The sequence below is a fragment of the Kogia breviceps genome, chromosome 6 (genome assembly GCF_026419965.1).
Source record: "Kogia breviceps isolate mKogBre1 chromosome 6, mKogBre1 haplotype 1, whole genome shotgun sequence".
Taxonomy (NCBI): Eukaryota; Metazoa; Chordata; class Mammalia; order Artiodactyla; family Physeteridae; genus Kogia; species Kogia breviceps.
The window spans coordinates 118,104,227-118,680,942 of NC_081315.1; the positions used below are offsets into that span (position 1 = coordinate 118,104,227).

The window sequence follows — 576,716 nt, forward strand, 5'->3', positions numbered from 1 at the left end:
ATTTTTTAAAAGGCTGGGATATTAGGTGGTAATAAGAAATTATTACTAATTTTACTGAGTATCACAATATCAATGCTGTGGTTATGTAAGAGTAATGCCTTTTTAAAAAAAGCAATGCTTCTTGAAATATTTAAGAATGAAATGTCATAACACCCAGGATTTGCTTTAAAACAAATATGGTAGATATGGAAGAAGTTAATAAATGTTAAAAATCTAGGTGCTGAGAATATGGGAGGTCATTATATTATTCTCTCTGTTTTATATATGTTTAAACGTTCTCATAATAAAAAGTTTAATGGGTGGTTAGGCTCAATAAAATTCCAATGAATTAAGTTCTAAGGAGCAGTTCAAAATACAGAAAAAAACTGAAAATTCTTTTAAAAAATACACATATATATGTAAATGTGGGACATTTTGATAAGAACTAAAATAGCTTTTCAGATGTAATCAGGATTTTTCTTGATAAACAATTTTTATGTAACAAAAAGAAAAATGAAGATGTAAACAGGCTCTAACATCACATTTTTTTCATCCTTTCAACAAACATTTAGCCCTCTCCCAGGCCGTGGAGTTGCCAGGGAGAACCGGAGAACTTGATTCTTTGTCCTATAAAGCTTGTAATCTGTTGAAGACAGATTTTTCAACAGTCCACAAATAACTAATTATTTATTTATTGTGGTGATAAGCCACACGAGGTAGAAAAGCACAGGGCTATGAGAACTCAACATGAGAGTCCTAACCTCTACTTTCCAGGCAGACGAAATGGGCACATGGGAAGGCCACAAGTCAGGCATAAACAGAGCAAACCTAAGAAATTATTGTGACTTTCTGCAGTTTGCCTGTTTAGTTCAAAAGCTGATTTTCACTAGAAAAGAAAGCACTTGTTTTTAAGTATGTTTGCATTTCATTATTTATTTATGTGTGTGGCAGGCTGCCTGGGCTGAATTTAAGTGTGTCTCAGAAATGTCTGGACTTGTGGTGGGGACAGATAATAGGGCTTCACAAGGAGACCTGGGGCACTTCTAGAAAAGCAACTCCACCTGTGTCCTCTGCTAAGCTCAGATATATCAGGGCAAGTGTGGGGAGCAGATGTGGTGGTCACAGGAGTCCCTTTATAGTGGGGCTGAGGACCTTCCAGGGGCAATACTTACCCAAGTAAAAGGAGAAACGAGGGCCAATGAGCTCAACCTGGGGGCAAGCTTTGCCCCATGCAGGAGAGGAAATGGACATTCTAATGCAGTGTGATGGCCATTTCTCCAATCCATCCCTTGGTTCCTGGATGCATGTCTGGCTCCTGAGTAGAGAAGGGGGCCGATTTCCTCACACAGCACGTCTAACCAAGGGAAAGAGGCATTCTTGCCCCACTGCAAAGCAGAGGGCACCCTACCTCTCTGAGGGGTGGTGGATGCCTGCTGAGAACTGCTAAACCTGGCCAGGCCTAGAGATTTCAAAGCCCAGTGGAGAGATGAAATAGCAGCTGGGCCAGGTACTGATGGCAGGGAGGTGGGGTGGGAGTGACCACATAACAGAAATGCCCGATAGAGGCTGTGAGACACCCCTTGGCAATTTCCAGAATTAGATGCAAGGGACTTGGCAGGAAGTCAGAGGTCCTGCATCAGTGGGAACTACAAACCAGCAAACAATTTGCCTCTACAGGCTGGTGCGTCCGGGGGAAATTCGGGTTACGTGGAAATGAACAAATGAGTTGGCATGGCCGCCTACGTCAATTTGGAAGCTCAGTACGTTTATTTATGTTGTATTGATTTGATTATTCTAAAACGAAGTTAAAATCAGAACTGCTTCTAATTAGGAGACAAAGTGCTCGTTTTGCAAAAATGATCTGGTATTTTATAGTAACTCACATAGAGCTGTGAGCCGGGTGGGATGCAGGAATAGCTAACACTGTTTGCCTTCTCTTTGTAGAGAGATATTGGCTGCCTTAAGAAACGCCCACTGGAGTTTTCATAAATAAAGCATGGCAGAGAAACACCCAGGGGGGCAGTTTTTCCCTCTAGTATGAAAGGAATTAGTGTAGTCGATAGAAAAGGAAGCTGTGTATGAAACCCCAGACTGTAACACAGGATTTTCGCCCTGGGGGGCTGAAAATACCAAAGTCTGCAGAATCCTGTGAGATCTCAGGTGAGATCGCAGCCGGTGTGTCAGGCGGGGGCTGCCCACATGTTTAACCCTTAGGCTGCAAAGTTGTTTTCCGAGAGCATATGTATGTTATCTTTTCTGTATAAATATGTATTCTATAACGCATATATAAATAAGGTTGACTACCAATGGTTACATCTCTCAACTAGTCTATAGATGAAAAGGAATGAAAAGCAGAAGAAAATGTAAAAGGTTACAGGGTAAAATGGGACAGTGAATTTGATCGGATCTGATCCAGAGCTTGTCTTGCCTAGAGTCCTTTATGGTGACGCGAGTTTGCAGGCATCACGGGCTGAGGCAGAGAGCAGGTGCGAAATTCTGTACATGTGTGAGCGTCCGGTTTTGGGGGGAGGGGGTTGGGTCCCTCTGTGCAGCCCACCCCTCCCCCAACAATGGAAGTCCCTATGTTACCACCGCTTCTCAGCAGGGCCTCCCCATTTAGTCTCAGGACAGGTGTTTGGCAATAACTGAGACCTTGCCCCAGACCTACTGGTGCTGGAGATTCATCAGCTACAGACCAACCAGTGGGGAGCCCTTTTAGTTATTTTAACTGTGCTGACCATTGATTTAGGACACTCACTATGGCTCCAGTTAACTTCATTCATTTTGAAACAACAGCCACGAGTGGGCATGTTGCTGAGATATTGTATTCTGATCCCATTCTTATTTTTTCATTCCTAGGAAGCCTGCTATAACCTGTTTTGTGGTCTTTTTTTTTTTTTTTTTTTTTTTTTTTTGTGGTACGCAGGCCTCTCACCGTTGTGGCCTCTCCCATTGCGGAGCACAGGCTCCGGACGCGCAGGCTCAGCGGCCATGGCTCACGGGCCCAGCCGCTCCGCGGCATGTGGGATCTTCCCGGACCGGGGCACGAACCCGTGTCCCCTGCATCGGCAGGCGGATTCTCAACCACTGCACCACCAGGGAAGCCCTATTTTGTGGTCTTGAAGTGACATACGTACAGCATTTTTGCTGGCTAGACAGTGATATAAAATGCTTGTATGTTTTAATGCATGCTGTATTCATTTCTGAAGCTTGCATTATATGAGACTGTGTTCCTATCAGAAGCTACCTGATGGTGCAGTTGTTTGTATTTGTATGGGTTCTGAGACTCCTGTCAAAAAGAGAAGCACCCCTAAGGTTTGCTTCTGCTTTTCCTTTTTTTTTTGGTGAAGTTAATAAAAATAACTTTCTGTGCAGTATGGGTCTCCCTCTCCCCACCCACCCATTTTGTCCTGAGTTAAGAACATACATTAAATGGTTTACAAATAAAGTAGAAAGTTCTGTCTTAATTTATTCCGAGATGATGTGAAAAGAGAGAGGCGTGTTCATAGTAATTTAGCTGTGGAGAACCTTCACAAATAACAGGTTCTTAGTTTTAAATATAAATGCTGTCGGGACATTGCTGTTGTGCACACTGTAGAGAAAACCATAAAGAATGCCATGAGCCATTTAACCTAAAACATATACAATAGAACGTACAAAAACACTAGAAGAAGGCCAAATTGTAGCAGCAGGGAGTAGATGGCTGCATTCCCCTTGCTAGTAGCCAGCAGGTATGTGACGTACTGGGCCCTCCTAGGAGGGAGGTGCTGTGCTTCCTATTTTCCCCATCACACATTTTGCCCTGAAACACTTTGTCCAGTGACATGGCAAAATGCTTCCTAGTTCAGTGCTGAGCATCAGAATTTCATTCATTTATACTCTTAATTCTTTTCAAAAAATTTGAATGGCTACAGTGAAATTGGATTTAAGGAGATTATGTTCACATCTCGTTCCTTCTACTTCTGTGACATTTGATCTAATGAACAAATTTTCCTCAGCTGTAAAATGGGGATCCAACTTAGACCATCTGCCCCATGAGGACGGCTCTGATGCGCCCTCAGGTCTGGAGAACGTGTGAAGTGTTACGCCCATGAAACGCCGTGGGCGCACGAGACACCTGTGGGGTTTTGATCAGTAGTATCCGGGGACCACATCATTGCCGGGCTATGCGTGAGAACTCAGGAGTTTTAGGGACTCACCTGTGTTTCGTGAACACATTGGAGTCAAGTGTGGGATGGCTTTTGTGAGATTTTTGAGTAGCCCTTAGTGTCCTGGATGCCCCCTTTGAATTGCCCAGAACAAGAGAGAAAAGAAGCCAGAAACATAGCTTAGTTTTAATCAAAAGTTATGATTTTATTTTTAATATACCAGAAAAAAAATATCTTTTAATGTCGTGAAATAAGCACTTGAAAATAACAATTCCAGCATTGCTGTGATTTGCTCTGTGAGGCTTATATGGGCGGGCTTTTATCTGAACAGAGGTGCTGGGGCCTCCAAGAGGCTGAATCTTCCAGTGGTTTTCAAGGTTGCAGCAAGCAACCTCCTGCCTGAACACACCAAGAGAGCAGACCTGTCTGAATCGGACAGGCTTGGGCAGCAATATGGGGCTACTTCTGGAGAATTCTAGATTCTGCCCACTGGGGAAAAAAGTCCCCAGTGCTGCAAAGCATTGGGAAAATAACAGCGTTTCAATACCAACATGAGTCAGGACCTTGCAATCCTGGCTTAAATGTGTTGCAAATATGGCTTGACCCTGATTTATGGGACCAGTTTCTTTAATTTAACCAGTTGCTTTAGGAGATGTTTACTACAATGTAGTTTTGGGTTTGGATTTCTGGTGAAGTGTGTCTGATGTCAAGACTTTTGCCTGCTCAACATAAAATCAAAATGCCATTCTTAAGATCTCCCTAATCCCCCTCAACCCTGCCGTGGGTGTGTTCCCACTGTCTATCTCTTTAGTGCTAGAACAACTTCTGTTTCACTTTTTATTTATTTATTTTTGGCTGCATTGGGTCTTCGTTGCTGCGCGCGGGCTTTCTCTAGTTGCGGTGAGCGGGGGCTACTCTTCGTTGTGGTGCGCGGGCTTCTCATTGCAGTGGCTTCCCTTGTCGTGGAGCACGGGTTCTAGGCGCGCAGGCTCAGTAGTTGTGGCGCACGGGCTTAGCTGCTCCGTGGCATGTGGGATCTTCCCGGACCAGGGCTCGAACCCGTGTCCCCTGCGTTGGCAGGTGGAGTCTTAACCACTGCGCCACCAGGGAAGCCCCCACTTTTTTTAAAATGTAGTTCAGGAGGAAGGGAAATCTGGCGCTTATTTTTCCCCCTTCTGCTAGCCCTGAATTTTCAGTGTCTGAGGATGAAGCAGGTAACTTGGTGATTCAACGGGTTTGTGAATATTCTCTGATGCTCTGCACAGGTGTACCTAACTGGTCTCTTTAGCTATGGGTTCTGCCATATGACTCAAGGATGTTTATAACTGGCGTGTTACAACTGGCATTCAAGAAAATACTATAACCGCACTGATGCTTGTTTTGCTTAAACATTGCATACCAGCGTACAGAGGCCTTTGGTTCATTGGAAGAGTGGGACCTACCACTTCACACTGATTGTCAGCACAAAATAGAGTATCATTGCTTTATCAGCTCTCACTTTAATGAGTACGCACCACAGGCCAAACCCTGTGGTGCATTCTTAGCAAAACCTCTTTTGGATGGTGATGGGTCTGAGACACAAAGAATAGGCTCTTGTATACAAATAGAAAAGGGACAGCAGAACAAGTTAAGCTACAGGAGACAATGACTCACAGCACGAAAATAGGCTCTACTACCATCCCAAATCGATAGCAAAATATTTATTATCGAAAACAAAAAGATTGGACCACTAGACTTTCATCATAAAACTCTCACACAATTGTACTTTTCAGGATGGAAACATTTTGGGGGAAATAAGTGTCTATGAGACAGACATGGACCATGCACACACAACTCAAAGCACTCCTGAACTCTGGGAGGTGGTCTACTTGACCTTCTCCACTCTCCTAATAGCCCTCTCGAGTCAACACATGGCCAATCCAACAACTGTGTTAAAGATTCATTCATTAACCAAACTGGAAATAAAAAACGACCCTCAGAATGTTCTGGAGCTGACTTAGTTATGTCTGAGGAGAGGCTGTTCTCTCATGATAAAGAGAGCAACCTGAGCTTGTCTCTCCCAGGTAACCCAGCAGTCTGGGAACCAGGCCAGACTTCTGGAACTTTCTACTCCAGTGTAGTTGACTCCAGGCGCTTTGTTATTCTTATGTGACAGGTTTTATCTTATGATAAAGATACCACGTCTGATTAAAAAAAAAATTCTGTGGGTCTCCTAGAAGTGTACTTGCATTCAGTTCTGCAGAAACCCCACTCAGTAAAGTTTTAGACTCAGAGCTACATTAGTAGAGAGAAGTGAGAGGGATGTATTCAGTTTTTTCTTTCCCCTTCAGCAACATATATAGCTGTATTGTCCCTGGCCCCTCATTTTCATGGTGGAGTATGGTTAGAAGGATGGGAGTAAATTACCTGGAATAATCACCTCAGTACATGGTTTTAACTTGGTACGTTGGCCTGATATTGATTATGAATAATCGTAGTGGCTCTTTTTTCATGAGAAAAACTAGAAGGTGCAGATAAAACCTCTTGCTCTATGAATAGAGCATTTCTCACTAGAAGGTTTTTCACTGCAAACTCATAGACTTGGGTTGATGCTCAGACTTTGTGTATCAAATTGCATGTATTTATGTATGAAGATTTGGTTTAAAAAAATTTTTTTTTGCAAAATCCAGGAATGTTTTCACCAAACTGCAATTGGAATGCAGTGGAAAATCTTCAATAGAAAGATAATCTATTGCAGCATAGTGGGGCAGCTATAAAAACTTGCCTGCCCAAGTTTTTCTGGAATGTTAACTGACAGCAGGATTATCTATGTGGCAGTCAGTTCTCTGATAGGCTTCAGATTTGCCATGGGCTAGTGGTCCAGCCTCATATCTTGATATAATTAAGCAGTTAAGCTGAGATGTTAAAAACATTATATTGAACCTGTAATACCAGAATTTAGATTTTTTTTTTTTACAGGTGTGTTTTCTTTTTCTCTCCCATGATAATCATCGGAAATGCCTTTAGATATATTTACCTAATTTTAAAACTATTTATTAGACATTCAGTCTGTAAACACAAATTCTAAATTATCTCTCAGGTGGACACAAGTATGAACCTGTATCAAGATGAAAGTGCTTTGGAAGCATCATTTAGGGTCTATTTAAGGTCTATGCTCATTTCCTTATTCTAACCTGCATTAAAGGATCACTGATAAATCAATGGATTAAATAATTAAATTAAATCAACCAGAGTTGAGTTTAACTGAAGGGCCAGTTAGAGCTTAAGTCAACTGTTGTTTGGCTTTTCCTCATTTTAATTATTCTGCTTTTTTTCTAAGAAAAAAAGCTTATTGCACAGTATCATGTATTTTCAAAGCTCAAAATAACATTATTTGCCTCTTAGGTCCTGCTATAACTAACAGATCCTTATCTTTTCAGCTCATGTCAGTTTTTGCCCTAAAAATAATACATTCCCCCATCAATTCATCTATGAACCAACGTCAAGACATCATAGACTGTTCACAATCATTTAACACAGGTGTAACAGCTTCCCTCCCCCGCATACCCCCCCCCCCCCGCCCTCCACCCCATCAGTCATGACTTGGTTTGCACGGATTCTTTGTTCATGGTTCAGACCATTCACACAGAATGGAATAAAACTTTATTCTTTTCAATTCCACACATAAACGAGATGCTGAGAAAGCCCTTGTCATCTCTGACAGAGAAGCAGAGCGGCTCTGTTTCATGAATGACAGTGCAGTTAAAGCTAAAATAATATAAAAATAATTTGAAAAATCCCTTTTCTGTACACTCTCAAATAAAGCAAGAAAGATAAACAACAGCTTCTTTTTCTGCTAGCCAGAAAATGTGTTTCTAGTCATTTGGGCTTTGAAGTTTGGTGGACCCCTCATCTGTGTGCCTATACGTGTGGTTATGCGTGTCTAATCTATGCAGTGTAGTGGCCCCTAATTTTTTCATCTAGTTTGTCTAATCATTAAACTACTTAACCAATGAGAATACTATTATATCACACTGAACAACTTGACATAATTGCTTCTTTGAAATACTAGGAATGTTTACACATTTGGCTTGAAAAGGACTGAAATATTACAGATATTATATTATCTAGCTTTTTTTTTTTTAAGAATATGGCTCTTAATAAATCGATTTTCTGAGTTCCAGAGCAAAAGTCCCTTTTAAAAAAATTTCTGAAGCTGACTTGAAGCAGGAAGAATGTCTTCTGATTTGGCCAAAAATATGGTGAGTATTTTATATCATTTAAAATTTGAAGAATAAGTCTATAAGGGGCCCTTCGTTGTCAACTGTTCCAGCCAAACTTGCCATGAAGTGTGTTTGTCAAAGTATCTCCACTCGACCAGCAGAGGGCACTTTAAACACCTCTGCATTGCCTTAGGGAGCAAATGCAGATGATGCAGAAACACAGTGTTTACCCAAGATCAAGAAGAGCCCTGCAGGTTGTTTGAAATTCACAAAAATATAGAAAATATGGACTGTACCACAGGGTTTCATTTGAAAGTTATGAATATGTGTGAAGTCACCGAGGGAGGGGTATACTTATTGTCTACTACATTGATCTTCGGCTCACTCCTTGAACACTGTCTCTTTCTCTTTCCCAGCTCAAGAACGGTACAGCGCTGCACCTTTTTACAGGTAGTAGAGAGTCGATTTTTCAAATCATCTGAGTTGTATCTTTTTTATTCTGTATTTACTCCTCTGTTTGAAAGCCTGAGGCAACAGAGCAAAGGATAATGCTTCCTACCTCATTTAGGGGTAGAAATTAAACTATCAGAAAGGCTCTGAGATGGGGCTGCCCTTTTAGGAACTGGGCTGCATTATTTCCTTCCTCCCAGGAAGAACCCTGGAAAAAGATTTGTGCCCTGTTTGGTTTTGGCAAACTCACTAGACTGAGGCTGTGCGATGAAGGGAAACGAGCCTTTCTCTTAGTTGAAATATAGTTGTTTATATCCATTTTCTCAGGAGGCGATTAAGACATCTTTTCTCATGGGGGCTACAACTGCCAACCTTTCTTAAAAAGGCTTTCATGTTTGCAAAAGCATTATTGTTCTAGATATACACCCTGTGTCTCTTCCATTTTTATCTTTTCTGTTGGCTCCAGTTTAGAGTCAAAAAAGATTAGAAAGGATTGTGTGTATGGGTTCGCACAGTTTTTTAAGTAAACTTCTTTGATCCTTAGAGAAATATAACACTTAGTAAATACATTTTTTTTTCATATACTGTTAATAGCTTTTGTTTGCCTTCTCTCTCTGCCTCTGGCCCACTGTTGTTCTCATTTGTCCTAGAGTTGACAGATAAAGAGGGAATGGGGTCTTCCAGCAGCAGTCCTTTGAGATGGAGGTGTACTCAGTGAGTCCTCACCCAAAAAGGATCATAAACTTACTGGGTTAACTCAACCTAATTATCCCTAAGCTGCTTTGGGTTGTGTGTTTTCTCATGTCTTGTTTTGTTTTAGCTGCACCATATGTGATTCCTTGTGCCATTTTCTTTTGTCTATTATTTTTCTTGATGACCCTGAGCTATGGCTTCCTCCTCAGTTCCGACACTAGTCAGCCTTCGTTGTTTTCCTCATCTTGCCAATGTAGGCCTCAAAGAAGAAGTGGCAGAAGAGCACAAGATAGCTGAGGTACATGAGTGAGGACCAGAAGATGTTCTGAAAGTGAGAGTGACACTGGTCATGCTGCATCCAGTGGAAGACCAGGTAGTTAACGACACAGCCCATCAGCATCTGAGTGATCTGGGACAAGGTGATGAACATGGCAAACTTCCGGGAGACTCGGAAACCCGCTGCTCGCAAGGCATAGTAAGAGTACATCACGGAGTGCACGCCATAGTTCATAGTCATGAACCAACCACCCCCGGCAACCATGTCCTTGTAGGAGTACCAGGAGTACAGGAGCACAGTGATGTGGTGGTACCAGTGCAGGAAGATCAGCTTCTGCTTCCTCAGAATGATGAATATTGTATCTCCTGAAAGACAAAGAAAAAAAAGGACATGAGCCCCTTGACCATAACATAATCAAAATCTATATCTCTGCAAAAGGTAGATGTCTTGCACTGGTACTTGAGAATGAGATGGACTGGGTTAGAATCCTGGACTGATATTTACTAGCTCAGTGACCCTGGGCAAGTAATTTATTCTATTTTCCCATTTCATCATCTGTAAAATGGAGATAATAATAGCTTGAAATTATCTGAGCATTAAATAGGATACTCAACATGCCCTCTTAGCATGTGGTAAGCACTCAAATGTTACTTTCAGAAAGGTTTTTGCACAAAATCATATTAATTTTTAATTTGGAAGGGACACTAGTAACCGTGTTGTCCATTTCCAATTCAGCCAGGCATTTTTAGGAAATATCACCTGGAAGAGTCAAATGATATTAATCAAGAGAAACAAATTAGAATTCAAGTGTCCAGCAAAATGTTCTTAGGCCTCTCTGGAGTAGTAAAAAGACACTTTTCACTTGTCTCTCCCAATAAAATGTGAAGCCTTGACATATGGAAGTTAGGAAAGTAAAATTTAAACAAAAGGCTATTTGGGGATGAGAGACAAGATGGCAGAGAGGAAGGACTTGAGCTCACCTCCTCTCACAAAAACACCAAAATCACAACTAACTGCTGAACAACCATCGACAAAAAAGACTTGAACCTACCAAAAAAGATATCCTTCACCCAAAGAAGAAGCCACAATGAGACGGTAGGAGGTGTGCTTTTGCGATATAATTTAATCCCACACCCGCTGGGTGGGTGACCCACAGACTGCAAAATTATATTGCAGAGGTTCTCCCACAGGAGTGAGAGTTCTGAGCCCCACATCACGCTCCCCAGCCTGGGGCTCTGGCATCAGGAGAATGAGCCACCAGAGCATTTGGCTTTGAAGGCCAGCAGGGCTTGAGTGCAGGAGCTCCACAGGACTGGGGGAAACAGAGACTCCATTCTTGGAGGGTGCACACAAGTTTTCATCTGCACTGGGACCCAGGGCAATGCACTGATTTCATATGAGCCTGAGCCAGACCTACCTGCTGGTCTTGGAGAGTCTCCTGCAGGGGCAAGGCTATGGTCACTATGGGGGCAAGGACACTGATGGCAGACACCCCAGAGAACACTCATTAGCATGAGCTCTCCCAGAGGTCACCATTTTGGCACCAAGACCTGGCCCCACCCATCAGCAGACAGGGTACCTAAAGTTGTACTGAGCTCACAGCCACCTCTAAACACACACCTTGACATGGCCCTGCCCACAACAGGGACAAGACCCAGCTCTACCCACCAGTGGGCATGCACCAGTCCCTCCCACCAGGAAGCCTACACAAGTCCCTGGACCAACCTCACCCACCAGGGAGCAGACACTAGAACCAAGAATTACAGTCTTGTAGCCTGAGGAACGGAGACCACAAACACAAAATATTAGACAAAATGAGATGGCAGAGAAATACATTCCAGATGAAGGAACAAGATAAAACCCAGAAGAACTAAGTGAAATGGAGATAGACAATCTACCCAAAAGAGAATTCAGAGTAATGATAGTAAAGATGATACAAGCTCTTGGAAAAACAATGGAGGCATAGACTGAGAGGATACAAAAAATGTTTAATAAAGAGCTGGAAGCTTTAAAGAAAAACAAACATGAACAGAACAATAACTGAAAGGAAAAATACACTAGAAGGAATCACTAGCAGAATAAATGAAGCAGAAGAATAAATAAGTGAGGTGGAAGACAGATTGGTGGAAATCACTGCTGTGGAACAGAATAAAGAAAGAAGAATGAAAAGAAATGAGGACAGTCTACGAGACCTCTGGGACGACATTAAATGCACCAACATTCGCATTATAGGGGTCCCAGAAGGAGGAGAGAGAGAGAAAGGACACAAGGAAATATTTGAAGAGATTATAGCCTAAAACTTCCCTAACGTAGGAAAGGAAACACTCAAGTTCAGGAAGTTCAGAGAGTCCCATACAGGATAATCCCAAGGAGGAACACGCTGAGACACATACTAATCAAACTGACAAAAATTAATGACAAAGAAAAAATATTAAAAGCAACAAGGGAAAAGCAACAAATAACATGTAAGGGAATCCCCACAAGGTTATCGGCTGATCTTTCAACAGAAACTCTGCAGGCCAGAAGGGAGTGGCATGATATATTTAGTGATGAAAGGGGAAAAAAAAACTACAACCAAGAATACTACTCCAGCAAGGCTCTCATTCAGATTTGACAGAAAAATCAAAAGCTTTACAGACAAGCAAAAGCTAACAGAATTCTGCACTACCAAACCAGCTTTAAAACAAATGCTAAATGAACTTCTCTAGGCAGAAAAGAAAAGGCAACAACTAGAAACAGGAAAATTATGAATGGGAAAGCTTGCTGGTAAAGGCAAAAACACAGTAAAGGTAGGAAATCATCCACACACAAATAAGATGTCAAAATGAGTAATCATGAGAAGAGGAGAGGAGAGTACAAATGCAGGATATTGGAAATGCATCTGTTTTAAGTTGCTGGTCTCTTAATTTCAATCTTGTCTATATATAGACAGCTATATCAAAACCTCATAGTAACTGCAAACCAAAAATCTGCAATAGATAAACACACACTAAAGAAAAAGCAATCCAAATACAACTCTAAAGACAGTCATCAAATCACAAGAGAAGGGAACAAAAAAATGAAGGGAAGAATAAAGACCTACAAAAACAAATCCAAAACAATGACAAGATGGCCATAAGAACATAATATTGATAACTACCTTAAAATGTAAATGGATTAAATGCTCCAACCAAAAGACATAGACTGGCTGAATGGATATAAAAATAAGACCTGTATATATGCTGTCTATAAGAGACCCACTTCAGATTTAGGGACACATACAGACTGAAAGAGGATGGAAAAAGGTATTCCATGCAAATGGAAATCAAAAGAAAGTTGGAGTAGCAATACTCATATCAGGCAAAATAGACTTTAAAACAAAGACTGTTACAAGAGGCAAAGAAGGACACTACATAATGATCAAGGGATCAATCCAAGAAGAAGATATAACAATTGTAAATATATATTCACCCAATATAGGAGCACCTCAATATATAAGGCAAATGTTAACAGCCATAAAAGGAGAAATTGACAGTAACACAGTAATAGTGGGGGACTTTAACACCCCGCTTACATCAATGGACAGATCATCCAGAGAAAAATCAATAAGGAAACACAGGCCTTAAATAACACATTAGACCAGATGGACTTAATTGATATTTATAGAGCATTCCATCCAAAAGCAGCAGACTACACATTCTTCTCAAGTGCACATGGAACATTCTTGAGGACATATCACATGCTGGGCCACAAAGCAAGCCTCAGTAAATTTAAGAAAATTGAAATCATATCAAGCATCTTTTCTGACCACAATGCTATGAGATTAGAAATCAATTACAAGAAAAAAAAACAACTGTAAGAAACACAAAAATGTGGAGGTTAAACAATATGATACTAAACAACCAAGGGATCGCTGAAGAAATCAAAGAGGAAATTTTAAAAATTCCTAGAGACAAATGAAAGCAAAAACTCGATGATCCAAAACCTGTGGGATGCAGCAAAAGCAGTACTAAGAGGGAAGTTTATAGTGATACAATCTTACCTGAGGAAACAAGAAAAAGCTCAAATAAACAACCTAACCCTACACCTATAGCAATTAGAGAAGGAAGAACAAACAAAACCCAAAGTTAGTAGAAGGAAAGAAATAATAAAGATCAGAGCAGAAATAAATGAAATAGAGATGCAGAAAACAATAGAAAAGATCGATGGAACCAGAAGCTGACTCTTTGAAAAGATAAACAAAATTGATAAACCTTTTGCCAAACTCATCAAGGAAAGAAAAAGGGAGAGGGCTCAAATCAATAAAATTAGAAATGAAAAAGAAGTTACAATTGACAACACAGAAATACATAGGATCATAAGAGGCTATTACAAGCAACTATATGCCAATAAAATGGACAACCTAGAAGAAATGGACAAATTCTTAGGTACAAACTTCCAAGACTGAGCCAGGAGGAAATAGAAAATGTGAACAGACCAATCACAAGTAATGAAATTGAAACTGTGATTAAAATCTTCCAGCAAACAAAAGTTCAGGCCCAGATGGTTTTACAGGTGACTTCTATCAAACATTTAGAGAAGAGTTAGGGCTTCCCTGGTGGCGCAGTGGTTGAGAATCCGCCTGCTGATGCAGGGGACATGGGTTCGTGCCCCAGTCTGGGAAGATCCCACATGCCGCGGAGAGGCTGGGCCCGTGAGCCATGGCCTCTGAGCCTGCGCACCCGGAGCCTGTGCTCCGCAATGGGAGAGGCCACACAGTGAGAGGCCCGCGTACCGCAAAAAAAAAAAAAAAAAAAAAAAAAGAGTTAACACCTATTCTTCTGAAACTATTCCAGAAAAATTGCAGAGGAAGGAACACTCCCAAACTCATTCTATGAGGCCACCATCACCCTGATACCAAAAACCAGACAAAGATACCACACACACACACACACACACACACACACACAAATTACAGGTCAATATCGATGAACATAGACAGAAAAATCCTCAACAAAATATTAGCAAACCAAATCCAACGATACATTTAAAAGGATCATACACACCATGATCAAGTGGGATTTATCCCAGGGATACAAGGAATTTTCAGTATTTGCAAATCTATCATTGTGATATACCAAATTAATAAATTGAAGAATAAAAACCAGATGATCATCTCAATAGAAAAAGCTTTTGACAAAGTTCAACACCCATTTATGATAAACTCTCCAGAATGTGGGCATAGAGGGAATACACCTCAATATACAAAGGTCATATATGACAAACCCACAACTAATATCATACTCAATGGTGAAAAGCTGAAATCATTTCCTCTAAGGGCAGGAACAAGACAAGAATGTTCATTCTCACCACTTTTATTCAACATAGTTTTGGAAGTCCTAGTCATGGCAACCAGAGGAAAAAAAAATAAAAGGAATACAAATTGGAAAAGAAGTAAAACTGTCACTGTTTGCAGATGACAGGATACTATACATAGACAATCCTAAAGATGCTACCAGAAAACTAGAGCTAATCAATAAATTTGGTAAATTTGCAGGTTACAAAATTAATACACAGAAATTTGTTGCATTTGTATACACTAACAACAAAAGATCAGAAAGAATAATATAGGAAACAATCCCATTTACCATAGCATCAAAAAGAATAAAATACCTAGGAATAAACTTACCTAAGAAGGCAAAAGACCTGTACTCCAAAAACTATAAGATGCTGATGAAAGAAATTGAAGATGACACAAACAGATGGAAAGATATACCATGTTCTTGGGTTGGAAGAATGAATATTGTTAAAATGACTATACTATTGAAAGCAATCTACGGATTGAATGCAATTCCTATTAAATTACTAATGGCATTTTTCATAGACCTAGAACAAAAAATCTTAAAATTTATATGGAGACACAGAAGACCCCAAATAGCCAAAGCAATCCTGAGAAAGAAAAACGAAGCTGGAGGAATCAGGCTCCCTGACTTCAGACTATACTACAAGGCTACAGTCATCAAAATAGTATGGTACTGGCACCCAAAAAATCAATGGAACAGGATAGAAAGCCCAGAAATAAACCTATGCACCTATGGTCAATTAATCTATGACAAACGATTCAAGAATATACAATGGGGAAGAGACAGTCTCTTCAGTAAGTGGTGCTGGGAAAACTGGACAGCTACATGTAAAAGAATGACACTAGAACATTCTTTAACACCATACACAAAAATAAACTCAAAATGGATTAAAGACCTAAATATAAGACTGGATACTATAAAACTCTTAGAGGAAAACATAGAACACTCTTTGACATAAATCACAGCAAAATCTTTTTTTTGATCCAGCTCCTAGAGTAATGGAAATAAAAATAAACAAATAGGACCTAATTAAACTTAAAAGCTTTTGCACAGCAAAGGAAACCGCAAATAAAACGAAAAGACAACCCACAGAATGGGAGGAAATATTTGCAAATGAAGTGATCAACAGGGATTAATCTCCAAAACAGACAAACAGCTCATGCAGCTCAATACCAAAATAACAACCCAGTCAAAAAATGGGCAGTAGGTCTAAATAGACATTTCTCCAAAGAAGACATACAGATGGCCAAAAAGCACATGAAAATATGCTCAACAGCACTATAAGTATTTGAGAAATGTAAGTCAAAACTACAATGAGGTATGATCTCACACTGATCAGAATTGCCATCATCAAAAAGTCTACAAACAATATTTTTCTTTTAGATTCTACATGTAAGCTATATCATATGATATTTGTCTTTCTGTGTCTGACTTACTTCACTCCGTATGACAATCTCTAGGTCCATCCATGTTGCTGCAAGTGGCATTATTTTGTACTTTTTTATGGCTGAGTAATCTTCCATTGTATATATGGAACTTATTTACAAAACAGAAGTACATTCTCAGGTGTAGAAAACAAACTTATGGTTACCAGGGGATAAGAGGGTGGAGGGATAAATTGGGAGACTGGGATTGACATATACATACTACTATATATAAAATAAATAACTAATAAGGACCTGCTGTATAGCACAGGGAACTCTACTCAATACTCTGTAATGGCCTATATGGGAAAAGAGTCTTTAAAAACAAAAAGTGGAATATGTATATGTATAACTGATTCACTTTGCTGTACACCTGAAACTAACACTACATTGTAAATCAACTATACTCCAATAAAAATTTTTTAAAAGTCTACAAACAATAAATGCTGGAGAGGGTATGGAGAAAAGGGAACTCTCCTGCACTGTTGGTGGGAATGTAAATTGGTAGAACCACCATGGATAACAGTATGGACGTTCCTTAAAAAATGAAAAATAGAACTACCATATGATCCAGCAATCCCACTCCTGGGCATATATCCAGAAAAAAATGTAATTTGAAAATATACATGCACCCCAATGTTTATTGCAGCACTATTACTATTATAGCCAAGACATGGAAGCAACGTAAATGTCCATTGACAGAGGAATGGATAAAGATGTGGTATATATATATACAATGTGTATATACAATGGAATATTAGTCATAAAAATGAATGAAATAATGCCATTTGCAGCAACATGGATGGACCTAGAGATTATCATATTAAGTGAAGTAAGTCAGACAGAGAAAGACAAATATATGGTATCACTTATATGTGGAATCTTAAAAATGATACAAATGAACTTATTTACAAAACAGAAACAGACTTTGAAAACAAACGTATGGTTACCAAAGGGAAAAGGCAGGGGGAGGGATAAATTAGGAGTTTAGGATTAACAGATACACACTACTATATGTAAAATAAATAACCAACAAGAAGCTACTGTATAGCACAGAGAACTCTACTCAATACTCTATAATAACTTATTTGGGAAAAGAACTTGAGAAAGAATGGATATATGTATATAAGTGAATCACTTTGCTGTACACTTGAAACTAACCCAACATTGTAAATCAACTATACACTAATATAAAATAAAAATTAAATTAAAAAAATTAAATAAACAAAAGGCAAAAATAGGAAAAGAGAAAAAAATTATCTTCTACTGTATTTACTGAAGAGGATAATAGGAATATTTTGGTACCAATGAATCAAGTGATAAAAAACAGAATGACACACATTTTTATGAAATTAACTTTGAAAAAGCTTTCCAGGATCTATCAAAATTTTACTAATATTATCCCCCTTGAAGAAAAAGGCCACTGTTTTTTCAGTCTAATGCTCTCCCATCTGAGCTATTTTGACTATCCAAAAGATCACTGTTTCTAAGGTAGAGAATTCATATTATAGAAGCAAGAATGGTGCTCAGGCAGGTAGATGCTATTAATCAGCAGTGATTCTCTTAAAAGTCTAGGGGTTCTGAAAAATATACTTTAGAACACTTACATAAAAATGGATGAAGAGCAAGCACAGTAACAAATACAACCGATTCCATTAATGAGTCCAAAAAAAAAAAAAGCATCTGCCTGCATAAATCCTGTTTCTGTCCCATGTGAGACAGAAACAGGATTTATGCAGGGAGACGCTTCATTCTCTTTCCTATCTCTGTGGTTTTCAGATATGGGAAAAACCAATATCCTTCATGACCTTTGGTGAACTCGAACTTGACTTCTTTTTGTATAACAAGGAGATCTAGGTGGTCCCTATTCTTATTCTGAAATTTAATTAAGCACAAGGGAACTTAGTGCTTACCCTTGTCTTATCCCTCATACTTCAAGGATGCCCTAAAACATCTCATACGAAGGAAGGTCAGATAATGCTGGATCTTGGAAAGACCTTTAAGGTTCTGATGGCTGTGGTTAGAATAATACAGGTGGTGCCCCATTCCATTCAGCAGGAGCTATTAGTTTATTTCCCTACTGAACTGTTAAACATTATTACTTCGTATAGTGCAAAACAAAACTACAATGACGTATCACTTCACAGCAATCAGAATGACTATCATCAGGGAACCATCCTACACTGTTGCTGCAAATGTAAATTGGTATAGCCATTATGCAGAACAATACTGGAGGTTCCTCAAAAAAGTAAAAATAGGGACTTCCCTTGTGGCGCAGTGGATAAGACCCCACGCTCCCAGTACAGGGGGCCCGGGTTTGATCCCTGGTCAGGGAACTAGATCACACATGCGTGCCCCAACTAAGAGTTTGCATGCAACTAAGAAGCCTGCCTGCCTGCCACAACTAAGACCCGGCGCAACCGAATAAATAAATATTTAAAAAAAAAAAAAAAAAAAAAAAGTAAAAATAAAGCTACCATATGACCCAGGAATTTCGCTCCTGGGCATACATCCTGAAAAGACAAAATCTCTAATTTGAAAAGATACATGCACCACAGTGTCGATAGCCACACTATAAGCAACCCAGTGTCCATCAACAGATGAAATGGATAAAGAAGATGTGGTGTATATATGCAGTGGAATATTACTCAGCCATAAAAAAGAATGAAATATCGCCATTTGCAACAACATGGATGGACCTAGAGAATACCACACTAAGTGAAGTCAGACAAAGACAAATATCATATGCTATCACTTACATGTGGAATCTAAAATATATACAAATGAATTCATTTATAAAACAAAAACAAGACTCACAGACATGCAAAACAAACTTATGGTTACCAAAGGAGAAAGTGGGGGCAGGGCGAGGGATAAGTTAGGTAAACAATAAAGATTTATTGTATAGCACAGGGAACTATATTCAATATCTTGTAATAACCTATAATGGAAAAAAATCTGAAAAAAAAATAACTGAATCGCTTTGCTGTGTACCTGAAACTAACACAAGATTGTAAATCAGCTCTTCTTCAATAAAAAAGTCAGCTGCTACCTAGGGAATATGAAAAAACAACAGAAGACAAACAAAATACCCCAACATTATTATTTCTTATTTGTTTAGAACAGGAAAGGAAAATTTTCAGCTGCTGCATTTCTGAACCTCTTATAAAATTTTCTTTGAAGTTCTCGTCTCTATTATGAGATGCCTAACATATTAGCCTGTAAATGTCAGACAGACTAATAACAATCTATGGTGATAGTAACTCTCACTTGTATGTTTAAGGGACACAACTAGTGTTAGGAGACCTGGGGTCTACTTACTTATGTTAAACTGTGCTATTTTTGTGTGCTTGTCAAAGATCCACTATTTCTGTGTAATTACTACTCTGCGCCTCCCTTCCTTCTATGGACTATAACGTAGACACAGTAATTCCAGGCTACCTTTGTTCCCATACAATATTCAAACATATTGTAATAAAAGTTATTTGCCTTAAAGTAATGAGCATTTTATCCTTTTAAATTCTTTAGATTTAATTTTAACTCTATCTCCACTTTTATGTTAAAACTTTATTGGCTAAAGAACGATTTTAGTGTGGGAAGAGTGGTAGGGGACAAAACACAGACCATATTAGAATGGGCTAACATAGAAGCTACAAATCTGGAATTGAACATAGCTTTGTGTTTTTCCTGTCTGAGTCGGGGTGGTGGTCTCAGGCTTGATCTGAGACACACTAGGTGTTTCCATTTAATATGGGGAGGTGGGGGCAAAGGACATGTCATGAGATCTTCAAAATGAAATTAATTTAGATACACATAAGAATTTTTTCTCAGAACAGCTATGCAGGATGATAGATGGAGTAAAGAAGATGAGGATCTTCCAGTATTGGTCTGGAGCCTCTCAGGAGTAGCATTCCAACGCCATATCAAGATTACTGTCCCCAAGCAGGCCACCAACCCAGAGAAGGGTAGTTTGCCTTGGGTGAGAGGAAGTTGGTGGGGTTCCAGAAAGAGCTCCCCAAGACCTCTCACGGTTCTTTTGATATCACAGCTGAGATGCAACAGTCACGTAACTCTGAGAGTTATGAATTATTTTTCCTCTGGGGAAAACCACTTAATAACCCAGTTAATTTGTCATGAGCCAGTTACACCAAGCGGATGGCACTTCCAGGCCTGTCAAAAGCTACAGAGTGACCTAGAAATACAAACAAAAGATAGGGACTGTGGATGCAATATTGGCCAACCAATCTTTCTTGGCCAAAGGTCCTGTTAGCATTATGGAAAGAATTTTGGCCAAGTGTAAGCAGTGGGGCTTCTGACTCATGAACGTTTCGGCCATGTTAACATATCTTAGCTTCCTCTGGCTCATGTTCTTTACCAGTCTCTGTAACCTTTGGTTCAGCTATTTTCCATCAAGAGCCAGCCTCCAGGCAGGACCTGGCGATCACATACCTAAGTGTTCCTCCTGAACTATGCCTTCTGCCCACGTGCTATTAAGTGTAGCTCTGTGTGCAGCTCTGGAGAAGTTCATGAGCATTTAGCAGCCCCAGGGCATGCACGGCCACCAAGAGATGGAGAGCCCACTGTGTGTGTGGTTTGTTACAGACGGCTGTGCCCCTCTCTTCCGAGAGTTAGCTGGAGCTCTGCTGAGTCAGAGTTTCAAAAACAATGACAAGCTCAACTGAGCAAGGACCTAGACTCAGAGCAGATGTTTCCAAGTTCTAACAAAACAAAATCTCAGCAGGTTTTAATATAATTCAAACAGCAGTCACTCAAAGATTTTGGCACACAAAGCAGGTTGGTGGCTCTCTTCCCCTTACTTATTCTAGTAGATTGTAGCCCTGGAATTCACTGAAATGAGCTCATTGTTCTCTGCTGAAACAGAAAGCCCTTCTTGCTATTAAGAGTCTAGTGAAGGGGGAATGTTAGTGTTTAACGGGCCCAGAGTTTTCCGCTGGGGAAGACAGAAGTGCTGGAGATGGATGGTGGTGGTGGTTGCACAACATTGCAAACGTCCTTAATGCTGCAGCCTTGTACACTTAGAAATGGCAAAGTTTATGTATGTTTTGCCGCCATAAAAACCTACTTCAGTGAAAACTGCAGGCATGCAGGTTTTGGGGGGAAATAGAGTTTCGGTATTGAACACTGAAGAACTGTTCTTTTTTTCTCACAAGACCTTTTCTTTCTGGTACACATAGGGAATCCAGAATCTTAGAGAATTGAAAAGAAGAATTGGGGACCTAAAAATAAGAAAAATTCTGAGTAATCCAAATGCATAGAGCTTTCTTGATTAAATAGTAGCGACAAGGTTTTCTAAGAGTGAAAAACAGGGAAGGAATTTAACTTCTCAAATGAACAAAAAAACCATCCAAGCACACATGTTCACTAAATTAGGTGAACTGATTTTGGGATCTGTTCTGATTCAGCAGTTTACCTTGGGAAGACTGCTATCAAGTAAGCCCCAGGATATTTGAAAGAGAATAGTCATATTTTAAGAAATGAAAAAGGGTACTCAGACCATGAAAATATCGGATCTGAAATTACATGAAGAATTGGTGTCACACACTAGCCTCATTATTTTTGATCTGTGTCAAGTTGGGGATTTAATTTTTTTCAGCTCTTCAGCCCATTGTCAACACTTCAATCCCACGTTTGAAGTGTGAAGGAATGGATTGTTTGATATCCAACCCATCAACTATTGTGGTGAATGAGGCCTCTCCAGGGAAAGCAATGATCAAGCCAGTGGCACAGGGGACTAGAGTACAGCTCCTTCGGGCTCAAGAGGGAACAGAATTGTGTCCAATTACAAGGTCTACAGGGGGCAGGAGGGAGTGGCATGTTCGGGCCTAGATTAGTTAAGACAGTAATTGACCAACATGCTCAGGACCAACAAAACTCCAAAAAGACAGAGGATTATAGCACAAGTACCTCTGAGTGATGCACTAACAGTTCTCATCCACGAATCCTAACTTGTCCACCACCTTAAGACGTTGGTGTCCATCTGGCGTGGAAGCTGGGAGGACAGACAGCACAGGGCTACTTACGTCTCTGAAGGAAAACGACCACTATGAATGGGTTGGGTGGCTCTTCAATCTATTATTCCTTCAAAAGGTAGAAGGGACTATTTTATTCTCAAGTCCCTCAAACACAACTGGGTAAAACTCAGAACACAGACAAGCAGTCCTGGCAGGGAAAGGCACTTCTAGAAGCAAAGACTGAAGTAGCTCCTTTGCAATTTGAGGCTTAAAGGCCAGAAGCATAGAGGCACCTTTTCTGATTTAAAAAAAAAAGTACTTGTTGAGGGTAGGCAGGTGGAAATTGTAAAGGTGTTCAGGGGTGGTATGTAAGGGGAGTCAAGTTTCATGCATTTACTGTATTCATGTATCTGTAGTAAATTCTTCATCAAAAACACAGGGGGGATTCATAAGGATACTTATTATACAGAATAAAGTATAGGGGGTCAAGGGGATATGATATCTCTCAGTTTGAATAATTCTCTAACTTTAATAATGTATGAATTTATTTTAAAGGAAACGTCACAAAAACCCAAGAGAAAAAATACATGCTCACATTCTCAGACCCACACCAGTTTCAGGAAAAGTGATCTGACTCAGAGACTCTATGACTCTAAACGAAGAAAGAATCACTATGAGAAATATAGCTGGCAAGACAATCTTTTCTTTTATTCCTACATGAAGACACAAAATTAAAATATCCTCATAGAATTTTGAAATTCCTAAAAAACACATCTGTAGACTTTTAGGCATTGTCTGTAGCTCCAAGTCTGAAAAACACTTCTCTGGCCTAAGACGTTGCAGCTAGTGGTCCTAATTCAAATACTAAAAATAGTTGCGTGGGGGCCTGGTACATTAAATTCATATAATACATTTCTTTTTTTGATAAAGTAGCAATTCCATTTCAATGTTTTAAATGCCTGGCCCATGGTAGGTGCTTAATATAAATTTATTAAAGGACCCACACACCTATGGTCAATTAATCTTTGACAAAGGAGGCAAGAATATACAATGGGAAGGGGTGTGGGGAAGTTGGCCAGCCACATGTAAATCAATGAAGTTAGAACACACCTTCTCACCATACACAAAAATAAACTCAAAATGGCTTAAAGACGTAAATATAAGACATGACACCATAAAACTTAGGCAAAACATTCTCTGACATAAATCTTACCAATGTTTTCTTAGGTCAGTCTCCCAAGGCAATAGAAATAAAAACAAAAATAAACAAATGGGACCTAATCAAACTTACAAGCTTTTGCACAGCAAAGGAAACCATAAACAGAATGAAAAGACAACCTACAGACTGGGAGAAAATACTGGCAAACGATGTGACCAACAAGGGCTTAATCTCCAAAATATACAAACAGCTCATACAACTCAACAACAAAAAAACAACCCAATTGAAAAATGGGCAGAAGATGTAAATAGACATTTCTCCAGAGAAGACATACAGATGACCAACAGGCACATGAAAAGTTGCTCAACATCGCTAATTATTAGAGAAATGCAAATCGAAATTGCAGTGAGGTACCACCTCACACCAGTCAGAATGGCCATAATTTAAAAGTCTATAAATAACAAATGCTGGAGAGTATGTGGACAAAAGGGAACCCTCCTACACTGTTGGTGGGAATGTAAATTGGTACAGCCATTATGGAGAACAGTATGGAAGTTCCTTAAAAAACTAAAAATAGAGCTACCATATGATCCAGCAATCCCACTCTTGGGCATATATTCAGACAAAACTATAATTCAAAAAGATACATGCATGCCTATGTTCATAGCAGCACTATTCACAATAGCCAAGACATGGAAAGAACCTAAATGTCCATCAACAGATGAACAGATAAAGAAGATGTGGTACATATATACAATGGAATACTACTCAGCCATAAAAAAGAACAAAATATTGCCATTTCCAGCAACATGGATGGGACTAGAGATTATCATACTAAGTGAAGAAAGTCAGAAAGAGAAAGACAAATACCATATGATATCACTTATATGTAGAATCTAAAATATAACACAAATGAACTTATCTACAAAACAGAAACAGACTCACAGACGTAGAGAACAGACTTGTGGTTGCCAAGGGGAAGGGGTGGGTGGGGGAAGGATGGAGTGCGAGTTTGGGGTTAGCAGATGCAAACTATTATATATAGAATGGATAAAAAACGTGGTCCTATTGTATAGCACAGGGAACTATATTCAAAATCCTGTGATAAACCATAATGGAAAAGGATATATTAAAAAAGAATGTTTAGGTATGTATAACTAAATCACTTTGCTGTATAGCAGAAATTAACACATTTTAAATCAACTATACTTCAATAAAAAATAAATTTAAAAAATTTATTAAAGGAATAAATGAATGAATCCATACTAATGCATTTCACTCTCAGACTGTTTTCATACGCTGTGTGTGTGAGCGCTGAAGTTTTTTCCCCCCCGCTGCTCTTCCTTTGTCTTTGACCTGGGAAGACAGTGGTCGAACCAACAGTTCAAACCAATTGTCAGCACTCTGTAGGCATCAGGTTACAGCCTGAGGTGGAGAGCGGCTATAGGTGGCGGATGCACACATGGGAGACACGTGGTATCCATTGTGAACAGACACAGGGGCACCTTTCAGAAAGACTTGATAGCTAATACTGCAGGTGACTTACAGTGAAATTACGACCTCTAATCCCCTTTTTAGGAGAAACAGGAGACGGAACACAATCTATAAATAAAACTTTTGAATGAAATAAGCCAATTCTTAATTCCAGATAAAAACATTAAGAACCCCAGAGGATGGACAGGCGTCCCCTAGGGATATGTACCAGCTTATGAGATGCTGGCCAGCGCTGCTCATGGATGAACTCAGAGCTTATTATCACTGGTGGATCCCTTTCTCTGGCAATAGAGATATTTTCCTGGGGAACCGTGTCTGTGTCAAACACTTGCTACTTAATTTTTCACTGTTTCTGCTAACTTGTGCCACACTTATATTAAGACTATTAAAGAGTTAAAGGAAAAACCTTAGGAATCTACATATATAGATATTGGATTAATTTCTAAGCCCCAGTATTTTGGATTAATTTCTAGAAGATGAACTACATTTCCCTAAGGCCTATTTCTTTGATGATTAAAATTAAACAACACCAGAAACTAACCCTTAATATTTCGTTAATGAGAACATGAGGATACCCAAACAAAAAGCTGAATTTCCTAGTCTGTGTCCAAACTCCAGAGCTGAAATTACACTTCGATGTGGGACTGGGAAATAACTGTGTGGCTAACTTTTCCCAATATTCTAATATTAGCTCAGCTGTTAATGGCCTCAGAGAAGGGGCTGGGTAGATGTTATAAGCCTCTGGAAGTGTGTGTTCAGTAAGGCTTGGATACGTGCATGTTCTATGTAAACTGTTCTGCTCTTCATATTCAATGTACAATTATTTAAAAGAAGGGAAGGAGGGGAGAGAAAAAAAACAGTGGAAGTTAGTCAAGAACGCAAATTCATTCATTGTAACTTTCCTGCAACCAGTAAAACAGGACCTTCAAATTATTTCTTTGTTCGTTTTTCCATAAATACTGTGGGCGTGTAGCTACAAAGGGGTGGGGGTTTAGGGGAGGAAATGTAAGGAGAGAAGACACTCACCTAGTTCGGGTGCTTTGCTTAGCACAAATGCATAAGCCCAGAATTTGCTGACAGGTCCATTGTAAAAACCCTGGTCACAAACTGAATGCTTCAGGCCTTTGGTCATCAAAATGTACACCATATAAGCACCAGTTCGAAGAGCACCGAATATACTTCATAATGAAAAGAGAAAAGAAACAACATTCAGGAAAATAATTTCACATCTGACATTAACCATTCTTAGAAGACTGCCATTGGCAGGAAATAGGTAGAGAGGCATCACAGTCATTTGCATTTACCCAGAAGCATTTAAAAATGTTTTGTAAACAAGAGTAGGAAAACTCCTCAGTGCTTTCTTCTGAAGGCCATGCCACTTATCCTGAACCAGTGTTCCAAAAAGAGGTCATGGAAAAGGGGAATGGATCCAGGGCAGGATCTCAAGAACTCTGATAACCTTTGTGTTTCAGCTTGAGAACTATCCCGTGGGATGAGATGGGGTTGGCTGAAAACGCCTGGAATTATCTCACTTCTGTCCTCTGTCCAATCAGGCTCCAAATCGCCTGGCTCTGTTCCCTGAATCTCTCTCCCTCTAATCCGTCTTTCTCACAGAAGCCAGAGGAAGAAGGCTTAGCTCTGCTCTCAGACCCCCGCCTCCACCCGCCAAAGTCCATCCAGGTTCACTCCCCTGAGCCCCCATAACCATTCACTGGCACCACTCCGACACTGTCCTTCAGTGCCCTGTACTGTATTTGCCTCTACATAGGCACAGGTGCTCAAAGATTGTTGAAAAAGTGAGATTGTTGAAAAGAAAACTGACATATGGACTTGTTATCAAGGAACTGCTGAGGAAGCAGGAGAGCTCTGGAGTGTGTTGAGCTCAATGATGTAACACGAAGTATGAAAGGACTTGGCAACCGGAACAGGCAACCTCCATCACGTAGTGAAGCCCGTACACGTGTGTTCCAGAGTTCACAAGCCGCCCGCATGACTGAAAGGAAAGCTGGCTGACCATGGGGCGAGATGTGTTTACCCACCCTGTTTCTGGCAGCATTCCCTTTTTAGGTTCTAAAAGTCAGTTAGCATAGAAAACAAATTTATGGTTACCAAAGGGGAAAAGGGGGTGGGGGAGGGATAAATTAGGAGTTTGGGATTAGCAGGTAGATACACACTACTGTATGTAAAATAAACACCAAGCTCCTACTGTCTAGCACAGGGAACTATATTCAGTATCTTATAATAAACCATATTGGAAAAGACTATGAGAAAGAATAATATATGTGTGTGTATAACTGAATCACTTTGCTGTACCCCAGGAACTAATAACATTGTAACTCAGTTATGCTCCAATTAAAAAAGGAAAATTACATTAAAAACAACCAGGGGATAAACTAGTGAACAACTACTGAAATGAACAGCAGCCTCACCCAATAGGGAAATAGGAGTTTTCTTTCTTTTCAGAGGCATTACCATTTATTTAAAATGTCTTAAGTGCTGCTCCCGACTAAGTCATTCCACTAGGCTACCCCGTCCGCAAACATGCATCCACCGGCGAGAACTAAAGGTCAACTCTGCACAGAACCAAGGTAATGAAGTTGAATTCCTGGCAACTGCCTATTAGGTGGGGATTTTGTGAGTAGCTTCTCTAATGACATACGGCCTACATTAAACAGAGTTACTCTTTCCAACATATAAAACAATCCTGCATAGGATTATTGGTACGATTTTACATTTGTAGATCCTGTTTAATCCTTCAGCGTCTCCCCACTGCACTTAGAAGGTAACCCCCAGCTCCTCAGTGGGACCTGCAAGGCTCTGAATGACCTCTCCTTCCCCCCCTTTCACCTTCCTGCCTGCTGTTCTCTTCCCATTCACCGTGAGCCAGTCATTGCAGCACTTTCTGATCCTTTCAGTTTTCTGCCTTTTCCTCTTCTTAGGGAGCTTTTTTCCCCATGTTCACTTGACGGCTGCTCCTTCCCACTTTCTTATCTCAAAGAAATGTCCCCTCCTGCTGGAATGACCTAAGCCTTTACAGTCAACAAGCCGTCCCGATTTGGGAATGGAGAGTTGGACTGCATTGGTAACGTCAGGTAATGGAGATTTTGCCGTCTTACCTGAATTGATTTTTCGTGGTTTGTCCTTACCTCACCAGATGATGGCTAAATTTTCATATGAAAAGTTGCCACCGTCACCAAATTATTAGCAAACTGGGGACTGACTTGCTGCTATGGAAGGTATTATGGAAATATGGATATGGCATGTCCATTGAGCATATAGAGCAGACACTGTTGGCTGCCTGTTCAAGGGCCAAGTCCCTTTCTCCTTCTCCGTGTTAAAAGAACCCTGATTTTGTCCAGGTTCTCCCAACTCATGAGTCCCCTAAGGAAGGTGACCTTATCTTCAATTTAGGAGTAAAATCCTAATTACCTAAGCAAGTTTTCGTAATCACACTCCCCTTACCAGTGATTTGTTAAGATGGGCACTGACCCAATTCTAGCCAATGTGATGTGAGGAGAGGGCTGCTGCGGGCCTTTTAGGGAAAGGTTTCCTTACTCACTACCACGTATTGCTTGGAAGTGCAGCAGCCATCTTGCAACCAGGAGGGAGCTGCCTTGAGGCCAAAGCTAAGTCAGAGAGGATGGCAAAGTATCCCTTCAAGATGTGACTGAGTTGCTGAGTTAACCAATCTTTCAGTGACCCCATCACAAGAGTTCTTGTTTTGGGGATAAAACTTTCTTACTGTATAAGCTATTTGGAGTTTTGCTTTTTATTATTTACACCCCAAAGCATCCCAGCAGACACAACACACCAGAGACTTCAGGAGACTTCTGAACACTAGTTAACATTTGGTAGCTGTCAAATCTTGGCCAACCCAATACATCTAGTCATAGACACTGCTGGTGAACTACTTACTCTATCAGTTATCTGCCTTTCACAGACCAGTGGGAGATATGTCAGTGACTTTTGTACAAGCCAAAAGCAAAGAAACACACAAATGACACACTTTCGATATATATCGGTCTCTGCTCCTTAGCCCCAGACCTATGACTTTTCTGAACCATCAGTACATTATAGGGATCATGTCTCTCCCCACTGAGTCAAGTCCTCAGGAAGCTGAGCCCATCCTCTACTATATTTTGCTGCTAGACTGTGTGCTTCACACATGATCAGAGTAGATCCAAGGAAAGTAACTTTGGAATAATTACTACCTTTTTATCTTCCTGAGTCTCAAAACTCATTGTAGTTTAACTATACCTAATTTCTTAAGTATCGGCACAGCTATCAATCCTTTCATTTGTTAAATATTTATTGGCCATGTTCTAGATGCTGGGGTGACAAGAATCGATACACTGACTCTGGCTGCTGCTGTTGCCGCTGCAAGACTTCCGAGGAGGTGGTATTAGAATAAGGCATAAATACGTATCCAAACTTTGAGGGTTAGGGCACGAGGAGGTCATTTCAGAGCACTGCAGAGTTGAAAGTTTAGGTATCATGGTGACCCACAACATTGCTGGCAACAAGAGCATAGCACATATTATTGTCCCATATCTGGACATAAGCCTCACTCCCTAAGCTCTGAACAATAAGGCTGACTCAAAACAGAGGACAGTGCATTTTTCAGGGAAACCCTCAGTGCCAGCCATTGGGCCTATGTGTCTGAGGGCAGAGGCGCTTTGTTGTGATGTGACAATGGTACTGCAGGGGAGCCGTCGGGGAGCTGCTTGGCCAGTGGGATGATTGTTATTTGTGGGAAGCCAGTAGCTCTGCCTCTGGCACATCTCAGCCACTGTACGCTTTGGAACCATACAGCTTTTTGTTATAACTGGGCACAGGGCACAGGGTCCTTAGACTGTGATACTTAAAGGGAACAAACATTTTTTCCCCCCTAAGTTACATCATCTTGATGTGATGCAAGAGACAAATATGCAGCTTATGTTCTGCTCTGCCCAGTCCTTACTCATACTTCTGGCGGATATTACTAATCAATCTTGACAGACTCTCTGGCTATGCCTGGACATTGCATCAACATTCCCAACCACTATAAGCCAATACCAATAGATTAGAGCTACAAATGTCAATCGCAGTGCTCTCATTTGCTGGTTTAATGACTGGAAAAATTACTTAAGCTCTCTAAGTCTTTGTTCATCTGAAATAATAATCATACCTAACTTGTAAATTAGTTCTATGAATTTTGTAGAACCATATAAGTAAGGTATTTAGTTAGCACAGAGCCTCTAATATATAGGTGCTGAATAAAACAGTTTTTATTGTACTATTATGATTTTATTACTATTTATTGTTGTTATTATTGCTGCTTTACTTGGTTTGTCCTTCAATGTTGAAAATCACTTTTAACTCTCATCTCACTTTATCAGGTAAGAGCAGTTAAGTCTCATTATCCCTAACTGAAAGTCAAGGAAACTGATATACTGAGAATTTGATTTGTCCTAATGATTATTCCTGTTATTAAGTGTTTTATTGTTAAGTGTTTATTAAGTGTTTTATTTCATGAGCCAACTTTTCACAAAATAAGTGATAGCAAGTTTGCAGTAGAATGTGAAATGAGCATTTCCTATAGAACATGTTGAGGGAGAGATTGTTGATATAGAAAAGCATCTGGTTCATATGAAATTTATCTTTCAATCTGATGATAAAGGTTATTCTAAATCTAGGGCCTCAAAGAGGCCGAGAGTCTGGGCCATTGTGTTTAATGAGGGCAGATGACTACTTACAGCTGTTAAGGTCACAAGAGCATCTTTTTTTTTTTTTTTTTTTTAAAGAAATACATACTTTTTCCTACCAAAATCTAGTTTTGATTATAACAGTTAATGGAAGAGCTCAGTGGACGGTGCAGCGGATGTTTCTGCCCCCTTCAGCTACGTTAGGCACAATGCAGCAAGGAGCTCTGGAGGAGATCACAGCCTGATTAACTGAGGCGCTTCTTCTCTATCAGATGTTCTGGATTTCTGGTCCAGAAGAAGCCTGTTTCGTCATCATTAATCATTTGCCACAGATGTACTCAAGGAAGTGCCAAGAATGCCCATCGGACTGTTACTGTGATACTCTGGGGGTGGGGATGGGAACGTTCTCTTCTGTACCATATGCATTTCTGCATTGTTTGACTATTTTAAAGCAAGCAGATATTAGACTGACAACTTAAAAAATCTATTTTTTAAATAGGTGCCTAGTTACAATTTATACATCGAATAAATAATCACAATGGTACTAGCTTGCAACTTTTTAGTATGAGGTTGAGATACAACACTAATCCCTGATCAACCCATGGGTGACACACTGGAACTGGGACTGGTGAAGAAAGACTGACTTATTTATTGGATCAACACCTATGTCATCAACATCCGCCAAGTGTCAGATATTATAGTACTCACTGGGTCAGCGAGAGTCTCTACAGCTCATTGTAGGAGACAATAAACATGTAAATAAACACATTTCAAATTCTGACAGAACAATTCATGGTGTAAGTACTGGGGTCCTTTCTAAAAAGGCTTGAGAGATATGGCTAATCTTCTTTCAAACCCACACTCTGACCACGAGGTCTGACTATGTATTTCCTTGAGAAAAAGTTGAATAACTCTGTATTCTAGCCTTCCAATTTTAATGCCAACTGGAAGTCAAAGTGGAATACCTCAGTAATGACTATAAGAATTCCAGAATTCTGCCCTGTGAAGAAAAAGCCTTGGGTATAAATCATCAATAATACTTTCAATTATTTCTGCATGAACACTAATAGCTGATAAAAACCACTTTAGCATTGCTCCCTTCTTGGCCCTCAACTTAGATGTAAGGTATTTTGGACTCAAAACAAGGTTTCTCAAGGACTTTTTATTATGAACCGCCAACCACACTGACCCCCTTCCCCCTCCCCCCTCCCTGCTAACTCAATAACCAAAGGTGCATTTACTTCCAGGATTGAGCAACAAAAACGTTTCATTACACTTGTATCCTATAATCAGAAAAAGAAAAAAGAAAAAACTTGTGAAATTTTGTCAGTTGTCAAAACATGGGAATGGCTGATCTAACAGTAGCAACTCTTTATAAACATGGGAGAGGCCACTGATTTTCCTGATAACAAACTTTAACTGCCATTAGACTCTTTTAGACTCTGACAACTGTCCTAGTCTCTGAGAGTTTCCAGAATAGGAAGAATACTCAATGATCCCAGAATAGGTTAAAGCAACTTAACAACAACCAAAAACTTACCACGCTTGTGACAGGGAATGATGGCATCTCCATATCAGTATCATGTCTCTAACGACAACCCACCTTTCCACACTTGATGACAGGTATCCTTAATAGAGAATGTCTATTTTAGTTTGGTCTAGTCTGGTCTTTGCTAAAAACACAGTATCATGTCTCTATTGACAACCCACCTTTTCACATTTGATGACAGGTATCCCTAATAGAGAATGTCTATTTTAGTTTGGTCTAGTCTGGTCTTTGCTAAAAACATATTTTTCAATAATAATATAACAAGCCATCAAAGTGTGAAGTTTTTTTTTGTCCAATAAATCAGCAGTTAAATGGGGATATACATCGTAGTTTTTAAAAATTTATTTTCTCTACTCTTTCTCCAGTAACAATTCAGAGTGTACATTTTCACTTTTTACAGAGTGATCATTTCTAGGTGTGACTCATCTATCTTGATTGGCATATTTAATTGCATATCTCCATTAGAAAGTTTGAAGTTCCTTGTGGATCAAGAAACATGAGGTTAAAATTGCATTTTATACATACACACACACACACACACACACACCAAAATTAAAAATACACACATCTTTTGAAATCTTGCCATTTGGGACAACGTGGATGGACCTTGAGGGTATTAAGTTAAGTGAAATAAGCCAGACTGAGAAAGACAAATACCATATGGTTTCACTCATATGTAGAATATAGAAAACTAATAAACTAATAACAAAGATAAATGAATAAACCAAACCAAACAAAAATATGTAGATGTAGAAGAAAGAGTGGTGGTTACCAGAGGTGGAGGGTGAATTGGGTAAAGGGCATCAACTCTAGGGTGATACTAAAATTTTGGTGGTGAGCACACTGTAGGGTACATGGAAATAAAAATATAATATTGTACACGTGAAACGTATAGTGTATGAACCAATGTTACCTCAATTTTAAAAAATTAATAAAAAAAGCAAAAAGATGGTTAGGACATAATGTAAATGTCCTAATATAATTGACATGAGAATTATTAAATAAATTACAATGAACACAATACAGCAATAAAATATACTAGGTACAGTTGCCTTAGGTGCTGACATAGAGGAGCTCCAGGGTAAATGATGATTAAGTGAAAAATATAAGGAGAACTTTCTATAGTATGATCCAATTTGTGTACATTTTAAAAAGATTATGCATACATAAACTGTTAGTTATAAAAATATTTATGAAGGAAAACCATTCAAGCTGTTAACAATCATTCCTATTAGAATTTGCTTATCTCTGTATCACTGCTGTCCTAGATGAGAACCCTCCTCTCTGAATTCAACCACTGATGGAATGCCATCTAATTCATTCCTGGGAAAGAGGAGAGTTGCCCGTGACTAAGGCTTACTGGCTTTCACCTGCATACGGAAAGAACAGTGTGCTGGTTTCTGGACTTTTACAAATGGGAACAAAGAGATAAAGTCTTACCATTAGTGACCCCTATTAAGTATGGCAGAAAATTAAAGTAAGAGACTTGCATGAACTGAAAAGAACCTGAAAATAAATGTGGGCATAATAGAGATTAATGTTGAAGCCAAAAACTCACCAGAACCACAAAAGTGGTTAAACGTCTTGTTTCTATAGAAAACTTTGTTCCTTTGAGAAAAACTCTTAATCTCTTTTGGAATATTCCCAAATTACTAGGACAGCGATAACTCCAGTGCCAAGACTAACAGCATTGACCCATTAACTCCATTGCACGGTCTCAACTAGGTTTCACAACTGCAAGAGGAAACCAAACTTTTTTCTTTTTCTGAGGGATTGATTAATGAAAATTTCATTGGGAGAATACTTGAGTTGATGATATATAACATTATCTGTATAAACAGTCTCTTCCCCAACCCAACCCAATGCAAAAACTGTAACAAAAAAGAAGGAAAGAAGGGAGGGAAGGAGGAGAAAAAGTCACCATGACCCTCAGTTTTCCACATCCTTAAAACTGGGGACTAGGAATGTCCTTTAGGATTTGAGCCCTAAACTTCTGTCAGATCATATTATAACTATAAAAGAAAGGGAGGAAACATAAGTCATAAGTTTCTCACTCTTTATGTGCCCAATTCCTTTCTTTGGGCTGTTAATCTAAAAATCCATTAGATGAATTTTTAATCTTTTAAAGCAGCTCATTGACTTATTTTTTTCTGAAAGTTTCATCATCGTTCACCATAGTTGAATGAGTATAATCACAAGACATACCAAAGAAAGTAAATTTAAACAATATTCATCTCATAAATATTTATTAAGTATAAATGCCTACCAGGTGATAGGCCCTGTGCCATACCTTACTCCTATTGAAAAGAGTTTAAGAGATCACTCAAACACCACCACTGAAAAGAGATAGTAGGAAAGGAAAAGATATTCCTTTCTAAAACATGTCTTGTGTTAATATATTTTTTTAAGACAGGGATATACAGATCTCCAGGGAAATTTCTGGGAGATTTGCCAAAGGATCACATGGCCTGAAACGTATGGTGAACTCTTTGGCAACTTTATAATGTGATAACAGGAGACCCAGCCTCCCCATCTTTGGGTCTTTTGCATCAGAAATACAGTAGTTCTCACACCCATCAACTCACCACCACCGTCATGAAACTAGAGGGATGGACAGATAGGCAGATAGATATCGATTGGAGCCCTTCGATGAGAGCTACCAACTTACTAGAGAGAGCCCAAGTCTTAGCAGCTAACTGGTGATCTCAGAACATTGAGCCTGCAGGTTAAAAAGTGGCAGTTGTGAAAATTCATTGTAGTGCTATTCCTAGGAATCGCTGGGAATTTATCTTCCAGGTGAAACTCAACCTCTTCAACTGTAAGGTGTTTATAGATGGTGACCAGATGGGTCACTCTTCAAAAGTGACACACCGGCAGTGGTTGGCAGTGACTAATACTGCAGAGCTCACCGACTCCTCCGAAAGAGACCCCAGCCACAAACCCTAAACAGCACTTACTTACAATCTCTGAACTCGTGGCCAATTCTGAATCCCTTTCTTAAAAATGTCAACATGCTAGCATGGCTACTCTGACCTTTGTGAATAGCCAAATAGTCTGCTGTGGGATCCTCTCACTTCCGTTTCACGAACATCCCATGGCTCCATGGAAGTCCGAGAGTTTTCCCTCCCCTGCACCTCAAAGCCCAAAGTATAGCCTCCCACAGCCCTGTACAATGAGGCCACAGGAACTCGTGGTCCTAATTTCATCACAAAATAATTTTGAAAACAGAAATCGTAGCATAGACAAGCACATTGTGATACAGTTGGATATACCAGATCTAATGGAAGAAGAAACATCCACTCTGTTCCTTAACTCTTCTATAGACCCTTGGCTTGCTTACTGTCTGTTTCCATTTTTCCTATTAATCCAGATTTTTGAGTAGAGACAAGTCTGTTATCTACTAGCAGCAAAAAGTGGAGATGAACAAAATGACTATGTTAAATTATTATGCCTATGAAAAGCTTTATATGAAAAATTTCATTTGTCTTCACCCAATTAAACAAGACATGCACATCCCTAAATAAGAGTATTCATGTAGGAAGGTAATGCTAATCACCAGTAAAATATAATATCCATTGAGATAATTGATATGAAAATATTTCTAATGACTAAGGTATCCTCTAGAAGTTTAAGGTGTTATCAGAGAGGCACCCCGGTGTTAGGCAAAGAAAATCTGGCAACCAGATTCCTCCAAGTACTGAGTGCTTTGGGGCACGTCCCATAAATCTTCTCACTTCCTTTGTAAAATGAAAATGGCATTGTCTAATATTCTGCCTATGTCACAAGGTGTCATGAGGCTCACATAAGCTGATGGATGTTGAAATTATTCACTAGCCAAGAGTAAAACATTATCGTTGATGAACACCACAGTCTTTCATCAACAAATCTTTTCCTGACTACATCATTTTTTTCTTCGAATTTTATTGAGATATAATTGGCCTACAGCACTGCATATGTTTAAAGGGTACAACATAATGGTTTGACGTATCTACATCATGAGATGATGACCGCAATCAAGTTTAGTGAACAGCCATCATCTCACATAGACACAAGATTAAAGAAATACAAAAACCCTTTTTGCCCTTGTGATGAGGACTAAGGGTCTCCTCTCTTAATCACTTTCATATATAACATGCAGCAACGGTCATTGCATTGATCACATGGTACATTGCATCCCTAGCACTTATTTATCTTATAACTGGAATTTTGTACATTTTGACCACCTTCATCTAACTTCCCCTCCCACGCCCCCCCTCTGGTGACCAAAAATCTAATCACTTTTTCTATGAGTTTGTTTGTTTTTTAAGTATAATTGACCCACAGCGTTGTGTTAGTTCCTGATACACGACATAGTGATCCAATATTTCTGTACATTTCCAAATGATCAACCCAACAAGTCTAGTTACCCTCTGTCACCATACAAAGATACTACATAATTATTGCCCGTATTCCCCTACACTCATGTTTCATCCCTGTGACTCATTTATTTTGCACCTTGTAAGTCTGTACCTCTTAATCTCCCTCAGCTACTTCTCTTCTCCCGTCATACATTATTTTCATCTATAATCTCTCTAATTTCTGTTGAAGCAAACACACACAGTAACTGTGTTCTGTGAATCTGTAAGAGCTAGGAACATGCTTACACTCTCCTACTGCTCTGTTTATTTTGGTGCATTTCTTTCTTCCTCAAACACAAAAAATTTTACGGTCAATCTGTTAGAGCTAAATGACAATATTCTGGTTAACTTTTTTAAGAAAAGACATCTATGTATATATTTGTCTCTTAGTTAAGAAATCATACCTGACTACTAACAGATTAACAATTGAAAACAACAACAATGTTAACCACAAAAATAGAGAGCATTAAAGCTTTGATCCCTTGTGTTAATACTGGAAAAAAATCTCAAGCCCATTCAAGCACTTGGTTGGGACCGCAAGTGCACGGAGATATCTCCAGCTCGTATGTTTCATACCACATGGAAGCACACTTTGCACCTGGACTGGTTTGGCATTCCATCAGTCCTATTCCTCTTTCTTCCCACAGAGGAATTTTTTTTTTTTCAACCCTCAAGGCAGGAAAAGTTTTAACAACCATTAAGTGTGCTTTCACAAATTATCTTAAAAGTGGTTGGTACCTAAGGCTGGAAGTGGTTTGGGCCTGTGAGTTACCCTGGCCCTATGAATAATAGGAACTCAATGGGTATTTGTGTGCTATGGTAGTTATGATTATGAGTAGGATTGGGTAATAAAAACAAAGGTTTCCAGGGACTTCCCTGGTGGTCCAGTGGTAAAGAATCCGCCTTCCAATGCAGGGGACGTGGGTTTGATCCCTGGTCAGGGAACTAAGATCCCACATGCTGAGGGGCAACTCAGCCCACGCCTGCCACAACTACTGAGCCTGTGCGTCTCAACTAGAGAGCCCATGCGCTGCCAACTACAGAGCGCCCATGCGCCCTGGAGCCCATGCGCCACAACTAGAGAGAAACCCACGCGCCCCAACAAGATCCCGCATGCCGCGACGAAGATCCCACATGCCACAGCTAAGACCCGATGTAGCCAAGAATAAAATAAATAAATAAATTTAAAAACAAAACAAAAGCAAAAACAAAAAAACCCAAAGGTTTCCAAAAGTCAGGGACTTTGCTTTCTCTTGTCTCACAGATCACTGCGCTATGGAACTTTCCGAATGGTCTCCTCATGCGCAGTTGAACTCTCCAGACCTCTGTAAATTTTCTCAGGGGAGAAGGTCTTCTCACTTCCTTATCAAACGTGAGCCTGAGGAACAAGGGGAATTCCCTCCACCTCTGCCCCTGACTTGCCAGCCATCCCAGCAAAGAAGATGGGACCCTGAGGTTTTAGGGTTTTTCTCTCCTCTGGAGGAGAAGCCAGTTTCCATCTGATGTCTGAGAAGGGAAAAGAAAAAATATAGCCTAGAACACAAATGGGAGGCATTTGGTTTGTGTGTGGCATCTCCGACCTCCCTTTCCGGCCTTCTCCCTTGTCCTGACTCCTTTCCTTTCTCATAACCCACAGCCCATCAAAACTTCGAGTTTCAAAGTACAGATTCTTCTGCTCCTCCACCTCTACCGGCAACTCCCATAATTTCTCAATTAGATGTTAGAGACAAATGAGATTGGAGGAGCGAATGACTGACACTCCCTTACTCTTCCTGGGGTGTTAGGTGACTTTTCAACGAATACAAGTGCAGATAGAGTCCAGGTCCCTAAAGAATTCCAGACAGGGAAGGGATAGGAGTTTTTAATCATTCATGCATTCAAACAATTATTTCTTGAGTGTTTTATATGTTTCAGGCACTATTTTTTTTTTTTTTTTAGTACGCGGGCCTCTCACTGTTGTGTTGTGGCCTCTCCCGTTGCGGAGCACAGGCTCCGGACGCGCAGGCTCAGCGGCCATGGCTCACGGGCCCAGCCGCTCCGCGGCATGTGGGATCTTCCCGGACCAGGGCACGAACCCGCGTCCCCTGCATCGGCAGGCAGACTCTCAACCACTGCGCCACCAGGGAAGTCCTCAGGCACTATTTTGAGTGAAGGAGAGTCCTGAAATTTTAGGGCCTGGAGAAGTTTGGAAAGGTTTAGGAAGTTTAGAAAGACATTAGGTACCGGGCATACAACAGTAAACTCAACAGATAGGTCCCGAATTTCTTGGAGCTTACATTTTAAAGTGGGGAGAAAGATAGTATATCAGGAAAATTTGTTATTCTGGGAGAAATGCCCCCTAAAATGTTACCTAACCAAAATGTTACCTAACTCAAAAGAGTGCCAAATCCACCTCCCAGTCCAAACTCTTGTACCTTGGTTAATCACTTCAAGAACACAAATTAGATGGATTTTCCAGTTAACGATTTAAAATATTGGAACCAAAGACAAATCAAAAAGTCCAAACGTAGGTGACATATGCGTCTTTGATAAAAATACTAAAATGGGGCTTCCCTGGTGGCGCAGTGGTTGAGAATCCGCCTGCCGATGCAGGGGACGCGGGTTCGTGCCCCGGTCTGGGAAGATCCCACATGCCGCGGAGCGGCTGGGCCCGTGAGCCATGGCCGCTGAGCCTGCGCGTCCGGAGCCTGCACTCCACAACCGGAGAGGCCACAACAGTGAGAGGCCCGCGTACCGCCAAAAAAAAAAAAATCTAAAATGGCTTCCAGAAACAAATCAAAGTTTCCAACAATGAAGAGATGATAGAATGAAACCCAACTTGATCAAAATTATTACAGGCATAGAGGTGTTGCACGGAAGTATTACAGTACAGAAACAGTAATCTCTAACAAGCAGAGTATAAAACTGAGCTCCAGTATCACATGGTCACAGGCAGTATCAACACCAAACCAATATCAGGCAAGTTGAAGAAATTGCCTGATAATGACTCAGCACTTGAAGCTATGAATTGAATCCCTTTATCAGTAGAGATGAAGAATTAGTGATGAGTGGCTGAAGGAAAGAGAGGTAAACATTAATACCAATGTCTTGGGACAAGAATGCTACAAAGCCTGAGAGGATGAGGGTGAAATCAGACCTATTCTCTAAAATGTACTGTATATAACTATATATGATAGGCTGTATCAAGTTTTCATTATAGAATCGTAATGAACTTGACCGTTATCCACAAACCCCTTAGCAACTCCATAGACATTTCAAATTAAGGAACCCCTTGGTATTGTTACATGTAAATATCATAACTTGTATACCTTACTTGAATACTGAGACAAGGATCTGGCACCCAATGTGAGCAAAATCAGAGCACAGATATCCCTTTAGAAAATTTTAATTTTATCCGATTGTTTCTAATCGGAGGTTATTCATTTTAAAAAATTCTTTTATTCTAGCTACAGCTACCTTTTTATTCCTCACAGTGTGAATGTTCCTATGATCTGTTGACAAACATACAACAGCAGTAGGAAAAAAAAAAAAAAGATGTTCTCGGAGATTTAATCCACCCAGGCAGCTGATTTATTTCAAAAGAAGAAACGACGAAGTTACCCATCAGAATTGCTAAAGCTAAGAGAAATGGACAATATCAATGGTTGGTGAGTGGGAAGCAACTGGAATTTTCACATGCTGTTGGTGAGAACTTAAATTGGTACAAACTCTTTGGAAAACTGTCTGGCAGAATTTCCTAAAGCCAAACCCTCTGACTGAGCAATTCCTCTTTTAGGTAAAAACCCAACAGAAATGCCAACATAGTGTACACTAAAGGACAGGTACACAAATGTTCACAGCAGCATTATTCATAATATCTCCATGGTAAAACAACCCAAATGTCTACCTATGATAGAGTAAAATAAAATGAATAAATGAAGTACTATACAGTACTGCTACATGTAAAACAGGTATGCTTCTTACAAGTATAATGAAAAGAAAGATTCCAGATACACAAGGGTGTATATATTGTGTGATTCTGTTCATATGAAGTTCAAATAGAGTCAAATTAATCTGATGATAGAAGTCAGAGTAGTAGTTACTTCTGGGGAGATAATACTTGGGAAGGGGAACAGAGAGATGCTTCCAAGGTGCTGGTAATGTTTTATGTCTTGATCTGGATGGGTTTTACACAAGTGAGTACACTTTGTTAGAAATAAATCATTGAGTTCTACATTTACTATGTGTGCATTTTTCTGTATATATGACATACCAAAAATAGAAAGGCTTACAAAACAAAAAAATCCAAAAACCTTATTCTATGCCTACTACATACTAAATTCTTTTTAGGTACAAGTTCTTTTTAGGTTCAAGGGATTAAAAAAAGAGAAAAAGACAAGGAACCTAGTGTCAGAGCTTATATTCTAGTGTCTGTGTGGGGCAGGTAACAATACATAAAAAATTGCTTATAGATTTCAGGTAGTGGCAAGTGCCATAATGGTAATAAAATTGGGTGAGGTGATAATGATTAAGGATGGAGGACAGCAAGATCATCTGCTGAGGTTAGAGGAGGCCTCTCCGAGGAGGTGACATGAGAGCTAATGAAAAGGAGCCAGTCTGGCCAAGACCTGGAGAACACGGCAGGGAGAGGGATGGACAATGGCAAAGCAGGAGCGAGCTGCACGTGCTCGTGCGGCGAGGCTGGCGAGGCTGGCAGCGATAGGGGTTACAGGGAAACGTGGTTCAACGGGTGGGCAGGGACTAGCACTTGTATGGCCTCTGAGGATTTTTATGTGATTACAGTGATAGTAATATTAAGAATTAATCATCAAAACCATAAGATTTATTTTATTCTAACTGCATTGCTCAGGCATTGGTGGATTTTAAGCAGGTGAGTGACATGATGTGCTTTAGGTTTTTTTTTTTTTTTTTGCGGTACGCAGGCCTCTCGCTGTTGTGGCCTCTCCCGTTGCGGAGCACAGGCTCCGGACGCGCAGGCGCAGCGGCCACGGCTCACGGGCCCAGCCGCTCCGCGGCATGTGGGATCTTCCCGGACCGGGGCACGAACCCGTGTCCCCTGCATCGGCAGGCGGACTCTCAACCACTGCGCCACCAGGGAAGCCCAGTGCTTTAGGTTTTTAATGATACCTCAGACTGCTGTGTGAAGAATGGACTACAATACAATCAGAAATGCTACAATAATCAATATAACATTAATAGTTAATATAAGACTAATGTATAATTATTAACAATATTAAAAGATAATGACTTATCGCTATATAAGAAATCCACCAAGGAGAACATTTAAACGGGTATTATATCCCCCATTTCCAAATGAAAGATGGTGCTGGCTGGTATGTGGTCACAGCAGACATGAACAGAAAGAAGTAGACAAATCTGTATACCTGACAGGACATCCTGAAACACCATGCGTGGTGCCAGATACCAAGGAAGAAGACTAAGATTTTTGGCCCGATGAACAAGGGTGGATAATGATGCCAGGTACTGAGATAGAGAGGAATCGGCTTACTGATTAATTTATTTGCATGCTAATTAATTAATGAAGTCGTATTAGGGAGTGGGTAGAGAGGAAATCCAGAGCTCTGTTTAGATATATTAGATATGAGAGGCGTATCATATGCACATCCAAGTGAAGATGGAATAGCTTTCAGATGAAGGAAAGTTTGTAGTTTAGGGAAGAGATCAGGGCTGGACACTTCATTGGAGAGTCATCTGATATTTAAACATGTGCTGAATGAGATGAGATCACTTAGGGAGAGAACCGAAATAGAGGAGAAAAGGGGGCACCTAACTGAGCCCTAGGACGCTTCAACTTTCGGAGGTCAGAGCAGAGGTGTGCAACTGAGCGCCGTGGCAGAGGTAGTGTGAGGAGACTGGTCTGAGGTGTGTTAGAGATGCCACCTGAGCAGAGAGCTGCCCTGAGCAGATGAGGGTGAGGGCAAAGGTTACTCTCTATATTGAGCTTCGTGAATAGGAGGTAATCAGGCCATCTTGATTGCAGAGTTTGATGAGCTTTATTAAAAAAAAAAAAATCAAAAAAACCCCATAGTTTAATTACAGCATATATACCTTAGGAAATAGAGGGGAAAAGACTAGTCACGACACTGTCAGCATAACACAATGATCATAATTTTTATTACCTTCCATTCTTGCTCATTTTCCATTCCTGGTTGAGCTTAGAGTACCTAAGTAGAGCAGCCTACCTAGGTACATTTCTTACTTACCATCAGCCATTTTCTCAGGTTGCTACCTAGTCTTCCTGAACCCCCTAGTTAAGATCTGCATCACTATTCCACCAGATGCTTGCACTCCCTTCTTTTCACATTTCTCTCTAGATTGCTTCTAATTACCTTTAAGTGTCAATAATGCTACCCTAAACATCATTACACATGAAGCCCCTCCTTGCTTTGTGTTATTTCCTTAGGATAAATTCCTAGTGGTGGAATTATTGAGTTAAAGGACCAGCTATGGACATTTTCCATAAAACTGGTTCAGACAGTGTTGATTCTGAGGGAGGATGGGACACTCAAGAGAGAAAAAGCAAACCGAGAATGGAACAGGAACTCGAGATTTGGCAAATCATACGTGCGTGTTGAGCGGAGGGATGTGGGGTGGAGAAGGCAGAATCACGGAGACATTTCCCCCGTAGGAAGTCACAGCAGAGGTCTGAGACACGGCTGTGGGGCTGGCTTTGCCTCCCCGGCTCTGCCAAGATGGCTTTAGGTCCACCAGAGAGCCAATTCACCAGGAAGCTGATTGAGATATAACGCCCTGAGTGAAAGGTTACCAGAGCACTGCTGTTAGCTCAGGTGCAAGCACCCAGAGACTGGTCCATGGTGCTGGAGGAAAGGTCCGTAAAAAGGTCAGAGGCACAATAAGAAATGCACGAGTAAGGGTCAAGTATGCCGTGGTTGGCAAGTCACAGACTGATACCTCTGCAAAGCAGCTCACCACGCATTGGACTTCTCAGCACTAAACATCTCTTGAAAGTCTTTAGCTGTTCTATTGCCAGTGTGTGTGTGCGTGTGTGTGGCTAGGGATGTCCCTGGACCCGGGCAGCGGGGGGAAGGGTAATGTGTCAGGGGCACGTAAGAGCCCTGCAATTACACAGAAATTTTAACGACAGTAAACCATGGAGGTTGATAAAAATGCAGATTTCTAAGCTCCACCACTAGGGGCTCCAATTTAATAGCTTTGGGGGAAGATCCAGAAAGGGGAATTTTTAATAGACATTCCAGATGTTTTGATGCATGTGGTTACAGTTTGAGAAACTCAGTAGTTTCTCCTCCTTCCCTGGCTTATATAATCATATTCCCCTCTTATGTAAACCACTCATAAAGTCTTTCTGGAATTAGGACCTCTATGTCTGATTTTTCCAGTTATGTGAGCAGCATGGCATTGAGCAAAGAGCATGGGCTTTTGAGTCAGACCAACTAAAAGTGATTCTATAAGTGAATCTATAACGTGATTCACCTATAAGCTGTAGGCCCATGGGTAAATTTCTTCATCACTCTAAGCATCGGCTCCTTCTTTTGCAAAATAGGGACACAGTTGTATTTTATATGGATTTGGATCATGACACTGTGAAATATCGATGTATAGACAATATTAATCAAGATGTATGTAAAATCTGAAGGAATATGAATTCCCTACATCTAAAATATACTCAAGAATCACACAATTTCGGGACTTCCCTGGTGATGCGGTGATTAAGAATCCGCCTGCCAATGCAGGGGACACGGGTTCAATCCCTGGTCCGGGAATATCCCACATGCCGCAGAGCAGCTAAGCCCGCGAGCCACAACTAGTGAAGCCCACGCTCCCTAGAGCCCGCGTGCTTCGACTACTGAGCCCATGAGCTCTAGGGCCCATGGGCTGCAACTACTGAAGCCCGCGCACCTAGATAGAACCCATGCTCCGCAACAAGAGAAGCCACCACAATGAGAAGCCCGTGCACCACAACTAAGAGGAGCCCCTTCTCCCGGCAATCAGAAAGCCTGCACGCGGTAACAAAGACCCAATGCAGCCAAAAAGAAAAGAAAAGAACCACACGATTTCAAAGCTGGTGGCGCGACCGATTTAAACAACCTTTACAATGCTGCCCATGGAAGCACCACATTAGTGGGGAAGAGAAACACCTACAGCTTTGGTCATTATCTTCTGAACCACTTTGTTGTTTAGGTGCCTCGCCTACTTCATCTTAAGAAGACTTAAGGGTGATTTTGGTGACTACCAGGCTGTTACTTTAACAATCATTGCTGATAAATTATAACAATGCTATCCAAGTATTCATTAAGGGGGTGGGGCTAGTGATAGAACAGAGAAACGTGTCAGAAACCAAGAACATTCAAATGAAGGAATAAAAGTTAGATATGAAGAAAAGGTACTTTTTGGTATGTATTTATTTGCTGTGTTTAAAATTATTCCTATGGGAAAATGCTTTTGAATTATGAAAGTTCTGAAATATTTGAGCGTACTGAAGAACTCATCCCTTCTGAAAAAATGTGACCTCACTAGGATAGTATTTTCTGTTGTGAGCATAAGATAATGTAGATAAAGCACCCAGCATATATCATCTGATCTGGTCGTTAGGTTTGGAAATTTAGAGCAAAACCTATCATTTCTTCTCTATTCTAAACAGAGGGGACCTGTTCACTTTAAATCAGGGTAATCTTAAAAATTTTTGGAAAATAAAAGAGTTTTCAGAACCATAAACATTTCCCATTCAAACTTCCTGTTCCCCTCCCCAGCAAAGGCTTTCATGAATTACCTAAATAAAAGTCCCAAGGAAGCCTGGTTGAAATCCTCAACCAGCTCTTGGATTACTAAGGCAGCCTAGGAGTGGGTAATGAGTCTGATTTCCTCTCTTCTTTACTGTCTTTGGTTTTGACCGGATGGTTCTCTACTTTGCATTCTATTAGTCAAAGCAAAAGGACCACTTCTGAGAAAACTGCTCCCTTAGAAATATTTTTTTCATAAAATTCAGTCACTATTCTTGTACCTTGGCTCACATTTATTTCCTACTACAAGACCAGGGTTATCTGAACAGCCTGAAGACTTGGCAGATCTAGAGGGTAATTATTCTTTTGGACTTTTGGACTTGATCCAATACAGGAAACAATAAAAGACTTCCGGAAGGTTTGCAAGCCCAGCTGTCTCTGACACTCCTCCTCCTTCTGCAAAAATACTTGAATGAATTTCTTAGTGCACCTGTCATTAACGTCACAGCAGAGACTTGCCCTCACCTTGTTTGTGTAGTTACGTAAACTGCATTAAGAAACAATAATTTAGGGCTTCCCTGGTGGCGCAGCGGTTGGGGGTCTGCCTGCCGATGCAGGGGGCGCGAGTTCGCGCCCCGGTCCGGGAGGATCCCACGTGCCGCGGAGCGGCTGGGCCCGTGAGCCATGGCCGCTGAGCCTGCGCGTCCGGAGCCTGCGCCCCGCAACGGGAGAGGCCACAGCAGTGAGAGAGGCCCGCGTACCGAAAAAAAAAAAAAAAAAAAAAAAGAAACAATAATTTAAAACTTACTGTGGGATAAAGGAGGAGTTAATTTTCTAAAGCAGCTTCTATTTTCTGGTTGGTTTTTGGTACAAAATACTTCTAATCGAAGTGATTTCCACCAGCTTCATTTTGTCAAAAGATTGCTCATTCTGTCCTTAAAAAGTAGTCACTTTGGTTCTGTCTTTCCTTTTTGAATAAAGATTAAACATACATGGTTTTATTTATTTTTGAAGTGTTCTAAATTATAAGTCTATTTAGGATTTATAGAATGTCACACAGGGTTTTGCCTAGAAGTTTCAAGAAAACAAGAGGCAGTGCTACAGAAGCTTCCAAACCCTCGAGTGATTCCTAGTCAAAGTGTTCATTGGAACTAAGTTCAGAGTATGTTTTCACCAAAGCCAACATCAGGGTGCTATGGCTTGTATATTTTATGGGAGGCAAAATGAGAACAAATATTACTTTCTATCCAAATGCTGGGTGCAGCAAGAGCAAGTGAAAGCATGAGGACTTACTTGGGTATACCGGTGTTTTAATGTAGAGACTCTACAATTTAGCTTAGCCAGAACGTTCACAACAGATTTCTTTTTCCTCTAATATATTAAGGTCTTTTTTATTTGGATTATTCAATTTTTTTCCCTTTCTAGCAGATGTTACTTTGATATATTTATACCAAATATATCTAAACATATATATATTTATTATATATAAATCATATATTTTAGTTTGTTTATATTAATATTTTATTAATATTAATATTTCATATATTTGATATAAATATATCAAAGTACATCTGCTAGAAAGGGAAAAAATTGAATAACCCAAGTGATAATCATCTATTTCATTAGGATAAAATGTTTAAAAAAGACAAAATTAATAGTGCAGTCTTCTCATGAAGAAATATGGACACAGTGGAGTATGAAAACATGCATTTGGCTGAATATAACTATACAAGGCTGCCTATACACCTGGTATCCATTTCCACTGGCAGTCTCACACATGGATCATCATTGCCTTTCTGCATTTCTCAATAATGGAAATTCACTCCTAATAGATCTCATGCCTTTTTCTGAGATGCAGGCAGAAGGTCAGGACGTTAGCTGCTAACATTGTGGATTATGAGATTCTTGCCCAAAGAGAACTTTTCAATAGCTGGGCCAACTGTTCTTCTTGTCAAAGCTGTTCATCGTTCTGATACGCTATCATTGCATCAAGACAGCAAGTCATAAGTGTTACAAATGCAGTGTTTCTACCTGAAGGGCCTTGGGCTGCATGATGAGCACAGCCATGATGATGAACATGAAGATGAGGAGGAAGAGAGCAGTAACTTAGGTACCCAGAGGGCAATAGGTTCCTATGTGGCAGTGATTTTCTTTGTAAAATACAACAGGCTTTAGGTTTATTGCCTAGAGTTAAATGTGGGCAAATTACTTAAATCTTTCAGAATCTTGGTTTCCTCATTTGTAAAACGAGAAAGCATATACCTCAAGGCAGCTGTGAAAGTTAGGTAAGACAATATATGAGTTTAGCACAGTGCCAGGTACCTAATGAACACCCAGTGAACAATATCTATCATTGGTGTTAGCATTATAAGAGCAAAGACCAAAATTCGCTTAAAGCTTTTTCCCTTAATTCCCCATAACATTGCTGAATCTTGTGTTTTGGGGTGGGGATGGGTTAGACTGTGTTTGGAGCAGGGTGACGTTTTCGCTGTGGGTTCTTTTTGAGCAGCAAGATTTATCATCGGTCATTTATCTATGTTGGAACGTTTGTACAGTAGGAACAGAAGTAGAAGCGAAGTGCCCTCCATTGATATTTCTGTCTACCAGAACTCTGAAAAAAATGCAACTTGTGCCCATCACCAGTAGCATTCTGCACATAAGGGTACCACACATTGCTTGTAGCATGTATTATCCTTCCAGTCACCATCCATATCCACAGGTATACTTGAGACATAATTGTGAATCATTTTGGGCTGGAGCTGGAGAGGCAGAAGAGGAGGCCTCTCCCGCACGGGGCCACAGGAGGCAGCCCTTTGGAAATGCCAAAGAAAATCTGACTTTCCTTCTTTTGTTTTTGGCCATGCCGTGTGGCTTGTGGGATCTTAGTCCCCCAACCAGGGATTGAACCCAGGCCCCCTGCAGTGGAAGCACAGAGTCCTAACCATTGGACTGCCAGGGAATTCCCTGACTTACCTTCTTTACAACTAACTTCTGATCCAATTCCATTTGTAGTCTTAGCTTGTGTGTATAAATGTGAAGGAAGAATTATAGAATGTATTCTAAAGGGATGGCAGAAAAAAGGTTAATAAAATATTTCCAGGTCAGGCAAAGATGGAAGATAACAGATATTATCAACTTAAGAAATACGCAAGGCAGGAAAATGTGCCTTTGCCTTTACTTTTAATGACTTCGAACTTTAACCTAGTTTTCCACTATGTATTTAGGGGTAAGTTCTTAAAGAGTGCAGGAAATTTCATATATTTAGATCTCAGAGGCGTCAATCAGCAGATTAGAGAACGCTCAAGTGTGATTCCCTCACTGTTAGGTGTGACAAAAGATGTGTTTGGTCTCAGCAAAAATGTAAGAGATGGCAAGAACGTCTTGAGAAGTTAAGATGTAACCTCCTGGGCCAGGCTGTCTGTTCAAAATTGGAAAAATTCTAGAGTTTTAATCATGTTCTTTTTAAAGGCAGAAATTCATTTGTTCTTCCTCAGCTCTTCTTTCTTGATCTCTGTGGCCTTGTCCTGGACCCTTTTGATTTTTTTTTTTTTTGCACCAAGCTAGTATAAACTCCAGCTTAAAGCTAACCCTTTCAGAGAACCCAAATCCTTGCCTCCTGCATAAAAGAACTCTGAATAGCTAATGATTCATAATTTCTTCAAATGATAGGCAATTCTATAAGCTGTACTGGAGATTTCTGCTCCAGCTTGGGTTAACACAAATACCTAGAATCAGTGACAATCTCTCCCAGCTACTTTAATCACCCTGCTCATCTGCTTCTCAGAACAAAAATATATATATAAAGAGCAAACAGAATCCAACAGCACATTAAAAGGATCATACACCATGATCAAGTGGGGTTTATTCCAGGAATGCAAGGATTCTTCAGTATACACCAATCAATCAACGTGATACACCATATCAACAAACTGAAGGAGAAAAACCATATGATCGTCTCAATAGATGCAGAGAAAGCTTTTGACAAAATTCATCACCCATTTATGATAAAAACCCTGCAGAAAGTAGGCATAGAGGGATCTTTCTTCAACATAATAAAGGCCATATATGACAAACCCACAGCCAACATCATCCTCAATGGTGAAAAACTGAAACCATTTCCACTAAGATCAGGAACAAGACAAGGTTGCCCACTCTCACCACTCTTATTCAACATAGTTTTGGAAGTTCTAGCCACAGCAATCAGAGAAGAAAAAGAAGTAAAAGGAATACAAATCAGAAAAGAAGAAGTAAAGCTGTCACTGTTTGCAGATGACATGATACTATACATAGAGAATCCTAAAGATGCTACCAGAAAACTACTAGAGCTAATCAATGAATTTGGTAAAGTAGCAGGATACAAAATTAATGCACAGAAATCTCTGGCATTCTTATACAATAATAATGAAATATCTGAGAGTGAAATTAAGAAAACACTCCCATTTACCACTGCAATAAAAAGAATAAAATATCTAGGAATAAACCTACCTAAGGAGACAAAAGACCTGTATGCAGAAAATTATAAGACACTGACTAAAGAAATTAAAGATGATACAAATAGATGGAGAGATATACCATGTTCTTGGATTGGAAGAATCAACATTGTGAAAATGACTCTACTACCCAAAGCAATCTACAGATTCAATGCAATCCCTATCAAACTACCACTGGCATTTTTTACAGAACTAGGACAAAAAATTTCACAATTTGTATGGAAACACAAAAGACCCCGAATAGCCAAAGCAATCTTGAGAATGAAAAATGGAGCTGGAGGAATCAGGCTCCCTGACTATACTACAAAGCTACAGTAATCAAGACAGTATGGTACTGGCACAAAAACAGAAATATAGATCAATGGAACAGGATAGAAAGCCCAGAGATAAACCCACACACATATGGTCACCTTAGCTTTGAAAAAGGATGCAAGAATATACAGTGGAGAAAAGACAGCCTCTTCAATAAGTGGTGTTGGGAAAACTGGACAGGTACATGTAAAAGTATGAAATTAGAACACTCCCTAACACCATACACAAAAATAAACTCAAAATGGGTTAAAGACCTACATGTAAGGTGAGACACTATCAAACTCTTAGAGGGAAACATAGGCAGAACACTCTATGACATAAATCACAGCAAGATCTTTTTTGACCCACCTCCTAGGGAAATGGAAATAAAAACAAAAATAAACAAATGGGACCTAATGAAAGTTAAGCTTTTGCACAGCAAAGGATACCATAAACAAGACCAAAAGACAACCCTCAGAATGGGAGAAAATAGTTGCAAATGAAGCAACTGACAAAGGATTAATCTCCAAAATTTATAAGCAACTCATGCAGCTCAATATCAAAAAAACAAACAACCCAATCCAAAAATGGGCAGAAGAACTAAATAGACATTTCTCCAAAGAAGATATACAGATTGCCAACAAACACATGAAAGAATGCTCAACATCATTAATCATTAGAGAAATGCAAATCAAAACTACAATGAGATATCATCTCACACCGGTCAGAATGGCCATCATCAAAAAATCTAGAAACAATAAATGCTGGAGAAGTTGTGGAGAAAAGGGAACACTCTTGCACTGTTGGTGGGAATGTAAATTGATACAGCCACTATGGAGAACAGTATGGAGATTCCTTAAAAAACTACAAATAGAACTACCATACGACCCAGCAATCCCACTACTGGGCATATACCCTGAGAAAACCATAATTCAAAAAGAGTCATATACCAAAATGTTCATTGCAGCTCTATTTACTATAGCCAGGACATGGAAGCAACCTCAGTGTCCATCAACAGATGAATGGATAAAGAAGATGTGGCACATATATACAATGGAATATTACTCAGCCATAAAAAGAAACGAAACTGAGTTATTTGTAGTGAGGTGGATGGACCTGGAGTCTGTCATACAGAGTGAAGTAAGTCAAAAGGAGAAAACCAGGGCTTCCCTGGTGGCGCAGTGGTTGGGAGTCTGCCTGCCGATGCAGGGGACACGGGTTCGTGCCCCGGTCCGGGAGGATCCCACGTGCCGTGGAGCGGCTGGGCCCGTGAGCGGCTGAGCCTGTGCGTCCGGAGCCTGTGCTCCGCGACGGGAGAGGCCGCAACAGTGAGAGGCCCGCGTACCGCAAAAAAAAAAAAAAAAAAAAAAAAAAAAAAAAAAAAAAAAGGAGAAAACCAAATACCATATGCTAACACATATATATGGACTCTAAGAAAAAAAAAAATGTCATGAAGAGATTAGTGGTAGGACGGGAATAAAACACAGATTTACTAGAGCATGGCCTTGAGGATATGGGGAGGGGGAAGGGTAAGCTGTGACGAAGTGAGAGTAGCATCAACATATATACACTACCAAATGTAAAATAGTTAGCTAGTGGGAAGCAGCCGCATAGCACAGGGAGATCAGCTTGGTGCTTTGTGACCACCTAGAGGGGTGGGATAGGGAGGGTGGGAGAGAGGGAGATGCAAGAGGGAAGAGATATGGGAACATATGTATATGTATAACTGATTCACTTTGTTATAAAGCAGAAACTAACACACCATTGTAAAGCAATTATACTCCAATAAAGATGTTAAAAAAAAAAGCCACCTTTCTGTCCACCATGTTACCATCAGTAATGAAATGAAAAGAATAAAAGAAAACCATCACTATATTATGCTGTTAGGAAAATACAGTGTGAGAACGATGAAGTATTATGCCCCAGATCAATCATTTGAATCATACAGATTTGTTTCTAAACCCCAGGCTTCTGAAAACTGTAAATAAAATAGTGGATAGCAATGAATACAGTAAGGGTTGCTTGGTACCGCAGCCTCTATCATACGTGACAATTCAGTCTTAAGTGATGAGAAGCGATCCAACAGTCCCCACCAATTTGCACTCACAGAGTTTTAGAAACAAATGGTAGGGAACAAGTTCCAAGAAGAACCAGTGATGGATTAAAGTAATCCATCTATTGGCGGCATGGGCTAAAAGAATTGCTGGTTACCAGGGAGAAAACTGGGCCCCCTCTTTCACATACAAAATCAAGTAGGATGGGGGCAGCCTGTCAGTTTCACAGCATCATCAAAAATAGACGAGCAGTTACTATTTGGAGTTATTGGTTGAAATACAGAGAATAAAAATTGACAGCTCTCATGAAAGGACTGCCGATACTTTTAAGACTGAGGTCAGAAGGGGCCTGCAATAGCTGTTTCATATCTCCACTGATCTAACAGCTGTGGTTAAACCCTAGGGTGAGTTACCAATGTTTCTTTACTGAATCCTAATCTCATGTCTTTCCTATAGTCCTTAACTCACTCCCATGCCTTGAGGACATGTGGACCACGAGAGGAAGGAAGTTTTCTCTCTCCATATTTCAGTTAATTCTGTGCTTGCAAACAGGCCTCTCCAGAATAAACTTCTAGTACTTTTCCATGTTATTCATTTCGTTTTTTTTCAGCCAATCTACACTTGTGGTTACTGTGGTAACTTCATCTTAATAATGGATGGGATGTCACATCATCTGATGCATTCCAGATTATGCAATTAGGCCATTTTATTAAAAGTTAGGTCTAAAGATTCTTTTAGGGATTCAATTTTTTGTTCAAAATCTTATATATTTTTTTAAACCCTGCTAAACAAGAAGGATCCTTTAAGGATTTGTGAGGTAATACCAAAAGTTTATAAGCAAAGTGATCCTTAACTCAGCCTTAACTCAAAATAATCCTTAACAAATGCTTCAGAAGTTATTATACTTACATCCTAAATTACTGTGAAATCTCTTCGAGAATGCTCATGTTATTTCTCACACAAGTTTCAGAAAAGCTATGTTATTCCAGCTATTTAAATACTAATTCCTTTTGGTAAAATGATTTAAAATGCCTTATGTGTCACTGTTTTAAGTTGTTATAGCACCTGAACTACAAACATATTACTGAAGTCCTATTTTTGTCCAAACTCAAATATATTAATTGGATTACAGAGAATTAAAATTATGATTAAGGAACCTCAAGCTTAACATTAAATTATTGAAAGGGCATGCACCAAAATATTAATAGCAAATATCTGTGGGTAGTGAGATGAAAGGTTTTGCATTTGTGCTTTTCCGTGGTTTTCAGTTTTATGAACAGAGAATTCTCACTCTTATAAGTAGAAAAAATTATTTACTAAAACTATGACTACTGGATAGCATTTCCAACTGTAAAGAATCAAAGATTGTCAAGTGGAAGGTAGTTCTGGGAATAGGAGAGGCCACTGCGGCCTGGACTTATATTAACATGCAGCTCCCTTCAGATATCACACTGGGGATAATCTGGGTCCTCTAAAAACTTACATTAACAACAAACTGTACACTTTTCTCCTATTTGGACTAGATCATTATACTAGGAGTGGATTTTTTTTCTTAATTTGGAAGGCAAATCTGGAACAGTAGAGGGACCTGCAGGTCTGTGCCATCCCCAGGTAACGAAGGAGGGGTCAGCCTGCTAGAGGGCCAAGTGCCACCTGCAAAGCAGGGCAATGCTTGCTCTCCTGGCTTTCCTTGCTAAACTCCTCTGCCAGTGGCTCCGAATTCTCCCTCATAATGGACATTAAAAAATATATTTTTTTAACAAGCAAAATATCATGAATTTAGTTAATCTAATTATTATCTTCCTGGAAATACTTGAAAATCCACATTGTTCCTGGATTCAAGGGAAAGGCAGAAAAAATATCATATTTCCCCCTTTCCAAAAAAGGCAAGGAAACTTACTGACGATTGTTTACAAACCTCTTCTCTTCATTTCCCTTTTTCATTTTGAAAAGCTAACGATCTATTCAACACCTACTTGGACACCAGAGACACAGCAAAAAAATCAGACAAAAATCCCTGCCCTCATGCAACTCAAAGTTGAGTAGGAGGGGAGAGAGAATGAATAAGATGAGCGATATATATAGTGGGCTGGAAGGTGATACGTGTCGAGAAAACTAAATCAGGCAAGGACAAGGAGGAGTGAGGATGGGGGGGTACTGTGATTTTAGACAGGGAGGGGAAGGTGAAATTTGAGCAAAGGTCTGAAGGAGGCGATGGACAAGGCATTAGAATATTGGGCAAGGAATGTTCTGGGCAGATGGGGCGGCAAGTGGGAGAGCCTGAGGCAGCAGCTTTGCTAGCATGTTTGAGGAACAGCACAGCTGCCACTCTGGCCTGAGAGAGGAGAGAGGGGAGAGGAGGAGAGGTCAGAGAGTAACAAAGGCCCCACTGTGTAGTGCTCTGCAGGCCTCTGGAAGGCTCCTCCAACTGTAATGACATCAATCCCAGATTTCTTGAAGCACATTTCTACTTCTACAGGTGAAGCCTGCCGATACTAAAGGAGGACTGGACTGGGGCACGTCTGCGGCAACTGATACAAGAAATATAAAGGGCGAACAAGTGGAATGAATAAAAAATGTCGATTACACGTCACTGGAGAAGTGGCCAAGTGTGAGATTTTTTTATTCATTAATTCAGAAACTCTGTGTGTGCCAAGGTGTTCCAGGAACAGCCAGACACAATTCTGGCTCCAAGGAACTCACATGGCCTCCCAGGGGGTACATGGCTAAGGAAGGCAGCATACAGCCTGGTTAAATGATGATAAAACAAGGTCGGTAGAAGCTGAGATATGGGCTGAAATGATCAGAGAAGCCTTTATAGAGAAGACATCCTAAATTAAGATGAATAAGACTTAAAGAAAAAAAATGGAGGAAGAATGGAGAAAGAGGAGGGATAATAGGTTCAAAGACAAGAAACGAGCATGGGCAAAGTATGTTTGTTTGGGGGGCAATAATCAGAGACATATGTCGGCTTGAACGGAACGTTTGCATGGGGCAATGGTGAAAGGTCCGTCAAGGAAAGACTGTAATTTTTTATGGGCAGGTTGAAGTTTCAACCTAAAGAAAAGGGCATTTCAATTAAGGTTTAAACACAGGAATGATATGGTATGTGAGTAGCTTGGATGGAGAAAACATTTGGGAAATAGGAATTGGTGGTTTGTAATACTTAAGATGTCAAGTGATGGAGGCCACGACTGGAGTGTCTGGTGTGGAAATGGAGATGAGACAGCTACTCGAGATATTTAAGAAGAATTTTACAACTTGGTGACTAGTTGAAAGAGTTATTTTTATAGTATTTTGAATGACCTTTTTAAAGATGTTCACTAGGAAAATAGTGATACATTTTGAGAAATTTTAGAGGGTTATCAAAAAGGCATCTGGTTTCAATATTTTAAATTCGACTGATGATATGTCACATGTTTGGAAATATTATAGACAGAAGAGCAAGTTTTAGAGAAGCGGTCAATACTAAAAATAAAGATTTGTTAGAGGTAATTGGGCAAATGATGGTTGGAATTTTCCCTTTTTCTGTTTTATGAAGCCAACACAATTCTTCAGTGGGTTATAAACAGATTAACCATATCATTTACCACTCAAAGTGGGCCATTTTCTAGAATGAAAGGGGAGCTGTTAATAATTACCAAGATACTAGGCATAAAACTAAGGTTACCCAGAGCACACCAGGAAGTACGGATTCTAGTTTATAGGTTCTATTTCACTTTAAAGGATGGAGAGTTGCCATTTCTTTATATAATTGCTCTTGGTTTTTCAAAATGAGTCAAGTGATTCAACAAGTGTCACAATAAATGGCCAAAAGAAAGGTTCCCAAATTATCCTTCTAGCTACACATAAAAAAATGAACTCAGGGTCACTGTCAGAAAACAGAAAACAAAAAACATTCTTAATTCCAACTATAAATCTGCCATTATTGGGGTGTGTGTTTGGATCAATAGGGTACAAAGTTTGTGTGTTGATATAAACTTACTTTGTTTAACATACACCTGCATTTTGCCAGAATCTTATAAAATGACTACAATTGCTAGCTTTCTTTCAGTTGCTATCCACACTTGAATCAAACACAGTTATCTTTTTCTTATTTAACTCTTTTGTAATGACAAAGTCATACAAAATTAGTGGAAGCCTCCTTTGGACCCTCTTTGGTCCCATTACTCTTCCTGCCTCCCCAGAAAGATATAATCACTAGCCTGAACTTTTTAAACATTGTTTTTTTTTTTTTTTTTTTTTTGTCGGTACCCGGGCCTCTCACTGTTGTGGCCTCTCCCGTTGCGGAGCACAGGCTCCGGACGCACAGGCTCAGCGGCCATGGCTCACGGGCTTAGTTGCTCCGCGGCACGTGGGATCTTCCCGGACCGGGGCACGAACCCGTGTCTCCTGCATCGGCAGGCGGATTCTTAACCACTGCGCCACCAGGGAAGCCCTAAACATTGTTTTTATGCTATGGGTTATTAAACTTTTCATACGTGGTATCACATTCCCATGATTATCCATCAGCTTGCTTTTTTACTTCTCAGCATATGCTTTCTAGAAGTATCTTTTGCTTTGTTACTTTTGCCCTTCTGATGCTACATCTTAAAATGTGAAATTTATAATCTGTTATTGATAAAATAGCAGCTTTTCTCCTATGACATTTATAATTTATGCATCCATTTCCTTTATATCATGAATATCACTGTAATCATTATCTGTAATGTTGTTCTCGGTGGATTAAGGACCACTTCTGGCAACCATATAGCAAAATACTAGATACAAGGTGCTCGAGTATAAAGTTCTGAAATTTGTCATTTTCAAAGTTTCATCACTTTACAGGTCAATGATGTACTTAACTCCTTCAGTATGGGTTTTTAAAGTGTCATATTTTTCTCATCTGAACAGTTTCAGTTGGTTTTATTATATATCTGTTTCTCTAAAAGATAAGGCACTTGCCAATAATTCTTCTAATATTAAATATTGATGGGTGTGTGTATAAAACCACGAATAGATTTGATTAAATGCCATTCATCTGCTGCTCTGCCCTGTCAAACATACTTTTCTGAAATGTGTCCTATGCTATATATGAGCTCTTTGTTCATGAAAATATTACTAAATAAAGAAAAAGAGTAATTTTCTATTCATCTCGAATATATTTTATACTTAAGCCAAAGATGAAATTCAATGACAAAATAAAAATATGGCCAGGAAATAAAAAGGAGTTTCAACGGGGAAAATTGCTGGTTAAGAACAAGGCAAAAAGTCAAACTGTAAAGGGAGGCTATCTGGCTTTGAGCAAATAAAGCATAAAACAACTGAGGCCAGAGTGAATCACCAGGAAACAGGAATAAACATATTTGAAGCAGGTGTGACATTGGCCTCTATAAATAAGCAGCACAAAGTAATTAACACTAATGTGCACTGACTAGACAACCTGCTTAGACCTGCTCTGGGTCAGAGACCTAGAAGAAGGCTCCTCATGCTGCCAATGAGAGGAAAACACTGCCAGACAGATACCCGGTCAAGGCTGCTTGAATCAGAAGCACGCACATCTGCCCCCAACCTAGAAGGGTTTGAAGTTATTAAATCAATACATAGAAAGCCCTTTACAAATCAACTGAAGTAACCCATGTGAGTTGTCACAGCAACATGATTTAAAGTTTCGGCAGTGTCTGGGAAGAATGGACGCTTGGCACCTGGAAGGGTTTGATGCTGTTTGCCATAAGCAACAGTCCCATCTAAAGGACTTACTAATTCAAGTTACCAGAAATTTTCTCAGAATTTACTCTAAGGAAATATTCAAACATGTAGGGCCAAACGCCACCTGGAATTATTTCATCAAATAAGAAAATGCTTATCCTTGGGTTGGGTGGAAGTAGGCTGCTGTGCCCCACCCAGTCATATCCATAAAGACTAATTGAAACCAGAAGCTGATGGCTTAGATCTAAAAGGGGAAGCAGGGTTTGCAGGTAATGGGAAGAAATTGTCAAGAAAACCCCAGAGAAATCATTCTCCAATGAAATAAACCCATGGCAGGCCTAGGGAAAACCTCACTTGATCATATTCTATCTACTCCTTCAAAACTTATGACAGCTTTCAAAAAATTATATTGTATTCAGCCTGTACGAAGTCTGCTATCACATTCAGTCAACACCCAAAGGTAAAGAGAAAGAAAGAAAACATTACACAGGTAATGCTCACCAAATTATACAAAACCCCCCACTTCTTTCTGAAGCAGAGCAGTAAGAAGAGAGGGTTTTTCTTTTTGCTTAGGGAGCCTACATATCTGATTTAATTTCCACCCAGTTGTCTCAGTTCATGAGTAAACACAGTTTGGAGTATCCGGAAATAAGTCACAGTTGGGTCTCTAGTTGCTATAAAGAGCTAATAGGCAAGCTTGAAAAGCTGGGGAAGAGACATTAGTTCTAAGCAGTAAAATATACAAAAAAATCTTTTCAGAAAAATCTTACTGTTCTTTGCCCTCCACCCCCTCATTTCTAATTCCTCTAACAGAAAAGTTTGGTTCTCTTTCTCTTTCCTTCTTTTTCCAAATCCATGATATCACATCCTATTAGTAGTAAGGAGTGGGGAGTGGAGTAGATGTTTGGTCCTTAGCGTCCTACTGAATTGCATACCATCTGATGCAGGACTGTCTCTTGTGTAAGGACTTTGTGTACTTCTATATTAGACACCGTTTACAGGTGGATTTAAAAATTTGTGAATTATAGTAAGAGCCATTCAAAATTTTCTACAAAAACATATTCTTGTAATAATGAGGTTATCTTATATGACCAAGATAGGAGAATTTTTATTAATACCCATCAAAACATCTGTTTGTGAGAAGAGCTTATTTGTGATGCTTTATGTCAATTTCATTCAAAAGCTATTTGGATTGTAAGATAAAGAGCAAATATCACTTGAGATTCTCTAGGCTATGTATGAGATTGTATATGCATGTGTGTATATTTTAGAAAATGTTTTGAATGCAGAAAAGCACAAAGAATAATCAACAGCCAATATCCAGAGTCGGGTTGTCAACATTATGTTTGCTTCATTTGTTTTGAAAAGGAAGATAACGCATAGCAAAAAAAAATTTAAATCCTCTTTGCTTCCAAACTACCAGTCCACTACGACCAAGCTCTACAAGCACTGAAATGTTTTCTGCTTTATTTTCCAGTAAATAGTAGGCATTCAATAAAAGCCTGTCTCCTCTGCCTTTCCATAGATGTAAGAATTGAGTATATTTTCTTCCAGTATCTTTTTAGATACTTTACAAATACTTAAATGTATTAATGAACAGCATGTTTCATGTCTAGGAGTAAAGTTTACATAAACATTACATAAAAAACCATTCTGTATGTAGCCATTCAATACACTTCATCCAATACACTGTTGACCAGAATTCTTTAAGCACAGAGAAACCTCAATAACTCTTCCTAACGTGGAACCGTGTTCAACTGATACAACCATAGAATTCCATAATAATGTTTTCCAAATAACTGATTAGAATATTATGATCAATTTTTACAAGACCCTAGACAGTCCATGCTTGGACGCCTCTGTGTAGTTCCCGCTTTTAAAATTTTATACAAAATGTGGCTCTGAAGAAAGTAAAGTAACAAATAGAATTAAGGAAATGGAAGATGCAACAAGAACCTGTCAATCTAAAAAAGACATGGTAGTGTTAACAACTGTTGCGTATGCATTGTGGGGTAAGTAAATGAGTAATTACTGGCTGACATTGGGAACTTGGATTTTGGCATAGGAGGAAGGAGAAATGAGGTAATTAAGTAAAAACTCTCTAGGCGTAAATATGAATTGGAAGTATCAGTACTAACTCTGGATAAGTTTCTTTCAAAAAATAAATAATTTTCTATTTCTGCCCTCTGAAAGGCCTAGAAATAAGAACTACCTTAGGGACAACCACCTCCCCTAGTACTTAGAGAGTCATTTCTAAATACTATCGCCCTTTCCCAAGGGAACTTGGGATGAACTTGGGATCCTTTGAGAAATGACTGGTTCCAGTTCTGGACAAGGAATAGGCAACACGCTTGGCCTGCAACAGCTTGTCATCCCTGCCCCCCGCCCCCATACACACACAAACACGCACACACATACACAAAATCAAGCTATGAGCACTGCTCAGGTACATGGACAAGGATTCAGGAGCCAATCTGAAGAAACGCCCACTGGCCAAACGTGGGATAACTTAGCATCTAAAAGAATAATAGCAATGGACTACAATACATCAAATCCAAATCCGTCTCAAAATCACTCACATGTAAAAAAGTATGAATCTAGAGTTCTTAACGATACTTTAAAAAACCCATTATTCACATGCTAAGTATCCAATTTTTTTCTGAGACTGCTAAGTGTGACCAAAGAATCAAGCATTTATCCTGCCTTTGCTACACTAACTTCTTGTAAAAAGTTCTGTCAGACATTAAACCTAAATAGAATAACATTTCTAGATCTAACTAACAACTAATAAAGAATACAGGGGACAGAAGAATATGATCAGTAACATCCAGTCTGGGGGAAACTCTAAAAGGCAAGTGATTTGGATTCTCCAAAGGATGGATTGTGAGTGGGAGGGGGGACTTGGAGAGGAAGGAAGAAACCTCTTAGTTTAAAGAAATCAACCAATGGAAATGTGTGAACCTATCTAGATCAGGATTGTTTATTTTTTTTAGGTCCTTATTAGTTATCTATTTTATATATAGTAGTGTGTATGTCAGTTAGGTCAGGATTCTTAAAAATAAATTATAATAAAAAAGAACCATTTATGAGACAACTGGAGAAACTGGAACACTCAATAATAAAGAATTATTACTAATTTAGATGAGATAATGATACTGTGATCGATTTTTTAATAAGACTACTTTTAGAAATGGTATCATTTCATTCAGAAATATTTGAGTCTGTATTACTTCCAAATAATTTGGGGACAAGGGAGAGGTTGGTAGGGATATAGATGAAATAAGATTAACACTGTTGATAACCGTTTAAGCAGGGTAACAGGTGCATGGGGGTCCTTGAACTCTCTTCTCTACTTATATGTGTTAAGGTTAAAAAAACCAAAACCAAAAGATAAAGACTCAAGGGATGTTGAAAGATCTGTAAAATGCTGAAAGGCATCATTAGCATAATTTTTTCCTCAAATATCAAAATACTTTAGGTGAGGCATACTCTGTGAACCTTCAATGTAAATAAAAATGAAAAGGCTGCTTTGTATTAGAGAATTCCAACCTGATACATGTTGAAATGGAAGGAGTCTTTAGTGACAGAGTCAAATCACAAGTACCTCAAATGTTGCACCCTACAAAATGCACTGAAATAAAGAGTGCATGCGGTAGTAGCAAGCAAAGGAGTGTTTTAGTTGCAGGGAGCCAACCTAATGGAGATGTACAGATCATCACTTTGCAAAAATCCTCCTCCTGTCTGATCATCTTTAATAAGCCTTAAGTGACTAACGAGAGGCTTTTAATGATACCATCTATTTCTCCTTAGTGGTAGAACAGTTAATATGTAATATGAAAAAAGTAGAAATGCTCCTAAATATTAAAATGAATAGGTTTTTATTCTGTAGCATATCTTTCTATACCTGCTCCCCTATACCCCAAGCCTAGTTATCAATTTGCTGGTTTTGACAAGCAAAACACAAATAGAACAGGTGCCTTTGTTAGCACTGAAGGTAAATTCTGGCACCTGTTTGGACACCAGCTGTGGGCTAATTCATCTTATGATCGCCAAATCACCAAATATTACAAAACTAGGAATGTTCCTTCAGTCTTCCAGGTGTGGGTCTGGATGTTGGCTGCCAGATGTCCCTGGAGAGACCAGGCCTGGTCCTGACAGCCTCTATGATGAGTTTTATCCAGTGCAAAGTAAGACTTGGCTACATAATAAGCATATGCCTGCGAGTCAGTTCAGGCAGTGAGGGTGGAGGATGCTTTGGGGGATGCGGAACAAAAACATTCTCTGGTCTAGTGATACTAACACAGACAGGCGTCCAGTGTCTGGTCACATGCGTGAAAGCCATTTTTGATTAAGTACTAGTCAGTAACAGCATGCCCACCACATTGGAACCCTACTCTACCATACACTTCCACAGTTTACTGCTGTGGCTTTCCATTTAGCCCTTCATCTGTACTTATATGACAAAAATAATGGAGTTGATGCTCTGCTTCTAGTCCTAAGACATAAACTGATTACTGCATGAACCGTTTGGACAAGAAAGGAGATGGCCTGAGAGCTCTCAAAATTAGAGCCTGAGTACAGTGTGGTAAGTTTGGTTTCAATGAAGCCTTTCCCTCTGGACATGGTTTTGTTTTACACCCTTAATAGTCAAAATATGAGATGTATGATAAAATGTTTGATGGTTGCTTCTTTCAGTGGAGTCTGATGAAATGGATGGATTTTATTTGGAAAATGAAAAAAAACAACAAACAAAACAACCTACCTGAAGACTGCAAGGGTCAGAGACCAGAGCACTAATGGCTTCCTCAGTTCAAACTTCGCCCGTTTGTTCATTAGGTGCCGACCACCGAAGATAAAGGCAGCATACAGAGCAGAAAACAGGAAAGATTTCTTCCTATGAACAAACAGAAAACCAAAATCTTATGAAATAAAGATCTTTAAGCAATTATTTTTATTCATTAGAATTTTATATTTATTCATTGTTCATCAACTTTTATACCACTCTCCTCTTGGTAAGCACCAAAAACATATTCTTGGGAATGTGCCCCCTTCACTGAAGAGAGAATGTTTATCCATTTGGCAACATGGCGGCCGTTGAATCCTCTCCTGACAAATTAGGTCATCTGGATTAACCAACCCATATAAGGATAGACAGATTTTCTTTTTGGGCTCTATAACCATAAACATTTCAACAACATAGCACTGAGGTAAAAAAGAAACCTTTTCACTGAAAGAATTATTTTTCAGAGTTTGTTGGACCATTTAGATAGATGAATTTTTAAAAAGGAATTATTTTTATTGGAAATAAAATATTAGGTGACAGAGTTGTGTCCTAGGACAAGAAGGTCTTTTAAAATAGCATCTTCCTAATAGGCTAGTGATACTAAAAAATGATTTTGGAGAAACACTTGATAATTTACAACACTAAAATTAAGCTACATGACTTAAAGCGCCCCCCGCCAGGATGGATTCCTGACATCTTCTCCACCAAGGGAGGCAGGCATTAAAGTTTAGTATTATCATCAATAATAGGCCTGTCAGACATCATACAATGCAATAGGAAGAACACAGAACCACCTACAGTACAGTGGCCTAAAACCTTGAGCTTGAATCTCATCAAACATCTGATTTTACTACCTGCTTATAGGAAAGATAGGGGATAAAGCCAAACTTTGGACATTCTGTAGGACAGCTGAATTTATTTCTTCAAAATGTCAGTGGTAAGAAATCAAAATCTGGGACTGTTCTAGATTAAAAGTGACTTGAGAGACATAACAATCAAAGGTAACATGCAGAACATTTTTGGATCCACATTTGAACAAACCAATTGTTTAAAAAAAATCTTTAATAAAATCAGAAAGTTACCAGTCATAATCTTAAAAGCTCTTATCAGAAAATATTTATGGGTGAAATTATATGTCTTGGATTTGCTTTAAAATACTCCGGGAAACAAACAGAACTCAAGCAATATGAAGCATGGAGAGACAACACAAGATTAACAAAAAAGATAATGGAACACAGGAGCCCATTCGTCCTTTTCTCTTTTTGTTAGTCAGATTTAGGTGGGACTTTCAGTCAGGAAGGTCTAACTAAATAAAATCTGCATGTCCTGCTGATTTATTATTGTACCAAGGAGAAGTGAACAATAGTATTGATAATGCCATAAAGAACAAAAAACACAAAGCTTTTGTAGACTTTGATTCAACAGAAAGTAACAGAGGCTGTGTAAATAACTGAAACATCTGAGTATACCTTCTGATATGATAAAGCAATGTTTCTTTTAAAATGGGTATTCCTCACTCAGATTAAAATGGAAAGGGCTGAAAAATAGGTTACAAGATATAACACAAAAAGCAAAATGCATTAACCTGAAGAGCATTACTTGTAAAAGGCTTCATATTTTTTCCCCAAAGCACTACCATGTATTGCTGACTCATGAGGGATCTTATTATTTACAGAAGCATCACTCCTCCTCCAGTGAGTGCAAGTGACCTACCTGGTGAACCCCACCAAATAAAGCAGTGATTCCCGAAATCAACTGGTAAATAGTGTCAAATAAATCACTTCCCCTGAGTGTCGCAAACTCTTGGAAACACAAGACCTGGCACACAGTAAGTGCTTAATAAATACCTGTTGAATGATCATGATCTTGTCATATCAAATTTTCTAATAGAGGAAAATATTTATGCACCTGGGCACAAGGGGTCTCAGTGAATACTAACTGAGTAAATGAACAGTTGTGCTTTCCCAGTAATGTCTTAATAACTAAAGAATAAAATAGTCAGAAAAAAAATACCATCCATTTTCTTCCTCCAGAAAGAAAGAGACTATTTCTATATTTCAAAGAGAAGTGGAAATGAGACGATTTTATGGAAACTGTAACTATTGAACATTTCAAAAAGAGAGTATTTTTGGCCATAACTAGATTTATTGCTTTACTTCTTTGAAGTTTGCAAGTGTATAGCATTACTTTAAATGTCAGAATCACTGCATTTACATGCATATAAGCAAGGACTCACTCAAGAAAAACAAAATTTATGAAGTTAATGTAGATAATAGTAATATGAAAAAGTATATATTCTTTTCTAAATTAGAAAGGTAAATGATAAGTGACAATAATCATGGTATTATGATTTAGGGAGTGATTCCTGTGGGTAGAGATAGTGCTAAAAACCTTTGTTATTTAATCCTCCTAATCCTTCTTATGTGTTATGGCTTAGGACCGTGGCTTAGAGGTTAAGCAGCCTCAGATCTCCCTGCTCATCTGTGGTATACTTTTGGAGGAAAGAAGGGTGTGTCTGCTAAGTTATAAGAATTCCTTAAACCCTCCTTCTGACTTGCAAGGCTATTGTGCAACTTTGCAGCACAATGTTTAACTGTGAAAAGATGAAGAGAAATCTCTACAGGTTTGTTTCAACTGTCATATTTTCTGGGCTTGGGACACTTTGATCACAATCCTCTTCACCTGCTGGATAACAAATTCACTATATATACCACTGAAAACTCTTCCTTACAATTATTTATCATTCTTTCTCTTGCTCAGTCAATCTAATTCCAAGTTTGGTTATAGTTCGATTAATTACATTTAAAATAATGTGCCTTGAAGAACCAACAAAAGAATAAAAATCTTCTCTCTGTATTTCTTCCTCAAATTTCTTCAGTTCTAGAATGAGAATTAGCCCTAATGGATTACTAGCTTCCTGGCAACGACCATTCTTTTTTGCATGCTTTCTAAAGATCTCTTTAAGAATCTTCAATTCCACACAGCTAGGGCAAACAAGTCAATCAACATAAACATGCAGAATTTGAGAATTTCGAGGGACAAATTTCCTTGTTCTACAGAAGAGGAAATAGGGGGCGGGTGCTGATGACATTGGTTGCTCAGGGTCACATGGCCACATACTGCATATTGGTCAAAACTACCAAAAATTGTAATGGCCGTGATCAAGCAGGTAGGTAAACATAAATCAATTGTCTAGGCTACATCTGGGTCACAGGCAGTCAATAATAGGAACTGATAGTTGTTTAATTATAAATGCTATAATAAAAATAAGTTACTTATGGTATCTTATATAAATCTTCCACTATGGTGGAATTTAAATAATGCTTTGGCAACAGTGGATGGACTTGGAAGGCAGTATGCTAAGTGAAAGAAGTCAGATAAGAAAGACTAATACTGTATGATATCACTTATATATGGAATCTAAAAAATACAACAAAGTAATGAATATAACAGAAAAGAAGCAGAATCAGATATAGAGAACAAACTAGTGGTTACCAGTGGGGAGAGAAGGGGAGGGGCAATAAAGATGTGAGAGAGCAGGAGGAAGAAACTATTGGGTATAAGATAGGCTACAAGGTTGTTTTTGGTTTTGTTTTTTGCAGTACGTGGGCCTCTCACTGTCGTGGCCTCTCCCGTTGTGGGGCACAGGCTCCGGTCGCACAGGCTCAGCAGCCATGGCTCACGGGCCCAGCCGCTTCGCGGCATGTGGGATCTTCCCGGACCGGGGCATGAACCCGTGTCCCCTGCATCAGCAGGCGGACTCCCAACCACTGCGCCACCAGCGAAGCCCCAAGGTTGTATTTTACAACACGGGGAATATAGCCAATGTTTTGTAATAACTGTAAATGGAGTATAACCTTTAAAAATTATTATTTAAAAATATTTTAATTTTTTTAAATTTATTTTTATTATTTAAAAATAAGTAAATGCACAAAAAATAAAAAAGGTAAATAACGCTTTGGGTTAATTTAGAACAAAGCTTAGGCTTCTTCTAAAAGAGGGAGTCATCTAAGGAAGCATTAATTCTTACCTCTTCAACTGAGTAACCAAAATTTATCATTTATAGTTGAATGTTATGCTTTTTCCATTTTACTTAGAAGAAAAATTTTCTTTAGCCAGATGGACGATTTAAACTATCTTTCCATTCTGGTATCTCTTTAGCAAAGGTTCAGTTATAGTCAAGATGAATAATGACTTGTCACTGGCCCACTTACTATTTAATGTGGATAGATGACGTCCCTAAAGCTTCAACAGTAACCCAATAATACTTCATATTGTGACAGGCCTCCATAGCTGGGTATAATGGTAACACTACATTGTTTTATTACCAGATAACTAGCAATTTCTAGATGGTATGGACTCTTTGTTTAGTAAGTCTTAAATGCACAATCATATAGCACAACGTTTAACTTAATAAATACTTTTCATGAGGTGATTCTGTAGCTATAATTATGAAGTAACCAACCAAATAAGGATCACCCACATGAAATACTGATATGCTTTGAGCTTGTCATGCTTGTATTTACCCTTTTTTCCCCTTTTACTTCTGTCATCAATGTGAATAATGAAATAATTAGTGAATGTGAATAATAATTAGTCCATAATTAATCAAAACAATGGTTTATCCTTTATCCTTAAAGAGCTGGATTTCTTTATCATGGTACTTTGTTCCAAAACATTCCTAGATGCTTTTTCTATTCTGACCTATTCTGAGTAGCTGCTTATGATTTGTATTTATTGTTCTAACAACACTTCTTAAAGGGTACGTATCTATTCAAATGCTTTTTTTGGTTTTTTCAACTCCTGGGATTCCACTGAAACCAGTACCTTGTAACTAGAGTCCCTTAATGCTCACGTCAAGATCTCTGCCAGGTGACCTGCACTCCTTTGGAAGTCAGACAAGTTTATCTGAGAATGGCAAAACTTTCATGTGGGTAGCATTTCACATAGGATAATTGCTAATGAGGACCTTGGAGAGATGACCTGAGCTCCTTTATGTCAGTGACCTTGTTTTTACGGCTACTGTGTATGTGTGAGACACAAGGCGTTGTGAAAGGGAAAATTAAGCTGTGAGGGGAAAAAAGGAAAGAAAAGAAAAGGAGACCTAAAAGCATCTCCTACTTTGGCTGATCTACCTGGTACATAGAAAGTTTCCACCTTTCTACGTGTGAAGTGTGTGAAGCTGAGAAAGTATGTTACTCAGTAGGGCCACATCTCTTTTCAGGTTTCTCCTTTAGTTCCGTTGCTGATTCAAGTCAGAAAATAATTCAAGGTTCTGAAAGTAGTTATAGGACACATATGAATTGCAGACCCTAAAAAACCAATGAACAGAAACCTCAATTAAATAGCGTCAGGAGACCAGAAGGGGGAGCTCTCCTGCCCCGGGACCACAGCGGAGCCCAACAGGAAGAAGAAAGACTCCTCTTCTTTCGTGGCAACAGCTCAGCCAATGAAAAGCCATGGACTCTGTTTACTACTGCCCTCCCCACTTCCCTTTCCCCTCTATCAGAGCCGTTTTTCCTTTCCTTCCTCTGTGGTGGCTTGCACGTGGCTTGCCATGGTTGTAGACTCCAAAGAGCAATTCTCTGCTGATCCCCAATAAATCCATCTTTGCTGGAGAAATATCTGGTCATCTAGTTGTTCGAGGTCAACCAGACCCAGAGACTGAAGGAAATACACTGCTTTTTGCCAACAAGGTACTCAGCGGATGTGTATGGTGGTTAAAATTTGATGAGGGTATAAAGGAAGGTTTTCTGCTGAGGGATCCTGAAGTTGTGCTCCTGGAGCTCTAGCCAGGGCTGGACTGTGTCACTTTCTTGAGAATTCCAGATGGGACCTTCATTAAATTTTTATTTAAGAATGAATATTCTCCTGTTCCGGGAAAAGTTTAGAAAATGGCTAGGCTAATCATGGCATTATTGTCAGTCAAGCTGTGTCCTGAATTGTCACACAGAGTAAAGGTCAGCTTTAACCCTGAAGTATTGCATCCTAGAGAGGTTCAAGATTATTTTTGTTTTGGAAGACATGGTTTAACCTAACGGATCAGGAAGAATCAATGCCAAAGTTAGAATCAAAGATTTCTGAGGATAGTAAATCAAAGAAAGAAAGAATTCTTTGACAGAGGTTTCTAATCTCCTTAAAGAGAGTAAAGCTTGCCACAATCTCTGAATAAAAATTTAGCCAAAAATGTATCAGTGGTCTTAATTAGACAAATCTCCTCCCACCACAAAGCAAACTTATAATGAGCCCTGCATTGACAAAATAATTTCTAGCTTCTGTTTTGTTTGACAGTATTGCTCTCAATATTCTCCTCCTGATTCTTTGGGAATGATTGTCACTTCAAGCTACAATTTTCACGTAACTGTCTTATATAATACATCAGCTATTGATACTAGTCATGGTAAAACACTAACTCTAGTGGCCATAAAAAAGACAAACAAACCAGTATGTTCTGAACAGTAGAGGCAACATGCAGAAAGAATCCAGAAAGTAGTTTCATCAGCAATTCAGTTTCATTGTGCTAATGCCCTTAAAGAAACGCCCTTTGTTCTAAGAAACAGAAAGCTTTCATCTGAATTTCCAATGAAGAAATGATCATTTGTTGATTATTTTTAAATATAATAATAAAGATAATACAGAAAGCATACTAAAATTCTGAAATGGCTCCTATTAAATAAGAGCAGTTGAGTGACACCTTATTAAAGGTGTCACCAGATTAAATTTTATCTCTTACAGCCTTAAAATCTACTATGTAATATAAATGAGGTATTAGTGATTTTTTTTCCCTGAATATGAAATTTTCTTGGGCCGGAAGTTGTACAACCTATAATTATGGGCTTGTGTCAAGGCTGCAAGCTTAAAAAAAAAAAAAATCTTGTCATCCACTCGAATGGCCTGCTGACCACAGAAATATAAAATTAATATAAAATGTTAAAAATATAAAAATAAAACCGAGTCAAATATAAACATCTGTCTTCTGTTTGTCTTTATCCTGCAGAAGCCCGAATGTTCTGTAGATAATAGATTTATCTGAGAGCTGGAGACTAAAACCAGAAGTGAAAAAACACTATAAAAAGCATATGATTATTCACAATGGAATGGAAACAGGATTTCAGGTTTACAAGATTAAATCCAATTCAGACATAAAATGTTCCCAGATTTAAATCAAAATGACAGCTGCACAGATAACTATATAAATAAGCATAAACATACCCAAATCTGAGAGCACTTTCTCTATACTCAAGGGCAAACTGTTTGAACTGAAAGATGACCCATTTCGGTTTTGTTAACTACCTCCTTCTATTTATAGAGTTTTAGTTGACATTCATTGCTTCAGACAACTTTAAAGAAGCCGGAAAATACTATCAAGGAAAAAATTACATGTTTTCATGTTAACTACTGGGTGATTAAATATACCATTGCACTACCTTTCTCCTGGATATAAAGTTTGAAAGGGTATTGGGGAAGCAATGAGAAAATATGTCCCAAACACTATTTCTGGATTAGTGAGAAAACAGCTCAGCAATGATGAAGATTATTTCATGGTATAACTCATGGACACTTTTCTGTCCCCAAATCAAATTTACATAACAAATGAAACCTGAGTAAAAACTAGCAATGACATATTAGCAAGGTAGTAAAAATGGCAGACATTTTTTCACCCATGAGATATCACCTAATTATCCAAGCAAAGACTATCAATTTCATTTTGCTCTTGAAAATAATAATACGGCAAGATTTTGATTAGGGTATTCACACTGTTACTTCAAAATCTGAACTCTCATTCAGTGACATAAATAAGGCCTATAGGCACTAGCTTTGGGAAGGTTGGTAATGAGGAAAACCTGCCTTACGAATTGGATTGTATTACTTTTCCACTGTTGCAGAAACAAATTCCCACAAATTTCGTGGCTTAAAACCACGTGAATGTATTATCGTATAGTTCTGAAGGTCAGTAGTCTGAAATGAGTCTTGTGGGCTTAAAATCAAGGTGTTCCCAGGGCTGCATTCCTTCTGGAGCTTCTGGGGGAAGTCTGTTTCCTTGCCTTTTGGGGCCTGTCCAGATATTCCAGAATAATCTCCTCATCTCAAAGTCCCTACCCTACTCATACCTGCAAAATCTCTTTTGCTCTGTAAGGTAAAATACAAATTCCAAAGATTAAGACATGGACATCTTAGAGAGACTATTATTCAACCCACCACATGGATTACCCTGAATAACAGGAAGGTCTAAAGGCCTTTTTCTATTGTGACATAGGAATCCCCTACAGATAGCGAACCTTCATCCTTTAATTTTGGTTTGCTAGATCCAAAAGCAGTCTCTTCTCTCCAACTCAAGAAAGCATTTTAGAATTCAAGGGGCTGAGAGTCACACTGTTATGGATTGTGCGGAAGCCACTCATAAATATATAAACTCACAAATATCAGTACTTGAACTCGTATTAGTAACATATGACTTATCATATACTACCTTACAATGGACTAGGCACCAAAGCTTAGGATTTCCACTGAAATATATGATATGTTAGAAATTATTAGCATGTGTTCAATTTATCCCGACTGTCACAGGTTCTAAAGTGCCATTTTATACTATTTTCAACAACAAAGATTTGGCTTGTGACCGTCCTCTGTATTTCAATCTTAAAATATACGCTACAGGCTCCATCAAGTACATTTTCCTATTTGCAGCAATCCATTTGTTCTGTACTTTATCACTCTTATGTTAAATCCCTAAAGAAGGAGGCTTCATCTCAAGTGGTCTAATGAACAGCAGCATTTGACACAGACGGTAACCCCCTCTTTTCTGTGACAGTTTCTTCACTTGGTTTCTGGGACACTGTGTTCTCTTATTTCTTCTCCAACTCCACCATCTGCTCTTTTTTCATTCTCCTTTGCTGGCTACCTCTTCATCCGCCCAGTCTTTAAAGATTGCAGAGCTCTCAGGGCTCAATCTGCGGACCTCTTTTCTTTTCATTTACCCCAGTGGTTCTCAGAGGGGGTGATGATTTTGCCCCTCAGAGGATATATGGCAATGTCTGGAGACATTTGCACAACTGGAGGAGGACTGGCTACTGGCATCAAGTATGTAGAGGGCCTGGATGTTGCACAGGACAGCCCTTCACAGCCAAGAATTATCCACCCCAAATGTCAACAGTGCCAAGGTTGAGATACCCTGGACAAGAGAAATATAGAGAAAGAGATGAAGAAAAAAGAGAAATCGGAAAACCAAGAGTGTGTGTTGAAATGTGATACAGCTTCGAAAAACATGTTCATTGCTTAGAATGACATCACTTTTGTTTCACATACGCTCAGGCTGAATTGCTTCAAACCAATTCCAAGCATAGAGTAAATAAACACCCGGTTTCAAATCAGCAGTGCTATTTAAAATTGAAAATAAGACAAAACGACCAATTTCGAGCAATATTTCCCTTCATTATTCTAGGATTAGGTTCATTTCTGTCTACAATGGAATCATGGTCCAGCTGCCCTGTGAAGCCTGGAGTGATCAACTCTTACAAACTGTATACCTGTTGCGATGCTACCCTTGCCAAGAAGATCATCCAGAATTGCATTTTATAATATCTCTCCAGAAATGAATAACGTGGAATGAAGAATCGTCACTGCCAAAACAACCCCCTTTTGAAGTAGAATTCCAGTTATTTCCATTCACCCCTTGACTATAAGAATTCCATGGTTGCCAACCCTTTCCTAGCCCTGGATGGGGAAACGTAAAAACACATTAGACTATCAGGACTTACACCTCTAATACTGATCTTACATGTTCTTAGCCAGTCTCTTCTAAATCATCAAAGTATGACAATTTGATAACAATAAAGGTTTCTGTGACACAAACTTTTTAAAATTAAGAACAACTCTACTTTGTAAATCTCAGAACTATACAAGTAGGTGCTACCATATGTTAAAGAATGCCAATTGTAATGAACAAAATCAGTTGCACTGTTTTCTAAATCTTAGAACAAATTATTTGATTATTTTTATTAGTCACCCTCAGGCCTTTGGTATCCTGCATTTCTGCCATGTTGGGAGACACTGACCCTCTGATGATTGTGTACCAAGTTGAATGAGTTGAACAGGAAGCTGCTCTCTACTATGTGTGTGTCATCAGTTTCTACATGGGGAACCAGAATAAAACCTGCCAGGGTGGCCAACACTGGTTTAGGAGCTTTTTATCTTTATATCTGTGTTCATCATTTCCCACAGAGACTTGCACTTTGCTTTTTTTTTTTTTCTTTTCCCCCCTTCAATTACAGGATCGAAGCTAGAAACAGTGATAAAAATTCCTCTTGGGGAAAATGTTTAATAGAAAAATCTCAAGGTCTATCAAACAAACAGAAATGAAGAGCACAACTCCCATCTCTCCAGAAAGTGAGTGAAAGGGGAATTTGTTTCATTTCTAAAGTTTCTCTTTACTACTAGGTTGTGAGACAAGAATAATTTCTTCTTCACTTGCATGGCAGGTGAATCCTGAGACATGTCTAAGGTACCGCTGGGATTTATCAAGCATGGGTTCTGAGAAAAGAGATTCTTCAAATAGCAATGCCCAGAACATCCTTTTCTTCAATCAGACAGTTTCAGAAGGAAGTACAAATGCTTAAGGAGAAGGGTGTGTATCTGACTCATGGTTTCTTTGCGAGCCGGAAGGTTAATGTGTCTTCCCATATTCCCAAGGGCATTCCCTTTGGCATTAAGGGGGACTGTGTCCTTGAGATTATTCACGGTGGCATGCACACACTGTGTTAATAGATAGCCATCACTCTGTAAACCTCAGCCTTTGCTTTCACTATTCTCTTTTCTTATTTGTCACGACCAACTTACTAAGCAACAAGATTTGGGAGAAAGAATATACTTAGCTATGTTTACACATAAAGGTCCCGCGTGCCCCACTCCCCATAAAAAAAGTAAAAAAAAAAAAAAAAAGATTTGACAAGTGTTTATTCAAGATGTATCCTTCAGTCTAAAGTATTTTTGAGCCAACCTGAGAAATTCTAGATGCCTACATGCCTACATGCTACAACAACATTTAAAAGTTTTACTGAGCATCCACAGCAGATCTCCAGTACATGAATTTGCTGCTCCACAACAGACACAAAGTTAACACTGGCTTGAGGGCACATTTGTGCACTGCTCCAGAACACTAAAACAGAATGCTTTTCAATTTGGTCAAAGTAATAATAACTTGTTTAACTGAGAACTTATTACATTCCAGGCACTGTTCTTAGTGTTTCAAGGACTTGTTACATACAATGTCTCATTTACATTTCAGAGAACCCGTGATCATGCCCATTTTGCAGACCCAGAAACTAAAGAACAAGGTTAAATAACTGTACAGAACCCAGAGATTTACAGTGACAGCGCTGGGATTTAAACCCAGGCAGCCAAGTGTCAGCCCTGTGCCCTTAATCGCTACAATGGGTTCTTACCCAGAATGCTATATACCTTCCCAGTTGGTTCTTTCAGCAATAGTGTATCATCACCTTTTCCAGCTCCCCATCATTCCTTCTGACATTCACAAACATAAATAATCACTTACTGCTGAAATCTACTGATTCTTCAAGAAAGTATTCCTTTAAGTTACATTCATAAGGCTATTGATTTTAACAGAGAGAAATAAATTGAAGAAGATAAACTAAAAAAACAGTGCCCTTGCTTAAGTGGTCAAAGTCTCCAGAGAATACATCTCAAAAAGCCACTGCATGCTAGAAGCTGACTCCTTTTCCAATCTGATATTTGCCTACTTTTTTTGTATACTGACAGGCACATTCCCTGGGTCACTTAATGGCTGGACATACTTTGGCATATTACACAATTTTCAATGTGATTTCTTTGCAATCTTTGACACAGTACACAATTTTCTGCCTTTTTACCTTCCTACTTAAGACTGATTTACTGTGTCCTTCTAGCTGTACAAAAGGACTTGCCATATTCCTGTGCTTTCAGATCATAGAATCTAGTATTGAAAAATTATTGAGGACACGTGTACAAGACTATATCTAAGAAAATGTAGACAATTAAATCATACAAAGGCAAGTACTTTATATTTTCCAACTACCTTGTTTATTTTAACAGGAATGTCATTAATGTAGGTTATAGGCTCTAGAGAGTTTTAACAGATTTGACCATTGTCTCCCAAACTATGTCTAAATGTTTTCACATGATTCCAATGATCTTACCTCTGACTACTCTGAAATCATGTCTTATAACTTCTCCTGGAACATCCTATGCTACAGCCATACTGTGATTTTCAAGAGATACCACACCCCCTGCCACACCTTGTCTTTCTTTACACACACTATTCTCACCACTTTGAATGCCCTTCCAACCCATCCTTGTCATTTTGTTGATCTTTGTGAAGATATTCCCTGACTGCTTCTAGGTCAACTGGATTAAACCTTTCCTTCATCACCTCTGTGCTTTCTATACACCTTTTGCCTACGTATTATACCACTTAACTCTTTATATTTCACACATAAATTTACAGGTCTGTAATCCTGAAAGCTAGGAACTGTGTCTTACTCAGTTTTGTACACCCAAGGCCTTATACTACAATGCTGGCCTAAAGTGGGCTCCTGACATATGAATGGATGAATAATATATTGGCTATTTTAAAGATGTTGCATTTTGGAAATACTTCAAGGAAAAAAAATGTATATATATATATATATATATAACTGGGAGACTAAAGAAGATAACCAATGCTGAAGTCATCTATGAATCTACGCTTCAAACTCACTTGATTCTAAATCTAAATGGTAAAAATTATATTTTATTATAGTTTTGTTTACCTCAAGAGCTGAAAGAATCCTACAAGTTAGTTTCAATTCTATTGTCTTTTTTTCAACCTCTCTTCGGAAATATGGTTCTGTTTTTACTGAGGCAGGCTGCTCCACGAGTAGTATATTGTAACAAGTACCTGCTCAGAAATACTGGGGAAGCATCATCGAATTTCTTTAGTTCTTGGTGCCCAGAGACCCACATATTGCTTTCTCTATGTAATCGTCTGCATAAAATAAGCAAAGACAGAACAGAGAGATACAAAGTGAGACTGGCACTGTGATAGCATCACTTTCCACCTGATGACTGTACCCTCATCTGCAATCAATAGAAACTTGTTATTCACCGATACATTTCCAGACCGACTCTGAAGGGCCAGGCTTAATCTGAAAGCAAAACGATGCCAACAACAGCATCATACTCTTTTGATGATAAAGAAATCATATTAATTTTGATCAGGATTATTACATAAACCAGGAAAGCTCTAAGATACTATTTAATGCTATCAGTTGGCAATGAGGGAAGTGATAATGCCTGATTCAGGTGAGGATGCAGTAACTCATCTGTTTTGCTGGCCAGAAGGTAAAGGAATATAGCTCTTGAAAAAAACAATTTATCACGAATTCTAAAAGATCCATAGATTTTAATCCTGCAATTCTACTTCAAGGAGTCTGTGTGAGGCAAACAATCTTTAATATGGTAAAGGAAAGATAATCTCTACAGTGCAACAGTGAAAAAGTAACTAGATCTCTAAGAGTCAGGGATATGCTATGGTATGTCCACTCAAAATACTATTACACATAAAGAGTTACATAAATTTAGAGTTACATAAAGTGTATATGATTTTAATAACTATGGAAGATAAAAGCAGAATGTGGTATAATTACATCTTGGAAGAAGAAATACCCCTCACTCCAATCTTACAGTGGTTATTATTGGGTGGCAGGATTCTGCATGCTTTTTCTCCAATTTACTTTTATGTACTGAATACCTTTTTCTACTAGTTTCATAATGAAAGATGAAAATTTTATATAATAAAATTAAATGTTTAAAAATGTTTTCAATTTTAAAAGTACAAAATGCTAACCAACACACCAAGTATTTTGGTGGTGGTTGCATGAATATTATATAAAATTACACACGTTTTATTCCATATACTTCTGCACATGTCTTATTGGAAGATACCAGAGTAGTCACCACCATGTCTACTGGAGTCACAAAGACCTGGGTTTCAATCCTGCCCGTAAATCATCATATTGGCTCTGTGATCTTGAGGAAAATACTGAACATCTTATCTGCCTCAGTGTCCTCATCAAAAACAAAGCTGGGAAAGTAACACTGCCTTCTCAGGCTTGTTGTAAATCATCAAAATACTGTACCTGGCAGCATCTGACACACTGTAAAGTCCTCAATACATGGTACCTAATGCAATTGCTTATTATCAGGGGGGAAAAAATAGATGTTACAAGAGACTCAAACGCCAAAAATCAGACTCGTTGAGTCTCTATGGCCAAAAGCATTTCAAGTCCTGTTTAGTCATTTTAAAGGTATACATGATACCAGAACATCTGTGAATTTGGTATTAGCCTTTTGTGAGTACTTTGAAAATAATAAATAAGCAAAATTGCACTATCCAAGTTTGTAATATACAAGAGCTTTTATGAAAACACATCATTTAGATACCTCAGCTTGAGTATGAAGAGCGGTAACATTGTGAAACAATGATCCGAACACTTTATTCTTATTAAAAGTCCTAGACGGGACACAGGACACAAGTTTCTTAGATGGCACACACAGGTCACTCTTGAACTGAGCTGAAAAGTACTGGTCCACCTAAAAGTATGTTTAGAAATAATAACAACTAAAAATGGCTATAAATAATCCTTCTAAATTAGGTGGGTTTTTTGTTTGTTTGGTTGGTTTTTTTTAGGTGTAAAGGAAAGTTTGCTTTATTTCAGATGCCGGCAACTGGGGGTAGTGGTGTGGTAAATTAGGCATTTCTGAAAGAAAGAGTTTTAAATGTTATGGAAGATATGCTTTTTTTCTGACCTATTTATAGTAGGAGGAAAAAGTAGATCCTTTTATAGTCATTTAATTACTTGGCTACCAGTAAAGAAAAGAGTTGAATTTGACCATTTGGCTAAGTTACCCTGCAGTTAAAAGGCCCATGGAATGTTAGGATAGTAATATTGTACAATGCTCATTCTTTGCACAACTTACAGTATTTTCACAATAAAAAATGTTGATTGCAGCAAGTCTGAGCTGAGATCAGTTGGCCATGCAGCCTCACGGGTGGATATAACAATGCTGTATTGTGAGGTTGTTTCTGCCTTGGTGGTGAGAGGTGAAACCAAACCTGGCCATAAGGTAAACTTCTGATCTAACCCAGATTTGTAAAACCGGCATCATTTCTTGGATGTCAGCAGACGTTCAAAGGATAACTGCAGGATACAGGTATGGTACAACCTGATTATTCCAAACCAGTTACTGGCCAAGAATCTTCCCTCAATTCTACACACCTGGCATTGGGGGAACCTGACTGACCATGAACAAATATCTATCAGCTATTTGACCTTTGGTGCATCTTCTGCTTTTGGTCAGCAACAGCTGATGATCCTAGGGAATTGGTTTTCAACTTCTAGTCCTGCCTTTCACCTGTAACATTCCTTAGAGCTTTATACAAAAAGGGAGCACCCAAGGGAGTCTACCCATAAGTCAAAAAGGACTGAAATTATGAAAGGGCTTTGAGAGGCTCCTTTTCTCATCAGTATCCTCCTCATTTGGCTCCTACTGGCTGCTTGGGGCAGGGAAGTGAGCAGTTGGGCTAGAACCCCACTCATCAGAACAGTCAAGGGGCAGAGACTGGACCAGCAGTTCTCAGTACAAAGGAGCTCCAATAAGAAGATTTTTCATCTCAAGAGCAGCATATGATGCCAAAATCTGATCTCTATTTTTAGAGTTAAATCTTTCTCCCACCTACAAACTCTTTGAATAGGTCCATTGTGAGGTCTATTAGTCTATAATATTCATCATTAAAGATGCAGCAATGCATATGACCATGGGCAAAACAGCCTTGCCTGCCTGTACACGGTGGGCACTGAGATCAAGAATTCTTACCCGTAACTGCATATGATAAAGCAAAAAAGCAGAGGCTTTACCTAAATGACACCAAGATGATGACTCCTTTTTTTTTCTCATTAATTTGATGAATTTTAGGGGGGTAAATTGACCGAATCCAACAATTTATGGCATATATTCACTGACATTTATATGGCATATGTTCACTGAAAACGTATCTTATGTCTGGTCTTAATAGCTTCTCCAAGGAAGAAAAGTTGTACAGTTTGACAGCACAAATAACCCCACAGAAAAAGAAATTTTCCATATTCTTTTCCAACTCCAGTTGGAACTCCTGATTATTCATTCAAGAAGTACTAATCAAGCACCTACCGTGTGCCAAGCACAGTTCTAGGCTCTGGGAATACATCCATGAACAAAACAGACAAAAAAGCCTGCACTCATGGAGGTTACACGTCTGTAGACAGACAACAAATAAGAAAATAAATAATAAGATATGTTACAAGATTATACATACGATGGAAAGAAGAGAAAGTGAAGCAGTGTGAGGGGAAAATAAGGTGAGAAGTGAGGGACAGACCACAGTTTAAATAAGGTGGCCAGGGCAGACACACTGACAAGGTGAATTTGAGCAAAAGACTTATAGTAAGAGGGTGAACCCCTTTGGGAAAAGCTAGGCAGAGAAAAGGCAGAGAAAAATAACACGGGCAAGAACTGTCTTCTGTGTTTACAATTACCAGGTTCTGCTAATTTTGCCTTTGGAAATTTCAGTATACTGAGATATCCTTTGAGCATGTATCTCTAAGTGTATATCTGAACAATAATTCTGCTTCTTTCAGTAACTTTTCATCTATTGATAAATACAGCTATGTTTGCATAGTCGTAAATATCATTCAGGAAGAATGAGCATAAAAGTATCTAGACTATGGTGAAGAAAGTTTATTAATCTGTATAAGCAAACAACATTTTATTTAGGGGGTAATTATAATTGTAAATCTGAGTTCCTAAGATATCCCCAAACTTCTCAGTTTCTGATCTTTTGTGAATTTAGTCTGTAGACAAAGATTATGAGGTACCACGGTAGAATCTTAACTTAAGACAGATCTAAAGTAGCTTGACACTAGAGATGAATTTATTTAATCTTTCTCATAAAGAAGATGTGTAGTGTTCTTTGGGGATTTCCGCCTGCAAACCCAAACCTGAATATACAAAATCAAAGGCTGGTTTTTCAAAAAATTGACAGGATTAGGGCTTCCCTGGTGGTGCAAGTGGTTGAGAGTCCGCCTGCCGATGCAGGGCACACGGGTTCGTGACCCGGTCCGGGAGGATCCCACATGCCGCGGAGCGGCTGGGCCCGTGAGCCATGGCCACTGAGCCTGCGCGTCCGGGGCCTGCGCTCCGCAACGGGAGAGGCCACAACAGTGAGAGGCCCGCGTACCGCAAAAAAAAAAAAAAAAAAAAAAAAAAAAAATTGACAGGATTATTCCCAACTAGAGACAGAATTTGATTTTATACAAGCACATTAATTCTGCTTCACTGGCAAACTGGTTTTAGGTCCAAGTGGCAAAAAAAAGGAATAATAATTCGTGACAAGGACAAGGAAATAAGTTTTCAGTTTTGTTCCTGAGTCAGCAGGGGGATGTAGGACACAAGTGAGTTTTTAATGTGTATTTCTCTAAATATACATATAAGAAGCAAAGCCCAATGGTACTGTGGAAATCAAAACTTTAGAAAAAGAGGCAAATAAAATGAATAAAATATGACTTTAAAACTAAAAAAAGGAACTAAATGAATTTCTTTTAAAATACACTGTAGCAACTATCTATTTCCATTAAAAAAAAAAAAATTAGGCCTTTTATTCCAGAGCTTAAGTGAGTTGCAGTTAGGTTTTAAATTTTCGACCAATAACGCTAGATACACTATAACCTAATCCCAATTTTAGGAAGTTATCATAACACTCCAAATATAAGGTATAGCCGTTTCTTTAAAGGCCAAAAACTTACAACTTACTTTTTAAAACACTCTGTATTTCCCTAGTTCATCCTTTCTAATGTCGCAAAAGATATCTTCACATCCTTATAGAACTCAGATCTCTCTCCCTGTGAAATGAAAGGCCAAAACTATATCAATATATATAAAGAAAGGGGTGGATAAAAGTTAATTTTTTAATTTACTCTTTATTAAAAAGTTACATTGAGATGGTTGATTTACGGGTAAATTTTATTTTCCACTTGTGTCTATGCAACACACATTTTAGAACAGGATATATTTATGATTTTTTAAATTAAAAAATAAAAACAATATGTTTTAATTTGAGTGAGAAAAGAGAACTAGAGATTGGGAGTGAGAATTAGAGATTGAGAAAAACCTGCTAAAGTGAAAGTCATAAACAAAAAAATGTCAGACCCTAAAAAAAAAAAAAAAAAAAAAAGTCAGATCCTAGTCTGAGTTGGGAGGGAGGAGGGCAGACTCAAAAAAGAGAGGGAGGCTTGGAATTTCCAGTAACTGCAAACCAGTAACTCAGTGTTGCCCCTTTGGTGGCTTGGGAAGCCTCTGGAAGAAGTGTTTCTATGGAAGGTGGTGGGTGATTAGATGCCAATTTTCTCCCACCTTCTAACTTGACCCCTGATAATCTGGAAAGAGTTTAAGTGGACTTGGAGGTGTTAGTCTTCTAACATCTATATGCAAGTGTACATTTTCTGACTAAGCGCTTTCACCTAGCAAATTTTCAGTGTTTCTCAATATGGTCCAATGACTACGTGCATCAGAATTGCTTGGGGTGCTTCTTATGGCTGCAGATTCCCGCCTCCCTAATCTTCTGAATCTAGAATAGTCCTGTGGTCTGAATGTCTGTGTTCCCTTTACAATTCATGTTGAAATCCTAACCTCCATTGTGGTATGATAGGAGGTGGGGTCTGCGGGAGGTGATTAGGTCATGAGGGCAGAGATCTCCTGAACGGAATTAGTGCCCTTATAAAAGAAAGCTCCGTGCGAGGTTAAAGGGAGAACAGGACCGTCTAGGGAGCAGGCCCTTTCCCGACACTGAATCTGCCGGTGTCTTGATCTTGGACTTTCCAGACTCCAGAATTGTGAGCAAACGTTGTTACTTAAGCGACTCAGTCTGTGGTGTTTTGTTATAGCAGCCTGAACAGACTAAGAATAAAAAGTAACCCTAAAAGTCTGCACTTCAGTACGACTCTTACAGGACTTTTAGACTTGAGCTTGATCTACGTCAAGATCATCATGAATATTGAGCTCCCTGTCTTCAGCTACCACCATCCCTCTGGGTTCTTTGATTTCCTACCTCAAAGATAACATAACTTTAAGGCACATCAAAATCAATTATATCCTACAATCAAATAAAAAACTTCTGGCTAATATCATATTTACCAAAAACAATATCAGTGCATTACAACTAGCAAAGACTTTGACAAGAGAGGAAAACTGAAAGGAAGGAAGAGTGGCAGGCGATCTCTTGTACTCTGCGTTAAGAACAGAGACAGGACATCGCACTGTAGCTGCTCTAGGACTCAGAGGATGAGAGAAGGTAAGCCTACATCTCACTAAGCTTCTCAAGATTCTCATTTATATGAGCATTTAACGAACACATTAATCTAAAATTCTTTGCCCTTTAACCAGAACACTGAAACCTAGGAACTTTTTTTTCATAAGTTATAAATAAGGTACTTCAGTTGAAAGATACACTTTTTCAGGAATTGCTTGGAGGATGATAGTTTAGTCTAATAACAGAGATCAAAGATATTTATTTACCTCCTAATTAATAAAAATTTACAAAGCCTTTTGGCTTAAGGTGCCAAATGTTGCTGAATTTGTACTGCTAAGAGTTTATCTGGGCTAAGAGTAAGGAGAGTTCAGATTCATTCTTTCATATTGCAACTCAACAAATGTTTATTGCACTGACTATGCGCAAGGCATTGAGGAGAGTTAACAAAATAGACACACTCCCTGGTTCCTTGGAGACTTTAAAGTCTTTGGGGGGTAACAGACAAGTGTGTGGGAAAGTGGAGGAATAAGATAATAAGGAAACACTCCGATAATAGTACGGATGCACCCTCACCCAGATTTAGACAAGATGAGTGGGCAGAGACGAAGCAAGAGAGAGAGCACACATTCAAATAACTATAAGGAATTTAGTGTGCTTGACCTTCAGATCCCAAGAGTAGCTTTTGAGAGTTTTGAGCTGATGGTCCAAGATAGGTGGAAGCAAGATTGTGAGGGCTCTTCTAGACTATGTTCAGACATTTCTTTTTAATCCTAAGAGCAGAAGGAAGCCACTGAAGCATTTAAATGAATGAAGTCAACATGCTTTTGCTTGTGATATATAGAGGTTGCTCACTGATAAGATCAAAGCAAGAGCTTGAGTGAGTAGCACAGGTTTTAGATAAGGGCAGGGCCTGGAGCTGAAGATAAGGCAGGCGTGTGCAATGTGGATACAGGAAGTCCCCAGTCCGAACATTCTTAGTTGGGGAGTTATTTTATAGGAACGGATCACATGGTCTAATGTTCAATGTATGGGTGTATGAGGTTAGTCGGGTGATTGCTGCAAATTACTTTCACTCTACCCATCTGTGAGTATAGGGAATGCAGCAAAGTGTAATGTTTCCTCATGGTTTTGGTGCTTATCGTGATCTTCGCTATAAAATTATGCTCCCTCCTGTGTCAACCGGGGGCGTGCAATAATGTCAGTTTCAGACTAAGAAAACATTCACCCATTTTCCCAACCAACAGGGCAGAACTTGTAAAGTTCTAAGTTCCCGTGGAACACACTTATGAAGATCCAATAAGTATGTGAGTGATTACCAAGATTTTACGTTATGAATTGTATATTCATGCCTCAACGGTAAAATAAACCTTTTTAAAGTACAGGTTCATCTTGCTCTATACAACAGATTTACTCCCAGAAAATTGTGTATAAATTGTTTTAAACTAAAGTGTATTTTGAGAAAGTCTGGGGAGCATCCCTACTGAAGAGAAATTTAATGATTACTTGTAAAGATCGAATCTTGTTATTGTATTGTATATATCTTCTCAGGTGAGGCACATCTAGACTGGATTGCTTTCACTTCTCACCACATGAGAGGAATGTCCCCAGAGTCATCACCTGGAAAGTCCCTGAGTCTCTCAAGAGATGGCAGAGCACCATGTCAGGGCAAACATTATAGTAAGCAATGTGCTCCATAGATGTCCTTCGGTCGGAACCCTAGTTTCAATGGACTGGATCCTTAGGGAAGCTGTCGGAGGGTGGTGGTATGACTGAACTGCCAATCACAATGCCCTTCTCCCTGGCTCCCTTCCAGCGATTGGTCTAGGGGTAGTCATGTGATAGAGTTCTGGCAATGATGCATAAGCAGAAGTGGCCAGATGGGACTTCTGGGGAACCTTGCTTGATTTAGCTGACACACCCTTTGGAGTTTTGCTCCTTTGCACTTCTCTTTCCTGCCTTGTCACAGACTGGATGCCTGGTGGCAGCCATCTTATAGCCATGAGAGAGAAAGCCAGAGGCACAGAAAGATGAAATGAGCTTGGTTTCCAGATGGCATCACTGGGCTGCTTCATCAACTCTAGATTGCATGCTCCGTACTTTTGCTGAATGAAACAAGGAAATCTCCATACTTAACTAAGGCTCTATTTGTTAATTTTTCTGTTAGTTTGCAACATACTCTTAATGGATATTCTGAATTTCTATTCAAACTTCTCTGAATACAACGTACCAAGTTCTTTGCTACTGAAATATATGGCATGCTGCAGCGATTTAATAATATGGGTGGGAACAAGCAAGCCATTACCTCTAAAATGTAAATGTTTATATAGTGACATTTGTAGAGGTTCCTTCTATAAAAGATGCTAGGCTACCTAATCTATTGTGTTGTTACCAAAAAACAGCAGGAAAACAAATCCCCAAAACTCTCTACATCTTGCCTAGGCATTTTGGCCACAATTACTCTCACTTAGTTGAGCTTGATTGGTCAAGTATTAAAAATGACTGAGCCCTGAACGCTAAAGCAGGAGCAACACACTGGCCCAAGGGAATAACTGTCCAGAAAAACAAAAGGACAAAATGCTTTGTGGACAATTTTGGGCAAATTAAAGTTACACAATAATAAGCACTGCACAAATCGGACAAAAGCATCAGCCACCAGGGACTGGATAGTTCTCTTTAAGCAAACGTGGGCTAAAGTTCACAACAGCTATACTTATTCAGAGGTGCAACCTGTCTGGCAGGCTCCAGGATTTTCAGGCTAGTTTATATGCACACGAATATAAATCCTTGCAGAATATCAAAGAGAGCAAAGTTACATTTGTGCACGAGTGTGTATTTATATTGGCACTTAAATGCATATAAACATCGGTAAGTACATATTTCTATTCAAGGGGATAGTTGGTGAGTTTAAAGATCACTAGAGACTTCTCACTCCCACTCGTGTATAGAAGTTCCAATTGCACCGTTTTTTACTTTCTTCTTATATAAATAATCTTCTATACTTGAGGAAGTCTCCTGAGCAATAATTTTATATTATATGTAGGGGCTACACCTTGGACATTGAACTGAAAATGATGAAACACATAAAATATCTGCCACAATGATTTTCAAATTCCTGTAAGCCATCTGGAGCTATGCCCAGTGATTTGAATTTGCACAGAGAAAAACTGAGTTCCAGAGAGGTGAGGTCAAGTGCTCACCAAAAGAACAAGAAGAGTCATCAGGGCTGCTTAAATCTGGTTGTGTGGATTATTTAATTTGAACTGTTCACATTGTTTATTAAAGTGTTTAGAATTGGCCACAGGACTTCCAAATCCCCAGTTCCTTTTATGACACAGAGTCAAACTTTTCTCTAGGAAATTAAATGGTCTTCTATACACAGGAGGAGTATTGATAGAAGTATCAGCAACAAATCCAAGTTACTGCAGTGTATGTGAATTAAAAAATAAGCTCAAAGGCTCCAGCTGATTTGTTTACTTAAATATATTGGTTGAATACGTATACTCATAAAAATTACCTGGGGAGTCTGCTTAAAAACACCCAGAAATTCTGATTTTCTAGGTCCTATGGGGGAGGGGAGGGCCTAAGAACATGAGTGTTGACAATGGTTAAATGATTCTGACACAGGAAGGCCTGCAGGTCCCACTTTGAAAAACACTGGTCTATGCTGTTCTAGATGCCAGAGACACACATCTCAGACCGCTCAGTCTAGTGAGAGAGACAAGGAAACAATTTTACAAGGCCTTCCAAACATTCAGAGGGATGTGAAGAGGACAGAAGAAGGCATAAAAAAGGAGGGCAGAAGTGAAACTAAACTCTCTTGCAGAACGAACCAGTTTTCAAAGAGTAGAACAGCTAAAGAACAGGAGAAAAAGTGCTCAGGCAGGAAGCACGGCGGGCACAAGCATTCAGTGGGGTATGTCGGAAACTGAACAAGGAGTTTGGACTGACCAGGGCACCAGAGGAGTAAGGAATGGGGTTGGAGGGTTAGGAGGTAGTATCCTGAATGACTTTTCTACCTACACGGGATGAGTTTGAACTTTTGATCCTGAAGGCACAGGGGGCCACTGAGGGTTGAAGCAGAAGGGGCAGAGTTAGATAAAATTTTTAGAAAGCCCGCCCAGCCATGGTCACATGGAGGACACCTGGGGGAATGTAAGCTGATGGGCAGAGATGCCAGGTAACTGCAATTCTTGTCATGAGAAGAAGCCAGGACTGGTGAAGATGGATAGGCGAGTGCCATTTGGAAGATGGTAACCCATCAGAGTAATCATTCCGTACGTGAACTGAAATGAATTCAGCAGAGAAGGTAGAACAGACAGGTCTTAGCAACTAATTTAATGTGGGGAGAAAGGCAAAAGGGAGAGTAGGTGGTGGTTCTCAGGTTTCTGTTTTGTCTGACCCGGTAGCTGGTGTTAGCTTTGTGGGTGGGGAGTAAAGAAGTGGTGTTCTAGGATTTACTAATAGTTAATAAGAATGTATGACTTACTGGTAGAGATCGAAAGAGACACATAGGGGCTTCCCTGGTGGTGCAGTGGTTGAGAATCCACCTGTCAGTGCAGGGGACACATGTTTGAGCCCTGGTCCGGGAAGATCCCACATGCCGCGGAGCAACTGAGCCTGTGCGCCACAACTACTAAGCCTGAGCTCTGGAGGCCGCAAGCCACAACTACTGAGCCCATGTGCCACAACTACTGAGCCTGAGCTCTGGAGCCCATGAACCACAACTACTGAAGCCTGTGTGCCTAGAGCCCGTGCTCTGCAACAAGAGAAGCCACTGCAATGAGAGGCCCACTCCCGCAACTAGAGAAAGCCCGCACGCAGCAACAAAGACCCAACACAGCCAACAATAAATATATAAATAAATTTTTTTAAAAAAAGAAAGAAAGAGACACATAGGGTGTGGGACTTAGAAATGTTGGGCTGGGCTGGTATCCAAAGATATCTATTTGGAAGTCATCCACATCTGCGATGGTGATGGCTGAAGTCAGGAACCTGGATGAGGTGATCCAGGGGGGAATATTCTGAGGATCAGGGTAGAACCTAACTGAGGGAGGTATCACCATATAAGGGGGAGGTGAAAAACAAGCAGGAAAGAATAAGAAGAGACAACCAAAAGGTAAGAGGAAATCCAAGGAGTGTCATGGAAAAAAGGTCAAAGCAAAGAGTGGGTCGAGTGTCACCAAGCAATCAAGTCAGAAAAGTGCTGATAAAGAGTGTTCCATTGTGACCTGAAGTGGCCTTCGGGCTGCCTCCTCTGTACATAGTTCATTCATTTCTTCAAATATTTACTGAGGTCCCCTGGGTGCCAGGTGCTGTACAGATAAACCTCAAACCTCAAGGACAGCCTCATCCGACTTTGAGAGCATAGCAAAAGCATTACCATTTCCTTACAAATGTTACACTCTTTTAGATATGAACAGGAATTGAATTTGTATGCAAAGCACTGGGTGATATCGCACTAGGGCAAATGGTGAAAGGAGGTGGGGTGAGATGCTTTAGGAAGATAGGGCTTAGAGGATCACAGGAGTCTGAGATGAAAGTGGGGGTGGGAAGAAAAGGTGTGGCAGCATCACCTCCTCATCCTCTGACCTTTTATTTTGTTTAACCCTTGACTTAACTCCAACGTCTGCCTGGGGAGCAAAGTCCTATGCTGAAGAGAAGCAGTTATTTCCCAATATACTCTTTTGGTATTGAAAGAAGAAAATTAAGATAAGTGGGGCTTCCCTGGTGGCGCAGTGGTTGAGAGTCTGCCTGCCGATGCGGGGGACACGGGTTCGTGTCCCGGTCTGGGAGGATCCCACGTGCCGCGGAGCGGCTGGGCCCGTGAACCATGGCCGCTGAGCCTGCGCGTCCGGAGCCTGTGCTCCGCAACGGGAGAGGCCACAACAGTGAGAGGCCCGCGTACCGCAAAAAAAAAAAAAAAAAGAAAATTAAGATAAGAAAGAGTTAAACTCACCAAATTAAACTAAAATGTTTCTGGGCTCTGACTACACTTTTGAAACCTCCTCTTATAGTTATTTAGCATAGTTATTTTCTTTTTTTTTTTTAATAGAACAAGTCTTTGAGGGTTTTTTTTTTAATTACTCAAAAAAGCTTTATTTTTTTTAAGCTTTCTGACTCTGTGCTTGTACCTTTCACACTTTGACCAGGATTTTCTACTCCTCATTAAGGAAAGTGAGCTGGATCCTGTCACAGACCCATTTAGCACACGTGGACCCGCCACAGGCCCTGCTGACATGTTTTTTCACTTTAGGTAACCTCCTAAGAACTTTAGGTCTCATGGCATGAACTTCTCAGCACACATCACATACAGATTTTGGTGCTTTTCCCAACCTTCTTGGTATAAAAGCGAGTAGTTCTACTACCAGGGGTTCAAGAGAGGCTATTTTTGTTAGAGGCTGTATTGCATGATAGCCTACAATGGTGTGTCAAACTCAGGACCATGTTGAACGCCTCTAAACAGCATTCCTGGAAGGGCTTCCATTTCTTAGAATTACTCTGAAAACTTAACGTCTAAACCTCCAAAACAAGTTATTAGGAAGCCTGTTTTTATACTTTTAGAAACTTAGAACTGATACTATCCATACTTGAGCAGAGTAAAGCCTATGATTATTTCAGTTATCCATTCACTTGTTCAAGAAATACTGACTGAGTTCTTGCTAAAGATTCTAAGTGTCAAAAAAGATGAAGCCTACATTCCAGAGGCAGACAGAAACTAACTGGAGGCTCTATAGCGTATCTACAGGGATAGTGATATGTTTTCAGGTGCAAAATTAAAGCACAGCAAGTGGGCCAGGAGTGACAGGACTCTATCAGCTATGGTGGGCAGGGAAGGTCTCTTATATATTGAATAGAAATATATGAAAATAAAATAAATATTTGAAACAATTAGAATATATTTGACGGCACAACTGATATCTGGTTCCGACCCCCACAATATATTCCTTCCTTCAGGACTCCATCGCTGAGACCTACCAATTGTGAAACCCCATTTTAAGCACAGTGGAGAATAGGAGCATTACACCCCCTTCCTGCCCTCGGAGTCTACTAACTAGTAGTGACTATCACACATGAAAGAACACGGTCAGTCATAATAAAGTCATAAAAAGAATTGTGCTAAGAATTGTGCAGATGGAGGGATTACAAGGCTGTAAGAGATCATGACTTCTGGTAGGACTTCACACCACGGCAGGATAGGGAACAGGGGAGACTAGGAATGTGACATTCCAGAATGAAGGAACAGTGTGAAACATGGGCTAGACAGTGTTTATCCAGAGAGTGAGAATTATTCCAGTTTGGTAAATGTATTGGACATTTGAAAGTGAGGATGAAACCAAGCAGGACCCCATGGGGCCCTCCTGGGCACAAAAGCCTTACCGGGTCCCCTATTTCTTATTTGCAGGATAAAGGCTTCAGCCTCCTAGACCTTCCCTAAATTCCAAAGGGCAGAGCAAATGGCTACCAGTCAGGGAAATACGGAATGCAGAAACAAAGGAGGAACAATCAAGAAACTACAGTGCAACAATTAAAGCAGGATACTGATTCTATCTCAAGAGATATACATAACAATATCTTTGAGTTCTTCTGCAGGAACTAAGGCCTCGCCTCAGGTGGAAGACAGACAGTGACTTCAGGGCGAGCATAAGATTCCTAGACCACCCCCGTTACTTCGCCATCAGCCAATTATTAGAAAGTCACATACCCTGCATCCCTCCCCTCAAATTTTGCCTATAAAAACTCTTCTCCCCAAAACGTCAGGGAATTCAGATTTTTTTTGAGCACAAGCCACCTGTTCTCCTTGCTTAGCCCTGCAATAAACCTTCCTCTTTTCCAAACTGCAATGTTTGGGTTCGTTTCGCCTTACCGTGCATCGGGCACACAAACCTGCATTCAGTAACAGTGATGTGAGAAATAAGGCAGAAGAGGAAGTTTGGGGACAGAACTGAGCAGGGCCTTGAATTCCAGGCTAAACATATAAGGTCTTCCCTTTTTTTTTTTTTTTTTGTATTCATGAATAGACCAGGAAAATAGAACCCAGGACACTCCTTTATTATGTGGATATACAATTGGGTGAAAATGAGATAATCACCTTAAGGCTATCAAGGAAGTTACTGAAAAATAACCTGAGGATGCCAAACGAATGAGATGTTTGAACTTGACCAGAGTCCAGGTTACTTAGGACTCTTCAGCCACTGTGCTAAAAACTTGATGCAGATCTCTCCTTCAACAGTCACACCAGATACAGTAGGTGTGTGTACCACCCCTACCCGACAGGTGAGGAAGCTCAGCAAGGTGAAATAACTAACATGCCCAAGGCTGCATGACTAGTAAGCAGTGGTGTTCTGGGATCAAATTGGCCTCACTCCAAAGCCAAGGTCAACATCATGGAGGCCAAAAATTGTAACCGAATTAGCAAATCTGAGGAGTCAGAAACACATGTAATGAAGCTCAATATAAGCACAGTTTAGGGTAGCAGGGCAGTAGCCCAGGGAATAAGGGAAGGCACTGAAAATTAAAAATTTTAAAATGGATAAACTCAGCAGCAGATAAAGGCTTTATTGGAAAAGAAGCCAACCAGTGAAGGGACCACAGTAGAGCACTCTCTTCTCTTCCTGCCCCTTCCCCTCCTCTCCCTCCTCTTCTTGTAATCCACCTCAGTCAAGTTCACCTGGAAGAACCATAAAGTAATCCTCCTATCCTCAGCACAGGTCTGATCCCCACCAGGCACCAGAGACAATTTAATGTTTCGAGAAGATCCTCAAAGATGAGCAAAAGGTCAACATATTAGATCTGTTTAGAATTATCAAAGGAACCAGGAAGAGAGAAAGCGGACCATAATTTGGAATGAGGTTTTCAAAGAATTAACCTCTACCTTCATTAAACCACAAGAAGAACTTCAATTAGATGTAACTCAGTAAGCCTAGCTGAAAAATGAATTTTTCTTCTAAACTTGGATATGGGGCTAGGATATTAATCAATATATATTGATTAATGATAATATGTATGATTCAATCTGGGTTCATATGAAAGATAGTTATAGTGGGTTTCTTTTTTTTAAGTATAATTTCCACTTTATTGTCTTTCCAGGGAACAGTATTTCTTTAGTCTTTAAGGACTTAGCTCCTTACATGGGCTTTGGTGGAGGTCGTGGGGCAGCAACAGCAGGTCTAAATGGGGGTGGAGGTGTTTGGTCCTTCGGGGCTTCCCGAGAACGATTCCTGGCTACCTTGCTGTGAATTGCACAACTGATGCGGTAATGCAGTTTCACATACAGCTTGGAAAGCACATAGGAGTCGAAAACACTCACTTAGGAAATGTCCCTGAGGTCTGCGGCCTCTACGATGTTACGAATGATGAACGTCTTATCTTAATGGTCTTATGCTTGGGCATCAGGCACAGCTGGTACAGCGAATAGGCTGCATGTGACCGTGGCCCTTTTTGGCACGACCGTTATTCCTTCTTTTCTTGGTCATCTTGGAAGCGGAGGCGAAAGAGGCTATAGTGGGTTTCTTAAAGCAGTGATCACAGAGACTGCACATTCACAGACTGAGATGTACCCAATTCAGAAAATTTAGCTCCACATATTGTCTCATAGGACTCTAGATATTTGAAATTCTAAGTGTTATTTTGGTCTCAATTTTCTATATAAGTATCTCAAAATCCCATTTCACTTTTTGACAGGTCATGAATGCCCTCAGATGTTTCCTCTGGAGCTAGGAATCCTGCATTAGGAATAGACACATAACTATAATGCCTTGAGTTTCATATTTAAGTTCAATCGATTGTAAAGTCAAAGGCTGTGCTGATAGTTCTGGGTAGACTTCCCACAACAATATGTTTGTCTTTAACAAAATGTTTGCTTTATACTGAATGCCTTATTGAAGACATTAGGAATGTGCAAGTGAAATAGGAGGAAGGAAGCCAGGCACAACATTTAAAAGAATGACACAGCCACTGAGGATACGACATAAACTGGTTAGAACCGATTATGTCCAAGATTCAACTTCCAGTAGACCTTGAGCCTCACTATACACTCATAATACATTAGCATGCCAAATGACACACCCACAGGCACCATGACAGCTCCACCTTTGACCACAAAAGGTCAAAATGTGGGCAGTGGCCCAGTTCCTGGAAATCTCCACCTCTTCCCTAAAATTGTTGGAATAACCCTCCCACTCATTAGCCTATCAAATTACCCAGCCCATATTTCAAGGCCTCTCACCTTCTGAGATGGTCCACACTCTGTCTATGGAATGTGTTTCTCCCAGGGCCATTCTGGAACGTGTATCTCTCTAAATAAACACTTCTTACCTATCACTTTGTCTCTCACTGAGTTGTTTCCACGAGGAGACATAAAGAACCTAAGCTTCATTAAGTCTTGAGATCAGGTGTGTGATCTCAATGAAAAGACGGTGGGTTCAAGTCCCAGTCTGAGTTTTGGCTTGGTTCAAGTCCCAACCTGAGTTATGTGGTTTCATAAGTAGTAATAAGGAAAGTTTGTCCTGCCATAAACAAAGCTAGGACTGATTATACATGCCATTGACCGACAGATACACACACTCACCTAAATTAAGAGCAATCAGCACTTCCTCAAACTGAATGAAAGACTGGAGATGCAGTCTTACCCATCAGTTTGCAGCTTGGCACGCGGGATCTTAGTTCCCTGACCTTGGACACCAGGGAGACCAGGGATCAAACCTGTGACCCTTGCAGTGGAAGCACAGAGTATTAAACACTGGACCACCAGGGAGGTCCTGTGAATACTTTCTTATTTGCCCAGAGTAACTAATTCTGCAGGATCTGCCAGCTACCTCTAATTACACCAGTTTCACCCAATAACCACACCGAACTCTACTCTCTAAATAGTATTCTTTTATCCTCTGACTAGCTGACTAAAGGTCAACTGTACTTTTCTGAGTTTCGTATCACCTTTGGGTTTCAGTTTCTCAAATGTTAGTTCATTTGTAAAACTGCCGTTTGAGGCTAAATTAACAAAATTAGCAGCTAAATAACAACCACACCCTGTCTACCTATACCCTAATAGAGAGCACAGAGATAAAGCTGGGAGGGGATGGTAAAGAAAAGTTGGGAAGGGAGAAGAAACAGAGGTCTGAAAAGAACACCTTAGCAGAGAAACATCCGGTCTTTTGGGATTGTCATTTAAAGAGCTGTAGAACTCACATAAACGCAGAATTACACCCTTTCTTCCTTCTTGGCTGGAAGGCCAAGGGCTCCACGGTAATAAGTACACAGGTCAAAGTTAGGCAGGGAAAATAGTACCTTTGGAAATTTTATGGTCTGGCATTATATATAGGTCAAGAAAGATAATAAAAACTAATTTCTTTTTTTTCTTAGGAGACTGGAAATCAAGAGAACTTTGGGGTTAATATAAGTAAATTTTAGTTCCTTCCAGCACTCGAATTCAGTGATTCCTTGACTCTGAGTGTGGATTAAATCTACCTTGGTTGAGTATAAACCTGGGTTACTGGCTGGTTGCTTTTAGTGATTTTGCACTTTATGGCCACTTCCTCTTAAGAAGTTCACCATTGTGACTAATTTCTTTGGGGGGGAACTGGAAAGCAGAGGGCCAAGTCAATCCGAAATGGAGCAAACAAACTCACCTTCTGCTACCTGGTGAGGAGGACATCTTCACTATTGTTACTGAACCAAACTCGGGTCCACTTGCTTGTGTGCAGTAAAAACAATGTACTGGCACCTGGTTGTCGTGAAGGAAAGTGCAGCGTTTACTGTAAGCTGCCAGACGAGGAGCGCAGGGCAGCCAGCGCTCAAAAAGCCCGAGCTCCCCTTAGCTTTCAGCAAAGCACTTTTAAAGGCAAGGTGTGGGAGGAGCGTCCCAGGGTAAGCGATCAGCTGATCAGCACAGTTCTCTGATTGGTTGATGGTGAGGTAACAGGGCGGTGTCACAAGGGTTAATAACATCAATCCTTAGGCGCCAGTTGATTTGGGGGCTGCGTGCTCACGGTCATCAAGTAGTTAATTCCTTTCACTTGGTGGTGGTTTTAGCATCTGTAAAACAACTCAGGAAATGTGCCTCAGATACTATTTATCTAGGTACTTCAGAGCAGATCCGAAGCAGAGGGTATGGGGACGGGATCTGTCCCAGGAAGGCCCCATAGGGTTCTGCTCGGTTACACTATGAAGCATTAGCATCTTCCAAGGTTTTAGAAGATATTTTGACGTTACTGGAGATCTTCTTATATCCATGTCAGTTAAGCGTATGCTTCTAGTAAGTCTATCTAAATTTAAAAGGCAAAAGCTGATAGTCACTATTAATAGATCTCTTGTTTATTAATAGGATCTATTTTTAACCATATAATAATAATAGTAATGACACCATAAATTTATTTGGCACTTTGCAATTCACAAAACACTTTTACTAACATTACATAGATTCCTGCGGCAACCCACTCTGAGACAATAACAAAATTGTGGAAACAGCTGTTGGCAATGGGCTCACAGATGCCTGGAATTCCCAGGCAGCCAGCTGCATGTGTCCCCCATTTCATTAATTTCAAAATAACAAGACCATGCAGATTCATTTATATATTATGGCAGGTTTTAACTGTATGTCATGTATCATCTACCTTGTTCCTATGAGACAAAACGATTGCCTTTTACAGGTAAGAAAATGGAGGCTCTTCAAGGCTCTTAAGAAAAGAAGTTACTAATAAATGACTGAAAAATAGCAGACCTATGATTAGAGTGAGTCCCATTCTTTCCTCCATCCCACAGCTTCTGCCAAGTCATTATAGAAATGCACGGAGAGATTCTTATCCCTTGTTGCTTGGGTTTCTCAAGAGTGGTAACCCATTTTAGTAACACAGCATGCTCTGTAATTTACTTCTGACAAAGCTACTACTAGAAATTTGCTAGTAACTTACAATTTGGTAAAACATGACTAATAAAAAGCAATCAAAGAACAGCCTTCTCTTTCTTTACAGGCACATGGTTGCAAAGCAAGCTAGTTATATGTTTGTGGATTTGTGTCAATGATATATACAGCTCATTAATTCCACAAATACTTATTGGACACCTATTATCTGCCAGCCCCTATGTGAAGCGCTCGCTGTGTGCACAGTACTGAAAAAGATGGTCACCACCACGAGCCTCACAGAGCTTATTCTGTTGAATTGGGGAGAGACAGATGCGAATCCACAGATAAACAAAAATAACCCACTATGGTGTGAATTGAAAGAAAACAAAAGAATACCGGGAGAGACAAGGTTTGGAGGTGGGAAGCTCTTCTAGATGGAGAATGAGAGTATCTCAGTAGAGCTGGCACATCAACTGGGATCACAAAAATGAGAAAGAGCTGGCCTTTGAGAGAATGGAAGGACGTTCCAGGGAGAAGGAAATGCATACTGGAAAGTCTAAAAACTGGAGTTTAGTTCGTGTAAGCGGCTGAGAAACGGTCATTGCGTGGGTAGGACCAGGCAGGGTGGGGGACGGTTTGAGATAAGGATGAAGTCCTACAGCGTTCTTCAGTCCTTTACACTGCCTCGAGGCACCTGATCCCACAACCATCCGCCTTCAATCAACTACACTTAAACAACTGCCTTGTAATCCAGAAACTATCACAGATTAAGCAGATAAAACTAAAAATAGTATCAATAGATTCCCTAAACCAGGGATGCAAGTTTCCATCTTTTTAATGAAGGTTTGCAACAAGTTAAATCATTAATTATAGATACTGATATAGATACGTGGATGGATAGGTACAGATACATATCTCTAGTATTCTAGAAAAAAGCATTATCTCTCAAGGTGAGAGGGCAGGGAAACCTTAACTTGTAAATTTTAAGGAAAAAAGTGAGATTATGGGACTTCTTTTTGTGTGTATTTTTTAAATTAAGAAAATAAACAACAAAATGAAAAAAACCTTTTTGTCTTTATGAAAGCCTAGTTTTAAGAATTTCAGCTTGTTAAATTTAGGGAGCTTAAAAAAAGAAATCAAACTCAAGACTGTTCTCTGGACCTGAGCCTAATGCATTTTCATTTGAATGAGAACTGAATATACATTTTTATCCCCTTGGGGCTCTGGGCTGTCAATATTTTACTTTTCAGAGATGGGCAGACACCTATAGATAATCATGGTGACCTTGGGTAACATTTTCCCTTATTTAAATCTGTCTTCTTTCCAAAGTATTTTTTGCCTGTTAAACATGATTCCTTTTGGGGGGGGGGGAGGGCGGGACGGTGCGGCTTACAGATACGTTTTTAGAAAACAACGAGGCACATAAAATTTTTCCTTTTGCACTGATGCATCTGGACCTTTTCTCTTATATGTCTACTCTTTTGTCTCTTTTTGGAAGTGATTTGGAAGCAAAGAAGAGAATGGCTGTATAGTTGACCCAACTCTTTCTATTAACGGAGTGTTTTAACTTAGGATATTTAAGTGGAAGTGAACTTTGTTTGTCTAAGATTTTTTTCAGCTTCTTTAACTCTGGCCCCCTTCCCTAGTCACCTTCGGCTAAACCTGTCATTCGGCAGGTAGCAATCTCTAACATAACTGCAACAATCTCTAGTGTGGCTGAATTTTCATAGCAAAGAATCTCAGAATTTATCAATTGGTTACAAACTGTTTTGTCATACCTAAGTGTTCGATAGGGCTCTGTCCTGTCCCTTCCCTTCTGTGACAGAATACCTTACATAACCTGCCCTGTCATGTTAAGCACCCTTGGGGTTTGGTTCAGGTTGGTTCCATCCCTATACTCCTAGCATGTGGTAATTAGCTGTGACTCCCCTAATCCCTGGCTGCCGTAGATGGGGCTGAGTCACTAGCTCTTTCACTCAGTGAGTGCTTTCCCCACGTCCTTAATTCCCCACGCCATTCTGGAGACAGGGCTAGCATGTTTCTATAAGCCCCAAACTTGATTTTGCCTTTCACAGAAAGGTGGAGAAGTTGGGTGTTCCCCGCCCCGCCCTTTTCCTTTCCACAGGAAGATAAAGCCAGAGGAAGCCTGTATTGTCTTTATTTCTGCAATTACAAAGATCAGCTGCTTCTCGCCCCTCGTTTCTAAGTTTTTGTGGGCTCAAGTATCAAATCCCAACCAATCTCTACCACTTACTCTGCTAAAGGGCACAAACGTTGACTTTGAGGGTCTAGTTCTTTTTAATTTGGGGGGGGGGAATCATCTTTTGCCTTCAATTCTCAGCACTTTTTACTTGCAACAAAGAGACAATATTTTTGTGTTTGTGAATTCTTAAGGTTATCAACAGATATCCAAAGTCTTAGCAATATCTGAATGATACCGAGCAAATTCGTATTGCCCAAGTGCCTTCAGTGACTACTTGTTAACTGCAACCAAGGGTAATATTTTTTTAATGAATATCTTGAAGTCTTCAAGAAGTACCTAAGGTTTCAACAACCACGAATAATACTGTGCATAAAGATCACCTCTTGGACAACGAAAAAAATACTACAGTAAGCTCTTCCAGAATGACTTGTTTTTCTAATGTTTCTTAGTAACCTCTTTTATTATGATCTTAACAACTAGCAGGTAAAGGGACATTTAACAAAAACTTATCGAGAGTGTATAACAGCAATATCCTGCTCTTGGCCCGAAGAAGGCAAAGCCTTAGGCTCTTTATCTGCAAATGGTTTTCAACCAGTTGAAGAGCTTACAATTTAGACTGAACAAAATATTGACTTAAATAAGTTCGGTTATCCCAAAATTTACAGACTGTTAAAATGTTTGCTTTTTTTACAGCTCACCACCGCTATTCAAATTTCTCATTCACTCATGCTCATACCTCTTGGTTCTGGAAAAACTCAGTCCATGGTAACTGATTCACCCTGAGGCATGAATGAATGACTGACAGTTCTCATTTTTACTTCTTATTTTAAAAATTTTTTTTAAATAATTTTCTTTTATTTGGCTGCACTGCGGGGCATGCGGGATATTTTAGTTCCCTGACCAGGGACTGAACCTGTGTACCTTGCATTGGGAGTGTGGAGTCTTAACCACTGAACAGCCAGGGAAGTCCCTCATTTTTAATTCTTGAAAGCTGCATGGTTCTAAGCCCTGGGGGCATATTAGAATCAACTAGAGAGCTTTAAAAAAACACAGTATTTGAGAACTGCCTCCTAGAGAATCTGATTTGTCTGGAGTAAGGGACATTGGTATTTTGAAAAAGTTGCCCAGGTAACTCTAATATTCAGCCCCAGCACATATGAAGGATACTCACAATGCACCTGAAGAATACAACAGAAACAGCGTTTCCCTGGGACCACCTACTCCGAAAAGTGTCTATCAGATAATCAGAAGGAGGGCGGTGGAGGGAGTGGAAGATCTGAAGAAGCACTACTGATAATTTCCCAGGTGGAGGGCATTGGTCCTTATCTGGAGAGCCACTCTGATCCTTGTGGAAGTATTTGAATTCTACTAGTATAGTATTAAGTCATGTTTTATTAGTCTAAAAGAACCTTGTGATGCTTTGGAATTTCAGGCAAAATTCTTTACAAATATGAGAAATTCGGCTGGTGTGGGAGACTATACACTGAAACAGGAATGACTAGCGTACATTTAGATAGCATAGTCCTGCTGTAGTAGCTACACTTCCCAGCATTCCCATAAGCTGGCCCTGCACTGTCTGATCGTCTTCCTTTTGTCCACTTCTGAACTAGCAACATGCCCCCAAATGGCCCACATTTTTTTTACAGTGGTTCAACTACCAGCAACAGCAGCAGTGGCAAGAGGGCTGGGAAAGTGCCCTGTAAGCCACGATTGTCACCTGCCCGTGTCTGTCCCCTTATTACTGGTGGTACTATGGTCTCTTTCCAGCTTTTGTCAAATGCCAATGCCCTTTGTGTTCAATAGTCCAGTGGAGTTGGCAGACAACCAAAATGGAAACTTGATAAGATTAGAGAAGCACTTTCCTCTTTCCTCATTGGTGGGATGCCTCTTTTGTCATACAGATATCACAAAATGACTGATTCTGGAATGAGATCTCTTCTCTCTAATCGAAATAGAAATAGAAATAATTTCTCATGTTCAAAAGGATACTTCCTGCTTGAATTCTATAAAGAGGTATTATTGTTCCCATACTGACAGCTTTATTTAAAAAAACTTTTAAATCACAAAATAAGTTATCATATCCCCAGAATTACTATTTCTGCTATGGTAAGTGGGGAATGCACTTCTCAGTGGGTTGTGACATAGTAGTACAGAGTTGGCTACACTCACTTACCTGGGAAGTATTTCATCCCCTGAGAAAGAGTAAGTTGTTGTATGCAAATAGTTTAGACTGTTAGTTTAACTACTTTCTGCAAATTTCTTGCATGCGTGTTATATTTTTTTAAAAACATCACTGAGTGAAATGTGCTCCCACTTTATCATACTGATGTTATCATATCAGTTTACAGATGAGGAAATGGGCTTGGAGCTCAGAAGACCCAAGTAAATTGTAGCGGATGGTGCTGGAACTTGTCACGTGCTTCACTGTTGAGTTACCCTCTTCTTACTATTTCCCAGGCCTGTGTTTAACAGCATTGGAACTAGACTTCAAAAATCAAAATGCTTCTGATGCCCTTGTGTATGTGTTAAGAGTATTAACGGCATTCCTTATTTTATACTCCCGGTAAAATTGTCTGTATTTTTTTGTTTTTTCTTTTTAACAAAGTCCTCTGTCATGCACACAGTGAGAATACAGTAGTCTCCCCTTATCTGTGGTTTCACTTTCCACAGTTTCAGTTAACTGTGGTCAAAATATGTTTTTTCACCAAAATATTAAGTAGAAAATTCCAGAAATAGACAATTCAGAAGTTTTAAGTTGTGTGCACCATTCTGCTTAGTGTGATGGCGTTTCAGCGCCATCCTGGTCCACCTTGCACTGAATCCCCACCATCCACTTGGTCCACTCCTGACAGCCAACATCATGGTCATGGCTCCAGGGTCCAGGATCACCTGAAGCAGATACTCCTCCTTCTGACCTACTGTCAGAAGGTCAATACGGTAGTAGCCCAGGGCTACCTCACAATGCCTATATCATTCACTTCACTTCATCTCATCAAGTAGGCATTTTATCGTCTCACATCACCACAAGGGTGAGCACAGTACATTAAGATATTTGTGAGAGAGAGACCACATTCACATAACTTCTGTTACAGTATATTGTTATAACTGTTCTATTTTATTATTAGTCATTCTGGTAAATCTCTTAGTGTGCCTAATTTAGAAATTAAACTCTATCATAGGTATGTGTGTATAAGAAAAAACATAGTATATAGAGAGTTTGGTACTTTCTGCATTTTCAGGCATCTACTTGGAGCTTGGAACCTATCCCCTGCAGATGAGGTGGGACCACTGTAATTTTCCCACAAATGTGGCAGCACGTGATTGGCATTCCATTTCCCTCGAGAACTGGAACTTGAAAATGCATAAGACACATGGGTGGGTGGTCTGATGTCTGACTGCTGGCCCGTCTTCCAGCTGCAGAAATGTCATTGGTTTCTGGGATCTTTGCAGTCCAAGAACTTCATCTTGGACATCCTGCCCTTCATTAACTGTCAGTAATGTCTTGGGTTATAGGAATTTGCCTGACCTGTTAAACAGGATTTAACAGGGTTAATCTTGCTCCCATTCTAACTAGAATTTATGAACATTGCTTACATTCCCATCTATGCCTGTCTAAACTGTGGAATTACTGTCATTCGATGTAATCAGTCTACTCATCTGGTCTGCCTAAGAAATTTTTGGACACATAGTGAAATGAGTTAATAACCAGGGAGTTCAAATCTCCAACCGTAAGAATGAACCCTTGTTCTCTTTATAATCAAACTGGTCCTTCCTCCTTCACGTAGATCATGGCATTTTTCTCACTCATACTGAACAGGTAAAAGACATAATTACTGACTTCTAGTTAATTCTTTTGCTTTTTTTTTTTTTGAAGTTTTTTTTTTTTTTATGTGGACCATTTTTAAAGTCTTTATTGAATTTATTACAATGTTGCTTCTGTTTTATGTTTGATTTTTTGGCCGCAAGTCATGTGGGATCTTACCTCCCCAAGTAGGGATCGAACCCGCACCCGCTACACTGGAAGGCAAAGTCTTAACACCCGGACCGCCAGGGAAGTCCCTAATTCCTTCTCATATCACTTGACTGGGAGCTTTTTGGTTGTGTAGCCATTTTTTCCAGTTATCACCAACACTACAGCATACGAATTCTTCAATATAACTATTGTGGTTTTACCTTTTGAAAAGTTTATTAATTATACCAATGCTAAATCTTCTAAAAAATATTATCAATATTATGACTTGCTGATTCTCCTTCATACACATTCCCCTCCTCCTACACACAATGGCTTATCCCTTTGTCAAGTTCCTAGACCCTTAAATCTACCAGTTAAAAGCTAATTAATAACCTATCTCTGTACTATGTACCTAGCAAGTCAATAGTTATTGTAGGCTGGACCACAGTATTGTGTGAGGAATATCAAACTCCTAATCCCAGGATCTGATGAGGATACATCATTAAAAAACAAAACTAACAACCTCATTTGACATTGCTAGACATGGCATATCTCATCAATGTCAGCTCAAAAAATAGAAGTGAGATTTTCATGCAAACTAGACTCCAGTGCTGTTTTTCATTTATCTTTACAATAAATTTTTTTCTATAAATATAATACATTATGCAGTATAATATATTATGCAGTATAATATATATAATATATATTACATTATGCAGTATATAATATAATACATTATGCAGTATAATATATTGTATTATATAATACAAGTTTTCCAATTACTTCATTAGTTCCATTATTCCTTAATGGCAGTCCTGAAATCTGTGGATAAGGTCAAAAAATTTCATGCTCTGATTTCATATTTTGCATTTATAGAGTAAATTCAAACCAAGTTCAGAAGAAAGGGGCTGGGTTGTATAGAAATAACCCATCCCAAGAAATCTCAGCCATTTCGTAGGATGACTAAGAGATTTGCTACTCAAACGGTAGTGACAACCAGCATCCACAGAGCCATCTAAGATTAAGAATCAATATTTCTACAGGGCTTCCCTGGTGGCGCAGTGGTTGAGAGTCCGCGCCCCGGTCCGGGAAGATCCCACATGCCGTGGAGCGTCTGGGCCCGTGAGCCATGGCCGCTGAGCCTGCGCGTCCGGAGCCTGTGCTCCGTAACGGCAGAGGCCACAACAGTAAGAGGCCCGTGTACCGCAAAAAAAAAAAAAAAAATAATAATAATAATAATAATAAAAATATTTCTACAGACTGACTTCCTGAAAAAGGGTTCACTTTGATCAGGATTCCTTAGGCGATTTGGATGCACATTAAAGTTTGAACAACACTGTATTCGAAAATTTAGTTTTCCATCAAGAAAACAACAATAACAACAGGAACATAAGGTAAATGACTTTCATAGCACAGGAAGAGTGGTCTTGAAATAAATTTGGCAAGAGACTGACATAGCAACTTCAAAGGAAAAAAATACTTACTCTGTCATATAGGGGCATTCTCCGTGATCTGCTGGATACTAATAGTAATACACAGGATGCCAGTTTCTGTTACAGGTGAAATAACCCACAGAACGAGGTAGTTCCCTGCATTTTGATTCCAGCCCAATCCATAATCCCTATGGATTATTTACAAGAAATGGAGAGCCACAGGAAGTAGTTATGGATATTTCAGATACTGGAAAGGCAATCTTCCACTGTAAATTAATAAACTTGGCACGATGCTTACAGCATATACCTACAATATTTTACTGGCTTTAAAATCATACGTACTTAGTCCATTTCCAATTTTTTTTTGTGTGGTACTTGGGCCTCTCGCTGTTGTGGCCTCTCCCGTTGCGGAGCACAGGCTCCGGACGCGCAGGCTCAGCGGCCATGGCTCACGGGCCCAGCCGCTTGGCGGCATGTGGGATCTTCCCGGACCGGGGGCACGAACCCACGTCCCCTGCATCGGCAGGCGGACTCTCAACCACTGCGCCACGAGGGAAGCCCCATTTCCAATTTTTTGATGACGAACATGAACATTTTATATTAAAACCCTTTTTTCCCCAAGAGAACCGTATTACCCATCAGTGGGGTGATGGGCCCCTGAGAGTACAGATGACTTAAGAGGTCCTTCCTCAGGAGTAGGTGAGGCACTGGTCCCTCCAACCTTCCACCGTTCCTGATCTGCAGAAAGGATCTTAATGGCATATAATGAGCCAGGATGGATGCAGTTAGTGTCACCCCACTAGGTTGTTGCCCAGGAGTGACCATCGCCGACAAAAACACAATTTGCAGCTAAGTCTTTAAACAGATTCTCCTTGCTTTGAAGGACTGAACTAATTCCAAATGGAACAACTGCAATCACTACAAAGAGGATGTCTGCCAAGAAATACATCGGTAAAGATGGAAATTCCAGCACTTCAAAAGAGCTAATTTTAGAAGCCAGAACCCATCAATTGTTGAAACCTTTCTTATCTTGTCATCAGGCAGTTGCCTCTCTCCTTTTGGTCTGACTTGCTCTGTCACTTTCAACACAAGCTCCCAGGAGTGTGTTAAAATCCTCATCCTAGAAGGCTGGGGTTCATGCCAGCTGCAGGAGGAATTTGGTTGCGTTGCGGGGTGGGGGGGGGGGAGGGTGTCAAGGTGGAGGGGAAAGAGGTGATTGGGCAACAGACCAGGCAGACAGAAGAACAGGGAAGACACAGAAGAAAGCTGTGCAGGGTGGTTCCAACTAGACTCCAGTGCTGTTTTCCATTTATCTTTACATTGTTTCTATAAATATATATTACATTATCCTATTCTATATTATATTATTTACACACAAGATATAATACAAGTCTCCCAACTACTTCATTAGTTCAATTATTCGTTAATGGTACTCCTGAATCTGTGGATAAGGTAAAAAAATGTCACAGTCTGATTTCATGTTTTGTACTTATGGAGTAAATGCAAACCAGGTTCAGAAGGAAAGAGTTCTGTTTAGACCTAGGTAGAGAAATAATCCATCCCCCCCACATAAAGAGGGAACAAAGAGGGAAAACAAAACTGATCAAGAAAGGATCGTTTCCCAGCTACTCATTACCTACGCCCACCCCGCAAGGTGAGAAACTCAAATATACAGGATATCCAGGTAGAGGGAATCCCGGCCGGCAGCCACCTACTCAGACACTGATGAGAAAAATGTCACCAAGGCCATTCCCAAGCTGAGCAGTTTACCATAGTAAAGGCTTCTGATTTGGTTCTAGAAAAGAGGTGAATCAGTTTATCCACGTCTGTGATCACAAATCAAGACAAAGATGAGACAGAAAAAGACAATTACTAGAAACAGAAAAAGATTTTGGAATAAAACAGATATGGGTTTGAATTCTATCTGGACCACCTTCTGCTATTTCCCTGTTAAAGTATCTTCCTAAGACTAGACGTTTACCTGCCTGCATAGAAAAATTTCCACTTAGAAAAGACCTGTTATAAGCAGAAAAAACATGTTATAAGCACCCCCAAATTGATAAATGAATGTGTTCCCTATAGATTTTAGAGAGTTTAATACCTTCCTAATCATATTCTTAGTTGAATTCTTACTTTTTTCTTTAAACCAAGCACATAATGAAGCCAGTGAGCAACTGTGTTGTTAAAAAGTAAAAATCTGAGTGGAAACTGTTTCTTCTTTTCTGCGTTATATTCCACACCCTTCCAAAATAACCCTGAATATACATGCATTCAAGTTCATACAACATTCTCATTGCCTGAATTGCCAAACTTAGACATACAGGCAGCAAAAATTAAACTCATAAATTTTGTGTTCTTTGCTTATATAGATTGATCTAGATTTGTTTTTGATGATTCTCCATAAATATCCAAACATCCTGGCAATTTCCATATTAATGTATGTCACTATATTGTCTGGCAAAAGGAAATCTCTTACTCATCACCCGTCAATAGCCAATTTCTAAAACTGATGATTTCTCAACAATAAGGAAAGTTAAGCAAATATTTTCAAAATTCCTCCAATTTGTATTTTAAAAAGCTAAAAATGTTTAAAAATTTTAAAAAGCAGAATGCTTGAAACATTCTTGACATGATTTAAATGACTTTAGATACTAATTCACTGTATGATCCTTCCATTTTTATACTTTAATCTTATTATTTGGTAATAATATATTTTAAAAATAAAAATATATCTTTAAAATGAAACTAAAATTCTTAGCTGAATTTCTATACCTCTTATTTGCATAAGTTCCACATGAAAAGCGATTTTGAGGCCTTCTAATACTATTATTATAGTAATGAGTCACCAATGAGACCAGTATTTGGGTGTGAATGATAAGACAGGTGCTTGGGTTTGTCAGAAGATTTATATGTAAATATTTACCAAAAGGTTTTACTAATTAGAGCAATAATGAGATTTGAAATGCTTTCCCATCCCTAAGAGCCAGTGCTCTTGGGTCATAAAGAAGTCAAGAAGGCAACCTAGTGTCATAATTAAGAGGAGAGACTTTGGAATGAGAGATCCTGGACTTAATACTTGCTTCTGCCACTTAGTAGCTGTACAGTTTTTGGCAAATTACTTAATTTCTTCGTTTCTCAGTTTCCTCATCAGTAAAAAGGAAATAATGAGCGCTTAGCTGCCTAGGAGTATTGTGAAGATTAACTTAATGGCTTGTGCTGGCTGCATTTAGTAATCAGCGAATGAATATTAATCTTATTAGAGAAGTTGTAGCAGTCAGCAATAAGAAGTCATTACCTGAAAATATGAACATCTCTAAATTCTAAACTGTATAGAAATCCTAGGGGTAAAAGGGAGGTTCATCTAATAACTGATTACAGTAAAATGAATATTCATATGAGAAGTATTCGATTCTAAATAGTGTACTCTTATTGATTTGGCTCTTGGCACTCCAACACCCCCCCAAAAAATATCTTTACAGCTTCATACTCTTCGGATTGCTATAATTAGAAACAGTTGTCCTTAGAGACTACCGAAAGGTCACATCTTACATCATCGCAATCCTGGTATGGACCTTTCTCTTTGCAGATCTTTAACTGAAGATACCATCAAAGAGGAAACTGCTGAGAAAAAAACTCATCTGTCCCAACGGAATCTCATCAGTTATTTCCCTGGCATTATTTTACAGGTGCTATTGTCTCATTATTATGGTTATAAAACCTTTACCTGCCTAAACCTTTCCTCTCTACCACCTGGTTCAGGATCTACCTTATCTAGAAAACAGCAGGATTCTCTCCAGCACAGAAAAAAAATTTATTCAGTGAAAATACAGATAGTGCCACGTTTGGCCTTTCTTCCAGGCAGTGATTCCTGACACCAGCTTCTCAAATTTTGAATATGTTTGAACCTATGAAACATCTGGAGATCTTATTAAAATGCAGGTTTTGATTCAGTGGGTCTGGGGTGGGGCCTGAGATGCTGCATTTCTAGCAAACTCCCCAGGGATGCAGCTGGTCCACACACAGAGCAAACTTAGAATTAGTGATGATTATGACAACTAGGTCACTATACTCTGTGTGTGTGTGTGTGTGTGTGTGTGTGTGTGTGTTAGATGGCTAAAAATATTTCAGAAATTTTTAGATGAAGGAGGGGGAAGCACTCACTGCACTGTCCTAGAAACCTTATTTCAAAATGAACACTTGGTTCTTCCAAAATTTGCTTTTTCAAATTGGCAAAGAGAGATTTTTATCTTTTAAAACAAGCTCTCAAACCTATGTGACCCCTCCATAAATAAAGACACTGGCCTGTGAGAGAGCAGGGAGGACACAGTAGTTGATGAATAACTTCTCTGATATACCCTTGGTCACTTTTTTATGTCATGATCAGCCTGTGTCTTTTAGGTGGCCAGGGCACACTGACAGATACAAAGAAAATTACAAACGGAAACTATGTTAGGAAAATTTCCTGGTGTCATGCATAAGACTTTTCATATTTAATAATAATAATAGTAAACTATAATTATGGTAAATTTGTGGAAGCGATACCATTCTGTAAAAAGTAGATGGCTAGTGTCACTTCTGAGATGTTATTTAAGACTTAATCTCTTACACAAAATATTTACCTTTGAAACAGAATGACAGCATTTACCACCTACCTATCTCTCTTGAATGCTTTAAACCTTAAGAGAGAGTGGGATAATTTAATAGATAGTTATTAGAAAGTGGGATGAAGTTTAATTGATGATGGAACAAGATGAGAAATATCCTCCGTAAGTGTGGCAATTCTTAAGAAACTCATTTGTTGATGTAAAATCCAGAAGAATGGTTGGGTGAATGGTGCCATATAAAGGAAATAAAATGTAATTCATGCTTCTTTAGGATTTATAAGCTGTTGACACATTTTATCCTCCACGTAAATCTCTTTCTTAAAAGAAGACAGTTTTCTTTTTGATGTTTCGGAAATTAAACTTTTAAATCTTATGCTTTCATGTAAAAAAGGAAGTGAAAAGTATTATAATCTTGAAAAATTTAAGGATGATTTTACATTAAACAAAACTAACAGATCTTTGTTTAAAATGGGATCCACCGAACTTTCCAGTGCCATTCCTGAAATAACTCTAGAGATGGAATAATGGGCTGGTTCGTACTTTGCAGTTTCTTGATGCAAAGTAAGCAGCTTTACAGGGCTTAGCTGTCTCCACTGACCTAACAGCATTCTTTACCTCATTTGCAATGAAACAGAAATAGTTTTTTCTCCAGCCACGATTTTATACCAAGGCACAGACTTTGTCTATTAAAAATACCAATTCCTCTTTTATTTAGAAAAGTTAAGAATTGTAAAAAGTCCCAGGCGTTGTGTCATCAATATTGATTTCTTAATGTCAAGTTTAACATTTGATTTGCCTCTCTCCAGTTATTTTTTTAGGCTATCTCTGTCATCAGACCCAAACTCTGGCTGAATTTCTTATCAGCTGCCAACTTCTGTCTTGTACTGTCACCACTGGGTGGAGTAGAGCGCCTGGTCCTCCATGGAAATAAAAAGGAAGCAGCAATGTAACGACCAAGACAGAGACTCCCATGCTATGCTGTTCTCCAACTATGAAACTCCGTCTCTTATTTGTCATTACCTTGGAGGAGAAACGCGATTCTGGCTGCTGTAAGGCCAAAAATGTGGTAGAAGTAGCAACGACCAACGCCTTCCAGAAAGAGAGGGCTGAGTCAAAATCCTACCCTTTTGACAGTTACTAATTCTGTGCCTGAGCCTCAGCTTCCCTATCTGTAAAATGGAGAATATCTTCCTTGTAGCATTATTTTGAGAATTAAATGAGTAATACATTTTAAGCACATGATAGGCACTTAATTTATAAAACCCAATAAATTTTAGCAAATTTGGGGCCCCACTGCTAACATATTTCAAGAATTCCTTGAAAAGATAATTTTAAAGTATATATTGACCATGTTTACCTAGACAAAAACTTTTACTTCTTAGAGTTTTCAGATGTTAAATTATTATAATTGCTTGTTTAGAACTAAAGCATAATCCTAATTATTAATGACTTTGTGGTTTTAGAAATCCTCTTACATTTAGTTACACATATTTATTAGTGTGTTAATAGTAATGACATATCAGTTAAAAAGTTACTTAAAAATACAAGCACCAGAAATGATTAGCTCTGGGACCTGAGAATATAGGAAATTTCCTATCTGTAACAAAAAATATTTGTTTATAATAGAGAGGAAAATAAAATGAGAAAAATGATAACTCTAAAATCTACTGAAATTATTTAAATGCATTTTATTACAAATTGGATATTTTATGAAATCAAAATTTAAAAACTCATACAAGTATCAGGATTTAACTATGCTATAGACATTTGTTGGAATATTTAACTTGACTCTAACACAATTTCATTCTTTTCAGACAGTAAGAGAGACCCATGCTGTCCTGGCTCATATACTCATATCTACACCCAGAGATTGCTCAATATACCATGGTAGAATGGCTACATTTTCCAGGTGGATTTTTTTTTTTTTTTTTTTTTTTTTTTTTTTTTAATTTTTGTGGTACGTGGGCCTCTCACTGTTGTGGCCTCTCCCGTTGCAGAGCACAGGCTCCGGACGCGCAGGCTCAGCGGCCATGGCTCACGGGCCCAGCCGCTCCACGGCACGTGGGATCTTCCCGGACCGGGGCACGAACCCGTGTCTCCTGCATCAGCAGGCGGACTCTCAACCACTGCGCCACCAGGGAAGCCCGGAGCCCTTCCAGGTGGATTTTAAAGAATCAGAATCATTTGGGCAGTGAAACAGACCCAATGTCTCTAATATCTTCCTAAATCACAGGTTCTCATTACCTCATCTCCAGGGTAAGATTTTAAAACTCCTAAGCTCCACATCCAGAGATGCTAAGGTGATTTTGCGTGGGTGACAGTAAAAGCCTCACAGGTGAAGACAACGTGGGAAGTGCAAGTCATGTTAAGAACCAACTATGCTAAATAATGAGAATGGCTACAAAGCAGTGCAGGAATAGTAAAGCACACAAGCATTAAAAAAGACATTGAACAAATGTTCTCTTAAGAATAGTGCCTTAGTGGGCATACTTCCAAATATGCCTGCTGTCTTCTCTTTAAATATCTACTGAATAAGGCTCAAAAAAAGCATAGAACAAGAGGTAGACAAAAAAAACCCGGAACCTACTGGAAAAGGAAGATTCCATCTGAGACACCTCGAAAATGCAAGAGATGGGTAGTTGTTACTGAACCTGCCACAGTTGGTAAAATCTAAGTATTGGGAAAGTTAAAATGTTTTCTAGAGTGGGAGCTATGTCAGGAAAGAGGATTAGGTAACAAGTGACCTGGAATGAGGATATGATTCTCCCTGAAGGAGAGAACTATGCAGAGGGCATAATGAAAGTAAGGGCTTTTCTAAGACACTTCCATGCCTGACTGTGCTCTGTCTAAAATCTTACTAATGTTCATGAACAGAAATAAAAGGCTCCATGCATGATGAATTACATACTTCGTTTTCAACAAAGGACAGGAGAATTGAATTCGTTTCTCTAAGCAGTTAGTTTTGTACTTCCTTGGTTAATTAAATAAATTTTACTAATAAATGTCTGCCTTGGAACAAAATGTATCATGAAACAGCATACACACCAAAAGCACAAAATTATTCCTCAAAAAAAATCTTTCATATGGTAGCCCATGGCTGGATATTTGTGGCTATAGGAAGCCACGGCCAAACTGGTAGAAGGTACCCTTTCCTCACTCACTTAGCTGATTTAACAACCTATGCAAACTGGCTAGTCATCATGTGGACCCATTTTTGGAAGATTTGGAGAGGGGGGTGGTCCAAGAGTTAAAAGCCAGGGCCTGCTTGGTTTCCTTGCAGCAAGGCCAAAGCCCCAGAGAAGTTAGAGGTTCATGAGAGAAAGGCCCAAGCATTTCACTTACCTCGACACCAACCTCACTTGTTCCCTCCATAAGTTACTGGTAACTGAAGCATAATAGGAAAATCATTTGGAATAGGCAATGTGACGCAAAAAGAGCCATATGCCAAATAACATTACACAGTTTTGGTGGGGCTGAGCGAATAATCTGTAATATATTTCTTAAAGACGTTTTGTCTTTCTTTAGAAAGAAAACCAACGGCAATTCACTAAACATTTACTGAGTGCCCACTACCTCAAGGAATTATGTAACTGCTCTGGAAGATATAACAACACCCTCATGGGGTTACACATGTTGAATTAGCCTAACCGACACTTTGTTTCATTATATTAAGTAAATTTTTTAAAAGAAAGGAAGTGGGAAATATATGTTCATGAAGTTAAGACATGAACCAGAGATCAGTGCTTAATATTTTGACATCTAATTGCAAATTCTTTTCTAGGAAAAGGAAGAATTAAACAAACACATATAAACAGTAATTAAATACTCAGTTACTGGGCCCGTGAGCCATGGCCGCTGAGCCTGCGCGTCCGGAGCCTGTGCTCCGCAACGGGAGAGGCCACAACAGTGAGAGGCCCGCGTACCGCAAAAACAAAAAACCAAAACCAAAACAAAACAAAACAAAACAAAAAATACTCAGTTACTTTATTTATAAATACAAAGGTAATCCAAAGTTCATGGATGTAGTACCCTGAAAACTAAGTTTGCCAAGTCAGTTAATTATGCTTTAATACACAGCTTAAGAAACTCATTACATTATTTTCTTGTGCTTATTTACAATTTAGTGCATTTATTAACATATATATTACTTATGAAAATCCAAACATAGTATACATTCCTATTTTACTTTATATTATATAAGGGCACATCTTTCCGTGTCAGAACATATTCATCCATCTCCAGAGAAATAGTTGTCAGACTACATAGTGACCGTTGTATAGATGGTCCATAATTTAAGTAACCCAATTTGAATACCACAAAAATTTTAAACCAAACATGATGTAATTGATTTTGTGCCACCTGTGGGATCAACCTACACATTTTCTCCAATTGTGATCTGTTTACTGAGATAGAAACACATCTCTGATGAAGAAAAACTCCCCACCTATTACATCTTTCTGGATCCCTGGAGCACCATTCATCAAGAACCAGGACAAAAAAGTTTAGCAACCGTTCTCCAGTGAGTGATCAAGAAGTTGGATAATGCACTAAGTTAAACAACCAGCCATGACTCACAAAGTCTTAGCCTCAGCTCTAATGCTTAACTTACTTTGCAGTTACTTTATTTTATCTATTCTATTCACTTCCATACTTACTTTGTTATTTGAACAGTTTTTTCTCTCCTTTGTCTGTAAAATGGAGGCAATAATATACCTGCCAGAATGACAGTAGCATTGGAATATTGAACGCTTTAAATTATTTTCCTTTATTCATTTAGTCAGCAAACTTTCATGGAGTGCCTACCACGTGCCAAGGTACCAGAGCATACCCAGGGGAACAAGACAGACAAATCTTCTATTGTCATGGGATTTATAATACACGGGAACTGCCAGTCAATAATATATATGAAGGCGATTTTTAAAACTGATGATTAAATTATTGTGCTTAATCATATGAAAAAAGATAAATGTTTTTCAATTTAAATTTTTACTCCAAAAATAAGAAATAGGGCTTCCCTGGTGGCGCAGTGGTTGAGAGTCCGCCTGCCGATGCAGGGGACACGGGTTCATGCCCGTCCGGGAAGATCCCACATGCCGCGGAGCGGCTGGGCCCGTGAGCCATGGCCGCTGAGCCTGCGTGTCCGGAGCCTGTGCTCCGCAACGGGAGAGGCCACAACAGTAAGAGGCCCACGTATCGCAAAAAAAAAAAAGAAAGAAAGAAATACCCAGGGTTAAAAAAAAAGAGAAAGTAGTACAGAAAGGGTGCAAAATGAAAGCCAAGTCTCCGTCCCTTTCCCAATGACTGATTCCCAATTCCATTCCTCAGATTTTTATGCATATTTGTATATATCAATATATGCATATGTACTTTTTAAAAAAATCATATTTTTAATATTATTGTGCATCTTGATGTTTTTCACTCACAGCAATGTATCTCTGAGATCTTTTCACATCATCAGGAGTCTCTATCTCAGTTTTTTTAACAGTTCATACAGAATGCAAAATTACCCTCAAAAATGGCTCCAAAGAGTACAGGAATTTCTATCCTTCTACCAACATATTTCCCCACACTCTCTAGCATTTAAAGGGTGCAAAAACTTTAATCTCTTATCATCTAAAAGATCAAACTGGTATCTCATTGCTGTTTTCTACTTTCTTCAGTTATGAGTTCATTTAAGCCCTTTTTCATGTCTCCTGAAAGAAATGGTTAAGACACATTTCCTTTGCTGTGAACTTTCTATTTATGGTCTTTATCCACCTTATTACTGAGTTATTTATCTTTCTTATTGATTTGTAAGACCTCTTTTACAATGAGAGAAATTAGTACCTAAATCAAACACTGAAATAAAATTTAAATCCTTTTTTTAAACAATACAGTGAGGGTTGGTTTACCACTTTGTTCCACTTATTAAATACAAACACACACACACACACAGACATGAACTATTAAATACGATGATTTTTACCACTTTAACAGTGTGTCTGGTGGACCTTCCCATCATAGCACTTGGAGCTTGACCTCATTCTTTCTGCAGTTCTGTAATATTCCATGGCTTCAATGTGCCATACTTCATTATACCAGTTCTCTATTGGAAGACATTTAGATTGCCTGCAATTATTTGCTATTGAAAACAATGCTGCAAACAACATTCTTGCACCTGCATCTTTTTTTTTTTTTTTTTTTTTTTTGTGATATGCGGGCCTCTCACTGTTGTGGCCTCTCCCGTTGCAGAGCACAGGCTCCGGATGCGCAGGCTCAGCGGCCATGGCTCACGGGCCCAGCCGCTCCGCGGCATGTGGGATCCTCCCGGACCGGGGCACGAACCCGCGTCCCCTGCATCGGCAGGCAGATTCTCAACCACTGCGCCACCAGGGAAGCCCGCACCTGCATCTTTTTGTACACATATGTAAGGGGGGAAATCCCAGTCACAGGCAAAATGTATGTACGTTGAAAAGTCTTGACGGCTATTGGCTAAAGTTCTCCAAGATTGTAGCCATTGATTGTCCCACCAATAGTACATCTGACTGTCTATTTTCCCATACCCTCCACACACTGATAGTGATCACATTTTAAAATCTAGCTCCTTCTCGACTCTCTGCCTGGAGTCTTCTCCTTTTACTCATCCTCTCACTCATCCACTCCTGCCACCCTGGCCCCTTAACAGATATGCTACTTTCCGGCCAGATAGAGCCTCTTCTTGGGCCCTTTCCTCATCCCAGCATTTCAGAACCTGCATAGCTCACCCTCATTATCTTAGAGTCTTTACTCAAATGTTATCTTGCCTAACATCCCTGCCAAACCAGACCTTCCAGCTGTCCCCAATTCTGTCCTGGCCTTCCTGCTTTGCTTTTCTCCATAGCACGTAGCACCATCAGGTGCACTAGATAAACCAGAAATATACATGGTTAACTTATTTACTATCTATCTCTTACTACTGAAATATAAACTTCATGAAGGCAAGGATTAAAAATGTTATCTTATTAAAGAATTTGCATAGCTATGCTATTTTACTAGCTTTAATGCACATCAAACTTCACGGTAGTGAAGCTTCAGATAGTTTAAATTTATTCAAATTATCCACTCTAGGCTGTTGTAACAATAAAATACTAAAAGCATGCATGTTGCCCATGTTGCTACAATGTGTGCTGATTTTTGGAAACATGTCATTTTTTTGTAGAAAGTGTAACCAGAATGGGGAAAAACAAATGGCTTGATGTGAAATACATAGTACAGTCATGTACCAAATTAAGAGGTTAGGAAATAGGTGCACAGCAAGGGAAGGAATGTGAATATCTCACACACTGACCCCTTTGAGGTTTTAACTTGCTTTTCTGTTCAGTAGGTTCTCATGGCTTATTGGAAAACTTAGTAAGATGGTTCCCCTGACATAGGAGATTGGTATTAAAATATAATTCAAGTCATTACAACCAACAAAGAATGCTGCTATGTGAAAGAATGCCATCCCCTCTTACAACAGTGGTAGCAGCGTATAATGTACACCACCATGGAGGGCAATTTGACAATATCTATCAGCATTTCCATTGCAGTTTGATCCATGTATATCCTACAGATATACAGTATCTCTAATAATAAAGGAGTGGAAACAACACAAATGCCCATGTAATGAAATGATATGCAGTTTCAACAGTAACAAAACAGAAGCTCCTTTTCCACTGAAATAAAAACAATATATGTATGTGTGTATCAAATGTTTAAACTGTAGTGTTAAGTGAAGAAATTAAGATACAGAACATTATGTATTAGATACATTTGTGTATCTAAAATTAGAAAATAGAATAATTTTGCAGATTCTGCATTTGCAAATTCTTCTACTCACTGAAATTTATTGCTACCCCCCAAATCAACACTTGCAGCACTTTCAGGATGAATTGTGGACAATGACTCAAATTTTTTGTGTATTGTAGCAGGCTTGATTGAAAGGCAAATCTTATCAATTAGTATAAAATGCTATAAAGATGATAATACAAGTCACAACTAACTTTATTATGAGAAAATCTGCCAGAGCTAAATAGGAGTTTAGGGGTTTTAAATGCAAATATCAAATGGAAGAGTTAGGGGGTTTAAAGGCGAAGATCAAAACCATTTCAAAAAACTGTAAAGTATTTATGAAGGTGGTAGTATCAAGTGGGGCTTTCTGAGTAAGTTTCAAAGCAGGGAAAGGGGATAGATATTCCAGATGACAAAAATAAAAGGAAAAGGATGGTATGGAGATGCATGGGAAATAAGAAATTCTTCAGTTTGCCATGCTCATAAGCTATCCATAGAAAAAAAAGGGAGAACTAACTATAAGACAGGAATGGTGAGTTGAGGTCATACTGCAAAGAATCTTGCATATCAGGTTGGGAAATTTGAGTCAATGGATAGGCAACTTGGGAGCAATGGAAAGGTTTTATGCAGAGTTGCAGAACAATGTTTCTGAATGCTTCCCGACAAGTTAAAAAGAATTGTTGGATTAGGAACCCTTGTTTGGTGGAGAGCCAGGCAAAAATAAAATGTTGGCTCACAGACAAGCCAGTAAAAGCTACCTTTTACGGAGGGCTTATAAAATGCTAGACGTTTGTAAGCAATTTACACATCTTATCTTGTTTAATTCTGGCAAGAACCCAATTTGATTATCCCAATTTCACACTGAGAAATGAAGGCCCAGGGAGGTTAATGAATGTACCCAAGTTCAGCAAACCATGAAGTGTCAAAGGTGGATCTGGAACTCTGTGTGCCTGCATCCACAGGATAGACTATATGCTAGGCCATGAAACAACCTTCAAAATATTTTAAACGATTGAAACCATACAAGGTGTATTCTCTAACACAAAGGAATGAAATTAGAATGAAATAACAAAGAGAGGTCCCAGGCTTTCATACGCTGCTTCTTTAATGACACATTCAGGGAAAGGAAAGTTGAGGCCATGGTTTTAAAAAGAGAAAAGGAAAATTGTACTTATATCATGGGTATTATGACCCAGGCACTAGGTAAACACTTTTAGATAATTCCACTATCACAAGTCTGCCATCGAGATGCCATGAAGATTTGTTGAAAGACAGAAAACAGGATGGAAGGTAGGCAGGTAGGCTGCTCATTTCTGATGAAAGGAAGGATTTCCAAAAATTAATGCAGCGTGTGGCCTTTCTGTGCATTTAATTTTTACAATGTTTATCCTAATCATGGCAAATATATAAACTTGTGCAGCAGGTTTGACCTTTATTCTGCAAAAAGAGAACTGGCTTCTAACTAGTTGAACAAGCAATTCCAATTGTTTGCTTGGTGTCTGCAAACAACAAGCAATTCAAAATGGCAGCCCTCTCCAACATCCTCTCAGGTGAAAGTGGATGTGATATAAGAGTGTGATGAAAACACCAGGGAACCTGTTTTAGCTGAACCATATGATACTGTCATTTCACAGGTCAAAATACTTAAGGATTGGCAATTGCATATAGCTCATCCTAAATATTACTTGGGTTTGTGAAAGAAGAGGGCACTTCCACCATTATGTTCTTATCTGATTTGCATGGGTTTTTTCCTGCCTACTGGAGCTACTTCAATTTCTGAGGCTGGCTTCCAAGTTGCCAACCTACCCGCATGTATCCAACCTCATTCCCCACAACCTGAAGTCAACCTCAGTCAGGCAGGGCTGCATCTCCTCTCGGCTACAGATGCTTATCAAATCCCACATTTTAACATCACTGCAAGAAACAGGGTTGGTAGGAATGAGCTCGGCTTGCCCAGCGCACAGAGTCATGGAAGGGCCACGCTTTAGCTGTTCTCCTTCACATGTAGGGCTGTGGTGGGTCAGGAGGAGCATGGGTTCCGGTCTCGGGAGCCGGGCACGCTCAGTTCTAATCCCAAGTCAGTCAATCACTCGCTGTGGGCCAGAGGTGAGCTAATCACCTCTTTGCGACTCAGTTTCCTCAACTATAAAATAACAATGCATTCCTGTCAGGATTATCAGGGGGATTTATGAAATAAGTTATGTGGAGGTTGCCAGGTAACACCTGCTTCAAAAAAACACAAACATTTACTCACACATTGGAGAGAAGCCAGGATGAATTTCTGAGGACAGTCAATCCTACATTGTCCACCTGCACCCTTTAGCGCACCAGGGCAGGTGGAAAGGAGGGGTGGTCTTCTCTAAGCAAGATGACGGATTAGGCTTCTCTCCCTTCCGAACAAAGTATCAACCAGTGATCCGCCTTTCAATACCTCTGGCCACCTCCCCTGTCAGTGATACAGAGCCCCAGCACTCCTGGGATAGCTTATCAACAAAGCCTGGCTCAGAGCCCATCTTTAGGGAAGATACGGTCATGTCAGCATTATCCATTTCCCCGGGGACTGAATTCTAGCCTGCTATCTGGTGAGATTAGGAAGTGGCTTGGGCCACATGAATCTGGCCCGTGGGCTGGATTGTTCTTTGACATTACATCACTGACTTGTCTTCCAAAGATTGCTCTAGGTCTTTGGTCTAGGACCTTGGTCTGTCCTTACCTTACTGCCACAGAAAAATCATCTAACTCTCTTGAGCGATAATTAGACGGCCAGATGCCCGCCTTTCTTTTCAGATAACAAAAGCTCTCTTAAATTCTTGTGTTTCTACTTTTGTCCTGGCTAACGCAGAGCAGCTGAACACTGCCTCTTAATCTCAGCCCTCTGTACAGTCATGGCTTGCATATCGGAGAACATGCAGTTTTCTCGTTACCACCTTAAAAGTAAACTCCCAGTTCTCCTTTTTGTCAATCCAACTGTAATAAAAGCTCTCAAGGCCCCTGCCTCTTAATGGAGTCTTTCTAAACATCCCACTATAGTTATTTTCTTTTCTCGTTTGCTGTAATTCCTATATTCCAGCACTTGAATATTTGCTCTGCTGTATGGCACCTACCTGTATTTTGCATGGACATTTGCCTTCCTGAATGGATTGTAATTCAAATAGATTGAGATATTTACAGAGGGTCTGTCTAACACTCATAGGACATTGCCTTCTTCTCTGTCTTCTCGCCTCTCTCCTGCATGTCATACATACTCTGATCTTCTAGTAATTACCAGCTGGTTTGACCAAAGAACACACTGATCAGCCTGGATGTGCACAGCTGAAGACCAAGGCATCTGGAAGTCTCTCCACTAGCAGAGTATTAGGTACACTGAGACACTCTTTTGTTTCCTGAAGTAAAAACTCAATCCCCTCTTCAAAACACAACCATGATTAGAATTTTGGTACACGCACAGTTAAAACTGTACTAACTGTATATATGTGTGTATACAATGTGTATGTTTTACAAACTGGCCAGACTGTTTTGTAGGCAGGTATTTTTTCCCTGCAGCAATATATCATGTACATTTTCTGTCAAGATATATTCCTCAGTAATGTAATTTTAATGGGTATATAAGTGTCTACTAAAGGTTTTTCTGGTTTTTTTGGGGGGAAGGGGGCAGGTAGAGGACCTTTCCATCAGACTATTCTTGACAACAAGTGATCTCTGTCAAGCACATACAAGTAGCTCACTGACATCATTTTCTTTCTTAATATATACATAGAGTTCTTATTTTCTTAGCGGCAGAAGAACAGAATGCCTACTTCAATGTTTAAGGTTGTTTTAATGGTTTGTATAAAACTTATTGAGGCCTTTAGGTGCTGACAAATATCAGGCCAATTAAGGAAGTTCTTTCTTGTATTTTTGGTACAAAATTCTAAATTTAGTGCTTGATTCCAATTGGAAAGTCCAGTTGGGGAGTGTTTATTAGTTAAGATTAATGTTTTAGTAGAAATTATGCCTTTGTATCACTACATGACTAGAGCCCAGAATATAAGTGAACATAGAAGAGATTACTAAAAAAAAAAAAAAAAAAAAAAAATTAAAACTTTTCAAAAGTGAATCAGCACTTTATATCTGTATTTTTAGCTTGTTAGGTGAGCATTATATTGCTGTAAATTATTGGAATAAGAGTCCAATCCAGGGCTTCCCTGGTGGCGCAGTGGTTGAGAATCCGCCTGCCGATGCAGGGGACACGGGTTCGTGCCCCGATCCGGGAAGATCCCACATGCCGCGGAGCGGCTGGGCCCATGAGCCACGGCCGCTGGGCCTGCGCATCTGGAGCCTGTGCTCTGCAACGGGAGAGGCCACAACAGTGAGAGGCCCGCGTACCGCAAAAAAAAAAAAAAAAAAAAAAAAAAAAAAAGAGTCCAATCCAAAAGATACAATCACAATTGTTTCAAAAACTGCTATTTCATACAGTATATTCCCATTGATCTGGGCCTTCCTTAACAAAATGAAGCCCACCCTGCCACCCACCCCTACCCTTTTAAAATATTTTCTTTGGAAATGGTTTCTGTGATTTTCCCAATAAGTGCGGAGGTTGCAGGCCAAAGTGGGAGACGGAGTACAGCCTAGTGGGTGGAGCCAGACTGCCCGGCTGTGAACACGTCTCTAACGATGACCAGCTCGCTGTAGGACTGTTTGCGAGTTACTCACCCTCTCTGTGCCTGAGGTTCCTCAGCTGCAAAACAGGCCCTGTTACAAACTGTATTTTGTAAAATGGAGGGTTAAGTGAGTCAATGTTCATAAAGTCCATCTTAGGCCCAGGATAGGCTCTCAATAACTGTTAGCTAGTTCTCTCTGGATTCTCCCTTAGAAAACCACAACAGTTTTGGGGTTTTTTTTTTCCTTTAATTATCTCCTTTAATAAAATTTTAAATCTCCAGCTTTAAAGGCATGCTTTGTGATGTAAATCTGAAAAGACAAGTTCTCTGTTATGTATGAAGAGACTTGCCTTCTCAGCATTCTGTGAAAAAGTATTTTCACTGTTAAGGATAGGTGAGTGCTGCCATTATAAATTAGGGTTATCCAGGACAGTGTGAACACTTGAACTTTGGATGTTACTTCCTACAGCGGAATACAGTTGATCCTCATTGTTGCAAATTCACCTACTCATTAAAATTTATTTCTCACCCCCAAATCTAAACACACAGTGCTTCCATGGTCATTCGCAGTCATTCCCAGAGTGGTGTTTAATTTGAGTTGCCCGATGCTTGCATTCCAGGCTGAGGTCAAACAAGGCAACGCTCTGCCTTGTTATTTCAACTCTCATACTGTAAAAAAGTGTCCTTTTTTCAGTCTACTTAGTGTCACATTTTCTGCATTTTTGTGTTTTTTGTTGGCGATTTCACTGTTTAAAATGGCCCCCAGTGCTGAAAGGCTGTCTAGCGTTCCTAAGTACAAGGCTGTGCTGTGTCTTACCGAGCAAGCCATGCGTCAGATAAGCTTCATTCAGGCCTGAGTTATGGTGCTGTTGGCTGAGAGTTTAATGTTAATGAATCAACGATACATTAAATAAGGTGTCTTTAAACAGAAACACATAAAACAAGCATTGCTTGGTTGACAAAAATATGACCAGGGGCTTGCAGGAACCTAACCCTGTATTTCCTCTAGGAGCAATGGTTCAGAATTTGCTAGTTTAGTGTTTCCAGCAACTTTATAGAACATAACTAGTCAAGTAATGAGAATCAACTGTACCTCCTACAAAGAATGTGGATCAGAGGTAGACAGTACTAATCCATCCCTGCAAAGAAAGAGCCTTCTGGAGTATAATCCATACTTCATACCAGTTGCTTAGGTGAGTGATTACCTTTCTTCTTGAGAAATGTGATCTGACTTTGCTTAGTTTAAAATAAATTCCTGCAAAAATAAATACTTGCATTATCCCAAAGTACTTAAAATTATTGCTGATTTTTTTTTTAACTGTGGACTCTGCAAAGGGCTTTTTTTAAGACTTATTACAGTGAGACAATGGACCTATGTCCCCTGGAATATGGGGACTTTTCATCTGAACCTGATGCTATACAGTGCAGGAGAAACACATGAAAACCAACACTCCCAGATCTCCCAAACCTGCTTTTCTTCAGGCCCTAAGTACAAGAGGAAAAACAGAATTTGGAGCTACACTGACTTTTCTTATGTTCAGGTGATACCTTCCAGCAGCCCTGTGCTGAGTCAACCTACAGGTCTGTGTAAGAAAGTACAAAAAGCACAGCCTGCATCACCACAGCAGTATGCTATTTCATCCATTGACTTCATCTGCTTGTCTATACATTCAAATGGCACCTCTGACCTGCTTCTCCGCCTTGACAAGACAAACTGCTGGGTGTGACTCAGTCAAGCCTGAGAATGAACACAAACAGGGAAACGTGAACTCAGGCTGTCAAGGCTCAGGAGCAGGCTGTCATGGAAGCAGGCAAAATGTGAACCCAGCAGACCAATTTGTTCTCTGAGTACTAGTCCCAGGATGGCAATAATTACTCCAGATTCCATTAATGCCCCTAATGATACCCTCAACCAGTCATTTTCTCATCCTACAGCATCCACATCTGAAACATTTCAAAAGACTCCTGACCATCATCTAGACCTTTATAAGACGTAGGCATCTTGGCTGATGGAGTAAACTGCCTTTAGAAAAATGGGATTTACAAAAATATTTTCAGTAAAAAGGGACAATGGCTCATACCATAATTCCATTTCGTTCTGAAATGGATGTATCTTTTGATTATAGAAAATGTTTCCCTTTAAAAAAGAAAAAAAGAAAAAAAAAACTCTTTTAGACTTGATGAGAATGGATTCATCACCTGATTTCTAGATCTGCAGGAGGCCATCAGTAATTTAATTTACCCTGTTATTAAATAGTCCATGGCTGCAGTCTGCCAAAAGAACTTGCTGAACTGTAAAAAAATGTCTTGGTTAACTAGTTGGTCCTTCTGCAAGATGCTTTGGAGAAAAAAATAGGGTGAAATGACATTACTTTCAATGCAAACTAAAAATAAAAACCATCTCAAATATCGGGATATAAAGCCATTCAACCATTTTAAGTACATATCTTAATGACGAACGCTGTTACTTCTGAACATGAATTTTAAAAAAATACCAGACGGTATCTTTTTGCCTGTGGCCCCAGTGAATCAGATTGGACTCACTGAAAATTTTCTATTGACCTTAGGTTCTCTCTTGCACTGAGCTGGATATTACTAGTGTCAACACATATTCACCAGACTGGATCTGCTTTCCCTGTTAGACCTGTTAGTCGTGGATGCAAAATCCACAGGTATAGAATATATTTAAAGCACAGGAAACTGTCACGTAATATACCATGATCTTTACCTGTATTTTTACTCTCACCCTAGAGTTGCTACATCTAAGCATCTAAATCAATCCCAAGAAATTAATGCAGTGAATGAACATAATTATTTCTACAGAGTGCAATTAACTCCTAGGATACTTGTTGTCTATTAACCAAACATTCCTATCTCTTCTTCATACTTTCTAATGTGATCTTATGGACTGTATAATCTAGGAATGTGTAAATTCAACATATTTTATAATTTCCGCTCACACTATAAGTAAAATTTATAATTAAGAAACTAAAAAGACAAACAGAATCATTGTTGGGCTCACAACATGATTTGGGATGTAAAAGTATATAATGTTCTTGTCCATAAAATGGGGATGAAAATTCCTAGCTCACAGTGTTGCAGTGAGGGGACCATGAGACAATGTGAATGTACTGGGTAAAATGTTCAATACTGACACATTAACATCAATGATAATAACATTCCTAAAACTTATACAGCACATAGCATTAGTGAATACTTCACACACATTAATTCATTTAATCAAGGCAACAGCTCTATCAGGTCAGTATTATTTTCCACATTTTACAGATAAGGAAACTAAGGTTTAAAAAAAGATATGTAACCTCCCCATGGTTACAGACCTAGTAAGTGACTGAACGAGGATTCAAATCTAGGCAGAATGTGGCCCTAGTGTCACTATATCATCCCTCGGTATGATATTACTAGCACGTGTTATACGACCCAACAGAGACAATAATGGGTACTTATACCAAAGTAGTGCCATGCTTTGGAAGGTTAGGTAAGATCTGCATTGAGTTTATGTACCGAGTTACTGAAGATGAATGATACATTCTGCTATCAGTGATCCCAGCACTTTGTCAATGTTGGGTCAAGTTTTAGTACTCTCACATCATGCAATGTGTAGAACAGTTCTTTCTTAATCATTTCTTGGGACTTTGTTTAGGAATTATTCCTCCACTGCCATTAGAAGGTTAGTCTTTCCAGCTCTATCATCCTTAGAGACTAAGGAGTAATTCACACAATAATTTGTGTTTAACATCAGCATGAATAAGTCAATGTTTCCACTTTTTAATAAGACCATTCTGTCTGTGAGGAGTCCTGTAAAAAGTACCAAAATGAATTTTATTTCAGACATAAATCTTTTCTGTCTTCTTAGAGTGTATGTTCTTGTACTGCTAGCACAGTGGAGGGTAAGCTAGCCAACCCAATTCTTTCCCTTGCTAACAGGAAACAGATTAATCTGATATCATTTGGAGGGCAATGCACACAGCCCTGAAAGACAGGGTATAAGCGTCTCAAGGCAGTCTCTTTGTCAGCAGTCTAAGGGTTAGAAAAGCAATTCCACTTCTCTTTGTCAGTGAATGGTCCAAAAGTGAGGCATGTGACCCAGGCCTGACCGATGAGATGAACTTACAGCAATAATAGAAGTAAATCCTTTAATAAACTTATTAAGAACAAGTTGGCTTGGAGGTATCTTCTTGACAAAGAAGAGAACTAAAAGGAGGCTTCTTTGCTGCTGTCCCATCCCTTCTGCCTGGGAAGTTGCAGTGAGTATAGATGTTTGGTGAAATGGCAGCCATCTTGGAACCACCAAGAAAATACTGCGGATACATTAAGGATGGCAAGACAAAAACTCAGATAGAACTTGGAACATTGATGACATTATTAAACCACTGAATGACTACAGAGGCTTCCAATCAGATTTATTCTTATATGAAATAGTTAAATGTTTTATGTTTTAAGCCACAGTTAATTATAATGTTACTTGCAGTTAAAAGCATCTTAACATAGTTCCTTGATTGGCGGGTTTGTTCTGCACAGCAAACTGATGAGTTATTACCAAAAGAAGACATAATCCATGAAGAAAATAATCTGAAATTTACTGCACTTTTATTCTACTGGTCAAACCTAAAACCATTTTCATGCTGTTATTCAGTGTATTCTTTTGCTCTTTTAAAGCTCCTGGGCTTCCCTGGTGGCGCAGTGGTTGAGAGTCCGCCTGCCGATGCAGGGAACACGGGTTCGTGCCCCAGTCTGGGAGGATCCCACATGCCGCGGAGCGGCTGGACCCGTGAGCCATGGCCGCTGAGCCTGCGCGTCCAGAGCCTGCGCTCCACGACGGGAGAGGCCCCAACAGTGTGAGGCCCACGTACCGCCAAAAAAAAAAAAAAAAAAAAAAAAAGCTCCTAGTTTTCTTTTTCCTTCTAAGAATGATAGACAATATGTTGATTGAAAAGAATGACATGTATCTCCTCAAGTTTTCCAATGTCAGCTAGAACATTACATTAAAGAAACATAGTTCTGCTTACAAGTTGGTGAAGGAAGTATTTAAGAACAGGGAAAAATGTTCTATTCCATATTAAGAAAAAAATTCAGGTTACAGAAAAATATGGTATGAACTCTATGAAAATATTTTTGTTAAAAACATAGAGATGGAGAGATGGAAAGAAAGATGTTTAAAAAGATTTACAGGGGCTTCCCTGGTGGCGCAGTGGTTGAGAATCCGCTTGCCGATGCAGGGGACACGGGTTCGTGCCCCGGTTCGGGAAGATCCCACATGCCGCGGAGCGGCTGGGCCCGTGAGCCATGGCCGCTGCGCCTGCGCGTCCGAAGCCTGTGCTCTGCAACCGGAGAGGCCACCACAGTGAGAGGCCCGCGTACCGCAAAAAAAAGTTTCTGTGACAGTACACATCTTTGCTTTATCACGATGAATCCTAATACTTCTCTACATAAGAAAAGTCTTAAGAAAAAAGTAAAGATTTTATGTATATCTCCTAATTCTAGGCCTCCAGGTGCATACAATTTGATGAAAAACAATACATACGTAAATTTCAGAAACTAGGGTGGAAATATTAAATATTTAAACTCAGCTGAACTCATGAGAAAACAAGAGTATTGCTTTTCATTTTCACATGAAAAAAACAATTTAAGCCAACTACTGAAGACAACTGGCAAGCTATTGATGGTCTGGCCCAAGATCAATGAAAACACAATTTATAGCAATACTTCGGAAAACTACTACATTCCAAACGTCCTAGACTTTGCATATAAACAAGACATTTGGAGCTGTTATACTGTAACTACCTTAGGAAAACAGTTTAAATCTATTAGCGCATATCCAGATAGGACAGACTATAAACATAAAAGAGACTACGTATTCTTCCCACTAAGTAAAATTTAATCCTGAAACGGGTATCCAATTGCACCAATTTTTGTTAGAATCTGTATTCCACTGTGAGAAAGTAGGACAAGCATAATTCACCAGCTTGAGTCCCTATACCCTGGTCCCTTCAGCGGTGCTGGGACAAAAAGAGCCTCTGGACACCAAATACTTTTGGGGGAAGAAACAATCTCCACACAAAGTTTAGTCTGATGATGCAATAGATCTCTGAGGCCGAACTTTTTGTTCCTTAGCCACGATTAATTCTCTTATAATGGTAGAGTCTTTTAATTTTTTTTAGTTTATTCTATGTAGTTTTCCATTGTGAGTGTGTTATTCACGCTATATAATAATGCAAGTTCAAAAAACCAGCTGTTTTGCCTTAATTATCCACATAAAATACCCCCAATCCAAGCCTACACAGCAGTTACAGGATGTTGACTACTTCTTGCTTGTCTCAACAGAACTAAAGGAGGGACTGGTGTCAACATTTGCCCCATTTAAAGAAAAGCCCAATCATTAATACATATTTTTAAAATTATTATAATATTCATATTATATGGCATTGAAATGGAAGCCTATTTTCAAAAAAAGTGTAAATACATATCAAGCATTTAAAGTATGTGAAAATTTGCTTGAATGTTTAAAAATTTATCCAAAGTTTATAATGTGAAAATTCCTGTTTTAATGTTTTAAAATGTCAGATATAATCACAGAGCCCTCACTCTCTACCAGTCAGAAATGTATATATATATATTTAGAGATTGTGCTAGTCAAAATGTTTCATACTTGGTGAATTGTAATTTTGGTATTAGGCTCATAAATGTGTTGTTCTAGAACATGAAACAATGTATAATTTCTTATGCTTTATTTTTAGGGTAGTTTTCAAATTAAAATAAAATAAATTTCTGTAATAGGAAAAAAACTTCCCTTAAAAAAGTTACCTGAAAAGAGATAAATGTACCTTTTTTCTGATGTTACAGAAGAAAGTCATAAATATTTAGCAGATTAAATTTTTAAATTTACTTCAAGAAATATTATTTTTGAGGAAATAATATTTTTAACACTCTTTTAGAAACATTGAGTCTAATATACCTAATATTTTCCTTATATTTACTATTTTCTTTTTTGCTCCTTTAGGATATTTCTAACCTACTGCTTATTTTCTTGCATCCAGAAAGAATAGTTATTTAAGTTGTCCAGAGCATAAGGTCAGAACTTTTTCTAAATTTATAGGAAGGTTTAAACCAAAAGATCATCATTAAATCAATTACAGAGATTTTTTAAAACTATATCCCATATGATTTGCACCCATTCTCCTCCACCCTCCCTTTCCCGGCTCCTGTGCCCTTTTGTTTGCTGGCTGAGACAATGCTTCCTAGACACAGCTAACTGTAAAAACAAAATACTACTTCTCATGTTCTCACACTGCAATCAATCCCTTGTCTCTCTCTTCTCTCTGAGAGTAAGTCCAGAAGAAGCAAGAGTTCAAAGCAATGCCCAGAACTGATAATATCTCTGCAAAGCAGTCCTGTGGAAAAGCTCTGTCACTGGGGTCCCAACAAGATCCCTGGGACTTCCCACTAGACTAGACACACCAGGTTCTCTGGCTCCACAAGGCCTGGCTTCTGGACTAGACTGGCCCTTTATTGCAGAGAGTAACAAATTCCTTCCAGCTCCTCTAAATCAGGCATTCGATGCCTCAATCTCCCAGGCATTCAGCAGTGCTGGAGTATTTGTTAATGATGTATCCCAGGTACGTGTGCAGCATCTGTTTCCAGGTGCCACGAGGTCCCTGAGCCAATTATCTGATTCATTTTTTGCTCTCTAGAGACAGGTTTATGTTTAATCTTTTATTGCTATTAGATTAGATGACTATTGTCCCTGGGGAACCTTCGCCCTATTAGATACATTCCTGAAACCCAGACATAAAAGTTGTCATGTTCAAGTGAAATGAATGTCTGTTATCACCCTTCCTTAAAAAAGCAGGAACCTTTCCTACTAAAAAAAAATAATCAAGCTGTATAATTTAGAAATGAAGAAAGAGGGGAAGTTTTTGTGACATCAACAGTATGACTAATCTCTACCTTAATCTGAGAAAGTGTATTCATTTGAAATAAGAATGTGCAGCTCCCTGTTCTCACAAAATGCCTTTGTGCTTAACTATGTTGCTTAATGTTTATTAAAATGTGCATTGGTGTTTTACAAAAATGCTTATTACCTTATATCAGATAATACACCATTATAAAATGAAGCTGATCTTTTACTATGAGGATAGTAAGTACACTATAGTTAATGCAAAAAATGAAAACATATGACCATATGCAAAATCCCACCACCTATACATACCCAGAATGTAATACAAAAAAGATTACGGAAAACTGGAGGAGCAATAAGAGAAATAACAACCATCATTTTATACAACTACTTTTTACCATTTTGGTACCAATATTATTTTCTTCCTTTTTTTTCCCTCATGCATACAATCCCACCTTCCCCCCAACTTTAGGCAAGCTTCTGACTTCTTTCTGATTGGAGTGGTTGGTTTGGCTGCCTAGAAAAGGACTAATAATCCTCAACAATTAAAACGGATTCACTAAAAATTAGTCATGCTAAATGAATATCTTTCCTCTTAAAAAGAAAATTAGATGAAAAAAAAGAAGTCTTTGTATTATTGTTTCAAGAAGGCACTAGACAGTCTCCCATAATTCACTTAAGGACCACATAAAGAGGTACTGGATAATAAAGCAGATACACATCCAAGAGTAAATAAATAAATAGCCTTGTATATTCACTCATATCTGCATTCATCTAGTCGACACCCAGTGAGGGCAACTATAGACAAATTCTGTGATAGGCACTGATTTCAAAGATAGAAGCGAGAATACTAATCTATTTATGAGCCAAGTGCCAGCAAACCACAGAGAAAGGACAACCGATTTTGGTGGGCGGGGAAGAGAAAGGTTTTGTATTTGAATAGGCCCGGGAGGAGGGCTATTTCAATAGGTAACACTAGGAAGATAATCTGGAGCTGGGATTTTGAATGGCTTTTCAAGTCAGTCCAAAGAATTCCGATTTGTCCTATAGACAAGGGGAAACCACTGAAGGTTTTTTACCACGGGAGGGACACACGAAGGGATCTGTGACTTAGAGAATGCTGAACGCAGGGCAGGAGTTGGAGGTTGGAAAGTGAGCGAGGAGACAAAAAGTAGTACTGGGGGCCTGAAGGAGGCCAGTGGCCATGGAAATGAACCGAGAGAAAGGAAACTGAGGGCCAGATCACAAAGGACTTAGAGGTAAGGAGGGAGAGAAGGAGGGAGAGAAGGCTGCTGGACAGAGTGACGGCCTGGTCCCATGTAGCTAGCTGATAAAGGAGGTGGAACAGGCTAGAAGAGGGAGAGGTGTCCAGTTTGTGAAATCAATGATCTGAGAAGACAGACGCAAAGAATGTGAGATGGATCAGCACCACCACAGCGGCGCTCCTCGTTAAGGCAAGACTCAGCTGGGAAGATCTTTTCCAGTACCTGGACCCCTCCACGGACCTGTTAATTCTGAATCTCTGAGATGAAGCCTGTACACGTGTATTCTGAGGAAAAACAAACTCTCCACGCGAGTCTGGCCCAAATACCTGGTTAAGGATCAAGGACAAGGAGCGTGGTTCTCAAACTTTTTTCTACCTCAAACTACCCTCTTGTCAGTAGAAAACGAACCCAGTAATTACAGTGAACTGGAGAAGAACCAAGTACCAACCAAAGCGGTATAATCACAAACAATATCAGCCATCACAAAATACAGGTTCCAAAAAAGTATTTCTGCAAATATGAATGCAGGAACAGTAAATGAAAACCAACTACAACTCAAGACAACCCCACTGGTTCAGGGCTAACAGACAGTCCTTAAAATTTCCAGAATATCCCGTACAATAGGAGCTTTGTATTGTTCCAAAGCACCATGTTGTGGACTTTTTAGTAGAATACTAAATTAGGACTCCCCCCTCCCTCACTGTACTTTCTAATACAGACTTGCTCATTTTAACGTAGAAGTGCCAAATTTTAGTAAGCTTTCATACATTTCTCAGGAGTTTCCTAGTAGGTAATATTTAATTATTCAAAAGTATAGGAGTTCTAATTTTTTATTTTTCAGAAGTATCCATGTGGATTACCAGTGAACTGCAGATAATATTCTAAAAAAGAAAGCCTAGAGTGGAGACAGTAATCATTTTCAAATGCATACAAGACACTCATGCAGAAATGAGAACAAATTACAGCTAGAGTCAGGACTAAGTACTAATGGACGACCATAGAGGGTCATAACTTTCAGGTCAATACACAACAGTCTTCAAATAATCAGAGGCACCCCAAGTAGAATGAGCTTCTAGTTCTTTAGCTTCTTGAGGAAGTCCTCAGGTTCTGACAGTGGATGACCAAGTCAAGAAGAAGGAATTGCTTTGCCCAATTAGGAGACTAGTCCTAATGACCATAACACACTCAGAAATGCTATTAGCAGTCAAGAAAAGATAGTTTAAGACACTTGACAGCCTACCCGTGTCTCTCCTTCTCACCCCAAAAGCAAAGTAAAAGTGAACAATGATGTGAGGCAGAATGATAATCTTCATTATTTTTTGTTCCTGCTGACTAGGCTCTACCTTCTGAATGTTGAGATAGTCTCAGTTCAGAACAACCAGAAACAATGCAGGATGAGTACAGCTGACTCCTTTAAATGTATCGAGGTGGAATGTAGACTGCTTTTTGGAGCTACCAATGAATGAAACCATGGATAAAAATGTTGTCATTTGGGCTTCCCTGGTGGCACAGTGGTTGAGGGTCCGCCTGCTGAGGCAGGGGACGCGGGTTCGTGCCCCGGTCCGGGAAGATCCCACATGCCGCAGAACGGCTGGGCCCGTGAGCCATGGCCGCTGAGCCTGCGCGTCCGGAGCCTGTGCTCTGCAAGGGGTGAGGCCACAGCATTGAGAGGCCCGCGTACCGCAAAAAAAAAAAAAAAAAAAAAGTTGTCATTTATTTCAGATTTGTTGTGCATTACTCAACAAAGAAATAAACCTATTTTAGCAAGTCATGAAATATTTATTGAAACTAGCCAATCCTCAACTTATTTATTCTATCTCTATTAAAAAATTAATTTACTTCAACTTACAAAGAAAAAAAATTAAATGTGTGAGGCAGTACATAGTTTTTCAAACATCTTTTAGGTGGATGTCAGCAAAAAAGTTTGAAGAACACTCCTTTAACCTAGAAAATTCCATTAAACCACCTATTTTTTCTGATTAAGGATCACAGTGTTCCTTGACCTCTTAATCTTCTCTTACTTTTATAGTCAGTACCAAGTGCTGCACTCCTTCGTGGGGACATTTTTCACAAGGACATAAGTTTCTCCCTCCAAGATTTCCTACCTACCAGACAATAAAAGAAAGCAAACATAACTGCTCTGACAAACGAATGCTTCAGCAAAAAAGAAAAAAACAAAACCCAAAAAACCAAACCTGCTTGATTTCCTGGACCATTGGATCATTCTCCAAGTCAAAACTGCTAGTGTTAAAACCACAAATTCCAAGTATCTACAACACTAGGTCTTAAAGGGGAATCACTCTACAGTTGATAGGGGCCTGGTGGGTCAGGCCACATATGAGTTCAGCATTATTAATAATAGGTTAGTTATAAGACACCTCTAATAGCACAGCAAACTTTACCTGTGGGCTTCCCTGGTGGCGCAGTGGTTGAGAGTCCGCCTGCCGATGCAGGGGACGCGGGTTCGTACCCCGGTCCGGGAAGATCCCACATGCCTCGGAGCGGCTGGGCCCGTGAGCCATGGCCGCTGCGCCTGCACGTCCGGAGCCTGTGCTCCGCAACCGGAGAGGCCACAACAGCGAGAGGCCCGCGTACCGCAAAAAAAAAACCAAAACACCTTTACCTGCACTCTCATCACAAAGAGGGGTGCGAGCTGCCCACTGCAGTGCCACCTCCAGGCCTAGAAGGACAGCTGTTGGTTTGTATCCCCAGGAGTACCCAGGTAAGATTTGAAACTGGCCCCCTTACACTGGAAACCAGGAAGAGACCAAAGAAATAGGCAGCCACTCCAGATTGGTAGGTGGCAGGTAACAGGCAAGGGGACTTACTAATGAAGCTTGTCTTGGTTGGCTGCAAGACAAGTCAATCTTTGCGCCCGCCCACCAGAACTAAGAGTTTATATGCTGTCCTTAGGAGGTTCAGCCCTGCATACCACCCAGACGGTCTCAACAACACATTACCCTCTCAAGGCTGCATCACTGAAATGGCTCTGGCTGTGGCAACGGTGGGCAAAACTTATATTCCAAGGGCAGGGGGAGGGGGTGAAGAGCCTGAATCGCCCAGGTCAACTGGGGGCCAACGTCCTCTTGATGACCTCCTCCAACAATGTCCAGAGGACTATTTCTAATGGCAAAATATTAGAAACTTAACATGTTCAACCTAACACGTAAGGAAGTGGTTATCTAAATTAAGACCAAACAATGCAATATTAAGTAGCCACTGAAAATTATACTTACGGAGAGGTTTTAGTGACATGAAAAACATTTATAATGTAAAGAGGAAACAAAGCGACATATAAAGTTGTAATGAGACAGTAGGTGAATGAAAGTGCCCAGTGCAGCCCCTGGCACATAATAGAGAACTCAATCTGTTGTTAACATCCACTGAACGATCTAAAGTATATAAAAAGCTTGGAAATAAAGCTGAAGGAAATGTGGCAAAATAACAGTGGTTGCCTCTGGGTAAGAATTAAAGGTGGTTTTTTTTTCATGCATATTTTTTAATTTCTTTTTTTCTATAGTAAATACTTACTTTAAAATCAGGAAAAGGATTTAAAACTAATAAACAAAACAATGTTCTCTTTAATTCTTCACACTGTGTAGTAGCTGACCTTTAAGAATAAGGACATCTCCAACCCATATGTGTGTGTGTGTGATTGGGGTAATATATATATATTTTTTTAATTTAATTTATTAATTTATTAATTTATTTCCCCCTGTCAACAGGTGTTAGCTATTTACCAGTAGCTACTAAAACCTGACTGAAGGAAAGCCTGGCTACAGACAGTACCAGGTGGAAACAGAAGCTCCTAGGGTTTAGAACCAAGCTGAGTGGACAGTGCTCACAGCATACAGAAGCAGGCAAAGTATGCTTTGTAAGACATGTTCCAAACCTGTATGTCATGGTTTGTTTGAGATAAAATTGGAATATTTTATGATAGAAGCATTATTAAAGGTGACATGGCTTTCTACAATTGTAAAAGTATTGATAGTAATACTTATAATAATTCTTAATGATTATTTGTATCTGCATAGTACAATGCTCATTATAACATTAATAGTGCTTTTTGTAGTTATTCTTGCCTTAAGTGTTCAGGATCCACTTAGCGGAAAAACAGAATACAGACACTGTGAGATACCAGACTAAAACCACAGGTACCTTCCATGTTTACAGTACTGCCAAGTTTCCAAGTGCATTATTTTATTGATTGAATATTTATCCTCATACAAATAGGGGGATGACAGGGGCCTGGGTGACCAAGCCTTAGTCAAGGCTGGAGCCCACTTCTCCTTTTTTTGTCCCTACATACGAATTCCAACTTGTTTAACCATATTGTGCCTCATTTCCTATTGTGTAAAATCAAAAAGATAATACATCAAAGGGTGGGTGGGAGGATTTAACCATTAACATAACACTTTAAAAGAATGCCTGCAATCAGTAAACAACTATGTATCAACTATTAGTATCATTACTCCAGAATGAAGAAAATCTACCTTCCTTTCTAAGATCTTGAAATTACATCTATGTCAAAAAGTCATAAAATTGAGAGGAAACTGCAAACTTGATATTTAGAATAACTTTTTATTGAGCTTCGTACCCTCTTATTGTAATAACCACTGCTAGGCCAGATTTTAAATGCTTAAGGCACCCTTTGACTTCAAGAGAAGTCTCACACATTAAAAACAATAGCTTCAGGACTAAACCTTTTCATCAGGCCTTTTTTTTCCCCCCATTGAGCCTCCTTAAACAAGATCATGAAATTCTCAACTTCAAAGAGTTCAATTCCACTGAACCCACTTTACATGAAAAAGTCAATTACCCCAGTTGGAGTGGGCCTAGCATCTTAAAAACTTGTACATTGTATTAACACCACCTTTAAAATAGAAGGAGACAGGCAATTGGGCCTAAAAGACAGGAAAACTTGAGGGTTTCACCTACTATTACCCATACTGAAGATTTTTTTTAAATTATTAATAATTGGGGTAAAGCCAAGTACTAAATGTTCAAATTTTGCAGTTTTAAGACACTTACTAAAATAGTATTATTTAACTAGTTTAAAAAATTGACAAAATAGTCAAATTAGGCTGTATTTTTAGAAAAGTACATTTGGCTCAGGAAGAGGCTTTTTTTTTTTTTGCCACACTGTGTGTCTTGTGGGATCTTAGTTCCCCAACCAGGGACTGAACCCAGGCCCACGGCAGTGAAAGTGCCGAGTCCTAACCACTGGACCACCAAGGAATTCCAAGGAAGATGCTTTTCTAATATCAGGAAACACACACAAAATGGTCTTTAATGGGGTATCGGTTTTCATTTTTTAAAAAAGTCACTTTAACATGTTTCTGTATATACACATGTTTGTGTGTACATATATAAATATAAACTTTTCTAAGCAAATGTCTATACTCTCCTAACAAAGATAAATGATAAACATGCATTTCATTCATCTTGTCAGTCTTCTTCAAAGAGTGATCTTTTGTACTGCCCATTAAGCGTTAACAATCAATTCAAAAATTCAGCCTCGGGACTTCCCTGGTGGTGCAGTCATTAAGAATCTACCTGCCAATGCAGGGGACAGGGTTCGATCCCTGGTCCGGGAAGATCCCACATGCCGCAGAGCAACTAATAAGCCCATGTGTCACAACTAATGAGCCTGCTCTCTAGAGCCCGTGCGTGCCACAACTACTGAAGCCCGCGTGCCTAGAGCCCATGCTCTGCAACAAAAGAAGACACCACAATGAGAAGCCCACGCACTGCAGTGAAAAGTAGCTCCCGCTGGCCGCAACTAGAGAAAGCCTGTGCACAGCAACAAAGACCCAACGCAGCCAAAAATATAAATAAATAAATATATTTTTAAAATAAATTCAGCCTCAGAATTCAAAGGATCATTAAAAAAACAAGACAAAACAAAACAGTCCCAGGATGGGTGTTAAAAAAAAATTAAGGGTTGAGGGACTTCCCTGGTGGCACAGTGGTTAGGAATCCGCCTGCCAATGCAGGTGACATGGGTTCGATCCCTGGTCTGGAATGATTCCACATGCTGCAGAGCAACTAAGCTCGTGCACCACAACTACTGAAACTGTGCTGCAGAGCCCACGCGCCACAACTACTGAAGCCCGCGCGCTCTAGGACCTGTGCTCCACAACAAGAGAAGCCATTGCAATGAGAAGCCCACGCACCGCAATGAAAAGTAGCCCCCGCTTGCTGCAACTAGAGAAAGCCCACGCACAGCAACGAAGACACAACACAGCCAAAAATAAATAAATTAATTAATTTTTAAAATAAAGGGTTGAGCTAAAACATCTGAAATTTATCTTTAAGAAAATGAAGTTATATTATATATATATTATATACACATTATACTTTAAAATATGTGATCACAGATTTGGTTAAAAACAGTAGGGGTCCCCCTCCCCAAAATAATTATATCAATGATATTTTCCTTATATTACAATTAGAAACCCAAAAAAAGCTTTAGAAAGAAAAAAACTAAAATATGAAATCCCAAAGGAAAGAGAATTAACTCTTTAGAAAACTGTATGAGTATCTGTCCAGCAAAACTGCTTCTAATCAGCATGTCTACTTATCTCAGCAAAGATAAGTGTAAATCTTTTTCATTTGTACATTATTTTGGGCAGACAGGCTTAAAGTTAAATTTTAGAAAGTTCATAGTGGGTGAATAAACAAAAGAGTTCCTAAAAATACCTGTCATTCCAATATACTAAGAAAAATAACCTTGAAACTAAAAATCATGAGTTCTCAGTACAGAAATGAATCATGATAAAATTATAAGCTTGAACTTAGATGACTTGCCAGGATCTGTGCTTTGGGATGATTTTTGCTCAATGAACTTAAAATTACAAATCCATTCTTGACTCTAGGGCAATCTTTTTTTTTTTTTAAAGGATTAATCTACCTCTAAAATAAAATTATTTTAAGTTAAATATAATTAAGGATGCTGTTGTTTTAAAATTCTCTGAGGGGCTTCCCTGCTGGTGCAGTGGTTGAGAGTCCACCTGCCCATGTAGGGGACACGGGTTCGTGCCCCGGTCCGGGAGGATCCCACATGCCGCGGAGCGGCTGGGCCCGTGAGCCATGGCTGGTGGGCCTGCGTGTCCGGAGCCTGTGCTCCGTGCTCCACGGCGGGAGAGGCCACAGCAGTGAGAGGTCTGCATACCACAAAAAAAAAAAAGAATTCTCTGAGTAACTATGCCAACTTTATGCATCTGTACCTGCCTGTATACACACACAATCAGAATACAAATAAAGGAATGAAGTTATGAGCTTTCAATAAAGCCTTGTTATATTTTCAATAAATCCTTATTTTCAATAAAGCTTTCAATAAGGCCATGTTATAGTTTCATTCAGATTTCCTTAGGTTATCAATAGGAATAATATCTGTGGTATAGGTAACTTTTCTAAGGTAAACTTTCCCAGATTAATGCCTGTGCTCTTCTAACAAAGATAAATGGAAAGTAAGTGGAGCAGACAGATTTGAAGCTAAGAATAAAGCTACAGAGCAAAGGCAAATTGTGTGGACTGTTGTCTGATTCCTGTTAATAAAGCCAGCTCAGCTCACCTGTATCCAGACATGAAAAATTAAGCGAATCATGGCAACAATTTTTGGATAACTCATCTCAGAAAATATTGGACCTGAAATATCCGGATCATTGAACCAAAGATGAATTCTTGATTTGCTGTACTCCTTCATTTTATTTTGTTGGCTTAAGACAGGCTAGACGGTTATTTTATGCTCTCCTAAGTATTTTTAAGTCTCCATCCCTCTCAAAACTTTCCCGCTGACTAGATAGATTCTCCCTAGAAGGAAATATGCAAAACAACTCTTAGATCTGGAGTGGACTGACTTGGGAGTTAAATTCCAATGTGATCCTGACACTTTTAGAATTATTATCATCTAACATTAAAAGCACCAAGGAGCCTTCTTTAGACCACAAAATTTAACTTCCAATTTAACAAAAGGCCTACGTAAACATTTTACCACCATATGCATAATATTTATTACTAATGCAAATATAGAGATGGATAATCATAAAATAATTTTGCATTATCCCTGGAAATCCTAAAAAAAATCAAAGACTGCATGAATATACATCGTTCTTTTAAAGCTACATAAAAGTTCAGATTAAAGTTCCTTCACAACATTTCATTATTTTCTAGGATCATAACAGATTCCTATTTTCCTCTGTATACTTTTTCTCAGTGTTCTCATTCTTAACCTAGTACATATTAGGCAACATCTCAGTGCTTTCTAAAGTTTACTGAATGAAATGTTTAGTTCCTCACACTTAGGATTTTCAATCTTAAGGCTAATATGAACTATGCTTCTCCAAAATAAGTGGCAAGCAACACACTGTGTACAATGTGGACACAGTAGTTTCCTAGACAGCTGACCAAATTTGTATTTGCTGTAGTGTCATTGATTAAATGAGACACTGTGGCCTTTTCTGACTCATGACCACAGATTGTACAGTTTTCCAGCCACTTTTCTTACAAAAGCATACAACAGGTCACAAGGATTTTAAAGATCAATGCAAAGCAACTGTCACTACAGGAAGAACAACAGTCTGCATTCTAAAGTTTGATAGACATTATGATGCTATATTTTGAGTAAAAATCTAACACAGGCTTATAATACTTTTATGTTTTTTCATACTGAAATTGTACATGTTACTTTCCAAACCTCACATATAAGAAAGAACATAAAGATGTACAATTCCTTTTACTGATAGTGTTTCTTTTATTATTTTTCCTTAGTAAAAACCAATTTGTGGATAAAGTTTCCTTAGCCAGACAGTATTTACTTCTAAAAATTCCTACATTATCTTATAGACCCCAAATACAGAACTCAAAATATAAAAACAATAAAACCCTTATAACCATTACCACGGGTGGAGGGAGGGGAGAAAGTCAGAAAAATATACAAAGCTGGATGTGGAGGATGCCAGAGGGGAGCGGGGGAGGGTTTCGTGAGGTTCTAGACAAGCCCTGTGATGACGTCACCTCACATACATAATGTTACAGCAGTCAGCACAGGCCTCCTGCTTTCCTATTGGTGGACACCGTGTCAGCCGACATCAGAAGATAATCATCATTGGCCAGACAATTACAACTGGAGCAACTAGCATCCAGGGCTGCTAGCACAGGCCTGACAGGCTGCTGAAAGAGAAGGCAGAGCCCAGCTGCCCTTCTCACTCAATGAATTTTATGTCACCTTACCAATCACTAGGCGGTTTTGCTCTCTTGATGGCAGCCCTTATAAATTAAGTCAGCTATTCGTGAAAATAACAGGTAAAGGCCAGACATCTCATAAAAGAACAAAATGCCTCTATTTTCAATGCCATAAAATCACAAGGGCTTTTCTGTGTAAAATCAGAACTCAAAAATGCTGTTGAGCTAAAAGCAGGCATTTTCCTCTACCTCATGCAAAACACTTTCATTTACCAGATAATATTACCCAGGATATTTTTAACTTGACATATATTTTCAAGATGTGGCTCAGGATGATTCTCCAAGGCATAACATTTATTACTTTGCATTTCCATAGCTTTTCTAATCTATTACATGTGAAACCACCTGCTAGAAGAGTAAAACAGTCTATAGTATTTATCCCGTGTCTAGAACAATGAATACAGGGTTAATCATTATTTAAGCAGCAATTAACTTGATAAACTTCCCAGTTGAATCCTTTACTTTATAAAAACACCACTCCAAAAATGGGTCCCATTACACTAATATGTAATAAGGTAATGAATATGGATTATAGGAAAAGTTTAATAAAGGCCTTCAAACAATATTCAAAAGGTAGTTCAGACAGCATACTGACAAAACAGCACTCCTGGCCTTCCTCACAATTCTTCAAAAGACAGTAAGGGTAACTTATTTTTTGAGAGATAAGTTATAATTCTCTAAACTGAGTTTTGACGTAGCCTCTAAATTGATGCTATGTCTAAGGGATTTTTAAGGACCACTGAAAGTGTTTTGTCAAAAAATAGAGTAGAAACTTCACAACACTGTATTTTTCCTCCAGAAGCTATTCAAGCCATTTTTAGTTAATGAGTCTGGGAAAGGTAAGACTTTGTGTTTCCTAAACTTCCCCTGCCCCCAAGAGGGTGTAAGCCTTGGTTATGGAGTTCCTTCTCCTGTTAACAAGGGAAATGAAAAGGAAATCTTCATTTTCTTATATACCTGGTTCAAGACTTTTTGGCTGTTGAGGTTTTGGGGGAGGCTTATAAAACTGGGACCCAAGGATATTGGCAGAAATGCATACACCCTGGGATACAAGAAGAAAGCAAGACAATTAAGGTCAAAGAGAGAAAAAGTCAGGAAGGGGAAACCCTAGTGTGAGAGACTATGACATAGTATTCAAAACGCAAGGGGAGGCCAAGTATGTTAAGCTTCGAGTATGCACAGATAGTGCTGGCAATAAAATGGACACCCATCATCATTTTAACCCACGAGACAACCCTTTTCCCCAGCATCTGCCATGTACAATGCACTCTTCGAGGTGCTCCGCATAATCAAGATTGGAGTGAGACAAGAACCAATGCCCTGAAGAGATGATGGTCTAGTAAGAGGCACAGACACACATGCAAATATTTAGGCATATGAAGAAAAGCCAGGAGAGACATTGCCAGATGAAAAATACAGATAAAGAGCTAGGAGGAAAGAGCGGCAAGAGCCCAACAAGCGAAGATTAACTGGCTCACTTTTGCCATTTTCAGTCCCCAGAGGGCTAGGCCCTGTCGGGTTCAGTGTGTACTTGTTGAGCGAGCGGAGAAAAGAGGCGGGAAATGGTACCTGGAGGTGGAGGAGCCACAGACAGTGGCCTCAGAGAAAAGGCAACAAGTGAATAAGAGACAGTATCCACCGCGGAGGGGCACTGGCCCACAGTGAACCCGAGCTGCCGGCGCGAGGGGAGGCCGGCTCCAGAGACGCAGGTTCAACAAGGGTGCAGCAAGCTGGAGACAGGGCGGACGTTAGAAACCACAGAGCGCGCAGGGCCAACGGGGGAGGAAGATGGGCTGAGCTGTGTGGCAAGCGAACGTGACAGACAGCTGCAGAGAAGACCAGAGCCTTCGGCTGGCCCGCCGTACCGCCCGCCACCCCGGGCCACCGCCCCCGCCCTGCCTTCAGCGCCACCCCCTTCGCGGGAGGAGGAAGTGCCGCTGGAGAAGGTTCCCTTGGTGGCGCCCAAGGGGGCTTGGCCTCCCGGAGCGCCGAGGCCTTAAATGCCTAAACTCCTACTGGATCGAGCCTCCCGGTGCACAGCCGTCTTCCGGACCCACCCTCGGCGCTTTCGGCCTCGGCGGCCCAGGGGGCGCCCCGGCCCCGCGCCCCGTGTGCTCCCGCACTTCCCGGCTTCCCGAGCGGATCGCGTTCCCCTCCTGGCTTCCGGCAGCGGCCCTCCGGCCCCCGCGCCCTCGGAAGCCCCCAGCCACGCCGCAGCGAGTGTGAGCGCGCAGGGCCGCGCGCCCGGCTGGTCGCGCCCGCCCCAACAGGCCGGGCCCAGTCGGCACGCACGGCGCAGGGGGCGGGCCCGGCCGGGCTGCGGCCGCAAATGGCCCGCCGGTCCCGGGCGGGCCGGCCGGGAGGGAGGAGGCGGGAGCGGCGGCCGAACCCCCCGAGACTAGTCGCGACTCCCGAGAGCCGGAGAAAAAGACGTTGAACCCCCATCACCCGGTTCCGGTGCACGGCACCCCCTATTGCACCGCTCCCCCGCCCCTGCCCCCCGGCGCGCCGGCGTCTCCGGTTTCCCATTGATGAGATGGGGGAGGGAAGGCAGGTCGTGAGGGCGCCGGGGGCAAGCGCTCGCGCACGCGGCGGGCGGGATCCCCCAGATCCCAGGAGAGAGCCCCCTCGGCCGAACCCTCTCATTCAGCACCTGGGAGGCTGCCAGCCGCTGCCCAGCTTGGGGGTGCGTTGGGCTTGCTCTTTACTGATCGTCAGACGGGGTTAAGAGGAGCAAGAGAATGTCTGCCACAGCAGCTCGATCTACAGGGAAGAAGCGAGATGAGCACACACACCCTCCCCCTGTTAAATATTGCAAGGTGACACAGGATCGCTTCCCACACAGGGATTTTCACAAGGGCTGGCGGAGGGACACAGTGAACCAGAAAGATGCTTTCCCGGGTTAGAAGTTTGTCTGGGGAAGAGCCCCGAAGGACTCTGCGGACCCAGAGGTTTTTAATCGGTGTCTCAACTCCAGTCAGCAGCTTCCCACTGAATTAGAATTGAGTGTGTCCAAAAGGCGTTTCCGTAAAACAAACTTAATAATGGCGTGGCTCCACTCGCTCGGGTTCATTCATTTTTATTACTGTTTTCATTGTCCCCTCCTCCCCCACTCCCCGCCTCCGTCGCTTTATGAAACCGGAAAGGGATCCGCGTGGGGAAAGGGGTCCAGGAAAGGAGGAATCCGGCCGGGGAGCAGCAAAGAGGAAGACAGTGAAGTGGCAGAGCTGCAAGGAGAAAGGAAGGGCAAGAAGGATGGGGAGAGGGCGAGGACCAGAGAGCTGAGGACGGCGGGCCGGAGAGGGTTAAAGGGAGCAGGCGACTGGGTCCTCCCTCCACTGCCTTTCACACTCTGCTTGCGGGAGGCCAAGCAAGAAAACCCCAATCTAGAGGAAAACAAGGAGTAGCACAGGTAGGGACTGTGGCATCTCTCCCGCCTTCCCTGTAGCACAGACCTCTACTCTATGTACACATATATGGTCTATGTTATATAATCTGTGTTAAAGATGCGTGTGTAGCCACGGTTCACCCAGGGGCACCCACAGACTCACGCGCTTCATGCAGCCCCAGTGTCTCCTGCACCCGGGAGACCCGGGAACTCAGCGATCCGCTCACTGCTGCTCGCGGTTCCTCGCTCGATTCACGCCCCAGAAAGGGAGTACCGACATTAAGGCACACCGGGAAGACGCGCAGGGCTCCCGGGGACAGTATCACGCGAAAGCATCACCTACCAGTTTTCCTGCATCCACTGGATGGCTTCATTCTCGTTGAACTGCTTTTCGAATTCATATTCTTGTAAAGTCAACACTGACATGTTCATTGGGGCTGATCTTCGGAGTCGCTACGTGTTCTCTACACAAAATAAAATAATCTGTAAAGCGCTTGATTTCGACTGCTCGCCTGTCTGCTTCCCCCACCCACCCCCCGAGGTCTTCCCCTCGCCGCTCGGTCTCCGGCGATCGGTCTCCCCCAGCCTCTCTCAGCTACGGTCGGGGTTGAGCATTGCCTGTGCCTCTGCTCCCAGCTCCTCGCTCTGGGACTCTCCTCCTCCGGGCGTCCGCATCCACAGTAGGAGGAAACGAATGCCTTGCGGTCTTAGTGCCCGCACGTTTGTCCATCACCCTTTTTACTTGTCTACGGGGAAATCTCCTCCCCCTCGTGCGATCTGACAAATTAACCCTTTGCGCGGGAGACTGAGAGAAAGAGAGACCTCTCTAGCCCTGGGGGGCAGTTTTGTTTCCGTGAAGGTGACTAGGGGAGTAGAGGACGGGCTCGGAGAGGGAGGAAGTGGCCTCGAGGTCATTCACAACCCCCCAATCCCGACCTCGTGGGCCGCCTAGCCTGGCTGTTGAATGAAGTTTCCGAGAACCGAGTGCAGCCGCAAGGCGAGCTTGGCGAGTAGGTGATAAATAGTAAAACCTGCCAGCTCTCTCGCAAGAACTCCAGACAAATTTGCGCTGAAATCCCCCGTGAAAGGAACGCAGTTCCTACCTCTTAGCCCCCGCCTCACCCTCCAGGTCACTCACCTCCGAGCTCTGGCTTTGACTTACTTTAACCTGGGCCCCGGCCCGCTGAGCTCCCCAATCAACTGCTGGCTGGGGATGCTGAGGACGAGGGTGGCGAAAAGTCGAGAGTGCCTAGTAGCCAGAAGAGGAAGGGAGGTTAGGTGAAGGGTTTGCGTACGGGAAAGGGTAAAGTTAATGAACTGAGAAAAAGTGGGAAAGGAAGTTAGCAGATGGGAGAACTGGACCAGCTGGTCCAATGCAAAACCTATTTGTATGCGTGAGAAGTTCGCTTTATTTATTGTACGGTGGTAGATGGAACAGAATCACGTTTGAGGAGAGGGCTGAATGTAATGTTGACCTCTACTGATCCCCCAGTCTCACAGCAGTGTTTTAACCTCTGCTTCCGTATACACCCATCTTTCTTTTCTCAGAGGGAAAAGTATTTTTTACTCTGTCCATCTCTCCACTCATTCCTCACTAGTTAGGAAAAATGAAATGAGACATGGAGGCATCTGATAATATAATCTATGCATGTAATTGTAAGCTTAAAACATAATAATAATAAGGAACCTATGCTTTAAAAATTAGGTGGACATTAGGGCCAGGAAGAAAATTCTCTTTCTCTCTCTGTACCTCCCCACCTCCAAGGCAGTCCAAAGAGAGGATGTTTTCATTTAAAGTCAGGTGCCTGGAACCACTGAAAAGTGGGAACTGCGAGAAACATCTCTGTAAATGAGGAAGGTATATATATATATATATATATATATATATATATATATATGTATATATATATATATATATACATATATATATATATATAATCAGCAAATTAATTTATAAGTTGATGCTCCCAAACATTCCATGTTCAGACTTTCCTCATCTTTCCATTTAAGGGTGTCATTCTAGAGACTTCTGCAGTACAAGTCTGAGTGAATTTGAAGGTAAAGCCTAGACCAAAAGACTTGGCAGGCTTTAGGTGGAAGGTGGGTGTGACCTGATGAGAGATAAGGATTTTAGCACAGTACCTGGACCTGTGAGTAATCAATAAATATTTGTAAAGTTAAGTGATTAAGTAAGTGAAAGAAGGGAGGGAAGTGAGAAAGGAATCAAATGTGAGAAAATCCAGCAAATGTTTTGCTGTATATTGCAAGGATAAGTCCTACTTTTGCCTTAAAAGGATTCCATTTTTAAATGGAATTTAAATAGTACTTTTAAATAGTACTTTAAAGTACTATTCTCAGTACTCAGGCATCATGTCAACTTTAAACTGGTATGAGAAATTCTCATTTACTTACTATGTTTCTTATTCAAATAATGTCTGTTATTACCTGTTTATTTTCTGAAGATGGAGTTGGGGTTATGTGAAAAGCAAATATCTGATTTGTTCTTAACAGTGTCTGAAGAAAAATTACTTTAAAATGGAAGGTAAGTCCCTATTTCTTGACCTTTAAAGTGGACAATTGCCAAAAATGGTAGATTCTTGATAGTACTACGTGCTGTTGAGGGTATTCAGAACACGCACTGTCAGTGGTAGTGAAAGCTAGTGACTTCACCTGGAAAGCAAGTTGGCAGCCTTTTAATCATTTTAAATACACTTATCCTTTGACGACTTATTTACTAGATATTCCATGAGCCTGTGATCTTCTGAGCTCGTGGGAGTCAGGGGAAGAAGAGAGACAGGACTCCTGCTCTTTTGGAGCTCACCTTCCAGAGGAGAAGACAAAATAATTTCATATAAGGTGACGTCCTAAGATTAAAATTAAATAGCAGCATCTGAAGAGATGGGAGTGCTCATGTAAACCCCCGAAGGCTTCACTGAGAAGGTGACTATGTGTTGTGTAAAAAATTAATACACAGAAACCTCAATTAAATAGCGTCAGGAGACCAGAAGGGGGAGCTCTCCTGCGCCGGGACCACAGCGGAGCCCAACAGGAAGAAGAAAGACTCCTCTTTTTTCCTGGCAACTACTCAATCAATGAAAAGCCATGGACTCTTTGTTTACTACTGCCCTCCCCACCTTCTTTTCCCCTCTATCAGAGTGTTTTCCTTCTCTTTTTCTGTGATGACTTGCATGTGGTTTGTCATGGCTGCACACCAGGAATTGCAATTCTCTGTTGATCCTGGATAAACCCATCTTTACTGGGGTAATAACCACCAGTCTATTTGTTTTAGATCAGTAGTTGAAACCACAGTGACAAAGAGTCAGCTACCTTTTGCAGAGTGTTACAAGAAGCAAGAGCAAGTCCAAATGCCCTAAAGTAAGAAATGAGTTTGCAGGACTGAAGGCAAAAGGCTGGTGTGTCTCCAGGTCATATGGAAGGAGTGACTGACAGGTTGGAGAGGCAGGCAGGGGTCAGGGCTTGGCTGGCTGGTAAATCAAGATAATTGGATTTGATTCTAACTGGGTGGGGTGGGGAAAATATTAAATGGAATAGCAGGATAAATCCTAGTAATTCCACTACTAGGAACTTACACTGTGGATACACTCACAAAGACATTTTAGATATATGTATAAGCTGTTGTTCAGTACTGTTTGTAATAAGAAAACACTGGAAATAATGGGGGGCTAACTAAATGATGGCTAATACTAACTAAATGATGGCAAACTCTTATAATGGAATATTATAAAGACTTTTAAAAAGAAATGGTTCTATAGGTTGCAATACCCAAAGAGCTTCCAGAAATATTTTTAAGGAAAATTAAAAAACAAGGCACAGGATATTTTGTATAATGATGCATTAAGAAAAACATTTACAGGAGACGGATTTGTAAACCTCGGAGCGAGGTTCTACCTACCCGAGGCCGCTGCTGTGCGGAGATCCCGGGGGAAACCACCGTCACCATGTCTGACCAGTAGCTCTCCAGCTGTAAGAGAGAACTCAGAATAATCAAGAAACAAAGTAGAACAAAACTGCTAGAGCAACAGAAAGCATTTCCTCTGGGCGTTAACATGAAGATGACTGATACCTTTGAGGAAAAGGATAGGAAAACATCGTGTATGTAGAGCAGTTGCAGAACATTTGCAGAAAGCTTCCTGTTATAGCAGAATGTAATTAACATCTGAATGTTAATATCAAGAATTTACTTGGGATTTGCACTCAATCAGGAGTGTTCGATTTTATGTGGAGGCAAAACCTTCAACTGAGGACCTGGGGTATAAGAAGGAAGGAGAATATATTAAACTCAAAGTCATCGGACAGGGGTAGGGTTTGAAATATTTAGAGAATTACCAAAATGTGACACAGAGACCCGAAATGCGCAAATGCTATTGGGAAAATGGTGCCAGTAGACCTGCTCAACTCAGGTTTGTCACAGAGCTTCAGTTTGTAAAAAAACACAGTATCTGCAAAATGCAATAAAGCAGTGTGCAATAAAATGAAAAAAAAAAAAGAAAAACATTTACAAATGTACACTTTTGTGGGGGGGGGTGGGGAAAGACAATTTGTTGGTGATGTACATATTTGGGGAAAGACCTGGAAGCAAACTAGAGAGCTCCTATCGTTTATTTTTCCACAGTATTTGAATTTTATGATATATTGTATTTCATTAAAAAAAAAAAAAGTCAAGAGAGGACTTCCCTGGTGGTCCAGTGCGTAGGACTATGCTCTTCCAATGCAAGGGGCCTGGGTTTGATCCCTGGTCAGGGAACTAGATCCAGCATGCATGCCGCAACTAAGAGTCTGCATGCCACAAGCAAGTAAGATCCTGTGTGCCGCAACGAAGACCTGGTGCAGCCAAAATAAATAAACAAATAAAAAAATTTTTTAAGAGCTGTATGGCCTTAAAAAAAATAGTCAAGAGGAGTTAGCTGAGTAGCGAGATAATGGGTTAGTTTTCTATTAGAAATAAAATATTTTAAATGGTGATTTTTCTATATTTATTTTACATTACAAAACATACACTAAGACCTGGCTATTTGCTTAGATCTTCTTTTCTTGCAGAGGGGCTATAGAAATTTAGGAAAGATGGAGGGGAATGTTGGGAGGGTGTCCAGCAACACCACTAGGAATTTTTATGAAAAGATTTATTGTGTGTGTCTCTAACCCATAACCAGGTAGGTAGTTAACATTGAATATAAATAACTGAGGCTCAAAAAGTAACAGTTAATTGATATTTAGTAGTAAAATTTTCAAAATTAGGTCAGAGAGTAAGGAACATTTGAAAGACAGAAATTTATTGCAAAGATGAATGACTGCTAAACAAAAGATCTGGAGTTTTGTCCTGACTCTATTCCAGACCTGGCTATCGGATCTTGGGGAAAGTATTTCGATCCTTTCACTTCCTTTTCTATATATAAAATAACAGTACCAGGCTGGATGATACCAGCTCATAATTTCTCTGGTACAGGCATATGTTAAAATACACTCATTGTTTCTGGGCCTAACACTAACCTAATTTTCTAGACCTCTATTCCATAGGTGAGTTTAGTCAAGCTGAACCATTTCACATCCTCTGAACATCTTAAGTTCTGGCTCCTATTGTCCCATCATTCCCTTTGCTTGGAATACCCTTCTCTCCTCAACCCCCCATTTCTCCCTGTCAAATTCAGTCCATCCTTTGGATATTCACAGGCTACTCCCTACTTGAGGCTTTACCTATTCACAAATAAGATCTCTTGCTCTCTCACCTGCTAAACTCTTGAAGCGCTTGTTACCACAGCTCTTAAGCCCTTAGCCATGCTCTACCTTGTAGGAGATTATAAATCTTAAGGGCAGAGACAATCATTTCCTGACTGCCTTAGTTTCATAGGGCTGCTGTAACAAATGACTACAAAAAAACCATATCACCCCTGAGTTCTATAGCTCTGTTTCAACGGACCTAGAGATTTCTAAACTGGAAGACAAACCTCAAATAGGTGAACCTGTTTTTCCTTGAACCCTGATTCAGCTGATCCCTTTAGAAATGCAGGAACCCAAGTCATGATTTCTTCATGTACCTTCTTTGATGCCACCAAGCTGGCATTAGCTCTGGGCAAAGGGCACAGGTGGAAAGGGACTACACCTCTCTGAATACAGTCGTAAGTTGCAGTTTTATTCTGGCCCCACTTACAGAGGTTGGCGATACAGGGACCACACCTGATTTTTGTTCCCAAGTAAGCTTTGCTAACCTAACTGGAGATAGTTTCCAAAAGTTGGAAACCATACTGATCTGTAAGAGAGAAATGCTTTTTTGTGTTCTTAACATTAGAAAAAAACCCAAAAAGCAAAACAAAACAAAACTCATCCACAAATTGCCAGAGAGAAAAATAAATATTCAGTTCCTGATCATTTTTACTTTCTTTTTCTCTTTTTTTTTCATTTTCACTTTAGGCCTCTCTGAAAATTATAAATTTTAGGAAGAATTTTTTTCTCAGAGACACAAATTTATTTACAACCCAAAGAGGCCAAGGAACCTTTAATTTTTCTGACAGAACCAAGGTGGCTCTTCACCTCCTCACAAGGTTTTTGGTTGGAACGGGAAGTTGGGCCCAGAGTCTACTTAAAGACCCTGGTAGGGCGGAGGCCTCCCCTAAGCACTGGGAGGAACAGGCTGAGCTGGGCACTCACCTGCTTCTGCCACCCACTGCCCTCCAGAGATGCTCTGTGTGTGCCTAGGGTGGCATCCTCAATCTCCCTATCACGGTGCCCCACCAGAGTTCCAAGTATCTTCTTCCCTTGCCCCCAAAGTCTCTTCTTCCCTTGCCCCCAAAATATCTTCTTCCCTTGCCCCCAAAGTATCTTCTTCACTTTGCCCCTAAAGTATCTTCTTCCCTTTGCTCCCAAAGTATCTTCTTCCCTTTGCCCCCAAGGTATCTTCTTCCCTTTGCCCCCCAAACATCTTCTTCCCTTGCCCCCAAAGCATCTTCTTCCCTTGCCCCCAAAGTATCTTCTTCCTTTTGCCCCTAAAGTATCTTCTTCCCTTTGCCCCCAAAGTATCTTCTTCCCTTGCCCCCAAAGTATCTTCTTCCCTTGCCCCCAAAGTATCTTCTTCCCTTTGCCCCCAAAGTATCTTCTTCCCTTGCCCCCAAAGTATCTTCTTCCCTTTGCCCCTAAAGTATCTTCTTCCCTTTGCCCCCAAAGTATCTTCTTCCCTTTGCCCCCAAAGCATCTTCTTCCCTTGCCCCCAAAGTATCTTCTTCCCTTTTCCCTTGCCCCCAAAGTATCTTCTTCCATTGTCCCCAAAGTATCTTCTTCCCTTTGCCCCCAAAGTATCTTCTTCCCTTGCCCCCAAAGTATCTTCTTCCCTTTGCTCCCAAAGTTTGGGGTGTGTCTGAGCCACCTCAAACCCCATCCCAAGTAGACCTGTCCTAAAAGATCTCATCATAGTGACCAACACACCTTATTAATCTTGTAAGGGATTGAAGGAAATATAAAAGATATCAAAATTGTATGTAAATAAGAGACATAAAAATAATTATGTAAAAATAAACTCACACTCCAAAATAGATACCTACAAAAGCTCAATGAAATGAGCAGTGAGCACAGCAGTTCAGAGGAAGAAATTTGATTTAAGAAAATGTAATAAGGGAATGTGATAGGTGTTCAAAAGTCCAGTCTGGGGTTTTTACAACACTGTGAGCATGTGCCTTCCATGACGCAGATAGTTTCTGCCTGAAACCCTCTTGAGTTTGCGAGCCAAGACTTTTTACTTTGGGAGTAGCAAAGGGTGATTAAGGTCCAGGGAATGAGTTTTTCTTGGCCCTTGAAGCATGTCTGGGAAGGAGATCAAGGAGGTAAATGGGCTCCTACCTCTCTTGTGCTTTCTTTATTCAGATGTATTCTGATAAACTTCCCCTGTATACGTTCAACACACAGAATTATCTGGTAGTACAAAGATGTATTTGAGATATAAATGAAAACCTAAAGAACATTATTTGGTAATGAAAGCAATTTCTCATTATTGCTATTAAGATCAAAGTGCCCCGGGAGGACAGTTGGGCAACCTGCAGGCTAAGGTAAGCCTAGGGCTACTTTAACATTATTAAGATTCTCCTCTCTCTCTCTCTCTCTCTTTCTGTATATATGTGTGTATATATATATATATATATATATATATATATATATATATGTATGTATTAATGAACTTGCTGTTAGGAAATTGCATTTACTCATTATCTGTGTTAGTAGAAAAGAGGAGATGCATGGAAATATATAATGATGAATATACTTCCTTGATTTACAAACAAATACCCAGACCCTCTCCTACTATCCCTCTGATAAATACTGGTCCAAACTATAAAGGAGGCCTCAAAAAAGGCCTGAGTCTCAGTGAGTGCCTTTCCCACCACAATCCAAATTTCACCTGTCAGAGGCATGTGGCAGGACAATAGACCATGGCTGAGCCTTCCTCTCATGTAAGGTTTAGGAGGGCCTTTACCACCTTATAACTCGGGCTAAAACAGTGAATACTGATTAAACTCTTCAGCCTCTTCCAGAGCAAATAACCTAAAGGAACACAAACAAAAACAAAAAAGCCTCAAATATTGGATTATAAGGAAACTATGAAGAGTATTCTCTCTCGTCTCAGTATTAACAATTGTGTCATCTTAGGTAACCGATTTATTATAAAGAATAATGTGAATTATATCATCACTGTTAGAAAACTTGGGGGCAAATCTGGGACTCGCCCTTGTAGAAAGTTTTTAGCTTAATAGAATACACATTTTAAATCTTATTCCCATCTCCATCTTATAATCTCACCCTTCTTACCTGGAAGGCAGGGTTCCCAGGGCCTTTATGTATAATTTAAGTTTATAGGCAACATCCCTTTCATGATTAACTTGTAATGGGATACAAAGACTCTTCCCTATTACACTTTGGGAAACCCCTTAATTCCATGTGGACCCTGTCAATCATGGGGCTGCACCATTCTCTCTCTTACCTGTATTTCCTTCTCTGAAAATGAGGATTAAATACACTAAACAGCTTAATGGATAATCTATGTAATGTGACTAGCACAGCGCCTGGGAAAATAACAGGCATGATAATCACATTATGCCCTTTCCTCGCGTCCCTGCAGCACAATAGAGGTGTAGAAGACAAGCCAGGCAAGCCACTACCGTGCTAAAACTGGGGAAATACTTGGGTCTGGAGAGGTTGCGTGGCTTGTGCAAAGGTATTTGTCCTCGGAGCCTGTTCATTTAGAAACAGGGAAAGCCTCACACTGGAAATCACTGGTGCTCGTGACTTAGCAAAGTTCCCTCCAAGAGAACAGTAAACTGAGCTTTAGCTATGATCTGGAAGAGCAACTGCCGCCGTGTCAACTTTCATGACCTCCAGGGCCACCTGGTGTATTTAGATCCATGAGCTCCACAAACATTACGCCTGTAAAAAAAGAAAAGCAACCCCCCCCCCACGGTTTTATTGTAAAGCAATATAACATTATTAAAGAAAAAAAAACTAACTAAAAAAAAAAAAAAAAACTGGTTGGAGGATACCTCTCATAAGGTCTGCCTGCTAACAGACTCTGCCTTTGTCCCTTGCTACCTGGGTGATCTGGGCAAATTATTTATCTCTCTGTGCCTCAATGTTCTCGTCTAAAAAAAAAAAAAAGAATAACAGTACCTACTTCATACGACTGTTGATGAGGATTTGTGAAAGGGACCAGGAACATAGTGAGCAGCACATACATGTTTGGTAAATAAAGAAAAACAAAAGCAATAACTCTCCGTTGTAGAGTAGGTGACATCTGGGCTGAGACTTGAAGGAATTCATTTTTGCAGAAAAGGTAAGAAGGCATTCCAGCTTCTAATTGGAAAGAAAAGCACTTGCAAAGACATGGAAACACGATGATGACGATGATGGTGATGACCATGATAATGATAATAATAGAAAACCAACTACTGAAGATAGACCATGTACCAGACCCTTTATATACTGTACCTCCTTTAACCTTATTAACAACTCTGCAGTGCAGGTTTTATAATATAGTTAAGGACCCCAAGGTTTAGATAAAATAATGAGAGGCAGAAGCAAGCACGCAATTCCAGGTCTGGCTGAAGTTTTTGCCCATGTGCTTGGAGAATTTCAGTTTCCCTTAAACTTGGGTGCAGGAGGCAGAATGTTGGGAGATAAACTAGAAAGCTGGCCAGAAGACAGATCTTTTTTTTTTTTTTTTTTTGTGGTACGCGGGCCTCTCACTGCCGTGGCGTCTCCCGTTGCGGAGCACAGGCTCCGGATGCGCAGGCTCAGCGGCCATGGCTCACGGGCCCAGCCGCTCTGCGGCATGTGGGATCTTCCCGGACCGGGGCACGAACCCGTGTCCCCTGCATCGGCAGGCGGACTCTCAACCACTGCGCCACCAGGGAAGCCCCAGAAGACAAATCTTTTGTTGTTGTTGTTGTTGTTTGTTTTTCTTGTTCATCTTTGTTAGTTTAGTGCTTTTATTTTCTTTTTAATCTTTATTGGAGTAGAGTTGATTTACAATGTTGTGTTAGTTGCAGGTGCACAGCAAAGTGAATCAGTTATACATGTACATATATCCACTCTTTTTTAGATTCTTTTCCCATAGAGGTCATTACAGAGTATTGAATAGAGTTCCCTGTGCTACACAGTACGTCTTTATTAGTTATCATTTTTATATATAGTAGTGTTTATGTGTCAATCCCAATCTCCCAATTTATTCCTCCCCCACCTCCCCCCTTGGTAACCATAAGTTTTGTTTTCTACATGTTTCTGTTTTGTAAATAGGTTCATTTCTAACATTTTTTAGATTCCACATACAAGCGATCTCATATATTTGTCGTTCTCTGTCTAACTTCACACAGTATGACAATCTCTAGGTCCATCCATGTTGCTACAAGTGGCATTACTTCATTCCTTTTTATGGCTGAGTAATACTCTATTGTATATATGTACCTCATCTTCTTTATCCATTCGTCTGTTCATGGACATTTAGGTTGCTTCCATGTCTTGGCTATTGTATCAGTGCTGCTATGAACATTGGGGTGCATGTATCTTTTCGAATTATGGTTTTCTCTGGATATATTCCCTGTAGTGGGTATTGCTGGATCATATGGTAGCTCTATGTTTAGTTTTTTCAGGAACCTCCCTACTGTTCTCCATAGTGTCTGTACTAATTTACATTCCCACCAACGGTGTAAGGGGGTTCCCTTTTTTCCACACCCTCTCCAGCATTTATTGTTTGTAGACTTGATGATGGCCATTCTGACTGGTGTGAGGTGATATCTCATTGCAGGGTTTTTTTTTTTTTTGCGGTACGCGGGCCTCTCACTGTTGTGGCCTCTCCCGTTGCGGAGCACAGGCTCCGGACGCGCAGGCGCAGTGGCCATGGCTCACGGGCCCAGCCGCTCCGCGGCACGTGGGATCTTCCCGGACCAGGGCACGAACCCGTGTCCCCTGCATCGGCAGGCAGACTCTCAACCACTGCGCCACCAGGGAAGCCCTCATTGCAGTTTTGATTTGCATTTCTCTAATAATTAGCGATGTTGAGCATTTTTTCATGTGCTTCTTGGTTATCTGTATGTCTTCTTTGGAGAAATGCAGAAGCCAAATCTTAAAGGATCCTGTGGATCATTTTGATTTTAAGCAATTTGTACCTTATTCTTTATATAATGAGGAGCTTCTGAGGAATTTGTCGGCTACAGAGTAATGTAAGTTTTGCAATTTTGAACAGTTATAGAGTCAGTCAAGAAAGCGTTAGGGAGGATGGATTTTTAAAACAGTAGTCTGGTTTGATAGAGCAATTCCACTGCTATTGAGTATATACCCAAGAGATGTGAAAAAAAGTGTTCAAAGAAAAACTTGTACACGAATGTGCATAGCAGCATTATTCATAATAGCTCCAAAGTGGAAACAACATAAATGTCCATTAACTGGTGAACAGATAAACGAAATATGGTATTTCCTTCAATGGAATATTATTCATTCAGAAAAAAGAATGAAGTACTGATATGTGCTATAACATGGATGAATCTTGGAAATATTATGCTGAGTGTTAGACTCTAGTCACAGAAGATCTCATGTCATATGATTCTATCTATATAAAATGTCCACAATAGGCTAATATACAGAGACAGAATTAGACTGGTGGTTACCTAGTGCTGGGAAGCATAGGTGTCAGGGTAAGAGCTAAAAGGTATGGAGTTTCTTTTGGAGGATGATGGAAATGTTCTATTGACTGTAGTGATGGTTATATAACTCTGTGAATATACCAAAAACCATTGAATTGTACACTTTAAATGAGTGAGTTATAAGGTATGTGAATTGTGTATCAATAACACTATTACAAAAAGAAAAAAAAATAGGCTGGATACCAGCATTCAGAAGGGGAATGTTGAGGAGGAGAGAACAAATATTTTGGATAGCCGTATCAAATGACAGGCAGGGAATAAAGCTTTTCACATAGATTATCTCATTTAGTTTAATTCCTACAACATTCTCATGCAATAAGATTTTTTAAAATCTTCAATTCACAACAGTACAAAACTAGGCTCTTTGTGACTCTGTCCTTGGCATTTTCTGGAACATAATGCTTCCATGTGGATCCCTCCTAAGACAGCTTATTTATTTTGTCCTCCATTGGGTGTTTATTTATTGCTCTTTTCTTTCTCTATTCTAATGAGTTGTTGTTTTCAATGACCACTCGAGGTTCTTTTCTAGGGCATTACCCCATTCAAAGCATATCATTATTCATTCAGACTTTCGTGTTCGCATACAGATGAAATCCTCTGATACTACGCTAAAAGGGGTTTTGGTTTTCTTATAGTTTGTGAAATAATTTTCTGTTGTCCTACATATGAATGGGCCCAGCATTCTTTGATCATTTTTCTTTCCTTCCAGATTATGAGTGCCATCAGAGGTGAAATAATTGCAAACAATTACAATGCAGTGTAAATGGGTAGTAGGGTTTATAGTAGATTGTTCCTTCACTTACTATTTGCCAGGCACTGCTCTAAGCTCTTTATGCATATTATCTCAGATAGGAACTCAATAAATATTTGTGGAATGAATGTTGTATTTGAAGAAGCTGGAGGCTTTGGAGAGGGTTTCAGGGATGACTTTATGTAGCAGAGGATATCTGAGCTGAGTCACTGAGAATTGGTAAAAGCTTATTGTACGTAATGGTACAGAAATGCACTGTAGACCAAGGAACACTTTTGGGGAAGAGCTGAGGTCAAGATCATTGATACAAGAGAAACCTGAATTTCATTCCTGCCTGAGTCTCTCATTAACCATGTTATCTAGGATTCCTAAACTCTTCTAGGATTCAGTGTTCTCAACTGTAATACAGGATGGACAGAACCTATCTTTTAGGGGTGTTGTATAAAGAGTTTAGAAGAGTATCAGGCATAGAATTCTAAGTGTACATTAAACATTCTTCTTAAACCTCAAATTAGATTTTCTAGATATATCTTCCTGCTCCTGAAACACTTTAGTGACTAGGAAACATATCTCCTTGGGAAACATGCCTATTTTTACACCTATCTATTTTTAGTAGATAGAAAAGACTCAGTAGTAGTTATTATTATTTCCAAGCATGGCAGTTGTCTGAAAAGAATGGATTAAGGGTATTACTGATGAGGTGGAGACAAAACAAAACAAGAGCTGGTAAGATGAAGGTCTTTGTCTGTCATATTAAGGGATTATGGTTCCATCCTTTAGGTCAGGGTCAAAAACTAAATGCCTTTAGAAGACATTTTTCGCTGACAAATGAATGAAATAAGCAGGCTATTAAAAATGGTGTTACATTGACCTGGACACACCTTGTATGCATATTAAATAAATTGAAATGGTCTTCACACCTCAAAGAATCTACTTTTTCTCATTTTCTGAATCCATTTCTATTTCAAGTCTATCTTTGCTTTCCCTACTCGAACAGAAACACAGGTATAAGAATATTTCACTTTCCTCTTAACTTAAAAGAAAACAACACCACGAAAGTGGTGATAAATGGCAACCGATACTTGGCCCATGTGGAAAGACAATAAGGCATGGTGGGGATTGTGCTGAACTTGAAAAGTAGGTCCCATCTAAAGCAGGCAGCAGCTGCGCAGCTGTTGCCAGCTGTGGCCTTGTTTGATGCAGGCCAGATCTTTATTTCTTAAAAAAAAAAAAAAAAAAAAGAAAACTAACAAAATCTTTAATATGAATTGTGTATGACATGTTAAGATTTTTAAACATTGGCCAGAAATTAATTTTCAGTGTGCAGAGGAGGGGAGTCACCAAAGCAGCTTGAGGGGTGGGTCACAGGATCAGATGTGGATTTCTGAAAAAGCACTGAGAGAGCAAATTAGAGACTGGACTGGGGACTAGAAAAGGATTTTTATGGTTGAAGAGAACAATATTGAAGGCTAATTAAGGTCATGACAAAGTGGAGAAGAGAGCACAGGTTTGAGAAAAAAATCTGAAGTGAAATGTTCAAGACTTGGGACTCTTTGGAAGGAAGAAAAACAAGGAATCAAGTGATCCCCTTGTTTCTCTTCTGAATGGTGCCATTAGCTAAATTAAAGTTATGACTAGGCTGACAAGCCTTTTCTACCCCTAATATGGTGTCCAAGAGCCGACTGTGGGAAAGGCAAATTGGAGGAGCAGACCCAAGATGGTACCTCCATGGAGATGGTGAAGGTTCAGAACACAGGCCCTTCTGTATTGGGGGATCAGGAAGGATTTCCCAGAAGAGAAGCTACCAATTAAGAGCTGATGGGTGGGTTGGAGCCCCAAGGCCATTCAGTGTGACTGTTTCCTCTTTAACTCAGGAGAGCCCACAAAGGCTGTCCATCCTTTGCTTACCCTGACTTTTTACCCTTTGTAGCACTTCATTCTCTGCCTTTCCTGTCTTGCCCTGCTGGGACTCAGTGGGCACCTGTGCTGTACTCTCCACGACTCATAATCCCCTACAAATCTGCCAGAGGCTCCTGCCATACAACCTCCTATTCCATCTGGGGAGGGCCTGGAAAGAGGCAATCCTGTCAGAGCCTCATAGGTTAACACTTTATTAAACAAATCTCTCAGTTGCTCTGCTCTCACTTAGGACTTACCAGCCTAACGTGATTTTTCTCTCTAAGCCTTCTCTCTCTGATATTGTGAAGTTCTGTTGGACCTACCTGTGCTCTCACAGGTCACAGAAGATGATGACCTTCTGCTCAGGGAGTCTTTCCCTCCCTCAATGAGTGGAAGAGTCTCATCCCCTTCCTACTTCCTCCTGTAAGACATTCAGGAGCAATGCCACCCTTCAGCCCAGATGAGCTCAGAGAGGCACAAAGGTCTAAGCCCTAAAGAAAGGTGACTTCATTTTGTTTCTCTTCTGAGGCGTTTAGAAATAATTCTGCCCATATCCAGTAAGCCTCTCTGGCAGTGTGGCAGAATGAGGAGGGCATGAATGACCCTGAACTTACAATATTCTTCTCTGGCTTTAAAAGTACCCATATTTCATCCACGTAACTCATCCATGTCTAAGGACACAGGTCCTTTCCTTGGGTGACTGTAAGGCAAAATAATTTGAGTAGAAGTAAGGGTGGATCTACAAGGTACAAGGGGCTTCTGGTTTGGACTTACTGCCATACAGAACTGTAAACACAGCTTCAATTTACTGAGTGCTTCATGTGGCAATAGGATAAGCAGCTTACATTTATTATTTCTTTTAATTCTCATAACCAGCTCGTTGTCTTATCTTCATTTTACTGATGACGAAGTTGATGTTCAAAGAGATAAATGACTTACCCAAAGACACAAACTTGAAAAGTATGGAATTTGGGATTCTAATTCAAGCCCTTTTGCATCAAAAGATTATGTTTTATTTCTTCCATGACAACATGCATGCTAAAAATGTATTCCTCATTTACTTATCCACTCATTTTACATTCACAGAGTATCTGCCAAGTGTGGAGCACTGTTCTAGATACTGGTTTTTTGGAGATAAAGAGCTACGCCTGCTGCACCTGGGTGATTTGTTATTAAATCTCCTCAAATAGGCAAGACCAGTGGTTGCCAAATGTTTTACTGTACATTTCTGTCAATTAAAAAAAAAAATAGTCAGCATTCCCCTCATATATATTTCTTTTTAAAAATTTCTATACAGGTATGACTGGTACATATTACGTTCATTTTATAAAATATTAAAAATATCAAAATTTAAAACGAGGAAAAATATAAACATAAATTAGATTTTTAAAATTAAAGTTTTAAAACTTACTTTATGCACACCAAACAGGTACTGCATGCCCCACTTTGGAGACTCTGAACCAGAATGTGAAGCCCACGGTATCTCATGCATTACTCTTGAGGAATGCATGATCCAGTTGGTATATGCTCTGCAGTACATGTTATAAAGGAAGAATTTAGGGTTGCCTGGGAAAATCAAGAAAGGCTTTATGAAACAGGTGACATTTGCACTGAATCTTGAAGGATGCATAAGAGTGGTGGCAAGTGAAAGAACAGCATGTACAAAACCATGCATTTGTGAAGACCTAGTGTATGGGAGGAGAATTAAAAATTTAGTGTGTAACTAGAACCCTGGGCATGGGGAGAAATAAAGCTGGTGAAGTAATTTGGGGTCAGATAATGAAAAGTTGTTTGTGTCATGCTATACTCTCGGACTTTATACCTTAGGTAACAGGGAACCGTTGACCGTAAGTGGAAAGAGTTGGTAAATTATTACCATGGTCTGAGGGAAAAGATATTAAAGGCATGAACTAATGTAGTGACAACTGGGTGGGAGGAGGAGATGGATTCAAGAACCGTAACTGAATTTAGATAGGAATGGCTTCCTTGTTGAATAGGTGTGGTATGAGGAAGAGGGAGAAATTAAGCAAGAAACCAGGGTTTCTCCTAGGAGTGCAGTGGAGAGTGACTCCAGTGGCTGACACAAGTGGCTGTCCCACTTTTCAGGGAGCAGGGTGGTAGAGTGGAGAAAGCACAGCCCCTGGAATCAGAGGAACTGAAGTTTAAATCCCTGCTGCATCACTGTCTGTCTTGTGTGATCTTAAGCAGTGTGCTCTCTCTTTGACTCACACTCACATCTCTACAACTGGTACACACTGGTGCTCTGTGGCAACGTGTCCCTGGAGAAAAATTGTCTTAAGCAACTGAGTTAGTAGGCTCTGATATTTCAGCACTTGGGAAATACATGTCTTGTGGCTGCAGAGATAAATTACTGTCAACGGAGTGGCTTAAAACAACAGAAGTCTATTTTCTCACAGACCTAGAGGCCAGGAGGTCAAAATCAGTATCACTGGGACAGAAGCAAGGTGTCATCAGGGCCATGCTCCCTCTGGAGGCTATAGGGGAGGATCTCTTCCTTAGTTCTTCCAACTTTTGATGGCTGCTGGCATTCCTTGGTTTGTGGCAGCATCACTCTAATATTTGAGGCCAAATCTTCAAATCTCTATCTTCGTCACTTTCTCCTCTATATATCTGTGTTAAATCTCCCTCTAATAAGGATACATGTGATTGCATTCAGGGCCCCCCTGAATAAACAAGGATAATCTCTCCATCTCAATATCCTTAATTTAATCACATCAGTGAAGACTTTTTTTTTTTTTTTTTTTTTTTTGCCATATAAGGTAACATTGATAGGTTCCATGCATTAGGACCTGATATCTTTGGGCGGCCATTGTTCAGTCCATTGCAGCACTTTATTTAGTATTTGTAGAGTTTTCAGATTTTATGTGATACAAGCCAGAGTGGCTTTCTTCCTGGATTTTTTTTTTGGGGGGGGAGGCGGGGGTTGGAGAGAATGAATAAACTTGGGGGAAGCACAGGTTTTGAAATACTTTCAAGATCAAATGAACCCTACACGTCAGATTCTTTTTCTCCTTTCCTGTAATATCACATGATTGGAAATTTGTCAATGTGTAGCTATAGCTCATGAATAAATGGAAACTGTATGCTTAATCATTTCATTGATATTCAAAGTTGCCAGGTAACACTACTTGCATTTCCTCTGCTTTCAATAGAATAGATTTCCTTAAAATAGTTTATTTTCCAAGGAAGGCAACTTCCATCATGTTTTTCTGGCACTGTATAATTTTAGAATGCACAAATATATTAGGACTGTGACACAGTGTCTGTGATAGACACTGAAGAATGGCCTGCTCAGGTCCATTCCACTCTCCTTTTAGAGTGCCTCTAAGTAAACTTGAGACTGGAAAACTGAAAACTATGTTGACCACTCTCCTTTGTATCTGTAATCTGGATGCAGATTAGGTTCTGTCTATTAGATGCAGTCGTAACACATTTGGAAGGAGGAAGGTTGTGAAGAAAACCTGTTTTTCCCTACTGTACACTTCATTCTCAATACTTCACTTCTGATACCAGATGTGTAGGTTTTTCCACACTGAGCAATTTTCCAATTCTCTGTAGATGCCAACTGGGTGTCCCACAATTTAATTCAGTTTTGACACCGTCTACCTGGAGACAACAACAGATCCCACAGGTTAAGGGCTCAGTCCTACAAGACTCCCCCTCCTCACTTCCCCAGTTCAGATGCCAATCACAAGTCCAGGTTATCACCTGTGCTTTTGAGCCACCTGCCACAAATTGGACGTTCCCACAACCCTCTCCTTACATTTAACAATATGCTAGAGTGACTCAAAGAACCGAGGAAAATATTTTACTTACTAGATTACTAGTTTATCATAAAGGATTCAACTCAGGAACAGCCAGATGGAAGAGCTTTATAGGGCAAGGTGTGAGGGAAGTGCACGGAGCTTTCCAGAGGTCGGAGGATGGGCTGATAGTTCCTCTATCATGTGGTTGGTTCCCCTGGCAACCAGCCTTCATCCTGAAGCTAACCAAAAGTCACCTCATTAATATAACTCAGGTGTGACTGAAAGGGGCTTGTTATGACTAATAAAGATATCTTTATTATTTTTATCACTAAGGAAATTCAAGGGTTTTAGGAGCTCTGTGTCAGGAATGAGGGCAAAAACCAGATATTTCTTATAAATCAAAATATTACAAAGTTAGCTAGAAGCCATTTTCCTGCCCTTTTTGGCTCTTATAGCTAGCAGGTATTTCTACAGCAGTTTCCCAGAGTCTATTCTTCTGCGTCCTGTGTGTCTATGCATATATGGCACAGGCAGCAGCAGCAGTGACTTGATTCCAGTATCCCCATTCCTGGGTCACAGCTGCAGTGGCGTGCTCTTGACTCAGTAATTCCAGTGGTGGCCCGCAGATAGTAGCTCTTCCAGCAGATCCATTTCATCATGTCCTCGGACTCATTCTTAAAGACTCAGCCTAGAGCCCTCTGCATGAGCTATTCCAAAAATTTTGGAATAATTCCCTGTATTTAATTCCTTTCTACTTAAAATAACTACAGTGGTTTGAGTGTGTGTTTCACCAAATACTGACTGACACAGTTGTCAAAGGATGTGGAAGTGAACAGAGATCAATCCAACTTCAGGATTCTGCAACTTTAGCCCTAATTTTTAGGAAACACGACTTCATTCCCTCCCACAGTATGTCCCCAATATTCTTTTTTAAAAAAATAAATTTATTTTATTTATTTTTGGCTGTGTTGGGTCTTCGTTGCTGCGGTGAGCAGGGCCTACTCTTCATTGCAGTGTGCGGGCTTCTAATTGTGGTGGCTTCTCTTGTTGCAGAGCACTGGCTCTAGGCACGCAGGCTTCAGTAGTTTTGGCACGTAGGCTCAGTAGTTGTGGCTCGCAGGCTCTAGAGCACAGGCTCAGTAGTTGTAGCACACGGGGCTTAGCTGCTCCACAGCATGTGGGATCTTCCCAGGCCAGGGATCGAACCCTTGTCCCCTGCATTGGCAGGTGGATTCTCAACCACTGTGCCACCAGGGAAGCCCTGAATATTCTTTTCTTTTAAACAAAGCTTCAATTAAAATATGAGATATAATTATGTGATATACAAATTCTAATTTTCCAGGAATAAAATCTTTGGTTTTTTTCTCCAAAACATATAGTAAAAGAATTCTCAAGAAAAAAGAAAACACATAATAAAGAAGAAAATATGCATTATGGTTATTACGTATTATGTGTGGTATTATGTGTCAGCTAAGGCCAATCCAAGTGTTAAGTTTATCAAAGCTCAGATGGCTTATTCATTAATTTGATTTAAAGCACAATCAGCTGGACTTCCCTGGTGGTGCAGTGGTTAAGAATCCTTCTGCCAATGCAGGGGACATGGGTTCAAGCCTTGGTCTGGGAAGATCCCACATGCCATGGAGCAACTAAGCCCAAGTGCCACAACTACTGAAGCCTGCTCGCCTAGGGCCCGAGCGCGGCAACAAGCGAAGCCACTGCAATGAGAAGCCTGTGCACCACAACAAAGAGTAGCCTCTGCTCACCACAACTAGAGAAAGCCTGCGCACAGAAACGAAGACCCAATGCAGCCAAAAATAAATACATAAATTTTAAAAAATTAATAAAGCACTATCAGCTGATGTGTGAAATAGTAATTGTTGGCTTTAAATTATATGCATTAACTGATAAAATGTTGCAGTTTTTTGGTTATTCTAGGATACTGCAAACAAGTTGACTAAATGTTAAAAATATTCTATAGCCTACTAAATAGCAGAGGAGTTTCAAACATGGTCTTAACATTTGCTTTGAAATATGCTGAGTAATTTGAGGGTCTCTAGAAGATTCCTCTACTACAAATGATCTTCATTAAAATTTTTGGAACTTTAGCATTAACAATTAATTACTTTATGCTAAACTTTACTCTTTAGGTATTATGCTGGAGTATGAGGCAGGCTAGAGGGTAGGGCAACTGTATGTAGATTTATGTTGAGATGTTAGTAATTGTTCAGTTCAGGTAAGACTGGGCTCAGAACTAATAATTAAATGAAATTTGTATCTAGCTGGACCTAAAGTTGGATATGAAAGCTAACTATAAGTATAGAGCAGAAGTTCTAGAGGCAGGTGGGCATCTTAAGCAGTGGTGTGTACCAAACAAAAACTTAAATTCAGACAGTGGAATTCTAAAGCACTGAGGGCTTGACAGTAAAGTGTTGAAGACAATAGTTCCAGAATTCTGGGACACAATTTAGGCCAGTGGATAGAAAGTACTCCCAACATTCTTCATTTCCATATGCAAGGCAGACATCATACATTGATCAGTCTGCAATTGTTCTAAATTGAGTCTTCAGTTCTTCTAAATATAATACTCTTAGCAGCCACTACCAATAAATAGATGTAAGAGGGCATGGCAGGGGCTGTTGATTTCCTATGCAACAGCCATTCTTCCTTTCTTCTTTACTAAAGAGACTTCTTCCCATGACAGAGGAAGAAAATACAATGACAGATAATTTCTTAGGATTCTTATTCAAAGGCATGGACATGGGTCCTACTGGGCTTCTTGGAAAGTATTGGAAGAAATACCCTTCTTCAGCTGGATGTTGGTATATCTACAAGGGACGATACCTGAAATGTGCCAGCCACGGTGTGTCCAGGAAGAGTCTAAATCAATTTGATGTGGATGGCAAAATAGGAAGATAAAAAGACTCTACTCTTTGATGATTTTTTTAAGCCACTGAACCGATTCTGGGATTGCTTTCTCTGGATCTCCTGTTTTGTGAGAGAATGAATAAATCATAAATATCTGAGTAAATACAAATTTTTTTTCATCTCACTTTCCTAAAATATATAATACTGCTGAAACCAAAAATTATAACATTGCCATGTGGAGTTTATAATGTATGCAGATGTAATACATATGATGACTATAGAATACAGAAGACAGGGCAGTAAATGGATCTATATGGTTATAAGGTTACTGTATTTTACATCAAGTCATCAAGTGGTACAATATTAGCACTAGATTTACCACAAAAGGTTAAGGATGTATATTGTAATCCTTATTATAATCATTAAAAATTAATGCAAAGAGATATAGCTTATAAGTCCATAGATAGATTAAAATGGAATTTTAAAAAATATTCAAACAATTCAAAAGAAAGCAGAAAATGTGAAACAGAAAGGTAAGCAACCAAACAAAAAACAGCAGGGTAAAACAGAACACAGTAAAATGATCTACTTAAACTTAACCATGTTGATAATTATATTAAATGCTATTAATCAAAATACTCCAATAAAAAGCAGAGATTTTCCAAATGGATTAAAAAGCAAGACTGGACTATATGCCATTTACTGCAGATGCACTGTAAATATAAAGCTACAGATAGGTTGACAATAAATGCATAGCAAAAGGTATACCATTTATGCAGTAAGCATACAAAAGATGGAATGGTCATATTACTATTTGTTGTGTTAGGCTTCAAGACAATGAGTATTATCAGAAATAAAGAGGGATATTTCATAATGATAAAACAGTCAATTCATTAAGAAAACATAATAATAATAAGTTTATAGCACCTAATAACAGAATGGATCACAAAATCAAATCCAGCTGAATGCTGTATACAATGAACATACCTACAAAAAAGTAATTTAGAAAGGTTAAAAACAAAAGATTACATAAAATTATCACAGATAAATGTGAACAAAAAAGGAATAGGGACTGTGATCTTAATGTAAGACAAAATATAACTGAGATTTTAAGTAGTGTACTATATAATGCTAAAGATTTTTGTGAAGATATAGAAGTAGTGTATATCCATGCATATAATAGAATAGCCACAATATTCATTAAGCCAAGATTAGGGGGAAGAAAGGAGAACTAGACAGAAATACATTAATAATGATAGATGTTAACCTCAGTTTAAAAATGTAACAACTGGACAAAAAAATAAGGATACAAAATACTTAAATACCATATCAGTAAGGTAGATTTGATTGACAGACATTAGAACTAGAGAATACAAATGCCCATAGTAAAGTCACAAAATATGATTATATGTTAGGCTTCCAAAAAATACTCCATAAGTATACCCCGATGAGAAGATGAAGAAGAATATGCTCAAGGAAAGAGGACACTGTTGACTTAAACATTTATTTCTTAAAAATAAATACCCTTTTACATGTAGCTGTCCAGTTTTCCCAGCATTTCTTATTGAAGAGACTGTCTTTTCTCCACTGTATATTCCTGCCTCCTTTGTCATATATTAGGTGACCATAGGTGCATGGGTTTTATCTCTGGGCTTTTTATTCTGTTCTATATTTCTGTGCCAGTACCATACTGTCTTGATTACTGTAGCTTTGTAGTATAGTCTGAAGTCAGGGAGCCTGATTCCTTCAGCTCCATTTTTCGTTCTCAAGATTGCTTTTGCTATTCGAGGTCTTTTGTGTTTCCATACAAATTGTAAAATTTCTTGTTCTAGTTCTGTGAAAAATGCCATTGGTAATTTGATAGGGATTGCACTGAACCTGTAGATTGCTTTGGGGAGTATAGTCATCTTCACAATATTGATTCTTCCAATCCAAGAACATGGTATATCTCTCCATCTGTTTGTATTGTCTTTGATTTCTTTCATCAGTGTCTTATAGTTTTCTGCATACAGGTCTTTTGTCTCCTTAGGTAGGTTTACGCCTAGGTATTTTATTCTTTTTGTTGCAATGGTGAATGGGATTGTTTTCTTAATTTCTCTTTCAGATCTTTCATTGTTAGTGTATAAGAACACAAGAGATTTCTGTGTTATTAATTTTGTATCCTGCAATTTTACTAAATTCATTGATTAGCTCTAGTAGTTTTCTGCTGGCATCTTTAGGATTTTCTATGATAGTATCATGTCATCTGCAAACAGTGACAGTTTTACTTCTTTTCCAATTTGGATTCCTTTTATTTCTTTTTCTTCTCTGAGTGATGTGGCTAGGACTTCCAAAACTATGTTGAAAGAATGAAATTAGAAAACTCCCTAACACCATACACAAAAATAAACTCAAAATGGATTAAAGACCTAAATGCAAGGCCAGACACTATAAAATTCTTAGAGGAAAACATAGGCAGGGCTTCCCTAGTGGCACAGTGGTTGAGAGTCCGCCTGCTGATGCAGGGGACATGGGTTCGTGCCCTGGTCCGGGAAGATCCCACATGCCGCAGAGCAGCTGGGCCTGTGAGCTATGGCCGCTGAGCCTGCGTGTCCGAGCCTGTGCTCCGCAATGGGAGAGGCCCAAGTACCACAAAAAAAAAACAAAACAACAACAACAAAACAAAAAACAAACAAAAAAATAGGCAGAACACTCTTTGACCTAAATCTCAGCAAGATCTTTTCTGATCCACCACCTAGAGAATGAAAATAAAAACAAAAATAAACAAATGGGACCTAATTAAACTTAAACCTTTTGCACAGCAAAGGAAACCATAAACAAGACGAAAAGAAAACCTTCAGAATGGGAGAAAATATTTGCAAATGAAACAACTGAAAAAGGATTAATCTCCAAATACAAACAGCTCATGCAGCTCACTATCAAAAAACAAACAACTCAATCCAAAAACGGGTGGAAGACCTAAATAGACATTTCTCCAAAGAAGACATACAGATGGCCAAAAGGCACATGAAAAGATGCTCAACATCACTAATTATTGGAAAAATGCAAATCAAAACTACAATGAGGGCTTCCCTGGTGGCGCAGTGGTTGAGAATCTGCCTGCCAATGCAGGGGACACGGGTTCGAGCCCTGGTCTGGGAAGATCCCACATGCCGCAGAGCAACTGGGACCGTGAGCCACAACTACTGAGCCTGCGTGTCTGGAGTCTGTGCTCTGCAACAAGAGGCCCATGCACCGCAATGAAGAGTGGCCCCCGCTTGCCACAACTAGAGAAAGCCCTCACACAGAAACGAAGACCCAACACAGCCAAAAATAAATAAATAAATAAATAAATTTATATAAACAAAACAAGACAAACAAACAAAAAACTACAGTGAGGTGTCACCTACACTGGTCAGAAAGGCCATCATCAAAGAATCTACAAATAATAAATACTGGAGAGGGTGTGGAGAAGGGAACCCTATTGCACTGTTGGTGGGAATGTAAATTGATACAGCCACTATGGAGAACAGTATGGAGGTTCCTGAAAAAACTAAAAATATAATTACCATATGGCCCAGCAATCCCACTACTGGGCATGTACCCAGAGAAAACCATAACTCAAAAAGACACATGTTCCCCAGTGTTCACTGCAGCACTATTTAGAATAGCCAGGACATGGAAGCAACCTAAATGTCCATCAACAGAGGAATGGATAAAGAATATGTGGTATATATATACAATGGAATATTACTCAGGAACGAAATTGGGTCATTTGCAGAGATGTGGATTGACCTAGAGACTGTCATACAGAGTGAAGTAAGTCAGAAAGAGAAAAAGAAATATCGCATATTAACGCATATATGTGGAATCTAGAAAAATGGTATAGAGATCATATTTGCAAAGCAGAAATAGAGACACAGACGTAGAGGACAAATGTATGGATACCAAAGGGGAAAGGAGCGGGTGGGATGAATTGGGAGATTGGTATTGACATATATACACTATTGATACTATGTATAAAATAGATAACTAATGAGAACCTACTGTATAGCACAGGGAACTCTACTCAGTGCTCTGTGGTGACCTAAATGGGAAAGAAATCCAAAAAAAGAGAGGATATATATATATATAGCTGATTCACTTTGCTCTACAGCAGAAAGTAACAGAACATTGTAAAGCAACTATACTCCAATAAAAATTAATAAAACATATGGCAAAGATAGAAAAGAAATAAAATGATAAATTTTATAGGAAAAATGTGCCAGTCAGTGTGGGATAAACAATATATAAACAAGATTCTTGTTCTCAAGAAGTTTGTAATCTAAAATGGGAGAGAGATAAGAGCCTTTCAAATACAAGTCAACCAATGAAATGTGCTATAAGAACAAGGTAAATATGTACTCTGAGAGCACAGAGGGGAGAACAACTCCTCATTCATGGAGGGAAAGCTTGATGTAGGCTTTTCCTTAGTCCAGGCTCTCCCAGAAGCCAACTCTGAGATAAGTAATTTTAGAGAACATAGGTAGGGGAAAGGGAAATGTGTCAGGGAAGAGAAGGAAGCCAGTACAACGTGTGTAAAGAGAAATTAGGGCTCAATCCCACAGGGAACTCCCATTGAGAGACAGTGAACCATGTTACTCACAGTTGTTCCACCTGGAGAGTGAGGCGTTGCAGTATTTATCCACCACCTCTGTTCATTGATTGAGGGTTGCTTCCTGAGGTATTAACTCATCAGTACTTATGGCCTGCCCCTCAAGTGAGGCATACTTCTGTGGTCTGACAGTCACAGGTGCCAAGGGGATGTAAATGGGGTAATAATAGCATCTCCTATCATATTGAAGGTTGAATAAGGATTCTCCACGTAAACACTACCTGTTCATTTAATGGATGGGGGGATGGATGGATGAATGGATGGATGGGTGGGTGAGTGGGATGGATGGAAAGGAACACTCATGTGGGATTAAAAAAATGAAATGGAATTGAGATACTATTGTGGACTTTTGAGCTCATGCCTTTTTCTTATTTATAGAGATCTTTATGTATTAAGTATTAACTATTTTGGGTCATATATACCACAAATATTTTCCCTAGTTATCATTATCTCAATTTTCACTAAACTGATTTTAGATTTCATAGGTTATTTTAAATGAAACACAAGAATTTCTATTCATGGAGGAGAAAAGAAATCCAAGAGCAGTGGAAAAATAAACTGGGGGTTATTTTGTTTGGGGGGTTCACATGAAAGACCCATTGCTATGAACTTACTTGATTTGGTAGTATACTTTTATCAATTCAGAGTGTGTACAGTGTTATGTATATGATTCAGAAGGATTTCTGTACCTGCGGAATTGTAACCATGTAAGATGCATACTATCTTGTCTTTTTACCTCCTAGTGTAAATAAAACACTTATTTAATAAAAATCCAGTGCTCAAAGACCATTCTCCAATTCCTTTCTAACTGCATACCATTTTTGCACACTGAGTGGATATAAAATGGTGTATGTTTCTACATGATTTAAAAATATGATTCACCTGGTCTGTTGATAGTCTAGAATTCAGAAGAATTCCAAGCAGAAATTCTATAGTATAAAAACATTGTTTTAGCAGGTAATACCAGTAAAGCAGAAGTAGATATCTTCTTATAGCTCACAGCTGCTCATCTGGAAAGTCTTTTTAATAGTGATATAATAAGACTAATTAAGCCTTTTATAATCTAAGCATTCTGGGTTTCCCACCACCACTATTGACTAATAACTTTACCCAAGTTTCCAGTGACTTGATTATTTATTTTTCTTTATGATCATTTTGTCCTTTCATGAGGGGTTAGCTTGTTGTCACTAAATATGAACTCATAAATCTATATACTCTTTAGAAAAATAGCAGTAACATCTGTCCTATAGAGTTGAGGAGAAAAAAAACTGTAAAGGTTATGTTTCTAAATATTTTTGAAAATCTGAGGATGATTATGGTCTTTCTCCTATTGTGCAATTGTCTCACCATTGTAGTTGGGTGTGGGAGTGGGTGCAGGTAATTGGTCCCTTTAGTGAACAGATCTTTGGGTGGAGAGGAATTGGACCCTAGGAGCTATATGTAAGACACTACAACTGAAGTGCCTCTTCTGCACCTGGACCTGCTTTAAAAGACGAGATTCTGAACTTTGACCTGATGCTGTAATGGGATGAGACTTTCGGAAGCCTTGGGAAGGAGTAAGTGTATGTTGCGTGTAGGAGGAATTTATATAATATGTTATAATGCATTCTGTAGTGGTTTTTAAATATGTTCAAAGTCTTAGCTACTCCTCTCTTTAAGAGGTGAGCTTAATTTCCCTCTTCTTGAATATGGTCTGGATTTAGTGGCTCTCTCCTAATGAATATGATAAAGCAGAAGTGGCAGTATATGGTTTTGGAGACAAGGTTATAAAGGCATTGAGGCTTCCTTTGTGCTATCTCTCTCAGAGGGAAGTTAGCTGCCAGGCCATAAGGACACTCAGGCAGCCTATGGAAAGGTCCACATGGCAAGGAACTGAGGTGTCCTGTCAATAGCATGTGAGGAACTAAGGCCCCTTGTCATTAGCCTTATGAATGAGCCATCAGGTCTTCCAGCCCCAATTAAGCCTTCAGATGACTGACTGCAGCCCCTGCCAACATCCTTACTGCAATCACATGAAAGACTGAGTCAGAACCACCCAGCCAAGCCTCTTCAAATTCTTGACCACAGAATGATAAGCAATGTTTGTCATTTTAAACCATTAAGTTTGGGGATAGTTCACCCAGCAATAGACATCTAATACAATGGTATAGGAGTGATATATCGGTTAAATATGGCCACAGTAATGTTGCGTAACTAAAAATTACAGAAATCTCAGTGACATACAACAATCAGCATTTGTTATGGGCCAGCTGGGGTTGATCTGGCTGGGCTCAAGTAGATGGTTCTGTTAGTCTCAGCTAGGCTTGTTCTTGCATCTGGGATGAGCTGGGAGACTTCCTCACATCTAATTTGAGGTCAGCAAGCTATTCTAGGCATGTTCTTCTTCAAGGTGTAAGAGGGCAAGCCCAATCATTCATATGACTTTCATGCCTTTGGACATGTCCCATCCACTAACACTGCATAGGTCTAAGCAAGTCACATGCTGGCCCTGAAGTCAGGGGTGGGAGGAGAAATATACTTTGCTTTAGTAAGGAGAGAAACTGCAAAGTCCCATGACAAAAGATGTGGCTATAGGGAGGGTGAAAACTTGGGGCCATTAGAGCCATCTACCACAATTGAGGTGAAGGGAATAAATTTTACAGCAAGTCAGAGATAGTTTGAGAGGAATAAGAACCAGATAATACTGCAAAGTATGAAGACCAGGGTAATTCTACCAACAATGAGGATGCAGTGGTGAAGGTGGTCACACTTCAAAACAAGTTTTCAATCTTGCTGAAACAAATACTGTCTTCTACATTCATTTCACAGATGAGAAAAAACAAAACAAAAACAAAAACCACACAAAGCCTCCAAAGATAGGCTAACACTTTTAGTTGGAAATTATAAAGGTGACAATGAACTCAAATTTATATGGGTGAACCCCTTCACAAATTCCAGGGTCCTAGGAGTATGAGTTATCATAAGCTGTATCAATGTAAGAAAAAGGAATGGAAACATATTCATTCTGAGTTTCATTTGACTGCACTAGATATGTCTAATTTTTTTTCTTTTTAATTATCACGGTTAGAGTTTCATGCTCAAATATCCTTTTTCAAACATAAACATCTGCTATGTTTATGTTGGGAAAATAGTCATGTTACATGGAACAATACAGGTTCCCCTCTATTCAAAAGTGGAGCATTCCTATGAAACTGTTCGTAAGCAGAAATGGCATATAGCGAAGATGCAATAACCTTAGGACACATCTTGCTAACGGATGCACAGAACACACTGAGGAAAAAGCACAGATGCTCGCACACACAGTTCAAAGCTATGGTGGCTTGATGCTGAGATGCTGAGTGTAGTTCCTGGGGAGGAGCTGGGCGGGGCCCCTCTCACTGCTTAGAGTGCGCGCTGTAGCTAAAACAGCTCCTGCAAAACCAATGCTGAATGCCATTTTCACTTTTTGCCTTTTTCTGCAAAAGTAAAAATCTTTGGATTTCTTTTGGTTAGCAAAAACAGGCACTTATGTAGGTCTTTCGTAAAAGTGAAATAGTGTAAAGCGCACTTTCAAAAAGTGGGGGATGCCTGTAATAATCAAATATATCCATATATTTGACTAAGGCAGTCCTTGGAGTTTCAGATAAAAAGGTGTAGTTTACAAATTGAGCAGTTTTGGGAAGATTATATATTAAGTGTTCAAATTAAGCTTTTTTCCCAAATTGAACTGAAACTTGAACAAGTCCTTTTAGGCCTGTGGCAACCAGCATAAACATACGTATTCGGGGTTTAAAGGGAAGTAAACAAAAGTGTGGTGTAATTGAACAACAACAACAAAAAAAAATGGAAAGGAAGGAGAGTTATTGAACTGCCCATTTATTTGCATTTTGTTCTTTCCCACCTCAGTTCCCTCATCTGCTAATTGGAGATTGTGTTCTAACTACTGTTGGTTTTACTGTAGTGGAAGGTAAGCCTGTGCGATGAATTTCCCAAGAGTCATATACAGGTAGATTCTCTCTCTTTTCCTTTCTCCCATGGAATCAGGAGGCTATATGCTCAGATCTGGAGTAGGCAATGTTTCTTAACCTTTTGATTTGTAAATTTGGACTAGATTATTTTCTCATTTTTTTTTTCCAACAGAATACAGTAATTAAGTACAGCAGGACTGAGCTGGTTCACTGCAACTGGGAAGCTTGAGGTTGGGCCTCACCAGGAGTTATCCCAAATCTTATTAATGAGAACCTGTTTTCTCTTTCCATACTAAGGTCTGTTTTAAAAAAATTCCCACGGCTTTATCTTCTCATCTGTACTAAAATGAGATAAATAAATTTAAAGAGGTGGTGAGTTTTACAACCACTCATCTCTACAAAGGGCTCTTTCATCTACAGTGAAGATTTCATCCTCAAAATTTCAAAAAGACCTGGAAAAAAAATACTGTAGGGTATTAGGCAAAAATTATAATTGTTGTGTTATAGTGTTGAAATTATCTGCCTTTTTTCCCTTCTGGGTTCAAAGTACTCTAGATTGGGATAACATTATTTTATACCTAAAACACTTTGGGTGAAAGAAATGGCCTTTGACAAAGGAATCAGTGTTTAGTTTGAAAGGGCCTCTCTATTTCACATATGTTTGACAAAGGAGATCTAGAATTTCTTGTTTCATGCGAGTATATCATTTGATATTTAACTCCTATGTTTAAGGATCACTTATCTTCTGAATGTTTCTTTCGTTTTTTCTTTTTGGCCGCCCCAGTCAGCATGTGGGATCTTAGTTTCCCAACCAGGGATTGAACTCACGCCCCCTGCAGTGGAAGTGCGGAGTCCGAACCACTGGACTGCAAGGGAAGTCCCTGAATGTTTCTTTTTTTAATTGAAATATAGTTGACATACAATATCATGTTAGTTTCAGCTGTACTAAATAATGATTTGACATTTGCAGACATTATGAAATGATTACCACTACAAGTCTAGTAACCATCTGTCCTCATACAAAGTTATTTCAATATTATTGATCTTATTCCTTATTACATCCCTGTGACTTATTTATTCTATAACTGGAGATTTGTTAAGTCTTAATCCCTTTCACCTATTTCACCCACCTCTCCCACCCTCCTTCCTTCTGGCAACAACCTGTTTGTTCTCTGTATTCCTCTGTTTCGTGTTTTAGATTCCACATATAAGTGAGATCATGAGATATTTGTATTTTTCTGTCTGACTCATTTCACTTAGCATAATCCCTTCCAAGCCCATCCACGTTGCTGCAAATGGAAAACTTTCACTTTTTTATGGCTGAGTAGTATTCCATTGTATATATGTACCACATCTTCTTTATGCATTCATCTATTGATGGACACTTAGGTTGCTTTCATATCTTGGCAGTTGTAAATTAATGCCACTATAAACACTGGGGTGCATGTATCTTTTTGAATTAGTGTTTTTGTTTTTTTCAGATATATACCTAGGAGTGGAATCGCTGGGTCATATGGTAGTTCTAGTTTTAGTTTTTTGAGAAAGCTCCATATTGTTTTCCACAGTGGCTGCACCAATTTACATCCTCACCAACAGTGTAGGAGGGTTTCCTTTTCCCCATATCCTCACCAAAATTTATTATTTGCTGTCTTTTTGATGATAGCCATTCTGATGGTGAGAAGTGAAATCTCATTTTGGTTTTGGTTTGCATTTCCCTGATGATTAGTGATGTTGAGCACCTTTTCAGTGCCTGTTGCCCATCTGTATGTCTTCTTTGAAGAAATGTCTATTTAGAGCCTCTGCCCATTTTTTTATCAGATTTTTTTTTTTTTTTTTATGTTGAGTTGTATGAGTTCTTTGTATTTTGGGGTATTAACCCACTGTTGGATGTATCATTTGCTAATATCTTCTCCCATTCAGTAGATGGCTTTTTCATTTTGTTTGATTGTTTCTCTTGCTGTGCAAAAGCCTTTTAGTTTGATGTAGTCCCATTTATTTACTTTTGCTTTTTTTTACCCTTGCCCAAGGAAACATATCCAAAAAAAAAAAAAAATTACTAAAACCGATGTCAAAGAGCTTACTGCCTATATTTTCTTCTAGAAATTTCATTGTTTCAAGTCTTACTATTAAGTCTTTAATGCATCTTGAATTTACTTTTGTGCATGGTGTGATAGAATAGTCTAGTTTGATTCTTCTGCATGTAGCTGTCCAGTTTTCCAAGACCATTTACTGAAAAAGCTGTTTTTCCCCCATTGTATATTCTTGCCTCCTTTTTCATAGATTAATTGCCCATATAAGAAGTGTTCATTTCTGGGCTCTCTATTCTGTTCCATTAATCTTCATGTCTGTTTTATGCCAGTACCATACTGTTTTGATTACTGTCGCTTTGTAGTACAGTCTAAAGTCAGGGAACATAATACTTCCAGCTCTGTTCTTCTTTCTCAAGATTGTTTTGTCTATTCTAAGTCTTCTGTGTTTCCATACAAATTTTAGAATTATTTGTTCTAGTTCTGTGAAAAATATCATTGGTATCTTGATAGGTATTGCATTGTATCTGTAGATTGCTTTGCGTAGTATGGTCATTTTAACAATATTAATTCTTCCAATTCATGAACATGTTATATCTTTCATCTATTTGTGTTATCTTCAGTTTCTTTCATCAATGTCTTATAGCTCTCTGAGTACAGGTCTTTTACCTCTTTGATTAGATTTATTCCTAGGTATTTCATTCTTTTTGATGCAATGATAAATGTGACTGTTTCCTTCATTTCCTCTTTCTGACAGTTCATTGTTAGAGGACAGAAATGCAACAGATTTCTCTATGTTAATTATGTATCATGCAACTTTACTGAATTCATTGTTTTTTTTGGTGCTGTCTTTAGGATTTTCTTTGTATAGTATCATGTCATCTGCAAACTGTCACAGGTATTACTTCTTCTTTTCCAATTTGGATTTCTTTTATTTCTTTTTGCTGTCTGATTGCTGTGGCTAGGACTTCCAATAATATGTTGAATAAAAGTGGCAAGAGTGGTCATCCTTGTCTTATTGCTGATCTTAGAGGAAATGTTTTCATCTTTTCACCATTGAGTATGATGTTAGCTGTGGGCTTGCCATAAATGGCCTTTATTATATTAAAGTATGTTCCCTCTATATCCATTTTGGTTGTTTTTTTGTTTTGTTTTGTTTTTTTGTGGTATGCGGGCCTCTCACTGTTGTGGCCTCTCCCATTGCGGAGCACAGGCTCTGGACGCGCAGGCTCAGCGGCCATGGCTCACGGGCTTAGCCGCTCCGCGGCATGTGGGATCTTTCTGGACCTGGGCAAGAACCCATGTCCTCTGCATTGGCAAGCGGACTCTCAACCACTGCACAACCAGGGAAGCCCTGGGTTTTTTTTTTTTTTTTTTAAGATTTATTATTTATTTATTTATTTTTGGCTGCGTTGGGTCTTAGTTGAGACACACGGGATCTTTGTTGCAGTGCATGGGCTTCTCTATAGTTGTGGCATGTGGTTTTTCTCTTCTCTAGTTGTGGCCCACAGGCTCCAGAGCAGGTGGGCTCTGTAGTTGTTGTGGTACACGGGTTCCAGAGAGCATGGGCACTGTAGTTTGTGGCATGCAGACTCTCCAGTTGAGGCATGCAAGCTCAGTAGTTGTGGCATGCGAGCCCAATTGCCCCACAGCATGTGGGATCCTACTTCTCCAGAAAGGGATAGAACCCACGTACCCTGCATTGGAAGGCAGATTCTTTACCACTGGACCACCAGGGAAGTCCCTATATCCATTTTCTTGAGGGTTTTATTTTTTTAAATCAAAAATGGATGTTGAATTTTGTCAAAAGCTTTTTGTGTATCTATTGAGATAATATTTTATTCTTCAATATGTTAATGTGGTATATCACATTGATTGATTTAATGATATTGAATCTTCCTTGCATCACTGGGGTAAGTCTCACTTGGTCATTGTGTACAATCCTTGTAATGTATTGTTGGATTCAGTTTGCTAATATTTTTATTGAGAATTTTGGCATCTATGTTCTTCAGTGATATCGACCTGGTGATTCCTTCTAGTGTATTTTTTATTTCAGTTATTGTATTCTTTATCTGTTTGGTTCTTTTTTTGGAGAGTTCAAAACTATTGGAAAATTTTCTAGACCTAAAGTGCCTTAGATCACCTACGTCTTTTTTGTTTCATTCCCTGGGTTGCTCAGAATGGAAGATTTGGCCTGTACCAGATGGTCATATAATTTTCAGGCGTAACTTTTAATTCATACAAAATTGTCCTCAATGTCAGAGTCTGAGCTGGCTTTTGGGGTTATATCTCTTTCTTCCCTATGGGGGAGCTTCAATTTGTGATCCTCTGAGTTATCCAGATGAAAGGCTGTCCTGCACGTCTACGTTTTTTTTTAAGATCCTGAATTTAAGACCAAGATTCATGGAAAAATTGGTCTAGGACATCTGTTTGAATGAAGTTTCTGCCAGCCAATGAAAGGATAACTAGCATTCAGCTTCTCTATTTGGGACCAAGACTATCCTGATCTCATTCCCTTTAAGCACAATTTTTCTGTGTGTCATTTGAAACTGAAAGACAAAAGCGATGGAAAAGGATCAACTGAAGCTCTTTTCCCAACTATAGTCCTGAGCAGAGATATATTTGGCAAATTATGAATTGAGGTGCTCCCTTAATATTTTGCTAAGTGAACTTTGAAATCCAAGAGAGACGTTATGAAAGACCTCTTTCAACAGATGGGATGTTGAGCATGTGTCAGTCATAGTCCAATCAGGAAAAGAGAAACTGCAACTATTTTAACAAAGACAGTTTAATGTGGGGGATCGGTCAAATGGGTATTGGAAGGAATACAGATAAAATGGAGATAATAAGTTCAGAAAGTAGCTTCATTTTTAGTACAAAGAGAAAGAGAAAAGATTGGGGTTCTCAAAAAACCTAAACACTTGGAGAAAGGGCCCTCAGAACTGCTTGCCTGGTGATTACCTTGTTATGAGGCTGGATCTAAGAGGTGAAAAAAACCTGGAAACTGGAGCCATCTGCTTCTGGAACCAACTATGCTACTTGGATAAAGAACCATACTGGGGTGACCCAAGCAGCAATAGAAAATGAAAGGGAAATGGTGAATTCTTTCTCCCTCCTCCTGCCTTCTAGTCTCTCTCTAGTTTCTCCTACTGGCGAAACCTAAAACGAAACTGCAGAAGTATTTGTAGAAGCCCAGTCCCAAAATCACAAAGATTAAAGGGGCTAGTTTGAAGCTGAGAGACAACAGATCAATAACTGATAGAGATGCTACATGGGGATGAAAACAGGAGAAAAGAATCTAATGACTGGATTGTAAGGGAGCTGGAGCTGGAGAGGAGATAATTTTAAATAATTGTAATTGTAAATAACTATTTAGGAAAAGCTGACTAATTGACAACGCTTTTTGGTTTAGGTGTGTGTTTTGCTGGGTTGTGATAAAGCACTGTGATTTTATCTCAATGAGCATGGGATGGAAGCATAGTCTGCCTAAGGGGACCAATCACTGTTGGCTTACTTGTGGATAAAACTAAGAAAGGTAAAGCTTAGCTAAAAGATAGCAATCTAATTAAAAACACAGAAACTAAATTTAATAGACCCTCAAAGAATTAGGTTCATTCCTCTTTTTTTTTTCCTAAATTAAAAGTAACCAAAAAGGAGTAGGAAATACCAGTTGTAAAGTCTAAGATGATAGTGAGCCAGTCCACTCATTCAAGACATATTCATGGAAATGTTTTTGTTTTAAAACAAATAATAATAATATGTGACCTCAGACAAAAATGTCTTTGGTCCTTTTTTCTTATTTGTCATATATGAATTGAACTAAATGGATTCTATCCTCCTTTAGATTTTAAATGTTCATATCTATTAAAATGACTACTTTCCCCCCCATATCTGATATCTTAGGTATTTATAGTCCAAGCCCAGCAAACCAGAGATTCCCCTTTAGTTTTGATTTTATCATTACCAAATCTTTAGATAACAGAATTTAATTAACTGCAGTGGTACCAGAGATTATGAAAGTGATGAGTTAAGGAAAGAACACATGACAACCGAAGAAAGACTCACATTTAATTATCTGGTGTAGCAGGCTCTATACCATTTTTTTTCCATTAAGACAATATATTCAGTGTTTCAATAATCCCAGGTATTTGAAAATCTTTCAATAAGATGACTAGAAAGAAAGACACAAAGCTATTTTAAAAATCAGTTCTTGAACTTCTGAAATAGAAATTCTGGAGAGAGAAGAAATCCCATCAGGGTCCTGATGTCATCTGTTTGCTTAGATCACTTGCTTGCCTTAAATCACTATTTCTTAAACCTGAGAACCATGGATACCTGAAACTACATCTGCAGACTCCAGTATGACAAACCATATTTAAGTCATATCATGGACTTATCAAAAATCTGGAGAGGAGTTCATCCTGATGACCTAGCAAGAGTCAGTGCAATTTTCTGCACTATCACAGATGAGTTATTGATTAATTACTTGGTATCCTTGTTGTTGGTGTGGAGGAACAGACAAAAAGTCAAAGATGACTTCTCCTATTGCCTTTGTGGATGTCCAGCCAGCTCTTTGTGTTCTCAGTGTGTCAGGTCCACTGATATTAACCAAACCTATACTGAGTGGGGAGGGAAAGGAAGCATTTGCTTTGCCAGAGTAAAAGAGGGATGTGGGCTTACCTTGGGAAGAGGGTTGTATTTATCAAGACTAGAAGGACTGAGAGGTGGTGGGTTCTGTGATGATCAGTGCACTGGCCTGATGGAGTTGACTGTGTGCATGCCTGGGGACCGGACACTCACAGTGTTCCCTTAGTTGGGTGGTTAAGGTCCCAGTGGTGAAATTTGCCTCAGAAGGTGTAGACACTGTTAACCAACTCACTGATCTTCATGTGGACCATGTAGACTTGGACAATGAGTAAATCAGTAGTGATCATAATGGACTGAACATCAGAAGATCTTCCTCACTTTTACCAAATTATATAAATATTAGGGATCTTGTACAATATTAAAGGAGTGGTAGGGTCCCCACAGTGACCAATATTGGATTTCGTCCAACAGATGCTGTTAACATCTAGAGACATCAGTACATGAGCAACAAATTCACACCATACAAATGGTACACAACTGCTGAGGGGAACAGAGCAGTGGTCCAATTTAACAGGTTACTATAGAAAAGGTTTTTTACTAAAAATTCAAAAACCTATCCATAATTACTTCTAAACCCATACCATGTGGCTAGTATGATATTAGGAACTTAAAACTCATAACTTAATAATAATAATCATAATAGAACTTTGTGGTTTGCAAAATATTTTCACAGTTATCATCTCTACTCATCTTCACAAAAATTCTATGAGGTGTCATTGTTCTTCATTTACAAGTAAGAAAGTTGAAGCCCAAAAGGTTACTGAAGCTACTTTGCATAGTTAGTTCTAAAGTAACTAAATTCATGAGTTAGGTACTATCAACTATATGTCTTTGGACTAAATACTATTAAAATTGTTTTACACATAAGAAAACTGAGGCTCAGAAAGATGAAATAACATTTCAGAGGTCCAATAACCCCTTGAATGTGGCAGAATCAGGAACTATGGCTCTAAACTTCACCACTGTAATAAATTCTGGACAAAGAGGGTGAAGGGAAATACTGTGCTAGGAGAAAGAACAGCTATGTGAAGGACTGAAGTGAGAGAGAGAATGTATTCTGGTTCCTGCATCAACTTTTTATTTTGAAAATGTTTTAACTTGGAGACAAGTTAAACAAATAGTTTAATAAGCATCCTTCCCTAAGATTCCCACTTTTAACATTTTGCCACATTTTTTTTTTTTCACATCTTTACTGGAGTATAAGTGCTTTACAATGTTGGGTCAGTTTCTGCTGTACAACGAAGTGAATCAACTATATGTATACATATATCCTCATATCCCCTCCCTCTTGAGCCTCCCTCCGACCCTCCCTATCCCATTCCTCTATGTCGTTGTAACAAAGCATCGAGTTGATCTCCTTGTGCTATGCAGCAGCTTCCCACTAGCCATCCATTTTACATTTGGTAGTGTATATAGGTCAATGCTACTCTCTCACTTCATCCCAGCTTCCCCTTCCCCCTCATGCCCTCAAATCCGTTCTCTACATCTGCATCTTTATTCCTGCCCTGCCACTAGGTTCATCAGTACCGCTTTTTAAGATTCCATAAATATGCATTAGCATATGGTATTTGATTTTCCCTTTCTGACTTATTTCACCCTGTATGACAGATTCTAGGTCCAACCACCTCACTGCAAATAACTCAATTTCATTCCTTTTTATGACTGCATAATATTCCATTGCATATATGTGCCACAGCTTTATCTATTCTGTTGATGGACATTTAGGTTGCTTCCATGTCCTGGCTATTGTACATAGTGCTGCAATGAACATTGTGGCACATGTATCTTTCTGAATTATAGTTTTCTCAGGGTATATGCCCAGGAGTGGGATTGCTGGGTCATATGGTAGTTCTAATTTTAGTTTCTTAAGGAACCTCCATACTGTTCTCCATAGTGGCTGTATCAATTTACATTCCCACCAACAGTGCAGGAGGGTTCCTTTTTCTCCACACCCTCTCCAGCATTTATTGTTTGTAGATTTTTTGATGATGGCCATTCTGACTGGTGTGAGGTGATACCTCATTGTGGTTTTGATTTCCATTTGTCTAATGATTAGTGATGTTGAGCATCTTTTCATTTATTTGTTGGCCATTTGTATGTCTTCTTTGGAGAAATGTCTATTTAGGTCTTCTGCCCATTTTTTGATTGGGTTGTTTGTTTTTTTAAATATTGAGCTGCATGAGCTGCTTGTATATTTTGGGGATTAATCCTCTGTCAGTTTCTTCATTTGAAAATACTTTCTCCCATTCTGAGGGTTATCTTTTCATCTTGTTTATGGTTTCCTTTGCTTTGCAAAAGCTTTTAAGTTTTATTAGGTCCCCTTTGTTTATTTTTGTTTTTATTTCCCTTACTCTAGGAAGTGGGTCAAAAAGGATCTTGCTGTGATTTATGTCATAGAGTGTTCTGCCTATGTTTTCCTCTAAGAGTTTGATAGTGTCTGGCCTTACATGTAGGTCTTTAACCGATTTTGAGTTTATTTTTGTGTATGGTGTTAGGGAGTGTTCTAATTTCATACTTTTACATGTACCTGTCCAGTTTTCCCAGCACCACTTATTGAAGAGGCTGTCTTCTCTCCACTGTATATTCTCGCCTCCTTTTTCAAAGCTAAGGTGACCATATGTGTGTGGGTTTATCTCTGGGCTTTCCATCCTGTTCCATTGATCTATATTTCTGCTTTTGTGCCAGTACCATACTGTCTTGATTATTGTAGCTTTGTAGTATAGTCTGAAGTCAGAGAGCCTGATTCCTCCAGCTCCGTTTTTCTTGCTTAAGATTGCTTTGGCTATTTGGGGTCTTTTGTGTTTCCATACAAATTGTAAAATTTCTTCCTCTAGTTCTGTGAAAAATGCCATTGGCAATTTGATAGGGATTGCATTGAACCTGTAGATTGCTTTGGGTAGTATAGTCATTTTCACAATACTGATCCTTCCAATCCAGGAGCATAGTATACCTCTCCATCTGTTTGTTACCTTTGATTTCTTTCATCAGTGTTTTATAGTTTTCTGAGTAAGGTCTTTTGCCTCGTTAGGTAGGTTTATTCTTAGGTATTTTATTCTTTTTGTTGCAATAGTAAATGGGATTGTTTGCTTAATTTCTCTGATTTTTCATTGCTAGTGTATAGGAATGCAAGAGATTTCTGTGCATTAATTTTGTATCCTGCAACCTTACCAAATTCACTGATTAGTTCTAGTAGTTTTCTGGTGGCATCTTCAGTGTTTTCTACATATAGTATCATGTCATTGGCAAACAGTGACAGTTTTACTTCTCATTTTCCAATTTCTATTCATTTTATTTCTTTTTCTTCTCTGATTGATGTGGCTAGGACTTCCAATACTATGTTGAATAATAGTGGTGAGAGTGGACATCCTTGTCTTGTTCCTGATCTTAGAGGAAAAGCTTTCAGTTTTTCAACATTGAGAATGATGTTTGCTGGGGGGTTGTTGTATATGGCTTTTATTATGTTGAGGTAGGTTCCCTCTCTGCCCACTTTCTAGAGAGTTTTTATCACAACTGTGTGTTGAATTTTGTCAAAAGCTTTTTCTGCCTCTATTGAGATGATCATACGGTTATTATTCTTTCATTTGTTAATATGGTGTATCACATTGATTGTTTTGCATATATTGAAGAATCCTCGCATCCCTGGGATAAATCCCACTTGATCATTGTGTATGATCCTTTTAATGTGTTGTTGGATTCTGTTTGCTAGTATTTTGTTGAGGATTTTTGCATCTATATTCATCAGTGATATTGGTCTGTAATTTTCTTTTTTGTAGTATCTTTGTCTGGTTTTGGTATCAGGGTGATGGTGGTCTCTTAGAATGAGTTTGGGAGTGTTCCTTCCTCTGCAATTTTTTGGAAGAGTTTGAGAAGGATGGGTGTTAGCTCTTCTCTAAATGTTTGATAGAATTCACCTGTGAAGCCATCTGGTCCTGGAGTTTTGTTTGTTGGAAGATTTTTAATCACAGTTTCAATTTCATTACTTGTGATTGGTCTGTTTATATTTTCTAATTCTTCCTGGTTCAATCTTGGAAGGTTGTACTTTTCCAAGAATTTGTCCATTTCTTCCGGGTTGTCCATTTTATTGGCATATAGTTGCTTGTCATAGTCTCTTATGATCTTTTGTATTTCTGTGGTATCCATTGTAAGTTCTCCTTTTTCATTTCTAATTTTATTGATTTGGGTCCTTTTTTCTTGATGGGTCTTGCTAAAGGTTTTTCAATTTTGTTTATCTTCTCAAAGGACCAACTTTTAGTTTTATTGATCTTTCCTCTTGTTTTCTTCATTTCTATTTTGTTTTTCTCTGCTCTGATACTTATGATTTCTTCCTTTTACTAACTTTGGATTTTCTTTGTTCTTTTTCTAGCTGTTTTAGGTGTAACATTAGATTGTTTATGTGAGATTTTTCTTGTTTCTTGAGGGGAGCAGGAATTACTATGAACTTCCCTCTTAGAACTCCCTCTGCTGTGTTCCATAGGTTTTGGATTGCCGTGTCTTCATTGTCACTTGTTTCTAGGTATTTTTGAATTTCTTCTTTGATTTCTTCAGTGATCTCTTGGTTATTTAGCAGCACACTGTTTAGGCTCCATGTATTTGTGTTTTTTACTGTCTTTTTTTCCCCTGTAACTGATTTCTAACCTCATAGAACTGTGGTTGGAAAAGATGCTTGATAAAATTTCTATTTTCTTAAGTTTTCCAAGGCTTGATTTGTGACCCAAGATGTGATCTATTCTGGAGAATGTTCTGTGTGCATTTGATAAAAAAGTTTATTCTGCTTTCAGGTGTAATGTCCTAAAAATATCAATTAAGTCTATCTGGTCTATTGTGTCATTTAAAGCTTGTGTTTCCTTATTAACTTTCTGTCTGAATGATATGTCTATTGGTGTAAGTGGGGTGTTAAAGTCTCCCACTATTATTGTGTTACTGTTGACTTCTCCTTTTATGGCTATTAACATTTGCCTATGTATTGAGGTGCTCCTATGTTGGGTACATAAATATTTGTAGTTGTTAAGTTTTCTTCTTGGATTGTTCCCTTGATCATTATGTAGCGTCCTTCCTTATCTCTTGTAACATTCTTTATTTTAAAGTCTATTTTATCTGATATGAGTATTGCTACTCCGGCTTGTGATTTCCATTTTCATGGAATATCTTTTTCCATCCCCTCACTTTCAATCTGTATGTGCCCCTAAGTCTGAAGTGGGTTTCTTTTAGACCACATATATATGGGTCTTTTTTTTTTGTATCCATTCAGCCAGTCTGTGTCTTTTGGTTGGAGCATTTAATTCATTTACATTCAAGGTAATTATTGATAAGTATGTTCCTATTACCATTTTCTTTTTGATTTGTGTTTGTTTTTGTGGGTCTTTTTCTTCTCTTGTGTTTCCCACTTAGATAAGTTCCCTTAGTTTTTGTTGTAAAGCTGGTTTGGTGGTGCTGAATTCTTGTAGCTTTTGCTTATCTGTAAAGCTTTTGATTTATCCATCGAATCTGAATGAGATCCTTGCAGGGTGAAGTAATCTTGGTTGTAGGTTTTTCCCTTTCATCACTTTAAATATGTCCTGCCACTCCCTTCTGGCTTGCAGGGTTTCTGCTGAAAGATCAGCTGATAACCTTATGGGGACTCCCTTGTATGTTATTTGTTGCTTTTCCCTTGATGTTTTTAATATTTTTTTCTTTGTATTTAATTTTTGACAGTTTGATTAATATGTGTCTCAGTGTGTTTCTCCTTGGTTTATCCTGTATGGGACTCTCTGCACTTCCCGGACTTGATTGATTATTTCCTTTCCCACATTAGGGAAGTTTCCAACTATAATCTTTTCAAATATTTTCTCAGACCCTTTCTTTTTCTCTTCTTCTGGGACCCCTATAATTCAAATGTTCGTGCATTTAATGTTGTCCCAGAGGTCTCTGAGACTGTCCCCAATTATTTTCATTCATTTTCTCTATTCTGCTCCATAGCAGTTATATCCACCATCTTGTCTTCCAGGTCACTTATCTGTTCTTCTGCCTCCTCTATTCTGCTATTGATTCCTTCTAGAGTATTTTAAATTTCAGATATTGTGTTGATCATCACTGTTTGCTCTTTAGTTCTTCGAGATCCTTGTCAAACATTTCTTGTATTTTCTCCCTTCTGTTTCTGAGATTTTGGATCATCTTTACTATCATTACTCTGAATTTTTTTAGATAGGTTGCCTATTTCATCTTCATTTATTTGGTCTTGTGGGTTTTTACCTTGCTTCTTCATCTGTAACGTAATTTTTTGTCGTTTTTTTTTTGCTGGGTGGGGCTGTATTCCTGTCTTACTGGTTGTTTGGCCTGAGGCCTCCAGCACTGGAGTTTGAAGGCAGTTGGGTAGAGTCAGATCTTGGTGCTGAGATGAGGACCTTTGGGAAGCCTCACTCCTATTAGTATTCCCTGGGTCTGAGGCTGAGTCCAGTGGTTTGGACTTGGCGCTCCCACCATAGGAGCTTGGGCCTGACCTCTGGCTGGGTACCAAGATCCCACAAGCCACACGGCACAGCAAAAAAAAAAAAAAAAAGAAAAGAAAAATAAAGCAGTACAATAGCAAAGAATAAAAAATAAAATAAAATTAGAATGATAAAAAATATATTAGGAAAAATAAAAATATAATTGAAACAACTGCAACAAGGTAAACAAAACCACAGCAGAAAAAAGAAAAAAAAAAAAAAAAAACAAATGGGGGGACAAGCCAAAAGGAGCAGAACAATAACAAAGTATAAAGAATAAAATAAAATTAGAAAAATAAAAAAATTAGAAAAAATAAAAATATAAATGAATCAACAAGTTGAAACAGAACCCTAATCTAAAAGTAGAAAAAAGAGAGAGAGTGAAAAAAAAAGGCCTTGGATATGGCGGGTGGGGGGAGTTTAGGCAAGGGGTGGAACTTAGGCAGGGGCTGGGTTTAGGGTGGGGTGGGCCCTAGTCAGTGTGGGGGGGTGACGTTTGAGCATCGGGTGGGGCCTAGGCTGAGGACCCACGCAGGTGAAAACGGCCTTGGGGGCGGGTCCTAGGTGGGGTGATGTTCAAGCATGGGGCAGGGCCTCTGCTTAGGACCTGTGTGTAAGGGGAGAGGCAGCATGTCCAAAGGGGGGCTTCTGGAGTGTGGAGTTCTGGAGTTTGGAGGTAAGGCCCTGGGTGAGGGTTTGAGGCTGGGGTTTAGGGCCAGCACAGTTGGAGAGGGTCTCCGAGGGGGTCTCCGAGTGTAGAGGTAGGGCCCTGTGGGGCTTGGGCTCTGCATGGTAGGAGGGAGGCTCCAAGGGCAGAGGATTAGGTTCCAGAGCCCAACAGGCTACCCAGTTCCTAAGTGGACAGGGAAGGAACTGGCCCTGTTCCCTTCTGTTCCTTCGCACCCCTCCCCCACTGTCTCCCCCAGGGTCTTCCCTGTCGCCGCTGGACTCCTAACTGTGGGTGGGTCCCGCTGGGCGTAGGAACTCCTTGCCTCCCCCAGCCTCCCCTCAGGGGTGCCGGTCCTGTAGGTCCGGCCTCTACTTTTGCTCCCCCTTCCCTCCCTCCTACGCCCTCAGGACCTACGTGGCTGGAGGGGGATTCAGTGGGCAGAGGATCAGGCCTGGGATCTCAGCAGGCTCCTGGGGGCCCAAGTCGGCACGGCTTGGCTACACTCTTTTTGATCCCCTGCCCTCCCCAATGATCCTCCAATGGTCCTCCAATTTCCCCCTTCTGGTGTGGGATCCCTTCCCCACCCCAGTGGCCCCTCTGGGGCACCAGTCCTGTCTCGCCTCCATTTCTCCTCCCTCCTCATTCCCCCCCTGACACCTCACATCCTAGCCAGTCGCTGGGGGTTCCTCCCATCCCCTTAGGTGTCCGTGGTCCCCCACTGGTGCCTGGTAGGTGCCCTAGTTGTGCAGAGACGTGAATTCTGCGTCCTCCCGGTCCGCCATCTTGACTCTGCCCCCTGCCACATTTCAAAATAAGTTGGAGATATAATGACGTTTCATCTTTGAATATTTCTGTATACCCTCCTAAGCTTCTTGTAGAAGCTTTGAGCTGAGTTTTGAAGAAGAGAAGGAACATAAATTAATAAGAAGAGAAAGGACACATTATTATATTACCACTTTAATCATTACATGATGTTATGAAACATCATGAACCTGACTTTCTCAGGGTTTAATCAAGATAGTCTTTAGGAAATAATAATTATTTTACCTTTATTTTAATCTGTGTGTGTGTGTATTTAGTTTACACACAAGATTGCCTTTAATTTCCATAATAGCCTTATTGGAGGTAATTAAGATAAATATTTTTAAAAGTCAAATGAGGATGGAATATTACTCAGCCATAAAAAGAAATGAAACTGAGTTATTTGTAATGAGGTGGATAGACCTGGAATCTGTCATACAGAGTGAAGTAAGTCAGAAGGATAAAAACAAATACCGTATGCTAACACATATATATGGAATCTAAAAAAAAAAAAAGTCATGAAGATATTAGTGGTAGGATGGGAATAAAACACAGACCTACTAGAGCATGGACTTGAGGATATGGGGAGGGGGAAGGGTAAGCTGTGATGATGTGAGAGAGTGGCAGGGACATATACACACTACCAAATGTAAATTAGATAGCTAGTGGGAAGCTGCAGCATAGCACAGGGAGTTCACCTCTGTGCTTTGTGACCACCTAGAGGGGTGGGATAGGGAGGGTGGGAGGGAGGGTGACAAAAGAGGGAAGAGTTATGGGAACATATGTATATGTATAACTGATTCACTTTGTTGTAAAGGAGAAACTAACACACTATTGTAAAACAGTTATACTCAAATAAAGATGTTAAAAAAATAAATAAATAAAAGTCAAATGAGGAATCTGAGATGCTACAGAAGCTATTTTGTCCCAGGTCATTTGGCAAATATGTGAACAAACCATGTTTATGATACTGAAAGCAACGTTATTCCAGATTTTTCCAGCTTACAGAAACTCATAGTTTGTATCCAAAAAGGAATCCTATGAACTAGGAAATTTTGTCTCAGTTATATTTCTAAATGAATGCTCCTTGGATGACTGCTCCCTTTCTTAAACGTTTTAGCTGAATTTCTGCTAACTTGTAATATACTTTGGGCTGCAGTCCTTGAGCTGATGTGATAGCCTGTTGTATATACACAGTGCATTCTCCTCTGCTCCTATGGCTGTCAATACAATTGTTTCTTGAGCTGTCCTCAGTCAGGACAACAGACATGTTATACCACCTTTGGATTTCTAACAGTTCTGAGTAACTCTCTGGATATATGTTTTGTACGTAGGTGAGAGAAAAGTGAACATATATTTCTAAATTCCTGGGGAATTATTTAGAAGTGAATATGAAGCAATTGCTCAATTGATAGTTAGCATACATCACAAAAATATTTCAGTAGAAGTAGGATGGTTAGACACTTGCCAGAGAATCTGATCTCCTGGGTTCTTGTAAAGACAGAACGAATACCTCATTTTCCTGCAATTTAACCATTTGTCCTCAAATGAAGAAATAACAAACCTAACATTTCTTTTCTAATTGCTATAGATATGTGATGAGAAATCATATTTTTTTTGCACAATTTTTTGATAAAAAGAGTATTGATAAAAATAGTACTAAGAAAGGGAGCATTTTCCCCATATTTTTCTGAATTAGGTAAGAGAAATATAATTTTGTAGTTTCCTTTCTTTCATTTTTGGAGGTTCTAGTGAAACTCAGTCCTGACCATGAGGGACAACTAGCTGAGAGCAGACAGAGGAAAAGAGGTGCTGAAATGACCCAGGCTTCCAGAGTTCTTACAGTCACAAGTTTTCTAGTTAGTTGTAAACCCTGATAACTCTGGTTATCATATTATTTTGGTTATCATATGATCATAGATTTTGCTAATGCCAAACCTGTATGAGAGCTAGTCTTTTTTATGTTTGTTTGAGAACCACCTGCTTCATTGCTTTGAAGTAAATTAGTCAATGAAAACTTTTCAGAGAAACTTGAAAATTCCAAGTTTCATATGAACTTTAGATAGAAAACCTGTTGCACCTCACTGCTTCAGATTGTGGTCATTAGTGCCTGTTTCACTTTCTGAACTTCGGTGGTGAATTCCCTGATTACCCCAGCTCTTCTATCCTTCAGATAAATCCTTATTCTTATAATAAACCCTTTATTCCTGGAATTTTAAAGTGGCTCTGCTTTCTTAACCAAATCCAGACTGAAAGGGTCCAGTTCCCAGGGCATATGTTTTACTAGTTGCTGTTTAGTTGAGAAAGACCATGTATACCAAAAAGAAAAATAGAAGTATTGTAAGTAAGAATGAGGGAGTAAAAAGGTCCTGGAGAGGACAGGAGGGGTTGTGGTCAAGAGTACTGTTGAATGAGCTATCCTTGGGCAGGAGGAAGGAACATATCTTAAGACTAGAAAAAAGTTAAGAATGATGTATTAGTTTGCTTTCTCTGAGAAGAAGACACCAGAATGGGATTAAGTGTGCAAGTTATTTATTGGGAAAAATACCTATGAGGGAAAATGGGGAGCTGGAGGAGGTTTTGGTTCAGGGGAGAACTTTGGTTCAGGTATGACCTCTGTGAAGGAAAGATGGAAGAAAAAAGGGTTGAGTAGAAAGTGCAAGTGCCATTTTGGAATTCTTTATCCACCTGTGAGCACATCCCACGGAGAGCCCCACCCACACTGCACCTCAGCTGTGCCTCACAGCTGTGTAATAGCCCCACCCACCAGTGCCCTGCAGCAGCCGCAGCCCTACCACAACAGAAAGGCACACACAGACCACATAGGGGACACCCTTTGAGCACCTGGCTCTGATGGCCAGGTGGGATTACACTTCCAAGCCCCACAGGACATCCTTTAAATAAGGCCAGTCCTTCAAACTGGAAGACATAGCTGACATACCTAACACATAGTAACAAATGCAGAGAATTAGGCAAAATGAGGAATATGTTTCAATCAAAAGAACAAGACAAAACCCTTAGCAAAAGAGGTAAGTAAAATGGAGATGAGCAATCTGCCCGATGAGGTGTTCAAAGTATTGGTCATAAAGATGCTCACAGAACTTGGGAGAAGAATGCATGAACACAATGAGAACTTCAACAAAGAGACAGAAAATATAAGAAAGTATTAAACAGAAATTATAATTGAACTGAAAAATACACTACAAGGGTTCAATATCAGAATAGATGAGGTAGAAGAACAAATCAGTGAGCTGGAAGACAAAACAGTGAAACTCACTCAGACAGAGCAGCAAAATGAAAAAAGAATTTTATTAAAGTGAAGCTACCTGAAGGTACCTTTGGAACAACATGAAGTGGAGTAACATTTGTATTATAGGAGTCCCAGAATAAGAGAGAAAGGGCCAGAAAAATTATTTGAAGAAATAGTGGCTGAAAACTTCCCCAATCTGGGGAAGGAAATAGACATCTAGGTCCAGGAAATCCAGAGAATTCTAAATAAGATAAACACAAACCAAAACATATTATAATTAAAATGGTAAAAGTTAAGGATAAAGAGAGAGTTCTAAAAGCAGCAAGAGATAAACAATTTGTTACATATAAGACGAACCCCATAAAGCTATTGGCAGGTTTTTCAGCAGAAACTTTATAGGTCAGAAGGGAGTGGCATGACATATTCAAAGTGATGAAAGAAAAAAACTACCAAACAAAAATTCTCTACCCTGCAAGGTTATCACTCAGAATTGAAGGAGAGGTCAAGAATTTCCCAGACAAACAAAAGCTATAGGGGTTCATCACCACTAAACCAGCCCTACAAGAATATTAAAAGGATTTCTCTAAGTTGCAAAGAAATGGCAAGTTAGAAAACACACAAAAGTGAAAATTCCCTGGAAAGGGTAAGTACATAAAAGAGGTAGTGGATTGATCTCTTACTTATAAAGCAAGCTCGAAGGTTAAAAGACACAAGTAGTAAAAATAACTAAAATTACAGTAATTATTTAAGGGATGCATAAAATAAAATGATGTAAAATTTGTCACCAAAAGTATAACAAGTATAAAAGTATATTTTTAAACTATAAAAAGATAAAGCTTTGAAATATGTTCAAATTTAAGCTGCTACCAACTTAAAACAGGCTAATACTTACATATGGTGTTGTATGTGAACCTCATGGTAACCACAAGGATAAAACTTATAGTAAATACAAAAAGAAAATGAGAATGGAGTCTAAACATAACAGTAAAGAAAACCACCAAAACACAAGGGAAGAGAGAAAGAGGAGAAGAAATAGAGAGGAATTACAAAAAACAGCCAGAAAACAATTAACAAAATGGCAATAACTACATATCTATCAATAATTACTTTAAATGGTAATGGACTAAATTCAAAAGACATATAGTGGCTGAATGGATTTTAAAAAGACTAATCTATATGCTGCTAATAAGATACTTACTTCAGAAGAAAGGGCACATACAGACTGAAAGTGAAGGGATGGAAAAAATATATTCCATGCACATGGAAATGAACAGAACGCTGGAGTAGCTATACTCATATCAGACAAAATAGAATTAAAAACAAAGACTATAATAAAAGATAAAGAAGAGCAGTACATAATGATAAAAGGGTCAATCCAGAAAGAAGATATACATTTATAAATGTATATGCACCCAACAGAGGAGCACCAAAAGATATAAAGCAAATATTAACAGACTTAAAGGAAGAAATTGAAAGCAATTTCTTGTTAAAGAAGGGGACTTTAACATCCAACTGACATCAATGGACAGATCGTCAAGATAGAAAATCAACAGGGAAACATCAGATATAAATGACACAATAGACCCAATTGCTCAACAGATATCTACAGAACATTCTATCCAAAAGCAGCAGAATACACATTCTTCTCAAGTGCACATGGAACATTTTCCAGGATAGATCACATGTTAGGTCACAAAACAAGGACCAATGCATTCAAGAAGACTGAAATTATATCAGACATCTTCTCCAACCACAAAGTATGAAACTAGAAATCAATCACAAGAAAAAAAATGGGAAAAACATAACACGGAGATTAAAATACATACTACTGAAAAACCAATGAGTCATCAAAGAAATCAAAGGAGAAACAAAAAAATACCTAGAGGCAAAGGAAAACCGATATACAACATGAAGTCTATGGGATGCAGTGCAAACGGTTCTTTAAAAATTTTTTAAAATATTTATTTATTTACATTAAAGTATAGTTGACTTACAATGTTGTGTTAGTTTCTGGTGTAGAGCAAAGTGATTCAGTTATATATGAATATATACATGTACATATATTCTTTTTCATTATGGTTTATTACAGGATATTGAATATATTTAGCTCCCTGTGCTATACAATTGGACCTTGTTGTTTATCCATTCTATATATAATAGTTTGCATCTGCTAGTCCCAAGCTACCATTTCAACCCTCCCCCCATCTCCCCTCCTCCTTGGCAGTCACAAGTCCCTTCTCTATGTCTGTGAGTCTGTTTCTGTTTCACTCTAAGAGAGATGTTCATAGCAATAGAGCCTACCTCCAGTAACAAGAAAAATCACAAATAAACAATTTACCTATACCCCCAAAATACAGAAAAAGAACAAAGTCCAGAATTAATATAAAGAAGAAAATAATAAAGATCAGAGCAAATAAATTAAAAGGAAACTAAGAAAAAACTAGGAGCTGGTTCTTTGAAAAGGTGAACAAAATTGACCAATCTTTATCTAAACTAACCAAGAAAAAAAGACAGGACTCAAATAAAATTAGAGGCAAAAGGGTAGAAGTTAAAACTGACACCACAGAAATACAAAGGATCATAAGAGACTACTATGAACAATTATACACCAACAAATTGGACAATCTAGAAGAAATGGATAAATTCTTAGAAATATACATTCTTGCAAGAGTGACTCATGAAGAAATAGAAAATTTGAATAGACTGATTACTAGTAAGGAGATTGAAACAGTGATCAAAAATCTCCCAACAAACAAAGTCCAGGACAGGAAGGCTTCACAGGGGAATTCTACCAAACATTTAAAGAAGAGTTAATACCTGTCCTTCTCAAACTTACAAAAAATTGAAGAGGAGAGGACACTTCCTAATTCATTTTATGAAGCCACCATTACCCTGATATCAAAACCAGGCAATGACAACCCCCCAAAAAAATTACAGACCAACATCTCTGATGAACATAGATGCAAAAATCCCCAACAAAACATTAGTAAACCAAAACTAACAATATAGTAAAAGAATCATACACCATAATTAAGGGGGATTTATTCCAGGGATGCAAGGATGGTTCAATACCTGTAAATCAATCAGTGCGATACATCACTTTAACAAAATAAAGTATGAAAATCATATGATCATCTCAAATAGATGCAGAAAAGGCATTTGACAAACTTCAACATCCATTTATCAAAAAACTCCCAACAAAATGGGTTTAAAGGGAAAGTACCTCAGCATAATGAAGTCATATATGACAAACCCACGGCTAACATCATGATCAATGGTGAAAAGCTCAAAGCTTTCCCTCTAAGATAAGGAACAAGACAGGATGCCCACTCTTGCCACTTTTATTTAACATAGTATTGGAAGTCCTAGCCAGAGCAATTAGGCAAGAAAAAGAAATAAAGGGCATCCAAATCAGGAAGAAATAAAACTGTCACTGTTTGCAGATGACATCATACTATATCTAGAAACCCTAAAGACTCCAACAAAAAGCCGTTAGAACTAATAAATGAATCCTGTAAAGTCACAGGATACAAAATAAGTATACAGAAATCTGTGGCATTTCTATACAGGAATAACAAACTATCAGAAAGAGAAATTTTTAAAAGTCCCATTTACCATTGCATCAAAAAGAATAAAATACCTAGGAATAAATTTAACCAAGGAGGTGAAAGACCTGTACTCTGAAAAGTATAAGACACTGATGAAAGAAATTGAAGAAGACACAAATAAATAGAAAGAAATTTCCTGGTCGTGGATTGTAAGACTCAGTATTGTTAAAATGTCCATACTACCCAAAGCAACCTAAAAATTCAGTGCAATCCTTTTCAAATTTCCAATGGCACATTTCACAGAACTAGAGTGAATAATTCTATTTGTATGAAACCACAAAAGATCCTGAATAGCAAAAACAATCTTGAGAAAGAAGAACAAAGCTGGAGGTATCAAACTCCCTGATTACTATAAAGGCATAGTAATCAAAACAACATATTCTGGCACATAAACAGTCACACAGATCAATGAAACAAAACTGAAAGCCCAGAAATAAACCCACACATATAAGAACAACTAATTTATGGCAAAGGAGTAAAGAACCTATAATGGAGAAGAACAGTGTTTTCAATAAATGGTGTTAGGAAAACTGGACAGCCACATGAAAAAGAACGAAACTAGATCACTATCTTACACTATACAAAAAACCTAACTCAATGAATTTAAGACTTAAATGTAAGACTTGAGATCATAACAGTCCTTGAAGAAAACAGGTAGTCACTTCACTGACATGGGACTTAAGAGTTGTTTTTTTTTTTTGAATCTGACTCCACAGGAAAGGGAAAAAAAGTAAAAATAAGCAAATGAGAATGGGGCTACATCAAACTAAAACTAAAAAAGTTCTGCACAGTGAAGGAAATCATCATCTAAATGAAAAGGTAACTTACTGAAAGGGAGAAGATCATTGCAAATCATGTATGTGATAAGGGGTTAATATTCAAAATATATAAAGAACTTATACAACTCAACAACAAACAAACATTCTGATTAAAAAATGGACAGACTATGAATAGACATTTTGTCAAAGAAGACATACAGAGGGTCAACAGACACATGAAAAGATGCTCAACATCTAAGATGCTCGATGTCTAATTATTAGGGAAATGCAAGTCAAAACTACAATGAGATATCAACCTCACACCTGTTAGAATGGCAGTTATGGAAAGGACAAGAAACAACAAATGTTAGAGAGAATTCAGAGAAAAGTGAACACTCATACACTGTTGGTGGGAATATAAATTGGTGAAGCCACTATAGAAGATGGTATGGAGATGCCTCAGAAAATTAAAAATAGAACTACCATATGACCAAGCTATTCTACTTCTGGGTATTTAACTGAAGAACATGAAAACACTAATTCAAAAAGATATATACCTTTATGTTCACTGCAGCATTATTTACAATAGTCCAAATCTGGTAACAACCTAAGTGTCCATCAATGGATGAATGAATAAAGAAGACGTGGTGTATATGTATACATTAAATGGAATATTATTCAACCATAAAAATGAAATCCTGCCATTTATGATAACATGGATAGACCTTAAAGATATTATGCTAAGTGAAATAAGTCAGATGGAGAAAGACAAATATGATATGATTCACTCATATATGGACTATTAAAAATACCAAAAGAACAAACAAAATAAAACAAAAACAAACTCATGAATACAGAGAAAACACTAATGGTTACCAGAGGCAAGAGGGTTGTGGGTGGGTAGGTGAAGGGGGTCAACTGTATGGTGAAGGATGATAACTAGGCTTGTGAGGGTAATCAGTTTGTAGTATATACAGATGTTGAATTACAATGCTGTGCACCTGAAACATATATATATATATATATATATATATGTATATATATATATATATATATATATGTCACACAAAAGCCAAAAAAAAGAAGAAAAAGAAAAGGAAATCAAAATGAATTGTGAGAGAATTATTTAAAGTTTTTAATTATTTATACTTAGATAAAATCTTACATGATAAGAAATGGTGTAAATAATTTTTCTCCACTAGAAGTATAAATTCTAAAAGGAAAGAGAAAAAATCTATGTGTTTCAAGTTGCTGGGAATTGAGACACAGTTTTGGTCATTTTAAACAGGCTCATTTAAACTGATTTATGTGGGGAACGTTTTGAACGATTGCGCTGACAGTTTGAAATAAGTTCTTTCAACACTGAACTGAATTATTTCAATAGTTTATTTTTTCTCTTTGTGAAGCTAGCCAAAATGAGGGGATAAGATAAGTCCAATATTTACATTGAAATTAGTTCAATTAGAACTTTGGCAGTAGAACTATAATCTCCCCAGCCACGAGTTGAGTGTTTTAGAGAAGGTCTGCATGTGATCAAGGCATGCACATGCAATGGTTTGGCAGTAGGTAGAGGCCATCCAGAGCATGATAAGTTAGTCTGTGTCCTTTATTCACTCTGCATTCACGGAGTGAAGAATAATCCTGTCACTGGGGGGATTTATCATGTTCACTGGAAAACTGATGTCAAAATTATTAAATGATATCATGTTTTCTTCAATTTATGCCAGTGTCATATTTTTATTGATATTGAACTGAAAGACTTTGGATTGTTAATTTTCAAAACAGGGAAAAAATTCTTAGATCCTATCTTCTAGTGAATACATTCACTACTCTAGTGATTTAGAGCTCCTGATTTTAGGAGCACATAACAATTTTGCTGATTTAATGTGCAATAATTGGCATGTTATGAACACTCTGATCTTGCCTGAGGAGTAACTCCTGAATAGATAACCCAAGCTTAGGAAAACTGTAATGTTTATTGACAGTTAATTATTGTTCTTTTTTTGTTCCATTTCTAAATGGGTATTTTTAAATTACCCTAGTTTTCCTAAGGCTGACAAAGGAGATAAATTTTAGACTTACATTGTCCAGTATGGCAGGCACTAGCCACATGGCACTATTAAGCATTGAAAGGTGGCTGGTTCAGATTGAGATGTCCTGTAAGAGTAAAATACACACCAGATTTCAGGTCTTAATACAATAAAACAAAGTAAAATGGTTATTGATCACACATTGAATTGATAACACTTTGGATACACTGTGAAATAATATATATGTACTAATTAATTTTAATTTTTTTAACTTTAGACTTACATATGTGGACATTATATTTGTTAGATGACATGACTATAGAGTATTCCGGAAGCAAAGGTGAAGAAGTATCAGGATTTGGTCTACCACAAGACAAGAAAAAGGCAAAAAAGGTAAAGTAAGAGCAGGGTGAGTAGAAATCAGGAAAAATATGATGGAAATAAAATAAACATTATAAGCAATCATTATACATGTAGAAGTCTCACAGTCTTGTAAATGAGTTCAGAGATGTTTAGATGAGAGAAATGTGCTTATGAAAGGAAGAAGTCTTTTTTGTTTTTCAAGTTATTCTGTAGACTTTTTTTTTGGAATTTCATTTCATTATTTTTTTTATACAGCAGGTTCTTATTAGTTATCCATTTTATACATGTTAGTGTATATATGTCAATCCCCATCTGCCAGTTCATCCCACCACCCCCACTTTCCCCCCTTGGACTCCATAGGATTGTTCTCTACATCTGTGTCTCTATTTCTGCCTTGAAAACTGGTTCATCTGTACCATTTTTCTAGATTCCACATACACGTGTTAATATACAATATTTGTTTTTCTCTTCTAACTTACTTTACTCTGTATGACAGTCTCTAGGTTCATCGATGTCTCTACAAAAGACCCAATTTCATTCCTTTTTATGGCTGAGTATTATTCCATTGTATATATGTACTACATCTTCTTTATCCATTCATCTGTTGATGGACATTTGGGTTGTTCCATGACCTGGCTATTGTAAATAGTGCTGCAGTGAACATTGGAGTGCATGTGTCTTTTTGAACTATGGTTTTCTCTGGGTATATGCCCAGTAGTGGGATCGCTGGGTCATATGGTAGTTCTATTTTTAGTATTTTAAGGAACTGCCATAATGTTCTCCATAGTGGCTGTATCAATTTACATTCCCACCAACAGTGCAAGAGGGTTCCCTTTTCTCCACACCCTCTCCAGCAATTGTTGTCTGTAGATTTTCTCTTTTTTTTGGGGGGGGAGGGATTTTTTTTTTTATTCAAACAGAAAGTCACAAAAATTATAATCATCCTCATCAGTTCACTCAGTCCCACGTAATTAATTTTTTTTTCATCTTGATCTTTTGTTAGCACTTTTATGAATTCATCAGTTTTCCATTAGAGTTCTGAAAATGCTTATTCATTCAGTTCAGCAGTATAGTCAGTTACCAGAAACCTGTACTCGTCAGAGCCTTTTCCATGAAATCCTTGAAGATGAAACCCTTTTATAGGAACATGTTTGCAAAAGCATCAGAGTACACCCAGAACTGTCTGTAAATGACAAAAGACTTAAAAATGACCACAGTTAAAGATTTGATGAAAGTTCATAATAATGCAATTGACAAGAAAATTTAGTTATTTCTGAGAATACATTTTAAAGTAATAACTAGAATTATGATTATAACATTATACCAGAACATATAAGATTTTTAGAAATTTCATGTAATGTCTGAAACATTTATATTAACATATTTCCATACAAATAACCCAAAGAAAGTTTAGTATTAGTTGATTTTTTTGTTGTTTGTTTGGTATTTTACACTGCAGGTTCTTATTAGTCATCAATTTTATGCATATCAGTGTATACATGTCAATCCAAATCGCCCAATTCAGCACACCACCATCCCCACCCCACTGCGATTTTCCCCCCTTGGAGTCCTTACGTTTGTTCTCTACATCTGTGTCTCAACTTCTGCCCTGTGAACAGGTTCCATCTGTACCATTTTTCTAGGTTCCACATACATGCGTTAATATACGATATTTCTTTTTCTCTTTCTGACTTACTTCACTCTGTATGACAGTCTCTAGATCCATCCACATCTCAACAAATGACTCAATTTCGTTCATTATGTGGCTGAGTAATATTCCATTGTATATGTGTACCACAACTTATCTATCCATTCATCTGTCGATGGGCATTTAAGGTTGCTTCCATGATCTGGCTATTGTAAATAGTGCTGCAGTGAACATTGGGGTGCATGTTTCTTTTTGAATTATGGTTTTCTCTGGGTATATGCCCAGTAGTGGGATTGCTGGATCATATGGTAATTCTATTTTTAGTTTTTTAAGGAACCTCCATACTGTTCTCCATAGTGGCTGTATCAATTTACATTCCCACCAACAGTGCAAGAGGGCTCCCTTTTCTCCACACCCTCTCCAGCATTTGTTGTTTGTAGATTTTCTTTCTTTCTTTCTTTTTTTTTTTTTTTTTTTGTGCTAGGCGGGCCTCTCACTGTTGTGGCCTCTCCCATTGCGGAGCACAGGCTCCGGACGAGCAGGCTCAGCGGCCATGGCTCACGGGCCCAGCTGCTCCGCGGCATGTGGGATCTTCCCGGACCAGGGCACAAACCCGTGTCCCCTGCATTGTCAGGTGGATTCTCAACCACTGCGCCACCAGGGAAGCCCTGTTTGTAGATTTTCTGATGATGCCCATTCTAACTGGTGTGAGGTGATACCTCATTGTAGTTTTGATTTGCATTTCTCTAATGATTAGTGATATTGAGCAGCTTTTCATGTGCCTCTTGGCCATCTATATGTCTTCTTTGGATAAATGTCTATTTAGGTCTGCCCATTTTTTGATTGGGTTGTTTGTTTTTTTAAATATTGAGCTGCATAAGCTGTTTATATAATTTGGAGATTAATCCTTTGTCCATTGATTCATTTGCAAATGTTTTCTACCATTCTGAGGGTTGCCTTTTTGTATTGTTTATATTTCCTTTGCTGTGCAAAAACTTTCAAGTTTCATTAGGTCCCATTTGTTTATTTTTGTTTTTATTTCCATTACTCTAGGAGGTGGATCAAAAAAGATCTTGCTGTGATTTAAGTCAAAGAGTGTTCTTCCTATGTTTTCCTCTAAGAGTTTTATAGTGTCCGGTCTTACATTTAGGTTTTTAATCCACCTTGAGTTTATTTTGGTGTATGGTGTTAGGGAGTGTTCTAACTTCATCATTTACATGTAGCTGTCCAATTTTCTGAGCACCACTTATTGATGAGACTGTCTTTTCTGTACTGTATACCCTTGCCTCCTTAATCATAGATTAGTTGACCATAGGTGCGTGGGTTTATTTCTGGGTTTTCTATCCTGTTCCATTGATCTATATTTCTGTTTTTGTGCCAGTACCATACTGTCTTGATTACTGTAGCTTTGTAGTACAGTCTGAAGTCAGGGAGTCTGATTCCTCCAACTTCATTTTTCTGCTCAAGATTGCTTTGGCTATTTGGGGTCTTTTGTGTCTCCATACAAATTTTATGATTTTTTGTTCTAGTTCTGTAAAAAATGCCATTGGTAACTTGATAGAGATTGCATTGAATCTGTAGATTGCTTTGGATAGTATAGTCATTTTCACAATATTGATTCTTCCAATCCAAGAATATGGTATATCTCTCCATCTGTTTGTGTCATTTTTTCTTATATTTAATTAATTAATTAACTTATTTATGGCTGTGTTGGATCTTCATTGCTGCGTGCGGGCTTTTCTCTAGTTGCGGTGAGTGGGGGTTGCTCTTTGTTGCAGTGTGCCAGCTTCTCATTGCGGTGGCTTCTCTTGCTGCAGAGCATGGGTTCTAGGCATGTGGCTTCAGTAGCTGTGGCACGCATGCTCAGTAGCTGTGGCTTGTGGGCTCTAGAGTGCAGGCTCAGTAGTTGTGGCGCATGGGCTTAGTTGCTCTGCAGCATGTGGGATCTTCCTCGTCCAGGGCTCAAACCCATGTCCTCTGCTTGGCAGGCAGATTCTTAACCACTGCACCAGCAGGGAAGTCCTGTGTGTATCATCTATGATTTCTTTCATCTGTGTCTTATGGTTTTCTTTCTTTTTTTTTTGTACCTGCAGGGATGGTGCCTTTTAAAAAAAATAAATTTATTTATTTTATTTAATTAATTTATTTTTGGCTGCATTGGGTCTTTGTTGCTGTACGCGGGTTTTCTCTAGCTGCGGTGAGAGGGGCCTACTCTTCATTGTGGTTCGCGAGCTTCTCATTGCAATGGCTTCTCTTTTTGTGGAGCATGGGCTCTAGGAGCACGGGCTTCAGTAGTTGTGGCACATGGGCTCAGTAGTTGTGGCACATGGGCTTAACTGCTCCACAGCATGTGGGATCTTCCCGGACCAGGGCTCGAACCCATGTCCCCTGCATTGGCAGGCAGATTCTTAACCACTGTACCACCAGGGAAGTCTGCTTTTGGTTTTCTGAGTACAGGTCTTTTACCTCCTTAGGTAGCTTTATTCCTAGGTATCTTATTCTTTTTGTTGAAATGGTGAATGGGGTTGTTTCCTTGATTTCTCATTCTGATCTTTCATTGGTAGTGTATAGGAATGCAAAAGATTTCTGTGTATTAATTTTGTATCCTGCAACTGTACCAAATTCATTGATTAGCTCTAGTAGTTTTCTGGTGGCATCTTTAGGATTATCTATGCATATAGTATCATGTCATCTGCAAACAGTGAGAGTTTTACTTCTTTTGCAATTTGGATTCCTTTTATTTCTTTTTCTTCTCTGATTGCCATGGTTAGGACTTCCTAAACTATGTTGAACAATAGTGGTGAAAGTGGACATCTTTGTCTTGTTCCTGATCTTAGAGGAAATGCTTTCAGTTTTTCACCATTGAGAATGATGTTTGCTGGGGGGTTTGTCATATATGGCCTTTATTATGCAGAGGTAGGTTCCCTCTATGCCCATTTTCTGGAGAGTTTTTATATAAATGGGTGTTGAATTTTGTCAAAAGCTTATTCTGCATCTATTGAGATGATCATATGGTTTTTATTCTTCAGTTTGTTAATATGGTGTATCACATTGATTGATTTGTGTATATTGAAGAATCCTTGCATCTCTGGGATAAATCCCACTTAATCATGGTGTGTGATCCTGTTAATGTTTTGTTGGATTCTGTCTGCTAGTATTTTGTTGAGGATATTTGCATCTATATTCATCAGTGATATTGGTCTGTAATTTTCTTTTTTTGTAGTATCTTTGTTTGGTTTTGGTATCAGGGTGATGGTGGCCTCATAGAATGTGTTTGGGAGTGTTCCTTCCTCTGCAATTTTTTGGAAGAGTTTGAGAATGATGGGTGTTATCTCTTCTCTAAATATTTGATGGTATTCACCTGTGAAGTCATCAGGTCCTGGACTTTTGTTTGTTGGAAGATTTTTAATCACAGTTTTAATTTCATTACTTGTGATTGGTCTGTTCATATTTTCTATTTCTTCCTGGTTCAGTTTGGAAAGGTTATACCTTTCTAAGAATTTGTCCATTTCTTCCAGGTTGTCCATTTTATTGGTATAGAGTTGCTTTTAGTAGTCTCTTAGGATGCTTTGTATTTCTGCAGTGTCCATTGCAAGTTTTCCTTTTTCATTTCTAATTTTATTGATTTGAGTCCTCTCCCTCTTTTTCTTGATTAGTCTGGCTAATGGTTTATCAATTTTGTTTATCTTCTCAAAGAACTAGCTTTTAGTTTTATTAATCTTTGCTATTGTTTTCTTTGTTCCTATTTCATTTATTTCTGCTCTGATCTTTATGATTTCTTTCCTTCTACTAACTTTGGGTTTTGTGTGTTCTTCTTTCTCTAGTTCCTTTACGTGAAAGATTAGATTGTTTATTTGAGTTTTTTCTTGTTTCTTGAGGTAGGAGTTTATTGCTATAAGCCTCCCTCTTAGAACAGTTTTTGCTGCATCCCAGAGGTTTTGGATTGTCGTGTTTTGGTTGTTATTTTTCTCTAGGTATTTTCTGATTTCCCTTTGATTTCTTCTGTGATCTCTTGGTTATTTAGTAACGTATTGTTTAGCATCCATGTGTTTGTGATTTTTACGCTTTTTTCCCTGAAATTGAAAAAATTACAGGGAAAAAATGGTTGGAAAAGATGCTTGGTATGATTTTAATTTTCTTAATTTACTGAGGCTTGATTTGTGACACAAGATGTGATCTATCCTGTAGAACATTTCTTGTGCACTTGAGAAGAAAGTGTAATCTGCTGTTTTCTGCTGAAATGTCCTAAAAATATTAATTAAATCTATCTGATCTATCGTGTCATTTAAAGCTTGTGTTTCCTTATTAATTTTCTGTCTGGATGATCTGTCCATTGGTGTAAGTGAGGTGTTACAATCCCCCACTATTATTGTGTTACTGTCGATTTCCTCTTCTATAGTTGTTAGCAGTTGCCTTATGTATTGAGGTGCTCCTATGTTGGGTGTATTTATATTTATAATTCTTATATGTTGTTCTTAGATTGATCTGTTGATCATTATGTAGTGATCTTCCTTGTCTCTTGTAACATTCTTTGTTTTAAAGTCCACATTATCTGATTTGAGTATTGCTACTTGAGCTTTCTTTTGATTTCCATTTGCATGGAATATCTTTTTCCATCCCTTCAATTTCAGTCTGTATGTATCCCTAGGTTTAAAGTTGGTCTCTTGTAGACAGCATATATATTCTACCCATTCAGCAAGCCTGTGTCTTTTCGCTTCAGCATTTAATCCATTCACATTTAAGGTAATTATCTATATGTATGTTCCCAGTACCATTTTCATAGTTATTTTGGGTTTGGTTTTGTAGGTCCTTTTCTTCTATTGTGTTTCCCACTTAGAGAAGTTCCTTTAGCATTTGTTGTAGAGCTGGTTTGGTGATGCTGAATTCTCTTAGCTTTTGCTTGTCTGTAAAGCTTTTGATTTCTCTGTTGAATCTGAATGAGATCCTTGCTGGGTAGAGTAATCTTTGTTGTAGCTTCTTCACTTTCATCCCTTTAAATGTATCATGCCACTCCCTTATGGCTTGTAGAGTTTCTGTTGAGAAATCAGCTGTTAGCCTTATGGGAGTTCCCTTGTATGTTATTTGTCATTTTTCCCTTGTTGCTTTTAATAATTTTTCTTTGTCTTTGATTTTTGTCAGTTTGATTACTATGTGTCTCAGTGTGCTTCTCCTTGGGTTTATCCTGCCTGGGACTCTCTGCGCTTCCTGGACTTGGGTGGCTATTTCCTTTCCCATGTTAGGGACGTTTTTGACTATAATCTCTTCAAATATTTTCTCGGGTCCTTTCTCTCTCTCTTTCCCTTCTGAGACCCCCATAATGTGAATGTTGGTGCGTTTAATGTTTTCCCAGAGGTGTCTTAGGCTGTCTTCATTTCTTTTCATTCTTTTTTCTTTATTCTGTTCCACAGCAGTGAATTCCACCATTCTGTCTTCCAGGTCACTTTACCGTTCTTCTGCCTCAGTTATTCTGCTATTGATTCTTTCTAGTGTATTTTTCATTTCAGTTACTGTATTGTTCATCTGTTGGTTTGTTCTTTAATTCTTCTAGGTGTTTGTGTTTTCATTCTTCTAGGTCTTTGTTAAACATTTCTTGCATCTTCTCAATCTTTGTCTCCATTCTTTTTCCGAGGTCCTGGATCATCTTCACAATCATTATTCTGAATTCTTATTCAGTAAGGTTGCCAATGTCCACTTCATTTAATTGTTTTTCTGGGGTTTTATCTTGTTCCTTCATCTGGTACATAGTCCTTTGCCTTTTCATTTTGTCTATCTTTCTGTGAACGTAGTTTTTGTTCCACAAGCTGCAGGATTGTGGTTTTTCTTGCTTCTTCTGTCTGCCCTCTGGTGGATGAGCCTATCTAAGAGGCTTGTGCAAGCTTTCTGATGGGATAAACTGGTGATGGGTAGAGCTGGCTGTTGTTCTGGTGGGCAGAGCTCAGTAAAACTTTAATCTGCTTGTCTCCAGATGGGTTGGGCTGTGTTCCCTCCTTGTTGGTTGTCTGGCCTGAGGTGACCCAGCTCTGGAGGCTACAGGCTCTTTGATGGGGCTAATGGTGGACTCAAGGAGGGCTCAAGCTAAGAAGTACTTCCCAGAACTTCTGTTGCCAGTGTCCTTGTCCCCACGGTGAAACAGAGACACCCCCCACCTCTGCAGGAGACCCTCCAACACTAGCAGGTAGGTGTAGTTCAGTCTCCTATGGGGTCACTGCTCCTTCCTCCTGGTTCCCGAGGCTCACACTATTTTGTATGTGCCCTCAAGAGTGGAGTCTCTGATTCCCCCAGTCCTGTCAAAGTCCTGCAATCAAATCCCTCTAGCCTTCAAAGTCTGATTCTCTGGGAATTCCTCCTCCCATTGCCAGCCCCCGAGGTTAAGAAGCTTGATGTCGGGCTCAGAACTTTCACTCTAGTGGGTGGACTTCCATGGTATAATTGTTCTTCAGTTTGTGAGTCACCCACCCAGCAGTTATGGGATTTGATTTTATTGTGATTGCATGCCTCTTACCATCTCATTGTGGCTTCTCCTTTGTCTTTGGATGTGGGGTATCTTTTTTGGTGAGTTCCAGTGTCTTCCTGTCAATGATTGTTCAGCAGTTAGTTGTGATTCCAGTGCTCTCACAAGAGGGAGTGAATGCATGTCCTTCTACTCTGCCATCTTGAACCAGTACTCAGTCTTTTTTTTTAATGATAGGGTTATAGATATACTATTCTAGAGAGAGGCAGGTGGAAAAAAATTTCAGAACTCAACTTAGGAGAAAGAAAGAGTTCTTTTAAAATCATATTTTATTATTAAAGACTAGGAGTTATAAAATAGTTAATCATCTTGATGGTATTATTGCTCTGAATAGCTTATTACTACACTCACAGTTTTAAAGCCCTTTCTATTTAATTTCAGAGATTCTATTCCTGGAATAATAACTCACAGACTAGCATTCTGAAAATATACGAGGAATCATATGACTAAGTGTTGAGCTGAATAGGAGAAAGGATATATACTCATGTGCGTATTGTGTGTTCATAAGTTAAACATGCCCATCTGTAGGAAGAAATTGGTAGCCACTTTAGTTAACACTTTTAGTTTTGATCAAAATCATTCAACACCTGGCATTTTTGCAAGGTTAGAAAGGATTATAATTTACAGCAATAAAAGAGATGATTTATTTGCTCACTGAAATTTTCATTTGGATTTTATTTGGGAGAATATCTGAATATCATGAAAAGAAAATTCACAACCATCAAACCCCTTAAAATCTAATGAAAAAAAAATGGTGTCTCTTTACAAACATATCTTGTAAACTTAATTCAAAATACATAGTTGAAATGTCTAGCATAGCTATGGCAAAAAGACATTAGAGAATTTTTTTTGTTTTGCAATTCCTTGCTTATATGTTAAATTAATTTTAGATTATATATTATAAAATAATAAAACTACCCTAAATTCTTTATTTTTAAACTTGTCATTAGGAGACTTTATCCAGAGAATTGTACAGTAATATGCTGTTTTCTTTTGTTGGATCATTCATTCAACAAATATTTATCTACCTACTATGTGCCAAGAACTAACTCGAGTATTAAGGATTCAAAACAGCAGAAGACATGTCCATGTTGTCATGTTGCTGTCAGTCTAACGGAGGAAATAGTCATATGAGTAGACAAATCAATCTAATGAGGGAAGGAGTGTAAGGGAGCTGAACCAAGCATGATGGGGCACAGAGGGGAGCAAGTAATCTTTGTTTGAGAGAAACCTTCATTCTCCTAAAAACAGTCCCTTTCTTCCACAAATAGAAACTAAAGCTGTAAGAATATGGATATAAGGTAATGCATTCCTCATTTCTATAAATACACAAATAGAATAAAGATTTCTAATTAGATGCTATAGCCACTCCTGTATTTATAAATGGAGAATTTCACTACCTTCTACAATGTACACCTTACACTATGCATAAAGAGTACATATATGACAGAAGGAAATTCATTATGTAGCAGAAGGAAAATTATTTATAGGGAGTGTAACATGCTCAAGCTGAGCTTCCTATTAGTAAGCAGTAAAGAGGTGGTTATAAAGAAAAAGGCTTCAATCCGACGGCATATACAAGTGGTGACCAGTCAACATATGCTTTCATGTTTGTTTTCACAATACTTAAGACCATAGTGTTTGGTGCCAATCAACCTTGGGTTAATGTGTTCTGGGTAATGTGCCATTTACTAATTGTGATCACTTGGGAAAGTCAAACCATTTCTTGAAGCTTCAGTTTCCTCTATGAAAAATGAGGATAACAATAATACTTCATAGGTATGTTGTGAGGATTATATGAGAAAAATCTTAGTGAAACTCTTAGCACAGAGCCTGGGAATAGGACATGTTTAATAAATGGTAGCTATATTATGATTAATGTGCCTTGTCAAGTTATTTTTTAAATCTTTACATTGGTTATTGATCCTCTGGCACTATTTCTGGGACTTCTTTTACTCCCTAAGGCTAGAAGGGGAGCAACAAAGGGAATGATTTATGGAGAGACTGGCTTCAGCCGTAAAAGAAGTAACCATCTCCTTCTAGTGCTTTCTTTCCTAGAAAACCTAAATTGAGAAGTATTATGGGTGGCTAGCACACAGGTTAAAACTCAGGAGATCAACAAATATTTATTGAGGTACCACTATGGACACAAAATTATGTAAACTATACCACTGGATCTCTCTGATTCTCAGTTTCTTTGTCTATGAAGAGTTGGGTTAAATCTCCAGCTCCAATTCCAAATTGTATTAGTTAGAATTAGATGGTGCTCTAACTGTAAAAGAAAAACTAAACAGGACAGTTTATTTCTCTCTCACAACAGAACCCAGGACATTGCTATCTGGGGATGTTATGGCAGATTGGCTCTGCAAAAACATAAAAGGCCTAAACTCCTTTCGAGGATTGCTGAGGAAGTATTCCCATATACTTTATCCAAGATGGTGATTGGTATCAAAAGATCAAAAACCTGGTTAGAGATGCCGGCCTTTGCAATGAGGGTCAGTCAACAAAGACTAACCTGTAAGTGGCTTAATGGACAATGCGGATAGAAAAGGCCTCTGTGTGGCAACTCTCTGGTCACAGATAGTTACCCCTTTAATGACTGAAAGGACCCCTCCATTCTATTTTTGTGTTGTTTTTGTACAGACTTCAGAAATTGAAGGCTGCTAATCTGAGTAGTTCTCAAATGTAAGGAACTGCTGGTCTTGGATTTTTTTCCCATTAAATTCAGCTGATCATATTGATCAATAGATAAATTTAAATAGCTTCAAATTTTAAAAGTCAAGTTTAAAAGTTGATTCAGTGTTTTTTCTTCACTGTATCAATGTCAGTGCTTTATTTAATAATTCTCTTCTGTATCATGGCATTTGTTACTTGCTTATATATTACATTGTCAATTATGCATTTGTAAATTTAAAGGTAATATGCATTATTTACCAGTTTTATTATATAAGCTATGGACCTCATGTGCATACAGAAAGACAGCAGTCGAGCACTACCACACGTTGCAAAATGTTATCTAAGCATTAAGTAATTGTACAACATAGACTGCTACTGTCAGTTCACTCTGTGGTGTCAAGTGTACAATGTACAATTAGCTTGTGATTTCGTCACACTTTTGATACTACTTGTACCTATATGTCTTTCAGAAAGACATTGGTGGACTCTGTATCCCTTTTGTATTTTTAATACAATAATTGTACATATTTGGTATGTTTTAGATGAAGATGGTAGAAATGTACTATGTTATGCTTCTACATCCAATTTGTCCAACCTGGAAAATAAATAAATATAACATAAAGCCTTGTCTATTGAAAAAAAGAGAAGTTAGTGACTGGAGTGCTAGAGCTACAGCCGTAAGTGATATCTGCACATTGGGCACCAGGGACAATGTGATGAAGAATAATGGGCAAAGAGCACACTAGGTATTTCATTAAAGAGGTTAAAAAATGAACTATTTTAAAGTGTAAAATTCAATGGCGGTTAAAATATTCACAATGTTGTGCAACCACCACCTCTAACTAGTTCTAAAACATTTTCATCATTCCAAAAAACACCTCCCCACCCCAAACCCAGTTAGACAGTGACTTGCATGGTCATTCTATTTTAAATTGCAACCTCTACATCAGCGGTCCCCACCCTTTTTGGCACCAGGGACCGGTTTCGTGGAAGACAATTTTTCCACAGACCAGGGTAGGGGGGATGGTTTCAGGATGATTCAAGCGCATTACATTTATCGTGCCCTTTATTTCTATTATTATTACACTGTAATATATAATGAAATAATTATACAACTCACCATAATGCAGAATCAGTGGGAGCCCTGAGCTTGTTTTCCTGCAACTAGATGGTACCATCTGGGGGTGATGGGGACAGAGACATCGGAAGTGTGCTGCTATGTCCAGTCTACTCCATGATCTCATTTTGGTTGCTGTCACTGCAGAAAACCCTGATTCACAAAGGTAGGATGTTGGAAATGGAAGAAGGCTTTTCAGTGCTTTTGTGGCAATCTCAGGATATTCCGCCTTGACTTTAATCCAGAACGTATGGAGATTTGAAGTTGTCTCAAACATACTTTTAAGGCCACCGTCATTTGCGATCTCAAGCCGTTGATTTTAGCATGAACAAAGTCAATTCACCTGGCTTATTCACAAATGGGTCGTCGATCCATTCCTTCCCAGTTTGGTGGTCTTTTGTGATTGGGAAGTAATGCTCAAACTCTTTTGAAAGCTGAGAGAGGTGGTCATGCACCAGCTGGGAGAAAGAAGGCCCTGGCTCAGTTTCTTTCAAAATCTCTGCTAATGTTTGAAACATGTCAAAAATCCCAATGTTCACTCGTCGCCCCCATAATTTCAGTTTGGCTTTGAATGCAGCCACTTTATCTGTCAACTTGAACACAGTTGTCGTTCTCCCCTGAAGTGACATTGAGTTCTTTAAGCAGGGTGAATATGTCACACAAGTAAGCAAGTTTTGCGACCCATTCTGTCACTGAAGTGTGCTGCCAGTGGTGACTGTTTTTTTAAAAGAAATCTCTGGAGCAGCTCTCGTAACTCAAAAACTCTGGCCAGTGATCTACCTTTAGAAAGCCATCTCACTTCTGTGTATAAAGGAAGGAAGATGCGCGTGCTCTGCGTTCATCTCCTCACAGAGCTGTGTGAACAGACCTGAGTTAAGGGCATGTACTTTAATGTGGTTGATAATTTTAATTACATCCTGCAAAATGTTGTTAAGTTCAGGTGACATTTTTCGGCTAGCCAGCATTTCTCTATGGATGACACAGTACGTAGAATACTTCACATTCAGAAGCGACCTCTTTGACCTGAGTAGTGAAACCAGAAAGTTGTCCGGTCATGGCAGCTGCTCCGTCCGTGCATATACCGACAGAAAATGACTGATTCAGTTTTCCTGATATGTAATCATTCAAAGACTTGAATAGTTCTGCAGCTGTGGTGTTGGCTGGCAACAAAAGTGCACATAACATATCCTCACGCACATCCTCCTGAAAAATATATCGCACAAAAACAAGCATTATTGCCTTGTCGTCAACATTGGTAGACTCGTCAACCTGGATCGCGTACCACGGTGACTGATTAATCCTCCCTAACAATTGTGCCTCAGTATCCTCTTTTTTCCATCAATTCATCTAGTTATGGTGCTAGCTGAAAGAGGAATGTGCCACCTTTTGAACTGCAGCCTCTCCTAAAAGTTCATGACAAATGTCCTTAGCAGCAGGCAGGATCAACTCTCCACCAATAGTAAAGTGCTTCTTAGCTTTAGCAATGCTGTTAGCCACTAAGAATGATGCTCTCAGTGCAGACATATTTGATGAAGTGGTGGTCTTCAATAATTGCCTCTGTCCTTTGTGTTCAAGTTTTTTTTTCTTTTGAAAAACTCCAGAGGCTTGTCTTTTAATGCGGTGTGCTTGGTCTCCATGTGGCAAAGCAGTTTTGAAGGTTTCATGGCTTTGTTGGATAGCCGGTCGCCACATATTAAACAAAGGGGGCTTGGAGAATGTGAATCACCTGTTGCAATGAACACGTAATTTAAGTAGGACTCTTGGTATTTTCTTTTAAATGCAGCTTTCTTTTTGTGGGCAGTCTTAGAGTCTTCTGCTGTCTCATCACTGGGTCTTTCCCCCTTTTCAAAGAAGCTCTCCAGTGACATTTGTTTTTTACTCATTTTTGTCTAGGGTTAGCTTGTGGGCTTACTAAATGTGACTGAGACAAGTGCGTAATATGGGAAAGAGGCGTGGGCAGAAGTGGTAAATAAAATAATGGGCAGGCCACGCTCAGACTTAAATAAGTGTCAGGTTCTGACTTAAAGTCTGCCACCAGATGCAGCTGTAAACTGAAGTACATCAACTCACTTGCCACTATAAAGCTTGCCACCAGATGCAGCTTACTTGTCACTTGCCACTCAGTGATAGGGTTTTGATATGAGTCTGCCAGCAATTGATTTATTATGGTCTCTGTGCAATCAACCCTCTCTGCTAATGATCATCTGTACTTGCAGCCCCCCCAGCGCTAGCATCACCTCAGCTCCACCTCAGATCATTAGGCATTAGATTATCATAAGGAATGCACAACCCACATTCCTAGCACGCTCAGTTCGCAGTAGGGTTTGCACTCCTGTAAGAATCTAATGCCGCCGCTGATCTGACAGGAGGTGGAGCTCAGGTGGTAATGCAAGAGATGGGGAGCGGCTGTAGATATACATGAAACTTCGCTTGCTCTCCAGCCGCTCACCTCCTGCTGTGCGGCCCGGTTCCTAACAGGCCATGGTTTGTTTCCTTTCAGTTAAATATCAGCTACCAGGAGGGCAAGCATTGTCAGTCTTCCCAAACTAGCTAAGCAACGAATGGACAACCAACGACTGAAATGTAAATTCCTTGAAGATAGGGAATTTGTCAGTTTTGGACTGCTGAATCACCTTCACTTAGAATATGGCACACAGTAGGCACTCAATAAATATCTGTTGGGTGAACTGATGACATTTAGAGTCAGACCGATCTTGCCTTTATTTAATAGACTCTATGATAAGCAATCAATGTAATAATCACTTATGGAGAAAAAAGAGTGACATCTGCATTTCTGAAGATCTGGACACAAGAAGGGTATTTTCCCTAGGAGGAAATATTCTTTATTCATGACTTAACCATGATGTGAAATGACTAATATACCAGAAAAATCAGAATTACTACTTTAACACTTTCCTTAATTTTCCCAGAGAAGAGATCTGAAATTTTCCACATTTCTGTGAATGAATCATTTCCTTGTTTGTACTATGTTTTAGTTATACAACAGACAAATGTTTTTGGTGGTAATTACAAAACAAACTTGTTTTTTATAGAATAAGAAGAGAAAAAATGTATATGGCCAGATAAAGAGTATTGTGTGCTAAAATGAAAGACAGAACTGAACAAAGTTCAAGAAGGCAACTATTAGGATGTATTAGAGAACAAATTGCTTACAGAAAGGCCCAAATAAGTCATTTAATCAAAATCAGCAGGCTGACAGCAGGTGGCGCTATTCCATCTTCACTTAGGAACTGTGCAAGCAACCACCTTGGGAATGACAGTGAAAGACACCTGAAATAGTCCCCCTTTTTAGCATCATAATTTGGACAAATGACCTAGGGTTAAAAAGGCTTTTTATAGAAGTACATTTTTCTCCAGTATTTTATTCTCATGAAAACTACCTAAACGTGGGTATTTTATTCACCGAAGTGTAGAAAATTAAAGTAGTGAAGTAGGTGATAAAGATGGGAAAATAGGTTAGAACTTGTTGTGTGGACATTTTCTCACCGTGTCCAGAATGTCCACTCTTAATTGGTTGGCATTTAATTAAGTTCTTTAAAAAAATATTTAGTACTCACAGTATGTTCAGCAAAGTAGTAAGTGCTTAGTGTACATCCATGAAGAAAATCAGCAAAGATTTCTGTATCTGTGCAGCTTCTATTGTAGCAGAGGGAGAAAGACAATACAAACAAGAAATAAGAAATTTGTATAGTATGTAAGAAGGTGGTGAGTGCCATCATGAAAAAATAAAGGTAGAACATGGTGAGGAGGCTCAAGAGTACTGGGCAGTAGAGAGGGTTTGGTTCTATAGAGGATATTATTTATTCATTGAGAAGGTGAAATTTAAACAAAAATATGAAGGATGTTAGTGAAACAGCCAGGTAAATATCTGGGGAAAGAGTAGTCCATGCAGAGAGAATAGACTATCCAAAGACCTTAAGGTGGGAGCATGTCTGGGGCTTGTTTGGAGAACTCAGCAAGGAGGCCAGCACGGCTGCAGGGGTGAGCAAGAGGAGAGTGGTAGGTGATGAGGTCAGAAAGGTGAGGTGGAGGGCAGATCACATGGGGCCTTGCAGGTCATGATAGGAAATTATAGGAAATAGTGCTACTGCCGGGTTTTGAACAAAGGGGTAACAAATCGGATTTATGTGTTTTAAAGGGTCATTCTGTCCTGTGATGAGAAGAGCAGACTTTTGAGTGCCAAGGGTAGAAGGTGGGAGACGAGGCAGGGGCCACTGCAGCAATGGAAGCAAAAGTCGATAGTGGCTCAGGCCAGCTGGTCTGGATATCTATTTTGATATAAGAGCTAACAGATTTTTTTCCCTGATGGATTGGATGTTAAGTGTGGAAATAAGAGGTGTCAAAAAAGACTTCAAGATTTTTGCCACGATTAACTGGAATGACAGGGAAAACTATGGGAGCAATGAGTTTTGCCGCATAAATCAGGAGCTGCCAGATGAACATGTTGATTTTGTAATATCCACCACTGATTGATATGGAAAGATTATGGGAAGTGAGAGCTTGGAGGAGAAGATCAGGGCCACAGTTTTGGACATATTGAATGTGAGATGCCTATTAGCCATCGATGTGGCAAAAGAAGCTTCTGAAATGTGTGAAATTGGTAATCGGTTTCTATCAGCATGGAATGCCTCAGAATAGGAGAGACTGAAATAGAGGAAATGATCTGGAAGGCAGTTATAACTGGGGCCAGATAAGGAAAGCCAGAAGTTGAACTGGCAGTAGCTGTGGAAGTAGGGAGAAGGACAGCAATATTGCACAGGCAGAATGTCCAGAATTTAGTGGCTGGTTAGACTTGTAGGGTGAGAAAGAGTAAATGCCTGGGTAATGGGATGGTGGTTAGTGACATTAGTCAAACAGAAGAGATGAATTGCAGAGGAAGATTTTTTTTTTCTCTGTATATATTTTTATTTTGATTTCTCAATTCTCTTACATGAAACAGAAAATTCTCTGTGTCATTTCTAACAAGCCTCAGAGAGGGAGTTCCTTGGTGGTCCAGTGGTTAGGACTCGGCTCTTTCACTGCCGTGGCCAGGGTTCCATCTCTGGTCGGGGAACTAAGATCCCACAAGATGCACGGCACAGCAAAAAAAAAAAAAAAAAAAAAAGCCTCAAAGAAAGTGGATAATACACCATACTGGGTTTAGTGGGGAAAAGCCCTCTGATACTTTTATTCCTTTATTCCATCACGATTCTTTTAAAATCTCACTTGAGTCTTGTCTATTTCATTACTGCAACCAAGAAATTCACATTGCCTTTTAAGGTGAAGTAACCTGCACTGCTTTTGGTAATGAATAACACAGGGAATACATTTTCTACCAAGAAAGTAGGAAATGGCTCAAGATCAATTGTGTTGAGAAGGGCAATGAGCACCAGGGGCTCTTAGGTATTTGCCCCTCCAATGCATGTATTTGCAGAACACCACACAATGCCTTTGTGGCATTTTGCAAAACGCCTTTCTAATTTGCAACTTTCCTGCAATAACTGGTAATGCTAATGTCTGAATATGAGCTAGAACAAGGGTGATATTCTACTCACCTGTACAGACATCACCAAATGAAGGGAGCTCTTGTCTTATATGTACATTTTCAATTTATAAGGTACCTTAAAATTTACATCGTAACCAAAGGTTACCATACTAGTTATTATTCAACACATATTCACACCTACTAGGGGCCAGGTACTAGTCTAGGATGTAACCATGCACAATTAAAGTATCCATATTTTATTGAACCTAAGACACTTTGCTGTTGGTGTCTTCTTGCTCTTTCCAAATGATATCAAGGAAAGATTTTTAAACACCCACACTAAGACTGCCTCTGGCTGACAGAGATTGAAAGATACTGTGGATTGCAGGGTGCATCCTGATTCTACAGGTTAAAATGAAAGAAAGGTACATCTTATGTGGTACTATACAATGGAATATTACTCAGCCATAAAAAAGAATGAAATAATGTCATTTGCAGCAACATGAATGGACCTAGAGGTTTCATACTGAGTGAAGTAAGTCAGACAGAGAAAGACAAATATCATATGATATTGCTTATATGTGGAATCTAAAAGAAAATGGTACATATAAATATATAAATTCTGGGACTTCTCTGGTGGTCCAGTGGTTAAGAATCTGCCTTCCAATGCTAGGGACATGGGTTCAATCCCTGGTCGGGGAAGTAAGATCCCACATGCCGCAGGGCAACTAAGCCTGTGCGCCACAACTACTGAGCCTGTGCTCTAGAGCCCATGAGCCATAACTACTGAGCCCGTGTGTCAAAACTACTGAGCCCATGCGACACAACTACTGAAGACTGCATGCCTAGAGCCCGTGTTCTGCAACAAGAAAAGCCACCGCAATGAGAAGCCCATGCACCACAATGAAGAACAGTCCCTGCTCGCCGCAACTATAGAAAGCCCATGCGCAGCAATGAAGACCCAATGCAGCCAAAAATTAATTACTTTTTTAAAAAAAGAAACTCCGACATGCTGGAGGAAGTGTTGGTTAATACAACAATTTTAGAGAATCATTTCACAATATCTGGTAAGGTGGATGACGTATATACCTTATGACCCAGCATTTCCACTTCTAGAGAAACTCTCAGGTATGTGTACCTGGAGGACAAGGACGTGTGTCATATCTTGTTTGTAACAGAAAAACAATTGGAAGCCATTCAAATGCTCACAAGAGAAGAATGGATAGGAATTGTGACATAGTCACACAATGGAATGCTCTACAACAATGAAAAAAGAATAAACTACTGACATCACAACAACATGAGTGGACTTCACACACATTGTATTGAGTGAAACCAGGTACAGATGAGTATACACTGTGATTCCACTTATACAGAGGTCAAAAATAAGCAAAAGTAATCAATGGTGACAGGAGTTAGAAAGTGGCCACCTCTGGGGAGAAGGATGGGGGCGGGACACCAGGAAACTTTCTGCGGTTATAGAAATGCTCTGTATCTTGATTTGGGTGGTGGGTGCATGATGTGTTCAAATGTAAAAATTTCAAGCTGTACCTTTAAGATTTGTGCATTTCAAGGACCTCACTGAATGTATTTTATGCCTCAAAAAAAAGAAACTGTGGACTTCCTTGGTGTTCCAGTGGTTAAGAATCTGCCTTCCAATGCAGGGGATGTGGGTTCGATCCCTGATCGGGGATCTAAGATCCAACATGCCGCGGGGCAACTAAGCCTGCATGCCGCAAATACTGAGCCCTCTTGCTGCAACTAGAGAGAAGCCTGTACACTGCAACACAGAGCCTGCGCGCTGCAACTGAGACCCGACACAGCCACAACTAAATAGATAAATATTTTAAAAAAATAAGCAGGATTATAATTTTTTTAAAAATAATGAGATGCAACTTGACACCCACGGAATGACCAAAAGTCTGATGCTACCAAGTGTTGGCAGAGATGTGTAGCAATAGGAACTCTCTAATGTGCTGGAAGGTGTGTATAATACTAACAGGCAACAATTTTCGGGAATCATTTGGCAAGATCTGGTAAGGTGGAAGGTGCATATACTCTATGATCCAGCAATTCCACTTCCAGAGAAACTCTCACGCATATGCACCTGGAGGCATTTACAAGGATGTATGTCACATCTTTGTAATAGCAAAACAGTTGGAAATAATCCAAATGCTCATCAAGAGGAGAATGGATATAAACTGTGGCATACTCACACCATGGAATATACACAGCAGTTACAATGAATGAACTATAGCTTCCTGTATACATTTCAAAGACATAACACCATTGAAAAAAGCAAATTGCAGAATGATGTGTACAAAAAAAAAGAAAGAAAGAAAGAAAGAAATCCCAGTAAAGGGTAAAAAAATTGGTACAAATGAACCTATTTACAAAACAGAAATAGAGTCACAGATGTAGAAAACAAACAGCGTTACCAGGGGGGAAAGGGGGGGAGGGATAAATTGGGAGATTGGGGTTGACATACACACACTACTATATATAAAATAGATAACTAATAAGAACCTATTATATAGCACAGGGAACTTTATTCAATACTCTGTAGTGACCTATATGGGAATAGAATCTAAAAAAGAGTGTATATATATATATATATATATATATATATATATATATATATAACTGATTCACTTTGCTGTACAGCAGAAACTAACACAACATTGTAAATCAACTATACTCCAATAAAAATTAATTTTAAAAGGTACTTCTTAAAATTGATGAAATAGGCAGTAGCTAACATTTATTGAGTGCTAACTCTGTACCCAGCACTATGTTAAATGCTTATCATGCACTGATCTCAGTCTGGAATATCTGCATTCACATTAAAATTTTGTCCAAGTTATATTTTTCCGAAGAACATGGGAGATGCTTGCTTTACAGTTTTGTAACTAAATTGCCTAGTTAAATACAGTTTTCCTGCTTGCAGCTTAGAAATGCAAGGTTTATTTTCTTTCCTAATTTTGCCAATTGAGAATCCCTCAAATCCTAGATCCTGAATTCTCATCAGGAGAAATTTATCATGTAATTTGTGTAAATTAAATTCAATCAAGATTTCTGTACCACTTTTTTTGTGATAAGAACTATGGTAGATACTTTGAGATTAGGCTGTTGTAATCAAAAAGTTAAAATCAGTGGAAGCACAGATGTTATTAGATTCTATAACCGATGGCAAAATGCCCTTCAGGCTGAGAGTCATGTGTTGCAGTCATATGGACGAAGACCAATCTATTCTAATGGGCGTTGGGCAGGGAGGGAGATCAGGAACAACTTGTTGGAGACAATGGTATCTGAATTGGGTGTCATGAGTAAGGCTTCAACATGAACTAGTCCAGTCAAATATCTTTTAAATACAATCAAATGTCAAACAGCCCCAAACCATGGGTCATATATATGACAGTGGGACAACTTCCTTGAGTTGAGAAGTAAACACCAAGGATCATTCTACAGATATAAAAACTCAAAAGAAGCAGCTAACAGTGACATTATAGACAGCTACATTGCTCCTACCAGTCTGTGTGGACTAGTCTGAGCTTCAATGATCAGGAATGCACACCTTGCTGATCCTTTCTGTCCTAGAAGAATAAAAAGAATGAGGCAGTTGCTCAGACAATTTAGACAAAAGCCAAATGGACCTGAGCTGTACTGAATCAGGGCCTGTTAAATGGTCAGACTCCGTCTTTTTCAGAAGCCATAGATGTATATTTTAGAGATGATGCCTGATAGAAATCTATGCTATCCTAGAGTATACTTAAAATTCTATACCATTCTGTTTCATTGTTTATGTTTTATTGTTGGAGGAGGTAATGATTAAGAGGATGTGACTGCCAACTGTCCCTCAAGCTGAACTGGGGCATTCAGAGGCTCCTTACCCCCTCCCCTGTCCTTGCAATGCACACTCCACCCCATGTTCCCACAGTGGGAGTTACTCCAAGGACGAGAGTAAGGTGCTGCTGAGATCCTCTGGACTGTGTAAGTGACTGAACCCAGTTAAGGCCTCTATACAATTTTTTAAGATTCTGGTGGGTAGATGCAGAGATTTACTCATCTTGTGGATGCCCAAGACAAGCCCGTGAAGTAAGTTCCCTTGCTTATAAAAACTCCCACCTTACCAATCTGGAGTGACCTGCCTCTGTTTTCGGCCTCTCTTTGCCCTTCATGTATAGAGGCTAGTTTGCAAACTAACGTTTATTAAAATCAACTCTGATCAGAATTCCTCTGATCGGAAATAAGTGGAAAATATTTTTTTCTTAGGTTCAGAGATCGTCAGTAGGGTTTTAAAAAATTTTTCTGAAATAATTATAGCTTTACAGAAAGTTGCAAAAACAGATGAGTCTCATGCACCTTCATCCAGTTTCCCCCAATGGTTACTTCTTAAGAGAATTATAGTACAATATCAATACCAGGAATTTGACATCAGTCCCAATGTGTTGTGTAGTTCCATGTCATTTGATTACACGTGAAGATTTGAATAATCATCAATGCAATCAAGATATAGAGCTATTCCATCATCACAGAAATCTCCCTGGTGCCTATATAGTCATACTCACCCATTCTTCCCCTGCATCCCTAACACTTGGCAACCACTAATCTATTTTCCATCTCTACAGGTTTGTTATTTATAGAATGTTATATAAATGGAATCACATAGAACTGATCTTTTGAGATGGGTTTTTCACTCAGCATAATGCCCTTGAGTCCCATTTAAGCTGTTGTATGCATCAATAGTCTGTGTCTTTTTAGTGCTGAGTATTCCAGCAATAAATATGGCATGATATGGATGTGTCAGAATTTGTTTAATCATTCATCTACATAGGGAAATTTTGGTTGTTTCCATTTCTTAATTGTTACAAATAAAACTGCTATTAACAACTGTGTATAGGTTTTTGTGTAGGCATCAGTGTTTATTTCTCTGGGATAAATGACCAAGAGGGCAATTGCAGGGTCATATGATAAGTATATTTTTAGTTTTTAAAGAAACTGTCAAACTGTTTTCCCGAGTAGCTGCACCATTTTATGAGGAACATATTAGAGAAGGTAATTTTTAAAAGGATCATCTCTGCTTAAGAATACCTTTTAAGCTGAGAAGGGCTGTAGCAGCATGTTCCTAAACAACCTACTGGCTCTTTTTCCCCTATGGCATTTGGCTGCCAAAGCATCCCCCTTTCTCTGTGTGTGTGTGTGTGTGTGTGTGTGTGTGTGTGTTTGTGTGTTTCTCTTTACTGCAATTGGGCTTATTCTTAATATGTGGTGAAAAAATAGACTGCTCACTGCTGGGAGCAAACTTCTTAGTTTTATGTTTATGAGGCAAAGGTAAATCATGTGTGCTGTAAGAAAAAATCTGCCTGGGTGTGACCGAGGGTTTCCCAGTTGTTCAGTCTCCTAGCCTCTGCTTTCTCAGTGTCTTGCTACAGTTAACCTGTCCACATCCAGGATCTAGGTTTGTCATTTTGGTCCTGTGTTTGTACCGGTATATGTTTAAATGCTATCTCAAGTAACAGAGAGTCCCTGGATGGTTTTGGTTTTGCACTAGCTTCCAACTTCTGCCAAAGTCCTAGCACTTCTCACTGAGTTAGACTCATGGCTCACTTGTTCACTTCACTCAAGTCTCAGCTCAAATGGCACCTCATCTGAGAGGTCTTCTCTGGCTGCCTAACCTGGCTGCATTTTTCTTCATAGTATATATAATCACCTGACATGGTATGTATGTATTTGTTGTGTGAACGGTCTCACTTTGCTAGAATGTAAGCTACCTGAGGGCAGGGACTCTGTATGACTTCACAACCCTGAGACAGTGCCTGGCACATCACAAATCCTCAATAAATAGGTGAAGAATGGATAAATCAATAGAAATTTTACAATGGTTTCCTAACTGAACTTCTAATGTCCACTCTCTTGCTTCTACAATTTGTCTTTCACTCAAAGAACTAAAGATATCCTCCAAAGACACTGAACTGACTAGAATCAGCTCACCTCAAAACTTTAAATCGTCCTTCGTTGCTTATCGAGTAAAGCCCAGACTCTTTTAGAGTAGCAACTAAGCTCTCCACAATTTATCTTCCAGAAGATTTTCTGGCACCACATATGATTATTTTCCTCCATCTTACAGTCTAGCCTCACCAGTTCATTCACTTTTTTTTGACTATGCCAGGCACTTTTATGTCAATACAATTTTAGTCTTCTTTTTTTCTTGTTCTGTTCTCAGCCAATTTAACAGTCAAAGTCCAGGTGTTTTTCTCCCCATTCATGTAGGAATTTTGAGTTATAACTTTCATTTGCTTTGTGACAACATTTTGGGGGGTAAGTTTCCTTCATATTCTGTCTTAGTGGGTTCTTTTCCTGTCTGGAGACTGTGCTTACATATGCTGTTTGAATGTCTGAATATGCTGGTGCTTCCAGACTAGCCATTAGCAAGATTCCTACAGAGTGAGGGGAGGACCCAGGGTAATTTGCCAGATTCCTCTGCTCAAATTCTCCCTCTTCTGATGCTTCAGTGTTGGACTATTTCTGCAAAAACATGGTTCCCCTGTGTAGCTCCACCTCCTTTGGCTCTGATAAGTGTAGGACTACTGCCAGCATTGAGCTTCCCTGGCTATTATTAATGAGAACTTGGCATCTGCCTTCCACATAACTCTTTCTCTTAAAGTGTTCTCTGAGTTTAGTCACCTCAGGCCTTGCTGGGTGGCCCTTTCTGTGTATTTCCCTTTGTCTTCTCCAGTTAGTGCCCTCTGTTCCACCTCAGGCCTGCTCATGGCATTCCCCGTCAGGGTAAGACCTCGCTTTCCAAGAGTAAATGTTGCTGTCAGTGTCTGAGATGAGCCACTGCCAGGACCCTCTCCGCCCCATTCTTTTCCACACTACGACTGCACCAATGTTGCTTCGTAGGTAGGTCCTTCACGTCTCTGATGTCTTGACCACACCTTGATGTAATTTGGAATTTCCGTGTCATTCATTTTGCTGGGAATGTAGTGCGTACTTTTTGTTGCAGCTGATGTTGTTGTCTTCTTATTGCTCCAGGAGGAAAAGTGAGAAGATTCAAAACTCTGCTGCAGCCATTCTCCTACCCAGTTCATCCAATTTAAAGGTCTATGCCTTAGTCTAAGATTCATGTCCTTTTTACTAATTGGGAGTAATAGGTCCTTTCAAGACTGGAGTTTTATGGTGTTTTTATTTTTTTAAATTTTTACTTATTTTGGCCGCATGGCACAGCTTGTGGGATCTCAGTTTCCTGACCAGGGATTGAACCTGGGCCCACAGCAGTGAAAGTGCAGAGTCCTAACCACTGGACCACCAGGGAATCCCCTATGGTGTTTTTTTGTTTTTCATTTTGTTTGGAATTATTTTTATTTTTTAAATTTTTATTGGAGTATAATTGATTTACAATGTTGTGTTAGTTTCAGGTGTACAGCAAAGTGAATCTGTTATATATATATATATATATATATATATATATATATATATATATATATATATATATATACATATATCCATTCTTTTCCCATATAGACCATTACAGAGTATCTAAATATACTATGTTGGAAGAATGAAATCTAACAACTCCATAGCTGCTCTCAATATTTCTTTGAACTGTTATTAGCCTATGAAACATTAAAGTCCAGAAACATCTCAGATGTATTTGCCTCTCTCTCTTATCTATCTACCTACCTATTTCTCTATTCTATGTACTTCAAACAGTATTTGTTCTATTCTAGGCATTCATCCAAAATACAAAGGCACATACATATGGACTAGAACTATGCAACATGCTCTAGCAAAACAGAGAAAGGACCTATGATTTCTAGATAAATAAATGACTGAGCTCTATGGAGGCAATATTAAAAATTAAATTTGACTATTAGGTGGCTGGAATGGGAACAAGGAAAGAAGACTGAAACCACATTAACATAAAAGTGTGTGGCATGGTTAGAAAAAGTGAGTGAACCAGTGTGGCTGGATTGGAAGATGGAGGAAAAAATATATATCATGTCAGAATGTCTTCTGGAAGACAAATTGTGGGGAATTTAATTGCTACTCTAAATAAGTCCAGGCTTTAGTAAATAAGAAAATTTTCCATATAAATGGGGACAGAAATTGAAAAATCACTATGCACAACAGGATAAGTTGGTGATTAATGGTTTTCATGTGTTTGTTAGCAACCAGTTAGACTCTGAGGATGGAGAAAACTTTATTCACAGTAGCCACAAAAGAGACAAAATATATATGAAAAAACTTAATTTGAAATGGGAAAAACATACAAGAGGGAAACTTTAATATGTTTCTGAAAAAAATAAAAGAAGACTTGAACCTTTGAGAAGCCACAAAATGTGTGTGGCTAGTATGATTCAACATCATAAAGACATCATTCTCTTTAATTTACAAATCTAATGTAATTCAATTAAAATATTAATATATTGTTTTGTGGAACTAAACAAATTGATTCTAGAGTTCACAAGGAAAAAATTAAAAACAACAATAACAGCCAGGAAAACTCTGAAAAGGAAGATATTAACATGAGGCTAACCTTATCAGGTATTAATACATAGTATAACACCTCAATATTTAAAACTGGGCTGTACTGGAGCTGCCTGTAGACAGACCAGTGTAATAAAAGAGAAAGCTCAGATACAGATGCACATAAATGTGGGATTTATTCAGCCTATTTAATAGTCGGGATAAAGTCTGACTTTTAGGAAATAACGGGCACAACTGGGGACTTATCTAGACTAAGACAAACTTTGATCTGTATCTTACAGCAAGGATAAATCCCAAATGGATCCACAGGTACAATATATAAAATATTCATAAAATACCCTTATAAAGCCACCTAAGTCCTCAAAGAAAACGAGCAAATTTATATCTTGTGTAAAAAGCCTTTCTAACTGTGACTTCAAACCAGGATCCATGAAATTAAAAAACAAACTACTAAATAAAAATCATTTTGGGGGGGGGCATGGCAGGAAACACACACAGCAAAGTCAAAAAACAAATGGTAAACTCTGAAAAAATATTTGCAACTTATATCAGAGACAAAGGGTTAATGTCCTTAATATGTAAAGATCCCTTAGATATTGAGAAGAGAACAACGATCAGCTCAATTAGAAAGGCAGCCAAAGGACATGACTTACATAATATGGAAATCAACCATAATGAATGGCCTTTAAAATACGAATAAAAGGCTTAATTTAAAAATAACAAGAAAAACACAATCCAAACTATACTTTATGGCACTTCTTACCTGTCATTGGAAAACATCACAAATTTTGATAGCATAAACAGATATTTTTTACCTTGCTGCAGCCAGGAAAAAAGGTTCAATTGTTAAATAGAGTGCAGTTGGGGAATCTCTATCAAGATTACAGCAAGTTCACCTCGGGAAATTTATTCTAGCTGTGCATTTTGGAAATAATACCAGTCTGTGTTTATTCACTGCAGCACTGTTAATGATAGCAAGAGATTACAATCAACCTAGGTAACAGATAAAAGGTTGAAGTAAAGAGGTGAGAAGGTAAAAAATTTGGAGATTAACACTAGTCTATGGTAAAATTTCCAGAGACCTGAGAGTGTATAAAGAAGGGCAATATAGTGTATATTTTCATAAAGTTCAGCTTATCCAACATAACTTTATTTTAATTCTGGAATAGACAAGACAGTCATTCACTCTCTTTCTACTCTTAACTGCTTTCTGATTATTATCTTTGCCCCTCTGTTATCACTGAACATTTTGTGAACTACTCTGATTCTTCAACTAGAATCTTAGGCTATCCCATACAATATCTGGCATAAGGACAAGTACAAACTCAGGTATTTGTTTAAATGAACGATTTTCAAAAATCAAAATTATATGAAAAGGAATATATGGGGAAGTTTCACTCTCACTCTTAATTCCATTCTCCCAGCTCCACAAACACAGAACCACTTTCATGATTATAAACAATATTATAAGACTGCTCGCTGCCTGTGGTTGAAATATACCTCCTCTCCAACAAACCTTTCACACTCCAACAAAATTATTTTCCTAGAAGTCAGGTCCTATCACTTCCTTCCTCAAAAAAGTTTAAATTGTTCTCCTTGTGTTATGGAATCTTCTTCCCTCGATTTTTAAAAATTTAGGTAAAACTAACAAAACCAAAAATTTACCGAAAGAAAGTGTTCAATTCAGTGGCATTTACTACTTCACAATATTGTGCAACAATCACCTCTATCTAGTTCCAAAACATTTTCATCACCCAAAAAGAAAACTCCTGAACCCATTAAACAGTCATTCCCCAAACCTCCCTACACCAGTCTCTGGAAACAATCTGTTTTCTGTCTCTGTGGATTTATCTGTTCTGGGAATTTCATATAAATGGAATGATACAGTTTATGACCTTTTAAAAAATATATATAAATTTATTTATTTATTTTTGGCTGTGTTTGGTCTTCACTGCTGCGCGCGGGGCTTTTGAGAGGGGGCTTTTTGTTGCGGTGCATGGGCTTCTCATTGCGGTGGCTTCTCTTGTTGAGGAGTATGGGCTCTAGGCATGTGGGCTTCAGTAGTTATGGAACACGTCCTCAGTAGTTGTGGTTCGTGGGCTCTAGAGTGCAGGCTCAGTAGTTGTGATGCACGGGCTTAGTTGCTCCGTGGCATGTGGGATCTTCCGGGACCAGGGCTCGAACCCATGTCCCCTGAATTGGCAGGTGGATTCTTAACCACTGTGCCACCAGGGAAGCCCTATACGACTGCTTCTTTCATTAAGCATAATGTTTTCAAGGTTCATCCATGTTGTAGCAAGATCAGCTCTTCATTTCCTTTTATGGCTGCATAATATTCCACTGTATGAATATACCACATTTTGTTCATCTATTCATCAGCTGATGGACATTTGGGTTGTTTCCACCTTTTGCCAAGTATGAATAGTGCTGCTACAAACATTCACATACAAGTTTTGGTTTGAATACTTGCATTCAATTCTTTGGGCTTATACTGAGGAGTGGAATTAGTGGGTCATATAGTAATCCTATGTTTAACTATTTGAAGAACTACAAACCATTTTCCATAGTGGCTGTACTATTTTACATTCCCACCAGAACTACGTGATGGTTCTGATTTCAATACATCTTTGCCAACACTTAATTTCCATTTTAAAAAACTATAGACATCCAGATGAATATCAGTATGAGTAGTTTTTATTTGCATTTACTTATGACTAATAATGCTGAGTATCTTTTCATGTGCTTGTTGGCCTTTCTTTGGAGAAATCTCTATTTAAGTCCTTTGTCCATTTTTTCAATTGGGTTATTTGTCTTTTTATTCTGAATATTAGACCCTTAACAGATAGGCAGTTTGCAAATGTTTTCTCCCATTCTGCATGTTGTCTATTCACTTATTTGATAGTATCTTCTAAAACATTAAAGTTTTAAATTTTGATGAAGTCCAATTTATGTATTTTTTTGTTGATGTTGCTTATGCTTTTGTTGACATATTAAGAATTTATTGCTAAACTCAAGGCCATGAAGATTTGCCCTATATTTTCTCCTGTTTTAAAATTTTTATTTTATATTAGAGTATAGTTGATTAACAATGTTGTGTTAGTTTCAGGTGTACAGCAAAATGATTTAGTTATACATATACATATTCTCTTCTTTTTCAGATTCTTTTCCCATACAGGTTATTACAGAGAACTGAGTAGAGTACCATGTGCTATATTTTCTCCTGTGTTTTTTTTTTTATAATTCTTGCTTTTACATTTAAGTTTTTGATTCATTTTGACTTAGTTTTTGTGTATGGTGTGAGATTGGGGTTCAACTTTATTCCTTTTTTATGTAGATATCCAGTTGAAGAGACTATTCATTCTCCAATGAATGGTCTTGTCACTTCTGTCAAAACTCAAATGGTCTTGTCACCTCTGTCAAAACTCAATCAATAGATGTATTGATTTATTTCTGAATTCTCAACTCTGTTCCATTAATCTATGTTATTCATATGCCAGTATACACTGTTTTGATTACTGTACCTTTTAGTAAGTTTTGACAATCAGAAGGTTTGAGTCCTTAAATTTTGCTTTTCTTTTTTTAAAGACTTTTTTAAAGAGCAGTTTTAGGTTCACAGAAAAACTGAGAGTAAGGTACAGAGATATTCCATATACCCCTGGCCCCCACATATGCATAACCTCCCCAATTATCAACATACTCCTGCTTTACTTTTTCAAGTTTGTTTTTGCTATTTGGAGTCTTTTGCAATTCCATATAAATATTAGGATGAACTCTTCCATATCTGCAAAAAAGACTGTTGGGAATTTGATAGGGATTACATTCAATCTGTCAGTCACTTTGGATAGTACTGCTACCTTAACAATATTAAGTCCTCTAATCCATGAATATGGTCTGTCCTCCCATTTATTTAAGTTTTTCTTTAATTTCCTTCAGCAATGTTTTGTAGTTTTCAGTGTACAAGTCTTTCAACTCCTTGGTAAATTTCTTTTTAAGTATTTCATTATTTTTGATGCTGTTATAAATGGAATTGCTTTCTTAATTTCATTTTCAGATTGTTCATGGCTAGTGTATAGAATATAACTGGATATTTAATGTCAATCTTATATTCTGTCACTTTGCTGAATTTGATTAGATCTAATAACATTTTTTGGTGGAATCTCTAGGACTTGCTATATATAAGGATCATGTCATCTGACAACAGAGATACTTTTACTCCTTCCTTTCTGATTTAGATACATTTCGCTTCTGTTTTCTTTCTCTTTTTTCTTTTATTCTGCCAACTGATCTGCCTAGAACTTTCAGTATAACATTGACTAGAAGTAGCAAAAGCAGTATTCTTGTTTTTTTCTTGATTTTAGGGAGAAAACTTTCAGTCTTTCATTGTTGAGAATATTACTTATAATCTTTCACAAATGTCTTATCGTGTTGAGGAAGTTCCCTTCTATTCCTAGTTTGTTTGTTTTATCATTATATGGTATTAGATTTTGTCAAACTTCTTTTCTGAATGAATTGAAATGATCATGTGTTTTTTTCCTCTGTTCTATTTTTTTTTTTTTTTTTTTGCCACACTGCATGCATGCAGGATATTAGTTCCCTGACCAGGGATCGAACCTGTGCCCCCTCGCAGTGGAAGCATGGAGTCTTAACCACTGGACCACCAGGGAAGTCCATTCTCCATTCTATTACAGTGGCATATTATATTGCTTTCTTGGGATACACCCCACTTAGTCAGGATGTATAATCCTCTTAATATGCTACTGAATTTACTCTGCTAGTATTTTGTTGAAGATTTTTACATCTATATTCATCTTTCTCTAGTAAAACAGAATAATTCTACTTTTCATATCCTATTTTTTCCAAATTTATTTTCATTAAGATTTTTCAAACTAAATTCTAAGATAGGATAAGATTAATGAAAATGTATTTGAAAGCACCTATCCTGACATACCGTCAGCATTCCAAAAACAGCTTCTCTCGCCCTGTTTCCTTTTACCAAAATCTTATTTATAAAAATTAATGTCACTTCAAGAGTCTCATACTATTCAATAACCCTTGCTTTAAGGAGATCTCTGTCTACTTAATTGTGAATTTCAACCCCTAGGTATATATCTTTATAAGGCATATTTGAATATTATGTCAAAAAACATTTTTCCCAGAGCATTCTACTCTCTTGCTGGGGAACTTTTTGAAGGGTAAGCTGCTGTGAGTTACTTTGCTGAGAGGAAATTTCTGGAAGGTAAAATGACAGGGTGTACTCGCCAGGTTGCATATTCAACTTTTCCCCTTTATACTGTAAGAATCTGTGATTGTTTTGATTAATTTGTGGTATTCACCAAGTTATAGTTAAAGGCAGAGAGGCCTTTGGAGGCCATCTTAAAACTTACTTTATAAAAGGATCTTACATAATCTCAAACATCTAAATTTCAGTTTTTGTTGGAGTATAAGAAATAATTTGTTTTGACATCATAATTTTTCCTCCTGGAAATGGTGATTACTTGATATTAACTAAAACAAGTGAGCCAATTAAGATGTGGTGATACAGTTAAAATCCCTCTCTGTATTTTACTGTTTAAAAACTTGTACACTATCTAAGCCAATCCTTTTATCAGCTCTGTAAGGTAAGCAGAAAAGATATTTTAATACCCTACAGGTAATGAAACAAATTAAGAGAGGTTAAGACCTAAAATCTGATAGGGCCAAAACCCAAATCCAAGTGCCCCAGTGCTTTTTACATTTCGCTCAAACTTTATCACCCCATTCTCCACAGTGCTAGTGGTGTGTGTGTGTGTGTGTGTGTGTGTGTGTGTGTGTGTGTGTGTGTGAATTCCAGTCAAAGAGAACAGCATATATAAAACTAGAAAAGACTGGCTACATAATTTGTGGGGCCCAGTAAAATCATCTTACAAAAACATTATTAAGAATTTCAAGGGCTTCCCTGGTGGCTCAGTGGTTGAGAATCCGCCTGCCAATGCAGGGAACACGGGTTCGTGCCCCGGTCCGGGAAGATCCCACATGCCGCGGAGCGGCTGGGCCCGTGAGCCATGGCCGCTGAGCCTGCGCGTCCAGAGCCTGTGCTTCGCAACGGGAGAGGCCACAACAGTGAGAGGCCCGCGTACCGCAAAAAATATAATAATAATAATAATTTCAAGATGCTGACAGTAGAACCTTAAAGCAAGAGTAGAACCCTTGTAAGTATGGGGTCCTGTGGGATGTTCCATGGTCCTTGTGTGCCATAAACTGGCCGTGGGCTTGTGGAAGAATGCCCTATTTAGGCAACTACCAGTAAGAATGGAGTGTCAGGTAGAAAAGTAAGGCAGAGTAGATAGGTGGGGGTGAAAATTAATAGAACCTAGATCACTAAAATTATGTTCTGTGCTAATATTTTCAATTAATCCCAAAGGCAGAGAGCGTCACTGAATAATTTTAATTGGAAGAATTGCAACTAAATTTATATTTTAGAAAAATCAGTCTCACATAAATTTCAAGGATAGATTTTTTAGGGGTGAAAATGAAAGGAAGAAGATAATTAGGGAAGAAACTTCAGTAATTCAGAAAATGTAAGGGCCTCAAGGCAATGGGATTTGAAATGCAGAAAAAGAGTCAGATGTAAAAGCTACTGCTCCTGGGCTTCCCTGGTGGTGCAGTGGTTGAGAGTCCGCCTGCCGATGCAGGGGACACGGGGTCGTGCCCGGGTCCGGGAAGATCCCACGTGCCGCGGAGCGGCTGGGCCCGTGAGCCATGGCCGCTGAGCCTGCGCTTCCGGAGCCTGTGCTCCGCAACAGGGGAGGCCACAGCAGTGAGAGGCCCGCGTACCGCGGGAAAAAAAAAAAAAAAAAAAGCTACTGCTCCTTAAAGGTAGGCACTTGTCTTGCCTTAGAACCCCATGGATGGCCAGCTCAGCTCTTGTACCTCCTTGTACCCCAGGTTGGAAAGTCCCTCTAGGCAGAAAGCTGGGGATTTATTGTAAGGCTCATCGTTTTGGTATCCCCTCTTTTAGGAAGCACAGTTTTGTGCTGCTAATGTCTAAAAGCAGTCATTTCTTATATTTTCCCCAGCTTTAAAATTTCTGTAGGGTTGAGGCGAACTCAGTAAGAAAGCATTTTAAAAATATTAAAATTAGGTGTCAATTGCCTTTTAATATTTTTATTATTTGGAAATGGAGAAAACCCCCAACTTCTTGCAATTACCTGACTAAATGCCTAATTAAATGACAAAGCTGTTTCCCCATGAGTATCATGTATAGCTTCTAACCAGGAAACCATGTAGCTTTGTAACGGTAGCACAGGTGTTTATTTGAAGTTGGCCTAGAAATAAATATCATGAAATTTTCTCTTCCTTAAGATATCTCTAGTGTTTTCTTCTTTTTTGAGATAACTTTCATTTTATTATTAGAGACCTTGTCCTTTGGCCTTTGGTTCCACCAAAGCACCAGTCTTTGCTTCAATAACTTCTATCTTATAATTAAATAAAGCTGACATTATTTGGAATACTGTAATCAATTCCTGACCATTCGGCTCTACCTCTTCTAGAGATAATGGCCTGTATGGTTCACATGAGGATGCATATGACTTAAATCAACCAGCCTGCATGGTTCAGCAGTTCTAAATCCTTGCACTAGTATTTATTAGTTTATAGGAGCAAATCTATCATGGCCATAAGTTAACTATAATTAGGTATTATAGTTATGAAGAAAAATGTTGCTATAAATAAATCTCTTGGCCTTGCAATGTATTTTGAAACAATTTTTCAGAAGAAAATTATTTTTCAAGAACAGAAAAACTGTGGCTATACTCTGGATCTCCAATTTCCATAATGCCACGACTTCTGTATAACACACGGTATTTTGGCTCTGACTTTAACTTTAGATTTCTAGCTTAAGCTCTCCAGAAGTCATTCTCTTCTTAGCAATTAGGATATGATGCGATTAGATAACCAGAGATGCCATAAGTTATGAAGTCTAATAAATTTTTAACAAATAGTTACTGCATGCCTACTATTTATAAGCTACTATTACAACTGTTACATGTGATTTTTACAAATCAAAAGCAAATCACTGTTTTAAAAACAGTTGTTTTTCTTTACAGAGCCTAACCTGGCAAATTAAATGAAGCTGGTTTTGATTGAAGACAATCTGACCCAAGGAGGCCCCAATGCCTATAATAGTGTCACAGTATTAGTCAGGCTTCTCCAGAGAAACAGAAACAACAGGAGAAAGATACAGATATAGATTGTAGATATATCTTTAATAGATCAATTTCCACCACTCCTTTTTATAAGTAGATAGCATAATGTTGAAATAACTACTTTTGCAGAACATAATTGTCCTGTATCAATGTTCGGTTTAGATTTATATCTTAGTCAACTAGTTTGGTGTCCAGGCTCTTTTAATATATTTAAAAGGAACTTTATCTGATCTTATTGCCCAACTGGAGTGGGGCAGTCATCTTAGAGCTTGGTAAGTGAGGTAGATTAAGTAAGTTTAGGATGGTGACAGTTCAAACTAAGATAGGAAGTAGTTTCCCTTTGTTTTTTCCAAAGACTTCTACTCAGTCTTGCCACTTTCGTTATGGTTTCCAGGAAACAGAAGATTCATTCCCACGAGAAATGAGGCCTTTTGATTCCTCCTCTCTGGATTTGAACTCCTAGACGCAGTTTCTCTTGGCTTGGTTTCCCTCGTCACTGGTACATGAATACCAGAGTTACATATAACACTGATGTTCAAGGGGGGACACAGACCTGGGTGGACATCCTTAACTCTTCATGTTTTGCACAGCACCTGACCTATTTAGTTCTTAGTTTTCTCATCCAGAAGATAGAAATAATGATATTCTCTATTTAATAAAATATAATATCTGTAAGTTCCTCTGACACAAAGTAAGCGTTCAGTAAATACTGAACTGTTCACTCAGTCTAAGAGCTTGTTGGCAAAGGCAGTTGAGACAGGAGAGGCTTCTGGGGATAAGTGGTGAGACTTTTGCTGACAGATAAGACAAAACAAGGACAGCAATTAGCATGTAATAACTGCTCTTCAAAAACCCAAGGCTTAGAAGTGTGTGTATATCTTCATGAGGTAGGATGTTCAAGGAACAGCAGGAGGGTCAACATAATTGGAACGGCATGAGCTAGGAGGAGATTAGTAAGTGATGAAATCGGGAGGTAGTCAGGGGCATATTGTGGAAGTCCATGTGGATTATGGCAAGGACTTGAAATTTTGTTCAAAGTATGAAGGAAAACTAATTGGATGGGTTTGGTGAGAATTCAGTTATGACCTGATTTACATTTTTAAATAGATCATTTCAAATCTTTCATAGAAAATGGAGAATAGAGGGAAAGGTAGAAGCATAAAGACTAGAAAGAAAGCTGTGGCACTGATCTGGGAGGGAAATTCTAACGGCCTGTACTGAAGAGGTAGGGGTGGAGTGGGAGAAATAGTTGCAATCATGGTGTTTACTGATGGTTCTGCTGATAGGACTTCTGTGGATTAAATTAAGCTGTGAGAGAAATCAAGATGATGCTTAATTTGTGGCCTAAGCAGCTGTGTTTATAGGATATCTTTAATTAAGATGGGGCAGAATATGTGAGAAACAGACTTCGGGGGAGGAAGGCCAAGAGTTATGCTTTGGCCATGACGTGTGTGAGATACCTTTTTGACCGTGGCTTCAGAAATAATTAGATACGGCTATAACAGTAGCTTAAATAAAATGGAATTTTATTGTTCTCTATCACAAAGGTCTGGGGATAGGCAATCCAAGGCTGGTAAAGAAGCTCAGCTCCACGAAAGTCCCTAGAATTTAAGGCTGCTTCTATCTTTCTGGTCTTCTGTGCCTTGGGTATGGCCTTCATGAGCTAACTTGATTTTGCATGATTATATTCATGTTCAGGCAACAGGATGCAGAAAAGGGGAAGTGGCAAAAGACATGTGTTAGCTGGCTCTTAAGGAATGTGCTTGGCAGCTAGCCCAAGACACTTTTATTTACATCTTAGTGCTTTATATCAATCACATGGCCACATTTAGCTGCAGGGACAGAGTGGGGCTGGCAAATGGAGTTTTTATTCTGCATGTCATGTGTCCAGCTAAAAATTCAGTTACCAAAGAGAAAAGGGAGAATGGACATTGGAAGACAACCAACCCATTTCTGTTGCACCTGGTTTGTTCTCTCCCCATTTCTCAGGACCTCCGTATCTCTAAATTTACTGGGCAATATAAGGCCTCATCTTATTTGTCCTCTCAGCACATTCTACATTGTTGATAGTTTCTTTCTCAAAACACATGCATCCCTTGGCTTCTATGTCACGGTGTTCCTGTGTCTTGTTTGTGGCTGTTATTATTTTCTTCATGTTGTTTTTTTAATCCTCCAGATTGTCCTCCTATCTCCAAAGGCAAATTAAGGGCTCATGAAAGGGACAGCACTCCAGGTGGCAGCCTCCCTAGGTCTCCTTCTCCAGCTCCACTAGCTGCTCTTCTTCTCATCCCAAGACCTGTGCATTTGGCTGTAGTCCAGGACTAGTTCTTAAGGATCCAGCAGACTCAGTAAAAAAGAAGGTCACTGTGTTGCTCTCAAGTCCTAACTGGATTTATTCATGGCTAAATTTGGTTGTATAGGGAGAAGAGAGAAAAGACACAAGTGATTATAATCCTAGGACTGCCCCTATAGATGGGTCAAGTGGTGTGTTGCCAGCACCACTGAAGAATCCTCACTTGAGAGTCCCTTCCCAAACTGCTTATCACTGAGCTGTCATCCATTCCTGACTGGCTACTCATTTCTTTCTCAAATTTGTCTTTGGGATTAAACAATAAAGAAATAGACGTTGTTTCCAGATAGTCCTTGTGAAAATGCACATGTTACCTGAGAAGGGGTATGAGACGTCAGGGGTGCTTATAAGTCAAAACATATTGTGGTTCAATTTGGTTCCTTTTGAGTCTCTGACGCTATGTGAAGTAGTGTCACAGGGCAGGGTTAGCCCAGAGTAATTTTGTCTTGATAAAAGAATAGTGTGTTGTTTCATGTTATCAGTACTCATTACAAAACATCTTCTATCACCAAGACTAGAATCCTGTTTTAAAAAGAAAGCTGGATGGCTACAGGCAGGGCAAATCAACTTTCAAGTTCAACAAGCAATTCAAGACTGACCCCGGTGCTTGAGGGTAACTACCTTAGAGCATAAAGAAGTTTGGTGCTTGGGGTCCATGAGTCATGAACTAGTTTTCTTGGGTACTCTATGGGATTCATTTTTTCCTCTTCTCAGCTCTGCTTTTCAAGGGTGATAGCCCTCATTAATGTTAAAAGCAGCAGATCTCCTGCTAATGGCCACTGAGGACATGATCACCAATATCAACTATTACTTTTCCTTATATCTGCCACACTTGAAGCCAAGAACATTGTTGTTGGTACAAGGGTGCTATCTTTTGAAGCCAACATCTCTGTCCCTGGCCATTGTTCAAACTTCTGTCACCGATGCAGCAGCTGTATTGTGCTTTCAGAAAGTTTGCTTAACAGTTCTAATGTTTTCTGTAGCTCCCTCATGCTACAATTCAAAGGAATCTGTGGGGACTGAATAGAAATGCAATTCATTCAGTTATTCAACAAATATTTATTGAGAACCTATGTATTGTTCTAGATTTTAGGGACACATCAGTGAACAAAATAGGTGAACCTATATTTTTGTCTATGGTATGGGAGAAGAAAATAAACATAGGACAAATGTGCCCAATTTCGATTCCTTTCTTCCTTTAGAAACTTCCTCATAGTTCTTGAAACTTGTGAGCCTTGGTACTTTTTTCTCATGATGGCTCACTTCACCTGAATTCTGGGGTAAACATAGAATAAGTTAGATTGGGACCCTTGCTACAAAACAAAGTGAGAGTTTGAAAGAAACCTGCTGAGTATCTCATATTTTACAGAACATATAAATATCACCCAAGATAAATATACCAGGTAAACTTGTCATTTTGGAGGTGAAAGGATTTTAATTTATTATATATTATGTATCACCTAGAGAGGATATTGCTGGCTGTCACTCCATCAGCCTCAACTCTGTGGTTTAGATCTCCTTGGGGACACATTGCAGGATTGCTTTATATGTATAGTTGGAAATGAAACCTTTAAAGACATTTCACAGCTGAACACAGTTGATGTTTTTAGAGGCCCGCACTGATGAGGCAGCATCACTTCACGTCACAGACATTTAAGATGACATCTTCTAAAATGAAACTGTCTGAAGCAAAGCACACTTGGCAATAGGGTCAGCAGAACTCAGGAAGTAGTCTCTATAAGATGTCCACAGGCCAGTTTAGACGTACCAACACTTGTCAACACTTGCTCAGCTACCAAAGCTCTACTTGTGGTTTCAAGGGTTCAGAGTAACAAGTCTACAACAGAGAGGGGGTGTCTTGAAGAAGCAGACCTCTTGATATCCGTTAGCAAAGTCTAAGGAATGCCACTGACTCTCATATCACCTGGTTTAAAGCAATTTATGTTATTTACAAGACTGAAGCCTCAGGGTTGTATCGAATATACAGAGTAAAGGGCATGGTGCACTTGTCCTGAAAGCTTGTACTCTACAGATTGGCTCTGTGCTTGGTCAAAACTCAGTAAAATATGGCAGTTTTCTCGAAAAGCCATTTACTGGTGGTGTTAAGGCCTTCATGCTTTAAGATTAATGAACTACAGTTTGATGTTACTGAAACATAACAATGTGCAGGTAATATATTCCCCACAAGCCTAAGCATCCAAAGGTCATGCATTCATTCATTATATCATTCAACAAGTATTTACTGAGTGTCTACTATGTGCCAGGTACTATTTGAGGGGTTGGGGACACAGCATTGAACAATACTGAAAAACATCTCTGTTCTTATGGTGCTTACATTCCATTTGGGGAGACCAGGGCTGACTTAACTATTAGGCAGAGTAAACACAGTGCCTAGGACACACAAAACTGTTTGTTTTAACTTCTTTTAAAATCAGAAGAAAAAGAATATAAATAATGAATTGAGCCTGAATTATATTTGTCTTTATACCAATACAGTCCATTTTTGATATTTTTTGGTGCAAGAAGAGGCTCATGAAAGCAAAAATGCCTAGGGTCCATGATGGTCATCTGCAACCCAGGGGAGACAGATAATAACCAAGATTTAAAAAAATAAAATATACAGTATTTTTGAGAAAAATAAATCAAGGAATGGGAGTTAAAATTGTTAGCAGAAGGGGAGTTGAAATTTTAGATAGGGTGCCCCAGGAGCAAAGTTTCCCGAGTAGATGACATTTGAGTAGACCCGAAAGAGGTGAGTGACTGAGGTATTTGAAATACAGCAGAGATTATTCCTATAAGAAGGAATAGCAAGTGTGCAGACCCTGAAGCAAGAAGGTGCTTGATGTCTGAATGACAGGAAGGAAGCCAGTATGATTTGAGAGTATGAGCAAAGAGAAAAAGGGCAGAGGAGAAATAGATGAAATCAAAGAGGTGACTGTGAAACGGAGCAGAACCTATGGTCCTTGCCCCTGCCATGTCCTCTGCCTGCTTTTTGTCTGTGGAAAAACTTTTAGCCAAAGAATAAGTTTAATCAGAGAAGTGAAAAAATGCAGAAACAAAGGAAAACAGTCCAACAAGATTAAATAATAATAGTTGAGTCATTAAGCATAGTCAAGGACCTTTAGTTCCGTCTCAAGGGCTATAGATCATATTCTGAGCCATATCCTTTGAGCTGTCTTGTAGATACTGAAATCCCCACTAGGTGGAAGAAGTTAACTACATGATGACCAGCCTGTAGCCATGACATAAGCTGCCACGATTCCAAGAATTGGCCTCAAGGAAATCGGAACAAACTGACCCTGGAACTGAAGATTAACTGTACTTAAAACAATCAAAATGATGCTGATCAGACCACCCATGACCAATTTCAAGATGACTGTCAGAGCTGACTGTGCTGCTTCTACATGTAGCCCCCTCCCTCTGTCTATAAAAGCTCTTGTCCCCTGATTGTCAGTGGGGGCGTTGGCCTTTGGACAGTCATCTGCGCCCCCCCCCCCCAACCCCCAGTTGCCGGCATCCAAAATAAAGCAAACTTTCCTTTCCACCAAGCTTGCCTCTTTATTGGCTTTTGAGCGGCAAGTAGCTGGACCCCACTTTTGGTTACAGCTGGAGGTAAGCTCACGCGGGAGCACGTAAGGCTATAGTCAGAACTTTGACTTATATTTTTACCTGATTATATTTTAAAGGGTTCTCTCTGCATGCTGTGTTGAGAACAGACGGAAGGGGGGACACAAATAGAAGGTGGAAGACCAGTTAGGAGGCCATGGTAATAAACCAAGAAAGCAATAATGGTGACTTGGGCCAGTGTATTTGCAGTGAGGGTGATGAGAGGTGGATGGATTCTGTAAATATTTTGAATGCAAGGATGACAGACTCTGTTGATGGATTGGATATGGGTTGTGAGAAAAAAAAGGGGGTTAAGGATGACTACAAATGTTTTGGCCTGAGCAAAATGATGGATGGCATTACTGTTGACTGAGACGGAGAAGACTGAGGGAGAAGGAGGTTGGGGAAGAAAAGAAAGTTCTCTTTTAAAAATGCACTTTCACATGCTGTGAAGGCAATTGAAGAGATCTAAGGTAGAAATATACTTTGGGGGGGTCATCAATTTATAGGAGGTATTCAATGCCTTGGGATTAGAAGAGATCACTGAGGGAGACAGTATGGTAATTGACAATGTCTTTTTACTTTGTGTATTTTCAACATCTAACTCATCACTTGGCTTTCAATAAATATTTTTAATTGAATGAAAATATTTCTACGTGTCACAAGGGATAGCAAAAAGTCCCCTAGGGAAGAGCCATGTACGATATTTTCCAAACTAGTCTCTGAGCAAGTGTTAAGCACCCTTGCTCTTCACTCACAGCTCCCTGAAATTTTCTTTGAACACTTATTTCCATTTAAAATTTTATGTTTATTAAGATCATTATTTAAGGTCTAGCTCTTCATTTGAGACACATGAGGATAGAGACAATATCTATTTTAGTCTCCTTCTAGAAAATGTCCTCCATACTATTAGAGGACCTAACTGTATCTAATTATTTCCTGGTTTTGACTCAGATGAACCAAACTACCAAAATCTCCTGTCATAAGCATAGGCTATGTTCTAATGTTTCAGGTAGTTTTGCTGATAGCTAATATTTAAGTGAGCCTCCTATAAAGAGTCATCTTATCTAAATTTTTAAGCTCTGTGCTGAACCGAACATCCATCTAATTCATCCCTTGTATTAGCTTACTACCGGGTAAATATTCAGCTTAAGTGAAAACCAGTTCTATACTGTACCGTGGAAAACCTTACTTGTAGCTGACCCTAACTCTCTGATTATCTTCTTCCCATTACCCTGTCCGTGATGGAATTATTTCCTATCTTCCCCTTCATACCCAGAAAAGTCTCCTAGAACAGTGGTTCTCAACTGGGGGCAAATGTTCCCCCAGGAGACATTTGGCGATATCTGGAAACATTTTTGGTTGTTACGACTGGGGGGATGCCACTGGAATCTACTGCGTAGAGACTAGGGATACTGCTAAACCTTCTGCAGTGCACAGGACAGCCCCTACAAAACATGATCCCTCTCAAAATGTCACCATTGCTACTGTTGAAAAACCCTGCTCTAGAGTATGATGGGGTATATTAATATCCTTGTGACCATCATAGAGGCATCTCTTGTTCATATTTATCAAATTTAATTTATTGATATTAAAATAACAAATCTTTTATTTATTAATAAGTAGAGGAAAATATGAATAGAAATTACAGAAACTGATTGTTAAGTGCTTAAGCTGTGCTAGGCATTATGTCCTTATAACTCTATGAGAAAAATATTGTTCTGGGCTTCACTGGTGGCGCAGTGGTTAAGAATCCACCTGCCAATGCAGGGGTCACGTATTCGATCCCTGGTCCGGGAAGATCCCACATGCTGCGAAGCAACTAAGCCCATGTGCCACAACTACTGAGCCTGCACTCTAGAGGCCGCGAGCCTCAACGACTGAAGCCCGCACGCCTAGAGCTGGTGCTCTGCAACAAGAAAAGCCACCGCAATGAGAAGCCTGCGCACCACAACGAAGAGTAGCCCCCGCTCGACGCAACTAGAGAAAGCCCGCACGCAGCAACGAAGACCCAACTCAGCAATAAATAAATTTATCTTTTTTAAACAAAGTATTGCTCTTTCCCCCATTTTACAAGATGGAAATGAAGTTTAGAGAGAGGTTAATAAACATGCTTAATGTAACATAGATAGAAAAGAGCAGAGCCAGGATTTGAATTTTGGCATGACTCCAAAGTCCATGTTCTTTCCATTACAGCTTCAGAATGATCCCTTCCCATTGGGAAGGAAAGCACAGAAATAAAGTTCTCAAATTTTTCAAACTTGTCCTCAAATGACACTTCCTGAAATTCTTGTTCCGAAGCCTGTTAGGCAGATGAATCCATCACCTGACCCAATATCCTCCCACTCAACTGTTAAGTACAACCCTCCTGCATGTGGGGAAACTGGTGCAAAGAGGACTCCCACACTGGTGCTGTGATCCTATTCTTTATGTAGCATTTTGAAATCTTCAGTTTAATTCTTTGTTAACCCTGTGAAACAGGCAGGACAGATATTTTCATGTCCCTTTTAGGGATGAGAAAACTCAAGTTTGAAAAGTTAGATTGTTAAAGGTCATGTGGCTTGTAAGGAGCAGAAAAAGAATTAGAATACAGATTTTGACTTCTAGTTTGTGTATTTTTCTTGTGCTTTGTGGCTAAACTCCCTCACTGAGCCAATCTTTTAACTCTCTCCCAGCTTATTTGTGGATAATCTTGTGGTCTCTATCCCAGAAAACATCAGAGGCTGCCCTTTTGATGCACCATGGTCCGGGCAATAAGCTTTTTTCAATTTTCTCTTCTACTTAACATTGTTGTGATAATGTTTAGCCAAGGCCCTTTCTGCCCCTTCTCAGAACATCTGTATAGCTATGTCTAAATATGTAAATACAAAGTTCAATTAACTCTTTTTTTGGCTGTGTTGGGTCTTCATTGCTGCACGCAGGCTTTCTCTAGTTGCGTCGAGTGGGGGCTACTCTTCGTTGTGGCGCGTGGGCTTCTCATTGTGGTGGCTTCTCCTGTTGTGGAGCACGGGCTCTAGGCGCATGGGTTTCAGTAGTTGTGGCATGTGGGCTCAGCAGTTGTGACTCGCAGGCTCTACAGCGTAGGCTCAGTAGTTGTGATGCACAGGCTTAGTTGCTCCATGGCAATATGGGATCTTTCTGGACCAGGGATCGAATACGTGACCCCTGCATTGACAGGCGGATTCTTAACCATTGCACCACCAGGGAAGTCCCTGATTCACTTTTAAACTGTACCATAAGGATGCATACTATTTTACACCATTACAAATGTTTCTACTGTTTTTTTCCAGTACTGGGCAGCCATGATACTTCAGGGAGGTCCTTCTATTCTCCTTAAACTAAAATGATTCTTGTGCTATGGTGTATTTAGGATGATGAAGTTGGTTAAATTCTCTTAGCTGTGTTCTCCCAGGAACAAAAGATTTTGTAAGATTGGCTATTTGGCAAAACAATTTAATTGAAATTCTTATCGACATTTTACACAAACTCCAGAAGACTAATGTAAAAAAATAAAATGCTACTAATACTAGACAAAAATTTGAGTGAATATACATTTTATCTCTAGATCAAGAAAGATTTTATATGCATAAAAGAAAAGAAAGACTTTTCAAAGGAACAGAGCACTATGTTTGAAAACCAAAGCAAGGGAGACTCTTCTTCAAAAACTGTAAATAAAATTAAAAGGTAAGAGGGGGTTTTGGGTGTTGGTAGTGCTTGTTTCTCTCTCTCTTTTTTTTAACTTAAAAAGACATTTATTTTAAATTGTCCATAATACTTATAAATGTTATAGTTTCTACCAAAAAAATCACTTAGATGAGACGTAAATGAGTATCAGAAACGATATCATTGAAAAACTTGATGCAGCTAAAGAATTTTTTTGTGACATATACTGCTAATACATAAATATATAAATAATACACTCTCATACAGACATATAAATATATTTCTCACATCTTACAATCACATCATGTACAAAGTTCCGGCTAAACTATCATTATTTTGCCACTGTGTTAGACATTTTAATGATGTGCCTTAGGGTTAGATAAGTTTCTGACAAAAGCTCACCTCTTCTCTGACATTATTTACTGATTTTTTTCTTTTACTTATTGAGTGTTATTTATATTGCCCTTCTGCCAATGCATTTCTTTTCCACATCCATGTTTAGTACAGTTTCTTATCTCTTGATCTGAGTCTGGTTACATGGTGAATACACTTTTCACTGAGCCTTATTATTTTATACTCATATAGATGTATGTATACATCAACAAAAAGTCAAAGGCTAATAGGGAAAGGGAAAGAGAAAGGTAAACTCAGATTTCATGAGTACGACAGATAAATGTGAAATAATAATGAAACTGTAATAATCCAAGAGAAAATTGACCAGTGAAATATAACTAACAAACATTTAAAAATATATTTTTAGTAATAAAAGCAATACATGCATATGATAAATAACTTTCAACAATACAGAATGATATAGAATAAAAACTAAGATGACCTCATTCTTCCTTGACTCAGCCTTGATCCTCCAGAGGAAATCACTATTAATAGTATCTTCTCCATCTATCCAGAAATTTTCTATGTATATTATAAATAGAATTATACTATGTTAATGCTCATATTCTTATCCTTCCAGAAAATTTCTGTGCATAAACATATATTTAAACCAAATGAAATCATACTGCATTGCACATTCATTTTTTTCACTGAACAATGTCTCCTGTAGATACTTTCTTAGTAGTACATGAAAATCTTAACTCATTCTTTTTTATGGCTTCACATTATTCCAGTATATCATGGTTTATTTAACTATTTCTTTATGAATGAACATTTAGGCTGGTCTTGTTTTGGTTGTGTGTGTGCGTGCGTGTGTGTGATTACAGCGATATTGCAATTAAAATTTCTACATTTATGTCAGACCATTTGTTTAAAAATTGTCAGAAAAGAAATTGTCAGAAAAGTTTTTAGAAGTAAAGTTGCTGAATAAATGGTCTACACATCATTTACATTTTGCAAAATATTTCCAATTTGCTCCCCAAGAATACTGCTCCATAATGCAGTTCTATGAAAGTTATATGACAATGCTATCTTCTCATATCTTTACCAACTAGGTACTATCAATCTTATTAATCTTTAACAATCTAATAGGTTAACAATTTATTTTATTTTATTTTTTACAGAGACTTACAAGTTTTAGAGGAGTTTTAGGTTTACAACAAAATTGTGACGAAGGTACAGAGATCCTGTCTACCTCTTTCTCCCATTCATGCACAGCCTCCCCCATTATTAACATCACTCACATTTTTTACCAAGGATGAACCTACAGTGACACATCATAACCACCCAAAGTCCATAGCTTACCTTAGGGTTTACTGCTGGTGTACATTCTATGGGTTTGGACAAATGTATAATGACATACATTCATCATTATAATATCATGCAGAGTATTTTCACTGCCTTAAAAATCCTCTGTGCTCTGCCTATTCATTTCTCTATTTCCTGACCCCACTCTTGCCAACCACTGATCTTTCTATTGTCTTCATAGTGTTAAAGGATAAACTAAGACATATTAAAAATTTTAAGAGTTTATTTGGGCAAAAATCAATTTGAATCTGGCAGCATCCAATCTAGCAGATGGAAAGGAGCTCTGAGGAAATGTACAAAATGAAAGACTTTTACAGCAGAAGAGAGTGGGAAAAGGGAAGTTACACCCGGCAAAAAAGGAGGTTGGTTATTGCAAGGTTACTGTCCTTTAGAGGATGGCAGGGGTCTATCAGGCAGATTACCAAACTAGGGCTCATCAGCTAATTCCTGACTAATTGGTTTAAGATTCCATTTCTAGGAGAGTTGAAACTATAACTTAAATCTTGGTTTGGTGATGTGGGGCTTAGCATATGTGACTCCATTTTGGGCTGATTGTCTTTTTTTAGCAATAGTTTTGCCTTTTCCAGGCGGTCACATAGTTGGAATCATATAGTATGTAGTCTTTTCAGATTGGTTTCTTTAATTTAGTAATATGCATTTTAGGTTCCTCCATGTATTTTCATGGTTTTATAGCTCATTTCTTTTTAGTGCCAAATAATATTCCATTGTCTGTATGTACCACTGCTTAATTATCCATTCATCTACTGAAGGACTTCTTGGTTGGTCCCAAGTTTTGGCAATTACAAATAAAGCTCTTATAAACGTCTGTGTGCAGGTTTTTGTGTGGACATAAATTTTCAACTCCTTTGGGTAAGTAAATACCAAGGAGCATGATTGCTGGATCATATGGTAAGAGTATGTTTAGTTTTGTAAGAAACCACCAAATTGTCTTCCAGAGTAGCTATACCATTTTGCACACCCACCAGCAATGAGTAACTGTTAGTGTGGTCCACATTCTCACCAGCATTTGGTGTTGTCTGTGTTCCAGATTTTGGCCTTTCTAGTAGATGAGTAGTGTTATCTCATAGTTGTTTTAATTTGCATTTCCCTGATGACATATGATGTGGAGCACCTTTTCACATGCTTATTTGCCATCTGTATATTTTCTTGGTGAGGTGTCTGATAAAGTCTTTGACTCATTTTTCAATTGGGTTGTTTGTTTTGTTTTCAGGACCAATCATTCGAGGACCTGAATAGAACAAAAAGGTGGAGGAAGGGGAAAATTTGCTCTATGCTTGTCCTGGGACATTCATCTTCTCCTGCCCTTGAACATAGGCGCTCCTGGTTCTTAGGTCTTTGGACTTGGACCCAGATTTATACCATCATCTGTCCGCCATTCCATTTTGGGGCTTTTGGACCCAGGCTGGTATTTACATTGTCTGCTCCCCTGGTTCTCTTTGGACTCAGACTAAATGACACTACCAGCTTTCCTTGTTCTCCAGCTTGCAGATGGCAAATCGTGGGACTCACCTCCATAATTGTGTGAGCCAATTCCTATGATAAATCTCCTTTTGTACGTCTATACGTATCCTATTGGTTCCGTTTCTCTGGAGAAACTTAACTAATTCATACCGGTTAAGAAGGTCATGTCATAAGATTGACCTTTGTTCCTAGAAGCAAGGAATTGTTAACCTTCTTCCCTCATGTCCCTAAGCAGTTTTGATTTTCTTTGTAAAGAGATATTTTTAAAAATCAATTTCTGTCTCTCCATAGCTAGGAAACTCTTAGAGAGGCAATTACATTTCCCCTGGTACTTATCTACTTCTCTTTGAGCTTTCCTGGCTCCTTAGAACAGTGCTGCCAGCTGAGAAGCAAAGGTCATGCATGGTCTCATCAGTTCCTCAGCTATTGTCAGAGGACTGCTCTAATTTGGTTTTTGGCTCTAGCTCACAGTTCTCTGACCTGCTTGGATCCAACTGGGACTCTGATTTCCTTGATTCCTCATTGGCCATTGCTCCTACTCTGGCTCTGAGGGAGATTCCTCAATCTGCCTCTCAGCCTCCTCCTACTAGCCAAGGAGACATTTCTGAAAATATGCTGCAGATGTGAATATTTTCTGCAAGTTTCTACAGCTGACCTGTAGAAACCTGAGCTACTGAGCCTGCTTGTCCAGCATTGCTTCTCTTGGGCCCTCTTTCCTTCTTTCTACTTGGAACTCCAGCTCTTTCTATCCCACCTTTATTCCCAAGCTCTGCTGGGGTTGGCTCAAGCTGTTTTAAATTCCATAGTTTTAACTCTGCTAAGAACTCTCCCATTATCTCTCTTGATAAGTACTCCCCACCAATTTCTCAGGCCCATATAGTAATCTCACGAGGAAGTGGTCTAATGTGAAGGGAAGGGGAGGGGGGGCAGGAGAGAGGAGGGGAAAGAGAAAGAATTGACATTAATTAAGGACAGATTCTGTGCCAGGCCCCATGCTAAGGGGCTTTATACGTTACCTCTTTAATCCTCCAAAACTTTGAGAATGGATTATTGTTACCTCATTTTACTGATAGGAAAATGAAACATCAGGGATGTTAAATTACTTGATCCTAATCTTTCAATAGGAAGGATTGAAATTTAAACATGTATGAATCCAAAGCTTGTCCTATATTTACAATGTGAGGAAATATATTTACTATATTTATAGTAAATATATTTTATATAAATAAAAATAAAAATTTATTTATATAAATAAATTTACTTTATTTCCATTAAACAGGATCACATATTTCTTTTATGGCAGTCTGAAATCCCAATAGATACTTTTGTTTGTTTTTGTAAACATATCACATTATAAAACTGTTTGGATTTTGTGAAGGTACTTAAAAACATTTTTACATGAAAGGAATCATACTGAGAATATTGTTTTTCAGCTTTCACCATACTGCATTTATTATCAACTAAGAGCTTAGAGATTTTTCCACATGGGCAACTGCATAGATGCCCGTCCCCAATCTTTACTTGGTGCATTTGGATTCTACAGTTATCTGCATGAAAACCATTTTATTAGCTTATGCCCTTATAATTTCTTGTATTGGGGGAATTTTTTAAGTTTTGAAAAGGTAGTATAATTTTATAGGTGAAAATGTTATTTAATTATAGTTTTATTTCACACTGGCTCTAATTATGAATGAGATTAAGCATTTTTAATATTTAAAAGCCATTTGTAAGTTGTGAACTGTTTACTCATGTTTTCTCTGTGTTTCTAGTGGATCATTCATCTATTCTCAGTGATTCAGAGAAATTCTTCATATATTAAGGAATTCATGTTGCAAACATTTCGCCTGTTTGTTGTATTTTGACCTTTTTTTTTTATGTCACACAGAAAACTTTCTATTTCTTTTAGCTGAGGTAACATTGATTTGAAACATTATATGAGTTTGTGTACAACATTATATTTCAACTTCTGTATACACTACGTGTGCTCACCACCAAAAGTTTTGTTTCAATCTGTCACCATACAGCTGACCCCCTTAACTCATTTTATGTTCCCCCCAACCCCCTTCCCCTTTAATAACCTTTAATAATCTGTTCTCTGTATCTATGGGCTTGTTTTTGTTTTGTTTGAATGCTTGTTTAGTTATTCATTTAAAATATTCCATATATGAGTGCAATCATGTTATTTGTCTTTCTCCATCTGATTTTTTTTTTTTTTTTTTTTTTTTTTTTTTTTTTTGTGGTACGCGGGCCTCCCACTGCTGTGGCCTCTCCCGTTGCGGAGCACAGGCTCCGGACGCGCAGGCCCAGCGGCCACGGCCCACGGGCCCAGCCGCTCCGCGGCATGCGGGATCCTCCCAGACCAGGGCACGAACCCGCGTCCCCTGCATCAGCAGGCGGACTCCCAACCACTGCGCCACCAGGGAAGCCCTCTCCAAATGATTTATTTCACTTAGCATAATACCCTCAAGGCCCATCCATGTTGTTGCAAACAGCAAGATTTATCTTTTTGTAATGGCTGTGTACACACACACACACACACACACACACACACACATATACAGACCACATCATCTTCATCCATTCATCTGTCTATGGGCACTTAGTTGTTTCCACAATCTTTGCTATTGTAAATAATGCTGCAATCAACATAGGGTTGCATATATATCTTTTTGAATTAGTGTTTTCATATTCTCCAGATAAATACCCAGAAGTGAAATAAGTGGATTGTATGGTAGTTCTAGTCTTAATTTTTTGAGTAATCACCATACCATTTTCCACTGTGGCTGCACCAATCTACATTCCCACCAACAGTGTATAAGGGTTCCCTTTCCCCTATATCCTTGCCAAAACTTGTTATTTCTTGCCTTTTTTAATGCTAGCCATTTTAATAGGTATGAGATGATATTTTGTTATGGTTTTGATTTACATTCCTTAATCATTAGTGATGTTGAACCTCTTTTCATGTGTCTATTGGCCAACTGTATGTCTTCTTTGGAAAAATGTCTATTAAGATCCTCTGCCCATTTTTTAATTGAGTTGTTTGTTTTTTTGTTGTTGAGTTGTATGAGTTCTTTATATATTTTGATTATTAATCCCTTACCGGATATATGATTTACGAATATATTCTCTCATTCAGTAGATTGTCTTTTCGTCTAGTTGATGATTTACTTTGCTGTGTAGAGCTTTTTAGTTTGTTGTAGTCCCAGTTGTTTATTTTTGCTTTTGTTTCCTTGCCTGAGGAGACGTATACAGAAAGATATTGCTAAGACTGATGCCAGAGCATGTACTGCCTATGTTTTCTTCTAGGAGTTTTATGGTTTCAGGTCTTCATTCAAGTCTTTAGTCCATTTAGAGTTGATTTTTGTGTACAGTGTCAGACAGTGGTCTAGAATCATTCTTTTGCTTGTGGCTGTCAGTTCAACACCATTTATCGAAGAGACTATTCTTTCTCCATTGTATGTTCTTTTGCTCCTTTGTTGTAAATTAATTGACCACATATGTGAGGGTTTATTCCTGGGCTCTCAATTCTGTTCCATTGATCTGTGTGTGTCTGTTTTACTGCCAATAGTATGTAATAGCTTTTTAGTATAAGTTGAAATCTGGGAGTGTGATATTTCCAGCTTTGTTCTTTTTTCTCAGGATTGCTTTGGCTATTTGGGGTCTTTTGTGGTTCCATACAAATTTTAGAATTTTTTGTTCAAGTTCTGTGAAATATGCCGTTGGAATTTTGATAGGGATTGCACTGAATGTATAGATTGCTTTAAGTAGTATGGACATTTTAACAATATTGATACTTTGAATCCATAAGCATGAAATATCTTGCCATTTATCTGTGTCTTCAATTTCTTTCAACAATATCTTATAGTTTTCAGTGTACAGGTATTTTACCTCTTTGGTTAAAACTGGTCTCCTTACCAGTGATCAGTCTACTCAGATTTTCTATTTTTTCATGATTCAGTATTGGAAGGTTGTACGATTCTAATTTATCCATTTCTTCTAGGTTGTCCAATTTGTTGCTGTATAGCTGTTCATAGTATTCTTCTATAATCCTTTGTATTTCTGTGGTATCTGTTGTAATTTCTCCTTCTTAATTTCTCATTTTATTTGAATCTTCTCTTTTTTTCTTAGTGAGTCTAGCTAAAGTTTTGTCAGTTGTTTAACTTTGCAAAGAATCAGTTCTTAGTTTCACTGATATTTTCTATTGTCTAAAATGAGTTTTGTATTGTCTCTATTTCATTTATTTCTGCTTTGATCTTTATCATTTCCTTCTTTCCACTAACTTTAGGATTTGCTTTTTTCTTTTCTTCCAGATCCTTTAGGTGTAAGGGTCTAGTGTTTATTTGACATTTTCTTGTTTTTTTGAGGTAGGCCTGTATTTGCTATAAACATCTCTCTTGCTTTTGCTGCATCCCATAGATTTTGGTACATCGTATTTCATTTTCACTTGTCTTCAGGTTTAAAAGAAATTCTCTTTGGGCTTCCCTGGTGGCATAGTGGTTAAGAATCCATCTGCCAAAGCAGGGGAAACAGGCTCGAGCTCTGGTCTGGGAAGATCCCACATGCTGTGGAGCAACTAAGCCTGTGCACCACAACTACTGAGCCTGCACTCTAGGGCCCGTGAGCCACAACTACTGAGCCCGCATGCTGCAACTACTGAAGCCTGTGTGCCTAGAGCCCGTGCTCTGAAACAAGAGAAGCCACTTCAATGAGAAGCCCATGCACTGCCATGAAGAGTAGCCCCCACTTGCCGCAACTAGAGAAAGCCCGCGTGCAGCAACGAAGACCCTACACAGCCAAAAAAATAAAAAATTTTCCTTTGATTTCTCTATTGAGCCAATAGTTGTTCAGTAGCATGCTGTTTAGTCTCCACATATTTGTGATTTTTCCAGCTTTCTTCTGTAGGTGATTTCTAGTTTTATACTATTGTGGTTGGAAAAGATGCTTGATATGATTTTTAATCTTCTTAAACTTATTGAGACTTGTTTTGTGTTCCAACATGACTATCATTGAGAATGTTTCATGTGTACTTGAGAAGAATGTGTATTCTGCTGCATTTGTATGGCATGTTCTGTATAAATCTATTACGTCCATATGGACTAATGTTTCATTTAAGGCTGTTGTTTCCTTTATGACCTTCTGTCTGGATAATCTATCCATTGATGTAAGTGGGGTGTTAAAGCCCCCTACTAATATTGTGTTGCTGTCAATTTCTCTCTTTAGCTCTGTCAATATTTGCTTCATATATTTTGATGCTCCTATGGTATATGCATATATATTAATAACTGTATGGCTTCTTGATGAGTTGCCCCTTTTATCATTATACAATGTCTATCTTTGTCTCTTGTTACCTTTTTTGGCTTGAAGTCTATTTTTATTCTGATATGAATGTGGCTGCACCTGCTTTCTTTTGGCTGCCATTTGCTTGGAATATCATATTCTATCCCTTCATTTTGAATCTATGTTTGTCTTTAGAGCTGGGATGAGTCTTCTGAAGGAAGTATATAATTGAGTTTTGTGTTTTAATCCATCCAGTACTCTGTGTCTTTTGATTGGTGAATTCAATACTTTTACATTTAGACTGATTATTGATACATGAGGACTTAGTACTACCATTTTATCTTTTGTTTTCTGTTTGCTCTATATCTCTATTATTTCTTTTTCCTTGTGTTTGTGTCTGCCATTTTAGTTTTCGACAGTTTTTTGTGATGGTTTCCTCAGTTTTCTCTTCTTTTGTTTCATGTATCTGCTCTAGATCTATATTTTGTGGTTTCCATAAGGTTTGTATAAAATGTCTCAGAGATAAAACAGTCCTTTTTCTGAGGACAGCCTTTTATCTCTATTTGCCTATACCAGTTCTGTCCTTTTTCTTCTCCCCTTTTATGTTCTGGTTGTCTCAAATTATCCTATTTTATGTTGTGAATGTGTTACTAAGTTGAAGTAGCTATAGTTATTTTTTACTGCTTTTTTCCCTTTAACCTTTATAATTGTTTAATAACCTATTTTGATATAGATTTGCATTTTTATGATTCTGTCTGTCTATTTATCACCTTACTCAAAGTTTTGTGTGGTTTTGCCTTTTTGTTTCAGGTAGAAGAGCTCCTTTCAACATTTCTTGTAAGGCAGGTCTGGTGGTGATGAACTCCTTCAGCTTTTGTTTGTTTGGGAAAGCCTTTATTTTTCCTTCATATCTGAAGGATAACTTTGCTGCAGAGTATTCTTAGCTGACAGTTTTTATCTTTCAATATTTTGAGTATGTCATTCCACTCTCTCATGGCCTTTAGAGTTTCTGCTGAGAAATATGCTGATAGCCTAAATGGGTTTCTTTTGTAGGTTTTTTCCCTTGACTGCCTTTAATTTTTTTTTTTTTCATTGACTTTTGACAGTTTTAAAATAATGTGTCTTGGAGAAGGTCTTTTTGCATTGAAATAATTATATGTTCTCTTAGCTTCATGGACTTATACATCCAGTTTCTTCCCCAGGTTTGGGAAATTCTCAGCTATTATTTCTTTAAATAAAGTCTCTGCTCCCTTCTCCCTCTCGTCTCCTTCTGGGATACCCATTACCCTAATGTTGCCCTTCCTAAAAGAGTTGGATAGCCCTCATAGAATTTCTTCATTTTTTTCCTGTCTTCGAGCTTGCTTATGCTCTCTTCTATATGGTCTGCTCTATTTCCAATGCTTTCTAATGCATCTTCATCTTATTATTGAGTTCTTCAGCTCCAGAATTTCTGTTTGGTTCTTTTTTTTTTAGTTTTGATCTCTTTGGTAAGATATCAAAGAGATTTCTTTGGTTCATTAATTTTATTCTTGAGCTCATTGAGCTACTTTTCTGAGTTTTCTTACAGCTCACTGAGTTTCTTCATAAATAGTTTCTTTCTATTTTGAATTCTCTATCACATTGCTATTGCTGTGACTTTAAGTTTGGCTTCTAGAGAATTGTTATTTTCTTTCTGTGATACTGTTACCATGGTTTTTCATGGTGCTTGATGAGTTGTTTCTCTGCTGGCATCTTTGAAGTAGCAAACCCCTTTCTTTAGGTAAAGCTTTTTTTACTTGATTCTAACTATTCAACAGATTGGTAATTAGAGACCTTTCTTTGTTTTTCAGTAGGTGGGGCTTTAGCACAAATTTCTGGTTTCTCTTACCTAAGCTGCCTTTGGCTATGTTTGAGAATAGGCACTTTCCACTCTCTAATGCTTCTACCAGAGTTGTCACCCTGTGCCTTCCTTGTTGCTGCTTATGCCTCTAGGGTTGCTGGTGCCCTGCTGCTGCTGTCACTGCTGTTCCTGGTGTTTCCACGTAGGGCACCAGGATGGCGGGTGCCTCCACCATGTCCAGGGTTGCCTGGGTCCTGGGCATTGCCGCCATCGGGGGAGGGGGAAAGCCAGGGTCACAAGCACCTCTGCTATGACTGGGGTTGTTGGGTTTGCCGGTGCCACTGCTGTTGGGGGGGACAGAGTCACAGGTGCTTCTGTGACTGGAGGGACCTGGGTCACAGGCCATGCTGCTGCTGTTGCAGCCACAGTTCCCCGTGGCATGGGTGCCACTGCAGTAGGGAGGCTGGGGTCATGTGTGCTGCCTCTCCTACTGCTACTGGGTTCTCTGGGACTGTAGGCTCAGCTGCTATGGTGTGGGGTGCGGTAGGGAGAAGCTGGGATCTCAGGCACTACCTTTGCTGTTTTCCTGGTTCTGCCTCCTCTATGTGTCCCGTTCTACCCATCTGTAGATGTACAGATGTTTGGGATTCTCTGGCATCCTGGGGTGTTGGGCAGAAGCATCTTTGTTGGGTTACTGATGTTTTACCAGTTGTAGGTTGAATAGGAGAGACAAAGTGAACATCTCATGCTGCCACCATGCTGATGTCAGAACTTTGTATTTTTACATTGTCCAATTCATCAGTCTTTTCTTATCTGACCTCTGAGGTTTGTAACATACTTAAAAAGCATTTTCCCTACTTAACGTCATAAGACGATCATTTTACATTTTCTTCTAGTGCTTTCACACATTTCTTTTTTAATTATCATCATTTTGACATGATTTTGTGATAACCTCTAAATGAATCTCCCTCCCTCCAGCTTTAGGACCCCTTGAATCCATCTTTAACACTGTAGCCACAATTGTCTTTAAAATGCAAGTTGGACCCTGTTACTTTTCTGCTCAAAATAGTCCATGGTTTCTATAACCCACAGATAAAGGTCAGCTCCTTAACATGGCACACTCAGTGATGTGACCATTCTTTCTTTCTTTCTTTCTTTTTTTCCAGTAGACTCTTCCAGAGGTCACTCTGTTTTCTCTCACTTCCATGACTATTCAAATGATGTTCCCTCTAACAGCTTTGGCTTACACTACTTCAAACTCCACCTCCTTAGAAATCCACCACTGACTGCTCAGTTGTCACCTCCTTCATGAAGCCTCCCCTGATTTTTGCCCAAGGTAAATCTTTCCTTTCCCAGCTCTAGCATCTTTTATGCACCTCTACTGTAAGTTCCTCATGTTGTGGCACTGGCTGGTTTACTTGTCTTTTCCATTGTTGCTGCTTCTGGGGTCACTGAAACAGCAATGACCCCAGAAGCAGCAAGGTACCAGCAACCCAGTGGCACAAGAGGCAAGGGACTTGTTTTATTAGTGTTTGCACTCCCAGAATATACACAGATTTTAGAATATAGCAACAGTTCAACAATGGTTTGCTGGAATGAAATGAGGTCCTTTACTTTGTTTCAGGATTACTAAGTAGGATTAGGAACCACTTGCATTAGAATAACCTGGGGTGCTTATTAAAAAATGAAAGTTATTGGACTCACCCCAGACATACCAAATCAGAGTCTCTAGGGACAAGGCTCAGGAATTCTCATTTTTACTAAGCTCTGTAGGTGATTTTTTTTTTTTTTTTTTTTTTTTTTTGCGGTATGTGGGCCTCTCACTGTTGTGGCCTCTCCTGCTGTGGAGCACAGGCTCCGGACGCGCAGGCTCAGCGGCCATGGCTCACGGGCCTAGCCGCTCCGCGGCATGCGGGATCTTCCTAGACCAGGGCACGAACCCGCGTCCCCTGCATCGGCCGTCGGACTCTCAACCACTGCGCCACCAGGGAAGTCCCTGTAGGTGATTCTTATTCACAGTAAAGTTTGAAAATCACTGTTACTGCTTAGACATACAAATGGCTTTTAAATATGACACATGAGAATAGAGGACTACTTGGAGAAGAAAAGTACTAATAATATTAGGATGAGGGGGACATTAAATAAATTTATGGTAGGTCCGTAAAATGCAATATTGTGCAACTGTTAGAATTCATGAGCTGGATAGATTTTTCTCTTATAAAAGTTCGTTAACAGCTATTGTTAATTTTTAAACAAAGAGCAAAGGCAGGACTATGTGGTTATGCATATGCTCAGAAAAACTGGAAGTTTACACAGACAACTGTTAATAATGCTTATCTCTAGGGAGTGAGTGGAGTGGCTGGGCAGTAGCTTGTATCATTATCTGTACTCTTCTATCTATAATGTTTGAACTTTTTCATATATCTGTTTTACTTTTATAACGATATTATTTAAATTTAAAATCTTTCTTGGTGATTCGCATATTACAATAATAAATTACTTTTCTATATATAGCTAATTTGAAAATGTTTTGGAATATCATTTTTTTTCTATTTTTAAACTTGGCAAACAAGTAATTCAGTGAAAGAAGCTCAAGCTCTGAAAATCAAAAGCCTTGGCTTTAAAAAAAATTGAGGTGAAATTCACGTAACATAAAAATAATTAACCATTTTAAAGTGAACAATTCAGTGGCATTTAGTGTATTCACTATGTTGTGCAACCACCACCTGTATATAGTTCCAAAACATTTTCAGTGCAGTTTCTGGCAGCCAACATTCTGTGTTTTCTCTCTCTATGGGTTTACTTATTCTGGTATTTCGTACAAGTGGAATCATACATGTGACATTTTATGTCTAGCTTCTTTCATTTCGCAGAATGTTTACCAGATTCATCCACATTGTAGCATGTATCAGTACTTCATGCCTTTTTTTTTTCTTTTAGCAAATTTTAAAATAATTAATTAATCTATTTATTTATTTATTTTTGGCTGCATTGGGTCTTCGTTGCTGCACGCGCACTTTCTCTAATAGTGGCGAGTGGGGGCTACTCTTCGTTGCGGTGTGCAAGCTTCTCATTGCAGTGGCTTCTCTTGTTGCGGAGCACAGGCTCTAGGCATGCGGGCTTCAGTAGTTGTGGCACACAGGCTCAGTAGCTGTGGCTCGCAGCCTTAGTTTCTCCACGGCATATAGGATCTTCCTGGACCAGGGCTCGAACCCATGTCCCCTGCAATGGCAGGTAGATTCTTAACCATGGCTCCACCAGGGAAGTTCCTCATGCCTTTTTATGATGAATAATATTTTAATGTATGGATATAAAATCTGGTCTTCACTTAATTCTTGGCTTCAGATGGGGAAGACGTTTAACCTCTCTAAGCTTCAATTTCCTGAACTCTGAAATAAAAATTTGGACACCTGCATCACAGAGTTGTGCATATAAAATGAGGGAATGCATATGAAAATTCCTGCTACGTGATCAGGCCAAGTGGAAGATACCAGACCTGACCTAGACTAACCCAATGGAGTGGAGATGGAGGGAAGGGCTGCAGGCTGTAGAAAGAACTCTAGGTGGAAAGAGAGGACAAGGGCCTGAGGGTGGACAGGCAGGAGCTGTCATCCAAAAAGCAACTCTGCCTGTAGGGATGCAGACAAGGAGTAGATTACCAGATGTGAGGGAACAAAGCAGATCTCAGCAGTTAGAAAGAGGGTATCAAGTCAGTGTGGCTTGAAGATTCACTGATGTTGTGTGGAACTAGAGTGTACTTTCAGTCCAGGGGCAAGATTGATCCCAAAGACTCCCTCTTTGGGAAGGGCAGGGGAGCTCTGGAGTGGGGGGTGAGGCAGGGCACCCATGTGAGTAGCATTTTGCACAGGGGCTCAAGTAATGTGTGGTCATGGCTCTTTCTTTTCCATAACCCCATACATTATATACATCGTGTCTCCATAACATCACATTAATAGCCAGCTCAACCAATCAAAAGTCGGTCAGTAAAACTGATTATTGGAAAAATAAACTCATGTAAGGATTTTGTCTTTATTCTGCTATGATTTTATAAGTATGAGCATAGAATGATAAAAAGCCTTATAATTCCTTTAGATTATCTAATGGCTTATGGAATTTACCAACAGTAATTATCTACACTAACCATCTAAAATCCACAAACTCAACATCAGAAGGAGAAGTCGTTGGATGAAGGGGAGGCACTGCCTTCATCTCACTGTTTAGGAATCATGTGTTTAGTAGCTCCTTTGCTTCCAGGAATTACTCTTCTGTCGCTGGATGATATGTCTGCAGTGGAATTTGCTGATACAGGACAACTTTTCTTTTGTGGACTTTCACTTATGGGACAGTTAATAATATCCTGTGCCTGCCTCCTCAACCAGCTATGACAGGACTGTTCAGGGGACTCTCAAACAGAAGGCCTCTATGCTCCTCTCTGGTTAATTATACTCTGAGCTCCCTAAGAGATGAAGTGAGCCTTCTAAGTTCACCAGTTTCCCTTAATCATATTGTGCTTAATCAGATGTTTGGAATTGGATATTATTAGCATAAGCTGCATATGTATAGTTAAATTAGAGATAGTCAGTTTAGCTACAGTTCCTCTGTTAGCTCACCAGCTTAGCTTTCATTAGGTCTAATCAGATAACTGCATCATCCACTTCTTAAACCTGCTTATTCTCTGAGGCCCCCATACTCTTACAGATTGAGTTTAATAATGATTGTAACTACCATTTAACTAAACACCTACTGTGTGCTAGACATGTCTTACTATGTGTCAGTCATTGTTCTAAACACTTTATATGTATCATCTCATTTAAACTTCCCAACAATTCTATGCATAGGTACTAGTACCAGTTCCATATTAAAGATGATAAAACTGAGGCCCAGGGAGGTTAAGTAACTTGCCCAAGGTTATATGCCTTGTAAACATTAAAACTATATTGGAATCTCTGGAGTCTAGTTTTTGAAGCTTCACTCTTAACCACTACTCTATACCTTTTTGCTTTACAAACACTATCTCTAGCTAATATGTACTGAGCATCTACTATGAACTAGAAACGATTCCAATTGCTAGATAATAGCAATTAGAATTGTTTAAAAATCCCTGTCCTTATGGAACATCCATTCTAGTTGTAGAAACAGACAACAGCAAATACAAATAAGTAAAATATATAGTATGTTAGCTAGTGATAACTGCTAAGAGGAAAAATCAATGCAGAAGAAGTACTGGGGGTAGGGCTAAAATTTTTGACAGAGTGTCCAAGAAAGATCTGACTAAGAGAGTGACATTTGAGCAAAGAAAGCCACATGGCTATCTGGAGAAGCACACCCCAGAAGAGTGGAGCCAGTGCCAAGGTCCCTAAGGTGGAAGCAGCCTGGTATGTTTGAGGGGCAGCAAGGAAGCCTGTGGGGCTGGTGAACAGGGAGTAAAGGGAGAGTAATAGGACAAGAGGTCAGAGAGGGAACAAGGGACCAGATCTAGTAGAACTGAAATAGTAAGGACTTGGGCTTTTACTTTTAGTGAAATGGAGGAACTGCAGAGAATCACAGAGAATGGCTTGATCTGAGGGCCTGCTGGGCTGGCCCATAGACTGGAGGGGGAATAGCAATGAAGGCAAGGAGAACATTCAGGAATTTTTCCAACATCCCAGTGAGAGATATGGCAGCTTGGGCTAGAGTGTATGGAGTAGGTGTGGTACTTATTTCAGAGAAGAGATTTTTTTTTTTTTTTTTTTTTTTTTTTTTGCGGTACGTGGGCCTCTCACCGCTGTGTCCTCTCCCGTTGCAGAGCACAGGCTCCGGACGCGCAGGCTCAGCGGCCATGGCTCACAGGCCCAGCTGCTCTGCGGCATGTGGGATCCTCCCGGACTGGGGCACAAACCCATGTCCCCTGCAGCGGCAGGCAGGCTCTCAACCACTGCGCCACCAGGGAAGCCCCAGAGAAGATATTCTTATTCCAGTTTTACAGATTAAGAAATTGAGACTCAAAGAGGATAGTTAGGGAATTAAACTAGCTGTGAGAGCAGCACCAGGAAGCAAACCCATTTCTGATTTCCCCTAGAGGCCATGTTCTTCTACTACACCAAGAATCTTTGAAGCACAATCCTCAATTCAAAGTCAAAATCGTGTTCTCAGATTAAAGATAATGATCCCTTGGATATCATTAAGTGATATCTCCCAAATGCATTGATCTGCTTATTGATTTATCCATCAAATCTCACACCTTTAGGGAGAGTTGATACTGAAATGTCTCCTGCTTCAAGTCACGCCAGGTATGAGAATTGGAAAGGACAGTGGATGTGGGGTGATGGGACATGAGTAAGCCAAGAGAGAAGGACTTGGAAAGGCAGAAACTGAAGTGTCAGGTAGGACATGACCATATCCTTATTCACATTTCCTAGATTTTGGACCCTCAGGGTCCAATTTGTCTCCTCTCCTCATTTGATCCTATTAAGCAAGTTAGAATTGTTTTCCCCAAAATGGGGCCATATAAATTTTTCACCAAGGATCAAAGGAAAATTTGGAATTTAGCTCAATATGGTGGACTGAGCCCATGTTCCTGCCTCCCATTAATCCCAGTGATGGACAATGTCTCTACCAGTGCTCGAAAAATGAGACAGGATGCTTGCTATTTTCTGTGGACTAGGAGGTGAGAAATCCCTAAAAGGTGGAAAGTAGATGGGGGGAACTGCAGCCCCAAAGTTTCAACAGAGGACGGCTGCCAAAGATGGGAGTGGCTTTAGAAGACAAGAATATGAAGAGTAGGTGGGAGATCTGGGGAAATGGTCAGGGCAAGGCCTGGGGCACCAGAGTGGGAGCAGCTGGGTGCTGTACCAAGCAGTGGCCAGGAGAGATGCTGGCCTCAGGGACAGAGCAGATGAACTGGCGGCAGCCACACAAGGAGAAACCAAGAGCCCTGATGGTCTGCTCCTGAGACAGTCTGTCTGCCGTCTGGAAGCTCAACCTGCCCCTCTCTCACCATCACAGGAGCTATGGTAAAACCCAACAAGAAAAGTTACAGAGAACTGATTTCCTTCATGAAATTCTTACCATCATCTATTTTAAAAATTTATGTGAAAGTATTATTTTGACAAAAATCAAATTAAAATGTTTTATAAGTAAGGTTAACCACTAGAAGAATAGACATAGTATGTTTGTATTTAAAATATATTGAGTAAAATAAATATTTTATAATATTTATTATATTATATTTATATATAATTTATATATATATTCTATATAATTATATTATATTTATATAATTAATAATATTTATATATAATATATAATTATATATATAATTTATATATAATAAATATTATAAAATATTTATTATAAAATAAATATTTTACTCATATATATATGAGTAAAATAAAAGACAGCTTAATGTATCCAACAAAAGTATGTAAAGAGAAAAACATAAGAAAGAATAGCAGAGAAAAAACAAAACATAGTGGTTATAAAAGTCCCAAACTATCAATAATCAGTAATATTAAAATACACCTCAGAGGAGGAACCAAGATAGCATAGCAGAAGGACGTGCTCTCACTCCCTCTTGCCAGAACACAAGGATCACAACTAGCTGCTGGACAATCATCAACAGAAAGACACTGGAACTCACCAAGAAAGATAACCCACATCCAAAGACAAAGGAGAAGTCACAATGAGACAGTAGGAGGGGCGCAATCACAGTAAAATCAAATCCCATAACTGGTGGGTGGATGGCACACAGACTTCAGAACACTTATACCACAGAAGTCCACCCACTGGAGTGAAGGTTCTGAGTCCCATGTCAGGCTTCCCAACCTAGGGGTATGGCAATGGGAGGAGGAATTCCTACAGAATCAGACTTTGAAGGCTAGTGGGAATTGACTGCAGGACTTCGACAGGACTGGGGAAAACAGAGACTCCACTCTTGGAGGGCACACACAAACTAGTGTGCAAATCAGGACCCAGGGGAAGGAGAAGTGACACCATAGGAGACTGAACCAGACCTACCTGCTACTGTTGGAGGATCTCCCAAAGAGGTCGGGGGGTGGCTGTGGCTCACCATGGGGACAAGAACACTGGCAGCAGAAGTTCTGGGAACTACTCCTTGGCATGAGCCCTCCCAGAGTCTGTCATTAGCCCCACCAAAGATCCCAGATAGACTCCAGTGTTGGGTTGCCTCAGGCCAAACAACCAACAGGGAGGGAACCCAGCCCCACCCATCAACAGTCAAGTGGATTAAAGTCTTACAGAGCTCTGCCCACCAGAGCAACAGTCAGCTCTACCCACCACCAGTCCATCCCATCAAGCCTCTTACATAGCCTCATCCACCAGAGGGCAGACAGCAGAGGCAAGAAGAACTACAATCCTGCAGCCTGGGGAACAAAAACCACATTCACAGAAAGACAGACAAGATGAAAAGGCAAAGGATTATGTACCAGATGAAGGAACAAGATAAAACCCTAGAAAAACAATTAAATGAAGTAGACATAGGCAACCTTACAGAAAAAGAATTCAGAATAATGATAGTTAAGATGATCCAGGACCTCAGAAAAAGAATGGAGGGAAAGATTGAGAAGATGCAAGAAATGTTTAACAAAGACCTAGAAGAATTAAAGAACAAACAAACAGAGATGAACAATACAATAATTGGAATGAAAACTACACTAGAAGGAATCAATAGCAGAATAACTGAGGCAGAACGGATAAGTGACCTGGAAGACAGAATGGTGGAATTCACTGCTGCAGAATAGAGTAAAGAAAAAGGAATGAAAAGAAATGAAGACAGCCTAAGAGACCTCTGGCACAACATAATGCAACAACATTCGCATTATAGGGGTCCAAGGAGGCGAAGAGAGAGAGAGAAAGGACCAGAGAAAATACTTGAAGAGATTATAGTTGAAAACTTCCCTAACATGGGAAAGGAAATAGCCACCCAAGTGCAGGAAGCATAGCAAGTCCCAGACAGGGTAAACCCAAGAAGAAACACGCCAAGACACATAGTAATCAAACTGACAAGAATTAAAGACAAAGAAAAATTATTGAAGGCAGCAAGGGAAAAATGACAAATAACATACAAGGGAACTCCCATAAGGTTCAGCTTATTTCTCAGCAGAAACTCTACAAGTCAGAAGGCACTGGCATGATATACTGAAAGTGATGAAAGGGAAAAACCTACAACCAAGATTATTCTACCTGGCAAGGATCTCATTCAGATTTGATGGAGAAATCAAAAGCTTTAAAGAGAAGCAAAGGCTAAGGGAATTCAGCACCACCAAACCAGCTCTACAACAAATGCTAAAGGAATTTCTCTAAGTGTGAAACACAAGAGAAGAAAAGGACCTACAAAAACAAACCCAAAACAATTAAGAAAATGGTCATAGGAACATACATATCGATAATTACTTTAAATGTGAATGGATTAAATACTCCAACCAAAAGACACAGGCTTGCTGAATGGCTACAAAAACAAGACCTGTATATATGCAGTCTATAAGAGATACCCACTTCAGACCAAGAGACACATACAGACTGAAAGTGAGGGAAGGGAAAAAGATATTCCATGCAAATGGAAATCAAAAGAAAGCTGCAGTAGCTATATTCATATCAGATAAAATAGACTTTAAAATAAAGAATATTATAAGAGACAAGGAAGGACACTATGTAATGATCAAGGGATCAATCCAAGAAGAAGATATAACAATTATAAACATATATGCACCCACCATAGGAGCACCTAAGTACATAAGGCAACTGCTAACAGCTGTAAAAGAGGAAATCGACAGTAACACAAAAATAGTGGGGGACGTTAACAACTCACTTACACCAATGGACAGATCATGCAAAATGAAAATAAATAAGGAAACAGAAGCTTTAAATGACACAATAGACCAGATAGATTTAATTGATATTTATAGGATATTCCATCCAAATACAGCAGATTACACTCGCTTCTCAAGTGTGCATGGAACATTCTCCAGGATAGATCACATCTTGGGTCCAAAATCAAGCCTCAGTATATTTAAGAAAACTGAAATCATATCAAGCATCTTTTCTGACCACAATGCTATGAGATTAGAAATAAATTACAGGGGATAAAACCGTAAAAAACACAAACACAGGGAGGCTAAACAATAGGTTACTAAATAACCAAGAGATCACTGAAAAAATCAAAGAGGAAATAAAAAAATACCTAGAGACAAATGACAATGAAAACACGACAATCCATAACCTATGGGATGTGGCAAAAGCAGTTCTAAGAGGGAAGTTTATAGTCATACGAGCCTACCTCAAGAAACAAGAAAAATCTCAAATAAACAATCTAACCTTACACCTAAAGGAACTAGAGAAAGAAGAAAAAAAACCCTCCAAAGTTAGCAGAAGTAAAGAAATCATAAAGATCAAAGCACAAATAAATGAAATAGAAACAAAGAAAACAATAGCAAAGATCAATAAAACTAAAAGCTGGTTCTTTGAGAAGATAAGCAAAATTGATAAACCATTAGCCAGACTCATCAAGAAAAAGAGGAAGAGGACTCAAATCAATAAAATTAGAAATGAAGAAGGAGAAGTTAGAAAAGACACCGCAGAAATACAATGCATCCTTAGAGACTACTACAAGCAACTCTTTGCCAATAAAATGGACAACCTGGAAGAAATGGACTCTTAGAAAGGTATAACCTTCCAAGACTGAACCAGGAAGAAACAGAAAATATGAACAGACCAATTGCAAGTAATAAAATTGGAAGTGTAATTAAAAATCCTCTAACAAACAAAAGTCCAGGATCAGATGTCTTCACACGTGAATTCTATCAAACATTTAGAGAAGAGCTAACACCCATCCTTCTCAAACTCTTCCAAAAAATTGCAGATGAAGGAACACTCCCAAACTCATTCTATGAGGCCACCATCACCCTGATACCAAAAGCAGACAAAGATACTACAAAAAAAGAAAATTACAGACCAATATCACTGATGAATACAGATGCAAAAATCCTCAACAAAATACTAGCAAACAGAATCCAACAACACATTAAAAGGATCATACACCATGATCCAGTGGGATTTATCCCAGGGATGAAAGGACTCTTCAATATATGCAAATCAATCAATGTGATACACCAATTTAACAAACTGAAGAATAAAAACCATATTATCAACTCAACAGATGTTGCAAAAGCTTTTGACAAAATTCAATACCCATTTATGATAAAAACTCTCCAGAAAGTGGGCATAGAGGGAACCTATCTCAACATAATAAAGGCCATATACGACAAACCCACAGCAAACATCATTCTCAATGGTGAAAAACTGATAGCATTTCCTCTAAGATCAGGAACAAGACAAGGATGTCCACTCTCACCACTATTATTCAACATAGTTTTGGAAGTCCTAGCCACGGCAATCAGAGAAGAAAAATAAATAAAAGGAATACAAATTGGAAAAGAAGAAGTAAAACTGTCACTGTTTGCAGATGACATGATACTATACATAGAAAATCCTAAAAATGCCACCAGGAAACTACCAGAGCTAATCAATGAACTTGGTAAAGTTGCAGGATACAAAATTAATGCACAGAAATATCTTTCATTCCTATAAACTAATGATGAAAAATCTGAAAGAGAAATTATGGAAACACTCCCATTCACCACTGCAACAAAAAGAATAAAATACCTAGGAATAAACCTACCTAGAGAGACAAAAGACCTGTATGCAGAAAAGTATAAGACACTGTTGAAAGAAATTAAAGATGATACCAACAGATGGAGAGATATACCATGTCCTTAGATTGGAAGAATCAATATTGTGAAAGTGATAGTATCCAAAGCAGTCTACAGATTCAATGCAATCTCTATCAAATTAGCAACTGCATTTTTTACAGAACTAGAACAAATCATCTTAAAATTTGTATGGAGACACAAAAGACCCCGAATAGTCAAAGCAGTCTTGAGTGAAAAAAAGCGGAGTGGGAGGAATCAGACTCCCTGTCTTCAGACTATATTACAAAGCTACTGTAATCAAGACAGTATGGTACTGGCACAAAAACAGAAACATAGATCAATGGAACAAGATAGAAAGCCCAGAGATAAACCCACACACCTATGGTCAACTAATCTATGACAAAGGAGGCAAAGATATACAATAGAGGAAAGACAGTCTCTACAATAAGTGGTGCTGGGAAAACTGGACAGCTACATGTAAAAGAATGAAATTAGAACACACCCTAACAACACACACAAAAATAAACTCAAAATGGATTCGAGGGCTTCCTTGGTGGCTCAGTGGTTGAGAATCTGCCTGCTAATGCAGGGGACACAGGTTCGACCCCTGGTCTGGGAGGATCCCACATGCTGCAGAGCAACTAGGCCCATGAGCCACAACTACTGAGCCTGCGCGTCTGGAGCCTGTGCTCCGCAACGGGACAGGCCACAATAGTGAGAGGCCTGTGCACCATGATGAAGAGTGGCCCCTGCTTGCCAGAACTAGAGAAAGCCCTCATAGAGAAATGAAGACCCAACACAGCCAAAAATAAATAAATAAATAAATTTATTTATTTATTTTTAAAAAATGGATTCGAGACCTAAATGTAAGACCAGACACTATCAAACTCTTAGAGGAAAACATAGGAAGAACACTCTCTGACATAAATCACAGCAAGATCTTTTTTGATCCACCTCCTAGAGTAATGGAAAAAAAAAAACAAAAACAAATGGGACCTAATGAAACTTCAAAGCTTTTACACAGCAAAGGAAACTACAAACAAGATGAAAAGACAACGCTCAGAATGGGAGAAAATATTTGCAAATGAATCAACAGACAAAGGATTAATCTCCAAACTATATAAACAGCTCATGCAGCTCAATATTAAAGAAACAAACGACCCAATCCAAACATGGGCAGAAGATCTAAATAGACATTTTTCCAAAGAAGACATACAGATGGCCAGGAAGCACATGAAAAGCTGCTCAACATCACTAATTATTAGAGAAATGCAAATCAAAACTACAATGAGGTATCACCTCACACCAGTTAGAATGGGTATCATCAGAAAATCTACAAACAGCAAATGCTGGAGAGGGTGTGGAAAAAAGGGAACCCTCACGCACTGTTGGTGGGAATGTAAATTGATACAGCCACTATGGAGAACAGTATGGAGGTTCCTTAAAAAACTAAAAATTGAATTACCATATGATCCAGCAATCCCACTACTGGGCATATATCCAGAGAAAAACATAATGCAAAAAGACACGTGCACCCCAATGTTCAGCAGCACTAATTACAGTAGCCAGGTCATGGAAGCAACCTAAATGCCCATCAACAGACGAATGGATAGAAAAGCTATGGTACATATATACAATGGAATATTACTCAGCCATAAAAAGGAACGAAATTGGGTCATTCGTTGAGACCTGGATGGATCTAAAGACTGTCATACAGAGTGAAGTAAGTCAGAAAGAGAAAAACAAATATCATATATTAACGCATGTATGTGGAACCTAGAAAAATGGTACAGATGAACCGGTTTGCAGGCCAGAAGTTGAGACACAGATGTAGAGAACAAACGTATGGACACCAAGGAGGGAAAACTGCAGTGCGGTGGGGATGGTGGTGTGCTGAATTGGGCGATTGAGATTGACATGTATACACTGATGTGTATAAAACTGATGACTAATAAGAACCTGCAGTATAAAAAAACAAAACATACAAACTAAAACAACTAATACTAAACTTTCTTTGGGTTATTTGTATGGAAATATGTTAATATAAATGTTTCAGACATTACATGAAATTTCTAAAAATCTTATATGTTCTGGTATAATGTTATAATCAAAATTCCAGTTATTGCTTTAAAATGTATATCTCAGAAATAACTAAATTTTCTTGTCAATTGCATTATTATGAACTTTCATCAAAACTTTAACCGTGTTCATTTTTAAGTCTTTTGTCATTTACAGACAGTTCTGGTTGTACTCTGATGCTTTTGCAAAAGTGTTCCTATAAAAGGGTTTCAGGCTTCCCTGGTGGCGCAGTGGTTGCGAGTCTGCCTGCCAATGCAGGGGACACGGGTTTGTGGCCCAGTCCGGGAGGATCCCACATGCCACGGAGCGGCTGGGCCTGTGAACCATGGCCACTGAGCCTGTGCTTCCGAAGCCTGTGCTCCACAACGGGAGAGGCCACAACAGTGAGAGGCCTGCATACCACAAACAAAACAAAACAAAACAAAACAAAACAAAAAAAGGGTTTCATCTTCAAGGAGTTCATGGAAAAGACTGAAAAGTACAGGTTTCTGGTAACTGACTATACTGCTGAACTGCATGAATAAGCATTTCCAGAACTCTAATGGAAAACTTATGAATTCATAAAAGTGCTAACAAAAGATCAAGAGGAAAAAATAAAATTAATTACATGGGACTGAGTGAACTGATGAGGATGATTATAATTTTTGTGATTTTTTGTTTGAATAAAAAAGGAAAAAATCCCACAAGGACTCAGAGGCAAAAATACAAATCAATTTTCACTGCAAAGTAAAGGAGCTGTTACAGTGGAGGATTACTGGACTGAATGTCAATATTATGACACAGTGTGAGTGTGTTTCGTGTTTGGTAATTGCAATCATTGTTGCTTTTGTTGTGGTCATCCATTTACAATGCTTGGTGTCAGTTTATTTATCTCTTGTAAAAATAAAATATAGTGTATGTGTGTAAAAATAATAAAATAAAATACACTCTCAGATTAAAGAGTTTCACAAAAAAAAACTTTGAAAAGTAGAAAATAAGACTGGCAAAAGATATATCAGGTGAATGTAATAATGACAAGATAAAAAAGAGGTATAGAAATATTCATATCACACCAATTAGAATCAAAGTGTAAAGCATTAAAAGAAAAAAGCAATATTTCATAATAATGAAAGAATCATTCCCAAAAGATAACAATAGTTATGAGATTTTATGCCTCTAAATGCACAGTATTGAAATAAAACAAAAGCTATTGGAGGGCTTCCCTGGTGGGGCAGTGGTTGAGAGTCCGCCTGCCGATGCAGGGGACACGGGTTCGTGCCCCGGTCCGGGAAGATCCCACATGCCGCGAAGTGGCTGGGCCTGTGAGCCATGGCCGCTGAGCCTGCGCATCCGGAGCCTGTGCTCCGCAATGGGAGAGGCCACAACAGTGAGAGGCCCACGTACCACCAAAAAAAAAAAAAAAAAAAAAAAAAAGCTATTGGAAATACAAGGATAACTGAACAAATCCACAATCACACACATACTTCTCTCAGAAACTGATAGATGGAGTAGACTAAAAAAGTAAGAAATGGGGCTTCCCTGGTGGCGCAGTGGTTGAGAATCCGCCTGCCGATGCAGGAGACACGGGTTCGTGCCCTGGTCCGGGAAGATCCCACATGCCGCGGAGCAACTAAGCCCGTGAGCCATGGCCGCTGGGCCTGCGCGTCCGGAGCCTGTGCTCCGCAACGGGAGAGGCCACAACAGTGAGAGGCCCGCGTACCGCCAAAAAAAAAAAAAAAAAAAAAAAAAAAGTAAGAAATGGTTAAAAGTTCGAATTCTAAACTTAAGTATCTTGACCTTATAGCCTAATACACATTTTTTCAACTGTACATAGAACATTTTAAACCTTAACACTGTATTGGGCCACAAAAGGAATGTCAACAAAATTCCAAAAGAAGAAATTATATAAATAATTTTCACTGGCAAGATGAAATAATGTTAAAATTAATAACAAAAAATTTCCAAAACTAAAAAAAAAAAAAAAAAAAACTAAGAAAACTGTGTCTTTGAAAAATTTGAAAATATGCTTTAAAAAACATGAATCAAGGAAATTCATAAAATTTCTAAACAGAAATTAATAATGGGGGCATTATATATCCATAGAGTTCAGCTAAAGCAGTTTTCAGAGATAAGCTTACAAAAATATATCCAATTACAAAACAAGAAGGAAACCTCTGAGCAACCCAATTACATTTGCTAATCTACTCACTCTTTCGCTCTCCTAGACAATTCTTTCTCCTCCTCTTATTATTTCCTCATTCTTCCAATATTTGCTCCCTATCCTCAATTTCAGCTGCTAACCTTGCTTCTCCTTTCACTGGAAATATCCAGGCAATCAGAACATGTTCCCATTCCAACATCTACCAACCTCCCTGTTCTCCACCCATGAGCTTTGCTTCGTCTCCTCTCACTTTGAATGAACTGCCTGTGCTGCTGTTGAAGTTGGCATCTCCAAATTCAGCTCTTATTTCTCATCTCTCCAGTAATTTCCCCCCTCCTCTCCTGTATCATCAAGTTTTCCCTCTCACTTAGATCATTTCTATTAGCATACTAATATGTTGTTATTATCTTCCACCATCTAAAAAGAAAACAATCCTCTCTCAACCCTACATTCCCCTCCAGGCATGGCTCTATTTCCTTACTCTCTTTTACAGCAAAGCTTCTCAAAAATGTTGTCGTGACTTTATATCTCCAATTCCTCTCCATCCATTCCCTAGTGAATCCATGCTCCAATTAGTATTGTTGTCCTACCATTTCACTGAGCAACTCTTATCAAGTTGGCCAATGACCTCTATGTTTCTAAACCCAATGGTCACTTCTTGGTCTTTATCTGTGACTTGGACAAACATCTTTGCACACTTGTTTAATTATTTTCCTAGACTAAATTGCTCACAGTGGGATTGCTAGATTGAAGGGAATGCACAATAAAATGTTGCCACATATTTCCAGATTGCCTCCAGAAAGCTTGTTTGACCAAGGTAAGAGATTTCTTTATCTCAAATACCCTTGATAATATGAAATATTATGTATCTTCTAAGCTTTTGGCAATATGATAGTTAGAAAATTATACCTAAGTTGTCTTAATTTGCATGTCCTTAGTGATAAATGTGGTTGAGACTATTTTAAGATTTATTAACCATTTATGTAATTTTGGGAATTGCTTGTTCATGTCCTTTGTTTTCTATTGGAACAGTCATCTTTTTCTTATTAAAGTATTCTAAAGTTATTATCATGATGCTAAATATTTTAAAAATTCTGTCCAATGAAGGTTTGTTAGAGTTCACTTTAAAAACATGCATGGCTGAAGGTTAGCAGGGCTAAGTGATTGCACAACAAGTTATTGGCAGAACCACAACTGACTCTAAGGGACCTGACTCCCAGCACAGGGCTTTTCCCGCTTTGCCCCTAATGCATAAAAATAAGACATAAAAACATTAACATGTCAGTCACTGTTTTATTGGCTTATGGAAGCAAAGAGTAGAAAATGTTATTTACCAATATTTTAGGATGTTTCTCATGAAGCCCTCAGAAGTCATAAATTCTTGGCTATGTATTGCTAAGTTCTTTGAATTCCAAGGTTTTAGATATTGCAGTTTTGAATTAGTCAGAATTCTTTGGGTTATAAGTGACAGAGAACTAACTTAAATTAGTTTAAGATAAACAGAAACATTACTGGAAAGATCCTAGGGCATGTCACTACCTGTGAAAAGGGCTGGCCTGAGATTGGGGCTTAGGACTTTGATCACTAATAGCCCTTCATCTCCCACTGAGACTCTCCTGTTATGGATCAGTCCTTCAACCTTGAAGTACAAATGGGAGCCAATAGCTCCTGAACCTCAGGGTCTTTGATTTTGACTTACTAGGGAAGGGCCTACCCATAACTTCTCTAGTCTTCAGCCTTTAAATGGCAGAGAATGATTATAATTGGTCTGTTTCTATCTGGTGTCTGCCCCTTGACTATAAGAACACAGCAGCACCCATTTAAGCTGTGTGCTCAGAGCGGAGAAGCACATTTCCCAGAAGAAGCAGGGGAGCAATTCTGTTACAGAAGTAAAGGGCACCTGCCACTATCCCAGTCTAGGTGGATTCATACATTAATCTTCTCATTCCCAACCCTTTTATTTTTCTATGTCAAATATACCTGCTAATCTAGCTCAGGGATAGCAGATGTTGACTGGTTAGTAATGGCTGTCTCACAGACCAAGATGAGAAAGTTTCTGAGGCCTCAGGGGAAGAGAGTGCTCTAATCAGTTTGTTATGTCTGCCATAAATGTGAGATGGAGAGGGGTAGCATTTTCCTTGGGTAGTTTTTGTACTTATTCAAGCTTTTCCTTGTTGTAAATCTAATCAAAGGTTAAAAAGAAGTGCTTCATTTTTTTTCCCCGTAGGTTGCTGACACTGAGAATGTGTTCTATTGAGAACTGGACCTCTTCCTGTCTCTCACCTTGTCAGTGTTCGTCTACCAACAGTAAGAAATGAGAAGAGGGGTGGGCATGATGTAGGCTGTATGAGTATGCTGTTGTGGGTACCTGTAAAGACTGATAACAGAAAAGTAAATTGCACAAGATCCCACACATTAATTCTTCCTTATGTTTCTTCCAAACTTTTATTCAGCACCCTTCCATGACAGACGCTGTGCTAGGATCTAGGAATACCAAAGAGAAAAAGAAATAGCTCCTATCCTTAAGGTTTCATCTGTTTGTGTTGAAACCTAAGTAGATCAAAGAGTTTCAACTGGTCAAGTAGAGTGACTTGTTTATTGCAGCTTGGGTGGTGATTCAGGAGCAGAGGGTGGGCAGCTAGAGCTGGACGGTGAAGGGGGGCTTCTCTGAGGGCTGATACCTGAGCAGTTTGGAAGGACAAGATGACAGTGCAAGAGAGGTTGTGAAGGAGAATGAAAGGGCATCCCAGAGGAATTTGAGAGGAAGCACATTTACATGTCATGGAGGCAGTAAACTTTGTGACATGTAGAGAAGAGTTTTACAGTTTTACAGTAAGGTTGAAGGTTAGAGTGTATCTAAAGGCGTGGCAGGAATAAGATTAGAGAGACAGCCAAGGGCAAAGCATCAGAGGGCTTCCAATGCTAAACCAAAGAGTTTGGCCTTTATCCTAGAAACTCTGCAGAGCCTTACAGGTTCTTCCGGGTTTGTAACTTAGAAATAGCTCTGGAACTCTAGAGGATTTGAATGAATTGAATAGGTGGAAATTGTTGGCAGGGAGACCACTTCAGAGACTCTTGCTGGAATATAGCCAAGATAAAAGATAACAAGGTCCTACTTAGACCTGTAGCCTGGAAAAGGAAATTTCGGAGCAGGTTAGATTAATATCAGGCAGGCCGAATCCTTGGGACTAGGTGACTAACTGGATGGGGTTGAGAGTAAGGAGAAGGGAACCACCTAGGTTGCTCTTGTGCTTCTGACGTGGACAACTGGCAGATGCTGATGCCTGGTCCCAAGACGGAGAACACAGGAAGAGGTGCTTAATTGATGGTCCAGTGTAAGTTAGGCCTGACTTTTAGAGGAATTTTTAATTAATCTCAACTAAAGCCTACAAAAGCTGCTGATAAGCCTACATTGTTGATGCAATTCTATTATTTTAATTATCTAAATTTGCATTTGTGTAGATGTTTAAATTTTCAAAATTCTTAATATATACTTCCTCATTCCAGTAATAGGTAATTACTGGAAAGATCTCATGGATCTTTACTGGAAAGATCTGCTAGAAGGGACTTTTTGCCCTTTGTTACTGCTTCCCCAGGTAGCAGTTGACAGAAGATCATTAAAGAGTCTGATAATCATTAATCAATGATTTGGAGTTGAAGTTTCCAATTTTGTATTGATGGAAACTGAACATTAAAAGGCAATGATGTTGACTAACTGTAAGAGATCACTTCTTTTTAGATGACTGTAATAAGTGATATTGAATTTTTCAGCTTAAAAAGGCTTTACATGCTAAGTATTTGCCTTGTGTTGGTTTCAATAGGGCCATCTAAAAAGAATGAGTGTCAGATTCCCAGTGCAGCATCAGAGCCTATGTAATAAAGCTCCCTCTTAAAGAGCTGTCACCTCAATTAATAAAGAAATCCAACTAGAGGAGCCTACCCTCTCCTAAGCTAGAGACAGAAATCCAGCATCTTCTAGGATCTGTACCTTCTATTCTTCTCTGCCTGATATACTGACCTTTAAAAGATAAAAGCCTGTTGTTTTGCATGTTGGCTGAAATCCTCCCCACTCCCTGTGAGGATATAGATTTGGGGATAAGCAGAATCAACAGTGAAGTCTGTGTGCTTTACTCATGTGGATTACTTCTTTGGCCAAGAATGCTGGTTGCATCCCCAGCTCTAGCCTCCTTCTTTTCCTTAGCAACAGACTGTATTTGGGACAGCCATGTACCAAGCTAAATGACAGCATTTCCAAACTTACCCTGCATTATGGGTAGGCAATCAATGAGATATTTGAGGAAAGGCATTGTATGGCATTTCCTGGAAAGCTCTTAAAGGGGCCTGATTCAGCTAGGAGAAACTCCTTTTAGCCTTATAATAACAAACTGTCCTAATTTTTAAGCCACTGTAGTCAGGTCACATTGCAACAGCCAGAAGCAATTCCTAACTGGTAAGATTATATTAAGGATTGAAAAGAGTAGGATCCAGTCATTTAAATTGTGTTTCAATACTTGTCTGAACCCTGAGGCAAATACTCAGAGCATCTTTATGTGATACAATAGGGTAGATTCTGCTATTCACATCTGAAACATGAGTTACAAGGGTCCCAGGGTGTGTGCCTTTTATAAATTCCCATGGGTAAGGAACAGAAATCCTTGCCAAGGTGGAACCAGGGTCTTGCGTTACCAGCTTTTTGTTTTTTCAACAGATCTTTCAGTAACTAAAACAAAGTAATAAAAAAGTCTCATCATAAAGCCAGTTTATCTAATAGATTATTGGTTTATAATTACCATAGTTGTGTTACAAAGCACCTGTGAGGGAAAGCAGAATGGAGAAGTAGTTAAGAGTGGGTTTGGAAATCCCAGTTCACTCACTCACCAACTACAGGAACTTGGATCAGGCACTTAAAACAAATCTTCAGTTGCCTCATCTAAAGTGAAAATAATGATAGCAACCAACTCAGAATGCTGTTGTAAAGATTAAATGAGGTAATAGATGTTCAGTACTTAGCCCTGAACTTGGAACATAATGACCAATTAATGTTAGTTAGCTATCATTAATTTATGGCCCCCAGAAACCAATGTTTTAGTTATAATTAGGTTCAGCTACAAGTAACAGAAAGCCCTCAAATAATATTAGCTTAGACAAGATAAAAATTTCATTCTCTCCAATGTAAAAGTCCAGAGTTTCATTATCCATGCCTGGAATGGGGCTGTTCTCCATGAAGTTCTTCCTCCAATTTAAATATTATCTATACTATGCATCTTCACTTAGCCAAACCCTAATTTCTTCATAGTATATCTTTAGTAACTTAAAAACAATTGTGACTGTAAAGAACAATGTCAAAATATTAAGCAATTAAGATGATGTGATTAGAGGTGGGGAGGGATTAGAAATCTATATATGGCATCATCAGAATTGAAGTGAGAGGTGAAGATTCTGGAGTTCGAAACTGGATATGATCAAGTCTGCCAGGAAGAGTTTTTAGAGAGAAAAGCAGAGAGTCCATTATTATTTGAAGAAATCATTGTTAGGGAGTAGGAGGATGAGAAGAAATGTGCAAAAGAGTAAAAGAATGAAAAGTGAATATTCAACCCAAATTGTTTATTTCCAGACATATATAAACCCACTTTTTAGGAATACATGTGGATGCAATAAACCCAAGAATTCAGGAAAGCAAGCAAGAAAGGGAGAATGTGAGATTGTGTGATAGTTACCTGAGGTGGAATGAGGCTGAGAAATCAGATGGAGGGAACTATGTGCTTATCTGTAGCAGGTTATGGACAGAGCCTTAGATTTTGGTTTCAGTTAAGTGGTGGTTTCACAGGTACTTATGGACTTGGCCAAAAAGTTCATTCGCGTTTTTCTGTATCATCCTATGGAAAAATCCAAACAAACTTTTTGGCGAACCCAATACTATTACTAATAACTCTTTTAGAAAGGTAAATACCAGAAAAGATATTAACTCTAACAGATCAATTATTACTGAAGAAAGAGCTTCCAAGACAGGGAAAGATCACAGTTAGGATGTAAACAAAAAAGATAAACTCTTAAAAATAAATTTAATAAGAAATATGCAGTCTTAGCATCTAGGAGATTAGGGTTTACAAGGCAGTTTTAGAAGTGGTGCTGGGACTTCCCTGGCGGTCCAGTGGTTAAGACTCCATACAAAAAAAAAAAAAGAAGTGGTGCTATTTCTCTGGACTCTGCATCCTCACCTAGGAGAACCAGGTCAAACAATTCTAGGATCTCTTTCAGCTTTAATATATCATGTCTATAGAACTTTCCAGTGAACTTGACTGTGGCATAAGCCATGTCATATGTCACATAAGACTTATGTGGCACAAGTCATTTCCATGACTTTTCACTGCCCTCTATAAATATCTTGCATAATTCTCCAGAACACAAAAAACAAAAAACATTGCTTTTAAAACCTTTTAAAAACAGGGAGAAGAGTTCTTTGTCAGCTATCCTTGGATTTCTCTATTTTATTGGGGGGAAATAAAGATCTAAGTGCCTGGAACTTGGGATCTCTCCTGATGGCTAGTATGATTTGTGGTGCTACATTCCTTCTGGCTTTATATGAATATACTTTGAAATTATAATGGAAGGAGGTTGTTGTGTAATAGAGAGAAAAATATATTTAGATCAAAAGAACTATGTTTAGGGACTTCCCTGGTGGCACAATGGTTAAGAACCCGCCTGCCAATGCAGGGGACACGGGTTTGATCCCTTGTCCGGGAAGATCCCACATGCTGCAGAGCAACTAAGCCTGTGTGCCACAGCTACTGAGCCTTTGCTCTAGAGCCCACAAGCCACAACTACTGAAGCCTGTGCACCTAGAACCCATGCTCTGCAACAAGAGAAGCCACCGCAATGAGAAGCCCGTGCACCACACGAAGAGCAGCCCCCCCCTTACCGCAACTAGAGAAAGCCCCCGCATAGCAACAAAGACCCAACACAGCCAAAAATAAATAAATAAATAAATAAATTTTAAAAAATCAAAGAACTATGTTTAAACTCCTGCTTTGCTGGTTAATAGCTATTTGACCTCATGTAAGTCAGGTAACTACCAAACATCAGAGTCCTGGTCTATAAAGTGAGATAATAATTCAATCTTTTCAAGATTGGTGTGAAACTGAAAGGAATAATATGATGTCACTTTATAAAATGTAAAAGTGCTATACTCTGTAAACTGTTTTGCTGGTAGATTATAAAAAGTCTACTTTTAGCATGGACTTGAGGATATGGGGAGGGGGAAGGGTAAGCTGTGACGAAGTGAGAGAGTGGCAGGGACATATATACACTATCAAATGTAAGTTAGATAGCTAGTGGGAAGCTGCCGCATAGCACAGGGAAATCACCTCTGTGCTTTGTGACCACCTAGAGGGGTGGGATAGGGAAGGTGGGAGAGAGGGTGATGCAAGAGGGAAGAGATATGGGAACATATGTATATGTATAACTGATTCACTTTGTTGTAAAGGAAAAACTAACACACTATTGTAAAACAGTTATACTCCAATAAAGATGTTTAAAAAAAAAAAAAGTACTTTTAAGTGATGTTTGGAAAGCTGGACATTTACATGTCAATGAATGAAATTAGAACACTCCCTCACACCATATACAAAAATAAACTCAAAACAGCTTAAAGACCTAAATATAAGACATGACACCATAAAAATCCTTGAAGAGAACACAGGCAAAACATTCTCAGACATAAATTAGAGCAATATTTTCTTAGATCAGTCTCCCAAGGCAAAGGAAATAAAAGCAAAAATAAACAAATGGGACCTAATCAAACTTAAAAGCTTTTGCATAGCAAAGGAAACCATCAACAAAATGAAAAGACAACCTATGGAATGGGAGAAAATATTTGCAAACAATGCAATCAACAAGGGGTTCATGTCCAAAATATACAAACAGCTCATGCAACTCAATATCAAGAAAATAAACAACTCAATCAACAAAGGGGCAGAAGATCTAAATAGACATTTCTCCAAAGAAGACATACAGATGGCCAAAAGGTACATGAAAAAGATGCTCAACATTGCTAATTATTAGAGAAATGCAAATCAAAACTACAATGAAATAATATCTCATACCAGTCAGAATGGCTATCATCAAAAAGTCTACAAATAATAAATGCCAGAGAGGGTGTGGAGAAAAGCGAACCCTCCTACACTGTTGATGGGAATGTAAATTGGTACAGTCACTGGAAAGTAGTGTGGAGGTTCCTTTAAAAAAAAAAATAGAGATACCTTATTATCCAGTAATCCCACTCCTGAGCATATGTCCAGAAAAGACAAAAACTCTAATTTGAAAAAGATACATGCACCCCAATGTTCATAGTAGCACTATTTACAAAGGCCAAGACATGGAAACAACTGAAGTGCCCATCATTAGACGATTGGTTTAAGGTGATATACATATATATGTATCAATACATTATATATGTATATGTGTATACATATGTGTGTGTGTGTATATATATATATAATGGAATATTACTCAGCCATAAAAAAGAATGAAATATTGCCGTTTGCAGCAACATGGATGGACCTAGAGAATATCATACTCAGTGAAGTCAGACAGAGAAAGACAAATATTATATGATGTCACTTATACATGGAATGTAAAAAATAACACAAATGAATCTATTTACAAAACAGAAACAGACTCACAGACATAGAAAATGAACTTAAGGTTGCCAAAGGGGAAAGGGAGGGTAGGAGGGATAAATTAGGAGTATGGGATTAACAGATACAAACTACTATACATAAAATAGATACACAACAGGATTTACTGTATAACACAGGAAACTATATTCAATATCTTGTAATAACCTATAATGGAAAATAATCTGAAAAAAAATATATAATTGAATCACTTTGCTGTACCCCTGAAACTAACACCATGTTGTAAATCAACTATACTTCAATAAAAAGTCTGCTTTTAAGACTTCCTAGGTATGCATTTCTTTTTTTTTTTTTTTTTTTTTTGCGGTACGCGGGCCTCTCACTGTTGTGGCCTCTCCCGTTGCGGAGCACAGGCTCAGCGGCCACGGCTCACGGGCCCAGCCGCTCCGCGGCATGTGGGATCCTCCCGGACCGGGGCACGAACCCGTGTCCCCTGCGTCGGCAGGCGGACTCTCAACCACTGCGCCACCAGGGAAGCCCTGCATTTCTTACTTAAATAATGAGGTAGACTATTGCCTATGCAGTCAATGTCAGCTTGGCCCTACAGACCCTGAATTGAGTGTTCTGGATTCCAGATTTTCAGAGTAAGTCTCATACTCTCTCTCTCTCTTTCTTTCTCTCTGCTATTAACAGATGAGTTTATGAATTCAAATGTCTCTTCTGAATTGTCCTCCAAAATATTTGAAAAAGGGCTTCTCTGGTGGCGCAGTGGTTGAGAGTCTGCCTGCCGATGCAGGGGACACAGGTTCGTGCCCCGGTCCGGGAGGATCCCACATGCCGCGGAGCGGCTGGCCCGTGAGCCATGGCCGCTGACCCTGCGCGTCCGGAGCCTGTGCTCCGCAGCAGGAGAGGCCACAGCAGTGAGAGGCCCGCGTACTGCAAAAAAAAAATTGAAAAAGATTGCTGCTTATTTGCAAAGTTATTACAAAATAGAAATCCTACATTTCTGATAAAGAAAGTTCATATGCTTAGATTTTGCAAACAGTGGGATCAATACTACTGGGATTAGGGTTTCCGTCATCATTGCTTGGAATGTTTTCAAACTCAAATGCCTCTGGGCATCAGGGCCAGGCAGGCAATAATTTACAATCCCTAGAGTGAGAACGTTTAACTTTCTTCTTAACTGAGCAACAAAAACACCAGCACAAGCTCAATGATAAATGTTACCTGGTACTTTGGTTGGTTGGGAAAGAGAGAATGTTGGATGGAGGTGGTGTAAAATGAACTCCAAATGCTTGTCTAAAGAGGAGTGGCTGATCCTCGGAGACAGCTGATTGTTCCCAATCTGATTTTTCAGGAAGGATTAGACGTCTTGATTTTTATGATATATTTCCCAGTTTTAAACTGTTCGTTAATAACTTAACTTCCAATACTGACCAATAATATTTGTGGAGGGGAAATGTCCTGTGCTGGATTCCAGGGCCCAGTTAATGACTGCTTAGGCTAGAGAGATGTGGTATTGGGGCAAAACATAACATTTTTTGCCATTAATAAGAACCTCTCACATTTCCTGTCTGTCAGAATTCTGTCTGTCTTGTTTTAGCTCTCATAAAACTGAATCTATAATTGTTTTCTCTTTGTAACTGGAAGGTAAATTGGGTTGGGCAAGAATTAGATTTCTGAGGACTCCAGGTCAGTGGTTTTTTTCGTCTTTTTTTTTTGCAGTACGCGGGCCTCTCACTGTTGTGGCCTCTCCCGTTGCGGAGCACAGGCTCCGGACGCGCAGGCTCAGCGGCCATGGCTCACGGGCCCAGCCGCTCCGCGGCATGCGGGACCTTCCCGGACCGGAGGCACGAACCCGTGTCCCCTGCATCGGCAGGTGGACTCTCAACCACTGCGCCACCAGGGAAGCCCAGGTCAGTGTTTCTTAAACATCATTTCAACGGGAAATTTTTCTAAGGTCTCACCCACAGAGATTCTGATTCCTTGAATCAAGGGTAAATCCTAAATAACACACTCTTTTACAACCTCAGGATGATTTTGTTGAAGAATGATCCCATATGACACTTTGAAAAATGTTGCCTTAAAGTAGTGGTTGTTCCCTAATTTTCCTCTGCTGGCAAGGTCCCATGGACTATTCGGTTTACACAAATTTCCATACATAAATGTGCTCACTCAATCTAGGCTGCTCATATACAAAGAAGACTAATGTTTTGCACAATGCTTCTTCCTCCCCCTTGATGGGTTGGGAGTGGAGGTGGGTCTGTGACAACTGGCCTCCTTAGACCCACTGCTCCAAATGATCTAGCACAGAGTGGGGTGCATTATAGGATATTTTTTATTGTTAATTTATTTTAGAAATTCAGTTACACCAATGCAAGATTTAAAAATCTTCAGTTACAGGAGAGTATGTCAAGTTGTTTTCTTACTTTCCTGAATTCTGCTAAGAATTCATGTACAATCTGAAACCTCTCCAGCATATTAACTAACACAAAGCATTGTAGATGCAGAGAAACCTTCAGTCATAGTTCTAGTTATTTCTGGAAAAAGCCAATTTTGTCTGCTGTTATTTCCCAGGATGAAATTTCTTTCCTCAGTAAACTGGTACTGTCTATTCTTTATTTCACACTGAAAGTAACATTTGTGTAAAGCAACAAATGATTTTCATTTCATTATAAACAGAGATGCAGTTTAAATCTGCCAAGAACTGAAGTAATAAGTATGCAAGCATGATATAGCTCCAGAGCAATTCAGTTTGTAAATATTCATATGGGAAATTCTATGCCACCTTCATTACCAACAATGAAGAAATATTGTCAGAATTAATCGCTAATTCTGACCTCTGTCTAGCACAGTAATAAGGGAGAACAGGTATTTTGATTATTAAATATAACTTTCTTTACAGAATCTGTGATATTAAATGATTGCCCAACACTCCATCCCGTCATCACTGGCCAAATCACTAATGTCGAATCTTTCATTATTAATGGACCACTTTGACATGGAAATTCACAGGCTTTCTTTTTATGTATGAAAGGAACTTTCAAAGAAATGCTCAATCAATTCCAACAACAACCTAGAAGGAAGGTTTTATTCCTCATTCTACAGGTAAGGATGCTAAGGCTCCATGAGGCTAAGCAAATTTTTCAGAATTGCAAAACAAGTCAGTGGAAGAGCAGACAGTCCTTAGGTTTGTTTGATTCCAAACTTAACGATTTCTGTAGCCGTACCCTGACAGAGTGGTTACTCTATGGTACTTTGCAGAGGGCATATCAACTGAAATTCTGGTGTTGCAATTAACAAGAACCAACAAGATTTTTGCAGTGGGTAACTCAGAGTTGATGGGAAGCTACAGAGCTGGGTGGGACCAAAGAACCAAGACAGGACCTCAAATACTCCCCAGATATCTAGACAGCAGGACATACTCTGGGACATACTTTTCAACCACTTTAGAATGAAAAGCTCCAAAAGTTGTTATTATCATCATCTTAATTCAGTTTGCTTGTAATTCAAAGTCCTGAGAGAGATTCCTATTGGCCCAGGTGGAATTATATGCTTCTTGGCTCGGGGAAGGCAGAGATCCTGATTATAGTAGTACCAGGATTGCTTATACCTGGGAGAAGTAATTCCCCCAAAAGAAAATAAGGGTGCTCTTAGGAAGGGGAAGTGGGTACTGAGATGCCCCCTTCCCTGCAAAAAGTCAACAAAAGTCCATATACAGTTGTCCTTCAAGACATTAGCCTCACATATTACTAAGAATAATCCTTAATTTCACTTAGTAATCTGTTATGCAGATTTCATATGTGGATTTTCTCATATCCGCCATAAGTTTCTTTTAATATTGAGCTATTACCACTGACTCATAAAATCTCTACCAGTAATTTTTACATAATTAATTTATGCAAAAAATAATACTTCATTTGATCTAAATGACCCCTTTTGAGATTCCAACAGTGTCTGTATTCAGAATGTGACAATTTATGCCTCTATTTCATAGCCTTAGTGATCTGTAGAGTGTAATGATGTCATATCCCATCCTTGTATGTTCCTATCACACTTCTGGTCTTTGGCACATCCCAGTCAGCTGCAACAGGATGAGGTGACCCAGTGACAGCCAAGGAAGATAGAGCCCACCCACCCAGATGGGAACAGGTAAAGAAAGCTTTGTGTCCCAAATGTATGGCAAATGGTTTTAACTTCCAAATGAAACTGGTGGAGAATCGTGATGAGAAATCTAAGAACAGGAGATACCCTGCCTTTGTAGGCAGGCTGAGAATCAATTTCAGAAAAGTTTATCAAAGGTAGTAAGGTTGAAACTGTTAGCTGTGGTTCAGGGGCAAAACTCCAAGTCCCACTAATGAATGAATAGCCCCAAAGCTACCAGGCTGTGCTCTTCAGTCAGTCCTTCAACCTGATTATTTTATTTGCTCTTCTTTGACTTTACTGGATCCATTATATCTTTTCTGAGGTGTGGCAATCACAAGTTCACATAGTAATTGAGGTACGAATCAGCGATGTTTGTGAACAAGGCTAAGATGAAAATTTTGCTGGGAATTTTTCCCATAAAACGTATGGGCTTATTTAGCCCCAATAATAACAGCAGAATATCTGGTTGCTGTGGGGAAGGACAATAAATTATTGATGGATGTAATGATTCCTAACTCCTATTTTAAGAATCCCTATTCTTGAGACATTATTTTGTAAGAAAATTTAGATTATATTCCACCTAAGATATTTTTTTTCTCATCTCTTTCCTAGCCTTTCAAAGTTCTGAAAAGTTCTGGCCATGCATTTGACAATTCACTCTTACAGGGGACTGCACAGTGGTGCTCAAGGCTTCTATTGGGCCAGCAGGTATGATTTTTTTGTCATTAGTATGTTTTTATTTCAACAATTCTGTATTTTTTTCATATTGAATATTTTAAAGTTATAATTGCCTGTTCCTGCTTTATGTTTCCAACATTCTAACTTATCTTTATATTTATTTAAAATTATATTATACTTATAAAATTAAATTATACTTATTCAATTAAAATTCCCATTCTGTCTGTTCCATTGTTCTGCTTTCTCTTGAATAGGGCGTTCTGTTTATTTTCTGTTACATGGCTCTGTTCTTCACATGTCACATAATTTCACACTGTGAATTTATCTTTATTGCCTTGAACAAGCACAGTTCCATAACAATAATGTGATTTTTAAAAAAAATATAAAACACTTGGAACAGTGACTGGTGAAGAAAGCACTCAATATTTGCCAGCTATGGTGTATTCTCTTTCTATGGCTGCATAATGGTTACCCCAAAACAGCAGCTTAAGACAACAACCATTTATTATCCCTTAGTTCTATAAGTTAAAAGTCTGGACGGGCTCAACTGGGTTCTCTTGCTCAGGGAATCAAAGGCCAAGATAAAAGTGTTGTTTGGGCTCAGCTCTTATATCTGGAGGTTCCAGGAAAGAATCTGCTTCCAGGCTCATTCAGGTTGTTGGCAGAATTTGGTTTCTTGCTGGACTGAATTCCCTTTTTGTGCCTGCCATCAGCCTGACTGCTCTCAGCTTCTAGAGGCCTCCCTCAGTTACTTCATCTCAGAGCCTGCAATGGCACATCAAATCCTTCTCATGCTTGGAATCTCTCTGACTTCCTCTTTTTTTTGTTTGTTTTTGAATCTTATTTTTTATACGGCAGGTTCTTATTGTCTATTTTGTACATGTTAGTGTATATGTATCAATCCTAATCTCCCAATTCATCCCACCCCACCCCACCCCCGGCACTTTCCCCCCTTGGTGACTCTGACTTCCTCTTTTGATGAAGAAAACTCTCTCCTTTTAAAGGGCTTGTGTGATTAGATTATGGCCACCCCAGTTATCTCCCTTTTGTTTAATTCAAGTTAACTGATTAGTACATTAATTGGCTAGGACTACCATAACAAGTACCAGAAACTGGGTAGTTTAAACAATTCTCAAGGTCTTGGATGGTTTAGATCCTCCTGAGGGCTGTGAGGGAGAATCTGTTCCAGGCCTCTACCTTAGCTGCTGGTAGCCTCAGGCATTTCTTGGCTTGTTAATAGCTTTCTCTCTGAGTCTTCACATCATCTTGCTCAATGCACATCTGTCTCCAAAATTTCCTCTTTTTTATAAGGACACAAGTGATATTGGATAGGGCCCACCCAAACAACCTCATCTTGACTTGATCATCTTCAAAGACCCTTTTCCCAAATAAGGTTACATTCAGAGACACTGGGGATTAGGATTTCAACATCTTTTTAGGGGACACAATTCAACCCATAACAATTAGTAACCTTAACTACATCTGCAAAATCCTTTTTTTTTTGCCCTGTAATATTAACACTAGGGGTAGAGGTCCTTGGGGCCCTCTTAAAATGGTTATTATCATTTTCATTTCTTCTAGTGCTTATCTATCAAAACATTTCTTCAGAACAAAAAGCAATTTCTTCCAGACAGTAAAATACAGAGAATGTCTAGTTCTGATCATGTAGGGGGCTGAATGTTGAAACTATTATGTCATTTTCAATTTTCTTCAGTTGTTGCTGATGTTAAAATATTATAGCTTGCTTTAAAATTGTTATTTTATGTTAAGAAATATATATTCCAAATACAGAGTAGTAAGAGATTAAGATATTCAGAGCTATGGTAATCATCAATGTACAAAGTTCTTTTATTATTTGTTGAATTTTAGTTTACATGGATGCTAATTGCAGTTGCTAAAATTTCAGCAGTGTGTGATGCCCAAGGAGTCCCTTTGACATTAGCAAAAATACATTTAAAAATTTTAGGACTTATATGCAGATCTGGTAAATGTCCAATACTAAATAAAGTTAGCAGTGCTTTGTATAGCTTCTAGGTGAATTGCTTTTAATTTTAAAGAAAACTATATAGAAGAATCTATAGATCACAATAGGAATTAAATTTGAAATGCATAGTTAGGATATTTTATTTCTTATGGTCTTTATAACTTGGTAATTAGTAAGCACTATCTTTTTAGGAGGAAATGGAGTACAGTGGTTGTATTTGTTTGCTAGGGTTGCCATAACAAAATACCACAGGTTGGGTGGTTTAAACAACAGCAATCTATTTTCTCACAGTTCTGGAGGACAGAAGTTCAAGATCAAGGTGTCGGCAGGGTTGGATTCTCCTGAGGCCTCCTTCCTTGGCTTGCAGATGGCTGCCTTCTCACTATGTCCTCACATGGTCATTCCTCTGTGTGCCAGCAACCCTGGTGTCTCTTTGTATGTCCAAATTTCCTCTTTCTATAAGGACATCTGTTATATTGGATTAGGGCCCATCCTAATGGCCTCATTTTAAGTTAAACATCATTTAAAAGGCCCTGTCTCCAAATACGGTCACATGCCAAGGAGTTAAGGTTTCACCATATGAATTTTAGGGTGACACAATTCAGTCCACAACAGTGTAAGCTTGTGGGTTTTAGAATCTGTGAGACCTAGTGTCAAAAGTCATGCTTTCACCACTGTATCAGTCAGAATAGGCCAGTTAGCCTGCTGCAATAAACAATGCCAGTAGAGACAAAGATTTCTTTTTCACTCACACTACATGCCCAGTGTTGATTTGCTGGGGTCTCTGCTCTGCATTGTCCCCACTCCAGGACCCAAGTTGACAAGGATGACATTAATATCTGAAAGATTGGTGGCAGGTGGAAAAAGAACCATGGCAAATTTCACATTGACTCCTCAAACTTCTGTTCAGGATTGACACACATCACTAAAGTTCACATCTCACCAACCACAGCAATTTATGCAGCCATGCTTAACTTCAAGGGAGGCAAGGGAACTGGGGAAACAAAATCTGACAAGTGCCTGAAGGAGACAAAAACTGAGAATAGCCTCAATATCAATGGAAACCAGTTACTAGTGAGCGACATTAGTTAAGTTATTTAATCCCTCTAGGCCTCATTTTCCTGAATTAAAAAGTGGGACAGTACTAATATTAGTACCTACCTTGTGAGGTTCCTGTGAAGATTAAATGAGATAATGAAAAAGATGCACCTAGCACATCATTTTGGATGCACTTGGAAAGGGTAAAATGCTCAATAAATGTTAGGTACTATTATTATTACTATAAATAATATTAGAAATTTCCTCAGATAGGATGAACTATAGAGATCAAGTCAACCCTCTTTTTATAAATAAGGGATCAGAGGCCCAGAGTAGATAAGCAACTATCAGATGGAATAGAACCCAGGTGTGTGAATTCATTACTTCAGCCTACCATCCTCTATACTGTGTTGACTTTCACAGTCACTCTAAAAATATATATATATACACATTTATATACATTTATTTATTTATATGGACTATAATGGTAATTTACAGAGTTTGGGAAAGTTCCAGATCCTTTCATGGACTGGAAGATGAGAAGTGCTTCAGGCAGAGCTTCTTTATCAATAGGTTAGTCGTTGTGAGATGGGGACAGGAACCCATAGGGAAGACACCAGATGAGTTGTTGAAAGTGAGAAAGAAATGAGAAGAAAAATGAGCTGTCAGATTTGGCAGCTGGCACCACTGCTCAAGAACAGAGTTGCCTGAGCCGACAGGTGTATATGAACTGAAACTAGAATATACTAGGGAAAAAGGAGCTTTACAAGTGTCCACAGCTACTCTTCTCACATACATGATCCTTTCACAACATATTTCCTGCACTAATAATTTCAGCAGGGAAGTGGCCTCTCTACTGGGAATAACAAACAAGACATTTACAACAGCTCCTCGGGCACAAAGCAGGGTCTGCTCTTTGAGGTATCTTGCAACATGCCCAGGAGAGAAGCACGTAACTCTTTCATGCTTCTTCCAACCCACAAAAAACATCAGCACTGTAATTTAAAAGAGGAGGCTATCGAAAAGACGTGCTGACATTAAAAGCTTCAAGGAACAATGCTGCAAAATGCAAAATTTCTGAGAGGGCCAGAATTATCTGGAATAAATTTGACACAGGCATACTCTCATTTGAAATCAGGCCAAGTGACCTGGGTTGTAACTCTGAACTCCAACCTTTTTGCCATGTGACCTCATACAAGTTACTTAACATCCCTCAGCCTCCATTTTCCTATCCATAAAACAGGGATAATAGTAATACATACATATCTCATGGGGTTGCTGTAGAGATTACATAAGGTTGCTGTGAAGATTAAATGAAATCCATCACCAAGAACATGAGCTAGAATCATTATCCTCATCATCATTACACTTTCAGGGTCTCTTCAGACTCAAATGAACATTTTCAAAACTAATTTTTTAAAATAAAATTTATCTTTCCTTTGTAAATCTGATAGTGAATATAAAGCTTTTTAGTTTAATGCTCAATGATTTTGTAAGTTGAATTAACTCTTTCAGCATCCAAAAATTATGTTGATATTCAGGAAAATATTGCTTACTAAATTTTGGTTAGAAATCTTGTAGTAAATTCTCTCAGTATGAAGGCAGCCTGATTCAGTGAAAAGAATACTACAACTAACCATCAAGAAACCTAGATTTTACCCAAGAACATTGTCGCTAAACAGCTGGGTGGCTTCACACTAGGGCCTTAACCCTTAGTTTCCTTTTTCTTAAAATTTAGTAACTAAGGAGGTACCACTGGGTAAGCAAAGAAGTTTCAAGAGAAGACAGAGTCTCAATCTGAACATTTGCAAGAATAATAATACCTCTAACCAAAATATCAAAGTCAGAAGGATAAACTAATCTGTTGTAAAAAAAAAATGAATTTGTTTTTAAACATGTCAAGTTTAAGGATGATGGTGGAGCATTTGATTGGAAATGTTTAGAAATCATTTGGATATCTACAACTGGATTCTGGCAGCAAAGGCAGAAAATGTCAATGTTAGGATAATTACTTAAACAGATACTTGACATTATTAGAGTGGTGATAATGTTGATGATAACTATGAAGATATAAAAATTACTAGATGGCTAACATTATACTTGGGAAGAAGAGTAGGATTAGAGAGGTCAGATGGGAATCATGAAGTGTAGTGCCATGAATATAAATGTAGATGTCTTTGTGGTCAGGCAGAGATGTGTGAAGTGGCAGGGGAGGTCCATGTGAACTTTTGGGGGCCTAAAACGACGAAATACAACTTTTGCTTGAAAAACTGGAAAAGGAAAAATAATTTTGGGCCTAACTGGGGACTGAGTAGGCCAGCAGCTTCTAACTCTTGGCATCAAGGGAAGAGAACATCAAGAAAAATCTGGAAACAAAATGTCAGTTATAACAGAAAATCTAAAGCATGAGACTTGAGAGTAAAAGCTTATTGAATTTTGCCCTTGATAAATTTTACGTGGCCTTCGACAATGCTGATTCCTCAGTGGAGTGGACTGGTTAGAAGCCATCTTGTTGGGAATCAATGGGAAGGTGACTGAGGAGGAAGTAGAGAGAAACAGCATGAGTTCAGGAGTGAGAAGAAGGAAAGAGTTGGTATGGTTGGCAGTCAAAAGACATAAGAAGGATGGGGAGACACATGCGCTTATGGAGGCAGAGGGAAGGGAGCCCAATTTTGAGAAAACGGTTGCAATCAGATCACAGAGCCCATGTAATCAAGTGGAGCAAAACTCTGAAATATTGTTCTAAAAGAGTGATTATTCTTTAAATATTACTCATTTGGCAGGATGATCAGCTCAGAAGCAAACTGTTAAAAACAACTTCCCACTTTCTAGAATTTATCCATATCATTTTAAGGTAAAGGTAGCCTCCACCTAGACTAATTTATAAGTGTGCTGATGTTAAAAGGTGTGAGATTGTTTTATTAATTTGAATGAGTGGCCTTTTCCTCCCCAACTTTTCCTTTTTGTTCAGCTAGTTTTAACAAACCCCCAGGGAGCCTTGTTTTCTCAAGAGCTGCTCCTGATGTTGGCACTCAGTGGCTCCTTCACAACCTTTTGTAACCAACCTTTATGAGAAGGGGGAGCTAACAAACTAATTAGACTGGTAGCTTAAGAAAATATAAATCGTGGTACACACCCACACCAAAAAGGCTTACATGCACAAAAATTGAGTATTTAGGCTTGCCTAACCATCCCAAACTGCTAACTACAGACTTTATGTCACACTTGGAAAATTGGTTTTGTTTTGCTCTGTTTTGTACTTTGGCACACTATAGAGAAGTCTGACATATTTGTGGAATAAGAACTACATTTGCAACGATGAGATTTACATTGGAAGAATTATGTAGGAGAAGATACAGAGATATAACCCAACCATTTGTCATTAATAGAAATATGCAAATTCGCAAAATAGCAAAATTTGCTTTAGCTGTTAGAATTTTGAGAACTTTAAAAGGGTTAACTTTTTGTGCCATATAAAGAAAAAAACACGTTTTTTAGTTGGCTTGTAAAATATGATATTTTATGGCCAACTCCTGTAGAATTGTCTTTGCTGAACCTGACTATCACATCAGTGGGTTTGTAGCTGTCAGTGTCAGAAGAGTGGCCAAAGAGAAGATACAGTATTTCTCAATCCATTAGCCACCTGCATCAGAATTACCTATTTATTTTTTTAAAATGCGGATTCCAAGAATTCACCGCAGATCTACTACTGAATCTCTGTGAGTTTTGAGAATTTACTATTTTAAGAAGCTCCCTGTGATTCTTATGAAAATTAAAGTTTGTAAGCTAGATTTCAAAACATACGACCACATTTAGATTCATCGCTGCTGAGAGGGAGTGAATATCGGCATATCCTTTATAATATGCCAATTTTTTCTTGCAATTTTTCCACTGAATTAAAAAGGTACACATCTTTTGACACAGCAATTCTATTTCTAGGACTTTATCTCAAGGAACAACTAAACAAATGTACAAAGACATATGTAAAAAACTATCCATTACAAAATTGACTATATTAGTAGAAAAGTGTTAATAACTTACAAGGCTATCAAGAGATTTTGATTAAACTATATACACTTATGTAGGATTATTATGTACAATGTTCTAAGCACTTCAAAAGCTGTAAGTCATTTAATCCTTATAACATTATGTAATTTAATATAGTATAAGATGTTAATATAATAATGTAATAATATTATTACCCCCACTTTACAGATGACAAAGCTGAGACCCATAGCAAGTAAGGACTTGTCCAAGATCACACAGCTAGCACACAACAGAGACAGGACACAATGCCAGGCAGTCTGTCTCTAGAGCCTGTGGCTTCACCCTGCACTATCTGCTTCTTTCAACATTCTGCTACCTTCACGTATTGATTATATGGAAGAAAACATTTTACAAAAAATTATGTTTGATATGATCATATTCATGGTAAAAATGAATATTTATATCTGCATTTTGAAATGAAAGATTTTTATGAAAAGGTAAAGAAAAGAATATACATTAGAGTGGGTACACCAAATTGAAGATAATGATCTACAAGTGGAATTATGGATGTTTTCTATTTTTCTCCTTTTGCTTGTCTCCGATTGCTTTTTCCTTTCTATTTTTCAGTAATGAATGTATACTGTTTTTATAAAAAGAGAAGAGTAATATTTGAATGGGCCTACCTAGCAAGCAAATATACTGTAAAGCTTGTGCTTTTATTAAGAGTGGACTTTAAAGATAAACTAATTGAATTATAAACAGAGAGCAGGAAAAATACACTTTTAGATTTCCACATTCTCCTTCCTCCATGAGTCCACTGCGTTTCTAGCAGGTGTGTATTCACAGGCTTCTTTTTCATGAGCAAACTAGGATAAATGGCTTTGTTTTTCTTTTACTACTAAATTTACTAAAGTTTTTTAAGATATATGTATTTTTTAACATCTTTATTAGAGTATAATTGCTTTGCAATGGTGTGTTAGTTTCTGCTTTATAACAAAGTGAATCAGCTATACATATACATATACATATATCCCCATATCCCCTCCCTTTTGCGTTCCCCCCCCACACTCGCTATCCCACCCCTCTAGGTGGACACAGAGCACCAAGCTAATCTCGCTCTGCTATGAGGCTGCTTCCCACTAGCTATTTATTTTACCTTTGGTAGTGGATATATGTCCATCCCATTCTCTACTTTGTCCAAGCTTACTCTTCCCTCTCCCTGTGTCCTCAAGTCCATTCTCTACGTCTGCGTCTTTATGTCTGTCCCGCTCCTAAATTCTTCAGAACCATTTTTTTTGATTCCATATATATGTGTTAGCATACAGTATTTGTTTTTCTCTTTCTGACTTACTTCACTCTGTATGACAGACTCAAGGTCCATCCACCTCACTACAAATAACTCAATTTCATTTCTTATTATGGCTGAGTAATATACCACTGTATATGTGTGCCATATTTTCTTTATCCATTCATTCACCAATGGACCCTTAGGTTGCTTACATGTCCTGGCTATTGTAAATAGAGCTGCAATGAACAGTGTGGTACATGACCCTTTTTGAATTATGGTTTTCTCAGGGTATATGCCCAGTAGTGGGTTTATATGTGTTTGTTGGCAATCTGTATATCTTCTTTGGAGAAATGTCTATTTAGGTCTTCTGCCCATTTTCTGCCCATTTTTGGATTGGGTTGTTTGCTTTTTTGGTATTGAGCTGCATGAGCTGCTTGTAAATTTTGGAGATTAATCCTTTGTCAGTTGCTTCATTTGCAAATATTTTCTCCCACTCTGAGGGCTGTCTTTTTGTCTTATTTGTGGTTTCCTTTGCGGTGCAAAAGCTTTTCAGTTTCATTTGGTCTCATTTTTAAATTTTTGTTTTTATTTCCATTTCTCTAGGAGGTGGGTCAAAAATGATCTTGCTGTGATTTTTGTCAGAGTGTTCTTCCTATGTTTTTCTCTAAGAGTTTTAGAGTGTCTGGTCTTACATTTAGGTCTCTAATCTATTTTGAGTTTAATTTTGTGTATGGTGTTAGGGAGTGTTCTAATTTCATTCTTTTACGTGTAGCAGTCCAGTTTTCCCAGCACCACTTATTTCAGAGGCTGTCTTTTCTCCATTGTATATTCTTGCCTCTGTTATCAAAAATAAGGTCACCATATGTGCATGGGTTTCTCTCTGGGCTTTCTGTCCTGTTCTATTGATCTATATTTCTGTCTTTGTGCCAGTATCATACTGTCTTGATTACTGTAGCTTTGTAGTATGGTCTGAAGGCTGGGAGCCTGATTCCTCCAGCTCCATTTTTCTTTCTCAAGATTGCTTTGGATATTGGGGGTCTTTCGTGTTTCCATACAAATTGTGAAATTTTTTGTTCTAGTTTTGTGAAAAATGCCAATGGTAGTTTGATAGGGATGGCAATGAATTTGTAGATTGCTTTGGGTAGTACAGTCACTTTCACAATGTTGATTCTTCCAATCCAAGAACATGGTATATCTCTCCACCTGTTGGTATCATCTTTAATTTCTTTCATCATTATCTTATAGTTTTCTGCATACAGGTCTTTTGTCTCCTTAACAGACAAAATGTAGGTTTATTCCTAGGAATTTTACTCTTTTTGTTGCAATGGTAAATGGGAGTGTTTACTTAATTTCTCTTTCAGATTTTTCATCATTAGTGTATAGGAATGCAAGAGACTTCTGTGCATTAATTTTGTATCCTGCAACTTTACCAGATTCATTGAATAGCTCTGGTAGTTTTCTGGTAGCATCTTTAGGATTCTCTATGTATAGTATCATGTCATCTGCAAACCGTGACAGATTTACTACTTCTTTTCTGATTTGGATTCCTTTTATTTCTTCTTATCTGATTGCTGCGGTTAAAACTTCCAAAACTATGTTGATAATTGTGGTGAGAGTTGGCAACCTTGTCTTGTCCCTGATCTTAGTGGAAATGGTTTCAAGTTTTCACCCATTGAGAACAAAGTTGGCTGTGGGTTTATCATATATGGCCTTTATTATGTTGAGGTAGGTTCCCTCCATGCTCACTCTCTGGAGAGTTTTTATCCTAAATGGGTGTTGAATTTTGTCAAAAGCTTTTTCTTTTTTTTTTTTTTTAACATCTTTATTGGAGTATAATTGTTTTACAATGGTGTGTTAGTTTCTGCTCTACAACAAAGAAAAGCTTTTTCTGCATCTATTGAAATGATCGTATGCTTTTTCTCCTTCAATTTGTTAATATGGTGTATCACATTGATTGATTTGCATATACTAAAGAATTCTTGCATTCCTAGGATAAACACCACTTGATCATGGTGTATGACCCTTTTAATGTGTTGTTGGATTCCCTTTGCTAGTATTTTGTTGAGGATTTTTGCATCTATGGTCATCAGTGATATTTGCCTGTAGTTTTCCTTTTTTGTGACATCTTTCTCTGGTTTTGGTGTCAGGGTGATGGTGGCCTCGTAGAATGAGTTTGGGAGTGTTCCTCCCTCTGCTATCTTTTGGAAGAGTTTGAGAAGGACAGGTGTTAGTTCTTCTCTAAATGTTTGATAGAATTCACCTGTGAAGCAATCTGGTCCTGGGCTTTTGTTTGTTGGAAGATTTTTAATCACAGTTTCCATTTCAGTGCTTGTGATTAGTCTGTTTATATTTTCTATTTCTTCCTGGTTCAGTCTCGGCAGGTTGTGCTTTTCTAAGAATTTGTCCATTTCTTCCAGGTTGTCCATTTTATTGGCACAGAGTTGCTTGTAGTAATCTCTCATGATCCTTTGTATTTCTGCAGTGTCAGTTGTTACTTCTCCTTTTTCATTAATAATTCTATTGAGGGCTTCCCTGGTGGCGCAGTGGTTGAGAATCCGCCTGCCGATACAGGAGACACAGGTTTGTGCCCTGGTCCGGGAAGATCCCACATGCCGCGGAGCGGCTGGGCCCGTGAGCCATGGCCGCTGAGCCTGCACGTCCGCAGCCTGTGCTCCGCAATGGGAGAGGCCACAACAGTGAGAGGCCCGCATACCGCAAAATAATAATAATAATAATAATAATAATTCTATTGAGTCTTCTCCCTTTTTTTTCTTGATGAGTCTGGCTAATGGTTTATCAATTTTCTTTATCTTTCCAAAGAACCAGCTTTTACTTTTATTGATCTTTGTTATCCTTTCCTTCATTTCTTTTTCATTTATTTCTGACCTGATCTTTATGATTTCTTTCCTTCTGCTAACTTTGGGGTTTTTTTGTTCTTCTTTCTCTAATTGCTTTAGGTGTACGGTTAGGTTGTTTATTTGACATATTTCTGATTTCTTGAGGTAGGATTCTATTGCTATAAACTTCCCTCTTAGAACTGCTTTTACTGCATACCATAGGTTTTGGGTTGTCATGTTTTCATTGTCATTTGTTCCTAGGTATTTTTTTATTTCCTCTGTGATTTCTTCAGCAATCTCTTGGTTATTTAGTAGTGTACTGTTTAGCCTCCATGTGTTTGTATTTTTTACAGATTTGTACCTGTAATTGATATCTAGTCTCATAGTGTTATGCTCGGAAAAGATACTTGATATTATTTCAATTTTCTTAAATTTACCAAGGCTAGATTTGTGACCCAAGATATGGTCTATCTTGGAAAATGTTCCATGAGCACTTGAGAAGAAAGTGTATTCTTTTTTTTTTGATGGAATGTCCTATAAATATCAATTGAGTCCATCTTGTTAATGTATCATTTAAAGCTTGTGTTTCCTTATTTATTTTCATTTTGGATGATCTGTCCATTGGTCAAAGTGGGGTGTTAAAATCCCCTACTATTGCATTACTGTCGATTTCCTCTTTTATGGTTGTTAGCAATGCCTCATGTATTGAGGTGCTCCAATGTTGGGTGCATAAACATTTACAATTGTTATATCTTCTTCTTGGATTGATCCCTTCATCATTATGTGCTTCTCTGTCTCTTGTAATAGTTTTTATTTTAAAGTCTATTTTGTCTGATATGAGAATTGTTACTCCAGCTTTCTTTTGATTTCCATTTGCATGGAATATCTTTTTCCAGCCCCTCACTTTCAGTCTGTATGTGTCCCTAGGTCTGAAGTGGGTCTCTTGTACACAGCATATATACAGGTCTTGTTTTTATATCCATTCAGCCAGTCTATGTCTTTTGACTGGAGCATTTAATCCATTTACATTTAAGGTAGTTATCAATATGTATGTTGCTATTACCATTTTCTTAATTGTTTGGGGATTGTTATTGTAGGTCTTTTCCTTCTCTTGTGTTTCCTGCCTAGAGAAGTTCCTTTAGTATTTGTGGTAGAGCTGGTTTGGTGGTGCTGAATTCTCTTAGCTTTTGCTTATCTGTAAAGGTTTTAATTTATCCATCAGATCTGAATGAGATCCTTGCTGGGTAGAGTAATCTTGGTTGTAGGTTTTTCCCTTTCACCACTTTAAATATGTCCTGCCACTACCTTCTGGCTTGCAAGTTTCTGCTGAAAGATCAGCTGTTAACCTTATGGGGATTCCCTTGTATGTTAGCTGTTGCTTTACCCTTGTTGCTTTTAATATTTTTTCTTTGTATTTAATTTTTGATAGTCTGATTAATATGTGTCTTGGCGTGCTTCTCCTTGGACTTATCCTCTATGGGACTCTCTGTGCTTCCTGGACTTGATTGACTATTTCCTTTCCCATATTAGGGAAGTTTTCAACTATAATCTTTCAAATATTTTCTCAGTCCTTTTCTTTCTCTCTTCTTCTTCTGGTAACCCTATAATTCGAATGTTGGTGTGTTTCATGTTGTCTCAGAGGTCTCTGAGACTGTCCTCAATTCTTTTCATACTTTTTTCTTTATTTGGCTCTGCGGTAGTTATTTCCACTATTTTATCTTCCAGGGCACTTATCCGTTCTTCTGCCTCAGTTATTCTGCTATTGATTCTTTCTAGAGAATTTTTAATTGCATTTATTGTGTTGTTCATCATTGTTTGTTTGCAATTTAGTTCTTGTAGATCCTTGTTAAATGTTTCTTGTACTTTCTCCATTCTATTTCCAAGATTTTGGATTATCTTTACTATTATTACTCTGAATTCTTTTTCAGGTAGCCTGCCTATTTCCTCTTCATTTGTTTGGTCTGGTGGGTTTTTACCTTGCTCCTTCATCTGCTGCATATTTCTCTGTCTTCTCATTTTGCGTAATTTATGTGTTTGGGGTCTCCCTTTTGCAGGCTGCAGCTTCATAGTTCCCGTTGTTTTTGGTGTCTTCCCCCAGTAGGTAAGGTTGATTCAGTGGTTTGTGTAGGCTTCCTGGTGGAGGGGACTGGTGCCTGTGTTCTGGTGGATGAGGCTGGATCTTGTCTTCCTGGTGGGCAGGACCATGTCCGGGGGTGTGTTTTAGGGTGTCTGTGACATTATTGTGATTCTAGTCAGCCTCTCTGCTAATGGGTGTGGTTGTGTTCCTGTCTTGCTAGTTGTTTGGCATAGGGTGTCCAGCACTGTAGGTTGCTGGTCGATGAGTGGAGCTGGGTCTTAGCATTGAGATGGAGATATCTTGGAGAGCTTTTGCCGTTTGGTATTATGTGGATCTGGGAGGTGTCTGGTGGACCAATGTCCTGAACTTGGCTCCCCCACCTCAGAGGGTCAGGCCTGACACCCAGCCAGAGCAGCAAGACCCTGTCAGCCACTCAGCTCAGAAGAAAAGGGAGAAAAAAAGAGAAAGAAAGAGAGAAAGAAAGAAAATAGAGTTAATAAATAAAAAGAATTTATTATTAAAAATAAAAAATATAAAAGTAATTTAAATAAAAAGAAAGAAAGAAGACAGCAACCAAACCAAGAAACAAATCCAATGATAACAAGAGCTAAAAACTGTACTAAAAAACAAACAAACAAACAAACAAACTCCAAAAAAGACAGACAGAACACTAGCACAAATGGTGAAAGCAAAGCTATACAGACAAAAATCACACAAAGAAGCATACACATACACACTCACAAAAAGAGAAAGAGGAAAAAAAAAGATATATATATATATAAAAGGAAAAGAGCAACCAAATCAATAAACAAATCTACCAATGATAATAAGCTCTAAATACTAAATTGAGATAAACATAAAACCAGAAACATATTAGATGCAGAAAGTAAACCTCAAGTCTACAGTTGCTCCCGAAGTCCACTGCCTCAATTTTGGGATGATTCATTGTCTATTCAGGTATTCCACAGATGCAGGGTAAATCAAGTTGACTGTGGAGATTTCACCCACTGCTCCTGAGGCTGCTGGGAGAAATTTCCCTTTCTCTCCTTTGTTTGCAGAGCTCCTGGGGTTCAGCTTTGGATTTGGACCAGCCTCTGTGTATAGGTTGCCTGAGGGCATCTGTTCTTCACCCAGACAGGACAGAGTTAAAGTAGTGGCTGATTAGGCGGCTCTGGCTCACTCAGGCCGGGGGGAGGGAGGGGTATGGAATGAAGAGAGAGCCCGCAGTGGCAGAGGCCGGCGTGATGTTTTAAGAGCCTGAGGTGCACCGTGTGTTCTCCCTGGATCCAGGGGAAGTTGTCCCTGGATCATGGGACCCTGGCAGTGCCGGGCTGAACAGGCTCCCAGGAGGGGAGATGTGGACAGTGACCTGTGCTTGCACACAGACTTCTTGGTGGCTGCAGCAGCAGCCTTAGCATTTCATGGGTGTCCATGCTGATAGCTGTGGCTCGTGCCCATCTCTGGAGCTCAATTAGGTGGTGCTCTGAATCCCCTCTCCTCATGCACCCGAAAGCAGTAGTCTCTTGTCCCTTAGGCAGGTCCAGACTTTTTCCCGGACTCCCTCCCAGATAGCTGTGGTGCACTAACCCCTTCAGGCTGTGTTCATGCAGCCAACCCCAGTCCTCTCCCTGGGATCCGACCGAAGGCTGAGCCTCAGCTCCCAGCCCCTGCCCACCCCAGTGGGTGAGCAGACAAGCCTCTTGGGCTGGTGAGTGCTGGTCAGCACCAAACCTCTGTGCAGGAATCTCTACAGTTTGCCCTCTACACCCCTGTTGCTGTGCTCTCCTCTGTGGCTCTGAAGCTTCCCCCCCCCCAACCCTGTGTCTCTGCCAGTGCAGGGGCTTCCTAGTCTGTGGAAACCTTTCCTCCTTCACAGCTCCCTCCCAGAGGTGCAGGTCCTGTCCCTATTCTTTTGTCTCTGCTTTTTCTTTTGCCTTAGCCAGGTACGTGGGGAGTTTCTTGCCTTTTGGGAAGTCTGAGGTCTTCTGCAAGCATTCAGTAGGTGTTCTGTAGGAGTTGTTCCACATATAGATGTATTTCTGATGTATTTGTAGGGAGGAAGGTGATCTCCACCTCTTACTCCTCTGCCATCTTGAAGGTCCTACCCTTTACTAATTTTAATTTCTATTTAACCTTTCTTTTTCTCCACCAGAAAGGGATAAGATTTCCCTTCCTAAATAAATAGTGCTCATTGCCTCATCCATAAACCTGAATGTGATATGTTTATTTCACTAAGTTATCTTGGGTCTCTAAAGGACCCAGTCTTATTCAGAACTATCTGAATTACATGTGTTGATAAAACAATCAGCTGTGATTCAGTCCAAGGTGAAAAAATGTAAAAGAGCCTCAAGTTGGATGTCACAGCAAAGACTAGGCCAAGTTAATGTTCAGTTAAGTGAACAGTATAAGTGAAGAATTTCTTCAACTTATTTTACTCTAGTACAGGCAGGCAGAATTAGTGTTCTTTTCATTGTATAAATTATTCCTTAAGAAAAATCTCATAGGGGCTTCCCTGGTGGCGCAGCGGTTGAGAGTCCGCCTGCCGATGCAGGGGACGCGGGTTCGTGTCCCGGTCCGGGAGGATCCCACATGCCGCGGAACGGCTGGGCCCGTGAGCCGTGGCCGCTGAGCCTGCGCGTCTGGGAGCCTGTGCTCCGCAGCGGTAGAGGCCACGACAGTGAGAGGCCCGCGTATCGCAAAAAAAAAAAAAAAAAAAAAAGAAAAATCTCATAAGGCAAGCTGATTTCTTTCTGAAGATTTAAATCCTGAATCGTATGATTTGCTGATGTTATTTTAAGTGACCATATTGGGGTTTTTTTGTTTGGTTTTTTTTGGTCTGCAGATAGTATAAATTGATCTGACTAAAGAATTAGTGCTTATCTACATGATCAGGAATTCTATGATCTTTATACTATGAATTTTACACAGAGTAAATGATATATTTTAATGTTTATTTATTTATTTTCTTATTAGTCCTCAATTTTATACACATCAGTGTATACATGTCAATCCCAATCTCCCAATTCATCACACCACCCACCCCCTGCTGCTTCCCCCCGTGGTGTCCATACGTTTTTTCTCTACTTCTGTGTCTCAATTTCTGCTCTGCAAACCAGTTCATCTCTACCATTTTCTAGGTTCCACATACATGCATTAATATATGATACTTTTTTCTCTTTTTGACTTATTTCACTCTGTATGACAGTCCCTAGAGGCATCCAGGTTGCTGAAAATGACCCAATTTCATTCCTTTTAATAGCTGAGTAATATTCCATTGTATATATGTACCACATCTTCTTTATCCATTTGTCTGTTGATGGGCATTTAGGTTGCTTCCATGACATGGCTATTATAAATAGTGCTGCAACGAACATTGGGGTGCATGTGTCTTTTGTATTATGATTTTCTCTGGGTATATGCCCAGTAGTGGGATTGCTGGGTCATATGGTAGTTCTATTTCTAGTTTTTACAGGAACCTCCATACTGTTCCCCATAGTGGCTGTATCAATTTACATTCCCACCAAGACTGCAAGAGGGTTCCCTTTTCTCCACACCCTCTCCAGCATTTGTTGTTTGTAGATTTTCTGATGATGCCCATTCTAACTGGTGCGAGCTGATACCTCTTTGTAGTTTTGATTTGCATTTCTCTAATAATTAGTGATGTTGAGCAGCTTTTCATGTGCTTCTTGGCCATCTGTACGTCTTCTTTGGAGAAAAGTCTATTTAGGTCTTCTGCCCGTTTTTGGATTGGGTTCTTTGTTTTTTTAATATTGAGCTGCATGAGCTGTTTATATATTTTGGAGATTAATCGTTTGTCCATTTATTCATTTGCAAATATTATCTCCCATTCTGAGGGTTGTCTTTTCATCTTGGTTATGGCTTCCTTTGCTGTGTAAAAGCTTTGAAGTTTCATTAGGTCCCATTTGTATATTTTTGTTTTTATTTCCATTACTGTAGGAGGTGGGTCAAAAATATCTTGCTGTGATTTATTTCAGAGTGTTCTTCCTATGTTTTTCTCTAAGGGTTTTATAGTGTCCGGTCTTACATTTAGGTCTCTAATCCATTTTGAGTTTACTTTTGTGTATGGTGTTAGGGAGTTTTCTACTTTCATTCTTTTACATGTAGCTGTCCAGTTTTCCCAGCACCACTTATTGAAGAGGCTGTCTTTTCGCCATTGTATATTCTTGCCTCCTTTGTCATAGATTAGTTGACCATAGGTGCATGGGTTTATCTCTGGGCTTTCTTTCCTGTTCCAATGATCTACATTTCTGTTTTTGTGCCAGTACCATATTGTCTTGATTACTGTAGCTTTGAAGTATAGTCTGAAGGGCTGGAGTCTGATTCCTCCCGCTCCATTTATTTTCCCTCAAGACTGCTTTGGCTATTTGGGGTCTTTGGTGTCTCCATACAAATTTAAAGATTTTTTGTTCTAGTTCTGTAAAAAATGCAGTTGCTAATTTGATAGTGATTGCATTGAATCTGTAAATTGTTTTGGGTAGTATAGTCATTTTCACAATATTGATTCTTCCTATCAAAGTACATGGTACATCTCACCATCTGTTTATTTCATCCTTAATTTCTTTCATCAGTGTCTTATAGTTTTCTGCATTCAGGTCTTTTGTCTCCTTAGGTAGGTTTATTCCTAGGTATTTTATTCTTTTTGTTGCAATAGTAAACGGGAGTGTTTCCTTAATTTCTCTTTCAGATTTTTCATCATTAGTGTATAGGAATGAAAGAGATTTCTGTGCATTAATTGTGTATCTTGCAACTTTACCAAATTCTTTGATCAGCCCTAGTAGTTTTCTGGTTGCATCTTTAGGATTCTCTATGTATACAGTATCATGTCATCCACAAACAGTGACAGTTTTACTTCTTCTTTTTCAATTTGTATTCCTTTATTTCTTTTTCTTCTCTGATTGCCGTGGCTAGGACTTCAAAAACTATGTTGAATAATAGTGATGAGAGTGGACATCCTTGTCTTGTTCCTGATCTTAGAGGAAATGCTATCAGTTTTTCACCATTGAGAATGATGTTTGCTGGGGGTTTTGTCATATATGGCCTTTATTATGTTGAGGTAGGTTCCCTCTATGCCCACCTTCTGGAGAGTTTTTATCATAAATTGGTGTTGAATTTTGTCAAAAGCTTTTTCTGCATCTATTGAGATGATCATATGGTTTTTATTCTTCAATTTGTTAATATGGTGTATCACATTGATTGATTTGCATATACTGAAGAATCCTTGCATGTCTGGGATAAATCCCACTTGACCATGCTATATGATCCTGTTAATGTTTTGTTGGATTCTGTTTGCTAGTGTTTTGTTGAGGATTTTTGCATCTATATTCATCAGTGAAACTGGTCTGTCATTTTCTTTTTTTGTAGTATCTTTGTCTGGTTTTGGTATCAGGGTGATGGTGGTCTCACAGAATGTGTTTGGGAGTTTTCCTTCCTCTATAACTTTTTGGAAGTTTCAGAAGGATGCATGTTGGCTCTTCTCTAAATGTTTGATAGAATTCACCTGTGAAGGCATCTGGTCCTGGACTTTGGTTTGTTGGGAGATTTTTAATCACACTTTCAATTTCATTACCTGTGACTGGTCTGTTCATATTTTCTGTTTCTTCCTGGTTCAGTCTGGGAAGGCTATACCTTTCTGAGAATTTTCCCATTTCTTCCAGGTTGTCCATTTTATTGGCATAGAGTTGCTTGTAGTAGTCTCTTAGGATGTTTTTTATTTCTGCAGTGTCTGTTGTGACTTCTCCTTTTTCATTTCTAATTTTATTGATTTGAGTCCTCTCACTCTTTTTCTTGATGAGTCTGGCTAATGGTTTATCAATTTTGCTTATCTTCTCAAAGAACCAGCTTTTAGTTTTATTGATCTTTGCTATTGTTTTCTTTGTTTCTATTTCATTTATTTCTGCTCTGATCTTTATGATTTCTTTCCTTTGGCTAACTTTGGGTTTTGTTTGTTCTTCTTTCTCTAGTTCCTTTAGGTGTAACATTAGATTGTTTAATTTAGATTTTTCTTGTTTCTTGAGGTAGGCTTGTATAGCTATAAATTTCCCTCTTTGAACTGCTTTTGCTGCATCCCATAGGTTATGGATCGTCGTGTTTTCATTGTCATTTGTCTCTAGGTATTTTTTGATTTCCTCTTTGATTTCTTCATTGGTCTCTTGCTTATCTAATAATGTATTGTTTAGCCTCCATGTGTTTGTGTTTTTAACGTTTTTTCTCTGTAATTTATTTCTAATCTCATAGCATTGTGGTCAGAAAAGATGCTTGATATGATTTCAATTTTCTTAAATTTATTGAGGCTTGATTTGTGACCCAAGACGTGATCTGTACTGGAGAATGTTCCATGCACACTTGAGAAGCGAGTGTAATCTGCTGTTTTTGGATGGAATGTCCTATAAATATCAATTTAATCTATCTGGTCTATTGTGCCATTTAAAGCTTGTGTTTCCTTATTAATTTTCTGTTTGGATGATCTGTCCATTGGTGTAAGTGAGGTGTTTAAGTTATTGTGTTACTGTTGATTTCCTCCTTTACAGCTGTTAACAGTTGCCTTATGTATTGAGGTGCTCCTATGTTGGGTGCATATATATTTATAATTGTTATATCTTCTTCTTGAATTGATCCCTTGATCATTACATAGTGTCCTTCCTTGTCTCTTGTAATATTCTATATTTTAAAGTCTATTTTATTTGATATGAGTATTGCTACTTCAGCTTTCTTTTGATTTTCATTTGCATGGCATATCATTTTCTATCCCCTCACTTTCAGTCTGTATGTGTCCCAAGGTCTGAAATGGGTCTCTTGTAGACAGCATACATACAGGTCTTATTTTTGTATCCATTCAGCAAGCCTGTGTCTTCTGGTTGGAGCATTTAATCCATTCACATTTAAAGTAATTATCGATATGTATGTTCCTATTACCATTTTCATAATTGTTTTGGGTTTGTTTTTGTAGGTCCTTTTCTTCTCTTGTGTTTCCCACTTAGAGAAGTTCCTTTACATTTGTTGTAGAGCTGGTTTGGTGGTGCTACATTCTCTTAGCTTTTGGTTCTCTGTAAGGCTTTTGATTTCTCCATCGAATCTGAATGAGATCCTTGCTGGGTAGAGTAATCTTGGTTGTAGGTTCTTCCCTTTCATCACTTTAAGTATATCATGCCAGTACCTTCTGACTTCTAGAGTTTCTGCTGAGAAATCAGCTGTTAACCTTATGGGAGTTCCCTTGTATGTTATTTGTCATTTTTCCCTTGCTGCTTTCAATAATGTTTCTTTGTCTTTAATTTTTGCCATTTTGATTACTATAGGTCTCGGTGTGTTTCTCCTTGGGTTTATCCTGTATGGCACTCTCTGCGCTTCCTGGACTTGGGTGGTTATTTCCTTTCCCATGTTAGGGAAGTTTTCGACTATAATCTCTTCAAGTATTTTCTCAGGTCCTTTGTCTCTCTCTTCTCCTTCTGGGACCCCTATAAATGCGAATACTGTTGTGTTTAATGTTGTCCCAGAGGTCTCTTAGGCTGTCTTCATTTCTTTTCATTCTTTTTTCTTTACTCTATTCCACAGCAGTGAATTGCGCCATTCTGTCTTCCAGGTCACTTATCCGTTCTTCTGCCTCAGTTATTCTGCTATTGATTCCTTCTAGTGTAGTTTTCATTTCAGTTATTTTATTGTTCATCTCTGTTTCTTTGTCCTTTAATTCTTCTAGATCTTTGTTAAACATTTCTTGCATCTTCTCGATCTTTGCCTCCATTCTTTTTCTGAGGTCCTGGATCATCTTCACTATCATTATTCTGAATTCTTTTTCTGGAAGATTGCTTATATCCATTTTATTTAGTTGTTTTTCTTGGGTTTTATCTTGTTCCTTTATCTGGTACATAGCCCTCTGCTTTTTCATCTTGTCTATATTTCTGTGAATGTGATTTTTGCCCCACAGGCTGCACGATTGTAGTTCTTCTTGCTTCTGCTGTCTGCCCTCTGGTAGATGAGGCTATCTATGACCATATTGTTTTTAAACGTGAGACATTTATCCACCCAAAATATACTACTACGTCACATCAACTTTTTCAAAAATTGAAGTAAATGAAAGCTCAAAATAGATTTGGAGTCATTATAATAAAACAAGATACACTTTTGAGCAACAACCTGTCACTTCTCTGGAAATTTAAATTGACATTTTTTTGTGTTAGCAAAAATCTAATTCTAACAGAGTTAAAATTTTAAAAATCACATATCCAATCTGAACCATAATTGTTTATGTGCAAATATAAGAACTTTGCCATGTGAAATAAAAGCAGCTTTTTTTTTTCTTATTTCAAGGAAGTACCTTTAGTTATCCAAGACTAGTACAAAAAGAATAACCAAGACCCAAAAAATAACCCCTTGTGGGATTTCCAACATTTTGGCAAAATGTTAAATATTAATTCATCAACATTAATTCTTTTGGAATAAGATTTTTCTGAAATTCATTGTATTACTATATATTTTTCTTCCAGTATAACCTTGATAATTTTATCTGTTCATGGTTTAAATGAAACACATAAACGAACATTATTGTTAAATACAGAAAACTATGGTACGGCTATATTGTTTATAAGCACACATAAAACTGCATAATATAAAATATTCTAAATAATTTGCAATGAACAATAAATCATGGAAAAGCATTTCAGGTGACTGTATTTTAGATCAAAGTCTTCAGCATTCCCATAAAGGTCAAGAAGAAGTAGTTACTGGATAAGCTCCAAAGGAGCTCAACAGATATTGGTGGGTAATTAAACTGTAAGTAATAAAGTATATTGCTTGGTCTTTCATTATACAGTGTCCTTCTATTTTGAATATATAAACAAACCTCACCCCAAATTTCAGATATTTAAAACAATTCTAACTTTGCTATTTCACCTGCTGTTAAGAAGTACTCATTCTAACAATACATAAGCATATAGTATCTAAATAATTGAAGAAAAATGGACTCAAATATTTAAATCAAATGCATTAGTTATAGGTAGCGTACTCAGTGGTATAATTTAGGAGACGCTCAAGACTTATTGCTCTGAGCAGGAAAAACTGCCCTGTAAAATTTGGCTATTAGAGTTCAAATGGTTTTTGAAGTTGTTTGTGATTATCTACAAAGGCATACACAAAGTTGACACATCCAAAAGCAACAGTGTAGAGTGGAAAATTACTGGTTTGTAAATCAGAGTATCTGTTTGACTCTTCTTGCCAAGTCCTCAGGTATAAAATGGAGACAATGATACCAATCTCTCCAGATTATTGGAAGGTGGTAACTAATGCACAGGAAATTGCCTGCCACATAATCAACTCATAATAGATGTTAGTTTCTTTTCCCTTGAACAATGAACAGAAGTGGAATATCTACTGACTTTTCAATGCAGTAGAATAGTTTTTCATTTATTCTCAAAACATTTATTGAACAAGTCAGGGTTTGGGCATGAAAATAGATGCCACTCAATATATTCCAAGTAAGAGTATTTTTAATGCAGGGAATTAGAGGCTTACACAATGGTTGGAAGGAAACAAAGGTCAGGGAGGCTGTCAGTGGAGATCTCAGCCTATAGCACCACAAATTTCTGAAGTGCTTTCACCAAACACTTTCTGAATATCAAGAACCTCTGGGAGGTTCCCACCAACCCCTCAGGCTGCAGGACTGATGCACATGATTCTCAGGAAGCTCACCTGGCAGCTGCTTAGAACAAGTTCAAGATGAACAAATCTCCTATTCTGAAGAAGTTTACCGTCTGAAACTGTGACCCAAAACATTTCTAACCTTATTTACCAATATTTCCCTCCTCATTGGCTCTTTTGACTCTGTGCCCCAGGATTCTGCACTTCATGATAGTTTCTCTACATAAAATGCCCAACATGATAAATCAAAATGCTTCTCATCTTTTAAGTCCCAATATAAATTCAACTTTCCCCAGGAAGTCTTTGTTCATACAATGCCTACCATCACCCCTCTGAATGTAATGTAAAGAGCCCCTGTTCTAATGACCCTGTGGTTCTGTACCATCCCTTGTGATTTTTCTATATGCTGGTCAGAGCTGGGATGCAGGTAGAAATAAGGGACTTACTCATAGGAAATAAAGGACTTAGGTATTTAAGGATAAGAGTTTGGAACAGAATTCTGTAGAAAGAAATTGAACATGGCTGCTTGTTTTTCATAACCAAGGCCAAACTCTCTAAGGAATGTGTCTTAAATTTAGCACATGTGTCTTAAATTTCCTACCTGAGACTGTGATTTAAAAGGCTCCTACCTCTTCTGTCAGCAGTATACCACGGTTCTGGAAAAGAATAAAATTATGCATGCTTCTTTAACTGCATTCTATAACTCAGACCCTCACTCTGTCAGGCTGGACTAATCTACACCTGGAATCAGTAAATAATGAAACAGTAAATACTCACTACAGCACTCTACTATTGCCAGGCTCTGGTCTGAGCACTTTACTAAACAATGTGTTTAATACAACAACCCGGGCTTCCCTGGTGGCGCAGTGGTTGAGAATCCGCCTGCCGATGCAGGGGACACGGGTTCGTGCCCTGGTCCGGGAAGATCCCACATGCCGTGGAGCAGCTGGGCCCGTGAGCCACGGCCGCTGAGCCTGCGTGTCTGGAGCCTGTGCTCCGCAGCGGGAGAGGCCACAATAGTGAGAGGCCCGTGTACCACCAAAAAAAAAAAAAAAAAAAAAACAAAACAAAAAAAACCCACAACCCTAGGAGGTAGGTACTATTATTGTCCCCATTTTACAGAAGAAATTCTGAGGCCCAGAGAGGTTAGATAACTGGCCTAACATACACAGCTAATACTTGACAGAGCAGGATTCAAAGACAGGCAGTTTGGCTCCAGAGTTAGCTCATCTAATCATATTGAGGGCAAGTAGGGTTTCAACATGTGAATTTGGGGGCAACACAAACATTGAGTCCATAAGAACAGGTGAGTCTGATGCATGACCAGTATTAAGAACCACCATATTTTCTGCAGTGTTTGTAGAGATATAGAAACATTCCTTCTTAATTACACAAATATTATATAAAATTTTAATTAAAAGATTCAAACAATATAGAAGTATATGGAGCAAAAAAATATGGATACATTTCCATTGTATCGATCACTTTGTTAACCTATTTCAGGTGTTTCTAGCACACAGTCTTATATCCACCGATTAAAACAGTTCTGTGAAGTGAGAATCAGATTGGTTAAAAGGCAAGATGGTAATTCTGTCAAGATGGATTGTATATATCCACTGGTGGAACATTTTGTATCTTTTGGCATCCTGTCCCCTTCACAATGCTGATATCATTGTCTTTCACATTCAGAAGTTCCTGCTGATTGTGTAGGTGAACAGGCAAGGTTGTGGAATCTGCCTTGTGACTCGTAATAGTTTCATGATTTGTTCCTTGCTTAGTCATTCTTGGCAGGGCCTGTTGCTGTTTGCAGCTCTGCCTCTTTGCCTCAAGGGCTGCCTATAAGTCTGGCTTAAAATAACTTACCTTTTCTCTGACTTCAGCAAGAGATAGTGACCAATCTTCCCCAGGGTCTCCAGACATTCCTGCTGAGGAGCTCATTTTGAATTTTCTGACACTTATGCTCATCACCCCACCCCGAGACTGGAGATACAGAGAATGAGGTACAGGACAGTGAAGGTCATTCACAAGCAGACACTGACTGTACTGTAGCCTGAGTAAGGTAGCTGCCTACCATAACATCCTCCTTACAAGAATTCCCAAGGACTAAGGGCAGAGAATTAAGGCTCCTGCGCCAGCTTAGAGATTGAACCAGTAAGAGTTCAGGAAGAGTCAGTTGGTCATCCTAATTCAGTAACTTTGCTCTATAAATCATTCATTCTACTCTGAAGAAGGTCATCTGGTACAATGTCATGGAGTTTCTTTAACCAGTAATATCTGGTCAACAAAACAAACCTTGTTAAAAGTTTTCCCAAGAAATAATGAAAAGCCTGAAAAGTGCTACTGTCTACAAAATAAGGTAGAAAAATTGAACAAGGGAGAGTTTCCATGTCCCATCCAGAGTTCCTAGATGTGCGGGAGATCTCCTATGTGCCTCTCGAGATACACACTCCACTTTCCCACCTGCTCTGTGCCCTGGGACGCTCATTTGTATGGGCACATCACTGTTCGTGGATGGGGACAATCCACAGAGACCACAGGCAGTAGATAAGGAAGGACAGTGAAGTTGAAGTATTTATTCCTTTGGGTCCCTCCCTTTGGGGTCACCAGGGACAAGCTGTACCCATAAACCAAAGGTCACAATGCCACCTGGGTGGCCCTGTCAACACAGCTCTCTTTTTCTACAAATTTTCTCCAGCTGTTCCCTCTTCTCTCCCTTTCAGCCCTTGATGATAGCAGGCACCTACTGTCACTGGCACTGCAGTACAGCAGTCTCCCTGGTAATATCTCTACACGCTGCTTATGCCTTTGTAAATCATCCCTTAATTAACTCTTCTTAAACTACCCTATTTCAGTGTGACATCTTTCTGCTGGGACCCACAGAAAGCAAATAGAGAACATCTTTGTAATTCTCCAAAATATCACAACAATGCCTGGAAGAAAACCAGCATTTTAGATTATATAAAGTAGGTAGACTGGAAGGATGAGCAACAATATTCTCTCTGTATGACTCCCAGAAAGACATCATAATGGGGCCTTCACATGCTCTACACTTCTAACCATACCTGAAGAAAACTTCCCCCTTGTGAATACCAGCCCCAACATGATTCAGCTACTTATTTATCCTGAAATGAAATTCTCAGGTTTCACTAACTGTACTTTAGTCAGACAACCACAGAGGTGTCCAATTTTTAAATGACCTTTTCTCATTTTATTGATGACTATATTAAAGATAAAAAATGTATTCTTTTTTTAAAACAACAATAAAATGTTGCTCCCACCATAACAACAACAACAACAAACCCAGAATTATCTACAAAATCATAACTTTTCTTGAGAGTTGAGGTAAGGAGGCAACCAAGGGAACTGAATTCCACACTGAAAAGTCTCTCTGAGAGACAAGGATACACGAACTGATTCATCTTTGGCAAAGCACGGAGGGAAAGAGGGCTGTAATAGAAGTAAGAAGAAACCAGAAAAAATTAACAAATCCCTAAAGGCTGAGAGTGGGTTAGCATATCACTTTAGAATAACAGGAAGTGCCAGACATAGGGAAGTTTGCAATTGCATGCTCTTCTGCACAAACCTCCAGCAGATGCTTATGAGAAAGAGTAAGGGCAGGGCAGGAGATGAGAACAAGTCTCCTCAATGGCACAGGACTGCAGTGGTGACCTGGTGACTCTGAGGAACAGGCATAAAACACTGCCTGCTTCTGTGGACCCTCCTCTCACAAAAAACAAAAGCCTCAAGCTGCTGGAGGAAGGACAGCAGACATTCTTACCCCTTCCCTCCAGCACCTGGGGGTGGGTAGGAAATCCTCCTTGCTGCCCCTAAGAATGAGGCACAAACCCATTGCTTCTGTAGGGAGGGTAGAAACAAAAGATATCTTTCCTGGAGGATGTGAAGAAAGCACTCTTGGACCAGTATTCTGCACCAATAAAAAGTAAAGATTTACTCCTGCTGGTGGAGGGGAAGGAATATTTCTCCTGTCCCCAAACCACCACAGATTCAAGGCAGAGTTTGGCTGCCACAGAACGTAAGGGAATGAATACTCAGGACACACTTTTGAAGCCTAGACACTGAGTCTGGACCAGGAAAACCAAGAACTTCTACTACCCCCACTACAAGTCCACCACTGACTAATAAGCAACAGCTGGGAAAGGGGAAAGACCATGGACTGAGGCAGGTGAGACAGAGTGAATAAAAGCTGAGGGTGGAGAAGAAATACCAAGAAAACCTCTCAGTACCCCAAGCCCCACACAAAAGACAAGGTAATGACAATCTGCTGGTGGAAGAATTTGAAGTCTCTGATTTCACTGAGCATGACAATAGCAACAATGAAACCCAAATCTTGCTTAACAATTTATTGACCAGATACAATAATACGTTTTTAGAGAGTGATACAATTAACATCACTGTGGGAAGTTGTTAGAGCTTAAAATTGATCGAGGGTTCACTATATAACTTAAGATTGTCGTTATCATTCACATTTTGCTCTGTTAGGTTTTTGTTCCAACCTTGTGTATATTATAAATGCAATTTTATTACCATAAAGTTTTCATCATTCTGGTGAATGCAGTGACACCTGGTCCTTCTTGTGGCGTTTGTAAAAGAGCCCACCCACAAAGATCCACCTTGTTGACTATCAGGTAAAATAAAAGAACCAATTCTAGACGAAATAATACCCACAGGACTAAAAAAAATGCTGCCAGACAGTGTTAGAGTCTGCTCTTCCAGGGGAAAGTGCAGTGAAACACGGTATATTTGTAATAGATGTTCTGTTCTCCTGCACAGAGGTGACTGCTATACTGCCTATCACACTCTAACAAAATATTAGAATGCTTTAGTAAGACATGTACAAAGTTTCAAATAAATACATTAAGTGAAAAAAAGTTGTTGATATTTACTCAAACACGGATGTTTCAATATTCACTTACATAAAAGATCACTGGCCACAAGCCTTAGTTTCTGCAAAAATCCCCCAGTCAATAATGTGTTAAATACTGACTAGATTGATTCAATATCCCACGGTAATAACCTAACAGAAGAAGAATGACGATTCCTGGATCTGATGCTATTTACCTCAAGGTCTATTATTCTTCAACACACAATGTGCACAATACATTAAAAAAAAAAAAGACTCAAAAAAGCAAGGAGAAAAATGACACATTGTCAATAGACAAATCAATGAACAGAACCAGAAACAATGACCTAGATGTTGGACTTCTCATAGGGACTTTTTTTTTTAACATCTTTATTGGAGGATAATTGCTTTACAATGGTGTGTTAGTTTCTGCTTTATAACAAAGTGAATCAGTCATACATATACATATATCCCCATATCTCTTCCCTCTTGCGTCTCCCTCCCTCCCACCCTCCCTATCCCACATCTCTAGGTGTTCACAAAGCACCTAGCTGATCTCCCTGTGCTATGTGGCCGCTTCCCACTAGCCATCTATTTTACATTTGGTAGTGTATATATATATATGCCTTACTAGAGAATGGACTTGAGGATATGGGGAGGGAGAAGGGTAAGCTGGGACAAAGTAAGAGAGTGGCATGGACATATATACACATAAGGACTTTAAAATAACTATAATTTGTTAAAGTACATGGTGGAAAAGGTGGGCAACATGCACAAACAGATGGAGAATTTCAGAAAGGAAATGGAAACTATAAAAAATTCCAAATGGAAAAAAATCATGATATAAGAGATCAAGAATTCCTTTAATAAGCACAGCTGAGGAAAGAATCAGTGACTTTGAACATAGAAAAATGAAAATTATCCAAAATTAAACACAAAGACAAAAAGGAGTGATGAAACAGAAAAGAGCATCCAAGAGCTGTGAGATGACTAACATAGATGTAAGTATATTCCTACAAGGAGGAGAGAGAGAACAGGGAAGAATCACTTAAAGAGGTAATGCCCAAATTTTCTGAAATTAATGAAAGACAAAAACCCATAAATCTAAAAAGTACAGAGAACCCTGAACAGGATAAACACCTCCCCCCGCAACACACACACGCAGGCACATCATAGTCAAACCACTGGAAAAAAATAAAGAGAAAATTTTCAAGGCAACTAGAGGGGAAAAAAATTATTACATACAGAATAACAAAGAGAAGAATGACAGCAGACTTTCTGTCAGAAACTGTGTAACAAAAGCACAGTAGAGCAACATCTTAATGGTGCTGAAAGATAAAAGCTGTCCTTCCAGTGAAAATGACTTTCAAAAATGAAGGGGGATACTATCTACATCAGTAGAGTTTGCTTTTTGGCATGTATACAAAACCACTGAAAATTCACAACACTTGCCAAATTGTACTGCATGAAATACACTTGTATACTTGTACTCTATACTGTATTATGATCTACTCAAGGATAGGGACTTTTATTTATTTCTTTCTCTAGTGCCAAATACAGTGCCTGGCACCCAGAATGTGCTTAATAAGTGTTTCTGATTGATCAAATCAACTTAAATTTAAGTCCTAAGGTAGATCATTTAAATAATCCTTATTAAACAAGTATTTCTGGTGCCTACCATGTGCAAAGCAGCATCTGTTAAATTGGGAGTTAAAACAATTTATTGAGGTGTTCTGAGACTTTTTGAGTATAAATAATGTCTTCCTATCTTACCATCACTACTACTACTATCACTACTACTGTAATATGTTATGCCCATATTATGCAGAGTATAGTACAATGTGATCTAGTGACATGTAGATAAGGCAGGATTTCCTTCTGCAAAAGATTGTCTAAGAAAAGAATACAGAAAATATCGAGGCTGTCTCCACACATTTTGAAACAATAAATTTTAATTAAATTATTAAGTTGAGATAGTATTCAGCAACCTGATAGTCATAGGAATGATACATATTTCTATGTCTCTATTTGTGATATAGGATATCCTAATTCAACCAACTATACAAGTTGAAGTGCTTCAGAAATTCTGCTATTGCTAGTTCTGCATAACACTTGAAAAAGGGCAGGATAATAGAAGTGATAAAGTAGTAAAGACACCAAAACTTACACATTACAATTGTGTATGCATCTAGGTATACACATATACCTATGTAAGTTTCAGTCTCCTTGGTGTTAATCATACATTTTCAGTTTATTATATGATTTGTGCAAAATTGAATACAACTATACATTTATATTAATGCATGATTAATACTTTAACTTTCAGGATCATACATTCATGCAGTTATTGAGCACTATTTTGTACCAAGTAATGTATTATCCTAATGTTGGATGTTATTATTAACAAGCCTAGAAGGTAAGTTTTCCATTGTATTAAAAACATGCAAAGCAAATGATTTGTATTGGTAAACAATATATGTCTATATGTATACTTATACACATTAATAAGCAGAAGATAATATTAGCACCATTTTTAAACCTTATTTTAAAATAAGAAGTACGTTTTAGTTTGGTATTGAAAAATGTCAAAGAACAATACAATAAACACCCATATAACCTCACCTAGATTCATTAAGTAGTAACGTTTTTGCCACACCTAATCTCCTTTCTTCCCTCCTTTTCCCCTCCCCTTATACACACACACAGATCTCCTTTTCTCAACCATCCAAAAATTAAGCTGCATATATCATGACACTTCGCCCCTAAATATTTCAGTTCTCAAGAATAGGTGAGATATAAGAATTTGTCTTGAGGACAGAGAGAAGATGGCAGAAGAGTAAGATGTGGATATCACCTTCCTCCCCAGAGATACATCAGAAATACATCTACACGTGGAACTGCTCCTACAGAACACCCACTGAACGCTGGCAGAAGGCCTCAGACCTTCCAAAAGGCAAGAAACTCCCCAGGTACCTGGGTAGGGCAAAAGAAAAAAGAATAAACAGAGCCAAAAGAATAGGGATGGGACCTGCACCAGTGGGAGGGAGCTGTGAAGGAGGAAAGGTTTCCACACACTATAAAGCCCCTTCACAGGCGGAGACTGTGGGTGATGGAGGGGGGAAGCTTCGGAGCCACGGAGGAGAGCACAGCAACAGGGTGCGGAGGGCAAAGCAGAGAGATTCCCGCACAGAGAATCGGTGCCAACCAGCACTCACCAGCCGGAGAGGCTTGTCTGCTCACCCGCCAGGGCGGACGGGGGCTGGGAGCTGAGGCTCGGGCTTTGGTCGGATCCCAGGGAGAAGACTGGGGTTGGCTGCGTGAACACAGCCTGAAGGGGCTAGTGTGCCACAGCTAGACGGGAGGGAGTCCGGGAAAAAGTCTGGAGCTGACGAAGAGGCAAGAGACTTTTTCTTCCCTCTTTGTTTCCTGGTGCGCAAGGAGAGGGGATTAACCGCACCCCTTAAAGGAGCTCCAGAGACGTGCGCGGAGCTGCCGAAGAGACAGGAGACTTTTTCTTGCCTCTTTGCTTCCTGGTGCATGAGGAGAGGGGATTAAGTGCACCGCTTAAAGGAGCTGCAGAGACGGGTGTGAGCTGAGGCTATCAGTGCGGACACCAGAGTCGGGCATGAGACGCTAAGGCCGCTGCTGCCGCCACCAAGAAGCCTGAGTGCGAGCACAGGTCACTATCCACACCTCCCCTCCCAGGAGGCTGTGCAGCCCGCCACTGCCAGGGTCCCGTGATCCAGGGACAACTTCCCCGGGAGAATGCACAGCGCGCCTCAGGCTGGTGCAACATCACGCTGGCTTCTGCCGCCGCAGGCTCACCCCGCATCCGTGCCCCTCCCTCCCGCCGGCCTGAGTGGGCCAGAGCCCCCAAATCAGCTGCTCCTTTAACCCCGTCCTGTCTGAGCGAAGAACAGACGCCCTCAGGTGACCTACACGCAGAGGCGGGGCCAAATCCAAAGCTGAACCCCAGGAGCTGTGCAAACAAAGAGGAGAGGGGGAGGTCTCTCCCAGCAGCCTCAGAAGCAGTGGATTAAAGCTCCACAATCAACTTGATGTACCCTGCCTCTGTGGAATAACTGAATAGACAACAAATCCTCCCAAATTGAGGAGGTGGACTTTGGGAGCAAGATATATTATTTTTTTCCCCTTTTTCTCTTTTTGTGAGTGTGTATGTGTATGCTTCTGTGTGAGATTTTGTCTGTATAGCTTTGCTTTCACCATTTGCCCTAGGGTTCTGACCGTCCCATTTTTTTTTCACTTTTTAAAATTTTTCTTCTTAATAATTATTTTTTATTTTAATAACTTTATTTTATCTGACTTTATTTTATCTTCTTTCTTTCTTCCTTCCTTCCTTCCTCCCTCCCTCCCTTCCTCCCTTCCTCCCTCCCTCCCTTTGTTCCTTCCTTCCTTCATTTCTTTCTTTCCTTTCTATTTTTTCTCCCTTTTATTCTGAGCTGTGTGGATTAAAGGCTCTTGGTGCTCCAGCCAGGCATCAGGGCTGTGTCTCTGAGGTGGGAGAACCAACTTCAGGACACTGGTCCACAAGACACCTCCCAGCTCCAAGTAATATCAAATGGTGAAAATCTCCCAGAGATCTCCATCTCAAAGCTAAGACTCAGCTTCACTCAACGACCAGCAAGCTACAGTGCTGGACAACCTATGCCCAACAACGAGCAAGACAGAACCACAGCCCCATCCGTTAGCAGAGAGGCTGCCTAAAATCATAATAAGGCTACAGACACCCCAAAACACACCACCAGACGTGGACCTGCCCACCAGAAAGACAAGATCCAGCCTCATCCACCAGAACACAGGCACTAGTCCCCTCAACCAGGAAACCTACTCAACCCACTGAACCAACCTTAGCCACTGGGGACAGACACCAAAAGCAACAGAACTACGAACCTGCAGCCTGCAAAAAGGAGACCCCAAACACAGTAAGATAAGCAAAATGAAAAGACAGAAAAACACACAGCAGATGAAGGAGCAAGGTAAAAACCCACCAGACCTAACAAATGAGGAGGAAATAGGCAGTCTACCTGAGAAAGAATTCAGAATAATGATAGTAAAGATGATCCAAAATCTTGGAAATAGGGCTTCCCTGGTGGCGCAGTGGTTGAGAATCCGCCTGCCGATGCAGGAGACACGGGTTCGTGCCCTGGTCCGGGAAGATCCCACATGCCGTGGAGCAACTAAGCCCGTGAGCCATGGCCACTAGGCCTGCGCGCCCGGAGCCTGTGCTCCGCAATGGGAGAGGCCACAACAGTGAGAGGCCCGCATACCGCAAAAAAAAAAAAAAAAAAAAAAAAAAAAAAAAAAATCTTGGAAATAGATTAGAGAAAATGCAAGAAACATTTAACAAGGACCTAGAAGAACTAAAGAGGAAGCAAGCAACAATGAACAACACAATAAATGAAATGAAAAATACTCTAGATGGGATCAATAGCAGAATAACTGAGTCAGAAGAACGGATAAGTGACCTGGAAGATAAAATAGTGGAAATAACCACTGAAGAGCAGAATAAAGAAAAGCGAATGAAAAGAACTGAGGACAGTCTCAGAGACCTCTGGGACAATATTAAAAGCACCAACATTCGAATTATAGGGGTCCCAGAAGAAGAGAAAAACAAAGGGACTGAGAAAATATTTGAAGACTTTATAGTTGAAAACTTCCCTAATATGGGAAAGGAAATAGTGAATCAAGTCCAGGAAGCACAGAGAGTCCCATATAGGAAAAATCCAAGGAGAAACATGCCAAGATACATATTAATCAAACTATCAAAAATTAAATACAAAGAAAACATATTAAAAGCAGCAAGGGAAAAACAACAATTAACACACAAGGGAATCCCCATAAGGTTAACAGCTGATCTTCCAGCAGAAACTCTGAAAGCCAGAAGAGAGTGGCAGGACATTTGTAAAGTGATGAAGGAGAAAAAACTACAACCAAGATTACTCTACCCAGCAACGAACTCATTCAGATTTGATGGAGAAATTAAAACCTTTACAGACAAGGAAAATCTGAGAGAGTTCAGCACCACCAAACAAGCTTCACAACAAATGCTAAAGGTACTTCTCTAGGCAAGAAACACAAGAGAAGGAAAAGACCTACAAGAACAATCCCCAAACAATTAAGAAAATGGTAATAGGAACATACATATCGATAATTACCTTAAATGTAAATGGATTAAAAGCTCCCACCAAAAGACACAGACTGGCTGAATGGATACAAAAACAAGAGCCATATATATGCTGTCTACAAGAGACCCACTTCAGACCTAGGGACACATATAGACTGAAAGTGAGGGGATGGAAAAAGATATTCCATGCAAATGGAAATCAGAAGAAAACTGGAGAAGCAATTCTCATATCAGACAAAATAGACTTTAAAATAAAAACTTACAAGAGACAAAGAAGGACACTACATAATGATCAAGGGATCGATCCATGAAGAAGATATAACAGTTGTAAATATTTATGCATCCAACATAGGAACACCTCAATACATAAGGCAAATCCTAACAGCCATAAAAGGGGAAATCAACAGTAACACAATCATAGTAGGGGACTTTAACACCCCACTTTCATCAATGGACAGATCACCCAAAATGAAAATAAATAAGGAAACACAAGTTTTAAATGATACATTAAACAAGATGGACTTAATTGATATTTAATAGGACATTCCATCCCGAAACAACAGAATACACATTTTTCTCAAGTGCTCATGGAACATTCTCCAGGATAGACCATATCCTGGGTCACAAATCTAGCCTAGGTAAATTTAAGAAAATTGAAATCGTATCAAGTATCTTTTCCTACCACAACGCTATGAGACTAGATATCAATTACAGGAAAAGATCTGTAAAAAATACAAACACATGGAGGCTAAACAATACACTACTTAATAACGAAGTGATCACTGAAGAAATCAGAAGAAATCAAAAAATACCTAGAAACAAATGACAATGGAGACACGATGACCCAAAACCTATGGGATACAGCAAAAGCAGTTCTAAGAGGGAAGTTTATATCAATACAATCCTACCTTAAGAAACAGGAAACATCTCGAATAAACAACCTAACTTTTCACCTAAAGCAAGTAGAGAAAGAAGAACAAAAAACCCCCAAATTTAGCAGAAGGAAATAAATCATAAAGATCAGATCACAATGAAAAAGAAATGAAGGAAATGATAGCAAAGATCAATAAAACTAAAAGCTGGTTCTTTGAGAAGTTAAACAAAATTGATAAACCAATAGCCAGACTCATCAAGAAAGAGAGGGAGAAGACTCAAATCAATAGAATTAGAAATGAAAAAGGAGAAGTAACAACTGACACTGCAGAAATACAAAAGATTATGAGAGATTACTACAAGCAACTCTATGCCAATAAAATGGACAACCTGGAAGAAATGGACAAATAGTTAGAAATGAACAACCTGCCGAGACTGAACCAGGAAGAAATAGAAAATATGAACAGACCAATCACAGGCACTGAAATTGAAACTGTGATTAAAAATCTTCCAACAAACAAGAGCCCAGGACCAGATGGCTTCACAGTAGAATACTATCAAACATTTAGAGAAGAGCTAACACCTATCCTTCTCAAACTCTTCCAAAAGATAGCAGAGGGAGGAACACTCCCAAACTCATTCTATGAGGCCACCATCACCCTGATACCAAAACCAGACAAAGACGTCACAAAAAAAGAAAACTACAGGCCAATATCACTGATGAACATAGATGTAAAAATCCTCAACAAAATACTAGCAAACAGAATCCAACAGCACATTAAAAGGATCATACACCATGATCAAGTGGGGTTTATCTCAGGAATGCAAGGATTCTTCAATGTACACCAATCAATCAACGTGATACACCATATCAACAAACTGAAGGAGAAAAACCATATGATCGTCTCAATAGATGCAGAGAAAACTTTTGACAAAATTCAACACCTATTTATGATAAAAACCCTGCAGAAAGTAGGCATAGAGGGAACTTTCCTCAACATAATAAAGGCCATATATGACAAACCCACAGCCAACATCGTCCACAATGGTGAAAAATTGAAACCATTTCCACTAAGATCAGGAACAAGAAAAGGTTGCCCACTCTCACCACTCTTATTCAACATAGTTTTGGAAGTTCTAGCCAGAGCAATCAGAGAAGAAAAAGAAGTAAAAGGAATACAAATCGGAAAAGAAGAAGTAAAGCTGTCACTGGTTGCAGATGACATGATACTATACATAGAGAATCCTAAAGATGCTACCAGAAAACTATTAGAGCTAATCAATGAATTTGGTAAAGTAGCAGGATACAAAATTAATGCATAGAAATCTCTGGCATTCTTATACACTAATGATGAAAAATCTGAGCATGAAATTAAGAAAACACTCCCATTTACCACTGCAACAAAAAGAATAAAATATCTAGGAATAAACCTACCTAAGGAGACAAAAGACCTGTATGCAGAAAACTAAAAGACACTGATGAAAGAAATTAAAGATGATACAAATAGATGGAGAGATATACCATGTTCTTGGATTGGAAGAATCAACATTGTGAAAATGACTCTACTACCCAAAGCAATTTACAGATTCAATGCAATCCCTATCAAACGACCACTGGCATTTTTTACAGAACTAGGACAAAAAATTTCACAATTTGTATGGAAACACAAAAGACCCCAAATAGCCAAGGAAATCTTGAGAACGAAAAATGGAGCTGGAAGAATCAGGCTCCCTGACTTCAGACTATACTACAAAGCTAAAGACAGTATGGTACTGGCACAAAACCAGAAATATACGTCAATGGAACAGGATAGAAAGCCCAGAGATAAGCCCACACACATATGGTCACCTTATCTTTGATAAAGGAGGCAAGAATATACAGTGGAGAAAATACAGCCTCTTCAATAAGTGGTGCTGGGAAAACTGGACAGGTACATGTAAAAGTATGAAATTTAAACACTCCCTAACACCACACACAAAAATAAACTCAAAATGGGTTAAAGACCTAAATGTAAGGCCAGACACTATCAAACTCTCAGAGGAAAACATAGGCAGAACACTCTCTGACATAAACCACAGCAAGATCCTTTTTGATCCACCTCCTAGAGAAATGGAAATAAAAACAAAAATAAACAAATGGGACCTAATGAAACTTAAAAGCTTTTGCACAGCAAAGGATACCATAAACAAAACCAAAAAAGAATCCTCAGAATGGGAGAAAATAGTTGCAAATGAAGCAACTGACAAAGGATTAATCTCCAAAATTTATAAGCAACTCATGCAGCTCAATAACAAAAAAACAAACAACCCAATACAAAAATGGGAAGAAGACCTAAATAGACATTTCTCCAAAGAAGATATACAGCTTGCCAACAAACACATGAAAGAATGCTCAACATCATTAATCATTAGAGAAAGGCAAATCCAAACTACAATGAGATATCATCTCACACCAGTCAGAATGGCCATCATCAAAAAATCTAGAAACAATAAATCCTGGAGAGGGTGTGGAGAAAAGGGAACGCTCTTAAAAAAAAAAAAAAAAAAAGGTGATTCCTCTATACACTTCACATGAGTATGACACCTAAGAAAATCATCGTTAGTTCAATAACAACATGCAGTCATATCAAATTTCCTCAATTGTTTCATCCTGTCTTTTTTGCTAGATTATTTTTTCAGCCCAGGATCTAATCAAGGTTGATTTACTTCATTTGGCTGTTATGCCTGTTTAGACTCCCTCAATTTTTACCTATACCATTGATTCCTCTGTTTATAATATTAAATCATTTGAAGAGTCCTGCAGAACATTCCATATTCTGGATTTGTCTGTTTCCTTGTGTTTACGTTCAAGTTGAACATTTCTGGCAAGAACACATTGTAGGTGATGCTATATATCTCCCATCACATAACATCAGGAGACAGAACTTCAGACTATCCCACTACTGGAAGTGCCAAGCTCCATCACCTGGTTAATGTGGTGATCTCTCCATTATAAAGGCATATTTTGTCCCTTTGTAATCAGTACATTATCTGTGGGCTCATACTTTAAAACTGAGAGACTATCCTGTTCTCCAAGAATCTTTCCCCTATTGTTTAAAGTGAAACATCTATTCTTGATCATCTGCATTGATTTTTACACTGGGCGTCAGAAAATTGTGATTTTCCTCATTCTATCAGTCTTTCTGCGTTTATTAATGCTTTAAATAAACACTGAATAAAATGATAAAATTTCATCAACCAAACAGTGTTTTAAATTTTCATCACCAGGCCTTAGTACTTCTGAAACTGATCCCAGCTGTCCAACTAGTTTCTCCAAGTTCAAATATAGATGATGACATCCAAAAGTGTCTGAGATACCTCAGGACCTCAGCTCATTTTCAACTGGATGCCACCCTGAGGTAAGCCAAGCATGTTCACAAGTTGGGTTGGGTGTTACCCCCTCCAAGGAGTGGTTCCTCATTAACCCCAGGTGGAGACAATCATCTCATTTGTGCCCAAGCTTTGCCCTGTATAAACCTCCATGAGAACACCTCTGACACTTCATTACACATAATTATGGTTGTGTTTATTTCCCTCTTCTGGATAAGCTCAGGGAGGACAGAAACCTTGCCTTATTCGTCTTCTTACCCATAGCACCTATGACGATGCTCAATGCATACTGAGTTAACATTAAAGTCACACACAATCTACATCATCTCACAAAACCCCTGAGAGGTCCCTTATTTATTTTATATGGAGAGCAACTCAGAGAGGTTAAGTGACCTGTTTTCAGGAGGCTGATTTCCCGTCCAGTGATGGTAGACTACTGCTTATCACAATTGCTACTTGAGAATAAATTCCAGTGACACTCATCAGTGGTTTAGGGATTTCCAGAAATAGGAAAACATCTCAAACACTTGTTTCTATCACAAAATGCCTTGCCCATTTTCTCCAAACCTCCTTTTCTTGTATATTTTTTCCATTTTTCTAAAATTATTAAAGCTATCATTTATTAACTCATTTTGCAAAGGTGAGACAGAAAAAAGACTAAATAACTTGCTCCATCACATTCCTAAAAATCAAAGGGGCCAGGATTTACCCAGATGGTCCAGAGTGCAGGCTGTAACCCTCTCATGATGGTGCCTTAAACATTGCTTTCGAGCAGACCCAATGTCAGGTCCCCTGGCAAAGAACTACTTAGATAGGAATTATTACTCTCCTTATTTACATAGGAGGAAGTCAGTCTTAGAGAGGGATCAAGCAACTTCAAGCAATAGCCAGTAACTAGCAAAACTAGACTTTTGAACACATATGACCTTACTCCATGGCCAGAGCTCTTAACCACTGATCTACTTCCTCTAACTTGCTGCTTCTCCTATCAACGTTCGAGTGTACTCTCCTTACACAATGTCCTTTATAGAGGAAGGGAAATCAGCAGTTGTGCCAAAAATAATAACAGGCAATATTTACTGAACACTTACTATGTTTCAGCAAGTGTTCTGAGTATTTAAAATGTTATTACATTTCATCTTCATATTTACTCCATAAAGTAGGTTTTGCTTTAATCATGGCACACATATTCTCATTTAATCCTCGCAACCAATATCCTGACAACCAATGATTTGTGAAAATCATTGAGATTTTATCTCAGGAGTATGACTGGTTCATGAGAATGTGCATAGAATATGCAACTTAACAGAGAGCATCAAATAAGGACCTGTAGCGAAGCTCCAAATTGGTTGTTCACAGAGCACTTTTTACTTGATGCAGTAACAATAAACATTAATCTAATTGCTTAGGAAAAACTGAAAAAATTATCTACCTCAGCAACAAGTTAAAAAGCAGAGATCTGTCTTTTTTTTTTTTTTTTTTTTGATCACCAGTTTCGGGGCGTTATGATGAAACTACACTTAGTGGTATTTACTTAGTGGTATTTTCAACAAATTTTGTAGTCACATGTTTTTATTTAAAACTCTGTTAAATGCATATTGCCAAGTGAGAGAAGCCAATCTGAAAAGGCTACATACTGTATAATTTCAACCTTATGACGTTGGAAAAGAATGTACTGTGGAGACAGTAAATGGATCAGTGGTTGTCAGAGTTTCCAAGGGAGGGGGAAGGAGGGATGAATAGAGAGCACAGAGTATCTTTAGGGCAGTGAAATCATTCAGTATGATAGTGTAATGGTGGATACATGTCAGTAAATATTTGTCAAAATCCATAGAACTTACAAAGAATGAACCCCAATGTAAACTCTAGGCTTTAATTAATAATGTATCAATACTGGCTCATTGATTGCTACAAATATACCACATTGATGCAAGATGTTAATAATAGGGGCAACTGGGAGTGGGGAGGATGGGGTATATGGAAATTCTATGTGCTTTCTGCTTATTTTTCTGTAAACCTAAAACTGTTCAACAAGTAAAGTCAATTAATTTAATATTATATATAATTATTATATATTAATATAAATATTCCTGTTGCAGATAGAATATACATATATATGTGTGTGTATATACGTAAGTTAGAAGTACATGAAGCCACTTCCCTCAGACCATCAAAATACCATTACTAATACAACTCCTCTCCTTACTGAGACAGAAACACCCCCTAGTTAGTTTTGCTGTGGGATATGGTCTTTTCTGTTGTCAACTCTGTGCAGTTCATTAGGAATAAATTTACAAGTTAACTGAGAAGCCCAGTAAAGCCAAATTTAAGAATGTTTCACCATATGACACATTAAGCATGTTGTAAACACTGTTCTTTGTCATACATCCCCATTCCTGTTGCAGATAGAGTACACACACACACACACACACACACACACACACACACACACACACGCCAAAAGGATTTTGTCTTCAAGACCCCTGGAGATTAAAGGACATGAACATGACAGGTGGGCACAGAAGGTAATTAACCCTGAAAAAGGACTAAAAAGAAATAGTAAGATTGTATTAACAAAGTTGTGTGTGTGTGTGTGTGTGTGCCCATTTGGCAGGAGAAGGTTGGGGGTGAAAGGTGGGGATGGAATGGAATTTTAAAATGGAAATAAACCCAACCCCCTAACACACACACACACACACACACACACACACACACACACACACACACACATACACACACATGTGCCTGGATCATATAAGAGTCTCTATAGGGAATAATCTCTAAGAATGAAATTGCTGGATCACAGGACATGCAGATCCTCAATTTTACTAAACAAAATCAGATTGTTTCTAATTTTATTCCTCCTAGTCTATAGCTTGCTTTAACATATTCTTTTTGGTATATTTTGAAGAGCAGAGGTTTTTAATAAAGTCTAATTTATAAACTCTTTTATATTTAATATTTGTTTGTATGTCCTAAGAAACTTTCGCCTGTCCCAAATATTTTCTTCTAGGAGTTTTATGGTTTTAATTTTTCACTCAGGTCTCTAATCAATTCAAGTTAATTTTTTAATATAGTCAAGTATTATGGATCAAAATTCATTTTCTTCAATACAACTGGTATCTTCTATCTAGTTATTTCAGTATTATTTGTTTAAGAAAATAAAAGAAAAACTATACCTACCTTGAAATCTTTGTCAAAAATTGTCCATACATATGTAAACGTATATCTAGTATATTCATTCTCTTTCATTGTTCTACATATCTATTCTTATATAAATACCTCACCTTTTTTTGTTACTGTAGCTTTATAACAGATCTTGAAATCAGGTAGTGTTAAGTTCTCCAAAACTTTACTGATTCTCTTTCAAAATTGCTTTGGCTCTTATGGGTTTTGTGGTTTTATATTACATGTTGAACTGACATAAATTTCTATCCAAAAGAAGTCCATTAGGATTTTGACTGAGATTGAGTTGAATCCCAAGATCAATATGAGAGAACTGACATCTTAAAAATATTGAATCTTCCAATCTACAAACATGGTATATCTATCCATTTGTTTGGCAATTCATTAATTTCTCTCAACAAAGTTTTACAGTTTTCAGTGTACAGGTCTTGAGCGTATTTTGATAAATTTATCCCTAAGTGTTTAATGTATTTGGAAGCTAGAGAATGGTAGTTTTAATTTTATTTTTCAGATTGTATTGCTGGCATATAGAAAAACTACTGATTTTTGTTTATTGGCCTTATTTCCTACGACCAGCTAGATCAATTTATTGGTAGTTCCCTAATCCATTGTTCTCAGTTATCCTTGGTTCTCCCTCCAGACTATCAACTCTGCTTTCTGTGACATCTTTCCTTTTTGGTAAAAAAACAAATCTGTTTGTAGCTGGGTAGCTTTCTCAATTAGATTTCTGCTTCCTGCCCTCAGAAAACTGATGGACCAAGGGCCTCTTTTCATTTTGTATTGTCTTTCTTTCTTTACTCCAAACTGATGATATTTTCCCAACACAAGTCTTCCAAAAGCCCCTCCACGTAGCTTCTTATCATCCTTGTGTCATGGTCACAAGGCAGTGTTCTAAGAGGAGGAAAGTAAAAGTTAAACTTTGTTCCAATATAACTGGATTCTCTCTCCCCTGTTCTGTGCTATTATTGTCTTATATGTCATAATTATATCTTTGTACATTTTTATGTCTTTTAAAGAAGAAAAGAAAGGAGAAATGTATAGTCTTTTATATTAATTCACATATTTACCATTTCTGATGCTCACATCTGTCTATGGATTTTAGTTACTGTTTGATCTCATTTCCTTGTTTGAATATATCTCTATCCCTCACCCCACTTTGAGCTATTATTGTCATACATATTAGATCTTTATGTGCTATTTGCCCAACAATATATTTTTATAATTATAGCTTCATGCGATGATATTTTAAATAAGAGAAGAAAAAGGGGAAAAAGTATATTTATACTGACTTTTATATATTTACCTATGAAAGTACCAGTGTTCTTTATTTATTGATATGGATTTGAGTTTCCATCTGATGTTTTTCCTTTCAGGCTTATTTAGTATTTCTTGTAAGGCAGGTCTACTAGCAACAAATATGCTCAGTCTTGTTTATCTGTGAATGTCTTTATTTCACCTTCATTTTTGAAACAGTTTTTGTAGTTAGGACTGGAACTAGTGTGAGGCAAATAAGACACTCACCTTGGGCACAAAATTTAAGAGAAACCAAAAATCTCAGTAATCAAGAAATATATTTTAATGCAATATTTTAAAATCAAAATTGATGCAATAAAATCCATGAAGAAAAAAATATAAAAATTTTATTGCATTCTTTTTATGGCTGAGTAGTACTCCATTGTATATATGTACCACAGCTTCTTTGTCCATTCATCTGTCAATGGACATTTAGGTTGCTTCCATGTCTTGGCTATTGTAAATAGTGCTGCTATGAACATTGGGGTGCATGTATCTTTTTGAGTTAGAGTTTTCTTCAGATATATGCCCAGGAGTGGGATTGCTGGATCATATGGTAACTCTATTTTTAGTTTTTTAAGGAACCTCCATACTGTTCTCCATAATGGCTGCACCAGTTTGCATTCCCACCAACAGTGTAGTAGGGTTCCCTTTTTTCCACACCTACCTAGAGATTATCATACTAAGTAAAGTAAGTCAGACAGAGAAAGACAAATGTCATATGATACCACTTATATGTGGAGTATAAAAAAAATACAAATGAACTTATTTACAAAACAGAAATAGACTCACATACATAAAAAACAAACTTATGGTTACCAAAGGGAAAGGGGGTAAGGTATAAATTTGGAATTTGGGGTTAACAGATACAGACTATTATATATAAAATTGATAAACAAGGACCCATTGTATAGCACAGATAACTATATTCAATATCTTATTCAATATAACCTATAATAGAAAAGAATATGAAAAAGAATATGTATAACTGAATCACTTTGCTGTACACCTGAAACATTGCAAATCAACTACACTTCAATAAAAATAAAATTAAAACAAACAAAAAGGAAACAACAGCAACAAAAAGAAAGTCCTTCTTCATTTCAAAATAATGAAAAAAAATTCATCATTTCTTCAAAGATGTCTAATTTTTTCCTTTATGTGTTTAAATACTTGATTCATCTGGAACTGATTTTCGTGTAAGAATATTTTTTAATTATCCAGTTTTCTGAATATCATTTATTGAATAATCAGTCTTTTCTTATTGATTAGAATTGCCACTTTATAAAAAAAAAATTAAAGACAGGATCAGTATTACTCATTTTTCTTCACCTCAGGCTCCCATAAACTTGGCATGGCACAGATATAATTCTTCTTCATTGAGAGATTTTTTCTTTTAGAATTTTGATGATGTTATGCCATTGCCTTTTGGTCACCACTCTTTCTAATGAGAAGTTAGCTATTCATATTAACATGGTTCCCTTGTACATGACGAGTTGCTCTTCTCTTGCTGCTTTCAAGATTTTCTCTTTGTCTTTTGGCAATTTGGTATGTTTAGATGTTGAAATCTTTCTGTTTACCCCATGGAGTTCTTTAAGCTTCTTGGATGTGAAAAGTAATGATTTCTACCAAATCTGAGAAATTTTCAGCTATTATTTCTTCCAAAATTGTGTTCATTCTCTCTCCTTTCCTTCTGGGACTCCCATTACACATATGTGGGTATGTTTAATGTATCCCACAGGTCTCAGAGGCTCTGTTCATTTTTCTTTATTCGTTATTCTCTTTTCTTCAAATTGGAGCATCTGTATTGACCTAGCTTCAAGTTTCCTGATTCATTTTTCTGCCAGCTCAAATTTGCTTTCGAGATCCTCTAGTAAACTTTTCATTAAAGTTTTTATATTTTTCAACTCCAAGATTTTCCATTTGCTTCTTTTTAAAGTTTTCAACTCCAAGATTTTCCATTTGCTTTTTAAAGAAAATAATTTATTGTTTCTATTGCTAATCTCTACTTGATAAGTCCCTGACATCATACTTCCTTTAATTCTTTAATCATACTTTTCATTAGTTCTTTGAATATATTTATGATAGTTGCTTTGCTTTGAAGTCTTTATCTTCTAAGTCTAGCATCTGGTCCTTCTCAAGACAGTTTCTATTTTTTTTATAGTTTCTTATTCTTTCCCTGTGAATGGGTCACACTTTCCTAGATGTATTTTTTTGCTGTCGCATAAATTTTGTTGAAAATTGGGCAATTTAGAGAAAATACTATAGCAACTTTCATTTCTGATTTCTTCCCTCTGGAAAGCATTGCTGTTGTTTATTAGTTTGTTCAACGACTTCCCTGGATTAAGTCTTTGAAGTCTGTTTCACCTGCAGTGTATGGCCACCAATGTCTCAGCTTTCTTTTCTTTCCTTTTCTTTTAAAAATTCTTTTTACTTTTAAATCTGGCTCCGTAGGATTTCTCCTGAATTAGAGTAACTCAGTAGGCAGCTAATGATTGATCAGAGAATTTGCTTACAGTCAGTAAGGCTTCTACCCTTTGCCGTTGGCTCTATGTGTGGCTTGGGGAATGCTTTGAAACTTCAGTCTGTTTAGAAAGTTTGTTCCTTATTTTACTTTCGCATGCATAAGGCCTCATGGCCCCATGTTCAGCCAATGATAACTAGATAGCTTGAATGCTTTCCAGTCTCTCCTGTGTGTGTATGTATGTCCTTGGGCACACATGCAACGTTCCTGAGCCCTAGGGATATGTGGAAGCTTATCAAACCCACTTTAGCTCTCTCATTTCCTAGATCTCCTTGTTAAATTTCTGGCTGATCTGCTGATCTGTTACTTGTTCCAACCAGTGTGATCTCAGACTAACTGCAATGTTGGCCTTCCTGCATATTTGCCAGAAACCGTTATTATTTTTATCAATACCCCCTTGGGAATATGTTTTTTGCATTGTTTCAAATCAATTGGCCCATTCAGGCACTTACGCTGCCTGTTCTCACAGTGTGCGCCACTCTGGTAGACTCTGTGCTGTGGAGCTGATGGGGTATGGAATGCAGAATGGAAGCACCCCCAGTCTAAAACTACACAGACTCTCACTGTTCTTACAGTGGTTCAGTCATTTTTCCTGCATCAATACTGCTTAAATTGTGTGTCTCTGGTCAATTTCCAGAGTCTTTAAATTATTGTTTTTGAAAATTTTTATCCAGTTTTATCATTACTTTTCTTGGAGAGTATATGCTAAGCTTCTTTCTGGAGAAAAAAGAACCTTCCTTATGAGGTTCTGCCTCCTGTGAGGCTTTTTTTTTTTTTAAGATGTTGGGGGTAGGAGTTTATTAATTAATTTATTTTTGCTGTGTTGGGTCTCCACTTCTGTGCAAGGGCTTTCTCTAGTTGTGGCAAGTGGGGGCCACTCTTCATCACGGTGTGTGAGCCTCTCACCATCGCGGCCTCTCCTGTTGTGGAGCACAGGCTCCAGACGCGTAGGCTCAGTAGTTGTGGCTCATGGGCCTAGTTGCTCCGCGGCATGTGGGATCTCCCCGGACCAGGGCTCGAACCTGTGTCCCCTGCATTAGCAGGCAGATTCTCAACCACTGCGCCACCAGGAAAGCCCTCCTGCAAGGCTTTTTAAGACTTAGCCCTTAAAGCCACATAATGTCACTTCTGCTTTATTCTATTGACCATAGCAAGTCATAAGGGTAAACATATTCTGAGGATGGGGAAATACATCTTACCTCTTGATGGGAAGAGTGATAAAAAGCTATAATGCTAAGTGGCAAGCATACAGGGACAGAAGAATTATTGCAATCATCTTCCCATGCCAGCAATCTATTACAGTGTGAATAGATGGAGACAGAGATAAAATAGAGAGAGACAAAGATATGGATAGGGATATAGATTTAGACACAGATATACATTTAGATCATTATATCCTTATCCTTACCTAAATACTTAGTGAAAGGTGAAAAACATGTTAAAGAAGAGACAGAAGTAAAAGTTGTTAAAAACAAAGTCTCTATTTTATTTTATTATTTTTTTTAACATCTTTATTGGAGTATAATTCCTTTACAATGGTGTGTTAGTTTCTGCTTTACAACAAAGTGAATCAGTTATACATATACATATATCCCCATATTTCTTCCCTCTTGCGTCTCCCTCCCTCCCATCCTCCCTATCCCACCCCTCTAGGTGGTCACAAAGCACCGAGCTGATCTCCCTGTGCTATGCGGCTGCTTCCCACTAGCTATCTATTTTACATTTGGTAGTGTATATATGTCCATGCCACTCTCTCACTTTGTCCCAGCTTACCCTTCCCCCTCCCCATATCCTCAAGCACATTCTCTAGTAGGTCTGTGTCTCTATTCCCATCTTGCCCCTAGGTTCTTCATTACCATTTTTGTTTTTTGATTCCATATATATGTGTTAGCATACGGTATTTGTTTTTCTCTTTCTCACTTAATTCACTCTGTATGACAGACTCTAGGTCCATGCATCCACCTCACTACAAATAACTCAATTTCGTTTCTTTTTATGGCTGAGTAATATTCCATTGTATATATGGGCCACATCTTCTTTATCCATTCATCTGTTGATGGACACTTAGGTTGTTTCCATGTCCTGGCTATTGTAAATAGAGCTGCAATGAACATTGTGGTACATGACTATTTTTGAATTATGGATTTCTCAGGGTATATGCCCAGTAGTGGGATTGCTGGGTCATACAGTAGTTCTATTTTTAGTATTTTAAGGAACCGCCATAATGTTCTCCATAGTGGCTGTATCAATTTACATTCTCACCAACAGTGCAAGAGGGTTCCCTTTTCTTCACACCCTCTCTGTCATTTATTGTTTGTAGATTTTTTGATGATGGCCATTCTGACTGGTTTGAGATGATATCTCATTGTAGTTTTGATTTGCATTTCTCTAATGATTAATGATGTTGAGCACTCTTTCATGTGTTTGTTGGCAATCTGTATATCTTCTTTGGAGAAATGTCTATTTAGGTCTTCTGCCCATTTTTGGATTGGGTTGTTTGTTTTTTTGATATTGAGCTGCATGAGAGCTGCTTGTAAATTTTGGAGATTAATCCTTTGTCAGTTGCTTCTAAACCCATGCACATACGGTCACCTTATCTTTGATAAAGGAGGCAAGAATATACAGTGGAGAAAAGACAGCCTCTTCAATAAGTGGTGCTGGGAAAACTGGACAGCTACATGTAAAAGAATGAAATTAGAACATTCCCTAATACCATACACAAAAATAAACTCCAAATGAATTAAAGACCTAAATGTAAGGCCAGACACTTTCAAACTCTTAGAGGAAAACATAGGCAGAACACTCTATGACATAAATCACACCAAGATCCTTTCTGACCCACCTCCTAGAGAAATGGAAATAAAAACAAAAATAAACAAATGGGACCTAATGAAACTTAAAAGCTTTTGCACAGCAAAGGAAACCATAAACAAGATGAAAAGATAACCCTTAGAATGGGAGAAAATACTTTCAAATGAAGCAACTGACAAAGGATTAATCTCTTTTATTTTTAAAAATTTTTTATTAGAGTAGAGTTGATTTACAATGTTGTGTTAGTTTCAGGTGTACAGCAAAGTGAATCAGTTATACATATATCCACACTTTTTAATATTCTTTTCCCATACAGGCCATTACAGACTATTGAGTAGAGTTCCACTGAAATGAGACAGAAGAGACTGTATTTTTGGAAACAGATTTACTTGAAAGTAACAAACTATTGGAATTTTTGAGGTTTGCATGTATGGGCAATTCTGTTCAAATTAGTACAATCTCTTTCTACCACTCCCTCTCATTTCTTTTATGAACTTTGGGGGAAAAGTATTTTTATAGATCTATTGTTTTACATGGCTTTATATATAGTTACAACTATTTTTGTGTAACAGGCCCTAAGTCATTACATTCAAGTGTAAGCATGTCAGAATACTAAGGTTTATGCAAAAGACAATCCAAATAAAGTTTCATCATGTAAAATCTACAAGTAATTTTAATTCTACATCAAGTTAAGTTTTGTACAGACAGCATTTATTTATGTTACACCCCATATTTTTCCCACAGGAAATGTTTCACATGCTAATGATGGGGTTTTTTTTTTAAGTTAACTCAATGTGTAGAACAGTACTTGGCACATAATAAATCCACATACGTATTAGCTATAACCACTCAGAATAGTGGTAGCACATAAAAAGGGGTTATGGAATTGGGTAAGAGTTGCAAAGTCACCTCAATAACTTCCTCTTTGTCACTCACGACAAAGCAAAATAATACATGAAGTTTAGTGGAATCTGAACACAAAGTTTAAACTGGGCAGAATTTCCAAAAAATCTCTATTCTAGGATTATTTGTTCCTTTTTATTTGGTTACTTTTTTCTAAAAACATTTTAGCAGATAAAGAGCTAAGAAATATACCTCAACTTCTCCTATGTAACTGGAGTGTTCAAGTTTCAATTTGGAGCATAATTATCCATTAGAAGCAATAAGAGATAGTTTAAAGTATAACACACACGCCCACATTAAAAGGAACACCATAGTCTCTTCTTTAAAAGGTTCTCCCTCCCTTGATATGCCCCAAAATCCCTCAGAATGCTTACTTATTATGAAAGACCAGCCATGTTTGCCTTTGGCTTGCAGAGAGAACCAACTGATTGTACCCTGAGAATGATGAACTCCACAAAGGCTATGAGAAGCTGAGTGTGCAGAATATGCTACGTGGCTTCTGCCTGTTAATGCAGCCGAAACCTGTAGAGTCCAGGGAAATTCTCCATTCATCACAGCCTGCACTGGAACATGTTACTACTGTCTTCGTAGTGATGGTTGCTGCAATCATCAGAGTGGTTCTTCAGGTACAAGACAGGAAAGTCATCACACAGCCATAAATGTTAACATTAAAATTGGTCTGAGCCTCCAATGTGACAGTTCTTAATTCACTCAGACCACCCTAAGTACAAAGGCTCTCTACCCCCCACCCTACCAAGGTGGATGACTAATTTGGGAGTGGTTCTGGTGTCTGTGACCCCACAGACCCAAAACCACAGTCCCCCCTTGACTATACACTCAGAGCAAGGATCAGCTCACCAATTCTGCCTCTTTCTACCCTCATGGAGGTAGAAAGCTCTTCCCTAGGAGCTTCCATGCCTTCCCTCAACCCAGTCATTATACATGGATCCATTAATTTTGAATAGTTTCTATTACCATGCCTTCACTAATCTTTTGCTTCTGCAGTGTCTAAGCTACTATTTATCTCATCCAGTGTATTTTTCAACTCAGACATCATAGTTTTTATCCCTAGAAGATCAATTTGGCTATTTTTATTTTTTCCATGTCTACTTAACCTATTTTTAACACAGAGAATAATTGTTTTAGTGTTTTTATCTGCTAATTCTAATATGTCAGTTCTGGTTTCAATTGATTGATTTTCCACCTATTTAAATATTCTAATGTCCTGCTTCTTTGCATGCCTTGTAATCTTTGATTGGATGTCAGACATTGTGAATTTTATCATGTTGAATGTTGGATATTTTTATATTCCTATCAATATTGAGCTTTGTTCTGGGATACAATTAAGATAGTAGGAAACATTTTTATCTCTTTGGGTCTTGCTTTTAAGATTTATTAGGTGGGACTAGAGCCATGTTCCGTGTTTGCCTAATTTTTTTCCACTGCTGAGGCTAAACCCTTCTGAACAATCTATCTTATGCCCTGGGCACACTGAGGTTTTCCCAACTGGCTGGCTGGAAAGGGAACTATACCCAGCCCTGTGTGAGTGCTCATACTCATCTCTCTGTCTTCTGGGGGATTTCCTGGCCTCTGATAGATTCCTCACATATATACAGCAATGAGTATACTGTTGCATAGTCAGGGGAACACTCTGTATATCTCTGGATTCTCCCTCCTCCTTAGTACTCTGTTTTTTGAACTCTAGCTGCCTTTGTCTCCCTGGATTCTCAGCTCCATCAACACAACTCAAGGAGTCTGCTAACTCCTCCTGTATTCCTCCTATTTGCATCACAGCCTGGAAACTCTTTTAAAGCAGTACGCTGAGGCAAAAGTGGGACTCATCTAATTTGTTTCCTGTCTTTCAAGGATAACTGTCTTATGTTGCCTGATGTTTCGTGTCCTGAAAACCATATAATTTCATATATTATTTTCCTTTTCTTTGTAGTTTCAGATCGAAGGATAAATTTGGTCCCTGTTATTCAATCCTGGCTATAAATGAAAGTACACCAAAATTTTGAATATTAGACAGACTTCAATAATTTTCCATCTTGAGAGGAATGATTTGAAGAAGTGGCACTTTGAGAATGTCTAAACAAGACAGGTTTATAGATGGCAATCTTATTGGAAGAAGGGACTTAAAGCTGTCTTTGCATAGCAGATTACATAATACTGAAATAATCTACAGTCTATCAAAAAATGAGGGAGATTATGGGGAGGGGCATAAAGCTGGTTGGTTTTGCCTTCAGGTTGGGGTCTCAATCTCTTTTTTACCAATACAACTCTTGGGGTTTTTAGGCAAATCTTTACATCAGGTTCAAACACCATATTTGAAAAGTGTTTACCCACACATAATTAAAATTCTACCCACCTCTTCTCAACAATTCAACCCATGGGAAGGAGAATGCCTCACAGAATATAAAAATATAGTAAGTACTTCTGCTCTGTAACTTTGCACAGTCTGCCTGCTTACTTGTGGATCTGGAGTGGAATACAAAATGGACACACTGTGGGCTAGCTCAGGAGTGGGATAAAGCTAACAAGAACACCCCTGCTGAAAATACATGGTCTCGTTTGCCAGATTTATTTCACTACCCATACTTCAAGTGGATATAAAGCAGCCCAGCACATGCCTACATGAGGCCCTGGTGATTCTCCAGAGCAGGGTTGTAGAGAAAGATATCTTATTCTACCTTCCATGCATGAAGATGCACCAATCTAAGAAACCCTCACTCCCCCTCTGAGTTCTTACAAAGGCTACTGTCTAAAGCAGATATTGTATTTTTTAAGAACCTATACTCACCCACATGGAAGTAAATTCATCTTTTAATTTTTAAAATAACTTCACAAAAATGATAGTTTTAGGTGCTTCAAAGAATACAGAAGTATCTGACAAGGAAGTGCCTATGATCTAGTGGGGAAGTAAGTCATGTATTTATTAAGAGTACGGAAGGGAAGGAAAGGTACCTGAAGGGAAGGAAAGGTAAATAAGAGGTAAATAACAATATGAAGTGCCAATAGAACAAATGTCATGGGTTATAAAACAAGTGGTAGAGAAAAAATCATATTCTTAAGTTCAGAGGGATGTGTAGTCACTAACTGGGTTGGTTTAAAAGGTCTCATGGAAGAAGTGGGACTTATGCTTAATAGGATTTCGGTAAACAGATTTTGAATTTTTTCTTCTACAAGATTCATTATGACTCATTTTGTTATAACTTTCACTTCACAGACTCACCTTCAAAGGTAAAGGAAACTTTCAAGAAAGGGAAAGTGTAAACAATTATAAAATTCAGCATTCCCTACAGTAGAAACTCTGAAGCATTACATCCTAGACACAGCTGAATCCCAGCTTCTCCTGGGCTCTCCAGCTGTGGTGGTCCCACAAAATAGCTTTTAAACTCTTCTTTCACCAAGATGGGGAGGAAGAGACATCATTCATAAGGCAGGTACTGTTTCATTTAGTACGTAATAGCGCGAAGAATTGCCCATCATTCTGATCATTACCTGATTCAATGAACATGACTAAATGAGACAAAGTTGTTTCGATACTGCTGTGTATGTTCATGCAAGACTGGTAGCATCATTTTTCTGCTGTCTGTGGAAGTATCATATAAACTGGATGCTAGAAAACTGCTGAATGTGGAACTGCTTGTCAATGAAGCAGAGGGAGTGTGCTATTTACTCCCTCCCCCAGGACACAGAAAAGCAATAATGTTCTACATATATCAAGAGAAGTGTTAAATAGAGCTAGTGAAAGTTAAGACTCATGGAATTGGACAAACGAAAAAAATTAAACCCATGAAGAAGGTAAATATAATGTTGCGTGCTCTCCTACAGCACAAAGGTAAATTGGGGCAAGTTAAAGAGAGGTACATGCAACCAGGGAGAGGAAAGCACTGAAAAGTGGTCATTACATTTAGAACATAACAGATGAGCCCTCCAGTGCATGGCTTATAAGTGAAAGCAAAACATTCTCTTGGATTATGGGACCTTTTCCTGAATTGGCTCGATTTATATTCAAAATGTAAAGTGTAATTTCAAAACATCTTAAATGAAGTTTGGCAATGTATTTCATAAAATTATTGTCACCATTATAATTACTCTTCAGATTGAAATTTCAGGAAGTCTTCTTATTTCATTTCCCATTTCCTATAACATCTCACTTTTAATGTCAAATAGAATTTTTTTCTCATCATGCTATGGCTTTATCATATAAATTTTTGAATATTATGAGTGTATAGAGGATTCAAAGATATTTTTTCAACTATAATGCCAAATCTTTGTCATTATTCCAGTGCAAAATACTTTAAAGTCACTTCTGTGTGAAGAATAAGTATTGATAATTAAATCCAGGAATTCCACCTTTTTCGTTTTAGAAATAACTACCAATATGTAAATAAAATAACATTTCTATGCTATTCACATCAGAAGTGGAATTATATATATGCATTATGAATACAAACATGGATACACATCCCAGGGTGTGTTCATCAGGCAGAGGTGTGTGAAATGAAACATGTGAGAATCAGATAACTATGTAAATTAATATTGTTTAAGTCATTGTGTATAACAGCCATGCTTGTGTTTTACAACCTCAAAAGACAGAGATAAATGAAAAGCAACAAGACATTATAAATGCTATTCCATATTGAAGTCAAAACCCTTAAAAATGTTTTTAAAAACTTCATGTTAACAGTTCATTCATGTATTGCCAATTTTATTGATTGCCTTCTATGTGCCAGGTACTATGATGAGAAGAATTATTAAATATTGCCAAATAGTTAATCCTATAACTAATGAACATTGACTTTCATGAAGATCACTGGACTGGGTGTCTAAATGTGGCTCTGCCTTCACCTGGCTTACTGACCTTTGAAAGGTTACTTAGCCTCACCCTGGGTTTTAATCTTCTTATCTATAAACTAGATGATACCTAAATTGCAATGCAGCTCTAAATTCCCATGTTCTTATGAAAGATAAATTTATCTTTATTTTTAAATAAGTCATGGTTGAATACAATTTTAAGATGAATTAGAAAAGCTGGTTAGGCTGTGATGTTAATGAAATCATGCTAATTTCCATAATTCCCATTTTGACCTACGTTCTAAAACAGACTCATACTAAGTCCTACTGACCAGCCTTGCAGAAAAATGCTGTGATTCAGGGGTAAGGCATGGATGTGATAGATAAGTGACAATCCAACTAAAAGCACACACCCTGCTGATGATAGCACCATAGTTTCACCTTTGTAGACCAAAGAACAACTGCGAGATTCATGGATTTAGGCTGATTTTCCATTACAGAAACTAACAGGAGTTTTCAGGAACTTGGTGAAAGTCAGAAGGTAAAAGTGGAATCAGGACAATTGCCCTTTTGGTGGTGGCCTGAAAAGGCACTGACAGTTCAAGAATGGTGATAAACAGGCTAAAGGAATTGGAAGAAAGGACTTTCCCTGCTCAAAGATAGAAGGTGTGCTCCTTATGTCCTGAGCTGTAGATCCTGCAGCCATTTTTAGGAGCAAACAAGGCAAGGTACTGTGAATGATTCAAAGCCAATTTTTGTTTAGATCCCCAAACAAGAGATATTTATTTTGTGCCTACCATGTGCCTGGCACACTTCTAGCAATAGGGATACAAGAAAAAGTTCCTACCCTGTGGAGCTTATATTCTAGTTGGCAAGACAAACAATACACATTAATGAAAAACTAAGTGAAATATCTTAGTGGAGAGAAGGCTATGAGAATAGACAGCGTGAAAGAAGAGGGAGAAGGGTAGTGATAATGAAGCTAAGGTAGTCAGCGAGGCCCTGCCTGAGGAAGAGGCATTTGAGATGAGGCATGAATTGTGAGAAGGAGGCAGCCTTACAAAGGTGTTGGGGAGACGTGTTTTAAGTAAGGAAATAGCCCCCAAATGGGACTCCGGAGCGTTTAAGGAACAGAAAGTTCTTGAAAAATGGAGCCTGAGGGATAAAAAGAAATCTTGGAGGTACGTGCAGGCCGTAGAAAAGTGTCTCAATGTTGTTTCAACTGCATTGGGAAGCCATTGAAAGTTGTAAGCAGAGAAATAATATGACTTATGTTTTTAAAAGATTACTATGCCTCGGTGTAAATCATATTGTTCGGGAATGAGAAACGGAAAAGTAAACTTTATAGAAAAATTCATATGGCTTTTCTTTAAGAAAAAAATCTGATTTAAAAACGTGAAACATTTGCTTTATCTACATATGTGCCTGAATGTCAAGATGTCTTTAATAAAGGCTTAATAAGGTATATTGGTTATTTGTCTGTCTTGTAATCCATGTTGTAAAACACAGTCTCCAAGGGGAGGAATAATGTTTAACAATGTCTGAAAGAGGGCCTCAGGATGGGCAGGGTGGGTGAGATGTGGGAAAGAAGATTGGAAGGAAGTGGATAATACATGGAGTGGAAATCTCGGCAGAAATAGGAGGTCAGCAGTCAAAAACGTGATTTATGGAAAAGTGCAAAAAGGGGAACCCACATAATTTAACTTATCCTAATAAACTGGAAATATGAAATGATGACAGGAAATGGATTTGTACTTTCTAGAGACAGTATAAACATCTTTTTTTAGTTTATTTAACTTAATGGATCAAGATTTAGGAGGACAATTATTACAGTACAGGGAAGTAACAGAGGCAGATAAATATCTAGATTTTTCCATGAAAGACTTGACCCTGTATAACAATATGTATATGCGTGTTTTTTTCCTAAATACTAAATAACATATCTTCAGGTAAATACTCTACACAAACAAAATAAGAATAACACAAAATTGCAAAAAAAATTTCCCATAATTTTATATATCACCAAAGAAAATCACTGCTTTTAACACTTTGATTTATGCTTTCCAGTCTTTTTCTATGTATATATATTTTACAACAAGAGTTTCATATTGTATATATCACTTTGTTGTCTGCTTTATCATTTAATGTAAGGACACATATATTTACATTTTGTACATTTTCTTTTTTCTACCATAAACCTATATTAGATTCTAATTAAAACAGTTATATGTGGTGTCATAATCAAAACTGGTTAATATTTTAGAGAGAAAATCTGAAAAAATGCTGTTATATAAACAGTTCAATTTTAAATTTATAATTAAAAGAGGAAATTAGTTTCTCTTTCAACTTAAATTTTATCTGATTATCACTTAACCACTCACTCTACCTGTATAATATCTTCTACGAATTTGGCACCATGCAATGCAGTGTGCATGTTGGGAAGGGGACTCTCCCAGTGTCCTGACAGGCCTGACGACCAGAAAAATAAGTAGGTCTTATGTGTTGGCTCTTGTAGTACATTTTTACTTAAAACAATATTATAAATATGATTTGTTGCTTAGGCTAGCTGCAAAGACCTAGAGAGTCCATAATGTACCTAAAATAAAAAATTATTCATGGAGAAGTCTGGACTAGCCCATAAATAGTACTAAATTCTTTCTATTAGATTTGGAGATAGCATGGTATGGTTAGTAGCAGCTGAGACCCATAATAACTAACTCATAGCATTGCCGGATGCATTAAAGAGACAGCAAATAAAAGACATCTGGTACCAAGTATGTACCATGAAGGTTGGTTCTTTTTCATTCCATTTCCTTCTTCTTTCCTTCCACCTGAATGCAATTATCTTTACTTACATTTGTTTCTATGGTATTCTGAAGTGCCAATAAACTGACCTTTGGAAAAAAAATAGGGAGTTGCTGTACCTAAGCCATCCCTAGAAGCAGTGTGGAACCTAGAGTAAATCACTTTATGTGCATCCCCCTCACAGTACAAGTCTGTTCAGGAAAAATCAAGTTAAAATAAATATTTAGAGCAGTGGTGATGGAAATAAGTATAAACTATGAGCATGTAGGTGAATAATTTTTATACATAAAATTCTTGAGAGAGAAGGCACTTTGCCTTGGATATGGCCTTAGGACTCGATAAAAGTAATAGCAAATGGCACAGCATTTTTCTTCTACATATGTCCTTCTTCTCCTTCTGAGTCACTGCAGCATACTAGCAAAATCATCCTAAAATGAGGGGAGGCCAGCACGGGGCAGTCATGACTAGCTGACCACCAAAGACACATGCTCCTCTCCTGAAGGCTAGAGTTGTTGTTGCTGCCTGCCTGTTCCAGCCCCACTGCTTTTATGAAGAGCTGTGTGACTAGTTCTGGCCAATGGTTGTGAGTGAAAGTAACTTCCAGGCTAAGGTGACTAAAAATCCAGTATGAGATCCTCTTGTTCCCTTCTCTTCCTGTGGCAACCTTGGAGCCATATATTGAAGAGGGCAACACCACAAGATGGAAGGAGCCTAAATTCCTGACTTGGAGGAGTGCTATCTAGGAGAGCTCACTAACCAAAATATCCACTTTGGATTTGGCCTGTGTGAGAAATAAATAACATACTGGTACTGATTGTTTGGGCAGTTACACTACATTTACTAATACGCAGAATAATTGGCCATTTGAGGATTGGACTAAAAATAAATGACAAATGAATGATATCTAGTGGGTTTACAGGAGGTAAAGAGAATTGGCCATTTTGGTCCATCTGGATCAGTGAATGTTTGTTTACTTGAGAAAAGAGGTAAGCTGGGTCCTGAGGATGATTAAAAAGAGAAGAGGAAGGAAAAAGGGAAACCCAGGCAGGAGCATCAGCACAAGCAAATGCATCAGGATAGCAATGGGTAATGTATGTTTGCAAGATTATCAATAGGCCAGTTTGGCTTGGGGTAAATTTGAAAAAGGATCCGGAGATGTCAGGAACTTTCTGGAGTGAAGGGAATTGGGGCTTTGAATACCATGTCGTGAACTAGATCCTGTCGGTGAATGGGACTCGTTGAAAAATTTTCCATAGTGCTATGGAGATGATTTTAGGAAGTTGTGAGGAGACAGGAAATAGGAGAGCCAAAAAAGCAAACCAAACCAAACCAAACCAAACCAAAAAACTACCACCAACAACAAAATAAGAAAACAGAACAAGAAACCTTAAGTTGAGATGCTGGGAGGATGGAGCCAGCAGGTAGAAAATAGTAGGAAGCACAAACTCTCTGCTCTTCTCAGATTTGTCCTTCCCCTCTCCACAGATAAGATCTATTCAGGCTGTGTTTGTGCTCCTTGCTATCTGCCGGCAGTATTTATTGTCTAGCCAACAGCCATTTCTCCATTCTTATTTGCCAACAAATATCCTGAGTTTGCGCCAGCAATGTGTGCTGTTCTAGAGATAAACTGGCGTTGTTTCAAGTCAGTCTTTCTATCACATACCTCTCCACCAGATGAAGCTACAGAAGGGCCAGGTGAGTCAGGACTCCTGAATGAAATGTCAGGGGAAGCCTGCTGAGGACCGCTGGGTAATTATTTTCTTCACTGATAAAAGGAAAGAACTCTTAAGGGAAAGAAACTTACTCTTCCTTCCACCCTCCACATCTTGCTTTTGAAAGTGACTGTCATAGCCGTAACTGTGACAACCAGCTTGGGATCCCATAATAAAGGTGACAAAATGAATAGATAGTCATATATTAGTTTCCTGATGACATTACAGAGCTGCCAAACCATGATGCTACTCCCTACCTCCAGACTTCTTGTTATGGGAGGTCATTAGATGTCTTTATAGAATAAGCCATAGTTAGCTAAGTTTTCTTTACTTGGAACTAAAAGCATCCCTGACTTATACACTCCAAAAGAAATTCTTTCTCCAAAGACATCTGAAATTTTCATATGCTCCAACCCATGGTAGGCTATACCTGATGATTTCACACTTGGAGATGTGTCCGAATCCTGAGTAGAGATTTTAAGCAATCAAGCTAACTGTTGCAATATACGCATATAAATATCTTAGCCACAGATGCAAAAGATATCAGATAAACCAAGAATGAAAGTCACCTGAAAACCCTTTAAAAGCTAATGAAAATCAAGACATCAAAGGAAAGTGTCTAAATGTAGAAGTTAAATAATCACTAGATTACCATCAATGACAAGAGCAGAAGTAAATGAGGCAATGTATTCAGAAGATAGAAGGGAATTGTTACATCCACAAGAAACAGCATTATTATAGTTATTTATAATTCTCCAGTTATATTTATAGTTATCCAGTATTATTTTGCCCTGGATTTGCAACATCACTGACCAAGAAAAGCATCTAGAATTAAGGCTTCCAAATCAAAAGTAAATATAAATTTCTCCCAGATATAAACTTAATAAATTATTCAGAAAAATTCAGTGGGAGTCATGATTTTTTTTTGGCCATGCCACACAGCTTTCAGGATCTTAGTTCCCCGATTAGGATCCAACCTGGATGCACAGCAGTGAAAGCACTGAGTCCTAACCACTGGACTGCCAGGGAATTACCAGGAGTCATAATGTTTATATAGAAACACATACATCCTATTCACTGATGAAATAATTTATGGACCCTCTTAACAAATATTACATGGTGAAGGCAACTGGAAAATAAATGTACAAAAATCCTTTAAAACTTTGAGTAAGAGCTATTTATGCTCCCGAAGAACAAAAACAGAGTTCTTAAGTGTATCTCTAGAAAATCAGAAGTGAATGAAAGAAGTGAGTATGCCATTGTCCCAAAAGCCAATATTCTATCTTATTCCAACACTCTTTCTACTTGAGAAAAACTCTTCTACTCTGAGACTGTTTTCATTTGTGTTCTTAGTTAGTGCTTTTCCATCAGTTGAAATATATGGCACATTGTGGTTCTCAATAAATGTTTGTTGAATGAATACCTAAAGACTGTTGTATTAATTTCCTGTGGCTTCTATAACAAATTACCACAAGCTTGTGGCTTAAAATAGCAGAAATTTACTCTCTCACATTTTTGAAAGCCAGAAGTCCAAAATCTGTATCACTGGGCCAAAATCAAGGTGTCAGCATGGTGACTCTTCCTCCAGAAGCTAAAGGGAAGAATCTGGTCTTTGTCTCTTACAAAAACTTCTAGTAGCTGCCAGCATTCCTTAGTTTGTGGCTGCATCACTACAATCTTCAAGACCAGCATCTTCAAATCTTTCTCTGCTCTATCTTCACATCACCTGTGTGTCGTGCATAAAATCTCTCTGCCTCCCTTTTATAAGAACATGTGAGATTGTATTTAAAACCCACCCTGATACCTGATAATCCCCCAATAATCCCCCCATCTCAAGATTCTTTAATCACATCGACAAAGACCTGTTTTTTAAAAAAAACATGTACGGTAACATTAACAGGTTCCAGGGATTAGAATGTGGATATGTTTTAGGGGGACAATTTTTCAGCTTAAGGCAGAAGCATACAAAGAAAGTAATAAACAAAAAACAGAATATATGCCAAGAAAAGAGTCCAACAGAGAAACATTCCTTTGCTCATATGGATGTCTTGGATCATCTTAATGCAGCTAAAATCTTAACTTCCATAAAAACAAAAATTAAAGACAACTTTATTAAAATTAATGTGGTACCTAGAGGGGTGGGATAGGGAGGGTGGGAGAGAGATGCAAGAGGGAGGGGATATGGGGATATATGTATACCTATAGCTGATTCACTCTGTTATACAACAGCAACTAACACAGCATTTTACAGCAATTATACTCCAATAAAGATGTTAAAAAAAATTAATGTGGTAATAAAGAAATTTTCAAACCAGTCAGTGCTAATAAATAAAAATTGGAAAATTACAGGCCTTTCCTCTGAAAGAAATAATATTACTTAAGATGAAAAATGGGTCTATTAGAATTTTTGTGGGGAACGAGATCCAAAATCACCATTACTAGTATAATTCACTTGGATTCTTTATGGGATAAAAAGAACATTGGTTGAGATATTTTCTCTACACCAACATTATTTTTGCATACTTCTGCAGATAGGAGAGGAGAGAGAAGAAAATATTGCCAAGAATTTTGACAATACAAAAGGCTGAAAGGAAATGTTGAATGAATTAGGCATTTCAGGAAGTTTTAAAACTCAGAATATAGAGCTATTATTTAGTGCACTGAGAAAATTGATAAAGATAATTTTGAAATTCTTAGAACAGAAATCTAGACTATATTATCACTATTATTTTTCTTCTGCTGTTTCTATGTCCTGCCACTGTCTCCCAATGTATTATTGCACATTAGGGAACCCAATATAAAGCAGTTTAAAATTATAGAAATAATAAAAATCCTTTCATTTTATTTTCTTTGCTTTTCTGAATATTTTCAAAACTTCTATTGATACATTCTAAGAACAAAGAAGGGGTTTACATACATGTCTTTAAGAGTATTTATTAACATTTCTTTTAATATCCACATTTTAAAGTTTATCCTAAAATCCCTTATCCAGTAAATATTTGTTGAAAAGTAAATATTTATTGAGTTAATATATATTTGTTGAGTGGTTGAAAGAATGAATATTTGTTGAATGATTGAAAGGCAAATGAATGAATAGTGGCCCACAGACACTTTTTCAGAGGTAGGTAAAGTACACCAATTCTCCCTAGAGTGATGCAAATGAGAAACAGGAACATGATTCTTGCTTGTGACTTATGAAAACCCTGGTGCCCACGGACTTTGTAGGTGGGGAATATCATAAGCACAGTCTGTGTGTCCAGAAAACCCTACAGAGGGATTCTCAAATCAGTCTGGAAACAACAAAAATAGAGAAGATATAAACGTATTGTTTCATTTATTTTTATTTTTTATTGAATTATGTTTGAATGTATTTTGGAAGTTTATTCTCATCAGTTTCTCTGAAAATTTTTCTTCCCCTCCTCTTCCTTACCTCTTGACCCTCTTCCTCACTCTTTTCCTCCTTGTCTTCCCTACTGTGTAGTTCCTCTTATTATGCTATCATTGGACAAATTCATCATTATCAATGAACAAAAGTTAGATGTGGCCTGATGAACGCTTTGTGCCTGACATCTGCAGCTATTTTCAGCTCTTGGAAAAAGTCAGTAGAGATCACTTAGTCTTAAGACCAACTGAACGTTTTAAAACAGTTGCTGAGACCAAACAAAAGATGACAAATAGAAAATAAAATAAAATATAATTGACCAGGATCACAATGAACATTGCCAATATGGATTTAGAATGCATGGTCGTCCAAGTCAAATGCAATGGTACTCTCCTTTTTTAATTCCAACTAAACCTTTAAAGTTTGGAAATACTTGGATTGACCATGGGGTTTATAGAATTGACATGGTTGATAACTGAGACCCTGTGGCAAGATGGAAAGAAACTCATTCTGATTCTCCCTGTTCCTTATATAATATAGCCCAGTTTTCAGATTCTGCTTCTTCCATTGTGATTCTAGCTTGCCATTTTTGTTTTTTTTCCTGAACTATTAGGTTATGATCAACTAATAGGAGTGAAGAGCCAGTCAAATAATCACATTGTGGTGTTAATTATTGACAACATTTCTGGAGATGCTCCTAGTTCTTTGGTGAGCCAATAGCACCCCATGTACATAGAAGGGTATGTGTAATTCCTGAGACTTAACAGAACTTTAAACTGAAGCTCCTAGTGAAAAAGGGAGGTATATGCTGTGTATTCAGTATTTTGGTGGGTCTCCTATAACAATCTACCTGCTGTGGGAAGGAATTAGCCAGGAAGTTCCTTATCTTCTCAAGATCAGGAATGATTTTCAAGTCCTAACCTCCAGGGAACTTCTTTCTAGTCATTATTGGAATTTGAACTGAATTTATTTTATCTCAACATTTCTGGCATATTATGCCCCCTAACCCTTCCCATTCTGGATTCTTGGTGTTCTTTTACCTCCTTTTAATTTATCCATTCATTTGTTTATTCAAAAAGTAATCAATGAACATTTACTGAGTGTCATATATGGGAGAGATATTGGATTTGTATTTGGGGTACAAGATGGTAATACACATTGTCAAAAGCTATGGGGGAGTACGGTCTATGATCTACAGTGAATGGCCATGCATTCACTCCTCTGGCTTGAACCTAAATGGAAACTGACCAGAGGTAGCCTTTCCAAAGTAGTTATATGTAATGTAGATTTTTCAACATAAGATTAATCAATGTAAACTGTTTAATCTAGGTGAGTGCCTATGATGGTTCGTTGGTCTCATTATAGGCGTAGATTCTCTCTTTCTGTGTGTGTGTGTGTGTGTGTGTGTGTGTGTGTGTCCTGCCAGTGGCTGCCTTGACCTTCACCGTGGATTGGATTTGGAACAAGGGCTTTCAAGAGCCCTTGTTCAAGATCAAGAGCCTCCTGCCACAGACTCAGTGTTCCAGTATCAGGGAGAAGGACAGCAAGAACTGCTGCAATGGAGTGCAGCGTTACCAACTATGAAAGCTGGGGCTTTATATTTAGTAAATCCTAATATGGCGACCCTAAATGTGTTTAGTGCACAGGCTGGCTCTGCTACTCCCACTTGTCTGGCTGGACGTTTTACCTCTATCACCTCAGGCAACCCTAATATGCTGACATGGATAAGATGTGATGCCCTTCACTGGATATAGGCAGCTCTTTTAGGTTGGTACTAATAAAATGTTGTGGTTGGGCCTTAGACTAAAAATTTATGCACGTGTTTTCACACACACACACACACACACATACAGTACTTGGATTTAAGGTATTTTATTTCTGCTAGCAAAAAATTGCATTTATCTATAAATAATGAACCCCTTATGGTGGAATTTCAGGCAAAACAGGAGAGATATTTGATAGCAGGTGGCCATTCTCAAACCCCCTTAAGTGTACCTTATTCCAAAGGTCTATTATATTCTTTGTTCAGTTTAGTGCAAACATGGGACCTGGTGATAAGACTGCTGTCTTACTAGACAAAATTGAGCTTAAGAGTTTTATATATGTTTGCCTTAGCTGAGATTTTTAAAAAATGCTTCCAGTTTAACATAATTTTATGTACATTCTTCAAAATCCTTTTCTTTTTCATTTTTTTCAGTCATGCTGAGATAGATTTGATCCACACTTTCCTTTTAATTTATGGAGAACACATTAAAATGTTTGACCTGTGAAACATTTAGTGAAACATCAGATGATATTTCTGATAAAAATGGGATTTCAAGGCTAAAATTCATAAAGTTGACTTACCAAAATTAAACATACTATGATTAAAGTTTAGGATTACATCAGAATGTGAAATTAATAAATAACAAGATGAACCTATGATTTAGAAAAATATACCCCTCTTGCCTTTATTTCTCTTACTACTATTTTATGAGAAAACAATAGAAATGTGTAGAGCAAAGTCGACTCTCTTATTCTTAAAATCTTCTCTTTCTATCCGTGTGTTTAATTTATAATTTGGAACAGTTTAAAGTAGCATTTTTCAGAATGTGGGAACACAAGACCCTCAAAAGGTACCTCACCAAACAAACTCTCTCATCAACTAAATCTAGAAATCACACAATAGTATATCCTATCTGGGAGAGTCACAGTGTGATGGTAGTGCCATCTGGAAGCTCTGAAAGAATGGAAGGTAATGAAAGAATATTTTTAACTCTATCTACCACAGCACTGCCTGCTTTGCAATTATATCTATTAGTATTATCCATGGATTGCACTTTGGGAAATATTGACCAAGTTTTTCATGGTTACTTAACCCTTAAACATTTTTCCTCCTCAGAGAACAGAGGCAGTATAGTTAGATATTTGGATTTTGGACTCAGATAACCTGAGTTCAAGCTCCAATTCGGTGACCTTGAGCAAATGACTTACCTCTTTGAATGTCAGTCCTTCCACCTCTAAAATGGGCATCATAATAGTATCAGTCTCATAGAATTGCTGGTAAGTCTTAAATGATAACATCTATGAAGTACCTAGCATAGTGTCTGGCATATAGAAAGCTCTCAAATTTTTTATATTTATGATTGTACTGCTACTATTAGAGATGGCTTGGACGTATACATCTTAGCTACTCATAAACATGGAAGTCATTATTGTGATTTCTATCATCTTGAGCTTTTCATTCAGAGGCAATAGGTTTGGGCAGATAACAGATCTTTCAACAGCCAACTTTGCATCTGGAATCTCCTCCAAACATCATCTACCATACTCTAGGCTAAAGAATTCAATCTCACTTAGGCAAGATTATCTAAGAGTTTAGTTATTTAACCTAACAAGTTAATCAAGCTTATCTTCCTTGTCCTTCTGTCCTTCCAACCCATTACTTTTCTGTCTCTCTTTTTTCTTCTTATGCTTTTCAGCTCCAGTACTGCTTTGACTAATTTATGTTTCCTTTTCTCTTTCATCCAGCATCAACTGAACTGATTTAGGGTGACCTGGCCATGTTTTACTAATCCACCAATTCAACAAATACTTACTCAGTACCTAAGTGGTCCTTGAATTTATGTATCACTCTGTGCAAGGAATTCCAGCACCTGACTTTGGCAAAAGGCAGAATCTGAATGTTTACATAAGATGAGGAAAAAGAATGAAAAGAAAACACAGCTACCTAAAAAATAGCTGAGATGCAAGAAGCCTTTTGGTTAGGAGAGAGAGACTGTGCACACAACAGCAAGAAGCCACAGACTCAGTGGCAAAGGGTGAGTTTTTCCATCACAAGCACACCTCTTTCCCAAAAGCTCTCTCCTCGAAAGCTGCTGACAGAGCTTTGGCAAAGGATCATCCTCCCGCTGGCTGATAAGCTAAGCCCTGTTTTATATTTAACTCACTCCAGTAGGAGGGGTGGAGTGGGGGATGCGTTGTTTTTAAGAGGAGCCGTGACAATATTCTCGTCAGTCCTCTTCCTCCAGCTCAGCTCCTCTTCTGGAGTCCTTACCCCACCCCCTTGATTCCACATTCATCCTTGAGTGTCTAGTGGGAACGTGAAGGGAGAGGAAAAGATTCAAGCAGGCAGAGAGAGAGAGGTGTGGGAAAGGCGAAAGCAGGCTGCCAAACCAGGGAATTCCTTCCAATTGAAAAAGGAAGACTGCTGACGTTAGTTAGTTAAATTTAACAATCTTTTATTTGTAACATTTGACTTTGGAAACAAAAATGATCTTGGAGGAGGGAGAAGGCTCTAAGAGATACTGCATTAAAAGGAAACATGTGGCCATTATCTGTGCGGTGGTGGTGGGTGTCGGATTAATAGTAGGACTTTCCGTGGGCTTGACCAGATCGTGTGACTCTACCGACGGAGGACAGGGCACAACCCAGGCTCCTTCCCACAGGCCTCCCACTTTGAGTCCTCCACAGGACCAGGGGGTCTGCCCTGCCAGTGAAGATGAAAGTGGAGGTTGGAAAGATTTTAGGCTGCCAGACTTCATCAACCCAGTGCACTACGACCTGGAGGTGAAGCCCCTGTTGGAGGAGGACACGTACACGGGCAGAGTGAACATCTCCATCAACGTGAGCTCACCCACCCGGAACCTGTGGCTGCACCTCCGGGAGACGAGGATCACCCAGCTCCCGGTGCTGAGGAAGCCCTCTGGGGAGCAGGTGAAAGTCAGGCGGTGCTTTGAATACAAAAAGCAGCAGTATGTGGTGGTGGAGACAGAAGAGGAGCTTGCACCCAATGGCGGCAAGGGTCTCTACCACTTGACCATGGAGTTCGCCGGCCAGCTGAACGGCTCGCTCGTGGGGTTTTATAGAACAACATACGTGGAGAAAGGCCAAATCAAGTAAATTTTTTTTTTTTGCTTTATTTCTCCAAAGCTATATATTTGCTTTCCATTTCTTCTCCTTCCCTTTCACTTTCCACTTTTCAATTATATTGATGGTCTGATCTTTATCTAAACTTGGGTTCATTTCTGCCTGTTCATCTGGGAAGCAAAAATTCTTGCCCTTTTAAATTTTCAAAGCCTATCACAAAATTTGAAAGTATTGAATGAGCTGCATGGAGTTCAAAAAAATCAGTAAGTCCTTTATTTCATCAGGAAAAATCATAATATACTGCATTCTATCCTTAATATTTACATAAACTACCTCAAACTTTAAAAATACATGTGTCTGGTAAATTTCACTGGTGATATTCTTGGGCTATATGGCAATGATTTTAAAGTGAACTTTTAAAATGATATCACACTAAATTTAAGTGAAAATCAGTAAATATCAATTACAGTTTTGTCTGTTTTATTGGAGAAGAAACATTGAAAGAGTATGTAAAATCCACGCAATTGTCTTATGTTTTCATTTAGGAAGGAAGGTAGGACTATGTCTTTTTAATCTCATATGGCCAGAACCATGTTTTACAGATAAGCTTTCAATAAATACTCATTGAGTCCATACATTAGTGGTAGCACACGGATAAATCTTCAGGCTTATTATCTATCATGAAGTATGCAATGGTTATGCTAAGCCTTTTGTGACATAAAAGATATATTAAGCAATTAAGAACATAAATATATCTCCCCCCACAGCCCTCCTAGTATACATGCATATATACTTGCATTCCCTGAGTCTAGCCAAATGGTTTCTTGCCTTGTCGGTCAATCAGAGGCTATTATTACTAGAGCTTTGTCAAAGGCATAAACTCTCTCAATGAACTCAAAAAACCTTCACTCTGTGGGTGTGGTCCTTGCATCAGAGAGGAAGGATACACCTGAGGTACCACTGAACTTGAAACTGCTTTGACCTTTGCCTACTTAGATTCTGAACAAGTAAATGATTAAGAAACCTTATATCACTGTTCAGACTGAGACTGAGGCCAGCCCTCTGAATATTCCTTTCCTATGTTGTTTTAATCATTTTATAGACCAAAGCAAATCTTTTGATCAAAATTCTTCCCATTGTTTGTCAGAGAGACCCAGGGATTAAAATAAAATATTACACATTCTTATCTCATTGTGTAGTACAGCAATAAACTGAGTAGAAATGATAGTCTGAAAAAATATTTGGAGGGATCATGTTCATATAGATACTGTATCTTAATATTACTTGCAAAAAACAAGCTTCTTCATTGTTTATATATTCTGTTTATAAAAATTACAAATGTTGAAAGCATAGAAAATTATAAAAAGGAAAAAAAGAACCTATAAATAATTTCACCATCCAGTGGTTGGCCCTGTTAAAACGCTAATGTATATTCTAATTTTTTTAAGGTATTATGTCTACATATCTCCCTGTCCGTATACCTTTTTTTTTTTTTTTTGGCGGTACGCGGGCCTCTCACTGTTGTGGTCTCTCTCGTTGCGGAGCACAGGCTCCGGACGCATAGGCTCAGCGGCCATGGCTCACGGGCCTAGCTGCTCCACGGCATGTGGGATCTTCCCGGACCAGGGCAGGAACCCGTGTCCCCTGCATCAGCACGCGGACTCCCAACCACTGCGCCACCGAGGAAGTCCCATATACCTTTTAACTGAATATATTGCAAGCATTTCCCTTTGTTAAATATTTTCAAGAATCTGATTTTAAAGATTGTGCAATATTCCACTGCATGAATGCAGTTTTTTTTAAAACCAATTCCCTAATGTTGGACATTAGAGTAGCTTCCAGTATCTTATTACTATAAACAAGTCAGAAGGAACATAGTTGTAAGTACCTCTGTAAGTGTGTATCTGTTTATTTTCTCATGTTAGGATATAGTCCAAAAAATAGAATTGCTGGGTCAAAGGGTACAAATATGTCAAGAAACATGTAACATTTATCTTGTTTAATTACTTCATAAATAAGACACATTCACTACAGAAAACTTGAGAAACAGAAAATTATAAGAAAAAAATCCATCTATAAGTCCATCACTCAAGCATAATCATTGTTAGCATTTAGGCAGACATTCTTCTAGTTATTTTTTCTGGATACAGATAAACATGGCATTATTATGCTGTATATAGTATTGTGTAACATGTTTTTACAATATATCAACACTTTAACATGCTGGTATTCTTCCACAAATGACTTAATGGATATATGATAGCCCACTGTATCAATATAATGTAATTCATTTAACTTTCCTATTAGATTTGGGCACTTAAATTGCTTCTACTTTTTTACCAATAAACACCTATAAAATGTAATGAACAGCTTTATAAAAACTATGAATAGTATTTTCTAATATTTCTATAGGAAATTTCTTAGGAAATTGGCTCAAACTACACATGTATGAGTGCATGTGTGTGTATATATACACACATCTACACATATATAACATATGTGCATGCACATATGTATATGTGTGTCTCCAAAGTGACTTTCAAAAATATGTCCCAAATTACATTTCCACAAACAATGAATGAAAGAACTTATTTCTCTGAGTCTTACTAACGATAAGATGATTTTTTTAAGTGTTTGCAATTTGGTAAAGGAATAATACTCTAAAGAATATCTACCTTTAAGAGATTCTAAAAATCTGTTAGTGTAAAGTGAAAACAAGTCAAAACTTTTAAATGATTATTGCTGAGTTTAAAACTGCTTTTTGGGTTGTGAAAACAGCAGAAATTGCATCTGAGTAAAGCCATCAAAATACTTTATAAAATTCTATACACTACAGGAAGGCCAAAAAATATGGAATACCATTCCATTAATAAGTTTCTGTTATGTATTTTATAAGCACAAAAAATTACTATATGCTAAAAAATAAACTATTCATTCTAACTCTTTGGATTATTTTACTATATGAGTTAGTTTTATGTTAAGATATATACTTGAGAGATGACATTCTGAAACTCAGCTGTCTTAGTTGCTAAAATACTCAGAAATACTAAGTGATGCAAGGTTGGGGAGGAAGGCTGGTGCTTAATTAGGCTCCCATGGAGGACTGGTGTCACCAGGTTTGTCTGTTTTCATTGGTAGCAGATGAGGCTCTCACATTACACAGGATGCAGCCAGTTTTGCACTGCACACATGGTTTTGGAATGGTTCTGGAACATACTCAATAACCTCATTTAGGCTCGGTGGAATACTTTTTGTTTTTCTTATTATGAAATATTTCAAGCATATGAGAAAAGTGCATTGTTTTCTTTCAAGCCTGTGAATAACATTTTGACAGTGCAGGCCTCTCTAGTGGGTCTCATCTACAGAGTGCAGAGGAGGGCCACAAGAGTGAGTTCAGGGGGAACAGCACCATCCTTTAATATTCTAGAGTGAACTTTGTAATATTTGATGCTCATACAATTTCAAATGCCATCAGAGTAATACATTTTATGTGTATCATCAAGATTATACTTTCCAACCCTTCTGCCTTATTGTAAAATTAACTCCAGGATTGAGTACATGTGGTATGGGATATGACCGTCACAACCACAATGCAAATAAATAAACATTAGTGCACTCAATAGTAACCAAAATTACTTTTGATTTCTGTAAATACAACCGACACTTGAACTTCACGGAGAAGAGACAACTATCTGAGCTTCTTTCCCTCAAAATTTAGAGGCAAATGGAGACTTGGGGAAGAAGGTAGAGCCAGTTTAGAGTTCCCTAGCCATAATAACCGTATCATCTCACTGGGAAAAGAGCTATAGTGAGGCTCAGGAGAAGAAAGTTTGGGAAACTTAACAGCCACTTTTCCTACTCTCTGGTCTGTTCCTTCGGGTTTCGAAGGACTGGAACCTTTGGAATGTTTTCCTGCCCACACCACCAAACCACTTCAACACTCTTTCTCAATAGTTATGTAGGATTTCCAGTTGTTCTCTTCTCAGAGTTCCCCTCTACTCACATCTCCAAAGTATATAACAATATTCTCTTCTCTCCAAGGTTCAGCATTTCCTTCTCTGCATTTGGATTGCTCTTACACAGCATTTCCTAATTATCTGTTCCAGAGAGTTCTAGTTGCATGGGATATTAATAGATATTGCCAGAAAAATGCAAGGGAAGGATGCTGTGGCCAAATTTCTTGGGGAAATAATACTAAACACAAAATTATGTTAAAGTTTTTTAAACTTTAAAGTTTTTTAAAATGGTGGGACTTTTCAGAGACTTTTATATGATAATGTTCATTATGAACCTCTAGAAGCTGCCATAGTATGCAGTTTCCCAACTGCATGAGACTGTGGAATTTTCTGTGGGTCCCTGAGAGTAGGGTCCCTGTGTCTCTCTTGTTCACTACCTAGCACACACAGAGAACTTAATGATTATTAAATGAATATATAGAAATTTTCATATAGGCTCTCACACTAGTGTCCTCTGGAACATGCTGGGACATGCTGCATCGCCACAGCCTCTTTCCCATAGAGGAATCCAATTTCCACCAGTGAAACCTCCACCTTCCCACTCAGTCAGGATGGAAAACTTCCCTTGGTTCCTTTTCTCCCCATCTTGTCAAAGGCAAAGGAAGTCAGTAGAATCTTTTTTTGACTTAGGAATGCAGTCTTCATACTTTAAGGACTGAGAACCATTGGAATTGACAGGAATTGCAATAAGTATTTAAAAGAGGAACAGATGGTTTCCGGTTTGGGTTTTCTGGGTTTTTACAGCATTGCTGGGATTGAAGCTGAATTTTGATGTAATGGTGGGATTTCAATAGGCAGAGGCAAGCAAGGAGGTAAAAGCAGGCAAACAGGAAAGGCACTAGGTCAAAAAAGCATAGTAGGGAGAAGAATTAAGTTTGCAGGAGAGGTTTATATGAAGAGGCTAGCTAGAGATAACTCTGGAAAACCCAAAGGAAAATAAAAAGTAAGGATAATTAATGACAGGCATTATGCAGGAAAAGTTAACCAATGACTATTTACATGGGTAGGAAAGAACTAAATCTATACATGAGTATATGAGAGAAACTGCAGTTATCCAGGAAAGAGAAGATGATGAGGATCAGGTAGGACACGTGATTTCAGGATAGACAGAAGAGAACATAATGGAGAAAATAGCTTGCAGGTAACGTAGTCAGGATGTGCAGACTGACTGGCTATGGAGAAGAGATGAGTTATAGATCTAGGATGCTCCAGATATCTGATCTGACAGCCCACACCTTTCACTGATATTGAAAATAGAAGAACCAGGTTTAGAAGGGAAGGTCCTGAGTTCGGTGGCAGATGTGTTGAATGCCTGTCAGACATCTAGGAAGAGATGTCTAGTAGACATTTGGATAATTAAATCTGAAGCACACGGTTAGGGCTTGTGTTAAAGATTTAAGAGTTAAGTGGAAACAGCAGAAATCATTGAGATGGTCATAATTAAGTGTGTGTGTGTCTGTGTGTGTCTGTGTACATGTGTGCGTGCATTGTATCCTCACACACAGATATGTATACTCATTTGTAGTTTTGATCTTGAAATCTTAATTGTATGTCAGTTTATTCATTATATTGATATGTCGAGCTATCAGTATGCCCATTATCATAAAAAACAGCTTCAGCAGGGGTGTCTTGTTTACTTGTTGCAGGATGCATAGTAATTTCCTTTATTTTGGAAGCAAGGTAACAATAAGAAATTTTACTTGACCTTGAGTATCCTCTACATAGAAAAAAAGCATTTGGAAAATAAATTTAAATAATTAATTGGTTCAAACCACCATAAAAATAGGTTGGAGTTTGAATAATCTAGATGGGTTGTCTTGCACTGATCAGCTCCTCTACTGAATTCTGGAACCCTTTACTAGCCTGCAAAGATACTTCATTGTGGCTGCCTCGCCTGCATCAGAAGTCTTTCATTTAAGTTTTTCACCCAGACCTTGCTGTTTATTTTGCTGGCTTAAGATATTAAATTGCTGAACATAGCCTGAGAGTCTTCATTGGAAACAGTATGCCAGATGAGTTATGAGGTAATCAAGTAGTTGGGTTTTTTTCAGTTGATTCAGAGTGAACGGTTGGTGCTTACAGTCATCACTTCCTCTCTCTTCAGCTTTCTCTGAGGTCACCTTGATCTGATGCACTCAGAGAAGTCAGAGGAATGCCTTCCCTTTTGTAAATTAACAAGCTACATAGAATTATACTTTTAATGTGCTGGGTCTAGTAAGTGACTTACAACACAGAGAGGCCCCTATGTAAAAATGGTTTGCCTCAGCACATTTGCCTGGCATTATAATTATTTAGGACATACCCAAGAGTTACTCCTGAACATACTGTGAGATTAGCCGGGACTTTTCCATTAATTTGCAAATCAATTCATCTAAGTTTAAAAAGAAGTTTTAATCACTGAATAAACCCCCCCCCCAAAGAAGTTGTGATCTAAAATGGTTTCGTATTGCCATCTCATATACGTTGTTTTCAAATCTGCATATATTTAGAAAACTTTAGTAACTCTGGATGGAATTTAGCATATACAAATAGGGTCTTTTTAAATAACTGCAGTATAGTTGATTTATGATATTATATTAGTTTCAGGTATACAACACAGTGATTCAATATTTTTATAGATTATACTCCATTTAAAGTTACTATAAAATATTGGCTATATTCCCTGTGCTGTACAATATATCCTTGTAGCTTATTTATTTTATACATTGTACCTCTTAATCCCCTACCACATCTTGCCCCTCCCCCCTTCCCTATCCCCACTGGTAACCACTAGTTTGTTCTCTATATCTGAGTCTATTTGTTTTATTTGCTTACTTTTTAGATTCCACATATAAGTGATAACATACAATATTTGTCTTTCTCTGTCTGACTTATTTCATTAAGCATAATACCCTTCAGGTCTATGCATATTATTGCAAATGGCAGACTTTCATTCTTTTTTATGGCTGAGTAATATCCATTGTATACATAGATACTACATCCTCTTTATCCATTCATTTGTTGATGGACACTTAGGTTGCTTCCATATCTTGTCTATGAACATTGGAGTGCATGTATCTTTTCAAATTAGTGTTTTCATTTTTTTTTCCAGTTAGATACCCAGGACTGGAATTGCTGGGTTATATGGTAGTCCAATTTTTAGTTTTATGAGGAACCTCCATACTGTTTTCCATAGTGACTGTACCAATTTGCATTCCCACTAACAGTGTACCAGGGTTCCCTTTTCTCCACATCCTTACCAACATTTATTATTTGTGTTTTTTGATAATAGCCATTCTGACAGGTGTGAGGCAATATCTGTTTTGATTTACATTTCTCTGATGATTAGTGATGTTGAGCATATTTTTGTGTGCCTGTTCCCCATCTGTATGTCTTCTTTGGAAAATTGTCTTCTGCCATTTTTATTCAGGTTGTTCATTTTGGGGGTATTGAGTTGTATAAGCTGTTTATATATTATGGATATTAACCTCTTACTGGTCATATCATTTGCTAATCTTTTCTCCCATTTAATAGGCTTTTTGTTTTGTTGATGATTCCCTTTGCTGTGCAAATGTTTTAAGTTTAATTAGATCCCATTTGTTTATTTTTTGTTTCCTTTGCCTTAGGAGACAGATCTAAAAATATACTGCTACAATTTATGTGAAAGAGTGTTCTGCCTATGTTTTCTTCTAGGGGTTTTATGGTTTCTGGTCTTACATTTAGGTCTTTAATTTATTTTGAGTTGATTTTTGTACATGGTGTGAGGAAATGTTCTAATTTCATTCTTTTACATGTAGCTGTCCAGGTTTCTGAGCACCATTTATTAAAGAAACTGTCTTTTCCCCATTGTATATTCTTTCCTCCTTTGTCAAATTGACTATAAGTGCGTGTGTTTATTTCTGGGCTATTCTGTTCTATTGATCTACATGTCTGATTTTGTGCCAGTATCATACTGTTTTGGTTACTGTAGCTTTGTAGTATAGTCTGAAGCCAGAGAGTGATATTTCCAGCTTTGTTCTCTTTTCTCAAGATTGCTTTGGCAAATTGGGGTCTTTTGTGAATTTCAGGATTATTTGTTCCAGTTCTGTGAAAAACGTCACGAGTATTTTGATAGGGATTGCATTAAGTCTGTAGATTGCTTTGGGTAGTGTGGACATTTTAATAGTATCAATTCATCTAATCCATGAACCTAGGATATCCTTCCATTTCTTTGCATCACCTTCAATTTCCTTCATCGATGTCTTATACTTTTCAGAGTATAGGTTTCTCACCTCCTAGGTTAAGTTTATTCCGAGGTATTTTATTCTTTTTGATGTGATTTTAAACAGGATTATTTTCTTGCTTTCTCTTTCTTTTGGTTATTAGTGTATAGAAAAGCAACAAATTTCTGTATATAATCTTGTATCTTGCAAGTTTACTGACTTCATTTATTAGTTCTAATAGTTTTTTAGCGGAGACTTTAGGGTTTTCTATATATAGTATCATGCAAATAGTGACAATTTTACTTCTTTCTTTCCTACTTGGATGCCTTTTGTTTTTTCTTCTTGTATGATTGCTGTGGCTAGGATCTCTAATACTATGTAAATAATTGACAAGAATGGGCATCCTTGTCTTGTTCCTGATTTTAGAGGAAAAGCTTTCAGCTTTCCACCACTGAGTATGATGTTAGCTGTGGGTTTGTCATGTATGGGCTTTATTATGTTGAGATATGTTCCCTTTATACCAACTTCAATGAGAGTTTTTATCATGAGTGGATGCTGAATTTTGTTAAATGCTTTTCCTACATCTATTGAGATAATCATGTGATTTTTATGTTTCCTGTTGTTAATGTGGTGTATCACATTGATTGATTTGTGGATCTTGAACCATCACTGCATCCCTGGAAAAAAATCCTACTTGATCATGGTGTCTGATCCTTTTTAATATATTGTTGAATTCAGTTTGCTGATATTTGAGGATTTTTATACCTATATTCATCAGAGATATTGGCTTGTAATTTTCGGTTTTTGTAGTATTTTTACCTACTTTCAGTATCAGAGAAGCAAACGGTGGCCTCGTGGAGTGAATTTGGAAGTGTTCCCTCCTCTTCAATTTTTTTAGAATAGTTTGAGAAGGACAGATATTAGCTCTTCTCTATATGTATGGTAGAATTCCCCTGTGACGCTGTCTGGTCCTGGACTTGTGTTTGCTAGTTTTTTTTAGATTGGTCTGTTCAGATTGTCTATTTCTTCCTGATGCAGTCTTGGAAGATCTTATGTCTCTAGAAATTTATCCATTTCTTCTAGGATGTCTAAGTTATTGCTTTATCGCTGTTCATAATAGTCTCTTATTTTTTAAAATCTCTGTATATTGGTTGTAATTTCTCCTCTTTCATTTCTTATTTTGTTAATTGGGTCCTCCTTTTTCTTGGTGAGCCTGGCTAAACACTTATAAAGTTTGTTTATCTTTCAAAAAAAACAGCTCTTGGTTTTATTGATCTTTGCTATTTTGTTTCAGTGTCTATTTCCTATCTGATCTTTATTATTTCCTTCTTTCTGCTGACTTTGGGCTCTGTTTGTTCTTCTTTTTTTAAGTCTTTTAGTTGGTAGGTTAGGTTGTTTATGTGAGACTTTTCTTGTTTCTTGAGGTAAGCCTATGTTGCTATAAATTTCTCTCTTAAAACTGCTTTTGAGGCTTCCCATAGAGTTTGGATAGTTATGTTTTTATTTCCATTTGTCTCAAGGTATTTTCTGATTTCCTCCTTGATTTATTGATTGACCCATTGGTTTTTTTAGGAGCATGTTGTTTAGTCTCTACCTGTTTGTGTTTTTCCTGTTTTTATTCCTGTAAATGATTTCTACTTTCATACCATTGTAGTCAGAAAAAATGCTTGATATAACTTCTATCCTCTTAAATTTGTTGAGACTTGTTTTGTGGCTTAGCATACAATCTATCCTGGAGAATGTTGCATGGGCTCTTGAAAAGAATGTGTATTCTGCTGGTTTTGGATGGAATGTCCTGTAGAAACATATTAAGTCCAACTGGTCTAATGTGTCATTTAAGACCGCTGATTTCTTAATGGTTTTCTATCTGATGATTCTATCTGGATGACTGTCCATTAATGTAAGTGGTGTGATCAAGTCCCCTACTATTATTGTATTATTGTCAATTTCTCCCTTTTTGTCTGTTATTCACAGACAAAAATTTCTCCCTTTTTGTCTGTTAATCACACTCATTCCCAAATTAGTTATCTGGCTTATTTCTGAGGTGTGACTAAACTGAAACATTCTTGCAGAGAGTGACTTTTCCTCTTCCTTTGCCTGGGGAAGAAATCAGAATCCAGAGGAATTCAAAAGAAAAAAGCAGCTGACTAAACATGGGGTTGGAGCCTGGTGGATCTTCTTATAAATCCTTAGTACACTGGGGAAGTGTACAGGCTTCTTTATATTCTGATGCATTTGCAATTCACTATAGTCTACATTGTTAGAAACTTCAATTGATTAGTTAACCTGTTATCACAAAAGTTAATCAGTAATACTGAAGAATAAATTCTTGGCTGGGACTTTTTGGGTAACTTTATTTTGAAATAATTTCAAACTTAACAGTTACAAGAACAATACAAGGAACTCCTAGGAACACTACCAATTGTTTACATTTTGTCCTATTTCCTCTCTCCCCAGCAACCCCATGTCTCTGTCTCTCTCTCAAGCTTTAGAGCATATTGAAACATTGTCTCCCTTTACCTCTTCACATTCAGTATATATGTCTTAAGTACAGGGAAATTTTCTAACATAACCACAGTACAGTTATCAGAATCAGAACATTTAACATTGATATGATAATCATCTAATCCACAGTCATAATCAAATTTCATCAATTAACCCAGTATTTTTTTCCCAGTCCAGTATCCAGTTTAGATTCATGCAATGCATTTAATGTCATGCCTTTTTAGACTCCTTTAAACTGGGACAGTCCCTTGCCTTTCACAACCTTTATATTTTTGAAGAGCACAGGCCAGTTATTTTCAGAATATCCCTCAGTTTTAGTTTGTCTGATTTTCCTCATGATTTAAAAATGCAAGTGAAGCATTTTTGACAGGAATTTCAGAGAAGTGATACTTAGTCCCTCTCATGAAGTCACATCAGGAGACACGTTATGTTGATCTGTACAATTATTAGTGATCTTTGATTACTTGCTTAAGGCAGTATCCAACAGTTCTCTTCATTGTAAAGTTATAATTTTTTTCTTTGTAAGTCATTTTCAGAGAAAATGTTTGAAACTATTCAGATATCCCTTTCCTCAACAAACTTTCATCCACTTTGTTTTGGCATCCACTGATGATTTTCTAAAGCCATCATTCCTCCTAAAATTATTAGTAGGCAAACTACTGTAAAGAAGAGCTTTCATTTGCCCCACTTATTTATTCATATGTTTTATCATGGATTCTTATTTTAACCAATAGTTTATAATTCCATTACTTATTTTGATGTTCCCCCAGATCTGGCCAGGGGTAGTCCCCTCAAGCTTCCTTTTGTGTCCTTCTGACTTATGATTCTTTGAAAACTTCCTTACTTTTTGGCAAAGGAAGATGTTCCAGGATCATTTTGGACCTTTCCGATCCACCACGGGAATCAGCCATTTTTATGAAGAGTTCTGGTTCCTTTTACTGGAGAGTGGTAATGGGAACTAGTGCTCATTGCTACAAGCCTGTCATTTCTTCTAGTCCTGTTCAGCAGAAAAAACTAGGAAATACATGTCTCTGTGTATTTTTATATCCATTTACATATACAGATACACGTGTATGTGAAAAATCATTGAATATACACTGAACCTGCAGTTACAGTTCAATACCAAGGTCTAGTCTTCCTTTTTTACAAATTTGTAACTCTCTTCCCCAGCTGTGAGAAACCTGCCTTCTGTTATCCTCATATTTTTTTCATTTGCTCAAGCTTGGGATACAGAGAAGATTGTTTCTGAACTGTTAACTCATGCCACTGCAACAACCCAAATCTAAACCTATTTACTGGAGCTCAATATTGATTTACAGTTATTTTTAGGTAAAATTTATATACATTAAATGCACAAATCTAATGGGAACAATTCTATGAATTTTGACAAATGCACACATCTTTGTTAACCACACCCATAAAAAGGTACAGTTTTTTTTTTTTAACATCTTTATTGGAGTATAATTGCTTTACAATGGTGTGTTAGTTTCTGCTTTACAACTAAGTGAATCAGCTATACATAAGGTATAGATTTTTTCAGTCATCCCAGAAAGTTGTCCCCCTCAGTCAACAGTGTCCTAAAAGACAGCCCTTTTCATTTTACTTTTTATGTTTTTTTTGGCTGAGTTTTTAAGAACTAATTTTTATATCCAGAGGGTTTTTAAAAGAAATTCAAAAATATTTTAATTTCTTATAGTTGGATGTTGACCTATGACATATTATTTTTTAGTTAAGTTAATGTATATAATGCATCCCTGAACCCAAATGAAATGAATACACTTACCATGGCCTCTGTTGACCCCTTAGTCCCTCCAGTTCACCGTACTTCAGCTATACTGGACATCTTTCAGGTCTCAACCACATTAAATTCTTTTCCACTTTAGAGACTGTGCACTTGCTGTTTCCTCTGTTAAGGAAACACATTTTCCCTAATCTTTACCTGACTGGGTTCTTCTCATCATTTGGATCTCAGCAAACCAGCACCTACTCCAAGAGATTGTCCCTGACTACTCTACCTAATATTGCTCACTACTTTTCCTGAGTCATTCTCTGTCACTTCCCCTGTTTTATTTTCTATATAGCTCTTATCACTCTCCTTATTTATCTAGTTATTTATTTATTCTTTGTTATTCCCTCAGAACCTAGAATAATGCCTGGTAGATGTGTGTGTGTGTGTGTATGTGTGTGTAGGAAGGGGTTCAATTAATATTTATTGGATCAATGAACAATGTAACAATTTGTTATTCTTTATGAAATACGTTCCTTAGTCTCTGAGAATTCTGAAGGATGAAATACTTTCCTTACACAAATTATTAATGAATGTAAGTCAACATTTCTTTCCTTTTACACTTTTTACTCTGCTTACTCTTCTAATGAGCAAATGTACAATATCTTACTGTAATATAACTACATGCAAAACGTTTACATTCATTGGTTTTTTTTGAGCAATTACTCAGAAAAAAATATTTCCACTTTGAAATGATGGAAACATTAAACATTAACATTTTAGCTTAATAAGTATTAAGTTAGAGCCATAAAGGAATACTGTCTCTTTCCAAAAGTGGACTTTAAACCTGGCCAAAGGTTGTTTCACTGAGAGATTGCTCAGGGACTGATTTTGCATGAAAATGAAAACTAAGGGATTTGTCCCTGGTGTAACATAAGTAAGAAAGAATGTACTATTAGGGACAGGAGCTGTGGACTCTGGAATATACTCCTCTACTCCGTGACAGGACACAGCTGTTCACACTCACAAGGACAGGTACAAGCAAGCCTTTGAGTTTGGCTTTGTGTTTATCTACTTGTTGCTTGATGGCTTTAGGATGGAAAAAGTGATAGCTCAGAATTGCATTGATTTTTGCTCATTTAGAGTTCACAGATTTTTAGTTATGGCAACAAAATAGCTTACTACTCATAAAATATCTGAAGCAGTTTCTGAATTTTCATTTATTTGTTAACCTAACAATTCCAGGAAAGACTTTGACAACTATTTGATAGTTTTCTGGATGGAAACTCATTTTAAGAAATGCAGTAGTTATAATTACATAGCTGATTCTTTTCTATAGGAATAGAAACATAGGGGCTATCAGAAGAGGCAACATATATTTTGTTTGTGTGTTTATTTCTAAGGAGCATAGCAGCCACTGATCATGAACCAACAGATGCCAGGAAATCCTTCCCTTGTTTTGATGAGCCCAACAAAAAGGCAACTTATACAATATCTATCGTCCACCCCAAAGAATATAAGGCACTTTCAAATATGCCAGTGGAGGTGAGTATTTTAAATTTTTTAATTTATGCAGATAGTCTGTTTATAATTTCAGGTAAATTACCTGCTTTGCTATGAAAGAACCTACTGAATTCTAAAATAAATGTGCTCTACGGCTTCCCTGGTGGCACAGTGGTTGAGAGTCCGCCTGCCGATGCAGGGGATGCGGGTTCATGCCCTGGTCCGGGAGGATCCCACATGCCGCGGAGTGGCTGGGCCTGTGAGCCACGGCTGCTGAGCCTGCACGTCCGGAGTCTGTGCTCCACAACGGGAGAGGCCACAGCAGTGAGAGGCCCGTGTACCGCAAATAAATAAATAAAAATTAAAAAAAACAAATGTGCTCCAATAGCTTATTTAGAGGCTTGAAAATACATTTGGGCAATCTCTTTTCTTTGAGTGCTAGACATCTTTAATTCAAGATATCACATTCCAGTCAAAACACCATGTTAGGTTTTCTAAGCGAGAATGGATACAGTAGACATACATTAGCTGGGTTCTGCTTAAATGAAAGAAGCCCCTAATCATGACAAATTAAAGGCAAACTAATGGAATTACAGATTTAAAAATATTCAAGGGCCTAGTTACTATTCTTGGTTTTCAGTTGAATATAAACCCAGTTTTTAATATAGGGCTACTACAAAAAATCTTCACTTAAATATTGGAATATAGCCACAACTCCAGGAAACACCATGCCCATAGGTATTCTAGTGAACAAGAAGTACTCATTAAATGTTAAAAAAAAAAAAAAAAAAAGGCTACAGTAAGTTCTGTTTGTATAATTACTAACATGACTCTTTCCTCTGTTACTGCTCCAGAATGGGTAACGCAGTTAACTAAAGCATCATTACCTCAAGTTTGAGGTTTATTATCCCTTATACCTTTGACATGTAAAAGGGTGAAGCTCATCCTTAGATATAATTGTCATCTACCTAATACCAGAAAAGCATTGTGCCTACATTACAGCTCCCATCTTTCTGATCCACTATGTGAAATATCATCACGGAAATTCATCCTCTTTCATTACAAATATTCCTTGAAAAAGCAAACCAAAGCCTTAAGAAGGTTAAAAAGTAAACTGTTGGTGTAAGCTTATCAACTTTTCTTCTGGTGTCAGACACCTGGGCAATTAGGTTTTGATTGGAGAAGAAAGAGGAAAGGATAAACCTAAACTATGACACTCTAATCCAGAAGACTGGATCAGAATAAAATGCCATCAGAATATTTTGGCATGGAATGGAGAAAATGAAGGTGGGAGGAGTAAGAATGCAAACTTTACTAACCTCAGGCTCCGTACACGCAGCCTCAGCGGCCATGGCTCACGGGCCCAGCCGCTCCGCGGCACGTGGGATCTTCCTAGACCGGGGCACGAACCCGTGTCCCCTGCATTGGCAGGTGGATTCTCAACCACTGAGCCACCAGGGAAGCCCTAACCTCTGTTTATGGTTTCCTCATATGACCTTTTTGTTTTGCAGAGTATATAGTTCTTCACTTTCACCTAGTTCCAGAAACTAGTCCTGGAAGAAGATGAATAATCTGGGTCCTCAAGAGATTGAAACTACTACTAGGTTTTTATCATAGAGTAACTTTGCTGGGGCTCCAACTCTTCTCTATAAGCATGTGCACATAACATGCTTGCCTTGTCGATGATGCATCAAGTTCTAGTCTAGCCTCCCTCTCTTAATCCTTTTGTAAAGCTTTCCACTGTAGAGTGACTCACTGTGTGGCTGCAGGGCATGTGGAAATGTTTAAACAATGGGTAGCAGGAATTAGGCAACTATTCATGGATGAAGTATTAGGACTGATGACTGGCTGAGAGAGGAAGGCAAAGCTGGCATGGACAGAAAACCAGACAGATGGGGTCGGTAGTTGCATGAAGTAATGCAATCCTTCTCTCTCTCCATGGTAACCAAAGCAGTGACTTTAGTGACCATACCCTGGGTCTCAGATGGAGACAACCAGAGATGGAAAAGACAACCTGACATCCTGCTATGACTGGGACAGCTATTGCCCTCTTGCACATAGTAAAATCAGCAAATACCTGCTTAGTTCTTCCTGTGTGCAAGGCACTGAACACTAGCCTGTTCTTCATTAAGAGGCCATAGTACCTGCTCAAATATTATGGCCAGGATTGTGTGTTTAATGTAGAAAGATAAACTCCTGTCCAGTTTATATCACAAAGTTGTATTTCTCCCTGAGAAACCTCATATGGTATATAGTTCAATCACTCTTTCACAGTACTAAAAATAAAATGAATTTTCCTCTAGTTTTTTTCAACATCGCCAGTTAGGGGTAAAATTTCTTTTTACACCTTAGGCGTAAAATTTCTTTTTACACCTAAGCTTTGACAAAGGACTTCTGACTGGAAAGCTAGGTTTGGAGTAATTTTTTATTTGTCTTGTCCATGATTGATCTTTTTATAAATAAAAGATTATCTTTTGCTTTCAACAGAAAGAAGAGTTGGTGGATGATAAATGGAATCGAACAACTTTCCAGAAGTCTGTTCCTATGAGCACTTACCTGGTGTGCTTTGCTGTACATCAATTTGACTCTGTAATGAGGATATCAAATAGGGGGATACCTGTGAGTACCATTATATATTTTTTAAATATACCACCTATGCATTTGTAACTTTATAATTTTTTTGAATAGTTTTTTTTTTTTCACACAACAGACCAGAAAAGCCCGTTAGTCACCAGGCTCTGTGAGCCTGATGATACACTGAATAATAAAGAAAAATGTAAGCTGAAAGGACCCAGGTAAAAAATAAACAAACAAAACAGCCATAGGAATGGACAGTCTTGAATTATTTTAAGGTGAAAATTCACTATAAGTCCCAAGCTAGCTCCTAAGTATATCAGCACAAAGGTATTAAATATTTGCGTACGCTTAATTTAGTAAAATGATTGGGTGTATGTGTTTGGGTGGGATCCCAGATGAAGACCAGAGGGACAGGAGGAAACCAGAGGGAGATGAATATCCTTCAAGTAACTAAGCACTGAGATGTTTGTGGTGCCATTCCAATATGTAATTCAACATAGGACAACAGCAAAGTAACAAAAAGCATTTTCTAAAAGTGTAAGAAAATACAAATAATTTTAAATCAAAATGATGAACTGAATAATTTTCTTTTGAAAAACTAAATACTTTTACCTAATTATTTTTCTCTTTTTGGGGGCCCCCATTTTGCTCATGCCCTGAACACTTGCTAAGCTGTCTAATGGTTAGTCTGCCTCTGTGATACATATTATATATATAGAACATTATAATCTTTGCAATATAATTTTATAAGGAAGAAATCATCGCTCCCACTTTACAGATAAGAAAATTGAAATAATGAGTTTAATTAATTTGCTCAAGATCACCCAACTGGCAAGTGGTGGAGACTCAAATTCCAGATTCTTTTCAAACAATGTACCCTGCTAAACGTTCTGAAACGTGATATTCTGAAAAATATCTTTACCTTACTGGAGGGGAGAGATGCTCCTCCCTCCACCCCATCTACAGAAGACAGGCAACCAGAGTTTCCCTCCTGCAAAAACCTGTGGGGTTCTTTTCTTCAAAACTGAACAGAATCTTGCAGGAGAACTTAAAGGCATCTAATGTGAAAGTCAATTCAGGGTAAATTCCACCTCTTTGGCATTTGACTGGCTCCCTACCCATTCACTCCAAATTGAAATCTAGCCCTTAACACCCAAGCACAAATGCTCCAGTACAATTTCCCACTCCAGAGAGAATTACAAGAAAACCACACTACTTATACCTACTTGAAAGTAACAGCTGTGGGAACCTACACCAGTCTCACAGTACTACATTCTTAGAGCTAAACGGACAACCTAAGACAAACAGGCATATGAGGAAAACAAGCAACATAAAAGAGAAAATCCAAGACAAACAGAAAAGCACAGTGTGAGTAAATGAGAATAGGGAAACAAACAAAAAAAAAGCCATAAAAAATTAAACATTCTGACAATACAACCTTTAATTATTACATTCAGAGAATCAAGAAGATATGATCACCATAAAATAAAAAAGAAAACTATGATAAAACAATCAGAAATAGTAGTCAGAGTTTAAAAAAATAATTTCCAAAGCATGACCTTGCTCTAACCTCCAGGAACTTGTTGCTAATTCCTTCAAAAACCAGAGCCCAATAAGCAAATAGCTTTAGTTCCTGCCAACTGCTTTGTGTCTTTGTCAACTCCACGGAGATGCTTATATTGTTTGAAGCCCTGATACATCTCGTGGGTTTTCCACTTTTACATTGCAACTATCATTTCTGATTGTTTGCAGTGGGGGTACATTAAAGCATCAATATATTGCATGATCTAGAGCCAAAATCTCTATATTACTTGTTCAGCTAAAAAAAAGATTAAGCTAGTTACTTTTTGTGTAATACAACATTTCTAGTAGAAATTTCATGAATCAAAAAACCATTCTTATCCACTCGGTTTCTGACAGTATTATTCTGGTATATTTATCACCTGCTATTCATAGTCAGATTATACTGTGCAGTCCAAAAATCTATAATACCCTGATTGAACGCACCATTCTGGCAAGAATCCTTTATATCAGTAAATACTGAATCGAGGCCTATGTTCTTCTTAACTGTTTACCTGGAGTAGCAGATATTAGTACTTCAACCATTCACTATGCTTAAAATGTCCTTGTTGCTCATGAAGATTAGAGGACCCAACCCTAAAAAATTGTTAGGAAAAAAGGTAACCAAGTTTGGAAGGTAGCTCAAAAGACTTAACTCTGCTTATTTCCTTCTTTGAATATTAGTTGCATTACATTTTTTTATTGAGGTATAGTTGGTTAACAATAAAGTCCAGATGTGCAACATAGTAATTCACAACTTTTAAAGGTTATACTCCGTTCATAGTTATTATAAAATATTGGCTATATTCCCTGGGCTGTACAATATGTCCTTATAGCTTATTTATATTACACATAGCTGTTTGTACCTCTTAATCCCTTACCTGTATTTTGCCCCTCCCCTCCCCCTCCCCACTGGTAACCACTAGTTTGTTCTCTATATCTGTGAGTCTGTTTCTTTTTTGTTATATTCATTAGTTTGTCTTATTTTTCAGATTCCACATATAACTGATATCAAACAGTATTTGTCTCTCTCTGTCTGACTTATTTCACTAAGTATAATACACTCCAAGTCCATCCATGTTGTGCAAATGTCAAAATTTCATTATTTTTTGGCTGCGTAGTATTTCATTGTGTATATATATATATATATATATATATATATATATATATATATACACCACATCGTCTCCATTCATTTGTTGATGGACACTTAGTTTGCTTCCATATCTTGGCTATTGTAAATATGCTACTATGAACACTGCAGTGCATATACCTCTTTTTAAAAAATATTTTTATTGGAGTAAAATTGCTTCACAGTGTTGTGTTAGTTTCTGCTGTATAACAAAGTGAATCAGCTATATGTATACATATATCCCCATATCCCAAATCAGAGCAAGATCCTTTTTGACCCACCTCCTAGAGAAACGGAAATAAAAACAAAAATAAACAAACAGGACCTAATGAAACTTAAAAGCTTTTGCACAGCAAAGGAAACCATAAACAAGACCAAAAGACAACCCTCAAAATGGGAGAAGGTACAGGCAAACAAAGCAACTGACAAAGGATTAATCTCCAAAATATACAAGCAGCTCATGTAGCTCAATATCAAAAAAAAACCCAACCCAATCCATATACCTTTTTGAATTAACGTTTTTGTTTCCTTTGGATGTATACCCAGCAGTGGAATTGCTGGGTCATATGGTAGTTCTATTTTTAGTTTTTTGAGAAACTTCCATACTGTTTTCCATGGTGGCTGCACCAATTTATATTCCCACTAACAGTGTACAAGGGTTCTCTTTTCTCCACACCCTCTCCAGCATTTGTTATTTGTGGTCTTTTTGATGCCAAGTTTTCAGAATGAGTTTGATTTTTATAACATTTTAATGAATTTTTTAAAAAATTTCTTTCTTTACTGGAAGGACTATTCTAAATTAAGGTCTCTTAATCTTCCCTGAAGGAATGTATTTAATTCAGGAAGTCATAGAAGATTGCTAATGATCCTTATTCTTTATTTAAATTTACAAAAATAATATTAATAAAAAAGAATATAAAATTCTATGAGATAAGTTAGATTTTTAATGTTTATTATTTGTTTTGAAAAATTCTACTGCAGGAATGATAATCACCAAGCATCAAACAACTCAAATTTTGAGTTAAATGAGAAGTAAGCTGCCAACAAACACTTTGTGTAACCTAAGTGACGATGCTGGGTTTCTTCTCAAACAATACCTCATGGCAGCTGAGCTATGGAACTCAAAGTTCTGAACACATTGTGAAACTTCAAAGCCACGGCGAAATTACAGTCCTTAGTCACCCAAACTTCAAGCCAAGGTTCTGCATATTTATAATAATTTATCTATGGATAAGGGGCAATCTAAAATTTAGGAAGAATATATCACATTCCTGTGGTAAAGCAGTCACAAAGAAAAGTTGAAAAAAAACCCCAAAGTATCACCATTCTTTTCTACTAAGTATTCCTCCTCCCCAAATTTCTGCCTACTGCTGGAAGAATATTTAGAAGAACATAAACTTATAAAAAATTAAATACATTGATGACCTCCTGTAATATCAACCATGTACCTTAAACACGCATTTATAGAATTTAAAACAATATCAAGTTTTCTCTTTCTCATCCTGGCTACATCAGCATTGATAATAAAATTGAGGGTTCCTCCAATCAGAATGTTTTATCAGTCTTTGTCGAGCACACACTATGTGCACAAAGAGGACACTAAGCCCTGAAGGGAGTGAAATATGCTAAGGTATCTGTACTTCAATTAAGATGTGAAACAGAAGTGGTCACCACTGTCCAGTGTCACCCAACTGTGTTTTAAGGATCTGCTGATCATGCCATTTTTGAGTGCCAAAGATCTCATCTTCTGCTTTAGGGGCCCCTGCAAGGGTCCTGGGCCATTTAAAGGGGTGTGTCTACTTGGAACAGTAGAGATAAGATACAAAAACCTCAAGAGATGAACAGGTGCTAACTCTGCTGGATGATCGGCAGTGGAAAGGCAGACTGTTGTCAATGGGGAGAGTGATCATACATTTTTATCATTTATAAAATATAAAGAATAGAGAAGGTGTTATTAATTATGCTGGCATAAGAGGTGTAAGCAGATAAGCAACAGACTTACATTCCTGGGACATTCTAGGCAAACCTGGATGTTTGGTCACCTTTGTCAAAGGAAGATACTCAGCAGACAAGGACAACAAAAACATGGGTGCAGGACACAGCAGACCTGCAGGGCTGCCAGGTGGTGGTGGGAACCCTGTAGGCACTGGCTGGGCTTCTGACTAGGGTGATGGTAGTGGTGGGTAGCATCTGTTCAACCTGATTCCTTTCTGTTCACATGGTCTTCCCAAGTTCAGTGCCTTCACCTCAGACTTTAAGACACTCTTCCAGAGCCTTGCCCCTTCAATCTTAGTACCCCTCTACTGGGGTACTAGTTTATTGAGACAGAGTCCTATGGACATCCCTCCAGTCTCTTTCCAGTCTATTCTTACAGCATAAACGATGTGGTTTGCTTTTTTCCTTGCCTTCTGTTTTTATTGCTAAAATCCTTTTTAACCAGGCTCTTGCAAATCAAAACACTTTGGCTTTCAAATTTATTGTGTAGGCATGAAAAGCCCATTCTGGACTTCAAAAACTTAACTTCTATTTTTTCCCCCTTCATTCTCCTAGTATTCCTAATGGTAATGTGTATACCACCCACATATAAGGAAGTGCAGACAAAGAAAACGACAGAGGTTAATCATTCAATGTATTATCTCTAATGATACTAATGTTCTTGATGGGACACACAGAGCTATTATGTGTCAAGAACTGCTTACGCGTTAGCTTATTAACTGCTCACATTATCAGATAGGTACTGTTGTTATCTCTATTTTGTAGCTAGGGAAAGTCAGGTTTCATTCTTAGGAGCAGAGAAAAGAAGCAGTATGATACAGTAAAAAACAAACTTTGCGCTGAAGTTTAGTGTCAGTTTTGTCTTACTTCATTTTTCTCATGTACACATTTTTCTCACGCACACAATGTACACAATGAGGAAGTTTAATTTTAAAACTCTTCAAACTCTAAAATTTGAAATAGAAGTCTACAATCTTTACCTAAAAGCTTTGTGTCTAGTTGTATGTTGGAAGTCAGAAATTTTCAGATTTGTGAATGGTAATATGATATGAATATTGAGTATTATTGAATAACAACAATGGGCTCTGGGGCAGCACCTTATAATCAAACAGTAATATTTCTGCAGCAATATTTTTTGTGAGAAAAATAAAAATTATTTTTAAAAACTCCTATCAGTTCAGGTCAGCTGTTACTGACAAATTAGTTTGCTTAGAACATATAAAAAAACTTTTGAATTTCAGAACTCTTTGGACTTTATAATTGTGAAAACTGGGCTAATGAAAGGATTGGGGTAAAGATATCATCAGTGATGCAAAACATTACATTTTATTATTATTAATAGTGCCAGATTCATAGAATTGGTGTGTAGAGTGAGACACTGCATGGTAAGTGCGTATCACATTACCTGGGAATTTTTAAGTACCCAGTAAGACTAATAGTTAATCATAATGATTACACATAAAAGAAGTGACAGCAACCAATTAGAATAAATTCTCATGGACTTACATTCCATTTCTCAGATTCCTGGAGACCCTTAATTAAAAGGACAATATTAACAACTCTAAAAGCGTTCTTTACAGTAGGTTGCCATATGATAAGAGAAAGGCAACAACAACAACAGTGATAAAGCAGATGTAAGATGTATCACACCTCCCAAAAGAATAATCAGCTGCATATAAGCTTCAGAAAGCACAGATTTTACACCTGACACTAGCTCAATAGATGCAGTACTTTGAGTTATGACTAATAGTTCCCAGGGACCTCCTTGGCAGTCCAGTGGTTAAGACTCCACGCTTCCAATGCAGGGAGCATGGGTTCAATCCCTGGTCGGGGAGCTAAGATCCCAGAAGCTGTGCAGTGTGGCCAAAAATAAATTTTAAAAATAGTATCCAACACTGGTATATCTAGGTAATTTAATTCACTTAGGGAACTTAATATCTTTTTAAAAACTAAATATATGCATTCAAGATAGGTTCCTGAAGACTTACAAACTTCATATATATATATATATATATATATATATATAGTTATAAAGCTTATATAAAAACCTTTATATTTAACCTTTAATAGAGTCTGAATAATAAAGGCATATATGACTTTTTAGAAAGTGAAAAGAAGAAACAATATGCATGCATATCTCCTTCCTCACCCCATGCTATTTCAATATGGTTATTACATGCTTTAAAAAAATCATCTCAGTAAAGCAAGCATGTAAACAAGAACGATAGTAATTATTACAAAGCAATGACAATTCAGGAGTAATATACTGAATTTTGTCATGGACACAAGTGCTGAGGCTCAGCAAATGATGGAGGGGAGTTAGCAGCTTCTACCAAAGCCCATAGAAAGTAATCTTTAAAATAAAAATGTTTCTGATATATGGCAGATAGGACACATAGATATGCTTTGGCTAATAATGTTACAAGGTTAACAGGCTGTATCTATACATTCTGTGATTGCTTAGCTCAGTTGATCAAAGCAGTGATAATAAAATATGATGGATTATACATCAAAATAAGGGTCATCGATCACATGTGATCTGGAGACTTGCCAGACTGTAAAGATAGGACAAAAAAGGAAGGCATTGCTTTTATTTGGATTGAATTTACACTAACACCAATCCTATTTAAGGACACTGCATTCCTGTTGCTACCAACAATAGAAATATGGAGAGGAAGAAAAACCTGATTATACTGTCTCAGAAGCATTCTGATTGAAGGGAGTCAGTCTACCAGCATGGGCAATGAGAACATATTGACAGAAAAAGCACATAGTCTTTCTCCTCCCCATTGCTCCACCTGAGGTGGGAGACCTCACTGTTATCTCTTCTTCCTCTTTTTCAACCCTCTTTCACTCTCCAAATATTACGTGCAACACAAAAGTACAGAGTGTGTACACAACAGCAGAGTGAGGCAAGAGGAACTACCTTTTCTGAAGTTTTTAATAGAAGAGAACAGATGTGGTGGAAATTCTGAGAATCTCGGTTTACAACATGACAATGCTACATGAACGTGACAGTCTTGACTTCATAGGGGGCAATTACCTTCGCTCTGTTCAGTGGCCACCACCTGGATCCTTAGTTGCACTTAACTTTTTGGAAAACACATGTTGTTCACAAAGAGAACAGGAGGGTGGTGAGGAAATGTATCACTTGTTCTAGAAAGCAAAAATAAATAAATAAACAAACAAAACAAAACAAACTTTAAAAGAAAGAGGATGATAAATGAGTGAATTTTGTAGCCTTTGGAGATGAAGATGAACACATCTTTACTTAGGCAAATAAAGCAAGAATGTCAATCACCCAGTAGCCTGGGAGAACAGTGAGTCAGCGATAGTAATTTAAGGGATGCTTTTTATTTTTATTTATTTATTTTATGTTTTTAGTATCTTTATTGGAGTATAATTGCTTTACAATATTCTGTTAGTTTCTGCTGTACAACAAAGTAAATCAGGTATATGTATACATATACCCTCATATCCCCTCCCTCTTGAGCCTCCCTCCCACCTTCTCTATCCCACCCCTCTAGATCATCACAAAGCATCAACCTGATCTCCCCGTGCTATGCTTCAGCTTCCCACGAGCCATCTATTTCACATTTGGTAGTGCATATATGTCAGCGCTGCTCTCTCATTTCATCCCAGCTTCACCTTCCCCCGCTCAAACCCCGTATCCTCGAGTCCGTACTCTACGTCTGCGTCTTTATTCCTGCCCTGACACTAGGTTGATCAGTACCGTTTTTTTTTTAGATTCCATATATGTGCGTTAGCATATGGTATTTGTTTTTCTCTTTCTGACTTCACTGTGTACGACAGACTCTAGTCTGTCGTACAAATTAACTCAGTTTGGTGTCTTTTTATGGCTGAGTAATATTCCATTGTATATATGTGCCAAATCTTCTTTATCCATTCATCTGTTGAAGGACATTTAGGTTGCTTCCATGTCCTGGTTATTGTAAATAGTGCTGCAATGAACACTGTGGTACGTGTATCTTTTTGATTTATGGTTTTCTCAGGGTATATGCCCAGTAGTGGGATTGCTGAGTCATATGGTAGTTCTATTTTTAGTGTTTTAAGGAACCGCCATACTGTTCTCCATAGTGGCTGTATCAATTTATATTCCCACCAACAGTGCAGGAGGTTCCCTTTTCTCCACATCCTCTCCAGCACTTACTGTTTGTAGATTTTTTTGATGATGGCCATTCTGACTGGTGTGATGTGATACCTTATTGTGGTGTTGATTTGCATTTATCTGATGATTAGTGATATTGAGCATCTTTGCATGTGCTTTAAAATTCATGATTTAATGTGGTTATATATATATATATATATTTTATTCAAAAACTACCATTTTGTTTGTTAAAGCATACCATTATGTCATATTGAAGCACTACAGTGTTTTTGTTTTCTAACATCTTTATTGGAGTATAATCGCTTTACAATGGTGTGTTAGTTTCTGCTGTATAACAAAGTGAATCAGTTATACATATACATATATTCCCATTTCTCCTCTCTCTTGCATCTCCCTCCCACCCTCCCTATCCCACCCCTCTAGGTGGACACAAAGCACCAAGCTGATCTCCCTGTGCCATACAGCCGTTTCCCACTAGCTATCGATTTTACATTTGGTAGTGTATATATGCCCACGCCACTCTCTCACTTCATCCCAGATTACCCTTCCCCCTCCCAATGTCCTTAAGTCCATTCTCTACATCTGTGTCTTTATTCCTGTCCTGCCCCTACTTTCTTCAAAACCATTTTTTTTAGATTCCATATATATGTTAGCATATGAAAATTATTTTTCTCTTTCTGACTTACTTCACTCTGTATGAGTCTCTAGCTCCACCCAACTCACTGAAAATAACTCAATTTCGTTTCTTTTTATGGCTGAGTAATATTCCAATGTATACATGTGCCACATGTTCTTTATCCATTCATCTCTCAATGGACACTTAGATTGCTTTCATGTCCTGACTATTCTAAATAGTGCTGCAATGAACATTGTAGTACATTACCCTTTTTTTTTTTTTTTTTTGCGGTATGTGGGCCTCTCACTGTTGTGGCCTCTCCCGTTGCGGAGCACAGGCTCCGGACACGCAGGCTCAGCAGCCATGGCTCACAGGCCCAGCCGCTCCGCGGCATGTGGGATCTTCCCGGACCGGGGCACGAACCCACGTCCCCTGCATCGGCAGGCGGACTCTCAACCACTGCGCCTGAGAGATTGCTCAGGGACTGATTTTGCATGAAAATGAAAACTAAGGGATTTGTCCCTGGTGTAACATAAGTAAGAAAGAATGTACTATTAGGGACAGGAGCTGTGGACTCTGGAATATACTCCTCTACTCCGTGACAGGACACAGCTGTTCACACTCACAAGGACAGGTACAAGCAAGCCTTTGAGTTTGGCTTTGTGTTTATCTACTTGTTGCTTGATGGCTTTAGGATGGAAAAAGTGATAGCTCAGAATTGCATTGATTTTTGCTCATTTAGAGTTCACAGATTTTTAGTTATGGCAACAAAATAGCTTACTACTCATAAAATATCTGAAGCAGTTTCTGAATTTTCATTTATTTGTTAACCTAACAATTCCAGGAAAGACTTTGACAACTATTTGATAGTTTTCTGGATGGAAACTCATTTTAAGAAATGCAGTAGTTATAATTACATAGCTGATTCTTTTCTATAGGAATAGAAACATAGGGGCTATCAGAAGAGGCAACATATATTTTGTTTGTGTGTTTATTTCTAAGGAGCATAGCAGCCACTGATCATGAACCAACAGATGCCAGGAAATCCTTCCCTTGTTTTGATGAGCCCAACAAAAAGGCAACTTATACAATATCTATCGTCCACCCCAAAGAATATAAGGCACTTTCAAATATGCCAGTGGAGGTGAGTATTTTAAATTTTTTAATTTATGCAGATAGTCTGTTTATAATTTCAGGTAAATTACCTGCTTTGCTATGAAAGAACCTACTGAATTCTAAAATAAATGTGCTCTACGGCTTCCCTGGTGGCACAGTGGTTGAGAGTCCGCCTGCCGATGCAGGGGATGCGGGTTCATGCCCTGGTCCGGGAGGATCCCACATGCCGCGGAGTGGCTGGGCCTGTGAGCCACGGCTGCTGAGCCTGCACGTCCGGAGTCTGTGCTCCACAACGGGAGAGGCCACAGCAGTGAGAGGCCCGTGTACCGCAAATAAATAAATAAAAATTAAAAAAAACAAATGTGCTCCAATAGCTTATTTAGAGGCTTGAAAATACATTTGGGCAATCTCTTTTCTTTGAGTGCTAGACATCTTTAATTCAAGATATCACATTCCAGTCAAAACACCATGTTAGGTTTTCTAAGCGAGAATGGATACAGTAGACATACATTAGCTGGGTTCTGCTTAAATGAAAGAAGCCCCTAATCATGACAAATTAAAGGCAAACTAATGGAATTACAGATTTAAAAATATTCAAGGGCCTAGTTACTATTCTTGGTTTTCAGTTGAATATAAACCCAGTTTTTAATATAGGGCTACTACAAAAAATCTTCACTTAAATATTGGAATATAGCCACAACTCCAGGAAACACCATGCCCATAGGTATTCTAGTGAACAAGAAGTACTCATTAAATGTTAAAAAAAAAAAAAAAAAAAGGCTACAGTAAGTTCTGTTTGTATAATTACTAACATGACTCTTTCCTCTGTTACTGCTCCAGAATGGGTAACGCAGTTAACTAAAGCATCATTACCTCAAGTTTGAGGTTTATTATCCCTTATACCTTTGACATGTAAAAGGGTGAAGCTCATCCTTAGATATAATTGTCATCTACCTAATACCAGAAAAGCATTGTGCCTACATTACAGCTCCCATCTTTCTGATCCACTATGTGAAATATCATCACGGAAATTCATCCTCTTTCATTACAAATATTCCTTGAAAAAGCAAACCAAAGCCTTAAGAAGGTTAAAAAGTAAACTGTTGGTGTAAGCTTATCAACTTTTCTTCTGGTGTCAGACACCTGGGCAATTAGGTTTTGATTGGAGAAGAAAGAGGAAAGGATAAACCTAAACTATGACACTCTAATCCAGAAGACTGGATCAGAATAAAATGCCATCAGAATATTTTGGCATGGAATGGAGAAAATGAAGGTGGGAGGAGTAAGAATGCAAACTTTACTAACCTCAGGCTCCGTACACGCAGCCTCAGCGGCCATGGCTCACGGGCCCAGCCGCTCCGCGGCACGTGGGATCTTCCTAGACCGGGGCACGAACCCGTGTCCCCTGCATTGGCAGGTGGATTCTCAACCACTGAGCCACCAGGGAAGCCCTAACCTCTGTTTATGGTTTCCTCATATGACCTTTTTGTTTTGCAGAGTATATAGTTCTTCACTTTCACCTAGTTCCAGAAACTAGTCCTGGAAGAAGATGAATAATCTGGGTCCTCAAGAGATTGAAACTACTACTAGGTTTTTATCATAGAGTAACTTTGCTGGGGCTCCAACTCTTCTCTATAAGCATGTGCACATAACATGCTTGCCTTGTCGATGATGCATCAAGTTCTAGTCTAGCCTCCCTCTCTTAATCCTTTTGTAAAGCTTTCCACTGTAGAGTGACTCACTGTGTGGCTGCAGGGCATGTGGAAATGTTTAAACAATGGGTAGCAGGAATTAGGCAACTATTCATGGATGAAGTATTAGGACTGATGACTGGCTGAGAGAGGAAGGCAAAGCTGGCATGGACAGAAAACCAGACAGATGGGGTCGGTAGTTGCATGAAGTAATGCAATCCTTCTCTCTCTCCATGGTAACCAAAGCAGTGACTTTAGTGACCATACCCTGGGTCTCAGATGGAGACAACCAGAGATGGAAAAGACAACCTGACATCCTGCTATGACTGGGACAGCTATTGCCCTCTTGCACATAGTAAAATCAGCAAATACCTGCTTAGTTCTTCCTGTGTGCAAGGCACTGAACACTAGCCTGTTCTTCATTAAGAGGCCATAGTACCTGCTCAAATATTATGGCCAGGATTGTGTGTTTAATGTAGAAAGATAAACTCCTGTCCAGTTTATATCACAAAGTTGTATTTCTCCCTGAGAAACCTCATATGGTATATAGTTCAATCACTCTTTCACAGTACTAAAAATAAAATGAATTTTCCTCTAGTTTTTTTCAACATCGCCAGTTAGGGGTAAAATTTCTTTTTACACCTTAGGCGTAAAATTTCTTTTTACACCTAAGCTTTGACAAAGGACTTCTGACTGGAAAGCTAGGTTTGGAGTAATTTTTTATTTGTCTTGTCCATGATTGATCTTTTTATAAATAAAAGATTATCTTTTGCTTTCAACAGAAAGAAGAGTTGGTGGATGATAAATGGAATCGAACAACTTTCCAGAAGTCTGTTCCTATGAGCACTTACCTGGTGTGCTTTGCTGTACATCAATTTGACTCTGTAATGAGGATATCAAATAGGGGGATACCTGTGAGTACCATTATATATTTTTTAAATATACCACCTATGCATTTGTAACTTTATAATTTTTTTGAATAGTTTTTTTTTTTTCACACAACAGACCAGAAAAGCCCGTTAGTCACCAGGCTCTGTGAGCCTGATGATACACTGAATAATAAAGAAAAATGTAAGCTGAAAGGACCCAGGTAAAAAATAAACAAACAAAACAGCCATAGGAATGGACAGTCTTGAATTATTTTAAGGTGAAAATTCACTATAAGTCCCAAGCTAGCTCCTAAGTATATCAGCACAAAGGTATTAAATATTTGCGTACGCTTAATTTAGTAAAATGATTGGGTGTATGTGTTTGGGTGGGATCCCAGATGAAGACCAGAGGGACAGGAGGAAACCAGAGGGAGATGAATATCCTTCAAGTAACTAAGCACTGAGATGTTTGTGGTGCCATTCCAATATGTAATTCAACATAGGACAACAGCAAAGTAACAAAAAGCATTTTCTAAAAGTGTAAGAAAATACAAATAATTTTAAATCAAAATGATGAACTGAATAATTTTCTTTTGAAAAACTAAATACTTTTACCTAATTATTTTTCTCTTTTTGGGGGCCCCCATTTTGCTCATGCCCTGAACACTTGCTAAGCTGTCTAATGGTTAGTCTGCCTCTGTGATACATATTATATATATAGAACATTATAATCTTTGCAATATAATTTTATAAGGAAGAAATCATCGCTCCCACTTTACAGATAAGAAAATTGAAATAATGAGTTTAATTAATTTGCTCAAGATCACCCAACTGGCAAGTGGTGGAGACTCAAATTCCAGATTCTTTTCAAACAATGTACCCTGCTAAACGTTCTGAAACGTGATATTCTGAAAAATATCTTTACCTTACTGGAGGGGAGAGATGCTCCTCCCTCCACCCCATCTACAGAAGACAGGCAACCAGAGTTTCCCTCCTGCAAAAACCTGTGGGGTTCTTTTCTTCAAAACTGAACAGAATCTTGCAGGAGAACTTAAAGGCATCTAATGTGAAAGTCAATTCAGGGTAAATTCCACCTCTTTGGCATTTGACTGGCTCCCTACCCATTCACTCCAAATTGAAATCTAGCCCTTAACACCCAAGCACAAATGCTCCAGTACAATTTCCCACTCCAGAGAGAATTACAAGAAAACCACACTACTTATACCTACTTGAAAGTAACAGCTGTGGGAACCTACACCAGTCTCACAGTACTACATTCTTAGAGCTAAACGGACAACCTAAGACAAACAGGCATATGAGGAAAACAAGCAACATAAAAGAGAAAATCCAAGACAAACAGAAAAGCACAGTGTGAGTAAATGAGAATAGGGAAACAAACAAAAAAAAAGCCATAAAAAATTAAACATTCTGACAATACAACCTTTAATTATTACATTCAGAGAATCAAGAAGATATGATCACCATAAAATAAAAAAGAAAACTATGATAAAACAATCAGAAATAGTAGTCAGAGTTTAAAAAAATAATTTCCAAAGCATGACCTTGCTCTAACCTCCAGGAACTTGTTGCTAATTCCTTCAAAAACCAGAGCCCAATAAGCAAATAGCTTTAGTTCCTGCCAACTGCTTTGTGTCTTTGTCAACTCCACGGAGATGCTTATATTGTTTGAAGCCCTGATACATCTCGTGGGTTTTCCACTTTTACATTGCAACTATCATTTCTGATTGTTTGCAGTGGGGGTACATTAAAGCATCAATATATTGCATGATCTAGAGCCAAAATCTCTATATTACTTGTTCAGCTAAAAAAAAGATTAAGCTAGTTACTTTTTGTGTAATACAACATTTCTAGTAGAAATTTCATGAATCAAAAAACCATTCTTATCCACTCGGTTTCTGACAGTATTATTCTGGTATATTTATCACCTGCTATTCATAGTCAGATTATACTGTGCAGTCCAAAAATCTATAATACCCTGATTGAACGCACCATTCTGGCAAGAATCCTTTATATCAGTAAATACTGAATCGAGGCCTATGTTCTTCTTAACTGTTTACCTGGAGTAGCAGATATTAGTACTTCAACCATTCACTATGCTTAAAATGTCCTTGTTGCTCATGAAGATTAGAGGACCCAACCCTAAAAAATTGTTAGGAAAAAAGGTAACCAAGTTTGGAAGGTAGCTCAAAAGACTTAACTCTGCTTATTTCCTTCTTTGAATATTAGTTGCATTACATTTTTTTATTGAGGTATAGTTGGTTAACAATAAAGTCCAGATGTGCAACATAGTAATTCACAACTTTTAAAGGTTATACTCCGTTCATAGTTATTATAAAATATTGGCTATATTCCCTGGGCTGTACAATATGTCCTTATAGCTTATTTATATTACACATAGCTGTTTGTACCTCTTAATCCCTTACCTGTATTTTGCCCCTCCCCTCCCCCTCCCCACTGGTAACCACTAGTTTGTTCTCTATATCTGTGAGTCTGTTTCTTTTTTGTTATATTCATTAGTTTGTCTTATTTTTCAGATTCCACATATAACTGATATCAAACAGTATTTGTCTCTCTCTGTCTGACTTATTTCACTAAGTATAATACACTCCAAGTCCATCCATGTTGTGCAAATGTCAAAATTTCATTATTTTTTGGCTGCGTAGTATTTCATTGTGTATATATATATATATATATATATATATATATATATATATATACACCACATCGTCTCCATTCATTTGTTGATGGACACTTAGTTTGCTTCCATATCTTGGCTATTGTAAATATGCTACTATGAACACTGCAGTGCATATACCTCTTTTTAAAAAATATTTTTATTGGAGTAAAATTGCTTCACAGTGTTGTGTTAGTTTCTGCTGTATAACAAAGTGAATCAGCTATATGTATACATATATCCCCATATCCCAAATCAGAGCAAGATCCTTTTTGACCCACCTCCTAGAGAAACGGAAATAAAAACAAAAATAAACAAACAGGACCTAATGAAACTTAAAAGCTTTTGCACAGCAAAGGAAACCATAAACAAGACCAAAAGACAACCCTCAAAATGGGAGAAGGTACAGGCAAACAAAGCAACTGACAAAGGATTAATCTCCAAAATATACAAGCAGCTCATGTAGCTCAATATCAAAAAAAAACCCAACCCAATCCATATACCTTTTTGAATTAACGTTTTTGTTTCCTTTGGATGTATACCCAGCAGTGGAATTGCTGGGTCATATGGTAGTTCTATTTTTAGTTTTTTGAGAAACTTCCATACTGTTTTCCATGGTGGCTGCACCAATTTATATTCCCACTAACAGTGTACAAGGGTTCTCTTTTCTCCACACCCTCTCCAGCATTTGTTATTTGTGGTCTTTTTGATGCCAAGTTTTCAGAATGAGTTTGATTTTTATAACATTTTAATGAATTTTTTAAAAAATTTCTTTCTTTACTGGAAGGACTATTCTAAATTAAGGTCTCTTAATCTTCCCTGAAGGAATGTATTTAATTCAGGAAGTCATAGAAGATTGCTAATGATCCTTATTCTTTATTTAAATTTACAAAAATAATATTAATAAAAAAGAATATAAAATTCTATGAGATAAGTTAGATTTTTAATGTTTATTATTTGTTTTGAAAAATTCTACTGCAGGAATGATAATCACCAAGCATCAAACAACTCAAATTTTGAGTTAAATGAGAAGTAAGCTGCCAACAAACACTTTGTGTAACCTAAGTGACGATGCTGGGTTTCTTCTCAAACAATACCTCATGGCAGCTGAGCTATGGAACTCAAAGTTCTGAACACATTGTGAAACTTCAAAGCCACGGCGAAATTACAGTCCTTAGTCACCCAAACTTCAAGCCAAGGTTCTGCATATTTATAATAATTTATCTATGGATAAGGGGCAATCTAAAATTTAGGAAGAATATATCACATTCCTGTGGTAAAGCAGTCACAAAGAAAAGTTGAAAAAAAACCCCAAAGTATCACCATTCTTTTCTACTAAGTATTCCTCCTCCCCAAATTTCTGCCTACTGCTGGAAGAATATTTAGAAGAACATAAACTTATAAAAAATTAAATACATTGATGACCTCCTGTAATATCAACCATGTACCTTAAACACGCATTTATAGAATTTAAAACAATATCAAGTTTTCTCTTTCTCATCCTGGCTACATCAGCATTGATAATAAAATTGAGGGTTCCTCCAATCAGAATGTTTTATCAGTCTTTGTCGAGCACACACTATGTGCACAAAGAGGACACTAAGCCCTGAAGGGAGTGAAATATGCTAAGGTATCTGTACTTCAATTAAGATGTGAAACAGAAGTGGTCACCACTGTCCAGTGTCACCCAACTGTGTTTTAAGGATCTGCTGATCATGCCATTTTTGAGTGCCAAAGATCTCATCTTCTGCTTTAGGGGCCCCTGCAAGGGTCCTGGGCCATTTAAAGGGGTGTGTCTACTTGGAACAGTAGAGATAAGATACAAAAACCTCAAGAGATGAACAGGTGCTAACTCTGCTGGATGATCGGCAGTGGAAAGGCAGACTGTTGTCAATGGGGAGAGTGATCATACATTTTTATCATTTATAAAATATAAAGAATAGAGAAGGTGTTATTAATTATGCTGGCATAAGAGGTGTAAGCAGATAAGCAACAGACTTACATTCCTGGGACATTCTAGGCAAACCTGGATGTTTGGTCACCTTTGTCAAAGGAAGATACTCAGCAGACAAGGACAACAAAAACATGGGTGCAGGACACAGCAGACCTGCAGGGCTGCCAGGTGGTGGTGGGAACCCTGTAGGCACTGGCTGGGCTTCTGACTAGGGTGATGGTAGTGGTGGGTAGCATCTGTTCAACCTGATTCCTTTCTGTTCACATGGTCTTCCCAAGTTCAGTGCCTTCACCTCAGACTTTAAGACACTCTTCCAGAGCCTTGCCCCTTCAATCTTAGTACCCCTCTACTGGGGTACTAGTTTATTGAGACAGAGTCCTATGGACATCCCTCCAGTCTCTTTCCAGTCTATTCTTACAGCATAAACGATGTGGTTTGCTTTTTTCCTTGCCTTCTGTTTTTATTGCTAAAATCCTTTTTAACCAGGCTCTTGCAAATCAAAACACTTTGGCTTTCAAATTTATTGTGTAGGCATGAAAAGCCCATTCTGGACTTCAAAAACTTAACTTCTATTTTTTCCCCCTTCATTCTCCTAGTATTCCTAATGGTAATGTGTATACCACCCACATATAAGGAAGTGCAGACAAAGAAAACGACAGAGGTTAATCATTCAATGTATTATCTCTAATGATACTAATGTTCTTGATGGGACACACAGAGCTATTATGTGTCAAGAACTGCTTACGCGTTAGCTTATTAACTGCTCACATTATCAGATAGGTACTGTTGTTATCTCTATTTTGTAGCTAGGGAAAGTCAGGTTTCATTCTTAGGAGCAGAGAAAAGAAGCAGTATGATACAGTAAAAAACAAACTTTGCGCTGAAGTTTAGTGTCAGTTTTGTCTTACTTCATTTTTCTCATGTACACATTTTTCTCACGCACACAATGTACACAATGAGGAAGTTTAATTTTAAAACTCTTCAAACTCTAAAATTTGAAATAGAAGTCTACAATCTTTACCTAAAAGCTTTGTGTCTAGTTGTATGTTGGAAGTCAGAAATTTTCAGATTTGTGAATGGTAATATGATATGAATATTGAGTATTATTGAATAACAACAATGGGCTCTGGGGCAGCACCTTATAATCAAACAGTAATATTTCTGCAGCAATATTTTTTGTGAGAAAAATAAAAATTATTTTTAAAAACTCCTATCAGTTCAGGTCAGCTGTTACTGACAAATTAGTTTGCTTAGAACATATAAAAAAACTTTTGAATTTCAGAACTCTTTGGACTTTATAATTGTGAAAACTGGGCTAATGAAAGGATTGGGGTAAAGATATCATCAGTGATGCAAAACATTACATTTTATTATTATTAATAGTGCCAGATTCATAGAATTGGTGTGTAGAGTGAGACACTGCATGGTAAGTGCGTATCACATTACCTGGGAATTTTTAAGTACCCAGTAAGACTAATAGTTAATCATAATGATTACACATAAAAGAAGTGACAGCAACCAATTAGAATAAATTCTCATGGACTTACATTCCATTTCTCAGATTCCTGGAGACCCTTAATTAAAAGGACAATATTAACAACTCTAAAAGCGTTCTTTACAGTAGGTTGCCATATGATAAGAGAAAGGCAACAACAACAACAGTGATAAAGCAGATGTAAGATGTATCACACCTCCCAAAAGAATAATCAGCTGCATATAAGCTTCAGAAAGCACAGATTTTACACCTGACACTAGCTCAATAGATGCAGTGCTTTGAGTTATGACTAATAGTTCCCAGGGACCTCCTTGGCAGTCCAGTGGTTAAGACTCCACGCTTCCAATGCAGGGAGCATGGGTTCAATCCCTGGTCGGGGAGCTAAGATCCCAGAAGCTGTGCAGTGTGGCCAAAAATAAATTTTAAAAATAGTATCCAACACTGGTATATCTAGGTAATTTAATTCACTTAGGGAACTTAATATCTTTTTAAAAACTAAATATATGCATTCAAGATAGGTTCCTGAAGACTTACAAACTTCATATATATATATATATATATATATATATATAGTTATAAAGCTTATATAAAAACCTTTATATTTAACCTTTAATAGAGTCTGAATAATAAAGGCATATATGACTTTTTAGAAAGTGAAAAGAAGAAACAATATGCATGCATATCTCCTTCCTCACCCCATGCTATTTCAATATGGTTATTACATGCTTTAAAAAAATCATCTCAGTAAAGCAAGCATGTAAACAAGAACGATAGTAATTATTACAAAGCAATGACAATTCAGGAGTAATATACTGAATTTTGTCATGGACACAAGTGCTGAGGCTCAGCAAATGATGGAGGGGAGTTAGCAGCTTCTACCAAAGCCCATAGAAAGTAATCTTTAAAATAAAAATGTTTCTGATATATGGCAGATAGGACACATAGATATGCTTTGGCTAATAATGTTACAAGGTTAACAGGCTGTATCTATACATTCTGTGATTGCTTAGCTCAGTTGATCAAAGCAGTGATAATAAAATATGATGGATTATACATCAAAATAAGGGTCATCGATCACATGTGATCTGGAGACTTGCCAGACTGTAAAGATAGGACAAAAAAGGAAGGCATTGCTTTTATTTGGATTGAATTTACACTAACACCAATCCTATTTAAGGACACTGCATTCCTGTTGCTACCAACAATAGAAATATGGAGAGGAAGAAAAACCTGATTATACTGTCTCAGAAGCATTCTGATTGAAGGGAGTCAGTCTACCAGCATGGGCAATGAGAACATATTGACAGAAAAAGCACATAGTCTTTCTCCTCCCCATTGCTCCACCTGAGGTGGGAGACCTCACTGTTATCTCTTCTTCCTCTTTTTCAACCCTCTTTCACTCTCCAAATATTACGTGCAACACAAAAGTACAGAGTGTGTACACAACAGCAGAGTGAGGCAAGAGGAACTACCTTTTCTGAAGTTTTTAATAGAAGAGAACAGATGTGGTGGAAATTCTGAGAATCTCGGTTTACAACATGACAATGCTACATGAACGTGACAGTCTTGACTTCATAGGGGGCAATTACCTTCGCTCTGTTCAGTGGCCACCACCTGGATCCTTAGTTGCACTTAACTTTTTGGAAAACACATGTTGTTCACAAAGAGAACAGGAGGGTGGTGAGGAAATGTATCACTTGTTCTAGAAAGCAAAAATAAATAAATAAACAAACAAAACAAAACAAACTTTAAAAGAAAGAGGATGATAAATGAGTGAATTTTGTAGCCTTTGGAGATGAAGATGAACACATCTTTACTTAGGCAAATAAAGCAAGAATGTCAATCACCCAGTAGCCTGGGAGAACAGTGAGTCAGCGATAGTAATTTAAGGGATGCTTTTTATTTTTATTTATTTATTTTATGTTTTTAGTATCTTTATTGGAGTATAATTGCTTTACAATATTCTGTTAGTTTCTGCTGTACAACAAAGTAAATCAGGTATATGTATACATATACCCTCATATCCCCTCCCTCTTGAGCCTCCCTCCCACCTTCTCTATCCCACCCCTCTAGATCATCACAAAGCATCAACCTGATCTCCCCGTGCTATGCTTCAGCTTCCCACGAGCCATCTATTTCACATTTGGTAGTGCATATATGTCAGCGCTGCTCTCTCATTTCATCCCAGCTTCACCTTCCCCCGCTCAAACCCCGTATCCTCGAGTCCGTACTCTACGTCTGCGTCTTTATTCCTGCCCTGACACTAGGTTGATCAGTACCGTTTTTTTTTTAGATTCCATATATGTGCGTTAGCATATGGTATTTGTTTTTCTCTTTCTGACTTCACTGTGTACGACAGACTCTAGTCTGTCGTACAAATTAACTCAGTTTGGTGTCTTTTTATGGCTGAGTAATATTCCATTGTATATATGTGCCAAATCTTCTTTATCCATTCATCTGTTGAAGGACATTTAGGTTGCTTCCATGTCCTGGTTATTGTAAATAGTGCTGCAATGAACACTGTGGTACGTGTATCTTTTTGATTTATGGTTTTCTCAGGGTATATGCCCAGTAGTGGGATTGCTGAGTCATATGGTAGTTCTATTTTTAGTGTTTTAAGGAACCGCCATACTGTTCTCCATAGTGGCTGTATCAATTTATATTCCCACCAACAGTGCAGGAGGTTCCCTTTTCTCCACATCCTCTCCAGCACTTACTGTTTGTAGATTTTTTTGATGATGGCCATTCTGACTGGTGTGATGTGATACCTTATTGTGGTGTTGATTTGCATTTATCTGATGATTAGTGATATTGAGCATCTTTGCATGTGCTTTAAAATTCATGATTTAATGTGGTTATATATATATATATATATTTTATTCAAAAACTACCATTTTGTTTGTTAAAGCATACCATTATGTCATATTGAAGCACTACAGTGTTTTTGTTTTCTAACATCTTTATTGGAGTATAATCGCTTTACAATGGTGTGTTAGTTTCTGCTGTATAACAAAGTGAATCAGTTATACATATACATATATTCCCATTTCTCCTCTCTCTTGCATCTCCCTCCCACCCTCCCTATCCCACCCCTCTAGGTGGACACAAAGCACCAAGCTGATCTCCCTGTGCCATACAGCCGTTTCCCACTAGCTATCGATTTTACATTTGGTAGTGTATATATGCCCACGCCACTCTCTCACTTCATCCCAGATTACCCTTCCCCCTCCCAATGTCCTTAAGTCCATTCTCTACATCTGTGTCTTTATTCCTGTCCTGCCCCTACTTTCTTCAAAACCATTTTTTTTAGATTCCATATATATGTTAGCATATGAAAATTATTTTTCTCTTTCTGACTTACTTCACTCTGTATGAGTCTCTAGCTCCACCCAACTCACTGAAAATAACTCAATTTCGTTTCTTTTTATGGCTGAGTAATATTCCAATGTATACATGTGCCACATGTTCTTTATCCATTCATCTCTCAATGGACACTTAGATTGCTTTCATGTCCTGACTATTCTAAATAGTGCTGCAATGAACATTGTAGTACATTACCCTTTTTTTTTTTTTTTTTTGCGGTATGTGGGCCTCTCACTGTTGTGGCCTCTCCCGTTGCGGAGCACAGGCTCCGGACACGCAGGCTCAGCAGCCATGGCTCACAGGCCCAGCCGCTCCGCGGCATGTGGGATCTTCCCGGACCGGGGCACGAACCCACGTCCCCTGCATCGGCAGGCGGACTCTCAACCACTGCGCCACCAGGGAAGCCCCATAACCCTTTTTGAATTATGGTTTTCTCAGGGTATATGACCAGTAGTGGGATTGCTGGGTCATATGGTAATTCTATTTTTAGTTCTGTAAGGAACCTCCATACTATTCTCCATAGTGTCTGTATCAATTTACATTCCCACCAACAGTACAACAGGGTTCCCTTTTCTCCCCACCCTCTCCAGCATTTGTTAGTAGATTTTTTTGATGATGGCCATTCTGAGCAGTGTGAGGTGATACCTCATTGTAGTTTTGATTTGCATTTCTCTAATGATTAGTGATGTGGAGTATCCTTTCATGTGTTTGTTGGCAATCTGTATATCTTCTTTGGAGAAATGCCTACTTAAGTCTTCTGCCCATTTTTGGATTGGGTTGTTTTTTTGATATTGAGCTGCATGAGCTGCTTCTATATTTTGGAGATTACTCCTTTGTCATTTGCTTCGTTTGCAAATATCCTCTCCCAATCTGAAGGTTGCCTTTTCATATTGCTTATGGTTTCCTTTGCTGTGAAAAAGCTTTTAAGTTTCATTAGGTCCCATTTGTTTATTTTTATTTTCATTTCTCTATGAGGTGGGTCAAAAAGGATCTTGCTGTGATTTATGACATAGAGTGTTCTGCCTATGTTTTCCACTAAGAGTTTTATACTGTTTGGCCTTATATTTAGGTCTTTAATCCATTTTGAGTTTATTTTTGTGTATGGCGTTAGGCAGTGTTTTAAATTCGTTCTTTTACATGTAGCTGTCCAATTTTCCCAGCACCACTTATTGAATATGCTGTCTTTTCTCCATGGTATATTCTTGCCTCCTTTATCAAAGATAAGGTGACCATATGTGTGTAGGTTATGTCTAGACTTTCTATCCTGTTCCATTGATCTATATTTCTGTTTTTGTGCCAGTAGCATACTGTCTTGATTACTGTAGCTCTGTAATATAGTCTGAAGTCAGGGAGCCTGATTCCTCCAGCTCTGCTTCTCTTTCTCAAGATTGCTATGGTGATTTGGTGTCTTTCGTATTTACACACAAATTGTGAAATTTTTTGTTCTAGTTCTGTGAAAAATGCCACTGGTAGTTTGATAGGGATTGCATTGAATCTGTAGATTGCTTTGGGTATTACAGTCATTTTCACAATGTTGATTCTTCCAATCCAAGAACACTGTATGTCTCTCCATCTGTTTGTATCATCTTTAATTCCTTTCATCAGTGTTTTACAGTTTTCTGCATACAGGTCTTTGGCTCCTTAGGTAGGTTTATTCCTAGGTATTTTATTCTTTTTTGTTGCAAATGGTAAATGGGAGTGCTTCCTTAATTCTACTCTCAGATTTTTCATCATTAGTGTATACGAATGCAAGATATTTCTGTGCATTAATTTTGTATCCTGCTACTTTACCAAATTCATTGATTAGCTCTAGTATTTTTTTGGTAGCATCTTTAGGATTCTCTATGTATATAGAAGCATGTCATCTGCAAACAGTGACAGTTTTACTTCTTCTTTTCTGATTTGGATTCCTTTCATTTCATTTTCATCTCTGATTGCTGTGGCTAAAACTTCCAAAACTATTTTAAATACTAGTGGTGAGAGGGGGCAACCTTGTCTTGTTCCTCATCTTAGTAGAAATGGTTTCAGTTTTTCACCACTGAGAACAATGCTGGCTGTCGGTTTGTCAATTAGGCCTTTATTATGTTGAGGTAAGTTCCCTTTATGCCTACTTTCTGGAAGGTTTTTATCAAAAATGGGTGTTGAATTTTGTCGAAAGCTTTTTCTGCATCTATTGAGATGATCATATGGTTTTTATCCTTCAGTTTGCTATATGGCATATCACATTGATTGATTTGCATATACTGAAGAATCCTTGAATTCCTGGGATAAACACCACTTAATCATGGTGTATGATCCCTTTAATGTGCTGTTGGATTCTCTTTGCTAGTATTTTGTTGAGGATTTTTGCATCTATGTTCATCACTGATATTGGCCTGTAGTTTTCTTTCTTTGTGACATCTTGTCTGGTTTTGGTATCAGAGTGATGGTGGCCTCAGAGAATAAGTTTGGGAGTGCTCCTTCCTCTGCTCTAGTTTGGAAGAGTTTAAGAAGGATAGGTGTTAGCTCTTCTTTACATCTTCAATAGAATTCCCCTGTGAAGCCATCTGGTCCTGGACTTTTGTTTATTGGAAGATTTTTAATCACAGTCTAAATTTCAGTGCTTGTGATTGTTTTGTTTATATTTTCTACTTCTTCCTGGTTCAGTCTTGGAAGGTTGTGCGTTTCTAAGAATTTGTCCATTTCTTCCAGGTTGTCCATTTTATTGGCCTATAGTTGCTTGTAGTAATCTCTCATAATCCTTTGTATTTCTGCAGTGTCAGTTATTCCTTCTCCTTTTTCATTAATAATTCTATTGATTTGAGTCTTCTCCCTTTTTTTCTTGATGAGTCTGGGTAATGGTTTATCAATTTTGTTTATCTTCTCAAAGAACCAGCATTTAGTTTTACTGATCTTTGCTAGTGTTTTCTTCATTTCGTTTTCATTTATTTCTGATCTGATCATTATAATTTCCTTCCTTTTGGTAACTCTGGGGGATTTTTGTTCTTCTTTCCCTAATTGCTTTAGGTGTAAGTTTATGTTGTTTATTTAAGGTGTTTCTTGTTTCTTGAGGTAGGACTGTATTGCTATAAACTTCCCTCTTAGAACTGCCTTTGCAGCATCCCATAGGTTTTGGGTCACCATGTTTTCATTGTCATTTGTTTCTAGGTATTTTTTGATTACCTCTTTGATTTCTTCAGTGATCTCCTGGTTATTAAGTAGTATATTGTTTTGCCTCCATGTGTTTGTATATTACAGATTTGTACCTGTAATTGATACTTAGTCTCATAGCATTGTGGTTGGAAAAGATAACTGATACAATTTCAATTTTCTTAAATTTACTGAGGCTTTTTTTGTGAACCAAGATATGATCTATCCTGGAGAATGTTCCATGAGCACTTGAGAAGAAAGTGTATTTTGTTGTTTTTGGAAGGAATGTCCAATAAATATCAATTAAGTCCATTCTGTTAATGTATCATTTAAAGCTTGTGTTTCCTTATTTATTTTCATTTTGGATGATCTGTCCATTGGTCAAAGTGGGGTGTTAAAGTCCCCTACTACTGTGTTACAGTCAATTTCCTCTTACGGCTGTTAGCAATGCCTTATGTATTGACGTGCTCCTATGTTGGGTGCATATATATTTACAACTGTTATATCTTGTTGGATTGATCCCTTGATCATTATGTAGTGTGCTTCTTTGTCTCTTGTAATAGTCTTTATTTTAAAGTCTATTTTGTCTGATATGAGAATTGTTACTCCAGCTTTCTTTTGATTTCCATTTGCATGGAATATCTTTTTCTATCCCCTCACTTTCAGTCTGTATGTGTCCCTAGGTCTGAAGTGGGTCTCTTGTAGACAGCATATATATGGCTCTTGTTTTTGTATCCATTCAGCCAGTCTATGTCTTTTGATTGGAGCATTTAACCCATTTACATTTAAGGCAGTTATCAATATGTATGTTTCTATTACCATTCTCTTAATTGTTTTGGGATTGTTATTGTAGGTCTTTTCCTTCTCTTGTGTTTCCTGCCTAGAGAAGTTCCTTTAGCATTTGTTGTAGAGCTGGTTTGGTGGTGCTGAATTCTCTTAGCTTTTGCTTGTCTGTAAAGGTGTTAATTTCTCCATCAAATCTGAATGAGATCCTTGCTGGGTAGATTAATCTTGGTTGTACGTTTTTCCCTTTCACCACTTAAAGTATGTCCTGCCACTCCCTTCTGGCTTGCAAGTTTCTGCTGAAAGATCAGCTGTTAACCTTATGTGGATGCCCTTGTATGTTATTTGTTGCTTTTCCCTTGCTGCTTTTAATATGTTTTCTTTGTATTTAATTTTTGACAGTTTGATTAATATGTGTCTTGGCGTGTTTCTCCTTGGATTTATCCTGTATGGGACTCTCTGTCCTTCCTGGACTTGATTCACTATTTCCTTTCCCATATTAGGGAAGTTTTCAACTATAATCTCTTCAAATATTTTCTCAGACCCTTTCTTTTCCTCTTCTTCTTCTGGGACCCCTATAATTCGAATGTTGGTGTGTTTAATATTGTCCCAGAGGTCTCTGAGACTATCCTCAATTCTTTCCATTCTTTTTTCTTTATTCTGCCTTGTGGTAGTTATTTCCACTATTTTGTCTTCCAGGGCACTTATCCATTCTTCTGCCTCAGTTATTCTGCTATTGATTCCTTCTAGAGAATTCTTAATTACATTTATTGTGTTGTTCATCATTTGTTTGCTCTTTAGTTCTTGTAGGTCCTTGTTAAATGTTTCTTGTGTTTTATCCATTCTATTTCCAAGATTCTGGATCACCTTTACTATCATTACCCTGAATTCTTTTTCAGGTAGGCTGCCTATTTCCTCTTCATTTGTTTGCTCTGGTGGGTTTATACCTTGCTCCTTCATCTGCTGCGTGTTCCTCTGTCTTCTCATGTTGCTTAACTTACTGTGTTTGGGGTCTCCTTTTCGGAAGCTGCAGGTTCGTAGTTCACATTGTTTTTGGTGTCTTTCCCGTGAGTAGGGTTGGTTCAGTGGTTTGTGTAGGCTTCCTGGTGGAGAGGACTGGTGCCTGCGTTCTGGTGGGTGAGGCTGGATCTTGTCTTTCTGGTGGGCAGGACCACGTCTGGTTGTGTGGTTTGGTGTGTCTGTGAATTTATTATGATTTTAGGCAGCCTCTCTGCTAATGGGTGGTGTTGTGTTCCTGTACTGCTAGTTGTTTGGCATAGGGTGCCCAGCACTGTCGCTTGCTAGTTGTTGAGTGGAGCTGGGTCTTAGCGTTGAGATGGAGATCTCTGGGAGAGCTTTTGCCGTTTGATAGTATGTGGGCTCTGCAGTCTCTGGTGGACCAATGTCCTGAACTCGGCTCTCCCACCTCAGAGGCTCAGGCCTGACACCTGGCTGGAGCACCAAGACCCTGTCAGCTACTTGGCTCAGAAGAAAAGGCAGGAAAAAATTAAAGAAAAAAATAAAATAAAGTTACTAAAGTAAAAAAATTTTTAAATCATTTTAAAAATAAAAATAAAAAATGTAATAAAAAAAGAAAGGAGAGTAACCAAACCAAAAAAGAAATCCACCGATGATAACAAGTGCTAAAAACTATATGAAAAAAAGAAAAAACGGACAGACAGAACCCTAGGACAAACCATCAAAGAAAAGCTATACAGACAAAATCACACAAAAAAGCATACACATACACACTCACAAAAAGAGAAAAAAGAGAAAAATATATATACATATAAAGAAAAAAGGAAGAGTGCAACCAAATCAACAAAGAAATCTACCAGTGATAATAAGCTCTAAATACTAAATTGAGATAAACATAAAACTAGAAACAAATTAGATTCAGAAAGTAAACCCCAAGTCTGCAGTTGCTCCCAAAGTCCACCACCTCAATTTTGGGATGATTCATTATGTATTCAGGTATTCCACAGATGCAGGGTATGTCAAGTTGATTGGGGAGATTTCATCCACTGCTCCTGAGGCTGCTGGGAGAAACTCCCCTTTCTCTTGTTTGCACAGCTCCTGGGGTTCAGCTTTGGATTTGGACCCACTTCTGCATGTAGCTTGCCTAAGGGCGTCTGTTCTTTGCCCAGACAGGATGGGGTTAAAATAGCAGCTGATTAGGGGGCTCTGGCTCACTCAGGCCGGGGGGAGGGAAGGATATGGAATGTTGGGTGAGCCTGTGGTGACAGAGGTCGGTGTGACATTGCACCAGCCTGAGGCACGACATGTGTTCTCCTGGGGAAGCTGTCCCTGGATGACAGGCCCCTGGCAGTGGTGGGCTGCACAGGCTCCCGGGAGGGGACGTGTGGATAGTCAACTGTGCTTGCACACAGGATTCCTGGTGGCTGCAGACTCGGCCTTAGCATCTTATGCCTGGCTCTTGTGTCTGCGATGATAGCCACAGCTCACGCCTGCCTCTGGAGCTCGTTTAGGCAGTGCTCTTAATGCCCTCTACTCGTGCACCCCAAAACAACGGTCTCTTGCCTCTTAGGCAGTTCTGGATTTTTCCCAGACTCTCTCCCAGCTAGCTGTGGCGCACTAGCCCCCTTCAGGCTGTGTTCACGCAGCCAACCCCAGTCCTCTCCCTGGCGTCTGACCTCAGAAGCCCGAGCCTCAGCTCCCAGCCCCCACCCGCCCTGGCGGGTGAGCAGACAAGCCTCTTGGGCTGGTGAGTGCTGATCAGCACTGATCCTCTGTGCGGGAATCTCTCCACTTTGCCCTCTGCATCCCTGTTGCTGCGCTCTCCTCCGTGGCTCCGAAGCTCCCCCCACTGCCCACCCCTCATCTCCACCAGTGAAGGGGCTTCCTAGTGTGTGGAACTTTTCTTCCTTCACAGCTCCCTCCCTGAGGGGCAGGTCCCATCCCTATTCTTTTGTCTCTGTTTATTCTTTTTTCTTTTGCCCTACCCAGGTATGTAGGGAGTTTCTTGCCTTTTGGGAAGTCTGAGGTCTTCTGCCAGTGTTCAGTAGGTGTTCTGTAGGAGTTGTTCCACATGTAGATGTATTTTTGATGTATTTGTGGGGAGAAAGTTGATCTCCACATCTTACTCCTCTGCCATCTAGAAGGTCTTCCAAGGGATACTTTTTAGAAAATCATCCTTTAAATTATTGGATCTTTCTGCTGTTCTTCACTTCTGAGAATATATGGCTAAAGTTGTATGCATATATCCATTACTATATCATACAGAGTATTTTTCACTGCCCTAAAAATCCTCTATGCTCTACCTATTCATCTCTCCACCTCTCACATCCCAGCCTGTCATCCACTGTTCTCATTGTCTCCATCTTTTTGACTCTTCGAAAATGTCAAATAGTTGGAATCATACAGTGTGTAGCCCTTTCAGATTCGTTTCTTTCACTTAATATTGATAATATGCATTTAAGGTTCCTCCCTCTTTTTTCATGGTTTCATACCTTTTTTCTTTTCTTTTTTTTTTTTTTTTTTTTTTTTTTTGTGGTACGCGGGCCTCTCACTGTTGTGGCCTCTCCCATTGCGGAGCACAGGCTCCGGACGCACAGGCTCAGAGGCCATGGCTCATGGGACCAGCCGCTCCGCGGCATGTGGGATCTTCCCGGACCGGGGCACGAACCCGTGTCCCCTGCATCGGCAGGTGGATTCTCAACCACTGCGCCACCAGGGAAGTCCCATACCTTCTTTCTTTTTAGCACTGTGAAATATTCCATTGCCCACAGTTTATCTGGTACATGAAAGACATCTTGGTGCTTCCAAGTTTTGGCAATTACAAATAAAGCTACTATAAACATCCTCATGTAGGACTTTTTTATTAATTAATTTTTTCTTATTAGTCATCCATTCTATGCACATCAGTGTACACGTTAATACCAAACTCCCAATTCATCACACCACAACCCCAACACCTTGCCGCTTTCCCCACTTGTGTCCATACGTTTTTTTCTCTATTTCTGTGTCTCAATTTCTGCTCTGCAAACCGGTTCATCTGTACCATTTTCTACGTTCCACATATATGCGTTAATATACGAAATTTGTTTTTCTCTTTCTGACTTACTTCACTCTGTATGACAGTCTCTAGATGCATCCATGTCTCTAAAAATGACCCAATTTCGTTCCTGTTTATGGTTGAGTAATATTCCATTGTATATATGTACCAGATCTTCTTTATCCATTCATCTGTCAATGGGCATTTAGGTTGCTTCCATGACCTGGCTATTGTAAATATTGCTGCAATGAACACTGGGTTGCATGTGTCTTTTTGAATTATGGTTTTCTCAGGGTATATGCTGTTCCAGTAGTGGGATTGCTGACTCATATGGTAATTCTATTTTTAGTTCTGTAAGGAACCTCCATACTGTTCATAGTGGCTGTATCAATTTACATTCCCACCAACAGTGCACACCCTCTCCAGCATTTGTTGTTTATAGATTTTCTGATGATGCCATTCTAACTGGTGTGAGGTGATACCTCATTGTAGTTCTGACTTGTATTTCTCTAATAATTAGTGATGTTGAACAGCTTTTCATGTGCTTCTTGGCTATCTGTATGTCTTCTTTGGAGAAATATCTATTTAGGTCTTCTGCCCATTTCTGGATTTGGTTGTTTTTTTAATATTGAGCTACATGAGCTGTTTATATATTTTGGAGATTAATCCTTTGTCTGTTGATTCCTTTGCAAATATTTTCTCCCATTGTGAGGGTTGTCTTTTCATCTTGTTTATGGTTTCCTTTGCTGTGCAAAAGCTTTTAAGTTTCATTAGGTCCCATTTGTTTCTTTTTGTTTTTATTTCCATTACTGTAGGAGGTGGATCAAAAAAGATCTTCCTTTGATTTATGTCAAAGAGTGTTCTTCCTATGTTTTTCTCTAAGAGTTTTATAGTGTCCGGTCTTATATGTAGGTCTCTAATCCATTTTGAGTTTATTTTTGTGTATGGTGTTAGGGAGTGTTCTAATTTCATTCTTTTACATGTAGCTGTCCAGTTTTCCCAGCACCAGTTATTGAAGAGGCTGTCTTTTCGCCCTTGTATATTCTTGCCTCCTTTGTCATACATTAGTTGACCTTGGGTGTGTGGGTTTCTCTCTGGGTTTTCTATCCTGTTCCATTGATCTATATTTCTGTTTTTGTGCCAGTACCATATTGTCTTCATTACTGTAGCTTTGTAGTATACTCTGAAGTCAGAGAGACTGATTCCTCCAGCTCCATTGATTTTCCTCAAGACTGCTTTGGCTATTCGGGGTCTTTTGTGTCTCCATACAAATTTTATGATTTTTTTGTTCCAGCTCTGTAAAAAATGCAGTTGCTTATTTGATAGGGATTGCATAGAATCTGTAGATTGCTTTGGGTAGTATAGTCATTTTCACAATGTTGATTCTTCCAATCCAAGAAAATGGTATATCTCTCCATCTGTTTGTATCATCTTTAATTTCTTTAATCAGTGTCTTACACTTTTCTGCATATAGGAATTTTGTCTCCCTAGGTAGGTTAATTCCCAGGTATCTTATTCTTTTTGTTGCAATGTTAAATGGGAGTGTTTCCTTAATTTCTCTTTCAGATCTTTCATCATTAGTGTATAGGAATGCCAGAGATTTCTGTGCATTAATTTTGTATCCTGCAACTTTACCAAATTCATTGATTAGCTCTAGTAGTTTTCTGGTAGCATCTTTAGGATTCTCTATGTATAGTATCATGTCATCTGCAAACAGTGACAGCTTTACTTCTTCTTTTCCAATTTGTATTCCTTTTATTTCCTTTTTCTTCTCTGACTGCCATGGCTAGGACTTCCAAAACTATGTTGAATAATAGTGGTGAGAGTGGACATCCTTGTCTTGTTCCTGATCTTAGAGGAAATGCTTTCAGTTTTTCACCATTGAGAATGATGTTTACTGTGGGTTTATCGTATATGGCCTTTATTATGTTGAAGTAGCTTCCCTCTATGCCCACTTTCTGGAGAGTTTTTATCATAAATGGGTGTTGAATTTTGTCCAAAGCTTTTTCTGCATCTATTGAGATGATCATATGGTTTTTATTCTTCAACTTGTTAATATGGTGTATCACATTGATTGATTTGCGTATATTGAAGAATCCTTGCATCTCTGGGATAAACCCCACTTGATCATGGTGTATGATCCTTTTAATGTGTTGTTGGATTGTGTTTGCGAGTATTTTCTTGAGGATTTTTGCATCTATATTCATCAGTAATATTGGTCTGTAATTTTGTTTTTGTAGTATCTTTGTCTGGTATTGGTATCAGGGTGATGATGGCCTCATAGAATGAGTTTAGGTGTTTTCCTTCCTCTGCAACTTTTTGGAAGAGTTTGAGAAGGATAGGTGTTACCTCTTCTCTAAATGTTTGATAGAATTCACTTGTGAAGACATCTGGTCCTGGACTTTTGTTTGTTGGAAGACTTCTAATCACAGTTTCAATTTCATTACTTGTGATTGGTCTGTTCCTATCTTCTGTTTCTTCCTGGTTCAGTCTTGGAAGGTTATACCTTTCTAAGAATTTGTCTATTTCTTCCAGGTTGTGCATTTTATAGGCATAGAGTTGCTTATAGTAGCCTCTTAGGATGCTTTGTATTTCTGTGGTGTCTGTTGTAACTTCTCTTTTTTCACTTCTAATTTTATTGATTTCAATCCTCTCCCTCTATTTCTTGATGAGTCTGGCTAATGGTTTATCAATTTTGTTTACCTTCTCAAAGAACCAGCTTTTAGTTTTATTGATCTTTGCTATTGTTTTCTTTGTTTCTATTTCATCTATTTCTGCTCTAATCTTTTTTTTTTTTTTTTTTTTTTTTTTTTTGTGGTACATGGGCCTCTCACTGTTGTGGCCTCCCCCATTGTGGAGCACAGGCTCCAGACGCGCAGGCTCAGCAGTCATGGCTCACAGGCCTAGCTGCTCCGCGGCATGTGCGGTCTTCCCGGACCGGGGCACGAACCCGTGTCCCCCACATTGGCAGGTGGACTCTCAATCACTGCGCCACCAGGGAAGCCCGTTGCTCTAATCTTTATGATTTCTTTCCTTCTGCTAACTTTGGGTTTTGCTTGTTCTTCTTTCTCTAGTTCCTTTAGGTGTAATGTTAGATTGTTTATTTGAGATTTTTCTTGTTTCTTGAGGTAGGATTTTATAACTATAAACTTCCCTCTTAGAACTGCTTTTGCTGCATCCCATAGGTTTTGGATCATTGTGTTTTCACTGTCATTTGTCTCTAGGTATTTTTTGATTTCCTCTTTGATTTCTTCAATGATCTCTTGGTTATTTAATAACGTATTGTTTAGCCTCCATGTGTTAGTGTTTTTTATGTTTTTTTCCCTGTAATTGATTTCTAATCTCATAGCATTGTGGTCAGAAAAGATGCTTGATATGATCTCAATTTTGTTAAACTGAGGTTTGATTTGTGACCCAAGATGTGTTCTATCCTGGAGAATGTTCCGTGCACACTTGAGAAGAGTGTGTAATCTGCTGGTTTTGGATGGAATGTCCTAAAAATATCGATTAAATCTATCTGGTCTGTTGTGCCATTTAATGCTTGTGTTTCCTTATTAATTTTCTGTTTGGATGATCTGTCCATTGGTGCTAGTGAGCTGTTAAAGTCCCCCACTATTATTGTACTGCTGATTTCCTCTTTTAGAGCCGTTAGCAGTTGCCTTATGTATTGAGGTGCTCCTATGCTGGGTGCATATATATTTATAATTGTTATATCTTCTTCTTGGATTGATCTCATGATCATTACGTAGTGTCCTTCCTTGTCTCTTTAACATTCTTTATTTTAAAGTCTATTTTATCTGATATGAATACTGCTACTCCAGCTTTCTTTTGATTTCCATTTGCATGGAATATCATTTTCCATCCCCTTTCAGTCTGTATGTGTCCCTAGGTCTGAAGTGGGTCTCTTGTAGACAGCATATATATGGGACTTGTTTTTGTATCCATTCAGCAAGCCTGTGTCTTTTGGTTGGAGCATTTAATCCATTCACGTTTAAGGTAATTATCGATATGTATGTTCCTATGACAATTTCCTTAATTGTTTGGGGTTTGTTATTGTAGGTCCTTTTCTTCTTTTGTGTTTCCCACTTAGAGAAGTTCCTTTAGCATTTGTTGTAGAGCTGGTTTGGTGGTGCTGAATTCTCTTAGCTTTTGGTTCTCTGTAAAGCTTTTGATTTCTCCATTGAATCTGAATGAGATGCTTGCTGCATAGAATAATCTTGGTTGTAGGTTCTTCCCTTTCATCACTCTAAGTATATCATGCCACTACCTTCTGGCTTGTATAGTGTCTGCAGAGAAATCCTCTGTTAACCTTATGGGAGTTGCCTTGTATGTTATTTGTCATTTTTCCCTTGCTACTTTCAATAATTTTTATTTGTCTTTAATTTTTGCCAACTTGATTACTATGTATCTCGGCATGTTTCTCATTGGGTTTATCATGTATGGGACTCTCTGCACTTCTTGGACTTGGGTGGCTATTTCCTTTCTCATGTTATGGAAGTTTTCAACTATAATCTCTTCAAATCTTTTATCAGGTCCTTTCTCTCTCTATTCTCCTTCTGGGTCCCCTATAATGCAAATATTGTTGCATTTAATGTTTTCCCAGAGGTCTCTTAGGCTGTCTTCATTTCTTTTCATTCTTTTTCCTTTATTTTGTTCTGCAGCGGTGAATTCTACCATTCTGTCTTCCTGGTCACTTATCCGTTCTTCTACCTCAGTTATTCTGCTATTGATTCCTTCTAGTGTATTTTTCATTTAAGTTATTGTATTGTTCATCTGTTTGTTTGTTCTTTATTTCTTCTAGATCTTTGTTAAACATTTCTTGCATCTTCTCGATCTCTGCCTCCCTTCTTTTTCCGAGGTCCTGGATCATCTTCACTATCATTATCCTGAATTCTTTTTCTGGAAGATTGCCTATCTCAATTCCATTTAGTTGTTTTTCTTGGGTTTTATCTTGTTCCTTCATCTGGTACATAGCCCTCTGCCTTTTCATCTTATCTATCTTTCTGTGAATGTGATTTTTGTCTCACAGGCTGCAGGATTGTACTTCTTCTTGCTTCTGTTGTCTGCCCTCTGGTGGATGAGGTTATCTATGAGGCTTGTGCAAGTTTCCTGATGGGAGGGACTGGTGGTGGATAGAGCTGGCTGTTGCTCTGGTGGGCTGAGTTCAGTAAAACTTTAATCCGCTTGTTTGCTGATGGGTGGGGCTGGGTTCCCTCCCTGTTGGTTGTTTGGCCTGAGGCGACCCAACACTGGAGCCTATCTGGGCTCTCTGGTGGAGCTAATGGCAGACTCTGGGAGGGCTCACGCCAAGGAGTACTTCCCAGGACTTCTGCTGCCAGTGTCCTTGCCCCTTGGTGAGCCAGAGCTGCCCCCGCCTCTGCCGGAGAGCCTCCAACAGTAGCAGGTAGGTCTGGTTCAGTCTCCTATGGGGTCACTGCTCCTTCCCTTGGGTCCTGATGCACACACTACTTTGTGAGTGTTTTCCAAGAGTGGAGTCTCTGTTTCCCCCTGTCCTTTTGAAATCCTGCAATCAAATCCCGCAAAGTCGGATTCTCTAGGAATTCCTCCTCCCACTGCCGGACCCTCAGGTTGGGAAGCCTGACATGGGGCTCAGAACCTTCACTCCAGTGGGTGGACTTCTGTGGTATAAGTGTTCTCCAGTTTGTAAGTCGCACACCCAGCAGTTATGGGATTTGATTTTATTGTGATAGCACCCCTCCTACCATCTCATTGTGGCGTCTCCTTTCTCTTTGCATGTGGGGTATCTTTTTGGGTGTGTTCCAGTGTCTTCCTGTCGATGATTGTTCAGCAGTTAGTTGTGATTCTTGTGTTCTCAAAAGAGGGAATAGAGCATGTCCTTGTACTCTGCCATCTTGAACCAATCTCAGGACATGTTTTAAACTCCTTTGGGTAAACACAAAGGAACACAATTGTTGGGCCATATGTTAAGAGTACGTTTAGTTTTGTAAGAAACTGCCAAACTGTCCTCCAAAATGGCTGTACCATCTTGCATTCCCACCTGCAATGTATGGGAATTCCTATTGCTCCACATCCTCACCAGCATTTGGTGTTGTCAGTGTTTTAGATTTTCGTATTGTAGTAGGTGTGCTGTGGTACCTCTTTGTTATTTTGATTTGCATCTCCTTGATGACATATGATGTGAAGCATCTTTTCATATACATACTTGCCATCTGTATATCTTCTTTGGTGAGGTGTCTTGCTAAGGTCTTTGGCCCATTTTTTAATCAGGTTGTTTCTTCTTGTTGAGTTTTAAGAGTTCTTTTTATATTTTGTGTAACAGTTGTTTATGAGATGGACCTTCTACAAATATTTCCTCCCAGTCTGCAACTTATCTTCTCATTCTCTTGACATTGTCTTTCACAGAGCAAAAGTTTTAATGAAGACTAGCTTATCAGTTATTTCTTTCATAGATTATGCCTTTGGTGGTAAAGCTAAGAAGTCATCTTCATATCCAAAGTCATCTAGATTTTCCTCTATGTTATCTTCCAGAAGTTTTATAGTTTTGTGTTTTACATTTAGGTATGTGATCAATTTTGTGTTCATATTTGTGAAGGGTGTAAGGTCTGTGTCTAGATTCATTTCTTTGCAGATGGATGTTCAGTTATTCCAGCATCATTTGTTGAAGATACTGTCTTTGCTCCATTGTATTGCCTTTACTCCTTTGTTGAAGTTCAGTTGACTATATTTATGTGGGTCTATTTCTGGGCTCTCTATTGTCTTGTACTGATCTATTTTTCTATTGTTTTGTTAATATCACATTGTCTTGATTACTGTAGCTTTACAGTGAGTCTCTAAGTCAGATATTATCAATCTTCCAATATTGTTTTTCTCCTTCAATATTTTGTTGGCTACTTGGGGTTATACATGCTTAGAATTGGGGAGTAAAACGTCTATACTTGGTTTGATTTATAAATTATGTCATAGAATAAAAATAATATCCTAGATACTTAGAGATGTAGCTTATCAAGATTTGGCTTATCAAGATGCCTCCCTCTCAAGAAAATTTTGAGTTGTATTTTAGACTCTGGACGTAGAATAGTTAATATATCAAAAGGGTAGTGTGGGTAGCAATGGATACAAAAGCAAATGGAAAACACATATCTAAGGGCTCTTTAGATGAGAAAAAAATCATGCCTTATTTCTTCAAAGACAAATTGCACAAAGAGAGATAAATACATAGATACACAAATATTAAGAAGACAATATATGTTCTAAGTAGAAAAAAGTAGTAACATTTAAAATATACTGTACATTATGCCAACCATTGTGTCTTACATTATTTCTAGTCATTGAAATTACTTAGTGAGTTATGCAGTATTCTTTTCCTTTACCTATGAGTCTCAGAAACGTGAAGTGATTTTTCCAAGACCATGCAGAACTGGGATACCAATTAGACTTACCTGGCTCCAAAGCCCACCTTCTTTCTACTATGTTATGTATCATAGTTTTTGTGTTTTTTCAAATGAAGAATTTTCACTGAATTTTTTTTATTTTAATAGCTCACTATATATGTCCAGCCAGAGCAAAAGCACACAGCTGAATATGCTGCAAATATAACTAAAAGTGTGTTTGATTATTTTGAAGACTACTTCGCTATGAATTATTCTCTTCCTAAATTAGGTGAGAACCATTTTTTATTTTCTTATTTTTAATATTGCCTTTGTTTTCACCTAAGTTAACTCACTTCCTCCAGCTTTAGCATCCTTAGTTAATGGTCATCCCTTAGTCTTTTCATCATATGCCTATACTATGTATCTAATACTTACTAGATGCTTAAAGATTCATTCTGGATTCCTCTAAGAATAATGTCTATACTCTGCTCCTACCTGATAAATGTATAGTATTTTATTCCCAAATAAACACTGAAGTATATAAATAAAACTGCAGACATTGATAATGATGGAACGGAACCAGAAAGAGCAACCTAGATCAGCTGATTTCAAAATTAGTACCCATCCCAATAGCTTACATTGCCTCCCTACCATCAGTGAGTTAATAAATAGGGATAAATAATGCTGTCAGAGTCCCATGTACTTCCAGTCTTTCCATTGTTGTACAAGACTAATTCTAGATTCTTCAGCAGTTAAAATGAACTGGTGCTCCTTCCATAAGTATTTTTTTCTAATATGGAGAATGTGGGGAACATGTTTCCTTTTTAAAATAAAAAGTGCTATAATCAAAATGGTATGGATATGACACTTTTGTCAACAGCAGAAATGCTTTAATAGTAAGCTTGAGTGGTATTAGCAAAGACTTTAAATGTAACACCCATATAGATGTCTGTAGGGATGAAATGAAGGCAACAAGAAAACCAACAAACCAACAATCGACTTCTCTATTTCTGTTTCTGCCATTACTTTAATAAATTACCAATGCAAAGCAACTGGAATGTCAAATTCTCTACATGGGAATGGCTGTGTCTCTGAGCAACTTTGTGGATGCTCTTTTTTTTTTTGCTTAACAGCTATTAGAGAAGGAGACAGGAAGAGAAACAATTTTCCATCAAAATCAGAATATCTAATAAAATGTTAATCGCATTAATTTAAAAGTCTTTTTCTCTTTATCTCTCTTGTACCACCCATGATAACCTGGGAAGTGGAAATCTCACAAATTTATTTCTCTGTTCTCTTTTCTTCCTCCCTCTCTCCCATATTCCCTCTTCTTCTTCACACTTTTATATGCATTTTCAACTCTTTCAGAATTGACTCTTAGACTTTCCTTACAATTGATTACTGCATTTATCCACCCCCAAAATTAAAGGCACAGGAGTTAATTAATTATAATGTCAATACTCACCAAAGAAATGAGGTTTAAAAAAATTCCTTTTGTTCATGGGTTAGGTACAAATTACACTCTGTAACATTATGGAAAATACTGGCCCTTGGGGGAATATTTCTCCAAACTTTAAGAAGTACTCTTGTGACAAAATAACCAAACCTAAGAATGAAAATAACACTAAAAGTAAACTGTAATTCTGACCTCCATTTAAGATGTATCCATTTTCATTCTTTTTATAAAGAGCTTTAAGAATCTTTACTTTAACCATAAAGAGAGGACCTTTTCTTTATGTTAGATAAAAATTTATTTTCATTTATGTGCCTGATTTAAATTTTATGTAATAATTAATAAATCCCATTCTTATTATAGTTCATTAACTGGAGAAGCTGTGTTTTGCCCACTTATCCAACTGAACCTTTTCTGTTTGGGGATTTAACATATAACTGATCAACACTGCCTCTTTCTGTCAGATAGCATGTCTATGATTATAGGTCCCAGCAAAAATAAGGACTAGAAAGTCTAGATTGAATTCAACATTTTAGACCTGTTAGGGAATTTATAGAGAATATAGTCAATTCCATGTTGATCCAACTAATACATACATACAAGTGGATGGTACGCTATTCAATTAGTAGGGAATCTGGTTGACCACAAATTGTACAGAATTAAGGAAAAAGTGGAATTTTGTATTCTCGAATAATCTGTTTCCTTGGTCAGAAACATATTTCTACACACTTGGAAACTCTGTACTTCTAAGACCTAATTTGAAAACTTCATTCTCTTATTCCTTACAGCATATCCCCCCATAAAGAAGCTGGGTATTATCTAAGTGAAAGTCATGGGGAAAAAAAGCAAACGAAATAAAGAAAGGAACAAAAGACATAAAATTATAGAGGACTTGAAAAGAGCATTGCCAATAGTATTCTTAAAAAATAAAAGATACATTGATATCTGGAGCCAACAGGAAGAGTTCCATGGAAATTTTGAGTGCATTAAAGACTGAAAAGTTTACACAAATAGACGATTGTTTTTCACTCTGAGAAATTATTTTTAGTCTTTTAAAAAACATTCATCTAAAGAACTTAGTTTGGTAAGAAATGTTATGAACAAAATGGAAAGAATGTATTTCTCACTGGACTCTTTTTCCATAGATAAAATCGCTATTCCAGATTTTGGCACTGGGGCTATGGAGAACTGGGGACTCATCACTTACAGAGAAACAAACCTGCTTTATGACCCTAATGAATCAGCCTCATCAAACCAACAGAGGGTGGCCACTGTGGTTGCCCATGAACTTGTGCATCAGGTATAGAATCTTAGCACCAACTTAGCTTATTTTAAAAAGTGGCTTAAGACCATAGGAATGATTGAAATTATAACTTAGCAAATAAAAAATAGCCAACCCAGAAAATCCTGCTTGAAAGTCTTTCTTACTGCTAATAAACATTTTACCATAAAGAAACTTTTAAGACACATTGTTTTGCCTTTAGTAAACACATGAGGTTTTCCTATAACTTTTAAATTTTCCCAGTACTACCAAAATAAAGACAATAAACTAAGAATTTCAGATCACTTAAAAACCAGGAGAGGGCTTCCCTGTAGCACAGTGGTTGAGAGTCCACCTGCTGATGCAGGGGACACGGGTTCTTGCCCCAGTCTGGGAAGATCCCACATGCCGCAGAGCGGCTAGGCCCGTGAGCCATAGCCGCTAAGCCTGCGTGTCTGGAGCCTGTGCTCCGCAATGGGAGAGGCCATAACAGTGAGAGGCCCATGTAACGCAAAAAAAAAAAAAAAAAAAAAAAAAAAAAAAAGCAGGAGAAATAAAGCAGGAAATAAATGCTAAGTATGATGTCTGCCACTTTTGTGTCAAGTGACAAAATTTGCACGAACAAATGAATGTACTGAAATTTTCTAGGCCTTTCTACCAAAGGCATGAGAATTTAACCCTCTTTCTTGCTTATAATTTCAGTGGTTTGGAAATATTGTGACCATGGAATGGTGGGAAGACTTGTGGTTAAACGAAGGGTTTGCTTCCTTCTTTGAGTTCCTGGGAGTAGACCATGCAGAAAAGGAGTGGCAAATGGTGAGCCCTAAACATATAAGTTCCAAATCTGTTTTCCTCATGTCAAGCTGATTGAAGCCTTTGGACTATGACAGTGGCCCTGAGTTTGGGGCCAAGTGCAGTATCGAATTGGGAATTCCATTGGGAGGCTGGGGTGGAGTCAGCTGCCTCCACTGAACTACACCATGCTCAGAGCCTATGCCCAGGCCCTAGAGGGCAATTGACCACCACGAGCCAAGAATGTGGTTGGTAGAGTCATTCAAGAAAACGTGCCAAGGCAGGAAAAAAATATCTAGCTTAGACAATGCCAACTCTGTGTTCAAGAAAGTATCTGTAGTGCTAACCCTTTGAAAAATGTCCAAGCCTAATTTTATAAATGACTTCCCTTACATAGGTTGCTGAAATGACATGGTAAAGAGATAAATGCATAAACTTAGTAGTTAGACTCAGGTTCAAATCTTGTACACATCATTTCTTAGATGGGTTACAGGGAATGTGACCTCAAGTAAGTTACATATCCTGAGTCAGTTCTGTCCTCTATGAAAGAAGAACACTGTTCTCTGTACTGTAAGCTTAAAAGCTTCCAAAATGTACATGTAATTACTATTATTATTCTGTGTCTCTGAGGGGCCTGGAACAGAGGCTTCTATGAACTCTACAGATATTTTTCCCAAAAAGCTACATCTGTTTTCATCTGTATTTAGATGGTGTGGGTATTCTTATCAGTTTGTATATATAAAAGTATAAGTGTGTGGTTATGTGAAAGTAGCATTACAGGAGGTTGTGTACTGTATAGACTACTGCCCTCCACTAGATACAATAAGAAGAGTGTTAGATGCTCGCAGCCCTTGCAGTTTTCATAACCTGCTTTAAAAACTGAAAAAGTTAAACTGGTTAACTCAAACTTAAATTGGTGGCAACTTAAATGTAAATCTCATTCAAAACACCCTCACAGAAACACCCACAATAATGTTTGAGCAAATACCTCAGCACCATGGCCCCATCAATCAATGTAACATAAAATTAACCATCCCAAATATCTAAAATTTAAAAGACTGATAATACCAAATGTAGGTAAATTTGTGGAGCAATTTCAAGTCACATACATTGCTGGTAGACATGATACAGTCACCCTGGAAAATAGTGTGGCCACTTCTTATAAGTTAAACATACATTTATCATATAATCTAGCAACGCTACTCCAAGAGACATGAAAACACTTGTCCACACAAAACCTGCATGTAAATGCACATAATGGGAATATTCATAATAGCCAACTGCTGGAAACAACTCAAATTTATAAATAAATTGTAGTGTATTGATACAATAGAATACTACTCAACAGTAGAAGGAGCAAAGTACTGGTAAAGTAACATTGTGGATGAATCTCTAAAGCATTTGCTATGTGGAAAAAGGCATCTGTGAATGACTACATACTGAATGAGTCCATTTATTTGACAGTCTAGAAAAGACAAAACTATAGGAATAAAATACATATCACTGGTTGTCAGGGACTGAGGTGAAAGGAGGAGACAGACTGAAAAAGGATTCAAGGGAACTTTGGGGGGTAAGAAATTTTTCCATATCTTGACTATGATTGTAGTTAAGATTGTTTATATCTGTCAAAACTCATCAAACTGTCTACTTTAAGAGGGTAAATTTTAATAATGTAAATTATATTTCAAAAAACAACTTTAAAAAAATGGACCAAGAAAAGCATTAATTAAATTATAAAATTAATTAAACAATTAACTTCTAATAAATGTTTTCAGATTATGAAAACTGAAATTTCTGAAAAAATGTTCAATTAGTATTTGGTATTGCATCCTTATTATTTTCTCATATCACAAAAGTATACTTTGAGAACAAGTTAGTCTATAAATTAAAACTGAACGATAATAAAAAAGTGAAAAAGTTAATTTGCAACAATTGCTTCTTTAAAAATTAATCTACATTGTGGTTTTTCAAGGATGGAACTATTGACATTTGAGCCAGATAATTCTTTGTTGTGGGGACTGTCCTGTGTATTGTAGGGTATTTAGCAGCATCCCTGGCCTGTATCTATTAGATGCCAGTAACCCTCCACCCCAGCTGTGAAACCAAAAATGTCTCCATAAGACAGTGTGGAGAAAACGGAACCCTCCTACTCTGTTGGTGGGAATGAAAGTTGGTGCAGCCACTACGGAAAACAGTATGGAAGTTCCTCAGAAAACTAAAAATAAAACTACCACATGCCCCAACAATCCCACTCCTGGACATATACGTGGACAAAACTATAAATCAAAGAGATACAGGCACCCCTATGTTCACAGCAGTACTATTCACAATTGCCAACACATGGTAACTACCTAAATGTTCATCAAAAGATGAATGGATAAAGACGATGTTGTACATATATACAATGGAATATTACTCAGCTATAAAAAAGAATGAAATAATGCCATTTGTAGCAACACGGATGCAACTAGAGATGATCACACTAAGTAAGTCAGAAAGAGAAAGACAGATACCATATGATATCACTTATATGTGGAATCTAAAATATGGCACAATGAACTTATCTACAAAACAGAAATGGACTCACAGACATATAGAACAGACTTGTGGTTGCCAAGGGGTGGGAGAGGGAGAGGGATGGACTGAGTTTGGGGTTAGTAGATGCAAACTATTACATTTAGAATGGATACACAATAAGGTCCTGCTGTATAGCACAGGGAACTATATCCAGTCTCCCGGGATAAACCATAATGGAAAAGAATATAAAAAATAATGTATGTATGTGTATAACTGAGTCACTTTGCTGTACGGCAGAAATTAGCATGACATTGTAAATCAACAATACTTCAATTAAAAAAAGAGAAAACAAAAGAAAAATGTCTCCACATTTTGCCAGATGTCATCTGAATGATAAAATGTCCCCTAGTTGAGGACCATTCACCTATGTTGAAAATTGCTGATTTCATAATTTATTGAAATGTTTATATAATATATTGTATATGTAATATTTTAACATTCCATTTTCAGTGTTTCAAGAACAAATATTGGAAAAATTTAGTATGCAGCTCTTAAATGAAATTTAATCATATGATCCAACTCATTCATTCTTCATCTATTCATTCTTCATTCAGCGAACACTACGGAGGACCCAAAACTGAATAAAACACATTTCCTACCCTTATAGAAGTTCCTAATTTAGGGTCTGGTGGTGGAGGGAATAAACAAAGATACACTGTATCTTATCTTATCAAGAGAGCTTGATAAGTACCACAACAGTGGAGCCTCATTTTACAGGTGAAAAAAATCTGATGCCCAGGAAGGTAATGTAACTTCCAAATGTCACACAGACAATTGGTAGCACAACCAAGACGAGAGTCAAATTTCCTGACACTGAGATTAAGATTCTTTCTTCTTACCTAAACATTTTAGGGGAACAAAAATTAAAATCCAAGACAAAATTACCTTGATTGACAGTCATCACTTGACAACAGTACCTTGCTTATTATAAGTGGAATTCACAAAATTGGAAAATGTAAACTAATATAGCATGCTCCTTTGGGGAAATATTTTTGATTAAGTAAGATCAATAAAGCTTTTGATTTTTATTATTAGTGATTTAATAGAACTAGATTTCAGAATCTAATTGATTAAGAATCAAAATAATAACAGCAGCTAGTGTGTTAGGTTTTCACTCTGTGCCAGGTACTATGTCAAATGCCTGCCATGCATTATCTCATTAAATCCTCTGCACATTTCTAAAAAAGTAGCTGCCATCATGGGTGAGGGATATTACTTAAACTCACATGTCTAGAAAGTGGAGAAACTGAGCTTTGAACCTATGAGTTTGACTATAGTGCTAGACCTCTCAAACACTATTTTGCTGAGAAAACCTAGGACAGGAATGAGAAGGTAATTATTAGAACTAAAGCAAAAGTTAATGTTTTCTTCAATTAATTATGAATCATCCAAATTCCAATGATTAATGGAAAAAGACCCCTAAAACAATTTTTGGCAAATCAACACATTTCCTTAAGTCTCAGACAAATCTGTGGGGTGATATCATCATTCTTATTGCACACATATGAAAGAGGGCTTGAAAAGTTTGGCTCATGTCTGAAAGTCACACAGAAGTAGCAGAAACAGAATTTATAAATGCTTCTGTCTTCTTGGCCTGCCATATAGGGGTGAAGTCTAGGGAATTATAAGTAGAAGGAAATGGAATCAGTGTAGAAAAATCAGTGCAAAATATGATTAATTTGAACATCTAATATTTGTTTTCAATAATATAAGTCATTTATATTTATTTCCCCCAATGTGTATTATATAAATGATATTTTGACATATAAACCACTATAAAGGAAGCGCTAGATTTCTTTGGTTCATTCTGTCATTTCAGCGTGATCAGATGCTACTTGAAGATGTATTACCTGTACAAGAGGATGATTCTTTGATATCTTCACACCCAATTATAGCCACTGTAACAACTCCTGATGAAATAACATCTGTTTTTGATGGGATTTCCTATAGCAAGGTGTGGAAAATAGAACACTTTTGAATTGTCTTCCTGTTTAGTGGTTTTTCTCTTAGTAAATGCCTAAAAATGGTAAGAATGGTTATACTGTGTTAATGGGCTTTGGGAAACAGTGTAGAACTTATTCCAAATGCTGAATATTCAATAGTTTGTAATTTTCAGCAGAAATGATCAATGCTGGTCATTGTCACAGGATTCTGAATCAGATTTTTAAAAGTTTCTCTTTTAACTTTTGTTTATAACGGCTATCATTCTGATAACTGAACATTTACCCTTTAAGCATCCAATTTAAAGTTATTTGACTTGATTTTTTAAAACACAGTAAATCTTCTTTTTCTGCCATGTGGTCAATGAGAAGTGCCATATATGTGGACACCTTTTCTAGTAGAATGCTTCCAGCAAGCACTTAAATCCAATTCCATTTGAAAGAATTACTTTCATCCATTTTTATATACGATTTAAAGATGAATTTGTTAGCATGTCATAGATGGGGCATTTTTATCCAGTAAAATTTTATGAAAAGTTGCTAATAACCCATAGTGACCTGAAGCTTTATGCTACCCATTTTTCTCCCACAACTTCTCCTGTAGCTTCTCCTCTAAACATAATCCACACCTGTATGCAACATATTTAGTCAATTTTCCACCCCAGCCTCTTGTGGTTTACCCACTAGGTTAAGTTGTTCAAAAGCTACTGTAAACTAATACATTTTACTGTTCCGGGTGATACCCAAAGTTTTATTTAAAACAAAATATTATAATTATTAAAATGAATACTAGATAAAATTGGCTTTAGTGAAAAAGCCTTCTATATATTAGTATTTGAAGTTTATAGCATCATATTTTTGACTTTCCCTCTCATATGTTCTCATGGCATTATTTCAGGCTTCTTTTACTCATTTTTCTTTTATATTGTCAATGACTCTTTTTATCTTTCTGTTAAAAGGAAAATCTCTAATCCACTTATAGTATATTCTAATAAAGACATTTATATTTATTAAATCAGCTTCTTCCTAAGTCCTAGATATTCCATGGGTATAAGGTATTAGGTCAGAAATAAATAAATGCTTCTAAGCCTTTAGCTTTATACTAGGTACAAAAATAACTTATATTTTAATAAATTACAGTAGAAATTGCTAACTTAAATGGGGAAGCAATGTTTTTCTGGTTACTTGAAAATTGATTTTTATATCTATGAATAATGCATTTAAAATTAATCTTATAACATATGAAAAGCAAATAGAGAGCAGAAGTATTCATCAGACTCTTCAGACTAAATAAAATCAAATGAGATAAACCACTTTGGAAGAGTAGCATTTTATGCCTAAATTATATACGTAATCTACATTAAACTATCTGACCAGATTAATTCCTCAACTGTCTACTCCCCTCTGTTAAAATATAATTATTTTTCCCAAATACTCCAATACACTTAAGAAGTAGCCAGAATTTTATCCTGAAGTTGCTTTCCTTGTTCATCAAAGAACATGACTTTTCTAAAACTTTTTTCAGTTTCTCTTTCATTGGGAAAGCCCCATCTACTGGTTCATGTGGTGAAGTGCAATAATTATTTGAGCCTTGTTACTGAAACAATGGCCATTTTATCAATTTCTCCTTGCCTTTCAGTTATTTTAGAAGCATAGATACAGGGGGTATGCCAAGTGGTATTTTCATCCTAAAATCACAGATTGATAGCCATATAATGTAGCAGAATCATCTTAAAGACATTATCTCACAAATAGGATCATGAAATACTAGTCACAATAGTGATCACTGATATTTGTTTCTTACATATCCTTATTAATTTAACTTGCTATTCTTTTCCATTATAGGGAGCTTCCATTCTGAGAATGCTTGAAGACTGGATAACACCAGAGAAATTTCAAAAAGGATGTCAGGTATGATTTAATACTTTTAATATTATTCAAAAACTACACTGGTATATGACTGATGAATGTTAAGATATGTGATTAATTAAGGACAATTCCCTTTTTACTTTTCCTTTCCTTGCTCAAGGATAATATTGCAAAACACAAAGAGGTGAGCACATCAAGGTTAGTACCTACATTGTATCTGTAACTGTCATTTAACAAAAGTTTCACAGAGAAGTGAAACAGATTAGTTATTTTTTACACCCTTTACATGTGTATTAGCTCAGTCTGCCATAACAAAACACCGTAGATTGGGTGGCATGACAACAGAAATTTATTTTCTCACAGTTCTGTAGACTAAGAAGTCCAAGACCAAGGTGCTGGCAGACTCAATTTTCGGTGAGAGTTTTCTTGCTGGCTTCCAGATGGTCACCCTTTTGCTGTGTCCTCACATGGCAGAGAGAGAGAGCACCTTCTGGTGTCTCTTCTTATAAGGACACTGAACCCATCATGAGGCTCTCACCCTCATGATCTCATCTAAACCTCACCCTAAACCTCCCAAAAGCCTCATCTCACATTGGGCATTAGGCCTTCAAAGTATGAATTTGGGGGGAACACAATTCAGTCCATAGCAACTAACATAAAAATTTAAATCTATCTATAAAGCTCTTCCATTATAGTTTTTAAAAGGACTTTTCCCTTATTATTGGATTATAAAATGGTTAACACACATATTCCTATTATGATGAAGTCAGTGAATAAAGAGGGCCTGCTTCCGTTTGGAAAGAGAAATAACAATCAATTTCTTAAAGCATTTCACACATCCCACTTAAGCTTATTCCTCCAGTGGATGTTTCAATTCCATTGCTGTTCTTCTAGACCACAAGCCAATCCTCTCAGGGTTTCATATTATCTATATGACCACCATTGCTACCTTGTGTCTCTGTAACTGTCCTGTCTGCAGGTTGGCTCTGTTGCAGCCTAGGGATGGAACTGTCTTCCTACTCTTTCTCTTCCATCTCCATCCCCACTGCTGTGACATCCCAGGTAGTAGGCAGAGCAGCGCTGATAGTATCTAATCCATAAAATAGAAAATGGGTGACAGCAGTGCCCTGTTAGCTCTCCCATAGGGTACCAGTACTTCCTTTGGATGTGATTCCCCAGGACAGTGCCTGCCCACCATTCCTACAGCTCTCACTACTGCCAAGTCTTCTTATGTGGCAATCAGCATTCTCCATAATACCGTAAAAGGAAATGGTCCCCTTTTACCCAATACTTAAATTCCTAGGTGACTATTAAAGTAAAAAATAAGACCAGGATTTAGGAAATATTCAGGGAGCACATCAGTATATTTTACTACTTTTGTCCATGAATAAAATATTCTGTGTGGACATTAGGTGGAAACAGAGAAGCTATGTGTTTGTTCTTAAGTGTACATTAGAACATCTTGTAAACTCTTCATCAGCTTCAGACTCAAATTTCATACTTCTCTAACTGTAAGCACCTTTTGTGAGGAACTGTGTCTTCTACATCTTTGCATATACTTCCATGCCTAGGAGAGTGCATTACAGATGTTAGAAGATCCAAAAAACGCTTCCTGAATGAATGAATGGTCTATGATAAATAATATAGAATATAAAAATAAAGACAATTCATTTTTAAAAGTAAATTAAAATTTCATTTGCATAGTTTTCATTCTAAATTAAACTGATGAATAACACGTTCTTGGAATCTTCAAAGTGGACTTCAAATTAAATAATTTTTCATATTAACTTTTTTTGATAAGTACCAAGAGTCTTTAAAAGAGAATACCTATTCTAATAATTTAATAATACTCTTGCATTTTATTTAGCTCATATCTGTGATATAATTAATTAAAAACCCAGTCCAGTCTAAAACTAATATTTCTCACGTTAAAATCATCTTCCTCCACCCTAACTGCGACTACAGATGGCGCTAGAACGAATAGCTACTAATTTTCATATCATTATAGTGCTATGGAATTAATGTACAAAAAGACACTGAAACACTCATTTTTTGCCTTCAATTTTCAAACACTAGCTATTATCTGAAAATAGTATATGATCAATATAGGCCACACTCAATAAGCTCTCAAACCAATTGGAACATCCCTTCACATAATTCTAGTATCCAAATGTATCTCTCCTTGATTTATCATCATGCTATGACTGCTGCCCCTAAACCCCACAATATGTGATACTGTCCAAGACTTTTCCTTTGCAAATACTAACTTTCTACCAAAACTGACTCTTCACTAGCTAACCTGGTGTGGCGCTAACTCTGGGGATGGCCAGCTCTCTGTTCTCTTTCATGCTTATCGCCTTAACCCCAAACCCAATCTCAGACAGCAAAGTAGGTATAGAGTGAGGGGAATTAAGAGTAAAACCATCAACTGGAAAATCTTTCAGGCTGTGCTTGTATGTAAAAAAGCATATTAAATTATGGGGCATTGATAACAATTTATGGTCATGAAATAGAAGCTGAGAAATATATCCATCCTTTCTTTTTCTCCTAGTATCAGTAGTATCGCTGATAAGACAGGAATGGTTCAACTGGAAAATGTCCTGTCCCTTCCTGAGATACTAGTCATAGAAACACTGTTCCTTTCCTTTGTGCACACTGATACTAACTGAGGGACTATTATTGGGGGACATAGGTCATCGTGAACTTTTGACTGGAATGACTGCATCGTGATTATGCAAGGTGAAGAAGGAAATTTCTTAATATAGAATATTCAAAAGCACTAATCTAAACAAAATAAAATTACTTCCTTTTAATATACTGCTTATATAAGCCTCTAGCTAAGGTGAAGCAAGAAACTGCAATTTAAAAAACAGTAACAATAACAACAGTGACGAAAACCACACAAACTGATCCAGGATCCAGAAGTCTCTTCACCGTAATCTCGGGCAAATCTCTTCACCTCTCTAGACACCAGTTTCCTTCATGCCCCAAATGTGACAATTGTATAAAATAGTATTTAAGGTTCCTTTCAGTTCCAAGATTGCATGTTTCTAGGTACAAGGCACCGTGAATATACAAAGAAACTCCTCTAAATTAATTTTAAGAAGATACTATTCACTAGAAATCACCATTAACAGGTAGCTATGATTATAATTATTATTATTCCGAGCATCCAATTATTTTACTAAGAAGGAATGAATGATCTATGCAAAACTCTGGAACGAACACCTAAATTTGATACAGAATATGTGCGTTTCATTTCTTCTCCCTTCCTTTGCCTGCCCTCCAGTGGTAGTGCTGAGCAGTGAACCAATCAAAAGAACAAATATGAAGGCAGCATTCCAAACTGGCCTCAACCCTCTCCCAGGCATCTTGGAGCAGTCCAGATAATATTGTTTTATCTCTCTATGCCTAAAAAGAGGAATTTAGAAGATAACAGGACTGAGGTATAGCACCTCCTGAAAATTAGAGCAACTTAGAGTGAAAATGATATGAGCAAAGTCAACCACTGGTTATTTTCTTTGAAGGTTCAAAGACCACTTAAGAAGGTTCTATTTCTATCAAAGACTTCCACATTTTAAACAGGACAATTCTAGAGCACAACAGAGAAGTGATACAGCAGGAATTCTGGAAGGTTTCCTGGAGAACCATAAGTAGTGCCCAATTACGAGATTAGAAGAAGACAAGGAATTTTCTCTATTATGCCTGAAAACTCATATATAGAGAGATTTTGTGACTAGAAGTGACAAAAAGAGAGCCTTGTAGTTAAAAGATTTGTATTTTTTAAATATTTGAAAAATGAAATCTTACTCTTTAGAGTCAATAATTTTCCCAATTTAGCCATCATCATCATGATTATTATTATTCAGAAGACTGTATATTCATTTATTTAGAGCAGGAGTCTGCAAACTACTATTACAGCTTGCAGGCCAAATCCAGCCCACCACCCATTTTTGTAAGGTCTGCAAATGAAAATCACTTCTACAATTTTAAACGGTTGGAAAAAATCAAAAGAATATTTCATGACATGTGAAAGTTGTATGGAATTCAAATATCAGTGTGCATTGGAAAACAGCCATTCTCATTCATTTACATATTATCTATGACTGCTTTTGTGCTACTTGGGCCGAGTTGAGTAGCTGTGACAGAGACTGTATGTCTCACAACACTTAAAATCTTTACTATACAGCTTTTTACAGAAAAGGTTTGCTGAGCCTTGGCTTAGAGCCGAGCTCACCAGTTTTATCTTTGCATATCACTTCAATCACTCATTTGTGATGGGGTCATCTAGTGTGTGAGATAAGAAAACACTACTGGTGTAAATAAAGGTAGGGGATGCAGCCAGCAGTGGACAGGTTAACACCAATAAGTGAACATCATAGAATTATGCATCTTTTTTTCCTAGTGGATCAAAAATGTTACAGACTGTTGACTGCTTCCTAAATAGTTGACGGTCCTTAAGCATCTTATACTGGTTGTCCTGAAAAAATTAAACTCTTTCCCTCACCTGTTCACAATTCCATTAGACTAAAAAAAGAAAAAAACAAAAAAAATTATCTCATTAATAAGAAAAAATATTCCTTATGCTTTACAAATAAATCATTATTTATACAGTATTTTTATAGGTTACAAAATGTTTTGCATATGGTGTATCATTTGATTTTCATTCTAGGTACATTTGCTATATTATTCATTAGAGCGAGACATGTTGAAGGGTTCAGCTCATGTTGTGGAAGTATGGAAAAAGCAAACATTGACTTTTGAAATACTTGTTATCTTTCACATGCAGAGTTACTTGGAAAAATACAAATTTAAGAATGCCAAAACTTCAGATTTTTGGGCAGCACTTGAAGAGGTAAGGAGGAGTATATCCTCAAATATTTCTTTGATTAACAAATGATTTATCAATCATTTCTTTATCTGATTATTCTATCCTTTTATTTCCCCTTACTTGTTGATTGATTATGCTCTATTTTTTAAAAAAAATCTTAGGCAAGTAATCTACCAGTGAAAGAAGTAATGGACACCTGGACCAATCAGATGGGTTATCCTGTACTTAATGTGGAAGATATGAGGAACATCACACAGAAACGCTTTCTGTTGGACTCGAGAGTTAATTCTTCTGAGCCACATTCAATTTTTGGGTAAGAATCTATAATGCATTTCAGGAGAAAAGCAGAAATTTGATGGAAATACTGGCCATTTGCTTAGACCTTGCTCTTCAGTACCTGATGCTTAAGCACAGTGTCTTTAGGGAAACAAAGGCATTCAGAAATAGCTCAGTTGTCTTCAGGTTCCAAATGATGGACTGAGCACATGCATGCAAGTACTATTCTTCCCAGAAATCACTGAATAAAGAAACAGAAGTACTAAAAGAAATAAACTCAGAGAAGTAAAGAAAATAGGAAGGGCTAAAATGCATCATAAAATTCTAGATGAAGAAAAGCAGAGGGAGAAATAGAGACAGAAAACAGAGGAAGATGCAGCCAGATAAAAAGAGACTTTCAGCAGAGGTGGAAGCTGATTTCCCCTATCCCTAGACAGGCTCTGGGCTCAGTGGCAGCACCCAGAGTGGAAGGCAGGAGTGAGGCTGAAAAAAGGGCCATTAATTTGAAGTCTGGATTCAGAACAGTTGTGCCAGCCAGACCCCTCCCCCTCCACTTTCCCTTCATTGACTGCCATTCTTTCCTCTGCACAGAGCTCTCAAAAGTCTGGCAATGACCCAAGGCAAAAATCCAGAGGGCTTTTTTTCCTAAAGAAATTGACCAAGACGTAGAGGAGAGCTAAGGATTTCCATTTGGTTGGGACACCCAAAGTAAAGCTTTCCTCCTTGTGGCATTTGTAGGATGAATGGGCTGGAGTTGCCAGCTCCCCTCATACATACACAGAGCCTCTAGTCAGACTTCCTGTTCAGCAGAGAAGTCAGTTTCAAAAATATACCTCCCTTCTCTACTCAGCCATAAAAAGAAACGAAATTGAGTTATTTGTGGTGAGGTGGATGGACCTAGAGTCTGTCATACAAAGTGAAGTAAGTCAGAAAGAGAAAAACAAATACCGTATGCTAACACCTATATATGGAATCTAAGAAAAAAAAAAGGTCATGAAGAACATAGGGGTAAGATGGGAATAAAGATACAGACCTACCAGAGAATGGACTTGAGGATATGGGGAGGGGGAAGGGTAAGCTGGGACGAAGTGAGAGAGTGGCATGGACATACACACGCTACCAAACATAAAAGAGATAGCTAGTGGGAAGCAGCCGCATAGCACAGGGAGATCATCTCAGTGGTTTGTGACCACCTAGAGGGGTGGGATAAGGAGGGTGGAGGGAGGGAGATGCAAGAGGGAAGAGATATGGGGACATATGTATGTGTATAACTGATTCACTTTGTTATAAAGCAGAAACTAACACACCATTGTAAAGCAATTATACTCCAATAAAGATGTTAAATATATATATACACCTCCCTTCTCAACAGTAGAGGGATTACATACAAGACACCAAGAATAACCAATTTAGTCCTTCTTTCTTAAATATGAATGAACAATCAAGGATCGCAAGACACATGAAAAAAATCTAAAAGCATAAAAGGTAAAATCTCACATGAACAAACAAGAAACCTATCTCTATAAGAGACATAACTGAAATAAAAAATAAATTTATGAAATATATTGAGATCAAAGAAGCTATTATATCCATTAACTAAGAGCAGAATGTTTTCGAAAAGACAAACTGAGAATATAAAAGAGCTATGAAAGAATAAATTTTGGTTGTCAAAAAAATTAATAGACCAACTAAAAATAAATTTGGGAAATTCCCTAAAAGTACGGGACAAACACACATAGAACTGGCAAATATGAAACAGAAGACAAATATGGAAAATCTAGCACCCAACTAATAGAAGTCTCTCAAAAAAAGAAAATAGAGAAACTTAAGGGGCAAACTGTACCAAAGAAATAATAAAGTGCACAAGGATTCTGATTAAAAGGCCCCACTGACTACACAGTACAAAAAGGAAAAAAAAAAACACCAAAAACATACCTAGCTATATAGCCTCATGAAATTTCAGAAAACAACGGCAAATGAGTTAGTGTGGCATTAGACTTCTTTACCACAACTCTGAACTCAAGAAGAAAATGAAGCAGTCATTTAAAACGTGGATGCAAAAAATATTTTCAACCTCTAATTCTCTAGGCAGTTCCCTAAACCAAACATAAGCACAGTGAAGACCTTTTGTGACATGCAGCCCCAGAAAATGCTTTCCACACAGCACTTGTTAGAAAGTTACTAAGGCTACAGTCCAGGGGGATTGGAGCCTGAAGAGAAAAAAATATGAATAAATCAAAAAAAGGAAGACATAGGATCCAGGAAACAGTTCATCCAACCCAGGAAAGCCATGAAAGGAAATGCAGACCAATAGCGATCCAGTGGGCTCACAGTGCCATAAGAGCAGCATGACTGGGGCTGAGTTAGGTGATCCCCAGGAAAAAGAGAGTATAATTGGAAGGATGGCAGAATTGGGGACTTGGTGAAGGCCCATCAGTTTGGCCAACTATAAAGAAGAAAATTAGAAAAAAACAAAATCAAGGCTGTATGTAAAAATTGTGATCCAAAAATATGAAGCAAGTAAAATGCTTTTATGCCATTGACAAAGTATAAGGAAGAGGAGTCTATTTTACCCTTATGTTAGGGTGTTAGGGGAAATTTTCATTTAAGTGACTCAAGGGCCATGAAATCAGACCATTGACAAGGAAATACGACTCCAACACACTTCTTGGCCAGCAATACGTATAGAGCAAAATTTCATTATGTGTTATTGTCTTTTAGCTTTTATAATCAACCAATGGATAACATGTTAATATTTATTATAGTGACAGGTTAGATTGTAAATATAAACCCTCTTATTTAACACTGTAACAAGAAAAAGCAGCTGACAGAAGAAAGGAGGTGGAAGAGGAAGAAAAGGTGGAAAAAAAGGATACTGGATACTGATTCAGTGGTGGACCGAAGCTGGCTTTAATCCCAACTCAGTGACATCATTCCAGTAGACTACATCCAGTAGTCATGATGTGAGTTAATGGAAATCAGCAAATACTACATTCCACTTTCCACCCCTGCCCTGAGAGCTGGTTGTTAAGCATTTATCAGCACTGCACAAGATAACCTTATTCTACAGTTAGGAGAGAGTAACAGTACTAAAATTTATAAAACAAGAAAAGGCAGTATGGATATATTATTTAAAGGAACAATTGTAACCTATAGAAAGTCTAATAATAATAATTTTGCTTTATTATAATTTGACTGTTAAAGAGGGAATGAAAAAGAAAGTAGTATAAGTGAACTAAATCACCCTCTCTCATGGGTGAGTTAATAAATACTATCTAGAAAAATATAGAGGCATTTAGAGTTACAGTATTAGACATCAGAAGAACTAAAACCAGAAGCCTTTAAAAGGGGCTGCTTCTGAGAGAGGTGCTGGTCTGTGGAAAGAGTGTAGGAGACAGTCGCTTTTCAATAATGGTTTTCCCAGCTTTTGATTAAGGATGTTTTTATTTACAATGCATAAATGAAATTCTCCAAACATTTTAACAGCAATTACAAACTCAATCAATCAAATTATTTTGCATATATCATTTATAAGAAACTTCTAAACATCACCACTTAAAATCTTATTAAACTCCATTTATAATTTCAAATATAAACACCGAAAGACACAGTTTTATGAATCTAATTTCTAAAAAGGCTTTTCTATACATTTTTATGAATCTAACAAATTAAAATTCATAAATATAGTATATCAAATTTCTTGGGCATTTTAAAACACATTAAACCTTAACAACCAAAAAGGAAAAAAAAGAATCAAACCTTTAACTTTACAAAATCAGACTTTCCTAGTACATGAAAAGATGCTCAACATAACTAAATATCAAAGAAATGCAAATCAAAACTACAATGAGGTATCACCTCACACCAGTCAGAATGACCAGCATCAAAAAGTCTACAAACAATAAATGCCGGAGAGGGTGTGGAGAAAAGGGAAACTTCCTATACTGTTGGTGGGAATATAAATTGGTACAACCACTATGGAGAACAGTATGGAAGTTCCTTAAAAAACAAAAATTAGTACTACCATATGATCCAGCAATCCCACTCCTGGGCATATTCCAGAGAAAACCATAATTTGAAAAGATACACACACCCTAATGTTCATTGCAGCAGTATTTACAATAGCCAAGACATGGAAGCAATCTAAATGTCCATCAACAGAGGAATGGATAAAGAAGATGTGGTACATGTATACAATGGAATTTTACTCAGCCATAAAAAAGAACGAAATAATGCCATTTGCAGCAACATGGATGGACCTAGAGATTATCACACTGAGTGAAGTAAGTCAGAGAAAGACAAATATCATATGATATCACTCATGTGGAATCTAATTTTAAAAATGATATACATAAACTTGTTTACAAAACAGAAACAAACTCACAGATTTCGAAAACAAATTTATGGTTACCAAAGGGGAAACATGTGGGGGAGGAATAAATTAGGAGTTTGGGATTAACATACACACACTACCATATATAAAATAGATAACCAACAAGTGCCTACTATATAGCACAGGGAACTCTATTCAATATTCTGTAATAACCTATATGGGAAAAGAATCTGAAAAAAGAATGAATATATGTGTATGTATAACTGAGTCACTTTGCTGTACACCTGAAACTAACACAACATTGTAAATCAACTCTACTGCAATAAAATTAACAACAAAAAAACCTCACCCAAATCAGACTTTTATAGGCATTTAAACATGACTACTCAGTTAAGGTATTCTAAGAATGTCAGATAAAATTACAAATCCAATACGTCATTTCCTCTAATTTGCCAGATTTTTAAAACATACCAAATATTGTAAAAGCTGACAAAACACATGCCACACAGCCAGTGATTTAAAAACTTATTACACTTGTATGAATACAACTTTTACAAAAGTATTAATAATATAGCCATTTCTATATAACTAACTAGTTATTTCTGTATACATTTCTGGTGTGCCAACCGCTCCCAAATGAAGAGAACAAAATCACGATCTCAGGACGCCCCCCGCCAGCCACTGGAGGTGGCCACAGGAACCTTCATGTAGCACTTTGGGGATGTCAGGTCCGACCTTCATCACCCAGCTGAGCCCCCTCCTAGACAGGATCCTGGCTAAATGAGAGCAACACCTTGGTCCCCTGGACAACATTCCAATTTCACCCATGCCGATTTTAATTGTCTTTTAACTTCTTAATAGTGCTTTGGGTGGAGAGAATTTTGCACTCACCACACTCCAGGTGGCCTCTAATCTCCACTACCCGATTTCCACTAAAAAGACCCTTCACCCTCTTCCTTTTTTAATAGTCTCACTGACCTCATTTTATAGCCACATATATAAATCATCACAAGATCAATTATTCAGTAGCAATTAATATAACATGAGGAATGAGAAATATAGTGTCGAAGGTGTCTCAGGAAGCGTTTAATAACTATAAACTGGTTCTTTTACAGTTATTGTTTTATGTTCTAGCAAATTAAATTGGCCCATTTTAATACTGCTAGAGCCTCTGAATACTAAAATTTTAAAACTATTTCTCTTGTGAAACTAGCTTCCATTTGGAAGTTTCACAGTAATTATTCTCTCCTGCCATGTGCCCACTGATACGCTGAGCCTGAATTAATTGTGGGACAGGAGGTGCGGTGGAGTAGAGGGGACTACAGAAGACTTTCTTTCTTGAGGAAGTGATATTTAAACTGAGTAAATTGGTGTTGGGGGATGACTGCCGGGGTTTTCAAAACAGAAAATGCAACATATATGAAGGCTCTAAAGTTTAAAAGGAGCATTATACATATAATATGCAATGCTTACTGAGCATTTACTAACTAGCTGGCACTATTCTAAGTACTTTAGTGTATTTTATTATAACAGATAGAGAACTTTAGGCAGAAAATGTTTAAGTAACTTATTCAAGGTTGCACTGAGTGTAAGTGATGGATCCTCGGTTTGAATGCAGCCAGTCTGGCTCCAAGTACTGGACAACAGAGAGAGGCACTGGGAAGACTGGTGAGAGATAAAGTTGGAGTGGAAGGCAGGGGACAGGCATGCAGACCATGTTCAAAGTTTTGAACAAGAGTGTACAAATTCAAGGATGTTAAGGAGAGAACTGCCAGGATAATGTTTACATTTTTCAAAGTTCCCCTCTGGCTGCACTATGGAGAACAGATCAGGTGGGACAAGAGTGGATGCAGGGAGACCAGTTAGGACGATATTGTAGCTAGCTAGTGACCCATGTGAGAGGTGATAGAGTTGATGGGGCCTGCCCCAGGAGAATGGCCAGGCTGGGGCTGTGTGGCATATGTTCCAAAGATTGAGTTGAGCTAAAATTTCCAATTAAAGAATAAACAGTGTGCAGGGAATTGAATTGAATTGGATGAATTTGCAGAGAACAATCTCCTTTTAGAATATTGCTCTCATCTTGCTCTATATAGGTCATACCCGTATTTCTAGAAAACTGATAAATCTTTATAGACCCACTTCATGATACCATACTACATGCAGCAGGTAACAGAACCTGTTTCCTGATTTCCAATTCAGGGCTTTGGGAATTGTTACATGAACAGCACACTCAGGTGTTTCTAAAAATTCAAATTGCCAAAAACTTTCTGTCCCAGGCATCGAGAATGAAGAACACTCAGAATTATTAAATTAGCTACTTCAAGAAACTGGTTGGCACCTGAACTGGAGAAGCCAGTGGTGCTCACCTTGTTGAAACCTGTTACCAGCCTCTCCCCCTGGAAACCTCAGATAATCAGCTCTCCCACAGTAAATGAAATTCAGAGAAACTGGATATCTTGCTGGAATGCAGGTTCTGAAAATTAATAGTTCACGCCAAAACAAAGGAAAATTTGAGGTCTTAGACTCAATGAAATCAGTCAGGGAGTGTCTGTATTTCCTTCTTTATCTTTATTTTGGAGAGGAAAGATTATGATGGAGAAAACTTCTTTGTTTTTCACTCTTTCCTCTTCATAATATATGAATGATTTGAAACTTAGATCTGACTTGTTATCAGGTGATAATTCAATTACATAAATCAACATAATTTCTATGATCATTCTGTTAACCATAAATTGTTTTTCACAGTTACTGTTTTATGTTCTAGCAAATCAGACTGGCCATATTTAACACTGCTAGTTAATAGTGTTTGCACATATAAAACTTTAAAAATATATTTCTGGGCTTCCCTGGTGGCGCAGTGGTTAAGAACCCGCCTGCCGATGCAGGGGATACGGGTTCGTGCCCCGGTCCGGGAAGATCCCACATGCCGCGGAGCGGCTGGGCCCGTGAGCCATGGTCGCTGAGCCTGCGCGTCCGGAGTCTGTGCTCCGCAATGGGAGAGGCCACAACAGTGAGAGGCCCGCGTACCACAGAAAAAAAATATATATATATATATATATTTCTTTCTTGAGAAAAAAACTTCCATAGGGAAAGCTTCACAGTAGTTGTTCCCTTCTCTCATTCATATCCACTGATTTGTTAAGCCAGAGACACAGCCAACACTGTTTTTTAAACCTGTGGGATTACATTTTTAAAGACTACTCCTGGGTTATAGATTCCTCTCCACACAAACAAAAAACTTTATTACCAAGGGAACTAAACATATCAACAGGTCTAAAATCATTTTTAAAGTTATAATAAATCTTTAAATTGTATTCATCAAGATTTAGAACATGGAACCATACTAACATTTACATTTTTCTCTAATTTTTTTTTAGTTTTAACCTTCGAGACTTAAAAAAATTTTTAGATTCATAGATGCATGATTTTAGTGATCATTTATCATAAAGTCAATCTACTTGTTCCCTTTTTTAAAAAAAAAGTTACAAATTATATATGCATAGGAAAAGAAACCTAGAAAAGACGGGCTATCCTCTTGAGAACATTTCTTAAAAATTTGTAGTGGCTCTTGAACAAATAAGAGAGAAAAAGGCATTATATAGAAAGTTATCATTCCTTATTTTTCCATTTGATTAAAAGTTAGATCATAATATAATCTAATTATAGATTAGATTATAATGGGGCGTAATGCCCCCAGAAAGGAAGTAGTTTTTTCTCCAACCCTACTGTTCACCTGCTCTCTGTTCAGGTATATTCCTATCTGGTAGACAATGCTAAGTTGTATTATAAACTAAATGGCCTCTTCCCTTTTCTCACTGCTTAAATATTCCAATATTAGGGAATTCTTACTGACCAGAAACTTTTTATAATCTAAATGGCCCACACATTTGTAAGTTACTGTTTTACACTATGGCCTCAACCATCTCTTAGAAATGGGCCAGTTTCACATCTCCATCAGGGAGAGTTCTCTATGGGACAAGTTTACATGTCTTTTGGCAGTCCAGTCAATGTAAACCAGTGGAAGAATGGTAGTAGGTATGTCATTTTGGGGCAAAGTCAGTTTCCTTAGTGAAAATTAGATTGGCCATATTTATACTGCCAGAAACTGTTATATTGTTAGATATTTTAAAAGTGAATTATACCTTTAAAAAATGAAATCTGATACACTTGAATTTTAGAAAACATATAGGAAACTCTATCATTTAATTTATGTAATTTCTATTTCTTGACATTTTGTACTCTCCAACCTACAATTTTACTCAGATTAGACCCTGTAAGTGGTTCCAAAACTATAATATTATATACCCTCAACCCTCCATCCTTTTTTGTCTTATGATGCTCTTACAGACCTCAGAGTAATATTTTTTACATGACCTTAGCAGTATATCTTATGCCTACTCTTAGGTACAGCCTAGTCCCAGAGACCGTGTCTTAGAGGGGACAGTGGGAATGTGAAATCCTAACTGTGCATGTAGTGTATCGAGACACTCCATACTCTGTTGTTTCTGTCGGGTTGGCATTGGGGAAAGGTGAGGAGGAATGAAATGTTAGTCTACATGGCAACACCACATCAGCAGAGCAGTGAAAGAGTGCAATCTGTAGGTAGAATATGACTTTAAAAAAATGCTTCTTTGTCTATCTGTCGAGAAGCTCTGGCAATATTACTAGTCTATCTATACTACAGACAGACTTTTCTAGACTACAAGTACTAGTCTAGTAAAGGGATCGTTCTTAGGTTGGCTTCACTAAAATCAGACCCTGAGGTGATCATTCAAGTGAACGTGACTCATTAGGAAGTCTAGGAAAGGCTGGTAGTGGGATTGGGAAGGGGGATATCAAGCAGCAAAGATGTAACAATAAACAGGTTCTGTCCAGGGTGACTACCCTGCAGGGAAGTTCTAGAGACAGTGCTCCAGTGTGGTCCTGCAGATGGGGCAAAGAACATTTGCATGCCCATCCATCATTGGCTAAGGGCTGCATCCAAGGATGTAAACTTCCAGGAACTTCTAGCTTTCCTTGCTCAGGCAGCCAGAGGGCAGTCCTCTAACAGAGAGACCCAGGTGCTGGCTGTTGGCAGGGAAAGCACAATGGAATCCAGGGTGTACAAAAATGACAAAGAAATTCAAGGGGATAAGGGTGGAGCACTGACATGTCTCCTATAGGATCCAAGAAACAATTTATGTATTGGTTCTATGAAGCTTACAGCCAAAAACATTCCACTGCAATAAACTCCTTCAAGAGAGCTAGTAAAAGTTCAATCTATAAAACATTTCACTAGTTAGACAACCAAGGATTACTTCTTTCATGTAGATGGCAAATATATATTCTCCCTGAATTACATAAATTTTATTATATCTTGAAAGGGAGAAATATCATTCCCCCATTCTCTGTTAGGGACTTGAATGATCACAGATGAAGAAAAACAAGGCCAACTTTGAGTTGAAACCTAAACCCAAACACAGATTGATCTTTTCTCTAGATCTCCTGTGTTTTCTGACTGGTAAGATAAGATATGAAAACAATCTAAAAGACATTTAAGACCTCTTTTATGAGATTTCAAGACTAAAATGTTAAGTATATATTGTATCAAAAGTACAAAGCTAACCTCCTCTCCCTGCTCCATGAGAAAATACTAAGAAGCTAAAAAGAACACTAAAACCCCCTGAAACATGCTTGCCTGGTGATTTTTCTTTGCAACACACTGGTTCATGATTGTAAATAGGAGATATTTAGAGCATGAGAAGCTTTAAGGGATGATGGTGGTGGTGTCATTTCAACACAATTTCTAAAATGCGTTATTTCCTTCACAGCATTTTAATATTGTCTTCTGAATTCTAAAAATGTATTGTGTTCCTTGACAGAAACTATAGCATATTAAAGTCTGTGCAAGTTATGTATGTGAATGCTCAATTTTATATGTGTTATATTTATGCAGTATCTTTATTCCAAAGCTTCAAGGCATTTTTATTGAAATAATCTTTTTCATCCTTAGCTAATTTTTTGATACAAAGTTCCAAATTTTAGAGATTTATATAAACTGAAAGCAATTACATAGCCTATCTTTACCACAAAAGAGTACTGTATTAACTGTATTAATTGTATACTATACACTGGACAATTGCTTATGAGGAAAATATGCTTGTCTATTGCTTTTTATGCTTGTCTATTTTTACTTTGGAAATGTTTTTATTTTTTATTAATATAAGTTAAAATTTTTTTTTAAAAAACTTTAGTTACACATGGAATATTCCAGTTAAATGGACTGAAGATAATGAATCAAGGATTACATTCTACAATAGGTCAGAAACAAGAGGTAAATATCAATTGATTTATTTCTTCTTTGAATTAATGTACTACAGTAAATGAATATAAGTGTAAAGAAACAACAATAAAGATGGAACTTATGATGTAAACTTCAGCGAAAAGAAACCTCAAATAATTAACTGGTGAGCCAAAATCCTTATCTATAATAATGAGAACTTTTTTACCTTAAGAAATTCTTTGTAATGATTTACCATGACTTGTACAATAATAAATACCCATATCCAAAGGAGAAGGGTCAGATACCCAACCACTGGAAGATCAATGTATCAATTTTCATCCTTTCTTTGCTCTCTTCCTTCTTTCCTCGCTTCTTTTTTTCCTTCCTTCCTTTGTTCCTTCTCTTTTCCTTTCTTTTTAAATATCAGATAAACCACTGAATTTCTTAGAATGTTATGTAACAAGCCTGATTTTTAAAATGCTGCCATTAAATTAGACCTATCATTTTTTTCAACTAGCATGATATTAGAATCTTTAATGACTCCAAATCATTTTTTCTAAGCTGTCAAGTTGTCACCAGTAGCTCAAGGCACTACCTTTATCTATATCCATCCAACCATCTCCCTAAATGAATGACTTGGCACTTGCCTGTGTTAAAGTCAGCTGTGACTGTTCTGCTCACTTAAATCAACTAGAAATATATTTCTGTATTCTACCTCCATTGATTTGTCCTTTCCTTTCTTGAAAAATTTTAGAGTTACATAAAAACATGGGAGACCTTATCACATGTTCTCTACTACAGATCGCTGAAAAAATAATAGGACAGGTTTTTAGCAACCATCCCAGAAGAATCTTGCTTTTTACACTTTTGCTATTGTGCTTGTTTTGTGTTTCAAAATCACTTCTTATCTAAGACAAATGAGACTCTTCTTCATCCCTTCCCATGAAGACTTGGTTTCAGAATAGCATTTGGCATGGACTTTCCCCCATGGCTTCTCAGGGATAAAAGTAGATCACCTACCCTCTAATTACATATGCCTATTTGCTCCTGTAAGATATTCTAAAATAGTAATTAATTTCCTCTGGCAAGTAAGTTTTTACACTATTTCCAGTAGATTTTTTTTTAAAAAACAACTTTATTGTGATATAATTCACATAGTAGGAAATTCCCCCATTTAAAGTGTGCAATCCAATGTTTTTTATTACATTCACAGACACTTGTAACCATCATCACAGTAAATTTTAGAGCATTTCAATCACCTCAAAAAGAAACTCCATACCCTTTAGCTATCAACTCCTCTACTCTCCTATAACCCGAGCCCTAAGCAACCACTAATCTACTTTCTGTCTGCATAGATTTGGCTATTTTGGACATTTCATATAAATGGAACAATACATATAGCATTTTGTGATAGATTCTTTCACCTAACATAATGTTTTCAAGTTCATCCATGTCATAGCATGTACCAGTACTTCAGTCTTTTTTATTGCCAAATTATATTCACATCATATTGATATTACCTTTTGTAATATCATATTGATATTACAAAGGTAGTATCATATTGATACTACTTTTTGTTTATCTGTTCATCAGTTGATGGGCATATGAATTGTTTCTGCCTTTTGGCTGTTATGAATAATATTGCTATAAACATTTGTGTACAAGGTTTTATGTGGCTCCAATATAGTTTTTTCAGCTTTGGGTTTTTACTTTTACTATAAATTATTTTGTGAGTTTTAATTTTTACTATAAACTCTACCAGCTTTTCTATAGTCGAGGTAAGACCCCTTTCTGTTGCCTTTACAACAAAACTTTCTTTTGGTCATTTAGGCTAACCTTAACTGATGTAGTCAGCAATTTCTCTTGAATTCTTCTAAAATACCCAGATCAATGCCATTTTGTCTTAGTATTTTATATAGGATAATTTTGTGTTTGAGTACCAAGCTCCATCTTTTGTGAGCCGTCTTCTGACCATTTTCTTACTCAAGTACATTACTCAAGCCAAAGGAAAATGGAGAAGACAGAAAAAAAGACAGGTGAAAAAATTTGCAACAGCACTGATAAAAGGCATAATGAGGCTAGGATTCCCTTGGGAGGTTTTCAGTGGATCTGGTTTAAATATTACTACATATTTTCCCCATTGGTCACCACTGGTTAGCTGAGGGTTGGGGAATGTCTGAGAAGCTGCTTGATTTGCTGTTTACAAATTTAAAAGCATGAGTAATTTATATACACTAACACAATGTACCTAGCATTTTCATGAAATGAGGTTTCCACAGAAGTAAATTTTCCAGATAACTAAAGCTTATTCAAGTGCTTTGTAAAATAGACTTTAGGAGTTAACAATAAACATTCTTCTTGTATGTGTTATGTACTTATTAGACAGAATATTTGAATAATGAATTAAATAATTAATTTTTTTTTTTTTTTTTTTGCGGTATGCGGGGCTCTCACTGTTGTGGTCTCTCCCGTCGCGGAGCACAGGCTCCGGACGCGCAGGCCTAGCGGCCATGGCTCACGGGCTTAGTTGCTCCGCGGCATGTGGGATCTTCCCGGACCAGGGCACGAACCCGTGTCTCCTGCATCGGCAGGAGGATTCTCAACCACTGCGCCACCAGGGAAGCCCTAAATAATTAATTTAATTAATTAATTCTTTCAAACAAGTATTTACTGAGAACTAACTTATGGGCCAAACACGGGGATAGGTATGGAGATAATGCTGGGGGCGGGCGGAAAAACTCACAATCCTTACCTTGTAGTACTTACTGTCTAGGAGGGTATGGACGAGTCAGGCAAACATAATACCATGTCATAAGGGCCTGGTGTGGTAACAGCCAAAGGCACTCGCAGGAGAAGCACCAGCGGAGATTTAGGGGTTGAGGAAAGTTACTAAAGAAAGGGGCATCTTAGACAGAGTTAGCGGGGGCTAAAGGTAGAGTTTAAGTGGATGATAGGATTGAGTGTAGATTGAAATAGTGCTACAGACAGAAAATGCTAGTATGAAAGTGAGAAAGCAAAGGGCTCTTAGGGCAACCTCTATCCCTCTGTCATTACATTTTTAAGACATTTTTTGCTGTACCTATTGACTTTATCTGTCTCTCCCCTCTCTGTAGAATATTCCTTGAGAAATGGAGCTTATTTTTTGTTGTTGTGTGGTTGTTCTGTATCTCCAGCAGGTACCTAGTGATTGTTTATTGAATGAATGAATGAATGAAGTGGCTCTAATGTTCACAGAGCTTTGATGACAAACCTATCTTTATCTGCAACTTCAGAATCATGACTGGTCACTTAGCCAGAAGCAAACTAGACATCTCTTCCTACTTCAAAGTGCCTGCTCCATTTTTAGGCTCTGCAATAAGTTCCTGTTTCCTGTTTGGGGACATCTTCAGCTCTCAGCTCAGAGCACAGATGACAACATGTCCTGAGTGTACTGAATGGGCTATCAGCTCAGGTTACCAGCCCCACCTCCTTCTTCTCAGTTTCTTTGGTGATTCATCAGTTAGAAATTTCCCAGGCAAGAGTGGGACTTCCCCTAAGGTCGTTTATTTACATTTGTGTTACACACGATATTTTAAACATGAAAACAATTAAACATGTACTTTATAACAAAAGAAGAGGATCTCCACCTCAGATGCTTCTCTGGCTATTCTAACCTACCCTGAATAATCTCTCCTCTCATTGTTGAAAGTATATTTTATGCTATTAGTTTCATCAATCCTTATTCTTAGTATTATTCCTTAGATTTTAAGCAGCAGCATGGTTATTTAAGATTCATATGCTCTGTCTTTTCTTTTTAAAGTAAAGTATAAGCTCTTTGAAGATACGAACTAGACGTCATACTCCTTGTCTCCTGCTCCCCTGTTCCCAACAAGGTTCTGTGTGCATCCTAAGAGTTACTAAGAGTTCAGGAAGTCCTTGTTTAATGAAGGTTTGTTTGCCTGTAGACTGTTGTGCTTCTAGAGGCTGATTGTGTATAGTAATGCCTCTATCTTTAGCATCAGCTACTATTTTGGCTATTGTCAGTGCATCTACATTTAGTAGTATACCACCTTTTTGTTTTTAATCTGCTGCTTTCTAACATTTAGAAGCCTTGTAGATTATCACATGATATCAGACAACCAATCTTGCTAAAAGATAGTATTTAAAAATAGGGATTTGGGACTTCCCTGGTGGCACAGTGGTTAAGAATCTGCCTGCCAATGCAGGGGACATGGGTTCAATCCCTGCTCTGGGAAGATCCCACCTGCTGCAGAGCAACTAAGACCGTGCGCCGCAACTACTGAGCCTGCGCTCTAGAGCCCGCAACCACAACTACTGTGCCCACGAGCCACAACTACTGAAGCTGGCATGCCTAGCGCCTGTGATCCGCAACAAAGAGAAGCCATCACAATGAGAAGCCTGCACACTGCAATGAAGAGTAGCCCCCGGTCGCCGCAACTAGAGAAACCCCACGCACTGCAATGAAGACCCAGCACAGCCAAAAAATAAATTAATTTTTTAAAAAAAGAAAAGAAAATTTTAATTGCTTTAAAAAATATTTATAAAAAAATAAATAAAAATAAAATAAAAATAGGGATTCATAAGCACATAGGGTCTAAAAGATAGTTTAGGGCATAGGAGGTGGAATAGATTTTGTGATGACTGGTTTCATAACTCTTTCAGATTGAGGATGCATTCTGGATGGTTTAGATAACCAAATTCTGACTATCATATAAATAAGATATTACTAAAATTTGATGGTAGTTATATTTAAATATTTCATATCAAAATAATGATAGGCATATACTTTTTAATTTAATGGCAAATAGGGAGGGGGAGAGAGAGAGAGAAACTTTCTTCATTCCTCCAAACTGAGCCTCATGGAACGTTTGACTTTTGATTGAATCATTATGGATTCCGTTTTGCAGATTCAGAAGCTCAGTTTGTTTAATTAAGCCCTGGCCAACCAAGTGTCAGAAATCTTATTCACGTGAACCATACATATAAGAATGCTAATTTGTTAATTTACACAAATAAAAACATACTGGCCAAGGTGAAACAGAATATTCACTTCAGCTAATTAGATATCTCTTCCAGGAAGAAAAATTTACTTAATAAGGGTAAATAGAGAGTTGGGGTATATTAATTATTTTAAAGATGTCATAAGCTATGATTGCTTTGTATATATACTGCATTAACTAGGGGAGTCTAATTATTGCATTGAGAGGCTATCAGGAGTGGCTCCATGCAATAAAAATTCCTTATTTATGCAACACTCCAATGGAGGTGTTCCTGACCTACCATCTCTCCTAGGTAGCTCACTCTCAGATAATGACTTAGAATTCCTGGCTTTTTCTTTCTCATGGCTCCACTTCCTCCCTCCCCTCGACCCAATCTTGGACTTCTCTGCTGGATCTTTTTTTCTTTTTTTTTTTTTAACTTTTTATTTTATATTGGATTATAGCCGATTAACAATGTTGCAATAGTTTCAGGTGCACAGCAAAGTAACTCAGCCATACATATACATGTATCCATTCTGCCCCAGACTCCCCTCCCATCCAGGCTGCCACATAACATTGAGCAGAGTTCCCTGTGCTTTATAGTAGGTCCTTGTTGGTTATCCTTTTTAAATAATTCTCTGTTGAATCTTTTGCATCTGATCAGAATACAGAGGAAGATAATGGAGGGACCAGACCTAGAAATGCATCTATTATTTCTCCCCACACTTTATGTCTCGGTGTCAATCATATGTTGCCACCTAACTGCAAGGGAGGCTAATAAGTATAGTCTAGCTGTGTACCCAGGAGGAAAAGGGAACAGTATGGTAAACAACCAACAAGTTTCTCCATATACACTGTTCTCTATAAAAGCAGATCTGTCAAATGATCTGGAACATATGTACCAGCTAAGTTGGGCACCTGCTTTCCTAGGCAGACTAGGGACACATCAACAGATCTTCACTATCCAACTCTCCTTTGCAATTATTTCTTCACAATCACCAAAACCATTGCCTATGATAATCCTTCATCACGATAGTCAGACTGCATTTTTTCCCAATTCCTACTTATTATACATTACATATTAATCCTACATCTTTCTTTTCAGGGAGATTCTCTACTCTATTTGCTGAGATTTAGATGGGACTCTATAATTACTAACACAATCATTAACATTTCCTTGAATAAGTAATTTGCTGAAAACATTGTCACAAATGGATAACCAATCCATTTTTACAATGGATCATGTTAGTCTTCGTTTCAGAGATTGAACTTTTCTTTCCTGACTACAAATTCTTTTTTTTTTAAACTGTAACTAGTCAGAAAACTAGTGGAATTTTTTAAAGATATTTTTGATGTGGGACATTTTAAAGTCTTTATTGAATTTGTTATTGTTATTGTTTCTGTTTTATGTATTGGTTTTTTGGCCACAAGGCATGGGGGATCCTAGCTCCCTGACCAGGGATCGAACCCGCACCCCCTGCATTGGAAGGTGAAGTCTTAACCACTGGACTGCCAGGGAAGTCTCCCCAAATTCTGATAGTGCATTCTACTTGAAATTTTTAGGTCTCCAAATACAATTTGTGTGTAATTAGTCAAAAAATACTACTCTTGTATATTTCAGCTGTTTTACTACTAACTGATACACAAATTTTTTTTTTTTTTTTTTTTTTTTTTTTTGCGGTATGCGGGCCTCTCACTGTTGTGGCCTCTCCCATTGCGGAGCACAGGCTCCGGACGCACAGGCTCAGCGGCCATGGCTCACGGGCTCAGTTGCTCCGCGGCATGTGGGATCTTCCCGGACCAGGGCACGAACCCGTGTCTCCTGCATCGGCAGGCGGATTCTCAACCACTGCGCCACCAGGGAAGCCCTGATACACAAATTTAATAAGATAGATATAAACTGTCATTTTACACAGAAAAATAACTTGCTTAAAGGATCGATGCAACACAGTATTTATGTCACCAAAGAAAAATGTTTCCTTCTCTAGAAATTTCAGGCTGTCACAAGCTGTCTAGTTGACTGAAGCTTGTTATAATTATTTATATAAAACAGGCTATTAGAGAACTATTATGCATGCTATGTTATTGAAATCTGAGTTGAAACTAGCCTCTGGATGAAATTTTGAAAAGATAATTATCAGACAAATAATAGAAGGAAAAAATTTTTCTAGAAAGAGCCCCTACCCAGAAAGAATTCGTTCACCACTTTTATGTGTAAAACTAGCAAGAAATAGCAAACAATAACTTATAAACTGAATGACAGAGTACTATGTGGCCATTAAATTTAAATCTTCATATATAGAAAATGAAATTGCAAAGTGCTTACAATATAATTTCAAATGAAAAGGATTAATAATAATAAACACAGTAAGGTTCCATTACATGTACTGTGTGTTGGTATGTACATATATATGGAAGATACATACATGCACACAAGATAAAAACATAATGTCAACTGGTGGTGGGTAATTTCTGTATTCCTCATTATACTCTTTCTGTATTTTCCAAATACATATTTGGAGCCTAAAGAACACATACTACTGTTATAATCAGAAAATTCTTAATAGTAATCAGAGAAACAGAATGAGACATACACCCTTACTTCTATGCACCACCTGAAATAGGCATCAATATTTTAATCCTATTTACTTCATTATGTAACTAAACAACCCAACAGTATTTTGTTGTTGACAACTGTTCCAAGAGTAGCATGAACTTGGAAAGTCTGGTAACTACTGACTTCCTGGATCTCAGCTTCCTCATCTATAAAGTGAGAAAAATCACTGTAACTCTAGACAGGCTTAACTAGGTATATATAAAGCACACTAAAATACTGCAGTATTTGGATGGCTTGCCAGGAACTTCTCAATGTTATTTATATTTGCTTTGCTATTTATAGAACTGGTGGCATATCCCCTTTCATAATAATGGGGATAGCTACCATCTGGTGGACACATAACTATGTGACCAACACTTTACCTGTGTTATCTTATTTAATCTTCACAACAGCCCTGTGAGGGATTTTTATCCCTACTTCCCTCATGATGAACTGAGACAGAGAGGTCAAGTGATTTGGCCAAGATCACACAGCTAGTAAGTCATAGAGCAATGATTTTAACCTCAGTCTCTCAGACTGGAAAGTTCATGCTCTTTCTCCTATAACATATGGCTCTGTGCTTAAGCAAGAGGCTCTCCTCCTGATAAAAACATTCAAAGTGTATGGCTGCCAAAAGATTAGCTTCCTTTCAACAACCTGTCCATGGGAGAATGACAAAGAAAGATAAATACTACATGAGTGAGGTAAAGGTTTACAATTTGTCAAGAACCTACTCTGAACGTTCCTAAAGAAACTTATTGTCTTGTTGAAGAGTTTACTTATATATTATGGAAAACTACTGTGTCCTGGATATTTTCCAAACCTTGTGAATGCTTCCAAAATTTAAATCCTCTTTCCTCCCAAACTGACTCATCTTCCTCTATTCTGTAAGGGCAACACCATTATTCATCCAATCATGCAAGCTATTTTTCCCTCCTCTAATTGTCCTCATCAACCCAGAAAAAGGACGGTGTTGATTTTACCAGTGATGTGTCTCTTGAACACATCACCTATTTTCATCATCTCCACATGAGTGTAAGCCCTCATTCTCTCTTGCCCTAGATTATTATAGTAGACTCTAGAATCTCCTTCCAATATCTCCTTCCCATACCACCATCAAAATTATCTTTCTAGAAACAGGCTGGAGCATATTATTTCCCTGCTTAAAAATCTCCTCTATTCTTACCATCTCTCAGAAGATAGACTTCTTGGGCTTCCCTGGTGGCGCAGTGGTTAAGAATCTGCCTGCCAATGCAGGGGACAAGAGTTCGAGCCCTGCTCAAGGAAGTTCCCACATGCCACGGAGCAACTAAGCCCATGAGCCACAACTACTGAGCCCACGTGCCACAACTACTGAAGCCCATGTGCCTAGAACCCATGCTCTGCAACAAGAGAAGCCATCGCAATGAGAAGCCCGCGCACTGCAAAGAAGAGTGGACCCCGCTCACCACAACTAGAAAAAGCCCATACACAGTAACAACAGACCTGGAGAAAGCCCGTATGCAGCAACGAAAGACCAATGCAGCCAAAATAAATATAAATAAATAAATTATTTTAAAAAGAAAAAAAAAAGAAGATGGACTTAACACAGCCTGTGGCTCTTCACACTGAGGCCTTTTACTCCTAGCCTCATCTCCTGTTTTCCAATATCACAACCCACATTATCACTACATTAAACTATTTGAAATTATTTAAATATACTAAGTATTCCCACATCATTATTTAAATTGCATATTGTCCACACAAACAAAAGAGTATATAAGTATAAAAGTACAGGATGCTAATGAACATCTTAATGTTCATTAGCTAATGCTAACAAACACTGGTCATGTCAGAGCATAACTATTATTTTTAAGTGAGTAGCTTTTACTTAAAACATAAGTCTTTGTTCCTCAACGTTGAACTTCCAAAATCTATATCCTAGAGCCCTATGTAAATTCTGAATGCTACTTCAGAAAGTTAATTTGGTAAATCCATTGATGAAAAAACATTGATGTAATCAACTGAAATAAGGAAGCAGAAGATTTTACAAAGATAAATAAAATTGGGAGAATGAGCATGAAATGCACTACAAAATCAAGAATGTTGTATTTGGATTTTAGTCCTATTGCAAGCCTTCTTGACATTTTAAAAGCATTACTGACCCTCAAATCATTGCTCTGCTTAGCAATCACCATTTCCATCAATTTGAATGTTGATTTTAATAAACAAAGTATTCTTTTAAATGTTTAAATTTTTATCCCCTCCCCAGGCTGCCCCAGTGAATATTCTTTGTGTAGTTAATCCATCATGATTAAGAATATATGGGTTACCCCCCGAAGGGCATGGACTTCTCTGTCCTTAAGTATTGTTTTACTTATTGAAGGATTGACAAACACAGAACTATTTCACCCATATGACAAGCTTCTGCCAGTAAGAAATAATAATAAGTCACAAATTACAGGACACTTATTTACGTTACTCATTTCTTTTTCAGCTCAAGCACTATAATGACATGTTAAAGTTAAGCAACTAAATAAGAATTAGGCTTTGGGGCTTTGGATCCAAATCAAACTTGACTCCTTGAGCTAATATTTCTTTTCTTTTTACCCTCTGGGTCTAATTTCTCTGTGTTTATAGTATGTGCAAACATGTTTCTCATTAGTGTTTATTTACTACCACAGGAATCACTTTGAACTCTCCTAAACCTAGTGGAAACACTTTTCTCAACATAAACCCAGACCATATTGGGTTTTATCGTGTAAATTATGAAGTATCAACTTGGGAATGGATAGCTACCAATTTTTCCCTCAACCACAAGGTAAGAATAGCAATGGTTGTGAATTGTTTTCTTTTTGTTCTAAGAACAGCAACATAATGACATTAATTTTTCAACACGTTTTAAGATTCATGTTTCTTACCTTTTTTTCTTTCTCGTCCCAGTACTTTTCTTCTGCTGATCGTGCAAGTCTTATTGATGACGCTTTTGCCTTGGCAAGGTGGGTTTTGGAATGAGATTCAATCGTTTCAAATACTGTGGATCTTGTCATAAATCTCTTTTAAAAATGAATTACAACAAAGTACTAATTTATAGTTTAAAATATCTGAAGCCACTATTTACATTATTTTTTCATAACTTTTTATTTTAAAACTAATATGAGCCTTATAGCTAAAATATTGATAGCAACTCAAAAACTCACCTACCCTATTGACTTTAGGTAGGGTTTGTCTAATCAGAGTCCTTGAGCTAATTAGGAGTGACACTTTGCAAATGCACAAAAGTGTACTGTCATAATTTGATTTATTAAAAAGACAGTGTGCTTCATTAACTCATCTCTGTGAGCCCAACCCCACTGTAAGATTTTATGGTTAGAGCTGTCAAATCTTATTCAGGTCACTAGGGTAAGAAGTATGAGACATGGTGCCCTAGGATTGAATTAAGGTACTGTTTAGGAAATTTGAATTTTCTTCTCAAGGCCTGAAGGTAACTTACACTTAGAAAAAAAACAACCTACACTTTGAAAAAAATAACATAGATTGGGGTAATGTAAGAGTAGTAACCACAGTACCTTTGAGATATTTTTCTCAGGTAGTCTAACACTAGTAATTCAACAAGTATTTTTTGAATTTCTGGCACTTTTGTAGGAGCTAGGGACACAGCCAACTTGCTTTGCTGGCTTTGTAGTGGCCTCATTTTAGACACAAACAAGGTACTGAGAATGAGATGCTAGCTCCTCAGGAAGCCTCATGGCCCCTTTGTCTGGGTTAGGTGTCCCTTTTATGGGGTTCTGCATTTCCGATAATATTATATTGTCATTGCTTATTAATTATCCATCTCACCCACCAAACTGCAAGTTTCACAAAGGTAGGCACCTAGATCATGTTCCTATTTGTTTTATCCCCACCTCCTAACTGTGCCCAGCCCCTAGTAGATGTTCATTAAATATGAGCTGAATACATGGCTGGAAGGATAGTACAGCAGCACTTAAAGGCATGGGAGAACTGTTTTACATGGACTCCCTAGATAGTATACTGGAAGTCAGAAAACATTTGTGACTTTTCTTTCTTTTTTTTTTTTTTTTGCGGTACACGGGCCTCTCACTGTTGTGGCCTTTCCCGTTGCGGAGCGCAGGCTCCGGACGCGCAGGCTCAGCGGCCATGGCTCACGGGCCCAGCCGCTCCGCGGCATGTGGGATCTTCCCGGACCGGGGCACGAACCTGTGTCCCCGGCATCGGCAGGCGGATTCTCAACCACTGCACCACCAGGGAAGCCCCATTTGTGACATTTTTAAGAAGAGAATTTATAGGGTTAAAAAACAAGCTCTCAAACCAGGTTAAAATCCTGGTTCTGAATAACCTCGAGAAAGTTTCTTAACCTGTGTCTGCTTCAATTTCACTGTTAGTAAAATAGAGATGACCCTATAAGACTCTCCTGAGGAACAAATGAAATAATGCACATAAAGAACACCAAACATTGTCTGGTCTTTAGGAAGTGCTCAATAGATTGTATTACTTGATGAAAAAGCATCCACCATTGTTTAGTAGTTGCAAAGTAGCATTTAGAAAAGCTCTTATGAATTTGCAATCTAGATTCCCTTTGGAGGTAATAGACAACTTGATTCTCTTTGGTGAATCTCCAAGTTTAATCTCCTGGATATGTAACAGATTAATTATTTTCATTACGATATGGTATGTCAATCACTCATTTAATAAATATTTATTGAGCACCTACTCTGTACCTGGTACTGTGTAGACTGGGGAAATTAAGTGGTGAAAGAAAATGATCAACATTTTAGGGAATTCCCTGGCGGACCCAGTGGTTAGGACTCCACGCTTTCACTGTGGAGGGCCCGGGTTCAATCCCTGGCTGAGGAACTAAGAGCCCGAAAGCTATGTGGTACGGCCGAAAAATTAAAAAATAAACATTTTAAAACATAATAGGACCATTTAGATTTTTTTTTCAGGAAAACTCTCCTACGAATACATTGTGATCTTTTCCAAAGCTTAGAATCTTGGCTGTTAGAAATTACACAGAGCTGTAATAACCTTATAGTTTAATTTCCATCACAACACAATGCAGACAGTTCTTTTGCTTTAAGAAGTGAAAGCCTCTTGAACAGCTTTCTCTGAGGAACTGTGTACAAAGCAGATAACTCACACAATTGAACGACTTTCTCACATTTGCTCAGCTACTTGGCCATAGCCCATAAAATTTTGAAGAGCTTCAAAAAGGTAGAAAGTGAAACAAATTTGAAAGCCAAGAAACATGCAGAGTCACACAGCAACCAATCCAGAAAACACCTTAGCTATCACCTGAAATATTGCCTGAGCTATTGAGTTATTATCACCCAACTTCCTTCTGTAATGCATGAGGTAAAAGGGACTCAAAGAGAAACAGACCCCACCTGTGCTGGTTAGAGTCAGGTCCAGATCACTCTGAAACTTTGGAGAAAAGCAGAAATGCGTAGTTAGATAGGTAAGTGCATGTGGTTGGATTAGAATTTACACAGTTCTACTCTGGTATTCAAAACGAAATGGAACTATTGTTTCATCAGCAAGACTAAAAGTGCAGATCTAAAAACAAAAATATTCTTGATACCCCTGCCCCCAGATTTGAGGAGCTAGTACTCTTACTGCCCTGGATGGAATATCCAGCTGGGCACATTTGATGAAGATAAGGGGTAAAAATTCACCTAGTCACTTCTGAGTCCCCACAACAGACTCACTTCAACTATATGCCCTGCCCAGTAAAACCCTCAACTGTTCAACTTCATTTAAAGTTCCTCCCAGCCCCCAGCTCAGGCTAGTTTCAGGCCAGCCCCCTGCAATGTGAACAAAGCGCTTGATTTCCTGTCCGTTTTGCTGCATGGAACTTCTGCTACTCACCGTGCTACCTCTGATTCCTCTAGAGTGTGAAGGCAAGGAGAGCAGGAGGAGGGCAGATGAAGGGAAGAAAGATCCTGACGTGCTGTCTACTTTTGGTCCTCTCTGAACCTGGTAGATGTTTAACACTGATCCTTTTCCTTGTGTGGTGCTTCCGTGGAATATGTACCATCCACACACATCCCATGGCCAAGGGTCTTTCTCCTGCAGTTTCTTGAGGTGAGGAAGTGAAAACCTCTGAACCACAGGAAGTACTCATATAGCCTTTCCCCTGACAAAGTCTGGAGGATGGGCAACCTCATGCAGTCCTCTATCTTCACTCCGAGGTCAGGGCAGTAGCGACCACAGTCTCTCATCCTTTAGATTTCTTGGGGTATCAGACACCAGACCACTGTGCCCCCAAGTTCCAGGGTACACAGATAAAACTCTTCAAGTGGTTCCATTAAAGCCCCTTTTCTAGGCTTCACGTGAGGGGAAGAGCATCCTACACCCCTCCTGTCCCCTGTGGGAGGACAGCAAACACAGTACACTGACAGAATCCTCCAAAAGCCCTCTTCTAAAATGTCTCCCTCTCTCCCTTAGCCGCTCCAATCTCTTTTGCAGGCTGGTAGTGGGCTATCAGCTAAGGAGCACAAAAACCTGTTCCTAACCAGGTCAGTCCTGATTTGATGGGCCTGCGTCTTACTTTGGAGTGTAGGTTAAGAGGCTTGGCTTGGAGGCCTTGCCAAAACTGAGACAGAAAAATTCCTTTTTTTTTCTACCTGTTACAGATGTTTTACCTTTTCAATAGCTTATATGGCACTCTGCAGCCCACTGTGTGCCAAAGAGAGTGGGTGAGAACAGCACAAGGGAAAGCAGAGAGTGCTGGCTAGCAGGCACTATAGGAGGAAGCAGGAGTTCCTAGGCAAGGGAAGAATGGCAGAAAGGATGGCTTCAAAGTCCCCCTAAGCTAATGATCCAAACAGACTTTCAGTCGCTTCAAGGTGCAGTGGCTCCAGTGGTATCCAAGGTGAGGGCCAAGTTAGCAAATAAAGACCACAAGGTGAACATCAGCCACGCCGGGATTACAGACTTCTAGGTACACCAGATTTACCATTTTACAGGTGCTGACAGAGATGACCAGACCACAACACAGAACTAGATAAGCAACTTTTCCCACCCTATCGAGGACTGCCTTTTAAACAAGGGAGAAGTAGGGGAATGTGGAAAGACTCCAAAAGGAATCCAGATGATTGCAAAGAGACTGTTTTAAGCCAGAAATCTGAATTTAATTAGTAAGTTAACAACGGGAGGCCAGACACGTGGGAAGTTTTCAAAAGTCTCCACACCATCTGAAGGCTCTGCTGAAGAACGAGAGACCAGTTCTATCCACCTAACCCACCTCTCTCAACCATTTCTAATGTCCCATCCAAAAGCCATGTTTGATAAGACACTATATTTAATTTGAGCTTCTTGGAGAAGGACTGTGCAGTCTTTCCAGGTCACACCGGAGGAAGCAAAAACAAACCTTTTGTTCCAGATTCCCCAATTTTCTGGGTACCTCAGTCCAAGACAGGAGAGCAAGAATTCCCTCAAAAGACCTCTTTGTTTTCTCCTTCTTCTTTACAGCATTTTGTGAGAACTTGAAGTTATAGCCTCCATCCTCTCCACACTATAGATTATAGGACAATTCTAGGATTTAAGTTCCTCAGGTTGGACTCTTACTATAAATGGAAGATTTCTGAACGAGGAAAATTCTCAACCAAATCTGGCTTGCAGAGCTGCTGCTGGTCTACAGATTTAACAGAGTTTGAGACTCAAAGCTGAGTAAAAATGCCATCTTAGGTTGAGTTCCCTCAAAGCAGAGTCTGAAATGGAGGTTGCTGAACAGGTGGTTTATTGAGAGAGGACTCTCGTGAGACAGGGAGTGCACGAAGCAGGAAGGGGCCGGGAAAAAGGCTGAGCAACAATATGGTCTCAGCTGGAGTCTAGCTTTGCCAGATTCCAGTAGGAAGCCATATCCATGATACAATTCAGTACATGAATTGTACTACAGAGTGGATCCAACTTGAGGGAAGCAGGCTGGCCTGTTGCATTCCTAAATCAGACAATGGCCAGGGGTGGGGGTAGATTTGGTCAAGGGCTATTCTCTGAGGAAGGTGCAGCTATGAGCCAACACAGCACTGTAAGGGGGTCTGGGAGGGAAGGGCACTATACATGTCTTTGTTCTAAAAATAGATTCTTCACTCGTCATCCCAGTAGTATCAGCATTGCCTAGGAACTTGTGAGAAATGCAACTTCTTAGGCCCTACTCTCCAGACCTGCTGAATCAGAAATTCTAGGCATAGGGCCCAAGGGTATGTGATTAACAAACCTTCCAGGTGTTACTGATACATGTGCAAACTTGAGAATCATGATTCTAAATGATACTGCTCTTCCTCGTAAGTATCAAATATCACAGAGTAACATGATTTGTGGGAAATGAATAGTGCATCAACTTAATTCTCGAAATATTATCTCTATAATAACCAGCAAAAAATTCACTCTCAGTCCAGTGTTCTGACCATGTGACTCAAACTTAAACAAGTGATACCAAAGTGGAACAACTGCATAGCTATCAAGTATGTTGAAAAAACAAGGCACTAGGATAGGATATTGATTTTTTCAACAGTTAAATATATAGTATTTCATCAGGGCCTCTAACTTTTGGATCATTGGATTACTTCCTTACTTCTACTTATGCTAATTTAGCCAATTCTTTTTGGCCTTTGTAACCAAGACCCATTCCTTCTAATCTTTTCACCTACTATAAATGTGCAGCCCACTAGGTTTCTAACCAAATTACCTGTCATTCTTCCTGAACTTTCATTAGCCTTTTCATTAATTTGATCCTCAAAGCAACAATTATTCTTCATAAGTAGTCTAAGAAAATACTGGACTGTTGCACAACTGACTGTTGCGTTGTCCACCCAGGAAAATAGAGAATCATTAAAATTAGAAAATTCTGAAATTTCAAACGTCAACATAAAATTCTACAATTTTTTTTTACTCAACAAACATTCTCAATAAAACACTCCATTTCTCAATATTATTTATACTTTTATTAAGACAGGCTTAATGCTCCAAAATATAAATTCTTCTAAATAAGATCAGGAACCGGGACTTCCCTGGTGGCGCAGTGGTTAAGAATCCGCCTGCCAAGGCAGGAGACACAGGTTCAAGCCTTGGTCCAGGAAGATCCCACATGTGGCGGAGCAACTAAGCCCAGGCACCACAACTACTGAGCCTGCACTCTAGAGCCTGCAAGCCACAACTATTGAGCCCCCGCGCCACAACTACTGAAGCCTAGAGCCAGTGCTCCACAAGAGAAGCCACCGCAACAAGAAGCCCGCGCACTGCAATGAAGAGGAGCCCCCACTCCCCGCAACTAGATAAAGCCTGCGCGCAGCAACGAAGACCCAATGCAGCCAAAAAATAAAAATAAAAAAAGATCAGGAACTGAGAAAATAGGAGAAATCAGCTCTCTGAACTGAAAACAAACTCTGTATCATATCACATTAGTACAAATCATATGATATCAAAGGTGTTTATTCTTATCTAGCTCTCCAATACCAGTTTATCTTATCAACTCTCAGGGAAGAAATCAAGATATGGTTACATTATTTGCCATTCACAAAAAATGACCTCAAATATACTAGCACTCAATGCATCAGTATTACTTTCTCAATAATTTAAAGTTTATTCTTTAATTTTAACTTTCAAAATGTAATTTGGAAAGACAGGATTCCCATCTAAGATTCTTTCCAAAACCTAGGCTGAAATTTGAGGCATAACAGATTTCTGAGAACATTATCTCAAAAGGTTCTAACATCTTTTCTAAGGAGGAAGAAATCGAACTCTTTAAACTTTGAAAGTCGATGGTAACTTCACATTTTTTTGAGAAACAAGATCTATTTTTATTTATCAATATTACTGGGAAATGTATAAAAAAGGGAGATGTTTTTATGGGAAATATAAGTTCAATTGGAATGTTTTAAACATTCATGATTCTCAAGTATTGTTATATTTCCTACTCATATCAAATGTAAAACAATTCAATACAATACACTTATAAAGGTGCATTTGTATACTACCATCAGCTCGTGAACCTAAAATTTAGAAGTTTCTATTTGTCAATATTAACTGTATAGCTAAATGGCTTTTGTTTTATCTAAAATTCTGCCATAGCAATTTTTCAAATGCACACCTTAATGTTCTGTCTTCCCCTTTATTACTGAACATATGAAAGTACTAATACAGCATTGTGAACAAACCTCTGATTGAGCCTTAACAGTAATGCATTTTCTTAATTGTTTAATGGAAGGGTTCTCATTAACACTGAAGTCTATGATCCCTATATTAGTACTTTCAGTCAAAAGAAACTAGTCTATGGTTTTTAATTTACTGTGGGCTTTTTTTTTCTTTCTTAGAGCTCAACTTCTAAATTACAAGGAGGCTCTGAACTTGACCAAGTATCTCAAAATGGAAGAGGAATTTTTACCATGGCAGAGAGTCATTTCAGCTGTAACCTATATTGTTAGCATGTTTGAAGACGATAAAGAGCTATACCCTACGATTGAGGTAATGTTAATGCTATATCTTATGAAAGGAGATGTTTACCCATTAGCAGAACAGGAAGATTTCTGAGAGAAAGAACTCCTGGGAAACACAAAAGCATATCTTGCCTGCCAAATGAAATCAAAGGAAATTATAATGACTTGACTAATAAAATCCAAGAGATGCTATTTGTTTTTTCAACTTGAAATGTATCAGTATTTCTGGTTCAGTATACCACTTAAAGGTGCATTTTAGTGTTAGAAGCAATAGTTAATATCTTATTTTAAATAAACGTTTTAAACCATAGATACAAACTAGATCCTACTTTTAATGTATTTATGTTAAAATGAATCCATTCTCATCAAAATATGACATCATTTTCCTTATTCTTACTGCTATTATTTCCACATTGAAATTTTATTATAAGATAGTCATTCTAAATGCTTTTCTTGGCTTTGTGATTTCTGCAGCACTTTCGCAGGACACTTATAATTTTAAACAAATTCTGGATTCCAATCTCTAGCTCTTCCACTTCCTTTATGAAAGAACTTGGACAAATACTTTCAAATTTGCGAGTCTGTTTCCTTTGTACAATAGGAATGTCAGCAATTGGCTGCCTATGGTAATGGAATAGTGAGAATCATATAATATAAATGTCATTTTTAAATCCTAAGCCAATATACAAATATTAGTTATCATTTCATAAATACTTGAGCAATCTTCCTTAGTGCGGTATGTCAGGTGTTATTCTATTTATTACAAATGTTAACTAAGAAGTGGAGGTTAAAAGGGGCTTACCCAAATTTCTATAAAACAATAGAGAGTGATCCAGGATGTTCTTATGTTCGGGACTGAAGTAAAATTGCAATGTTATAAAAACTTTAATACATCCCTTTCCTAGGACAGGCCCAAAGTTCTCTGAGCTAGTAGGGAAAAAGATTACCACAGGGAACTGTAGATTATAATAAACGGGAGACTGTTGCTAAATAGTAAATTATTACTCACTCTGCATGGTGCTTTTATTTCAGAAATACTTCCGAGATCAAGTGAAGCCCATTGCAGATTCCCTGGGATGGAATGATACTGGAGACCACCTCACAAAGTTATTTTTTACCTTTATAAAAATTAATATTCATTTAGTATTCATTTGTGTATGTTAAGACATGTTGAAAAGTGGTCAAGGCCCCAGCTCTGTGTGTGTTTCTTTTCTTAGATTACTCCGTGCCTCTGTATTAGGGCTCGCATGCAAGATGGGAGACAGCGATGCCTTGAACAACGCTTCCCAGCTATTTCAGGAGTGGCTAACTGGGACTGTAAGGTGACTGTTCACCATGTTTTCATTTCTGGAAGACTTTAAACTGAGAAAGGAGGAATTAAAATCTCTGAAATACTGTTTCTTCTTCTAGTCTTCCTGTAAATCTCAGGCTTCTGGTATATCGGTATGGAATGCAGAACTCTGGCAATGAGACTTCATGGAACTACACTCTTCAGCAATACCAGAAAAATTCATTAGCTCAAGAAAAAGAAAAGCTATTGTATGGATTAGCATCAGTGAAGAATGTTACTATTTTGTCAAGGTAAGCTGGAACTTTTGAAAAAATTACGTGAATGGTACTTGATAATTTATATGTCATAATCTCTTTAAAATGCTAATTATGGATGATATGTTTCCAAGAAAATCTATTAAATAATTATTTTCCTGGCAAGAAACAAAATACCCCATAAAGACATGTAATCTCATATAAAAAATTCTGGAGGTAGGGAGTTTCTGGCTGTGTACAGTGGTTCAATATTTTCATCCAAGACCTAGGCTCTTTCTCTTTCTTTTCTTCCATCCTCGACATGTTGGATGTCTTATGACTTCCAGAGCTCCAAGCATTTTGCCTTCACACAAATACGTTCAATGGAAGAAGGACAGGAGCAAAAGAGCTCCTCCTCACAAGGCTCTGTCTTTTGTAAGAGATCAGTTATCTCCACTTCCCCTCACTATCCAGAACTAGGTCACCCTTGATCATTCTGGGTTATACTCTGGATCTACCATTTGATCATTTGCTGACTAGGATGAACTTGAATTCCTTTGACTGATTTGGGCCAATCATGATACTCTGAGGATGGGGTAGTAGTTTATCTTCCCTAGGATCAAGGATACCTTGACACAAGCCCAGAACAAAACTGGTCTCTGTCAGCAGAGGAGTGTCTGCCACAACATGCATAGACACACACTCAAAAGGTATTTACATTCCACTCAGAAGGTACAAAGGCTGCTTGAAGCCCATCTATGAATGTTCTCCCACTCCACATCTATGTCCCAAATCAACTAGCTTCTGCCTTTTTTATTTTTTGCTTAGTTATGGTTTCTGAGTTATTTACTTCATTCATTTAAACTTAAGATGTCCTTTCTATGTACAGGTATATAGATTGTGGGAATAAAAATGAACAAGAATGAAATCTATCCTTGAGAAACTTATAGGTTCCTGGGAGAGGCAGAATATAAATAGTAAATTACAATGCAATAACCAATCTGTAAGGACTACCAGAAGCAGTTTGCTTTTATTTAGCAGGGCTAACAATATACTTTCACAATCTACCTTAGGGCTATATGTGAATTCTCCTTCTCTCGGCCCTAAGATAGTCTATCAAGAACTTGATCATCTTGACATTCCACAAAACATTATATTGATTCATTACTTTGATGGCATTGTGCTAACTGTATATGATGAGAAAATTAGCAAGTACTTAGATGCCTTACTAAGACTCTTGTGAACTAGAGGATAAGAGATAAATTGTACAAAATTCAGGAGCCCACCACACCAGTGCAGTTTCTGGAAGTTTACCAGAGCATGTTCAGATATTCCCTCTGGGTACAGCCATGGCATAAATTTAATAAAAATCTATTGATTTGGTCACTTAATTTATCTTGCACTTATTTGCATTATACCAGAATTATAGCCAACTAATCCAACCATACAAGTTACATTAGAAAGTTGTTTTTTTACAATCTAGGGAAGAGCAAATAAGACTTAACTGTAATGCCGTATAAAGTAATAAGTACTTCCCTTTAATTTACTGGGTTTTGGGGTTTTTTTTAGTATAATGGAATAACCAGGTAAAATGGGTGAAGTGCTTCTATTAAATAAATACAATTAATTTTTTAAATTAATAGTTGAAATTGTGGTTGTTTTTAGTACCTCCAAAATAATTTAAATGTTCCTAAAGTTTACATTACACTAGTCCTCAAAATTATAGGTTGTTCTTTAAAAACAGTTAAATATTTTAGAAAATATTAAATTGTGTTTTATCAGTTGTCTTACTTAATTGACTGTGTCAACTGGTGACTCAAGAATTGAATTACTGGAATGAAAGAGATGTTCTATTGGAATTTAACTAAGGGTGGACACTAAAAGTTCATTTTGAATTGTGTTTCTGTTTGGCTTCTCTTAGATATCTGGATTTGCTCAAGGACTCAAATATTATTAAAACTCAGGATGTGTTTACAGTCATTCGATACATCTCATATAATAGCTATGGGAAGACTATGGCCTGGAATTGGATACAGCTCAACTGGGAATATCTAGTCAACAGGTGGGATGATCAGATAATGGTTTATTGTTCTCTTTGTCTGATACCATCTACAAGTTCTTTCTTTTTCTCTTTTCTGTACTTTCTCTGACATCTATATGATATCTGAAATGGCATTTCATCAGAGGTAAGGATCATGGTATTTTCCTTCCAGGGAAGCAATATACTAGTTAATTTTAAGCATAATTCCTTTTCTGGAAAGTAGTGTTTCCAACTGATGAACAGAATTTTGAAATCTGCAAAGATGACTAAGCATTATTTTTAGTTTGGTTAAAACAAGTTAATTCTGCCTATTGTGCTAGCACCTAGCAATAACGCCAGCCACATATTTAGTTCTCAATTAACTTTTAATGAAAATGGAATGCTAATTCCTGGACCTGGGTTCCCATTAGAGCCCTACATCTTACTGAGTTCATATGGATAACTTTTGCCACCCTTAACCAGATAATTAAGCTTTAGGTATTTGAAAATTTTCTTTTTTTTAAAATTAATTTTTATTGGAGTATAGTTGTTTTCCAATGTTATATTAGTTTCTACTGTACAGCAAAGTGAATCAGCTATACATATACATATATCCCCTCTTTTTTTGGATTTCCTTCCCATTTAGGTCACCACAGTGCATTAAGTAGAGTTCCCTGTGCTATATAGTATGTTCTCATTAGTTGTCTATTTTATACATAGCATCAATAGTGTATATATCCCAATCCCAATCTCCCAATTCCTCCCTTCTTAAAAGCAAACTATATTTCCCCTGCAATAGCAGTTTTAAAATAAGTAGCAAGGACAAGAGATGAGCAAATGAGCTAAAGAGATGCTTTCCTAAATTTCTTATTTCTTCAGCCTCATATGGAAGAAATGTTGCTAGTCTTGATCCTCTAAATTTAATGCTTATTTCCATTAAAAAGATACTTCTTTGACAGAGTATAAAATATAGATATGTCCCAAACAAATATTTAAACACTGACCAAAGAACTATACCATCTGTAATCCCCATACCAAGAAATGGCCTCTGTCATCTCCTAATCTCTCCTGTCTTCCCTTCAGCACTGCATAGTGCATAATGACCACCCTATCTGAAATACTAACTGCAAAGATAACTTTTTATTTTTATACTCTTTTTTACCCTACAATTAACCAGTGTGCCATTATGTTCATTCACATTTCTTATCCCTCAGAGATCCAAATTATATCTCTAGCTCTCAACAAAGATACCCTACATTGCTTTTGCTTACTTGTGATAAATTTTTGCCTTTTGTATTCTTGCAACTATTGAATGTAACTGCTCATCCATTTCTATGAATATTGATTTGCATGCTTGTGTATGTGTGTGTGTGGTGTGTATATGATGCTCTGTTCATTTGTTTATAATTGTTTCAATAAACTATTTGGTTTAGAATTAAATCTACCTATTGAGAACATGTTATCTGGAGGTAATAGTTCATATTATGCAAGGTAGTACTTTCCATTTTGAAAGATATATGCCTAATGACACGTACTGTGTATTTTGTTTTAATCGAAAAGACTATGCAACTATTTTTTTTGGTACATGCTGTAAGAAACCTATGTAGATGAAGAACAATGCTTACTATTAAATTATTGTGAAAATATAAGTAAATAATATTCTATTTTGCATAATAAAGTGGGCACTTCCTTATTGTTTATTAAACAGAATATTTCTCAAGGCTTATTTGAATTGCTGTCATGTGAGTTATTTCAAATAATGCATATTTAATTTTAAAAAATTAGTTCATTGTTATACCTCTTAAGAATTAAGAAGTAGGAAAAAGAACAGGTGTTACATTGCCATAAAGTCATAAACAGTTGGTCTTAAAATAAATCTATTAGACCTAATGTTGAAATTTTCAGGAAAAACAAATTGATGAACTATTTGCAGTGCTAGTTCCAAAACCCTCTCCCAAGGCTTTTAATATTTCTTCATAGTCTAATGATCTAATTCTCATGACATATCATTTCAAATAGCCTAAAACATAAAATTATACAATAAACACATGTCAGATACAAAAAAGCCCTATATTAATTACAGTTAGTTTGAAAAAAATAAAATTGGATAAGACAATTTAAACAGAAATGAGCCAAGCGTTAGCCAAATATTTTCAAACTTTTAAATGTTTTCCCTTACCCAAATATTTTCAAACTTTTAAATGTTTTCCAGACTTCAGAATGTGTGGTTTTATTGCCTTTGTTTCTGAACAATTTATTGTCATCTTAAAATAAATAAGCTGCTTTTTTATAAAGCTTTTGTTATGTGATTTTTATGACAGCTGATGGCCACACCACTAATGTCCTTTCCAGTTTGAGACTTAACCACAACGTTCCAAAGATACTTCAGAAATTATTATTTGCTTTTGTTTATTCCACTAAACTCTTACACGAAACTATGAAGTTGAATGAACTCAATAAGCCAATATAGTGTGGTGTGATAAAGTTTGATTTTAATTTATGACTATGAATGAAAAATTAAGTCAATGGGACATGACTGAAGTCATTTAAACAGTATCTCATAAACAAGATAATTTAATAAGCACTTAACTAAAAGTTTTAAGTGCATCAAAAGCACTTCTTCTGGATAACATAATAGTACTTATGTAAATATTAAATCCAAGATTATTTTTACATAATTATTTTTCAAAATATTTAAGATATAATTAAATCCTTATTTTAGTTTTAAAAGTAATCAATATGATAAATATACAGCATATTTCCCCTTAAATGGTACACTTCATATGATGGTTTCTTGGAATGAACATATTTTGTTTTTATATTTCTGATATTTATACAGGTAGTTGCAGTTTTTATTCAATCTATTCATTGCTAGTTTCTAAATATATTCTTCAATTTTTAGTCACAAAGAACAAAACAGAAGAGGAATATTATAGAAATTATAGAAAGTCACTGGAAAAACTGTTTTCTTACCTGTAATAACAGACTTTCTTTGAATCTGTAAAAGATCACTACAGGAACTTAGTGTGATTTCCTTTTTTAAAATCTCAATTTTCTTATTATAAAATAGGTGTGTATTGCTTTGCACAAAATACAGATAAGCAAAAATAAGGATACAAAAATCACCCATAATCCCACCACCTAAAAATAACCTGTTGTCACACTGCTGTTTTTCCTTGAGTCATTTTTCTACGGCTGTTCATTTACAGAAATGGAATTATATTAGACATATGGTTTTATAACCTGCTTTTTCTTACATTATCCTATATTGTGGGTATCTTTTCATGTCTTTAAGTATGCTTCTTCGATGTTATTTTAAATTCTCAGTCATATTTCAATGTGTAGATACATCTTAGTTTACTTAGCCAATCTCCATCTGTTGGATAATAAAATTGTTCCAAACTTTCCACTGTATAAATGATGTACTGATGAACATCTTTGAAACTGAATCTCTGTTCTCTTTGAACATCCTTGAGAATTTCCTTAGGATACTAATAATACTAGAAGTAATATTGCTGTGTTAAAGGATGTGTTTATTTTTAGAGTTTCTGATGAATGCTGTAAAACTGTCATCCACAAGAAAATTTACTATTAACTTTGCCTATTTTTCCAACCCTTGCCAATACTCAGTGCTGTCATCTAAAAATATTCTTGCTAATTGAGCACATGAAAACTGGTATCATTTTAAAGTATAATTCTTTCATCCTGTAAATATTGTGGAGCATCTACTATGTGCTAGGCACAGTGTTTGGTACTCAAGGTACAATAGTATACAAGGAGAAACAGATCTGGTTCTCTGTTCTCATGGAGCTTAGAGTCTAATAATGAAGATCAATACTAAGTAAAGAATCACACAAATACATGTAGTACAGTTAAAACTGTAATAACTATAAATAGAAGAGGTTCAGGGAACACTGAAAGAGTGTAATGGGGAAACTGACCAAGTCAAGAGAAGTTGAAGGTTAGGGCTTTCCTAAGGGAGTGATGATCGAGCTGAATTCTGAAGGAAGGACAGGAGTGAATTATATGAACAGGAGGCAAAGCTTTCCTGGCTGAATGCCTACTATCAGAAAAGAGGAAAGATAAGGGCTAAGTTTTTCAGAGTCACATTAAGATTTGGGTTTTTGTTCTAAGAGCAATGCTAAGGTCACTACAGGGTTTTAAGTAAGAAAGCAAAATGATCAATTTTACTCTGAAAAGAAAGCTCTGGTGGTAAAGTAAAGCACAGATGAGAGCGAATTTGGGGAAAGCAATTATAGAGCTACTGGAGTAGTCCCAGCCAAAGATAGTGAGAGACTGTACTATGGATGTAATGGTGAACATAAAAAGATAAGAACATTTAGAATTTGGCAGATTAGAAATGGGAGGCAAGTGAGGTGACAAGAATACAATGTCTAGATTTCCAGAAAAGATAAGGTTTGCAGAAGAACCATGAGTTCAGAAATATCTATCTATCTATCTATCTATCTATTTATCTATATCTATGTATATATATCTGCCTTTTGAGTCTCCTTTGAGATGTTAAAAGTGGAGATTGTTTCAAGGAAGTGAGAGTCCCTTGCCAAATGCTGCTTAAGGTTTGAATAAATCAAAGAATAAAAATGCTCATTAAACTTATTGGTAACTCAGAAAGAGTTTTTCAGTGGAGTGGTGGGGGCAAAACTCAAATGGAAGCAAATCAATATATCAGTCAGTAGTAAGACAGTGGAGGCAAGAAATGTAGAGAAGCCTCTTGAAAAGTCTGACTATGAATGGGGAGGTTGAGAGAAGATATTAAGAGAGTGATGCTAGATCAAAGGAGAGGATTTTCCCTTTTTTTATATGGAAGATATTTTAATATGTTTAATATACTTAAAAGCTGATGAGACAGATCCAGTGAAGAGTGAGAGATTTAATATGTAAGACAGGAAAAAGATTTTTTTTTAATTAATGTTTTTGAAAAAGTGAGGGAGAAATAGGAACCAAAGCACAGATGATAGAAGGGAAACAGGTATATTTATGTTTGTAAGCTAAAAGATGTAGAGGTTACTATGTATTTTCTCTGTGAATTAGAAGACAAGATCATTTGAGGAAGAAGGGAAGAAGAGGTTTTAAGAGAGTGAAAACATTTGCAAAAGGCAATTCAAAGAGGAAGAGAATGAGTTGACCAGGATAATGCAGGATTGTCAATGTGAAGGGCCCATTTAAGATTGACAGCCATGAATTTATAGTGAAACAATATGGGGGAGGTTGGGTGACCTCCCTCGACACAATGTGTCCACATGGTACAAACAAAGGAAATGAGCAGTTAATTTCACCCAAAGCTGGAGTTTTGCCAGACTCAAATTACTGAAGTATAAGGGAGCTTAGGGCTTAGGTAAAAATGTTACTGAAAATGGTAGACCATGGAATCTAAACTATATAAGGAAACAAGTGAAAGCAAAGGAAGAGCTGATGATCCAGAAGAAAGTAGAGGTAGGGATGGCCAATGGGTCAGAAATCCAGATAAAGTCAAAGAATAGTCATAGTGGAAAGTGAATGGTAAATTATGTCATGGAGCATGCATAAATTAATAGTTTTAGAGTCAGAGTACCTATGGATAATCACAAGGTATGATGATGGGAACTGGTGGCTGGAGTAAAGTGGAGAAAATACCATTGGAAATGAGGAGGTCAAGAAACTAAGGTGGTAAGCTGTTATATCTTCATCCATGTGGACCTTGAAATCATGGCCTGAAGTAGAAAGGATGATAGGAGTCAGGTGCCAAAGTGTATCATAAATGAGATGAAGGGGAATAACCTGAAGGAACAGAGGTTCTTAAAGAGAGAGTGGAGGAATAATGGTTTGGAATCCACAATGGGGAGCATGACCACACCAATTCCCTTTCTGACCTGGTGCTACGGAGGATGTGGGAAAATAAACATTCTCCAAATAAGTAGTATTCCCTGTAAAGGGGCAGTTCCAGAGGGCCAGGTGGCGGGTTTGAGAGGTTGGGCAGCTCTAGACAGCTAAGTCAGAGGCAAGGAGGTACATACATTATAAGCACAGTGTTGAGCACAGGTGACTGAGATTCTTACATTTTGGATAACGGCTGATGACATTAAGTAAAGGGAAACTGCTTGCCTTAGATTTCTAAGAGATGAAAGACATAATGGATTTAAATTCAATGGTGTCTGATAAGAGTGAACACTGGACCTAGTATACTGAAATTGTGGATAATTATTAGAACATTTCATCTGTTTCCATTAGTACATTTTCTCTTTATGTTTCTTTTGAAAACTGCTTATTCATTCCTTCGCTAATTTCATGCTGGTATATTTCTCCCTATTACCAATCTGTAAGGGTTCTTTTTACAGTGAAAATATTTGCTCTTTTTAAAACAAAATAATAAATTTTTACTTTTAATTTTATGGCAGTTTTTCTTTAGTATAAAATTTTGTAATGTGTATGTGACAAACTATTACTTTTTATTTCACGATTTCTGCTTCTGTTATGTGATAAATTTTAAATGTAAAATTTCTCCCAATGTTTACCTTTATATATTGATATATTTTCCTTTATCTTTCCCCAACATTCCAACAGTTCAAGGTTTATACATAATTCTTGTGATTATTTTTCTTACACTGTGATTAATTGGGATGAAATTTTTACCTGTATTACAATGATTTGTATTTTGGTCTATAAGGAAATTTCTGATTCTTGCTCTTTAAGAGAGAAAATGCAGAACAGATAGGAATAGAATATTATATCTCTAAAGTTCTATCTTTGCACCCAGCTTCAAGTGTCTTTGCTTAGCAGGCTGATATAGAACATAACCCCAAATATGTAAGCAGCTAATAAAGCTTTTTGAAAGCAGAATAAATAGCCTATATTCAAACTCCTGTACCTGCAGGAAGACACATAGAGTATTAGTTAGGATAAAGGTGATAGAGTATTCTGCTGTAACAGAAACACAGAAACGCAGCTTAAAGGACATAAATAATTATTTCTCACTCAGGTTGGTCTCCTGAAGTGAGCATTCCAAGTTGTTAGGGTAGTCTGACCTTATTCTATCTGTGTGGTTGAAGTTTGGAAGAAGGAGAGGGGGGAAAAAAGGCCAAGGCAAGCAATTTCCCTTTACTTAAGCAAGGAGGTGGAAGTTGAACATATCACTTCTTCTTTTTTAAAATTAATTAATTATTTATTATTTTGACTGCATTGGGTCTTTGTTGTTGTGCGTGGGCTCTCTCTAGTTGTGGCGAGCGGGGGCTACTCTTTGTTGTGGTGTGTGGGCTTCTCATTGTGGTGGCTTCTCTTGTTACGGAGCACGGGCTCTAGGCACACAGGCTTCAGTAGTTGTGGCTCGTGGTCTCTAGACCACAGGCTCAGTAGTTGTGGTGCACGGGCTTAGTTGCTCCACAGCATGTGGGATCTTCCTGGACCAGGGCTGGAACCCGTGTCCCCTGCATTGGTAGGCGGGTTCTTAACCACTGCACCACCAGGGAGGCCCCGAACATATCACTTTTGTTCATATTCCACTGATGAGAACCGGATCACCTGTTTGTACCTAGCTATGAGGAAGGCTGAGAAATGTCATCTGACTGTGGTTCTCATGTGTGCAGAAAAAAAGGAGAACAGATTTGGGGAATTTAACAAGCAGTCTACCATCTCTGAGTAAGTGGTGTGGATATGTCTACAAAAAGAAGTGTAGAATTTGCTGAGAATTTCTCCTGAATGGATTTTAAATTAAATATGTTTACTTACTGTGTTTTGTACTTTTTGTACTTTGAAAGTTACTTTTAAAAAAACTCCCAAAATAAAAAGGATATGTCTGGGCTTCCCTGGTGGCGCAGTGGTTGAGAGTACGCCTGCCGATGCAGGGGACACGGGTTCGTGCCCCGGTCCAGGAGGATCCCACATGCCTCAGAGAGGCTCGGCCCGTGAGCCATGGCCGCTGAGCCTGCGCGTCCGGAGCCTGTGCTCCGCAACGGGAGAGGCCACAACAGTGAGAGGCCCGCGTACCGCAAAACGACAACAACAACAACAACAACAAAAGGATATGTCTGCATTTAGAGAAAATATTTAAAGTTCTGGGCACTTATATACCCTTTTCCTCCCCTAAATTTCTCTTCAGATATACACTCAATAACAGAAACCTTGGCCGGATTGTCACTATAGCAGAGCCATTCAACAATGAACTACAACTCTGGCAGGTATGAAGAAAAATTCCTCTATACTTGTCAAGGAAGGAACAGAATTAATTTTTTTTCTAGGAAGAGTGATATTTTCTCTATTCAGATCCCAGAAGACAAGAAAAAAGAAATAATTCTTATATATACTTAAATGTACACCTAGTTTTTTCTAAACTGAGAAAAATTCAAACAACCAAGAAATAAAGTTTAAAAGTTGAGAAACGTGAGGCCTTGGGAGGATTAGAAGGCTCCATGAGACCATTTGGTTTACCAAAGCATGAACAGTATGTCTCCCCTTTCCAGGTAAATGTAATCCTGGGATAAGCCGGTCAAGATTTGATTCCTTTCTGAATTCATAGTTTTGGAATTTCAAAACTAAGCTCAAATCTTCCAGATTTCAAATATCTCAATTCCCAGGGGGGTAGGGAACGTTCATTAATGTTGCACAAATAGAGATTGTATGAATTTTCAGTACCTATATTAGATACTGGAATGTTACATTCCTCTGTATCAAGAAACAAAATAATTCTTATTTTTATAAATAGCAAATACTACTATGGTGGAGTTTGGGGGAGGGTTTTGGAGGGAAGAGGGAAAATGAACCAAGTTTAACAGAGATTTTTTTGATGAGCCCTCAATAAATGAACTGAACGCGTATTAAAATACTCCAGACTCCTGGAATGAAAGGCTAAGCAAAGCCATCATTCCACAGACCAGATTTTCCAGGGAACACCTTGGGGAATGTGCAGAAAATTGAGAAACCTGAAGAAGCAGAAAGAGCATGCCAGCCACCTGTGTGCTGCTCTCCTTCCCCAATACATCAGGGCCTTTTTTGTGTGACATGCTGCCAGGTGTCCAAAAGCCATGGGTAATGATTGCTAATCTGAGAGATGGGCTCTATCTAAATGATACACCAGAAAATGTATCTCAATGTTATTCAGTGATACTGAATGTCCAGGGAAGAAGAAAATAAATCCAGAGTGTAAAGAAAATCCTTGAAGAATAATAGGGCTTAAAATCACTTTCTTAATTATTTCCTTCTCTTTTGTAGATGGAGAGCTTTTTCAAAAGATATCCAGAAGCTGGAGCAGGAGAAAAACCTAGGAAGCAAGTGCTAGAAACAGTGAAAAACAATATCGAGTGGCTAAAACAAAACAGAGACACCATAAGAGATTGGTTTTTTGATTTGAATGGTTAATGTGTTCAAATATCATACTTTAATTTTGTGACTGTATTGTTTCTCCCGTTAAATATTTGGTGACCTAATTTACAAGCACTCTGGAGGGAGTCTTAAACACAGATACTGCTTTTGCTAAGTACTTTAAATTGTTTCTCTTTGTTTATGAAGATACTAATAGAGTAGTTAATGTACTCAGGGATTTCTTCTAAGTGTACTTCATAGGAGATTCTTTACAAACTGAAGAGAATTTAATAGCCATTTTAATGTCTTTAAATATCATTCTTTGTATCTTAAATCTGTGAAAATAGAACAATTTGGTCTTAGCTTTACATTTTTAGTACAAAAGAAAAACCACTTAATCTTCTCTCTTGATTGATTTTTAAAGTTTAAATACCAGTACTTGAGGGACCAATATTATCATCTTAATCTTTATTTTATAATTCAGAATTACACAGATCTAATATCATTGTATTCACATATGTTTTACTCCTTTAAATCCTATCAAAGTAACCTGGGCTTAAATTTTACTCTAGGATTGCATGAGTTAGCCAAAGAAATGCCTGACTGTTGCCTTTGTTCTCATAAAATCAAAAAAGAACTCTCCTCTCCTTTTTAAAATAAGTCTAAATGATTACCTTGAAAAAATACATTGTTTTCCAGTGCCACTTTACTCTTGAATAATAACGACTGCAGCATCCGCCAAATAATTTAGCAGGAGGCAAATAAGATTCAAGAACCCAGTCTTTTTCATGCTTGGTACTCTGTCATCTTGCTCCATTCCCTACAAGGCTCCTTCAAATAAGCTATGAAATTAAACGGAAGATAGTGCTTAACTCTACTCCATGGGTTTTAGGGAAAAGGGCTAAATAACTGGAAATTGATTAGGAGAGAGAGAAGGCTGATTATTCCATAAAACTATATGGAATTAGAATTTAGCTTTGACCTAACCTAGCAATCTAAGTGTGAAAATGAGGAAACCCGTGGATGTCTCCAACATGACTCTGCATATGTGAGGCTATATCTTCTTATATATAACTTTTATGCGTAAATCCTTAGATCCTAATCCATACAGAATAGCATTGATCAAATTTATATTCATGACTTGATTAAAGACATCAATTTTGTAGAAGCTGTTGGCAAGGACATGTTTAATATGGCACTTGATGCCTAGCAGATCCACAATACAAGTCCAGTAGGCAGAAAAGATGGTAAATTACTATGTTCCAATCTGCTATATCTGGACATTTAAATTTATTTGGAACCTTCAGAAGTATAAGATAATTTAAGATTGGTTTGATGATAATTGAAGCACATGGGAACAATCAAAATCTTAGCTTTGACTTTACATTAAAATGTGCCCTAGGGCTTCCCTGGTGGCGCAGTGGTTGAGAATCCGCCTGCCGATGCAGGGGACGCGGGTTCGTGCCCCGGTCCAGGGGGATCCCGCGTGCCGCGAAGCGGCTGGGCCCGTGGGCCATGGCCGCTGAGCCTGCGCGTCCGGAGCCTGTGCTCCGCAACGGGAGAGGCCACAACAGTGAGAGGCCCGCGTACCACAAAAAAAAAAAAAAGTGCCCTAATCAAGGACTCTCAAATTTTGTAACCCTTCCTATCACTGTCTCTTAATTATCACTTTTCAATCCACATAGCTAAACTGGCAAATTCAAATGTAGACTGGGTGTAGGGGGAGACAAAAAAGAATAAATTTTCAGACTAAAACTTTTAAAGTATTATTTTAAATTACTTCAGAAGGAAAAAAACACATTAACATCATAAATCAGGAAAAAAAAAAAAAAAATCCCACTATCCTCATGGGGATTAACACCCTAACTTCAAATTGACCGCAATCAAAACCAGCACTTGAAGTCTATGTATTGTATCAAGTGGACAAATAAGGAAGTGGGATCGTTTATCCTTCTACTTTATGTAATAAATTCTTAAAAGAAAAATATAAATTTGAGGGGAATGGTAAATGAAACAAATTCCAACTTGTCTACAAGTCATTCTGTTCCATTCCACTTTAAGCACTAAAACTGAGAATGAACTGCTTAGTTCTCTTTGGCCCATGTGAAAAAGAACTGTGCACACTTCGCTTTGACACCACTAGCCAATCAGGCCCTTCTCAAACAGTACCTGGTTTTTAAAAGGCTGATGACCAATAGACAGATCTATGACAAGAACAGTTTGCTACTGTGCTTTCTTGGTTGTGTCATGATTTTTACAGGGAAAAAATTCAGTATGTTGTATCCAAAATGAAACCACAGTAAACCATCAGCTTTAAAGAATTAACTCGAAGTAATGATCAGCAAAGTCATGTAGCAAGAAGCAGTGCCAGTAATAATGATTGCCTCCCCCTAGGCAGTTTATTTCTATATTGCACATCATTGCTGTGCACCCACATAAATATAAAGTAGGAATTTAAATAATAAACTATGAATATAAAAGTGACCAGCAGGGAAGTTCTGGGAAGCAGAGATATACAGCTGGGTTGAAGACAATGGTACTCCTACAGTTACCCTCCATGTTGGTGAAGTGTTAGTCCAAAAATAGATAAATATAAGGTGGGAACAAAAATCTAGAATGGTAATTCTCAAAGGGGATTAAGAAGCAGGGAACAGAAGGAAGAAAGTAGGATAACCAGCAGAGCTATCCAAAGCTTTGCTAAATAATGATAATAGTGATAGTAGTAATAATACTAATACTCGTAATAATAGCAAACTCCTTTTTATACCAAGCCCTGTTCTAAACACAAGCACTCCACATACATCAATTTCTATATTTAAACTTTACAAAAACCCCATGAGGTAGGTACTGTTAATATCCCCATTTTACAGATGGAAAACAGAGAAGTCACAAAACTTGCCCAAGGCCAAAAAATAGTATCTGGCATAAGCCAGGATTTGAACCTAGTCAGTTTATCACCAGAATCTATGTACTTAACCACATATTAAAGCAGAAACATGTAGTTTTAAAATTAAAGTGACCTGAGTTTGAATCTCAACTACTTGCCTTTCATCTCTCTATTGTTCAGTTTCCTCATCTATAAAGTGGGGATAAAAATAATCACTACCTCACTGCGTTGTTGTGAGGATTAAATGCAAAAATACATGTAAAGGACGCATGTATGGGAAATGATAATCACTCAACATTAGAAGTTATTATTGTTACTATTATGATATCTCTTAGTCCCCATTTAAGACACCCGTTTGGAGAATAAAGTTGGGTTCAGGAATAACCAAACCTAAGCGACCAAAGGCACTAAGGAAAGGCAGTGTGTCAGATTATGTTATTGTTCATTAATAGTCACTGGCCCTCCCTGGAGAGAATTCCATTATCTTACCCCACTGAAGTCTAACATGGGTATGCTGCTTTTGGCTGGTGAAATATGAATGAAAGTAATCTATGTCGGTTTCAGGCAGAAATATACTGAGTCAGCACATGTTTTGCCATTTTTCTTCTGCCACCCTACATCCAGCAATGTTTCATATAGAGGCTGCTCTGTTAGCCTGGATTTCGGATTGAAAACAATGAAACCGAAAATTGGTTCTTTGAAAAGAACAACAAAACTGACAAACCTTTAGCTAGGCTCACCAAGAAAAAAGTGAGAAGACTTAAATTACTGAAATCAGGAATGAAAGAGGAAGCATCACTACCAAATTAGAGATAAAAAGAAAGAGAACTCTATGCATAACCATACCCCAACAAATTAAGTATTGTCAACAACTTAGACGAAATGAACAAATTCCTAGAAAAACAAACTATCAAACTGACTCAAAAAGAAATGGAAAATCTGAACTGACCTATAGCAATTGAAGAGATGGATTTAGTAATTAAAAAAAAAAACTTCCCACAAAGAAAAGCCCAGGACCAGATGCCTTCCTTAATGAATTCTACCAAACATTTAAAGAAAAATTAGCAGCAATCCTTCACAAACTTGCAAAAAATAGGAGAGGAGTGAACTTCTCAATTCATTCTATGAGATCACAGATACCAAAACTGATACCAAAACTAGGCAATGACATCATAAGGAAAAAAACCCCCAAACTACAGGTCAACATCCCTTTTGAATGTATACACAAAGATCCTCCACAAAATATTAGCAAACTAAATCTAGCAACAAAGAAAAATGATGAAAGACCATGCCCAAGTGCCAACTGGAATTTACCCAAGAACACACGATTGTTTTGACATATGAAAATCAATCAACATGATATACTATGTTGATGGAATAAGGACAAAAACCACATAATCATACCAATGGTGCAAAAGAAGCATTTGACAAAATCCAGCACCCTTTCATGATAAAACAAGCTAGGAATAGAAGGCAACTTCCTCTACCTGATAAAGAGCACCTATGAAACACCAACAGGGGGCTTCCCTGGTGGCACAGTGGTTAAGAATCTGCCTGCCAATGCAGGGGACACGGGTTCGAGCCCTGCCTGGGGAAGATCCCACATGCCATGGAGCAACTAAGCCCGTGTGCCACAACTACTGAGACTGTGCTCTAGAGCCTGCAAGCCACAACTACTGAAGCCTGCATGCCTAGAGCCCGTGCTGTGCAACGAGAAGCCACTGCAATGAGAAGCCTGCATACCACAATGAAGAGTAGCCCCCACTCGCCGCAACTAGAGAAAGCCCATGCGCAGCAACAAAGACCCAACACAGACAAAAATAAATAAATTAATTAAATTTTTAAAAAAAACACCAACAGCTAACATCACACATATAGGTAAAAGACTGAATGCTTTGCCCCTAAGATCAGTAACAGGACAAGGATGTTCTCACTTGCAACTTTACTTAACACTGTAGTGGAAGCTCTTGCAAGGGAAATTATGTAAGAAACAGAAATAAAAGACATACAAATTGGAAAAAGGAAAATGATCTTTATTATCAGATGACATGATCTTGCACATAGAAAATCTTAAGGAATACACACATACACACACACACACAAACATACACATGATTACCACTAAATGTGTTCAGCAAAGTTGCACGATACAAGGTCAATATATAAAAAGTAATTGTATTTTTATACACTACCAATGAAAAATAAGAAAATGAAATTAAAATTAATTACATTCCAAGACCATCTAAAAGGATAAAATACTTAGGAATAAATTTAACAAAAGAAGTCCAAGACTCGTAGACCTAACACTAGAAAACATTGTTTAAAAAAAAGTAAAGATCTAAACAGACAGAAAGACATCTCAAGTTCATAGATTGGAAGACTTAATACTGTGAAAACGGTAATACTCCCCAAATTGACCTACAGATTCAACATGATCCCTAAAAAGTCCCAGCTTGCTTTTTTGCAGAAATTGAAAACCTGATCATAAAATTCATATTGAAATGAACACAGAATAAAAGAATCTTCAAAGTAAGAACAAAGTTGTAGAACTCATGTTTCTCAAATTTAAAACTTACTACACAGCTACAGTAACCAATACAATGTGATACTGCCATAAGGACAGATACATAGGTCAATGGAATAGAACTGAGAGTCCAGAAATAAATACTTATGTATATGGTCATTTGATTGTTTTGAGTTTTTTTTAAAATAAATTTATTTATTTTTGGCTGCATTGGGTCTTCGTTGCTGCTCACAGGCTTTCTCTAGTTGAGGCAATTGGGGGCTACTCGTCACTGTGGTGCATGGGCTTCTCATTGTGGTGGCTTCTCTTGTTGCGGAGCACGGGGCTCTAAGTGCACAGGCTTCAGTAGTTGTGGCACACAGGTTCAGTAGTTGTGGCTCGTGGGCTCTAGAGTGCAGGCTCAGTAGTTGTGGCGCACGGGCTTAGTTGCTCTGCAGCATGTGGGATCTTCCCGGACCAGGGATAGAACCTGTGTCCCCTGCACTGGCAGGTGGATTCTTAACCACTGTGCCATCAGGGGAGTCCTTAGCATTGACTTTTAAAGGGAGAGCTGATGAGATCTGCTGGAGAGCTGCAGTCATGGGGTGTGAGAGAAAGAGGACTTGAGGACGACTCCATGGTCTGAGAAACTGAACTGCTGTTACCTCGATGGGATAGTCTATGGAAGGGGCAGGTGGGGGGTGGCAGTCATATCAGGAGCTTAGTTCTGGGCATGCAGAGACACTTATGGGACATCCAATAGATATCAAGCAGGGAGTCTTGATATATATGAATGTAGATTTCAGGGGAGGAGTCCAAGCTTGGGAGGATGACATAGACGGCTTGACAAAGGTCTGGGACCCCTCGTGCTCCTCTGTAGGTAAAGGTTTTCCCCAGTAGGGGCAGAATTTGAAAGTTGCTTCAACATCTTTGCCACAGTCTGGACAGGAGATCATGCTTTATGGGGTCACGGTCTGGCCCTCAGACTCACTGGGATGGAAACTCCATCTTAACTGTGTCCTTCTCAGTTGCCCCACGAAAACTTCCACTTGGGCGGAAGGCGCTGCGCGTGCACCCTCTCCCTTGCAGGAGCGGTCATTTGATTTTTGACAAAACAATACAGTGGGGAAAAATAGTCTTTTCAATAAATGATTCTGGGATAACTGGATATCCACATGCAAAAAAATAAAGTTGGACCACTTTCTTACACCATACACAAAAATTAACTCAAAACGCATCATAGACCTAAAAGCTAAAACTACAAAACTGCTAAAAAATAAAAATAAAAAATGCAAGTAAATGGATCAGGAAAGTGATGACAACCCTATTTGTAAATCAAATATCTGATTAGCGACTGGTATGCAGAATATATAAAGAACTCGTACACTCAATAATAAAAAGACAAACGACCCAATTAAAAAATGAGCAAAAGAATTGAATAAATATTTCTCTAAAGATGAACAATATCCAGTAAGCATATGAAAAGATGCTCAACATTACAAACCAATAGTGAAATGCAAATTAAAACCACAATGAGATACCACTTCATACCCACTAGGATGGTAATAATAAAAAAGACAGACAATAACAACTGTTGGCAAGGATATGGAGAAATTGGAACCTTCATACATTGCTTGTAGGAATTTAAAATGCTGCAGCTGCTTTGGAAAAGTGTGACAGTTCTTCCAAATAGTAGACATAGAGTTAGTATAGGATCCAGCAATTTTACTCCAAGGTATATATCCAAGAAAAATGAAAACATATGCCCACACTAAAAGTTGTACGCAAATGTTTATAGCAACATTATTCGTAATAGTCAAAAATGAAACAAATCAAATTATGAATGGATTAAAAGAAAGATGGTATATACCTGTAATGCAATATTATGGAAAAGGAATGAAATTCTGATACATGATATATAACATATATGAACCTTGAAAATCATTTAATTGTATACTTTAAACGGGTGAATTTTATGGTATGTGTATCATGTCTCAATAAGATGTTTTTAAAAGCCACCCAGAAATTGAAAAAAGAGAAAGAATATCCCAAAATACACAAAATCAAAACAGAGATACCATTTTTCACCTACCAGATCAACCAAAACTAAAGAGATTGGTAAAATTCACTGTTGATGCAGGGATGGGGAAGTGGCCCTCTGACCACAGCTGGTAGCAGTGTGGATTGGAACAGTGTTTTAAATGGGAATTTGGCAACATATTTTACAATTTTAAATATGCTTTTCCTTTGACCCAGCAATACAGCTTCTAGAGATTTATCCTTTAGATGCTATATAAAGACATTCACATGGTATACAAGGATGAAAGGATTTTCACCTCAGAGCTCCTGAAAGTGAAAAACCTATGGCAGTTACTAGTTTAAATAAATTATGATGTTCCTGTACACCAGAATAAGATACCAGCATTCACATTCCCATATGCTCTACCTTCTCTTCTATTACGGCTGAGCTCCTACCTAAGGCCAATGCACTAGGTCTCATCTTTGTTCAACTTCCCAAAGCACAGCACTAATAAATCTATGTCCTCTCTCGTACCATCAGTGTGTCCTTATCTACTGGATTCTTTGCATCAGCAGAGAACCATGGTATTATTTCCTGCCAAAATAAAATAACCCCCCCCCCACAAAATCTCTTAACCCTATTTCTCTTTCCAGATCTCTCCTACTTACTGCAAATTTTCTCTAAAGAGTTGTCCATTCTTTTTTAGAGGAGAATTTAGCAGAAATTATCAGATTTTAAATAGGTATGCTATCAGACCTAGCAATTCCACTATCAGGGATCCCTTTTAGATAAATACTTAGAGATACTCATTTATTTATTCAACCGATATTACACAGCATTTGTTATGTCCAAGATTTTATCTGCAAATAAAAGACAAAAACAAAACAAAACAAAACAGAGTTGTCTAGGTTCATCTAAAATTTCTCCCTTGAGCCCATTCTAATCAGGCTTTAATCCCCACCATTCCACTTAAAGTGAGCTTGTTGAGATCAGGACTTGCTAAATTCAAAAGTCAATTCTCAGCTAACTGATATCTGACTTAATCAAAAGTTAAATTTTAAGACTTCTAGAGAAATGAAATGGGACTATATATTCTTCAGATAACCTCTCAAAAATACTATTTTCAACTGAGTTTTGATGTTTTATCAAAATAGTAGTGAGTCTGAATACAGATTTTCTCTCGTTACTTTAACAGACAGACAAACTGAGAGAAATGTTGACATATTCTTATGAAAGTTGAGAAGCAGCTGTCTGAATAGACTTCCATTCCAAAAGTAGAACCACTGTACAATGGTAAGATTTTCCCAGATAGATAATTTTGCATCCAACACATAGGCTAATTATTAAGGTCCAAAATTATAGGATGTAGAGCATGGCTCCAGTTGTTTTAGCCTGTAAAAGATTTAGAGAAAATATTGCTAAGCTTCCTCCTCAGCTATCTTCTCTTAGGGGAAAATATAAAACTCTTGATACAGTATCATAAAATCTATAACTTTAATTAATATACCTTTGCAATCAATGCTTCAAGATTAGAATTAAAGATGTATTATAATTGGAAGGATCTATGTCAACATTATGACAATGATTAACCCTGAGTGGTGTAAATGATTCCTATCCAAGGAATTAAAGGTCTAGGTGTAAGAATCAATAAAAGCTCAAATAAATGTATGCTGTTCCTGAAAGATTCACCCACAACAAGAAAATAAGGAGATTCAATGCTCTGATTTTTCAGGAAAGTCTAAACTTGAAATTTATCAAGAAGGAAGCTATAAAAAATTTAGACAAAATTCCTGGTAAACTAACACATGCATAATTTGGGGTAAGTAAAGGGCTGTGTTTTTTTTTTTTCTTTCAAATATAGAGTGATAGGTTATACTCTGTATCCAGCTAAGATTAGTCAATGACTGTATATAAATTATCAAAGTTTAGGTTAAACTTTTAAATCAAATGTGCAGTCATAACGAGAATAGAACAGAGCAATATTTTCAGCAGTTAGCTGAGAAGAGTCCTAGTGGTCAACTGGGATCTGATCTCCTAACCTCATTCACCAAATTCATGCTGCATGTAACACTGCCCCAGAATCTACCCTAAATTCTGGTTCTGACTGCCATGCTTAGATTTTCTCAAGTGGATGTTTTTATTTTCATATTTCATTTTGGTATTGAGGAAGGAGGGCCTTTAATTTGACGCAATAAAGAATAAGATTTAAGTATACAAGATCCAACATGCGCACTTCGATTTCATATACACCTTACAGATATGGCCATAGTTTTAGTTGTGCCTTGTTTTGTTAACTGCCAATCTTTTTCAAACCAGACACTGTCGATAGATAATAGGAAATTATAAATATTAAGTCAAGGGTGTAGCTATGCACAAAGCAAACTCAAGAATTAGGGTGAGGACTTCCCTGGTGGCGCAGTAGTTGAGAGTCTGCCTGCCGATGCAGGGGACACAGGTTCATGCCCCGGTCTGGGAAGATCCCACATGCCACGGAGTAGCTGGGCCCGTGAAGCCATGGCCGCTGAGCCTGTGCGTCTGGAGCCTGTGCTCCGCAGTGGGAGAGGCCACAGCAGTAAGAGGCCCTCGTACCACAAAAAAAAAAAAAAAAAGAAAGAATTAGGGTGATAAGGACTTCCCTGGTGGTGCAGTGGTTAAGAATCCACCTGCCGATGCAGGGGACATTAAGCTCTAGAGCCTGCGAGCCACAACTACTGAAGCCCCTGTGCTCTGGGGGCCTGCGTGTCGCAACTACTGAGCCCACATACTGAAACTACTGAAGTCCGTGAGCCTGGAGCCTGTGCCCTGCAATAAGAGAAGCCACTGCAATGAGAAGCCCGCGCAGCACAACAAAGAGTAGCCCCAGCTCACTGCAACTAGATAAAGAGCGTGCACAGCAACGAAGACCCAATGCAGCCAAAAAAAAAAAGAAGAATTAAGAATTAGGGTGGGGCTTCCCTGGTGGTGCAGTGGTTGGGAGTCCGCCTGCCGATGCAGGGGACACGGGTTCGTGCCCCGGTCCGGGAGGATCCCACATGCCGCGGAGCGGCTGGGCCCGTGAGTCGTGGCCGCTGAGCCTGCGCGTCCGGAGCCTGTGCTCCGCGAGGGGAGAGGCCACAACAGTGAGAGGCCCGCGTACCGCAAAAAAAAAAAAAAAAAAAAAAAAAAAAAGAGTTGGCCAAGTCCTAACTGAATTAGGCCTTAAATTTTATATTGAAGGATGAGTAAGATACAACTAGAGGGACACAACAAAGTTGGGGGGAAAAGGCCAGAGTTTTTTGTTTGTTTGTTTGTTTTCTGCGGTATGCGGGCCTCTCACTGCTGTGGCCTCTCCCGTTGCGGAGCACAGGCTCCGGACGCGCAGGCCTAGCGGCCATGGCTCACGGGCTTAGTTGCTCCGCGGCATGTGGGATCTTCCCGGACCAGGGCACGAACCCGTGACCCCTGCATCGGCAGGCGGATTCTCAACCACTGCGCCACCAGGGAAGCCCCCCATGGCCAGAGTTTTTAATAAACTTGATATAATGTAGAAGAGAGGAAGGGACCAGGATCACAATGCAGGATCACAAACCTGAATTTATGCAGTAGGGTCCAGAATATGTGACGTCCTGAAAGTTAACCTGAGGCCTTTATCCCATAGGCAACTAAGGAAACTGTCAAGAGTTCAGGTAAACTACTTCATGGTACTGCTGCCTCGGCATCATTTTGTTTGACCAAGTGGCCTAGAGGGACCTTAAATTGATACAAGCCCCTCATGCAGCACACACCCTAGATAACAACCCATAAAGTCACAAATTAAGTTCCTGATATGACTGCCGCAATAGCCCTTGTATCCAACAGTCTGCCCTCCTCCCAGGACCTTGTGTGTTTCTTAGATAAAACCCCCATGGAACTTACCAAAACCCTGCTCTTTTGGTCGGAACTGACCAATTCTGCCTTAGCCCAGGGAACCCCAAAGCACTCCACCCATGAACCCTTATGAAAGCATGTTCCCCAGCTCCTATTGTTCTGTCTGCACTCTGCCTTGACCTCCCCATGTGGCCCGTCAAGACATGCCTTGTATTTCCTCCAGGACCTGTGAGTAATATACTCCTCTCTTCCAGTTTCTCTACTGGTCTGTTGTACCATGATTCACCATCCAGCACCCTGTGCTCTACTTAACAAATGTTACTTTAACAAAGTCATGACAGAACCACTAAAATTTTTTTAATAGAGAAATAAAATACTGAAAATAAAGAATTAGAAATACTATTTTGATTTTTCTACTGTAAGGTGTTTAGAAGTAGAAAGAGAATCAAGTACAACTAAGTGGGAAGTTTGAAGTGGTGAGAGCCTCAACAAACTGCCTTCATTTCCTGCATCACCAATTTTATTTAAAGCAAAAGCTTATGACTAGTCTCTACTTGGTCACCTACTATTCATTCCTCAATCCACCACATTATAATTTTTGCATCTGAAATGGTTCTTGCTAAGTCAATGGGCATGTTTTCATTTCTTATCTTATGTGAACAATCATTAACAACCAAAATAACCTACCACTCCTTCTATATTAGTTTGCTAAAGCTGTCATAACAAAGTACTACAAACTGGGTGGCTTAAACAACAGAAATTTGTTGTCTCATAGTTTTGAAGGCTAAAATCTGAAATCAAGGTGTCTGCAGGGTTGTTTACTTCTGCGGGCTGTGGAGGAATGATCTGTCCCAAGCCTCTCTTCATAGCTTAGATAGCTATCTTCATGTTTACATGGCACTCTCCCTGTGTATCTCTGTGTCCAAATTTCCCCTTTTTAAAAGGACACCAGTCATATTGGATTAGGCCCACCCTAAAGATCTCATTTTAACTTGACTACCTCTGTAAAGACCCTATCTCCAAATAAGGTCACATTCTGAGGTACTGGGGGTTAGAATTTCAACATATGAATTTTTGGGGTGACACAAGTCAACCCCTAACATCCTCCTTCTTGACATTCTCCTCCCTAGGCTTCCTTAGAGCTCTCTCTCTCTCTCTCTCATACATCTCTGACCACTCTTTCTTGTTCTCTTTTTCTGGTTTCTCTTCCTCCACCTGCCCCTTAAGTGTTGATGTTTCCCAGGTTCTGTACTCCTTCCTATTTTTTATTCCACATGTTACCCTTTGGGGTGCCATGCCTGCATGACTTTAATTGTCATATATACAGAGATGCTCCAAAATCTATACCTGAAAAATCTATATCTCTTACGTTTGTCAAATCCCACAGAACTTTACAGTACAAAGAATAAACATTAACGTGTGCAAATTAGAAAAGAAATCATTTAGGAGGTCAGAGGATCCCAGATTGAATACAGAATGTGACCAAAAAAATCTAACTTATTACAAATTTATTTCCAACCTCAACGAATGGGGTGGAGGGAAAAGTGCTGACCTCTGTAACTGTGAAAATGAGTGGAGTCTATAAGACTAAGGGCAGAAGAAACTATATATAAGCACTGTATTTTAGTTGATAAAGTTGTTTCCCATAGAAGTTCTGGTTAACAATTCTGACTCTGCTATATGTATCTGGTGGAACTGAACAATTAAGCAAATGGATGGCAGATGGTGGGAGCCAGGTTTTGCACTATGGGAATGAGAGGTTACAAATAAGGAAGGGAAGGGGGCTAGAATGATCCACGTGATAATGGATTCGAGTTTGAGGCATCAGTATGAACTCATGTTTAGCTTCATACAGAGACAGATGGTTGCATATAGAGATATTTACAGATATGTGTATATAGAGAGTTCAGTATACACACATCTTTCCTTGTTCTGTCAGCTGACAGACTAGAAGCAACAACGCCCCAGCAGTACTGAGCACATTTAGCACCCACATCTTGATTTCTAATACTATTCTCCAAGAAAAGAAACCAGGACTCCTTGGAAAAATGGCTGATCTTAGGACTAGGGCCGGAAGTATACAAGATGAGTCTGGAGCATCTTATAATGCCAGAAAGTAAGGAAGTGCTCAAAAACAAAACAAAATAGCTCATCACCATCATGGGGGTATGTAAAAGAGAGAGACACAGAAACCAACTGAAAGAGCTCCCAATGGCCAAAGCTGGACTAACTGATAGATGAAGTAGTACTGAATTATAACCCAAAGTATAAAATAAATAACCATGAGTCCACACTGACATAAATAAGTGATTAAATAATAAATGGGGAAGAGTACACAAATATCCTGTATAGAAGTCCACATAATTGATGTAGATACTCCACCCTCAAGGTGGAGCATAGCTTCCCTCTCCTTAAGTGCAGGCTATGCATAACTTCCTTCTAAAGAGTACAGCATGAAAAGGGAGAAAAAAGGCAACTTTAAGGTGGAGACCCTGGCAAACACTACCTCAGCCAGGTGTTCCACGTCAACATCACTGATAAATCATACTGTTAGTATGCACCTTTGATATGATGTGATGAGGTGGCACTTCACCACTCTGGTCATTTTCCCCAAATCCATAACCCTCATCTAATCATGAGAAAAACATGGGGCAAATTGCAACTGAGGGACGGACTACAAAATATTGATACCTGACTGGTACTCAAAACTGTCAAAGGCATCAAAAACAATAAAAGTCTGAGAAATTGTTACATCCAAGAGGAGCCTCAAGGACATATAACAATTAAATGCAATATGGTATCCTGACACAGAAAAGGAGCAATTGATAAAAATGAAGGAAATCTGAATAAGTATGGAACTTAACTGATGAAAATAAAATTTAAGAACTATTTATCAAATATATGAATGATTCCTTACTAGTACCCTTGTTCTTGCTGAACTTCTTCGAGCATGATGAATTAGAAAGATGGCTTTGTCATCAACCAGACCAGATCTGATATCAGATTTGACCCTCCATAACTGTAAGTTGGATCCTGAACAAGTTACTTTTAACTTCACTAAGCCTATCTCCTCATTTTAAAAAGGTGCTAATATGTGCTCCATAAGACTTGTTAGGATAAAATGAAGTAACTGTTCATAAAACACCTAGCACAGTAATTGGCACATAGCAGGAGCTCAATAAATGCTAAAATCCATCCCCTTTGCAAGTTGCAATGAGACCTGGAAGTCAAAAAGGGCAGGTCTTGTATATCATGTAGAAAGCTGAATGTTTACTTTAAGACTCATGTTGCAGCTTAATACTTTGCCATATGACACTTAAGTGGTGGATCGCACTTGTCAGAAATTAAAATATTTTGAATGCAATATGCCTCTGATGAGAAATAAAGCCTCTCTCAGCTGTCGGAACTTTTCATAAATCTTCACCTTGTACTCATTTGTTCTTTGCTTATTTGAGACCTAATTATATCTTGCCTATCTGAAAAGTCCTTTCTGAATATCTCTTATTTTATTAAAAAAGACAGCAGGTAAATGAGAATAACCATTTAATTCACCATAATGGTTAACAAGAAAAGTGATAGACACAATGCATTTTGGTCATGAATTGTGCCTTAATAAAGAGTGAGTTTTCTTTCTAATTGCATAAAAGGAAATTCAGTAATAGCAACCAAAAGCATCCCAGGCCTACCTACATACCATGCTGAAATACAAGAGTATAAGCCAAAAGCAAGAGTGTCTTCATCTTCTATTTGGATACCAACAACCAAACAAACCGAACTGATATGAGCCCAAAAAAATATGATAATAATAACAATATTTTTTTAAAAGAAAACTGTTAGTGGGAAAAAGACATCAACATGTGAATAGCAAAGCAATGCAATTTCCAAAGAGTAACTTCCTGCTCCTTATTGACTGTGGAGATGAGTCCTCTCATGTTAAGAATTAAGAGCAGCCTCTAGTGGCAGGTTAAGGATTTTACAGAATGCCCTCGCAGAAACCAAAATGCCTTCTAGTTCTTTCACTATTCACTCTGAGCAGAAAGTATCAATACATTTCATCCAAGGAACATGGGGAAGCTCAGAGCCAAATATGCTAATAAACTTTAGCAAATAATAATTTCACCCCCACTTTGAGTGTTAATAGTTATTTTATTTGTATTCTTTCCCGTTATGTGTAGTTTTAAAAACTAAATCAAATTCTTTGTATACAGAGATAGGCTATTAACTGAATGGGCTATACCTGAACCATTTGCAGGGGTAGAGGGGTGCCGTATTTAACAGTAAGGAACGAAAGGGCTAACAAAACCTCAATGAAGACAGACAGGTTTGATGAAATGAAGTCCAATTCGTACTTAGCCTTTCTATCTCCCTAAATCAAGGGTGATCAAAAGCAGAAATATTCTGAAGAAAACAGAAATATCTTCTCCATCGAAGAAACAATGAACTTTCCTGAATCTCATTTCATCTTTTCAAAGGGGGCCCTTTTCTCGGACAGTGCAAGAGGAAGGCCGGGAATATACCACATAAATGTCTTCTGGATTTATACCCTGCCTTTCTCCTTCCTCTGAACTCTTATACACTCAACCAAGCCCTTGATTTCTACTTATGAAATTAAAATAAATAAGTAAATAAAATGTTCTTCCTCACCAGTTACTACTACAAAGGCACCGATGTCACCTTTGGACACTCATCGTCACGCAACAAGCAGTGCTGGGATGTGAGGTTTGCCCATAGTGATAGCTCAACCGCTTTGGTGCAAACCAACGTTCAACACGCCACACAGGGACAACCAGAAAGCTTTAAGGACGTTCAGGGGCAGCCATTCTTTAAGTTTCCACAAAGGACAGAGACCGGGAATTAGGAAGGTCGCTGACAGCTGTGACACGAACTGCGGACTCCGAGTAAGACGGAAGTCACTCTCCGCCCAGTTGGACGTAGGTCACCTCCCTCGACTTGTAATCAGGCCCAACCGTTTTGGAACGTGTGGGACGGCGAAGGCCGCAAACGTCGCCCGCCTTCCTGGTGTATGGATACCCTTCCCGTTTTCTAGAGCCTAGAGCACCGCCTGCTCCGCTCCTTCCTGGCCCGGCCGCGCCGGGGTCGCGACGCGACAGGAGCGCAGGCTGGCGAGGCCCAAGCCGCGCCAGGCACCCGCACACCCGGCCCGGGGCCCGCCTCGCCCTCCACCGCCCGCCAACCCCGGGCCGGCCTCGCGCGCAGGACCGCCGGCCTCCCGCTCCGGCCCAGGCCTCCTCCAGTTCAGAACGCCGCTCCACCTCGGAGCAAGGAGCAGGAGGTGCGCGCAGAGAGGCCGGGGGCGAGGACGAAGCTGCAGGCTTTTCAGAATTAGTGGCGCGCTTGGCCTTGGAGGGGAGGGAGGAAGGCTCGAGAAAGGCAGAGGTGACTGAAAAGCTGAGCAAGACCTACCTAACTGGGCTCCCGGCACCGGAATCCCCGCCTCACCCAGCGGGCGAGCGGCCGAGAGGGGCGCGGGCGGCGGCGGCGTTCGGGGCGGGGCTTCTGCTCCGCGTCTGGAGAACACCGGGAAAAGCCGTCCGCATGGCTTCGCGAGACCAGGGTTGCACCTCGCCTGGCCGCAGTCATGTCTCCAAGGAATAGTCGCTAATGGTTCCTTCACTTGAGAAAGGAGAGAAATTTGTAAAACCTTGGCAGGCCCCTTACGCCCATGAGTTCCTCCTGAAATGACTTCGAAGGAGAGTTAGTCATAAAACAATATTACCTTCTTTCATATAATTAATATAATCATTTAATTTTTAGAGTTTCTCTGTCTTTCACAGGTGCTTTCAAGTAAATCAATCTAGAATATATTTTATTTTATTTATTAAAAATTCCTACCTCCTCACGGGAGTGCTGCGATGATAATGTTTGCTAAGCACTTGGAAGGTGAAAACTACATAAAACTTGATGGAGTTACTCTGTTATTATCGATACAGAAAATAATATGATGGGATTGGTAACCCATACCATCTGCTTTATTAACTGAAATTACACTGTAAAAAGGTTTTGCCTGTTCAGGCGAAGTGGTCAAGTACAGAAATCATTATCCAGGTAATTCAGATTCCCCAGAAAATGGAATCCTGCTTTGAAAGAAAAGTGAGTCTCCTGACTGATTTCGTTTTGTTTTGCTCTATTGTTATTGTCACATTTAAATTTAGTTGTATAAATGTAATCACCTGCATGACTTCACAATTTTAATTTCTCCTTCCTGTGATTTAAAATGAATTATTTGAAGGCCTGGTCTTGCATTAACAAACTGAGAATTAAATGGTGGTCTTCCTTTCACAGCAGCCCCACTATTTTACTTTATTTTAAGATATTGTAATAGAAATTTAAATGAAACTCCAAAGAATGTCAAATATTTTTATATCTGTATCATTAGTTGCACAGCATTTCTGACTAGCAGAGAGGAAAAAGGTTAAAAATGTCTAATTTTTCTGAGGTATATGGCAATCAGAGCAAAGACAGGCAGTATGTCTAGAATTAGATTTCCGGTTACACTTACTCTACCATAATCTAACTATTAGGACGATTGCTTTAAATCACTCTCTTTACTTTGCTGAAGGTAACATGGTCACAACCTGGAGATGACTTGGCACCAAATGTGTTTCAAAAGTAATCCGAAGAGTTTTAGAAATAAATTATCTTTTCAATGCAGGTTTTTTTAATGTAGTGTTCTCAACTATCCAGAAAGCAGCTCTAATTGATCATTATGAAACTTCCCTATATTCAAGCACAGAAAACATTAAAAGTTAATAACGCAAAAGCAGGCCAGACTACTATAATCAACCTAATAGTCATTATCATTTTTATCATTTATTAAATTACTCAGTGCAACCATGCCAGAGATTGAAGTAATACTGTGAATTCACTAGAGGGAGCAATTCTTTTTAGTAAATTAGTATTACTTATTATATATTTAGTAGTCCTAGAGTAGATCTGGACATTTAACATAATTTGAGAATAAAAATATGCAGATTCAAGAAGGAGATCTCAGCGAAGATGTACTGTCATTTCAAGAGCTGTTTAGAGGTTTTCTTAAAGCTTCTGATGAGAAAAGAGAACCTGAAAACACAAGATAAAGTCCAAGGTAGCGACCTTCAAGCTGAACATCTGTCAGCATTTCCATTTTGTTTTAATTTTCATACATTCATACTTTTAGACCAAAAATTGCTGCCCATTAAAATTGGCATAGCATCTGATCCATTAAAAGTTCACCAACAATCACAGTAACAATAGCTAGTTTCCAAGTGTCTGGAATAAATGCAAATAAACTCCAGATTCAATTAAACAAAGACACTTATTCTAGTTAGCAATATAAGTGACAGATGTTCAGACCTATTCACATTTCTATTAGACATTTCTAGTTTTTAGCTGTTTGTGACTTGACATCAACAGTTCATTTACATTTGCATCATATTTGATATATTTCATGCTTGGGGTTTTAACCAGAAAAACATTTATTAATTCCATATTAATTTAAAAATTAATTTAAAATTAATATGAGTAAATAAATAGTATTGATACAACTGTGCCTAACTGTATAAAGTTTTGAATTACCTATAAAATGTTAATGTTTAATGATACAGATTTGACCTTTGAAAACAAAACATACTGGGTTCTTATCATTGAATTAATGCCAAACTTAATAATACTAATGATGCTAAATTTTTTTAATATTTGTTTTATTTCATTTGTAAAATAATTAATTCAATTCCTATTTAGTGAATTTCTACCTGGTGCTGGATACTGTTAGGATCTGAGGATACAAAGATATATAAGATCAAGGTTAGCTCATAATTTAGTGTTTGTTTTTAAGAAAAAATTTCCCCAATAATTTAATTACATTTATGTTAAATTTTAAAAAAAACCCTATGTCCTTTAAAAGTTCCCTCAAATCCTTTACTGAAAGGAATGGCATTTATGCCATTTTTTTTTTTTTAATCAGTGGGAAACTATCATAAGAGCTCAGAGCTAAAGAAAAGTTTTAGAGTCTTATGTGACATGTTTAGACTATAAGTGGTCAATATTAGCACCTCCAAGTCAAGTGTTTACTAGTATATATTTGCATGTCGATGGGCCAGATGTTCTCCTAACTGCATTCCCCAAAACACTTTTTAAAGAAATGCAATCTGAATACTTGTGCTATTGAATTGATGGTTTTGATCTTGCTTTTACTTAAAAATGAATAAAGAGGATAGGTGACCCATGAATCCCTGGTAATGGTCAGTGTATTCCACACTGAATCTCTCTTCTTTTCCATTGTACCATCTGAAATAGTATGTATTTATTTCTTCAGTGTTGTTTTAATGCGCAGAGATAACCATAGGCTTTTATGAGCTAAAATAATGTATCAAAGTCTCTAGGAAATTATATTCTAAAATATGAAGATGCATGTTATTTGTTGCACTGATAGTGTTATTTCAAATATTATCTTACTATGAATTAAACTGTAAATATCAGAGCCACAAAGGAAGAACTGTAATTAATATATTAGGGCTAAGGATTATACAAGTTGAGAATGAATTAATTTTAAGTCAAACACTGAAAACTTACTTTAAGCTGTGACTTAAAGAAAAGGGATATTGAACTTTCATAAATATTCTGTATGCCAGTAACAATGAGATATTTTGATATTGGCATATGATTTATAAAGATGGTTGAGAAAATAGAAATCCATTCATTCTACATTTTAAAATTTATTTTCTTTTCAAAATTATAGGCATTTCCCTGGCACGACACGCAGCACTGCCAAAAAAAAAAAAAGGAGTAAAAAAGATAAAATAAAAATTATATGAGGTTAGTTTCCATTATAGGAAATAAATACATAGCTACAAAAAATTATACTCCATGTTCAAAGACATTCAACGTTTTAAATAGTTTATATTATAATGTCCTTAACACTAAACCTTCATAGGTTAACAATGCCTTTCGAATTAAAAAGCCCGCAGCCTTTCTAAGAAGGGAAATAAATACATTAATTTTTCAGTATTTTAAATATTTAGCATTGTCACATATAAGTAGCCATCCAATATGAAAAGTGGGCACTCCTAGCATTATCAGAAATATACTTTCTTATACATTTTCTAGATTCTAAACCCAGACCAATTCAGTTTTTAAAGAAACTGAATTTAATTGCAATATATGTTGAAAATGAGTGTTCTCCATTCTTCTTAATAATTAAGATTACCTCATTTACCACCACAGAAACAAATTTATACCTATTTGGAAAGCCTTGGCCCTTTGCTTTTGTGTATTTGCAGTTTATAAATGTTAATCCCAGTGGATCCCAGGGACTGGTGAAGGCTCATAGGCTAGAAACATTTTGTAAGAAGTGAAAAAAGCAGACATTCCCCCTCAGTTATAAAGCAAAGAACTTAAGAACTTAGAACTACAATCTAAAAATCTTGGCATATTAACTAAGAGTTTGAAAGGCAAGTATCCATGTTCAAATGTTGATATATTTATGAATACTTTGCCTTATATATTTTTCTACTTAATCTATACTGGTAATATAAAATAAAAATAATGATGATGGAAAAATAACTTGGGAGGCTTAGCCTCGAGGATCAATGATAAGAAAAGATGTTGAACATGAGCTTTTTCTAAGACAGCAACCTAAGAATGGGCTTTTACATTCCCTGGGAAGAGCTCAGGACACTGAGCCTGTGTAACATCAAAAAAAATGTTTACTTTAGGCTTAAGGTTGGCATTTTAATATGCATTATTCAGTGAACATATGATCACTGTCTTAATAAATTTGAGAAATGAAACTTTTTAAAAAAGTATTTCACAATTATCAGAATCTTCCTCTTCAAATCACAGTAGATAACAAATCAGTGTTTGCATAACATTCATATATGTTCTACATAAATATTAATCCCAATTTATAGATGGTAGAACTGAGAAAAGATTCCTTAATAACTTCAGAGACAATTGGAAAAGAGTATAGTTTTGTTTACCACATTTCTGTTTAAAGAACTATTATTACATTAGACAAAATTGTCTAATAAATAAAGTGTTGCAGGCATATTGTTGTTTCTATAATTGTAAATATTTTCCCAGCAGTAGTTCCTAAGATATTTTTTAAGGATGAGGATATCAACTCATCTTCTGTGTATGTTTTGGTTTTGTTTAAGTATAGTTGACTTACAACATTATATTAGTTTCAGGTGTACAACATAGTAATTCAATATTTTTACATATTGTACTCCATTCAAAGTTATAAAATATTGGCTGTATTCCCTGTGCTGTACAATATATGCTTGTAGCTTATTTACTTTTTACATAGTAGTTTGTGTCTCCTGTGTAGTTTTTATTTTTATCACTCCAGAAAAAATAATGTAGCTCTTAAGAAACCCCTGGGCTTCCCTGGTGGCGCAGTGGTTGAGAATCCGCCTGCCGATGCAGGGGACACGGGTTCGTGCCCCGGTCCGGGAAGGTCCCACATGCCGCGGAGCGGCTGGGTCCGTGAGCCGTGGCCGCTGAGCCTGCGCGTCCGGAGCCTGTGCTCCGCAAGGGGAGAGGCCAACGTATTGAAAAAAAAAAAAGAAAGAAAGAAAGAAAGAAATCCCCAAATTGTGAGGATTACATTAAGAATTAAGAATCCTCAGATCTTTTCCGAACTCTGTCATCAGCAATTATATGACTTTGCTTAGTTGATTGAAAGCTTAACACTTACAAATATGGCACATAATGGATCCTCTGGATGTTCCTCAAACAGTAGATAATGAAATGACTCCCAGTGGAGAAATGATTTATGCTTACCTCCTTTGTACTTTGTGATATGCAAGTTGACTTTAAATCTTATAAATCGATCTAATCCATAATGTTCTGCTTTAAAATGAGGCCAAAACTGAATCTGAATCTTAGCTTCAGAAAATACATCTATCCCAGAGAAGTTTTTTTTTTTTTAATCTTCAGAACAAATTAGGTTAATGAAGGTATCTTCCTTCTGCAGTTGTCTCTCTGCTTTGTTTCTAGATGCTCATGTAATTGGGAAAACAATAATTACATTCCATGGATCTGCAAAATGTCCACTGTGTGACCTGTGATGAAACTTCTACAAGACTTTGGAAGTTTGTGGAAGGGAGTTCCTATAAATCTGCTATTTATTGCAGGCAACTGAATAAATGTATCTTAGATCAGTTCAGAAAGCAGCCTTAAAGACATTTTGCAAAGTTCATCCAACACCCTAATCCAGTATTTTTCTGTACTACATTTTTTATAGGTGATAATCTATCTTGTGTTTCAACTCTTCCTATGAAGAAAGTATTCTTTTGTTAGAGAATTGGAAGCATCAATAAATGCTTCTCTGTGCTATTTAAAATGTACTGTTCTATAACTTTTAGCCTTTTGTTCTGTTTCTCCCCTTTTAACATAGGATATGCAGGATATATCTATTACATGTTTCTTGTGCTCATGCTTTAAACATATGTATAGAGGCCATGTCACCTCTAAGTTTACTCAAAGGGTCACCAGCTGTTCTTAAGCACAAATCACTAGTTGTTTTCACGTACTCTTCATGTTATATTTTGTTGTCTTCACTATCCTGATAGTCCTTTGGTGCTCTCAGTGTGTTTGCCAATGTCTTTCAAAGTATATGACTCAAACTATATACGATATCTTAAATTGATATGAGTCTAGAAGTGAACTATTACCATAGCTGATATGGAACCTTTGTTCAATCGATGCAGTTAAAAAACACAAAATATTTTTAAAGAGTCATTTAACTATTACCTCATAAGATTGTAGTTCATTTAGTTATCTATTGTTTCATAAAGATTACCCCAAAATTTAGTGGCTGAAAACAACAATGAACAGTCATTATCTTTCACAATCTCTGTGGCTCAGGAATTTGAGAGCAACTTAGCTGGGTAATCCTGGTTTAGTGTCTCTCGTGAGGTTACAGTAAAAATCTCAGCTAGATCTCCAATCCTCTGAAAGTTTGACTGGGGCTGGAGGATCTGCTTCTAAGATGGCCCACTTATATGGCAGTCAAGTTCATGCTGGCTCAGTTCCTTACCACATGGGTCTGTCCTTAGGGCTGCTTGAGTGGTCTCATGAAATGACATGATTTCTGACTTCCCCCAGAGTGAGTGATCCAAGAGAGAGCAAGGCAGAAGCCACAATAACCTTTATGTCCTAGTCTTGGCAGCCACATATTGTCATTTCCATAATATACTATTGGTTACACAAGTCAGCCCTATCCAGTGTGGGAAGGGAGGGACTACACAGGGGCATGTATATCAGGAAGCAAGAATTATTGGGGGGCCATGTTGGAGGCTGACCGTAGATTCCATCCTCTATCCCTCATCCCACAGGTAAATTATACTCACACCTTCTCAAGGCCACCAAAAGTTTCATCCCATTACAGCATCATCTCAAAGTCTAGAATCTTGTCACCTCAACCGGGCCCAGATGTGGATGAAGCTTTCTGGGTACGGTTCCTTGAGCATAGCTCCTTGAGAACAGCTCTTTGATCTGAAGACCTGTGATTAAAGAGGTAAGATATCTGTCCACCCACCACCAATGCCCCCCGATACCTGACATACAATGATGGAGGAGGAATAGGATAACCATTATACATGTTCCTGTTCAAAGGGCAAAAAGCAAGAGGAATATAGGAGTCACTGGTCCATAGTGATTCTGTAGTCCAGCTAGACAAATATTGGAGGTTCTTTCATTAGAACTTATTCCTACTGCCTCCTGGGAATGATTTTCCATGAATCTTGGCTCTGACCTTTAAGCTCTTGGTTTTTGCCTTCTGAGTTAATTTATTTTTCCATGAAAGGTAGCCTACGTTTGAAGCCGTGTAATTTTCTCAGTCTGGTTCCTGCCTATACGTCCAAAGGCTCTTTTCCTTTTGTTCTATCTCTGTTCCTTTCAGTCCAAGCTGCTGATGTTTCTAACAATTAAGTATTTTTTAAAAATTTGCGGGTCTCCTGTGAATCTTACTGGGATTTACTCCATCATACAAATGCCACACCTACAAATCTGTTTGAGATAATCCCTTATCTACTCAGGGTTTCTGCTGAGATTACTGATGGACAGTACCCTAAAGCTTCCTAGAAGCCCTAATGCCTGACTGACTAGCACTCATGAGTCATAATCTTAGATCTTTCTAAGATCTTAGCAAAGGATTTTACAATCATATCCTTGGCTTCATTTTTATGCTATGATTGCCTGACACTGCCTGGATTTGATCTTTGCTCAGAAGCCATTTCTTTGTTTTTGCATTGTTTCCCATCTTGAGAGGCTGGAAATTTTCAAGACTAAGTCTTGGTTTTTTTTTTTTTAGTTTAACAATCCGTCCTTTAGCTTATCTTCCCCCTCTCTCCTTTGACCATAAACAGCAAGAAGAAATCAAACAGCACCTTTAACTCTCTGACTGAAAATCCCTTAACGAGATCATCTATTTTATTAGATTAATTTTCCAGTTCCCACATCACTGCAGGTGATATTGTTGCTCAAGCTTTTGCCACTGAATTAAAAATATCCTCTTTCCTCCAGTTTCCTATAACATTTTCCTCACTAGCAGCCTCCTCAAAGGCCATCAGGTTTATAATAACAGTCTGTTCAAGATATTTTCAACTTCCACTAATACCTTCTTCAACATTCTTTTAGTTTCTACTATGCAACCCACTTCCAAATATATTGTCTATTAATGTGTAGCAAATTACCGCAAAAGTTAGTGGCTGAAAGCAACCGTATCTCAGTTTAATATCAGTTTCCGTGCGTCAGGAATTTGGGAGCAGCTTAGCTAAGTGGTCCTAGTTCAACGTCTATCATGAGGTTGGATTCAAGAGAGTGGCTGAGGTTGTAGCCATCCGAAAGTTTAACTGGCACTGTAGGTTCTGCTTCAGAGATGCTCCTTCATGTGGCTGGAAGTTCATACCCGGTGTTGGCAGACAGCCTCAGTTCCTCACCACGTGGATTTCTTTGTAAGGCTGCCTGAGTGTCCTCATGACATGGCAGCTACTTCTTCCCCAGAGACAGTGATCCAAAAGAAAGCACAGCAGAAGGTGCTATATTTTTTATGCCCCAGCCTTGGAAGCCACACATCATCATTTCCACAAATCCTATTAGCTACACAGGTTAACCTTATTCATTGGGAAAGGGGATTGCAAGATGTGAATTATAGGAGCCTGGAATAATTGAGGTCATCATGAAGGCTGGCTACTATGTCCACTAAAATCCCTGATAATTTAGTTTTAAGGAGTTTCTGTAAGCCAACTTCATCACTTGGGTTATTTATTGATTTTTTTAAATGTAAAACTTACCCATATCTATAATTGAATTCCAATTGTAGTTTCAATTCTGTATTTCAACCTGTTCAGATCTTTTTGAAAAAAGGTGGACAATCTAATGACATTTAGGGACCTTTTGTTGTTGAAGCCCGAATCCATATCAGACTATCTAATGCTGTGAATTTCTTGATACAGTTGACAAATAAATGAAAAGTTTTTGGCAAGCTTTTGGCTGCCTTATAAATCATAATAGGTTGCCAGCAACTTGAACTCTCAGTAAAATCAGTCTTGGTTGAACGTGTCAGTTGGGGAATTTTGTACCAGGAAAATCTGTACTTCCTGATGGTGGGATTCCAAAACTGTATTTCTCCCTATCTGCCTTGCCATGATTCCTTTTCTTGTTCACCCAACTTAAGAAATTATTCTTCAAATGAATATCATTTCCATATTTCTGCTAATGGCATCAGCATTTAGTCAGAATAACTGAAGTTTATAACTCAGACACTTGAAGTTTTTCTGAATTTGTCCTTTCTCTAAACCCTCTCATTCAACGTAGTTTTTAGCTGCCTTTCTCAGCTCTATCTCCTCTTTTCTCTCTATCATACCCCAGTTTAAACCATCTAGTTTACTTCTTGTTGCAGTCTGGTTACACATCCTTGCCACATCAACTTACTAAAATACAGCATCTCTCCATTCATTATACTGCACAAAAACCTCACTCCCGTCTGCTCAGTGCCCGCACAGTGAACTCCAAACTTCTTAGTCTAGCTTTCAATGATTGCCACATTCTAGCCACAGTTTAGCTTCCCAGTATTATCTTCCACTACTTCCCCAGGTTGCATTATTCTTGGTTCACCAAACTCATCCCACAACCACTATTAAGTCTTTATCATGCTTTTTCCTCTGCCTGAAATGCTCTCCTTCCACTTCTATTAAAACCCTGCTCATCTTCAAAGTCAAAATCAAAAGGAATCTCAAACATGATGTCTTAATCCTCCCAACCAGAAGTATGCTCACTCTTTCTGAAAGTCCAAGATACTTTGTACCACCCCTAAGGTACTTACTGAATTCTAACTTGGGTTTCAGTTATATGCTTACATGATTTATCTCTTCTTGTTTATCTTAAACTTTCTACCTACATAGGTTGTATCATTCTATGTGTAGTAGTTAGCACATCTGCATTACTTAGAGGTGGTTGTTTCTGAGTTGGAACCATCATGGAATGAGTTGAGTAAGTATTATAAATTGGTTTGGGTCAATGAGTAGAAACAACAGTATAGTGTGGTTAAGAGAAAAACCTTTGGAGGCCAAATGATCCCAGATTTAAATTCAGTTTTACTAGTTTCTAGTTAGTGGATTTTAAGCAAATTAATCTCTTGGCACCTCAGTTTCCTCATCTGTAAAATGGGAATAGCAGTGCTTATTTCATAGATTTGTTATCATAATTAAATGAGATGTTGGGTATAGAACACATCTTAATAAATGACTATTAGCTTCCTATCCTCTATTGTTTCTAGAACAGTCTTACAACAGTGTTCAATAACTTTTTTGTTGTTGTTGATTTATACTATTTTTAAATTTTATTTTTCAGAGATAAATGAATGCAGCATTATGGCTGATGTCAGATCAAACCATTCTAGTATTTTATATTTTTTTAACATCTTTATTGGAATATAATTGCTTTACAATGTTGTGTTAGTTTCTGCTTTATAACAAAGTGAATCAGTTATACATATACATATGTTCCCATATCTCTTCCCTCTTGCATCTCCCTCCCTCCCACCCCTCTAGGTGGTCACAAACCACCTAGCTGATCTCCCTGTGCTATGCAGCTGCCTCCCACTAGCTATGTATTTTACGTTTGGTAGTGTATATGTGATTATTAGCTTCCTATCCTCTGTTGTTTCTAGAACAGTCTTAAAACAGTGTTCAATAACTTTTTATTAAAAAATTTAGAAAACAAAACATATTATGAATAATATGTTAAATATATGTGTATATTTAACAATTAAGAAAAACATTAGAAGGGTATAGAATACAGGGTAAAAAAATGGAAAAGCAAAATAAGGAATCAAGAAATTACGTTACTTTAAAAAGTGAGCAAGAAGGAATTTAAATTTTGACACAGACTTATAGTCTTAACTCTACAGAATATGCTGGGAATTCCTTACACTTTTCCAATGGGAAAAATCTAATTACCCATTCTTAATTATAACAGTTCACATCTTAAATTACATATAAAAATGTTTAAACACTTTAGCTTATGGGAGGCCCAGTCAGGCTCCAGAATCTCAGCCACTGGGGAATTTCTGTGCTGGACCACCCACTGTGAAAGTGAAAAGTTGGTACCTTTGCCAGTGTGGAAATTTCTTGAGAAGAAAGCTCTAAGCTGTCATAACCATTTTCCCCCAGGAAGACTGAGGGGGGAAAAACACATGAGAAATTACTGGACAAACACTACTTGTCCAAGTTTCAAAGTAATAATCAAAGTTGGAATTAATGCCTTTAACACCGCAGCTCTCCCAAACTTAAGTCTGTTTATATAGATTTGAGCTGACTTGTTTCAGTCTGCTTCTTTGGAGGACACAAACTTACATGAATAAAGCTAGAATTTCAAGGCAAGTCACACTATTTAGTTATAGTTTAATTTGGATTTTTTGTTCATTTTTTATAGTCTTTTTCAAGATGTCTTTAGAAACAAGTCATTCAAATAGTAATACTGAAATAGCATTTGCATTTGAAATCTTCTTTCAAGTTTCTTGGGATAACCTTTTATTATAAAAGCAAAAGAGACACCCAAATGGTGATTAAACCTGGAGAAGGTATAGAAAGGTGCACAGAATGAGTCTTTGCTCATAGCTTTCCCATTTCATAAAGACTAATATTTAACATCTTTTGTATTAAAGGTGTTATCTCATCTATAATTAGGAACAGTCTGAAAATCTAGGTTCTTAGACTAATGCAGAACAGATGTTTGTGAAAGTGCCTGAAATAAATTAGACCTTCAATAAATATTATTGTGTTGGCAAAAAAGCTGGACAGGTGTGTGTGTGTGTGTGTGTGTATGCAACTCTCCTTCTTCACCCCCTGAATACTTCCTGAGCAGTGTTAGCAGAGGCCACTAGAAGATGAGATTTTATACTTACACTGGAGCCCCTGAGGACCCCAAAATGCTATCTCAAGTCACGGATCCAAAAGCACTCTCTTCTGCTCTCCTCAGGGAGGAAGACTTCCTGGGGGTCAGGGAGAGGACACTATTGAAGCAAGAACTCTTTTGGTTGCAAGTAACAGAAACCAAATCTGAGCTACCATGGGTGAAACAAGAAATATACTGACCTGAGCAGCAAAATCTCAGGAAGGGCATGGATCTAGCTGGACCTCCAGGATCACAGGAACAGGGACATGGCTAGACTTTCTCCAGCCAACTCTCACTTGTGCTTTTCTGAGTCAGCTTTCGGTCTTACTAGACCCTACAACCTTCTGCCCTGGAGAACCTGGCTTTTGACATCTCATCTCTTCATCATGAAAAGGACTACTTCTCTTCTTTAAATCTCATTTGAAAACTCTCAGGGAAGGACAAAAGATACCAGCCTTAGATCATATGCCTCCTCTTATGAACAGAAGGGCCAGTTCTATAATTGGCAGCCTGACTAGAACAACAGAGTTTGAATAAAGAGAAGAGCAGTTCCTTCAAAAGGAAGACAGTTCGGTTTCCAGAAGAAGGATTGAGATGCTGGACAGAAAAAAAAATTATTCTTAAAATTATACATTTAAAAATCAGAATCACATTTACTAAATATGAAATTAAAATATTTTTCAGTTGCTTATTATTTTCTATAAAAGTATTTTTCTGCCTCTTAGTATTTATCTCATATTTCTTCTGTCTCAAATGTTTTTCTTACACAGCATCATTAAGTCCTACCTTTGCCTTCCTTCAAATAAGATTCACTTCCTTAGACTTCTGATAAAATGTGGAAAATTGAATATATTTGTTTATCTTTATTTTCCCCCAAATGTAATTAAAATGGCAGCAAGAAAGGAAAAAAGAATAAACCCCTAAGTGCAAAGAAGAAGGGGAAAGACTATAACAGATGAAAAGTGACAAAAACTTTCAGAAGATGGGAGGTAGGTATAGTGTGTCTTAGTTATCTTTTGAAATGTAACAAATTACTCCAAAACTTAGCATCTTAAAACAAATATTTATTATCTCACACAGTTTTGAGGGTCAGGAATCTGGAAGCAGCTTAGGTTGCAGTCAGTTGTTGGCCAGGGCTGCAGACATTTGAAGAGCTAAAGAATCTGCTCCCAAGCTCACACACATGGCTGTTGAAAGGAGTCTTCAGTGCCTCACCATAAAGCTGCTGGTGAAATACTAACTACAGTGGGGAAAGGTGTAATAATACAATAGAGAAGCTACCAGACACCACCTTAATCAAGTGATCAATATAACGTCACCAATACTGTCTAAGTGGACATTGTGTGCCTAAGAACACAGCATCACTTCTGTGATATTCCTGAATATCATAGGATATACGCAATCTCAATCTAATTATATGAAAATATCATGCACACACAGAACAAATTGAGACGTTCTTCAAAATAACTGGCCTATAATCTTCAAGTGTTAAATTCATGAAATTGTGTTATGTGCTTTGATATGGCTGTGGGAGCACACAGGAGAGGCACCTTGACCTAATTCAATGCCAAGATGTAGGAAGGCCTTTTCCAGAGTAAGGATGTGTAGACTGAGATCTAGAGTCAGCCTCGAAAAGGCACAATGGGAGTGAAGCAGGTTGTAATGTACAAGACCAAGGAAAAACCACTTGATCATATGCCAACTTATGTCTCTGTGTGTGTGTATCCTTTCTTTAATATCAGCAAGAGTGCTCCTTTTCCTATCATATCTAACATGTTGTGTCTATTGCCTTAGTCTAAGAAATGTGCCTTGAAATGCATGTGAAAAACAATTTTACCTTTGATTGGCTTAGTCACTATAATCATTTTTTCAAACACTATTCATCTCAAAAACTAAGCAATATTATTCTCATAGCACTTTTCATATATTTCCTTAATATATGCCTTTTTTAAAGTTTTTTTTTGATGTGGACCATTTTTAAAATAACTTTATGTCTATCTTTTCTTGAGATTTATTTATTTATTTAATTTATTTTTGGCTGCGTTGGGTCTTAGTTGTGGCATGTGGGCTTCTTAGTTGTGGCATGTGGATTTTCTCTTCTATAGTTGTGGTGCAGGTTCTAGAACGCGTGAGCTCTGTAGTTTGTGGCACGCAGGCTCTCTCGTTGAGGCACGCGAGCTCAGTAGTTGTGGCACGCGGGCTTTGTTGACCCACCGCATGTGGGATCTTAGTTTCCTGGTCAGGGATGGAACCCGTGTCCCCTGAATTATAAGGTGGATTCTTTACCACTGGACCAGCAGGGAAGTCCCCTGATGTGGACCATTTTTAAAGTCTTTATTGAATTTGTTACAGTATTGCTTCTATTTCATGTTTTGTTTTGTTTTGGCCCAGAGGCATCTAGGATCTTAGCTCCCCGACCAGAGATCAAATCTGTACCCCCTGCATTGGGAGGCGAAGACTTAACCACTGAACCGCCAGGGAAGTCCCTATATGTGCCTTTTATGAATGGCATTTTCTAATCACATCAACAGAAAGTGATACCGAAGACTAAATTCTTTCACAGTGGCAGTTTGGTTAGTAGTTGGGAAAGCAAGCCTCTTGTCAGATTGTGCCTAGTTTGAGTCCTATTCTATGCTCACCTCTGATACTCTTTAAACAGGTAGCCTGAGGCTAGTTACTTCTAAGCATAAGTTTTCTCATCTGTCAAATAAGGAAGTAATAGTACCTACTTTGTAGGGTTGTTGTGAGAACTGATTGAAGTAACATATGAAAATCACTTAGCTTACTGACTCATAGAAAGTACTCAACAAATCAGATCTTCTGTATCACTCTATAGTCACATTTAGAAAAGGTTATATTAAAATAAGGTCAAAATATAATGGTAAAAATATATGTAGAGCGCTATCAAAATAATATTGGCCCACTGTTTTATGAATGTGTAGATAATTTTTTAAATGATGATTATAGTACCTTAGCCAATCAAAAATATTTGTCTACTCTATCACATTTTGTAAGTTCCCAGGCATCCTCCCCCTTGATTTTGTGAATCCCCAGTCATCTAACCCTCCCTCCAGTGCCTCCTAAGAAACAGCCAGGCCAGGGCTAGTGATTCTTCAGTAGAAACTGGGGTCTTTGAAAGCTCTATGGGCACTGCAAAACCTACTTCATTGTAACTCTCTACCATCCCAATCCCTACATTTACTTGTTTGTTCATATATGTATTTGTTTGTTTATTTATTTAGCTGGATAAGGCAAAACGCTGTTTTTTTCTGGTAGAATAAGAATTATTAAGTGTTTCATAGGTGTCTTATCAAAAGTAAAGCCACTCTCCCATTGGTGTAGTGATATGTGTTTACTGTTTATGGTAGCCGCTAGAAAGTGGGAGTGGATGGGATAAGTGATCTAAGGAATATTTTGCCACCAACAAATTAATAAAAAATATTTGAAGCTTACTGGGCAACAATTAGCAGAGATAAAAATAACTATGGTTTGTTTAACTTATGACTTTAATTAACGTCTAATTGGGTTAACAATTTTTTGTTGTTTTTCGGTTGACCAACATTCTTAACTTCTCAAGTTTCTTTGTCTTTAACTATAAAAGTGAAAAAACAACTTAGTCCAAGTATATTTTGATGCACTGCATTTTACTGTACATAGTGAAGACTGAAACTGTTAAAAGTGTAAAATAATTGTGAGAGTTGGAGATCATAATCTCTTAACTAGTAAAATGATCCTAGGTTCTGACATTGTAAGCTGGAAAAATTCTGTCTTCTGTGTCTTGACGCCCCCTCCACACACACACACACACACACACACACACACACACACAAAAATCTCCTCTCTTGTCTCCCTTACCACACACATGCCCAAAGCTATATATATTTTAAGTCCTTATTTAAATAAAGATATATTAAGAAACATTAAAATATATACAGTATTGTATGAACCCTGATGAAAAATGATGAATATGATTCATCATCATAAAAATGCTGACATAAAGGTAATAGTAGTGATGATTAAAAAGATTAAGATGAATTTCTTCTGTAGAATCCTTTTACATGTCTGATTTGTTGAGAAAAGATTAGAAATTAATTAGAATTAATCTGAGATTGAATTTATGCTAATTCAATATATTTTAATGTCTTTGAACTTTGATTTTTGTGAACAACGTTTTAATTACACTGTTTGATCCACTGGCATTTATTGAACATCTACTATTTACCAAGTATTATGCCACGCTCCCACAAAAAGCTTAAAAGAAAATGACCCCCCAAATCTTAACTCATATTAAAACATCCCACGTGGTAATTAACAAAGGCATAATACAGACAAAAGGTAGTTTTCTGCAATGGAATATTACTCAGTCATAGAAAGAATGAAATAATGCCATTTTCAGTAACATGGTTGGACCTAGAGATTATCATACTAAGTGAATAAGCCAGACAGAGAAAGACAAATATCATGGGATATCACTATATGTGGAATCTAAAAAAAAAAAAAAAAAAAAAAAAAAAAAAACAAATGAACTTATTTACAAAGCAGAAACAGACCCGCAGACTTAGAAAACCAACTTATGGTTACCAAAGGGAAAAGGTGGGGGGCGGTGGATAAATTAGGAGTTCGGGATTAACATATACACACGACAATGAAAAAAAAAAAAGATAGTTTTCAGGTGTGGGAACAATGAGTGCCTAGAAATGAAATTTAAAAAGTAAAAAGGAAGAAAGATGTGAGATTCAGACTTACCTCCAACAGACATGTTGGAAGACATAAGAAAGGAAAGGACACAGAGGAGGGTGGAAATGGGGCCACCCTTCTGGGAGGAAGAAGTCTTTCCATCAAGTTCTAATCTGAATGTTACAGAATGCCAATAATGGTGTTTCCCAACATGAAAGGAAGAAAAGTCACCACAAGATACTGCTAAGATAATAACAATAGGATATAACACAAGAAAAATAAATACTTTTATATGGAAAGATTCAGAAAGGAACTCGCATTAGCACATAAACTCTACACAGGACTATATTTGTGCTCTCCTGGAACACATAATTTGGACAATATGTGCAAATCCAGAGGTGGTAGTTTCAGGCAGAGGAGCTTCCAAAGTGAGAATAGTAAACTGAACTGAGATTTACCACTTTGGCAGTCCCAATGCTAAGGGTAATGCTGCCTGGGATGAAAGGAGTGTGCTCACTGATCCTTTCGGGATACCCAGAATGCAATGCGGCTTTTCAAAAGAACGGTGCACAGTCCGTCTGTTGCTATGAAAAGATAGATTTCTGTATTGCATGCTTTACCTATAGGCCCTGACACCTTTATTGTTCATATAAGCACTCCATATTTATGAATACAAATGGTTTACAGGTAGACTCTTGATCGGATAAAACAACATTTCCTATCTGGAAGAGTAAACACTACAAACAATCTGAAGCCTTAATTCAAAAGAGGGGACAAGCAGAAGATAATCCAGGAGCAGCTAGAATTCTGAGGAGGGGCTCCTGGGATGGGAGAAGGGCAAAAAGGAGGACATGAAGAAGGCAGGAAATAAAGGGAAGGTAAGGAAAAGGGATGTGGAGAGGTACTGAAATTTCTCCCATCCATGAAGCGGTATTGATAGCCCTTCCTACTCCCCTGTTCTCTGACAAGGCATTGTGTGCGAATGCAAGGTCCAGCAGAGACTCGGGGTTGCCAGGCTACTCTAGCTACTGTGGCCTCATCCTCTCTCCACCTCCACTGTGGCACCCCATCCAGATTCCTTTCTTGTCAAACTTGTTTCCAATCACCCAAGCCCTGTAGTCTGTGACCTCTTGGTCAAACTGTCTGTTACCCAGGACACAAATAGATTGAGGGTGTCAGATAACATGGTAATTTGGTGGGGGAGAAGACAGTTTGAGTGAGCACCACAAGACCCTGTATAATACCCCTTTCCCCGAACACACACACCTTTAAAGGTAGATGCCCTTTATCCACCTATGTTTCTCGGTGTGTCTAAGTCACTGGAGGGCAACTGACTGTGATTCATACCTTTTTAAATTTATTTGTTTTGATGTGTTCACTCTCTCTGGGGAGCTAACTGGCAGAACATTTGAGTCAATCCTCCTTTTCTTGGGGAAAAGGGGTAACACAAAGCTGGGTGATGATAAATGGGCTGTAGTGCTCTATGGGAATCACATAGAATTTTGTGTGCACTGAAGTTAGAGCAGGGACACTACATGAAGCAATGGATATCCTGTAAACACATCTTAAATTCAAAGCCATTTCTTCTGGAACTGATTAATGTCCAACTAATACTCATACATGGTACTCACCACATGCTTGATACCTTCTGATTCTCTGAAGAATCTTGTTCTCCAATGTCTCAGTTGCCACCCTCCCCCGTCCCCTGAAACTCTCAGGATCGCTGTGCACACACTGAAGGAGAAGCAGTGGCCTTTGAGGAAGCTAAGACATGACCATGAGGATAATGGAATGATGCGGAGTTCACCCCAGACATCCACGCTACCACGGCCACTTTATTACACACCTAATGCAAAGACTTGGGTGAATGCTCTCAGTAAAAATTATGCTGCTTCAATGAACAGATCAGAGGTAGGGTTGTGGGGTGAGGTGGAGGTTACCTGTTCAAAAATATTTACCCAGAGGTTATTATGGGTCAAGCACTCTAGTTTGATTAAAGCAGCTATTTTGCATAGAAGTAAACAAATCTTCTTAAGAGGTAGAAGAATTGTTCTGCGTGTTGGCTGGCAATTCCTGAAAACTCTTGTAACATCACATTTTTCTCGGGTTTGCACCCACTTTATCTCTTTCCTTGAATGGGGGGGAGGGAAAGAGGGAGGGGAGAGAGAGAGAGAGAGAGAGAGAGAGAGAGAGAGAGAGAGAGAGAGAGAGAGAGAGAGAGAGAGAGAGGGAGAGGCACGTAAAGGGAATCACCTTCCTATTCTGAAATTCGCTAATGTTTCCAGGTGAGGCCACGAGAACTCAGGAGGTGCACTACTCCTCCAGCTCTGTTATCTTTTCGTAAGTTCTGTACAGTTGACTGGGCAGCTGGGTGTAGCACATAAGTCAGTGATGAAGTACCGCTGTAACTTTCTATTATTTATGTTTAAAGAAACAAATAGGTCTGAGTTAGGAAAGAAGCAGAGGCCGGGCGAGGGCGGGTCGGGGTCGGACCTGAACCTGGGCTTTCAGACCGACCTCCGGCCAGGGCTTGCGCGCGGTCTCAGCCTCGGAACGAGGCCCGCGCCCCTTGAGCCACCCCACGCTCGCCTCCACTCCCTGCCGACACCCGCTCCACTCCCTACCCACCCAGACGTGCCTCCCAGGGGCTACCTGGAGCGCCAGGGCTGGCAACCGACCCGGGAGTCGACCGCTCAGCCTAGGTTCTCGACCCTGTGGGCTGCGTCTCCTCCTGGAAGGGCAGCTGCTCCTACTAACCTTTGGAAGAGAGAAAAAGCTGTTCCAGACCTTTCTGTGCACCTCAAGTGTGAGAGGAAAGGGCGCTCGCTTGTGTTAGAAGACCTAAACTTCGGCTACTCAAATAGAAAGGCTGGTCCGAGAACCCCGAACCCTCCCGCCCTCACTGGACCGCAGCCGCCGGCAGCGGTCCTTGGGAAGTGGCCGCCAGAAGGGTCGGTGCATCGGGCCGGGGACATGGCTGGGGCAGCTCTAGGCGCCGAGCTCGCTATAGGTCCTCTCTCCCAGGATCGGATAGATGATTCATTTTTATATGTAACGTTTTACCCCACTCTATAGCTCTGGCTGGTTAATGTTCAACCCTGGGGCTTCGAGAGGCAGCTCGAGGGAAGCAGGCAGGGATGACCCGTGCAAGGTATATGGCCGCTCGGGCGTGAAGGCGCAGAAGCCCGAGAGAGGGTGAGGGCGATGAGGCGGCGTGCTCCTCCGCCCTGGGCCTCCCTAGGCCGACTCCGAGAGGGCAGAGAGGCAGGCGGATCCGCGGCCCGGGCCCAGCGCGCGTCCCTGGAGGCGCAGCCGGGAGGCCGCGCCCTGGAAAGGCCCCGACCGCCCACGACGCCGACGCCCAGGCCCGGAGCGGCGCGTGCAGGGGCGGCGGGCGCGCGGGCTTGAGGACAGGCGCTCCGGCCCAGCGGGCTCGGAGGGCGGGCTGCGGCGCCCCGGCCGCCCGGATCCGACGCTCGCCTGGGTCGGCAGGCTGCGGACGCCGCGGGAGGAGGGAGGTGGGCGCGTGGCGGCAGCTGCAGATTCGAGTTCTGTGTTGTTGTCCGGAGGGACGTACAAACACCAGCCCGGGGATCCGACAGGAGTCCCCGGAGTTCCGTAGGTTGCCCTCGGGGCCGCTGCCTCTCCGGGTGCCTCTGAAAATACCGTCAGGGTCATTCGAGGCAGCACGTCTTGCCACCGCCCTTCTCCCACGTCGCCAGCCAAAAATTGAACATTAAGATAAAGCAGCTGTTGTGGTCAGTAGAAAGCGGTAGGACACGGTCGTGCCCAAGCCACAGTGCGGGTGGCCAGTGAGGCCCAAGGCGATGCCGCCCTCGGGGGCACGTTCACGTGGAGCGGCGGCACCGCGGGTCCTCCTAAGGGATGGGCCGCGTGGCCCCGCGGAATCCAGGGGTCCAGAAGGCCCCGGTCCGCAGTCCAGGCTGCCATCCCCTGGCGCTGGGCAGTTGACAGGCCGGCGGGGCTGCACGGGGGAAGAAGGCTCCGGGCTGGAGAAGGGAGCTTCGTGCCGGGAGCTGCAGCCCAGAATTTGCAGGAGGCTTCTCCCCCCCTCCCCGCCCCGTCAGAGAAACTGACAAACAAGACCCTGCCTCATCCGATAAGAGTGGCTCCTAGGATTTCACGGATTTTAGGCGGGGGTGGAGGCGTCGAGGTTAGAAGAGCCCTGTGAATGAGCATCGCCGGAGGCCCAGGGTCCGCAGAAGAAGGGTTTTATTTGACTTTCTTTTATTTGATATTATCTTATTTTCTAACAAAGTGATCTGTCGTTTGTCGCCTTGGGCTCTGCAGGCAAATCCCCTTCTGTGGCGCTGGGGACACAGCCTGCAGGGTCTCTGCCTCTCTGCCCACAACAGCGCTCCCGTCCTCCCGTGCCCACACACAGCGGGGTGAATCAGTCAGACTCGTGGTCCATTCAACAGAGGCAGCCGCGTAAAGTGACACTAGAAAAGGCCCTGCCAGTTCATCCGAGAGGACCAAGAAAGACGCCACCAAGCTTCAACTAGGTGCAGTAACCCCGCCCAGAGGAGCAGAGTTGAGGGGGCTGCTGACACTAGCAGAACGGGGGAAAGCACCCAAGAACTGCGTTGCCACCGATCGGGGTTCCAAGTCACATTCCATATGCTCCTCCACTGACTTCTCGGGGACAGCAGAAACGGCTCTAGGTCTCATCTCCCCGAAGGGACTAGGATAAAGGTTCCTGCCCAGGACTGCGTGCAGGGGGCGGGGGGGAGGGGGGTCTGGGAATGGCGGGGGGCAGGGGGAGTAGGGTGGTCCCGCGCTGCTGTAAACTGGTGGCCTAGTCAGAAAGACTTTACTGCTTCTGAACGGGGGAAGCATTGGGAGAGGGAGTCTCGAAGCTCTAAGGAAACCACACCATGCCTTAGTCCTGGTACAACAGGTCACAGCATCAGGGGATCATTTTCTAAGTTGATAGAAGACAAGCAAGCAAGTCAATAAACAAAAACCTCACTTTGGAGTGGATAAAGAAAACAGAAGAGAGAAAAGATAGGGGGAGAAAAAGACAGGGAAACAAGGGGTGGGGCAAAAACCCTAAACATTTTTGCAGGAAAAACAGAATAGGAGAACTGGCTCTGGAAAGATCCATCAAAGTCAGGGGATGCAGACACACACCCTGCTCAGGGAGGGCCCAGTGAGTCTGAACTTCTCTTAGCCCTTTTGAGAGAATTAAAAAAAATGCAGTCCTCCACACAAGCCCCTAAAAGTAAACAGTTTTACCATATATTCATTAAATGTTTAAAAAATTTTCTTTTAAAAGTAGATGGTTCTTTTAGTCATTCTTTGGCTGAGTAACTTTGGTTTCCAATATCTCCTGTTTTCTACAACTGCCATTGAACCATTAACAACTCATTGTTACAACAGGAGTAGCAATGATTTTTAAAGGTAATTAAGTAGAATTAAATACACCTTTAATGGGATATTTTATTTCTTGCAGGCCTCTGTAATTTTCAAACAAAATCTAAAATCAACATTTACATAAAATGCATAAAATAGCACAGAAGTGAATGGAGTTATGCATCCCACACACAATAAATTCTGTTTTCTATCTTTTCAGATAGAAGGTCAACAATGAGAAGGCCTCCTTTTAGGGGGTGGGGTGGGGCCGGTGATAAATAAACTTTTAAGATCAAAGTAAGAACCTGAAAAAGTAAATTAGTAATGTGTCTAAAATCGGGTTGCTACTTAACCCATTTAAAAAAAATCTCGTCTTCAATAATCATTTTCTCAAGTTCAGTTAAAATGCAACTGTCAGATTAGGGAGGCTGGGAGAAGAAGGATAGTTTAAACAATTTCCTTCTGAAAATCTGCTATAAGAAATTTCTCCCGTTTCCTTCCAGACCTCTCTTTCCTCAGACAGCCACGTTTCTGGCTTCCCCGCCTGCTTAGATTAACTGCAGCTTGCAAAGGGGTTTTATAAGACAATCAATAGGGACTCTATATTCATAAAGGCCTCTGATCTGATTACACCTTTTATTTTTTTTCATTCCTCTCTCAAAAATTTAAGTCGGCGAGCCTGGAACTCCCAGCGTTGCAGCGCCTGTGAGAGGCCGGAGGCTGCGCAGCCCTGGCGACGGCGGCGAGGGCGCCCGTGGATTAGGATGTGGATTGCAGGACAGACCTTTGTTTGGTCACATTCTCGACGGGGCTTGGGGGGAGGGTCGTCCTCCTTCGAGATCACGCCAGATTTTTATAGACTCGCCTTAAAAGAGCTCGCCGCTCTTCATAGGGTTAATTTATGGGGCTTTCGCGGAATATTGGGACTTTTAAGACGCTCTTTATTTCTTTCCCATTAGTATTTTTTGGTTACACTCCTAAAGGGACTCCCGGGTCCTGTGTTGCAGCACCTCGCAGGAAGAGGGTGGGAGTGGGAGAAAGAACGGGGCCAGGAGGAGAAGGGGAGGATTTGCCCCCTAATCAAATCGCCTACAGGGCCCAGGATACCCAATACATTTTTAGAAATTAAATTTCTAACCACGTTGTGGGAAGTAAAACTCAGATTTAGGAACTGGGAGGAAATTGAGACAAACGAGGGCTATATCTACCTTTCCCCAGGTTTCCACCCATTTGAATTCAGTATTAAGGGAAGGAAGAGTTTGGGGCCTTAAGAATTTTAAGTTTAAAAAACGAGGACAAACCGGAGAAAGATTAGAGTAACAGGTGAGGGGGGCGGGAAGGAAAAGCCCTTGGACCGCGTATTGTCTGCGCGGGGTTCCAGCCCCCGCCCCGCACCCCCCTCACCCCCCAGTCTCTGGGGCACAGAGGTGGGCGGCGAGGGGTCAAGGCCTGGGATGCCTGGCTCCCGGGGGCCCGACCTCCCGCTCGCCATCTTTGATCCCAAGCGGAGAAGGTTGGTGTTCATGCTATAGATTGCCTTAAAGGTTCCTTTAAGCACTTTAATACACAACTAGCTCAGAAATCATTAAGAGACCTAGAGAAGGAGAAAAAAATACCTCACACTCACCGGTAATAAGTGTTGACATGCAGCAAAAATCGATTGAGTGGAACCGAGGTGGTGGCAGTAGCGATGGCTGGAGGGGGACCCGCGTGGGAGCGGGAGGGGCGAGGGAACTAGGCTTTTCTCCCTTGAAGGGAAAAGGAGGTGCGGAAAGAGGCCGAAGGGCCAGCGAGGATGGGTGTGGGAAAGGGAGGTGAGGAGGGTAATTCTCCCTTCTGGAAGTCCTGGGAAAGAGCTGAGGTGGGAGAAAGGGCCTCTCATCAGCCCCGAGTCTCCGCCCACAGCCCGCACCACTCAAGTCGGGGAAGTGACAACTCTTCCCAAACCTCGACTTCCATTTTTGTTTTCTGCAGATTGATTGATTTCCTTGAAATTGGGTTCTGTTTCAGCAAGCAAACTAGGCCGAGATCCACCTCCTGCACCCAGCGCTCCCAAGTCGTTCTTGGGCCTGCAGACGCAAATCCTCCCAGCAGGTCTCGTTAGCGCTTCCAGGCCCCGATCCCCAAATCCCCTCTTCCATTCCCCTCCCTCGCCGCCCCTCCCCCCAAGCCCGGCGGAGGCTCTGGGAGGCCCGGACTGACGAGCCCCGCGGCTGCAGAAGCCAAAGTCCGCCCGTGGGGACCGTTTTCCTCTCCACTGCTCTCAAGTGAACAACAAGGACGGAGGTGACCCTCGTCCAAAGGGCTTTTATCTGCCCTCCACAGCCGCGTGATCCCACCGCAGGTCCGAGGCAGAGCTTAAAAAGGAAAGAAAGTTAATGTGCATTAAGCACTGATCTTAAATAGGGGACATTATCTGCGATCTCTTTAAGTGGCAGCAGCACTCCCCATGCAGAACAAAGACTCAGTGTCTGAGCTCCAAAAGCTTATAGGTAAAGTTTCAGTCTGATAAAAGCAACTTAAGCACAAAAACACAGGTTTTCTCGGCCCCAGAAAACTGGCGGCTACTTTTTGCTCCCGATTCCCCAGCCAGGGTGATGTTTGTCTTTGCCCACCGCGGGAGGGCGGGGGGGGGGGGTGACCCGAAGAGCAAAAGACCTCAGAACTACCCCTCACCCTCACGCCCAACACACCGACCTCCCTTGCGCCACGGTGATGACTTCTTTAGGACTAAGTCGTATTTGCTACTATTTGTTACAAAATTAATTTCACATTAAAAAAAAAAAGCTGAAAACCACCAACAAAGGAAGAGTGGGTGCTTAATGTTCTTTTAAACCCTCACACCAAACTCATTCACCGTTTAGATGTCAGAGGATGGGAGGGAGGGCCAGGGCTGTAATTCATCTTGATTTGCTTCATTCTCCGGCAGTTTGCAAACTATAATCCTGCATAATTTCAGGAACAAGCAGCTTTAGAATTAATGGGTCAATATTATTTAAAACAAAACACGGGGAGCATGACCTTTGCCTCAACTACATATTGCTCGACAAGACTCAGGAAACTCCACTCTAACCTCTCAACCCCTGGGCTCTTTGAGAAACTAAAGGGCTGTGGTTATTAGAAATGGTCTTTGTTTCTTTTAATGTCTCGAAAGGATTTGGAAATAGTAATGTAATATAACATGAAGAATCTCTCCACTTAAGCCTGAGAGGTAAACGTGGAGGCCTAAATATTTTGAACTGAAGGTGTTTCCTTGTAAACTTATAAACGTATCCCTCTTGAGAGGAATGTATATAAACTGTAGATGTATACATACACACATACTTCTCCAGAACAATTTACTGGATGTGCAGGTTCCCCCCTCCCCAAAGGAGTAAACTTGAGAGTCATTCCAAGCTAACGTACTTTCTAAATTTCTTTCTCCTTTCTTCTTTCCCTCTTATATTATTTGCTAGCAATAATGGAATCCTCTGGGTGTAAGCCAAAGAAAAATCTGGGAAACAAGACCAGACTTCGCAGCCCCCCCTTTTTTTTTCCTGAGAGTACCTCTTTTTTCTTTTTAGTTTCTGATGAATGACTATAATTTATTTCTACCGAATTTAAATAAGTACTGCTGCCTTGTGTATTTAACTAGGCGGCAGAGGGAACGGGTTTGTTTAGGAAGCAGTGACTGAGAAACACTGGCCAGGCGACAGAGGAGGGCAGAAAGAATCCAGACCAATTTGTATACAGTATATTTTACTCCCATGAAATAAAACACATTTTTTTCATATTTGCTGAAAAGTAAAACAATAATATTGTACGAAATGTTATACACAGGGTAGGTTGTACATAGCAGTTTCAGGAACATCATTGCATCCACCAGAGAGACTATTCTAAAACTGATATTCACACATTTTTTATAATAATAATATGTTAGAAACATACAGTGTGGCATTTAGTATATACATTCCTTTGCTCGCAAGCAAAAAATCCTAATCGCTTCTGTATAACATGCTTTATTTTAAAGCCTAACCTTTAAAAACACTGTTGTGATATTACTAACAACTGCTTTTTATAAAATTAATTTGACATTTCGATATATATACATCCTTTCAGTCATTTTAATGTTAACAACGCTAAACTTAAAAAATAACAAGCTTATAGTAATGTTAAAATGTCATATCCAGTCAAACATTTGTGTGTGTCCTTGCAACTGTTGGAAATACTTTTTAGTGAAAGATGTCAGACATTGAGGAAATTCCTTTGAAATCAAAGGAGCTCTCTTTAATTCAGTGGTTTCCCTTTTTCTCTATATCTTCTCTCTCTCTCTCTCTCTCTCTCTCTCTCTCTCTCCCTTTCTTTAGTGCCCACGACCTTCTAGCGTAATTCCCAGTCTTTCAACAAGGGCAGAGCTGCTCTATCCGGCACGGTCCTAGGATCCCGGCGCAGTGCGCGGCTCACACGGGCCGGTCCACGGCGTACTGGCAAGCACTCAGGTTGGATGCCGGGTTCTGCACGCTGGCGTAGCCGAAGCTGGAGTGCTGCTTTGCTTTCAGTCTCAGGCTGGCCAGGCTCGAGTTACACGTGTCCCTATAAACGTATGGAGGAGTCGGCGGCGCGTAAGGACAGGCGGGCGTGGGCACCGCGGAATTCAGCGACGGGCTGCTCAGGTTGTTCAAGTTATTCAGGCTGTTGAGGCTGGAGCCCGGGACGCCGGTCACCGCTGAGGGTACCATGCTGGACGACATGCTCATGGACGAGATGGAGTTGGGTGGGGAGAACATGCTCTGGGATGACAGGGGGTTGACGTTCATAGAGTTGAAGAAAGGGAAGCTCTTGGTGGACAGGGAGGCCGACGTGAGGCCCTTGGCAGCCCAGTTGTTGTACGAATAGCCCGGGTACATGTCGTCGTAGGGCTGCATAAGCCCGTTGAACTGCGGCCCAAAGCCATTCTTGCACAGCTCGGCCTGCTGGTTGCGTTCCCGCTTTCTCCATTTGGCCCGGCGATTTTTGAACCAAACCTGGGGGTGGAGGGCCAGGGAGCAAACATGCCACAGATCGGATTAGTAAAACCTAGATCCGGGAAAGCACCAGCGACCACCCCCGCTCCAACACACCCCCGCGCACCCTCCCCGCCACAGTCCGCCCCCACCCACCCCGCACTGACCCGTGCCCCAAGCTGCCAGAGCCCCGTCCCAACGCGGGGGGCCAGGCCGGTTCAGGCCTGCGAGCCCGGGCTCTGAGTTGCGCCACAAACCCCAGCACACCGCCTGGCGGCCTGCGAGTGGCTTATTCACTAACCTACGTCCTCCTCAGGGTCCAAAAACACTTACTGCAAAATAAACTCAGAGCAGCGGGCTTTCCGCCCAACCCTTTCCCCGCCACCTTGCAAACTTGCTTGCATTCCAAAGCCACAGACTCGGTGATGAGGACAAGGGGCTGGGAGGCCCGCTCTCTCTCCCACAACTCCTCCTCCCCTCTCGAATCTCCACCGCCGTCCCCTACTCCACGGAACGTGCGCCCTCAACAGGCGCCAGGCCACAACCCCCTTCCTCTCCTAGCAAAATAACCAAATAAAAAGTAAAAGACCACCTCCCCGACAGCTCATTAAACTCCGCGAGCCTGGCGTGTAAATCTCCGGGAACCCGGGACGAGTCGCTTTGCAGGCTTCCCCTCCCTTCGCTCCGCTCCTTCACACCCTCCTCCCACTCCAGGCTAGACCCGCGAGCCCGGCGCTGCTCCGGCCGGGCCCGGCCTAGTGGCTGGGCTTTGCGGGAGGCCGCCCAGCCCCTCCAGCACCGACCCGTGTCCGGTGGCCCAGACGCAACCCCATTCTCAATCCACATCGGGTCCGCCCGTCGCCCCAGACGGCGGCTATTGTGTATTGGAGCGAGGCCTGACCCGAGATTTCCGAGCTGACACCGATGATGTTTCTCACATTACACATCTCAGCCAGGCCCAGCCACCTAATCCGCTTTTTTCCCCCCGCTCCTTTTTCCCTTTCATTCTCTATTTCCTTTTTATCCCCCTTCCTCTTTGCACCCGACAGCTATAAAAAGGACGCCTCACTGCCCACTCGGCTGGACAAGCAACGGGCCTGGAAGGAGGTAGTCCCAGGGAGCCAGAGCGCAGCGCAGCGGCGGCAGAGACTTGGAAGGGAGTGCTGAAAAGTCGGCGGGGGTGGGGGAGGGTTTTCCGAAGGATTCTGGAGACCCCATAGATTGTGTTTTCATTTTAATTACTTGCCATTTCTACCCTGGGCCGGCTAAACTTTGCCCAGGCGAGAAGAGTACGTGCGAGGCCCGATCCCCAGATGCGCGTGAGAGCTACGAAAAACTGACCTTGTGCAAAAAAAAAACCACGCGGTCCGGGCCTGAGCCGTAGCTCAGCGCTGTTAAACTAAAACCATTTCCAACTTCAACCTGGCTCATTTATCCACTAGCACAGCCTCATTCCCTACACACATGCCACTCAGAGAGTGCCTTTGGTCTCTCGGCTTTGGGAGTGCATTTTGGTCTCATTTCATCATTATTGTTATAGTGTTTTCTTCTGTTTTCTCAGCTCTAACTGGGGGCTCTTTTTCTATCCAGAGCATTTAAAAAAAAAAAAAACAGCAAAGCCTCTGGCTCCTGCTATGTGTGTTTTCTGCTTCCAGAATCCTAACAAATTTGGAGTTTTCCACCGACCAGCACAAACCAGGATATTGGGTAATTTATTTAAGTTCATTTTTTGCCACTCCATAAAGTACAGATTTGCTACAAAGGTAAGCCCTTTCTTTAATAAAACTATGATAATTGGGAGGAAGGGTGTGAGTAACAGTCTCCTGAGAAAAGATAAATAAACCAAACCGAAAAGTCTTCCTTCTTTTCTTTCTAAGAGGACTGGCAGGGTAGCAGTTGTGTATTAAAACTGCTTCCACAGATCACAAAACCAGGGGATAGGGTGTGGAAGAGATCTGAATGGCAGAAAAACCGCGAAGACTGTGTAAGGTGGGAGAGCAGGGGAGAGAAAGGGACGGGCTAGGCCTGGCGCGGAAGTTTTCCAGGGAGGGCAAACCCTTGCGTGTCTGAGGCGGGTTTTCCTTGTTAAAGGCGCTCAGGTTGGAGCCTGTCCTCGGCTCCTGGCCTGGGACGGATCTTATTAGCGCTCGTCTGGCGAATACAAGCCGGGAACACAATGCCCTGTGCAGGGGAATGCACGCGGCCGCGTTTGGGAGCGCGCAGTGTGTCAGGGCGTTGAGCCGGAGCCGCACCCGGCGCCTGCGCCAGGCCCGCGCGCGGCCAGTCTCGGAAGAGGGAGATGTAACCTCGCAACTGGGGCCGCCGTGAGAGGCCATCTGCCTTTGCAAAGGCACCCACCCGAGCCCTCCCGGACAGCGCTGCCTTCCACACTCTCTCCCGGGCTACAGAGCCGACATCCCCGCAACGCCCTCCCCGCTAGCCCTCCCAGCCTCCGTGCGGGCCCCTACCCGAACTCGGGCTTCCGTAAGGTTGGTCCACACGGCGATTTCTTCGCGCGTGGACATGTCCGGGTAGCGGTTCCTCTGGAAAGTGGCCTCCAGTTCCTGCAGCTGCTGGCTGGTGAAGTGAGTCCGCTGCCGCCGCTGCCTCTTCTTCTTGGACGGGTCTTCGGCGCCCACGTCCTCATTCTTTCCCTGCTGGCTCTTATCTTTCTCTGAAAACGAAACATACAGAGGTCCCCGTCAGCATGCCCACCTGCTACCCGCGAACGCCAACTGGACCAGGCGGCAGAGGCCGGGGAAGAGCTGAGCTGCCTGGCGGGGGAGGAGTGTGTGGTGCGGCCGCTCCGGGCCCGGGAAAGCGCTGCGTCTGCGGGGTGTGCAGACGTGAGTGTGGGTGTGCGCGCCCCACCGCCTCTCCTCCCCCAGCGCCGCACGTTTTATTTACACGTTTATCTCACTGCGACGGCACAGTCATTTTTATAGCCTGTGCTTTCAAGTATATTTATAAGCTTCTGCGTGGACACACCAAATCTCCCGGGAACCCACACGCGCGCGTTTTACAGAAACCCCTCGTAAAAAGCTCAGATTTCGATGCAGTTTCGGAAGGCTAGTAAAAGTAGGCTTCGGGATTCGGCGAGGCACCCAAGTTCCTCTGCCCTTTAGGAAAACCGCCTGTTCTTCTGAGACGTAGTTTCACAAATATTTTTCTAACAAGCGGAGCTTCTTGGCAGCTGAAAGCTGAGAGCAGAACAGGGGCCGCATGGGGGCTGGGGGAGCGGTCTCTGAAGGTCCTCGAATGTAGATGCTGGGATTTTTGTGACCCAGAAAACAAGAAAGGAGGTCAGGGTTGGAATAGGGAGGGCGGCAGAACTGCCCGCGTGGATCGCGCCACCACGGCCGGGCAGTCCAGGCAGAGCGAAAGGGACGAGGGGTCAGCACAACCCTGGCTCCGGAAGTTCTGCGGGGAGCGGGCTACAGGACCACTCCCACCACGCCTCCCCCAGGAGGGGCCGACTTCCTCGGGGGCGAGAAGGGCCGAGCGGCGCGGGGCCACGCGGCGCCTTACCTGCGGTCTCGGGGCTGGAGGTGTCAGAGATGGTGTGCACCTCCAGCCTGTGCTTGGAAGAGTCCAGGGAGCGGGTCTGACCGGGAGCCAGGACCGAAGCCATGGCCAGCGGCTGGGGATGGTGACAGGAGGAGGACGAGGAGGCGGCCAACAGCTTGGTCCCTGCTGCTCGGTGCTCCAAGTGCAGCGGGCCTTTCATGCAGTTCATGGACGAAGGAGCGCGCCGCCCTACGAGTCCTGGGCTGCCGCCCGGCCGAAACCCCGTCGCCGCCGCCGCCTGCTCCGCTTCCCGCTCTAGGCGCGGAGTTTCCTCGCGGTGGCCGCCGCGCGCAGAGCAGGGAACACAACCCCGGCAGAGTCCTCGAGCCGAGCCGCCCCCGTCCCCTTCGGAAGGCTCAAGCGAAAGGGTCCGGCGGCCGAAAGTCAGCGGGCCGAAGGAGACATGGGGATGTGGGTAGGAGAGCACGGTTCGGAGCGTCTTTGGGGAGCAGGCTTCCAAGCTCCAAAGCGAAACAAGAGTGGGCAAAGACCCCTTTCTTCCCTTCCTCCCTCCCTCCCTCAAGTACCCCTCCAATAAGGAAAGCTAACGCCGCCGTTTGCGCTCTGCCCGCCCCCCGCGCGGCAGCCCTGACAGCGAAGTGTCAAGAGTGACAGGGACAGGTAGCTGATATTAGATCTCCCGCGGCGGCGGCGGCGGCAGCGGCGCGGGCCTCTGGGCGCACCCTCCGCGGTGCGCACACGCACACTCCCTCGGGCGGTCGAGCTCGAGCCCGGCCTCGCCGCAGCTCAGGTCCCAACACCCAGGCGAGCGACGGACCAGCTCTGCGGCTCCAAGCTTCCCTGTTGGCCTAACATCTTAAAACCAGAGGCGGGCTTCCTGGTGCCGAGACGTCACTCGGCCGCTGCCCTCCCCAACCCTCCCCGCCTCCTCCCAGACCCTTCGCCGGCTGGAGTGACGTGACTCCGCACCAATCAGGAGCCCCCGAGCCGCGACCGAGGGACAGCGCTGTCTGCACCTATCAGCTGTGCGGGGCCGGGCTAATACCTCGCTGTGCCCGCCGAGTCTACACCCGGCGGCTCCCGGGAATTCTGCTCCGGCCCGGCCAAAGACGATGCGGCTTTTAGTTCTGGTGGAGAGGTGGAAAGATGCGGCTGGGAGTAAAAGGCTCGTCAGAAAGAAGCGGAAAGATCGAAGGCTGAGAGGTATAAGGATCAACAAGACACCCAGCCACCCTCCCCTCCTTCCTTTTGTGTCTCACTACATTCATTTCCTACCGAGAGGTGTTATTCTCCCCCGTATGGAGAGGAGACATGCTACTTAAAACCAGAAAAATTTCAGAACACCAACAAATCATCTCTCCGATCTTAAATTTTCCAAACAGCCTGTCAAGTGAATGCTGCGGAGCTAATCTGAAGAAGCTTTACTTTAATTGCAAAGAAGACAGAGCCAAGAGAGGCTAATAAATTAGAAATCGAGAAGCAAATGGATCCGTCAAAAGAAAATTACCTTGACTTTAAACGAACAACTGTTTGGTGGTTCACTCTGGATTTATACAAGAATAAAAAGTCGCCTCAGATCACGTTCTCTGTAATGCTTATTAGTCCCCAGACAGAAAACACAATAGACTAGAAACCCTAACCCAGCATTTTCAAAATGCTGAAAGCTTATCCATTCTACTTAACGTTGATTAAGACACATATCCTAGAGCTTTCAAATTCCTTATACAGTGTATTAAGCTCATCCTAACCCGAGAGAGCCACGCTTTAAATTCAACTCTCTTGTTTACTTTGTTACCAGATTCAAACCCATAAAGCCTGTAGAATCAACAACCTTGAGCTAATTATATATAAAATATGCTTTAATGAATTTCCATACAGTTAAGAATGTTGCCAAATAACCAATTTCAAGGATAATTTTAAAGTCATTTTCTATTCCTAGGAGCTCCAGGCTGTCTTGAATTGTTGGAGTCCAAGCAGGCAGAGGCAGTGGGTTGTGGGCAAAAGCCTAGGAGAACATTCAGCAAGGAAAAGCAAAGTCTTGTTCATTTATTTAAAACAAAAGGAAAAAACACCTTTGGGGACATCTAAATCTTTATAGCTCTATTTCCAAAGAAATTAAAGAAAGAAATTCAAAGATATCATTCAAAATAATTTGTGAAAGTCCTTTTGTCCTCCTGCTTAGGTCAGCTGGAGAGCACAAACTAATCTCCCCTGGGTTTCTGCATTGACGATTGCTTTATTGTGGAGTTAGTGTTATCATCCCCGAATGTGTATTTGTTTGACATTACAGTCAATGATTTGCAACGCCAGTATGAGGTATCTTCAGAAAACTCCCTCCTTGTCCTTGTTCCCAAGATTGGGAAACTTTTCAATCTGAGGCAGAGTGGACGAAGCAGACTACAAATACTTTGTTACCTATGTGTCTCTCCTTTGCCCTGCTCTCGCCTCCCCCCCCCACCATATCTGCAACTCCTCCCCCATTTTAAACAAGCTTGAGAGCAGTCCAAGAACCAAATGAGAATTCTTCAGTCTCTCCCCAAAGTATGATCCCACTTTAAGAAGAATTTAGCTACAAGGAGGAACTTTCTTCATAGGAAGCTTTAAATCAGCATTTCTGGTTTTAACCTTTTATTCCAGTTAACCCCATTCCATGCATACACACACCTGCTTAGAGCAGAACACATCCTCATGTGACAGGTCTGCATTAGCTGAGGCTCATACATCCAGCTATATTAGGTCCTGAAATCTTATCACTAAATTATACATATTACATAAGCAGCCTGTTGGTAAAGAAGGTTAAATTAATTTACATTCTGCTCATTATCTGGTGCTTAAATGATGCATTTTATCCCTGAGATTTGGTGGAGAATCTCCTTCTCAGACCCCCCAGTGTTTCACCGAAGACAATGCTCTTACATTTGTAGTGGTTTTTAATCTGATAAGACCCTAATTTGCTTAAGTCTTTTAAATAAGGGTTTTAAATGTTTCTCACCATTTTCTTATTGAATTTCCTCTAATTCCCCCAAGACCATAAAGTATATGTGTAAAGTAAATATTTCCTCCCATTGCACTGCCAGCTGATGACCTATAAGTAAGTCAATGTGAATCCAGCCCTTTTCTGCCCAATGTGTTTACTAATCATATTCTAGTATCTTCTCTTAAACCTCAGCATAGCTGCAATCCCCACAATACCATACGCTCAAGCCTTCATATCACAAAGAAACTCCATCACATCAAAGAATGAAAGATTCTCCTCCATAGTGAGCATACTTTTTTCCCTTGTCTCTTCAACATTCAAACCCCGGAGTTGCAATTTTTGGTGGAGGCTCTGAGTGGTTTTCAAAACTCCTTACTCAGAAGAGCTGAGAAGCTCCACAGAGCCATGTAGATTTCTAAGCCCATCTCTCATTAAACCCATGGAATTTTGACTTAAGCTCTTTGGCTCTGTTGACTAACAGAACTTTCCTCAAGGCAAATACAGTATGAAGGACATTAACCAGCCTCCAAAGTGGGTGAAAAATCCAAGGGCAAGTGACAGCTCGTCATAGTGCCAAAGTGTGGAAATGCTGGTGATCAGCCTGAAAGCCTAAAAAGATAAGGAATCTTAAACTATATCGATCCATTGCAAAGTCAAGTGGAAAATAAAGAAAGACAAATTACTTGAAGAACTCTGGTTAAGCAAAAACGAAATCATATATACATATGCATATATCTATCTATAGATAGAAATACACATACATAATATATTCCCCCCCCCCCAAAGAAAAACCCCCATCTGAGCCAGGGAGGTATTTCTTTGCATTTTTCTAGCCAGAGTTTCAACTCTCACCTAATCTTCTAATCACTTCACACACTCTGAGTTTGGGTGATACCCTTTCCAGCCCCAACAGGGTTCACTCCACCGGTGGTAGGAGTGCTCCAACATGAAAAGTCTAGATGAGGAAAAGCAAGTGTGTAGTGGGGAGTGAAGAAACATTTTTCAGTTAAAACTCTAGTGGTGGTGGGCAATGTTTAGATTTAATCTACAAAAAAACCTGTGGGTGCAAATGTATAGGCAATACAGATGACAAAGGAGCTGGAAGTAAGGGAATCTTAGGTATTCTGTCAGTTCAGAACTACTGTTACCCGCCTGCCCCCACCACTCTTCTTTGACTGGTCCTAGAAATTACTATGACTTCGGCCTCCATCACAGAAATTGCCAATTCATTAAAAAAAAAAAAAAAACCCAGCATAGTCGGTTCAGGGAAGCTGGAGGTGCTGCACAGCTGCGGTGGGGAAAGGACAGGAAGCCCAGCGCGGGTTTGGGTTTTCCACTCAGAAGAAATCAGGGATCGTCTCAATCGGGTTTTCTTGCTTATTCTTTCAAAGAAAGACCCTTGAGGAGGGAAATGTGTGACACGGGGTCAGGCGTGTTTTGAGCTGGTATTTGCTACCGATTACCAGTCTTAAGGTCTTATTTAATTTCACACTCTTCAGGGTTAGTTGCACAAAGGCCCTCTGGCTATCGCGGCGAGATGGGTTGGGTAGCGCCGCCAAACTCTCGGCTGCGGCGGCCGGGATATGAACTGGGACCCAACCAAGTGACCCGTGACTTCTGGAAAAAAAAAAAAAAATCTGTCCTCGAAGCTCACCTGGAAGATGGTTCAATTAGATGTCTCCTTGCGCTGCCAGGCCGTAGAGGGGTGGTAGTCTTGCTCCCGTCCAGGTCAGCTCAAGGACGAGACCCGCCCGGACTCAGGTCGGAGGCACGTGACAGGCGTGAGTGTGTGTACGCGCGAGCGCGCTGTGTTAGGCGCAGAGGTCAGAGGGAGACCTTGCACTTTGCCCGGAGAAGTGGCTCTGCCTCCCCTCCTTCCCCTGCCTGGCTTTTCTCTGCACGCAAATCAAGCTGGAAAGGGCCCCTTCACTGTCCTCCCCCCACCCCAGTCACGAAGCCGAAGCACCCAGAAATTAAAGGCTTTATTGTGGCTGCTTCCCCCCTCCCATTCCCTAAATGGAATTTAAAAAGTGCAGTTTTGTAAAAAGTGGCGGATTCTTTTCGGAATCAGAAGTCTGTAGCGGTACTGAGCCACATCCGCCCTCTCTGGGTCCCTGCAAATGGTCCCCATATTTTCGTTCCCACACTGTGGCTTCAGGTTTGGGATAGCTGGCCGCTGGACCGTTCTCTTCACCCCACACTGGCGGGTGGAGAGAAGAGCGAGAGATTCGACGAGGCTCGGGGAGGGGAGAGGACTACTGCAATCACTAAACCCACGTGCTGTAATGCCTTTTTTTTTTTTTGTAATGCCTTTTCACATCAGCCTGTTAATGCTACCGATTTATTAGGCGCTCATTTAATCGCCGAACTGCAACTAGTCGTGGAAAAGTAAAATAAAGAGACGGTATATTTGTGTATAGGGGTAAGAGAGACATAGAGGAATGAGATAAACATCAACATCTAGGTCCAGAGAGATAGAAATGACAAGGGACTAACTAAAGTTACTTTAAAAAAAAAAGTGGAGTGAAATGCTCCTCTTTCTCTTTTCTCTATTTTCCCTCTTCAGCTCATGTCCCGTCTCCCTTTCTATTTCTCTTGTTCCCCTTCTTTCTATCTTCCCTCTCCCAGACATGCTGGTAGCTAACATTCAGCATTAGTTGTCATGGTGACCATAAATCACATAAATCCAAAAATACCCACCTATAATCTGAGATGAAGCTTTTATTTCCCTAGTGAAATAATATTTTAAAAGCTGTCAGCTGACCAAAAAAAAAAAAAAAAAAAAGAACCCACCTCATTGTCGTAACCCAAGGAATATATTACTTCTAAAGGTTTAAATTAAAATGTCAGCCTGTTAAAAGCATGCTGGGAGAATCTTGGGCACTCTTCATGTCAGATCGTCACAATGAAGTTGACTGTATCACTCCTGATCGCTCTTTAACACAGACACGTAATTTTGCCTGCTCTCTCTCCTTCTATTCATTTCTTCCCTCCCTTGCCAACTACCTTAGCCCTCACAGACTGTCTGCCTTAGGCGGTAAAAGAAAGGAGCGTCCATCAGGATCAGAAAGGAGCTCAGTCCTTTGCCTGAGCCTTGTATATTGGTCCTCTGTTATCAATCACTTCCCTAAATGAAAGACGGGCGCCTTGGGGGAAAAGGTGCTGGTCAGGGCCACAATGGGGGAGACTTTCTAGAGGAATTGAGAAGAGAGAAAAGCGGAGGGAAGGGCTGGTGGGGGAAAGACGGAGTAGCGGAGAGTTGAGCGGGGTGGCCAGCTTCTGTGATTAAGTCTGGCCCAGGAAAGGTATGTATGTTCTCCCACTCTTGCCTTTTTCTCCTGCGAGGAAACTTTCCCATTTGAAGACGCTGAGCGGGGGGTGCGAGGAAGGAGGGTGGCGGCCGCAGTTGGGCCTTTTGTCTTCCACCTTGGGCTTGTTGTCTTTTGCCTATCTTTGGATTACAGGGTATTCGCCTAGATGAAGAGCCATTAATTACCCATTCAGTCAATATTAGGAAGACGACAAAGCTTTTTACATAGGATTAAGAAGACATCAGATTGTTCCATTAGTATATTCCTGCTCACGAATAAGCTTTCGTTATACATTTCCTTCTCCCCCGAGTCGCTCTAACAACTGCTGCATATATTAACAGCGGGCGGTGCGGGATGACAGCCGAGCCGGCCTTGCGAAACTTTGAGCGCGCACCGCGTCGGTACCGAGGAACGCGACCTGTAAAGACTACTGTGCGGGCGGGAACCCGCTGGGACTGGCTACTTTTGGACAATTTCCCCTCTTGGGAGGAAAAAAACCCCACACAGAAAGGAGAGGCAGCTTCTACCAATAAGCTGCACATTTGGCGTGGGGTGGGGTGTGGGTAGAAGAAAAATGGAATTCTCCCCTTCCCCAGCTCCGCGCTTCCGGAGACCTCACGCCTCCGAGGCACACCCCAGTCCCCTGCCCCCTCTTCGCACTAAGAGCCCACCACCCTTCTAAATACCCTCCTTCTTTCCGACCACGCTCAGGCCCCAGCGCCGCCCCACGCAGCCCCATTTGGCCTTTTGCTAGAGGTGGTCTGGGCTGCTTTCGCGGTGCTCCTTGTGAGCATTGAAGCCGCTCTGTAACGGCGAAGGGAAACCAGGTGATTTGTTTTGGGGGGCGCGGGGCGGGGGATACATTAGGAATCCACGGTGTATGTGCTCCGCAAACATTTGGTGATTGAGTGAACAGGGCTCTGCGGCCGCCAAGGCGGCGGGGGTTACCGCGGGCGCTCTGAAGAAGACGGGCACCCGGCTGCTGCCGCAGGAGACGGTGTGTGTCGCGGCGGGGCCTTGGAGTCCCTGTCCCTAGGGGAGGAGGTCTGCGCGCACCAGAGACCCGGGTCGAACACTTTCAGCCCAACTGCTCCGCCAGAACGATTTAAAAATTAATGGCATCGCTGGGGGAGGCCCGGCGAAGGTACCCGCCCCAGGTCCGGTCGCGAAGCCAGGCGCGGGGACAGCTCGGTCGATTACAGCTCCGAATCCGGAGCCACGGCCCCGAAACTTTAAAGGTATTGACAGGGGAGGATCATTCTGTCCTCTTCCCGAAGGCGAAGACAGCTTTTTGAGTTCCTCCAAATGGAGCTCCTTTCGGGACACCCAAAGCGAGGAAAAGCCAAGGACCTCTGTTTTAGGGGGATGTTCTAAGCGGCCTCTGCCCCTTCTGTCTGGGGGATGCTGTTTAACTTCTTCTCTTCACCTGACATACCTAGCCACCCCTCTCTCCACCCTCTCTCCACCCCCTGGCTTTAGGGGATCTTCAGCCTACTCCCTGCCCCCTCCTGTTTCGGGGTTCTAGCCAGGCTGTGGGTATCAAGGGGATGAGGACTCGCTAGCGATGGGACGCAGAGGCCGGGCCTTCCAGAGGTCGGCACTGTCAACTCCGAAAACGTTTTCAGTCTTCAAGGAGGACACCGTGTTTTGGGGGGGGGGGGGGTGAGGGAGAATAGTGCCAATAATAGAATAGCATGGCCCTTTTCGAAAATCGCATGTCATGGTAAACACTTTTCTTTTTAAAAGCAAATAAAAACTATAAAAAAGTTAAGGAGAAAAAAATCCTTTCTTTTTCTTTCTTTCTTTCCTTCTTTCCTTTCTTTCTCTCCCTCTTTCGCAGGCTGTCGCTAGGAGTTTGCATATTCCATAAGTTAAATTTACTTCTCAGTAAAGGGGACTCTGGCAACCTTCCTTCTATGGCTTTGCCCACTCGTGTGTGACATTTTTGGTCTAATCCCATTCCCTAAAAGCCAATAAAATCAAGATTTTCAGCCTTTTTCCTATCACGTGTCTCTTCTTAATTAATGGCATTAAACATGTTTGGGCAGCAGTTTTCCTCTTCGGTCCAAAAAGTAGAAAACAGACTATTAGCTGTGTGGGGAAGAGCCTATCCCTGCACTAAAATAATCCGGGCCTGAACATAATGGTTAAGAAAACAATCGTTTGTTATTTCTAGCTCTTTATTTGTTTGCTAATTACCAAAAGCGAACGCCCAGGAGCGCCTGCCTGGACGGTGACAGGAGCAGACAGGACTCGCCGGCTCTCCGCCGCCTCTTGCCCACCTAGGAAGCCCCCATCCCACCTCAGGCTTTCCCCTCCAAGGGGTCCTAAGCTCTCGTGGAAGCCACCTGTCCTCAGAAACCATTCCTGGGGTCAAGGAAACACTGGGTCGGGGTGGGGGTGGGAGGAGACATTTTGCATCTCTAGGCTCCCAGCGCTGCGATAGATGTCAACCTGGGCTGGGCCACGGCCGGCCCGCGCTGTGCGAAGCGAGACTGGGGAGCTCCCCTAGCCTGGCCGGAGCCGGCGCTGAACACGCACAAAGCATTTTCCCCGGGAGTCATCGCTGCTCTTGATTTTTAACCATATCCCAAACATACTCTGGTGTAATAATTTATTTTTACGACCGATTATCAAACAGAAGAAGAATTTAACACAATCTTAATGACAGAAATCACCCGACGTTATCTCTACATGGCCCCATTTAACCCCATGGGGTTAATCCCGGACAAGTGAGCGTTTAACTGGCCCAGCAGGAGGACTTAGCGATATTGCGCAGTGTCGAGGCCGTTGTGCTCCACACCACTTTAGACGTTTTATTCCAACAAATGATGCTTTTCTCTCCGATTCACTGGGAAGCCCAGTGCGGGGCTTTTGTTTTCTTCTCGGTAATACGGTTTGTTTACTTGGCGGGGGGTCCCAATTCGCTCCCCTCTAGCACACATTACATTTGTATCCTTACACTTTAATCCGGAAAGAGGGGGTTAGGGGCCGAGGACTGTGAGGGCTTTATCTCCTCACGTTATCAAAGGTCAACAACCTCCTAAGGATAGGCACTTATTTATTAAGGGGCCTGGAAAACACGGAGAATAGACGAACGGTAAATTTGAGTTTTTCATGTATTCCAAAGGAAAGGTTGTCCTCTCATCCTCTCTCTGTCTCTCTGTCTCTCTCTGTCTCCCTCTCTCACACACACACCTAAAAGACACGTTTCAATTCAACAAGATCTGTGCGTAGGAGACGTTTTAAGTTTCACACAAGCCTGCACACTTCGAGCAGCAATATCCCTTGCCTCGTCCAGAGTGAAACCGATCAACCACACCACCAAAACCCGAGATCCCGCAACCAGCACAACAGGTAGGTTCGTGTCGACAGGGGCACCCACTCCATTCCACCCTCGGCTGCTGCGCGCAGTTGCTGCCCTCAGGCTCTGCAGGGCTGTTGTCAGCTCGCCGCCGGGGCGAACCTACGCCAGCCCGAGCCTCGCGTGCTGGCCTTCCGCGGTAAACCCCGCGCCCACAAGTCTGGGAGGGTCGCGGCCGAGGGCCGTCGGTACGGGGTGGGCCCTACCGCTGCTGCATGCAGTGGGACGTGGTGGGCGACAGAGGTCGCTGTTGGACCACTTTTCCACGCCAGCTAGAGGCACAGAGGTAGGTTGGGGGTGTGCGCAGATCAGGCCACACATCAGGAGATCAACAGGAGACAGCGAGAGGGAGAGGGAGAGGTGATGGGTCTCAGGAGTGCAGTATAATTTGGGGAAAGGAATTAACGTTCCTTGGACGGCTGCTTCCCGTCCCAACCAGAGGCCAAGTTCCGAGCAGGCGCGCCCCGTCTGGCGGCCTCGCCTGCGTGCGCCTCACCCGAGCCCCAGAGGACCGGAGGCTGGTGCCCAGCGCGCGGCCTGAGCCTCGTTCTCGGCCTTACCATTGGCGCCGGGATGCTGCCTCGGGAAGAGCTTGCTGCTGGCCGCCTCTTTCCGGCTCTCGGGAGAGTCCGTGAACTCGACCTTTTTGATTTCGGAGTCTTTGGGGAAGAGGCATTCAACGGCCGCCGGCTGCACGCCTGGGCCACGCGCGCCCGCCCCACGTGCCGGGAGGGAGACGCCCCGGATGGAGGCGGAAAGTAGCGGGGGTCGAGGGGGGTGGGAGAGGGAGGCAGGACGGAGGAGAAAGAGGGACAAAGGGCAAAGACCCAGTTAGAGGAAAGAACGGAGGACACTCCCGTCTCCCTGACCCTCTGTCAACCCGGCGCAGGGCGGCGTTCTCTCTCCGCGCCTCCCCGGCTGTCAGCAGCTCCCGCCGGGAGGCGGAGGCCCGGGGGTTCGACACGCGGCGACAGACTCCCTCCCTATCCACAACCCCAACCCCCAACCCCCCGCACTGGGAGAGGCCACCGGCGTCCCTGTTCTGATTTCCTTCCTGCTCTGGCCGGCCCCTCCGGGAAGCGCCCCTCGCGCGGCCTCGCCACGGGACCAGTGCCCTCTCGCCGCCCTCGCGTGTCGCGGTCTCCCGTCGGGTGACCCTGGCGGAAGAAACGACTCTTACCTAATTGCACACACGCCGACACTAGTTTGCGGCAGTTGGTCTCCATTCCCCGTTATCTGCAAAACGGAAGAGAAGGAGGGCTTGTGAGAAGCGGCGGCGAGTGAGCGCGCAGGGCTCAAAGCAGGCTACCTGTGGGGCAGATGACTTCGACACTAGCTATGAGGCGCCTAGTCTGTGCTAGCTGTCAGGCGTGTTTCTGGAACCTGACAGCCTCTGGCAGCCCAGCCTCATTCCCACCCTTGCCCCCCGTCCAGGACGTCTGAATGTTTACCAAAGAGGGGCGGGGGAATGTCCTTCCAGAGTCGCAGCGAATGGGTCCAGGGGCTCTTGGCCGATCAAGTCACCGTGTTCTGGGAACCTCGGCTGTGGAACTACTCACAGGGGAGTCTGTGTCAGGGGTTAAAAGCCCGTCTGAACACGAGGACAGCCTTAGCAGATACAAAATTTGGGGATGAGTGAAGAGGACTTTCTCCTTGGGGAGTTGCGCATGAAGGCCAGGACAGTGCTTGTCCGTTAGTTGAAGCCTAGTAAACATTTGTAGAGTGCCAGAGTCAACTTGTTCCTGTCCTAGATAACAGTTCCCCTCGATTTTCTGTAATTCTGAAACGAATAGGACTCCCTAGGCCTAGGGTGCTCCAGGAGCGAGCTGGCTTTGGGCCTCTCATCCATCAGGAGCCACTTTTCCATATTTAGCCACACTTTGCCCTGGAGATACTCACCCGGCCATTTATTTACCCTAAAGTATGATTTAAGATCGCAGAGCAGGGGAACGGGGTGGAGTGACTGAGATTGAGGAGAGCGTGGCAAACGTCCCCGGAGGGTTTACTGCCCGCCGAGGACAGAGAAATAGCTCTGAGAGACCGGCTCCTCCAGTTCTCCCCCTTCTCCTCCCCGGCAAACCAGATCTTCTCCAAATTTCCAACCACAACGCAGCGAGCCAAGCGTTTAACGTGCGCCCCCTTCTCCGCCACGAGCAAATCCGGAGAGGTGGGTGGCGAGGGGCTCTGTCGGGGTGGGTAGAAGAGCCTTGGCTGCTTTAAAGACGGAAGAAAAGAAAGGTGCCCGCTAATCAGGCCCCTTGGATCTCGGCGCCTGCCTCGCTCCACGCTACCTAGGGTACGCCGGTGGCGGAAGGGCCCACCTCACTCAGGTCCGGGGCTGGGGCTGGGGGGCGGGCGATACCCGGCTGCGCAAGGTGCGGAGGCTGGGCAGGGAGCTGGGGGGTCTGGCTCTGGCGGAGTCGCATTTCCCGGCTCCTCGGCCTCTCCTGGAAGGAGCCGGGGCCCAGGGGCCTCTGGCCAAGGTCGCTGCCTAGAGGAGGGGCTGCCCCACGCGGCGGCGTGGGGCTCCAGGGGTCGGGACCGCCAGGCGGTTCCCCCACCCGCTAGCGTGGACGCGGGCGGGGGCTCTGCCGATGCTTGCGGGCCCGGGGGCCCAGAAGTAGCAGTTTGGCGGCTCCAGATTTAGTGATTCTGCAGTAAAATCACAGGATTAGTCCCTGATTGAGATGTCTGTTCATGAGATATTACAAAATTCATTATCACAGCTTTCTACTAACTCGATATGAAGTAACACAGATGGGATTTTATTAGTCCAGACTTCAAATGTTTACTTATGATAATTTCAGGGGAAATTTGCATGTCATCATCATTTCTATAATCTTTTTTTTTTTTTAACTTCTGAATTGGCTGCATTATTAGCCGGTAGCCAGAGCTTTGCAGATGGTAACTGCAAATAGTTTTTATTTTTTTAAATAGTAAAATATACAAGAGAAAAAGATCGGGTAGCTCAGTGTAAAGTCAGTCAATTATTACACATTCTCCCCCCACTCCCAAGCTTCAGTGCTGAAGACCAAACAAAGCAATACAAAACAAATCTTCAAGAACTCCTCTCTAAAGACTGAAAAGAAGGTCAAGGCGTGTTGCTTAGCTCACTCCTACATGTCCTTATGACTTGGGGATTTATTTTGCAGTCAAAATGAGTCCTGAAACCTGCTTTTTTTTTTTCCTCCTTCATATAATGACCAGGCTTACTAGATGAATTGAGTCTAAATAACTGGGGAACGTAATTTTTAGAAAGAGACCTCCAATTCCTGCCTGCTGATCCTTAAACTTGCCCTGTCAAGGCAAGTCTTACAAGACAAATTTGGCTGCTGGATTTAGAGACTGGCTTCAATGGCTAATCTCACAAATTAAGATGAGCAACTTTTTCCCGTTGGGAAGTTGTTCGCACCCCAAAAGTTCATGTCCTGCTTGGAATGTATATGCTAGGCAATCTTGTTTGGGCCAACTTGAGTTTTCTATTGTGAGCTCACTCAAAAGCTCGACACAGCTAATGTGAGCACCCTGGCTAAGGCAGGCAGGCAAGCCCTAAGGAATAAAACAGTCCTACTTAAAAATAATTTCTGCTGATTGCCGTAAGATGAAATTGCAGGAATGAAATATAGTCCGAATAATTCCACATCCTTTCACCTATCCCCCCTTTCCATTCAAGTTGTTACCCTATAACAAAATCTTTAATGGAAAGTTTAAAAATAAACATGGCAAGAACATATGTTTTCAATGAACTAAATTAGTGAGATTAGTCAGTAAATTAATTTGCAGTGGGTAATCATTTAAGGAAATTAAAATACTGCTTAACACAGTTCTGTATTTTAGCAGTTTAAGCCTTCTTTTAAACCAATTAATATCGATGCTTCAGGAACACTTGAGGACAAACATGCTCAACTTGAGAAACAAAGCACCTGAATAATTTAAGTGTAGTTCTTCTGAGGGAGAGCAAAACATTCCATAAATGAAGTAGCTATTTCATTTTTAGGGAAGGTTTGATTATTGAAACCTTGTATGCTTATTTTGTTACATCAACAAAAATCCTCAATCTATATTGCTTAAGTGCTTTGTTTCCTTGACATAACTGATATTTGAATTTTTAGATGGATTTCCTCCAAAACGATATTAAAAGCATCTTTAATTCTTATTAATGGCCTAAACAGAATGCAAGGAAATCTCTCAAAATCAAATTTTTCATAAAATATTTTAGAATGTATGAATTCCTATATTATTTTAATTCATGATAGTAAATTTCTTTAAAAATTTAGCTTAGTAAGACATGCTACTTGCACAAATAAAAAAAAAGAGTAAAAATCACACTACCCTATGATGGTTTGATTTCTAAATTGCATAGGAAAGTAAAATCATTAAATTGTAATTAAAAGGGAAACATACTTCTCAGATTTAGAATCATAATTTTTTTCTTGCTGGACGGTTGGAAAACAGTCCTCTCCCCTGCACCCATTTAAAATGTATCTCCCGAAGTGCAAGATTGGAATTGACTGGTAATCAATTTAAAGGATTTATAATCCGAAGTAATTGTGTGAGCTTGGCATTCAGGCCTGGCTCCCAGGTAATTCGCTTGGGCCTGAGAGGTCACTAACTGCCAGTTAAGATGGAATCTTTTTCCAATTGGTAACAATGGGAAGGGGGCTAATCTTCCAATAGCTGAAACTTTGTACAGAGCCCTTTATCTTGAGCATGCTAATCCTCAGTTTGAGGATTTGTCCCTGTAGTGTTGGCACCAAGATTTAAGGGAAGATACCTCCTTTTAAATGCCAGCCATGGTCTCGCTTCCCACTCGACTTCAGCACCCCGTAGATCGTTAGCGTCTGTGACTGGGGGACGAAAGGAACAGGGCTTTGCGAGGTCTGTTTGCCAACTGCGTTACCTCGGGGGAAAGGCGGCCCCAAGAGCCACAAATCACCTACGGTGAAGATTCTCCAAAGTGGAACAAATTTCCAAACTCGCATTATCTCACATCCCTGCGGGAGAGACGGCCTCCACTTACCGGCTACCGGGAGAGAGCTGCTGTCTCCGCGTCCCGCCGCGTCCCGGAGAGATTTCCAGCGAACCGAGGCACGGGCTGCACCGCAAACGCCCGGAAGCCGGGCCGAGAGGGCTGCGAGGCTCCGGAGGGCGCCGAGTTCCGAGGGGGTCCAAGGGCGCGCAGTGGCCTCCGGAATCTAGCCGTCACTGGCCGTTTCTTTCTGCTCTTCTCCAGCTTTCTCGCTCGCTCTCGTACTCTCTCTCCCCTCCCTCGCTCTCATCCCTCTCTCTTCCCTCAGCCCCGACTCCGTGTGGGGAGTGACGTGACGTCAGCAGAGATTCCACCAAACTCCACTGCACAGTGGCGGGCTGGCGGGCGGGCGGGCAGCCGAGCCGGCAGCGCGGCGGGCGATCAAGGGGCGAGCGCAGCGCTGGGGCGAGCGCGGGGGGAGCCAGCAGGGTCGACGGGAAACGGGGCAGGGGAGGGAGGTGGAGGCCGGCGGGCCGCGGAGTCGGGAGCTGCAGAAGGAGCCGGGAGACCGAAACAAGGAGAGGGAGCCGGGCAGGGCGCTTAGACAGGAGCTGACTGAGCCGGAGGCGCAAGCACTCCCACTGTGGAAAGGAGCACAAGAAGGGAGGATGGGAAGGAGGAGAAGAAAAAGGAATCTGCGCCAAACCGGGAGCTCTAATAAATCAGAGGGGGAGGGCAAGGGCGTCGGGGAGACGGAAACGTACTCCTGTGTGTGTGTGTGTGGGGGGCAAACTCAGACGGGAGGAAGGAAGGGATGGAGAAAGTGGCCCAAGAAATGGAACAAAGGACAGTGTACATGGGTTTGTCTGGGGGCAAGGCTTGTGGGGTGTGAGTTTGAATGTGCCTCTGTGTGACCTTCTTTCAGGCCTGCAGGGTTGAGGAAAGAGGTCATAGAAACCAGGGATTGCGGGGGAGACAGGAGGCTGGAGAGAAGGCAGGCGGGGTGGGGTGAGAGAGGATGACTGAGGAGAAATCTGGAAAAGTGGGGATGAGCGGGGGTTCGGTGGGGTGACTGGGTTTGGGAGAGAGACAGCGAGAAGGGAGCGAGCAAGGCTAGTCAGCCGGGGAAGGCCGGGATGCCTGGCCCAGCACCACCAGCCGGGACACCGGGCCCGAGGTCAAGGCGGGTGGACCAGGCGCGCAGCACCCGGTGTCGGCGCGCAGGTGGGCATGGCCGCGCACTGACCAGGGTGCACGAAGGGATTGCGCTGGACGAGGCTCGGGTGTTCACTGAGTCTAGAATTTCCTCTGCTGTACCTACACTCAACAAGTTCACTCCGGGTCATGGCTATCTCATTTTTTAAAATGACGAGGTTAAGGTTCCTGGCGAGCATGGTATTAAATTGCAAAGGATGATGGGGGGTGGTGGGGGGAAGGAAGCTCCCCTCTAATCAACACTTGCTCCTAAAAATCGAAGAACATGTGAAGTTAGAGGGGTCATCCTTCCGCCCAACCCCGAAAAATGTGCCCTACTTTTAAACCCTGATTTTCCGATTTCCAGCAAGAGCTTGTGTTTTGGTAGTGAGAGGATATTTTTGTTCTGTCCTGCCTTTGAGTGGAAGGACTTCTAAATACGATTCACCTGGAAGACCAGGTGCGAAGGCTTCTGCCAGGCATATTGGACGAAGTTCTTTTAATCTCAAGGGCGTCCTGTGAATGTACGTCTTTGGAAAGTGTTGGAAAACAGCCATAGCTCCTAGTTCCATATTCTCACCAATATTATTTCCTGCATAGGAGTAAAACTCAGCCAGGCCTGCCATTAGAGAGTCCCCCCTTTTGGTCCTCAAGAGAGGATAAAATGCCCTGTAAAAGTTGTATTGCTCTTCCTAAATGAGTATACCAAATCTCATAATTTTAAGAAAATATAATGACATTGAGGGAACGTGTGTGAAATGTATACATTTTTTAAAGCCTGGCGTTTAAAATAACCCAGATCACCATATAGGTGCTGGGCTTTTCCTACATTTGGGGGCTGTCTGGAACATGTTATGTGTTTTCTTGAATTACTCCGTGTTTTGAATTCATTTGAGTTAGCAGTAAAAACAGGCAAACAAACTTGCTCAATTTGTTTTGAGTGCTAAATCCCTTCACTTTGAAATAGCTAACAGTCGACAGATGGACTCATTTTATGGAACGGTTAGCCTCTTCAGCCACGAAGAAAACTGACGGGAGGTCTACATTTTTAAGCCATTTCTAACCTCCACGTAACATCCGTGAAAACTCAAACTTTCTCTCTTTACCGGTGGAAATTCAAGACAGTTTTATTTAAGGGGAGAGAAATGAGGGGGAAATGCCCACGTGCTGTTTTTACTTTTATTTCTCCTCTGTCTCTGAGAATTTCTATTTCTCATTTCTGAAATCTTGCTGAGGCAAGAAAATCAAATTTCTTCAAGTCCCACGACTGAAATCTAAGGTCACAGCATACCACATAATGTAGGCCAAGAAAAACATTTTCGTCTCTGCCCATCAAAGACTTTTGCTGCCTCCTCAGCCCCCTGAGTTATGGGTTAAATGTCTCCCTCCTTCTTTTCTTTTCTTTTCATTTTATAGAGATTAAGAGACGCTCGGAGCAGAACAGCTTCGCCCGCATCTGGAGGCGAGGATGAGGCATCTCACGGAAAAGTGGGAAAAGAGTGAGAAAAACGGAGACGGGAAAATTCAGAGACGCGCAGAGAGACAAGGGAAAGAGAAAGGGACTGCGCTGCAGAGACGCGCAGATAAGCGCGTGCCCCCTCCTCCCCCCTTTCAGGATTCAGAGGTTTGCAAACCAGGGCTGGGATGGAGGGGCTCCGGGAAGCTCACATTCCCCTCGTGCCCCTTCTGTCTGGAGTCTCGCCCGCCAGGGGCTGGCTAACCCCGGTCCCGGCCGCCGCAGACACTGCGCGGAGCTTTTGGGTCCTCGCCTCGCCCAGCGCCAGTGCAGCTGAAGTGAGCAGCTGGTGGGAAATGCAAATGGCTCCTGGAGAAATAGAAGATACAGAATGATTCTCATTCCCTCCTCGAGTGTGTGGAAGGAGCTGGACATACGTTTCACGCTCCTAATCCTTCTTTTACATTTTTAGTCATACTCCTATTAAACAACTAATTAATGCCCAGAACCACCGGGGAATACATTAGGCATGCAGCGGAGAGGCAGGGTGCTGGGGGGCTACAAACCACCGAGCTGATTTAAGACGTGGATTTCAGGTTTTTCCCTCTTCAGAGCAGAAATGGAAGAGTGGGCCGTGGCGATTGTATTTAGGTTCCGATTACTTCAAATTAGAAGGGGGGTGGAGGGAGCGTCCAACCAAAGCAAGCAATTCCCTGCCTTGCAGATGTAAACAAGATTGTAGCATCAAAGGTACCAGCTCCTTAAGGGCCAGATCGCCTGGCTGGGAGCCGGGTGTGGGGAGACACTGGCCTTATGTATCAGTGAATTTCAAGGATGTTACACTTTTACATAAACAACTCCGGAGCCGATCGCCTGGTGAGACTCACTGTTCTAGAATATCTTAAAAATTTTTTTTCCCGGAAGTGTATATTCTTTTGACTTTTCCAAAATTTTGAACTATTGTCTAAAGATAATAACCTTCCAGTAAACCAGTGCACTGGCCCATTTCCCCCAGCCATCCCTTCTGTCTTTTTGATTATTGGATTTAATGTGTGTGGGACACAGAGAATTAAACATAGCACACCGCCCCTCCAAATAAATTAGCATTGGAAGAGTGGTGCTGGCTACATGGGTTCAGAAGATTTTTGTGAGATTCTGAATCATGCCCCTCCCTCTAATGTTTTGAAGCCAGTGACAGAACGGTTAGAATGGAATCGAATTGTGAAGCTCAGAGAGGACATAGCAGTTTGTGATCAAAGCTTGGCAAAACCGAGGACAAATGTGGGGCGGCGACATCCGTCACCTCACTCTCACCCAAGAGTTAGGATTTGGGAAAGGTACAGTATTATTTTCAAGTCCGCCTGTGACTGGCTGCGTGCTATCATTTACTTTCTTCACTCTGGATTATGATTTCAACCCTGGCAAGCAATTTCCCCAGCTCCTTATCTGACAACAAGAGAGTATGTAAATACCAATGGCTAGAGATGTTTAACTGCCTCAGACATTATTGATTTGTTGGCTGTTCTAAATTTTCTTCCCAGTCCAGGTCTTGTTTCCGAATTGTCTATTCAGGCGGTTTGAGGCGTCCCTCTGATGCTACAATACAATAATTTTCTAAAAAGGCATTTAAGATGAACCAATTGATTTGCATATAAATTAAAATTACTATGCGTTGCCTATTCTGGTGTTTTATAATCATTTCGAAATTAGTACTTAACCACTTGAGCTAAAAGAATATATAAATGTCTGTATTGACTCACTAATGAATTACCTAATTAAAACGTCGCCTCGTGATGTTGGGCTCTGGAAAGCTTGTTAAATCAAGACATATTAGGGAGAGACGAATATTGGAAGGGTAACAGACCAAGGTCTGGAACTCAGAGCGGAGTTTCCGGTGATCCCAAGCTTTAATTTTGGAGCACTGGCCCTTTTCTGTTATTAAAGATTTTGTGCTTGTTTGTAAATAAACGAAATGGAAGAAGCGCTCCGGAGGCCGCGATCGCTCTGGCCTTTTGCTCTGGCAGGACCTTCCAGCTCTGACCCAGAAGCGCTCAATCCTGGGAGAAGCTGGGCCAGCCCGGGAGGTGTGTGGCCCCGCGGGCGGCCTGGCCAGCCTGTTCTCCTGCCTCTCCGGCTGGCTGGTGAACCGAAGCAGCGCTCTGTCCGCCTGATCCGAGAGCTGGAAGTAGAGCCGACATTTAATAGATATGCTAACTGAGCACTTACCTTCGTCCTGAGAATAGGAATAAAAGGTAGCTCTTCTTAAGAGAGGCGGTGCAAAAAAAAGCACGCTAGGAGTTCAGAAAAGGCTAGCAGCGGGAAATCTGTAGCCTGGGGGCTCGCCAGCATCCCCTTTCATTTCAAGCACTTATTGATTTGCTGTTGTCATCTTTGGCGACGCAGAAGGACACTTGAAAGAATTTCTGATGGGGCTCTGATCTGAGAAAGGAGGTGACCTGCCCAGGCTCTCACCAAATTCTTAATTACCACATCAACTGCTTTTTTTTTTTATCCCCCATTCCACCTCTTTCCCCCGTGGCAACTGCGTTTGCTTATTCTGAACTTTTTAATTATTCAGGAACTTCCTTACCTCTCATTGGCTTCCCTTCTGCAGCGATTTTCTATTCGAATCTCCCCCCCCCCCCGCCCCCCATGGTAGGAACTGTGTATTGATCTCTCTGACCTTTGGCACATCTGGGCCTTCCACAATCTCTCAATCTTTTTAGATTTGAGGTTGGAAGGCTCCACCCTCTCCACTATGTGCACACACTCAGAGATACGAAAACTTACACAGACTGTCCTCAAACCCAGGGGATCTAACAGATGTTCCCTTTTCAGTTGTCTCTTGAAATCTGAAATGCCTGCCTGATTTGAACTTGGATACCACTCTCTCTCTCTCTCTTACTCATTCCTCTTTCAAAGCTGTTTGAACAATTGTGCACATGTGCTGGCAACATCTCCACCTACAATCTTTACCAAACTGTAAATAAAGAGGAACTCATGCAGCAGATTGGTATACAGATTGCTTTAGGAATCAGAATCCCCGATTTCAGAATTCCTCAATCAACTCTGGTTATCACCTACATTGAATCATTCCAAGCGGGAGACCCACAGGAACTTGCACTGTGGAGCAGCTGGTAAAGCCACAGTAAAAAGAATAATTTTAGGATCATTTCATTAGAATGCAAATTATGTTTCTGGGTTCTGTTTGTAACCATCTAGTTTCAGTATATGCAGAATTAGGAAAAATATGTCAACATGGTTATTGGCAATAAAGAGGAGGAATACCTTGAGCTCAACAGTGAAAAGAAGACCCACAAAGTCTACAACTTTCAGTCGTTAATTTCATGTATAATAGTGGGAATAAATAAGACACAAACTCCCTTGTATATTTTATATACATCAATCAATCTGAGTTCCCATTAAAAGTAGCTATACAGAATTTCTTTTAATTTCTGATAGCAATTTTAGAAAGTAAAGCCATAGCAGCATGGTGAACTGGAGGTAAATCCCTTGAGTTGACTGTTTCTGTAAGCTCAGGGGTATAATATTGTTTGCGTGTGGTCTTTCTAGACTATCTGCTAGGGTTTATTAGTTTTTACCAGACTTCACATCATTGTTTGCATCTACCTTCATTGTAGGGCAAGTTCCGTTACTATGCTGATTTTGAAATAGACTTTTCTGCCAGTATAATCTTGATTTTCAAATAACAGAAATCTTTAGTTTAATATACAGAGCTCTCAGTTTTCACTTCCTTCAGAACTTCCATTTTGATTGATGCAAGTAATAATAATTTGTATGACTATATGTACTCCTTTTACTTTTTTGTGGAGTGGGTTGTGTCCACTATCACCACCACAGACAACAAAATATAAAAAGTAAAATCTTTTTTGTATAATAAATCGTACTTGAAATGCATCTGACTTAATATCATCCTACAAATGTACCTTGTAAACTTTCTTGGACTTTCTAGCAAGTGTTTGCAGCAATAGGAACAGCTTTTCTCACAGACAATATTCTCTTTGATGGGTTCTCATTTCTGGAGGAGGGGCCTTTAGAGCAATGAAGGAGGAAGGGGACATTGGAGGTTGTCAGCCATTTCAGCAGAAACAAGCCTGAGTTCAGTGAAGTGACTGATGCAGTGGTCAGATCTCCCACCCTGACTTTCTCTTAAATTGAAACACTGAGTTCCTCACTGTGGGCTTCTGAAGCACTTGGTGTATATGTAGATTCCTACCCCTCATCATGGTCTTCACCATGTTGCTTTATAGGCCTCTGGTTCAATGATGTTTTGTGGTTGTAGCTCTCGTACTTATTATCACAATCTCAACATTTAGGTTCTGATGCATTTATGTGAAAGCTGCTCTGTTAGTAAGCTCTAGCATACAGAAGAGATGGGACAAGTGAGGACTCACCAGAACTCAAATTCAGATATGTTTAAATAGCAATGACTGTGTAAAAAGTCTGGCAATGCTTCTGGCTCCCCAGCTCTCTGCTCTAAACTTCACATGGACCCTGAGAAAAAGCCTCTGGCTGATGAGGCCTGATACATTCTGAGTTTAAGAAATAATAGCATTTGTACCGAGAACAAAGTGAAGTCAGGAAACTTGTTACATACCAAGTGGGCCTGATCATTTGAATTGGTAATAATGGTAATAGCTAATATTTATAGAGTGATTAGTAGATTTTGCCATTGTATTGATCATCACATTTATTTTTCATACTAATATTGTAAGGTAGGTACTGTCATTTTGCAAATGAGAACAGTGAGGTTTGGAGTGATTGTGTCATTGGTCCAAGGTCACCCACCTGGTAAGAGCAAGAGCTTCTAAGCACAGGAGTGCAGAGTGAGTAAGAAACGACATCAGATTGCGTCGGCAGTAAGTGGCACAGTGGGAATTTGAATCCAGATTTTGTCTATCTCCAGAGTCCCAAATATTAACTAGTACACTGAACTGGTGGTAACCATACTGGAAGGTCAGATGCCTCTGAGGGATAGAAATGTAGAACTTCCATGTAGAACATGTCAAAAAACAAAAGGAAACTGCAGAGACAAGAAAAGCAAATATATCACCCGGGGGATGGAGAAAGTCAGAAATGTCTGAAGTTCTAGAGAGGAGGAAAAGAGAATTGACTGAATAAGAGACAGTAGGAAAGCCAAGCTCCAGTATATGTCCTGGGCAGGTCATTCCAGGAAAGAGAAAGAGAAGTTCAGGGATGTCTGTGAACAGTAGGAAAATTAATGCTCAGATGATCAGGTTGGCTTGAGCCTAATAAGATCTAGAAATCTGGTTTATAAGAACTCTTTCCCAGAGATTCCAAGGGAAGATAAAAATAACTAAATTGAGGTTTGAGTAGTTTTATCCTAAAACCAAAGAGAGATGCAAGTAAGGACTGAGTAATAAGAACATCCATGTTGCAGGAACATGCAAGTTGAGTGAGGAGTGAAATCTAGAAAAATCTGTTAGGAATCTGGTTATTGGGCTAAACCTTGCCAGGCTCAAAGGAGAAATGAGATTTTACCTATCATCATCTACCTCTGTCTAGTTTGCACCCTAGTATCTCCATTACTATAGTGAAGTCATTTGAAATTTTTTTTTTTTTTTTTTTTTTTTCTGTATGCGGGCCTCTCACTGCTGTGGCCTCTCCCGTTGCGGAGCACAGGCTCCGGACGCGCAGGCTCAGCGGCCATGGCTCACGGGCTTAGTTGCTCCGCGGCATGTGGGATCTTCCCGGACCAGGGCACGAACCCGTGACCCCTGCATCGGCAGGCGGACTCTCAACCACTGCGCCACCAGGGAAGCCCCATTTGAAATTTTAAGTGAGATGACTTCCTGTGCTGAAGAAGAAACCTTATGTGGAGGGGTGTCAGGAGACAAATGAAAGGGAGAGATAGTGATCCCAAGGCCACAGTTTGTGAGAGCAATGCTGGACTAGTTGTTAGTAGAACGTTAGCTGGAGAAAAAGCCAGGGAGCCTTCTACCAGGTCCATTTCATCACCTCAGGCCAGTTATTGATCCCAAAGTTTATTCCCAATTCAAGCTTGTCCCTTTGTCAAAAATGAGCCAACACTGGCTCCATTTGGGCCTTTTCCAGATGGGATAGATAAATATAAGTGTATGTATGAATTCCCAATTTTATGAAGCACAGGAGAGGAAAAAGTAGAAGAATCAACCCAGTTCCCTGTTTTCTGGCAAAAGTTCTCTTATTCCTTTGTGATACGTGTAGAATAAGGAAACATGAAGAGAATGTTCATACAAAGAAAAGTGGTATGAGTTCATTTCAAGGGGGATCTCACCTTGTTCTCTTACAGGAATCCAGATTATCTCCTGTAAATGCCATGGTATTTTTGAAAGAAAAGTATGAGGGCACACAGTCTTATTTTTCATCTCTATTTTGTGGGTCTCATGGTATTTTTTTTTTCTAAACAGGGAAGAGAAATTAGGATCCAAAGAAAGTAAGAAATAGAAAGGATCTAGAGGATGCCCTCCTCCCTCAGCCTGTTTAAATTAATCCCAGAAAGATAGCCAGTTACCCTTTTCAGCAAAGAGCCCCTTAAGGTCCCTTGGTAATGCATTTGGATGCTTCATAATTTCACATATACACTGCATATCTGTCTGAAGGAATGATGTCATGTCAAATAGCTCCAATAAATAGAGGGCATTTTCCCCAGACTCTTCCAAATTTTCCTGTCTTTCACCCTCAAAAAACTATATGAAAATATTATTAGCTTCATTGAACAGACGGATAACTGTGTTATAGGGACTTTTAGAGAGGTACCCCTGGTTATGCAGCATGGTGTTGGAAGAATTAAATTGAAGTCAGAAAATTCTATGTTCAAGACTTTCCTAGCAGACATGTCACTTCTTGGAGCTAGTTATGATTTTTCTGTCTGAGTAATGTACACGTTTGACTGTAACTTTATCTGTCCTTCTGTTTGTCTGCCTGTGAGTAGTTTATCTTTTAATCCATCAATTTATCTATCTCCTTGCTGTTTTTTTAATTCACCATAAGTTAACCAATGTTGATAAAATTTCACCTTTACCATGAATGCTACTTGAGCGGATTGAGATGGTAGTCATATTTTTCAAATATCACATGTAATTAACAGTGCTACCACTGTTTAAGTGCCATGATTTTGTTCTTATCTGAGAATTGTACACATACCACACCTTCTGCCATGAAGGGCCCGCCTACACTTATTCGCACGTTTGATATTTATGCTGTCCCTTGGGAGGATGTTGATCATTTTGTTCATGTCACTCGTGACGTTATACCAACTGCCTTTTTGTTTAGATGTGTGTTTTCTCACAACTATATTTAGTTTTCTTTCCCAAGCCTGACTTCAAGATACTGAAGTCACTGATTCACTTAAAAATGTTTAAATTTCCTGAAAGAAAGTGTTGGAGTAATCCTGAGATGAGTATGATTTTCAATGCATTGTCCTTATCTGGATATAAATGTTCTTTCTTTTTTTAAATTCGCATATTCCAAAATTTAGGGAGAAGTTCTTTTTCCTGAATGTAATTTATAAACCCAAAGCAATAAGATTCTTATTCATTTTCTTTTTTGATATTTACTCTCCTTATTCTCCTCTGAATTATTTCGTCTTTACTCTCAGATCTACATTCACTGAAAGCATTTTGTATTATCTTCCTCTCACAGGAGAGCAGCTGTTAATTGTACAGGTTAGAGCTGCATCCTCTCAGTTCTTTATTCTTTTTTGCCACAGTTGAAAACTCATACTTCTTTTCCCAAAGCATTAATGTCATTCTACTGGCTTCTGATTTACAGAAATCAAGTAGTGTCTACAAAGGTCAATGAAAATGAAAATAATGCTTTTTATCTTGACACGTTTATTTATTGCTTTCTTATATTTTAGAAAGAGTATGTAAATCATATACCCCTTCCTCATCCTCCACCTTTCCAAATCCACAAGAATATGTAGAATGGAGAGAAGAAAATCAAGAAAGGAAAAGGAATGACTTGACTCAACTAAAATGAGAAGAAAGCAGAGGCAGAATCTAGGATTGTGGTTCAATAAGATGATTCCGTTAATTTGGTAGATTCATTTTGTGGTAATTTGTTAAACTGAGTTCTGGATGATGGAAATGTGTGTCTCGATCTTTAATGGGCATAAACTGAGTTTTAAAAGGCTAACCAGGGCTTCCCTGGTGGCGCAGTGATTGAGAATCAGCCTGCCGATGCAGGGGACACGGGTTCGTGCCCCGGTCCGGGAAGATCCCACGGGCCGCGGAGCGGCTGGGCCCGTGAGCCATGGCCGCTGAGCCTGTGCGTCCGGAGCCTGTTCTCCGCAACGGGAGAGGCCACAACAGTGAGAGGCCCGCGTACCACAAAAAAAAAAAAAAAAAAAAAAAAAAAAAAAAAAAAGGCTAACCAAATCTTTTAATTATATGCAAATAATCACAGAAAAAGGAAAGAAAGGAGAGATGGTTAAACAGATGTGATAGGGGGCCGGGTTGGGGGACAATGAGAGAATTTTAGAGCCTACTGGTTTGCAGATCGACTTTAGGAGACTGTTTTTTGCTTCCCATATTAAATTTAAATAGTATTGCATTTTTTAATTGAAAATTTACTTCTAATTTCAGATGAAGTTAACTTCTCACTTCCTTAACCATTTTGTTACACATTATTTGTGTTGTAAGGAATATTATGATTTAGTTTAAATGTTGCTATCTTAGTTTTTTTCCTTTGAACATATGTTTTGGAGGGTTGAAAAAAGTAGGAAAGTACATTATTTCCAGGCCCTTCCAAAGAGTATTTCACTGAAAAGCTATAGTCCAATCGCTAAGCTAGTCCCAACCTCAGAGGGCTCCCAGGGTTTGAAAAAAGGCAAGGATGAGGAGTTGGACCAGCTTCAAGGCTGCTCTCACTTTGCTTTGCTACCAAACCAGCAAACCTGAATCTTACACAGGTAGGGATATTTAGGAGAGTTCTTCAAAGGAGCATATGTCCCAGAAGTTCCAAGTTTGAAGGTCACATAGCCCATGTAGAATGAAGAGTCTTCCAGGACAGAGGAGCTTGAGGAGGGATGCTGGGATAGAAGCAGTGCAGCCCTTCAAGGTTCCTTCTCCTCTGTTACCATGTGCTGGAATCTTTGCTGCCCCCTAGGAATCTGCTTCTGTATTCTGTTTATTACTGATTGGGTCACTGGCCTATGTGGGCCTGGCTATGGCCCATCGATAATGAAAGGCAAAGACATGACATGTGGAGTCAAAGAGTTGGCAGAAAACAACCAAAACCAACATTTCTTTGGAAAATTTTAAAAAATATATTAATTATCTCTAAAATAGGATGAATTACTAATCTGGATAAAATTCTTGGATTTTAATTGATCCATGATGTCTGGTTTCCTACCTCAGGTGATAAGCAGATATCTGAAAACTGTGAAACTGACGTTATTCTGGATCTTCAAAACAACTGATAACCAAGGTGACTGTGCTATAATAGCCACATTATTATTATTTTTTTACTACTATTAGGTTTTAGTTGATAAGCATTACTGTTGAGCTGAAAAATATCTCACTGTTTTGGAAGTCATTGACTGTGGTTTTCATTACTATTCGGAACTATGCATTTTTTTGAGTTTTCTTATTCTTGCCAGAATTTTTTCCCTTTATGTTTGAGTTCATACCTATGTTAAAAAACACTAATGACAAATAAGCTGTCATAAAACACTTAAGAAAGCTAAATCAGATCTCTCTATCCTACTTAGAAGTAAAACAATTAAACTTTATGATAGAGTTTTGTTTCATTTAATTTTTAACCCTTTTAAATTAAAAAAACAGTTTATAATTATGAATGTATTCTCCCTGTCTGTACTCTGTATTCTATATAGAGAGAAATGAATATGTGTTTAAATATTCCCAATAGGAGGTCCATGTAAAGCATTATGATTTTAAATAGGCCACTGTATATAAATGTGTATATAAATATTTATGCACATATATACATACATTATATATCAACATTTCCTGTAAGTCCTATCTGCTTATAATTTTGACAACAAAAACAAAGAATAAGATGAATAATAATCAAAATGGGAAAAAGCTTTGACTCAGTCAAAGAACTCAAATGTAAATTCTTGTATATCACTTAAAATTTATTTATAAAAGATGTTGCCTCATTCCCTAACGAGCTCATGTAGTCCTTGTTTAATATCTAGCACAAAATTTAACTGCATACTCATTCAGTATAGGATAATGCTTAAATGTAAAATCAATGCTTTATATTTTAGCAAAGCATTGTGACGTATTGATGAATTGTAAAAGAACAAGCAGTCCAGTTTAGACTCTCCCTGCCTCTCCTACCCCTAATCTCTTCATTCATAGAGGTAATTTTCCAATAATAGTAATAGCTATTTAGAATATATTTAATAAAGGATTGACTCTTAGCTTAAATACGAGTAAAGTCCCCATGGTAAGATTCTTAGTAAGGGTTATCAGGGAGCTTTTTATTTTTCTTCCCCAAGAACACCTTGGCACAGTTACACATAATTTAAAATGTATATGGCTTTAATCTGAAGCTTACTTTTCTTTGGAATAATGTTGGTGAGAGTTAATGAAAACCTCCTTGTCTCAGGCCAATTAAAAAAATAAGTGACATGGTCTTAGTAGCATAAAATGATACGTTGAAATACTTTTAGATGATGTATCATGTGCCAGGTTCAATCACTAGAGTGTTTTGGCCCTGGGAAGGTAAAAATAATCCCCTTTCATTCATCCTAATACTCAGTGTCAAAAGAGCTGGCTAATTATTGTATTGTATTGAAACTGTTTTGAAAGTACAAGAAATTTGGAATTTATGAAAAATTTTATTTCTCCCTAAGATCATTAACTGTTCTGGATTACATTCAGTATATTTTGCTACTTGCTTTTAAAATTAATTTATATGAAAAAAATAGGAAATCGGATTTGTTGTCCTTTGTCATAATGAAGAGAAGATTCCCAAGTGATTTGACTACAGCTTGCTAAGCAGGTTATCTTGTAAAAACCAGAAAGACAACAAGAAAAAACACCAGGTAGAATGATGGGGCTCATTAGTGAAAGTCAGAATTAAAGAATATTTTAAAAGAAAGGCTGTTTTATTTTTTCTCAAGTATACATGTAGTAACCTGGGTCAGGCTCCTAAGTGCTGCCTACTTGAGCTAGTCGTGCTGCTTCAGCTTAATTTTTGCAATAGGGAAGAAATAAATAGGTAAATAAGCAGGTAGAGACAAATGAGTGAACCCATTTGATAGCTCTGAGAGCTCACTCAAATTAGTAAAAATTTCTATATTTCTATCAATTGTCTATATTTTTATTGTCTTCAAAATAGTTTTAATATTAATGCAGTGTCAAGGGAGGAGACCTTCAAGATGGCGAAGGAGTAAGATATGGATATTACCTCCCTCCCCACAAATACATCAGAAATGCATCTGCATGTGGAACAACTCCTACAGAACACCTACGGAAAGCTGGCAGAAGACCTCAGACTTTCCAAAAGGCAAGAAACTCCTCACATACCTGGCCATGTGGCTGACAGGGTATTGGTGTCAGGCCTGTGCCTCTGACGTGGGAGAGCCGAGTTCAGGACATTCGTCCACTAGAGACCTCCTGGCTCCGTGTAATATCAAACCGTAAAAGCTCTTCCAGAGAGCTCCTTCTCAACAATAAGATCCAGCTCCATTCAACGACCAGCAAGCTACAGTGCTGGATACCCTATGCCCAACAGCTAGCAAGACAGGAACACAAACCCACCCATTAGCAGAGAGGCTGCCTAAAATAATAATAAGGTCACAGACACCCCAAAACATACCACTGGATGTAGTCCTGCCCATCAGTAAGACAAGATCCAGCCTCATCCACCAGAACACAGGCACCAGTTCCCTCCACCAAGAAGCCTACACAACCTACTGAACCAACCTTAGCCACAGAGGGCAGACACCAAAAACAACGGGAACTACAACCCAGCAGCCTGTGAAAAGGAGACCCCAAACACAGTAAGTTAAGCAAACTGAGAAGACAGAGAAAAATGCAGCAGATGAAGGAACAAGTTAAAAACCCACCAGACCAAATAAATGAAGAGGAAATAGGCAGTCTACCTAAAATGAATTCAGAGTAATGATAGTAAAGATGATCCAAAATCTTGGAAATAGAATCGAGAAAATACAAGAAATGTTTAACAAGGAACTAGAAGACCTAAAGAGCAAACAAAGAGTGATGAACAACACAATAAATGAAAATAAAAATTCTCTAGAAGGGATCAATAGCAGAATAACTGAGGCAGAAGAATGGAAAAGTGACCTGTAAGATAAAAGAGTGGAAATAACCACTGCAGAGCAGAATAAAGAAAAAAGAATGAACTAACAAATCATTGTAAAGCAAGTATACTCCAATAACGATGTTAAAAAAAAAAAGAAAAAAGAATGAAAAGAATTGAGGACAGTCTCAGACACTTCTGGGACAACATTAAATGCACCAACATTCGAATTATAGGGGTGCCAGAAGAAGAAAAGAGAAAGAAAGGGGCTGAGAACATATTTGATGAGATTATAGTTGAAAACTTCCCTAATACGGGAAAGGAAATAGTCAGTCAAGTCCAGGAAGCACAGAGAGTCCCATATAGGATAAATCCAAGGAGAAACATGCCAAGACACATATTAATCAAACTATCAAAAATTAAGTACAAAGAAAAAATATTAAAAGCAGCAAGGGAAAAACAACAAATAACATACAAGGGAATTCCCCTAAGGTTAACAGCTGATCTTTCAGCAGAAACTCTGCAAGCCAGAAGGGAGTGATACGACATATTTAATGTGGTGAAAGGGAAAAACCTACAACCAAGATTACTCTACCCAGCAAGGATCTCATTCAGATTCAATGGAGAAACTAAAAACTTTACAGACAAGCAAAGGCTAAGAGAATTCAACACCACCAAACCAGCTTTACAACAAATGCTAAAGGAACTTCTCTAGGCAGAAAACACAAGAGAAGGAAAAGACCTACAATAACAAACACAAAACATTAAGAAAATGTTAATAGGAACATACATATCGATAACTACTGAAAACGTAAATGGATTAAATGCTCCAGCCAAAAGACATAGACTGGTTGAATGGATACAAAAACAAGATCTGTATATATGCTGTCTACAAGAGACCCACTTCAGACCTGGGGACACATACAGACTGAAAGTGAGGGGGTGGAAAAAGATATTCCATGAAAAGAGAAATCAAAAGAAAGCTGGAGTAGCAATTCTCATATCAGACAAAATAGACTTTAAAATAAAGACTATTATAAGAGACAAAGAAGGACACTATATAATGATCAAGGGATCAATCCATGAAGAAGATATAACAATTGTAAATATTTATGCACCCAACATAGGAGCACCTCAATACATAAGGCAAATGCTAACAGCCATAAAAGGGGAAATCAACAGTAACACAATCATAGTAGGGAACTTTAACACCCCACTTCACCAATGGACAGATCATCCAAAATGAAAATAAATAAGGAAACAGAAGCTTTAAATGACACAATAGGCCAAATAGATTTAATTGATATTTATAGGACATTCCAAAGGAAAACAGCAGATTACACTTTCTTCTCAAGAGCGCATGGAACATTCTCCAGGATAGATCACATCTTGGCTCACAAATTAAGCCTCAGTATATTTAAGAAAATTGAAATCATATCAAGCATCTTTTCTGATCACAATGCTATGAGACTAGATATCAATTACAGGAAAAAATCTGTAAAAAATAAAAACACAGGGAGACTAAATAATACACTACTAAATAACCAAGCGATCACTGAAGAAATCAAAGAGGAAATCAAAAAATACCTAGAAACAAATGACAATGAAAACATGATGACCCAAAAAAGCTATGGGATGCAGCAAAAGCAGTCCTAACAGGGAAGTTTATAGCAAGAGAATCCTACCTCAAGAAACAAGAAAAATCTCATATAAACAACCTAACATTACACCTAAAGCAATTAGAGAAAGAACAAAAAAACTCCAAAGTTAGCAGAAGGAAAGAAATCATAAAGATCAGATCAGAAATAAATGAAAAAGAAATGAAGGAAACAATAGCAAAGATCAATAAAACTAAAAGCTGGTTCTTTGAGAAGATAAAGAAAAATGATAAACCATTAGCCAGACTCAACAAGAAAAAAAGGGAGAAGACTCAAATCAATAGAATTAGAAATGAAAAAGGAGAAGTAACAACTGACAAGGCAGAAATACAAAGGATCATGAGAAATTACTATAAGCAACTATATGCCAATAAAAGGGACAACCTGGAAGAAATGAACAAATTCTTAGAAAAGCACAACCTTCCAAGACAGACCAATCACAAGCACTGAAATTGAGTCTGTGATTAAAAATCTTCCAAAAACAAAAGCCCAGGACCAGATGATTTCACAGGTGATTTCTATCAAACATTTAGAGAAGAGCTAACACCTCTCCTTCTCAAACTTTTCCAAAATATAGCACAGGGTGGAAAACTCCCAAACTCATTCTGCGAGGCCACAATCACCCTGATACCAAAACCAGACAAAGATGTCACAAAGAAAGAAAACTACAGACCAATATCACTGAGGAACATAGATGCAAGAATCCTCAACAAAAAACTAGCAAACAGCACATTAAAAGGATCGTACACCATGATCAAGTGGGGTTTATCCAAGGAATGCACGGATTCTTCAATATATGAAAATCAATCCATGTGATACATCATATTAACAAATTGAAGGAGAAAAACCATATGATCATCTCAATAGATGCAGAGAAAACGTTCAACAGAATTCAACACCCATTTATGATAAAATCCCTCAAGAAAGTGGGCATAGAGGGAACTTACCTCAACATAGTAAAGGCCACATATGACAAACCCACAGCCAACATCATTCTCAATGGTGAAAAACTGAAAGCATTTCCTCCAAAATCAGGAACAAGACAAGGTTGTCTACTCTCACCACTATTATTCAGCATAGTTTTGGAAGTTTTAGCCACAGCAATCAGAGAAGAAAAAGAAATAAGAGGAATACAAACTGGAAAAGAAAAAGTAAAACTGTCACTGTTTGCAGATGACGTGATACTATACATAGAGAATCCTAAAGATGCCACCAGAAAACTACTAGAGCTAATCAATGAATTTGGTAAAGTTGCAGGATACAAAATTAATGCACAGAAATCTCTTGCATTCCTATACACTAATGATGAAAGATCTGAAAGAGAAATGAAGGAAACGCTCCCATTCACCATTGCAACAAAAAGAATAAAATACCTAGGAATAAACCTACCTAAGGGCACAAAAGACCTATATGCAGAAAAATATATGACACTGATGAAGGAAATTAAAGAAGATACAAGCAGATGGAGAGATATACCATGTTCTTGGATTGGAAGAATCAACATTGTGAAAATGACTATACTACCCAAAGCAATCTACAGATTCAATGCAATCCCTATGAAATTACCAATGGCATTTTTCACAGAACTAGAACAAAAATTTTCACAATTTGTATGGAAACAAAAAAGACCCCAAATAGCCAAAGCAATCTTGAGAAAGAAAAACGGAGCTGAAAGAATCAGGCTCCCAGACTTCAGACTCTACTACAAAGCTACAGTAATCAAGACAATATGGTACTGGCACAAAAACAGAAATATAGATCAATGGAACAGGACAGAAAGCCCAGAGATAAACCCACACACATATGGTCGCCTTATTTTTGATAAAGGAGGCAAAAATATATAATGGAGAAAAGACAGCCTCTTCAATAAGTGGTGCTGGGAAAACTGGGCAGCTACATGTAAAGGAATGAAATTAGAACACTCCCTAACACCATACACAAAAATAAACTCAAAATGGATTAAAGACCTAAATGTAAGGCCAGACACTATCAAACTCTTAGAGGAAAACCTAGGCAGAACACTCTATGACATAAATAACAGCAAGATCCTTTTTGACCCACCTCCTAGAGAAATGGAAATAAAAACAAAAATAAACAAATGGGACCTAATGAAACTTAAAATCTTTTGCACAGCAAAGGAAACCATAAACAAGATGAACAGACAACCCTCAGAATGGGAGAAAATGTTTGCAAATGAAGCAACTGGCAAGGGATTAATCTCCAAAATTTAGAAGCAGCACATGAAGCTCAATATCAAAAAAACAAACAACCCAATCCAAAAATGGGCAGAAGACCTAAATAGACATTTCTCCAAAGAAGATATACGGATTTCCAACAAACATATGAAAGGATGCTCCACATCACTAATCATTAGAGAAATGCAAATCAAAACTACAATGAGGTATCACCTCACACCAGTCAGAATGGCCATCATCAAAAATTCTACAAACAATAAATGCTGGAAAAGGTGTAGAGAAAAGGGAACCCTCTTGCTCTGTTGGTGGGAACGTAAATTGATACAGCCACTATGGAGAACAGTATGGAGGTTTATTAAAATACTAAAAATAGAACTACCATAAGACCCAGCAATTCCACTACAGGTATATACACTGAGAAAACCATAATTCAAAAAGAGTCATGTACCCCAATGTTCATTGCAGCTCTATTTACAATAGCCAGGACATGGAAGCAATCTAAGTATCCATCGTCGGAGGAATGGATAAAGAAGATGTGGCACATATATAAAATGGAATATTACTCAGCCATAAAAAGAAATGAAATTGAGTTACTTGTAGTGAGGTGGATAGACCTAGAATCTGTCATACAGAGTGAAGTAAGTCAGAAAGAGAAAAACAAATACCATATGCTAACACATATATCTGGAATCTAAAGAAAAAGAAAATGGTTCTGAAGAACCTAGGGGCAGGACAGAACTAAAGATGCATACGTAGAGAATGGACTTGAGGATATGGGGAGGGGGAAGGGCAAGCTGGGCTGAAGTGAGAGAGAGGCATGGACATATATCCACTACCAAATGTAAAATAGATAGCTAGTGGGAAGCAGCCATGTAGCACAGGGAGCTCAGCTCGGTGCTTTGTGACCCCATAGCGGGGTGGGATAGGGAGGGTGGGCGGGAGAAGCAAGAGGGAGGAGCTATGGGGATATATACATATGTATAGCTGATTCACTTTGTTATAAAGCAGAAACCAATACACCATTGTAAAGAAATTATACTCTAATAAATGTGCTAAATAAATAAATAAATAAAAGGAAAAAAATGCAGTGTCAAAATAAAAAATAATCAAAATAAACCATATACCTCCCAGGCTGTTTAGTCAAAGATTTAAAGATCTTATTCAACACGTTCTTTAATTTTACCAGTAATCTTGAGGAATAAGCAATGAATGTAACTATTTCCATTATAAAGATGAAAAACTTGAAATTAGCTAAATTTCTAAATGATTACCTAGACTACTTGCATGATTATTGCTGCACAGTTCATGTATATAAGCTATGGGAGGCCATGGGCTACGTATTATTAATCTCTGTGTTCCTAGCACAATTCCTTGATATCAACAATTGCTATTGTGGAATGGAAGAGTAAATGAATCAAACTGACAATCTGTCCAACAAGAGGGAAAAGAAAAGTACAGGAAAGCAGGTGAAAAGTGAACTTCAAACACTTTACAACTTTGTTTAAGGTCCGACCTGTTTATTTTCTCATGGGCAGGGCAAACAGAAGGGAACAACACATGCCAGGCAGCTGCCACAAAATGTCTTTCATACCTTCTCTAGTTGAGACCTCACCATTTTCCCATGGAATATGCGTTCTCATGGTTTTTCCCATTTTCCCCATGAGCAAACAGTTTCTGGAAGGTTAAGTGAATTGTTCAAGATCTCACAGAGTTGGGATCAATCTCAAATCGAACTGAATGAAGAATTCATACACTTTCTTTTCCAACACAATGTTACCTTAGCACAGAACAAAATCAGGTGTCCCTAGTGGCAACTGGGCAGTTCTGCTTCAGTTCAGTTATGCCAGGTTTCTTTCTTCTTTTCCTCCTCCTTCTTTTTCTTTTTTTCCATAAGACAGACTTTGTATAAAACAGCTTAATTTTGTGGGGGCTTGTTAATTTTAGCATCACAGAGAGATTTGGGGGATTGTTTTAGTTAATGTAATAGTTTATTAATCGATGTACTTATTTATCGATATACCCTTCCTTTTCCTGGCAAAAAGAAGGCATTCAACAGCATTTGCTGATTGGAAGACTAGCTGTGATAACACTACTTTTGTCTGTTTTCTAACTGTAGGCATGCTGGGCTTTAAGATATGCGTGGAATTTTCTGTAGAATCATAAGATATTGAGGTTGGAAGAGTACTTGAAGAACATTTGAGCAATGCCTCATTTATAGATAAGAAAACTGAGGGCCTGAAAGGATAAGAGAATCATCCAAGATCACATGCATGCTTATCAACATTGTTGGGACAGGTACCCAGTGCTCTTTTCTGGCATGTTCCCTAGAGCATCACTATACAACCTCTCATTTTAGCATTTTCCTTGATGAGGTGAGTTCTAAAACAGTGTACAACTCCATTAGATTTTTCCACTTACCCTCAGATGGAGTATAGTTGAATGGTGGTCCCCTAAAATATATATCCACATCCTAATCTCTGGAATCTGTGAATGTCAATTGATTTGGAAAAAAGGTCTTTGAAGCTGTAATTAAGTTAAAGATCTTGAGATGATGAAATCATCCTGGATTAGCTTAGTAGACCCTAAGGCAGAAGGAGACTTGAGACTGGCTGAAGAGAAGACAGAGGAGAAGACAAGGTGAAGATGGAGACAGAGATTGGGGTGGTGTGGCCACAAGCCAAGGAAGCCAGGAAGTGTAGACAACCACTAGAAGCTGGTAGAGGCAAGGAAAGATTCGTCCTAAAGTCTCTGGAGAAGGTGCAGCCCTGCCAACACCTTGATATCTGACTTCTGGACTCCCAAACTATGAGAGACTAAATTTCTGTGTTCAGCCACCCAGTCTGTGATAATTTCTTATAGCAGCCACAAGAAATGCATGGGGGAAGAACTGATATTCTAGAACTGATGTTAGATAAATAACATCATAGAATGGATGTCCTTTCTGTCATTCCTGACTTCACACATGCTAAGGGAGGTGGATGTCTGCTAATTGGAGTGGACAGTTGAAGAGCTTCAGGGACAGATGATTTTTTTTTTTTTTTTTTTTTTTTTGCGGTACGCGGGCCTCTCACTGTTGTGGCCTCTCCAGTTGCGGAGCACAGGCTCCGGACGCGCAGGCTCAGCGGCCACGGCTCACTGGCCCAGCGGCTCCGCGGCATGTGGGATCTTCCCGGACCGGGGCACGAACCCGTATCCCCTGCATCGGCAGGCGGACTCTCAATCACTGTGCCACCAGGGAAGCCCGAGATGACTTTTTGTGTGTGACACAGACAGGCAATAACAACCTTTTGGCAAATAACAGGGATTTTATTTTTTAAAAAAATCCCCCAAAGAAAGGCTGGGAACATCAGGTCAAATAAAGTAATGGAGTGAGAGTGGGAGAGACCATTCCCTGTTTTGTGCCCACCCTCTTTCAGACCTTGGTGCCCTCACACTGCTTCCTGGATACCTGTGAGCTTTTCTCACCAGGCCACCCCCCTTGCCTTGTGCAAATCCTTCTCCAACCTCTGTCTCATTTCCTCAGGGCTCTGTTCTTAGGCCTAACCCCCACCTCCAAATTAATTTGTTGCAAGGAGATAAGATTGATTATAACTCATTGTTACTCTGTTTTAATAACATTTACCCAGTACCACTGATCTTGGATCTTTATCTGAGGAGAAAAGTCCATGGGGATTTCATACAGGTTCCACACCAGCTTAAGAGGAAGACCTTTGGAGAGAGAGGACCATTCCTCCTGTCCTTCCTGTCCTACTCCGTCAAGGCCAGCTGGTTCACAAGCAGCACTATGTGTAGGTATTTTCCTGCAGCCCCAGATGTACTGGGAGAAGAAACCCTAAATATAGAAGAAAAGAAACTCTTCCATCATGGCTGGACTTTCTCATGAATTAGCTAAGTGATATAATGTGGTTTTGCTTCCTGTCAAACCTTCTGCTTGGATATGATTTTCTTTTCTTTCTTTCAATTACTTAATCTTTCTGTGCCTCAGTTTCCTCATCTGGAAAGTGGAGATAATAATGGTACTTTCCTCATAAGCTTGTTGTGAGGGTGAACCGAGCTAATCTGGGTAAAGCTTTTAGAGCAGTGCTTGCCACACAGTGAGAACTCAATAAATGTCAGCCATTATTATTTGTTAGAGAGAAATGCCTCTGGTTCCTGACTTCTATGAGGAAGGATCACACCTATGTACTCCCAACCTTTTGACCAGTTTCTTACTTCTCTTGGTGATGTGTTTGCCTAGTGACAGCCATTATTCCAATTTCCTTGATTGTGGGGAGCTAGTCTATTAAAGTCCATGAGCAAGAGGGGATATGGTGTCTTTCTTTTTCACTCTCCACTCAGAGAAATGGAGAGTGACTTGGGTAAACGGGTCTGCCTCACGGTCTCAAACTTTTCCTCAGGCGGGCTCTTCTGAAGGCTAGGCTGAGGGTCAGGAGTGAACAAGTCAGTTTTGGTTCTCACAGTAAGCTAAGTCCTCTAACCTAGTCTGTATCAGTAATAAATATTTTTGTTTATTAGCTGACTCTTTTGTCTTCTTATTTGTTCAATACTTCTTATTTGTTGAAGTCCCTTGAAAACACCAACATGGTTATTGTTAGGGAAAACTTAAGCCAGAATGGGTGGAATCTTGCTTAAGGAAAAAAAAATCAGTGTCTACGTAGGTGCCTCAAATGCTTCCCAGTGTTTGAAGCCAGAGTGCAAGGTTGGGGACCCATGCTCCCCTCTACCTCCAATTCACCCACTGAACTAACTTGTTCTCTTGTCTTTCTAAAGCTTTGTAAGTCAATCAGCAACGAAAGAACATCAGAAGTCACTTCTTCAAACCCACGTGCTCCCCTGACAGATGCCTTTAAGATGCACCAACAATTCCACGCTGCAGAATGAGAAAAACCCTGCAGCGGAGGGATCATAAACAGAAGATTTTTATTCTTGAGCAAGCAAAATGAAAATTCAGCAAACAAATTGAAGAATCAAGATAAAGACCTCAAAGATGAAATGGGGATGTGAACTAGATAAAAATGAACATAAAACAAAATCCTCTCAACACTCAGGCAATTACACTGGTCCTGTGGTGAGTCAGAGTGAGCAAAATACTCCTTTAGAGGAAAGTGTCCCTGCTTGTAGGAATACGGACATCTTGCTTCTACATATTACTTTATACTGCACAAAAGTGCCCTCACATCTGTTTCCTTATATGAGTTTTATACAAACTCTATGGTGTTTGTAGAGGATTACAACAGATGTGAAAAAGAAAAAAGGACACTCTGGGAGGTAAAAACAATCATCTGACTTACAGCTGATCAGATGACGGGTGTCTGATCCAATAACAGATGACAGTTCTCTGTCTTTTATCACATTACCGTTTCTACCACTTTGGGTAATAGTTAGAGTAATACTTAAGCTACTTGTTTTTTTTGGTGTTTTGGAGACTATGACTCTGCCAACTCTTATGGCATTGAAAAAAAAATATATCATTGTTTACACATGAATTCTGGAAACACATGAATTTTTCCACCAGTGCCCGAATTCAGAGGACTTCCATTTATTGGTTTATAAATGGGAGATTTGGATTTGCTCATTTTAAAATAGTCGTTCAGGGCTTCCCTCGTGGCGCAGTGGTTGGGAGTCCACCTGCCGATGCAGGGGACACGGGTTCGTGCCCCGGTCCGGGAAGATCCCACATGCCACGGAGCGGCTGGGCCTGTGAGCCATGGCCGCTGAGACTGCACGTCTGGAGCCTGTGCTCCGCAGCGGGAGAGGCCACAACAGTGAGAGGCCTGCATACCGCAAAAAAAAAAAAAAAAAAAAAAAAAAAAATTAAAATAGTGGTTCAGAATAAGAGGACTGTCTGTTTAATTATACTCAAAGGTGTTATAAAGAATCGTTTCACTGTTAAGGGTAGAAGATGTATGACTAGAAACAGAAAAACTGAAGGCCAAAAATGAGTTAGCTGTGAGTTTTATCACAGAAACAATCTTGTTTTTAGGATTAACTAGAGTCCTCAGATGTAGGTTAATAAAGAAATTAACATGGTACTTAAATCACAAATATACATGTATTTTAGAAAGTAGTGGTCAATTCTTACCTTGCTGGGACTTGTCCTTACTGTTGGTAAATGGATGTCACCAGCAGGTTGTGCTGGAACTTCACCTATCCAGGTATCAAGACATGTTTCCCCCACTTACTATTTGACAAATATCTTCCACTTGCTTGCTTCTGAGGGTGAAGTTCTAGAGGATACTGTATTCTGTGCTTATGGGTGGCAGTATCAGACAGGGTTTTCAGAATCTATGCTTGGTGAAGCCATCTGACAGTCTATCGCCCTTCTCTTCAGGTCTTTCTTCATTTTTGGATTTCTTTTTCTTAGCTTTCTGGTCTCCAGCAGGGAGTTGGGCCCACCTACTACTGTATCTGGCTTTGGGGGCTTGTTTCCTGGTCTCATTCATAAGCTCTATTTCCTAGAGCTGAGTTCCCTTCCCTACCTCCTTCATATTGCATTCAGATATCTCCTCTAGTCAATGTTATGGTCTGTAATTGACTCTGAAAATTAACATTATAGCAATTCCTGAAGCATTGCTTTGTTCCATCAGCTCAGATGAGATGCCTCCTGATCACTACTTTTGGGGCCTTAAGTTTTTGTTATTTTTGGATGGTTGTTCTTTTGCCACATTTGGTGAAATGGACTGCTCATTTTCTGCTGAAATGGAAGTTGCTGTTCCTTCTCTGTGTCGTCACCCCCCACCCCACCCCCGCCCAAGTCTACTTGTTTCCTTCTTCTAGATGCAATCCCCTATACTCAAACATGCTTCTTTGCTTTTGTGGTACCTTTCATTTATGTCATTTTTTTAGAGTAACCTCAATGATAAGAAATAGTGGGATATTACCTTAATAATAGCTTGCAGTCGAGGGTATTGATAAGATTTTGTAATAGTGAATAAATATAGTAACTTTCTTTTTTTTGAATTTTTGAATTTTATTTAATTTATTTTTTTGTACAGCAGGTTCTTATTACTTATCTATTTTATACATATTAGTGTATACATGTGAATTCCAATCTCACAATTCTTCCCACCACCAACACCACCACCAACCCCCTTGGTGTCCATACATTTGTTCTCTACATCTGTGTCTCAACTTCTGCCCTGCAAACCAGTTCATCTGTACCATTTTTCTAGGTTCCACATTTATGCGTTAATATACGATATTTGTTTTTCTCTTTCTGACTTACTTCATTTGCTATGACAGTCTCTAGATCCATCCATGTCTCTACAAGTGACCCAATTTCATTCCTTTTTATGGCTGAGTAATATTCCATTGTATATATGTGCCACATCTTCTTATCCATTCGTCTGTCGTTGGGCATTTACGTTGTTTCCATAACCTGGCTATTGTAAATAGTGCTGCAATGAACGTTGGGGTGCATGTGTCTTTTTGAATTATGGTTTTCTCTGGGTATATGCCCAGCAGTGGGATTGCTGGGTCATATGGTAAGTCTATTTTTAGTTTTTTAAGGAACCTCCATACTGTTCTCCGTAGAGACTTTATCAATTTACATTCCCACCAACAGTGCAGGAGGGGGGGGCGGGTTCTCTTTTCTCCACACCCTCTCCAGCATTTGTTGTTTGGAGATTTTCTGATGAGGCCCATTCTAACTGGTGTGAGGTGATACCTCATTGTAGTTTTGATTTACATTTCTCTAATACTTAGTGATGTTGAGCAGCTTTTCATGTGCTTCTTGGCTATCTGTATGTCTTCCTTGGAGAAATGTCTATATTTAGGCCTTCTGCCCATGTTTGGATTGGGTTGTTTTTTCTTTTTTAATATTGAGTTGCAGGAGCTGTTTATATATTTTGGAGGTTAATCCCTTGTCTGTTGATTCATTTGCAGATATTTTCTCCCATTCTGAGGGTTGTCTTTTCATCTTGTTTGTACTTTCCTTTGCTGTGTAAAAGCTTTTAAGTTTCATTAGGTCCCATTTGTTTATTTTTGTTTTTATTTCCATTACTCTAGGAGGTGTATCAAAAATATCTTGCTGTGATTTATGTCAAAGAGTGTTCTTCCTATGTTTTCCTCTAAGAGTTTTATAGTGTCTGGCCTTACAATTAGCTCTCTAATCCATTTTGAGTTTGTTTATGTGTATGGTGTTAGGGACTATTCTAATTTCATTCTTTTACATGTAGCTGTCCAGTTTTCCCAGCACCACTTATTGAAGAGACTGTCTTTTCTCCACTGTATATTCTTGCCTCCTTTATCAAAGATAAGGTGACCATATGTGTGTGGGCTTATCTCTGGGCTTTCTATCCTGTTCCATTGATCTATATTTCTGTTTTTGTGCCAGTACCATACTGTCTTGATTACTGTAGCTTGGTAGTATAGTCTGAAGTCAGGGAGTCTGATTCCTCCAGCTCCATTTTTTCTCCTCAAGACTGCTTTGGCTATTTGGGGTCTTTTGTGTCTCCATACAAATTTTAAGATTTCTTTGTTCTAGTTCTGTAAAAAATGCCATTGGTAATTTGATAGGGATTGCATTGAATCTGTAGATTGCTTTGAGTAGTATAGTCATTTTCACAATATCGATTCTTCCAATCCAAGAACATGGTATATATCTCCATCTGTTTGTATCATCTTTAATTTCCTTCATCAGTGTCTTATGGTTTTCTGCATACAGGTCTTTTGTCTCCCTAGGTAGGTTTATTCCTAAGTATTTTATTCTTTTTGTTGCAGTGGTAAATGGCAGTGTTTCCTTCATTTCTCTTTCAGATCTTTCATCATTAGTGCATAGGAATGCAAGAGATTTCTGTGCATTAATTTTGTATCCTGTGACTTTCCCAAATTCATTGATTAGCTCTAGTAGTTTTCTGGTAGCATCTTTAGGATTCTCTATGTATAGTATTATGTCATCTGCAAACAGTCACAGTTTTACTTCTTCTTTTCCAATTTGTTTTCCTTTTATTTCTTTTTCTTCTCTGATTGATGTGGCTAGGACTTCCAGAACTATGTTGAATACTAGTGGTAAGAGTGGACATCCTTGTCTTGTTCCTGATCTTAGAGGAAATGCTTTCAGTTTTTCACCATTGAGAATGATGCTTGCTGTGGGTTTGTCATATATGGCCTTTATTATGTTGAGGTAAGTTCCCTCTATGCCCATTTTCTGGAGAGTTTTTTTCATAAATGGGTGTTGAATTTTGTCAAAACCTTTTTTGCATCTACTGAGATGATCATATGGTTTTTCTCCTTCAATTTGTTAATATGGTGTATCACATGGATTGACTTGCATATATTGAAAAATCCTTGCATCCCTGGGATAAATCCCACTTGATCATGGTGTATGATCCTTTTAATGTGTTGTTGGATTCTCTTTGCTAGTATTTTGTTGAGGGTTTTTGCATCTATATTCATCAGTGATATTGGTGTGTAATTTTCTTTTTTTTTTGTATTATCTTTGTCTGGTTTTGGTATCAGGGTGATGGTGGCCTCGTTGAATGAATTTGGGAGTGTTCTGTCCTCTGCAATTGTTTGGAAGATTGTGAGAAGGATGGGTGTTAGCTCTTCTCTAAATGTTTGATAGAATTTGCCTGTGAAGCCATCTGGTCCTGGACTTTGGTTTGTTAGAAGTTTTAAAATCACAGTTTCAATTTGATTACTTGTGAATGGTCTGTTCATATTTTCTATATCTTCCTGGTTCAGTCTTGGAAGGTTATACCTTTCTAAGAATTTGTCCATTTCTTCCAGGTTGTCCCTTTTATTGGCATAGAGTTGCTTGTAGTAATCTCTTAGGATGTTTTGTATTTCTGTGGTGTGTGTTGTAACTTTTCCTTTTTCATTTCTAATTTTATTGATTTGAGTCTTCTCCCTCTTTTTCTTGATGAGTCTGGCTAATGGTTTATCCATTTTGTTTATCTTCTCTAAGAACCAGCTTTTAGTTTTATTGATCTTTGCTATTGTTTTCTTTGTTTCTACTTCATTTATTTCTGCTCTGATCTTGATGATTTCTTTCCTTCTACTAACTTTGGGTTTTCTTTGTTCTTTCTCTAGTTCCTTTAGGTGTAAGGTTAGATTGTTTATATGATATTTTTCTTGTTTCTTGAGGTAGGCTTGTATTGCTATAAACTTCCCTCTTAGAACTGCTTTTGCTGCATCCCATAGGTTTTGGTTTGTCTTGTTTTCATTGTCATTTGTTTCTAGGTATTTTTTGACTTCCCCTTCTATTTCTTCAGTGATCTCTTTGTTATTTAGTAACATATTGTTTAGCCTCCATGTGTTTGTGTTTTGTACTTTTTTTTCCCTGTAATTCATTTCTAATCTCATAGTGTTGTGGTCAGAAAAGATGTTTGATATGATTTCAATTTTCTTAAATTTACTGAGGCTTGATTTGTGATCCAAGATGTGATCTACCCTGGAGAACGTTCTGTGTGCACTTGAGAAGAAAGTGTAATCTGTTGTTTTCGGATGGAATGTCCTATAAATTTCAATTAAATCTATCTGGTCTGTTGTGTCATTTAAAGCTTGTGTTTCCTTATTAATTTTCTGTTTGGATGATTTGCCCATTGGTGTAAGTGAGGTGTTAAAGTCCCCCACTATTACTGTGTTACTGTCGATTTCCTCTTTTAGAGCTGTTAGCAGGTGCCTTATGTATGTGCTCCTATGATGGGTGCATATATATTTATAATTGTTATATCTTCTTTTTGGATTGATCCCTTGATCATTATTTAGTGTCCCTCCTTGTCTCTTGTAACATTCCTTATTTTAAAGTCTATGTTATCTGATATGAGTAATGCTACTCCAGCTTTCTTTTGATTTCCATTTGCATGGAATGTCATTTTCCATCCCCTCACTTTCAGTCTGTATGTGTCCCTAGGTCTGAAGTGGGTCTTTTGTAGACAGCATATATATGGGCCTTGTTTTTGTATCCATTCAGCGAGCCTCTGTCTTTTGGTTGGAGTGTTTAATCCATTCACATTTAAGGTGATTATTGATATGTATGTTCCTATGACAATTTTCTTAATTGTTATGGGTTTGTTTTTGTAGGTCCTTTTCTTCTCTTGTGTTTCCCACTTAGAAAAGTTCCTTTAGCATTTGTTGTAGAACTGGTTTGGTGGTGCTGAATTCTCTTCGCTTTTGCTTGTCTGTAAAGCTTTTGATTTCTCCATCGAATCTAAATGAGATCCTTCCTGGGTAAAGTAATCTTTGTTGTAGGTTCTTCCCTTCATCACTTTAACTATGTCATGCCACTCCCTTCTGGCTTGTAGAGTTTCTGTTGAGAAATCAGCTGTTAACCTTATGGGAGTTCCCTTGTATGTTATTTGTTGTTTTCCCCTTGTTGCTTTCAATAATTTTTCTTTGTCTTTGATTTTTTGTCAGTTTGATTACAATGTGTCTTGGCATGTCTCCCCTTGGGTTTATCCTGCCTGGGACTCTCTGTGCTTCCTGAACTTGGGTGGCTATCTCCTTTCCCATGTTAGGGAAGTTTTCGACTATAATCTCTTCAAAAATTTTCTCAGGTCCTTTCTCTCTCTCTTCTCCTTTTGGGACCCATATAATGTGAATGTTGTTGCGTTTAATGTTGTCCCAGAGGTCTCTTAGGTTGTCTTCATTCCTTTTCATTCTTTTTTCTTTATTCTGTTCTGTGGCAGTGAATTTCACCATTCTGTCTTCCAGGTCACTTATCTGTTCTTCTGCCTCAGTTATTCTGCTATTGATTCCTTCTAGTGTATTTTTCATTTCAGTTATTGTACTGTTCATCTTTGTTTGTTTGTTCTTTAATTCTTCTAGGTGTTTGTTCTTTAATTCTTCTAGGTCTTTGTTAAACATTTCTTGCATCTTCTTTATCTCTGTCTCCATTCTTTTTCTGAGGTCCTGGATCATCTTCACTATCATTATTCTGAATTCTTTTTCTGGAAGGTTGCCTATCTCCACTTAATTTAGTTGTTTTTCTGGGGTTTTATCTTGTTCCTTCATCTGGTACATAGCCCTCTGCCTTTTCATCTTGTCTGTCTTTCTGTGAATGTGGTTTTTGTTCCACAGGCTGCAGGATTGTAGTTCTTCTTGCTTCTGCTGTCTGCCCTCTGGTGGATGAGGCTATCTAAGAGGCTTGTGCAAGTTTCCTGATGGGATGGACTCGTGACGTTTACAGCTGACTGTTGCTCTGGTGGGCAGAGTTCAGTAAAACTTTCATCCACTTGTCTGCTGATAGGTGGTGCTGGGTTCCCTGCCTGTTGATTGTTTGGCCTGAGGCAACCAAACACTGGACCCTACCCGGGCTGTTTGGTGGGACTAATTGCAGACTCTGGGAGGACTCATTCCAGGGAGTACTTCCCAGAACTTCTGCTGCCAGTGTCCTTGTCCTCACGGTGAGCCACACCCCCCCACCCCCACCTCTGCAGGAGGCCCTCCAATACTAGCAGGTAGGTCTGGTACAGTCTCCTATGGGGTCACTGCTCCTTCCCCTGGGTCCCAATGTGCACACTACTTTGTGAGTGTTTTCCAAGAGTGGAGTCTCTGTTTCCCCCTGTCCTTTTGAAATCCTGCAATCAAATCCCGCAAAGTCGGATTCTCTAGGAATTCCTCCTCCCACTGCCGGACCCTCAGGTTGGGAAGCCTGACATGGCGCTCAGAACCTTCACTCCAGTGGGTGGACTTCTGTGGTAAAAGTGTTCTCCCGTTTGTGAGTCACCCACCCAGCAGTTATGGGATTTGATTTTATTGTGATTGAGCCCATCCTACCATCTCATTGTGGCTTCTCCTTTGTCTTTGGATATGGGGTATCTTTTTTGGTGGTTCCAGTGTCTTCCTGTCCATGACTGTTCAGCAGTTAGTTGTGAGTTTGGAGCTCTCGCAAGATGAAGTGAGAGCACGTCCTTCTACTCCATCATCTTTCCCCCAAATATAGTAACTTCTTAACTGGTGCATTTGGTAGAGACATCACAGTTGTATATGGAGACCAAATAAACAAATTTTACTAAAGAAAGAAAAATCAGTGAAGGGAAACTACTGTAAAAGTGTGGTTATTTCAGAGATTAAACTCAAGTTCTATGCAAGCATTGATTCTTTGGAACTTAGCAATTCAGTTCTTGAAAACAATCCTGGAAGATTATTTTTCTATTGGAGCAGAGATGTTTAGGTGTCCTTCAGTATTATTTTCCACTTCTTCAGTAATAGAATTCTTGAATTTTAGCTGGGCAAATGGCTGCCCAAAATAAAAACTATAATTCCCAGCTTCTCTTGAAGTTAGGTTTGCCATATGACTAAATTCTGGCCAATGGGCTGTAAATGTTAGTAATGTGAATCATTTCTGGAAGTTTTGCTAAAGGAAGAGGATATATTGTTCTCCTTATTTTTTTACCTTCCAGATGGCTGGGATACAGAAGTGATGGCTGAGACAGAGCAGTTATCTTGGTCCATGAGGTAACGTTAGGGCTTGAGGCCATTCTCTTACCGATAAGATAAAAGCAGTTTGGTTCCTTGAGAACTTAGGGAGCTACATCAACATTGTCCTCTGTACTTGAGATCTGCCTTGATAGAAAAATAAACTTTTCTTGTTTAAGCTACTATTATTTTGAGATTTCTCTCATTTGCAGCCAGTCATAATGTTAACTATGATGCTTACAAATGTGTAGTGGGTTGAACTGTATCCCCTCAAAAATATACCCAAGTCCTATCCCCAGTTCCTGTGAATGTGACCTTGTTTGTAAATAGGGTTTTTGTAGATATAATTAAGTTAAGGATCTTGAGATGAGATAATTTTAGATTAGATTGAGCCCTAAATCCCATGATGTGTCCTTATAAGAGAAAGGAGAGAGAGACTTGAGACACAGGGAAGAGGGCTAGGTACAGAGAGAGGCAGAGAATGGGGTTATTATACTGCCACAAGACAAGGAAAGCCAGGAGCTACTAGAAGCTGGAAGAGGCAAGGAAGGATTTTCCCCTAGAGTCTGCTGACAGGGTGAGAGGATGCATTTCTGTTGTTTTAAGTTGCCAAGTTTGTAAGATTTGTTATGACAACCCTGAGAAATTAATACAAAGGATAATGATTTTAAAAAATTTAATTAAATTTTATTTTTTTGAGGGACCACTGGTTTATAACATTATATGTTTCATGTAACACTTATTTTTTTAAAATGAACAAATTGGAGATTCATCTAAGTCATAAAATGAAATTTAAACACAGACCTGATGATTTCTTCTTGGACATTGTGTTTATGCCAGACTTGAAAGAAGTCATTAAAACCATTACTCTGTCATTTAGAAAAATGTCATTTTCTCCCAGAGTATATTTATCTCACTGGGATTCTTCTTATTAGCACATGAGAAATCCATTGTACTTAAATATAGGTATAAGTGTCTCTGAAGATTTATCAGCTGGCTAATGTTCATCAATGAAAATCAAATTAACAACTTTTGATTAAAATGATACTGCTTTTCCTGGGCAAATGGATGAAGTGTTTCACTCTCTTCAGAAGGAACTCAGGTTCTATAGCAACAAAAAATAGCAATTAGGATTCGTAGTAAAACAGAATGGCTACAAACACCATTTGTCAATTTTGTAGGATGGCAAACACTATATTAAGAATCAGTTATTAAAAGAAACAGGATAGCTGAATATTGGCATGCCAGTAAGTATATTGAACTGATTTGCTACTGGTAGGGATGAACTTTAGGTGATTTGTGTGTGTGTGTGAGTGTGTGTGTGTGTGTGTGTGTATGTGATTTATGTGCTTTATTTTCATAAACATTTTATTATTTCACCAACTAGAGACCCACTAGTTTGTGAGCATTCTACTCTCAAAATGTCACCTGGAGAGTAAGGGAAGAGGATCTGTTCCCTTTTAACTGGGATGCATTGGATCTCATGCATCTCCCTCTCCTCCTTTCCCACTACCTGGATGACTTCATATGATATTTAGTACCTATGAGAATATAATACGTATTTTTTTCAGGTGTACAGCAAAGTGATTCAGTTATACGTATATATATATATATACACACACACACTCATATATATATACATATATATACACATATATATATATATGCTCTTTTTCAGATTCTTTTTTCTTATAGGTTATTACAAAACATTGAGTAGAGTTCCCTGTGCTATACAGTAGGTCCTTGTTGGTCATCTATTTTATATATAGTAGTGTGTATATGTTAATCCCAAACTCCTAATTTGTCCCTCCCTCTCCTTCCCCTTTGGTAACACAACATTGTAAATCAACTATACTTCAACAAAAAAATAAAACTGCAAACAAACAAAAAGTTGTACAAGAACAGCAGCACTATAGGAAATATCCCCAGACTGGAAATTACCCAAATGCCCATTAACAGTAGAGTGGATAAACAAATTGCACATTCACATAACAAAATGATATGCCAATGGGAATAAATGATCTATAACTACATGTAACAACGTATGTGAAAAGAGTTGAAAAACATGATGCTTAATAAATGGAAATAGTCACACACACACACAAAGAATACAATACACATTTTTTAACATAACCTTAAGGATTTAATGACATGGCACCTGCCTCTCAGCTTGGCCCCTTTCTCCTACCCAAGGTTGCACCATCCACAGGCGTGTTTTTTTTTTTTTTTTTTTGTGGTATGCAGGCCTCTCACTGTTGTGGCCTCTCCCGTTGCGGAGCACAGGCTCGGGACGGCGCAGGCTCAGCGGCCATGGCTCACGGGCCCAGCTGCTCCGAGGCATGTGGGATCCTCCCGGACCGGGCACGAACCCGTGTCCCCTGCATCGGCAGGCGGATTCCCAACCACTGCGCCACCAGGGAAGCCCCACAGGTATGTTTTTTCAGTTTCCTGAACGAGCCTGACTCTCTTACATGCTCTTCCCTCTGCCTGGAGCACTCTTTCCCCAGCTCTTTGTCTGGTGAACTCCTATTTATCCTTCAAGTCTCAGCTTATGTATAATGCCCTCAGATAGGCTTTTACTTTGTTGCACTTATCATAATTTTTAATAGTTTGGTTTACTTTTTAAATAGTCTGTTTCCTTGTTAAATGTTTGCTTTTTGCTTCATAATCTCCTTAGAGGAAGGGACTGTAGCTCTTGTCCTGTACTCTTTACCTCCCCTCTGTAATGTAGCCCAGTACTTGGGACATAGCAGGCACTCAGCAAATGTTTGTTGAATGAATGAACGAAAACAACATTTTTAGTGAGGTTACTGGATATACCTTAATAGCTCAAATTGCAACTTTAGACAAACGAAGGAAATAAATACAGTTATAATAAGAAAAAAAAAATCTAGGTTGATGGTAAAAGAAGAACAATGTTTCTCAATTCTGGCTGGTCATTAAAATCACCTAAGAAGCTTTTAGAAAATAATGATGGCCAGACCTCATTCCAGAAGTTCTGATTTATTTGGTCTGAGATGTGGCCTGAACATTAGTCTTTTTGTAAATTCTGATTCTGATATGTGGCCAAGGACAGAAAAAGCTCTGGTGCAGATTCTGGGTGGTAACTAATAATAGAATATAACTTCTTTCATTTTATTAGTATTAATAATTTCATTCTAAGTATTCTGAACAAAGATGACAGTGATTAGAAGGAAGAAAGATAAAAATATAAATCATGATATTTGGTAAGTAATCTTGACATAAATATCCACAGCATATTTTGTGTAGTGAAATATAAAAATGCCTTGCCATAAATCGAAATTAGATTGAATTAACAGCATTATACATTGGATTAAAAAAGAGTAACTCTGGTGACTGTTCTTGCAAGCAGTGATGTAAGCCTAAACTCTGGGAAAAGGGAAAGTGTGTCAGAAAGGTCTACCTTATCTTTTGCTACTTTTTCAAGAAACTGATGTTAATTGGAGACAGATAATCTGCATTTCTATCTTCCCATAAGTAGAGCCTAAGGCATTCCTACACAGTAAGATGTTAACATGCAGGAATGTCCTAGCTCTAACTACACAAATGTTCTGGAGGAGCAAACACCACGGTTAGGTAGGAAATATGCTGTGCTGAGAAAAGACGAGTGTGCTCTGGTGGAGAAACATGAAAAATGAGGCCTCTTCTGAACTCTCTTAAGAGTTCAGCCTAAGGGGCCTTTTCTCCCACATTCCCACTGAAGCTTGCCCACACCTCCACTATAGCGATTAGCTAATTGCATTGTACTTGTTTGTATGTCTTCCCATGGCCTATAAGCTCTTCGAGGTCAGAATGGCACTTTTTATTTACTTTGGTATTTCCAATATTTTCCATCCTTCCTGGCACACAGTGGCCACTCATTTACAATTTCTGAATAAACGGACTTTTGAGTCTGATAGACTTGACTTGTGTTAGCATCCTTGCTCAGTCATAACTGTGACTTTGGGAAATTTCCTTTATCTCTTGGGATGGTTATTTCTTCATCTGTTAATTAGAGATAACCTTTCAAATTTGTTACAAGAGTACTTGTTTTGGCCAGATAGGGTAGATTGAATCATTGGCCTAATTTCTTCACCTCTCCCTAGACCCACACCCTTTGCTCTGTAATCTTGCAGTTAGTTTCTCTCTACTTGGACTCAGTCATGTGTCTGGCTTTGGTCTAGGAGGTGTTAGCTGATGTGGCATAAGCAGGGGCTGGAAAGGTGTTTATGCTACTGTGTTGCCATCTTGCACCTGTGCTACTGAAAAGAACTTCCCTTGGGAAGCTGCTGCTCCTTCAGTCTGAGTTCCATGATTAATACATGGATCCAGGCAGAGCTGACTGGACCCCAGCCCGCGGCAAGGAGCTAAGCCCAGGCAGACCCACAGCTGCAGGCAGAGTCGCCTTCATAAGCCCCAGCCTGAAGTGAAGCTGCCACCACCGCCTGGCAAATCTTTGAGTCAAAATTAAATGGTACCTGTCATATGCCATTGAGATCCTACAGTTGTGTTATGCAGGAATACTTAACTAATATACCACGGTTTCCCAGAAAGTAGACAAACTGAGGCAAAAGTTTAAGTGCTGCCTCTTTTAAATAAAGAGACATAAGAAAGGAGCTCAATCTTAGGGAAACAGGAGTGAGGGGACAGAAGGGGAAAGAAGGAGGAAGCACAAATAACACACTTATGAGAGGTGGCTGATACCATGCTGTAATTAATGGTAGTTATTATTATTAATATTGTATGGGGAACTGATTGAAATCTTTCAAAGATAATTCATGGAAAAGCAGGTCTTTACGTTTTGCTATTTTCAAAAGTGAACATTTTGATTTGAGACATTGGAAAAGTGAGCACTGGCTGTTTTTTCTCACTTCTTTTACTTTTAGGTATTCCAGTTCTTTGCCTTGCAACATCTTTAACACGCTCTCTGACTTTGTAGATATGTTTCTACATAAGGTCACTGGAGGTTCTGCAAGCATTTCATAAGTGAAATAAAAGCCTGATGTTTAGGGACTTCCCCGGTGGTCCAGTGGTTAAAAAAAAAATCCGCCTTCCAATGCAGGGGACGCGGGTTCGATCCCTGGTTGGGGAACTAAGATCCAACATGCCGTGGGGCAACTAAGTCCTTGCGCCACAACTACTGAACTTGCACACCTCAGTGAGAGAGCCTGCGTGCCGCAAACTACAGAGCCCATGTGCCACAACTAGAGAGAGAAAACCCACACACCACAACTAGAGAGAAGCCCGAGTGCTGCAACAAAGAGCCCGCGCGCCGCAACGAGAAAGATCCTGCGCTCCTCAGTGAAGATCCTGAGTGCTGCAACTAAGGACCGACGCAGGAAAAAAAAAAAAAAGCCTGATGTTTACATTGTACTATAACTGTAAAATGAAATAATTGACAACTAAAGAAAATAAGACTTAGGGTGATGTTGGAAACCTAATGCTTTCTTTCTTACCTTTGTACTATAATTTAGGAGAGTTGAGATTTAGGCTAGTGGTCTGAGATGTTGAACTGTATAGGCACTAGTTTTGATGAATTTATGACCAGATCTTTAGCAGTCATAATAACCAGGAATATGATAATAAAACTAGGAAGAAGCAAAAAGAAAATATTTGTGGTAAAGAACAAATTGATAACACAGCTTTTTAGACTGAATATTCCTGCTGCTAAGGTAGATCTAACTTAGAGTTTCTTTCTCACCAGTGGGGATTTGTATAAAGAAGGTACTTGAAATACTAAAATCTGAATACATGTGGTTGAAGACAAAGAAGTCTACTTCTGGGACAAACTAACAGCATTGCTGTGGGGCTAACTTAAAACCAGAAGTTATATAAGGCTAGAGTAATGGGAGAAAATGAAGACATTTAAGAGCCAGATGGATCTTTGACCTGTATTGCTGGTCACACACCAGTTTCTTAAAAAGCCCCAACACGCACTAAACTTGCCAGCAGTTATTGAAAAACAAATGTGGTACAAGAGTGTTACATCTTGTATACCAAAGGATAAAGATAATACTTATTTACTGACATTTGTGGCTAATATAATCCTTAGAGTGCTTAAATTAAATGTTAAAGTTAATCCTCTTTACATAGTAAACCTCATCAGAATTTGGATGAGAGGACTCAGGGATAAAGCAAAGTCTTGGACACTAAATATCATTTTCAAGAATTTCTTAAAAAGGAATAACCTAAAAAAGGGAAATGAAACTTTCCATAGGACACATGCCTTTGGAGCTTATTTTGAATAAAAATTCTTTATTAGCAGCCACATAAGGAAGGTATATAAAGAGGACTTTTTATTTCCTGCAAATTATATTCACATTTATTTGAATTCTTTTTTTTCCTTCATAGATCTTAAGATGTGTTTTTCTTTTATGTTTATTCTGACTCACCAGTAATGTTATTAATAATTTAAGCCCTGGTAAAGCACGGGTTCCAGAGCCCTGAGAAGGTAGCTTGTAAAGAGTTGGTACTTAGGGCTTCCCTGGCTTCCCTGGTGGCGCAGTGGTTGAGAATCTGCCTGCCGATGCAGGGGACACGGGTTCGTGCCCCGGTCCGGGAGGATCCCACATGCCGCGGAGCGGCTGGGCCCGTGAGCCAAGGCCGCTGAGCCTGCGCGTCCGGAGCCGGGAGAGACCACAACGGTGAGAGGCCCGCGTATCGCAAAAAAAAAAAAAAAAAAAAAAAAAAAAAGAGTTGGTACTTAGAGGTAGTTAGCTGATTAAATGTCAGTATAAGGTGGTGGGGAGTGAATGATCCTGAGGTCAGCAATACCCCCCTGTGAAAATGTCCTACTGATGGGAACAAAACACAACCCCTGCTCTCCCCTGCCAGCCCGCAGTGGTCCTGGCATGGGGGCAGGGCTTCTCGGGCTGGGCTTCCGGGACCTGGAGCTAGGTTTGTGGAGTGACTGTCCCAGGTTGCAGGGCATGACACCAGGGACACTGGGGTGAAGGGCGGAATGGGAAGTAAAGGAACTGGTAAAGCTGTCAGCTAAGGCAGATGGCAGAGAAGGAAAACGCAGAGCTGGAGAGAACTGGTGGGTGTGGATCTGAGAACAGCAAAACTGAATGAGCAGGTTTGAAAGGTAGGGGCCTGAAAAGTTTTTAGAGGCTGTGACCTTGCCTGAACCTGCTTCAGACGGTCAAGCATGAGTGTGTGTGCTGTGCTGGAGCCTTCCTCGAGCCTTCCTCTCTCTCTTGATTAGCCAAAAGGCTTGAAACAGAAAGATGGTGAAGGTCAATCAGGAGGACACTCCAGGCTTATGAATCTGCAACACTCTTCATTTGTAGACCATCATACACTCGCTTTGGGAGCGGCTTTCTTTCAATAGAGCAGAAACAAATGCTTTGAAATAAGGGTGAAAAAAGACATTGGGAAAGTTTTCACATTCAGACGCTAAAGTTTGTGATTTTTATGCGTTTTCTTTTCCCCCCAAGCCACCGCAAGTGCCTTTAAATGCTTTCTCCGTGGGAAAGAAGCACCTGCAGTCTGGTGGTCCCTCTACCTCTCTGGTTAGGAGAGGGGCACAACCAGAGAAGCAAGGCTGGAGACCGTCAACGCAACCATGACCGTGACTCTGACCACATGACCACTGTGGACACTGCCAAGGTCAGTGCTACTGTTAGAAACAGGGCCCCCGTCTGCAGGAATCTACCCCTGCTTTTTAAAATGTATATGTGTTTCGGGGAGTTTCATTTCAGAACGGAAATATATTGATGCGAAACTAAGATGGTAAATACTTTAATAATGTGTTAAATCACCTGAAATTTATTTCATTCCATTTGAGTCAGTTTTGAGGCCTAGAGGGGTGCAGGGGTGACAGCCCAAACACTCAGCAGACTGTATGGCGTGGGCCTGGCCATCGGGAGAGATCGCTGCAGTGTGTCAGCAGGGCCCCGGAGCTCCCTGATCTTCCAGGCGCTACCTCTGGGGTCAGTGTCAGGGGCGCCCGGGGCCGGGAGATGACGCCGGGGGGCGCAGAGCATCAACTATTTACCAAGCAGCATAGAAGTATTTCCATTTTGTACCCACGGGTTGGCCCTGTGAGCTGGGTGTTAGTCCTTCCTTATGGGGGAGGCTTACTCGCTCGTGCTCAGCCTGTGTCACTTTAATGAACTCCGTCAGCTCTGCACTCTGCTGGACCGTTTATGTCCCCATTTCCACAACATGGGCTGTTTTTGTTGGCTTCTGAATAGTACTTCCCCCATGCCTGTCCTCAAAACGTGTTCATATTAAGATATTCACTCAAAGGGTGGCCTGCACAGCTCTCAGTTTCTTACTTTATTCTATGGTTTGGGGCTCGGTCACGTTAACTCCTTGTATTGTACAGGGGATTGAAAATCGAACATACCCCAAATGTTTTGAGATCTTCAGATGTTTGTTAAGAGCCACACATAAAGAGAAACTTTTCAAATTCAAATTCTTCTGACAACCTCTAGCTCCCCACAAATGGCTTGTGTGAGGAGCTGAGAGAGTGCTAACTGCCAACATGTGTTTCTGTTGAAATGTATTTGCTAATGTAAACAACTTATGCCTGCCTGTGGCACCCGGCGCTGTCACGTGAGGCTTGCATGCTACTTGGAGAATGCTCCTCTCACAAAGATTAATACATGTAAATCTGTGACTCATATTTCTGTGCTCACATGTGTCTCATGCAATTAAAGAGAAAGGCAACTCATTTACATTAGTCCAGCATTCGGAAAACTTCAACATTTGATCGCTAGAAGCAGAAGAAAAAAAATCAATGAAAAACAGGGGGAAAATTCAGAAAAGGTGAATTAAATGATAGGGTTTTTTTCCCCCTACATCTTTTAGTTTGAATTTATTTACCGTGACTCCTTTTTTTTTTTTTTTTTAATGCAGAGTATGTTTTTCAAGCAGCTTAGCCTTGAATGTTGGGAAATGAAGTGGCTTAGGAGCTGTTCTGGATGTTTAACTAGATAGATCATAGCTCTTGGACTAACACAATAGTCTAAGGCGATGGTTCTCAAACTTGAACATGTGCCAGAATCACCTGGGAGCTTCTTAAGACACAGCTTGCTGGGCCTCCTCTGCAGAGATTTTGCTTTAGTAGATCTGGGGTAGGGTCTGAGGCTCTGCATCTCTAACTAGTCCCCAGATAATGCTTGCTGCTGCTGGTCTCCAGGACACTTTGACAACCATGGAAAGGCAGAGGTTATCAAGCTCTGAGGCATAGCAGAATCACCTGGAGAGATTTGAAGCAAAACTCAAGCTGAGGCTCCATCCCCAGGCCTTCTGATTTGATTAGTCTAGGGCGGGTCCTAGGGAAATGGTAATTTTTAAAAACTCTCCAGGACATGATAATGCTCAGCTGGTGCTGGGAACCACAGCCTAAAGACTAATCACTAGCATGGGATTTGTTATTGGATGATTTTGCCTGAATACTCAATGATTTTGAATCTAGGAGTAATGTTTGCACTCTGCTATAACCAGCTAAACTTTTTTTGAGCAACTATAAAATTTGGTGGAAGCTAAACTTATTTAAAAAATAAGAGTTACATTCATATCACAATTAGCAGGTACTTTAAAATAATGACAGTTTCCTCCTAATTCAGGTGTGAGGAGGAGAGAAGGGTTGGGACTGGGGTCTTATCCTCTTTTCTCTACATCACCCCCTCCCACCTCACCTTCATCTCCAGTTTCTGAGCCTTCTTCCTTTTTTTCAAACTTTTGTTCAAAGGTCAGCTGGCTGACTGCTGGACTGTCCTCCATGTAGTAGGTGGTGTAAACAGGAAAATCTCTAAGAATGGCCACAAGAGAGCTCAAGGGCACTCCCTAGGGGTGGGGTGATTTATTTTACAGGGTACTACTCTGGGAGTCAAATGACCAGAGTTCAGATTCTTACTACTATCTCAGCCTAATGGATCTGTGATAGTAGGAAAATCATTTAATCCTGTTAAACTTCACTTAACCATAAAATAGGGATAACATCTACCTCTTGTGAGTTTGTTTCAAGTCTTAAATAAAATGGCAGGGATAGGACGTTGATCTCCTTGTTGGCCACTGACACCAGAGCTCCCAAGACAATTTGAACCCACAGAAGGCACTTGATGAGTGTTGGTCAAATTGAAACAAAGTTTGTGAACTGTAAAGTACTGAGTCAAAAGAATTACCCTAAGGGAGCATGCTTTCTAGCCTCAAGCTCTCTCTGTACTTCCCCTGCACTTTGGCTTACATCCATCTTTGGCCTGTATTCAGCTCAACAGGCATTGAGTGTTTACAATCAGATGATAGAAGCAAAAGTTGATTTAAATGCATTCTTTCTCGTTGGAGTATACATCTGATTATTATCACATTTCATTTCTCGAACATTCTTTCAATAAAGAATGCAAAATATAGCCTGTTGACACTGTTCCTTTTCCAGAACTTCAGAGGTAATTCTTTCTTTAGGAAAAGAGTTGTCCATCCAGCAGGGATAAAGAGTTGTTAGCAGAAGTTAGGAATGAAAGTCCTGAGTTTTATTTATTCCTAACAGTACTGTGGTACCTCATGCTTTATAAATAACCTTTATTAACTTAACATTGGCAAGCCTCAGGTTACTGGTGATAATTAGGCCAACATAACATCTTTCTCTCTTCTAATAATAATTTTTCTGTTTTGTTATAAACTTGGACTGATAGAGTAGAACCAGTCTCACTGAATGAATTGGGGTGGGAGTTAGGGATGTCTCATTTGTCAAATTAGATGATTGTGAGAGTGGAAGTGAGCCAGATGTGGCTGTAAGAGAAGTAGACTTCATATGCTTGGCAAAGGACATCACTGAATATTTCGGTTGAATAAGTTTTATCATGACATATAAAGTTCCTTGGTTAATGAATATTTGTTCAATATTATCAAAGCCAAGAGGATGGACATATGCATACATGTAAAATATAGGAAAAATCTTACTTATAATCTTACTTTATAAATTATTTTGTAGGGTAGGTTATGGGTTGATGCCTTTGTGCAAAGCTGACATGTTGATCTTACCTCTTTATTTTTTTCTGAATAGTCAGTATCAAATGAGAAATGATTACACCATAGCTACTTAAATTTTTCACACAAAGTATTTATTTTTGAAAAGACAGAGCATTTCTGTTATCATATAGGTAATGCTATGACATGATATTTTCTTGTATTGGTACAAACAAAACCCTCCCAAAACAACTTTGAAAGGAAATCCAAGATTTACAAAATGATTAGAAAGTTCTAGCTTTCCCAAAGCAGGAAGTCTCAGAGAAAGCTCCTTTCCTCTATCCTCACGTCCCCCACCACCTCCCCCCCGCCCACCATCCCCAGCCTGGATTTCACAGGCAACAGCTTTTTTTGCAGTTGTAAAGTTAGCCTTCAAATATAAACCAAGGTCCTGGGCTCCATTACTGTTTCTGGCCAGAAAACTAGAGTCAGTGTTATCTCTAAGTTTGTGAAATTCAAAAAAAAACAGCTCTGTGGTGGCAGGGCTAGAATTTTATAGCCCGGGTAAGGAATGCCATTGAAGTTGTCAGACTCATAAACTTAAAATGTTTAGATCTTTTGGAGGGAGGCAGCATGGTGTGATGGTGGAAGTAAAGAGCAGCAAGTCTACAGGACAATGTTTTGTTCCTAAGGCTCTCAAATATTTTTACAGCTTTAGATTGTGTCCTCCGGCCTCAGTTTCTCCACCCACATAATGAAATAATTGTGAGAATTAGCATACCTTTGCTTACAGTCTCAGCTTAGATGCTACTTTCTCCTGGGAAGCCTTATTTGAACCTCTGATTTTCGGTTTGCTGCCTAATTTTTGAAAAACCACCCCCTGACATCCTTCCTGAAATTTGCTGATGACTTACCACATGGTTCTATGTTCGCCTGTTTACTTCCTTTTCTACTCCACTTCTTCAGCCCCTCCCTCCACCCCCATCCCTTCAGGTAATAAACTCTGGTCTAAAACTGGATTTTCACTGTTATCATTGCAGTGCCTAGCCTTGTGTCTAGGTAATGGGACACTCAGTGAAAGTTGATTAACAGAATAGAAGAAAGAAAGAACAGATAATCTTAGTGCCCAAGGACAAGTCTATATAATGTAATTGTTACAAGATTAAACAATTTTTTTTTGGCATGTGTATGTATGTGTGGCTGGCAAGTGAAAATAGTCTCATTAGCAGGGCTCCAGAAGAAAAGGTAAGGTCATGTTGGCAAATGATTCTTAACAGCCAGAATGATTCATGGAGGTATGTGAGCCTGGCACACACTCACGGCTGGAGCGAGGGGCAGGGCACAGCTGCTGTGGGAAGCTTTCTCCCTGCTGGATGGACAGCCTTTACCCACGAAAGGAGGGGAGGTCTCTTCTGTCCTACATTCATGTAGGACACACCATATGACTGTGAAGGGACTGGACAACCCACACTACTTCAAGTTAGCTGAGTTAGCCAGTCAATAATGCTAATGTTTATTGAGCATTTATTATATCCAGATACTTTTCTATGCACTTAAATGATTGATTCAGTTCATCTCAGAATAGAGGTTATTATATTCCTCTTTTAGAGATTTTTTAAGACACAAAGAAGTGAGGTAAATTGCCTAAGTTCATCTAACCAGGAAACGGAAGAGGTAGTCTTCAAACCCAGACAGTCAGGCTCTGGAAGCGTGGAACCTTTTTGTGATCCCACCTCTTAGTAGTAGGGCCGTCTGTGCTCTCAGCTAAGTGGCTAAGAGGGCCAGCGTGTCTATCAATCAGTCAGCCAACTGATCAGTCACTACTTGAGACTACATCTTGGTGCTGCGGGAATCATCAAAACAGTGGATGTCAAGTCCCTGTCCTGACAGCTTTGTGGTCATGCAATTCAGGCGTGTTCTTGGAAAACATTTCAAGACGGTGTAATTAGGTGCTTATTTGCACGGTGTGGTGAGTACCCTTCATGCCCAGATACTGAGACTCATTCCTGCCCTCCTGGGGGTGAGTTCTGAGGGAAAAGCATTCTCTGACCTACATGTATCCTTCACCTGAAACGATCTGAAATGCTGATCACCACGGCATCACTTCTGCTCCTTTGAGGAAAAAGGGTGCAAGTAAGACTGGCTTGATTACCCCTGAAGCAGAGGAGGATTTTTTTATGTGACTGGGAAAAGGATCAAAATGATAATGATGATATAATCCTAATAACAACAGCAATGAAGCTAGCATTTATTGAACACGTATGTGCCTGCACTACTCTAATATGTATCTACACATTTACTGATATACCTATTAGGTACAAGGTAGGTCCTCTTATTATTTATATTTTGCAGATGACAAAACTGTGGCACAGAGGGAGAAAGCAACTTCAGTGTTAAAAGACAAAGTCTGGACTTTTATTTATTTTGCCTTAACAGTCATACTCTGTGCCAGAGACTGTTTCAAATGCTTCACATATATTAACACATTTGATCCTCATAATACATCCATTTCACACACGGGGCAACTGAGGCAGAGGGCGATTAAGTCACTTGTTGAAAGCACAAAACCTAGTAGTTCTAGCCAGCAGCCTGTTTGATGTGGAAGTTTGATCCTGTAACTATTCTGCTCTTTAGCCTCTGCTGGACTTTTCTTTCATGACTTACCAAGACTGCCTGGGTTTTGTGATCTGAAAAATGACATCAACAACAGTAATACCTATCTTATAGGATTAAATGTGACAGCTTATGTGAAGCATTAGCACAGGGCTCAGGACATTGTAAAAGTTCAATACATGTGAATTTAGAATGTTACCAGACTTTATACATTTTTGTTTACTTTGGAATTAGAACTAGGTCCAATCATTTATTTTTCACTTATTCGCTGGGTGGCTTGGGCAATGTACTTAACTTGTCTGTACCTCAGTGTCCTCCCCTGTGGAATGGAGGAAATTATTTGATTTAGTTAATTATCTCAGAGATTGTTGTGAAGATGAAATGAGACAATCTATTTAAAAAGCAGAGCTCTTGCAAGTGCTCAGTTAATGTTCACATCTGAGAAGGGAGGGCATGGAGTTGGGAGAGCCACAAAGAATGTTCACCATGGAGACTTCATGGCGTCATTAAATATGGGTGACTCACTCACACAGCAGGCCCAAGAGTGGGGTCAGGAGAACCATTTGCCAGGAAGACCTGACCTGCCATTGTCTCCTCAGAGCCCAGGAACCCAGGGAGCCCGTGTGCAGGAGCCAGAAGCCCTGGGTTCTAGTCTGCTCTCTGTGTGGCTCTGGCAAATGATTGCATCACTCTAAGCCTCTGATTCCTCATCTGTGCATTGGGGATAATATCATTGCTTTCATGGAGCTGTCAGGAGGGTCAGCTGAGATAGTGTATGTAATTCACTTGGCACAGCGCCCGGCAAATAATCAACGCGCCGTAAAGGTAACTATCAGGGTTACTAAAAGTTGTCATGGAGGACAAAAAATACAGCCTCATGACTTACACAGTCGTGTAACCGTTTCTGACTAATACATGGCCTACTCCCATGCTCCTAAGGACTTTCATTATGCGGTTAGGCCGTTTGCTGTCCCTGCTACAAGTTTGGCCTTGTAGTCACAGAGTCTGGGAACTGTGGAACTGAGAAAACAATGGGTAGAGTAGAAAAAAAATTATAGAGATTGTTTGCTTTAATAAATCGGAAAAATGAGATCATAGCATTTAAGGGACATGTGCAAGATCAGAGAGCTGAGTTTTGGTCAGTAAGGTCAGAACCTGTGTCTTCTGGTTCCCATACTTAAAAACCTCCATTGAAGTTAACAAGCAGATTTCTAAGTCATTTCAATTTTATATTGCTGTGGTGAGAGGTGCTAAATGCAGCTGTAATCACTTAAAAGGGTTAGTATGCTGACTGAGGTATTGGGGAGAATCTGATTTCATGAGTTTTTGTTTATGGAGGACTCACGATTCCACAATGAAAGTTTTATGTGTACAAGTACTTCTTTACAAAATATGGTTAGAACAAATGTAGAGACCTCACTCAAGATATGTGAGACCATGAATTGCAAAAAATCAGAAACAAACAAAAATCCCCAAACTCAACCAAAAGCTGTTTCAAAGTAGCAGAAGATTCCCTTAGATTTGAATGCTGTCTTTTACCAATCTCAGGAAAAACGTTATACATTACCAAACAAACTATATCATTTCAAAGTACTTAATAAGTGTTTCTACATGGGAAATGTAGACATTTATATATTACTTTCAATTTTTTTAATTCACAGAAGATTTCATCAATTAGATAAGTTGATTTATTCTGTTTTTAAAATCATAATTTAGAAATGGAGAATTCAGTAGATGATATATTAATTTATCTGGATTAATGAGGTGTCATCTATGGGATAATTGCTAAGTCTAGAATTTGTTTTACTTTTTGAAATAAATCTCAGTTTTCATACCAATATTATTAATATTTCAGCCACAGAGAAATCACATGGTGTATTGCACAGAAAAAGGAAGAGTAATATAAGAGAAGATAAAAAAAAGTTCTATTTTAAATGTAACTCAAAGTTACAGCCATGATCTCCAATGTCTTTTAGAGTAATCCTTTATAGTTTAAATACCATAATTGTTTAATTGAACATTATGTATTTTAAACTCATAAACCAAGTGTTCTTGTGTTTAAAAGTAAAATCCAATAATTTGTCCCATTTAGGATTATGTTTGACTGCAAAGAAAGAAAACACTCCAAAATAAAAGTGGCTTAACAACATGAAAATTGATTTTTCTCTTAGGTAAGAGAAACATAGATGTCGTCAGCATACAGTGCAGCCCCGAAGTGCCAACAGGGCCTGGACTCCTATCATCCTGCCTTATCCTCTGTCCAGAGTCTGGCATCTGTTTGTTGAAATCTGTTTCTCTTCTTCTTCCGTAGTCATAGAATTGTAGCTGAGATGTGACTGTCCAGGTAGACACTGAATTTCCTAGTTTCTCTTGTAGCTGGATGTGGCCATGTGATGAAGCTCTTGCCAAAGGAAAGTGAGGAGAAGTGAGACTGGCAGCTATCTCCTCTCTTGCCTAAGAGGAGGTCTCTGATCCTGGCCTTCCGCCCTCCCCCATTCTGGCTTTGTCTGGATGGTGATAGTTAGAGTGACCTTGGAAGCCACACAACAAGGATGACAGAGTCACTATGAGCCTGAGTCCTTGGCTGAATGGAGTAAAACCACCCATTGCCAAAGCCCTCACTTTGATCCATTATACAAGAGAGAAGTAATCTGTTTTCTAAGTCACCAAGCCTGGATTTTCTTTGTTGCAGCACCTTAAGCTCTCTTAACTAAATATCAGCTTAGGTATGATTCACATACTCAAAGTCACCTCATGGTCCAAGATAGGTGCTTGGGCCATCTGTGCATGACAGTTCCAGTTGTCATATCCATGTTGCAAAGCAGGAAGAGGGAAGGCAGGATGACAAAAGCGCTCCCATCTTAGTCAGGTGCTTTCAGCAGGCTTGCTGGAAGTCACCCACTTAACTGCTCACTGGAAAGAACTTTGTCCCGTGGTCACATCTATCTGAAAGGAATCTTTATTTCGGGAGGCAATATGCCCAAGTAAAAAGTCAGAATTTTATTCCCCAAAAGGATATTGAGGGTAAACAGCTTCCATTCTCTCCCACAGATGACTTTTTCATTTCCCAGTGAAAAGGTAAGAGGTAAAGATTCTAACCACCTCACTGATCAGATAGCCTTAATTAAAGGCTTAATTAATAGCCTTAATCAAATATTTGACTCTGAAAAGTATCAATGAGCAATGTAATTATTCTTCTTATTAGAAATTATGCTCTTCATAGTAATTGCTGTGTGTGTGTGCATGTGTGTGTGTGTGTATGTGTGTGTGTGTGTGTGTGTATGTGTGTGTGTGTGTGTGTGTAGATAGTATAAGCATTTTCGGGAAGAGAGATGGTGGGGTTTGGCAGTGGTAATAAAGCTGACAAGGCCCGTGCTCTCGCATGATGCTTTTTTTCGAAGGGGAAAATACAGTTCCTCCAGGATTCAGAGAATGTCATCTTTCTCCCAGAGTTGGAGATGTTACAGATGTTGCAGCTTACCCTTGGGAGATGGCCTGCCAAGGGGATCTTACTCAGTTGATGAAATATGTTTCTGGATGGCTGTTTGTAGTGTGTTACACTGTAGAGGAGTATCTCTCTTCTTTTACAATTTATATTGTTAAGCCCTCAAATAAACTCAATGTCGGGATTTTCTAACTGGCTTCCAGACCCATATTTAATGTTGCCATATACAAGATGTTCAAAAGTGCCCTTACAATGTAACATAGCTACTGGATGGTATGTATACATGCTCTGGACAGTGGTGAGAACCTCAAATTTCCCGTCATGTGGGATGTCTTTCTCGGTATCTTTGCTGTGAGTAATATTAATCCAAATAAATTCCATGCATACATTCAACCCAGTTTTGATTAGAACTGGGTATTATTCATTTCAGCCTCAGATTTAGTGTCCTCTCACTTTATTAATGTAGTGCCTGCTTAAGATAGGTAAATGGAGAGAGAATTGAGAAATGTTCTCTTAACTGTCACTTTCAAACTATCATTAAAAAAGACAGTAAAAGTTTCATCATCTTTTCATATCTCCCAAGTATTAAAGTGATACAGTATTCTTAGAGGGCCAAAAAGTACATGATTTCTCTAATAGGGTGCAGAGACCATTTATTTCTCATGGATTGACAATTCCCAATAAAGGTAAGGTTTCTTTTAATTACAAATTAGTTCTTACACTTGTCATAAAAGCAAGCGCTTAAAAAATATCAGTAATATATTCATGAGGCTAGTCACTCTGGAGCAGAGTCTTTGTAAGCTAATTTTGAGCTTCCGGCTCCTATTTTTAGGAGTGACTGGTGACTTACTGGCTCAGAAATGGGGTTGCAGTTCAGGTGGAACAAGAGCCTCATTATTACAGCAAAGTGTGAGAAAAGAGCTGCAGTTGAGTTGAGGGAAGAAGGCGAGGCTCTGTTTGCAATAACTCTTCAGGGCTGGATCTGTGGCTGAAATAGCTGGCTGTCTTCCTACATCTGCTTTCCCTTGTTTCCGTAGTAGCAGAATTTTTAGCTGGGCTGCCCATGCAACTAGGTGTACACAGGGGATGGTGTTCTAACCAGTAAGATATTAACACGAGTGCTGTGTGCAACTTCGCGACTGTGTCCTGAAAGGGAGAGAATGTGCCTTTTCCTTCTCCTCTTCCTCTCTCTGCTGGCTGCAGTGTGGTGGGAGAACTGCAGCTGGAGCAGCTGTGACTGAGCCACAAGCTAGAAGGAGCCTGGGCTCCTGGTGCCATGGAACTGCCACACCTGTTGGATCGCTTGGACTGACACTTGAGAGAGAAATAGACGTCTATCTTGTTTAAGACACTGTCAGCTTAGGTCTGTCTACTACAAAAGCCAACCAATATACCATAAATACAAGGGGCATAGTCTTTCCAGTGGTGCAGTCCCCAAGCCTCGTGGTCCAGTAAGAGATTCAATAACTTTTAGTACAGCTGAGCTTACTCACTTCCTCCTCATCCCCACCAGAGACTTCCACTGGGGCAGCATCTCTTCCTGTTCAGTGGTAGGTAGAGCTGAATCCTAGACCACACGCATGGTTTTCTCCTGCTAACTAAGGAAAAACCATCCCAGGTTTCTGGACAGAATGAGTAGATTTACAAGGCAAAAACCTGATCTTGGGTAGATCTTACAATCACTTCCAAGACTGATATTTTTCCTCCTCATTGATCCCCCGAGTCTCCCTTAGTCTGTGGTAGAAAGTACTGACCTCCCAAACCTCTAAGATGCTCTGTTCCTACTCTTGTTTCCCAAAGTTCGTTCTTTCTCAGTGTTAGATCTAGCATGGCAAAAAAAAAAAAAAAAAAAAATCTACTCTAGTTATTGAATTGGCATGGGGCACAGAAGAAATCAAATTGATTTGTATCATATCTACACGATGCAATCACATCTATTGGATTGATCTGACCCCGAAGCATGTTTTCATATTGAGATTTTACTCTCTCTGCTCTGTTTCTTCACACAGTGAAGTGTAAGAGGTAGTGTCTTGGTGGAAGAGGTCTCAGGACCCAGAAGACTTTTGAACGCATCCAGGGTGGGCTATTTACTAAAAGGGCTCTCCGATTCTCAATTTACCTGGTCAGATGGGATTTTAATATTTTCCCTGAGTGTTTCAATAGACTCATTCTCTGAGGAACCCTTGGGTGCATGGCAACAGTGAGGATAAAAGCACCTAGAAAATCATTAAGTCCAATATCACTGTACGTTAGGATGAGTCTCCATGAATTGGCTCTTGCTGGCCTCTGGTGAAGGTGTTTTTTAAATTCTCAACCACAGATGTGAACTTGGATTACATTTCCACAGACAATCTAATCACATCTCTCAATAATTCATATATGTTTACCCTCTTTCCTAGGAAATCTCCTCCCTCCCGACCCCCCAAGCAGGTATCTAGATAATTTCTTCAAGTTACTTCTTAGTTTTGTCTATAGATGATGATCTTACAGACCTAGGTCTTCAGAAGCATAAATGTTAAACTAATGGTACATCAGAATTATAGACACATATCTGGGGTTAAGTATAGTTACTCTCCTTGGAAGGCAAGCTTCTGTTTCCTTTGAAGAAAGGAGCTAGTGTTGGTTGCTGCTCCCTTTCTGCATCCTTATTTTCTGTTTCCCTCTTTTATAGTATTTGTTACTTAGTATTGTCATTATGTGTTCACACTGAAGAGTAGCAGGTGTCAAGCTTTGTACCTCCGTAGGTATCAGGCATACAGTAGTTTTTCATTACATGGATGTGGAAAGAACAAATGAATGAATGAATGAAGGTAAATTGCTTATTTGGTTCAGGCAGTATTTTGTCAGGGACAAAATACAGATTAGTGTTTTACTGGTGATTAAATGGCACTGAGTCAGTCTCACCCATATCACTGAAATTGAGACCTTGGATGTTTAGCTTTATAGGAGAGGCATATGGGTTAGAGAAAAAAGTAAATGAAATAAGTTGCTGACCTTGGAGCAGAAAATATAGCATGGAGAACAGAGGTAAACGTCTGTGGAAAAGTAGTTTGGAAGCTTGGAACGGGTCTGGTGCTGTGTCAGGCTTGCTGCTGCAGCTCTGGGAAATATCTCGTTCAGAACCATACACTTCAGCCTCTGTAAATAAATCACTGAGAATTATTTATTCCTGCTGTGTCTGTAGGCTTTTTTTTTTTTTTTTTTTTTTTTTTGCCACCATATAGGAAGAGCAGACTCCTTCAGAAAAAGACATTCATATCTTTCTCAAGTATTTTAACAAGTGATCATCTCAGAAGCATTACTTTTTTTTTAACCAGACAAAACTTAGGATGCCTTATCTATTATAAATTGCTTTGGGGATAATAATGTTGTTCTGTAACTTCCTTTATTTGATGATTCTTCACACAAATCAAGGAAGAATGTCTAGGTGCCAAGTCATTAAAAAAAGACCCTTTCAAGCAGGGATCTCAGTGGGTACATAAAAATGAACAACCAAGAGAAACATTCATTAAGGGTAATGTTCTAGTAGAATCAGAGAAAACTCACTTTTTGCTACTTTAATTCTTCTCTCCCCTCCCCCAAGTTCAACAATATCACCAGGTTGAAAAACACAGAGAGCGGGAGATTAATCATTAGTAAAAACACACCCTTTGGGTGCTCCCCCCGCCTTCTGAAATTTGAGTGAGTAAAAAATATGTAACATTTAATCAGAGTGGTTGATTTTTTCCATTAATGTACAACCCCCCCCTTTTCTTTCTCTGATGCCTTTTGAAGCGGGGAAAGGGTGATTTTTTGGCTCCACTCACGTCTAGTCAACCTTTATCCTCTCCCTCTCCCTTTTCAATCTCTAGGGTGTCTTTTGGAGAAAAATCCACCCCGACACACTGTTCTGGCATTCATTATTTTCTTTACTTTTAGATACTATTGATTTCAGAAACCAATCTCAACATATGACTCAGTTATGTTAGAAAGGACTGTGCTATGTTTTAGATCTTTTTCAGGCTTCCTCCACAAGCTTCCAAGTATAGGCTAAGGATATGTTCCTTTCTTTGTACTTAAAAAAAAAATTTTATTGGAGTATAGTTGATTTATAATGTTGTGTTAGTTTCTGCTTTGTATGTTTTACTGTGCCATTTTTTCAGTAGTTGGTGATCTAAATTGGCTAAAAGTCTTTATTCTTATAGGGGTATCCAAGTGGTTTTATCACTCTCTCTGACTCTTTCCTCTTCTTTGTTTCTTCCTTTTTTCCTTCTTTCCTTCTTTCTTCCTTCTTTTGCTTTCTTTTTCCTTTCCTTCCTCCACTGCCCTCCCCTCTTCAGATTCTCAGCACTTGCTCGACGCTAGGAATTCAAATATTGATAAGAAAAAAATCCTAGCTCCCAGGAAACGTGCAACTCTCTCTACACTGCTAATTCCCTGGCAGTGGGTGAGTATCCTTGGGAGGGTGGAATAGTGCTCAGGGAGGAAGACCAGAGAAAGCCCTACTGCCAGGGCTGGAGGTGGCAGTTTCCCTATAGGAGGTAGAAGAACTTGAATCCAAAAAGGAATTCTCTAGGAAGATTTTACAGGGTGAAATGGGAAAGATAGTCCATGGAGAGGAAGCAGCAAACTCAAAGATAAAAAGAAAATGAGAAGTTTGGGGAGATGCAAAATACAGAGGTTGGCCAGAGTTGGGCCCCAGAAGGTCTGATAAGGCCTGCAGAGGAGTTTAGACTTGGACTGTAGGTATTTGGAGCCATTGATGACATTTCAAAGTGGAGGCACCTGCCCGGCTGGAGGGTTAAAGTCAAAGGGGAAAGGAAGAGAGCAGATGCAGAGAAATAATTAAGGAGTATTGCAATAGTCCAGGCAAACATTCATAAAGGCCTCAGCGAAGGCAATGGGCAAAGGGTGACGGTGCGGAAATGAACCTGTGGCACGTTTGCGGTCCACTGGACAGGATGGATGGACCAACTTGGAAGCTGGGGAGGCAGGAGGAGTCTCCAAGCGCAGCCAGCCTTCTGTTTTGTGACCCGGTGCTGTTCCCTGAGCTGGGTAACACTGGAGGTGGAAGAGGTTTTGGGAGATGAAAGATGAGGAATTCTTGGCACTAAGGCAGCCTATATCGTGACCCTAGCCAGCCATCTTGCCAGGGGAAGCTGTTGCTGGAAAGGAAAACCAGGAAAGATAGTTAAATCCATACAAACATTCTGATATGTCGGTGGGGAGGCTGGAAAACCACACAGCCAAAAGTACCTTCATAAGTCTTGTCTACAAGACAAGTAAGGGGCAAGGGAAAGAATACATTCTGAGTCTGGGAATGTAAGGAGATTTTCCAGTAAGGTGATGATATTTTAATTATAAAATTGACCCCAAATTCTGATACTGCTAAGTGCTTCTGATACTGCTACTCAAAACTAATAGAAGAGAGGGCTTCCCTGGTGGTGCAGTGATTGAGAGTCCGCCTTCCGATGCAGGGCACGCGGGTTCGTGCCCCGGTCCGGGAAGGTCCCACGTGCCGTGGAGCGGCTGGGCCCGTGAGCCATGGCCGCTGAGCCTGCGCGTCCGGAGCCTGTGCTCCGCGACGGGAGAGGCCACAACAGTGAGAGGGCCGCATACAGCAAAAAACCAAAACAAAGCAAAAAACTAATAGAAGAGAAACAACCGGAAACAACTCACCAGAAGCTGATTAGGAGAAAAAATTGTAAAAATACATCTATAACTAGTACTTTGCATATCTGGATGAAAGCATTGGTTGGGGATTAGAGTTAAAATAAAAGTAGGATGAATTTTATTAATCTCAATATATTTCTAAAATATTTTCAGAAGATGAGGAAACTTAATGCCTTACCTTCCCTAAGTTAAATAATTTGTGCATCACATGCCTCCTTTTTCTCTTGCAGTTTCAACTGCTAGAAAACGACTCAGCTCTATTGTCTTTAAACTTCATTTCAGGGGTAAAGAGAACTCGATTTTAAAAAGGTTTTGTGATTATTGAAGCTGCAGAAACATAGCACTGTTACATGGTCGGTAGCTGAGGACATACAACCTCTCCTTAAAAAGATCCAAAGAATTTCGGATTTGAGCACCTCTAGGGCTGCATTCAGGCTAGAGCAATTATCTAACTAATTGGGCATCTCTCCAGAGGACTGGTTACCAGATTGCACTGGGTTCATGCTGAACTAGCAGTTATTTCATAAGGATTTTCACTAGTGCTTATCTGCATGTGCGGAATTCCTGTTCAGAGGTTGTTTTTCTGAGCTGGTTAGTTGAGCCAGATTACAAATTGACTCTGTTTGGTGTGAACAGAAACCTATTTACAATGCAGATCTTCCAAGCCACTTTTCTGGTTAAATTAAGTTATCCAATAAGTTTTTTGCTATTCTTTAAAAAAAAAGTTTATGTCTATAAAGTGTTTGCCTTTTTAGATTTCAAGTTGTAAAGTAACAATGTAGACTGCCTTGAAATCTTTGGAAAATTTACATTTCTCTCTAGAAATTAAGTATAAGAATAAATATTACCAGAACGAATTTTAATTGATCTATAGAAAGAAGGAATAAGAAGTACCAAAAACTCATTTACATACCCAAGAAAAGCAGATTTATCTGAATTGTGAGTTTGAATCTTGTTAAATTAGGTAGCTTTCTGAAGTTTTCTATGTTCACAGAATTTTTGTTTTTTCAGTTAACAAAACTCCTTTTACATTAAACATTAATACGAATTAAGCGTTACTTCATCATGAAAACGCTAATGATTTTTTTTTTTGACAAACAGACACCAGGTTTTTCTCTTAGACTGTATTATTAATTTTGTGTCATCACAGAAGGTAGCCCAGTTTTATTTTGAGATTGGTTTATTTTCCCTGGACATTTGGGATGAATAGCTCAGCATAACAAATTATTCTATATGCTCTAGTTTCAAGCGTTTAAAGTGGAATCCAAGTTTTAGCATCAGGAACCAATTAAATGATAGTTAGATCTGACTGAAAAATTAATGGTCCAGAACAGAAACTGTGTAGTTTTTTTTTTCTTTTTTCAGATTTTTTCCCCTAGCATTTCTGTTTTAAATAAAAATCTGGATGGTTCCCAATAAAATACAAAGCGTCATTAAAAAAAAAAAAAGAACAAATTGATATAAATGGAGCCACACCCAGGCTTAAAAATCACTTAATGATGATTGCATTCTTAGTCTGCTATTAAACACAAGGTGTTTATCAGCCTTCACAGGCTGTTAAGACTTTGGCTATAAATCACAAAGCACTGTGGGGCAATGAAGAAGTGAAATGATACTGTGACTCTTTATGGTATGATTTGCTGTTTAAAAATGATCATTCTGTAGTTATGTCATCTAGTATGATTGTGGTTAACATTTGATTTTTGCCACAGAAATCAATCAGACTCATGTTAATATTTTGTCCTAATGGTAAATAAATCAGGAGAGAAATATGTTGATGTTCAGTCCACTAACTTAAAACTTGTTAATGTGCCTTGACAGAACATGGTGGCCTTGGATTATATGCTAGTGAGAGGGTTCAGGCTTCAACATTTGGCCTCTGCTTCAAGCACCCTACATGGAAAGCCAGTATAGTACCTTTAATCTGGCTCTAATTCAAACCTATCAGTAATCACTTAGCCTGCTCTACTTATTCTGTCAGTCCTTTTGCCAAAAAAGATTTCATGGGTAGCAGTATCAGAAGCATTTTTGTGATTAAATTATTGTCGCTTTACTGGAAAAATCTCCTTACATTTGCAAAGGCTGAATTTGTTCTCATTCCCCTCACCCCCGACTTGACTTGTAGCCTAACAGGGCGCTTTTGGCTGTGTGTCTTTCCAGCTTAATGGCCTCCTTACCGCAATATTCATTTTGGTTGGTTTACTCTAGACATCATTTTCCAGAGACAGTCAAAATCCCTCTACGATGACAGAAGTCATTTGATCATGGGGAACAAGAAATAAAAGAGCAACAATGAGTTCTTTAGGACCTTTTTATGCGTTTTTTAAGAGAAGAGATTTCTGCGATAAGAATACAGTCTGTTTCCAACCCGAGATGTACCATTTTAACATGTTTCCTGAGGGAATTAAAAGAGCATACTTACTATATAAAAGGTACCGTTGCCAGACTGCTACTCCCTCCACTGAGTTCTCATGTATCTTACCACTTCGCACATGCAGGGTTGTAATTATGTGCTTACATATCTGTCCCTTCCAAAACATCTTAACTTCTTTGGGGCTTATTGCATTAGTTATATCTGCCCCAGTGAGAATCGCCTGGCTCATAGCAGGTGCTCATTTTGTATGCATGTTAATGAGTGGATGAAAAGCCTCATTCTGGTCCTTGACTCCTGCGCCATAGATCCAGATCTATTCCTCGTCCTTACTCAGCTCTGCTCTACGCCTCAGAGAACCTGATCCCAGCAGGTTGCATCTCAGGCTCCCACACAACTGTCTTCCTTCTGGGTTTGGGAAAGAGGAGGCAGTGGTGGGAGACTGAAAGTCAGGAGGAAGGGGTCAACCAGGGTATTTTCTGCACTGGGTGGCTGCACAAATTATGTGACTCCAGCCCCTGCTGCACTGGCTGCAGTGATTCCAGCTTCTTTTGGGTGACACCATTCTCTGGCCTCTGATAAAACTGCTTCCTTCTTTTGTTCCTCCAGCATAGGGAGTGGCTTCCTGCTTTTGCTGATTTCTGGGTTGTTACACGTTCTCCAGCTTGGTTTGCCAGCAATTCCATCACCTGTGTAACCAGTTCCTTGCATTAAATTCCCTCTGTTTTCAATACTTAGAGTGTGTTCAGTGCTGTACGGTGATGCAAAATTGAAATTGTGCTTCTTGACCTCAAAGCTGCTTAGTAAAGAATTGCCATGGACTCTATGCCTTGTATCCCAGGCTTACCGTTGCCTGGGATATTTGCTTACACTGCGGCGTCTCCAAAATGGGCCTCCACTGAGGGGAGAGTCAGAGGTTACTGTGGGATCTGAGGTTCCCCACTTTCTGAAAGTGCCTGATCCTTACACGTTGCCCTGGTATCTTTGCTTCTGTCCTTCTACGTGGAGCTGTTATAGCACCTTAGGTCATAGTCTTCCTCCCTGGGGTGAAGGGGCA

General features: G+C 39.1%; 3 protein-coding genes, 1 non-coding gene and 2 pseudogenes across 11 annotated transcripts; 1 reads left to right on the forward strand and 5 right to left on the reverse strand.

Annotated features, from left to right (window-relative positions):
• Window positions 1–4,378: 4,378 nt before the first annotated feature.
• ELOVL6 (ELOVL fatty acid elongase 6) lies at window positions 4,379–370,202 on the reverse strand. 6 transcript variants are annotated; one of them, XM_067036486.1, is made up of 8 exons: window positions 370,095–370,202; window positions 302,946–303,000; window positions 145,339–145,407; window positions 142,564–142,674; window positions 141,769–141,889; window positions 62,755–62,886; window positions 26,146–26,297; window positions 4,379–10,114 (listed from the first exon to the last, which is right to left on the reverse strand). In XM_067036486.1, exons 5-8 carry the CDS (start codon window positions 141,855–141,857, stop codon window positions 9,690–9,692), a joined length of 798 nt encoding a protein of 265 aa, XP_066892587.1. In that variant the 5' UTR covers window positions 141,858–141,889; window positions 142,564–142,674; window positions 145,339–145,407; window positions 302,946–303,000; window positions 370,095–370,202; the 3' UTR covers window positions 4,379–9,689. The 6 variants fall into 6 exon arrangements, with proteins under 6 accessions (XP_066892587.1, XP_066892588.1, XP_058922159.1 ...); XM_067036487.1 differs by lacking the exons at window positions 302,946–303,000; window positions 370,095–370,202 and adding exons at window positions 195,783–195,857; window positions 208,049–208,176; XM_059066176.2 differs by lacking the exons at window positions 302,946–303,000; window positions 370,095–370,202 and adding an exon at window positions 208,049–209,771.
• On the reverse strand, window positions 88,255–88,603 carry LOC131758253 (large ribosomal subunit protein eL34-like; annotated as a pseudogene).
• Window positions 91,275–91,626, reverse strand: LOC131758251 (small ribosomal subunit protein eS26 pseudogene; annotated as a pseudogene).
• TRNAE-UUC (transfer RNA glutamic acid (anticodon UUC)) lies at window positions 220,773–220,845 on the reverse strand. The gene has a single exon. It is a non-coding gene; the product is annotated as a tRNA-Glu (tRNA).
• ENPEP (glutamyl aminopeptidase) lies at window positions 344,976–457,381 on the forward strand. Of its 2 annotated transcripts, none has more exons than XM_067036485.1 (20): window positions 344,976–345,885; window positions 372,799–372,940; window positions 375,386–375,517; window positions 400,427–400,547; window positions 402,857–403,011; window positions 403,675–403,788; window positions 408,161–408,295; window positions 410,127–410,192; window positions 414,940–415,005; window positions 415,143–415,294; window positions 425,824–425,903; window positions 436,091–436,227; window positions 436,350–436,405; window positions 443,738–443,888; window positions 444,893–444,966; window positions 445,078–445,182; window positions 445,271–445,441; window positions 447,306–447,446; window positions 455,497–455,575; window positions 456,606–457,381. In XM_067036485.1, exons 1-20 carry the CDS (start codon window positions 345,260–345,262, stop codon window positions 456,750–456,752), a joined length of 2,850 nt encoding a protein of 949 aa, XP_066892586.1. In that variant the 5' UTR covers window positions 344,976–345,259; the 3' UTR covers window positions 456,753–457,381. The 2 variants fall into 2 exon arrangements, with proteins under 2 accessions (XP_066892586.1, XP_058922245.1); XM_059066262.2 differs by lacking the exons at window positions 372,799–372,940; window positions 375,386–375,517 and adding exons at window positions 359,688–359,829; window positions 362,275–362,406 and having other exon boundaries at window positions 344,979–345,885.
• Window positions 457,382–499,122: 41,741 nt separating this feature from the next.
• On the reverse strand, window positions 499,123–518,877 carry PITX2 (paired like homeodomain 2). Of its 2 annotated transcripts, XM_059066258.2 has the most exons (5): window positions 518,587–518,877; window positions 514,747–514,802; window positions 514,127–514,264; window positions 502,855–503,060; window positions 499,129–500,407 (listed from the first exon to the last, which is right to left on the reverse strand). In XM_059066258.2, the coding sequence occupies exons 2-5, from the start codon at window positions 514,790–514,792 to the stop codon at window positions 499,844–499,846; spliced, it is 954 nt and encodes a 317-aa protein (XP_058922241.1). In that variant the 5' UTR covers window positions 514,793–514,802; window positions 518,587–518,877; the 3' UTR covers window positions 499,129–499,843. The 2 variants fall into 2 exon arrangements, with proteins under 2 accessions (XP_058922240.1, XP_058922241.1); XM_059066257.2 differs by lacking the exons at window positions 514,127–514,264; window positions 514,747–514,802; window positions 518,587–518,877 and adding an exon at window positions 503,915–504,823 and having other exon boundaries at window positions 499,123–500,407.
• Window positions 518,878–576,716: the final 57,839 nt, after the last annotated feature.

What these genes read in the sequence shown, in the direction of transcription:
- ELOVL6 (XM_067036486.1), bottom strand. Translation starts at nt 141,857, where the DNA reads ATGAACATGTCAGTGTTGACTTTACAAGAATATGAATTCGAAAAGCAG. An exon ending in CTGACCCTTGCAGTCTTCAG is followed by an intron (nt 26,298 to 62,754) that starts GTAGGTTGTTTT and finishes TTCATTATGAAG; the next exon opens with TATATTCGGTGCTCTTCGAA. An exon ending in AAGCAAAGCACCCGAACTAG is followed by an intron (nt 10,115 to 26,145) that starts GTGAGTGTCTTC and finishes TTTGTCTTTCAG; the next exon opens with GAGATACAATATTCATCATT.
- ENPEP (XM_067036485.1), top strand. Translation starts at nt 345,260, where the DNA reads ATGATCTTGGAGGAGGGAGAAGGCTCTAAGAGATACTGCATTAAAAGG. An exon ending in AATTTCAAAAAGGATGTCAG is followed by an intron (nt 410,193 to 414,939) that starts GTATGATTTAAT and finishes TTTCACATGCAG; the next exon opens with AGTTACTTGGAAAAATACAA. An exon ending in AATGTTACTATTTTGTCAAG is followed by an intron (nt 445,442 to 447,305) that starts GTAAGCTGGAAC and finishes GGCTTCTCTTAG; the next exon opens with ATATCTGGATTTGCTCAAGG.
- PITX2 (XM_059066257.2), bottom strand. Translation starts at nt 504,122, where the DNA reads ATGAACTGCATGAAAGGCCCGCTGCACTTGGAGCACCGAGCAGCAGGG. An exon ending in CTCCAGCCCCGAGACCGCAG is followed by an intron (nt 503,061 to 503,914) that starts GTAAGGCGCCGC and finishes TTTCGTTTTCAG; the next exon opens with AGAAAGATAAGAGCCAGCAG. An exon ending in TTACGGAAGCCCGAGTTCGG is followed by an intron (nt 500,408 to 502,854) that starts GTAGGGGCCCGC and finishes CTCCACCCCCAG; the next exon opens with GTTTGGTTCAAAAATCGCCG.